The sequence below is a fragment of the Alligator mississippiensis genome, chromosome 2, assembly GCF_030867095.1.
Source record: "Alligator mississippiensis isolate rAllMis1 chromosome 2, rAllMis1, whole genome shotgun sequence".
Taxonomy (NCBI): Eukaryota; Metazoa; Chordata; order Crocodylia; family Alligatoridae; genus Alligator; species Alligator mississippiensis.
Genome location: NC_081825.1, coordinates 295,074,348 through 295,651,063, shown reverse-complemented (window position 1 = coordinate 295,651,063; position 576,716 = coordinate 295,074,348). Strand labels below are relative to the sequence as shown.

Here is a 576,716-nt window from a genome sequence, read left to right as displayed (position 1 = left end):
CTTCCTGATTGCTAATAGAAGGCAATGAGGCAGTAGAAAAGCACAGCGCAGCTTTCAGCTCTTGTCTGACAAGGCATCATACAACTTATATTATTAATGATGAGCTGCATTGAGATGGCACCTAGCAGTCCAGGCACTGACCAGGACACCCCATCATGCTAGACACTGTACCAACACTGAACCAAAACCAGCTCCAGTCCCAAAGGGTTTACAATCTAATCCCTGCAGCGGAACAAACCTGAGGACAACTTCCTGATCACGAGGTCCCTGGCCCCACCAGCTGCCCCACAAGATAAGCAGGTAACAGTCACTACCCCCATAGAGAAAAGAAGCATAAAGAAGTGGATCAGTTCACCCAAAGTCATAGAGGTGATTTGTGGTGGAGTCAGAAATGGAAGCCAAATTTGCTTTACCATCTCCACGATCCCCCCCCTCCCCCAGCACATCTCCTTGAGCCCCAGCTAGTTTAACACTAAGCACAGCACTCATGCACAGGGGCCCAGAAGGCATGCGTCCAGCAGACAGGATGTCCAGCAAGTCACACAAAGGAATCTTGTCACCCTGAACTTCGACATCTCTATTCTGCTCTGCCAGGTTTTATTACTGGGAAGGGGAAAATAGGACTCGCAGCCACAGAACGCTGAGCTGTTGCCTCTGAAAGGGACTGAGATGAGCAGGGAAGGGAGGGGTCGCAAGTGATAATAAGCTGGCAGCTCCTTCTCAGCTTCAAATCTAAGTGCAATTGGTTTAGACATATCACTCTGCAAAGGGAATCCTGTGGGAGAACTAGGATCAATTTCTGTCAGCTACAGAAGCCCCATTTGACTGTCAGCAGAAGCTACTGCGCACCCACAGCTTCCACGGCAGTTTTGAGCAATCCACACTTCAGTCCCTGGCTTTCTACTGTCCCTCAATCTGCAATCTGGAAAATGGGGGAGGTGGCATTTCCCTACTTTGCAGGGATACCATGAGGCAGATGCTACAGCACAGCAGGCAATGGATACCCTCCCAGATAATGGGTCCTTTACAAAATGACATATAGTGTACCAGCAGCAATGGGAACAGAGGGTGTATCGGTGCAGTGCCATCACCCTGCATCTGTGGACAGACCTTTCCAGCAATGATGCTGCTCCTCCCAGCTTCACTACACTGCTGCCAACAAAAGTTGGCCACAGTCTTGTTTTGTGCCACTTGCTACTCAGGACCCTAAAATTAACCATCTGCTTCACTACTCTTTCTGGAAAACCCATTAGCAGCAGCAGATGCTGGAGCTATACACTTGGAGGAGGATGAAAACTGGGAGGTTAGGTGCAGAAGGCTCTGGGAGGGACAGGGTACAGGAGTCACACAGCTTCCCCAGTCATAGCTGGAAGGAGGTTGTGGGCAATCAGAGTAGCATGGACTATTTCCCAGATGACCCTCCTCTATCCTATGGGAACCAGTTCTACATCAGCACCCTTCCTCCCCATGCCCCCCACCACACATATGCAGTTGTACCACTTCACTTCTATCAATGTAGTTAGAACAGTGCAGCTCCATCCCTCCCTTCCCCAAGCAGCAGTGCAGCCTTGGAGGCATTAGGATATTTATATCAGCACCGTTTATTCCCATAGGGGTAAAAGAATAAGCTACACAAGCATCTTATACCATTACAATTGTATTCCTACTAAAGGTTGCTTCCATTTAACTATTTTGGTATTGTTTTAAAAAAATCATCAGGAAATAGTTCTACCAGTCCACAGATGTGTAGATCAAGCCATTAAGAATATACTACCTAGACAATTTCTACTGATATCAGAGGATATCTGTTAAGCTGCCATGGAAGTGCTCTGTCCTTGTTTGACACATCTGCACACAGCCCTTGTTTGACACATCTGCAGCAAAACCATTCAAAATTAATTTGGCTTCATTCAGGGCTAAAGTTGTAGCAATTTAACTCCCTTGCATTACTACAAGAGGACACCAGACTTAACACTTGCATTGTAGCACTGATGGAGACTCCCCAGCCTTCCCTTCTGAAGTGGTGACAAAGTGCATTTGTCCACAACCTCCAGCACTTAACCAGAGAAGCCAAATCTCATCAAACAAACCCTAAAAAGGCATTCACAAAGGGCTGTGATCCAGCATACCACATAATCGTGCGTGCAAGTAAGGTCTCTGTGGCTTCTATGGAACTAAACTTGCACTTTACTGGTCTGGTCCCAAGGGCAGGATTGAGCTCGTCCTGATTTTTTAAAATACGAGAAAGCAGCAAAATCCTCTTCTCTGCGGCAGAATATTTCCAAGGCAGTTTTGTTATGATAAGGCTGGTGTTATCAGGGAAGCAGCATGTCCTACAGGAAGCATTAATTGTATATCTGTTCAGATAAGCTAGGAGGAGAGAGTACAAAACATCTGACTTGGAAGAGCTGCTTGGCTCAACTGGAGACTGCTCCAACAGACATCAAAAGCAGCGGCGCCATAAACATCTGGCGGTGCCAAGGGAAAGGAACCCAAGGAGCAAACAAGAAACCGGGACAAATACTTTCTAGACATTACCCAGGACATAAGCAACATCCAATAATAGCTGCATCCCAAGACGGTCATAAAGCCAAGCTCCAAAGAAGCCAGATCTTGAATGCAGCCACTAAGTCATCTATGTAGACCTGATCCCGAGTCTCCCATTGGCTTCACTGGGTGTTGGATCAGGTCATTTAAGAACACAGACAAAGGGGCAAATGTCAGGCTTTAATTGATGAATCATCCATCAGCAAAGCCCAAACTCTGTCTTGACAAGCAGGGGGGGAAAAACCACAAATTAAGTGGCTATCATCTAGCCTCCCTGCTCTGGACCATTGTAAAGCAGAACTTTTGACCTTTATGCCTCATACATCATGATCTGGCAGACGCTTGTTGCTCGCGCTGGCTGAAATGTGCCGGGCTTGTAGTGCTGTACCAGAGGCAGCTTTCATGTGCTAAGTGACCCCCCTTTGAGCTGCTACAACAATATAGAGAGGGACAATGCAAGGCTCTCCATAGCAAAGGTCTGCTCATTAGAAGCACATCATTAGGGATCTCTGAGATAAAAGGCCGGCTGGATCATTTGGATTCTGCATTAGTTTAAGCTAAGCCTTTCTTTCCAAAGGGAGGCTGGTGGAAAGCATAAGTCACCTCTTTATTCTCATGGTAGTTGGTGGCCAAAGTCATTACCACCCATGGCTCAAGAAGGGATTTCAGTTCTGTAAGGGTTTTGCACAATGAATGGGAAGGGGGCATTACAGGAAAGTCAACAGTGACCCAGAAATTGGAGAGCTCTTAAAGGATTCAAGACAGGCTTTGAAATCCTTGATCTCTCCCTGCTTTGGTTTTTAGGGGTATAGGCTGTAGCCGTGTTGGTCTAAGGACATAGGCAGACAAAGTTCTTTGGTTAAATCTGATATCTTTTATTCAGTCAACTCAAATAGTTGGGAAAATTCTTCTTTGCAAGTTTTCGGGTATGAATACCCTTTGTCAGGCTGAGGAAGCATCTGCAGTTGGTGTCTGCTCTTCCTAGATGGAAGGAATAGTAAACAGGCCAGAGGCTGGTCTGCATGCAAGACAGGCAGGCAGTGGAGATGTAAATTGAGGAGTCAGTGGGTAAAAGAAAAGCGGGGGGCGGAAATGAATGTAGCTGGTAAATAGTGGAGAGGTACCTGGGGAGTCAGATATTAGGTTTTGGTATTTTAACTCCAGCAGCAACTGGCCATGCTCAGCTCACTACAGTGCAGTTAGTTACACAAAGGACGCTAATGCATTTATAACAGCCTTTGGGCAATATACTGATGGGCACAGGCCTTTCAGATCTGAACCCTGGATGGCTCCAGAAAACGTATATGGATTCCTGTCCCAGTGACACAATCGTCCATGGCAGACCTCCCGATTTCAAAAGGCAATTTAAGAGAAAGAGAGCGCTTCAAAGGCCTCCAAAACAAACTCAACAGAAGGTTGTGGAAATAACAAGGGATGACAAAACGATTTATCTGCTAGCAGATTTATTACATTAGCCTAAAATATACCCCCAAAAATAATTAGCCATATGATCATTCTTTCTGTGATAGCTATGGGTTTTTTGAAGGAACGACCCTCAAATCAAATTATTAGGAGAGGGCATTTCTATCTATCTATCTATCTATCTATCTATCTATCTATCTAGATCGATCGATCGATAAATCAATGGATAGATAGATGCACACACACACACACATCAATGTACCTGCATGGCTGTGAATTTCTCAGCTGGCTTGCAAACCGGGCCTCAGGCTAAGATGCAGATCAGACTGAAGATAGACAATGGGTAGGAACTTCACACTCAAGAAAATGAGGCTGGAAGTAGAGCTGTATATTTATGTCAGTGTTTTGCAAAATACCTATTAGTTATCTATTGTGGCAGCAGCATAACGTGGGGTGTGCGAGTGGGACACATGCCCCAAGTGCTACCTATGAGGAAGGGTGCCAGACAGATGCAAGGTGGGGGAGTGGGGTACATGTCTCACCCCAGAGCTACAGCTGACCTGGGGGTTGCCTGCCTCTGACACACATTTGCAGCACCAACGGTGTATGTCTCCAAGTGCACGGCATTCTGGGAATCATAATTTTGGAGAGCAGCAGTAGAGCTTGCTGTTGCTGGGGGAAGAACTGACCCTCATTTCAGTTGGTTTTTGCCAGGGTGGGAATTGTTTCATTTTGCAGGGGGGGGGTTACTCTCTACACATAGGCCTGAGTGGCACATAAAAGGGGTTAAAACTTCCCTCTCATCAAAAGTGAACTCCACTCCTGTCCTAGAGAACTATGGTACCCAGAATGCCTTGCACTCCATGATACTGCCTAGCCCTCAGCTCTATTCCTGTACCTGCAATCAAGAAGATAGGAGGAGAGGAAAGTGAGGCAAGGTGAGAGTCAGTGGCTCGGGGCTCATTTTTTCATGCTACACCTCTGTGCCATGGTACTTCTGACAGCCTGAATATCACTGAACATCCCTCATTGCTGACAGCACATACGTCTCCGAGTCTGACACACCAAGACATGCCCTTCCATCTAGCTCGCCTGCACTGCTGACTGTTAGTGGCAATGCTGAGCCTAGAAGATGGTAACTCTGGTTCTCTGCCACCACCGCAAGAGAAATAAGTCAGCCCCCAAAGTAAACCTGAAAATGGGCAATATTCATTCTTGGTTGCATTTTTCTCCCCGCAGACATATTTTACGCCATTTCTGTGACTAGTGTGGAACAGGCTGTCTTGCAGGTGTATGCTGCACAGCTCTCTGGAAGAGAGAACATGTCAGACCGGTGTGTACTTGGGAAGGTCTCAACCCTTCCTGCCCAGCGGTTAAATGAAATTCTCCTTTGGTTTCAGCTGACAAGGGCCACAGCCAGGAAATCATGTCGCTGGACATGGACTGAACAGCCTTGCCCAGTGGAAGTTGGGGTGTGAGCGTTGTTGTAAACTCCCCTGGTGCAGACTAGGATGACCAGTGTCTATAAAAACACATGGCCATAGTCCAGTGCAAGTATGCACAGGGAAAGTCTGATCTGAACTTTTAGTTGGGGGCGTAATCCTGCAGTGTTATTTCACAGGCGCGGCATTTACTAACTTCAGTGGACCTGTGCATGGTCATAAACACTGCACTGCCCAGCAGAAGTTTGCAGTTCAGTGAGGCTAATCCCACACTTAAAATGGGTGTAAAGTCTTTGTCTTAGATTGTACAAGCTTGTCTGCCTTTGCCTTAGACTTTAAATTCTTCTGTGCAGATACCTGGGGTAAAGTCCTAGGCATGCTGAAGTGAATGACGAAAGTCTTAAGAGAGGAGGTGGTCACTAATTGTCTGTTAACATAGATTGATGGTCTGATTGTACATTGCCACACACATTTATAGCACTGTATCAATAAGTACATAGGGGAAGCAGCATTTTGCGGCGGATAGAGCACTGGCCTGGCACGCCAGAGACTTGCATTTTCTTCTTTCCTCTGTGTGATCCTGTGGAAGTCACTTTGCTTCTCTGAGCCTCGGTTTCCTCATCTCTAAAATGAGGGTAACAATAAATTACCACCTTTATAAAGCATGTTGAGATCTGATCAGGAGCACTAGATAAGAAACGCCATGTTATTAATAGTGCCTGGAATTTGCTGTCTAAGCCAGGATTATAAAAGGCTGAAGTAGCAGAATCTCTAATTAGCATAACTGCAGAAGTGATGCTTCACAGACCTGGGGGAATTTTTTTTGCCCGATCCCTGGTCATTTTACATAACCTACTGAATTTTCCATTATTTTTAGCCTGTTTCAGTTCAGACAGGTATTCAGAACAAACAGGAATTCTTTAGACTACAAGAGAGTGGAAATTCACTGGAGACTCCCACCGCTCTCCTCTCCAAGGTGGGGGAAGGCAAGAGGAAGATGACAGAGGCATCCTCAGGCTTTCAAGCACAAAGGAAGAGGACTGCACCCCAACTTCTTTCCAGAACTTCAGCAGACTGCCGGGGTGAGCAGTACATCCCTCACCTTGAGGAAAGAGACAGGGAGGAGGCATCAGCTGGCAATTTTCTAGATACAAAAAAGAAACAGAGAGGCCCAGCCTCTTCTGTGACCTCTGCTGGACATGGCCAGTTCCATGGGGAGACAGAGTGCTTTAAGGGATGTTTTGCAGCCAGGGGAATGGATGGTTATGCCATTGTGTGGATTTTCCAGCTGCCCCATTATTGTAATAAGCAGCTGATTTTGTGTTCCTGACTCCAAACAGGGTACATCTACACCACGGACTGCCAAGTAGCGTAGAGAGGCAAGGATTTCTTCAGAGGACATCTTTTATTGGACCAGCTGCACAGTTGGGATTAAGTTAGACAAGTTTTCAATGCAAGACATTCTGCATCAGGTCTTTGTCAGGTGAAAAAGGATGTCTTGCATTCGAGAGCTTGTCTAACTTTGGACCAACTGGACAGTTGGTCCAATAAAAAATATCACCCTAAGAAATCCTTGACTCTTGCATAATTTCTGGACCAACATGACTACAAAATCACTCCTATGCTACCATTTAGTGTAGAGAAACGTAGGTTTGCTTCAGATGGTGGTAGCAAATAATTCCTGCCAACTGAGGGCCAAACACTGATAGGAGGGTAAGTGAAGCCATGCTGAGCTCTGTGATGTTGCAAACAGTTTCCAATGCCCAAGCCTATCTGTTTCCAGTTGTCTGCGGTACCTCTAGACTACAATGGAGTCTGAAACATAGATATAACCCAAGTCTAGAAATTGGGGATAACAGAACTAGCTGATAACAGAACTAGCTGACCAGATTACAAAACGCCTGGACGCAGGTGTAGGGGTTGACGTCGTTTACTTAGACTTCAGGAAGGCCTTCGATACAGTATCCCACCCCATACTGGTGAACAAGTTAAGAGGCTGTGACTTGGATGACTACACAGTCCGGTGGGTGGCGAATTGGCTAGAGGGTCATACCCAGAGAGTGGTGGTGGATGGGTCGGTTTCGACCTGGAAGGGCGTGGGCAGTGGGGTCCCGCAGGGCTCGGTCCTTGGACCGATACTCTTCAATGTCTTCATCAGTGACTTGGACGAGGGAGTGAAGTGTACTCTGTCCAAGTCTGTGGATGATACAAAACTGTGGGGAGAAGTGGACACACCGGAGGGCAGGGAACAACTACAGGCAGACCTGGACAGGTTGGACAAGTGGGCAGAAAACAACAGGATGCAGTTCAACAAGGAGAACTGCAAAGTGCTGCACCTAGGGAGGAAAAATGTCCAGCACACCTACAGCCTAGGGAATGACCTGCTGGGTGGCACGGAAGTGGAAAGGGATCTTGGAGTCCTAGTGGACTCCAAGATGAACATGAGTTGGCAGTGTGACAAAGTCATCAGAAAAGCTAACGGCACTTTATCGTGCATCAGCAGATGCATGACGAACAGATCCAAGGAGGTGATACTTCCCCTCTATTGGGCGCTGGTCAGACCGCAGTTGGAGTACTGCGTGCAGTTTTGGGTGCCGCACTTCAAGAGGGATGTGGATAACCTGGAGAGGGTCCAGAGAAGGGCCATTCATATGGTTAAGGGCTTGCAGGCCAAGCCCTATGAGGAGAGACTGGGGCACCTGGACCTCTTCAGCCTCCGCAAGAGAAGGTTGAGAGGTGACCTTGTGGCTGCCTATAAGTTCATCATGGGGGAACAGAAGGGAATTGGTGAGGCTTTACTCACCAAGGCACCCCTGGGGGTTACAAGAAATAATGGCCACAAGCTAGCAGAGAGCAGATTTAGACTGGACATTAGGAAGAACTTCTTCACAGTTCGAGTGGCCAAGGTCTGGAACGGGCTCCCAAGGGAGGTGGTGCTCTCCCCTACCCTGGGGGTCTTCAAGAGGAGGTTAGATAAGCATCTAGCTGGGGTCATCTAGACCCAGCACTCTTTCCTGCCTATGCAGGGGGTCGGACTCGATGATCTATTGAGGTCCCTTCTGACCCTAACATCTATGAATCTATATGAATCTCATAAGGCATTTGGACACACAACAATACCAGCCCTATGCCCACCCAAGACAGACAGACACTGAAACTGCTCAAAATCTGCTCCTTATCAGGATATAACCTGTCTCCTTATTGTGACAAATTTCCATAGAAAGTTAGCAAAGCTTATAGAAAAAACACTTAGTGCTTGTCCTTGCAAGACAGCCCTGTGCAAAGCTGCAAAACTATCACTATATCTGATTGACCCTTGTTCCCCCAAAGCCACTGCTCCCAGATTCACATGACTGTAGGACTCAGCTTTCATTATCTCAGTGAATGCCATAGGTACACGCATGTCCGCGTGTGCAGACACACACACTTAGATTCTAGCATTTATGGTTGCAAAGAAAAGCTTGGGAATGTGAAGCTTAAATGGGGGGTGGGTGGGAAGGAAAGGCAAATAAAAAGAACATAGACTATTATTTTTTTAAACCCTAGATTTTAACACAAAAATATCAACGTAGGGGAAGCTGGCCTCCTGAGGTTTGAATGTTCGGGGTTGGCATTGCTACCTAATGGGCATGTCTACACGTGCCCCTGACCATGCAGTCATTTAGTCCTTACTTTAGCAAGGACTAAATGACTGTGCAGCACCTGCCTGGGCACTGCACAGTGCTGGTGGTGCATGGGTCATTTTTGACCCTATTGGGCAGTAGCAACAGTGTCATGGTTAGTGCCCACCAATGCTATATCGCCGTGGCGATGAGCTATGTTGCTGGAGCTCATCACTACGGCGACCTAACATCTTGTGTAGATGTGCTCCATGAGTAGAGACCAACTACAAAGCTTCCTGTCCCATTGACTGACAGTCCTGTTGATTGGTAGCTCCCCTAGCCAGTCAGTTCTTAAAGGCATAGCACTGAGATACTTTGAGAAGGTTTTCCAGGCCTTTCCCCCACCTGTAGAGAATGGCTGCCTTCTGTGTAGCAGCCAGGCTCATTTGGAGATTGGGTGTTTACTTAGCACATATTTACATTTCGAGGAATGCGTGTGTGTCCTCTCGGCCTCCTCAGAGAGCTTTTAGCAGAGCCCGGCCTATGAAATGGGAAAGCCTGGTGCAGCTGCAGGAAGGGTTTAATCGCCCTTTTTATGACTTTTCTTGCAGCTGCAGAGAATCACTTTTTATGTCCCATACTTTCCCAAAAAGCACTTCAAACGCCGCTGAAGGGGAGGCAAGGGGAAGGAGGGAGCCCCTCTAAGCACTTGGGGAGATTTCAGGATCAGTTGGACTTACTCTGCAGTTCCACCCAAATAAAAAACCCTGCTGCTAACTCCCAGAGAGCAGCTGAGCTCTGAAGACAATCCCACACCGGGCTCCGCGGCCAGGAGGACCGGGGCTGGGAGTGGGAAGAGACCCATGGATGCAGAGCAAGGAAAACAATGCTGATGGATAGAAACCATGGATAGGCTTGTCTTCTTACCCTCACACTCTCCTGTTTTCTCTTACCCCCCCCACTCCTCGTCTTCCAACTGTTAGGAGGTTTCTGCTTCTCAGTGGTGCTCATCTCTTCAGGTGACAGAAGAGAGGGCCTCTGGTGCCATTACAGTCCCACTTATGCCCACCTCTGTGGTAGCAACTCCTCCAGCGGCACAGAAAAGAACAAGGAATACGAAAGGCCCATATGCCCCGGTCCCCAGGAACAACAAGCAAACTCCCCCCAAAGTACCCCCCGCCAACAAAAAAAAAATACTCCATTCAGACAGTCCAAAGAATTCTCTCATGTGCCGAAACCAGAGAGACCAACTGGCGGCTTCGGCAGTGGTGTCTCGAGGCAGGCTTCGGTTTCCTGGACCATGACCCGCACATCACGACGAGGGACATGCTCAGCTGGGATGGGCTTCACCTGTCCCCCAAAGGTAAGCGTGTGTTTTCTTCTAGGTTGGCGGATCTCCTCCGGCGGGCTTTAAACTAGGCTCGTCGGGGGGAGGGGAGTACGAGGGCAGGGGAAGCTGTGGACCACCAAACCATGTGGCACCCACAAGGACAGCCCAGCCTGAAGAAGGAGAACATTGGGAAACTGAAAGCCATGGGGAGGCCAGCACAACAGAACAGGTAAGGAACAAGAAGGTAAGAAACAATGGGCCCCATGGGACTGGGAGCGGGGGGGCAACAAAGGCACCAGTCGCAGGGCTCAAGTGCCTATATACTAATGCTAGGAGCATGGGGAACAAGCAGGATGAACTAGCGCTCCTGCTTGCACTAAACACCTATGACTTAGTGGGGCTAACAGAGACCTGGTGGGATTCATCCCATGACTGGGCGGTACATATTGAGGGCTATAGATTGTACAGAAAGGACAGGTCGGGGAAGAAAGGGGGGGGGGGTTGCACTTTATGTCAGTGAGCAATATACATCAACCCTCATCAAGACAGAATCCGAGGCTGAGGAAGTAGAAGGATTGTGGGTTAGGCTACATGGGGGGCAAGGAGAAAGGGATTTGGTGGTAGGGGTCTGTTACAGACCCCCACACCAAGGGGAAGTAATAGATGCGGGGCTCCTGAGGCAACTCTCGGAGACCATAAAAGCTAAAGAGGTGGTAGTCATGGGGGACCTAAACTACCCGGACATCTGCTGGGAGACGCAGACAGCAAGGTCCCATCGCTCACGCAGGTTTCTAACCTGTGTACAGGACCTCCACCTGACACAGGAGGTGCATGGTCCCACTAGGGGGAATGCCATACTAGATCTGGTATTGGCAACGGGAGATGACATGATAGGGGACCTCCAGATCGGTAGCTATCTGGGAGACAGTGATCACCTTATGATAGAATTCAACATAAGACGGCGAGTGGGTAAGGTAACTAGTAGGGTGAAAGTGCTAGACTTTAGGAAAGCTGATCTCATTGCACTCAGGCGATTAGTCAAGGAAGCACTGCAGAGTAGGAGTTTTGATGGGATGGGTGCCCAAGAAGGGTGGCTGTGCCTAAAGGAAACGATCCTTTGGGCACAAAGCAAGACGATCCCCGAGCGAGGCAAAAGAGGGAAAGGGGCCAGGAGGCTTCCATGGCTGACCAGAGAAATCCAGGGCAGCCTAAGGGCCAAAAGGGGAGCACATAAAAAGTGGAAAAAGGGTGAGATCACTAAAGATGAATATACCTCCTCTGCTCGTGCTTGTAGGGAGGCAGTTAGACGGGCCAAAGCTACCATGGAGCTGAGGATGGCAACCCAAGTAAAGGACAACAAGAAATTGTTTTTTAGATATATTGGGAGTAAAAAGAAGGCCCAGGGAGGAATAGGACCGCTGCTAAATGGGCAGAAACAATTGGTGACAGATAGAGGGGACAAGGCTGAACTCCTCAACGAGTTCTTTGCCTCAGTGTTCCTAAGCGAGGGGCACGACAAGTCTCTCACTGGGGTTGTAGAGAGGCAGCAGCAAGGCGCCAGACTTCCATGTGTAGACCCTGAGGTGGTGCAGAGTCATTTGGAAGAACTGGATGCCTTTAAGTCGGCAGGCCCGGATGGGCTCCATCCGAGGGTGCTGAAGGCACTGGCCGACGTCATTGCAGAGCCACTGGCGGGAATATTCGAATGCTCGTGGCGCACGGGCCAAGTCCCGGAGGACTGGAAAAGGGCTAACGTGGTCCCCATTTTCAAAAAGGGGAGGAAGGAGGACCCGGGCAACTATAGGCCAGTCAGTCTCACCTCCATCCTTGGTAAAGTATTTGAAAAAATTATCAAGGCTTACATTTGTGAGAGCCCGGCAGGGCAAATTATGCTGAGGGGAAACCAGCATGGGTTTGTGGCGGGCAGATCGTGCCTGACCAACCTAGTCTCTTTTTATGACCAGGTTACGAAACGCCTGGACACAGGAGGAGGGGTGGATGTCGTATACCTGGACTTCAGGAAGGCCTTCGATACAGTATCCCACCCCATACTGGTGAACAAATTAAGAGGCTGTGATGTGGATGACTGCACAGTTCGGTGGGTGGCGAATTGGCTAGAGGGTCGCACCCAAAGAGTCGTGGTAGATGGGTCGGTCTCGACCTGGAAGGGTGTGGGCAGTGGGGTCCCGCAGGGTTCGGTCCTTGGACCGATACTCTTTAATGTCTTCATCAGCGACTTGGACGTGGGAGTGAAATGTACTCTGTCCAAGTTTGCAGATGACACAAAGCTATGGGGAGAAGTGGACACGCCGGAGGGCAGGGAACAGCTGCAGGCAGACCTGGATAGGCTGGACAAGTGGGCAGAAAACAACAGGATGCAGTTCAACAAGGAGAAATGCAAAGTGCTGCACCTAGGGAGGAAAAATGTCCAGCACACCTACAGCCTAGGGAATGACCTGCTGGGTGGCACAGAGGTGGAAAGGGATCTTGGAGTCCTAGTGGACTCCAAGATGAACATGAGCCGGCAGTGTGACGAAGCCATCAGAAAAGCCAATGGCACTTTATCGTGCATCAGCAGATGCATGACAAATAGGTCCAGGGAGGTGATACTTCCCCTCTATCGGGCGTTGGTCAGACCGCAGTTGGAGTACTGCGTGCAATTCTGGGCGCCGCACTTCAAGAAGGATGCGGATAACCTGGAGAGGGTACAGCGAAGGGCAACTCGTATGGTCAAGGGCCTGCAGACCAAGCCCTACGAGGAGAGACTAGTGAAACTGGACCTTTTCAGCCTCCGCAAGAGAAGGTTGAGAGGCGACCTAGTGGCTGCCTATAAGTTCATCACGGGGGCACAGAAGGGAATTGGTGAGGATTTATTCACCAAGGCGCCCCCGGGGGTTACAAGAAACAATGGCCACAAGCTAGCAGAGAGCAGATTTAGACTGGACATTAGGAAGAACTTCTTCACAGTTCGAGTGGCCAAGGTCTGGAACGGGCTCCCAAGGGAGGTGGTGCTCTCCCCTACCCTGGGGGTCTTCAAGAGGAGGTTAGACGAGTATCTAGCTGGGGTCATTTAGACCCAACACTCTTTCCTGCTTATGCAGGGGGTCGGACTTGATGATCTATTGAGGTCCCTTCCGACCCTAACATCTATGAATCTATGAATCTATGAAACTCTTCACCTGAAGTCACTGGACATACTCAACACTGAGTTTGCAGCCTCCATGTTAGAAACCTTTGCGTTTTTAAGAGATTCCTCAAAGCAAAATGAACTCCTATACATTATTCTTATCACCACCTCCTTTTTTTGTTGTCATCGTTGATCCAATGAGATAGCCATAATTCAGGGCCGAGCGAGTTCCTTCAGTCAGGAAGAGAAATCGATGTTGGAATCAAGTCTCTCGTCGCGAACAAAATTGTATCCACGTTCTGTTTCTCTGAACACGGTCTCTGGGTTATATTTCCGAACTCCTTTCCTGCCAGAACTTAGCCCAAAAGCTCTCTCACCCCTCCCCAACCCCCCAACATTTTTTGCAGGGGCCAATCCCCCCGGGCTCGTTCCTCTCTGAGTGAGCTTCTCCGCTGCGTCCCCAGTTTCTCACACACCCAATATTGCTAAGCCATTAAAGGGCTCATCAGTGTCCATGCCAGGGCTGGCACAGATCACAGTGAAATAAAGTTCAGTCGTGACCCATAGTCCTGAGTTGTACAGTCAGCCCATGGCTTTTCCCAGTCTAGGACTCGCTGCTTCCTTGACCTCTTTATCTCTAGGGCCAGCAATTCTGCAGGGTAGGGGAGGTAGAAGAAATGCAGGCCCAGCTCTTGTCCTGATTCCAGCCCAGGGGCCCTGTGCCAAGCAGGAGAAGACTGTTCCCTCCAATCCCACTTTACTTTTGTAGGCTACTTCCTTGCCTGCCCCTGCTTCTACCCAGGTTGTGCTTTTCATGGCGACTGCCAGTCAGTATTCCTAAACCTTCTCCAGAGCAGCCTGGAGTCTCTCCACCTGCTGCACCCATTCTGCCTCAGCTCTTAGTCCCTTTCTGATAGACCACCGCTATGCAACTAATTAGGTCCTTCATTAACTCTTTTCCTGCTACTGCCATAGGAGTTGCACATGTAACCATTGCCCAGTGACAGTTAGTTAGGACAGCTAGGCTGAACCACAAAGTTTGGCCTTGCAGTGAAAGCAAAGCACTGAAAACCCAAACTAAGGAAGCAATGGTAGCCTTTGCACAGACTTTGTGTGGCATTAGGTAGAGCATCTGATCTGTGTGCCTCAAATCCCCAGATGGAGAATGGTGTCAGTAATATTTCATTGCTCCTGTGCTTGTCTGTCCTGTCTACTTAGACTATAAACTCTTCAGGGTAGGGGCTGTATTTTCCCGTATTCATAATTTCCTGTATTCAGGGAATTTAGCACGCAAGGGTCTGCCAGATCCTGCTATAACATACTTAACAATCCTAGGTGCTGGGTAGGCAAGAAGAGCTTATAGTTAGTTGCCTGAACTTGGCAAGTGGGTATCCTGCCGTAAGGAAAGAGTTCTCATAAAGGCAGGTGGCATCACAAAATGGATTTAAAGTTACCCAAGTTACGCAGGTTAGTTAACCCTGCACAAGAAAGCAGGTTCTGTAGGGAAAGGATGTTTTTAAGCTGCAAAAGTGACAATCCCTTCCTTGAGATGAGGTTCAAGGGGAAAAAAACCAAGGGAAGGTTTGTTAGGAATAAAGGAAACAGGTGCCTGAAGAGACGAGCTCTAACTATCAGAGAGGGCAAAGAGAGGAGGAGATGGACTGAAGTATGGCATTGATTGCAACGGGGCAGGGAGAACCAGGCAGATATTCAACTGGTGTCGACTGGCAGAGAAGAGTCAATGGAGCTGCTGTGATTTCCACCAGCTGAGAGATGTCCCCGTGTTCACTGACCTGGCTCAAATACACCTTGAAACCATCCTGGGCTAGCTTCAGTAAACATCATTGGACAGGGGTGCACGGGCATGCTCATCCTTCCCTCATTTCTCTTAAGTTCCTTGTCAGGATTACTTCTTCTGAGAGTTGTCAGCCTTTTCATTTTCTTCATGCAGGCTTTTACAAACCAGGCTGGAAATCTGGATTCCCTTTAAAAATGTTTACTCAAAAGTTGGGGAACTGCTGTAACGCGTACTAAATGTCATTGCTGAATCCCACACACAAAGCTGCCATGTCAATCAAGCCCTCTTTTTGTCTGTTCATACTGTCTGTCAATCCCAAGTTCTTCGGAAAAGAAATGTAGTTCTGTGAGAGGTGTTAAACATGCTATTAACAGTGCATGGGTTTGTCTAAACTAGAGATGGAGTGAGCTACCAAGTCTTTACACAGGTCCACAAATTGGTTTTTTGAACAGCTCAGACATGGAAGGAGATTGAAAACGGATTCTAATCTGAATCTCAGCTTTAACCTGAAAGTCCAGGATACCTGGTGCTGGTGCTATCACTTGGCCCCACATCTAGTTTAAGCATGATTTTGAAAATTGTCTTCTAGATTGAACAGGATCTTGGCTTACACAAGACTTATTTCTTATAAATTTCCACTCCAATGAAAAGTGTTAAGGAGTCCAGTGTAGATATAATTCCTATCTAGATCAGCTTCCAAGTATAGGTGAAACACAGTTTTGCCCCAATCATATACAGCTCAACCAAAGTGGATTTTAAATTGACACAGTGACTCATCAGTGTGGATGGGAATAATTTTGTTCAACTAAATTTGAGGCTCACTGTGAAGTGTTTTAGGGATAAGATGCAAAGGGAAAAGAGTTCATATGTGGTTAGAACAGGAACAAGGCAAAGTCTGAATGACTGGAAGGAAGCAGGATTTAGGGACCGGCTGCTTCGTTAAGACAGAGGAGCATTCAGCTCCTCCAGGAATTGCACAGTATCTTGCAGGATGGGACCTGCCATGAACCTGAGGTTATTTCTATGCAGCAAACTTGCCATGTCCAGCATCAGTGGCCTCAAATACAGTAAGTTACTGCGGCAGGCTATCTTCTGAACCAGGACCATTGTAACCACTTCCCCAGGGCACCACAAGCAGGCTAATTAACACTGCTGAGTGATGGGGCTAATTGCCTCCCCTGCAGTGTCAGGCAAACCTGGTCACCCTGCTTCCAGCACAGGAGACAAACTAGGTGGAACAGCACAGCGTGTCTGAGAGTACTGCAACAAGGCAAAATGCATTCGCTGTTTGGACGTGGCCTGACACAGCATTCAAACACAGAAGAGATGAATTTGCAGCTGGGTCATGAGATTTTAAAAACAATCAGGGTTCCTTGGACCATGACCTGAAGCTGTGTTTCAGGGTCATGGCCTACATCTTGAAGAGAAACATGAAAAGGTGTCAAAAATATCTGGAACCATGAGACAAGCATGGATCAAACAGTAGCCAGGTATAATATATACAGACTGATAGTAACAGAGATGGTGCCCATGCCAGCCAGTAGCAGACCTGTCATCTAAAATTCTGTATTGAAGAGAGTTTTAAAAATAGCATTTTAAATGAGCGAAGAAAGAAAAGAAACCAGAGGAAGAGAAGAGAGTAAAGAATCAAGATAGAAACCAAAAGGTATCTGGAAAGAAACTGAAGGGTAGTGCAAGGTGAAACCAAATATTCACCACTCTACAGATCTCTCCTTCAATAAAAAAAAAATCAGGACAAAGGTAGTCAAGGAAGGAACCAGAGAAGGGACAGTATCTCCGTTAGTGAAAGTAGTACCTAGCTAGGAGAAATCTCTGAAGTGCAGAAGAAAACAGGGGTGATGATTTATACTATGGAGGGACTCTAAGTTAAGAAAGAGGAGAGAAGAGCAAATCCTTGAAAATGGGCCGAACTTCTGCTGACGTCATTGGAGCTGCACCCATCTCCATTAGCCAAGTATATGGCCCCACATTACTCCAGCCACAAAATCCAATTTTTTAAGCAAAGAGAGTAGAATGAGAACTACCGGCACCCCTCAAAACCAGTCACAGGACCAGCGAGGCAGTGCACGCAGCTTCTCTGGGAAAACACCTCTTTCAAATTAAAGTCCTTTTCCCAAAGAGCCACAAGGGATTAGTTGCCAGCAGGCCTATTTTATAGTCAATGCCACCCACCCCCACCACCGAAAGGAAAAAAGCAACTCCGACTTTAACATCTTAAAAAATGGTTTTTTATACCCTTTTCAACACTTTGCAAAGCTCCCCTCCTCCCCCATCATGCACACGCTCCTTGAAAGAAAAACATCTGTTCACTCTACTTTTGCTCCATGTCATATGGTCACTGCTAAGTGCTCCTCCCCAGACACAGTGATGGATACCCACTGATAAAAAGGCAGAGGCCTGTGTTGACCAGCTGGGAGCAGAAAGCTCCGGGGACCACAGGGGACAGAGCCAAGATGAAAGGTATCTGTATTTTCCCAGGTGATCCCAATAGGATCTTAAGGCTCCAGATTTCTCACTCCAGCTTTAGCCCAAAAACAAACAAATTGAAGCGGATCTGAATATGCCAATAGGCCCTGATCTCACCCTGTGTTGTCTTTTCACAGTCGGTTCATTAGAACTCAAAGGCAAAGGGGGAAAAATACTGGCAGACTGATAAGACTTCTGCACTTTTTCTAGGAAATCAAGGGTTTTAAGCAACTTCAAAGCTTTGCGAACAGCATTTGTAAGGGAGCCAAAATGGTCAGGGAGAAAGAAAAATACACAAGGGAGTTGTCACAGCATGAATCAAGTAGCTTCATCGCTTTTACTTCACTCCTGGTCCCTTCCAGTCCCACTGGGTATGATCAAATTTGTCAGGGGTATAAATCCCAAATAGCCACGAATCTATTTAGCCTCCACTCAAATCACTGGACAACTCCTCTGGATGAAGGATCAGGCCCCAACTGCCAGACATTAGAGAGACAAGTTTCTTTGGGTAAATGTGATATCTTTTATTAGATACAACTAAATAGTTGAAAAAAGTCATAGATTCATAGATCCATAGATGCTGGGATTGGAAGGGACCTCAATAGGTCATCGAGTCTGATCTCCTGCCCTGGGCAGGAAACAGCACTGGGGTCAGACGACCCCAGCTAGGTGCTTGTCCAGCCTCCTCTTGAAGACCCCCAAGGTAGGGGCGAGCACCACCTCCCTTGGAAGCCCATTCCAGATTCTGGCAACCCTCTTCCTGATGAAGGGTGTTTGTACCTGAAAGTTTGCAAAGAACAATTTTTCCAACTATTTAGTTAGTCTAATAAAAGATATCACATTCACCCAAAGAACCTTCTTTATGTCCTTAGAACAACATGGCTACAACCAACATCCCGGGTCCAAGACATTAGAGAGAAACTCCTCTGCGAGCACACTGCTCTGTACTTGTCCAATATGGTGTTTGTTACCTTCCTCTGTAGCACCCAAGGTGATGTCCAAAGCAGGGTGCTGGGCTAGAAGGCACATGCCTGATCCAAGGTGAAAGCTCCTATGTAGTTAAGGACTGAAATAAGTTTGCTTCTTTGGGTGACCCTCAAAGTCCCAGATGACCATGGTGACACCAAACACTACTCTCCGATATTGGGGTAGGGCCATAACTGGTTACCTGGCATGCCATCATTTCAGAGGCCCAGCCCTGCACACACCTTGCTTAGCCCGGGCCTTCTCAAATGGAAACAAAGAGCAGCTTATAAACACAAGAGCACGTGGAGGAAAGAGTGAACAGCTCCCCTGGACTGGAATCGGCTTCATTTTTTGCATCTGTTTGAAATGCAAGGGAGGGGCATTAATGAAAATAAACCCTTTTTCCAAAATGAAAATGTTTGCAAAAAAATTTACCGTTTTTTCTAACTTTCCAGTTTTTTTGATAAAATGAAATGTTGAAGCATTTTGCTTTCAGCTTCATGGAATGGATATTTGTACCAATTTCTCCTCCTTTTCTCCATTTCAAGTAGGAAAGGGGGGAGGAGAGGTGGGAAACCCAAGCACACTGAAAAATAACATCATTGGATTTTTTTCTGGTGAATTATTTCACAAAACAGCCCCCCTCCAAAATCCCAGTCCTTTCCTCCACCTAAGAAAACTAACATTATTCAGTGAAAAAAAGTTTTGCATTTTTCCACCAGCTGTATTCCTGACAGTTTAGCTGCTATACTCCTCAACCTTCCCCCACAGCAACTCCCACACACAGCCCCACTCTGCCAACTCTCTCAAAAGCTGCTCTTGTCCTTATGGTGCCAACTGGCCAACAAACCGTATGGGTTCCTACTTGCCGATAGGAAAATAAGACGGTATTGTACAGAAGCAACATACGCAGCCTGCGATTGGCACTCAAGACATCAGACTCAATATGGAGTGAAAGGGATGCACAATAGGATTTTCCCTGGAAAACTCTGCCAATGTTGGGCTGATGTCAGTCCCTTTGATAAAGAGTAAAGGAGGCAGCCTGATGGGCCAATGTGATCCTCTGCGCTTGCTGCAGAAGTGATCAGTCTTTGCAGCCACTGCTCAACCAGAGAGTCCTGTTCATGGCTTTGTCAGCACTGCCACACCTCCAACAGGGAATAAAATTCAGTGTGGGAGGGGGGGAGGTTTCTATAAAGCCCTGGATCCCAGAGTTATGTGATTATATGCAAATCTCATGGATGTATTTAGAAACCGTGTTGGTCTGAGACAAAAGTAATGCAAAGATCGAGAACTGGTGCTTCAGAAATGATACCTTTATTAGACCAACTAAGAAATCACAAAAAAGACAATTTTTTTTGCAATTTCTTAGTTGGTCTAATAATCTCAGCCTTTATTTAATAAAAAAAAGGCGTTTTGTCCTCCTGGCTGCAGGGAGCAGTTAGAAAAGGAGTCGAATATACCCCAAATGCTGTGGAAGCATAAGGTGAAGAAAAAGCTCCTGTTTTTGGCAGGCTCCTAAGTCACTTAAGTGCTTTTGAAAATTCTGCCTATGGCCACAAACCGTGCCTTGATGAATATGGGCAAGGAATGTGACATACAATCCAGTAAGCAGGTAGAAAGGCAGAAAATGTGGCTTATGTACTTCCGCAACACCATTCCCATGGGCAACTCTCGTGAGTCACTCTATGTTTATGATAGAAGCGAGTTAAAGAACTGCTTTGTACACTTAGGATCAGAAAGTGCCGAGGTCTGGGATGGTTCCTGGGGGGAAATCTGCTCTATGCTAGGTCTGACGGACATGTCTCTCACAAGGGACTCCTGAACCTTGGGCTGAGCTGCCTGGGATAGAGCAGTGATGGTGCATTTCCCACTCCTCAGCACCAACCCAACCTTGCTGGCTCACCCAGGCCTTTGGGTGCTCGCTCTTCTTTCCCCAGAAGTTCCAAGGCTTGGGCAAGCTTTGGTGGACACGCACATGGCATAGGCTGATGGGACACTGGTAGAGATGGGACATTGGTAGAGATGTTCCCACTGACGTCATGCCTGTTCTTCTCACCGAGCATTTGTAGTCCATGAACTTGGGCAGTGGGTAGAGGTGGCAGGGACAATGACTCTGCCCTACTGGGATCTTCTCAAGTATAAAACACTGCTCTTCTGTTAGCTTTTAGCATTTGGGAAAAAAATACAGGATTCCTCTAACATGATTTATTAATATAAATACGCTGTTAGTGCCCCGCTGCAGCCCCACCACATCAATGGCGGCAGCCAAGAACAACACGCAGCGCTTCTATGGTGCCTTTCATGGTGTGCACTGCAAGTCTCTTTGCTGACCAATATTACTACAGATCAGGTGTCGAGAGCAAGCCAAACCAAACAACTGAGAGCAACGGCTGCGGGTGGGTGTAGAGATCTTCAGGAGGGTCCAACACTGAGCTCACTTGATTTGTGTGTACTGGCACCGCAGTGTAGCAAACCCAGAATCTGCATTTGCATGTCAAAGATGACTACCCCAGCTCCCACAGGTTGATTTCCTTAAACAAACTGGCACTGACCTACACTGTTACCAGTTTTCCCATGCATGTCTGCAAATACTGCAGGTGCATTGATGGAAGCAGAAATAAATGCACCTGAGTCAAGACTGAATCCTGGTGGTTTAATGAAGCAAACATCACAAGTTAATGCAGATTACTGTCTATTGATTAAGTGGCACATCTACACCACTTCTGCGGTATTCCTCAGCCTACCACGGAGGAGTAAGCCCTCCCACTCCAAACCAGGACGTAAGGTGGTGATGCCATCCTTGGGGACCCTTTGGCACTGCAGGGGGCACGCTCAGGGCTTCTTCTTCCCGAGTGTGGCATGTGCAGAGAAGGTGCGAGTAAGCAAGGCCGTGGTTTTTCAGGAGCATGGGGGAAGCAATGTAGATGTACCCATAAGGCCACATTTCCAACAGAAAATTCTAATGCCTATAGTGCAATTCTTCTGGCTCGTATTTCTATCTAGACACTTTAAGGTCATGCCCCTTAAAAGTGTGACTATGTGTAGTCAAAATCTTAAATCTGCAATCAAGACTGCTCAAAAGTCTGTTTGACGTGACCCAGCTCGGTGGAGAACACAGACTGGAAATCTCAGCAGGTGGTAGAAGGAGTGGCTTTGTTGTGTTGCCTGTTAGTGGGGCAGTTTGGACGATCATACAAGCACGCCATGAGCCAGCACACTGTGCAGCTGCACCTGGCCTGAAGAATATGAGTGCTGGAAACAGAGAGTTTTCAAGTGGCTCATCCCAAAGACAGAGGCCAAATACAAACATCAGATCCTCCTCCACTTTCCAACCTCTTTCAAAACTCAAGTGGGCTCTGCTCTGAGCTCCTTCTCTCCTGCCAGAAATATTCATTGTAAAATACACTGCAACTTGATGTCTTACAGGCCTGGGTTGTATTGTCATCATTATTCTTAATATATAATTATTTAGAGGCAGGTTACATTTTTCAAAAGACTTTGGAATCTCAGGCCCATTTTCAAAAGGGACTTAGGCACTTAGGGCCAGATTTTGAACAGTATCAACAGATACCAAAAAATATGGGTATGTGCTGAGTGGGCTTTTCATAGCACCTAAACACCTATCTGCCATGGAAATTACGGATCCATAAAAACTAGGCTCCTAAGTCACTTAAGTGCTCTTGAAAATTGTGTCCACAGACACACTCTGTGTTGATAAGAACCAAGGAATGTCACATGCAAACCAGCACGTAGACAGAAAAGCAGAAATGTGTCTTATGTACTTCCGCAACACATAAAAAAACTGGGATCCTAGTTCTGCCTCTGCTGGATGTCACCCTAATACAAATAATAAATAAGAAGCAGCAACGAGAGAGCTGAGAATAAACCGCTCAGACTTGACAGGTGCTGTGCAGCCCCTTATTTCAAACAATAAGTTTTCTTAAGCATACACTGAAAAGAAAATATAAAAGTTGTTAAGATTTTGTGAGCAACACTTCCTCAAGACTATTGAAGATAATGAGGTTGATGCAATAAACCAGGTCATAACCGGACAGGTACCTCATCCCATGAAAAGGTTTCAAACACATGATCTAGTTCATCTCAACTATTGTTCATTTCACAGCAAATCATCTGTATTTCATTAGGTCTTGGATTATTCTGAAAGCGTCTCATTAGACTGTGGATGTTGCCAAATAAATTCGACCGGTCTGTTAAACGCGCCAGTGAAAGTATCCTCTCCATCTGTATTATTGCTTCTTGAGCCAGCATGGCTGTATGAGATCCAAGGTGGTCTGCCAGTGGTTTACTCTGTCAGCAAAATCCCAGAGAAACAGAAATAGTATGGACAGCTAACACAGCAACAAGCTAGATAATAAGCTGTTGTTCAAAAGGGGAATATGTTTGCTTATTCCTTCTGATTTACTGGCTACATCTTATCAGACCCTTCCATTTCTGCAAGATCCAATCCCAGTGCTTACAGAGTTAATAGATACTCCCAGAAACAAATTACCAAAATTCGTCACTACTAAATGGTTTTGTTTCTGTGAACTCTTTTAAATCACTCCAGCAAAGCTGAAATTATCTTTATTAAGATAATTGCCTTGCTCTAGACTGTTTAGTCTGTCGTCTGCACAATGAAGAATGGCCAAAGGAATTGAATCTGTTCCATGCCACGTTCTTGTGCCAAAATAGAAGCTCTTGTGCTTTCACTACACACAGAGAAGGATTCGTCTCTGCCATCCAGCCCTTCCTTTTCAACCAAGCTGACGGCTTTTCATTGGAATCTGTTGTGAACCAGCTCGAAAGCCTCAGAGCTGCCCTGCTCTGACTCCCCAGCTCATGATCCCAGAGGAATTACTGACCATGCATTATCAACCAAAGTCCGTCTTAAATAAAAGTCACCAGACTCAAAGGGGAATGAAAATCAAGCACCGCAACTTGGGAAACATTTTGTGGTTGAGATCTCGGTGGGCTTGCTTGTGTTAGACGCTTAACGTCTCTGCAGCATCAGTGAGAAAACTGCAGGAAGGTCAAGCACTGAATAGGAGAGGCTCAGCCAGAGCAATTTGTACTTGAAGCAGATCTTGGCAAACCCCGGGGAAATCAGAGTTTTTCAAGCTTCTCAAACTATTTGGGATGCTATTGTTGAGTAATGCAAAGAAAAAAGAAAAAGAAAAGAAAAAAGCTCTCTGTCATTTAGTCCATCACCTGCCCAAGCCATGGATGAGTGGGTGACCAGCAGGCAGTGTGCACGACAAACATTGTTCATCAACAATTCCCTTTTCCTCCAGTTTCTGCTCCTTTCCCCACTTCCCCGGGCTGGGTTTTTGCTCTGTTCCTTTTGTCCCCCGTTCCCAGCTTATTTTCCCCCATTTTGGTCTCTGCCCCAGAATATGTGAATTCAGTCATTCTTGGGTTAGATCCAACTTGCAAACACCAGGCAACTGCATAAGAATTTCGGGTAGGGGACCGTCTCTAAATACATGTTTGTGCCATGCTTAGTATAGTAGGGGCCAGCCCTGATGGAGGTCCCAGTACTCTAAGAGTAATTTATCTAGGAATAATTCCATAACATATGAGGGTCAAATTAGGCAGAATGACTCTGCCCATACCAAATATTAACTATGGCTATGTAGAGGTGGTAAAGCATCCCTCAAGGAACAATCTGGACTTGAAGCAAACCTGCAAATGTCAGTGCATTTGGCCAGGGAGATTTGAAAATCTAGAGAATATTTCATGCCTTCAGTCCCAGCTGACCCGAGGGTGGACATTTTGTGCCTGAAAGCTTGTTAAACATCTCTCCCAGCTATACAGTTGGTCCAATAAAAGAGATCACCTAAAACACAAGAAAAAAACCTTGCTTCTATGAGCCTAGAAGTGCTGGTTTCCATAATTTTATTTTACATCCAGCGCTGGGCATCTCATACATAAAAACAAATCAGAAAAATGAGACAAGATGACAGCTTGTTCCAACAGGAGATGGGCCTAAATCCCAGGAATCTCTAGACAGATTTGGAGCACCCCACGATTTTCACCTATGGGCTAAGTACAGACAGTCAAAAAGCCTAAGGCTGAATCAATTCTATCTTTGCAGGTTCACCTAAACTGCGTAAATTGAACCGATAAGCAAGTGAACAGACGTTCACTTTTGATTCTGGAAATGCAGCCACATGCCTGCAGTGGCCCAGGCCAGAAGCCGGGGGCACTAGAGCATACTTCCGTGCTGGCTGGAGCAGATAGCTTGGGCCAAAGCTAGCCTGCCCACCCTGCAAAGCATACTGGGATGCTGGTGGACTGTAAGTTAACTGAACTTCTGTTACATTAGATCTGAACCAGTTTATGATCATTTTTACTAGTTTATGTATAATTCCTGTCCCTAGCCCTGGAGTCCAGGCCACTGAACAAACATAGGCCAGGTGCAAACTTTGAAAGCTAAGAGTTATGATTCGTATCCATCCCTCATTAAAACCCAGTCACCAAAGGCTCGGCCAGAAAGATTAGCCTTGTTTTATGCTTAGAAAGCTACAAACTCTGACTGCCTAACAGAAGGAACAGTTTCCCATTCAGAAACCCCTCAGCTCAGGTCACCCCGAAGCCACAAGAATGCACATAGGAGACCCTCAGAAAAATCTGCCATTCGTACCTGGTCTGATAGAGAGAAGGGCTCAGTACCCACAACTCCCTCAGACCCTTGGTTAAAAGCAGGGCTGGCCTAGGGATCTTTTTACAAGATATAACTACTGCTTTCAGGGTTTTCCCTCTACAGCATACGTTTCTGTTAAAACTGCACCCATCACTAAACAAAAAAAACGATTTCACAAATATGTTCTATCGTGTAATTTCTACAGCCACTTCCACATCACCCCTCTGCTTTCCTGGGGCATTGGTTAGCTCGATATCTGGCCTTTAGTGAAATGTATCCACCCACAGAGGAAACCAGACATTTCTCCTTGAGATTAAGCAGCTAAGAAAGTACAGAGCAAAACAATGGAAACTCGTGTTTGTTGTCACATCTCATAGTATCAATCTACTGGGCCATCTGTTCAGGGCTCCAGCAAGCTCAGCATGGAAAAGCCAGGTCTAGCTCCTCCCACTCTACACTTGCATATTGACTCTGGAATTACAGCCAGATGACACCAGGGAGCGTGAATTGTGATGGCCAGCTCCCAAGCCTGCGAGCTGCAGAAGATAACCCCAGGTAACCTCTGCCTTTCTGAGAAGCAATGATAGACGACTTCTCATTTTCCCGGATTCGCTGCCACCCATCACGTGCTGCTCTCAAATGCTCAGACAGTCAATACAAGGATGCATCAGGGAACTAATAAAATGATCAATACTGGGAGTAATGTTCTTAAGTAACTGATAACTAGGGCCCTTCAGGTAACAGATGACCCTGACAATCAATAAATGTCTGGCTCGGAGAAAGCTGCCGCAGTGCAGATTACACTGTCTGAGGGCGTCTGACTTTTTGTTTTATTCTCACTTGATTATCTGTCTCTCTCATACCTACAGCAGCCTAAAAAGAAGCTCTGTTTAAAACTGCCTTACCCCAACAGCACCTGCTTTACAAAAACCAGCACCAAAGCATCTTCTCATCTTTCACTTTGCCACCAGAATAACAACCAGCCTGTCCTTCCTTCTTGATTGATAAGAAAGTTTGGAAACTAGGTTTAGTGAATGGAGGTGCTTGCAACAGGTCTTGCAAATCACGAACAATAAAAGCTTTTCCTTACTTATTGTTATTTAAGGATAGGTGCAAATAATTTGGGGTGAATAACATTTATTACAAACTTGGGCTCAAAAAAAAAGGGATAATTTATTCATGAATATATTTCTTCCCATTTTTTCATCCAGCTGCCTTTGAAAAAACAGGAGTAACAAAAGTTGGGCTCTAGTCCATCTCTATGTATTTGGCTATGCTAGGTTTTTGTTTATTCATAGGTCTGGATAAGCCAATGACTATGTTGGCGGTTATCAGTAAGTAAATAAGCAAACCAGCATTTCACCTGTTTACACAGGTCAAATGGGCTGGATGAGTGGCACCGGGCTAGTCTGTAGACCCAGTCAGGCCCATGGATCCCCTTTTACTCGCCCCATGCCGAATCTAGTACCTGCTTCAGGATCTACACTACATGCAGCACCTGCCCTCGTTGGGCATCGCACGCGGCGTGCTCCCCACCTCCCACCAGCTGGTCTGGGACCCAATCCAGGACCTGGCACGGGTTGTGGGCTGTCTGCACCAGGGTCTATGTGTGGTGTGCATTAGGGCTGTGCAAAATGGCACCGTTGCCTTTCGACTTGCGTTTTGACGTTTCAACGGGACAGCGTTTTGTTTCAAATTTCGTTTCAATTCAAAACTGCTGTTCCGTTTCGTTTGGCTTGTGGAGCGGGCGCCGCATGCAGCACACATCCTAGGCCCAGTGTATGGGGTCAATCTGGTATACATCTGGTATACATCACATGCGTCAAATCAGACCCAGGCGCAGCACCAGGGGTCGGGTGATGGGGCTGCACAAGCCGGATCTGGCCCACAGGTTGGATCTTTGACATGCTTGCTATAGGACAGGAGGGCAGTTCCATCCTTATTTTTTCACTTTGGGTAGGTACCAAACAGCCAGCAATCCTGCTATGGACTTTAGGTACTCCACATAGCTACGTGTTGCTTGGAACCAAGGCCCCAGTTCAACAAATCACCTAAGCACAGCTTAATTGTAATAATGCTTTATATTAAATGCTTTGTTGAACAGGCATGGACTTTAGCACAGACTTAAATGCTTTGCTACACCAGGTCCTGGTAGACCTGGTTCTATGGGTCTGGTCGCTAGATACAGGATCAAGGACATTTCTTTTTTATCCCCATAAATCACATATTTCCCTTCCTCAAAACACCTTACTAACAAAACAGTTGACTTGCGATACCAGAAGCTTGTGTATATTCCAATTCCTTTTTATGATGTTAAGGATCAAAAATCATATATACTAAATCCTTTTTGCAAGGAAGTCAAGCCAGAGCTGCCAATGTTATAGCATATTCAAATCATTTATCAACTATCCCCCTCACACCGTTCTTCCAAGACGAAGAACTCCAGCTTTTGGCACAGAATACTTAATGCCACTGACTCATCAGTATTCTGGAGGGCCGTGTATGCATCTTTCAGCCACACACGCTGAAAGCATGATTTCCACAGAGGGGAAAATGGAAATTCACCCTTGGCTCAATAGTACCATTAGCATCTCTTATAGTCCCTGGCCTATCATTGTCACAGAGAGCTAGCTCCCAGATGTCCCGTGTAAGTGGCCCTGCAGCACAGCTCAATACAGACAGAATCGAGATGGTTTGTCAAATGCAAGTGAGCTGTCCTGGAAAGAAAGGCAGTCACAGATCCCTTACAGTCTGACTCTACCTTTGCCATTGTTTGGTGAAACCTTTCATTTGTAAAGCTCATGTCCTCATAAGGCAGAAGCATGAGCCAGAACAAAAGAACTTGGCTCTTCTTCTGAGACTAAACCACATCCGGAGCCACAGAAGGTCCAAGTGGAAGAGGCAACACCCACTAAGGAGAAACAAGAAGGAAAGGCAGTGTGGGAGGCTGGACAGCATGTGGGAAACTTTGCTTAGGAATAAACAGCCTTGTCTGTAGCAGAAAATCCCACACTTCATTGCAGGTAGCTTCTTCTAATATGCATATTTATTACTATATGGTGCCAACACCTTGTCTCAACCCAGTCAAGACTATATTATGCTACACAAAATCAAACACACACACAAAAATACCCTTACGTACCGGTAGGGCCTTCCAATATATATAGGCATTAGGTTATAGGTAATAACTGATGAGTGGACATAGTCTAAAAGTTTGCTTTTCGTTGAATGACTTTGATGGATGAACAGGAACTGCTCCTTGGCCAAGGTCATGGCTTGGCCCTTGTCATCACCTTTCAACTGATAGAAAGAAGCTAGCTTTGGGACATGGGTTTACAGTTCCACAAGTCCTGGTTGACAGTGCCGGTTTCTGTAATTAAAATTCAGTGAGGTAAAGCAGTCTTTTACCCAGTACGTCCTCTGGCCAAGGGCTATAAACTGCCTTGCTAAGAAGCCAGTTTTAGCTTTACAAGCTACATCCACCTCAATCATTTCTATCAACCTGCCTCACTTGATGGACCCCATCTCCTGTTATTAGTATTACTGGTATTACAGGAGTGATAAGATGGCCCAGCTAAAATCAGGACTCCCACTGCATGCGGCATTCAAAAAAGCCATAGTGAGACACATGCCCTGCCCAAAAGAGCAGAGAAACTAAACAGACAAAAGTGGGAGATGAAATGGAAGCAAAGGAAGGCTGCCCAAAGCCACTCAGCAAGCCTGGGCGGTGTAGGGAACTGAGCCCCAGTCTCTCGATTAACAACCCAGAGCTTTATTGACTTGGATACACAAGCTATTTCAGTTCCACACTTTTAAGGAGACTGATTTTATGTTGCCCAAAGAACTAAACCACAGCATAATAGCTAGAAATCTCCTCAGTGTGAAGCGTGAAGCAAGCATCATACTTTAGACTTGGCCTCTCTTTATCTTTGCATACGGTGTTACCATTGTTATGCTGTGTGACTAAGGGCTTCCATAACCCTGAAACAAATGGCTCTGGTTCATTTGCATCTAATATGAGGATATTTTAAGCCAGATCTAAAACACTCTCTCATGATTGTTAAATGTCTGCAGTGAAACACACTGAATATAAGCCAACGGTTCATGAAATGCAGTATTTCTTTCATCCTTATCTTCTTTTTTCAGCTTGCCAAAAACCTGTGAACAGCCTTATATATATACCAGCACAATCTGACTTCCAGAATGGAAAAATAGTAATCTTTAAAGGAGGCTAGCTTTTGCCAGGGAAATAAAGAGCTGGAACTGCAGGAGACATGACACAGGTTTATTAAATACTGGCAATCTAAGAGTAACAAAAAAGTGCATCACCTTCACGTTATACAGTCTGGCAAAGGCTGAGTGGTACCCGCAGAAACCTGTGCCTGACCAGCCAATGTGTTCCAGAGCCGGCTTTTCAGGATGGGCTGAAATGAAGTCCAAGGGAAAAAAAGGGAAAATGATAACTATAAAGGACCTATTTTCTGCTAAGGGAAAGGAAAATAACTAAGGCAGAAAAAAAGTGATATTATGTACAATTAGATCTGAACCTCCATTCACCTCCAATGAGGCTTGCCCTCTACTCTACTCCATTCCTGAGTGAAGCCAATCACCACCAATTACTGATGCATTCAATGCGTCGGCCGGCAGGCCAGGGAAGTAACTTTACAGTCTTGGGTCCCTGTTTCGACAACGCAGCATCTCTGTTGTGAAGAACATCTGAGCCCAGCTCTTGTTCCTGCCCAGGGCAGGGGGTCGGACTCAGTGATCTCATAGGTCCCTTCTGACCCTGACATCTATGAAACCTTCCTCTCAAAGGCCCGTGCCGTGTCCTTTGCACCACGACGTCCTCCTGGGCAGCACATACAGAGGAGAAACAGCTGCTTCTCAGGCAGCAGAAATGGCCGAGCACAGCTACTGGAAGCATGTGGCCGTTTCATCTTGATCACCAATGGGGACACCAATATCGCCCCAAGAGCAGCCCCGCAGTGGGTACAAATTGTCATGGCTCCATTGCCTTCAGTGAGGATGAGGCAGTCTAAAATAGCCAAGGATTTGCCCACAAGGGTGGTCCATAAAAGATCTATAGAAATAAATATATACAGCTATATATACTACACATGGGCATACTCTCTCACACACACAGTGGTCAATTATTTATAGAACTAGTCTTTACACATTACTGCCAAGCAGTATAAATAAGCTTCTCTTTTCCCGTTTTTTTTTCCCCCTTGGCTGGTATAATTTGGATGCTTCATCACATGCTGCAGAAAACCCCTTGCATTATTAACCTCGCCCCCCCCTGTAATTCTGCTTTTTTGCACAGGCTCTCTAAAAAACAAGCTCCTTTTAACTAAGAAGCCAATCCTTTCATCCAGAAAGAAATGATGTTTAAATCGTCTCCAAGAGTCTGTAGCCTTGTTCAGTTAAACTCCATTTTGTGCTGTGGATAGTTCAATGAGCCAAACAAGATTTCATTCCTGATTAACATTTCTACCACCTACCAGTGACACATTCATGCATTTTTATTTGGGGAGTATTGGGAGTGCCCCATCTGAAAGCTATAAAGAGCCCTCTGAAAACAAAACACCCAGCAATGAATATTCACGTGGTTCTCTCGCACATGTATTTGCTGGATTCGTGTGCTCTTCCACAAAGTTTCTTTTTTGAGTCACACTTTCAGGAAAGCATCTCTGATCAGGATTTGCAAGAATGTGATTAGCTTTTGGCCAGGGATATCATATCCTGGCCCGCCCAGTGCATTCGTATGAGCTGTTAGGTCAGTTTTAGAGCCTTCAAATTCTAAGTGCTCAGTTATTGAAGTAAATTTCTAGCCTCTGTGGCTACAAAGATAAACTTCCAAATGCCAACCCCTTGTCACAGCTGGAGGGATCTCTGCCCAAGTGGGACGATTGCCTGCAAGAATAACTCAGAAGTATAAACACCATGGGCCCCTTCAATCTGCCAGAAGTCTTCGAGGTAAAACTGGAGGACATGGGCAGATCCAGGAGAGGAGTGAGGGGTTGTGTGGTCCCACCACCTTTGGCAGTGGGACATGTGTGCAATGAGGTCTCTGAGCCCCAGGCTGATCCATGCAAGCCCCTGCCAGAGGTTTTTTTAATTTAAGTATCAGTCCAAATCCAATAGCCAATTAGATTCCAAATCCAAGACATGTAAGCTCGATACCCATATGCGTCGGCATCCATGTCTCATAGTTTCTACTGGGTTGGCATCTTGCGTGCAAATCCCAAGCCCACAAGCTGGAGAATTGAGATGCCCACCCTGCAGGGTCTGTCTCCCAGACAAACCCAAATTTACTCCCGGCCTGCACTGGCTCCTGCCAGAGCTCTGCCTCTCCAAGCTCATCAACGTGTTGGCACAGGCTCTTGCCAGAGCCACTCTTTTCACTGAGCTCTGAAGCCCAGAGACTGAGCGTCACACCATCACACCCCACTCCCCCTTGCTGAAGGATACATGTTAGTGTGAGTATGTGTGTGGCATGACAGTAGGGGGCACTACTATGCTGAGCCACCCACCTCACCATGCCCGGCCCAAAACCACGCTTTGGGAGTCTCCCCTGGGGTGCCTACATCTGGCCATTGCCCTTCCTGAAGACCTCCCATAAGCCTGGGGTAATGCTGCCACCACCCAGGCACTGGTCTCAGTTAGGGCTTTATGCAGCCCTGGGTACGCAGGCCCAGACACCCTTGAAAGTGCCTTGTCCCCTGGAAGTATTTCTGGGTGCTCCTTATAGCCTGGAGCCTCCCGAGATAGTCTCAGGTAGGACGGAATTAATTAATAAACAGCCGTGCTCCCTCTCCCCTCCCTCTCACAGCTAGGCGTGCTGAGCCAGATAGTTTTTTATTGATCAGAGAGAATGGGGGAGGGGAAGAAGAATGGGATTTTAAAGACAACGCCTTGAGCAAAACAGAACAAATCGAGCCTTTTGTCAAATTTGGGTTCAGTGACCCTTTTAACACGCAGCTAAAACACTTGGGTCTCTACCACCAGCTAGTTCGCAGGTTTCTACTTACAGATCAACTTCAGGCAGCCGCCCGAGGGACTCTGCTTGTCTGTGCTCCGAGATGCCTGCTGCAGGGAAAAAGAGCCCCCCAGATCAGGTGGCATGACCCTTAGAAAATACTTTTCTGACCTCATCACTTGTTTCCAACCAGAAAGAGAGGTTATTTGAACACTGCTGATGCAAACCAATCATGTCAAAAGTGGTCAGCAACCCCCAGTGAAGTGGCCAGACTGGTCACCAAACTGGTTCCACAGGTTCCTTGGGGGGAAACTTAAGACAAAGGGTCCGGACACAATAAGGGGGGATGGGAGGTGGTCCTCTCCAGTCCCATAGGCACAAAAATATGCAGCACAGACAAGATACACAGCAAAATAGGGACAGACAGCAGGGGATTTCTTCACGGTATGAACTGTGTGATCCCTAACTGGGTCAGCCCACGGACTTGGAGCTGGAGTAAAGCCCAGTTAGCTGAGGATGGGGCATTCCCCCAAGGAAGGAAATACAGGTTAAAGACCAGAGGAGATTCACAAAGAAGGGAAGTGGGGGCAGGGGGGAGAGAAAAGCAGATGGGTGAGGAAGAGAAACAAAGGGCAGAGTTAGCAGAGGCCTAGTAGTTTGGGGGGGGAGGTACAAAACTTCTGAGTGAAGTTTGAAAGCAATGAAATGCAGAACTCTACAACTCTTGGTTCAGAGATGATCCTTTTTATTAAACCAACTAAGAAATTGCAAAATATATATTATTTTTTATATATTATTATTTTATTATATTATTATATATTTTTATATATATTATTTTTTTTAAGCTGCAAGCTAATTTTTAAAGATTTTTTTTTTTTTTTTTTTTTTTTTTGCTATTTCTTTGTTGGTCTAATAAAAGGGATCATCTCAGAACCAAGAGTGCTCTTTTTGTCTTAGACCAACACAGCTACCAAATACATCCCTGAAAGCAATGAGAAGGCACCCGGCATAACGAACCAGTTACCATATGAAGGCCATGTACTTCCCTGGGTCACCGTGCAGCCCTATCGTGACGTCACTGTGCTTGCTGAGAAGCGCGCGGTGCTAAATTTATCCCCTGGCCCACCGTCCGCACATGAACAGAGACCGCCCTTCTGCTTCCAGTGAGTCTGGCAGCTCTACTTCAAGCATAGGCAGGAGTCCCACAAAAGCCAGTGGTGTTTAAATACTGTCCCAAATAAGAGTGAGCTTAAGCACAGCCCAAGTGTTTCCTGAAGCAGGATCAGAGAGAGCAAATTTAAAGGGTTTTCTAATCCATATTTAAAGAAAGAAGACGACCTGTTGGGGGCTGAAAATTCAGCATGCTCGTGCTTCTGGCTCATGCTTCTGAGACTAACCAGAAGCATTTAATATAAAACATGTAATATAAGCATTTACTATAAAGCTACAATTAAGCACGCGCTTAGACAACTTGTTGAACTGGGGCCTAAATTCCAAGCGATTCTGTTCATACCAGCAGCTGGAAAGGTGCCCCTCAGCCACAGGAGACGAAGCTGCGGATGGATTTGATTTTTCTCACTTCAGCCAGTTGTGCGTTATCGTCAATCCCTCCCCCCTTTCCCTATTTGCTGAATGTGTCCATTCTATGGAGATGAAAGACAAATGCCTACCATGCTCCCAGCTGTCAGATCATCAGAGTCTAGGGATTGCTGGGGGCTGTCTGCCTTCTCACAAAAGAAGGACAAATGCCCGAGCACTTTTCCTTTAATGTATATTCTCATTAATCAAGCTGCAGCCGCAGCTCTGTTGGTGTTGTGGCTGATCAGACAAGAGGGATGCGTTAGGGCTGCCAATGTAATTCTGCACTCTGAACCCAGGGTGAGATTTTCCATGTTAGCTTACCCTCACCGCCATTGAAGTCAACGGGAGATTTTCTTTTAATGCAGGCGGCCTCATAGCCCATATCCAAGAGCAAAGAACGTAGGTCACACTCAGAGAGGAGAACTGTAGTGGTGGCTGGCAACACCCAGTATGCTCCTAATGTGATGCTGGAGGTGAAAAATGCATGTGATCCTTGGACGTGTAAATCAGGGAATGTTTTAGAAGGATCAGGGGTGTGTATCGGGGGAGTGAAACCTCTAGAGGAATAGTATATCTGGTTCTGGTCTCCTTGCTTAAGAAAGGTTGCCGATGAATTATAAAGGGGGTTGGAAAAGACCACTAATAATTCAAGGTCTGGAAAGTCTGAGAGAAATTAATCTACCTGCCTTAACCCAGATAAGGCTAAGAGCTTACTTGATAATGGTCTCAAAAGTACCTAGACGTGGAAAGAAAAATTCTTATCTATTTAGCTGGCAATGCCAGAGCAACATTTCATGGTCGGAAGTTGGCAGTCTAAGTACGGAGAGTGAAAGTAAGCCACAACCTTTGGAATAAGCCTGGTAGGGATGTGATATGTCCTCTGTCACTTGAAGTCTGCAAAAGCAAAAGTGGATGTCCTTCTAAAAGAGATGCTCCAACTCAGCAAAGTTACAAGTCTTGATGCAGGGATGGCTATGTGAAGGTCTCTGGCCTGATTTATGCAGGAGGTGAGGCAGGCTGACAGCAGCACTCCCTTCTGGCCTTGAAATCTATGGAGCTACATCTGCAGCAAGAGCAAAGTTACGGTGACTTCAAGAAGTCCCAGTCCTCTGAGATGCTTAGTGCCCTGAACTCTCCTGGAAGGACTCATCGCCCTAGGAGGCCTGCCACAGCCCGCAGACAACCAATTCTTGGAATTGGCCTGGAAAACCGTTTCAGATGCTCCTCAGATTCAGGTCCTGAGCCTGACAGCAGAGCCTGAGCAAAGTGACCTAATTAGCTCTGATGAGAGACAGGGCTGGGGGCCGTGGCCTGCAAATGTGACCGAGTCACTCTACTTTGAGCAGCGCAGCACCTCCGCATAAAGCTCCTAGTCGTGGAAGAACATCTGGGAGCGAGGAAAGGGAGTAGGATAAATCCAGGACAAGCTTCTCATTTTAGGAGCTTCTAGAAGACAGCGTGACAAAGCCCCCCAAATCAGGAACTTCTCGAAAAAATTGGGAGGCTTGATCACCTTACACATCTCAAAGAAATCTCCCTCATTTGGCGTCACTATAGCTGTCCTTAAGGCCTGCTTTCCCCGAGGCAAAGGATTTCTCGAGCTCACGGCAAGAAAATTTCGCATCTCGCACTCTTCAACTTTCAGTCATTCAGAGGGACACGGCAGTCGTGCCATCAAACTTTTACCTAGTGCTTAAATTCAGTTAATGCCTGTGAAAAAAAAAAACAAACTACCCAGAAGTTACAAGCATGGATGGCAGGACTAGGACAACTGCACTCACAGGAGGAAGGATGCAGCACGATTAGGAAAAATACAATCTGCACAGGTTCCAAATGATACCAATAAAGTGTTATAGTCATTCCTATACTCCTTGGTAATTATCTTTTTTCTCCTCGTCTGTTAGCATTTATTTTTGTCCCATTTCCTAAAACTTGAAGACACAGCAAGTGCTGCCTTAAGCCAAACTGGGAACCAGCCACCATGGTCAGGCACCCACAATGCCAACACCAGAATCCTGCCCTTCTACAGATAAATACGGTAACTGCTCAAACTGCCCCATTTCTTAGGACATTTGGGTATTTGAAGGGGTAGCAGAAACGCAGGTCATATTTGAACATCACTCAATAACCAGTGCAAAAGTTGATGAGAGGGAAACAAGCCTCCGAGGGTGGAAAATGTAGCTTTTTCTATCTCATCTCATTCACCAGAACCTAACAATTTCCAGGCAGAAGCTCCCTCCTCCGTAAGGTCATTTTTTAACTGCTCCTAATTTAGTTTCAGCAGGAGCTTAATGTGCTAATCAAACTTGATGGCTTCTCCGTGGGACATAAAACCCCTGCATGGACTTGATTATCAGGGTTTTTAAAGTAAAATATTAGAGTGTAAAAAATCACATCTTCCTGGGAGGATTACTTCAGCCTCTCTTCACTTCACGTGTGAATGTACCTTGGCTGGGCTGTTTTATGTGCTGTTACCTACCCCACCTTAGACACACACAAACTTGCATGTGCTCTGTGTCCCCGGGTTTATGGCAGGATAGGAGTCAGGAGCAGGAAGAGATTGTTTTAACCCTTTGCATTCGCCATCTTATGAGCAGGGATCCTGGTTTTCTCCGATTTAAAAAAATCCCAAATTTTCGAATTAAAAAAAAGTAACACCAAATCCACGTTTCCACGATTACAATGAAACATCACTATGGATATATCTATATATCAGTGGCATTTCATTTTAATCATGGAAAATGTGGATTTGGGGTTCCTTTTTTTAATAAAAAAATTGGGGATATTTTTAAATCAGAGAAAACCAGCATCTCTTCTTATGAGGCAAAGTGGAGCAGTCGAGGGCTGCTCTAACCTGTACTCTCCTTTGCAAGGGCCAAGATGGATAGTGGAGAGCAAGGAGAGGCTGAGGACTGCACCCTGGCCCTGACCCGACCTCAAGGGTGGGGTGGGATCAGGATTCCCACCCTGGCCCTACTATAGCCATGGAGGATGCTGACACAGGGCATCATCTCAAAAGGATCATTTCCCCTGTACCCTCATTCAGGCCTTTTTACACTGCCAGGATAGTATTGAGCCCTACTGAAACTATAATTTGGGTCTCTACAGTAAAAGGACCTTGTCACACTTGGGTGACATTAACTGCACTTAAAACATGAACGTCTACACGTTCAAGCAGTAAAACACATGCTAAGAGTATCATAGGGTAGTAAAGTGAGGACTTGTCCTGGGACGAGTATCTCTGCACTGTATTAAGTAACACATGCCCAGCCATCATCAGACTGTTCCATGGAGACAATGCGAGTTCAGGATTACAGCGTGGTGCAGGGCGGCACTGGCAATCGGCCCCTGCACCACACTGGAGCTGGTTCAGGACTGCCAGCAGCAGAGACCAGGGGCAGGAATCCTGAGTCTGGGCTTTGCTGAGCACAGGCATTGGGTGTGGGGGTTATATGTTCTCATGGACAGACATATGAGCTGCAGCACGTGCCCTACTGGGGGCAGTGTCAGAGGTAAAGATGCACCACTCCCAGCCCCTCCTGCCATCCAGAGCAGGGATAGAGCCCAGGTGTCCAGGTTCCTAGTCCCACCCCTGCTCACCAGCCCCCTAGAGGCAAGTCAGAGCGATGCAGGCAAGAACGGTATGACGGTAACATGCGACTGCTAACAATGCGTTCTAACTTTAATACCGCTTAGTGTTCCACAGATAGCGCATGGTCTCAGTGTAACGTGCAACTTCACCTCAAGTCTCTTCTTGAGATGTTAATCGCCATTTCAGAGCTTTCCAAAACCACTCCCCATTAGGCCAAGCGTTCTGCAACCAGGGTGAAAGTCCCACCTCAGAGCAGGATCCACGGAAAAGGCCAACACAAATGAACTGCCCCAGGAGGTGAGAAGTGTACGCCCATGGGGCAGACAGACCCCAACGTGAAACACAGCTGGGCTCCACACCAAGTCCTAGCATGTGGCAGGGTTTGATGGGGTGGGGGGCATAGAAGGGATGTAGATATCGGCAAAAGGTCTAGGAGAACTCAGACTCTATTGTCCCTGAATCTTACGTGAGGGATTGCCGTTCAGCACCATACCTAGACTCCTGGCAGCCCCCGGCAAACTGTTAGTATTGGGCTCCCCTTTGTGAGAGATAATGATAATAATAATTAGACAACGGAAAAAAATTACCATTTTCGGGGCCCGCCAGGCACTTTGCCCATGCCTGTGGCTGTGGTTCCTGGACATGGATGCCTCCACCCTCCCTGCTCATGGGAAATTATTTCTATTGGCTTGGCCTTTGTTCGGGTTTGTGTGGGCAGGTTTACAGCTAGAGAGCTCTCCCTCACTTTCTAGGCTTTGGGAGTGTAAGACAGGTCTTCTCAAGATCCAATAAATCTCACAAGGTATCAGAGCAACATGTGTTTTTGCAATAAGATCAGCCTCTGAGGGGAGGAGATTAAGGCACGATGCGATAAAACTGACAGGCTGTACAGGGTGGGAAAGATGAAGAAATTTCCGAGCAATGCCACCACCTAGCATAGAGATCATGCGATCTATCTATCTACAATCCTTTCTGCAAGCACTAATGGCCACAGCCCTCTTCTGAGGCTGGCCAGTAGCTGGTTTATGGGTCAGAAAACTGAAGTAGAAGTGTAAACTACTTGCCCAAGGCAACTGAGGGAACATGTGCTAGAGCCAGTAATACAGTTCAGGGATAGACATACCACCAGGAGCCATGGCCTCTTAGCTCCAGCCCACGGCCTTAACAGCCTACTAGACCGTGCACTTCAGTCAGTCTATACCAGGAATTTTTGCCAGCCTAGTAACATTGCTGGGGAGTGTAATGTTTTTGGATGTTTCTATAGGGGGATATACCCTACCTAAATACTAGTAGTACCACCTTGTGCTCAAGGAGCTTATATACCTCAGGTCACTGGTCTAAGCTAAGTTGTCAAGGCATTTTTTTTTACTGGTATAAACCACATCTACACTATTTAGGTTTGTAAGCCGGATCATCCCCACCAGCCTTTCTATGGACGTGGCCACAGAAATCAAGACCCCTGGGGAGAGAGGTCAGTCTCTCTGTTGGGTTTCTTACCATTCAGAAGTTTTCCTTTTGGACTTATTGACCCAGGTCTATATTTGGAAGGCACCACAGAAAGCAACAGCAACAAATTAGCCCCTCACTGTCCTGTTTGCACCTTCTCTCACCCTGTCCTTGATTAAGTGGCAACCTATAGGGAAAGGGAATCCAATGCAAAATGTGTTTGAGGACACTCTTCATGCTTCCCTTCCCAATCAGGGGACTGTAGATGCCAGAGGCAAAAGGGCCGTTTACTCTGATACAAATAGAAGCAAAAGGAAATCTCTTTCCAGCGTTACATGGTCTCATGGTGCCTTTAGCAGACAGAAAGTGCAGATGTCTCGGCAGACAAGAATGGTAACAAGCTGCAGGTCACACAAGCCAGCATATTAACAAGCTCTCACCTAAACGTTTCCCCAGAATAAAGGTACTTGCTAATAAAAATATTGCACATTGATGTGCATGTAATGCTTCTTGCTAGAACCATGGATGCTTGCCTTTGATGCCAACACAAATACCTTCTTGATCTTCTAGCTCGCGTGCTGAAGGCCCTGCGGTGATTTGTGAAACCTCAGCGCCTGGTTTTGAAGAAAAGTCTAGGATTTCTCCAATCCTTCTCTCCCCTCCGTTTCCCCAGAAGAGTTAAAATCAAACCTTTGATGTCACGGGGATATTTCCTCCTCTCTCCCTCTCAGCCGAATGGCAGGCGGCATTAGGTAAACAAGACAGATCCCTGCTCAAAAATCTTTCCACTTCGAAGACATGCAGAGAAATCAAATTGAAAAGGAACCACGCAGCAACCCAGACCTCATGCTTTGCCGGAGCCACAGGAACTTGGGCCTTGTGTGTTTTCAGCTCTTTGTTTTTAAAACTCAAAACCACAGTTCTCAAAAAGGGCAAAAGGCGCGCTCAGAAATTCATGCACGGGAAAGGGGAACAATCGTAGGCCTGGTTAAGCTCCCCCTGAACTCAGCAGAATGTGCAGGTACTGGCCGTGGAGGCAGCAGCGATTATACCTTCAATGTAGATATGTGGCAGCCTCCCCATCCCAGGCCCGCAAAGGCGTAGGTGGCAACATGCCCATTAAGGCACATGCACCCAGCTATTTCTCTCTGGGGCTATTAGCATCAACGATGGTGGCATGAGAAGCCTCTTCTTGTGTTCCAGGAGACTAGGTTGCGAGGGCATGAAAGAAAACCTCCTTACATACCTGGACCATTCCAGTGGGAGGCCTGTTTCTGCCCATGACAGCCTACCAACCCATTGGTCTCTATGTTGCAGCAGAGAGTATAGCATCTTCTCCAACCAATCTCTTCAAATCAGAAGGTGCTGAAAACTAATGGACATTTGTGTGGAGTTGACCTTTCTATGGAAGCTCCAACTTTGCAAGTTTTTAAGAGCAAATCAGGTCCGAATTGTATAAACAGCGATGGTCCTGCCATGTGCGGGGAGTCGGACTAGATGACTGCTTGAGGGCCCTCGCAGTCCTGTTTTTCTAGGATCAGGAATGCAGCTCTGGCTGAGTGCTGTTCTGGCAGAGAAATATTGAGATCCTCAGCTGAAAGCTCCTGTGAACATATTAAGACTTAATATTGAACATTGTGGGTCTCTCTCTCTCTCTCTTGGTATTTTTTTTAAACCTGATCTCATCTTTTCATTAAATTCTCATTGTTTCAAATGCCAATAAAATAAAAGTCACCTTGAAAACCCCTGTCATGTACTGCAAATGCCATTATAATTCTAAGGTTATTTCCAAGAAATCTCAGCTGTGTCCTTTCGATTTTTCCCCTAAAGTACATTCAGCACATTGTAATTTCTCTTTTGCAATATGCTTCTTTCATGAGCAGGTATTGAATAAATGTTAGGCTCTCAGTCTGAATTTCTGACTTGGGTGCTTGAAAGACCAGCAGCCAGTTATTTAAAATTTGTCTGAAAATATTTATACAGAATCACTATGATTAATTGTCACATCCGCAAAAGCTTCCTGGGCAGGGAAAAAATTAGAATCGATTCTACATGGGGGTTTTTATGATCCAGCTGTTTCAGCAATTATAACCATAATGCCTGCTCTCGCCATCACAGGTCAAATGAGATGATCTGTCTTTGAAACCACAAGGCAAGGCGTGGTGTGTCCCAGCTTGATGCAAGTTGCACATGAAGTAAAGATCTATCCTCCATAAATAGCATGGATAACTACTGTAATAAAGCAGTAGGATTGGAGTATTGTTGTGATCAGGATGATCCAGGAAATATAGGAGAGGCAAGAGGGGGTTTTGTGTTAGCCTTCCCTTCTGTAAGAAAGAAACTCCTCTTCTAATGACACTTTAGCTCTGAAAACTGGTACACCAAAATTGCAGAATTATAACTATCTGTTTTAGGAATTGAAGATAACATTTTTTTAACACTTTATTCCTCCGGGATGGTCTATTTGAGCTCCCCAGCTGCTAGTTAGCTCATGTCCAAATGGGAGTTTGATTTACGGATATTTATCATTCACCAAATACATTGCAAACAAATGTTTAGCACATCGCCTGGCATGCTTACCCCTAATTGTTCTCAAATTGTTGAAACACTGGTTTTGTTCCTGACCTGGCTACCCGCAGTGCCTGAATGGGTCTTGGTGCTTCAAAAGGGTCTGGTTTAAGCCACATTCTTGCTGAATCCACACTCCACATGTGCCCAGAGGAGGCTCAGAAAACCTTTCCCTGGGAGAGAGAAGGAAGGGTCAGACTCATCAGTCATCACCTATTTCGTGATGCTTCATAATGAAGGAAAGAGGCTCATTTCTTTAAATGCAATCTTTTGCTTAAAATAGAAACACTGCTCACAACTATACTATACGTGAGCAAACTATGCAATCTCCTTCTCAACAGTGTCTCCAACAGGGCACATCATTCACCGGGACACCCATGACCACGGGGCCTGGGAAAATATTGGCCGACTTATTTGTGCCTTGCTTTTCAGATTGTCCTTCCTTTCCCTCTTTTCTCTTCCTTCCGTGTGTCTGCACCCCGCTTCCCATTGACTTCACTTCTCACACTGACTCCATTCCCTGCTATTGATCCTCATTCTTGAGAGGCATCCGGTCCTGCACAAACAGCTGCGGATATGCGCAGTGACGTTTTCTCACTCAAACATCCCACCCGAACAAGCTGCCGGGCGGCCCTCGCAGAAAACACGCTCTCGCAGACCGGCCAGGTGCCCTTGGCATTTCCACCTTCCCCCTTCAGGAAGATTTAGGCTTTCCCCTACAATATAAAGATCAAGATAGCAAAATATAAAAGTGAACCTAAAAAACCAAAGGGAGAGCATTGTTACATCAAAGGCAGTTTCTGGAACATTTGCCATTGACCAAAGAGCCTAAGAGACTTTCAGCCCCCTTCGTCAAAGGAGCTGGGATGTTACAGGGCTACGAGTCCCTCTTCTATTGGTTTCATTTGTGAAAAGGAGTCATTAAGTGGCTAGGTCGGAGGGAGCAGAGGATGGGGGGCTACTTAGAGAGGAAGACATCCTTGTGAGAGCACATTCTGAGATCAGGATTTCATTGCTGGAGTGACCATGCGACTACAAGCAAGTCACTCTGGTCCAGGTCCCCAGAGGGATGTAGGCACCCAAGCCCCATCTATTTCTATAGGAATTAGGAACCTAAAGATCTTTGAGGAAACCCGTGAAGCAAGATTTTGAGGAGATGAGCCTTTGTGCCTCCAGTCCTGCCTCTGTAACTTGAGGATTAAAAGCTCTAACACCCTCCCCTCCAAGGCATCTCATCAGGTTTGATTCCTGCCCACTAATAAAGTGCTATGAGATCTTCAGCTAACTATAAGGTTACTGAAAAAAAAAAAAAAATCAGTAAAAGAAGCAAGCCCCATGACTTTTGCAGGCTTTGGACTAGGCTGTAAGTGCAACTGATACAATATCGCACCGGCAATTTTATTTACCGCTTTGGCCTACAGGTCAAAAACTTAACTGACATATGGAAAAGAGTATTTTCATAGCTAGAGATGAATGGTGTTAGCATCAGAACCAAGCGTTTCATGCTGAAAGGCCATCCACGCAAATATACATCATCGGGGTGCACTTTAAGTCACAAGTACCTCTTCTGCTGAACCATCTTGATCCAATTTCCCTGATCGCATTTCCATTTCCAACGGGCAGAATTATCACTAGTTTTCATTGCACAGGGGAAAACTAGCCCTTCTCAGCTTGATGCTGGGCCGGCCTTCTGCGGTTAATAAAGCATTTGTTCGGGCACTCCCGCATTTAATTGGTTAGATCCACAAAGTGCCCTTCGGGGAATTCAGGATAATCAAGCCAATGAGTTTATTGCTGTGCTTAACTAACGCATCTGTGAGGAGGAGAGAAAGGACTTACGTGTGTGGGCAATGCATAGAACAGAGGCAGAGGCATTTTAAGGTTAATATGATGAAAAAGGGCTCGGATATGAGAGGAAGAGCTGGACGACCTATCTGTTGTCAACGTTGTCCAACCCTTCCATTTAGAAAACGCAGTCTTACATTGCTTTTAACTTCGCCCCCTCGCTCCCCATCTTGGATGAAGCTTTTGATGCCAATTGTCTGCCTTCGGCTGAAGTATTTTGCAATGCTTGAACTCTTTCCAAGGACAAGACTGGGGAAAATATTTTATTTTGCCCAGTTTAAAAAAAGGCTGGTGACCTTTTCCTTTGAGAGGCTCCTCTGTGTTTTAGAATAGGAACCTAAATTTAGCAAGGGGGTGGCCCTTGCCTCAGAGCTTTCTACTTCAACCATTCAACTATCTCATTTTGCACATGCTTCTTGGAGACTTCTTAGATATTAGCAAATAAACTCGGAGGATGCCAGCTAGCAGGGGAATGCGAGAGGAACTTGCACTCGGAGGAAAAGAGTGATTGCTTTGGGAGAGGGGCTGTGAATGAGGGTGCCTGTTTGGATCACAGACTCACAGAAGTTCAGGGCTGGAAGGGACCTCGTGAGATCATCGGGTCCAGCCCCCCTGCTCTGGGCAGGAAAGACTGCTGGGATTAAATAACCCCAGCAAGATGTGCGTCCAGTCTCCTTTAGAAGATCTCCAGGGTAGGTGCCTGCACCACCACCCCCACTGGGAGTCTATTCCAGTCTGGTCACACGAACCGTGAAAAAGTTTTTCCTTATATCCAGTCTGAAACCTTCTTTTACGCATTTATGACCGCTGCTCCTGGTTTTCCCCTAGGGCACTTTGGTGAATAGTTGTTCTCCTAGCCCCTGATGCTCTCCCCTGTTATATCTGTAAGCTACAACCAAATCCCCCCGAAGTCTTCTCTTTTCTAAGCTGAATAGTCCCGTATCTGTCAGCCTTTCCTCGGATGGCTTGCTCTTCAGACCTCTAATCATACGAGTGGCTCTTCTCCAGACTCCCTCAAGCTTTTCCACATCCTTCATGAAGTGCGGTGCCCAGAACTGTGGAGGTTTATGATTCGTCTTGTCCGGTTGCCACAGCTGAACTCAGCCGTTGATGACAAGCTTGAACGAGGTGGTGGGGCTTGCCTAGGCAGAAAGGCTAAGGCAACACAAAAGGAGCGGGCCAACACCAAGCTAACAAACAGGGACACTTTTTTTTTTGGTGTCAGCTTCCATTAGTATGGAAGAATGAGGAGGGAAGTCTTGCATTTGAAAGCGGGTCCAACGTTATTCCAACCATGCAGCTGGTCCAATAAAAGACATCCCCTTCCCCACTCCAACCGAAAAAAATCATTGCCTTTGTTTAGTATAAAGAAAGGAGACAAATTTGCGGGGTCCTCAAGTTTTTCTCCACTTCCCTCCTTTTTCAGCAAGCAGCAGTGAGAAGCAAGGGCAGCGCACATGGACTACAAGGGAGGGCGGCGTCAAGCACTGCACGGGGACCGAGGAGATTTGGACACAGCATCTGTTACAGACTCCCTGGGTTGAACAAGCCATGGACTCCCTCTGTGCCCCAGGTCCCCAGCAGCGACCCTGGGATTAAAGCCCTCTCCTGCTACATGAAGAGGGCACATTCACTTGTGTATGAAGAGATCAGACATGACCATAGTGTCCTTAAGAGCTAGGCAGCTGTGTACTTGCTTGGTACAAGACTTGATAGCTTCAAGGTAAAAAGCCTACTCAAAAAGTTAGCCAAATCATAAGGTCAACTTTCTAAAATCCTGCATTTCTTCACAAATAGGGTTCTGGCCCCGGGATTAAGGGGGAAGGGGAGAAAAAGAGGAAACAAACAAACAAAAAGCCACCAAAATTTTCAAACCACTATTGAAGAAGTTTGCAGATAGCAGATGGCATGCTGGAAATCTGTGGGTTAAAGATTGATGTAAATGCAAATCCACCGAGACAGCGAGTTCCTCACTGAGCGCTGCTCATACAAACAGACCATCAGATACAGGAATGCACATGATTCATCCGCTGCGCACTCTGATGTGGTGGAGCTTTTGAGGCTGCCGACCTAAATATGTTTAAAAACCATATTACTTATTTTAAGAAACTTATCAAAAGACTTGCAGCAGTTTCCTAAGTTCCTGCTGTTGGGGCAGGGGGTAGGGGTGGGGGGCAGGCAGAGTTTGAAGCATCATTTGGATTTTTCGAGGTGCATTGCAACATGGGTCCTAAAAATTCCCCTGGTTTCCAAAGATCCAGTATTTGGCAGGCAGGGATTGGGATTTTGTCTGAAGGAATATAAAGCACAGAAGCTCACATTTTATTTCACTGGTCCACAGCAGGAGCCATTATGGATTTAGCAGTCCTTGCCTGCAAACGCTGCACTGTTCAGTTCTTGAAGTGAGATAAATCATGGTACCACAGTCACTGCAGACTCTGAAAGATTTAAGTTATTAGACGAGGGCTGGGGAAGGGGGAGGTTGGTGGTAGACATGTTGCTGTTGCTCTTCTTGTCAGTAGTTAAAATTTTTGTGACTCTTGCTTTTTTCCCAGGAATGTGTCCAGAAACCCCAAACAATGCAATTGTTTTTTTTAAGTAGAGCTGAGCACACGTGAACTTCAAAAGAAAGGCAGATCACATGTACCTGGATGGCATGGACTTGGAGCAGAAACACAGAGGCAAAAGATGGTTTAATAGGGACTTGGACATCTGGCCACCTCTTTATGAGAATGAGCAGCAGTGTCCTGCGTCTCTCGAGCGCCCGGCATACCAGGTTCTTCATACACAGAAATAAGCTCTGGTGGAGCCTGGAGAACTCTTAGGAAATGTCTGCCAGGCACGTTTGGCCCCTGTTACATAAAGTACCCAAGTACTTCAGTCTTGTAATGTATCTACAAGGGACAGGGGGATCTATGTGGTCAACCAAAGACTGCGGCGCTGGTGTCGTCAGGAAGGCTTTGGCTTTCATGACCACAGCCCGCTCTTTGGCGAGAGAGGCAGCGAGCTGCTGGGAAGAGATGGCCTCCACCTCTCTCCCCTAGGGAGGAGGCTCTTCTCAGCCAGACTGGCTGACCTGCTCCACCGGGCTTTAAACTAAGCCTGTTGGGGGACGGGGGGACTACCGCCACTGCTGGCCCACTGAGCAATCCTTGCAAAGCCAGCGGATCACGGCACTCAAGGGAGCCCACCCCGGCCCCAGCCCTGGTAAAATCTGTGGGCAAGGAAGGAGCCCCCAGGGGGCACTTGCCTGCCTGTACACTAATGCCAGGAGCCTGGGGAATAAGCAGGAGGAGCTCATCCTCCTGCTCAGTGCAAACAATTACGATGTCATAGGGATCACGGAGACCTGGTGGGACTCCACCCATGACTGGACCACGGGGATAGATGGCTATACCCTGTACAGGAGGGATCGTGTAGAGAAAAGGGGCGGGGGTGTAGCTCTCTATGTTAAGGAAAGCTAAGCGTCCCTGCAAGCCGATATTGGCGACCAGGGTGGACGGCTGGAGACCCTCTGGGTTAAAATCCGTGGGGAACACGGCACAGGGGACACAATGGTGGGAGTCTATTACAGACCTCCCACCCAAAGTCCTGAGCTAGACCAGGAGTTTGCCCAGGAACTGGCTGAGGCAGCTTGCTCCAGGACCATGGTTGTCATGGGTGACTTCAATTACCCAGACATCTCGTGGGAGGATCGCTCAGCAAAATCTGAGCGGTCGCAGAGCTTCGTCTCGTGCGTGGATGACCTCTACCTGACTCAAGAAGTCTATGGGCCAACGAGAGGCAAAGCGCTGCTCGACCTGGTGCTGGCTACTGGGGAGGACCTAGTCGGTGACCTAGTGATCGATGGGAAGCTGGGTGACAGCGACCACGAGCTGATCACCTTCACCATCCGCCGAAAAGCTGGCAAGTCAGTCAGCAACACGCAAGTCCTTGACTTCAGGAAAGCCGACTTTGACAAGCTCAGGAGGCTTGTCAGTGAGGCCCTAAGGGACTGTGACCACAGGGAGAGGGGAGTTCAAGAAGAGTGGTCGCTCCTCAAGGGAGCGATCCTCAATGCACAAACTAAGTCTATTCCATCTCGGAGGAAAGGCAGCAAGAGGGCACAGCAGCCCCCCTGGCTCTCCAGGGACCTAGCAGACCTCCTGAGGCTAAAAAGAAAGGCCTACAAAGGATGGAGGATGGGAGTCACCTCCAAGGAGGATTATTCTGCACTGGTCCGGTCCTGTAGGGAGCTGACCAGGAAAGCCAAGGCTGCAACTGAACTCCAACTAGCTTTGAGCATCAAGGACAATAAAAAGTCCTTTTTCAGATACGTGGGGAGCCGGAGGAAAAGCAGGGGCAACGTTGGACCCCTGCTGAACCAGATGGGGCAACTGACAACTGACGCCAACCTATTAAATAGGTACTTTGTGTCGGTCTTTCATCAGCCCCATGGGACTCCCATGCCCGCTACTGGGCCGGGAAGTCCGGGTGAGGGTGATCCCCTGCCCTCCATTAATGCTGACTTCGTGAAGGAACATCTTGAGAAGCTGGATACCTTCAAGTCAGCCGGCCCTGACAATCTTCACCCCAGGGTACTCAAGGAGCTGGCGAGCATCATAGCCCAGCCTCTAGCGCGGATCTTTGAAAACTCTTGGTGCTCTGGTGTAGTGCCCGAAGACTGGAAGAAGGCCAATGTGGTGCCTATCTTCAAGAAAGGGAGGAAAGTGGATCCGGCTAACTATAGGCCCATCAGCCTGACTTCTATCCCGGGGAAGATCTTAGAAAAGTTTATTAAGGAGGCCATCCTTAATGGACTGGCCGACACCAACATCTTAAGGGATAGCCAGCACGGGTTTGTTGCGGGTAGGTCTTGCTTGACCAATCTCATTTCCTTCTACGACCAGGTGACCTATCACCTTGACAAGGGAGAAGAGATTGATGTCATATATCTTGACTTCAAAAAAGCCTTCGATCTGGTGTCCCATGATCGTCTCTTGGAGAAACTGGCCAAATGTCACCTTGGGTCCTCCACGATCCACTGGCTGGAAAATTGGCTCCGGGGTCGGACCCAGAGGGTAGTAATTGATGGAAGTCACTCATCGTGGTGTCCGGTGACCAGTGGGGTCCCCCAGGGCTCTGTCCTTGGACCCATACTGTTCAACATCTTCATTAATGATGTGGACACTGGAGTCAGAAGCGGACTGGCCAAGTTTGCCGATGACACCAAACTTTGGGGCAAAGCATCCACACCAGAAGACAGGCAGATGATCCAGGCTGCCCTGGACAGGCTCAGCAAGTGGGCGGATGAGAATCTGATGGTGTTCAACGCCGATAAATGCAAGGTTCTCCACCTTGGGAAAAAAAACCCACAGCATCCTTATAGGCTCGGCAGTGCTATGTTGGTTAGCACTATGGAAGAAAGAGACTTGGGAGTCATCATTGACCACAAGATGAACATGAGCCTGCAATGCGATGCTGCAGCTAGTAAAGCAACCAAAACGCTGGCTTGCATCCATAGATGCTTCTCAAGCAAATCCCGGGACGTCGTTCTCCCCCTGTACTCGGCCTTAGTGAGGCCACAGCTGGAGTACTGCGTCCAGTTTTGGGCTCCACAATTCAAAAAGGATGTGGAGAAGCTTAAGAGAGTCCAGAGAAGAGCCACGCTCATGATCAGAGGTCAGGGAAGCAGACCCTACGATGACAGGCTGAGAGCCCTGGGGCTCTTTAGCCTGGAAAAGCGCAGGCTCAAGGGTGATCTGGTGGCCACCTACAAGTTTATCAGGGGTGACCACCAGTATCTGGGGGAACGTTTGTTCACCAGAGCGCCCCAAGGAATGACGAGGTCGAATGGTCACAAACTGCTACAAGATCGTTTTAGGCTGGACATAAGGAAGAATTTCTTTACTGTCCGAGCCCCCAAGGTCTGGAACAGCCTGCCACCGGAGGTTGTTCAAGCGCCTTCACTGAACACCTTCAAGATGAAACTGGATGCTTATCTTGCTGGGATCCTATGACCCCAGCTGACTTCCTGCCCTTTGGGCGGGGGGCTGGACTCGATGATCTTCCGAGGGCCCTTCCAGCCCTAACGTCTATGAAATCTATGAAATCTACCCTCCCATCATGCTCGCAAAGGGAATGCAGGCACAGAAAGCCTGTTACAAGACAGGTACTTGAGCACAAGCCTTCCAAGCCTTGGACCCACTTTCCCATCTCTGATCTCCCTGCAATCCACCCTCTCCTGTCCCAAAATCTAGACCAAGCATTCATTAGTCATCCTGTCCTCCAGTGTGCCTCCAGAGGGAATAAGGAAACAGGATATATAGGCCCCTATGTTCCCTATACAGCATGCAGGGAGAAATAGGCTCTTCCAAAGAGTGACACAGAGAACCCAAGTGCTGAGCAGACAGCTGTCTAGTGTCTAGATGCAGGGATAGGGACTCTCCATACAGGGCTGTGTCTGAATGCCCATCCCTCCTTAGGGCTCAGGGATCTGCCACAGGCCTCCTACGCACTTGTTGGGTGTTTCTACTTGCATCAGGCTGAGATCCCTCAATCTAGGCCAGGTGAGTCTAAGTGAATGAAGACATCTCAATTAGTCAGTATAGGTGTCTAATTAACATTCAGCTGGATATGATTATGCTGGTGTCCATGGTTCAGATAGTCTGGCAGTTAGGCTCGTCACCCAGGAAGCAGGAGACCTGGGCTTTAGGTCTTACCTCGACGTTTCCCCTGGAGGATGCCCTTGGCACCAGGACATAATGCAGTCTGGACTGAGGCACCCTTGCCTTCGCCTGTTGATCCTGGTCAACTGGACACCCGAGAGTCATGGAGTTAACTGAAGAACGAGCAAGAGGAAGCCCGACTCCATCACTTCATGGTTCAGGCCCTCAGCTGGGAGGCAGGGTCATGGGCTCCGCGCTCAAGGTTATTTCTATTTTGAGAACAATGACTGCCTTATACAAGATGCACGAACAGGCACGTAAGGCTGTGCGCAACAGCACCATTTCATTTCGACTTCCATTTAGCTGTTTCAAAGGGACAGTGTTTCGTTTCGCTGTTTCAAAGCACTGTCCTGTTTCGTTTCATTGAATCTGCTTCACTGTTTCAATGTTTTGCCCATAGGCTATAATGGGGAATCACATAAATGCCTATAACTTTGTCATTTCTTTTCTGACTAGAATAAAAACAGCAGGGTTGGTAGCCCCTGCCAAGGCCACACAACCTGCCATGTTTCACAGAGATAGGTGCAGGGGTTTCTGAGAAACTGCACCTCAAGGTGCAGACAAGCAAAACTCATATCACGTGGTGTGTTAAGTCACAGTGGGGTGAAAACAGCAGGCATGCTAGCCCCTGCCGAGGCCATGAAGCCTGCCAAGGCACAGAGAAAGCTCAGTTCAAGCAATGCTTTTTATGCAGTTTTTCCATCCCTCCCCAGAGCACTGGGGTTGGCAGGGACCTCAGGGAAGGATCACAGTCACCAGCCAGCTACACAGTCAATATGAGAGCGCTCCTTCCCCCCTCTTCCCCCTCCCTCTCCTTACTTTCTGTTTAGCTGCAAGCAAGCCCGGCTTCAAAACTCAAAACGTTTCGAAACTTTTGAAACATTTCGCGTGCCCTCATTTTGGTTCAAAGCCTTTCGGTTCATTTTGATTTTGCTGTTTTGAGCTTGAAATAGCTTCGAAACGAAACACCCATCGAAATTTCGCACAACCCTACAGGCCAGGCATCAGGGCTTCACATCCATGTCTCTGTCCCTAGTTTACCACTCTGGATCTGTCTCCTGACAAACAGACGCAGAAGCTGGCAGTAGCCACAGCTGCTTCGAGGTATTTTGATCCAATCCTAGAAGTGCCACAAGTCTCTCTATAGTGGAGTAAGATCAAGCTAGACGTGCCAGGGAACCAAAATGGCCTTTCCTGCCCCAGCTCCAAGTCTGAGTGCTGTAAGCTACATCACGCTCTCAGCGGCTCAGCAAACACACTGTTAAAAAAGGGGAAGGCGAAGGACACATGCCCAGAATTGATGGCCAATGTGTTAACATTCAGGCTGCAAAGTGGAGCCTTCATGCCAAGAATACAGGACTCTGGTTCACTCGATTAATACCTCTGAAGGTCAAGGAAGATGATATTTCCATCTCTCGGAAACCAAATACTGGGAACACGCCCACACAATCCTTTTCATAATCTCCAAAATTCAGTTAGAAGCAAGAAACAGGCAGGGGTCAATGTTTTCCTGGCTTAATGGCAATGCTATTGTGCATTAACTGCTTCTCTGCTGCGGGGAAGCAATTCTCCATGCCTCACAATGGAACAGATATGGCATTCATATGCATGAAAACTTGTTCATTTTTTGCAATGGATATTCCACACGCTTTCTGCTATCACTCCACCTGCACAACAGGGGAGCCGAGAGAGCAACACAACCAGTGATGTTTCAAGACATCAGCCAGCATTACCAGCTCATGCTGCGTAACACCCTTCCAGAGCGGCACACACGGACCAGATCAGTGGCTGCATGTCAAAGGAGAAAAAAAAAGGGGAGGTTGGTTTCCACATCTGAAAGTCTCATACAGGGTTTTTAAAGCAAGATTAAAGACCTGCTGTCTGAAAAATGAAGCTGCAGCTATTTTCCATTTTTATGAGTGCTTTAAGACAGGGCAATAACGCAGGAGCGTGATAAACCAGGCCATTACACACACATTTTCTTAATGCTGTGATTCCACTATTTTAGAAGAGCAGCCAGAGGGAACGCAGAAAGATCCCTCACTAAGACAGTCTCTTCAAGGTGGGGAGCAGCAGCCAGCGCGTACATCTGGCCAGCCTTGTGGGCAGCAATCCAGGCTGGTCAAACGAGCTTCGAGCTTCGTTTAAATCGGCCAGCCGTAACGGAGCCATCCTTTGGCAGTCGGGCACCGTAGCTTACCAGAGGGTCAGGAATTAATTTTGATCTACAAGTTTTGTCACAATGGGATTCTGAGCCTCAGTAATCAATACTGCGCTCCCAAATGTTGCACATTAGACAAGGATAATGAGAGGACATTAGAGTAACCTTATACCGGCTAGCAGCACTCTGTGGTATGACACTTGGCAACAGCCCAGCTGTCTAAGAGCTGCTGGGGTGGTAGACTTAAAAAAAAAGCAGGACAGAATTTGGGCTTTGCAGCGTCCAGCTGTTAGCGCTCCACGTTTCCCCTCAGCATTTGGCCTCCTACTTTCATAATGAATTTCTCGGTTGTTCCCAGCATTGCCGAGTCCCGCACAGAGTGCGCTTTCAGCTACAAAAATAGCACAGACAGTAAAATAATCTCCATAAATCAGATAAGAACTCCTCCCCAAAGGAAGAGAGAGATTTCTTTCTTCATTTTTTTTCCTTTTCCTATTGTGGGGGGGGGAGGGAAAAAAAGGGCAGCAGCTTACATTTATAGATGGTGGTTTTCATTCCAAAATACTTTTCGAAGCATGTGGCCCTCCCTTACTGCCTGCGGCAAATGAAGTCCATCGGAGATGCTTCCTCTCTCTGCTGACAGTGCATGCCATTGCACAGGAGACTTCGGGTTTCTTGCACAAATGCACCGGTGGGTTGCTCCCTCACCTGATCATTAAGCCGGCAGCACTGATAACCACACAAGAGAGCCACGGCCGTCTGAAAACTGAGGCGAGGTCAGTGAGACTAGGGAAGGAGCCATCTCTTCTGGAGTGTGCCCCCTTAATGTGCAGCACTGGACTGGCACTCAGGAAAGCCAGCGGTCTCTATAGATTCCCTCTGATCTTGGGCATGTTGCGTCTGGGCTTCAGCTCCTCTTCTCTCGAACAGGGACCATAATCTTGTCTGCTTTGTTGAATTCAGCGATAAGCTCTTTGAGACCGAACTTGCCGTGTGCATTTGTACCCAGAGCCCAGCAAAATTAGACCCAGGTGTCACTTGCAGCCTCTAAGCTGGTGATTTTCCATCTTTTTGCACCCCAGCCTCACTCTGGGCCTGTCAACCCAGCGTCCAGTCAGCCCATCACCATGCCCCACCCCGCTTCTCATCGAACCCTGACCAGATAAACTGAATATCCGTGGTGTCCACAACCCTGCTCTAAGCACGAGATAATAACGGTAGCAGTTCTCCAGGGGGAAAACCACGGAGTCACCATGTGCAGTATGGAAGCTGATGAAGATGCTGAACAGAGCAAACCCCATGTCCAAGAACTGATGGTGGCATGAAACCAGAGCAAGCCTACCGGGCGATGATGGGATGAAGGGCAGCGCTAGGCAGTAGTAAGGGTACTGGCGGGATCCTGCAGAAGTTCCAAACTTTCTCGCGTCTCTCCCTAGAACAGGCTGATCAGACCCATGTCTGCAAGGTCACGCTGTGGCAGATGAAGACTTTTTTGCTGAACATTTTCCCTGTGGAAGGTATATGGAGCCCGTAAGTGAGATACGTGCTGTGCATAAACTGTTACAGAAAGAGTGCATTACAGAGAGAGTCCAGATCTTTACACCTCCATTGCAACACCACTTCCGACATGGAACAGGGCAGTTGCTCAACAGTGCGCAGCGACAGCCAAGACATTGCAGGAAGAACAATTATATTTTAAAAAAATGAAAAGAGCAGAAGGAAGATCGGGAAGGGGGGATGCATTTGCCAAAATCACCAGGACTCACGCATTGAAGAGAAGAGCCATAAGGCCTTTACGTGACAGCACGAAGCTATGCCCCTTGGTTTTAAAATACCATTTGAAAGCTGGAAACTCCAAAACAGCTAGTGCCCCTTAAAAGCCTGAAGGGGTGGGGGGGCGTCCTGATTAAGAGGGAACAATATCAGCTATTAGAAAACGGACAGCACTTCCTATCAAAGTACTGAACAGTTCTCAACCTGCTTAGCTTAGGACATCTGATAAGACCGCCTTCAAAAGAGGCATGGAAAGGGTCCACTAGCACCAGCCCTGCCTCCTCACACAGTTACTTTGCTGAATTTCTGCTATGCTGGGGGTTTGCAGCTGTTTCTTGTTTAGAGGCACATTGAGGCCGTGTTGCTCATAGCAGATTTTTAGATGCTTAAACTTTTCATACTCCCATTTTGCTTTTTACCCCTAATCACCTGGGATATTAGACTTCACCGGAGGAACAGAACTCATTTTCCGGGTCTGCGTTTGTGATGCAAAGACGTGATCTGAGACATTTTAATGCTGCAGCTTATTGCTAGACAATGGAAATCGGAGTTATACCCTTCTGGTCACACCCATTAGCTTGAAGACTCCAGCAGCTGACAAGCATCTCTTCCAAACTTTTACAGGAAACTTTTTTTTTTTTTAAATAGATTTGTTTAACTTGGCTCTGCAAAGTAAATTGCAAAAGATCCAGAGTTGCTGCTTGCAGCATGCTTAATCATTGAACAAAAACTGATTTTCTCACAATGTTATCACCAATAGGAGAGAGCTTTGGTGACCGATTCCAGGGAGAGCATAACTGTATCTATCATGTACTCGCTCTTCCCTAACATGCTCGCTTAGCAATACGAATGGCCATTTGCCTTTCCACATTGCCTGCAGACAGCTCCATCTAACCTCAATCACAGTCTGATATGTTAAGAGTCTTGAGATGGCCAGCATTGATATGGACAACCCATCCCAAAGCTATTAGAGCCACAAATTAGCAGGAAATGGTGGCAAAGCTGCAGTAGCCAGACTAAGCTATAAAAGGTTAACTGAAATGGAAGAACATTAAATACATAGGAAAAACCTAAGCAGCATAATAGGTCCTCGGCAAGAATGTTAAACTAGGTGTTAACAGATTTCCTGCATTTCACAATTCATTTTGCTGCTTTCCAGTAGCCTCAGCAAATCCACCCCACAAAGTGAATCAGAAGAATGTCAAGCCACAGCTGGTAGCATTTAGTGATTGTATCCAAACAAGACTTGTCAGAGAGTGAGCTATTGAGTAAAACTGTTCAAGTTTCCAAATGGAATTTCAATAAAAGAGAGAGCTGGCTTCACCCCTGAATCATGGAGATAGAAATGCAGTAACTTCTTGACCTGGCTGTGGAAACAGTCAGCAGGAAAGAAAACATTAAGCTCTGCAGAAACAACAAGGCTCCTGCCTACCTCTTCGTTCCAGAGTGCTTTGCAGGGGCACAGTGAAGCACCAGTCATTTTGATGCTAAATTACTAAGAAGTAGATTCCTAAACAGAGAGGACTAGGACAGGAGGCTCCACTAACCACCTTCAGAGCAGATGCCCAGGTGACCCTCGCCTACATGTTAACCCCACCACAGGAGAATTGCCCATGGTACGTTCATAGCATCTGACAAAGCAGACCATCGCCTAGGAAAGCTCATGCCTTCCCGAGCCGGTTAGCCTCTACACATCCAGAGATGTGACAGGCAGGGTTCATGTCTTGGGAGCAGGGACTGTGCTGGCTGCAGCCTGCAGCAGCTGTGGCCAGCAGTAGCGGTGGATGCTGTTAATGCTCGCCCTCTAATTGCATGCCTGGGACAATACCCACCACTAATGTAAATGAACCTATCTAGCCATTCACCCTTTCCGCAGGATAACTTGTTTTTTGCACTCTTCCCCAAGCTCCAAGCACTTCTCAGAAGCTCTCTAGTTAGGTGGTACCCAGACAGAAACATCATATTGCAGGTAGGACCATGCCAGAGCTGCAGAGAGGTGGGTAAGCCATGCTCTCCATGACATTAGGGATTAGCAGGGGCGATCCATCATTGCACTGGTCTAAATTCTCATTTAAAAAAGTTCCCCCTTAAATGAATCAGCTGGCATTTTTTCCAAATGGAGCCACTCCTGATCCCTGTTGCCCATTTTCTCCTGATCCCATGCATTCTGTTTCCATAGCCAATCGGATCTGTAACTTGCCGCAGGTTAGCATGATCTATAAGTAATTGCTGTGGTTTTTGCACCTCCATCTAGACCACTTGTGAAGATGGTACCATCAAGCCAGCCTTAACAATTGCATCTGCAATAACAGACTAGATATACCCTCACTCCCAATTAGCGCCACTCCCTTTCATTCATTAGCAGAGTGCCTACTACCATACCTTCGGGAGAACAATCCCTCCCTTGCTGCTTAAAATCCAAGTACAAAACAACAGGTGGATGCAGACAAATGAACGGGAGAGTTCAGGGAGATAAGACGCAACAAGGCGGACAATATCGGGCAGCAGGATCAGCTCTGGTGTGCCAAGATCAGTGCTGAACTGTTCCACGCCCCACAAACACCAAAGCCACAGAACAACAGCCTGCTTTCTCAGATGCTATGCCTGCAAGAGCTTATGCCTTTCTGAAACAGCTGAGTCTTTAAGGTGCCACGCTGCCCCACCTTCTGTCTGACTTCAGACTGCCACGGCAAACTGTCTCTCTTTTGTCTAGGAGAGAGTTTTCAATTTGCACGTGTAATTATATAAAAGAAGTTAATGCAAAATGGCTGGGATGAGCAGCATTTCATGAGAACCTCTTTTATTTGAACCGCAGTAAATCACATTACAGCAAGTTCCAACTTTGGTTAGAAATGCCATAGCTGAAATGTTACAGAAGGACTGAAATCCTAATCATTTCCCGAATAAGGTGAAAATAAAACCCTCTTTCTTTTTTTATATGGAGGGGGGCAGGGCACGAAAATTCAAAATGTGACAGCCAATATTTTGGTGAGAAAAAGCAAAGAGAACTGTGTCAGAAAAGAATTAGAGATGCCAAGTTTCACCCTTATTTGTGTGACCTTACTGTAGTAGCACTCAGCTTAAAACATCCCTTTGCACTAGGTGCTATAAATATAAAGGAGGCAGACAACATTTCTGCCCAAATGGGCTGTCGTTGCTCCAAATTGGAACAAAGTCATTTTTTCTTATGCAATACTCACAAATTTGCTAGACAACGGAACAGCAGACAGGATCGGGAATGCCAAGCTAGATTTGCTTACATCTAGTTTAAATGTCTGGATAAGCCGCAGGTAGAGAGGATTGGCCTTCTGGTTGTAGGTGCTCTACCGGGAAACATTTTGCTAATGCCGGCTGCAAAATGGCTGCAGCATCTAACACTGGCGCATAGACGCTCGACAACGAAATGGTAACGAGAGCTGAAGGAGGGGAGAGGGGATTTTTGGCTTTAGGGAAACACCTATACCTTTGCCAGATCTGTATCCAATACAGTGATTAAAAGACACAGAAGAATGTGCAGCAAGAGAGAAAATAAGCACTCTCCATTCTCATTAGATTTAAAAGGCCGCTTAAGATAATTACAAAACCATCACCGAGCACTGGCAAGTTGAGACACAGGGCATGTTTCTCAGGCTGTTTGAAGCTGGCTCGTTCTCCGGTGCGGTGTGATATTTCAACGCAGCCCCTTAATAAACTGTAACAGGCCGCGCAGTCTCGCTGCTCCTGCAAGGTTGAAGCTGCTTTTCACAGGCGACTGCTTCTCTGCCTTAACCCAAAGGCTGCACCTACTGACAGAGGGAAATGCTCCCTGCTGCAGACTGACCTTCCCTGTGGTGCAGAGCCAAAAAAAGTGCTGTGCCTCAAGGTAGCTTCTCTCCCTCCCTCTTTTCCCCTGCTATTTGCTGCTAGTAAAGGCAGTCTAACTATAGCCAGATTAATTCTAATGTTGGTTTGCCAGCAACAAACCATCCTGATGGGGAGCAATGCCTTCTGCAAAGCAATGCGAGTACTGACGCTGCCCAAGTGAAGGGAACAGGGAACAACATACCAATCCAAAGAGAAGGTGTCGCTCAAATTTCTGGGTCTCCGCTGCTTTGGCGACTGTCACCCCACTTCCGCTCGGAAGAGAGCGGCAACAAAGTCAGGCTCTGGCCTCCCTGTCTATTTGCATTACAAATTCAAGCACTGTTTCTAAAGAAGGTGGGGAAGATCAAGCCTGTTTGGAAACGTGCTTCTGTTCCGATTGCTACGGCTATCTCAAAGACCTGTCTTGAGGGCGCCTTCTTCTAAAATCTGGAGCTAAGGGCATCTGGTTGTTTCTGCCTCCCCGGTTCTCAGCACACGCGCTTGTGCGTTTCCAGAGAAGGGAAGTTCTTACCCCAGATGAAGGTCTTACCGCGATGATAAAACCTATGTAGACTTCAATAAGGCCCGGATATCGCTTTGGATTTCCAAGAGGTTCCAACCACAGAGCGGTTAGAGCCCTCCTGGCGCAGTGATTCAGACCGCAGCAACCTCGAATCCTTCTTCACCTGAGGCCATGTCATTAAATTTGCCCTGAAAATAGCCTACGATAGACGGGGAAAGGCAATTGCTTCTCCTCCTCTAGAACGTCTCCAAGTTCCCACCAAGGGGTGGAAAAAAAGGGGGCGGAGGAGGGGGAAGAGTAGGAGGAATGTGGTGCCGGCAGCTTTTCATTATAAGCTCACGTACGGCACAGCAGCAGAACAAGTCTTCTAGACAATGAATAGCTGCACAAGAGAGTGCAGACATGCGTTGGCTTTCTGTTTTACCAAAAGTGTGGGTGAGAAAGAACTTTAGGCCTCCAAATTATTAGACCATCCTAATGATGCCGTCAAAATCACTTCTGTCACCCCGGGCATAATGCCACGAGTTACAGTGACCCTAGATACATGCATCTACCTCGCCGGCCATCATTTCTGCTCATTGTTGACTGTTTATGCTCCAGTTCTACCAAGGTTACCTTCATTTGCGCTGCGCATGCTTGAAATCTTTCCCCTTTCTTACAGCCCTTCTCTGAAGCAAAGCATGGGTCGTGTACAGCGGTCAACGTTTCTAATGAAAGCCGGATGGCTTAGCTGACACTTTGTGCATCACTGTCACTGCTTGTCCATTTGCCCAAACACGTGCCAGTCCCAGCGGCAATGGAAGTGGATCGTTTTCACCCTGTGGTGCACGGCCGCCTGGGGGCCCACAGACTATCTCCAAGGAGTCCGCAAAAAATGTCTATGGTCAATCCAAAGTGTGTGAATACCCACACTTACCATTCAAAGGGGTCCACACCCCCATTCAAGCTTTTTTAGGGACCTGCAAATGAAAAAGAAAAGGTTGAAAACACAAAAGGAGATGAGAGCCCTCCTTCCCCCTGCAGGTCACACGTCTTTACAGTCATGGGCTGCTTGAACATTTTATGCCCCCCGCATGAAGGTAAAAGAAGCCAGATATATATCTACTACCAAAGGAATGACGGGCGGGCGGCAGGGATGAAGCACCACCACCCGCCGCCCCGCGCTGCCGCCGCTCTGCATCTGGCTGCACCCAACCCCCCACCCCCCCGCTCGGTGTCTGGCCCTGCGTGCCCCCCACACCTCAGACACACACACACCTATGCACTACGCACACCCAGCCACGTGCCACACACACATGCACACACACACACACACAACCACCCACCCAGCCACATGCCATGCCCACCCAGCCACCTCATACACACCCGCCCAGCCACATGCACCAAGCCACGCCCCACACGGCCAGTCCCCGCACTCGGCAGCAGGGAGCACAGCCTGGCCCACCCGTCCGTCCGTCTGTCTGTCCTCAGGCTCCAGGCCGTGCACGCGAGTTGGCCCAGAGCGTCATGGACAGACGGACGGAAGTGCTAAGGCTTTTATTATATTAGAATATCAGGTCAGAGCTAACGACCAGCAGAGGTGGCAAAGCCACGCCAGAGCTAAAACGTGTCCAGCTCAAACGGGTTGACTCTAACACATGAGCAGTCGCGCGGTTTTCCTGCCAGACCTCTCCCGTTTCCAAAGGGGCGTGCGCATTGTGGAAATGGAGGGTCTCCTCCACAGCAGCCACAAGTGTTTGCAGTTGGCAGAGCAACACAATACTAACTAGGTCAGGATTTCAAGGATGCTTTTGTAGCAAGTGGTTTTGCTTTTGAAGTCAACCCTGCAGACTTGCCCCCGCTCCGCAGTCAGAGGACGCGGCGCGGTCAGCAGACCTGCCGCGCGTCTCCAGGGACGGCTGAATGGCAGTTTCTCTTGTTCAACGCGGCACAAAAGCCTAATCTACCACGGCACAGTAGGAGCAAACCCGCTCATTAAACAGAGGGTAATTTTTAAATCCTATTTTCCCTGGACATGGTCCTAACTGCAAGTTATTTTTAAATGGCAGCTTCAAGAAAAGTGCATTTTTGCATGCCATTCCTGTCAGGATCTGAAGCATCTTTGGACTGTACCGTAGGGATTATGCAAATGGCAACCAGATTCAGTAACCCTGCCCCCCCCCCCCCCCCAAAAAAAACCTGTCCAACTTCTGCATGGCTCAAGCACAGAAAATAAAGCTCCCAAATGTGTAGAATGGCCTTTCAGGGGCTTCAGCAACATAAAGTGGAGGGGTGCATGTCTGACTATGTACCTTGGTCGATGGTAGGTCCAGATGTCTGAGCACGTCACATTAGATGTCTATTTATTCTCCCAGCAGCCCCGTGAAGGCAGGTAATATTATCAACCATTTGTCAGAGGTAGACAGCTATGCCCAAGGTCACATGGGGACTCGATGGCAGAACCTGGATCCCCCGGGACTCGAACCACACGACTCTCATCACTCATTATATTTCAATTGAATGAATCTGAAATTGTTCATGCTGCTGTGTGACCTATATGCTTATGCTATAAATGTTTGCTCATACAGGATCTTAGATATATATTCCTTGGCAACTAACCTTCAAAACAGACTTGAAGCCAAGGTGTGGTAAGCCTACTGTAGCTACAGCGATTTGGCTCCGTGTTCATCAATTCACAGACTTTAAGCCCCAAACTGATCATTGTGATCTCATCCGACTTCCCACCTAACACACAGAGCCTCACTTAATTTCTGCATCAAACTTTTAGAAAGGCGTCCACTCTTGACTTAAGGGCTTCATAGGAAAGAGAATCGCTACTGTAATGGTAACTACCCTCATGGTTCAAAATGAAGCTGGATAATTGGTCTGACTTCAGCTTCGAGATGCTGGATCTCATCATGTCATGTTCTGCTAGATTCAGTTATTGTCTGCTATCGGTAACTTCCTTTCTCCTGCATGGTAGAAAAATCAGTTCAAAGAGAAGATTAAAAAAAATCAGTAGATGCTGCTGCTCTGTAACAATAAACTTCACAGTCAAAACCTGCTTTTGTATACATGCATTAATATGCATCGGGGGGCTGGGGCTGCCGCTTCATTGTTAAAAATCTATTCTTATGCCACTGCTATCCGTTTTTCAGGATAAATTACATAGTATTAATTGCTCTTGGGCTTTTCTACCAATACCTCCAGCAGCACGTGAAGGGGCTTTTCAGAAAGAGGACTTCAATTGGGGAAGACGTGCGTATAGATGCCTAGGAAACAAACACAAAGAAGAACCAGCTGAAAATTATTTAACCAGGTAGAATTCTTGACTGTTTTAGCACTGCTGCCAATAAACACTATTTTGCTACTGACAGGATGAAAAATACTGCGCAGTAAGCCTACCCAGGAGCACGCCTACATGTGCTCCCTCTTGGGAGCAGATTTGCTCCTGCCCTGCTCTGCGCAGCCCCTGCAGCATCCAGGGGAAGCTCCAGGCTCCTCCTGGGTGCTAGTCCAGGGGCTGGCAGGGAGCACGGGGACAATCCCCGTGCGTGCAAGGCCAGGAAAGTTCTGTGAGCTGCAGCTGGTTCCTGGCCCCGTGCCCATCGGGAGAGCACTGATGTGCACAGGGTCAGAAGACAGCTGCTGCTGCAGAGCTCTTCCACCCTGTGCACATGAGGACAAGCCCTGTGCCCAACGGGGCTTCCCCGCACAGCCTGGGGCTAGCCAGGACCTAGTCCAGTCTGGGGCAGGTCCCAGGCTGCATGGAGACTGCTCTAAGCAACCCGGGACTGGCTGGGACCTGTCCCTCCCCAGTAGCTTTTGCCCAGTCCCATGCCCTGATTTTGCGATCAAGGCATGGGGCTGGGAAAGAGCTGTGCAGGAGGGGAAGGCCTCAGCCCCGTGCCCCGATCCACCAGTAGAGCAGCTAATTGCCTTTGCCCAATTGCTTTGCAGTGAGCCCATGGCTGGGTGGGGAATCCCCGCTCAGCCGGCGGCTGCCAGGACTGTCCCACTGGTGGCACAGGAAACAGCGAACCCATGGTTGAGCAAGGATTCCCCATCCCGCCAGGGCCTTGCTGCTAGCTGCCCCATCGGTAGCTCCCCAGTTCTGGCGCTGCACTCTTGTGGGGACCTGGGAACCCTATAGCACAAGGACGGGGGAGGAGCAGAGAGGGACCTGGTCCCTGCTGATCAGCTTCCAGGGGAGCTGGGAGCTGAGCAGCATCAGGACCAGGCCCCCTGCCGGTGTGGCTGACCAGGAGCAAATTTGCTACCAGCCAGCATCTACATGAGCCCTACTGCACAGTATCTACTGTGCAGTTAACTAGTACCTGTAAATACAGGTACTTAAGTAACTGCACAGTAGACTAATTTACTGTGCAGTATCTTGCTAGCACCATTATTTGGTGATGTTTTACCGAGCAGTAGATTAGTCTACTGCGCATGAAAGTGCCTCCTGTAGACACACCTGTGGATGAGCAATTTATTGTTCTATTAGTGTGCCCTATCTTAGGATTTATCTGCACCACAGGGCAGTCCTAAGCAGGCCTCACTTTGTTCTGTGCAAACCCAGACTTTTTAAAATCCTTCCTGAAAGCATTAAATCAAGTGTGGAAATTAAGTCAGGTGAACATTAGCTCAGGTGTGTAAATCACTTTCAGCGAAGCAATGAAGCACAGTCCAGATGCTCAAGCAGACTTGATTTTGTTTTATGAACCTGAAAAAGATGTATATTTTACTACAGTGACTGCAGGACTAATGAAACAACATCTTTGAATTATTTTTTGCCTAGTTTGTATGTATAATCTATGATATAGAAAATTCCAATAAAGTGCATTTTTTGTTTGCTTTTGCTTCTCTTAAATTGAATAATATTGCTCTAAGTCCCTCTTTATAAATGAAGCTTCTAGTTTCTTTTTAACTGGAGAAAATGTGTGTTGTGTTATATGTGATGATGCGCCTCATCATCTGCACCCCACTTTTCAAAAGCCTAGACCCACCCATGCACAGTTTAAGTCCTGTGGGTTTGGATCCTGCTGATCGAACCAGATGAGCGTGCTCCAGCACAGTCCATCCAGAACGCAATGCCGCCTTGATCGAGAGATGCCCTTAGCCATGATCTTAATCCTTTTGACTTCTTTACAGTTCTTCAGTTGTAATATACAGCTGTTACGAAGTTCATTGGATTTGCAGTTAGGTGCAATTAAAAAAAAAAGTATTTACATCCTTTGATGGAGAACGATCTAAGCAAAGTTAGAGAAACAAGAAAGGAAAGGTTGCAAGAAAGCCAAATGAATATTAGATGGGGAGACATTTTTCATATATCTAGAGATGTATGAAAGAGCGAGGATTCTAGGTCCAAACCCATGTGAAAAAGGTGGGGTTTGCATTGTAACCTGACCCAGGGTTGGGCTGGGCTCGTACTGATGTCTTGAGTCAATTTAGTCAATTTAGTCAATAGACTTGCCTCTTGAGTTAGCAAATCCTATAGACATTAAGAGATCTCCCCTGAAGACCCAAACACTCTGCTTAGTTTCATCCTGGACTTCAGCAGGTTCCTCACCTCCGGCTGTCCATGAGCGATTGAAGAGAATTTGTCTGGGACAGGCAGCCTCGGGGTATTAGAGATAAAGATCAAGACGGAGAAGGAGATGGAGCCAATGGACGTCGCTGTGTTCTTTTTGGAGCAAGAATGATGATTTTTGCAGGAGTTCTCTAGAGACTGTCAAGCCCAGCAAGATGCGGTTGACCAGAGCATGTGGGTTGCAATGGCTAGGAACTCATGAGAGCCATAGTAGTTTGGGGGTCAGGAGGGACCTGAACAGATCATCTAGTCCAACCCCCCACCACTGGCAGGAGCACACGCTGGGATCACATGACCCCAGACAGGTGTTCATCCAACTTCTTTTTGAATTTGCCCAAGGTAGGAGCGAGGACCACTTCCCTAGGAAGTTGGTTCCAGATCCTAGCCACCCTAACAGTGAAATAGTGCCTCCTAATCTCCAACCTGAACCTATTCTCCAGCAGCTTCTGGCCATTGTTCCTTGTCACCCCAGATGCTGCTGGGGGGAATAGGACCCTTCCTATTTGCTGCTGATCTCCCCTAATGAGTTTGTAGGCAGCCACCAAATCCCCCCTCAGCCTCCGCTTGCTGAGGCTGAACAAGTTCAGGTCCCTCAGTCTCTCCTCATAGGGCCTGTTCAGCTGCCCTCTCACCAAACAAGTGGCCCTCCTCTGAACCCTCTCCAGGCTGGCCACATCCCTCTTAAAGTGCGGCACCCAGAACTGGACGCAGTACTCCAACTGCAGCCTGACCAAAGTCACATTGAGGGGGAGTATCACCTCTCTGGACCGGCTTGAGATGCATCTTTGGATGCATGACAAGGTGCGGTTGGCCTTGCTGGCTGCAGTCTGGCATTGGCAGCTCATGTTCACCTTGGAGTCAATAATGACTCCAAGATCCCTTTCCGCCTCTGTGCTCACAAGCGGGGAACTCCCCAGTCTGTATGCATGCTGTGGATTCCTTCTCCCACGGTGCAGCACCCTGCATTTGTCTACATTGAACCCCAACCTATTACCATCCATCCACTTCTGTAGTCTGTCTAAATCTAATTGCAGCCTCTCTCTCCCTTCGAGCGTACCTACCTCTCCCCCATCTTGGTGTCATCAGCAAACTTGGACAACGTGTTTTCCACCCCCTTGTCCAAGTCACCGATGAAGATGTTGAACACCCATGTTTTTAATCAAAGAAGTTCCTTGCCCAATTCTAACTTGGGAAGTCATCTGTATTCTCCAGAGTTTACTCATACACATGGGTTTCTCAATGCTCACAAGCAAACATTTCCCAAGAAAGAATCATTATACTTTGGCAAGACACCAGGAGAGAATGCTAAGGAAACAGCTTCATTATATTCTGTTACATGTGGAAGAATAATAGTTTGTAGAAAATTACTTGCTAGCACCTGACCACAGAGATCTGCATTAGCAGAGTCAATGGTGTTGATCTTAATTGCCTGTCATAGGCTATATTAGTCATTCTTTAACAAGGAAAAAAATATCAGGTATTGAGAGGCAATCGGATGTATAATACAGCCCTGTAATTCTGCTGTAAGGAGTGGCCTATTATGCCTCTGTTGATCATACACTTCAATTCTATGGAATAAGCAACAGCTCCGAATGACACCAACCAGGACACAATTTCTGGCATTTAAATTGGGACCAATTGTTACTCCCAGTCAATGCTAGCAACAGGCAGCCCGGGATTTGATTAAGAAATTACCATAATGGTCACACCATAACAAGTAAGTAATTGTAAAGGTTTTAAATCGTCACACCCATAACAATTCCCCTTTAACCCATCAGTTTTTGAAAGAGAGAGAGTAAAGAACAGGTTTATTAAATAAAATGGATTTCTTTTGTGTGTGTGTGTGTGTGTGTGTGTGTGTGTGTACGCAGAGAGAGAGAGAAGCAAAGGCTAGAACTGAAACACGAAGGTTTCCATCTATGCTAGGATATAGCTATATTTTCACTCAGTCTGATGAGCCGCACGCAGCTCACCCAACCAAGCAGACTGTCCGTTTTAATAATTTTAAGACGGGCCTTCAACCAAAACTACCTCATAATGAGACTGCATCCATTCCTCCCCACCCCAGACCCTCCCTCTCCTGCAAGCTCACCATCCAGCATTGGCCCAATATACCTGGTAGCTGGCGATACAAATGAAGCCGGGGACCGAGCCTAGCATTTTGAAAGTGATTTATTCTGAAGTTTACTCGCTGTGAATGCTAAGCAAGTGGTATTTGCGGCCTGCCCTCTAGTACGCGGTTCAAGAAGGGGGAGGATTTAACACCTGCTAGGAATCGTCTATCACTAGAAAGGGTCGTTTGTCATGTAATGAAGATTGAACACACATAGCCACAGGAATGCTCCGACTGAGAACCAGAGAGCTGTGAAAGAAAAGGCTTTCCAGCCAGTCCGGAGAAGGGCAGTCCCTCTCCGTGCCACCCCGTCTGGGCTCTGGAGAAGCCCCTTTTGGCACTGTGGAGAGGAAGGGCTGAGCCGGGAATGTCATGGAGACATCTAGGGCCACTCGGGATATGGAGTTTGCATTTACAACTGAAATGGCTTCTGTTTAAAAAGAGGAAGCCAATTATTTAATTTTTTCCCCTTCTCGCAGAAAGCTGCCAAAAATCTTCCATTTTCTGATAAGAAGTTGAAAGCTGTTATAGAAAGCAGATGGGAGAAAAAAAATTAAAAGAAAAAAAATAAGGTTAGAAAGTTTAACCATCCCATTGACATCTCCCTCCGAGTCTGGACAAGTAGCGCCCATGGGTTTACTACCTTGAGCTCAACCTTGCCTCTTTCAGGGCAGCGCAGAGCAGACGAGAGCATCAATCAAAGCACGTGGTGCTTGAAAAGGGGCAGTGATGGTGAGGGACACGTGAGGGGCCTCCGCGTAGATGCCATGAGGCCTGGAGGATTTTCCTGCGAGTGTGAGGACATCTGCAAGTGCTGAAGACCATGCTCCCTGGCCCACGTGGGGGTGTGACATGCTGCTCCAGGCAACGTGACGTGGCGGGGGATTAAGCTCAAAACAGGCCACGGCCCTTCTGCTCTTCTCTTCTCCACTCAGGACATGGTCTGGCCCCAGCTTGGGCTGGACCACATTGCAGTTTCTAACCCAGCCCTGGAAGGAACAGCGGCTAGAAGGAAAGGAAGTGCAGCAAGGGGCAGAAAACGAGAAAGCACAGAGAGGAATAAAGCACCGCTGCAATTCAGATGCACGTACATTTTGCTGCTCTTTCAGAAGAAACGTACCCCTCAATTACTACTGCAGACCATCGCCAGACTCTCGCGGCTCCTCAGTCTCTGCTCTACTCTGATTTCTTAACCCTGGCCCTCTTGTCTCTTGGGTCTACTCTTTAGGCCAAATTCTGCTTTTGTTTAGCCATGGGCTACCGTATTCACTGTGTCACCTCTCACACCACCCTATTTGAATATGGAAAGGATCATGTAGCTAAGCTGGCAATAGCATTTACAGTTATGAGTAGGGTCTGGGCCCTCCTATATCCTGCCTCTGTGAAGAGGTGTCAGAGCTTGGCAAAGAGGAAATCCTCGTAGGAGTTTGCATAATATCAAAACCAAACTCTGAACATGCCGTCGAGTCAAGGACAGCTTTTGATTTTGGCCTATGCACTCTTGCTTCCATCAGCTGTTCTTTGCTAGCAGCCACTATTATTCTTTCCCCGTCCTGGGGTGGCCATGGGAAGAGCATTGCAGCCTCGACATTTGTCTCCTCAAGCACTTTCATGTAGCAGAAAAAGCAAACAACTCGTGCCGTGTCCTGGACCTCCCGAGTCCTGCGACCAAGTCTCCTGCAGAACTTTTGGGCTTCCAGATGTTAACAGGAAGGTGAAGCTGCTGCTCTATCGTTTTGTCAGACAGAGCACCAAAGCAAGTCCAAGGGACACAGGGTAACCATACCCCACATTATCAGCCTCTTGCCTTCCTAGACTAGCATATCATCCAACCCCTCTAACTAAGACCAGTCTTACCTTAGCAATTATTCTAATAGCTTTATTAGATGCCTCTGACACAGAGGATGCTCAGAGATCAGCAGAGCTGTCAGCATGCAGGGTGCTTTACCAGCAGACCAGTGGCAATGAGAAGTTTTCCTTTTTAAACCACATGGGCAAACCCATTTGTAATGATCCAACCAATGTATTTTCTTGAGAACAAATCATTAACCAAACCGAGGTCCCACTTTGAAAACTGTGGATGGTGACCAGCTAGGACTGCTGTATTATGCAAGATGTGCTAGTATTACCATTACTTTTGTCTGCCCCTCCAAACCCATCCTATAATGTTATTGAGACTAAAGTTTAGTAGAGGTGGGAATGTCTGTTTTCATACAGCATCCAAACTCTCCCCTCCAACTGGAGCTTTTAGGCCCTGCAACACAAAGACCCCAAAAAAAGCCACCATTTCAGTCGCACACGCTCTCCTGTATGGCAGCTCTGAGACTAAATCTTCCCCAAGTCTGAGCTGTCGGGAAGGACAGATATTTTTATTCGATTTACAAGCAAAACTTTGCTGAACCAGAGTCCAATTAGGAATACAATGCCTTTAAAAACCATTAATTGACTCTCACAGGGCAATAGTTTAAGCATCAGTGTCCAAAAGTGAGCAGTACCTGGGTAATCTACCTGGGTAATCTGATGCCATCGAAGCTTACAGGAAGACTCACCAACTCAGAGTACAGACACATGGACGTTTGGAGCCATTTTCAAAGGGGAATGTTTCAAAAAAAGCAGCAGCTATTATGTTCTAATTGCAACAAGTGGACAAGCTGGGAACAATACAAATGGAGCAAAACCACTTTAACATTGGATGAAGGGCTCCCCTTTGGAAACGGCTCCAAATGCCCATGTATCCATTCCCTTAGAGCTAGGATTTCACCCGCTGACACTCACTCGATGGACAAATTCACACCTTAGCAAGCATGGGTCATGGGGGCAGGAAAAAAAAACAATGCACACAGATCCCATTTCTCCTTTATCATTTTGGCAACTGGCCCGAAGCTGCACCAGTCACAGGGGCAAGAGAAGAGGGAGCACACCAGAGGCCAGTTACAATAGTTAGTTGCAAAATGGGTGCCTAATGGCTAGAGCTTCCGGCCCCTCTCCCAGGTAGAGGACAAACTATTAGGAACAAGGGCATCCTGGAGCAGACCTGCATGACGGTGAACCAAACTGGAGAACTCAAAAAGGTGAGCTGCTAACCACGAGGTGCAGCTCTGGCTTGGGTTGATGAAAGAGCCCAAATCTCCAGCTATCAGAGGCTTATATGCCAAGTCGTGTGCCATGCAGCTGCCCTTCTTCATCTATATGTTACACTACTTAGCCTGACGAAGGGCTTTTGAACCCAAAAGCTTGCTTAATAACTATTCTCCAACTATCCGGGTTGGTCTAATAAAAGATATCAAATTCACCCAAGAAACCTTGTCTGACTGTGGCTACTGCACATTTATGCTTCCTATCCCTTAAGGCAGCCTTTTTAAGCATCATCATGCCCACTACTTGTCTCTCCTTCTGTGCCTGGCTCCAGATATGGGCAGTCAAGACAGAAAGTGGGGTCAGAAGTCAAGAACAAGGGATTGTGGGATTGTTGCTGGAGGACCTCCTGTACCTACAGCACCTGTGCGAGCTCCAAGCTTAGTGCAGGGAGGGGTGGGTGAGAAAGCAGCTCCACCTTGCACCCAGGTCCTCAGTGTCAAGCTGGATGGCCATATGGGTAGAAATTATAGAAAATGAGGGTTGGAAGGGACCTCAGGAGGTCACATCTAGCCCAATCCCATACTCAAAGCAGGACCAGCCCCAACTAGATGATCCCAACCAAAGCTTTTACTACCTGGGTCTTGAAACCCACCAAGGATGGAGCTTCCACCACCTCTCTGGGTCACCTGTCCCAGCATTTAACTACCCTCCTAGTGAGAACATTCTTCCTAAAATCTAACCTAAACTTCCCTTGCTGAAGCTTGAGCCCATTGCTGCTTGCTCTGTCATCTGCCACCACTGAGAAAACCCAGCTCCATCCTCTTTCTAACCCCTCTTCAGGTAAGGGACAGAGGTATGGCCTTACCTAGATGGTCAATGGGGACAAACTTGTGGGGCTGACCTTAGGATTGCTCCAACAAGCAGCATAGCGACATAGCCTCAGTGTCCGCACTCCAGCCACCGAACTGGGGATAAAAACCCATAGGGGTGTTAGGAAGATAAGCATGTTTGAAGTCGTAAATCAGCCAAGATGCTGATTTATATGGTCCTTGTTATCCGTTTTAAGCAGATTGATACTCTGGCTTCTGTGCTTGAAGTGTTCCACCACGGCTGCAGAACTAGGTTCATGCCAAACTTTCTTTCCTCATGGTCCCCAAAATATATGTTTGGCCATAGGCCAAACGAGAAATTTTCAGGTGCAAATAATGCATGGTTTTTCCCTAATGCTAGAAAAGGTTTTGTTTGCTTACCAGAACTCCCTCTTGCACTACACTGGCGGAGACCTGAAGAGCGCAGTGGCAACAAAACTAGTTGTAGTGATGCATTCCAGTCTTGTCCACAAGCCATCGGGACCATGTTCTGCCTCGGTTCACTCCCCCTGCAATCCTGGTCTAGCCTGGAGGAGAGTATTTCCTACAGCATGCACTAGAAAACACAAACCCAGAAGTGCTGGCTCACGAGCAATTCTGAGCCTGCTTCTGTCATATGAGTCCAAGTTACTAATCCCCAAATCCCACATTGCCCCCTCCACACACCACACTCTAGAAGTGCTGGTTTGGGCTTTTACAGCATCTGATGACACAAGTCTGCTGCTTACAGAAGCTTATTAATCTCCGATTCGGTTAGTGTGTAAAACAGGTGTCAAACTCATCCAGTCCCATGGGCCAGAAGAGGGGCGTGGGGTCAAATCAAGCTCATAGACCGGCCCTAGCCTCACCAAGTCAAGTCCAGGACACATGCTGCATACAGCATGCAGGACTGACTGATCCAGGCCACACGCGGCATATGCTGGATCTAGCACATGTGGGTCCAGTCTGTGGGCCCAATTCAGACTAGCCCCAGACCCAGGGTGCAGGGCCAGTGTAGTGCGAGCACCACACACCCAACCTGACCCCACATGCCTTGCGACACATGTGCCAACCGGGCCCCGTGTGCTGTGTGCAGCCTGCACTCCAGCTCCAGCCCCCATGCCACGTGCAGTGGGCATTAGTTGGGCACCACGTGCTGCACAGTGCATGCACAATGCAGTCCGAGACCCACAGGCACCGCTGGTGACCAGCTCATCCTGTAAGCCAGAGCCCAGACTATACGGTACATCTCTACCCTGCCTTCTGGTTAACAGAGCTAACCACTTCTCTTTGTCACTGCACGGTACTGTGTCTGTGAAAGCCCAGTGTCAGTGAAGGAAACCAATGTAAATGGTATGGAAGACATTTAAATAAATTAAGTCCCATTGCATCTCAAAGGATAGGGAACCTTTAGGACCCCTGCACCATAAACAGATGCATCTGATGCCAGCCTGGTTTATTTGATGTCCCGGGGCTCGCATATGAGGCAGCCTCTTGTCAGAAAACAGCTCTCACCCAGAAACTGCCTCCAGCCTAGAGACACTTCCAAGGATTCCTGCATTAGAGAGATACAATCCTCATGGGAAAACAGGTCTGATCCTAACCACTTTGCACTCACCAAAGCAGCCTCGGCAACATTTCCTCCTATATGAACAATCCCATCAGAAAAGGGCATAAAAGCACTCGAAGCAACTGTCCCATTCAGATTGAGTGCCTGGTTCTGAGATTTCTGCCAGCAAGCTTTACATGGAGGCAGCCAATGCGTTTGGTTACATGGGACCCACCGTGTTAGTATTACACGTCCCAACTCAGTCCCTCTTCCACCTCGCTGGAGAAATGAGCTGCTTTCAGTCCAGCATTGGCAACAGAAATGTCCATGTTGCACGAAAAGCACAGAAGAGCCGTGATCGTGATCCTTTTCTTCTGCACCAGAATTAGGCGTCCTGGGGCTAGGACTATGCTGTCTTCCGAGCGTGTCCAGCACCGAGTCCTCTGCCGGCACCCAGCAAACAAGGATGAGGAGAAGCCACAGATACAAAGCTAAACACAACACATGCCCAACAAGCTCCTGTAGAATTAATTAGGGGATCCCATTAACATAAGCAATGTAGAATCACATCTACTGAATGCCCAGCATGTACATTAAATGCTCGATGAATGCCAGCAAGGGGCATGCTTGAATAATTCCATTTAAGTAACTACAAAAACACTGGAGTAAAAGTGTTGGCAAATCTGGCTCTATTCCAGCCCACCAGCCTAACACTAATATCAGATATTCAAAACAGACAGGTGGATAATTACCCGGGGATACATCAGTGCATGGTGCCAGAACAAATGCAAGAGGGAGACAGAAAAATGTCACTTGAGACAGCAATTCGCTACCTCGGTTCACAACCATGATTCAAATCAGTCTTTCTTTTTCTTCTAATTGATGTCCATGTTGTCTGGAAGTGGATGGCCTGTACTACTGTAAAACAACCTGGCTCCTGTTATTTGAGCTTAGTGGGTTTTTCTTTTTCTTTTTTTTTAATTCCCCCTCCCCCCAAGTCCAGGCAATGGGATTCAAAAGGAAATCCAGCTTATTTCTTTGTGTTCAGTCACTTCATTTCTCTGGGCCCATTATGCAAATCAAAATCATCCCAAACATTCGCAAAAGCCTCTCGATAAGTAGAGCCCTCTCATGACAGCTTTATATCCAATTACCCGTGAAAGCAAACGCAAAGTGGCTCATGCTTGTAGCTGTTGCTTACATGGTAGAAAAAAAATTAAACACGTAAGTCAGTGTGCTCCGAGGCCCTTTCCTCTCCAGCATAGATGCACACCCTACCTATGGGATAAGCATATTAGATATACGGATTTCAAGTGGCAAAAGCTCTACGTTTAATAGCACTACGGGTTGCTAAGAGTCAGCAATCATTTTAGTTCATCTAACGCTGCAAAGTCCATTAGAAAGATGCATTAGCTTTGACTGTAAACAAGCCAGCTTTGGTATGAGGACCATTAATTCAATTACTGAAGCCAAGCTCAAAGCATTTCAGAAGCAGCTAATACACTGCTCAGATAGTATGTTATCCTTACACGTCATGATGCTTATCTAGTGTTACTGGTGTCACGGTGAAAAAAAAGTGCAGCCAATTATCTTATGTTGTTACTACTTCATCTGGTTTTGGGGGTTGTTTTCGGGGTGTTTTTAAATGAGAGAGCGCGCAAGCTTTAGACTGAAAAAGATGGAAGACACAGACCAAGTTTTGCAGATTAAGACATTGCTTCATGCACTCTATAATGTAAGAATAGGAGCTTTGTTGGATGTGTTTAAGCACAAGCATATTTTTCTCTTACTAGGACTGCAGTATTTTAGACTCAGTGTTTTGTCTGCACAAAAGTGTTACCTGGACCTTTAAAAGCCTAATGCGGAGATAGCGGACTGTGAATGAACCTGCCCTATGGAGCAAACGAAAAAAAGTATTATGTAAAGACTTTGTAATGCTTGGACATAAAGGCTCTTCCCCCTAGGACAGGGCCAACATGGGACCCTTGCTGCAGAGCTGCACACAGGAAGGAGGATTTGAAGGTTAGGACCCAGGACCGGGCCCCGAATTCAGCTCCTAGCACACTCACAGGTTGGCTGACGTGTGATCTTGGGTAAGTTATTTCTGTAAATCTCTATGCCTCAGACCTGCAGCTGTACGACAGGGGGAAGATGCCACTTCGAGTGAACTCTTCAGGGCAAGGACCAACCTATGATATGCACAGCCTCGGCCCCAGATCTCAAATGCTTCCTACAGGCGCTGTCAAATACTTACTAACCAATGTACTGAACTAGAGTAGAGGATTGGCCGATCTTGTCTGACTCTGCAATGCATTTCCCATCCCAGTTGGAAAAGCACATTCATTGCATTAGTTTCAATCAGATGTGCGCCCGAAATATTCTGTTTGATGCCTAAAGTCTCATCAGAGTATTAAAAAATTTACCCATCACACTAATTAATATACAATATTAAAAAAAAGTGAAGCGATCTCATCCCATTGTGCCACTGAACTATTCCCCAGCAGTCAGCGATGTCAAGCACAAGCACGAGGGTTTGCGAAAGTAGGGATCTCCTAGTCTGACCAGAGCAAAGGTAGGGGAGTGAGGTTTTAAAGCAAATTATTATCCCAATGAGGCTAAGATCGCATCTTCAAGCTTGCTGATAGCATCTTCAAGCATCACGCACAGATTAAAAGGTGCATTCCTGGTTTTTGTGAACAGCAGGTAACGCCTCACCGACCATCTGCCCATAAAGAGCCTCTTCCTCGTCAGCGAGTCAGCCGCCCGATACCGATCTGTGCGATGTTTTTGTTAGTCAAGCTTTGATGTACAAGCCTCCCAGCAGCAACCCCCTTAGGGAACAAAGCAGAGGTCTAGCCAGACTCTTCACCAGTTGTCCAGGTTTTATGTTCATTTATCTAGCTTCAAGGCAACCCTCTCACTAACCTTTTCCAGCGACCTTTTCAAAGGAACCTCCTGCTCCCGCCCATCTGCTGTATCTTCTGCCTTCACCTGAGCTTTTGCCCGATGCAATGTGATCGCCACTTCCACGGCACTTCAAAAGCGATCCCGCCACTTCGGGTGAAGTGTCTGGGGCAGTGTAATGTTGCACAGCTGAGCGTGGAAGTAGTCTGCAAAAGGATGGAGTGACATTTATTATCATTTGTCTTCTGGTAGTGCCTAGAGGGCCCTGCCAGGAATGCTGCCCACCAGGAAACTATCAAAAACCCGCAGGTTTTCTTGCCAGTTCACCCACCAAGGTACCTGGAAGACCAAGTTTTCAGGGCCCCGAGGCAACCCATGAGATGGACAAGGGATGTCAGGGTTCCCACGCTACACGGGTCTGGGGCAGGCCATTTGCAGAACCGTTTCCGAGAAGGGGGAAACCACTGGGCTTCCAAAGGACTTGTTGGAGCAGCACACCGAGCAGACCCAGAGCGTGCGGTCCTGCCAGGCTCTGTTCCTTCCCCCCAGGAACTTCAAGGTTATCGGTTTCATTCTTAAATCGAAACAAAAAGGGCAAATTTCAAAAAATAAGAGTTAGCTGCAAAACACCATTACTCACCTCCACCCATGCCTAGCAGATGCCTCCCAATAAAAGCTATAGTCACTGCCGCCTGGAACAGGGCCTGCTACCAAAGCCCCCAACATGCTGCCCCAGAGCAGCTGCAAGGATTCAGACAACTGGCTGGCCACCGAGGAAATGCCTCAGTAGCCAGTAGCAAATGCCTCGGATAAAGCATGGCTTCCCAAACCAAGAAATAATCTTGGGGATATTTCAATCAATGAAACCTAAACTGACTGATCTGGAAGACAGATCACACAATCAAGGAACAATCTTGAGAGCCCTTGAGGAGGTGGCACAAGGTAAAGCCCTGAATGTATCCCTAGGATTCTAGTGGAAAGACTTGATCTGCCCAAGGACTTTGTGTGTGATCTTAAAAGTGTCTCAGGCTCCTGGCCTGGCCTCCACCTGAGCCCCAGGGCCTCAGGTTCACAACCATAAGAAGTCATTTGATGCAACATTTTGGGGGGAGGTAGGAATAAGAAAGAGAAAGACTGTTTTCACTTTTAAGCCTTTATTATAAAACAGTAAAAACAAATGGCAAAAGTGCAAAGAGGCCAAGCATGAAACATTTGTCTGCAACAAAAGACACCCTATCACCAGAAATTATACTCCACCCATGCCCCTCGCAGGGTTAAACATGTAGGAACAGCTGTCCACCTTTCACCAATTCTGCTGTTTGCCACTGCCCTTTTCCATGATTTTGCACTGGAGGTTTGTAGACCAAAGAGTAGCTTTTGGCAGGGCCGAGTGTTATGACCTGTGATCTCTTTTGCTCGTCTCCTTATCTGCTGCAAGGCCAGAGTACAACCATAAACCCATTTAGGATGCAAACTGTCAGTCTATCATTTGAACACAAGGGCCAAACCCTGGAAGAAAAATTAACCCACATAGGAGCTGTGATTTAACAAGGCCCTACATGTGATCACAAGGCACAGAGGGTCCCTGATCAAGCCCACACGACCATCTCACAGGACAAAGGATGCAGGTCGCATCATGGAACGTCACAAGGCACGTTACATTTTTTCTAGCGTATTTAGGGTTCGGAAGTTGGGGAGATCCCCATCTCTACAAAGATGGGAGAGTTATCTACCTACCTGATTTTTTATTTTTTTTTGCAAGTGCTCCTTCCAGGACCTGGTAACAGGTAGCGTCGGTCCCAGCATCTCACCCGTTTGCCCAGGTTGGGCTATAAGCATTGCAAGGTAATCCATTGCAAGGTAATTAAGCAGCTATTTGATAGCTGGGGACTCCCCTCATTATTCTCCCACCCCTGTGGGTTTCTGCCAGGGTAGCAGAGGCAACACTAACATCTCAAACACCCTCTCTCTCCTTTCTACCTTTTAAAATCCTGTTCTAAGGCACCCATTGTCTACACTGCACCACCGTGGCTCCAGATCTTGAAATAAGCACTTGGAACAATACAGGATTCAAGACCCCTGTTGAGCGCAAGAAAAATGTACTGCTTGTTGAGAAAGGTTGAGGCAGACAGTCTTTTTGGCAGAATCTCACTTAACTCTAGAAGAGCCTTGTAAATTTAGACGTAAAATTAGGATGGGACTGAGCTGGTAGAGTTCGGTGATGCTTTCCACCTCCAAATCCAGATGAGGCTGTGCTCTTTTGCAGAAAATTGAGAGTCAATATTGCCACAGCGCAGGGTCCCCTAACTCAGGGTCCCTGTAAATGGCTTTGAAATGATTCTTGCTAACTTATAGACCCAGTATCAAGGAGCTGGAGATTTGTCATCATTTGCTTGTCGACCTTCCCAGAAATATACCCGTGTGCCCATCATAACAGAAGGCAGCTCGAATGACTTTCTAAAACGGTAAAAGATGGATTCTCTTCTACTAGATGCAAGACTGCCAGGCCCCAAGAACACTGCAAGCCGCAGTAGAGGATGTGGAGCCCCATGCATCCAAAGAAATTGCTGTTCTCCCAGTCCACACCACATAGTTATGGATGGACCTTTCCCCCTAACCTTAGTGAATAACCTGAAGGGAGACAGAAGAGTCAGGGATTTAATATTTCACGGTTTACAGGAACCCTCTCCTTTCTATAGAGGTCTGCTGAAACCAGCAGGAGGAAAGTAGGAAAAACATGACACTCCTTAAAAATCAGAAATGTACCAGAAATACACTGAAAACAACCCAAAAAAAAAAAAGAATTCCTTCCCCGAGCTCTCCTGCAGACTGACCAGAAGCAGTTACAAACTCAATATCTTGCATATGACTCAGGCAGAGATTGCAATATTTTGGGTAATGACAGGACTTCTGGGATATGGAGGTGAAGGCAAGCAGGCATGTTGTGAACATATGGTCATCAACAGAAACAGCCTGGGGAACTATTACTGCAATCAGCAATATGTAGAATACATTAAGCACCACACCCAGCAAAAAAGGCTCTTGTGAAAACTGAAGAATCCTATTCTATCCCGACTCTGCCTCATCGCACGAGACTGGATATTTCTTTGTTATATTCCAAATGCCCCAGCTTGCTGTGGGCTGGTATGAAGACCTGGATGCTTTGCTAGCTGCAGCACCTGCAAGGGTGATGATAGCAAGTCTAGACCCAAGGAACATCACTTTGTGCCTTAAAACTTGTCCAACAGTTGGTCCAATCACAAAAAGCTTCACTTCTTGCATGACCATAAAATGAATATGGGCCACCAGGGTGATGCTACGGTTAGCAGAGCAAACAACACGCTGGCATGCATCAACCGATGCATCTCAAGCAAAACTAAGGAAGGTATACTTCTGCTCTGCTCGGCATTGGGGAGGCTGCAGCTGGAGTACTGCGTCCAGTTCTGGGCGCTGCACTTCAAGAAGGATGTGGAGAAGCTTGAGAGAGTCCAGAGAAGAGCCACTCATATGATTAGAGAGGCCTGAAAAGCAAGCCACACGAGGAAAGACTTTGGGAGGTGGGGAAGAATTTGGTGGCAGCTTACAAATATCTCAGGGGCGAGCATCAGGGGCTAGGCGAACAACTAGTCACCAAAGCACCCCAAGGGAAAACTAGGAGCAATGGTCATAAACTCCTAGACAAAGGTTTTAGACTGGATATAAGGAAAAACTTCTTCATGGCTCATTTGACCAGACTCTGGAATGAACCCCCAGTGGGGTGGTGTGGGCACCTACCCTGGAGATCTTCCAAAGGAGACTGGACGCACACCTTGCTGGGGTTATTTGACCCCCAGTCTTTCCTGCCCAGAGCAGGGGGGCTGGACCCGATGATCTCACGAGGTCCCTTCCAGCCCTGAACCTCTGCGAATCTGTTCCCTTGACCATTACAACCATATTACTTCCATCAGAGCGTGCTAGAATCCCGATGCCCATGAAAAGCTGCACTAGGTTGGAGGTCCAGTTGATGCTTATACACATATTTTCCACTTCCGGAAGGGTGCCTTCCCTGTTCAACAACTCCCTAGAAAAGAGTTCTTGCACGTGCATCTAAAGAGAGGCCTTCATTCTAGTGTGTCCACAGCCAGACTGGGATCTCCACAAGATCATGCATGATATGCATGATGGGCAGTAGCCTACTGCTATTACCACTAATAAACCGCACTTGGTTTGACTTGGTCTTGGGATCCTACAGGTCATGACTTGACCTATGGCAGTATTTCCATATATGAAACACCACTTTGGGGGCACCATGTAAAATTGTCCACTGTCCCCTCTCCCACTTGAGCTGGCCCTAGAGTCAATGGGTATCTCCATAATGCTCTAACTCAAATATGCAGTGTATCAAGACTGGCCCATCAGTGTTATCCTTGAATGTGTGGAAGATACTCTTCTGGTTCAACTATCCTGGAAACCACAGTCCCTGGCCCTCCAGCATTAACCTGAGATGTTGGATCACTTTCAGGCCAGAGAACTAAATAGAAAGTGGAAGAACTAGTTGAGATTTTCCAGCTGCCCTGAAAGCAGAGTTTCCTCCCATTGGAACTTACTTAGGCAGGCAGAGGTAATTAAATGCTTGGGGATAAAAATATATAAATAAATACTAAGGAATCGTGGGAAAGGGAGAATAGTTGTATCTGAACTTCAAACTGCCTTTCTCTAGCTAGAGATCCCAGTCAGTGCTGAGCACGGTTTCTGAACCTCTAGGACTATTAACTCAGTCAAGATGAACATCTTACCTAGGGTTTGGTGTATACTGCAAATGGGCAACCTCTCATCATATAACCATTCTATGTTAGGAAGATTTACAGGATGTTTATGGGGCTTGGGACCATCCTGAAGGTAGCGTCAGCTCTCAGTTGATGGGGATAGTGTCAAACTCCCAAACCTTTGGACTGTTATGTGCCTGTGTCCTGCCGAAGCTTTTCACAGGATCCTTCTAGGATCAACACACAAACTAAGGGCTGGGATCTAAAAAGAGTATGTGAAGCCAAACCTCTGCCAAAGCCTTTGGGTTCTTCAAACTGCCATAGAGGAAACAGAGAGTGAGTGGGAAGTACAGCCTATTCTGGCCAATAGATATCATTTTCACCCAGATACCACACTAAAGCCACCATCTGGGTAAATCCCAATTTTCAGACCAACAGTCAGCCACATCCAGAAAGAACAATATTCTTCTCTCATTCAGTTAATGCTGGTGGGTTGACTCCATTCCAGGTCCCACTTCTTTAATAGGAACCTCTCAGCCATGGCAATATGGCCACATAGGCCAAGAAATACTTCTGCTGCCTATCACTTTGGCCCCTATGCCCTGGACTACCTGACAGCCAGGAAGCACAGGGAGGTGGTGAAATGCTCCATATAAATCACCAGGTTATCCATATGTGCCTTCTCTCCCCACCCACAAAAAGACTGCAGGGCTGGAAGAGATTGCCACTTCATAGGAGAAAATGCTAAGGTTTCCTTTAAAAGACTCCACAATGGTTACTTGTATTGCCACATGCAAGGTGCGCTTCTATTGTTTGATTTTAACCATAAATGTAAATCAACAGCCAAAAGGCACTTGGCACATATTAGATGCCACAAATCCTACATCGGATGAAAACTCTTCCTTGGGATACACTGCTGGCGCTTCCTGGGGTAGGAGTTCAGAGCTCATTTACACATATGTCGTAAGAATGTCTGAGTTAAACATCTGAATTGGAGCAATTCGGGGATTTTAGCAATCAAGCATGTCAAGAAATGCTTATTAGAATATTTACTGACAAACCTGGGCCCCTTCTCAGCCCAGCATGACCAGGATCTGAGAATAGCCATGGTCACCCAGCAAATAGATCTGCAGAGGCAGAATGGCAGGGAGGATATTGGATAGGGGATAGATCACCGTAGGGGTGGACAAAAATGTGGCCTGCAGGCTGGATCCGGCCCACCAAGGGATCCTATCTGACCTGTGGTGGGTCCCTCGGCTCCACCCAACCCAGGCACGGGGAGAGAATAACCTGGGCCAAGGTACATGCAGCCAGTCCCACTGCCCCGGGCACGCAGCAGGGAGGGCAGCATGGCAGCTGGACTCCACTTCCCTGCAGCAGCAGCTCCTTCCAGCTGCCACCGCCAAACCCAGCCCCACTGGCTGGGCACCCCAGCCTGCCCATCCAGGCCCTGCTGCTGGGGGCACAGGATGGAGCAGGCGGGCAAGCAGGAGGGATCTCAATGGAGACTGGCCCACGTAGATAGGGTGCACTGGGCTGGGTGGATGGGACAGGGCATGGGTAGGTGAGGAGTGGCATCCAGGAGTTGGATGGGCAGGTGGAGCCAGGGCTGGGATCACAGGGTGGCAACAGCACAGGGCTGGTACCCATCTCAGTGATGTGCAGAGATTGGATAGTGGCTCTGCCTCGGGCCCCAGGCTGTCACTGCCCCACAGTCCCAGCCCAGCTTGCCCATCCTGCTCCCAGATGCCACTTCCCACCCACGTGTGGCCCCATCCCATCCACGTGCCCTGCCTGCAGCCAGTCTTCGTGGAGACCCTGCCTGCCCACTCTGTCCGACGCCCCCAGAAGTAGGTGCAGGGCAGATGGGCCCAGCAGGGCAGCCGGCAGGGCAGCTGTTACGTTCTCAGGGGTGGGAAAACAAGTCAATGCACAGGCTGCAACAGGGGACTCTCCTCACCCTCCACGCTCGAGGGCAAAAGAGTTGATTTTTGCCATGTGGATCCACTACAGGTCTGAAGAATTTGGACTTTCAAGAACACTTGACCCGGCGCCAGCTCCAGGGTGTAATTTAGTCCCAGAGTCCTCCTTGCCTTTGACTCTGCTTTCTCATTCCCCACCCCTGCCCTGGTTCATGGGGATGCATGAATTTAGTTGGTTTGAGAGAGTTTAGTGTTGAGGTTGCTAGAAATGTTTTGGGGTTTGTTTGTTTTTTTGTTTTGCATACAGAATTTCATTTTCTGTAACATGAAGCACAAAATAATTACAGGTTTTGGTAGTGTGATGTTTATACGACTTAATTTAAAGGAACAAGAACAGCATGGCTCGCTGTTTGCAGTTTTCAATGCTACTCCCTCCCCCCCATTTGAGCTATGGGCCAACAGATTTAGTGGTCCTTATGCTATGAGCTGTACACACGCACTTCACAAGCCTAATTGCTTTGCCTATGGAGACAGTAGACAGAGAAAGAAAACACAGTCTCCCCGTTTTACTCATGGAGGAACCAAGAGGCCAAAGTGACACCTCTGGGGCAGAGCCAAGGACTGACCTGCTATCTGCAGAGCACCGAGCCAGTAGCTATGTGCTAACACGGCTCCCTCCGACACAGAAATAAGGAGGGGAAGAAAAACCTCAGCAGAGATTGCTATCTCCATGTTAGGGAAAGGAAAAGCATGGGGAAAAAGAAAAGGGAGCTCATCGGTTAACAATAACAATAAACAGTTTGGAGCATGCTTCCTCCCATAGGATCCCGAAGCACTTAACCGTATTGATCTGAAACCTCCGAAACGGAGCTGTTTGGAGACGGGAGGGCCGGGGCACAGCATGCCACTCCGCAGCCGGGGGAGTAGGCCAGCTTTAATCTCATGAAACCTCTCTGAAAAACAAGCTCTGGGTTCTCCTCAGACACGAAATGCAAAACTAAAGCCATCTGTCAGCCCGCTCCGAGGGGGAGCGGAGAGCAGCAAGAGACAGCCGGGGGCAGAGGGAGCCGGTCCAGCAGTAGCTGCGGCACGTCACTCATTTCCCAGCTTCGGACTCCAGTTCTTGGGACGAATGGTCCAGTCCTACCCCCAGAGGAGCCAATGCCAAAGTTTCCCCTCACTTCGGTCCCTCAGGGTCAGGCCACTGCAGGGGAGGGCATGGGGGCTCCTAAAAACCACAGAAGGGCTATCATGGGCTTTTACGACTTGCTCCTTGCATGCCCAGCCCTCACCCCTCATGCACTGAAACGCCTCCATGCATTTAGAGGCATATCCCCTCATCTGCCCCACACACACTTGATGCACATGGGGTTTGGAGCAAACACGGCTCCCGAGGGGCTGAGAGTCAGGAGAAGCAGGGCTGCATCTGGGTGGGTGGAGGAGGAACCCTATGCTTCTCCCTCATTTCTAAGGCAACTCTTCTACCCCTCGCGGCTGTGCCACACTTCGGACAACTTGGGAGCCATTACTCAGTGGACGCATCTACACACAAAATTAATGTGATGTGTGAAATCAATGCCAAGTTAAATTCATGAACTTAGGCAATATGTGCCAGAGTTTATTGTTCCCGGGTGCTAGGTTTACACATGAGCCCAGGATCACGGCACATTGAGCTGCCCCAGCTGCCAGCCCAGGGCTGCTCCGACTCAGCTCAATGTACTGCGGAGGGGCTGGCTGGGGCACAAGGGTGTGCCAGCATGGGGCAAGCCAGCAGACAACGGCTGGGGCACGAGGGTATGCCAGCATGGGGCAAGCCAGCAGACAACGGCTGGGGCACGAGGGTGTGCCAGAGCGGGGCAAGCCAGCAGACAACGGCTGGGGCACGAGGGTGTGCCAGCGTGGGGCCAGCCAGCAGGCAGCCCCTGCACTGAAGCCCCTCGTGCCCCAGCCAGCCCACTAGCACCTACACGTGCATTGTGGCACACTAAAGAGCACTGCCACAGGATAGGATTTGTGTTTACGAGTACTGACCTACGGCACAGGATTAAGTAATTAGGTTATTGCAGCCAAATAGGACCACACGTGTAGACGCTGAGACTTTACTGCAGAGCTAATTAGGCAGCTCCACAGTAAACATCTCATGTAGACGCGCCCAGTGTGCAGTTTGGAGGATTAATGAAAAAAATATACTGACCAATTTTCCAGTGATGTGGCAACACCTGCCTTCTCTACAGGACAGTACACATGGGCGAGCCTCATCACTAGAGGGATGGAGGCAAAGAGAGGTGAAGCTCAGGTGTTGGCTCTCTTGTTGCCTGCACACGGTTTATTCCCGCGTGCCCTTTTGCGAGCCAATCGAGATGGCATTCGCTAACATCAGAGCAGGTGCCGACATGGCCTGGAGGCACGAGAACAACATATGTAGTAGCAGCAATTTGGAGATTAAGGGCTTGACTGCCTGCCTGTTTGGGCCAATGAGCAGGCTCCTGTGAACTCCAACGGGCCTGGAACAGGTGCAGCAAGATGCTAGGCATTAGCCCAGCTTGGCACTCACAGCCGTTGCAGGGCTGCTTCAACAGGATTCGCCGTCTAGGGCACTTCTGTGATCAGGTTTCATGGGACCTCCTCCTCCCCCATCTCTGCCTCAGCCTTTATCTCAAGTTCACCGAGCGCGCATAGCACATCACTGGGCGCTGACCCCGCAGCTGCTGATAGAATCAGACCCTCGCTGTTGCCTTTCAAGAGGTCCCTTTGATTTGTCAGTGGCCTCTTACTCTTTTCTGATCCTCACCCCTCCTTCTCCCCCCCGGAAGAAGAACCTCAGGGAGCAACTTCGGTAGCAAATGCAGAGACCAGCATTTTCCTTTATTACAGGCAGAGCATAACCCTCAGTGGCACGGGGAATTTCTCCTTTTCAAGAAAATCCCTTTAACAAACGAACTGACAATTTAATGCAACTATTTAATGGACCATTTTTAGTCCTAAAAGGCACGCATTTAACCCAAAAGCACCGCCCGGCACTTTCCCCCCAGTTAATAAACCTAGTAGGTTACTTTAACAAGAGGACTCTTTCCCATTCCCATCTCAGCCCTAGGTCTCCAGGCCTGGGGTTAAACGCAGTATTCTTTAAGTATTAGGCATACTCTGAAAGGGCTGGGGCTCGAAACAAAGCCCCTCGAAATACCAAGCGGAATCGAGCCCTTAGGAGCTGGCTTGGGGGTTTAGCCAGAGCGCGGTGCCCTACCGAAGAGTCAAGCTCAGTCCTCAGGATCTGGTCTAATCGCTCACACCGAGGAGGTGGACATACGCAGCGTTTCCACCAATGCGATTTACATTCATGTTGTGCATCGGTGAAGTTACGCAGGGATCCAGGGCAGACAGACAGCCAGGTACGTAGCGGGGTAGCTGCGTCCCATGCAGTGGAACAGCTGGCTTGCCCCATAAATGGCATCCCCGAGATGGTGCACACCCAGGACAGCTGTGCCAGTGGAGAACTACGCCAGCTTTGGAGCTGTTTCTTTTAGAAACCAAGGTAAAAAACTTTGAGGGTAGAGCAGCTTCACTCACATGGGGCTGTACCCTATGTCCGCTAGAAGTACAGCAGTGTAAAGACAGCTCATACCAGTGCACACACATCATGGCAGCACTTTAAGCTACAGCAGCTCAGCTTGCCTAGTAACAGTGACCATTATCCTGGCAGCTTAGGGTACATCTGACCTTATAGTTTCATAGATGTTAGGGGCTGGAAGGGACCTCAAAGAGCATCAGGTCCAGCCCCCCGCACTTGGGCAGAAAAGACTGCTGGGGTCAGATGATCCCAGCACGGTGGGCATCAAGATGCTTTTTGAACATCGCCAAGGTGGGTGACTGTACCACCTCAGGGAGGAGTCTGTTCCAGACCCTCGGCACGCGACTTGTAAAAAGAAGTTTTTCCTTATGTCTAGTCTGACGCGATCTTCAATCAGTTTGCACCCATTGTTCCTTGTCCTCCCCTGGGGGGTCTTGGTGAACAGATGCTCCCCCAGGCCCTGATGTACACCCTTAATATACTTATCGGCTGCCACCAACTCCCCTCCAAGTCTTCTCTTCTCCAGGCTGAACAGTCCCGGGTCTTTCAGCCTCTCCTCGTATGACCTGGTCTCCAGGCCTCTAATCATGCACGTGGCTCTCCTTTGGACTCTCTCGAGCTTCTCCACATCCTTCCTGAAGTGCGACACCCAGACCCGGATGCAGTACTCCAGCTGTGGTCTCACCAAGGCTGAATAGAGCGGGAGGATGACATCCCTTAGCCTCCCTCGAGATGCCTCGGTAGATGCATGCCAGTGTTTGGTTAGCTCTGCCAGCTACAGCATCGCATTGGTGGCTCATGTTCGTTTTGTGGTCTATCACGACACCCAGGTCTCATTCAGTTGTGGTGCTGGCTAGCATAGCACTGCCAAGCCTGTAAGCGTGTTGTGGATTATTTCTCCTCTCAGAAGGAGGACTTTGCATTTCTCTGTATTAAATGACATTAGATTGAAGTCCACCCACTTCACAAGCCTGTCCAAGTTGGTCTGTATTGCCAGCCTGTCCTCAAGTGTGACCACGCTCCACCATAGTTTGGCATCGTCAGCAAACTTTACCAGTTCGCTTAATACCCATATCAAAATTGCTGATGAACAATTCCTTTAGGGAATACTGACAGTGCAAGTCTATCTAAGATTTTTTCTGCCTCCTCACCTGCTTCCCTGTTCACAATGTACCTAGTCATTACATGCGCTAGTGCTGGGGTTAGAAAGACAACCGGCCTATACACCATTACCCACTCCTAAAATGTTCAGGGCAGTCTCCCTGAACCCCCAAAATATACCAAATGCACCTTCTGTACTGCTGCTCAGATTGTGCATATTATCATATTCCTTCTAGCTTGAGGTTGTACCATTAGGGAGCATCTGAGTCAGCAGCCTATGCTTGCATTGAGCTATCCTTATGCAAATAGTCCCAGGGAAATCAAAAGGACTGCTTGAAAAGGCAAGCTCACAAGCTGGGATTCAGCAAAGCTCTTAAGAATGTGCTTAAGTCATCTCTATTCAGCAAAATACCCTAAGCATGTGCTTAACTGCTTTGCTGAATAAGAATGGCCCTAATCACATGCTTAAGTGTGTGTTGAATGAGGGTTTTACAGATTAAGGTCTGATTAGGCCCTCCTGTCCCCCCAAGAAGGAAAGTTTTGGGATACACAGCTCCCAGAGCGCAGCCAGAATGCAGGAGCTTGTTTTAGGCAAGGTGATCAACAGAGATCTCTGTCACCTCACACCCAGACCCATGGATGCTGCTTGGGGGTGGGGACAAATTTAGCTGCCAAAAAAAATTAAAAATCAAGAGTCCAAACCACACAGATTTATCTCCAGCATTGTCATAAAAACCTTGGTTTCAGGGGTTTTCCGCTCAATCTCCTTTAATGCACATACCTACACAGAGCCATACGTCCGAGTGGAGCTCAACTGGAGTGAGTTATTAATGTTAAATATGCATTTTCCTTGATCTTCAAAAAAAAAAAACCCATAGAAAGGAATTAGAGAGTGAGAACTCATGAGGATCAATGGAAGGCATGACCAGTATTGTCCTGATGGCACTAGGAGCCATTACAGGCAGAGGCATAGATGTCAGCACTCTCGATTGATAGCCAAACTATTTGGGATGAGTAGCCCAGTCATAAAAGGCCCCCCTTGAAGCTGCTTTTAGGAAAGAGCGGAGGGCACCGTCAGAACAGACTTGGTGTCTGCAACACTCGCACAGTTACAGTCAGAAAACAGTAGTGCTACATGGCAAGGACGGCCAGAGGGAGAGGCCGTTCAGCTGAGCTGCAGCATGAGCTTCATGCTCTGCAAGAGTGGTGAGATCTTTTGGCCTAGGATAGGTGTGGCCACGTACAGAACTAGGTACAAAGCAATAACCAACTCTGCAAAGTTAAATCGTCCATGTAAAAGGAAGCAGTACGATAGTCTGCTACCTATGCAGCAACTATTTCTTCTGCAAGGGAAAAAAAATACAGGACAATAAAACCCCACAGATCAGACAGCTTCCACCAACTGTTGGACACAAAGAGCTGCAAGCAGTTTTGTAATAGAGTAGATAGGAGGGGAAAATGCATTGGTGACATACCTACCACTTCTCTCCCACAAAGGTGGAGAGAGGCAGGGAAAGCCCAAGGTATATAAACCAAACCAACATTCAAACTACATGGACCCTGAGTGTAGGGTTGGGTTGCTGAAATCCATATTACACTGCAGCAAGTCTGGAATTGATTTTTGCCCTAATAGCTCGGTCATACATATTGCTGCTTGTTTTCCCCAGCAAAGTGGGCGAGATGCTGACAGCCTGAATGTTAAGGATGTCCTCTCCCATTTCCATTTCCTGAATATGCCGGCTTAAGGCACCTTTTTGTTTTCAGTAGGAGGAACCAGTTAACCCATAATATCAGACACTGGGAAAAAGCACTCACCTAGCAGAGCTGAGAAGGGTTTGGGTTGTCACAGCCTATGCTGTAGCACAAGACTGGCCCTTTCCAGTGGGAGATGGGTACGGCCCCACCTGGGACTGATTGAGTGCCTCCCAGCAGAGGTTGAAGGACCTGATGAGGATCACCTGGACCTTTTCAAAACTGGCATAAAGCTTAAGGTGGAGAAAGGAGTTGAATGAAATAGCGTGTATTCCTGAGGCCGGTCCTGGAGAAGATGACTTCCAGGCAAATGTGTCCCTGCAGAAGCTGGTGGCACAGAGCCGGCCATCTGGGACGCCTCAACTTATCACTGCACTGATGTGGTCACCGTTTCACGCATCTTCTGCTCCGCTGGTATAAATGGGCTAAACTGCTGTAATTTTAACCCTGAAACATTATAGGTGTTTAGCTGCACATGCATTAGTATGGACAATTAACCTGTTCAGCCTGACCCACAATAAACCCATTTTAATTTAAAGCCAATATAAAAACGTCATCTGTCCGCACCCCAACTTTTCCCTCCCTCTTCCTTTTTAACTGCATGTATCACGTTGTTTCAAGTGCTTCCATAAGACCAAAGGAATCTGAACTCATGGCAGAGGCAATATCTTTTATTCGACCAACCAGATTTTTGCAAAAAAACAAAAAATGTTTTAATTGCAAGCTTTCGGGCACAAGCACCCTTCTTCAGGCATAGAAAAGATTGTAAAAGTTCTCCTGGGTAGAAATGAATGTCCATATTTGAGATGAAACCATACAGCAGTGCCAGAAATTTGCCAAATGTAAGGGACACTAAGCATTTTTTCCCCTTCAGAACTGGAATATGTTTGCCCCCGGTCCTCTAGGCGTGCTAACATGGTTTGGCTCTTGGGTTAACACTGACCGCCCACATGGCTGCAGGGCTGCTCAGGACCCAGTGTCAGTGGCTTGGGGACAGACGATCCCTCCCCTGGCACTGGGAGGAAGGAAAAGGTTCTTGGGTCTTGTTTGGACCCCAAAACCTGAGAAGGGACAGATTCCTTCATGACAAGAGCCAAGCCATCTCACCTGCTGGACAGGCTGAAGAGAAAGCGGCAGGGTGTCTGCCATGCCATGTCATGCCATGCCACGCCATCCTGGGGTGTGCACAGCACACTTCCTAGTGCACAACCAACTGGGCTTAAATACATTCGCTTCAGCCCCTCCTTTGAATCGAGGTGTGTCTGGGCTATGCCTCCCCTCCCCGATTCTCTCTCACCATCTCCCCTCAAACCCAGGTTTTCCAATGCTTCCGGTTACACAAAGAGCACTATAAACAGGGGTCACCCAAGGGAAGTCAGCTGCTCCTGTTTGTCAAGGTAGGCATGGATGTTTGCACTTTGCTAGACTGAGACCTGCGAGGCAAAGATATCCCGAGCCAGCCTCCAGCCGGCCCCTGTGAAAAGAAAAGCTTCCCACTTCCAAAGGTTATTATAAACCAGAAGGATCATGACACCGCGAGCGTGATGAGAACTGTACTGGCCAGGAAACAGGGCGGTGGAGCTGGGGGCCAGTAGCTGAAAGAAACCCCAAATAGTTCGCTAGTCCCCAGGCTTAGCAGAGCTCTGCAGACCCAAGTGTTTCCTTACAGGGGAGTCCTTCCAGGATCAGAGCCCCAGAGGGGCAGACATTCATTTGGATCAATTCATTTGGATCAATGCATAGCATTTGCATTTGGATCAATTCAGGCCCCTTTATAGCATTTCAAATTCCCAATTCGAGGGAAGACAGCTAAGCCTACTACTCAAACAAGTGTTGAGTCCTGTTTTACCCTGTAAGGAAAGCCAAGCTCCCCCAAATTGCAGTGACTCGGATGCAATGAAGGGCAGAGATAACATCAGCACATGACTCCTGTCTAGGAATAAGCTGTTCCAAGAGTGCAATGCCAGATCCGGCTCCAGCGGCCACTGACACGCTCAGAGTGATTTGGGTTTGGAGCTTTCTTTTTTTACTTGGTTCAATTATCTAAAAGGCAATTCCTGAGCAGCAATTTTAGAAAACAGCCCCATTCATCCCACAAAGACTAATATGTAATAGTGGTGCAATTACCAGGAGCAATCATTTAAAAAGCTGCCGGTCAGTTTGTTTTACCACTGGCTGCTCCTCATTGCTACAGACACGGTGCACCAGCCTGCTGCCTGCCACACCTTGCAGAAGATTTACTAGGATTTTCCCCTCTTTGTCTTGCTCAGAGGGAGATTTTGTGGCATGATTAGAGACCCTGTGGGAAAGGAGAGGCTGGATGTGGCAGGTTCCACGAAGCAGACATTGTTTGAGCCAAACTCTTGAAGGGGATATAGTGCGGGATTAATCAGTCTTACAAAAGCCCAGTCTAAAGAAACAGAAATCCACTCCCTAGCTGCAATCAATTCCTATTATTTTTATAAGAACTACTCTACTTTAACAATAAAGGCAAGAGAGATGAAAACTGTTCACCTATGGGCAAAAGCAACAGCAGCAGGGAAAATACTGAGAGAGAAGAGCCCATTTTCTGCCCCGTTTTCATACAGGCAGCCTACTGCTGCTTTGCAACATAGGGTGGAAGAGACCCTTGCTACTGCAGGAAGCCATCCATAATCACCCCTTGTGTGGATCTACCCTTCTAAGAAGAGGAAGGGAGCAAGGGTAGGTTTATGAGATAATTACACCTGGCAGATTAAATAGGAATAGGCCTGACTGCAATCTTGAATGCAGCACTATGTCATGGAGCCAGTTCAGGGAGGCGCTGTCCTCCCCTGGGGTGAGTTGCCAACATCATGAATATTTGAGGAACGGTCATGGCCATTTTCACCGGGAAGAGGGCTGGAGACATGCGCAGGCAACCCACACAGGTCACATTCAGCTCCGGGAGGGGTAGATCTGGCTACCAGCATCATAAGGCTTTCACTAGGGTGGCTGCTCTCCTGCCCCTCTCTTTTAAAGTTACACAAAGTACAGCTTCCATAACAGCCTGTTCACTCATTTTTTTCCCCCTAAATAAAGGGGGTAGGAGGGAACTTCTCCTCTAGTAGGACTAGGCCCCCCTCACTGCCCTGCCATCTGAGACAGCCCATGTAACAACAGGGAGAAGCACCCCAGTGCAGAACAGGATGAGCCAGGCCCCTTTGCCCGCGCGCTGCCAGAATGGGATGGAGCAGCCCCACGCTGACAAGGACCACCAGTGCTGGGGCGACCAGAGGGACACGTGCCTTCCCTGGGCAGCAAAACCACCTGCTCCCCAAGCTCTTTTCCTGGAGGGGGTGGCTCAGCTGGGGTGAATGCCCCAATCCCCTCAGTGCATTTGCTGGAGGTACCAGGGGCTCCTGATGCCTTCTCACCGGGAACCTACCTAAATCTCTTATAACACTGGTAGAAGGTATTTCTAAATTTCCCTCCGCCCTCTAAATTTAGCCGCCTTTGGCGATCCTCTCAAGGCAGCAGAGCAACCCCCTACAAAAATCCTGGCGACTAAAAGAACAGACTCTGCTTTCACGAATTCATTCCCTCCTCTGCAGCCTCAAAGTACAAGTCCCGAACAGCCGCGTTTTAAACCCGCTCCAATTACAGCATGGTTAAAATGCAGCGAGCGTTGAACAGCGACATCAAAGCGCTGACAATGTTGGGTCCGTTCCCAACTTCTCTGGTTCTATATCAATGTAACAAACTTAAAAAAAAAAAAAAGAGTATTAAAACAGACTGTTTATTACAACATATGATGTGTTATATTAATTTACATGATGATATATAAAACAGCCATTTATGATGTACAGTAATTTGACATCAACAGGAATATTAAAACTATTGATACTCATGCATCTGGCATGCATATGTTTTTAAAAAGCAGTCTTACACAGTATATCGAAGAATTACTAAGCCTTCCACAGCTGGCCCGAGGGTTCGGTCTAGAACGGGGGACTCCCACATCCCACTTCGTAGGTGTTAGGGGCAGAGCGCATGGTGGAGAAGGCCACTCCGTGTCTGGCTGGGAGATGAAGGGAGAGCCCTTCCTTGGGAGAGGAAACTGGGGCAAATCATTAGGAAGGACAGTAGCAGCAGAAAATTAAGGGACTAGCAAAAAACCACTGAGACAACCTCCCCTCCCCTCAATCATGACCTCATCCTGTATAAGCCCCAGAGCTGGAAAGACCAGGCAAGGAAAATCCCTTCTTAGAAACATGAATATTTCTCAAAGCCTGCCAACACTACATAACCACTGAAACGGCAGTGTTGTTTGTGGCTAGTACAATGGTCTTCATTTCCACATAAAAGGCACTGGTATCCACCCAACGTCTGCAGACAAGTCACATAATTTACCTCCATTTATTCAATTTAAATATTTGAATTTTAAAACTCTATGAAAATATGTACACAAAAAAGCACCGTGTTTCTTTGAGCAGAAACGGACACAAGCCAGGCAAGTCACGTCGTCAGACGGTTGTCATCAGTTTGAGCGAGCCCGATCGAAAGCGGAGGATTTTCTTTTTGAGGTTATGGGAGGCTTTGATTTTGACAAAGGCCTTGGCTGCATTTTCGTGCAGCTCCGGACCAGTGACCGACTGGATAGGAAGAGTCTGGACAAACTGGGACCAAATAAGACCCCCGCTTTCATCCGAGTCGCTGGTGGTGGTGCTCTCCCCAACGAACTCCACCTCGCTCAAGCTCGACTCGCTGTCCCCAAAGCAGTTCATGGTGTAGTTGCTCTGCTCGTCTTCACTTGTGTCCACCACCGTGGAGTGGAAGAGGGATTCACATTCGGCCGAGTACTCGGAGTCACTAGCAACGTAAGCGTAGGGGCTGACGTACGTGTGGGACACTTGGGAATAGAGCCCCCCCGCTTCTCTCCTGTTCCTCCTCGCCCTCCTCAGGGCTTCCTCGTAGGAAATCTCCGCTGACGACTTCCACCGGCGATAGTCTCCCCGCTTGTGTTTAGGTTTGGCCACGATTACCTCCCTGCTGTGGCCGTGGGATTTGATCACAGATTTATGTAGGCCAGACTGCCTGCTCGGGAGGCTGGACTCTGGCTGCAAGCCGCTGCTTTTCTTCCCTCTTGACGAGGGCTTTTTAAGTTTCTTATTTGTATCCAAGTCATCCGGGAAGCGACACTTTTTGCCAACAAGCTTGGTTTTCTCCCGCACGGGCTGGGAGCTGTTTTCCAGCACGTTGGCAAGGTGGGGCCTGTGTTTCAGGGTTGAGCTTTTCAGAATCCGGACACTTTTGGTGCCCCTGTGAAGCTTAATGCTTTGCTGCTGGGCTGGGATGTACTGAGCGTTCACCAGCAACCCTTCGTCCAAGCTCTGGGAGGAAGAGCCCTCACTCTTGAAATCCAAAGCAGGTTTCTCCTCGACGGGAGGAGCGGCACCAGCGTGAGCCACCTGCATGCTGTTCTTCAGCAGGACTTTTTTAGGCGGCTGAATTGCTTTATTCTCTTGCTGTAGCCCTGTACGCCTGCCGGGGCTTTCCTTTGGGGACAGAGCAAAGAGTTGGCCGCTTTCCCTTGGGACATCCCCTGTTGCAGGCACAGGACACCGGTTCGGCTCTTGAGAAGCCGGTTTGACGCTCCGCAGCAGGTGTTTGCTTGGAAGTTCATTGACTGTGCTCGGTGGGAAAGCAGCCGGCAAAGGCATCTTCCTACTCTCCAGCTGCTCCTCGTTAGATTCTTTTGGTCGCTGTTTTACGGGGGAGAACGTGCTGGTATCCAGAGCAGGAGTCACGCTAGCGTGCAAACACACTTGCTTGGGATTCTTCGGGTTCCCCGCGTTAGCATGTGCCACCCCCGCCGCCTGCCTGACGCACAAGCTGCCGTGTCTCAAGATGCCTTTCACGGGATCGGTGTTGAGACTTGTCCTGGGTTTGTTAGTCCGTACAGAATGCGTCTTTTTCTGAACGAGGCTCAGGATGTAGCCGTCTAGTCTCTTGCTGGCTGAAGGACAGGATGCTGACCATGAGCTCTGCGGGGCAAAGGAATTGCCTGCTTTGGCCGAGTCTGCTTCAGATCCAATGCAAACGTCGCTCCCGTTGCAACCAAGCCTCTCCTCTTCTCTCTGGGGGATGCCAGTCATCGGCAGAAGAAACATTGGGCTCTGAACAGCGACGGCATGCAGGGGGCTGGGGTAACGGTACACGTCATTCCCATTCTTAGATACCAAGTCGCACTGATACTTCGGATGTACGTCTGCAACCACGTCAAGGGAATTCGAGTGAGGTGTGGACAGAGACCGACACACAGCACCTGCAGCCTGGTCCTCTTGGGGGCCTTCCTTATAATCCATCCAGCCTATGAGATCTGCAATGCATTTAAAAAAAGAGATTAGAGTCTGCTAACCTGTCGTGTTTCTTCTCCTTGGTCTTTTCTAAGAGTCTGTCCTTGCCTACACAGTTAGTCAGGCTTTACCTGTACTAAAATAGTTTAAAAGATATAACTACCCCCACCACACACACCCCCTGTGTGGATACAGTTAGTTTTATAAAAGCACTCTAATATAGTTCACAAATTATACCCTTAACTGATAGCGGTACCCTGGTGTGTATACCAGTCCTCAAAGGACCTTCCATTTTATACTTGTAGAGTGGACTTTCATATCTGGCCTGTGCTGGGGAACGCAGATAACCTGAACACATTGAGAGAGAGAGAGAGAGAGAGAGAGAGAGAGAGTGTGTGTGTGTGTGTGTGTGTGTGTGTGTTGGGGGGGGTTACACAATATTTTTTACAGTGGTAAAACCAAAAAGAAACTGGACAATAAATTATTGCAACAGTAAAATTATTAGGAGGTTGAAATACGCTATTAGTATTCTTTCTTTAGGACCTTCAAACCAGCCACAGATTTGCACGGGTTTTACTTATGATGACTTTTAATGCACTCGTTTTGCATTTGGTCTCAAGTTGCAGCAAGGGAAGTTGAGGTTAGATATCAGGAATAACTTTCTCACTAGGAGGGTAGTAAAGCACAGGAACAGGTTACCCAGAAAGACGGTGTACACTCCATCCTTGGAGGTTTTTAAGACCTGGCACCACAAAGCCTTGGCTAGGATGATCTAGTTGGGGCTGGTCCTGCTTTGAGCAGGGGATTGGACTAGATGTGACCTTCTGGGGGTCCCTTCCAACCTGAATTTTCTATGACTCTGTGATTTCAAGATTTTCCATCCTAAGATGATCAAGATGTCCTTTGAACAGTCAAGAGTCAAGGACAGGGTATGAAGGAGAACAGTCTTTTGATTTAAACACCAGGGTGTGAATCAAAGATCCTGAGCTTCTATTCCTGGTTCTGAAAAACATATACGTCCTTTTGGGTCGGTCATTTAGATCAGTGTTTCTCAACCCATAGGTCGTGACAAAAAAATGGGTTGCAAGAATATATGAAAAGGTCGCAAACAAAACTTGGAAAAGTGGATCAGCAAACTTTAAAAACGGAGTCTCGTTTAAAGGAGAAAAATGTGAGAAACCATGGGTTTTCCCTTGCAGGCTGGCAAAGGTCTGGCCTGCAAAGGGATGCTTGGGGCCCCCATTCCCTACACACTGGAGGGCTGGGGCCTGGGGGTCAGGAGCGAGGGGCATCGGCAGGGCCAGGGGGCCATTTTCTACTTACAACTATTTACTGAGTCTGGACTGAGTATTTACTGAGCAATTGGTGGTTACAAACGTGTCCTGGTACAGAAACGATTGAGACCCACTGACTTAGATGACGATGTTTGGACATCAGTATCTAATATTTGTCCCTTAAACCCACACTTATGCACCTAAGAAAGGGGGCTGATTTTCCTCACTTAGCGACCCAGACTTCAGTGGGGCAGCTTGCATGAGAAGCTATTGCACCTCGGAGAGTGTGAATTCAAGAATTAGGACACTAGACAGGAAAAGTCAACTCTGTGTCGTTCAGATCATCGCCTTTCTTAAATTGCACACCACCGTCTAGCGCCCAGGGAGGGTTGTTGCCAAAACAACACAAGACTTTACTGAAAGAGGCCAGTTTGCAAAATGTCATCCCTTGAAGTGGGATCAGCTGAATGCAACTGTTTAAGAGTCTCACATTTTCATTATCCAGACAGAAGACCAGCAGCGTAATCGGCTGTAAATCTTTGTGAGTGGTTTTTACAAGTCTGGTCGATAAAGAGCGCTTATACTTTTGCAATAGGAATAGTTACATTACATCAAATAGGTCAAAGGGTAACCTCGGAGCACTCTGCGTCTTAGAAAGTGTCTGAGACTACAAAGTCCTATTTGTAGGCTAGGCAAACTGGCGTGATTTTTTTTCTGGATTCCTAAATGCAAAAGTTCACTGTTCATTATCCTCACAGAGCAGAAAGGAAATTTTAAATACAGCTGGTTATAAGCATTCTTCATCATTCAACATGAACCGAGGTTCTTAACCCAGCATGGCGACAACTTTAGTCAATCACGTTCGAGTACAATGGTCCTATTTATGCTCTCTTTACACACTCAAATAAAGGATTCTTGAAACACCGGAGCTTATATGAAGCCTCAATATATAACCTCTCCTCACATGTCCACCCAGCGGTTTACATCCTTAGAGCAGAGTAATGGAAAACTCCAACATCCATCATCCCCTCACTAAAAAGAGTAAACCTTTTCCATTGTTCATGAGAGCCATTTGTCCATGCCACACGCAGCCAGGGCACGCTTCATCACAGTCAGCTCTGCACTGAGGACAGGGCTGGAATAACGGTGCTGCAGAGGGCGACTGAAGTGCCTGCCTGTGCCGTTATTGACTGAGCCTGATACGTTGTTCCCTTGCTTGTATGAGTGCCAAGATTGCCAGGCTTTAAATTTTTTTTTTTAATGTAAAAATGATTTGCCAAAAGAAACAGTAAGTAAATGCATCGGGTCGTTTCTTATGCGTGTGTGTGTGTACCACTGCCCTCTGCTGGGTAGATCAGCCCTGATATTTCTAGACGTGTCTCTAGATCCTCGCTGATTCACACCAGTGGCCGGAAAGTGAATCCAACATGCTCTTCTGACAAGTTTGGGCAGCACTAGAGCCATCTTGGATAATTTGGCAGAAAACGCAAAAACAGAAGTTAATTCAGCGGCAATTCCACTGTCAGCCAAAGCCCCCTAAAGCCACCCTGGTCATAGGTGGTGGAAGACAGGGGCTAATGGGGCTTAGCCCCCGCAAACGTGGCTCCAGCCGTGCCACCACCATGCTCCACCGCCGTAGCGCTGTGCCCAGCGCCCTTGCTGCACACTCCTCCGCTGCGTACAGCAGCAGCGCGCGCCAGCCTCGCTACGGGCGTGCGGGAGGGAGGGTGGGGATGGGGTCAGGCAGCGTGCTCCACACCGTGCCCCGCACCGCCCCCGGCCCCCCCAAATAATATTTTCTTCCAACACGTATGCCCCTGATGGAGTCTGAATTATTAATCCAGCTTTTACCGTACCTGCAGATTTGGGGCGTCCGTCAGAGAGATTCAAAGAGCCGTCCAAGGGGCTGCAAAAGCAGGTGCTAGAATGACAACTGGATAAACACTCACTGAAGACCGAGTTGGAGGAATTGGAAAGTGATCCAGAGGCCCCATCGCTCAGCTCATAAAATCCTATAAAAATAAGACAGCCTGGGTTTATTTGGGTTGGATTCACAAAAAAATTCCCTGCTTTCAAGAAAGTACTTAGTGCCCTAAACAAGCAATAGAGACTCTGTGTGTTTTGGCTCCAGGGTGGTGATCAATTATCTGATTACATTTAGTCCTGCAGAGCAGTTCAAAGAATACAGCAGCACTATCTGTAATGCCGGGAGGATTTCCATTGAAAGCCATTTGAAAATATAGCAGTGGGAGGTCACTTAACGTCTGAAATCTTAATATCTGGGACAATTTTTATAAGCTTTTTAAAGAAATCCCGTGTTTTAGCAAGAGGGATCTTGCTTACGGGCATAGTTCTCTTTCACAGTATATTATGCTTCCTGGTAACTATTACTTGACTACAAAAGTCTCCACCAGTGAGTAGGACTGACACTATTCATCATCAGAGATCTGGATGTAAAAGCACAAGATCCAGAGATGACATGCAAGCTAGCTGATTAGGAGGGGCAATCGTACAGACTCATTTGGAGCTGGGTTCATGGTGAACAAAATGCGCTTTCATATAGCCAAATGCAAAGCTACGCATCTAAGACAGCAGGCCGCATCTGTGACGTGGGCAGTCTGCATCCTGGAAAGCAGAGAACTAAAACGGGTCTAGGGCTTATAGCAGACAAGACGCTCAACATGAGCCCTAAAGGCAATGCCATGTATCCTCAAAAATGTAGGGGCCAGTGAGATGAGACCAGAAGAGCTCAGGCTCCCTTCTGGCCTGAAGCCTCGAATCTCCAAAGTCTTCTTCCTAATCCATGTGGTTGCTTCCTTCACTTTCCTGAAACCCACTTCTCAGCAGAGATGTGTGATTGCAAAGCGTGTGCTCGGCGGACCCAAAACCGGCCTCTAAATATAGTGTATGAGGAGGATCTTTCAGTGGCAGCTGACTTTCTCTTGGCCCCGTTTCAGCTCATGAGACCCTTTACAGCTCTCAACTGTTAAACCCTTAAGCCGGGCAGGAGTGAAGGTAGCAATTCTTTAACCAACTGTTCCACTCCGCTGCTTAAAGACCTTACCTGAACTCGGACGACTGTCTGTCTCAAGGTGTTCGTCTGCTGTCTTTTCCACATCCAGCCTTAGATCGCTGATCTGTTTATCTAGCTCTTGTAACTGGTTCAACAGACCAGCGTCTCTCCTCCTCAAGCAGTTCTAGAAGACAAGACAAGCACCACCGTAAGCCACATTTTCTTGTCTGGAAACAAATGGGCTACAAGTAGCGGCCACCTGAACAGCTTGTGAATTCCACGTCAGCTCTTTAAAAAGAACTGGGAAATCCTGCTGGCGAGCTTGGATTTAACTGAGCTATAATGCAGATGTCTCCTTCCAATCTCTTTCAGCCAAGGTTTCAATAAGGACTTAGTATTCCCGGTACAGGAATACTAGTATTGGCAACATCTCCTGGTATCTTGCAAGCACCAACAAAGCTGGGCTTTGTATCACAATAAGAAAACCAACTCTCAGAAGTAGAACCGACTACGGTGGTAAAAGCCTGCTTTACCCCGTTGCTGCATCTACACTTAGGGTCGTGCTGACACAGCCGCATCGGTCCAGCCCCACATCACTCCGCGCTCCTGACCTGCGTGCAGCCGTGGAGGCAGCAGTCTGCAGGGGAGACGCAGCCTCCATCTGTGGTGCATTGCAAGCTTATATTCTAGAGCTTCAGAGCAAGATTGCAGCAGCCAGGGTGCTTTCATGCATTTTGCAATGCAGTCAATAGGGAAAGCAATGCCTTCTCTTCCCCTCACGTAAGGGCACGGAATGGCTGTAATACAAATGTCAAGGCAATTTGGAGGTGTACAACCTCCAATAAAGAACGGTTCTGTACTCATTAGCCCACAGTCAGTGGGATCAGTTCCCGAGGAGCTATCCGCCACCTACCCGGTTGATCAGCATTCACGTACCCCCCCACGCATGCGGTTTGCCGTGCCCCCAGCCGGGTGCTGCCGGGTTTCGTTCTTGAGCACTTTGGCACCCAGGGAGGACCAGATCCAAAACCCATGAACTCAATGGGAGCTTTTGCCGGATTCATGGCAGCCTTGGACCCGACCCAAACAGAAGTGAAAGTGAAGGCTAATGTCACGGGATCACTAATAGCACCGCCGCCGACTCTGGTCTGGCATTGTGCACTGTCCACCAGGGACCAGGACTGCAGTCGAACTCCTTCCCCACTTCTGACAAGAGCTGGGAGCTGGAGCCAACCCAACGCTGCAGAGGTGACGGGGTCCAGGCAATAACTCACTGCGCCACCTCATGCCCCCCTTGTCCCCCCGCCATGCCCTCCCCTGCAAAGGACTCTAGGCAACGCTCCATCTGGTTCAAATTTGGAGTGTCAAGTGCAGCTATTAAAGTGTTACCACTGCCCCGCATGGGAGTAATCGTGCCGGGCGCTTTACTGTGGCCGTCCGGCAACTAATATCTCCTGAGTGGTCGGTCCTGTCACTGGGGAGGAAGAATTAAACCTATCAGAGCCACCTCCTGAACCAAAAGCCATCAAGATTGGCAAGCGCCCATGGAGCCCAACCTCCCCCTTGGTCCGAGCCACCCGGCACCATGCCGCTAGCAGGCCGTGCACTGCAACGTCCTCGTTCCAGGCCAGGCTCGTGCGCTACGAAGCCCCTCGGCCAGCACAGCCGGCCCCTGGAGAAGGGCCCGATCCTGCCAGCACCGAGGCAGGACCGCCAGGAAGCCTGGACGCACAGGGACGGGCTCAGGGGAGGTGAACGGCAGCTGGATCCGGGAGGGGGTGTCCGTGCTGCCTGCCTTCAGAGCAGCAAACCCAGAGCCCCCCTTCCAGCCCGGCACAGATCGACCCAAGACTACTGCACAGCACACACTGACCCGCGTCTATTAGCCCGGCACAAAATGACCCAGCCTGGCACAAAATGACCCATGTCTATTAGCCTGGCACAAAATGACCCAGGTCTATTAACCTGGCACAAAATGACCCAGGTCTATTAACCTGGCACAGACTGACCCAGGATTATTAGTCCGGCACAAAATAACCCAGCCTGGCACAAAATGACCCAGGACTATTAAGCCGGCGCAGACGGACCGCGGTGTAGGAGCCCGGCACAGGCTGGCTCCGCACGCCCGTCCCGTCCCGTCCCGGCGCGGCGCGGCGCGGCGCTCACCAGCTGGCGGCGGAGCAGCAGGATGTTTTCCTCCAGGATCTTCTCCTCCAGGCTGCGCGGCGCGGGGCCGTCGTGGGGCGCGGGGCCGGGGCCGGGGCCGGGGCCGGGCGGGGCGCGCAGGACGCCGCGGACGAGCAGGCGCTGGCGCTGGCGCAGGTAGCGGAGCTCGCCCAGCCCGGCCAGGGTGGCCTCCAGGCGCTCGCGGGTGCGCTGCCGCTCCGCCGCCGCCTCGCCCCTGTCCCGCCCGCGCGGCTCGGGCTCGGGCTCGGGCTCGGGCTCGCCCGCCTGCCCCGGCTCCATCCCGCCGCCGCCGCCGCCGGCCCCCGCCGCGGCCCCGGCAGACTGCGCTCCGCCGCCCCGCGCCCGCGCCGCCGCCCGCCCCAGCGCCGCCCCCGGCGCCGCCCCGCTCGGCCCCTGCCCGGCGCCGCCTCCTCCTCGTGCGCCGCGGGGACCCGGCCCCTCTCCGGCACCGGGAGCCCCGCGTCTCTCCTCCAGCCCGGCCTCCCCTTTGTCTGGGGCTCCCTCGCTACCACCCTAGCTCTCCCAAGTCACCACCAGTGCTAGTGCTCCCCCAGTGTTAAAGGGGGCTGACTGATCATTGCCACCCTGGTTTGCTCAAAGCCCTGCCGTGCGCGCTGCCCGGTGTGCCCCCTTGGCACATCAACCTGTGACCTCCGCTCCGGGTTTGTCATGAGGTGCCCCGCGCAAGTGGTTGCTGCTGTCTCAGCAGCCGCCCGGTTTCAGGGGGGCTAACAGTGCCTTGGGCGGGTGCGAGCAATCAGGACTCGTGGTCGAGGGGATATCTTTTATGAGACCAACAAGGTCAAAATATTGGCTTTATTGGCAAGCTTTCGGGTACAAACACCCTTCATCGGGCATGGGAGAAAAGGTCATAGAAGTTCTCCTGGGTAGAAAGGAAAGTTCATATTTCACTGGATTTCATGGAGGGGTCAACAGATGGAAAGCTGCTGTGGGCAGGCAGGTCTTAGCTGGTCTGGAGTCCGCATGGGATGGTGTGGTTTGATGGGTCGAGCCCCTGATCCCAAAAGGCAACAATTCGGCCCATCGCGCAGGCACTGTCCAGTGTCCCCCTCAGCACACTCGTTTTCAGCCTCTGCCCTCGCTCCCATCCCTGATACGTCTTGAGTTGTCCCCAGAAATCAGCTGTTGTAGCTCTGGCCTCCCTTGCTAAGACAGGCTTGTAGTGTTTCCTCGTGGGCATCGTCCCACATACCCAAGGCAGTGAAAGGTCTGTCGCGTGGCACTGCCCCTGTGCTCTGCTCAGTGCCGGCCCTCGGCACGCTCGTTATTGGCCTTCGCTCCCGTCCCTCTTATGTTTTCAGTTGTCCCCAAAAAATGAGTTGCTGCCTTCCCAGTAGTTTACTTGGCGGGCACTGCCCCGTGATTCTTCTAAAGCAACAAAAAGCCTGTCACCGTTTCACTGCCCACTGGCACCGTGGACTCGTTCGAGGGCCAGCGAGCACCGGCCGATGTGCACTGCCCAATGTCCCCCCTCAGGGCACTCGTTTGGACCTCACTCCCATCCCTGTTTTCTCCTGAGTTGTCTCCCCAAATCAATTGACGTCTAGAAAGCTCAGATTCGGAGGTTGTGCCCCTCACGCCCAGGCTCGATAGCAATGGATGCAGGGTGTTCAAGAACATGCTCGGTCCCTTCTTGAATCTGGCCAGGCTCGTCAGCTTCCACCACGTCCGGTGGCCACGATTCCCACGCCTTACTGGTGCTGCATGATAAAGAAGGTCCTTTTGTTCGTTTTAAACTGACTACCGACTCCTGCCATGTCATGGCCCCTAGTTCTTGTCTTGGCAGAGGGAGTTAAGAAGAAATCCCTACTGACTTCCTCTTCCCGATTTAGTATTTTGTAAACCCTTATCATATCCCTGCTCCAGCATCTCTTTTCTAAACTGAGCAGACCGGGCCTCTTTGGTCACGCCTCATATGGAAGCTCCTCCATATCACTGATCATCCTTGTTGCCCTTCTCTGGCTCTTCTATCTCCTTCTGGACGTGTAAAATGGGGGGCTGCATTCAAGCTGTGGACGCACCACGGGTTTATAAAGAGGTATCCTGATGCTTTCCATTTTGTTCACAATTCCCATCTTAACGGTAATGAAGGTATACGTGGAAGGGAGCTAAGAAACACAGTGTCCCCATCCCTGGCCTGGTCAGGAAGGTTTTAGCTGCAGCAAAGCAGCTTGACGTCCTGCTGCCGGGCTTCCCCAAGTGCAAGGAGCTGCCGGGATGATGCTGTGGGCTCTGCTTCCTCCAGGCACTGTGGACAAGGCTGTGGCTGGGAGGGTTTAGGAATGGGGAACCCTGCATAGGATGGGGTTGGATTAGATCGGGTGGCCAACCTGCACCGGGGTGCCACAGGATGCCACAGGGTGGCACGTGGGAGATCAAGGAGGGGACAGGGAGAGAGGGCAGGGAGCAGAAAACAGAGCAGCAAGCAGGACGGGGAACACTGGGAAAGAAGCAAAAAGCAAGTGGGGCAGGGAGCACTGGGGGAGGGAGCAGAAAGCAGAGCAGCAGATCAGGCAAGGGAAGGGGATCAAGAGGCACTTGCGGGGGGCGGTGATGCAAGGCTAATGCGTACCCCACCTGCCAAAACGGTTGGTCCCCATTGAACCAGATGATCCTCGAGGTCCCTTCCAGGCCCGTGCTTGCAGTTTATATGGCATCAGAAGGGAATTAAACTCGGCTGAGCTTGTCACTGCACAGTAAGCAACAGGCCACTAGCTAGCCCGCGCTAACTCGACCTCCTCCTCCCGCCACTGCTGTGGACACCATCTGCTTCAGAGAGCATAAGGCAGCTTGTCGTGCCAGGCGCGCACGTGGGACATTGATACGGAGGGCCCCCGGTACCGCGTACTCACACAACACAGCCATGCTCTAGGTCACGCCAGGAGAACTTCCCCAGCTGACGAGCCTTGAAGAGGCCCTCGTACATCGGACGAATGCTCTCATGAGTTTATCCTGGTAGAACTATCTATTCCAATACCAGAAATCCAGCATAGCTGGGAACATCACCCATCGATAAGCCCTAAGGCAGTGGTTCTCCACCTTTTTAGACTCAAGGCACCCCTCAAAATATGCCAGTTCCTGGCTTTCAATTTATTCTTGACTATGGAAAAGTCACAAATCAATTCTTTTGTCGTGAAGGTCACAACAGGGCAGAATGCTTTTAACCCTGTGGACTTCTACTTGAAATCTCGGGGTTTATCTTGGGAGTCGTGGAGGTGTTTGCACACCTAATGGTGCTAATCGTGGGCGGCACCCTTAGAAGGGGCTCACGGCACCTCAGGGTGCCCTGGCACTAGGTTGAATATCCCTGCCCTATGCCGTCTGTCTCTGCAGCCTGATTCTCACTTCTTTTCGGGGAGCCTAGTGCCACCGGCAGCACTGAACCCTTCTGGTCCTTGCCTTCACTGCACACACGGCCCGGGCCCCGGCACTGAATCTGTTGTGGCAACAGGGAGGGGTTCTCTGATTAGTCCTCCCCCTTCTGCTTTGTCCCTGACTCAGAAGTGCAAGGGCCACTGATTCTTAACCACGGTGCTGTGGCACCCGGCGGTGCCTTGAGATCATTTCAGGTGTGCCGCACAGTGTGCAAGCAGGATAAACAAGATAAACCCCGAGATTTCAAATAGGAATCCGCACGGTTCAAAACCTCATGACCTGCTGCGGTCTTCCTGAATGCTTTGCCACCAAAGATTTGCTCTAGTATTTTCCTGTAGTCAAAACTCGGGTGAAAACTAGGAGCCAACATTTTCCGTGGTTGGCTTCAAGTTTATTGAGGGGTGCCTTGAGAATACAAAGGTTAAGACCCATTAGTGCGGGCAAAGTTACAAGCCTCTTGCTAGCTGCGCTGTGCCCTGGTTTTCTGCGCTGTGCGTGGCGGCTGATACAAAGCATCCCTCCCGGTCACAGAACCAGAGGAAGCAGGAGACAAGCGGACACCTGGGGCCGGTCAGTCTGATGCCTACCTCCGCGGGACTGCACGTGGCCTCCTGCCCGCTGACGTCTTAAAATCCTTCTTGAGAGGCAATTTGCAACAATGGTCTTTGAAGAACGAGCCTGGCTCCATCAATGGCACGTTTTGGTGCCTGGTAGCTTTTATGGCCAAACACGCCTGAAATAAGCATACAATGATGTCATTGGGAAATGCCGTCTCCAAGTGAAAGGGTGGGCGAGGGGGAAGAGCAATGGAAATGGCAGTCCTTTCAACAACGGTGCCAACCAGCCCACAGGAACCAGGATGAAAGCTCCAAGGAGGCGTCGCTTCAAAGTCCCTTCCAGTCGGCGTGCCAAGACAGCCGGAATGAAGCAAGCTTTATCCAGCGTGCAAACTCATTACCGCCTGGAATTGGCCATTAGGTTTCAATGGGCATGTGGCAGGAAAGAAAGAGGGCAGACGCTGAAGGAAAAGACATGAAAAGAAACGTTAGTTGCACAAAAAAAAAAAACCCGGGCAAAATGGAGCTCAGAGTCTTGCAAGCGCAGGGAAGAATGAGAGGAGGAAAGAGGAGAGCATTCAAGGGACTCCACACAATGCAGGGTTTGTTCAAAAGGACGTGAGCACACTGCGCAGCGGTTCTCATGGACCTCGCTGGAAGAATGAGCCTGTCTTTATTTTTCTCTTGAAGATGATAATTATTTGTATTACACTTGCACTGAAAGGGCTGAAGCGAGATCAGGGGACTTGCTGGGGTGGTGCAGAATAGCCACTTAATGGGAGGTGCTCCCAGTCCAGAGAGCTCACAGTTGAAAGAGAGAAAACAGAGGAGACATGGGAGGGGAAAGAGACTCAGGGAAGGGAAAGACTCGCTCACGGTTGGGACCATCTAGACAAGGATGTTCCTATCTTGGGGAGAGGGTTAAGACTAAATGATCTCCCGAGGTCCTGTCCTACCCTGTAACTCAGAGGAACTAGAAATAAAACCAGGGGTTTCTTAATCCACTGTCACCTCCGCTGGACCAGGCTGATCCCTGATCCCAGTATCTTTTCCATCAAGCTAAAAACCAATATAAATTCCCTCCCACAGCGGGGTCTGCAACCTGAGATAAGATGAACAGGCTATTGAGACATCCACCTCGGCAAACCAAGCCTCCCCAACCCAAACCCTAATACTTACTGGTAAAAGAGCAGAGCCTGCGTCTAAAACAATCCTTTGTGTCCCAACCCACGTCCCATTCCTTTCAGGTTAAATGCAGCCAGTAAGGGACTTGCCGCAGCATTACTTTTAAAACCTTTTCCTCATTCATTGGTTTCAGCATTTCAAACTCTCCAGAAAATTAATCCCAAACTCCCCAACCGAAGCATGAGTGTGGAAACCGTGTAGCCAGACAAACCTGTCGTCAGCCTGAACCTCTAGGGCTTGAAGCAGTAATGTCAGAAGGAAAGAGAAAAGACTGCAAAGAAGAGGCAGTAAAAAAGACCACCCTCTCCTGGTCCCAAGGAGCCTGGGGAGGCTCAGCTATTGATAGTAATTATTGGTACTATTTATTTGGGTTACAGCAGTGCTTTGGCACCCTGGAGATGAACCAGCACCCCATCATGCTAGGTCCCTGCCCCAAGGGTAGAAAAAAGACAACACATAGGTAGAGATGGGGGTACAAGGAAACAACGAGACAAGACTAGCCCTTATGATGGGCTGGGGGGTCCTCACAACGGGGGTTTTTGCAGACACCGCTACAAAGGAGAGTTTTACGGTGGGTTGTGCAGGAAGGTAATGAAGTAGCTGGACAGACGCTCGTGGAGACCTCTTCCAGGTGTGCGGGAGAAAATCTATTAGAAATTTTAAGAGGCTGCATTTACTGGTCCAGAGTTGTGAGCCGAGCCTGCCTGCCCTAGGGCAGAAAGGATGGTTGACAGCGATGCAGTGAGAGCACTTTGCTAATGTGAGCAGATCCTGCCCACATGCAGGGGGCTGGACTCAATGATCTTGCAAGGTCCCTTCCAGCCCCTAATATCTATGAAGCCTCTAATAACAACGCTGCTTACTACAGGCTGTTCTCAAACACCTTTCGTTCAATGTCTTCCAAGTGCTTTCCAGACAGCGAGTGTTGTCTTCAACCCTCCCTTTATGATGGGGAAGCCAAAGCTACAGGTGCAGAAACAATCTAGTGCAGAGCAAAAGGGGGTGGGGATTTATTGCACGTCAGCTGTTCCCCAGTAACTGGCACACGTATGCTCTTCCCCTGATAGGAGCAGAAGCTAGCCCTCAGTAAGAAAAGGGTGCATACAATACTGCAGTCCAGCTCCCACTTTCGACAGGACAGGAGCCTGCATGGGGGCAGTCCCCAGAGAGCAGCGGGTGTGCGGTACATTCCCATCCCTTCTTAGTCCACAACAGATCGTTTGGACCTCCACATCCTGAGGCAGAGAGAGGACGTGTGTTCTCAGAAACAGAAACAGAGATTGCCTCCAAACCTGCTCCACAAACCATTACATAGACCTATGAACAAAATGATGCGCCGCTGAACTAAGTGAACGTACAGGAGGCAGGTCAATAGCAATGCACTGATGTTTCAGCACGTGGTCCCAGTTGTTCTGTTACGGTGGACGTGGCTAACGATTGCTGTACGTGGGGCTGGCCGATGGACAGTGCCCAGGATGAAACGCTGCTCCAGAGACACAGCGACTGTGCTCAGAGTCAATAATAAGAGCATGAACAAGTGATCAGACCTCAGTGGATTAACACAGGACAGCAGACATGTCCTCACTCTTTATAGTGCACCCTTTATAGTGTGGCTTGGCCCCTGTTCATTCACATATAAACCATCCCAGTCTGGCTTTCACTTCTCCCCAGGCAGGAGTGGCCAGGCAAACAGCTATCCCACATCTGCTGTTCTCCAGCAAGTCCCCATCTCCTGTTGACCCTGCAACTTGGTTCTTGTCCCACCTCTTCTGGGCTTGTCTCTATAAAGTGGGCAAAGGCATAGCAGCAGAGCCCCCGAGTGGAGATACGGCACATGGCGGCTATGGACCTAGCTACACCATCTCCATCAACGGCAGAAGCTAAGTTGGCTGCAACCCTCTCCCATCGGCACAGCAGTGTTCAGAGGGAGGTTTTGCTGGCAAGGTACTTCAGCTAGGGGTTGTGATCTTTGTACACTAGGGGTTGTGGTCTTTGCACACCCCTGGCCAACACAGCGATACCAGCACAGCTTTGTAGTGTGGAGCAGAGCTCTTCAGGGCAGCAAGTTCTGTGCTTGTGCAGCACTTAGCACCAAGCAAGCAGCCTTGGTCACTGGCTGGGGCTTTACACACTGCTGCAATACAGACGGTTAAAATAAAGCATGAGAACAGGAATATTGTGTGGAGTAGAGCAACCTCCGCTGCCTGCCAGGTGAAGCACAGCGGTTCCTTTGTATTCCTGCATTGTCCTAACACATCAGCCCAGCACAGTGCATTGCATTACATGACCCCACACCTCACTGTACCATGCTGCCCGATGCTGCATCACCTCCGCACCTTGACTTCAAGGCTTCTTCCACAGCTTAGCTGCCCTTCAGGAAGCGAGACAGCTGAGCTTATCTTTTTAGGCCATATGAACCTCCATGGATGACAGGTAGAAAATGCCAGGGCTGTGGCAGAAAGAGTGCCCCACTTGTGGGAAGCCCTTGGGAGAGAGCCATGAGACAGCTGCTTTGGAGGAAAAGAGGTGTGCTTGATGGGTGGGTTCTTGTACCACTCCTGGTCTCTGCCCTGTTGGCAGAAGTGGGAGCAGAGCCCATTTTGGAAATAAACTGTGCTAAGACAGTACCTCCCATGGCATCACCAATTCCTGTTGCAAATGGGAAACTGGCCTGTCAGATCCTGCTAAGCCATGCAGCCACACTAGCCTGGACCCCTCATGGGGCGGAAAGCGCTGATCCTAGCTGATGCATTTCTGCTTCTCAATGATCTTTCTCCTCCTCCTCCTCTGCCTCCCCCAGCAGACTGGCAAGAATTGCATGGCTGAGACCTGGGCAGAATCTGCAAATAATTGCATGCAGGTATATAAATCACACGTGGCTCCTGGATTTGGGATGAGTTCTAAGAAATAGCTTTTCCTCTGCCTGTCTCTGAAACTAGAGAGCAAACCTGATGCAGAAAGACAGACCAGATCAACTCCTGTTTCAAATGATAAAAGCAAGGCCTGATAAAAAGAGACATCATGGGGGGTGGGGAGCAAGTGAGTGCAATTAAAGAAACTAAGATTACCCAGGCTGCTTGCAGCCGACAAGAAGTGGAGAGTGGGCCACTGCTTCATTGTTCAATATAAGGCAACCTAATGAGCAAGTCACTTAAAAGCCTAATACATCATGTTACAATCCTAACCAGGGGGAAAATATTCCACCCCCATGGTCTATGAACAGTATATGGGAATGAAGTTGGATCGGGATTGTTCCAGTAATACTTTCCCCAAATGAATGCTCTGGAGTGGGGTTTATTGCCATGGTGAATTTTGAATCAGTTTTGAAGGTGCCTCTATTGAAGCCTCACATGGAGCTGGGGGCTTTCATTCCATAGGGTTTATATTTACATTCACAAATGCCCTAACGCACAGCGAAGTAGAGAGCAGATTGCATACCGGCTCTTCAGAGGTACTGAGGTTGTGGGACTGATGTCCCTGAGAGTCCCATGGAGGGCCAGGTACTGAGTAGTTTCCCAGCACCAGGCAGGATAAGCCTTGTGGATGGTGCTGTATTGCAGGCTGCTGAGGCTGGCACTGTCTTCGAGCACTGGTCTGGAAATACGGCCAACAAAGAATACTCCACCGGGTATCCCAATACCTTCTTCACCTGAGGGTTTTTTCCTGTGTAGGCAGGGAGAGGTAGGGGGAAGGCAGGAGAATCATGCCTCTGTCCAACATACCTTGCAAGCAAAACCATCAAGTGAAGGCCAGGACTCAGATTCATTCCTCCTTTACAGAGGACCTGTCCCTTCCTACACCTAGTATCCTTATGCACTGCACTGAATGGACCAAAGTACATTATATGGGTCCAAGATTCTATAGAAGAGTCTGTTGCTGATTCTGGACTTTGATTTAGGCCAAAGTGGACATATGATTATGGGATGCAATTCCCTAAAGATCTAAAAATCTCACCAAATTCCTAACAGTTGGCTAATGCCGCTATAATCCTATTGTTCAGGGACCAGAAGCCGCTCCCACCAGCAGAAGAGTTTACAGGCATTTATATTCAAAACAGTTGGATGCTTTAGTTGTTAAAAATAGCTCGGCGTTGCAACATTTTTGAAGGTGCCAAATAGGATGCAGTGGGGCTGTACAACTGAGCCTAAAATAACTGCTTCCAGTCAGAAAAGGGAAGGAACGAGGTTCCTTACAAAAGACAATAAAAGTAATAGTGTAGCCAAGAATGTACTCAACGGAGATGTAGGTTTTAAGGCACATCTAAAAACAGCTTCAAAGGAAAAAGAATACCATTTTCTACATGTCATGGTGGCTATTTTACGTATCAGCATTCCAAAGAAAAGCACAGGGGAGACTTTCACTGTGAGCACTTAGGATATTGCAGAGGCCAAGGAGGATGGTGGAACATGGCATTATGTGGGACCCCAACGTTAGGTCTGTTGCCGCATCCTTCCCTGTTCCTGAAACCGTCTTTATCCCTGTTGTCAAAACCTCAAGTGCATGCTTAAGTGCCTCACTGCACTGGGTCTTCCTCTGCAAGGAAAACTGGCTAGGAACCTGCATTTCAGGTCCATGCTCATTGTGAAGCTTTGGAGGGGGGTTTCTGCCCATCCTAAATCAAGATGAAAAGTCAAAGGCTGGAGCATTTTTGGCAGAAGAGAAAACTCATAAACTTTCTTTTTCCCCTGAAAGGAAATGAAACGTGGCATTCCAGACGAGGAGAGATGCTCCCAGGCTCCTTGGCTGCCCTGGATCTCAGAAGTCCTGGCTGCGACCGTGGAAATGGATTCACGTGCGTCAGTTTCATTGCCGGACACCACTGGAGAATGGTGAAACTGACCAGACTCCGGCTGTCCAGCTACCAAAGCTCCCATCAGTCTCCTCTTCCACCCTTGGCAACAAAGCAGCCAGCAAGAATTACTGGCACGTCAACTTCAGGCAGCAACTCCCAAAGTAACACAGATCCCCTTTCAGCTAACTCCCAGGCAGCAGCTGATCTGGCTGGCCTCAGGTTCAAGGCAGACTAAGGCAGGACAGGGCAAGAGTCACAAATGCCTGTGTCCCAGTTGGGGAACTTCTTCTTGGTGGTCCCCATATCGAGCAGTCCTTGACTCACTCACAGGCTGCCCTGGAGCTGGGCAGGTGAGCTCTCAGGAGCCAGGGCAGGTTCCCAGGAGGCATGATTGTATCAGACCCTGGCCCATGAGTCTTTAGGAGCTGGTGACAATCAAGCCATTTCTGCAAAACATTTTGATTTCTGCAAATTGTCGAGGATGGGCTAGTCAGGGCTGATCCTGTCTTGAACTGGGGGTCAGACTACAGGTGACCTCCTGAAGCCCCTTCCAGCCCTGTGTTTCTATGATCCTATGAAATCTCTAAAACCTAACCAAAAAGTCATTGGATTTCCCCCCTCACACCTCTAATACTGATGTCTCTGGGGAAGGCCAGCCCAGGAAAATGGAGCCACTCTGTGAGATTGGCAGTAGTAAATTGCCCTATGCTTTCTTCATGGCACAAACCCCTTAGCCTGAAGGCAAACTGAGGCAACAATTTCTGTATCACAAGCCCCGTCTCATCCATAACTGCAACCCTTTGAATACAGTGCAAGTGCCAGGAAACAGTGCCCGCCTCTGGGTTGTGTAAAACACTGAGCACACTGTCAGCATTCAACAGATATCAACGGATAAGAGTTTTCCAGGCTTCCAGCCAAATAACTGCAGAAAGTGAGTGTGCGCGTGTACGCGTCAACAGTTTCAAAGAACTGAAAATAAATCTTGGAACAGGCACTCTCCTCTCCCTGTGTGGTTCCCGGCTACTATCTTCCCTCACACACAAAGGGCAAAGCAAATTTTATTTCGGACAAGAAAGCATAAAAATCAAGACGTCGTTAGAGAGCACAGTGAAGTCGCCTCCTTGGAGGGTCTGTATTGAGCTAACAAGATGGCTACCAAAGGTTGTGCAGAAGGAGAAATGTAAAGGTGCAACACAGAGAGAATAAAAGCCAGCCCAATCTGACCGCTCATTTCTTTTTTTAAAAGAAAAAAAAAATTGAAGGTTATTTGAGCCCTACAAAGTGAATAGTTTTTCCAGTGGAGGGCAATGAAAATGGTTCGGGGGCTGGGGCACAGTGACTTCTGAGGAGAGGCTGCAGGAAGTAGGCTTTTTTAGTCAGCAGAAAAGAAGACTGAGGGAGGATTTGATAGCAGCCATTAAATCCCTGAAGGGGGGTTCAAAAGAGTATGGAGCTGGACTGTTGTTAGTGGTGGCAGATGACAGAACAAGGAGCAAAGATCTCAAGTTGCAGCAAGGGAGGTTTAAGTTAGATATTAGGAAAAACTTTCTCACGAGGAGGGTGATGAAGCACTGGAATGGGTTACCTAGGGGGGGTGCAATCTCCATCCTTGGAGGCTTTTAAGGCCTAGCTCAACAAAGCTCTGACTACAATGATCTAGTTGGGGATAGTCCTGCTTTGAGCATGGGGTTGGACTAGATGTGACCTCCTGAGGTCCCTTCCTACCCTAATTTTCTATGCTTCTATGATTTCCTAGGGACCAGACCACCTGTGGGAACCACTTCTTCCTCATTCAATTCATGAGATACACATATGCCCTGCACACTCTCCCTCCTGAACTAATATGGCCCTGCCTAAGACAAAGATAAACTGTGCTCCTGTCCTGGCCCACGCTTCAGTCACTCTGGGGGAGCTGAAGATTTATGAAGGGAATGGATTAGCACAGGTATGTAGCAAAGACATTTTCTGTGCGAGTGCCGCTCTGTCCTGGACATCTCCTCTTGGCCAGCAGCCCCCTTGCTGCTCCCACGAGGAGCTGGCTGCCAGTCGTATTTCATTGTGCCAACCTGGGGGTAGAGAAAACTGCACAGGGGTGTGGGCGAGATCGTCATCCTGACCGAGCTTCCCACCGCTCCACCAGGGACAGGTAGCTCTGCACAGCACCGATCCAGCCTGCTGGGGAAAGGAGCACAGAGAGCCCTCTTCACTCCAAGACCTTTGCCACAGGGAAGGGCACCACATGGGCAACCTTGTAGGGGCACAGCATTGGCAGCACCCTCATGTCCCTTGCTTAGACCTATGGCACGTTGCAGCCTGTTCCTGGCATTCCCAATCTCGTGTCTTGATGCATGAGGGTTTGAAGCAGCGATTCTGGGGGAGCCCTGCGCAAATGTTTTTCCGCCAACCCAGGGGGCTGCACTCAGCCTGTGGAGCCCCTTCTAGTCCTCTGGCCCTTTGCTGCAGGTCCCCCTCTTTTTGCCCACTCTGCACAGAATAGGAGTCTGTGGTAGCCCAAAGGAGAGGAGCTCTGCTTTTTAGCTTAACTAATAGCAGCTCCAGCTTTTAACTGTGAAGCTCCCTGGCTCAGTTCCCATGCTTGTCAGGATGGCAACCATCACATGTGCTGAGGGAGCCGCTTTGAACTGCAGATAGCGTACATCTGCCAAAGCCCAGGCACCAGGTCACATGAGGATACACCCCACCAGCTCCTCTGCTCCCACTCACTTCCAGTCTTTCCTGTTACATTTGCACATGCTTTCCAGAACAGGGCTGCAAACATCTTCTCTGACTTCTGCTTGCTAATTAACAGGAGCCCTCTCCAACATAAGCTAGAAGGGCAGGTGTAATACCTGCTAGCACTGTACCACTGAAGTCCATCAGGGAAGATTGGCCTTGCAGGGTAACTGATAACAACCTCTGATCTCCGGGTGAAAACTGAGCTGAGATATTAATACTAATTAAAATCAGTGTCTTCATAGCTGATTTTGAAGCCAAACACAAGCTGGTTAGCAGTGCTACCCACATGTCCTGCATTCCTGTTGTTTAAGGTCTTTTTTTTTATAACCTATTACATTTTATTTTAAAAGGTGTAACAATAACAGGATCTTCTCCGTTAATGAAGGTTTTGCAAGAGCAGAGAAAAGGTTTCCAGCGATCCCAGCTGCTTACTAATGGAACATTTCCTGGGAGGAGAAGGAATGGCATTTTCAAATCGCAGAAAATGATCAGCCCTAAACTGTATTTGAATCTCATGACTGCGCTGTTGATTCAGGAAATAGAAACCACGATGTTTCTTTGTATTTTTTCTTTGATTTGTGTCAGCTGTGAAGACAGCAGAATCTCTCCAGAAATAACCTCCTGGAGCCACATGGGGCGGGGGAACCACGTTGCTTTCAAAGGATGCTGGCACTGAAAATAGAGCTCCTTTCCCCTTGGGGAGGCAGCAGGGCTGGCAGCTTTGTCCAGACACGCTGGTCCAGAGAGACCATCCAGCATGGCCCAACAGTGTCCTTGTCACCCTGGGCAGAATGAGGTAGGCAACACATCGTATCTACTGTGTCAGGAGGACATTACTATAACTTGTATACCATAATTTCCCCTCTATCTGAAAACTCATTTTTCTTTAAAGGGAAGCGTAGTCTCTGGGAAGCAACAATAGGCTGAAATCGCTCTCAGAACCACTACTGCTTCACAGACAATTGTTTCCAAGTGCGTCTCAGGTTCCAGCTCTTCCCATCCGGCATAATGGATTTCATTTAGTCTTTCATTTGGACGCTCATTTTCCACTTCTTTCCAGTAAAGATGGGGGCAAACAAATACATTAATGATAAAAGAAGTTGTATTTGCCTTTCATCCCCACCTAATACTTCTCTGAAATGGAAGAGGTTCATTTCTAGTGCTAACCTGTTGTAGGGGGTTGAACTTTCTAAGGTCATTAGAATTAGTTACTCGATGAAAATTACTATCTATGGCACTCAGTTGAAAAGTGTCTAGAGGATTTCTCCATTTTTAAATGCAATCCAGTAGAGATGCTTTCATAAGAAACTTTTTCCTTTGGCTCACTGCAGTTCTTGCTCCCCAGTTGGATTGATGCTTTTAAACAGTGAGGCCTTGCCTATGTTAAACATTGTGCTGGCAAAAGTCCTTGCTGAGAAAATACACTTAAATAAAGATGTAGAGAAACTGGGAAGAGTCCAGTGGAGAGCAACAACAGAGGCCTGCGAAACGTGGCACATAAGGAAAGGTTGGAAGAACTGGACCGATGTAGTTTGCAGAAGAGAAGATAAGGTGGGGATTTGATAGATTTTCATATACAACAAGGGTCACTTTATAAATGTGACAGAGATCAACTACTCCCTGCAGCCACAGAGGACATGATGAGAAGTGATGGGCTGGAACTGCAACAAGGGGAGTTAGGTTAGAAAGCAGCAAGAACTTTCTAGCTTTGAAGGTGGTGAAGTCCTGGATCAGATTACCCAGAGAGTCTCAAAGTTGCTCAAAGTTTTAAAGTGAAGATTAGAAAAACATTTGGCTGGGATGCTTTATGTCTGCCTTGAGCAGGGGGTTGAATCAGATGGCCTCCTGAAGTCCCTTTCATTAGGCCCTTCTGCGATCGATGAATCTATTCCTGTCTGGTAACCCATCTTCCAGCACACTACCCATGGGAAACAGTTGCTGCGTACTATGGAGCAGTTGCACATCTAAGTCATTTCTGAGAGTCTGGCCTCGTGTGCCCGCTCTTCTGTCGGCTCTGTCCCATGATCCTCCTCTGCTCACGCTTGCCATTTGCAAAGACAGCTGCAGCACAGAGCTGGGCAGCTCTCTTCTACCTGTAACGGTCCAAGACATGGGCAAAAATAATCCAAACTCTACCTACGCTATGATGGGCTCTACGTTAGCTGTGACCACACAGGAAAGAGATCTGGGAGTCATTGTGGACCGTTCTCTAAAAACATCAGCTTGGTGCTCAGCAGCCTTTAAAAAGGCAAAGAAAGTGTTAGGGATTAAGAAGGGGATTGTAAACAAAACCAAAAGTATCTTCATGGCCCTTTGTAACTCCATGGTGTGTCCACACCTTGAATATTGGGCCCAGTTTTGGTCCCCTCCAAAAGGGTATAGAAGAACTAGAGAAGGTCCAAAGAAGGACAACAAGGGTGATTAGCAGGGATCCTGGTTTTCCCTGATAAAAATTGCATATTCTCTGATTAAAAATTGCAAATTCTCTGATAAAATACCCAATTCCATGATTAAAATGAAAGTTTACTATATATACAGGTATCAGTTGCACATAATGTTTTATTGATATATTTCCAATTTTAAAGCAATTTGGAAGCCTCAATCACTGTAATAAAATAAATTCTAAATACCTGTACGTTTTGGTATTTGATTTTGGGTTTTTTATCATGGAAAATTAGAGCTCCCCCTGCCACCTTAGCTCACAGAATGCAGATCCAGGCCCCTCACTCCCAAACCACAGCCTCCCAGCCCTGCTGGTGCCCCTCACACCCCCCACATCTCCCTAACCCACCAGCTCCCAGGCAGGGCTACAGGGTCAGGGACCTGGGTCTGCAGCCCCCTGCCCCCCCCTCCACCTCCGCAGCAGCGCTTGACCCCGACTGCCACCCGTGAGAGGCAGCAGCTGCTGTAGCGGAGCGATTGCAGAGCACAGGGCTCCCTCCCCACAGGCGGCACGGCAGGAGCGAAGCCCATAAGGGGAGTGGGAGTGGGTGCAGGCTCTTTGCTGTGGGCTCGGGCAGGGGGTGGGGCTGGGGGCACAGTCTGGAGGGGCAGCACAGGCAAATGCCCCCAGATCTGTGTGCGGGTGGGGGTGGGCTGCCTGCTCCGAGTTCAGGCTCCACACCCTGCTGCCCCATGGGGGCCTCAATCCCCCCCCACCCCTCCCCTCCCCTCCAGACTTACCTGCAGGAGCTGCTCTCCAGGCTGCCTGGGGCCATGTGCATGTGTACATGCGCACATGCACATAGCACCCCCTTGACTGCCCTCCTCCTGCTCCCCCCAGCACCGTGCAGACTGGAAGTCTGCCACCCTGCAGAGAGCTCACTGCAAAAGTGCAAAATCATGGGTTTCTCCATTAAAACAAGAAATCCATGTTTTCCTTGGGTAAAAGGGAAAATACGTGGTTCCCTCCGTTTTTCCATGGGAAATGAAAAACCTGGCTCTCTGGTGATTAGTGGTATGGAGAAGTTTCCCTATAAGGAGGGATGAAACAGGTGAGGCCTGCTCCGTTGAGAAAAGAGATGCTTGAGGAGGAACATGAGGAGGGTTTATAAAATACTAAATGGCGAAGAGAAAGGGCACTGACAGATGTGGAAAAAACAAAAAACAAAAAACAAAAAAAAAAACACACTTTACCGGAAGCAGCAATGCATTAGTTCGACCCAGCTCTGCAACGTCTGTATAGATCAGGCACTTCAGTCGGGCTTTTTTGTGCTTTTATCTAAAGCTGAGTCAATCAGTTATCAGATAAAAGCACCAAAACAGCCCCGCTAAAGCATCTGATTGATACAGATGTTGGGAAAGCCAGGTGCAAATAACTCCCTGTCTCTTCTGGACATGTGCTGGGCTCAACGTGGGAGTGTGTTGAGTTTAAAGTAAAGAGCCATTTTTGCATTTTTTCCCCCATCTGCAAGCAGCCATGGTCAATAGGGATTTCTTCTCGACTCTCTCTGATAAGACAAGAACTAGAAGTCGCAGAATGAAACTAGGAGGCAGTGAGTTTAAAACCAACACAAGGAAGCTCTTTTTCACACCACATGTCATTAAAGGGTGGACCTCGTGGCCACCAGATGTGGTGGAAGGTGACAGTTTAGCTGGATTCAAAAAGGGACTGGACACCTTCTTAGAGGAAAGGTGCATCAGTAGCTATTGAGCCTGGGAGTGAGGGGCACAGCCTCTGAATCTGAGTTTCAAATGTTGGAGGCTGCAAGTGAAGAGGAACAGTGGGAAAACCCTGGCCATCCCCTGTTTGCTCTCCCTTTCAGCATCTGCTCTCTGCCACTGCGTGACGCAGGAGACTGGGCAAGCCGGACGTGCGGTCTGAGCCAGCGGCTGACAGTTCTCGTTCTTACCTAAGACTCACCTGCACCTCGTGACGTGTCAGACTAGTATGACTGTGACACAAGAAAGCAGTGTGGCTGGCATCACACCTGGCCCAGTCTGAATAACCAGGACCTCATTTGCAGCTGGGTCAGCTCATCCGAGGCACAAATTGGTGTCTGTGGAGTCGTATAGCAGGACCCCGTGACCTCCCTGCCATTGTGCCCCAGTCTGCTTCATAAGGGACAGGGCATGAGTCACAGGGTAAGCAGAAAGAGCACTCAGCACCCCCGACCCCTCATCCATTTGAAGTCAGGGGAGGACAAGAGGGAACACTGGAACTCGAACCTGGCTCCCAGCTGTGTTAACGCCCCCGTGAGCCGAATCAGAGCCGTCAGATCCAAACACGTGTAAAGGCAGAGAGGAGTGGGAGGTGGGGGGGCAAACCTGGCTCTGAATTTTGCTGCAAGTTTCTCTTACCCTTTGTGCATAGATCATTAATAGATCGTGACACAAGCAGGGAATGTCTAACCCCGTTTTCTGTGCAAGGGATGTATTAGCAGGGCTGCTTCGAACTCCACCCACTCACTCACAACGTACTGGGCAGATATCCCACGCAGGATGCTCGCCCGCTCAGCCAGGATCCTCCCGTGTAGCCGACCCTGGCGACTGCGGAGATCTGCAATAGACTCATCTTCAGGTCCCGGAGCCAGTGTTGGCCTCAGAATTTCAGCTCTTGTGGAAAAAAAAGTGAGCGCCCGTGTGTGCAAAGATGTGAGAGTGTCAAGGGGGGAGTGCAGCTTGTGGAACATATCGCCCGAGTCTGCAGACAGCCCCAGCAGAGGGGAGGGACACGGAGAAAGCTGCCTGGGCGCCCATGGGCTTGGGGGTTAGGGTGGTGGCTAAATGAGAAGGAAGCTGGCTATCGCTTCAGGCTCTCTGGCAAATGTCACTGCATCTTCACACTCGCGTCACATGTTCACAGCCTCCGCCAGAGCCACCAGGGCTGGAGGCTCTCTTCTGTTAAACAAAAGCTGGAGAGCAAAGCTGGCACCCAAGAAAAGCCACCTGGCCAAATGCAAGCCCTGTTTCTGTCTCACACTGAAGCCAGTTCCATCTAAGCACATGAAGCTGAGTCCTCTTTAGTATTAGCTTTGGCAAAAAAACAACCAAGCTTTGGAATAAAAGCCCAGGCTCGTGCCAGGAGGAGGAGGAGGAAGCTGCAATAATGCATGAGCTCCATGAGCCGGCGGGCACAGGCCTCCAACGACAGCAGCGGGAGCACCAGGAAGTCGCACTCAGCGGGATGTCACTGTGCAGACATGACGCGCCTGCTTTCCTGCACCGCTCTGCAGGCAGCATTAAGATCTCAGGGAAAGGAGCCATGTCTTCACACAGGACTAGAAGCCAAGCAGCCTCTTGGTGGCCAGGCTCAGCCAAAGGACTGCTTTTGCCAAGAGAAAAAGTCAGAAAGATCATCCCTACAGAGAGGCAAGCTGTGCCCCTTGCTCTGCAGAGCCTGCCCCAGGAAGACATGGTCTGTACCGTGCTCTATGATGGGCGCTACATTAGCTGTTACCGTACAGGGAAGAGATCTAGGAGTCACTGTAGCCAGTTCCCTAAAACATCAGCTCAGCAGCCGTCAAAAGAGCAAACAAAATCTCAGGGGTTACTAAGGAGGGAATTGTAAACAAAACTAAAAGTATCATCATGTCCCCCCCTTTGTAAATCCCTGGTGCAGCCACACCTTGAATATGGTGCCCCGCTCTAGCCCCTGCACCTCAAAAAAGATATAGAAGAGCTCGAGACAGTCCAGAGAAGGGCAACAAGGATGATCGGTGGTATGGAGGGGCTTCCCTCTCAGGAGAGACTAAAGAGGCCAGGCCTGCTCAGTTTAGAAAAGAGATGCTTGGGAGGGGACATGATAAGGTTTTACAAAATACCAAGTGGCGTGGAGAAAGTAGATGGGGATTTCTTATTTACTCCCTCTCGCAAGGCAAGTACTCGTGGTCACAGCGTGAAGCGACTCAGTCATCAGTGTAAAATGAACAAAAGGACCTCCTTTTTCACGCTGCGTGTCGTTAAAGCGTGGAACTCGTGGCCACCGGATGCCGCGAAGCCGACGCTTATCCAGGTTCCAAAAAAGGACTGAGCCGCCTCTTGGAGGAAAGGGGCGTCTGTAGCTATCGAGCCTGGGAGCGAGCCTATAACTCAGGACTGCGCCTTGAATGCTGGAGCCCGCAAATGAGAGCGGACCTGTGGGAAAAATGGACCTGTGGTCTGCCCCAGTACATGGCAATTCTTGTGATCCGATTGCTCTGCAGGGCCTGACAACACACCAGATACCATGTGGGCGAGAAAGGGAAAGCTGCGATGTCCCCCGGTTTACTGCCAGGCACAAGGAGAATCAGAGCCGGGTCTGTGAGGGGTGCAAACAGATGCCAACCAGCACAACTGTCTTTCTACTAGCAACCCACCCCATGTGGATAGCAGAAGGCAGCTTCTGCGGGAGACCAGCTGTCTTATGGGGGTGTTGGTGCAAGATTGGCATGGGAAAAACCCCTGCTGACAGAGCCGTGTCCACACCAGAGGCCTGCCTGCTTTAGCTCTGGGACCAGTGGCGAAGTTTGGTACCTGGAGCAAAGCCTGCAGCAGCAGCCCACCCTCACCTCGCATACAGATCTGGGGGGCACACGCCCACCCATACTTGCCCAGGAGTGCAGGAAGCAGCAGGAGCTGCCCTCCCCCTGTCCTCATCTCCCTCAAACAAGCCCCAGCAGCTCTGTTGCACACCCCGCTCCAGCTGGGCAGCGCCTGTTAGCACCCCTTCGCTTCAGTACCCGGGGTGGATACCCGCTCACCGCCCACCTTGCTACGGCACGGTCTGGGACCAAAGCTAAAGTGGCAGGAGCCACATACTGGTAGTCACAGGCTAAAGCAGGGGTGCTCAACTCCCACCCATAGAGGCCAAATCTGGCCCCTGGGGCCATATCTTCCATGCCATTAGGCATGCAGGGCAGCACAGGCACACAGGGCCTGGTGGCACAGGGCCCCGGAGCAAACCAAATGGACAAGGTAGAACAGGGCAGGGTTTTCTGTGTGGCACCAGCTCTGAGGCAACTGCTCATGTGCTTGCCCCAATCTCATGATATATGAAAGCTAAGCAGAGCCTGCTTATGGGCAGCCACCACCCCGCAGGGAACACATGGTAAGTCCCTGCCCCCTTTCAGCTGGCTGCCCATTGTTGGTTGGACCATGGCCTAACACCCCCCCAGAGTTCCTCTACCTGCCACGTTCGGCCGTTCCTTGGCACCAAGTAAGAACAGAGCTGGCCTCTCGCTCCACGTTTGCAGTCCTAAGCACCGTAGCATTTTCCTGAGGTCTGCCGCTGACCATCTGGCCCCATAAATTGTGACATGGCGCTGTGCTGCTTTCACACAGATGTTGTGATAGGTCCCAGCTGGCGTGTGTTGTCACAAGGGCATCACCATGAGGCTGGAACAGATCTTCTGGGGTAAATATACAGAGTAACAACCTTGACCTGAGCTCTTTGGGGACTAGATTGCATAACCATCTCTCTTCAAACACCATGCTCGTTATCAGAGGTTGCTAAACAAAGAAGAGCATTCTTGCAGTTCCAGTGCAGGCTTGGGGCTCTGGAAATCTCATTTCAGATCCTGTCCCAGCTATAGCTTGTGTGTGTAGCTCTGGATAAGTCAAATATCAGGAAGTAATTCCCTACTTAGCACATGATTAGCACGTGTAACTCCTTGCTCCAGGACACTGCAAGCACAACACCCAGGGTGTAACCTGCTATGGAGGGCCTGCCAGGGGATGGGTCACTCTGTGGCTAGGTACAGACATTCAAAAAGCCAGTGGTAGGAATCGATCTAAGTTACACAGTTGGCTGTAAGCGGTGTATTTTAGATCAGTAGCAAACAAAACACATGTTCGCCCTTTGGTGGGGGGAGCAAATCTTAGACTGGAGTCCACCATTTTTAAATCAGTCTGCGCGTACCGAACGTCTGTTCTGTTACCGGTGTAGTCCAGCTTCTGATCACTTATACCGGAAAAATTGTAATGTCTGTACCTGGCCTATACAAGGTCTGTTTGAGACCCAACGTGTGCTTGTGATACAAAGTTTTGGGTGGGGGGCACGGCTTTCATGAACATGTCTGGCCATGTTGGGACTCCTCTGAACAGGTTTGCAGCTCATGGTGTTTCCCCAGATTTCTGTGGCCAGCAGTTGAAATAAGATTGTTTGTGTCTGGTGCCCCCTTTCATTATGTCAGAGTGTCCAGAACAATGTGTGTGCATTAAATTTTACATGAAAATCGGGAAAACGGCAAGTGAAACATCCAAATGACTTAAAGTAGCATTTGGTGGTGACACTACAAGCCGTGCAAGAGTTTTTGAATGGTGTCATCGGTTTCAAGGAAGTGATGAGTGTTCCTGCCACCCTTCAACATCACGAAATGATGAAAATGTGGCAGCCGTTCACAGTTTGGTTCGAAACAATAGGCGATTGACTATCCAAGAGAAAGCAGAAGAAGTTGGAATTTCTGTTGGTTCACGTCATTCACTTCTTACCAACAATTTGGGAATGAAATGACTAGAAAAGTGGGTGGATGCTTCACCAGGATAATGCACCTACCTGCTCAGCACAGCGTGTGAAGCAATTTTTAGCCAAACACCATATCCCACAAGTGCCACAGCCTCCATATTCACCTGATATGGCCCCATGCAACTTTTTTCTCATTCCTCAATTAAAGAAAACCTTGAAAGGAAGAAGATTTTTGTGATGTGGAAACCATAAAACCAAACGCGACTGAGCAGCTTTCCAAATTGTTGGAAGCACCTCTGACAAGCAATGGCAGAAATGTTGGGAGAAGTGTGTGGCTGCAGAAGGAGCATACTTTGAAGAAAATTAAGCTGAAACCCCTGTAAATAAAATATTTTGTTTCCTACAGCATCAGTCTCAATACTATTTGAACGGTGCTCGTATGTGCTCAGTTCTAATCCTCAAAACAGCCACTACTTGCTATCGTCTTCGATGGGGTCCTGGGCTAGATGGACCTGGAGTGCGACACACCGCGGCCTTTCTCACGTTCGCTCACTTGATCTCTCTGCTCCTTGACTCCCTATCTTTGCAAGCTGGCTTTAATCCTTCTCACTTGCCACTCTTCAGAACCGAGAGCATGTGTCTGCAGTAATCAGCACAAGGTAACCCCTGCCTCAGCCGGGCCTCCACACACAGCTGCAATACACCTCAATAACCAACCCCACTTCCTAGAACACTTTGCTACCAAATGATGACCCACAGCGGGTTTCCTCTCCCATTTTCCATCTAACTTTAAGCAACTAACCTGAAAGCTGGACGTCCCAGAAATGTCCATAATGCATCTCGCCATGAGTTCTGTGACCATCTTTTGTAGAGGTGGAATCCATGGCAGGGTAAGAGCGGCAAACACTAATTACCAGGGATCCTGGTTTTCGCCGACTGAAAAAAAAATCCCCAATTTTCGGATTTAAAAAAGTGACCCAAAATCCACATTTTTCCATTATTAAAATGAAACACCACTAATGTGTGTGTGGGGAGTGGGGGGAGGGGGGTGTTTTATTTTAATAATGGAAAAATGTGGATTTGGTGGGGAGGGTTTAAATCTGAAAATTGGGCATTTTTTTTTAACAGAGAAAATCAGGATCCCTGGTAATTACTATGCAGATTGGAGAGCGAAGTACATCTATGCGTTTGGTTTCGGCTCCGTGCGTTTGTCTGCCTCTTCTTAGGACAAAGTGTAGCTTCCCTTACCCCTTCAATTAGCAGGATAAATATGATTTCTTTTATTGCACTAATTGGAGTATTATAGCTTCTTTTAAAAAAAATTGAACACCACCTGCTAAGACTTCCATGCTGCAACTCAGTGGGTGGCTTCACGGCAAAACATAGCTAAGAGCAATGAAAGTCCCATTTTAATTAAAAGTAAATCTTCAACACAAGCTTTTCCATAAGGGGGGGAAAACAGGCAGAATATAGCAAACTGTCATGCCTAATACATATATTAACACTAAAGATTTGAACATTAATTGGACGTATTTCAAGGCACAGCAGCAAAGGTCGTTAATTTTGACTTAGTTGATTTTATAAAAAGGCAGGAGAGGGGAGTTCAATTGTCAGTTTGGTAAAAGTCTGAGGGGAAACTAATGATCCCAAACTAACAGCCTTTTCTCAGTTATAAAAATCCCCATTCAGCAAAGTATCTTAGCATGTGCTTATTTTTTGCAGTTTTCAAATGGACTGCACACTGATTCAGATGGACATCCACGCTCTCCTGAGCAGGGTGCACTTAGATGCTTATTGTTACACGTGTCTTAAGTGGTTTGCTGAATAAAAGACCTGAAAGAGCATGTTAATGATGATGTCCTATAAACCTTCATCCAACTGTGAAAACTTCATCTCTTCTTTCCTGGGTACTATTGCCTTGTTTATATTAATTTCCCCCTAATAGAAAACCTGTTATTAAACACAGGGTACGGACAGATGAAACACCCCAGGTAATTGGCATTATACCAGTGTGAAAAGTAGCAGACAGATAATACAAACTTTTAACCCAGGAGAAACTGGCTCAATCCAGTAGAAAACCACACCTGAAAGAGTCAGAATAAACTCCAATCCACCCACCTCACCTTCCAGAGTTGGATGAAAAAACGCCAGACCAAACTCCCTCCGCTCCCTTCCCCTCTCCCATTCTGAAGATAGCAGCAGGGCTGGGAGGAGGGAGATGCAGGGCTAGGGGACAGTGGCTGCAGACTTGCAGCCACTCCAAATTGCAGCTGGATCCTCCAACCCTCAGGATTCAATAGAGAATGTCTGTTGGGCTTGGGGGGGATAACTAACTCATGGCACTTCCTGTGAAGCACCAGGAGTTCCAGCAGGGAGCTGCACTCTGTCTGTGTCTAGTCTTATGGCTGGAAAAGGGCACATTTCTTTAAAAGAGAACAAAATAAATGCTTAATAAAGAACCTCTAGAGTTAAAAGTACAAGCTGCTACAGCTTGGCTAAGATGCTTTCCTGGGGTTCAAACAGACTTGTAACTTCTCTGGAGAGGAGATTTATAATGTGCCCTCACCAGCAGGTAACATATAGATGCACCCAGAGACCCCTCAATGGCCAGAACTGCAGTGTGAGCAGCTTTCAGTTCCTTCGCACATCTCCATCTGACAATGAGACCTGCTAATCATGCTAATGGGCGATTAGCACTAAACCCACAATTAGCAACCTGAACCATTACTAAAACAGCACAGAAAAACAACAAAGCTCACCGCAATATAACAAGGCCCACCTCCTGGGTTCCAGAGATGGAGCCTTTAGGACGAGCCAGTGCTGTGAGGGTTGCATGTACATTTTAACCATCAGTCAGGCCTTATTGCACAGGCCTCAGGAGGTCAGCGTGCAAGTCAGCTGCCTCCTTGACAGGCCTCAGAGAACATGGGATCTGGGCTTGGGATCCACTGCCCCGAGACACAGTGAGGGAGGCAAGGCAATGGCTTTGGGCATCTCTGAGCTGAGCACTCCAGCTCATCGTTAGACTCTCCAAGGCTGCAGACAGGCATAACATTCAAAATGTTGCAAAATCGTAAAATTCATGTGCGGACATACAGGGGGGACAAAAAGCTTGAAAGTGCCCCGGAGGGAACAGGTACTGCTATATTTTTTGGCATATAACCTGCACCTTTCCCCCCTAAAACCAGCTGGAGGAAATTGGAGTGTACATTATATGTGAGGAATAGCCATCCCCACAGGTCTGAAAAGTTGTGGGTAGAGGAAACAGAGCTAATTGCCATAGCTCTGGGAGTCACAGACACTGCTACCCTCCCTCTCCTCTCCCCAAGTCTGGACTGGAGGCAAGAAACATGGCCTCAGATTTGAAGTGACCTCAGACCTGAAGTGTCGGGTCCAACTCTCTGCACTGGCTCTGCAGCTACGTGCCAAGTCCAACTCAGCATGCACCGCCAGAGACAGTGCACATCCCCGGAGCCAGCACAGTGTCAGACTCAGCACGTGGCTCTACTCTGATACACCGGGTCGGTCTGTGGGCCCCATCCAGCACACAGAGCTGCCCACACACTTGGAAGCAAGCTCAGTTCCCTACCTGCTGCCACTCACTTAGCTCAATCAAAGACTTTTTTTTTCCTTTTAGGCTTGCCTTCAAAATCAAGGTCTGCACTATACATGGAGGAGTGCTATATGCAAAAAGCATGGTATTTTGTACTGTTGTATTCCACCTTACATTGGTATTTTGTACATTGGTATTTTGTACTGTTGTATTCCACCTTACATCTGTATGGTAGGTTGGTCCTCCAACACCCCACAATGCACTGCTCATTCCACATTGCCAATGTCTCCCAGCCCCCTGGATGTTGCTGCCCCTCCTTGCACCAGGCCACTATTGTCTCCTCATCTCCATTACCCCTGGCACTCTGAGCACTGCAGGAGACTAAGGCTGTAGAGCTGCACTGCCCATCTGCTCTGCTCTCCCCGCCTGTGGAATATCCATCTTCGGAAGTTTTCAAGAGCAGGCTGGACAGACACTTGGCTGGGATGGTTTAGTCATGGATGATCCTGCTTTGAGCAGGGAGATGGGCTAGAGCAGTGGTTCTCAACCTTTTTTGTACTGGGACCCATTTGTAAACATCAATGGCCTGTCCTGACCCAGTGCCCCTCTATCCCGACCCACTGCCCCCTGCTCCCAGGCTCCAGCCCTCCAGTGTGTGGGGCAGGGAGTGGGTATGTGGAACAGGGGGGTTGGGAGGGGCTTGGGCATGGGGGGTCCAAAGCAACCCCTCACAGGAGGGAACTCTGCCAGCCTGCAAGGAAAAAGCCACTATTTCCCATATATTTCTCCATTAAAGTTTGTTGATCTATTTTTAAAGTTTGTTCATGACCCTTTCATATATTCTTGTGACCCATTTTTAGGTTGCAACCCATGGGTTGAGGAACGTTGGACTACAGGACCTTGTGAGGCTCTTCTTAGCCCAACTTTCCTAAGATCCTATGATAGCAAGAAGAGTCAGCAGCTGAACCAGCAACTGAGTAAGGACACTGGCTTCCCCTCAGCTAGCAAAGCCAACTGGACATCAAGCAAAGCCAGCTGGACGTCAAACTCCAACCCGCTAGAAGAGACAATGTGTCTAATGGGAAGAGCACTGGGCACAAAGTTAGCTGAACAGTCTTCTGTACCTGGCTGTGATGGACTTTCTGTGCGACCTGATATGAGTCTCTTCATGCTCTGTGCCTCTCCTTCCCTTCCTGGGCATGGTCTGACTTGGGCACTGTAATTTCTTTGGGACAGGAACTGTCTTACAACTTGTGTGGAAAGCACCTAGCATAAGAAGGTCCCTATTGTGCTTGTAAATAATTAACAACAGCCGCCACCTGTGCCTCTGGCTAGTTTCCTAAAAGTAGGGAGTATTCTGAGAACAATCCAGGGTGTGTTAAAAGCAAACCCTGGGAAGACGGAACTGACATGGAGTATTTCTTGCAGAAAGGAAAGGAAAGCACTGCAGTAGAGATGACAGAAGCCAAAATATTAAGTGGACAGATAAATTTCAAATATCTGTGGACCTGAATACCTGAAAGAGCCTGGTTGGTCCTCCAACACACCAGTCACAAGAAGTAAAGAAAAATGGAAGAGCTCATGAGCATAGACAAGGAAGGGGGCTGTGAAGAGGCCGTCAGAGAACAAGAGAAAGTAGAGAGAACTATCCGAGGTAATCAGCAATCAAAAAGATGCCAAGCTGAAGACCAAGGATGACATTCATGGCGAGATCTCAGACCATGAGGAGAAAGGAAGAGGAAATTCAGGAAGCAGCAAAGAGGAGAACATAGAGATGGATTCTGCGAGTCAGCCTGAAGGAGAAGGTGAGAAATGACAACATCAGGACATACTTGGGAATGCAAAAAATCACTGAAGAGGTCAAAGGAGCTAATTGGGATTGGTTTGGCCACACAATGAGGCAGGACAGAGAAACCATTGCATGAAGAATCCAGGTGATGACCCTGACTGGTGGTAATGTTAACAGGACAGCCAAGACTATGAAGGAAAAGCAACACAGAGAAGGATTACAAAGGTCTGAGGATGCAGCACATCAAAAAAGGAGGAAAGCAATGAGCAGAGCAGCAGGCCCCACCCTTTGGTGGGAAACACCACCAAAAGAAGAATCAAGCATTTACATCTTCAAATCCCGCCGTCATGAAAAGGATGCAGACTGGACACTGATACGGGTCTACCAGAATTGTACAGAATGTGTAGGTAGATCATACTCCAAACCAAGGAAAAGCGACGTGCCTCATACCCGTAACACACTTCTGCATGCACATTTAGGGGGAAAAATGACTCTTACATTTTTTTTAAAAGCTCTCTGTTATTGAAAAAATACTAACACCACATAGTCACAAGAAGAAAAATGGAAGTGCTTATGAGCCCAGCCTAGAGAAGGAAGGCAGTCCTGAAGAGAAATAATAAGTTTTCTTACCTGGATGAGCGAGTAATACAATGTTAGAGGCTTTACCCTAAAGCATGCCATCAAGAAGTCTGGCCTCATGGAATGAGAGACTAAATTCTGTGTTTTTTCATCCTGTCTCAAAACTTCAGGGTAAAAGACGAAGAACAAAGCCAAGCGTCTTAATTCCACCAGGAAGCCTACAATTCTCTCAGGTGCCATCAGCTACAGTACATCGGTACATATTAATGCTGCCTCTCATTTAGCAAAGAAGAGTCAATGGACTAAGGCACTACAAATTCATTACTGCCAGTTCCCTTGGAATTATGTGTATTAATGACCAGATTATATCTGTTTACATAACACAAATTACCAGAGTGACTGCGGGCATTGAAATGCTCCTTGCCTGTTTGACACCCATGAATAATGGAGAGGCTCACGCTGCATTTGGTACACATGACTAACCTTGTATCCCTGGCACCTCCAGTGCAGGCTGTAGGAACAGCTCGGCCTTCAAATGCTTCACCCCAGCCACCACGAGCTCAGCAAAGCCGTAGTGAATAGGTGGCTAATTGACACCCTTGTTGTACACTATTTTATTAATCAGGCCTGGCGAGTATCGAATGTCATTTTAATGTTCTTTTATCCTGGGGTGACTCGGTGCCATGAGTATTAAGGGCTTGTAAATAATTAACGCTGCATCATGAGCAGGTTTCAAAGAAATGAGTAAGATGCGATGAGGATTCAGTCGTGTCGGTGGCTGCCTCTGCTGCTCGGCCTTGCCGCTGGGGGACCTACCTTCCCTGCCTGGTCACCTCTCGCTTCCAGACCCAGGTCCACCACTTCCCAAGGCACCCACAGGTGCCTTGAGGCTTCTCTCTTCTGTGTCCCCCTCCCCTCAGGATCCCGCGCTGCCATCCCTGCTTTTCATTTGGAAAATGAAATGCAGCTCACATAGCCCCGGCCCTGGGACCTTCCCTTCCCTTCCCAGGAAAGACCTAAAGCTCTGAAGGACCTAAAAGCTCCTTCTGTGTCACTCCAGGGCTACAAGCAAAGCAGGTGTAGATCGGTAGCCCTCTCCCTGGAGCAGAGAGGGACTTTTGCCCACAAGCTCACCTGTCAACCCAGAGGTACAGAGCCAGCTCCCATTAGCTTTGCCAAGGCATCAGGAGGGTACTTGGCTCCTTGCAAAGATGAGTTCAGCGCCCGGCAGAATCAGGCTCCTTCATAGATTTCATAGACATCAGGGCTAGAAGGGACCTCGAAGATCATCGAGTCCAGCCCCCTGCCCCAGGGGCAGGAAGTCAGCTGGGGTCAAAGGATCCCAGCAAGATAAACATCCAATCGTTTCTTGAATGAGTCCAGAGTAGATGCCTGCACCACATCTGGCGGGAGTCTATTCCAGACCTTGGGGGCTCGGGCAGTAAAGAAAATTTTCCTTATGTCCAGCCTAAAATGGTCTCGGAGGAGTTTATGACCGTTGGTCCTTGTTTTTCCTTGGGGCGCTCTGGTGGACAGACGTTCTCCCAGATCCTGATGTACGCCCCTTATACATGTATAAGTAGCCACCAGGTCCCCCCTGAGCCTGCGCTTCTCCAGGCTGAAGAGTCCCCTGGCTCGCAGCCTCTCTTCATAAGGCCTGTCCTCCTGCCCTCTGATCATGCGTGTGGCTCTCCTCTGCACTCTCTCAAGCTTCTCCACATCCTTCTTGAGGAAAACAACCGTTCCCTGCTTGAGAGGCTTTGCCCACATTTGAGTTTCTTCTAGGGCCTTGGGCTCAGAAATCAGATCCAGGTGGACAAAGCATCAGAAGGGTTTTCAGCTATGCCTCCAGTATGTTATTTGCCTTTGCTGTGGTTTCTTATGGCACTGCTTTGCAGTCCCTTTTGGCAATAGAATAGAAACAATCAGGTTTGAAGAACAGAAAAGGGCTCAAATAAAAAACAAAAATAGTACCCGTGTTCTCTGCCCTCACACGTGGCAGCAGCAAAGCCTGGAGTAAAGGCACTGATTTAACAAGGAAACCAGCTCTATTAAACAAACACATTCTTTGCGAGGCACTGCATGGCAGGAAGCCTGTTTATTTTTTGAAGCAGCGCACAGAGCTTTTATTACTGCACCAAAAATATGCCAGTGTATAAAGTCAACCCAGACGCGGTAAAGGATCAAGGTACTTTGCTGCGCGTGTCTCCTTTGTCATGACTTAAAAAGCTACCCTCTGAACGGAGAAGGTTTTTGGGTGCTTTGCTTCCTCCCCTCCGTAATTTAGAGGCTGTGTGGCTTGGCTGTGGTGTTTGGGCAAAACTTTTTCCAGCAAAGACTAAATTCTGCTTTTTTGCAAGAATAAAGACTCTTCCACAAATTTAGGTCCAAATGATGCAGTTTGAGACTTTCTAAAGGAATCATTTCATCTCAGAATTTTTACTTTTTTTTTCCCCAAATGAAACATGCTGTTTGGAAACAAATGGGGTGGGGATTTGTTTTATACATTTAAAACAAAGGATTAAATAACTTGAAAATGAAATGAATATTTCAGGGCAAACACGCATTATGTTTTGTGAGGGTGAATTTTAGTTTGCAGAGGGGAAAAAAAAGAAAAACCTCCAATTGAATTGAACCCAAACTGCATTTTTAAATTCTTTCTCCTATTTTTTTGGTTCGGCAACCAAATTGAAATACCAGGTTTTGTTCAGCTTGGCTCATCAGACCTGCCTTCTGGGGCAGGGACTGAAATCCTGTAGAGTTGATGCCTCTGCCAGTATTTTAACCACTAGCACTTCAGTCCCAAAAACACAGTCTAAGAAGCCACAAAATGAAAGCTACTTTCTTTGTTTTGCCCCTCAGCTAAAATCTTGCTTCCTTGGTGCTCTATACTTTTCTACCAGGAGGCAGGGCAGCGTGGCATCTTAGAGACTCATTCGTTCAGAGAGGTACGAGCTTTTGTAGGTGACGGCCTGCATCATTCCTGATTAACCACAGACCCACAGCTGGATTCTTATCCCACTACATGGATTAGCTGTTCACTCTGGGGTCCCTGCAAGCGTTAACTACTCTGTTCATCTCATCTGATCTAATCAGTCTCCCCAATTACCTCTTTTAGCAGCTTCTCCTCCCCTTATAACTTTTCCTCATCTATACATTTTTTTCTTTCTGCCAGTCCGCTCCTAGCATTTGATGAAATAGGCTGTAGCCTATGAAAGCTCATGCCACTCTGAACTAGTTCGTCTCCAAGGACAGAAATTACATGTAAACCAGTCTAAGTGACCAGGAACTGGTTTAAACCTGTAACAGAACAGAAGCTCATTGCACATAAACCAGTTTCAAAATGGCTGAAACTGGTTTAAGATAAACCTGGCTGAATGTAGTATCAGATGTAACTGATCTGGGTCAAATCAGTTTATGAAACTTCTGTCCCAGACCCCTTCCTGATTCAGGGTAAATCAGAGTCCCCCAGCATCCCAGCATGCTTTGTAATCCTGGGTTGGGCTGTGTGGTCTGCTCCAGAGAACAGGGCTGGCCCCGCCCCTCTGCTCCCTAGCTGGAGCAGTGAAGGCTGGCTGACAAGGGGAGGAAGCGGGGGACAAGCCTGGCTTGGGATGCAGCCCAGTCGGCTTGCCTCCCCCGCCCCACAGCAAACACCAGCTGGGTTCTGGGGCCAGGGAAGGGGGTTAAACACCCCTTCTCCTGCTCAAACTTACTACTGGCTGTAACTGTGGACTACAAATCCCAGAGACACCTGGATTCAGGAAGAGGAATTGATGAGCAATCCTGCAGAATCTTGCTGCTGTAAGTCTGGACTGCAAGTCTCAGAGATGTTGGGGGCAGCAGGAAGAGGAAGAGAACACACAACCATGCTGTAATGCCCCCCTGGCTTCTGGCCTGAGCTGCTACAGCCATGTGGCTGCATTTCCTGAATCAAAGCTAAATGTCTGTTCACTTCTGTTTCAATTTAATCTGTGCAGCTTGGACCAACCTGCAAAGACTGAATCAATTCAACCTCGGGCTTTTTGACTGTCTGTACCTAGCCCAGGGGTGCCTATACACATGCTCCAGAGTTGGAGGGTGCATTTTAATTAGAGCGGCTCTCAGGAGCCACTGTAATTAAAACGCCCACAGTATCTCATGTGTTCAATGTTCTGCATTTCAAAGTGGCCACAGGGGCCTTTTAACTAAAGCTTGTCAAACAGGTTAAGTGCCCCTGTGGCCATTTTGAATTGCAGGACACTGTAGCAGCACTCCAGCAGACTCGATTAATCGAGTCAGCTCCGATGCCTTCTAATCAGAACGCGCTGGAGCATATGGATAGGTACCCCAAGCTGCCAACTTGCCCTACCTTTGGCCTGACTTCAAACTAACCCTGCTAAGCTTCTCTGTACTTTTCTAAACCACGGCAGCAAGAGCACTTGAACATTACCAGAGTTGGGGTTTCTTGGGGTATGAAAGGGATCTTATCATGGATCTATACAATGCCATGTTTTGAAGAGGATGCCTAGGAGTTAGCCTAGCACAAATAATAAATACTGTTCAAAGAAAGCCATCATTATGCTTAAATGATCTTCATTCCAGCCTTGCTAAGATGTAGTGCGAGCTCACAAGAGCCATTTTAAGACTGAAGAGAGAACTCCAGCACATCAAACTATTCATACATTAGACAATAATTATGATGTGCATTAACTGCTATAGTGCTGAAAGAGTCACAGCATGAGACTGCTATCTAATAAAAGGCAGAAGTGATAAAGACGGTAATAGATTCCCTTTCAGCTGGGGAATTAAAAGTAGCAGTTCATTTGGATATATTTTTCACAGCCTCTAATCAGGAGTAGTTTCTTTTTATAGCCAATTTCCATTTTCAAGGCTAGGCTAAGCAACGCAAACAGAAATTAAAGATCCTCACACTCTGATTCACATCAGTGGTGCTACACCACATTGATAGGGTTGGGCCAGATTGAGATCTGGCTCAGTCTTCTAAATAGACAATAAACACAAGATGAGCATTTGTCTTCCTTTTTCCTGCGAGCTGCATCCGGCATATCGCTTCCAAAATAACATAGATGAGAAAGCCATTGAATGAGGACAATCAAAAATAAATAAATAAATGAAGCCATGTCAAGGCCACAGCGGAGATTCTTCAAAACTGCCATTCCCATTTAATGATCCAGCCCCTCTCTCAATGTTTTTCAAAAGCCCTTGTTGCTGTGGTTTAGAAAAGCATAGCGAGCCAGAGAAGAAAGAAGTTAGATTATAGCTGAGTTGCAAAGCACAGGAAATAGCTATCATTAGGGTCTCTTGGACAGTTTGGGGAATCATTCCTTTCTGAAACCTGATCAGGAATGTCATATTGTTTATTCAGCATCTTTGGAGACCAAAATACAACATGATTAAATCTTCTAGCAGGAATTGCATCTTCAGTAAGACATTTGAAAAGGGGTTAAAAATCAGCCCCACAGAAGCTATTTGTGGTCCAGTTTCACTCAGATCCGCCTGCAGACTCCCGTCTTATCTATGTCAAAAGAATCCAAAATCAGTAAGACTATCATAGCCACATCCTCACATTTCAGATGCCAGGGCTCGCAGAGAACCCGAGTAAGGAATAACCAGGTTTCACTGCTTGCTTTTATAGAGGTTGAGCTTTCAAATACATAAGGGTCTTTGCAGTCAGGAGCACAAAAGCTGTATGATGTCCACCAAGCTGTCCCTCCTGAAGGCAGCAGCAGCAGCTGATTTGCACCAAATCTGGGCACAAGACCATGCCTTGGATTTCTTAAAACTCAAAAGTGGCACAATCCCTTTCCTATCAGGACAGTAACCCAGAGCAATCGCATGTGGCTTTTCATCTTTCCAGCACATTGTGAGTCTTCATACCTGCTGGCAATGCACTTTGGTAGCAGACAGCGTTTCATGGCCACATGTTTACAACCATCCTCCTGGTTTGCTGGTTGTATGGACAAACAGAGCAGTAACGGTGAGTTAAAAGATGGCAGGGCTTACTGACTGCCGGCTCCTCTTCAGCAAATCTGTTTTCCTGCTCCTACCTTTTCCTAAGTGAAAGCTAAACTGGGGCAGCCTAACCCCCAGTGAAACCTGGCTGAGATTCCTCAGTTTTGCATTCACTTACTCCAGGCAAGTATACATATAGACGTAGGAAGGTGGCCAAGAGCAAAGGATAAGTTGATGCCCTTTTCAACAATCTATAATTTTTGCCCATACCATCAGACTTGTCTATGAAGAGACCTTGCACCAGTTCAACTAAACCAATTGAAATCCGTGTGACTGGTGGACAGGGTCTTGGATATCCATATCGTGGTTGTATCCATTTAGCCTTTGCTGCCTGTCCATTTTCTGATGCACGTTAAGTCGATAGGGGAATACACACATAAGATTGGACTAGTTTAACTAAGGGTCTGGGCCCACAGACAAGTTGCTTTGAGATAGGTAGGGTGCCACCACTCTAGAATAACTGCCCCTGTGCCCACCTTTACCCTGCAGTAAATGTGAGGTACTTTGCCCCTCTGTGGGGACAGATGGGGGACAAGCAATCTCACATTTGCTGTGGGTTAAAAGCATACATATGGGTGGTTGCCACAGTACAGCTCACAGCCCAAGTGACTTTCATAGATTTCATAGACGTTAGGGCTGGAAGGGACCTCGGAAGATCATCGAGTCCAGCCCCCCGCCCAAAGGGCAGGACGTCAGCTGGGGTCATAGGATCCCAGCAAGATAAGCATCCAGTTTCATCTTGAAGGTGTTCAATGAAGGCGCTTGAACAACCTCCGGTGGCAGGCTGTTCCAGACCTTGGGGGCTCGGACAGTAAAGAAATTCTTCCTTATGTCCAGCCTGAAACGGTCTTGTAGTAGTTTGTGACCATTCGACCTCGTCATCCCTTGGGGCGCTCTGGTGAACAAACATTCCCCCAGATACTGGTGGTCACCCCTGATAAACTTGTAGGTGGCCATCAGATCACCCCTGAGCCTGTGCTTTTCCAGGCTAAAGAGCCCCAGGGCTCTCAGCCTGTCATCGTAGGGTCTGCTTCCCTGACCTCTGATCATGCGCGTGGCTCTTCTCTGCACTCTCTCAAGCTTCTCCACATCCTTTTTGAATTGTGGAGCCCAAAACTGGACGCAGTACTCCAGCTGTGGCCTCACTAAGGCCAAGTACAGGGGGAGAACGACGTCCCGGGATTTGCTTGAGAAGCATCTATGGATGCAAGCCAGCGTTTTGGTCGCTTTATTAGCCGCAGCATCGCATTGCAGGCTCATGTTCATCTTGTGGTCAATGATGACCCCCAAGTCTCTTTCTTCCATAGTGCTAACCAACATAGCACTGCCGAGCCTATAAGGATGCTGCAGATTTTTTTTCCCCAAGGTGGAGAACCTTGCATTTATCGGTGTTGAACACCGTCAGATTCTCGTCCGCCCACTTGCTGAGCCTGTCCAGGTCAGCCTGGATCATCCGCCTGTCTTCTGGCGTGGATGCTTTGCCCCAAAGTTTGGTGTCATCGGCAAACTTGGCCAGTCCGCTTCTGACTCCAGTGTCCACATCATTAATGAAGATGTTGAACAGTATGGGTCCAAGGACAGAGCCCTGGGGGACCCCACTGGTCACAGGACACCACGATGAGTGACTTCCATCAATTACTACCCTCTGGGTCCGACCCCGGAGCCAATTTTCCAGCCAGTGGATCGTGGAGGACCCAAGGCAACAATTGGCCAGTTTCTCCAAGAGACGATCATGGGACACCAGATCGAAGGCTTTTTTGAAGTCAAGATATATGACATCAATCTCATCTCCCTTGTCCAGGTGATAGGTCACCTGGTCGTAGAAGGAAATGAGATTGGTCAAGCAAGACCTACCCGCAACAAACCCGTGCTGGCTATCCCTTAAGATGTTGGCGTCGGCCAGTCCATTAAGGATGGCCTCCTTGATAAACTTTTCTAAGATCTTCCCCGGGATAGAAGTCAGGCTGATGGGCCTATAGTTAGCCGGATCCACTTTCCTCCCTTTCTTGAAGATAGGCACCACGTTGGCCTTCTTCCAGTCTTCGGGCACTACACCAGAGCGCCAAGAGTTTTCCAAGATCCGTGCTAGAGGCTGGGCTATGATGCTCACCAGCTCCTTGAGTACCCTGGGGTGAAGATTGTCAGGGCCGGCTGACTTGAAGGTATCCAGCTTCTCAAGATGTTCCTTCACGAAGTCAGCATTAATGGAGGGCAGGGGATCACCCTCACCCGGACTTCCCGGCCCAGTAGCGGGCATGGGCGTCCCATGAGGCTGATGAAAGACCGACACAAAGTACCTATTTAATAGGTTGGGGTCAGTTGTCAGTTGCCCCATCTGGTTCAGCAGGGGTCCAACGTTGCCCCTGCTTTTCCTCCGGCTCCCCACGTATCTGAAAAAGGACTTTTTATTGTCCTTGATGCTCAAAGCTAGCTGGAGTTCAGTTGCAGCCTTGGCTTTCCTGGTCTGCTCCCTACAGGACCAGACCAGTGCAGAATAATCCTCCTTGGAGGTGACTCCCATCCTCCATCCTTTGTAGGCCTTTCTTTTTAGCCTCAGGAGGTCTGCTAGGTCCCTGGAGAGCCAGGGGGGCTGCTGTGCCCTCTTGCTGCCTTTCCTCCGAGATGGAATAGACTTAGTTTGTGCATTGAGGATCGCTCCCTTGAGGAGCAACCACTCTTCTCGAACTCCCCTCTCCCTGTGGTCACAGTCCCTTAGGGCCTCACTGACAAGCCTCCTGAGCTTGTCAAAGTCGGCTTTCCTGAAGTCAAGGACTTGCGTGTTGCTGACTGACTTGCCAGCTTTTCGGCGGATGGTGAAGGTGATCAGCTCGTGGTCGCTGTCACCCAGCTTCCCATCGATCACTAGGTCGCCGACTAGGTCATCCCCAGTAGCCAGCACCAGGTCGAGCAGCGCTTTGCCTCTCGTTGGCCCATAGACTTCTTGAGTCAGGTAGAGGTCATCCACGCACGAGAGGAAGCTCTGCGACTGCTCAGATTTTGCTGAGCGATCCTCCCACGAGATGTCCAGGTAATTGAAGTCACCCATGACAACCATGGTCCTGGAGCAAGCTGCCTCAGCCAGTTCCTGGGCAAACTCCTGGTCTAGCTCAGGACTTTGGGTGGGAGGTCTGTAATAGACTCCCACCATTGTGTCCCCTGTGCCGTGTTCCCCACGGATTTTAACCCAGAGGGTCTCCAGCCGTCCACCCTGGTCGCCAATATCGGCTTGCAGGGACGTGTAGCTTTCCTTAACATAGAGAGCTACACCCCCGCCCCTTTTCTCTACATGATCCCTCCTGTACAGGGTATAGCCATCTATCCCCGTGGTCCAGTCATGGGTGGAGTCCCACCAGGTCTCCGTGATCCCTATGACATCGTAATTGTTTGCACTGAGCAGGAGAATGAGTTCCTCCTGCTTATTCCCCAGGCTCCTGGCATTTGTGTACAGGCAGGCAAGTGCCCCCTGGGGGGCTCCTTCCTTGCCCACAGATTTTACCAGGGCTGGGGCTGGGGTGGGCTCCCTTGAGTGCCGTGATCTGCTGGCTTTGCAAGGATTGCTCAGCGGGCCAGCAGTGGCGGTAGTCCCCCCGTCCCCCAACGGGCTTAGTTTAAAGCCCGGTGGAGCAGGTCAGCCAGTCTGGCTGAGAAGAGCCTCCTCCCTAGGGGAGAGAGGTGGAGGCCATCTCTTCCCAGCAGCTCGCTGCCTCTCTCGCCAAAGAGCGGGCTGTGGTCATGAAAGCCAAAGCCTTCCTGACGACACCAGCGCCGCAGTCTTTGGTTGACCACATAGATCCTCCTGTCCCTTCTCAGCCCATAGCCTGAGACTGGGAGGATTGACGAGAACACCACCTGTGCCCCCAGACCCTTAAGCCCCGCTCCCAAATCCCTGTAGCGCCTCATGACCTGGCTGGGAGTGCTCCGAGCCGTGTCATTGGTGCCCACATGAATAAGGAGCATGGGATAGTGGTCTGTGGGTCTGAGGAGCTTGGGGATCCTCTCCGCAATGTCCCGGATGCGGGCCCCTGGGAAGCAGCAGACTTGCCGGGCTAAGGGGTCAGGGTGGCAGATTGGCCCCTCCGTCCCCCTCAGGAGGGAGTCTCCCACAACAAACACCCTATGTTTTGTCTTGGGGAGAGCAGGGGCGGGAGTTGCAGTTGGGCCCATGTTGCCTGTGGGGGCCGGCAACTCAGCAGGCTCTGCTGGGGCAGCAAGAGGTGCGTCCCTGTTGCTCAGCTCCGGCGGGGCAGGGGCCTTGGTGCGGCGGGCCTTAGGGCCCTTGACCACCTTGGTCCATGCCCCTGGCTGGACACAGCAGGAGGTCCCAGAGTCCTCCTCTGGCCTGGAGGGAGACTGTGATCTACCCTCTGCCTCCCGGGGGAGAAGGGCCTGGCAGTAGGAGTCTATCTCCTGCTCGCAGTCCCTGATGGCACACAGTCTGTGGACTGTGGCCTGGAGCTCCTCCAGCTGGCGCGCCAGAGACCCCAAAAGGGAGCAGACCCCGCAAGGGGAGGTCGCCATGCTCCCAGGCCCCAGAGCCTGAAAAAGGGACAGGCAGCCCCCGCAGCCGAGAGCCAGGGGCTCCGTCTGCGTGGAGCCCGGGACCAGGGGCTCCGTCTGGGTGGCCGTCTCTGAGGTGCCGGGGGGGGGCCACGGAGCCCGAGGGGACCCTTGGGGTGCGGCACGTGCCCATCCGTGTCATGCCTCTGGTAGGCTGGCTACGGCTGGGACTGTCTACCCTGGGGGGTGCGCAGGCAGGGTCCGGCGCCCTCCCGCGCGAACTCCGCGCTAACTCGCGCCGGCAGAGAAGCGCGCCTGTTTGCGCAGCCTGGTCGTGTGGCTCCGGTCGCATGGCTCCCTGGGGGGCTGGGCCAAGTAGGGGCCTGGGCGGGGCTTGACCCAGCCAGACTCCACTTCAAAGTCACTTGTGTGCCCAGTGCTTAAATTGATTCTCAATCAGTTTTGCTGAGTCCAAACAGGCCTCAGAGCAGAAGCTCGAGTGCATTTCTGATCAGTGCAATCATGAAAAATAATTAAACCACTGTTCTCTACCATGCCAATATGTCAGCTCCTCACTCGCCAACTAGTTCCCGCAATACTAAGCAATATCATGCTAAATAAACCATGCGCACAAGCTCAGTGACATATGGGCCTTCTGCTCTGACACAGCAGCACTCGCAAAGCATAGGTCTGGCTCTTTGTAATCACACACAAGCACACACCCAGACCCATCCCTTCAGCTGAAGTTATCTGCTGTATTGACCTGCCTGAAAGGGTAAACACTATGATGGGGCTGCTGGGACATAAGAGAGAGTGAGGCTGGCGCAGACCCTGTGGGTCAGGATGGCTGCAAGCAGTGAGATGTGTGTGTGGTGGGGATGTACCTTGTTTCCTCTCGCCCTTACACCAGTGAAACTGGCTCCTACACAACTCCCCTCCTACGCAACCCTGACTTCCCCCTGACACTCTCCTGTCTCCTTGCCTTCTGCTGAATTGCGGGGTTAGGCCGGGGAAGGACCACGGTCCACCAGTGACTGCCTGTGCTTACCCAGGGCGCAACTGCTCTCTGAGGACTCACGTTTGGGAGGTCCAAAGTGCAGCTCTGCTAAAAGCCTGCTTCTCACACCACACCATAGGTACCCAAAATAAACCCATCTCCCCCTGACCTGAGAAGTGAGATGTGAGAGGGTAACTGCCGGTAGACCAACATCCTAGATTCTGAGCAGAAAGCAGCAGTAAAGACTAACCATGGGATGCTTGGAGACTTGCTCCTCTCCACCCTATCTTCTCCTCTTACCCTGCTCTGCCAGGCAGACCTCACTGACTCCTAATGCCTTTCTGCATAGTCCTGTTACCCCTGGCCCAGGATAGGCTGGGGTCATGCAGAGCCAGTGGGGGTCTCTGTGAAGGCAGCAGCTGGGAATTGTAGGAAAGAAGGGCTGGAAGGGACCGCACAAGGTCATCTAGCCCAGCCTCCTGCTTAAGGCAGGACTGTCCCTGACTAAACCATCACAGCCAAGTTTTTGTCTAACCTGCTCTTGAAAATGTCGAGGGACAGAGAGATGGAGGGATGCAGGGAGGGAGGGAGGCAGGCTGGGCACAAATAGCCGATGGATCTGGGCAGATCCTTAGGGGCTAAAATTGAATTATGATGAACAAAGGGAACAACCTCTTTAAGGGCTTAATTCAAAACTTGCTCCAATGGCTGCGTGAGAGAAATTGGTGGGGACTGCGGTTCTCCGGGTACAGCGGCCCAAAAGCTGCTGTGAAAGCAGAGTCACTTAAAAGCAAATTGTCCTAGGAAGGCAGGTCCATGGCTAATATAAAAGTAGCCCAGCAGCACTGAAATCAAATGCTGCCACCAGCTGAGGATCTGGCTCTCTAGGAGGATGAATATGATGAGCAGAGCATGAGACCATTGGATCTAAGCCCTGTATGAAGTGCAGGTTTCCATCTTCCTCTAGGACTACTAGGGACCCTAGAGGAATATGAGTCACTGTAGTCGGGCTGTGTCCCCCGTTGCGGTAATCAGGATGTGCATTGCTGTATGCTAGGCAGAGGGCACAACAAAGCAGAACAGCATGGGAAGACCTGGCTCCAGGCTGGGAGGGTGGCGGGGTGCTCTCCAGAGCAGCCCAAACAATTGGAGGAACTGGGAGATAAAGTGAAAAGGTACCATCAGGCAGCTTCAACCACACAGTCCCAGCCGCAGCTTATCAGCGGGGGTCTTGCTTCCTTGTCGACACTCAAAGTTTCAAAGGGGACAGTGTGAGCCCAGAGCTTGCACCCTCTGAAGTGCACTGGGAGAAAGGAGAGCTGTGGAAACATGCCACCACACGGACCCCTGAACTCAGGTCCCGAGCATGGCCAGGGTCCACATCTCACAGGCCTGCAAGCACCATGAAGGTAACAGACTCATCATTGGGGAAGGAAACCATTTCCCTTATTGCTGGACCCATCAGCTCTGGCCAGAACAAGGAGCATATTGACTAATTGCAGAAACAGCCACCTGCAGAGTCCCTGTTCCAGAGAAAGGGTCCCTGGTGCAAGGGGAGGGTGAGTGACCTGGTGTTAGGAGTCTTGGATTAGATGCTGGGCCAGGCAGCCTCATGCCCAACAGAGCAGATCAGGCGTCAGCCCATTGCAGCCCACAGAGTTACAGGGGTTGGTAACACAGGCATCTGCCCCATCACTATAAAAGGGAAAGAACAGCTGAGTTAAAATCTAGCTATATGGGTCTGAGCAGCCAGGTAACAGCAGGAGGAGGAGGCTTATTTGCGCCGGGGAGAAACGCCTGTGCACGGTGCAGGGGCCACATGACCGGAAGGGAGGTGCCCAGAGGGATATAAGTTCAGCTCCTGAGCCGAAGAGCACAGTCTGGCCTTGCACTTAGCAGGGAGAGGAGCTCCTGGGCAGAGAGGCTGCAGGAGATGGACCTGCAGGCATCCAAGCTAGACCAGAGGGCTGGAAGGAGATATCCAAGAGGGGAGCATGAAGAGCTGGGGACAGTGACTCAGAGAGGGGAGTTTCATTTTGAGTTGGAAGCAGCTTGCTGGGGTCTTGGTTTATATTTCTAACCAGAGGCCCAGGTTGTGGTTCCAGGGGAGGTTTGTAGGCCGTGCAGCAAGGTGCCAAGAGGGTGCTCGGTGTTAAGCCCTGTATAGGGCAGGGACACAGCGGGGCTGGGGCCAGGGAGCCAAAGCCCGAGACAGCGGGCCAGGGCTAAGGGCCTCAGCAAGAGAAAAAGGGGCAAGACTGAAAGCAAGCCAAGGCTTGGACAAGGTTAGTGCCCAAGGGGCAGAGAGTGCAGACAGGCCTGGGAAGTTCCATGAAAAGTAATGATGAAGTGACACCTGTAAGGAATGGGCACGGCTATGTGGGGGCAGCTGAAGGCCATAATTAATGGTCTTAAGGCAAACTAGTGCCTGAGGGCATGGATAGGGCCAACAGAGCTAGGTCACATGCGAACCTCGGTGGCACCCATTCAGGGATGTTGGGGAAGAGCCTCAAAACGTAAAATACGCTTTCCATCAAGGCGTGGCAGGAAGGATGGTGAAGAAGTTACCCTGAAGAGCTGAGAGAGACAGGTAGTTTGGCCATGAGCAGGGGTTACAGCCACCCTCAGGGGCTGGCCCTATCACAGGATTATATGAAAATCAGGCCCTTGTCACATGATTATTTGTCCATAAAGCAACAGGCCAATGAGGACCAACTGGGAAGACCATCTTGTCAGGCCTATGATGACAACGATACCTGGAGTCAAAGCCATAGCTGGTGAGGCAATGGTAGGCAGAGGGAAGGAGAGGAATAGGCTGAGCTCCTGCCTTTTAAGGTACAATAACTTCCCGAATCCCTGATCTTCAAGAGTTCAAGATGGGAAAACTGTACAGAAAAGGCTCCTGGCTTCCAAAACTCCGGACTCAAGTGTAGTTTGCAATAGGACTTTATCTATGTCACAGTCTTTTTGGTGTACTCAGCTGAGGCATTGAGCCTCATTACCCATTAGGCATCAGACCAGCAGCCAGAAGCAAAAGCCCACCCCACTGCTCTGCAACCCTCCATCCATCCATCCATCCTCCTGACTCACTGCTCAGGGAGTTCAGCCCTGCTCGCTTTCACCTTTTACTTCACTGGAGCAGAAGCAGGTTTTAAACTCGGTCGTTAAAAATCAAAAGGAAAAAAAAAGCAACCCTGCTCTGCCTCATCCCAAGCACAAAACCTCACAGCCAGCTGAACCTAGGAAACCAGGGCAATAGTAAACTACTCCCTTTCCTATTTCACGCATTACCTCCATTTGTGATATACAGTTCAGCTCCATCTACCCATGGCTTCCTTTTCCACTTACACATTCTGGCTACAAACAGGCAATAAACTTCTGCAGCCACATCAACAAAATTAGCTCAGTTTCCTGGCCGTGCATCCATATTTAAATGCATTAAATAAATCTCCATCCAGTTTCACTCCAAAGAGCCTGGAGAATTGATGTTGATGGTAGAGGGCATGAAGGGACTCTAAGCAGAATTAAGAATTAATTCAAATTAAAAGGTTCTATTTTAATAGTGTTGGGGACGGGCATGTCTTGGGTAGCGAAAGCTGGCTTTTTAATGAGCTCAGCTGCACAAGAGTCTTTAATAACAGCTCTGACAGGGACTACGTAGGCCCAGCTGTGTCTTACTTTGCGTCATGAGAAAATGAATGGCATGCGGGTCTTGTGCACAGGTGGCTGTTAGGCTGCGTCAGGAGGATCTGGGTGGTAAAACAAAGAGGGGGCCTGGGTTCACAGAGAGATCCTGACCCTGGTGAGGTCGGAACATGGAAGATGCATTCAATTATTCTGTATTCTCCCCTCCCTCCCCCACAGAATCAAACATCTTTCCTGCTTGTTGTGGCCAAGGTTATAAATCAGTGCAATCTAAGAGGATTGGCAGCGTGATATAGCTATTAAGTTCAAGAGCTGAGAATCCAGGGACTAGGGCTTCTCCCAGGTGTAGACACTGGCTAATGGTGGAACCGGTGTGTAAGTCACAATTTTCACTAGTTTTGCCAGCTGCAAAAGAGAGGTTAGAAGTACACACTTTGCCGAGTGTATCATTCAGGAAAGGTTTTGGAATAGTGCATCTATAAACCCTGCTCCTCACATGCACACTCTTATGAATGCAGCTCATAGAGATCCCTATGGGTAAATGTTCTGAGACAGACATCTTCCATGTAGCTGGGTTGTTGGTTGTAGCCATGTTGGTCTAAGGACATAGGCAGGCATGGAAGAATTCCTTCCCAGTCTCTTCTATTGGTTTTTTTCTTTGTCATTGTCCCCTCACCTGTCTGCCAATCTGGCTGCCCCAGGTTATGGCTGCTACATGGGGGGTGAGCCTAGTCTCTATTGCTTTAAGCACTGACCTCATGGCATGGGAGCAGGGGCTTGAGCCATGTCACACCCTTAGGTGACCTTGATGTTTTTTAAATTTGTTGGTCAGCATCAAACAACACCTGCCGTTGATGGGCCCTGGAAGGTGAGGTCAGAAAGGGTATTTAAGGCTCCCTCCACCTTGGGGAAGGCATCTTGAAACTCAGTGTCACACAATGAACTGCCTGCCTCTAGAAGCTCAATCAGCCTCTGGATAATACTGGTGAGTAACGTACCTGAAATTTATCTAGAAATATAGCTTACTATAATGTAGAAGTGTAACAAAAGGCTACCTAGCCACAGTTTGCTCTGGGTTATTCTTTGACACTTCTCTAACCTGTACCCTTCCCCGAAGCCTACCCTCTTTAAACCAATAAAGCTCTCCGTTATAACAAGCTTGGTGGTACTAGAAGAGTAAAGAAAAGGGAAATGGCAGTGGAGGCGGGTAGTTAGGGGTTCTCAGAGCAGTTTTTGTGGAAATACCGTCTCTCCTCCCCTCACTGATCTAACGACCAGGTGTGGGCCCAGGGACAGCACAAAGCCTGCAGGTCTTTGTTCTACTGAGCATCGCTCCTGCCCAGCTTCTACAAGGCCGAGATCGGGCATCCGACAGAGCACAGGTAGTAAGTCGCACGTCAGCAGCAATGCCAGTTTCAAAGCTGCACTTGAAATGGAATTTACTTTTCAAAATAGGCTTGTGGCATGTGTTAGTCAAGTGAGCTCTGGGGCTAACACAAAGCCTTCGCATCTGAGACCCAACTACAGTGCTTTCAGATTATGCATAAAACCATCCCAATAGCAAGCTGGGAAAGGGATAGAGTATGGAGGGGTGGGGGGCAGGGGGAAGTGTTGCATCTACAGCAGGGGTGGACAAAGTGTGGCCCGGGGGCTGGATGCGGCCCACCAGGCCATTCTATCCGGCCCGCGGGGCCCCTAAAAAATTTAGAAAATTAATATTAATCTGCCCTGGGATGCCTGTCATGTGGCCCTCATTGGCTTTCCAAAACTCAGTAAGCGGCCCTCCACCCAAAATAATTGCCTGCCCCTGATCTACAGACACTTGCTGAAAGCAAGAGGTCTTATACAGCATCATCTGTCCTCATTAGAAAAATATGTAGATTTGTCACAGGAAGCTAATGAAGATCTGCCATTTAACTGCATGTTGCATCAGAGACATCAGACAAGCAAAAAGGTATTGGACAAGTTGTTGGAGGAGCGGGGCATCAGTGGTGGTAGTGAGGGGCACCCATTCTGAACCAAAACCTCCTAGACTTTATATGCTGGAGGCTGCAAGTGAGAGGAGTAGTGGAAAAATCTCTGGTGATACCCCATTCATTCTCCTTTTCAGGAGAATCTGCTCTGCTGTGGTGTGACACAGGACATAGGGCAGGATGGACCTATGACCTGACCCAGTAAATGGCAGTTCTTACGCTCTTGTTTAACATAGCGCCAAATGAGGGAGGACTGTTGACATGTTCATTGTGCTTCCTATTTGGGATTGGTGTGGTGGAAGAGATGGTCTCTTTCCAAGAGCATGAGTCTAGATTTATGCAAACAGTTGCCAAAGGGAAGGGTGTCAAGCTCAAGTACATCTGCAGCTCTTTTATCCGTAGCTGGCCTCACTACAGGTGGGCTGGTCTGTTGGCAGCAAACTACCCACTGGCCTTGGAGCTGTGGCCCACGGATTGCTGGAGATAATTTTAGCCAGTTATGTGAGTGAGAAAAGTGACAACGCAGCAAGGAAGCAAGAATCAAGAAGCCAGATATTTCTGCAGGAGAGTCTGCTCGTGTGCAAAGGAGGTGGCAGAGCCAGGAGACGAAACAATAGTGTGTGAGATTTCTGGCTGCAGAGACAAGAAGTGAAAACACTGCTGTTCCATGTGGCTTTTGACAGGCAAAAAAATAGTCCTGTCACCACCTTATTTTTCCACCACTTTATTTTTCATTATTTACTTTTAATTTCTTCGGCCCTTTTCTTATCAGGGCTCAGCTGACGTTCCCAAAAGGATCCAAGAGACTTGAGGCCTGTTTGTCTTAGGCCCTGTATTATAATAAGAGACAGATTGGGAGCAGTGGATTCTGGCTTACTGTCTCTAAGCCAAATACCAATGAGGCAAGATCAGGGGGTGTCCCTAGCTCAAGCAGAGGTGATACTGAGCAGACAGCAAGTCCTTTAAGTAGATGAGCAGCTTCCTGAGAGCTGTGTGCAAATGAGAGGCAGGAGAGAGAGTCCAACCCACTGGTGCAAGAGAATCCAAATCATAGCCAGGCAGGGGAGGGTGAGATTTTCTTAAGGACAAGCCCTCATGAAATAGATTTCATGCCAGCTTCATTATAAAGAAGATGAGAAGTGCTGAAGCGTGCAGTATCCTGAAGAGCAGTCGACATGCTGAAATGGCTAACTTAAAGGGGATTAGACACATTTACGGAGGTTCAGGACACCCCTAACCCTACAAGTGCTAGTAGCTGGAAAGGGAGGACAGGGGATGGGCGACCGCATGTGTCCAGATTATAATGGCCTCCCTCTAAAGCATCAGCTCCTTGTCGGTCCTCAGAGATGGCCTCGATGAACCTTTGGTCTGACCCAACATCTCATTCTTATATTCTTCAACTATGAAGACAGCTGGACTAATTAAATAACCTCTGCCCCTAAAACAGAGGTGGGCAAAATATGGCCCACGGGCCGAATCCGGCCTGCCAGCCCTTTCTATCCGGCCCATGGGGCCTTTAAAAATTTTAGAAAATTAATTTATTTCTGCCCATGGCTACCTGTCAAAGATGACAGGCAGCCAGCGGCAGCAGGACCCAGCGGGAGCCTGTGGCTGAGCAACAAGACTAGCCTGCCTCCACACAGCTCCCAACCAGAAACCTCTGCAGCTTCTGGCCCCTGCCCCCGGGGCTGTTCCCCCTCCCTCCATCTGAGTAGAAAATAAGGTAAGATTGGACAGAGGGAGTGGCTGGAAGTGGTGGTTGTGGGGAGCGGCGGGGTGGCAGGGTGCCCCGGTGGGCAGCATAGCCATGGGGGGCCCCGGCAGATGGTGGAGTCATGGTGAGTGGCGTGGTTGTGGCAGGTGGTGGAGTCACAGCAGGGCTACGGCAGGCGGTGGGCCCCGGCGGGGGCCACAGGGAGCACTGCAGCAAGTGGGGGGCTGCAGGGAGCAGTGGGCAAGTCTGCAGGGGGGATGCAGGGAAAGGTGGTGGCGGGCAGAAACACGGAGCCTGTGCAAGTGCCCTGGGACTCACAGAGCCCCAGGGTGGGTTGTAGAAGCACAGAGCCCGAGCATGGGGTCTGCCTGGCTGCATCGTGTGAGGCTCATGTGCAGCATGTTAGAGCTGCATGCTATGGACCCAGCCACCATACCTACCCACACACACACACACTGCCACTTATACCCCCCTTGCAGCCCACACAAAACACACAGTAGGACTGTAGTTTAAGCTATTATGCAGCGACCTCTAGATATACTTTTTGTAAACACAGAAATCAGTAGAAAAATATTTTTAAATAAAATTAAAATAGGTTATAGTAGATGTTTTGTGTGTGTGTGTATGTAGATATCTATATCTATATCTTTTTCACAGTTTCCCGATCACAGCACTCTGCCAGTACTTTCAGGGCAAGGGGAGGAACTTCCAATGACAAAGGTCAGGGGCTAGGAGGTGGGATGTCCAGTCCCAATATGGCAACCAGGGGCGGGGCAATTGTCAAGGGGCGGGGCTACCCATGCAACCCTGGACAGCTCCTCAAAACTTGGTAAGTGGCACTCCACCCAAAATAATTGCCTACCCCTGACCTAAAATTTTGCTTTCCTTAATCATCACCCGGAGTCTCTGAACAACAGACGCAAGAGCTTGCTTGTTTAATAAGTGTGCTAAGCAAGAACCCAGGCTTTTAGGACAGAAAGAAACCCATGTCCCTGTAAATTAAAGGGCACTTCTGCCTCCAACCAGTGCCATCGACACCCGACTGCGAGAGATCCCTATAGAAAGCGATCTCGGCAGAGCTGTGCTTCCTCCGAACCATCTTCAAATTAAAATGCAGCAGCTGCCCAAGACGTTACAAGAGCCTGCTGTTAAACAATGCCTTTTATGATCACGCCATGGGAAAAAGGCTTTGCTTGAAAACAAGAGGTGATATCAGGCACGTATGAAAGCGATAGTCTCCTTCAGTCTCTCCTGATAAACAGTCTCAGCACCACCGGCCCTTGGAGAACTGCAGACAGTTTAATCTCTTGCTCTAGCACTTCACTCTGCTCATTCAGCTGTGTCGTGTTGGAGGCAGTTTCATGTTAAAGTGCTGCCGTTAAACGCTAGAAACCCAAGGCTCTATTCAGTCACCCAAGTCACGGTCTTGTCAGCACATCCCAGCTGTTAACATCTATTTCTCACAAGGGTTCCCTTCACCAATGGCTTCCCATCAAGTGTGGCCACAAAAACACAGCATCTGAGGAAGTGAGCCCTTGCTCACAAAAGCTTATGCATTTCTGATGCAGTTGGTCTAGAAGGTGCATCTCTACCCTGCCGCCCACAAAACACTTTGTTCCAGCAAAATCAGCCTGTCTCTAGTCTCACAAACTGAGTCTCTCTTTCACTCTCCCAGGTTTACTGGACACTGTTAAGCAAACTGAACCATTAAAGAATTAGGGAAATAGTAAAAGGGATAGGGTGGGATTTTAAAAAAGGCTCAATGATGGCTTAATTTTTTTGCTACCACTAGCATCAGTGAGATTTAGCACGGACATTGCCGGCAGCATGGTGAAACCAATGCCAAAGGCTTTGAAAAGCTTAGCCCTCGTTTTGTTCCTTTTCTGCCCCCATCGCTGGTGGCATTCATATCACTGTGAGCCACGTAAAACTTCTCCTGGCTTTTTCACTTCCCTTAGTGATAGCTACATGGCTCCAGAAATGGAGTTCACCAGAATAGCGAGGCTCATTCACTGACTTTATTTAGGAAGGCCTCTTTCTTTGTTCTCTTAGGTCAGGAATAAACTGACAGCCACAGCCACTAGCTAACATTAGCCAGGGACAACTGCATGCCTTTCAGCTGAGTCACTGGCCATGGAAACGAGAATGCAGATGTGCATCAAGATAGGAACCAAGCTTACTTTGCTGATCCTATACATGCTTCACCAAGGGCTGTGGCTGTGGCTTTCGCAGCATGTGCATCAGCTCAGCACGCTTAGCAGAAGATGTGCAGCAGTTCAGCTGCTTCACTGCTGCTGAATCTATCAGGGACCTCAGGTGAAACACGTTTCAGAGCACGTCGGCTGTACAAGGCGCGTGATGGCATTTCAGGATTTCGAGAGAATAGTATGTCATGGCAACAGAGCTCCAGCAATAACAGTTGACAGCCAGGCAGCTAATACAGCCTGCAATGTCAAGCTAACAGCTGCAACAGGAGAACACGATTCAAACCTTGGTTTTCAATTAAAAAGAAAAAAAAAGCAGCCAACCTGACACATCCTGGGGAGTTAGTCATTCAAACAGTGCTGTAATTTTACTGGTTGCTTTACAGAGACACTAAAATATGTTCCCTGCCCTGGAGAAAGCCAAAGGGAATGTGCAAAGGGGCTGACAGAGAGCCTGAGGCAGCTCCATGTAGGTACGGACGAGATAACTGGATGATTGCCAGATAAAGTTAGCTGAGGCACGGGCAGTTCAGTATGCTGCACAGATCAGTAAATAGCCAGTGCTACTAGGTTGGAAAGCTGGTGGGTTGTGGAAAGCACCTGTAACACGGTACAACGGAATAAGACTGGGAAGCAGTGGCAGAGTTGTATGCTGCCTGGGAGAAAGCCTGCACTGACATCGGTCATTATTTCGGACAGCAAGTGGCCTATTGAAAGTCTGCATCAATACAAGGATTTGTAATGCTGCTTTCATCACAGGAGAAACATACTTTCCTTAGATTAAACAAGGCCTAGGTGGATTCCTGAGCTTTTCCCTAGTGGAGCTGATGACTGCTCCCACAACCTCTGCCTTCCTTCTATTAAGTTATGTCGTAAAAATGAAGACAACTTTTGTTCCAAGTCTGTGCATCAGTGCTATTTGGTTACAGGTATTTCCTGCTCCTGAAAATCCCATGACAAAGACAAAGCACTGGCAAATTGGCTGTGCTGATGCCGCTGGTTTCAAATTGGGGGCTGTGCGAGCGGTACTCTGTGGGATGTTGAAGCAGTGTCCACAGATAGCTGGTTCATCAGGTGATGCCTGCTCCCCTTCTGGGTCTGGATCTGTTAATTTGTACTGAAGACCACTAACAATGTGCTAATCCTTTCCCCTCTCAGTCACTGCCAGAGTGGCCGTGGAGATATGATTTGAGAAATACCAAGTGGAGGCGACCACAAGGCACCTTCCCTATGAAAAGGTGGTCCCTGGTCTGAAAGCATACGGGGATCATTGCACTAAACTCCTAACTGGCACGGCTCTGGGAAGATGACATTGCTCCTCAATTCATCTCCCACTTGTTTTTTATATACAAGTGGGTGCTCAGCAATGCTACCTATTGACATGAATTCACCACTAACTTGTAAACCAGGGGTGGGCAAAATGTGGCCCAGGGGCCGGATGTGGCCTGCCAGGCCATTCTCTCTGGCCCGTGGGGCCCCTAAAAAATTTAGAAAATTAATATTAATCTGCCCTGGGCTGCCTGTCATGCAGCCCTCGATGGCTTGCTGAAACTCAGTTAGCGGCCCTCCGCCCAAAATAACTGCCAGCCCCTGGTATAGACCAACCTCTCTTGGTCTGAACTCAGCGATCATCAACGTACAGCAGGTTCCAACTACTTCCTCGGGAAATGGCCAACGTTGGATGGCAACCTGGGGCCTGTCCCCTGTAGGGGTTTGCAGACAGGTATTTTGAGATTGCAATGCAAGGAAAGGAGTACTGAAAAGGAAGGACTTCGAGCTGAAAACATGGAGGACCCAATCCCCAATAAGGGCGAACTGCTCTAGCAGTGGCAAAGTCCATCTACTCTAGAAGATCTCACCATGAAACTCCCTGTGATGTCCATCAGCAATAGAACAATCATGGAAGGAAATGAGACAACTTGCATTTTTTTTTAAATCCTGCTAACACCATGCTAGTAATTCCCAGAGGAATGGAGCACAACCTGGTGTACAAATCTGACACGGCCTTGCTTGCTATTTCCCTTTAAACTGGTGATGATTAACAATTCATCATCAGAAACATAGCATCCTGAAGTACAGGGCTTCAATACATTAGCAAAGAGAAAAATGGTTCCTGATTTATAGGGCAGCCCACTGTCAGAATGCAGGGATATGTAAATCCAGTGATGCTCAACTGTGATTGGCTAACGGGCCATGTGAGCTGTCAACAATTACCCAAATTGCTACAACACACACACACCCTGGGGAAATTGTAGCAATTTAAAAAACTCCCACTATGGTACATTAGTTAATATTTGCATAGTCCAACAGGGTACAAGTACTTAAAAGTGGAAAGACGCGTTAGCATTTACTAACTCCGTGTATGGGCTTGTCTTCAACTACTGGTTGGTTAATCTGTAAGCGTGGGAACTATTTGTATCCCTAGGGGAAAACTAAAGTACTTGTACCATGATTGAGTGAGAGAGATAGCACGTGCATTATTCATGACTGTAGGAAAGACATACCCAATGCATGCAACAAAACATCGATAGCATTTTCTGCAGAGCCACAGGTGATATGTTGAAGAGCTACTCATGCCTCATTCCATCCAGGAAGAGACCATACCAACTGCTGAAACTTCCTTAGCCTGATGAATGGTTTTTGAACCTGAAAGCTTGCTTAATAAATATTCTCCAACTATTTGGGTTGGTCTAATAAAAGATATCAAATTCACCCAAGGAAACTTGTCTACTCATGCCTCAGAAGCTGAAGTCTCAGAATCACTGTTTCCATCGGAAACATGGTGCTAAGGAATTATTAGAAAATGCAGGACGCGCGTTCCTAAGTGCAAACCACTTGCCACAGCCCATAAGTAACCAGGTGATGTGAGATTGTGGTAGTGAAGTGTTGCCTTATGACGACATCCTGTGAAGAACAGCTTTCAGGATCTTCCTAATTCTACTATTAGAGCAGCTTTCACAGACAGGTTACGCATACAGAAGTGTTTAAAACAGTTAACTGGAGAACTGCTTCTCTTAAAAGTCTGCTACATACAGAACACAATCCTATCAGTAGGTACACGTGAACATAGCTGCAGCAAGTTTTCCTTTAACCCTTAATCTTAAATATAACAACAGCCCTTCCTTAGCTGGCAGAACAAGGGCATTTTGACTGCAAGCATGTGACTTCATGAGAGAAGATGTGCTATCAAGCTTCCTTTGAAGGTAAGGCTCTTCCACTGAAGTCTAAGGAAAAGCTCCTTCTGACTTTAAGGAGGTTTTGACCATGCATGAGTTTTTGATGTCCCTGGGATAAGGGGTCAGACAGTTCTGCATTTGTAAAGCCTTCCTCACCGTAGCATCTAGATGTAACTATGTTGTGTACACGTATGTACATCCACACACACACACTCAAAACATGTCAGTCCAGGGGCAGCCTTTCTCCCCTCTCTCTCCCTCTACCCCACCCTGGCCTGCCGAGGCACATTGCCTTGACTAGGAGAAGCAAGAAGTAAACTTCTGTAGCCAGAAACTCCTACCAGTACTAATTTATTGACTCTATGAAATATGCTTCATGATCAAATTCATCCCCACCACTGGAGCTTGGAGCTGAAAATACTTGCCCAATTCTATCAGACAACATACGTGTTTGTATGCTCCCCTGGAGCTGAGCTCCACGGGCATCAGCATTTGTAACCTTGGCCTCAAGATCCAACTTCGTCACCTCCCCACAGACCACAGAAAGGGGGAGCTTGAAGAGACAAACCCATGGGTTTTGCTTCCCAAACCAGGGCTCCTGATTTGTTCTCCAGCTGGTCTGCCAATACTTCTGGCTCTTCTTGCTCCCTGGTGGCAAGGTAGATTCTGGCTCTGGTCTAACTGTACTAAAAGATATCACCAAGACTAGGAACAGATTAAATTTTATTAGATGTTAAGCATCATTAACCAAAAAGATGACAAAGCCAGAAGTGAAATACAGAGCACCCTAGCAAGGGACTAACATAAGAGGGATGGGGGTGAGGAGGGGCACACAACTAGGTTACAGAAAATACAATTTTAGCCAACTAAGCCCGGGGGGTGGGGGAAGGAGGGGTCACGATGCTGAGAGAGAAAGAGGATAGATGCACAAAAACCCATGCAATGGTCCACAATGGAGGAGGAGGTAGGCTGAAGAAAGTTTTTCAGTCTATAGTGCCTTATCGCAGGATCCTCTTCAGGTGGAGTGGAGTGGTCCATCACTGAAGATTCCTCTTGGAGTCCATCAGGTGCAGAGGGGGATTCAGGCGGTCCCCTCTGGGTCAGGTCTGGCAGCAATCAGTCTGGTGGGTTCGGTGTATTGGCAGTGGCCTGTGATGTGCTCAACGTAGATGTCACGGGACCAACAGATGGTGCCAGACACCATAAGGCGGCACATCAGCTTGGCATAGCTGCGGGAGACATGGCAGGCACGCAGGACGCTCTCGTTGCTCCAAGCGTTCCCATGATGAGCGCGTCGACCATCACGTTGTAGCCGCGGCCCCTCAGCACGTCGGCCAGCGGGGCGTACTTCTCCCTCTTGCAAGCCTGGGTGTCAGTGAAGGCTTGGTGCTGGTTCTTGAAGGGGGTGCATTTATCCCAGGATCAGTTGTGCCTGTGTTGATCCCAGAGCAGACATATCTGGGACTGGCATATTCACACACCACCCTTCCAATCACAGTTTAAGCAGCAGCTGAATGTGCCGCCACTGTTCTGCTATTGTTTCAATGATGCAATCCCAGGACAACTGTTCAGACACTTCACAATGTCCTGGGACAAACTGTTAGCACTTCTTATCCCAGGAACCATTTTAGGGCTTGTCCCAGGACAAGAGAAATGGATGTCTGAATGACTGTTTTTATCCTGGGTTAAAACAGTTTCTCTGGAGATAAATACAAAGACTGTTTGTAGCTAAAGAAAATCCTGCTCTTTACTGTGAGAAAGTGAATTTTTGCACCATAACGCTGAGTGATGTGGCAGATTGAAACGCACCAAATTCTCATATTGTGGAGTTGCAACATCCGTGGGGCCCTGGTTGAGATGAACGAGGCAACCTCACACCTCCCCAAACTATTATTCCAGGCTATGGGCAAACTTTGAGCCACTGCAGGGCTATCTGCCTTGCTTTCAAAGTGCTCCCTGCCACCATGAAACCTAGAAACAGGTTCCTTCAAAATGAAAGCTAAAATTCTGTAGCAGTCTTTTGCCACAAATGGTTATTTGGAGACAAAATTATGCAATTGTCCTATCACAGAATACACAGGGCTGCAGCGCCTCTCAAAAAGTAGAAAGTCCAAGGGCCTGCAGCCATCCCACATCACCTCATGGTCCTCAGTATCCAAGGAATGAGGATTAACACAATTAGTACAGACACCTCATCTTTGTCCCTCACCAAGAAAATATCATTTAAACAAGATCGCACTTTTAACCTAGGCAGGCTTAATGACAGAATAAAAGAGGTAAGGAATCTTAGAAATCTTCACTCTTTCCCCATCATCATCAACATCATCATATGATTTTCCTGGTGAAGCATACGAATGGGAGATAAGCCATAAGCTTGTCAGAATCAAATAATGGTTTCCTGAGCTGGGACCTAAGAACTGCTCATTTAAAAGGGAGTGTTATTTCTCAGGGAGATACTGATTCTCTCTAGCAAAAATGAGAAATGGTCCTCTACTAGCTTAACTATTCTGGAAGGACACAGGTTTATAGATCACAGTGCAAACAGCATAAGCCCATCACAAACCCCAGGGAGAGAGACGGCCCAAAACATAGGCACAACAAATCCATACCATTTCCATTTCTCCTGGTTGACTGTATTCCTTACCTCCACCCCTTGCTAACGTAGGGCCTTCCAGGCCATTTCAAGTACATGCAGTCTGGTCCATGAAGTCGATGGATAGCTCCTCGCTGTAGTAGCAAATAACTGTCTCACTGTTTCCGAGCAAAGATAATTCCCAATCACCCCCAAGCTGTGCTCGATATTGGGATAAATCCTTCTGGTCAGGCTATCAGGATCACTGGGGGAAAAAAATCTCCTCCCCCTCCCCACCCCTATCTCCATCACAGGCAACAGAGCTCCATGCTAAATCGGCGTTGCAACACCGACACTTTTAGATAAGCATTCTCAACTGAGCAAGAAAGCATGGACTGCAATCTAGTTAATTCCCTCTCGTGGGCAAAACTGTAGCAGCAAGTGCTGCTCATCCCATCAGGGCAGGAGACAGAAAGCAAGCTCACTGCCCACAAGACATTGCACTGAACAGAGTGTAAAGACCCTTTATTAAATGATCGAATCGTGTCCCTTTATTCTCAGCTGAACCACCTGAATCCTGAAACGCTAGATGCACTAGTCACCTGCCTGACAGATTCTAAATTTGTCTCAGGATTATCCTCAAAGGGTGCTTTCAGTACAAGTACCAGCATGCAGGCCCGGAGCTGAAATTCTATATGCATGAGTATGTCAGAACGACAACAGTATATCATGTTTAAAGAGCAGAGACATTTAAGGTCTGGTCCTAGACTTATCACATTGCTTGTACACTCACCTGCCTTCTGTAGTCAACCCCAAATGTCTTTTTGTCCTTTACACGATGCCATCTGGGATCTAAGCAGAAAGAGGAAGCAAACGGATGCCTTGCAGGTTCCCTTTCAGGCATATGTTCAAGTATGTTACTAAGTCAAGGTAATGATTCATACATTATAGCAGGTGTTCACAGCACCCTCCATCATAAAGATGGCTCAATATTTCCTATTACGTGATCCTGCTGTGTATAACTTCGCAAACCGTTAACTTTTTGGACAGAAATTTTTTGAACTGAGTATCTGCCTCAAACTAAATGCTAGCTGCAGTCAATGCAACTCAGTTGCTTCCAAAGAGCAGGCTAGGGAAACCTACTGTATGATCTCATAACTGAAGATTATATCATAATGCATCACACACCAGGGCAAAATAAGGTTGCAAAGACCACCTTAATTTGGGCATTTCTTAACTCCTGAGTGTGTGGTTTTCAAACCTGAATGATGCTCTTTTAATATAGCTGTGTGTGTAGCATAAATGTATAAACCCTCCTCAAAAGAGATTTACTTCCTCAACATTTTTCAGAATTATGTCTGATCCAATACATGCCTTTCAGAAATGTTATGAACCAATAAATAACATTCTTATCTTTTCTATTGCTTTGTTGCATATATTTCTGGCTTGGTCTTGGCAGTGTTCCCTTTTATTTTATATATAAGAATGAACTGGTCCTACTGACTTTTCCTATTACATCATGCATTACTTGTAAAGAGAAAAATGTCTCTCTTTAATAAGGTCATGCCTTTAGGAAACTATGAAAATAATAACTAGATAAACTGGAGATGAAGAATCTATGAGAGCTCGCTCTGTCTTCTATGCTTTAAAAGTCCTGAAACCCCAAAGAATTGATCTATGCTTATATAAACCCAATAGAGAATTTGGGGCTGGTTTTGTTTTACACCAGCTCACAGCTTTCAAATGCGTTTTCACACAGAAACTGGGATCATGTATTTTCAAGCACCTAACTACAGGCATTATCCATAATGCAAGTGTCCCAACTGCTTCCTGGATATACTGGCAATTCAGTTCTAATCTTCACTGCTTTCATTTAAAAGCAATATTGCCATTACACAGTTCCTAGATATTTTGATTCGACAGCTGTCACAAGAGTCATTTTCTCAGCTTTATGCGTCTCCTTCATATCCTGCCTGAACTGGCTTATCTTTGTCTAGAGCTGATTTTTGTTCATGGCACTTTTCAGGAACAGATGTCCTACCCGATTCCAGAAAGCATCACTCAGGAGTGCTATGTCCTTGTTTTGAACCAACAAACCGGTCACAGCTGAAAGGAACCCAACTCGCATGGCTGGAGCTAGACCTTGCAAAGGCTATTTGTGAACTTTTGAAACAAAGCATGACAAATAACCACAGGTCTCTTTAAAATGTTTTTGATGTGGTGCCATGAATTTCCAGTTAGTTAACACAGCTATATGCCTTGGTCCAACTGCCAGTCAAAGTTTCATTAGCTGAAGTGATGATCCTCAACCAGGCTGCCACAGCACTGTGGGATATCATAGGATCCTTTTAAGGGTGCCAGGGGGCACCATGCAATATTAGCACTGGTAGTTATATATTTGACTCAAAAGATAAAACCTAGAGATTTCATATAGGAATCCACAGTGTCAAAAATATTCTGACCTGCTGTGGTCTTTCTCAGTTCTTTGCAACAGAAGAATTGCTCTAATATTTTTCCATACTCAAAAAACAAGTTAAAAATAGGAGTTTGCAGTATCCAAGGGATGCCATGAGTCTAAAATGATTGAGAACCACTGATCTAAAGAACCAAATCTCATGTGTTAAAACGGTTAGACTAAGAGCTGTCAAGAAACTCTACCATATTGGAAGGAACAATAAACTGAATAATCATCTTAGTTCAAATGGATTAGAAAGGGATTGAACTCTTGCACAGCACCTAGGAGCATTAAAGAAGTGCACATGTGCATACAGAGAGAGAGAGAAAAGAGAGAGAACAAAAGGCAAGATCTTCAGTTGGCATAAACCAATATTGTTCCACCCAAATCAGTGCAATTTCATAGTTTTACAGCGTCTGAGAACCTGACTCCAAAAATGCTTTGGCAACAGCTCCCACATAAAGAATCTCAGCAGACCACTGGAATAACACTTGCTTTCCTCAACCCGCTCGGGCCCTAATTACCATCCATCCCCATCAGGAAAAAAAAAACTGTACAAAACACCTTTGGAGTCAACAGGTCCAGGAAAAAAAAGGGGTGATGGAATGGGCGTGAAAAGCCGCTTTACAACATCTCCCTATGACTAACTTTGCACAGTCCTCTTTTTGTCCCCCTCAATGCAGCCACAAAACTCATACTGTCCCTTCTTGTCCTCTCCCCTCTTCCCCTGTTTTGCACATGGTTGCACTCATTGCTATGAGACCGTAACAATTTGTATATATCTACACAGCTGCATGGGGGCGTTTACAACGGGATAATGGGCTGGCATAGGCATAATTAGCTGCAGTCTCGCTAGCATTGGGAACAACTACAGTAGAGACTCAACGGCAGACGCTTCAGCATGGACTCGTTCCAGAGTAAGCACCCATGGCCCCCAGTGGGCTAGTAAGGCCAAGTGCCTCAGCTGATCACAACAGTCAGAGCAAAGCAGTGAGAGCCATGGTCTCTAAGACCCTTAGCTTCACATTACATATCTTACAAAAGTAACTGGTTAATTGTGCAATACATTTATACCAGCCACATGTACAAAGAAAGACCAGACAAAAATAATTATCACACAATTAACTGGTTAATTGCGCAAGAAATTTAGACCAGCCACACATGCAAAGTAATTATCACACCATAAAAGTGATTGTCCAGCTATAAAAAGAGCCAACCAGCTATAAAGTTAGTGCTTGAAAGTATGTTACAACTCTATAGCTGGTTTCTATCCAGCTTTAACTTGAATGTGTAGCAGGGCCCTAAGAAATTAAACATGGTGATGTTGTGATGGGGCATCATATGTACATTTTAGATGAGTCACAGCAGTAACTCACAACAGTCATTTTTTCCTTTTGCAACAGAGAAGAACCCTCTTGAATCCACAGTCCTTCTTTAACGCAGGGGAGAGCATCAGGGGTACGCAAACAACTGTTCACCAAAGCTTCCCAGGGGGAACTAGGAGCGATGGTCATAAACTCCTAGAAGAAAGTTTCAGACTGGATATAAGGAAAAACTTCTTCATGGTTTGTGTGACCAGACTGGAATAGACTCCCAGTGCGGGGGTGCAAGCACCTACCCTGGAGATTTTCCAAAGGAGACTGGATGCACATCTCACTGGGGTTATTTGACCCCTGCAGTCTTTCCTGCCCAGAGCAGGGGGGCTGGACCCGATGATCTCACAAGGTCCCTTCCAGCCCTGAACTTCTGTGAGTCTTTAAAAGAGGAATAAATGAATTATTTTGCATAAGCCAAATTCTCCAAAGAGGCTGCTTATCTGCACTGCAGGAACAATGGTCTTATATTAGCCGGCAGCTACCGGCCACCCTCCACACTCACAGACAGCAGTACGGTACTACAGATGTAGCTGGTTTCCTAGAACGTGTGTGAGCCAGTGACTCTCTCATGAAACTACCTAGCCCCCAACACTTTTAGAAAAGCAGAGCAACAAGACTTACCTTTGCTTTCTTTAACACTTCTCCTGCTTTTGACCGAGTGCTGCCACCAGATCTCCTGGGTAGCACCACTGTGGATTTCCCTCCTAAGATATTCCTATCAAAATCTGACACCAACTGAGTGCCCTAGTCAGTGTTCGTACTCCACGACTGGCAGATCCTCCCTCTTCTATGTTTTCCCCCACATCCTGGAGCATAACGTTCACAGAATGAATCACCGCCATTATGATTATGGACTCATTTCTTGACCAAACAACGGGCACAATCTTTTAATTGCAGCAAGATATTGGCAGGACTGAAGGTGCTCGCTCACCTCCACGCAAACACGATCACTCGAATAATTTAAGCCTGATGAGATATTACAGAGAGACTGTTTCAAAGTTTTGGAGCTTGTCATTCCTCCAGACAGGCACGAACTCGGGGGGGTGGTTTTCTTTAAGACAGGCCAGTGTCTTTCCTTTCATTTCCAAAGTGTATTTTCATAATAGAGGACGGTGAACATCTCACGAGTCCTGAGCTACAAAACATCACGCTTGAGAGAAAGTCACAAGTTCTCCGCGTTAAGCTGCACCAGAATTTCACGGTTCAAATTTTCTTCTCTTTAGTGGCCTGTCCATTTCCTTATAAGCAGGAATGCTCTCTGGTTTTTCAGCCAAGTTGGGGGAGAGAAGCAAAAGCAGTAAGAGGCAATTCATGTCACTACATTACATGAAGCGGTCCTGCAATACCGTTCCCATTACCGCTAGCAACAAGAATTGGCAAAATACCATTGCAAATACATTATAATAGCTCTACGTTCTCTCAAGCCGACACGCTTCCAGGCGGCGGCAGATTAAAGAACTAGTGTCGCTCTAGACAGAAAGCAATAACATCTGCCAGTTGTGTTTATCTGGAGGGATGCATGATTTACGCTTTCCCATTTGCAAGCAGTAGAGAGAAGCGGATCACGTGATCATGTTTAGATAATCCTGGGGGAAATTCAGAATCTGTCATGTGGGAAAGACAGGGCCGTTCTCTCACATGAGACGGATGAGACGGCAAACGGCAGAGGAGAGAAGCTTCTTAAGGTTCTGGGAATGGAGTTCAAGGCTCAGCTAAAAGCATTTCCTAACAGACGGAGCAAGGGTTATTAGGACACAGCAGAAAGGAGCAATTAAGATAACAAAAGCAGTCTGGGTATGGGGGCAGCAAGGCCTTTTCCTACGATTTATTAGGCCCAATCAATGAAATTGGCCCTGAGCAGACAAGCATAGTCCTTGCCCCAAGGCTTCCTAGCTAAATCACACAGTTGGTGCAGTGAGTACATACAAGCCTCTTCCAAAAGGAGCTGGTTACTCCAGTTGTCAGAGCCCTTCCAGTCCTCTTTGTGCCCCCGCTTCACCTTGCCCTGTGGTTCCCATCTCACTCCATGCTCTTTCTAGCTCCCCCCAGCCCCAGATAAGAGTCCAAAGCCCTCCTTCCAGTCATGGCAGGTCAGCAGTCTTTCGGGATCTGAACCCTGCCGTGCAAGGTGCTGTACAAAAGTATATTGAGCAGCTGGTAAAAAGAAAAACAACATGAAAAGTTATCAGCGGTTGCAGACAAAGGTGACTTCTGTTGTTGTCAGCAGCGAGACCTAATGGTCTGGACACTGGACTGAGAACCAGGGATCTTACTGAGATTTACCTTTATTTCCTTAGAGCAGCAGTTGTAAACCTTCTTAGACTCAAGGCACCCCTCGGAAAATGCCAGCTCTTGCTTTTCATTCAACTCTTGATTATCAAAAAACCCAATAGAGCAATTCTTGCACTGCACAGAGCTCAGAGAGCCCACAACAGGGCAGAATGGTTTTGACATTGTGGATTCCTATTTGAAATCTGTGGGTTTATCTTGTGAATCGTGTGGAGGTGTTTGCACATCAAATAGTTGCCTGGCACCCTTAAACACACCGTATGGCACCCCAAGGAGCCCCAGCACCTGGTTCAGAACCACTCACTGCCTTAGAGAGTGAATTCTTTGGTGCAGGGGCCACCTTTCTACAGCGCCCAGCCCAATGGGACTGCGGCTGATGTCTACGATTCCTCAAGCATGTCCACAACACAGATAATAAAAAAAGCCATTCATCTCAATTCCTCCACAAAGGAACCCAGTTAAATAATAAGCTCTGGCACGTGTAACTATTGTTGAAAAGATGGTTCGATTTCACTGCTTGGTATGAGTAATAACCCAGTGCCTATTACTTTGCACCAGGTTCTGGATCGTGACACGAAGCAAAGATTTCCATGGGAAGAGAAGCCACTTTGCTGCAATGCTGAGATTATATTGACCTGACAGATACAGGACACTGAACGACCTTCAGCAAGGGCAAATCAGAGGAGAGCAGCAAAAGACAATTTTCAAGACTGTCAGCAAGGTTCAAAAAACGTGACAAGATGCTATTCACCCTGTGCAATCCACGGGGCTTCAGACTTCTCCGCCCTGGCAGAAAGTATTTCCCAGAAGCCAATTCCATCAAAGCTAAGCTTCCAGGCACCAGTCCACTGGTAGGTTTGGGGTTGCTTTTTTTTTTAATGAGGGCTTCAAATATTTGCCCATCAAGGTGATAACAGGTTGCAGATAAGTTAACACAAAATCCTCATTTGGGTTGGATTTACCAAGTGACAGTAAACTGGCACATGGAGAGAGCAGAGCAATTAAATTGATCTCATCATTGACAAGGAAAACAGCACAACTTACCTTGACTTCAGCAAGAAGCAACTTTTCCTGGCCTGTTTCGGTGAGCGCTCTTGTGCCTGAAGAAACTCTGCGGCCCCGACTCGTCAGATGGTTCCTTCACGTTTGGCTGGTTTGTCAACAGACGGCCATGGCCTGCAACGAGAACAACGCCCCAGAGACACCCAGCTGAAACCCAGTCAAGGTCCATCTCTTCACAGTGCTCACTGGCCCAAGCAAAGTCTCTAGGGCCACCAGAGGCTCTGGGGCAGATCTGCTCCTCTGGCACAAGACTTTCTATAATGAGGGTAAAGCTAATTGATGCTGAAGACCGAGCTCTCAGGGGCTGTTTGTAAGGGACCAGGGAATGGGTAGTCAGGGACCTGGATAACAAGGGGCCAAGAAGCTGAGACTGGGGTCCTGAGCTGAAGGCTGGAGTCAGAAGTTGAGGGCTCCAGGAGTCCAGAAGGCAAGCCAGAAGCCATGCTTGAGCAAGCTCTGACCGGACAGGGCAGGAAGCACAACTTGGAAGTCTTTGCCCAGACAGTTTGGTCCTCTCTCTTTTGGCTTATAAAGCTCTATGTGGGTGTGGGTCCCTTTCCAGTCGCCACAGGGAATGACTCAACCTAGTTCCTGATGACTTCCACTTGGGGCTGGAACCTCCTGAGACAGCTTCTGGGTTCACTCCCCAGTCCTGGACCAGCGTAATGATCCTGAGCCTAAGGACCATCACAGTCTTTCTCACCTTGAGCTTCCTGGTCCTCTGTAAGATCAACATTAGGTTTGAATCAAAACATAGACATGCAATAACCTAGAGAGAGACTTTAACAGAATTAAAGGGCCTTCATACAGACACACACCGGCACTATTGTCGTTGCAGGATGGAGGGCTACAACGCAAGTCCCTCAGGCCATTGAACAGTCAGAACAACATCATTTTCAACAACATGGCAGGGGAGATTTTGATAATAGCTGCTATTGCCCTTCTCTTCCCTTCTTTTCTATTTGCTAGTGAATATTCAAAGAAAAATTCACCATGGAGCTTATGTTTTCCAAGCTGAGAAGCAAGAATGGCTCACGCCCTTTTGGATTCTGATGTTTTCCACTAAAATAAGCCTACCCTGTGCCAGATAAATTAGCCACAGCTCCCCATGATTTATGTTTTTCTTCCCGTCTTGTGTTCAGTTCTCCTTTAGACAACTAGTTTTGTTAAAAAAAAAAATTAAAAAAATGGAGCACATCAAAACATGCAATGCTACAAGATTTCCAGCAGATGCCAAAATACACAATTCTTTTGGAACGTAGGATACTGGTACATTTTTAGGGATAGAAAAGCAAAAAGAGAAGAGGACCAAAAAAAGAAAAAAATATATCAAAGATCAAATGAAATTATGCCAGTACGAGAGCATCACAGTAAACACAAAAGGAGACAAAACATAAAAAGGACGTGCTTAAATTTAAATAAGAATTAAGAGAGAAGGCTAAGCCAGCACTGTAAAGAGACTGGACAGTGCAGCTTCAGTATCATGAGCACATTGTGCAATTGCAGCTCATCCAGTGTGCAAATAAAAGTCACACGTTTGATTCACAAACGTTGTAAAACACGCACTCCTACTAAATGGATGAATGAGGAAGTGGAATTTGAGATCTCAGATCATGCAAATTTGGTTGGATACAAGACTTGCCACTTCCTGTCTCAAACTTTTGTGCATCACACTGTAACATGCAGCTAAATAGCTGCAGGCTTTGCACCTCTCACCTGTTTCAAACTCTGACCCTACAAGGGTTTAGGCACGTGCTTAATCTTAAATACAAGTACTGCCATTTAACTCCAAGTGCATATGTACATCACTGAAGAGTCAAGCTAGGAAGCAATGACTGTTCGTAATTTGTGTATCTAATAAAGAACGTCAATACCCTAGAATGTGGCTTTCCATTTTTGTGGATGGATTGTGTCTACTTTTCTCAGTTACATGTCAAGATCTGCAGAATTCAATTTAAAATTTTAATCTCTTCCAAAATATATATTACACACACATATATATATAAAATGTAATTTCCTATTCAAGATGTGAAAAACTGGGCTAAAAGACATGAAATTTTCTGTTATATCTTCTGAAAGAAAGTGTTACAGGGTAACTCAGATAAAGAAACCAGAATGGCACCTTTGTCCAAGAGTAGTAGCAACCAGCTTATACCTCCAATCTTATCACTGACCACATGTCACGAGAGTATTTCCAGTGGCAGGATATGTTGTGCCAGTTATGGGATTGGGGCCACGACAACTCTCTTGGGGTAGGATTTTGCACTCTACTGCTAGACTTTTACTGTGAAAGCACCGTTTCCTGCTGTTTCTTGGACACTCCTTTAGCAGAATAGCATTTTCCTTTTTTAAAGGTGAGGAAAAATGGATTTTGCTTAACAGATTCTAAATGCAATTGCCCTGCTTCAACTTACCAAAATCAGAACAGGAAAACTAGCTAAAACAAATGCTTCAGACATTTCAACTTTCTGCCGCAACTCAAATACATAAACAGGCATCTTCCAATCAGGAAGTACCGGCACCAAAAAGTTTCACCACAAATTAACTTGAACCAAGAAGGGCTTGGATTTCTGCACTGCCGCTTTTGAATCCAACAATAGCAACATCACTGCTGTTAAAAATTAGCTGAGCGATACATTGAATTGGCATTTTTATACTTTTCCCCAGATGGATTTCTATTTGCCACTGTTAGACTTTAGTGACATACTTCACTGCCTTGCCTGGAAGAAATCCATTTAGCAATCTTACAAATCACGCTGCTTCGCTTCTGCACGCGCCCTTGAGAAATATACATTTTCAATCAGAAGAGCCAGAGAAACAAAACGCAACATCGCTACCCAGAAAAATGAATTCCTTATCTCAGCTCGGCTCTGTTCACAGAGCACTTGTTCAGCCATTTCAAGCTCGAGGAGAGTTAGCTCCAGGAATCTCAGTGATAAGAAGCCAGATAGATGGTTTTTCCATTTCAAAAAGGAAAACCAGAGGTCAAAAGAAGACAGGCCAGTGTAGCTACAGCTAAACTCCCAACTGTATAAGTGCTCATTTGCAATGAAACCTACCTATACTGACTCACGTTCACCCCTATCAGCACAGAAAAATGCAAATTACATCTGCTTGAATTTGCCTCCCTTGCCGCATCCTGTGTGGGGAGGAATATTCCCCTTCAGAGTAGTTGAGGTAGTTCTGCACCTCACCAGCTCCCTTGGGACTTCTGTTTGGAAAGTCATGGGATCCACGTACAGAATATGGGCTTTCCTCAGCCCTGCGGACATCACAGCAGCCCCTCAAATCAGCCCTGCCCTCCAACTCAAGCATGGGTGCAGCTACCTTGGGCTACCAACCTTCCCCTGTGGCCTTTGGGGCTTCCAGTCTCAACCACTGTATCTCAGCGTGGCTGCAAGTATGTGGGCCTCTGTGTGCTGCATGCCTAAGTGCTTTGTCGTCACCTCTCTATTTAAAGATTCAAAATAGATTAAAAACTAACATCCAAGTAAGGCTTTTTTGGACCATTTTTCTCCATTCTCTTCACTGATTTCTCTGGCATTCAGGTCACTGCAGTACAACCTGCCCCTCCCACTCCAATACAGGGACAGGTCCTTTTCCACCTATTAGGTACCTAAGTGGTGCTTAGGCATCTAAATGTACTCCTATTCTACCTTGTCCAAGATCCTGTAAAAACTTTCATGCAAAAGGTAGCTGGGCTTTTCTCCTTTTCCTTACTGCTTATGTGACTTAGCCTTCAAGCCAAGATAAAGACACATCATGCAAGTGGATGAGTTAATGTTTTCTCAGGAACTAAGCAAGCTGGAAAAGGACCAGTTAGTCACATAAGTGTTACTTGGATGCAATTGGATTTGGTCCACATATTTCCCATAAAGAGGAAAAAATAAGTATTACTGCAACACGTGGAATACTTTGCATTACAGAAAGGAAAACCTGATGCACAACTTTGGGTGCGGCAAGACTACTGCTCATCATGCTATGCTGCATTCACCCATTTTCTTGTATATGGACTGTCTGAATCCACCTCTTGCGGTCCCTCGTTTTGTACTTGGGTTGTAAGTAGGGAATGTCTGTGTGTACACCATGCTTTGTACAATGAAGCCTTGGTATATGGTAATGCAAATGAATAATACAAGCAACACGGGAAAGAACTCATCTGCAATATAAAGTGCACAAAGAAGGGACCCAATGTATTTATTTGAGCTGCACAGGAAATGAGAAGATGGATAAAACAGTGAGAACCAACTCCCCATAATTTAGCTTCCTCACTAAAGAGCTATCTGCATGCTTTTAAATTAATATACATTTTGCATGATGCCCAAGAGCCAGAAAAAAGCTCCAGAGTACTTTGTCATCTCCATCAGCTTTTCCACCTATAAATTAAACAGAAGGAAAACAAGAGCTCTCTCATACCTTAAAGCAGGGATTTCCCAAAGTGTGGTCCCTGCAGTGCTTGCATGTAGCTGACAAAGGGACATTTAAATGGTGGCCATCCTCCACCAAACCAGCTGAGTGGACAGACTGTAGCCGACTGACTGTTCAGTAGTAACTGCCTGACAAAAACAAGCAGCAGTCCTACGATTCCTCTTGTAACCTCTCATGTGCATTGCATGTTATGCTACATCTAGTGAACCTGATCCATTTTCTAGTACAGATGTGTTTCTTCATGGGATGCCCCCACAGTGAGATGTCCCACTTTTTAAGCCTCTCTCCAGGAACAAAGCCTTGGGAATTCCTGCCCTAAAGGGACAGCCTTCAACACAGCCTTCTGGTTCATCTCTATTTCTCTTTACTCTTGCTAGGTTTGCACCCAATTCACAGAACCTCACAACTAATCCTGTCAAAACAGAAGCAACAGGGACACCTATGCCTCCTCTTGTAAAGAGGGAGAAATTAATGGCCAGATCTAAAAGGAGAGTGGCAGGCACTGTTCAGGGGAATGCATCAAACTGATGGAGTGAAACCAAGTCTGGTACAGTTACATGCTGCAACGTCACCACTAGGCACGAGCCAAGCAGAGGAAGAGATTTTCTTGCCTTTTAGGAGCCCTTCTCATGCCCCATTCTACCTTGAAAGTATTGTGATGTCTATATGACTTGTCAGAGATCACACTGCAAGCAGAGATAAGATGAAGACTGGAGCAGAGGGTGGAAGAGCTGGCACTGCTTGATGAAAAAGCAACCTTCTGATCTTCCTAGCTGGAGCATGTCAATTATTTTATATATGTGCACAATAAAGATCTCCCTGAGGCACAAACCCTGTTTCCTATGTCTGCTACAGCACTAGCCACAATGTCATTACTCAATACAAAGGGAATAACCACTCGAGGGGTATGACAGTAATATGTTTGCATACAGTGCTGTTAAACGATGCTGCCTTATTACCGAGAGAGCTCTGTTTTTTGGAGTCTTACCTAGTTAAGATCTTTCTCATCATACTTGCATTTATCTTATTTCAGTTTCTTAGTCCCTTTTTTCAAAAGCCTCCACATAATCTTTCGTGCAGCCACAATGTGGAAAAATGTCTGAAAAAAATCTCAAGTGTCAAAAAGAATGCATTTTGTAGCACCTCCAAAAAAGGCAATTTTCTCTGCGTTAGCTTTTCAAGTGTTGTCTTATTGTTTGTTAAGAGTATTTTAGAAGTGAATAAAACTTGGCTCTTAAAGATATTGAAGATGATAATCTTCCCACAATCCTGGTTTTCAAGTACATTTTTCTCCCAGTAATTTAGAGCATACTTTGATACAATCAACTCACAGCAAAATATCATATTTGAGTTATGTCAGCATTGATGCATTTTCCTTCTCCAGAGCTATGCTGCCTCCTTTTCTTGGCTTTGTCAGGAAACTTTAATAGGGCTTCACTTGATTCATTGAAGACCACTCATGCAATCTCATATATTTTTACAGTTCTCCATAAACTTCAGAAAAATTATTTCACAGGTCTTTGACTTATAAGATAGGGACTGATCCTTTATCCAATCAAATCAGCGGGAATGTTGCCATGGACTTAAACAGGTTTACAAGACAGATCCTCTTCACATTCAAATATACATCAGATAAAACACCCTTTAAAACAAGATAAGGCCCACTGAACTCACAATAATGCTGGAAAAGTATATTCTTATATTTTATTTTTATGATAAAATTTTTTATATATTTCTCAAAACAAAATCATTTTTAAATTTCCATTCTGATCAATAAAAAAAATAACCAAGAAACAGTAAGTAGAAAATGGCCCTGAAAGACAGATTTTCTGTGAAAACACATGGCTTATCACACCAGCTGGGCAAAACACTTCCCTAGAAATGCTCAAACACCCAAAAATGAATTAAAACCCCCACATGTTCTAAAACGTATCTGCTCCCGAAGAGCCTGAATCCTCATGAATAGTGCTGATACTTTGTGTGTGGTCATCTAGATTCATAGATGGCAGCATCACAGACATCTTTGCTGGGGAAGCCAGTGAACTTAAATGCGGCACAGATTCCTCTCCTAAAATAAAAGGAGAAAGATCACATTACATCCAGTCCAAATACAGCAATTTGACATGTACTGAAGTAATCTCTGTGTGTAGCTGGGCATGCGCGTGCATGTGTGTTGTTTGCACATCTTGTAAAGAAGACATGCCCCCCCCACATAGTCCCACAAGCCTTATGAAACCGTTCCAGTTGCTATATACTAAGGGTCCACAACGTTTTCGGCCAAAGTGCCAGAAACACCCCAACCTCAACCCATGGCTTGACTTGGCGTGCCAGGGCAGGTGGAAGTCGTGGGGGGTCTGATCGTCATTGCTGGTGGAGGGTACGTGGACACCTCCATGCGGATGGTGGGGTAGGGGCTGGGGTTACAGTTGCACTGCCCCGGCCCTCTCCTTGCTGCACATCCCGAGGTGCATATGCAGGCGTCGCTGGCCATGGAGCCCAGAGCCCAGGCCCCATTCCACAGCCAGTGGTGGTTGCACTCATGCCTCAGTGTGCACAGAGGGGAAGGGGCCACAGCAGTGCAAGCCCGGCCCCTCCCCTGCCAGCAAAGAGCCAGGCTGGGGCTCTGCAGACCTCAGTGCAGCAGCTTGCAGCCTCCCAGCTGCCAGCCACAGCTGACCCAGGGCCTTGGCAGGCCCCTGCCATCCTCCAGAGCCTGGGCTGCTCACAGCAAGTGCCAGGGACGCTGCAAACAACTGCACAGAGGTTGGCTGAGCCCTGGCCTGACTCACTGCTGACAGCAGCTGCACATGCGTCTCCGGGTGGACAGCAAGGGAGGGGCCAGGGTTGTACTGCCCCAGCCCCTTCCCTGCCATGAGCCCTCTGGCCTGTGTGCAGCCGCTGCCGGGGCTCCAGAGTCCAGTGCAGCTGTTTGCAACTTCTCGGCTGCCTGCCACATCTGACCAGAGCTCTGGCCTTTGCATGCCACGCTCTGGCACATGTGCCAGGGGTTGCCAATCTCTGCTATACACAACATATCCATTACAAAAAGCAAGGAAACGAAAAACTTAGGCCGCTATCAGTATATATCTGTTAATCCTTTGTGCTCAGGCATAAGCTCTTTCATTTATCTCAGCCTCTCTACACCACAGTCTGACCACCACCAACCCTGCCCCACAGAGATGCCATCCTCCCCCTCCGTGATTGTACGAGCATCCTCTGCACTAGACCCTTGTCATTCGTCCCTCTTTTCCTCCACCCCGGGGCAGATTCCCGACAGAGACACAATGAACCAAGGAACCTTACTGGAAGAGCTGGCCTGGGGATTTTACCAGCCACATGTTTCCACCGTCCATGTCCCAGGTACTGAGGGATTCAAGTCTAAGACAAGGTTTTGCAGATCTCCATCACAGTTCCCTCTGCCTTTGGCCCAGGAGGGGCAAACAGCTGCTGTGATGAAGGAGGCTAGGTGAGCTGGAGTCTAGCCTGCAGGTATAGTGGGGAGCACTTCGGGGGGGCTTAGTGTGCAGGCTTTACTATAAATAATACTACTTGTAAATAGTTCTCAACTGTTTTGCTGCAAGTGTGGCTGACAGTCTGAGAATGAGAGGGTCCGACGGGCAGCGTGGGAGAGGAGGGTCCCTGGATGGACCGCGGGAATTGGAACGACGGCACCATAAAATCTGGTTGTTTTGAAGCAGTCTGCCTTGCTGTTTGGGACAGCAAGACTCTGATCCCTGCTCTTTAAAAGAATAAAAACACTCCCTCCTTCCTGGGAACGGACCAAAAAGGAGCTCCCCAAAGTGGAGGCGCTATGAATCACCAGGGAAGCCAGGGACTCGTAGCCAGAGGCCTGTCCGTTGTGAAGCCACGCTAGGGCTGACTGCAGGGGGTCCTCACAGGAGACGGAGACCAAATTAATCTGCTTCTTGGGGGAGTCCCAAGGAAAAGCTTTTCCCTGCCCCTCGAAAAGGGGCAGTTTGATCCTATTCTTTTTCATGACACCTGTGTAGAGTAGAAACACCAGACAAAACCACCTTGCAACAGTGGGAGACTGCTACAAGGAATAAACCTCAAGAGCTTTCAGCAGCATGCTTGGCTGAGCAGCTGTCAAAGCCCACCAGCGAGGAACTGCCAGGAAAAGGAAACCACTTGCAGCCTGATACCTGGGGAACGCTGGGGACAAGGACTACGGGAAAAGGTTACAAGCAAGAGGAGTGTCACAGACATTCAGCTGTGGGGCAGCAGAAGCAGCAAGCCTCGAGGCAGGCTACAATGACAGAGCACTCAAGTACAGCACAAATGGCGCTGGGTGGTGAAAAAGCACCAGAATTAAAACAAGAGTAAATCTGCCAGGAGGACAGAAGGATTTCTATGATCCCCTTGGCGCTGCTTTGTCCAGTAAAGGGTTCAGCAATATCCTCACGGAAAACTGAGCGCACGCCTGGCTCAGCATGGGACAGTGAAAGCTCTGTTGGAGTTTGCTCTTACATCAACATGACACCGTCATCTTTCCATGTTCTTCGACAGCCTCAGCCATTAAAACTCCATTCTCTCAAAGAAAAAAAAGAAAGTAAAAAGGGAAAAAAAACCCTGTCAGGCTTTCCCTCACCCTACTTAATAATCTCTGACGACAATGTAGCAGCACCACCCTTTCACCTGACTGTGCCAGGACATTCTTCCAATTACTAATTAAACTAATCGCTGATTGAATGAAACCTGGTGCTAAAATAAAATTTCATTCAGTGTTTTTCATGCAAGAGCAGTTGCCAACTTCCAGCAAAGGCAAACACAGCCAGGGCCAAACTCAGTAAACCCAGCACGGAGAACAACCTGCGTGCCAGCCATCCCTTCTGCATCTCAGGATGACTGGCCTCTAGGGAAGGCAAAAGGAGAGGAGGTTGCTGCCCCCTTGGCAGGCTTCTTGAGTCAGTACATTACCTGGCTGTTACAGCCACAAAAATAACTCTCTGATCAACATAACTTCCAATTTGCAAGCATATCTGCCCCTTGTAGCTCCACGTCTGCAGACACTGCCATCACCTCATTCCCCTAGCTGACTTTTTTCTGCAAAGTATGCCTGCCTGAGTTTATGTTGGCATAAACCTCGAGTGAATCCAACCTGTTATCAGTACGTGCCAAAAGCTGTTCCTCGTCTGAAGCCCATTTGAAATGGCACTTCTGGTAATGCTAAGGAGTTGCATATCGAATAAATATTATTTTATCTTTTAAAGATGATATTTGCTTTAAGTTTTAAGGGGCGTCCTACATTAACTGCCTGAACGTAGCAAAAAAAGTTTGGTAAAGGAAAATGGGAACAGAAGAACTGAGTGAACATTCACTTGGTCAGAAGTGAAGCTAACTCTGAGGTTAAAATGTGACTGAAATGCTTGAGAAAACCTTAAGTCATCATTAAATGCTAAAGCAATCCTTTGTATGCTCTGCCTACAGTTACACGTTGTGTGATGCTTTCAAGGCTCGACTTTGTTAATAATTTCCATAGTCATGCCCCTATGTCATGATGTCATTGTTTCAACAGCTGTTTTCAGGTTTGCTAAAAAAGAATATACCCTGATCCTATGGGTCTGCAGTCATTTCATCCAAGCTGCCAAGCATTTGAAGCTGGGGCACTGAAAGATCGTACCAGGCTACATTCCTCCTAACACATGCTCAAATATATTTTGCAGGCATAGTCAGGCCCAAATTTTATGTTTGGTATAAAACACTAGAAGTACACAGAGGAGCCACTACCTCTCCTCAAGCACCAGAAATATTATCAGCTGGCAGCTGCTGGGTTACCTGCTTCATCATCTTGCATTGATCTGTAAAGATTCATTTCAAACGTATCCACCGTAATGATTTATTTTCAAGGTGCAACTCTAAAATATTCTCTGTGTTATGTGAGACGCATGGAGAATGTGTGTTAGCTGTACTCGGAACACCTTAAATATGAAAGTTTAGGAAAGTCCTATTTCAGCTAAGTTTGAGAGTTTGCATCGTGACTGCAAGTTTCCAAGGGAAAGGGCAGTAGCCTATGGGCGCTTGTACACGTGACAGGGGTTTAGTTCTCCCTAAATTGAAACAGTGGGTTTCTAATTGTGTTGTTAAAAAACCCACCATTTCAATATAGGGACTTCTGTCACGTCACAGTGATGCCCACTCCTCCCTCCACCTGCCATGGGCAGGCTCCACCAGGAAAAAAAAAAAAAAAGCGGTGAGGGGCCCCGATCCTTTTTTTTCCCCCCCAGAACTTGCCCACCTCTTCCACCACTGGGAAGCATGCTGCCAGTGGGCCCTGAGCTGCAGGGGAGCCCGGTCCTTTCCTCTGCAGTGGTGACACCCCCCAGGCAGCATCAACCTGCTAGCAGCCCACCTGGGCGTTCCCTGGGGGCACCACCACCATGGAGGAAAGGACCGGGGCCCCCCACAGCTCAGGGGCTGCTCAACCCATCAGTAGCTCATCTCCCGGCTGTGGGAGATGTGGGCAGGCTCCAGGAGGGAGGAAAAAGAAGTGGTGAGGGACCTGATGCTTTTTTTTCCCCCCAGGTCCTACCTACCTCTCCTGCGACCGGGGGGGGGGGGCGGGGAGCTGCCAGTGGGCTGAGCAGTGCCTGAGCTGCGGGGGACCCCAGTCCTCCCCTCTATGGCAGCAGTGCCCCCTGGGACCACCCAGGTCGACTGCTAGTGGGTGGGTGCTTCCAGGGGAGGGGGCACGCCACTGCCAAGGAGGGAAGGCCTGGGCCTTTGGCCGCTTTTTAATTCCCGCAGTGGAGCCTGCCCGCATGAGCTGCCACCAGGTCACATAGCCCCTGAGCTACACAAGGCCTGATGCTTCCTGCAGCAGCAGCAGTGCCCCCCGGGACCACCGAGGCAGGGTGCTAGAGAGTGGGTGCCAGCTGGGGGGTGCTGCCGCCATGGAGGGAAGGTCCAGGGTCCCCCACAGCTCAGGGGCCACATGGCCAGCCAGCAGCTTGCCCCCCGCCCGCTGGAGAGGCAGGAAGGCTCCAGTGCCCCATGCACCATCCCCGCTGCCTTCCCACCACCTGGGACCACTCAGGAATGGGCTGGCGTGCTCCTGGGGCAGTGCGGCAAGGTGGCAGGAGGGCGGCTGAGTGGGCTAGTGGTGGAGGGGACAGTGCACAGGGTGCTGCAAGCCCGCCAGGCCCAAGCTTCCAGTGTCCGGTTGCACATAGTTACGTAGGAAACTAAAATACATTGGATGGGTTTTATCTTGCTACGTAACAAGGTCATTTAAAGCAAAATACACTGCCGCACGCGTACATCGTCATGAAATTAAAGCAAAATACGCCACCGCAGGTGTAAACAGTGACACCATTAAAGCGGTGCAAAAGGGCAATTAAGCTGCTTTAACAGCCAATTTTGTCACATGTACAAACATCTTTTATGTCTATGTGAGCCCAACTGTGTAACTATTAAATTACCATCACCTGTGTGTTATCATCATCACCTCTCGCTAAAAGTGGTGCATGTTATAAAACACACATATGCACATATATGCATCTATACACAAAACAACCACACACTTAACACGTATGCTTGCTCACATGCATGTGCACACATGCATGTCTGCTGATAGTTGTATCTATCTACCCTTTGGGTGAACATGGTTGATGTCTTCACAGGCTTGGCAAACCTTAATGTCATATAATAAAACTAAAATGTCACAACTTTAAACTTAAGAGAACTATTCCCAATTGATACACTGCGGCTTCAATCTTATACATTAATCCTTTGCTCAGAAATATGCAACTAATAATTGTGTTAATAATTTTCAGTGCCTAGTAAAAGTGAAATGAAATATGTGATCATTCTATAAAACGTGGACTGGGCAGTCTACATATCACAAGAGCAGACACCTTTCACCCATTTAAAAGTGCTGGAAGGACTCCGTTTCATTTTATCATCTTCCCCTAAAACATTTACAGAAATTCTCCTAGTTAAGATCCAATAACTAGAGCCAGTGACCACAAAATGACATGTTTCTCCAAATTCATTGTCACCATCTCACAGAATACATTAATACAACTTGTGAAAATTGATACCATTTATATGCCTGTAAGGACCCTTGATTAGCTGAAATTCAAGAATGACCCACAAATTTTTGGTGAAGCATCAACAGCAAGGTTGGTCACATTTCAGATTTGGCATCGTTGGCACCTTAGTAAATCCATAGCGAATCATTGTATAATACTCAATTTGAAGATTCTGGTTCAACAGAACCACGAGAAGGAACCTGCATGTCTCTAAGTGACATGTTACAGGAGTCTTCATGTGCAAGATCGATTCACATGTGTGCTTTGTACACAAGATACCGTGCATCCAGAACACAAGCCAATTCGAGCAGGGATTAAACAGACTGCAGGGAGGTTTGGTTACTAATACCATATGTCAACATTAGGAACAAAGAAAAATGTTTATATCATTTTTCTTCTATTTGACAAAAAGGAAAAAAAATCTGATTCCTTAAGCCAAAAACATGTTCTTTAACCCTTTGAGTCCAGTGTTTTCCTCCCAGAGGGATTTAGTAAAACTGGTATTTTAAGTCTGGAATTGCATTAGAGAGAATTCTAACCAAGACCTCATGCTTTTAAGAGGATCTATAAAGATGGCCTTTGAAACCCCACAACAGATAAGGGTAAACTGTAGGACTGGGAAACAATTTTTTCAACACCATGCATGGTTTTTGCTAGAATGTCAAAAAAGCGCATCGCCACCTCCCAAAGCTTGGATGCTTGTTTTACAAATGTATAAATTCACGTACCAAAATAAAGCAGCTAACTCCTATAGCAAGAGTAAACTTCCAGGCATCTGTAAAAACAGCTCCAGACCAGGACTCTTATTCCCTTAATAGCAGTGGTTGATATGAACAACTTGTTTCTTCTTATGCCAGATTCCAGCTGCTCCACTTTGTTTAATACTGACTTCAAAGTTAAAAACACTGTCCTGTCCCAACAAATAACCTTCCCCAGATGGCATTATCTCAAGTGCTATCCCCAGTACTCAGAATATAACACCTGCAGCCCTTTAATTCAACGTTTTATAAACTTCCAAAAGGGAAGTGATTTTTTTTAAATCTTCTCTCCTACCCACCCCCTTCCTTCTCCTCTCCCCCTTGCTTTCTTTGCACAAAGCAGCTTCACATCTGGGTTATATTTACAAAAGAACTTTAGCAGGAAGAGAAGGAGTATGCTGTCAGGCTTTCTTACAATGGCGACTTAAAGAAATGCCAACAGCTGAAAAGAATGAGATTGAAAAGCTACGACTAGCCGGACATTTCCCCTATACACCTCTTACCTGCAAGTAAAGATGTAAGGTACTTATTAGGCTCAACTTCTGTCCGATCCACATCCCCGTGGGAATCTGTTTTGTAAAAAAACATTCATTTTAATATCTGGTAGCACTGGCAAATTCCCAAGTATGGAAACACAAGAAGGATTCTGTCTCATAAAAATCAAAATTATTCCAGATTTCTTGGACTAAAATATGCAATACAAAACAGTCTCATCTTGAGTCAAGTGGTTCACTGGCAAAACTGAAAAGCAAATATATGCTACACTGTTAGTCATGTTACAAATTATAAATAACATTAATTCCAATTTAGCCGTGTGTCCATCTATACTTCACACGCTGGCTACGTAACTGAGTGCTTCTAGAATTGAATGGCCTTTAGAGTTGGAACAAGGTGCAGCTAAAGAGAGATAAGTTAAGACCATCCATTTATACAGTACAGGCCAACAGTCGGTAACATTTTTTGGTGGAATGACGCAACTTGGGTCCGAGGTTGCTCGAAGACCTGGCTGCTGCTCCCACCACTTCTACCCACTGCATGGCTGAGGCACAGCAGGAGCGAAGCCGCCTAGCCCCGTGGGCCAGATCCAATGACCCTGTGGGCTAGATCCAGTCCATATGCTGTAGACCAGCGGTTCTCAACCTTTTCCACCTTTACATCCCACCTAGGTAAGGTCAAAAAATCCTGGTCCCACCAGTTGACGAGCAGGTCCCCCAGAGGTCAGTCGAAGAGCAGGGAGGAGAAAGGTTCCCCAGTGGCCAATCGAAGCGAGCAAAAGCGAACCCATAAGTCTCGTCGAGGCACTTCCAGTTTTGCCGCTGTGACCCAAGTCCCACCTAGAGGACTTTCATGTCCCACTGGTTGAGAAACCCTGCTGTAGACCACGATAGTCTAATCACTTTGACCAACAACAACAGTGAAAGGAACAAATCAGGTGGTTGTCAACAGTTTCTCAAACAATCCTGTCCCCCCAAGAAGTACCCCCTTGTCTGAGAGCAGTCATACATTACTACTTCCCACAGGGAAAGAGAAAGCACCTGGTTGAAGGGAAACTACTAAACTAAAGCATACCCCACAGACCTCATTCAGGCTGCACTCCCACCCAGCTCGGTGCAAATTCTGCCCAGGCAACTGGAGCAGCAGGATGTCGTGTCCTGGAATTTCTATGCAAAATATGTACATTTTGGTTACTATGGAGAATTTAACATGCCCTTCTCAATTATTATGCCCTGCTAAAGGCGTTCCCAGGATGTCCTAATAGCATCGGGGTTTGAGGCAGGGATGGTCTTTTCACTGCATGATATCAATGCCTTGGACAAAGCACCCCTGGTCTCGACTGGGAGCTCTGGGTGCCGCTGGAATAGAAACAAAGCAACAAGGAGGGTGAGCAGCGCTGCAATTTCACAGCCTTGTTTCCAGGCTGAAAAGCAGAGTCGTACAGAAGCTCGCTGGTTTTGTGACAGTCTGTCAGCAAACTTAGGCCACATTTCTAGTGAGCCTGGGCTGAGTCAGATGAAAGGGATGGATTTATAGTTAAGAAAACAGAAAACCCCACAATAGTTGTTTTGCAGGAACGGACTGACATGTGTAGGAAACTGAACCTGGAACCTCTTGATCTAAAAACATGAAGACCTCCATTGCCTGAGCTAAAGAACCCACATTTCTTTGTGCAAAGGCTGGTCGACTAATAAAGGTCTTTAACGAGGACTTAGCAGCGAAAGGAGAGAGGAAGTTACACGGTGTAAGTCGGCATGAGTTACAATGTGGCTCTGACTTAAACTGACAACTTAAGCCTCCCGCTCTGTGTAACCCTGTTTCTCACATGAACACACTTCGTTTCCTTTTAACTTTTCTTTTCTATGTTTGGTGTAAACTGTGACTTAAATCCAACCTATAAATATTTGTGAGAAAAGAAAGTAATTCGGATGCCAAGAAAAGAGCAGAGGATGAGGGCACTGGCTTACAAGATAACAAATATTTTCACAAGTAAAATATTGGAAAATTCTTCTTCCTTTGCTCAAACCCGTCTGAGTTCAAGGTTCGGGCATTTCTGAAACATGATGTTCCCAGCAAAACAACAACAAGAAAAAAACAGATTCCTCAAAATCAGAAACAGAAATGAGTGAAGAGGTCAGTGGAGGAGGTCAGATATAAAATAACTGTAGAAAACTTTACTGGGCAAATTCTACAGTCTCATTTCTAGAGATTGTATTGCAGTTGCTAACCTTTCTGCTACTCCTTCCATTGCATCAATTGGTCCTGCTTTCGGGTAGATAGTTGAACCCAATGACTAGCAAATTTTTTTTTTTTTTGCTACCCAGAAAAGCATTTTGAAAGTGTGTATACAGCCTTATCTAACAACCACTATTATTATATGCAATCTCAACTTGAACTGTCCCTAGATAAGTAAAGCCCCTCAATTTTCTTCCTGGGAAAAACCTCTATAAATGAATGAGGTCTCACAAATGGAGCATCTCTTCATTTTTGAGTAGTAGTTCTTGACAGTCTCAGACATTTCCCTGGAAAATAAAAGGAGGGGACTGCAAGCAAACCCCTTAGGAAGCTTCGCATGCTAGCTACCACCTCAAGACAAAACAGGAAATAGAATAAATGTGAAGGGACAGAAAAACTGGTCCGCTACCTGTCCCAGAACAGAAAATCGCTCAGAACATCTGAAAAACAGCAGGAGAAGTTATTACGTCTGCTTGAAGTAGCAGGTGCCAATGGGCAGTAGTGTGGCCAGCTAGACACTAACAGTCTTTGGATCAGCTAAAGACAGAGACAACTTAATAAAAAGCTGGAGGATTTTTAAGAATCCAAAAGGTGCTGGTCAGGGAAGGGCATGCCTTTACAAACACGCACCTCCAACACCAAACCTTAGAGCATGTTCTCAGTGGGTGTTTCTAGAGGTAAAGGAGGAATTTGAAATACACCTGCATCCAGCCTAGACAGACGGATTTAGCAATGAGAATCGCCACTCCATACCAGTACTGGGAAAACAGAGCATCGCAGTCCTGCGCATGCAGATATGCACATCCACTGCAGCCCAAGCGGTGGTGGAAGTACCAAGAAGACTTCCTGCCTTGACATGTGAATTGTAGTAATCCAACCTCTGGCAGATGTAAACCCTTCCTCTGTGCCAGAGAGCAGTGGCAGGAAGAATCCCACCAAAGGACACTTTACGGGTCAACAGTTACTTGCTTTTGTTTTCAATTTTTTTTAAACTTATCAGAAGAATGATTAAAACTGAACAAGCTAACGTGCGTTTCAGATCCAATGAAACACTAGAAACTGAGACATAAAGCAGTTCCTCAAATAAAAGCTATATGACACACCAGGTTCATATAAAGTCCTTCCCCCTTCTAAGGATTTTGCTCAAACCAGCCTGCCTTGCAGGGTGAAAGGACCAGCAGTTTGGCAATCACTCTGCAAGATTTAGTGTACTCCTATCCACATTACTAACTCAACACGCGAGTGAGCGTGACTGGCAACTGCTGCCGATGAAACAGGTTCTGTGTGTTACAGGTCAAGACGGAGTGTGCACTGGGTGGAAGTCGCATTGCACCTGCTTGCAATATGTCTTGTATTTCCCAGCCCCGTTAATCCTTCACTTTCATGTGTGCTCAAAAACCTCGCATGGATTTAGGAGGGGGATATTCATGGAGCTAGCGTAATGAGACAAAAGCCAGCTATTTAAAGGCACCGGGTGAAATTCCGGCCCCACAGAAGGCAATGGCAAGACTCCCATTGGTTCCAATAGGACTCTGATTTCATCTGTTGCAGCATTATTCTTTTTTGAAGGTTTCTGAAGTGCTGAACATGTTATCTCCATGAAGGGCCAAGAAATTAATATCTTGTTTCACTGGATATACAGCAGCATGATCAAGAAGTTTTAGGAATCAATTTTCAAGTAAAGCATGAGGCCATGAGCATGGAGTATCTAAACGGGTCTCTCAGCAGGGCAGAAGTATTTTGCTAGAAAAGAGGACTGCGCAATCCTCTGTCCCTAGGAGCGATCCAAGCCTCACTTGAAATGGAGGCTGTGGATGGATGGTTAAAGCGCAAGCTTCCCCATACTGTCCCATGTCGTGTTGTTCTTCACGCAGGTATTTTCCAGTTTTGTACTAACTTTTTTCCAAATGGCCAAAGACTCAGAGCATCAGCATTCATACATTTTTAACACATGAATATTCCCAGGATGCCCTGTATTGTTTTTCTGTCTTGTTGACTGTTCCAGAACTACAGGATTCTCCACATGGGATCATTTTGCTAAGGGTTGTATTACTGCATTACCACTACAAAAAGAAAAAGAAAATCACCATCTTAAGATAAGTATATGTGCAGTGTAATTACACAATTTTGGGTGCATATATTTTTCGATGAAATATTATGGAATTGTTTTAGTCTAGGGGGAAAGATAGCCAAACAAATAATCAGCTCTTGAACAAAGGGATCTTTCTAGTCACAATTCTGCTAAGAAATATGGATTTATTTTATTTGCGCACTACGTTCTTTCTGATAACAGTCCCTGAACACTGAACTCTCACGTCTTATTCACAAGTTGAAAAGCTCTTGACAAGAATGAAACACCTTTAAAAACAGTGGTACATTAGTAGAGCATGGTGGTTAAAAGCCTTAATCTGTTAACTTAAAAAAAAAAATCCACAGAAATAAGCAATTCTAGGATATTCTAAATAGGCAAATGCATGCTTCCTGTGTAGCAAGTATAAAAGTGTGCTGCAATCATCTGTACGAGTAAGAACCATTAAAATAAAAATGCAGAAAAATGTGAACTGTCTATTTATAGAGTCAGGCAGCTGTGAATTAAGCTTCCTTAGACTGATTTGCCAAGGACCCCTTAGGCCTTTTCAGCTACCTGATGTAGAGACAAGAAGTAATCCTGTCTTTATTATATAATACATAATAGCCCAAGACTAGAGATAGAAAGGTTTGATCATAAATCTATCATCTCTAACCCATATAATTTCCAAGTCTTTTAAAATCTAAAATGCTACTGTGCATGCCAAAAAAAAAAAAAAAAAAAAAAAAAAAGAAAGAAAAATACTCCTCCTAGCAAAAATTCCCAGCAAGTTTGAGAAAAAGTGTGCAAAGGAAATAGCAAAGCTCCTTCCTGAACCTCAAATGCAGGTTGCTTCACTAGTACAAAACTGACAGCTAGCTCTACATTATTAATTTCTATCAACGCAGAAATGTATTGTTTGTTTAAATGCATTCCTCACACTTGATACCACCATCTCAGCGGGAGAACATTCAACCTATCTGCCATGCTAAAAGACACGTTTCATTCACCTCCTCAACACATTTCTTCTGAATGTAAAGTCCTCGTCTCCAACTCCTAGCTATTATGAGAGGGAGGAGAGGATATGTACAGGCGTCTGCGCTAAGCACGGCTGGAAACGGACACGACTCTTGACAGTTTCACTGCTGCCCTCCGGTTTGTGAACAGCTGCAGTGAAACTGCCAAGACTTTGCTCTGTGCAGATCTATGCTACACACGCAGGAAGACGACAATACACCCATTTACCCTTGGTTCTCATTTAGGGGGCTGCTCTTCCAATCTAAAGGGATACAAAACTAAACCGAAACTGTGAAAGCTTACAGTCTGAAGAAACTGGTGGCTTAGGCCAAATTTCACTACGAAAAACTTCTGTAAAAGTACATTTTTTAAAAAAAGTTCTGCATATGTTTGGTAGTGAGACTTCTACATTTCCAAGTAATGGTGATACCCTAACAATCCCACTTTGTTTATCTGATTAAGTACTAACACCGTGGACGAAGGAAATAAATCTTTCTAAAACTGGAAAGCACTTGCATGGTACACCAAGATTTCACAAGCATGGTAGCCAAAGTCCTGACTTCGCAAACTCTTTCTTACATAGACCTGACTTTATGCAGCCAGTACTCCAAGGACTGAAATGATATATTTTAAAACATATTTTGGAATTAATTTTCTCCCCATTATTAGAATGTAGTATTTTATATTCTGTCATCATCATATACATTTATACCCATATACTCTACCACACACACGCTTAAGTAAGAGAGATCACAGAGAGAGGGTATAATGTAAAGAGTGAGAGGGGGGAAATTAAAATCAAGTCTACAAAAAAAACCACAACCTCTTCCTTTCTTGCTTTCAAACATAGTTCCCCATTTCCACATTCATATTCCCACATTCTTATACAAAAAGACTTGACTCCAGAAGATGTTTTAAAATCCAGTATATGGATATGCATATTTTTTATGCAGATAAATCATTATTTTCTTATAGAAGTTAAATGGAAACAAATCTCACATGTCCAGAAGAGAATAAACTCCTTAGAGACTACCTTAATTAATTAATATACTAGGTTCTAAGCAAGACAGCATTCAAACACCACTGATTTGGTGAAGTTTGTGCATTGTCTATTGGTGAGCGGCCACAGAGTGGAACCTCTGTTGTGGGACTTTGTAGAGAGCTGATTCTGTTCTTGACTCCAAGACAGGCTCACAGCATGACCTTGGCCAAGTCAATTAATACCTTTGTGCCTTAGTTCTCAATCTGCACAGTGAATATATTACTGCTCCCTTTTCCTGCCCTTTGTCAGGCCTATTTATTTACACTGTAAGCTCTCTGGGAAAAGGACCATCTCTTGCTACATGTTTGCACAGAGCCTGGCAGAAAGAGGGTCTTGATCCTGGTTGGGGCCTCTCTGAACTTCTCCAGTGCAAATATTAGTAGTTTGACTGCCTATATTACAGCAGGAGGGGTTTGATCCTTCACTTGTCTTTCAAAAGACACAAAGTTCATATAATATTCGCAAAAGTAATATTGTCCACTCTTCTCTATTTTTAGGTAACTATTTTAAAGTTGGGTAGACTCAAGAGCAGCTAGAAAGTGACTTACGCGGGGTGCCACAATATCCTTTTAAGGGTGCTGAGCGGTGCTGCACAATATCAGTATCGTTAGGCGTGCACACTGTTACACATGATTCAGAAGATAAATCCAAAGATTTCACATAGAAATCCACAGCATCTTAAACATTCTGACCTGTTGAGGGCTTTCTGAATTCGTTGCAAAGGAAGAATTTCTCTATTACTTTTTCATAGTCAAAACATAAGTGAAAATGAAGAGCAGGCATGTCTGGAGGGGTGCACTAAGTCTAAAAAGGTTGAAAACTACTGAGCTAGAATCTGGCATTATTCATGTGATCTCTTTACTGAGCATTAAACCCCATCCCCCTTGTCTCAGCTGGAAATCTATTCTAAACCTGATAAAAGTCCTAATTAAGAAATATTTGCTTGCTATTTTTTTCACTTATCGGGCCTTAATAGATGGCATACTAGAGCAAATTAAATTACGGAAGGACAGCCATCCCATTACTAAATATAACTTATTTTATGTATCAGCTTTTTAAAAAAGAATGCACAACAATCTCTGAGATAGAAGAAGCTGATAGAAAATATACACTGACTAGCTAATCACACAAACCAAAAAAAAAAAAAAAAAAAAAAATCTTTAAAGCACTTTTGTTGGATATAGAGCTCAACAAAAAATGTATTCTGTTCACTGTACACACGACACCAAGGGGAATAAGAGCCAGTTCAAGTTCTAAGTTACCATTACTTGGGTAATAGTTTCAAGCTGCAAGGCGCAGCCGTATAGGTCCAGCCAGACAGGCTATCACAGCAATGCTTTGATAGCATGGGGCCCTTAAGTGTCAGGATATAGAAAAGGCAGCCGTTGTTGGCTGTGAAAACAGTCTGATACAAACCAGATGGGGGCTGACTTGATGGGCAACACAAAGGAAAACAATTGGCTCATTCAACAAAGTCAGGCCACTGCCCCAGAGAATTAACAGAAGACAATAACAGTCAACCCGAGTGGAGGCAAACAAGAAACAGCCATGCGGTTACGGTTTAAGGAATTGTTTCTCTTCAGACTAAACATAAAGTTTTGATTTCTAATTCTTATATTCACTCATTTCAGTTTAGTTTACAGGCCCCTCTCCCTCCAAAGTCTTCTGTATAATTCATTTATATCATGCCTGCGTTCTAACACCTACTTAAACAGGAAAAAAAAAAGTTACACGACAGGGAAGGGCGTATTATTTTAATGTTTCCTGGAGAATGCCAAGATCACAGACAACTTTCTCAATTACTTCAGAAAAAAACGTGGCAGATTCGCAAGTGATCAACGTTCCCCTTAATGCCCTATTTTCGTTAAAAAATGGAAAAAGCCCCTGGTCACATGCCAGAATAATAAAAGCCATCCTACAAAAATACTTCCCAGTTTTTTGCAGATTTTTTAATTCAACAGATGTAAACACCAGACTGACCATGTCACAGTATAGCAGTCTCCTCTGCACTGCTCCGGTTAAAGATCCATTAACACACCTATTATGACGAGCCTATTTGGAGGCATCAAACCACGAAAAAAGAGCTATTCTTATTTAAGTCATAACTCAAATAACTTCATTCTTTTTTTAACACCAAGCTTGTAGCCGATTATAGTCCCAAATATAAATTGCTGTTGCTGTTTTATTGCAGGAACTATAAATGTGACATGTGCAAAGGTATTTTGATTACAAATGACTTAGAGAGATTGCAAAGTCAGTCAGCTCTCTAAGGGCCTTCTGCAATTGTAGACTCGGGCTAAGAAAGCCCCAGTGTTTCCCTGCTGTATACTTCAAAGCACCCGCTGCTGGAGGCTCTGCACTGCAGCTATCCTTTTTGAGTCCAAAGGACTGGATGGTATGCCCTGAGGAGCAGGCCAACACTGCTTCTCAGTCTACCTTTGGTTGACAGAGGGGCATGCATCAATGAGGAGCTGCTGTTTCACATAGACTCTTTCAATAAAAGGCCAGGTTAAAGCCCTGAATTGATGGTTCCCACTTGATAGCTTGAATGCCTCAACCAGGCCATCAGATGGTGCGAACCAGAAATATTTTTCATAGAAAAAAGTTAAGAAATAGAGTGTCCGCTGTCCACTGCAGGGGTTGGCCCACAAGGCTGGATCCTTCCCAGGGCAGCACAGAGGATCAGATGGCACAAAGCTGGGACCAGCTGCCCATCTCCTTTGTAGCACCCTCCTCAGAAGCTCTCCCTGCTGCCTGAGCTTACCCAGCTACAGAGGGGCTGGGGATCTGCGATGAGGGTTAAGGTGGCCAGTTTGCGCTCCAAGGAGAGGGGTGGGGAAGGGGCGGCAGAGATTTGTGGCTCCCAGAAGGGAGCTGGGTTGCCAGCTTCAGCCCGGGTGGCAGAATATTGCTGACCCCTGGTTTACTGGATCGATGACGTCTGGAGCCAATACCAAATGGCCCTTGTCAATGTATTCCCATTTTTAATTGGAGAGGGGTTTTGCCTGTAAGCATGGTTGTGTTCTGAGGAAAGTAACTACTGTAGCACTTCTTCACTCGTTCCATCTTCTCCCTGTTATTCAGAATAACATCAGGGGCAGGACCCAATGATTTCACAAGGTACCTTCCAGCCCTAAACTTCTATGAATCTGTGAATCAGCTTCTTTTAGTGACAGAAGTAACCTTGTACTCCCTTCTCTTCCTTGCACACTGCAGCCAGTTCTGCAGGGAAGTAGAGAGCTGGCTTCTATTCCAGCTCACACTTATCAGCAGAGTGATTAACTCATTTTCAAAAGCAGGGCCAAATTCTACAAGCCCAAGGAAGATTGGAGCTGACGCAGGTGTAACCGAGCATGCCATTTGGCTTACATTTGCAGATCCCAGGGTGTTGCTGCAGCTCTAGGTGCCAGCAAACACATTCCCTACATGTTTCTTCACAATTCTGATGTGGAGCGCCTCATTATGCCATTGCTAGGGTGTTGCTGCTTGGAAGAGAAAAGCAACACCTAGCACAGCACACATCTCAGGCCCCTTCTTTTCCTTGCCTTTAGGTTTAAGAGCAGAGGACAGAAGAACTGGGAGTCCCTCAAATCTCAGGCCTGATTGAACTGGCAGATCAAGGGCAGCATGGCACAGGTCCCAAAGAAGTGTCCTCGCTCAGCCCTGCTCAGCACAGAGAGCACTTCTGGCAATGAGCGGATGTGAATGCCAGCTGGTGAAGCAGGCAGCAAGCTGACCCTGTAGCATCCAAGGTCTCTGCCCCCAGGACCTGCTCTCATGCTCTGTGCCGTAGCATGCCTGACACCAAGGAGACCTCATATTCAGAAGCCAGGTGTCACCTTGCCCTTTGTCTGCCCAAAGGCCGGGAAGAGGCAACGGCTGCTTCAAGAAGTTAAATGTGAAGTCAGATAAAATTTACGTGAAAAACTTTAAAAATGTAAATCCCATTTAAACACTCCATAATTATGATTTACAGAACAGCTGCAATCAACCTGTGAAGTAAATAACAGTGTCTCAAAGAGCTACAGCTATGCTCTGGGAATATAAAAATACTAACTACACAAAAATATAGGATCAGAAATTAAATGACTGTTGAAACGGTACCAAGGTTTTCTTTTAAGTTGAGGACACCAGGGGTCTCCTGAGGCAGAGACAGAAACTGCAGCTGTCACACTAGCGTTAAACTAATATACCTTTGCCCATCTCCTGTACTATGCATACACTGGTGCTTCTCAACCTTTTTAAACTCCAGGCGCTGCTCCAAAACTTTTTAAAATTTAGCAATACACCATCTAAAAAGCTAATATCAATATATTATATTAACATTATAGCATTATGTTATGAATTAAAATATACTATTTTAATTAGAGTATATTCACCCTACTGCAAGGCTGCCGTAGCTAGATGGAGCTGGACCTCATGCCTCCAGCTGCGCTAGATCAGGCAGTGGCCTTAGCAAGTGTGCGGAGTCTTGCCACAGCCCTTCCCAGACTGACCCTGCATGGTGCCTCCCAAAAACAGGCATGCTGGGCAGATGGAGCTGTCCCACGTGCCTCTCTTCACAAAGTGCATTGGAGCTAAATAGAGAAGCGGCCGCAGCAGAAAGGCACCTGCCTGCATTATATTATGCAGGAGAAATTGCCCCACACACCTCTGCTCTCACGTGGGCTCCCACATACCCCCTGAGAAGTGGTGGTAGCAGAAAGGCATGCCTGTCTGTATTATATTATTCCAGTTCTACCTGGCAGCAGCAGCCTCTATCTCCAAGCAGAACCACAGAAGTGGTGCAAGCACCTACTCTGGATACCTTTAAGAAACACTTGGATGCTTATCTTGTTGGGGTGATCTGACCCCAGCTGACTTCCTGCCCCTTGGGCACCAGGCTGGACCCGATGATCTAGTGAAGTCCCTTCCAGCCCTAACATCTATGAAATCTAAGTGATAGGATGTCCAAGTTATGCCCTACCGCAGGGAAGTCACCTCCTGTAACCAAAGGGTAGAAACATCTGCATTTTACAGAACTGAGAAGCTATTCTTTGCTATACTCAGCAACTTCTGAGACTCTTCAGAACATTGCAGAAAACTTTTCTCTACTTTGAACCAATACACCAGGGTTTACATTAAAAAAAAAAATGTAACAGCTGCCCTAAGTGAGGCTGTATGTAACAGAAGTGCTGAATCTATAGCTTTCCTGGATGTCTTGCTAGTTAGTGTCTTCTCCATGGCAGAATTCAACACAAGCAACACAACAGTGTCCCACAAAGGGACCCTTCTCTGCCCTTCACAGGCCACAGTACAGTAAAGGCACAGAATGATTTTGTATTACATTTACAAAATTCAGTTCTTGGTGAAGAAGAAGGCACTGAGCCAATTTTAGATTTGTAGGCATAATCGCAGGCTGCTATACAATTCAATCCCATTTGTACATTAGAAAATGAACAGTAGTTCCCACCTGATTTTCCTCTTTAGCCACCAGAACTTTTAATAATTATTTTTTTTCAAGGGAAAAGATAGGTGTTGGCAAGCTGTATTTTATTGACAATATCACAACCTGTCAGCAGAGCACGTTACAACATGCTTTTTTACCCAGTGCCCCTCTGGATGTTCAGGTAAAGGCGTGATAGGATCTGATGCACGATCCACACAATCATGCTTCCTGCTATGTCACAGGACAGACCTTATTACACCATGCACAGGACAGATCCTATTATGCCTTACTGCTGGGTACAGGGAGAGCCCAGGATCGTGACTCCAGGCTCCCCTTGCACCAGCACATTACAGGCAACCCCCGCTTAATGCTGTTTTACTTAGCGCTATTGTGCTATAACACTTATCTTAAATTGATACCTGATTCTACTTAGCACTCAACAAGTTTCATTATAAACGCTCGCAGTCGCCATCTTAGGTCATTAAAAACAATGGCTAACCAGCGACAATGGGGGGCCTCACCACAAAAAAAACCCATGAAAATTGCAGCGGGCACCACAATCAGCCCGAAAAATCGTCTGCTTGCCTCACCGATTTTGGTAGGTCTAAACTAAGCTCTACACTCAGCATGAAATAGAAGAGCTGCTTAAGGAAGCCAGGCCAGAAAAAAATCCGTACCTACAATACTACTTGCAGTGTATGGGAATAAGATACACATCTTTATGTTTAACCGTATTAAAACACAATAGGTGGTAAGGTGGTAGAATAACCGTAACATTTGGCTACAGATGCCAATCCGCTAGTCCAGGGCAACATTTTTGGGCAGAGTGCCAAAAACACCCACAACTTCAACTTGTAAGAGGTTGGTGTGCTAGGGGTGGATGACAGGAGAGCCACGAGGGACACGATCCTTGCTGTTGCCATGTCGCCCCGGCTCCTTCCCCGCCATCCACCCATAGGGACGTGTGCCAAGCAAAATGCCTTTGAGTGCCACACTCTGGCACCCGTGCCAGGGGTTGCCTACCCCTGCGCTAGTCACTTCTTTCTAGTCATGTCACACCTAAGTGCCGTCTCTTCGTACTGCAGGACTGGGACCTTGCCACAAAAAGAGCCATTCCTCCACTGTAAAAGTAAATAGTACTGATTTAGCTACACATACAGCCTGTTTGCATATCTGCACAGCGCACATCCTCTAACCTCAACAATGTAGCACTGAGTAGAGGCTGCTAATTCAACTTTTTAAAGAAGGCAGAAAGCTAAAACATGCCCAGCTACACCCTCCAATGATAACTACAGACATCTTGGAGGGAAGGCAGAAGCAGTTTATTATGCTGTTTGCTTCTGAAGTTACTGTAGTGACAGAACTATAAAGGGCAACCTCTGCTTCCCCCTGAACCCACGGGGACAAACGGGCACATGCAAAATAGTAACAAAGAAGGTTTTGCTCTACTATTTTTTCTCATCAATTTATCATGGGCAAAGGTTCTTTCTATTTGAAAGAGATGCTTCCAACCTCTCCAGACCTCTGTCTGCTTCTGCTAACGTACAGCACCTAGCACAACCCAAAGGCATCAGTGAATACTAGTCTAATGTTTATTAATAAACATCCCTAAAAATTGGTTTTAAAAGTGTAAAAAGTAAGAAGCCAAATTCCAATAGCAAGCAGACAAACAAGGTTGTGCACTTTATAGGATGCAAGGGCATTTCTCAGCCAGACAACTTTATTCTTCAAACATCACAGCATGTGCCAATGACCTACTAATGACACCCTGTTGGGCTTAATTGGGGGTGTAGATGCACACCATGATTACTACCAAATAATTTACCCCAGATTTTAGGCTGTTGGGAGGAGAGGTCATGCCCAGTTCTCTCAAGCTGCCTTCCTGCAGCCGGTGCTATTACAGTACATAGCTACTAGGGGTGCCCATACACGAGCACAGAGGCTGCTCCAATGCGCTGCAATACAGCACATTGAAACAGACTGGAGCGTGGTCATTACCGTGTTCCTGCAGCCTCCCGCATCTCATGTATCAGCATCCCCATGCTTTAGTTCAAGTGTCCCCAGCACCGTTTTAAAACTCCCAGAGCTGCTCTAATTAAAGCGCCACCCTAATCACCCCAAGAGCATATATAAGACACCTAAGACACCTAAGTGTCTTAGGTGGACGAGATTTTGTATTGAGGAAATGCAAACCCTGAGATAAAACAGACTAGGGTGACAGACACATGACCCATCTGCACTGCTACGTGATCACACCTCACTTTGGGGGGGTAAAGTTACCCCCAAGTGGGGTGGCTTACCTCAGTGTAAAGCTGTATATTGCAGAAGTGGTGTAGCGGACTTACAGAGTAAAAATCAATGTACTCCACAGCATAAGGGCTGCATGTCCACATCAATCAGCAGTTTCTGCTTTACAAGTCCGTTCTCCATTTCTGCTAGCTCGTAAGAATGCCACATAGAAAAAACCCAAAGAATCTGGAGCCTCCTTGCAGCTCCCTTGTGGTATGGAAGGGCCTCAAAGTTGCGGCAAAGGCCAGAAGGGTATAAAAGGACAAGAGCCAGGTCAACAGATGCCAAGTCCAGAAAGCTCCATTGTAATCATCTACCCTAGCCTCCCGCACCAGGCAGCTAAGGACAGTTTTATTTTACTAGATGCTCATCTCCTCTCCTCTTTCACTGAACTATGGACAGAGAACAATGCAAGTGCTAATTCACGAGCAAATTCTTCTCTGTACGTAAGAGGGGCTGGAACAGCTATCTGGCTGATGCAAGCATTAAAGAACATGGAGGAATCTTTGCCCTTAAACAACTTGCTCAAGCTCCTTAATTTTTGTGTTCCCCCCCACCCCCCCTTTGTGCAAGCAATGCACGCATGAAAGGGGGAAAGCAGGTCAGCCTAGCCAGCTTGCTACCAACTGCTTTATTCAGAATTACTCAAGATCAGTGCCAGTGGGATTAGTGCCCATCTAGGGTTTTGTGTGAGTGTTTGTTTTTTGGCTTTATACAATGAAGGCAAAGCAATTACTGTAAGTTCCCCAAAGTGCCTGCAAATCCCTATGCATAATACAAAGCTGCTTTAGTCAGATTCTAGGGAATATAAGGATCCTGCACAGACAGAGAGATGACTTTGGCGGCGAAGTTCTGGATGGATTGCTGGGCTGTGGGGTTGGCAGAAAATACTAGAGTGCTTAAGCAGCAGAACCAAGCCTTACTTGAGCTGCTCAACCGTTCAGTGGTTCTCCTGCTTAAAGCACAAGGGTCTGCAGGCAGATGGCCCCTTGGGATGCCCACATTTTCCGAAAGATGTGCAGACCTCCAAAGGAAACAGGAAAATTCTATATGAGGTCTTCGGCTTCGGGTGGGCGAGTGGAGAGAGGTTCAGTGAAGTAGAATACAGAAAAGGTGCCGCTGACCCAAGCAGAAACCAAGCCATTCAAATGCCTTTGGCCAAAAAAAATGAGTTATGGGTAACCTTAATTGCACATGGCTAAAGAAGTTCCAAGTGGTTAAAGGGACTGGTATGCGTTTGCTCTCGTCTCATCTAAGCAAGCCCTGGTAAGAAGAGTAACAGATAAGGCAATGCTATAGTACTTCCATCTAATACCTCCAGCTAAGTAGCAGTGAGAAGTATACAACCGTTCTCTCAACTACAGCCCTGCCTGGAAGCTGACCAACATGGCTACAACCTATATCCCTGAAACATGGAAGTTATCGTAATTAGCCGTTCTGAAATGAAAACTTCTTAATTTTACAAAAAAACAAGCAAAATTCAACACCCTGAGACCTGGATCAAACGCTCCTTCTACAGCCTTTTGTTTGAGCCGAATTTGCATACTTGCAGAGCAGCTTCACCGCAACCAAACTGCCTTACCCAGGAGAACCACTCCACACCAGTCCTCCTGTGCAATGTGAAACAGCTTCACAAGAAAAAAGTAAAATTTAACATCCTGCTTGCCATCAGACACCTTTAAGGTAAATAGACTGCTCCAACTTTTATCTGAGCCTAATTTGCATAAGATGCATTTTTTCACCCAGGTGAATTTATACAGTATAACCTCATAAATCTGGCATGCTCGGGACTGACCACCTGCCAGAAATTTGAAAATCCCAGGTTTTTTAAACTGGAGCAGCGGCCGGTCCCAGAGCAGCGGCCACATGTGGAGCAGCAGCGCAGGATGGTGGATGGCAGTGGTAATTGCTGTGTGCAAGCTTCCCCCTCCGTTACTCCTTGATCGTTTATTTTCTTTAATAGTGCCAGATTTTCAAGAATTCTGGATTTCTGAAATCCAGATTTATGAGGTTATACTGTACCATCGTCCAGTTCTCCTGTGCAATATGAAGTTTAATTTCTACCTGGGAGAAATTTTACAATTTTTGCATTTTCCTTTGCCCAAGGAAGGGCACGTGAGCCTGAAAACTTGCAAATAAAGAACATTTTTTTCCAACTATCTAGTTTCATAGATTCATAGATGTTAAGGGCTGATGCTTTGGTCTAATAAAAGATATCGCCTTTACCACAAGATTTCTGACTGCTTAACCAGTAAACATTTAGAGACATGAGCTTAAACACTTGTTCAAAAAAAGCTGTTTTCTCATCAGTAACTGTGAATAATCATCCCTCTAGTCTCCCTCCATATGCATGTGGCCCCTTCCTGGCACAGTACTGAGATCTCCCTCTTGGATACATGGGACTTTAGAAGGAATACCAGGGAAAAAAACAGATTGAGGCAAATCCAAGGTCTCCAGGAGCAAGAAGTGAAGGCAGCAATTCTGAGAACTACATAATCCTTATGAAATAGGGATAAAGGAAGGTCAACAGAAGGGACCTGAAAATGTGCTGGTGAGACTGATTTTTCATTAACAATAGTAAAAGGGAGAAAAGAAAAAGAGAAGCCTGCAATAATGTTTTAGAGAATTGTCTGAAGTCCCACAAAGAATACTCCCTTTTATTTTAAAGTAAAAGCCTCGGTTTTTTTTTTATTGTATTATCACTATATCCCTTACAGGTTAGTACAACTCCTTCACCTCCCTCCCCCCTCCCCAACCCTTTCAAAGACTCTTCAAATGTTCTAAACGATCCACTTTGAGTATGTGGCTTATTATCATTTCAATATCTAATGACTTTTCCAAGCAAGTTGATATTTTAAGAAATCCTATCTTTCTAAAAAAGTGCAATCTGAGGCACCTAAACATTGGGTGTTGTGTACAAATGATTTGCCTATAATACACCCTGAAGTAAATGGCACTTCCCACTGCTCATTCCTCTCCTGCATGGAAAAGGAGAGTGAGGCAGAAATTGGTAGGCAGCCGAAGGGTACAATAAAAGAGACTTCCTCAAGGAGAGACCGCTGAGGCTGGGGGCAGGGACCTGTGTCACCTTACCTGCCGCTTGCAGTTCTTGGTAACTCCTAATACACTCCCTTCCTCCACCACCAGTTCCTAGAGGCAGAATATATAGCTGAGCATAGTGCACTTGCTCCATGCTCAAATTAATGTGCTTACTAAATCCATAGGGAATCCTACAGGTGGAGATCGGCAACCGAGGAGGGTGACTTGACACCCTCTGGGTATGAATAAGAGAGGAACATGGTGAAGGGGATATAATGGTAGCAGTCTACTACACACCTCCTATTCAAGAGCAAGAACTTGACCGTGAGTTCACCAGGGAACTGGCTGAGGCTGCGTGCTCTTGGTCCATGGCTGTCATGGGTGACTAACTACCTGGACATCTCATGGGAAGAACACTCAGCCAAATCTGATCGGTCACAATGCTTCCTCTCAAACACTGACGAGCTTTGTTTGTTTCAAGAAGTCTATGGACTGACAAGGGGCAAGGCGCTGCTGGACCTGGTACTGGTCAAAGGGGATGATCTAGTCAGCGACTTAAGAATCAAGGGGAAGCTGGGAAACAGTGACCATGAGTTGATCACTTTGTCTATTTACTGCAAAACTGGCAAGTCAGTGAGCAATATGGAAGTTCTCGAATTTAGAAAGGCCGACTTCCACAAGCTTAGAAGGCTAGCTGTTCAGGCCCTGAAAAACCACATTCTGGCAGGGAGGAGTGTGTCCATGATGAATGGTCGCTCCTCAAGGATGCAATCTTTGAAGCACAAGGGAAGTCCATGCCAACCTGCATAAAGAGTAGCAAAGGGGCTGGAGGACCCCCTTGGCTCAATAGGGAGCTGAAGGACCTCCTGCACCTAAAACAGAAACTTATAAAGGATGGAAGACAGGAAACAACACTAAGGAGGATTACTCAGCACTGGCCTGCACCTGTAGGGAGCAAACTAAGAAAGCCAAGGCTGAAACAGAGCTCAAACTGGCCACTCAAATTAAGGAAAACAAAAAGTCCTTCTTCAAATATGTGGGAAATCAGAAAAAGAACAAGGGTAACATTGGACCCTTACTAAACCAGGTGAGGCAGCTGCTAACTGACACTCAGGAAAAAGCCAATCTTCTTAATGACTACGTCACATCGGTCTTCCGTCAGCCCAGTGGGATCACCCTGCTTGACAAGAGGCAGGATCACCAAGGGAAGGCCTTGGTGAGACCACAGCTGGAATACTGTGTCCAGGTATGGATATCATAGATTCATAGATTCATAAATGTTAGGATCGGAAGGGACCTCAATAGATCATCGAGTCCGACCCCCTGCATAAGCAGGAAAGAGTGCTGGGTCTAGATGACCCCAGCTAGATGCCTATCTAATCTCCTCTTGAAGACCCCCAGGGTAGGGGAGAGCACCACCTCCCTTGGGAGCCCGTTCCAGACCTTGGCCACTCGAACCGTGAAGAAGTTCTTCCTAATGTCCAATCTAAATCTGCTCTCTGCTAGCTTGTGGCCATTATTTCTTGTAACCCCCGGGGGCGCCTTGGTGAATAAATACTCACCAATTCCCTTCTGTGCCCCCGTGATGAACTTAAAGGCAGCCACAAGGTCGCCTCTTAACCTTCTCTTGCAGAGGCTGAAAAGGTCCAGTTTCTCTCGTCTCTCCTCGTAGGGCTTGGTCTGCAGGCCCTTAACCATACGAGTGGCCCTTCTCTGGACCCTCTCCAGGTTATCCACATCCTTCTTGAATTGCGGCGCCCAGAATTGCACGCAGTACTCCAACTGCGGTCTGACCAGCGCCCGATAGAGGGGAAGTATCACCTCCCTGGACCTATTCGTCATGCATCTGCTGATGCACGATAAAGTGCCATTGGCTTTTCTGATGGCTTCGTCACACTGCCGGCTCATGTTCATCTTGGAGTCCACTAGGACTCCAAGATCCCTTTCCACTTCCGTGCCACCCAGCAGGTCATTCCCTAGGCTGTAGGTGTGCCGGACATTTTTCCTCCCTAGGTGCAGCACTTTGCATTTCTCCTTGTTGAACTGCATCCTGTTGTTTTCTACCCACTTGTCCAACCTGTCCAGGTCTGCCTGCAGCTGTTCCCTGCCCTCCAGCATGTCCACTTCTCCCCATAGCTTTGTGTCATCCGCAAACTTGGACAGAGTACATTTCACTCCCTCGTCCAAGTTGCTGATGAAGACATTAAAGAGTATCGGTCCAAGGACCGAGCCCTGCGGGACCCCACTGCCCACACCCTTCCAGGTCGAGACCGACCCATCCACTACGACTCTCTGGGTGCGACCCTCTAGCCAATTCGCCACCCACCGGACTGTGCAGTCATCCAAGTCACAGCCTCTTAACTTGTTCACCAGTATGGGGTGGGATACCGTATCGAAGGCCTTCCTGAAGTCCAAGTATACGACATCCACCCCTCCTCCTGTGTCCAGGCGTTTCATAACCTGGTCATAGAAAGAGACTAGGTTGGTCAGGCACGATCTGCCTGCCACGAACCCATGCTGGTTTCCCCTCAGCATAATTTGTCCTGCCGGGCTCTCGCAAATGTGAGCCTTGATAATTTTTTCAAAGACTTTACCAAGGATGGAGGTGAGACTGACTGGCCTATAGCTGTCCGGGTCCTCCTTCCTCCCCTTCTTGAAAATGGGGACCACGTTGGCCCTTTTCCAGTCCTCCGGGACTTGGCCCGTGGGCCACGAGCGTTCAAATATTCCTGCCAGTGGCTCTGTAATGATGTCGGCCAGTGCCTTCAGCACCCTCGGATGGAGCTCATCCGGGCCTGCCGACTTAAAGGCATCCAGTTCTTCCAAATGACTCTGCACCACCTCAGGATCTACGCATGGAAGTCTGGCACCTTGCTGCTGCCTCTCTACAACCCCAGTGAGAGACTTGTTGTGCCCCTTGCTTAGGAACACTGAGGCAAAGAACTCGTTGAGGAGTTCAGCTTTGTCCCCCTTGTCCGTCACCAATTGCTTATGCCCATTTAGCAGGGGTCCTATTCCTCCCTGGGCCTTCCTTTTACTCCCTATATATCCAAAAAACAATTTCTTGTTGTCCTTTACTTGGGATGCCATCCTCAGCTCCATGGTAGCTTTGGCCCGTCTAACTGCCTCCCTACAAGCACGAGCAGAGGAGGTATATTCGTCTTTGGTCATCAGAAAGAATGTGGAAAAGCTCAAGAGTCCAGAGGACAGCCACGCAAATGATTAGAAGACAAGAGGGCACGTCTTATGTGGAGAGGCTGAGAGACATGGCACTCTTCAACCTGGAGAAGTGCAGGCTCAGGGGTGACTTGGTGGCAGCCTATAAGTATATAAGGGGTGTGCATCAGGATCTAGGAAAACAACTGTTCACCAGAGTACCCCAGGGGAAGACTAGGTCCAACAGTCACAAACCCTTGGAAGACCGTTTTACGGTGGACGTAAAAAAAAAAACTTCTTTACTGTCCGAGTCCCCACGGCCTGGAATAAACTCCCCTGAGAGGTGGTGCAGGCACCTACTCTGGATTCCTTTAAGAAACACTTGGATGCCTATCTTGCTGGGATTATCTGACCCTTGCTGACTGCCTGCCCTTTGGGAAGGGGGCTGAACCTGATGATCTTGTGAGGTCCCTTCCAGCCCTAATGTCTATGAAATCTATAGTTCTTTTTATGCCTGAAAAATAACCCAGGGAATTCAACAGAATGAAGCTATGTTTATGCCAGACTATGACGGACATTTTAAATTGGCAAAAGTCAAGAAATACAGTTACTTTTCCCAGAAAAACTGTAACTCAGTTGCATAGTAAATTTTCATGCTTTTAAACTAATGACCAGGGATCCTGGTTTTCCCAGATAAAAAGAGTTTCAAATTCTCTGATTAAAAAAACAAAAAATCAAAACACAAATTCTATGATACAACCCCAAAAATCCATAATTAAAATGAAAGGCCAATATATCTATATCTATGTCTATAGATATCTATATCCATCTATCTATCTATCTATCTATCTATCTAGAGAGAGAGAGAGAGAGAGAGAGAGAGAGAGAGAGAGAGAGAGAGAGAGAAATCAGCTGAACACAAAGTTTTCTTGAGATATTTACAATTTGAAAGTAATTTGAAAGCCTACCAGTGCCTCAAATCACTATAATAAAATAAATTTTAAATACCTATACATCTTGATATTTGATTTTGTGTTTTTCATCACGGAAAAGTCAGATCTCCCCCTGCCCCCTTAAGCTCACAGAACACAGGTCCAGGCCCTCACTCCCAAGCCACAGCCTCCTAGTCCTGCCAGTGCCCCTCACTCCCTCCCACAGTTCCTCCCAGCCACACTGGTGCCCCTCACCCCCCACCCACAGCCCCCTGACCCTGCAGCTCTGCCAAAGGGAGCTCCCAACTGCCAGAGCTATGGGGCCAGGGACCCGGGTACACAGGCGCCTGCCCCATCCCACAACAGAGCCCAAGCCCCACCTGACGCCCACAGGAGGCAGGAGCTGCTGCAGCCGAGTGGAGTGCGGGGTGGGCCCAGCTTCCCACTGCTGCACACACTCCCATGCCCCAAAGATCTGTGTGCAGGGTGGGGACAGGTGCAGGCTGCCCGCTGCAGACTCGGGCTCCCCACCCTGCTGCCCTCCCCCGGGGCCTCTGCAGCCCAGTGGGTGTGACACGGTGTGGAAGAGCAGAGCAGGGCCAGGCAGGGAAGCTCCTAGCCACTGCGAGCTCTATGATACCCTGGCAAGGTGCCCCCTGCCTACACAGCAGCAGTGGGGACAGCAGCGCAGGGTTGTGCCCTTTGCTGTTGCTGCACGGGCAGGGGACACCTTGCCAGGGCAGCGCAGAACTCACAGAGGCAAGGAGCTTCCCCCCAAAACCCCGCTCTGCTCTGCTGTGCCGGGTCACACCTGCTGGGCTGTGGAGGCCACGGGGGAGGGCAGCAGGGCAGGAGCCCAAGCACACAGCGGGCAGCCCACACCTGCCCCAAGCACCGGTCTGGAGGGCATGGGTCCCTCCTGCCCCCCTGGGAGTGCACACAGCAGTGGGGAGCTGCCCCCCTGCCCCTTGGAGGAGCCAGATGTGGCCCCATCCCACTCGCCACCGGGGCCCCGTGGCCACACATTCCAGACCTGGGCCCCAAGCCCCATGCACTGCCTGGCTGGGCAGCAATCCCAGCCCCAACCCACGCCCTGCCCAACTCCCTCCCCAAGGGGACCTCAATCCCCTGTCCTTTCCCCCCACAACTTAACCTGCAGGAGCTGCTCTCCAGGCTGTCTGGCTGCCATGTGCATGGTGTCCCCTACCTGACTGCCCTCTTCCTGTTCCCCCCAGCCCATTGCAGGCTAGAACTGTGCCACCCTGCAGAGAACTCTTTGCAAAAGTGCAAAAACTTGCAGATTTCTTTGTTAAAATGAGAAATCTGCATTTTCCTCCTGTAAAGGGGGAAATCCACATTTTTCTCCATTTTCCCATGGGAAATGGAAAACCTGGATCCTTGCTAATGACTTCTTATGAATGGAGTTTGAGTTACTGTGGGAAACAGCTTTGCATTTCCTGACTATATGCATTTAAAGTCTGCACCTAATATGTGATCTGTGAAAGAGGTCACCAGTCAGAGAAATATTAAGTGAATATTGTCAAAAAGCCTTTTGGCATCATGGGAGAAGCGTAAGAACCTGAAGAGAACAGAACAGAGCATGAATCATTGGGGTCTCGTGGAACAAGAAGGATTTCTGTAAGATTGGACGGGAAACATATTTGCCTATAAACTGCCATGACTACAGCCAGTCAGCTTCATGGCTTCAACTTCCAATGTTTTTCTTCAGAAAACAGCCACCAGGAAAGGAGGAACTGAAGATTATTGAAATTATTTTGATTGACTGGGTGCTGAGGCAAAAATAGAAGGATTCCTTGTGAAAAAGTGACCCTGGCTCTGCTTCACTGGCTATTATATTATAGAGTGGCTGCAAAGAGTCTTTAGTGAAATCCCATCTGAAAGAGAGCCAGCAGGGGAGTAAAAGAAAAAGTAAACTTCCAGTGAAATACTTGTGCAGAGTTTGACCAAAGCAACTCTGGTTCCAAGAGAAAAAAATAAAAAGGAAGACCTCTAGCATCTATCCTAATCTTCTTCCTTCCTATTGAAGCATCTGTTTGAGATTTGCCACACACACTAACTGTTCTTGGAAAAAGTAGCAACTCTGAGTAATTTCTGGCTAACGAAGAGATGACAGCAAAGAATGCAGTGGAATTAAGCTATATTAATTTAGTTTTCAATTTAATGCCATTCGAACACGAGGGCAGGGAGATCCCATCCTCAGTCTAGAATGGGGTTCTGCAAATTCTTTGCATGCTCATTCAAGAAGCCTTTCTCCTCCCATTCACGACTGCACAGATCACAATTCTGCAACTGTGCAATATCCCAGGGGCAATCAAGACAACTGATTATGTTCCTAATATTAATTCCCCCTGCATTTTTACCTGCCTGAATACAGTCTAGTAGCTAGAAATAAGGGGCATTAATACACATGCTCCAGGAATGGAGGGGTGGGAGGGGGGCATGCTCCTGGAAGGTGGGGGTGACTCTTGGAGCCATTCTAATTAAAGCACCTGGAGCGTCTTGTGTATTAGCGGCCCCACACTTCAAAATGGCGGTGGGGGCACTTTATCTAAAGCTCATCAAATTAGCTTTAGATAAAGTGCCCCTGCTACCATTTTGAAGTGCGGGGCCTGATGCACGAGACGCTGGAGCCTGCTGGAACACGGTAATTACCATGCACCAGCAGACTCAATTAATCAAGTCTGCTCCAACCTGTAATTACAGCGCATTGGAGCAGCCTTGCTGCTTGTGTATAGGCACCCAAAAAGTCACTGCCAAATGAAGTCCTCCATAGGCCACCAGCAACTAAGTGGGCTGCATTCTGAGAACCTCGACTTCAGAAAAAATGTTTAAAATGCTGATGCATCTAAAGCTGTTTTTCCAGCTATGAGGGATACAAATAAAATAACCTACACTGAAGCATGCCACCTGTTTCTGGATTTTAACTCACTTGAAGAATTCAGAATTCTATTAAAGGAAGCTTGAAAAATGTGAGTGTTCTAGAAATATTTATAATCACAAGCCGCAACAATTATTAACAGCTTTAATTTATGGGAGGACATCCATGAGTAATGGTAGAAAGATTAAAGGATACTATGAAGTCAAAATATGTGTGTGTGCATGTTATACATGTTATAAATATACGTACTTTCAACCAGCGTCTCCATAATGTCTAGAGAACACACATATTTCAATTAATGATACATGAAAGCTTTATTTTCAGCTGTAACTTTCAAGAGACATTATCCTTGCAGACTAGGATATTCTGTAGTTTTGTACTAGGCTCCACTGATTTTCCATTAGGTACACTCTATCACTTCTCTCTTGCTAAAAATATATTCCATGTAGACTGCTCAAGGCTTTTTAAAAAAAAGAGGGCTTTGTTAGAAATATATTTATTATAATACAACTCTATGAGAGAATCAAATGTATTTTTTATTGATCAATTAAATAAAAAACAAAAGGCTTTTAGTATACAGTTCTGAGCCTAAAATAGTATCTCATCTTCCCTAGTATCATCAACCCTACACTGCCAGACTGGGTTTCCCGATCTCTCTTTCTAAGGTACGTAAAAATATCTGAATAACTGTCCCGCCAAAATTCCCCTACATTTTTAGGCAAATACCCACTGACCATCCTTTTGTTGGCAAAGACAATTTATTGAACGCTGAGGTTTAATAAGTTGTATGTAATCAACTATAAAATAACAGCCGTGCATGGTTTCAAATGTTGTGTTTATTTACACCCAGATTTGTTTATATCCTTCTAAGTCTTCATTTCCGTTTCCAAAAATTTGGGCCAATTTTTTCCCTCTGTGCTGAACTTCTCCATTGAGTAAGATAGTTCAGTACTGTAAAACTTCTCAAGGCAAAAGGTTCTGGTGCAAACAACATAGTTGTTGAAGACTGTAACCCCCCTGCTTTGGATTTGTATTAGATTAATAAATATGTACACTTTAAATAATATGTAAAATTAGATGGATAGATTACTTACCTTTTTTCCCCTCCCAAAGAAATCTTTCTGCTGCCACCTTGTGGTCAAGCATACATATATGTATATAAAAACAAAGATATACTCACAGGGTGTGTTGGTAGACCTTAGATTTTCCCCAAATGTATTTTTTTAAGGAAAATATTCCACAAAAAAAGATGGAAGAAAGAGCAGGATTCTCCTTTTAACTTTATTTCCTGTTTCCAGCCTTGAATGTGAAGGCAGAAGCAAGACTGTTCTCTTGTAAATATTTTGAGAAGCTGAAGTACAAAAGGACACTTGCTACAGCATGTAGGTTGGAAGATGTCTCTCCTTCTGCTCCCTCTCTGAAGGGAAGGAGAAAAATGCCTACTGCTCTGTTCTCCCACTCCCCAGGTCAAAGAGAGAACAGGCGGACACGGCTCTTTGCCATCCATACACCTGCCAGACGAGCCCCATCTATTTTCAATGCTTGTATGTCACTCACAATATCAGCACTTCGGGCTGGGGTATCTTAAGTGTGACCACTCAGTATGTAATGAGCTCTGCTACAGAATAGGCACAGTGGACAAATTTTTGAACTACACAATTTCATTTTTTTTTTCTAAACGCAGTTGTGAATTTAGTCCTCAGCTTCTGTGACTGTCATGAGACAGGGCTCTTCAAGGAGGATGACTTGCATACCTAACTTCAAACGTGTAAATAAGCTATTGAGGAGAACAGCTTACATTTTGTAATATTTTGAAGAATTAAATCAAAAAGTATGTTCACCAGGTGCTTATAATTTCATTTAAGTAGTTAAAATGGGGACTGCAAATTAAGGTATCTACAGAAATTTTAACATGTACTTTTACCATGTCTATGGTATTTTAAATTCCTATTATTATATAGGTGTATACAATCAAATGAGAATTATACACAATATGCACAATCATATATTAAAACATCTTCATATTTAGGTTAATACCGTTACCAGAAAGTGAAACACAAAAAGGCAAGAATGCCAAGTTTAACTGTGAATCTTTAAAACCACATTAGCAGACCTTTCTGCATTTAATTCGTATCCAATCCAATTTTAACATGTATTAAAATCATTTGCTCTGGTACTAACATGTGGTGATAATGTTCCAGGCTCCTGTTAGTCATACGCTAAACTTGATCCATGGTACATAGGCAATACTCTACATGGTGATAATATAATTACATTCTTTCAACACTCCTGATCTATCTAATAGATACAGTGCTTCACATTTAGAGAAGATGGCTCTTTATTGCATACTAACTGGCCATCCATTGCAGAACAAGCATCACTGGTACTTCTCTCTTTATGCTTCTCGGACCTTAACTGTGTTTAATATTTCACTCCATTTCCCCTCTTGGGGCAACTGAATTTGCCCAGACACACAATCCATTACCTTCTAGCTTACCATCCATATGATCCATTACCATCATATGAGCATCTGTTTGCCAGAGGGTAGGACCATGAAAGAAATAGTTAACTAAACGGTGATTGGCTAAATTAAGTCAGTTACACAGAACAAAGAGAAAAATTAAACAGAGGAAAACTAACGGCGATTCTGGTCACCCCAATGATTCAGATCGCTTATCAACAGAAGTATGCAACTCCAAAAATAGCAGCCTCGCTCACCAATCAGAACTTTGTACCTAGCGATAGACACAATTACACGTGACCTCTGCATATTCTGTCTTTATTACAGCAGTCTTAAAAAATATCAGCTAGAGAACTTCAAAGTAAGGATCAAAAGACTGAAGTAGCAGGCTTCACATCCTGCACCTTAAAGTCAGATGAATATGCTTAGCAACGCTGATTTACCTTGCTGTTGTGCTACTTCAGATTTAGTTCTCACACGAATGACTCTGGATCGGACTGGCTCCACGTGTACAGCCTCTTGGCTCTGTTTCTGCATACAAATTATTAAAACCACATTACATTTCTGATTTTTATTTTTAAATTCAAATAAAACAAGGGCAGTTTCACACAAATTGATTTACTTGCCATTATGAATTGCTAAAGACATTATGTCTCCTTCAGTTCAACTTTACAAACCGTTCAACTGTAAATTAGCTTTTTTGCAACCATTTATTTTCTCTAACAAAAAGCATGGCAAGCTGTTCTCTAAGATGTGAATCCCATGTAATCAACAGAGACGAGCAGTCACCCATTTAAATCTAAATATATAGAGAACCCTGCAATTCCTAATGAAAGCAGGTGGCAGAAACAATTTGTCTCTTGTTTTTGCAATGTGGACTTCCACTTCCTCCCGTGTAGAGAAACTGAAGGGTCTTGGAGGGAAATCTAATAATTGGGAAGTTTCTTTCCTGACATGGTCTTCCTATTCTCAAAAACCATCTCTGCCACTGTAACTAATCAGTTAGTTAATAGCTAGGCTGAAGGACATATGGAGACAGATGCCCTCAATCGTGACCAAAAAACCATAAAGTATATTTTAAAAGTTGTATCACTCTTCCTATACATTTTGTGCATTGCTTGTTGTCTTCTACTGCAAGTTCTTTGGGGTAAGATCTTTAGCACGGTGTCATCCAAACAATGCAGACGGGCAGAGGAAAGCAGATGACAGGGTTAGCAACTGAATCTACTTTCACCTATTATATTATTGCTCTAGCAGGTGAATAAAAGCATTTGCCTGGAATCTGAGACTTCCTGCTGAGGAATGCTGTATGAACTATGTCTTTGGACAGCACCAAAGCACAATTTGTCTGATTCTCACTGGGGCTACTACTGCAATGCGACTTTACAAGAAAACCACAGAATCCTGCCATATGGATCTGGGGACAGCTGTGCAACCTCTGCAACTCAGGCTTAAAAGACAAGGCATCAAAGCTGAACAGATGTCTTGGTCCCCCAAAAGGTTAAGAAGAAAGGCAAGCAGGACTAAAACTGCAAGAAAGAATCTCTGCAATTACACATAGGCAGAATGGATGGATAAAATAAAGATGAACAGAAAATCAGGAGGAGAGAAGGCAGGGAGGCAGGCAGAGTCACCCATGGTGAGAGAAGGAGGGCCCGGCTTGAACTGGGGGGACACGAGTGGAGCGGGGAAAAGGACTCCCCTGGGTGAGACACAGGAGAGGGGAAGAGAAGAAATTTAATTTAATTTATCTCAGCTTGTGTTCCTGCCTGATCAGTGTCCACAGATGTCAAGGTTGGGGCATCCTCTCCAAACCCCCACTCCCATGGGGAGTCTACAGCTTAATATGGTCCATCAACCCCAGGCACCTGGTAGAATCTGTCATGTAATAGCAGGGGTGGGGAAAATGCGGCTCATGGGCTGGATGCCCGCGAGGCCCCTAAAAATGTAGAAAATTTATATTTATCTGTCCATGGCTGCCTGTCATGTGGCCCGCGATGACTTGCCAAAGCTCAGTTAAGCGGCCCTCTGCCCAAAATAATTGCCCACCCCTGCATTAGAGGAAGGCAGCAAACTTTGGAAAGCAACCAGCAGGGTAGCAACTGCACCTATCAAGGTTGTACTGAGCAGGGGGAGTTATAGCGGGCAGGAGAGAAAATGCTTTCAGAGGCACAGAAAAAAGCACCTGCTTCCCAGGCTCAGGGGTGCTCCTGGATCCACTGTTGTGCCTGGATCTTCAGGTGGTGATGGAGGTGGCTAAGAGCACCAGATGACCCAGATCCATGCACCAGATCACATCAGCGTGTGGGGTCACTCTGTGGCCAGATCTGGTACATAGGGCCTGGCCACAACACAAGTGCTAATCCCTAGTGCTAATCCCACAGTGGATCTGGCCTGATCCTGCCTGTGGACCAGGCCCACAACACTCACCTGCCTTGCAGGGCCAGAAAGTTGAGCACCAAAGGCCCTGGTGTGATATATCTTAAGGGACTGCCTTCTCCCTTACACCTGACTGCGATCCCTAAGGTCAGCTAAGAGAAACCTCCTACAAGTCCCACCAGCTGCCAAGTCCACTTGGCAAAAAAACACATGGGAGATTGTTTTCAGCACTTGCTCCTCAGCTCTGGAACTGCATCCATCTCCAGGCCTGCTAGAGCCGGAGCCTGAACATCTTTCTCAAGTGCTGCAAGATCTTTCTATTTGAGCAGGCATTTAGTAACCAAAGCAAGGCTGAAATGTTGCTTAGGGGATCTCTGTTTTATTTTATTTCAGTTGCCCTTTTAAGGTGCTCTGTTTTTCTTCTTGTCAGGTGCCCTGATCCCCGTTGGGAAGGATGGCATATAAATCATATAAATAATAAATAAATTATGAAAAATCAGGCCTGGATCTTACTAAGCATTTTGGGCTTCCACTTTCTTCAGCCAAACCTGTGACTATGGGGAACTCATCAGCAAGGATACTACTGGCCATGCATCTACCCAAGAATGATCATCTAAGCCAGTAAACCAGAAAAGTCAGAAAGAGCAAGTTTTCTGGTCACTGCCCTTTCCTGGAGACCTGCATTTTCAATCCAGTTTAAAGCTGATTAATATAACAAACACGCGAAACAATTTTCTTTGGGCAGGAAGTTCCAGCATAATGAAAAAAACAAGTCAAATAAAGGTGCTTTGAGTGGATATCATTAACTGAAAGGGCGCCAAATTGCAACATGTTCATTTTCAATGCTATTGTTCTATTGAAATGTGTCAGTTTAATTTATTATCCTTACTGAAAAGAAAAAGAAGACTATTCAACTCATGAACAAAAGGTAGGAGATGCACCTCATAAAATACAATTGTGTGCAGCAGGAAGGTTACAGAAAAAAAAAGGCTATTTCAAAGTGCATAAAAATGAAGCAAAACAATAAAAAATGATAATGAGACTATCAAAGTGCCAAGGAAAGGAAGAGCAATCACATGCAAAATACGTTAATTATATATAAATATTCCAACTATGCAAAAATATTACAAAACCAGTGGGCAAATAACCCCCCAAAAACATGAAAGCGCACTTGGTACTTCAAGAAAGTTAGCATAGATTAGCCCTGACCCACACAGATCAGACCAGTACAAAACACACTGAGCAGGACATTCACTCAGCTGGCACTGAGTTTTAAAACTATATATTTATCTACTCTTTAGCCCGTTTCCCCTCCTCTGCCCCTTTTGGCCATGTCCAGATGAGTGTGGCAGACATGTCTGTGATGCCACATACCGCATGGTCAGTTGTTCTTCACACTGCAAGGGAGCAGCGTAGAGGATTTTTTTTGACCCCTCGATATCCCCTGGAAAAATTTGTCTTTATAACAGTTCAGGTATTGGGGCCCACCATGAAGGCCTGAATCTTCCCTGCTGTTTTAGCTGAGAGCTATCAAAAAAGGCTATTTGCATGGACAAGCGGTAAAGCAGATAATCACATGCTCTAATGGGGAAACCATCAATCTGCCCAAACTAGACAGCTTAGGATGAAAACAGTTCTTCCCCTGATGGAAAATAAGGATGATACCTTTTAGAAACTCTACCACCATTAAATACATATCTGTGTTGCCTTGGACAGAAGCATGACTAGCAGAAATCAGTGCCAGATATACTCTTGTGACCCTGATTATTTGACAGAAAGCAGGTACCCTGGAACGGCAGACATCAATGCTGTCAAGAGCAAGGGTTGGTGCTAAGCTGCTCAGATAATAATCCTCTGCTGTTCAGTCTTATATGACTGTCTGCTCAAAAGTTTCCTGCTTTGTAAAAATATGCCCAGACACTGCAGCTAAACAACTGGTTGCTGTATCCAGGATATTGGGCCTAGGTGCAGAAGCTAGCTGTTGCTGTGAGAGGAAGTCAGATAGGACAGGAAAAGTGATCATTCTTCAGTGACAAATATGGTAGATCAGTATCCCAGAATGGCACACACCATTGCAGAGTGGTCAAGATGAAGTAACCAGCATCTTTCCTCTCTGACATCAGCTATCACGACTTAACTTAAAATCTGAATACAATTCAATTTCAGTTCGCATTTCCTAACTATTTACAAGCAACATGCAAAAGCTATTCAGGCTTTACCTGAGAAGTATCCTCTGATAGATGCACGTTCCCATCACTGGCTTGTGTCATTTGAGGAACCGGGTTTGAAAATGGCTGCAACACCAATTCAGCCATGGTCATTGTACCACGACAAGCATCTGCTAAGAGAAAAAAAATGGGAAAGAAAAATCCAGAGTCAAACTGGACCAAGAAAATCCCAATTATGTCATGTTTTTTGAAAAGGGTAAGAAGCCTTGTAGGTTCAATGACAGAACAGGCCAGAATGAAAAGAATGTTCTTTATCTGCCCATATAGGTTAAGGTCTTTTCAATTTTCCTTGTTAAAAGGAAGAAAGGAAAAATGTCTGTGAAACAACAGAAATCTGTGCATTTCTAACACGGTACACCTTCAGAGCTGTTATGGTGTACCATGCCATTATGTACTCAATTGGGCTTTATTCCTCACACTAAAAACAGAATGGAAAAGCTTCTTTATGAAACTCTGTCATTCCACTGAGTGAATGAACCAAAATCTGGATACGTTACTTAAATAGCTACTTCCTATAAAATCCATCATAGTTGTGCAGCCTATAAGAGCAGAGAACAGCTTTACAAAAATTAGTCCATGAGCTGTAACTATACTTTAGACCTCAGTTGTCTCGAAAAGACTAAAACTAATTTTATATCTAATTAGCTTGAAACATTACTCTTGGACTAAGAATGCAGACGTCAAATCACAGCTCAGCTTAAAGCTAATGGAACCGTGGAAAACAGATTTAATGGAAATGCTGACAGGTTGAGAACCACTCAGGCATCCAGGTCTCACCACTGTCTGAGTAAAGCACAAACTTTCCCCCCCGGGGCACCTTTTCCCCACCATAGTTCATCACAGACTTTCTTGCACCACGTCTCTGGTACTGGCCACCATTACAGAAAGACGGTGGGACTAATTTGCCCTAATAACACAAACATCATTTTGTGAAAGCTAACTCTTGTCTAACTTAAGTAAATGAGAGGCTTTTATAGAGGATAAATATCTTAGAGGATCTGCCTAGAGATTACCAAATCAAATCTGGTCCAAGTCAGTAGTGACTGAAACCTCTTATAACCTGCTAGCTGTTAAACCAAGTTAGCAGCATCAGTCTATTTCCTGCTGGAGAGATGTCCACAATACAAACTCTCTATCATAAAAAGCAACAGTTGCCTCTTTTCTGGCAGCCTCAGCAGAAGTGTTTAGGTTACATGGATATGGAAACTGGAAGCACGTTCTCACCTGCCCAGTGGTCTAGGTAATTATTTGGAAGCTGAGGCATCTGTCATTGCAGCTCCACTGTTATCAGTATCTGTGTCTGGTGATTTAAAGCAAATCTCAGGTGTGTCTACCTGGGCTGCAGTTGCATCCATGGACAATACTGCAGACACTCTAACATGTGGAAGGCAGCAGTCTTCAACACTGATTAGAAAAAATATATGAGGTCCTTCATTCAACTAGTTGTTTAGTGAGTGGGTGCTGAACACTCAAACTGTCTACAGCAGCATTCAAAACATTTGTAATCTCATAGTCTTAAGTAGACACCCTGGAGCAAAGACGATTGTGGCTTATACCTGCAGTCCTCTCACACTGTCCTGGGGATGGCACACTGTGGGAACGCTGTTCAGTAGGCTGGGCTAGGCCAGCAGGCTGGTCTATATAAACTGAATGCCCCATTAAGATACTTTCTGCTGCTCTTGTCAGTCTAGGTCTTTGGCCTTCACTGAGCTCTCCAATGCTTTTATCAGAGTCCTACATAAAACAGCAAAAAAGCATGTTTAATGAATCATAACGGATGTCTTTCATACCATGCTACATTGTTCAGGTATACTGTGCTGCAGAATGGATTTATACTACTTGTGCTGAATAAAGGCTGCCTTTGAAAAGCAAACATGTGACCCCTTGGGAGAATGAGATCTGCATTTACCATTGTACACAACTGAGAGGCGTTAGGTAGGACTAATGGAAAGATCAGTCCCTTCTCTAAGCTTTACACAGCTACTATTACATACATCTCCATGAAACAACCGCAAATCCACAAAGCCAAGCAACAGCCTCCTCGTTAACAGAGTTGAAAGTTATTAATCCACCTCTTAGTTTGTAGAGGGGACACTCCCCGGTGATGTGTGGCATTGTTTGCATCCCCCCACAAGTGCACTATGGGTTAGTACTGAGGCCCCAGCAGTGAAGGTTGGCTGCGCAGTGGCATTGGCCTGCCCTGAACCTGTTTAGCAGGGACCACTCTCGCCACGATAGTTCAAAGCCAGCAGGTTGGCGAGTGGGATTTGTCACAAGGAATTTGTTTGTGACCTCCTGTGATTCCCATTCCTTGGGAGCACTTAAAAGATACCAAAGACGTACTGTCCAACAGACCAGAATAAAAGGCTCGTCTTCAGCCAGATTCTAGCATGGCGTGAACAGAGACATCCTCCAAGTAGTCTTCCAACCAAGCTGAATGTTAAAAACAGTTAACATGCCCTTGCACAATAGGAAGCAAACTGGTAGTATTTGGTTGTGTGTACGAGGGTGTTCTGAAGCAGCGTGATGCATATTTTGTTCCTAGATGAGGTTTCCTACATGAGAAGGCATGCTTATGCTAGCACTGCCACAGTCTGTGAAGGGATTTGTTAGAGCTTTGAACAGGCTGAGCACCGTGACCAGAGGACAGACAAAAGCAAATTAGTGATGCATTTGTAACTGGCAATACTGACAAGGAAGTGTCACTTTAATTATAGATAGAGTCACAGTTGACACTGGAAAGTTCTTTACACAGTTCATCCATCAGAGCTCATTAAGCAAACAAAATAAAGATTGAGGAATGATTAAGGAGAAGGGTAAAGTTGTTCTATGGACAGTTCAGCCTAAACAAGACAGAAGGAACAAATGGGATATGTTCCACTAAAGTCACAAATAGCAGAAAACTAACCTAAATAGAGATGTTGCATAATTTATGTAGCAAAGTCCTCCCTCTCTCTCATACCCTCCCCCTGCACTTAGTATTAGGCAAGCAGTTCATTCACTTACTCTAAATTAACAATTTTTGCAGATTTTTAGAATTATAATGTTTAATGGGCATATTAACTCAACATTCAATACAGACAGATCATTTTGCTCTTTCTGCTACTCATTAGTCAGAATAGAAATTGCCGCTGGGCCTCAGTTCAGAATGAAAGGAAATGCAAGTTAAGAAAAGCGTACAAAATCTCTGCCACCAATTATTCCCCAGGTCCCCTCAAACTGTCAGAATATCAGAACAGAGTTTGACCAGCTGCAGTGGGAACATTCTTTACGCTCATAGAATGGAGGACTAGGTACTTGTCTTTATTATATACAGGAACAAGGTCTTAGATTTTAAATTTCTATCTACTGTAAGCATTTCAAAGTCTGGAATAGAATTACCAAAAGTCAAATTCCCCCTCAAAGAACTGACTTTCAGTAGCAACAGACTGGATAAAGCTTGAAGTTTTTCCATATGTAAACTAAACTTTAGCTACTTTACCTATTTTTTTTAAATCACAGAACAACATTTGAAACTTAAGGGTTTTTTTCTTTTTTCCCTATACAACAACTTAAGAAAACTAAGGTACCTCAGAGTGGTATATCACTTCTTGTGCAGTAACTGGTGCCTGATTTAGCCTAGCCAAGAGAGAGAGAACAGGATCTCTGTGATATCCTTTATGGGGTCTTCTTATGACTTGTCCTTCACTGGGAGGATCATAATCCTGAAATTAAAAAAAAAACACCTTATTTTTAGTTTTTAGATCCTTATTCCTAACTCAATGGTTAAACTGGAGATTATATTTATAAAGCATCTCCAGGTTACTGCAGTTACCCATTTTAAAATATTTATGAACAGCTGAATATATATAGACCAGCAGCCCATTCTCTTCCTTTTCATAACAAAAGGGTGCAAGCAGCATGTAAAGAGGTTTTGATACAAAAGATTATACTAACAGTTCATGGTAAAAAAAGACCTATTAGACCAGGGATGCTCAAGCCCTGGCATGTGAAGCTGTGTCATCTGGCATGCGGAGCTTCCCATGGGTCCAAAAATTGGGTGGCAGGGGAGTAGTGTTAGTGATAACTGCCACTCCCCAGCTGCCAAACTTGCAGAGCCAGGTGGAGACAGCATGCCCCTGTGCATGAGATCAGGCATGTGGAATGGGGTAATGCAGGGTGCAACCCGGGCACCATTGGCAAGATCCAGAACTGCTTACACAGAGCCCAATCTGGGCAGCAGCTGCACACAGAATCCAGTCAACAGATCAGCCCCATACTACTTGTTTGGTTCATGGAGCCAACAGGTTGAGCACTACTGTATGGGACCATCAAGTCCTATCCTTCTAGAAAGGCACGTTATAACCCAAATGTCTACCACAGCTGATACTGAAAATATAACAACATGTTTGTTCTTAGCTGAACAATAAGAATGCAGAAATGTAGAGTTAGGCTCTCAAATAACTGATCGTCAGTATTTTAATGTGACTAGGTATCAACAAGAAAACAGATCTTTATTTTCCTTTGGCCCAAGTCTGGAGGACACTGTTTCTGCCCCCAAACTCCTAATACCTGTAAGAACAGAGCAAAAGCGACTAACAGAATTTGCATGCGTCGTTTCCCCAACACATTCCATTTTGAGTAGAAAAGGTATAGCTCCCAAAAGCCGGTTGCTCAAAATTGCCAGGACTAATAATCCAGCATTGTTGTTAATACAGAGAAGCAGTCTTTTGACAAACTTCCACCCTGGGAAGTGCAGCTGCCAGCCAGAATTAGATTCCCCCTTTTTTCCCTTTCAAAGAGCCCATGTGCTAGTTTATTAATATATATTTTACAACCACCTTAATTACTAAACAGAGCTGACCCTCTAGAACTCGGATGGAAATTTACAGCTAGCGCGCTGCCTATGTGGGGGGAAAAGGAAAAATTTCCCCCTCCCTCCCTCAGATAAGGAATGCAGGGAGTGTGACAGACTCTAGGTTGCTTGCAAAGATGCACTTGGTACTGCTTTCATAAATAAAACATTTTAGGCTTGAGGGTAACATTGCTTTTGTACACATCACTAATCTATATGCCAACAGCATCCTACTAAGAACTCACCACACAATGCTACTGAAGGAAACTTCTAGGATTTCTTTTAATAGAAAAAACCATATAAAAGAAATTGCTGATACTTTGACTTAGCACAGAAATCAAAGGGTCAAGACACCAGGTAGTTGAAAGGGTTACTTGAAACAAGGTCAGCTGGAGCACCTTAAAAATATCACTATTCCTCTTTAAAAACTTAGGGAGGAATATAAGAGCATTGCTCGGGCATGCCAGGATAAAGTCAGGAAGGCCAAAGCGCAACTGGAGTTGCAGCGAGCAAGGGATGTGAAAGGGAACAAGAAGGGTTTCTTTAAGTATGCTGGTAGCAAGAGGAGGATCTGCGAAAGTGTGTGTCCCTACTGAATGGGGGAGGCAGCCTTGTGACAGAGGATGCAGAAAAGCTGAAGTGCTCAACGCCCTTTTTAGCTCAGTCTTCAAAGGCACGGTCAGCTCCCAGAGTACAAATCTGTGGGGCTGGATGGGATGCACCCGAAGGTGCTCAGGGAGTTGGCTGATGTGACTGTAGAGCCACTGGCCATCATCTTTGAAAACTCTTGGTGATCAGGAGAGGTCCTGGATGATTGGAAAAGGGCAAACATAGTGCTCATATTTAAGAAAGGGAAAAAAGAAGGATCTAGGGAACTACAGACCAGTCAGCCTCACTGCAGTCCCTGGAAAAATCTTGGAGAAGATCCTCAAGGAATCCACTTCAAATCACTTGGAGGAAAAGAAGGTGATTAGGAACAGTCAGCATGGATTCACCAGAAGCAGGTCATGCCTGACCAAGCTGATTGCCTTCTATGATGAGGAGACAGGCTCTGTGGATGCAGGGAGACTGGTGGATGTGGTACCTTGATTTTAGCATGGTTTTCGATATGGGCTCTTACAACATTCTTGCAGGCAAGCTAAGGAAGTACAGGCTGGATGAATGGACTGTAAAGTGGGTAGAAAAATGGCTGGAGCATCGGGCTCAGACAGTAGTAATCAATGGCTCGATGTCTAGTTGGCAGGTGATATCAAGTGGAGTGCCCCGGGGATTGGTCCTGGGGCCAGTTTTGTTCAATGTCTTCATCAATGACCTGGAAGATGGCATACAGTGCACCCTCAGCAGGTCTGCAGATGACACCACGCTGGGAGGAGTAGTAGATACACTGGAGGATAGGGCTAGGATTCAGTGACCTCAACAAATTAGAGGATTGGGCCAAAAGGAATCTCATGAGGTTCAACAAGGACAAGTGCAAAGTCCTGCATTTAGGACAGAGAAATCCCATGCACCAGGACAGGCTGGGGGTGACTGGCTGGGCAGCTTCTGTGCAGAAAAGGCCCTGGGGGTTACAGTGGACAGTAAGCTGAATATGAGGCAGCAGTGTGCCCTAGTTGCCAAGAAGGCTAACGGCAATAATGGGCTGCATTGGTAGGTGTGTTGCCAGTACATCAAGGGAAGTGATTATTTCTCTCTATTCAGCACTGGTGAGGCCACATCTGCGGTACTATGTTCAGTTTTGGGCCCCCCATTACAGAAAGGATGGACAAATTGGAAAGAGTCCAGCAGAAGGTAACAAAATGGTTTGGGGCCTGGGGGACATGATTTATAAGGAGAGGCTGAGGGAAATGGGCTTATTTAGTCTGGAGAAGAGAAGACTGAGGGGGGATTTAATAGCAGCCTTCAACTCCCTGAAGAGGAGTTTGGAAGAGGATGGAGCTCGACTGTCCTCAGTGATGGCAGATGACTGAACAAGGAGCAATGGGCTCAAGTTGCAGCAAGGGAAGTTCAGGTTAGATATTAGGAAGAATTCTCTCACATGGAGGGTAGTAAAGCACTGGAACAGGCTACCCAGAGAGGTTGCAGAATCTCCGTCCTTGGAGGTTTTTAAGACTCAGCCAACAAAGCTGTGGCTGGGATGATCTAGCTGGGGCTGGTCCTGTTGGAGCAGGGGGTTGGACTAGATGTGACCTCCTGAGGTCCCTTCCAACCCTCATTTTCTATGATTCTATGAAATCCATAAACAGTTAAAAGGTGCCTCAATGTTGAAGCAACTTTGCATGCTCCCAATTTTCTAAACAGTTTCCATTTAAGAAGCAATTTCCAGGGATTACAATAAATTCTGAGCAGGCACTAAAATGTTAACATTGCATGCTCATGCCTTGAGATCTACTGGACACATTGCCTTCACACCTGGCTTGCTTTTTAAGCCCCAAAGAGGCACAAAGCCACAGAACAAACCAATCTTGAAGTTTCTCATTTTTCACATTTGACCTATGAGAGCATAAATGTCTTTACTGGAACAACAGTGCAACAGGAAATGCTTCTGCTCTGCATATCTGCCGTCCAAGGGGAACACCACTTGTTGCAAATCCCAGGAATATCTAAAAAACAGCCATGTCTGGCTATGCTCCTGCTCCCTTATGGATCTACATATTAATTCCACAAGGAAGACCTGGAACACAATTAGGGCTCTGTCATCACACCTTTAATTTTTTCCTACCTGTTGGGCACGTGGTCCAGGACAGGAAAGATCCTATACCTGGTATTAAAAATCACCTCTTAGATTTATCTATATATTGAAAGAGTAATCTTTGTCAAAAGACATGTAACACATATGAACAATTTCCAAAGTATGGAGCACAGGAGTAAACAAACTTAGATCTGCCAGACAGACAACAGGGCAGCTATGCAGAGATCACTGCTGTCTTAGATACTTATAAACTATATTCAACTATTATAGTTCGAAAGGAGAGATTAACAAATTATGAGGGGTAAATTGATTAAGAAGAAATATGGAAAAATATTCACCAAAGACATAACTTGTACTTGGGAAAGCTAAAAAGCAAACTCTTCCATTGTTTATGTTCTAGAACTCATTAAAAAAAAATATTACAGTGGTATCAAAAGTGAACAAATATAAATTTGTTTCATTCCAGTAAGCTACGTGTTCTGAAAAATATCAGGTCGCATGGATCACATTCTTAGTTGAAGGGCATAATAACGTTTTGCCATTTTACTTACTATAGAATGTAAGAATGAAATTTGAATAAATAAGTAATATTGTATTTCACATCTAACATCAAAAGTATGTCGAAATAATAAACCATACTACATATTAGATGGAATGTGTGAATAATTTGGCTTTTAACTCAACTATTACTCTCTCAAGAAAGCTGGCAGGAAGACAGGCATCTTTATAAAGAACAATCATTTACTATAATGGGTTCTGAAATTTGTAATTGTTTTACAAATCCATTTGAACAAGCTGGGAATTTTTCACTGAAAACATACTGTTTCTTCAATATTTCTTATTAGTCCTTTTGTCTGTATTTACTGTGTCTAAACAAAAGTATATAAACAGACTAGAGAGCATCTTATCTGACAAGAGAATCCAGCTAAGGTATTACGCTAAATTCAATCTCCTCCTGGTTTAATGCCTTACCATTTCATGGGCGTCATGTAGGGTACTGCATAAACTTTCACTCAGGTTTGGAAGAGACAGTCCTTCTGCTAAGACTGAAAAGAAACACATGCCCACACATGCTACAAATATTAGAAAACATGCCTCTACGACAGCAAGTTAATGATACATTTTTCTAAATTGCAACAAAATGCTTTAACAAAGGTAAAAATTCTTATCACATGTGCCTCATTAGTGTACATTTTTCCATCCCATAAGAAATAATTCTGATGCTTTATGAAATTAAAAAAAAAAGTTCTCACTACAATTTATTCATTGTTCTTGTGCACACGAGAATAATTTAAAAGAAGCTCTCCTGTCATTAACCCCTAGTTATTCTATATCATTTTCTTTCATTAGCAAAACACATAACTTTCATTCACAGAAAAGGAAAAATGGTGAAATTTCTTACATGTCCCCAAAACCACAAACAGTTAGTATAGGTCTACAAATGTACTCTCTCACTTCAGACCAGAGGTGTGCAACCTGGCATGGAGGCCAAATCTGTCCCCGGTGCCATGTTATCTGGCATGTGGGGCTCCCCATACATCTGGAAATTTGACAGTCGGGGAGCAGGAGCAGGTTAATTGCCATGGCTTTGAAAGCTGGCATCCAGCACGGGACTGGCATGCAGGGTTGATCTGGAAGCCACAACAATAAGAGCTGCCACCATGCCAAATTTGTGAACTCTTGGGGAGTCCTGCTGGCAGGATGACAGTCCCATGCACTGGTATGTGGGATTGCTCCATGGCCTTGACCCCACACAGGATCTGGCCCAAAGGTCTGGCCTTGCCCAATGGATCCAGCCCATGGACCAACCCCACACCACTCATCTGGCCCATGGGACCAGAAGGTTTAGCACCACTGTTTTGGACTTCCCAAGAAGTAAAACACATTTCTATTATACCAACAGAGTAACTTTCACTCAGAGCAAACAACAGACACTTATTCAAACCAAACCCTGAATACACAGGTCCCTGGAAATTCAGTTTTACCTTTTGCAGCTATCATCTGACCATAGCTAAACAGGACCTCGCCCTCCGAGATGAACCTGTCTCCAGTTTCTGTTTCCGTTTCTGTGGCAGTTGTACTGCTTTCCTGCGTGGATGGGCCAGAGCTAAGTGTATGCCCAGGAGAGGGAGTCTTTGGTTCACAAGGAACTGATGCAAGGGGTCTAACTGGCTCAAGAGAAGCTGGTAAAACCAAGGTGTCTGGTTCTTCATCTTTAGCCACTGACATGACACTGAAATTCAAGAAAATGTATTCTGAATGCACCAAAATACACCAAACAAAAGTGCTTAAACAAACCATACCCCAAACCCAGCACAACAAAACATACAGTACAAGGCTTTTATCAAAAAAAAAAAAGCCCCTGTTTTATGAATCGGTGTAAGAGAGAAAAAATGTTAAAGTAACCTTAACAGTGAGCTGCGATCCATTTGTCACAAATGGGTCGCTTTAATTAAGGCAGCCAAAAAGTAGCGGCCTATTTTGTAAAATGTTAACAACAGAAAGGCACTTCATTCACCACGGTCACATCTGTTACCGGCAGCTATGGCTAAAAACAACGTACTAAATACCCTGTCAAACAGGAGTATAAACAAGTGTTAATCAAATCTTAACCCGCCCCCAGATTTCAAGTCTTACTTTATTTTATAAACCAGTCCATGATACTATTTATTGAATTGTTTATCTCCGTGCTTCGCAATATAAACATCCTGTGTTTCTTCAAAGTTGCATACTGCTGCAGCTAAATAAAAGAAATTGGAAAAAGATGTGGATTGTTAGAACTCACATAGGCTTTGTGTGGAAAGTCTCCTCGTTCAAAGGACTAGGCTTCTCCTCTTCTAGAGGGAGCTCTGCATCTCCCCATGGGTTTGGAGGCTTTGGGCTTTCCATCTTTGTTGCATCAAAGCCAGGTTCTGATGCTGGAGGGGTCGGTGTAGTTATCTTAGGAGGTGTATCCACAGGGGTAGCAGCAGGTGTGCCAACGGGACTTGTGGCACCTGGAATCTCAAAACCTACACACATGAAACAAATCACAGAGTTCAGACTGGACTGGAAACCAGCAAATAACCTTCAGACAAGATCAAGCTTTTTTTCTTTCCACAAAGTGTTCTGTATTTTGCCTGAAAGGGTTTTAAAAATCTGTGAAGACTGTACTGGATGAGACTAATGTAAATAACTAGTTAAACACTTGTAGGTGCTACACAACCATCCTGTGGTTCTTGTTAACTTCAGTAGGATTTGTGGGTGCTCAGGCTTCTGAAAACCAAGACACTTTTCAAAGATGTATTAATATGGATGCTTACTAACATCAGGAATAGATGAAGCAGCTCTTTTTTGAGCTGGAAAAGTGATATATCAGAGAGATATAAATAGTCTCTGATAAAGGAACACCTGATGTCAGAAGGGAGATTAAACGGGCTTGTTTGTATAGGAAATTTGCTTAAAGCTTTTAAACTATGCAAGCCCCAAACTACTCTCTACATGAAAACACAGGCCCAAGAGTGTTAAGCCTCAGAGACAGTGCCTTTGGAGAAGAAAAGAAAAAGTAACGGATTAACGTACGCTTGCTTCATCTCAAATTTAGTGATTATTTTTTACTACCTGATTCTTTCATTTGTTGGTGAACAAGAACTTCTCCACCAAGTTCTGTAAGAGAAAGGGAAGAATCGGGGGTTTTTACTGGTGATGGTTCTTTTTCAAGAGGTGGTGTATCACATGGTGTAGCCAATGGAGTAGATATTTCACATTCCTGAAAATATAAAAGAAGAAACAAGATAACTAGAAAGTCTATAACACAGTTATCTTACCATTTAAATGTGACTCCTTCAATTCTTCCAACCAGAGTCATTTGAGAAACTTTATCTGAAAATAACAACTTGGGTAGCCTCTGAAGTTGCCAGAAGTGAGAAAACCTGGACTAGGACATAACAAGAAGCCTTCATTCTAGGTGACCAGAGGCTTCAAAATCAGCACCTCAATGGGATTAGCCACTGCCACCAACAAAGAAATAATCAGATTTGTAACTTCCAACAAAGAGTTTTCTCCATGCAATCTTCATCTCTTCTAAATTTATTCAGAACTGCTGCTACCAAAGGGAGTCTAGGACAGTGGTCCTTCAACCTTTTCAGACTCAAGGCACCCCTCATTAGACTTAAGTCCCCCGTCAAAAAATGCCAGCTCTTAGCTTTCACTCATGTCCCTACAGTGGAAAAATAATAAAGCAATTCTTTTGTTGCAAAGAATTCAAGGACCACAACAGGTCAGCATATACTTTTGACACTAAGGATTCCTATTTGAAATCTCTGGGAAGAGAAAGGTTTAGGTACAACTAGATAATCACAAGCTGACCATAAGAGCAACTAACGTGAAACAGCTACGGAAAAAAAGCAAATGTGATTATAAGATATCAGGCAAGGTATTGGTATCTTCAAGATATTGATATCACCATGAGTGACAGAAAGCATTAATGCCATTGTAAAAGGCACTGGTGAGAGCTCATCTGGAATACCGTAGAGAATTGTGGTCAGCTATGTTCAAGAAAGAAGAACTCCAGCTAAAGCAGCTGCAGAGAAGGGCTCTTAGTACAATCAGGGGATTGGAGACCATCACAAAATGAGACTAAGAAAAGCTCCATTTATATAGTGCTGGAGTGTTGGTATAGCCACGATGTTCTAGGACATATGCAAGAGGAAAGGGGTTTTGTGAGTGAGAACTTTTATTGAACCAGCTGCAAGGTTGGGATAAATGTAGAATCACAAAAAATGAGGGTTGGAAGAGACGTCAGGAGGTCATTGAGTCTAACCCCCTGCTCAAAGCAGGTTTTGAATGCAATGCATTATTCTTCAGGTCTGAGGAAAACACAGGCACGACAAAGATTAAAAACAGGTCTGAAAGGCCAAATAATCTACAGTCAGGTCCTCAGATACCACTGCATATGCTGTGAGAAGAATACTGATGACACGCATCTAGCCAACCTGAAATCTGCCTTTATATAACCAGGACACTCCAAAAGAAAAACAGATTGTATCTTTGAAAGAGCTGCCTAAATACCCTGTACTTATCTTCTACAATACAAAAAGAAACCCTTCTGCAACTGCATACCCCTCTTAGTCACCCGCTATCCCACACTGGAGCCAGTAGGAAGAATTATCAAACAATTACAGCCTATACTCAATAAAGATCAGACCCGGAGAAAAATATTCTGAGCCTCCCTGCCATCTCCCCTGGTTCCTGGCTTTCAAACACCACCCTAATCTTGCCCAACTCATCAACAGAAACAAACTCCCCACAGACATCAAATGGGACACAGCTTTGTTCAAGACATCAAATGGGACATGGCCTTTCCTTAACAATGGGTGTAAAAACTTGTCAACACATCTCCACTGCTATAACAATCAACACGCCCCACAATTAATCCATCAGAATCCATGCAGCCTACCCTACACATGCCTTTCCCAAAATGCGGCATCTCTCTCATCTAGTGCACCAAATGCCATCGTGGAAACTACGTGGCTGAAACTAGTCTAAAATTACATGCCGAAATGAATAATCACAGGGGAAAAAAAATCAAGGGGAGAGACCCACAAATGTTTTTCACAGAATAGCCACTTGCTTTCTCACCTCAATATTCTTGTGCTCAAGGAAAATTTACAGCCCACCTTCAAAAAACAAGCCTGGGAACAAAAAATTGGGTTGGGTATTTGACCAATCAAAGTTCGAGCAACTGACTGGTCAAGTGTTGGTCAAGAATTGTAAAAAATTGCCAATAGGTCCAAATAAACAATTTAAAAATCATATTTCTGTCAAGGAAACTAAAAAAAAATGTAGGGTTTTTTTTTTTGTAAAACTGCTATAATCTTTGACTGGTCAAAAATATGCAGTCAATTGACAACATCTGACCAGTGAATTGACCGGCTTGCCAACCCTACAAAAATTCATAAGCTAGCTAGACACTAAGAACCAAAGACTGAACACCAATATTGACTGCATGGCATACTATAATCTACCTGATTCCTGATAATCTTCCTTCATACTACAGGTGATAACAACCCTCTTCCCTTTTGAAAGTCTTTGATCTTCCACTAATCAGGCTCTCTTTTCTTCCATGAGTTGCTCATCTGCAACCCATGGAACTTCCTCTCCTCTCCAATTCTGCAGTCTGCTTTTAATCTCTGCTGTGCCTGCTTTATCATTAGACCTGAGGAAGAATGCATTGCATTCAAGTCTTTCCCAACCATGCAACTGGTCCACTAGACTAGAGGACATCACTCAAAATTCCTTGCCCATCTCTAACTTGTATAGCCTAGTAAAACAAAGGCTGTGGCGCTAGGTCTGCCACCTACAAATACCCAGGGAGGGAGGAAGGGAGTTAGACAACAGAAAGGGAAAAGAACAATTTAAGCTAAATGGTACTTCTACACCAAACAAATATGTATAAAATAGTCATTAAATGAGAAGGTGGCTTGTGCATCAGGGAAATAAGATTCTGGTAAGACCTTTCACTAGAAGCACTAGGAGCAAAAAAAATCACCAGCTTTAAGACTGAGATGGTTATCTGTGTTAGTCTGAAGTCAGGCAGAAGACAGGGCAGATCTGACAAAGTAGGTCTGCCTACAAAAGCATTTGCTTTTCTAAACCAGTTAGTCTCTAAGGTGCCACTCTACCCTACTTTCCACCTAGCTCTAAGGTGGAGCTCAATAAGTTTATGAAAGGGGGCACAGCAGGGGATGACTCAGGGTTCCAGGAGTTCCCTTCTTGTCACACAGTCTTATGTTGAAATCTTGCTTGGCCTGTCTCCAATGAAAGTTGGGAACTGTTGACAAGCAAGTGATTTACACCGCTCTGTGCAGGAAGTCCTCAAAGCTCAACCTGAAATGTTCTGCACAACCTAGGGTATGGACAATCATACATTTTAGCTGATTTAAAAGGGGGAAGGGGAGCTACTGATAAGGATAACACGGAATCCGTCACACTAACTGGATGATCCCAGTGAGTTAAATCACTCTAACTTTGACCTTGGATGAAGCAGGGTTAAAGTTGGAGCAGTTCTGCTACACTTGTTTCCTTACAGAATCACACAAAAGTAACAGCAGCATCCTAAAAGTTTATAGTGGCATCCTTTGAAAAGGATACAATTTGTTGCATCTGTGTCTACCCAGACGAAGCAGTTTTTCCTTATGTCTAGCTGACTGAAGATCGCTTCAGGCTAGACATAAGGAAAAACTTCTTTACAAGAGGAGTGCTAAGGGTCTGGAACAGGCTTCCCCCAGAAGTGGTACAGTCACCCACACTGACGATTTTCAAAAAATGACTTGATGCCCATCTTACTGGGTCACGTGCTGGACTCGATGATCTGGTAAGGTCCCTTCCAGCCCCTGACAATGATAAATTTATGAAATCTAGAGTACAGCATCGAATCTTCTAATGAACATCTAAAAATGTAAATAGATCTAAATTCCTGTAGCTTTCTAGTCAGCTTCTGAATCAGACACTCAATTGTGAAGATATACAATGGATTCTTATATTGGCAAATACTTAAGAAAAAACCCTTTTGGTAAGTACACACACAACACATACCCCTCCTTGCACTGAAGCATCTGTTTATCACTCTAGCAGCCTGGCAATGGAAATAATATAAAAATTCAACCCTGTGAAATACAATATTGCCACTCTTTCTTCAGATGTCAACAGCATGTCCAGGATTTTAAAAAGTTTAAAGTAGTAATCTGAACAAATTGCAAAAGAATTCAAGTTTTGACAGTGAAACTGGTTTAAACCCTGTTGCTGGCAGTCATATACCAAGACCTATGCAAGAAGCTGTAACCAGGTTTGTTCTGTTTCTGAATGGGTTCCAACATCTTTGCATTGGAACGCTCTGGTTACAATTATTCCCACAGTCATTGTAATTATAACATAAAAGCTGAAATAAAATGGACTCTTACTGGCAAAACTGTCATGCTTGGGAGAACGTTTGTAGCAGGGGGGCTCGCGGAGTGGTCCCTATCACCCAGCATGATGGCAACAGTCTCGGTGAGAGCTTCGCTCACTAAATGATTGATCATTTCCAAGTCCACCGGCACACCAGCATTGACAAAGAGCTGAAATCCTCCCCCACCTGCTGCTTCAACTAAAGACAAATAACAAACAAAATTAATACAAAATTTTATGCAATAGCAATAAATGCGCGTAGAAGACAAGGAGCAATCTGCATCCTTCAAGAACCGTCAGACATTCCAAAAATCCCTCACAGAGAGAGGGAAACACTAAGACAGAAGATTTATCTGTGGCAACAGAAGGAACTGGGGGAAGGACTGAGATCAGATCTATGATGTCTGTGCCTGCCTCTCTTGTTTGATAAGGCGGCAGCCATTTGAAATGTCTCTTCTTAACAGGAAAGGTGGAAAGACAGTCAAAAGCTGGTAGAGTTTGCTGCATGCTGTGCTCCTGCTAAGCTGATTTGCCTGGAAGGAGGATGACCACAATTTGGCTTGCCAGACTGGCTAATTTGTGGCCTTTTATTTTATATTAAGGGCACATGACAATTTACTTTTTAGTGGCCTGACAATCCATTTCTCCACTTCCACATAACCCAAAGAGTGAGTGTGCCATTTAGGCTTAACCACCTAAGCAACCTGTTGAAACATCCTTCAGCTTGAACTGGAGCTAGAATATCCTTTCGTCCCATCTGCTTTGAAGGTGGAAAACAACTGAAAATAACTACTGTTCTTACTTACTGATGTCAGAGGTTACAGCCTCACTGTCTTCACTCTCTGATGCACTTATACTGGGCACCGCTTCCTTCTGAACTGGGTACATCCCACTGATAATTCGTGCCATGACCTCTTGTTCCACCCTGACAAAAATAAGTCTCTATATTTAGCAGCCATCATGACACCTACATTTACACGACATGCTATTTCTTCCCAATACATTTACTCCTACTCTTTCATTACCTCCAAACTCAGCGGACACTCACCAACTAATTAACTGGTTTTCAATGGTTTCCCTTCTTTCAATGATTTCATCCAGAATATCTGCCGCATGTTGAGGAACAGGAGCCGGTGCCGTTGGTGGAAATGGAGGACCATTATATTTTGGAGATACAACTTCAGCTTGTCTATTAAATTCCAGAACGGGTTCAGAGAATGCTGGGATTCCATCCTCCTCCTCCTCCTCTTCTTGATCCTAGTGACAGTAACAGGAAAATAAAACTGTTTGGTGTGCTTTCACAATACAGCATCACAAAGGTAAGCACCAGAGCTTTTATTTTGGGAAACAGCTATAGATAGGAATGTAGGACTGGAAGGGGCATCTTGGGCCACTGTGGAGTCCTTTTGCAACTGCAGGCGCCACATCAAATAACCCCATTCATAAACTTAATCAAGCTCTATCTTAAAAACAGGTATGCTATTGCCCCTGTATCTTCCATTTGAAGGCTGCTGCACAACCCAATTGCTTTTCTGTTCAGGTACCTTCTTCTAACTACTAGCCTAAATTTATTCATCGCCAGTTCCTATGGCAACAGTGGCTTTTAGCTAAAATAATTTTTTACTCTCCTTGGCTTTTGCTTCTATGTATTTGAAAAGATCAGATCCTCTCCCAGCCTTTAGTTTGCTAGTCTAAACCAAAGCTTTTTTAGTCTCATCTCATGAAAAGAACTCCCCATTTGCTGATCACCTAGTACACACACATAACATACATTAAAAAAATGCCCTTTACTGGGTCAGACCACCGGTCCATTTAGCCCAGGGCTGTCCAACTTCTAAGTGGCCAGGGGCCAAATGCCTCACAGGATGCATTGGCAGGGGCCACATCAAGGTGAGTAACAGTCCTGCCAGGCCACAGTGAAGGCCCCTCTCCACCCCACAGCTGTACCATGTACCCAGGCTCACTGTCGGCTCCCCTGGCTGTGCCACACTGCACTGTCCCCTGTATTGGGCAGGGGCAGGCAGCAAAAGCCAGATGAGGGAGAGCAGCTTGCAGGCTCTGGATTTTGCTACAGCTGAATCAATGGGAGCAAGTGGCAGCAATTTAACCCCTCATGGGCTGCATGACACCGACAGGCCACCAGTCAGACAACCCTGATCTAGCCCAGTATTCTGGTGTCAAAGGGTGCCTACAGAAATGCACAGGGTGGGGAAAGGCATTTTAATTAAAGCAGTTCCTAGAGACCCACTCTAATTAAAACGGTTCATTGTCACATGTACTAAGCATCCTGCATTCCAAAATGGCCACGGGGGTGCTTTAACTAAAGCTCATTTGACTTGTTTGAGTTAGTGTCTCTACATGGGACATTTAATACACATGATGGTTAATCGTGGTTAGTCAAGTCTGCTCCAACATGTTCTAATTAAAATGCATCAGAGCACATCTATAGGCACCCAAAGAGTAGCAAAGGGTAGATGCTACAAAGGGTGAGGGTGAACAGGGTATGTCCAGAATCACCCACCTCTTGTCCCTCTTCTACCGCAGCTTGCCGTTTAGGAAGTTCTGATTTGGATGCTGCAGCCCTGTCTACCATGCCCAGTATCTACTGACAGGCCTTCCCTCCAAGAATCTGTCCAATCAATCCCTTCTTGAATGCCAATTAGTCTCCATAACATCACAAGTTAATCATCTGCTGTGTAAGAAAGAATTTCCTCTGCTTAGTTTTCAACCTTAGTTTCATGTTATGTCCTCTAGCTCCAAGTATTGTGAGAAACAGTAAATAATAAACCCGTTTACTTTCTCTGCACTTTTTTTGTAGACCTCTATCAAGTCCTCCCTCAAGTGTCTCTTTCCTAAGCTGAAAAATCCTAGCATAGTCTCTCCTCACATGCAAGTCCCTCTAGATCCCCTGATCATCCTTGTTGTCCTTTTTTGTGCCTTTTTATTTTTAAGATGTGGGGACCTAGTAACCCCTTCTTGCCCCTGCTCCAGTTTTAATACAACTTGCTTGAGTGTTGGTGACCATGTGCCATACCAAATATGTACATTTTCCTTTTACTGTTTTGCAGTTAGTAAACACAATTCTAAATCCATCAACACTAAATTTGTAGAGGTACAGGAGTTGCTGATTAAAACCTGATTTGAGCAATTATATATTTCCAGCCTCTTGTGTTGGAAGCAGGAAGTTAAAAGAATAATTCTAAATTCCCTGGAAACGTACTTGTGGTTTAATTATGTTACTTGACATATACACTCTAGAAATGCTGTACCATACCAAAGATTTAAGATCTTTCTGTTTTCTCCAGAGTCTAAATGAACATATCTAGCCCACCACTTGACTGTGAAGCTAAGCCCTCATGTCTATCACAGACTCCTAGAAAATTAAGGTTGGAAGGGAGCTTAGGAAGTTATCTAAGTCCAACCCTCTGCTCAAAGCAGGGCCATTCCCAACTAGATCATCCCAGCCAGGGCTCTGTCTACTCACGTCTTAAAAACCTCCAAGGATAGATATTCCACAACCTCTCTGGGTAACCTGTTCAAGTGCTTTACTACCCTCCTCTCCTCAGAAAGTTTTTCCCAATATCTAACCTAATCTTCCTTTGCTGCAGCTTGAGCCCATTGCTCCTTGTTCTGTCATCTGCCACCACTGAGAACAGTCCAGCTCCATCCTCTTTGGAACTACCCTTCACATAGCTGAAGGCTGCAATTAAATCCCTCTCCATCTTCTCTTCTCCAGATTAAATAAGCCCTGTTCCTTCAGCCTCTCCTCATCAATTATATTCCTTAGCTCCCTAACCATTTTGCTTGCTCTCTGCTGGACTCTCTCCAATTTGTCCACATCCTTTCTGTAGTGGGAGACCCAAAACTGGACACAATACTCCAGATGTGGCCTCACTGGTGCTGAATAGAGGGGAATAATCATTTCCCTTGATCTGCTGGCAACACTTCTACTAATGTGGCCCAGGATGCCATTAGCCTTCTTTGCAACAAGGGCACTTTGTTGGCTCATATTCAGTTTACTGTCCACTGTAACCCCCAGGTCATCTTCTGAAGAGCTGCTGCTTAGCTAGTCAGTCCCCATCCTGTACTGGTGCAATGCACTGAGTACACAATCAGAGAAATCACATTTCTAAGATAAGTGCTACTAACTCCAAAGTTATATGATATTTTAAATAAGCTCATTAATTCTTTTGCTATAATTGTTTGCTGCAAAATTAGAAGGGATTTCTGGGCAATTAAATGTGAGAACACAAAACAGTTTCCCGTGTCTCTAGTCCTTTTGCGTTTTTGTTTTTTTTTTGCCCTTCTTGCATTCATCTCTATATGCAGCTGTGACCATCAAGCCATCTTCCACTGAAACATATCACTTATTCCATCAGATGCACCACAAGGGTGCAAAATTCACTTGTGAAATAAATTTTACTTGGCCAAATAATAAAACAGGATGTGGACAAATGCAAAACTTAACTGCTTTCAAAGGGGAAGGAGAACTGCTGTTTTGGGTGGCTTCTGAGAGTGGCGAAAGTGTGGTTGGGATTAATGGGAGCGGGGGGCTGGACAGGGAGGCGATGGCTGGGGGTTGGAGTTGGAGTTCTTGGGTTTTGGAGTGTTACTTGGCTTGGCGAATCCTGCCCATGGGTAATTTATTTATTGTAAGCTCTGAGCCTTTCAGGCAGGGATATACATCTCATATTAAATAAATAGGTGCCTGCATGAGCCTGCAGCAAATACAAGTGACATAAAATTTGACCCTGAGTGAAGCAGAGTTAAACTTGGAACAGACTTGCCACAGAGTTGCAGCGTAACAGCTTTTATGGGTATTCTTTAATATCGATACAACTGTTATGCATGTGGATATACATATAGACCTTCTGTGAGTAAAAATTCCTCATGGAAATATGAGCTGATGAACTGTATATTTAGTTAGCAGCTTGGATTGTGTAGTGCAGGGGTAAATGAATAAATTAAAAAAAAAAAATCTCAGTTTAAACTCATTTTTACTGGAATTCATCTCCTGAAGTTTTCCAGGAGAGAAACAGACATTCTACCAATTTTTTTTTCCAACTCATGTATAAAACTCTTGTGTATTTTCCTCTGGGGAGGGAAGAATAGGTTATTTTTGAAGGATAAACAGGAAGAAGGAGGAAGCATCCCCCTGCCTCTCTCAATGTTAGTTTTTCTTTTCTTGCTTTCTCTTCCATCCATGTTTGTGTACTTTACTTTGAAAAAGGAATCACAGCCTATAGTTGCACAGGACAGCAAACAGTTTTTCTCTGAGAAGAAAAGACTCTGTGAACCTCTGAAGAGGAGTAATTTACTTGAATAATGCATACATTAGAGCCGAGACAAGCAATTTGCATATTTGGGTGACAAACAAGTTGTATAAAAGCTAAAAGCTTTACTCGTTAAATACCATAATACATACACGTAATATTACATTTAATAACTCATATGAAGGCCATATCATCTTGAAATGCCTCTGGATTACTTGCAAGTTGCTAAGCAATTCATTCTATTGGGATATATGTATTCGTGGTCATAATTCATTCTGACAGCAAATGTACAGATTTCTTTGTCCCGTGTTTCAATATGCATGCTTTCAACTGACTACATTATTCCTATAAATTTTCTTTGATGTCTCCTATTTAATATACCCTTTCCAAAAGTGTTTAAAATGCAAACATGTGGATTAAATAAATAAAGTACCTGTAATAAATCTTGCATATAATTAATACCTTCTGACTACGACATTTTTCTATATTGCCAAGCCACATGCATAAGATATCTTATATTTTAGTAGAATACAGATTTCAAGAGAATGATATGACCTGCGGTGAATAAATAATATATAAATAAAGGTATTTAATTAGACAGACTGAATCTGCTCATTTAACATTTTCCAGCCTTCTCAAAAATTAGCATGAGTGTATACTGTATTACCATTCCTAAGCATCTTTGAAAATATCTATCATAACTACCAATAAAAAATAACCTGACATGAATTTGAAATTCTTTCAGATGTAATTGGAATAGTAACCGCTCTACATTCCATTCAAGTTAAAGCTCACTCTCTTTATTTCCTAAAGTTACATTCAAATAATGTCAGAGTAATTGAAATATAATTAAGGAGAGTCTGACAGCCTTGTTTTACCATTAGAAAAAAATATATTAAGAGCCCCTTGTTACAGTTAGATAAAACTCAGTCATATATTTTTCTTTTTTGACACTGGTGTTTTCAAGTATTTCATGGGAAATGTATGGGCTGCACTACAAACATCATCTCTGAACACTGTCCTGATGAGTAACACATGTCACTACCATAGTCCTTAGGGGAAAATTTAGGTGCCTTGGAAAGAGATCCAACATTTACTCAGGTCAGCACAGTTTATGCCCATTACTATTTGGCAAAGTATGAGTGCGCTATCCAGGATCTAAGTTTCTTTTTTTTTTAAAAAAAATGAGTCCCCAGTGGTTAGAATCAGTCTCACTGTTAGGGTTTGTTTTCACAGGACACGTTAATCACTGCATAAATGTAATGTGTAGAGGGGGCCTTATACTCATGCTTATAAACGCAAAGGTCTGAATCTGAAACAGAGGAAGTTAAACAGGTATCATTCCAATGTAGACACTTTTTTCCCTTTCTGTATAAAAGGGCCTTCTCTCAGTTTAGTTTATGATGTTTTGTACACAGTGCAAGAAAAAAAGGATGCAACAGATAAACTTTCAGTAGCAACGGGGAAGTACTACACTAGGCATTGATGAGAACTCATCTGAAACAGTCAAATTCTCATCACCCTTGTTCAACAACGGTGGGGACAATGTGGAAGGGGAGCAGAGAAAGGCACTAGAACAAGCAGGGAAAGGAGAGCTCCTTTTAGTGAAAACTGCAAGAACCTGACTTGTTTAACTGAGTTAAAGCCTGAAAGGAGATAGGAGTCCTGTCTAAAAAAGTTCACAACAATGCATTTAACTTAAAAGACAACCTTAGGATAGACTGGCCTGGAATACGTTTAGCTGGATATTAGGAAAAAAAATGGTGTCTAACTCACAGAACAATGAGACACCAGAACAACTGCCCACTACAGTAATGGGAGCGAGGACACCCTAACTAAATTTAAGATGGAGCTTGATCAGTTTATATGGAATTAATCTGATGTGCTTGCCTGAAATTGCAGACAACTGGCCTCAATGAACCTGAGACCATCTTCCAGTCCTGTTTTGTCTCTTCCTGGGTAAATCAAAAAGGGCTTTTCTAGAATAAAGGCACTGATACAGGGAAGGGGGTACTGCCATTATAATAACTGTTAAAAACTTTCCTGTGCAGAGAAGCCATAAAGACTTGCCTACATGTGAAAATTAAACTTGAATAAAATAGGGTGTGAAAATAATGCAGATTAAATAATCCTGATTCATTCCAACTGTGGATGCACTTATTTAGGAAGAAGAGTGCTTTACTAAAACTAGCTTGGGATAAAGCACTTGTATTCCAGAATAGAATTAATATATCAACTAGAGGTGCACCAATATATCGGTCCCTTATCGGATCGTCACCGATCTAAGGAAAATCAACTATATCCACGATTGACATTTTTTTGGCTGGTGTGGCCAATAATGTGGCCGAAAAATGCCACGTGCATGCGCGCAGTCACAGTGCAGCACAGCATGCAGGTGGCCAGTAGTGCAGTCCGGCAGCATGGAGTGTAGCTGGGTCCGGCTGGTAAGTCTGTTGTGAGGGAAAGGGTCTGGAGGGGCCCAGAATGAGGCCCCCATGGTGAGGGAGGGAGTGGGGCTGGGGCTGAGGCAGGTGCTGCACAGCCACGGCAGAGCACAGGACAGAGACGCAAGCACCTCGTCTGAAGGCTGGGGGTGGGGGGCGTGGGGTGCGCAGCGGCTCCCGCCACTGCACCCAGCCCGAGAGGGCATGGGGGGTGTGGGCCCCCAGAGCTGTGCAGGGGTGAGGGTGGGCTGCCATTGCTGGCAGAGGCTGGTGCCAAGCTGCGGGCTGGAGGTGGAAGGGGGGTTAAGCCAGAGCTGTGCTCGAGGCCAGTAGCAGCGGCACTGGGAGCGGGGGCTACAGGGAGGCTACAACAAATGTTGGGGTGGCTGCAGCCTTCTCCCCCCAGTAGCTGCCTCCCAGAGCCACCACTGCCAGCCCTGAGTGCAGCCTGGCCCAACCCATCACTGCCAGGAAGAGCCCAGGGCTGCCCCTGGCTCCAGCCTGCAGCAGCAGCCCACCCTCACCCCACACACAGATCCAGGGCACATGGCCCCCGTGCCCTCCCAGGGTGTGCATAGTCATGGGAGCTGCCCCCCACAACGAACTGCTTGCAGCTCCATCCCATGCGTCACCCCAGCTGGGCAGCACACACCCCTGCCCCAGCCCCACTCCCTCCCTCAGGACAGGGGCCTCAATCTGCCCCCACCAAGCCCCTTCCCTCCCTCACCCCTTCCCCCAGAACAGACTTACCAGCCAGACCCAGCTGCTCTCCACACTGAGGGGCTGCATATTGGAATTGGATCAGTATCAGCCAATATGGCTCATTAAAAATCAGCCATCAGGATTGACCCAAAAAATCTCTACTGGTGCACCTCTAATATCAAACTCCTCCACCCAGTTACTACAGTGATGAGCAGGGATCCAGGTTTTCCCTTCACCACAGAAAAATGCAGATTTCCCCCCTGATCAGAGCAGCGGCAGGCACAGGAGGCGCAGCGGAGGGTGAGGAGGTCCCGGTGCAGCCCTGCTGTTCCCAGACATGCTGGGTCTTGCCTGTGGGTCTTGCCCGTGGGGCCCCACGGGAGGGAAGCAAGCAGGGAGCTCAAGCCCACGGCCTGCCTGCCATACAGATCTGGGGCCACGGGTCCATCTTGCCCCCTTGAGTGAAAAACACCGAGTGCCTGGATGGCACCACATCACCCCACTCCCAGCTGGCGCCTCCATGTACAGCTTCCCTTAAGGGCTGCTAGAGCCGCTTCAGTTTCACCTGCCCCCGGCTGGGCACAACGGCCACAAGTGGGGAGATAGGAGCCAGCCTGGCACTCCATGTATTTCCCCAACACCTCCCTGCTCACGGCTGGAGTGCCCGGCCAGCTCCACATCTCCCCACTCATGGCTAGAGTGCCCGGCTCAGGGCATGTGAAACCTAAGCAGCTCTAGCAGTCCTTAGCGGAAGCCACTCACAGAGGCGCTGGCCAGGCACTGCATGTATTTCCCCAACACCTCCCCGCTCCCTCAGCCCCCAGCCAGCTTCCATCCCAGCCCTGCCCTGCAACCCCACAGCCCCCTGAAAGCCCCGCTTACCAGTTCACAGGCTCCAGGAGGAAAGTGAGCCTGACCTAGGCCTTGCAACTAACTAAAAGCTGCAGGCTCCACCTTTCCCCCACCCCTCCGGGCAGGGTTGGGGCTTTCCCGCCCTTTTTGCAAACAGCTCTTGCAGACTGGTACTCAGCCAGCCTGCAGAGCTCTTTGCAAAAGGGGGAAATCCGCGTTTTCTTTGATAAAACCAGAAAAAACATGGTTTTCTCTGTTTTTCCGTGGGAAACAGAAAACCTGGATCCCTGGTGATCAGGAAGAGTGAACAAGGATTCATCAAAAGCAAGTCATGCCTGATCAACTTGATTTCCTTCTATAATTGGTGGATGGACTCTGTGGATTTCATAGACATTAGGGGCTGGAAGGGACCTCATGAGATCATCCAGTCCAGCCCCCCGCCATAGGCGGGAAGTCAGCTGGGATCAAGTGACCCCAGCAAGAAATAAATCCAGCTGTTTTTTGAAGGAATCCAGAGTAGGTGCTTGCACCACCTCTGGGGGAGTTTGTTCCAGACCCTGGACACACACACTGTAAAGAACTCCATGACACTATAGATTCCTATTTGAAATCTCTGGGTTTATCTTGTGAATCACGTATGCACACCTAACAATACTAATATTTGGTGGCACACTTAAAAGGATCTCAAGGCACCTCAAAGTGTCATGGCACTCTGGTTGAGAATCACTGTAATATACTTTCATATTAGTAAGCTACTGTCTAGATCAGCAGTTCCCAACCAAGGGTCACAACCCAAATCAGAGTCATGGGAGGCTCTCAGGAGGGCCACAAAGTGTTCAAGAAGAACACTTCCGGGTTTGCCGCCAGTGCTTCTGGGTTCACTGCCGAGTGCAGCATGGGCACGCAGGGGATCCCTCCTCCAAAAAGGTTGGCAACCACTGATCTAGATGAAAGTACTGTCAAGTGGATACATTGATGGCTAGAAAATGATATTTAAAGTTTTGCTTTTGGGAATTGACTTGTAGGTAAAGTAGATACTGCATTAGAGCAATGGTTCACAGGAATGGCAAGGGTTAACTGATTTCTAAAAGCCTGTTTGTGACAAAATTTCATTCCAGGCCCACTGTGTCTGGAACCAGCAGACACCCTGTGTAAGGCCAAAAGACAAGCAGGTATATGCAAGCTGGGAAACTGAAGATATGTACCACAAGTGTTCCCTAAAAATCCCAAACAGAGATAAGGGACTTTGCTGTGGTGGCCAGGTCACAGTGACCAGCTGCAGAGCCTCGGAGATTTCCGATTTTGGTGGAGAGACCAAATTAAGACACCAATAAATGACCAAATTAAGATGTGTGCATGTGATGGGTTTGGGAAACAAAGGAATATGCCAACAGAACAGAATGTGGACAGTATGATGACCACAGGGAGACCAATCAATGGTACCCAGAAATGAAGAGTCATCAGAAGAGGAAAAGAATACAAAAGGAGGGATTTCAGAACAGTAAAGTGCCCCTGAGGTGGAGAACTCAAGGCCACCATGGACAGACAGCCACCAACCCATCTCACCCACCCCAATGGAGGGGGGGGGGGCAAAGGGAAGAGGCCCCGGTCCTCGACCTCCAGGTTGCTGACATCTGACATTCAAGAAAGAACCACGGGGTGAAGCTTATGTGCTGGCCAGACGTACCTTCCCTCTGTGACAGCCCTAAGACTGGTAGATATAGAATGGGGGGGGGGGGGGGGGTTATTTTATTTGTCTTGCCTGCATTATTCTTATCTGCTATCACTGTGCACCAATACCATTTGGCTATTATTGAATGGAGAAGTCATGGTCAGTCTGAAACAAGGTATCTGGGTAATACATCCAGTGCCAACAATGTAACTGGTTGGATCATCAATGGTTTCACGTGTAACTGGGAGGACAAATCAAGTGGGGCTCTGCAGAGCTCTGTCCTAGTACTGTTTAATTTCTTTGTAAATGATTTGGAAAATGGAACTGAGTGCAAGCTTAGCAAATCTATAGATGACACCAAGGTAGGTGGAGATGCAGATGCTCTGGAGGGCAGGAACAAGATTCAGCAGAACCTTGATAAACTGGAAAAATGGTTCAAAATTAACTGAATGAAATTTAATAAGGACAAGCACAAAGCTTTGCATTTGAGACAAAACAACTGCATGCACAAACACAAACTGGATAACGACTGGCTAGGCTGCAATGTTACAGAAAATAACCTGGGTGTTATACTGGACTGCAAGCTGAATGAACCAACATATGCTCTTGTAGGGAAAAAAAAAAGCTTATAGCATACAGGGCTATACTAATAGGAGCATCACTTGCAAATAAAGAGAAGTGATCCTTCCACTATTCAGCACTGATGAGGCTTTACCTGGAGTACTGTGTCTGGTTTTGGATACCACACTTAAAGAAAAATGTGGACATATTAGAATGAGTCCAGCAGAGAGCAATAACAATTATTAGAAATTTGGGAAACATGTTGTAAAAGGAAATGCTAAAACAACTGGCATTAATTTAGTCTGGAGGGAAGAAGAATGAAGGAGGATTTGATGAGTCTTCAAATACCTGAAGGGTAGTTATAAGGAGGATGACGATAGACCAGTGATGTTCACCCTTTTTGCCCTGGAGGCTGGATGAGTGGTACCCAGTCCCTCCAAGGGTTGGATCTATCCAGTACGACCAATGCAGCACATAGGGCCCGATTCAGCCCCTGGGGATAGGGGCTGGCCCCAATCTAGCAGCAGTGGGTGGAGGTTAGAGGGCACGGGGAGAAAAGGAATGTGGCCTAGAAACATGGGACTTGGGAATTCAGCAGCAGGGGAGAGGTGGCAGTATTAATTGCTGCTGCTCCCCTGCTATCAAACTTCGACCTATGGGGAGCCCTGCAGGCTGGATGACATGGCACTACAGGCCAAATCAGGCGCATGGGCCGAGGGCTGAGCAAACTTGTTGCTTGTGACAAGAAGCAACAGTCCCTTCCAACCCAACTTTTTTACGATTAAAAGATGAGCCATTTGAGAACAGGACACATTTGATCTCAGTTCATCCAGGAGTAAATTTACCAGTGCTGGGGTGGGGCTTAAACTGTTTTTAGGGGTTACATAATGCATTCACAGACGGACTCACCACAGGTTAACTCATTTAAGGTTAAAAGGGAGGTATTTTGTAGCTATGAGACAAGGTATGTTTCTTCGTTCTGATTAGAACATGCTTTTCATGACAAAAAAAAAAGGAACAAAATAGCCAGGTTTTCCCGTTTAACGTTTTTATGGACATTTCTCCACGCATATTTTAAGCAAAGCTACTTCTTTAAAAAGAAAAAGAAAAGAGGATTGCTTTTGATGTCTTAAATACTTCTGAAACTCCAGAGGCCTGATTTTATGCTTCTGCATTATGTTTGTCTTACACATTTTTAAGAATGTTGCATGTACCGTTATGGGCCAAACATGTGTTCCATTTGGAACACTTCTTGGTATTGTGGTTAAAATACGTCCCATTGCCAAGAATAAAAGATAAAAGCAATCTGGGAGAAAAATGAAAGAGGGATAACTCATATTAGTGTTTGAAGAGCTTAGATATCCGTGCTATTTTATTCTTACTTCACAAATTGACTTCATAAGTAGCTCTTCCTTTTCATTTTTATGAGATACATTTTTGAGCAAACAGACAAAAATGTTTTCAATCAGATTTAACAACGTGCTTTCAAATAAGTTCTATCATTTTACCATTTTTGACAGGACTGAAACACTTTTAGGATAGATTTGCACTTTTTAGACTAACCAAAGTAGATCGATCTCTCTCTCTTTCTCCCCCTCATACTCTCTATCATACAAACTTTCATGAGCTGAATGCAGATCTACCATGCCTTTCTTGCTTCTCACAGGTTTTTGAATGATTAATGAATATTTCTGCTTCAAGTCAATGGAAGGTTGTTCAAAAAGTCAGAAATAATATTTTTCAAGCTGTTAGTAAATACTGTTCTATTCCATATTTTAAAATAAGACCAAGAATATAATATTAAGTATAAAAAAATCAAATGAAAGGAAAGGAAATATGGTTACCTGCATTACATCAGTCACATCAATGAAATTAGTTCCTGGAAATTTTATATCTTCCTCCTCATAATGTTCATGTTCTGGAGTCTGATAAACAGAATTAAAGTGTTACAGATCTTTCATTTAAAATTTAATTGTAAAAAAACCTCACACTGAGAATATGATCAAAGTCTACCTCTTTGCAAACTAATTAGATCCTAATCTCCAGTGGAAAAATGTTTTTCTCAAACAGCAGAACAAATTTCTCACACACCAGAAGCAGGAAATATATAGTTACTCTAAGTAGGTTTTAGTTAGCAACTTCTATACCATTGTGCCTCTACAGATTTTTTTACCTTAAAAATGTGCATATTAACTGCAATATAGGATGAGAGTGTATTTTATTCAACATGTCACATGGTCACCATGAGGTAGAAGCACACATGCTGAACAACAAGGAATGAATAATAAGTATTTAAAAGTTCTCTCATTCAGTTCCTACTGTTCACCCTGTGCAATGAATAAGGCATGTGATCCCAGTAACCACAAGCTTTAGTTTACAGCCCTAACATTCTTAAAACCCTACATGTATTCATGTACAGCCTTCTCACCTTCTAAATATTCCAGGAAAGCTACTGGAAAGTTACAGGAGCAAGATTATGATCTAATATATTGAAAAGCTGAAGAGGGCGATTTGGGCCAGCTAATCTGACTTCCAGCATAATGCAGGCCCTAGAACCTCACCCATTTATTAGTAATTTGCCTGTGTGCTGGTGCATAAGAACACAAGGCTGCTCCTTTCTCCCATGCCAGCCACCTCATTTCATGAATCAAAGTGCAACATGGTAGAAGTAAGGTGGCTCCACATGGCCATTACTCCTTGCCCTGTGCAATTAGACAGGGAATGGGCATAAGGATGAAGCTTTTACTCCTCTCTGAGATAATGCAGCTGCCAGCACAGATGGGAAGCAACCTAGTAGTGCTATATAGCGCAATGGCAGATTACTTCTTTGTCCTCAATACTCTCCCTTGGTTGTTACTGGGGTGGAGCCTGTTGTATCACTCCTTCCTCAGGGCTAGAGGGAAATTAATCTTCATCTTCCTAAAGACTGGTCAACAAAAAGGAGCTCAGAAATCGTAACAACCATTCAGTTCTTTTTTCTGCTCCTGAGTGAATCTAGTTTCCCTAGTAATGAAGGAGCACGGACTAAAATCATTTCCCAGTAACTGAGGAGTCATTCACTCGTATCCACTTATTGGAACTAGTTCCAACTCATACATGTTTTGAGTAATACCTGTATCTGAGTGCTGACAGGAGGGAGTGCTGCTTCTGAGTGCAGAGATGCCTCATTAAGGCTCACGCTGGCACTGGAAATACTGTCGATATCTACATTCGGCAACACCTATGAAGGCAAAACAAAAATATCCACTGAAGTCTCCTTTAGTCTGCTTCTCTTCGGCTTAAATTGTGTGTGGGAACATGAAGCCCAAACCATGCCTTAACTTTCTCCTTTCGCCTATTCTTCTACCATTAACCTCAGCACAAGGTCTCCTCCTTGTTGTACCTGACTGAGACTGGATTTTAACAGCAGACTAAAATTAAAAAGAAGAAACACTCTGCTCTCCTCCCCTCCTACGTCAACTTCTCCCAATCGCCATTTAGTTTAACAACCTGATTTTTGACAACTATGCTAGATTGTTACCTCGCTGACATGCAGTATGACTTAAGTGTCAAAAACACCTCTGGCAACTTGATAGAATATGCCTGATGAGCCAATTCATGCCAATTACTCAAGATCCTGGGGCTGACTTATAAGTCAAGTCAGATGTCTTCTATGTGCATGGCTTTTTTTTTTTTTAATATATGTAAAGCACAAACAGAATATTCATTTTATATTTTCCTAGAGCTGAAACACTACAACACAGATATAATCTATGTACTAGTACAATAAGTACAAAACTATAATGGTTGTGTTCTTTGCACTGACAAAGATTTTCAAAAAAGTTACACAAATGGATCAAAGGGAAAATGAAGTAGTAATTTAAGTCTTTAGTAAAACATCTTCACATAAAACATTTTAGACTAAACTGGACAAAAACAGTAAAAATGTGCTTAGATGGGAAAAGTAGCATATTAGCGGGGGGGGGTTAACGTCTTCAATTAATTATGCTGTTTATCTCTGAGCTTCATGATCCAAACTAGTTGTGTTTAAAACTGAGGTCAGGAGGAAGATATTCCCAGCATATTTTGGCCTTCAGTTTGATCCTTCAATGAATCCAAAATACTGAACTTGTAATAAAACATTCTTTTTCATTTCCATGACAACAAGCTTGTATCACAAACATGGGATTAGGACATCAATGGCTGATTATTCAGATGGAAAACTGTGTTAGGAAGAAAAGCATATTCAAAACAAAAGTCTTAAAGGGCAAATCATTCAGCTGAATAAATTGCTATTTATATTAAATAATCTTTTTCAAATTTGCTCCAGCATGAAAGTCTCTCTGTAAAAATATTCTGCATAGGGCATTATCTGGTCACATGGCATGTATTTATGGGTGCCTTGGTTTCCCCAACCCCAAATCATTCTTCTATTCTGGCTAAGTAATAAAAACTACGTTAAGAGCTGCCAAAATTTTAAACCATAACCATAAAGTGACTACATTTTGGATGATAATATTTTATGGTAGTGATAGCAAGAGAAAAAGCATTCACCAATTCCCAATCATTAAGTTAAAGACCGAGTGAACAATCATATCTAGCAGCATTAACGCATTAAACACTGGCTGAAACTTCCATATTCAGTAACACAGCAATTGGCTTTTTTCCCCCCGCATACCTGTACGGTGAGTTTAGGAGGATCCTTTTTTTCAGATTTCATCTCTACTACTGCTATGTTTGGTTTTTTCATTGCCTGACGCTGTAGTTTTGGAAGAGTTGGGGGAACAGAGGTAGTCACAGTGACAGGGTGAGTTTTGCTTATAATTACTCCTGCAGGCTGTGGTGAGATGCCATTAACCCGTGTTTGACCTAGGGAAAGTCAAGTAAAAACAAAATAAATATAAAATCAATTAAATAAATAAAAGTTTCTGGGTTTTTCAAGTTTTGTTGAAATCAGACTTTCAGTTTAATAGCATAATGAAGACCTATCCCACTACCACTGGTCAAAATGTAGTTTTTTTCACTTAAATTTAAGGTTTGCACAGTTTTTTTGTTCTTGTATTACCCTAAATAATATCCCTGGATATTTTCCCTACTGCACTGCAGTCATTCTACTAACTGCAGCGACACCTAGTGCTGAGAACCAAAATACCTGCAGTAATTTGAATTGCTTGATAACTCAGGTCCCCATAACTGTGCCTTTCGCTACACCAATGAGTCTCCACCTTTTTGGACACGAGGCACCTCTCCATAGCTTTTGTGAACTGAGTGGCATCTATTTTCAAACACAAATTAATATACTACAGTGCTTAATTCCTTGCAGAGGCACCCGGGGTGAGGGAAAGGCAGGGGATCTGCCAAGCAGCAACAAGCCTGAGCCTGCAATTACATGCTTATATTCTCATACCTCAGGGCACCCTTACAGGATCTTGTGACACCCCTGGGTGTCACACTATCCTGGTTGAAAATCACTGTACACAGCCTCTCCTCATTTTCCACTATATATTTAATACACAGGCCAGCTAGCCAAGATGAGCACAGGTCAGTGCATGACCTGTCCAGCTTTGATTTCAGTTCCCCCCTTCCTGTGTCTATATCTTTAGGTGTCAACACTGACCTCTCTCCATGCACAAACAACACTCAGACTGGAACTGCTTGCAAGAGGAAATCCTCTTAGTGGTGATCAATACAGAATGGTCAGGTTGGTATGACATTACTGGGATGGCTGGGTAGAAAAGATCAATTTAATCTACTTTTGTCACTGATACATACTTAGTTTTACAATGTACTCTGGTCCTCTGTTAGGAGGAACTTGCCTGACAGAATGGGTATCAGGTGCACTCAAATGAGCAGCACAAAGGCATACATAGTAGTGGTTAGGACAGGGCATGGCCAGAAGATGCATTGAGATCTCCACTGGCTCTGCTAGAGGAGCTCCTGTACAGTTGCATTAAAACTGCAAACTGACCTCCCCTAGCAGAGTCCCAAGGGAAAGGTAGCTGTGACTCTCTACCCATAAAGCAGCCATCACTGATACAGAAAAGCGCAAGGTGTAGCTCCCTGATGCAGCAAGGATTAATTAGGCCCATACAATAGATTGCAGTTTTATTTGTTCTTACCTAAAGGAATAGCCATAGGGATCAGGTGACCTTCAAGTGGACCACAAACAGTAGGTGCTTCTCTACTGGGACTGAAGAGATACTGATTTTCAGGAAATGGTGCAGAAAGCAGATGCTGTTTCTTAGGACTGGTTATTATTTTCTGCATGGAAGAGCTGGTTTGTGTTCTTGCTGATTTTACTTTAGTACCTGAAATAAAATGTCAAAAAGTCATACAACTCTCACAGCCATACAACACATGCTAAATCATGGGTTAGTATAAGCTTATGTAATGCAATATGATTCCCATGATTAGGCATAAACTTTACAAAAATAAGATATGGCCAGTCAATGGTCTACAAATAAATAAATGCATAAGTAAAGACATGCTATTTCTCTCTCTCAGTAGTGAAAGCAATGAAGATGGGGCTAAATTTACAAAACGCTGCATAACTAAAGTCTGACAAGCAGCACACAAATAAATTCAGAGATGTAAAGAATGTACATGAGGATGCCATTATAGGTTAGCACTGTGTGTGCAAGTCAGCATGTAAAAAGGAAGTCTTTAGTGACATGCCAAATTCCCAGGTAGTAATTTAGTAAGTGAAATGAAGGGCTAGGTGAATTAGTGGATTAGTTCTAGAATAAGGAGCTATTCACTGCCATGTCATAATCAGACCAGTTTAGCACTTCCTGAAAAATGTGAGTGTCAGACAGCTGTTGAGTGAGTAGAGGTACAGTATCTAAACCAACACGCACAGATTTTCCACACTAAAACGCACTCATTTCACGGCACCCTTGCCTTGAGTGGCTTTTCTTTGATCTTTAATTTGCACAGTAATCAAACAGCTACAGAAAGAGTGGGCAGAATATGACAGGCACGTATTCACGAAAGAAAAAGAGAAAAGCCAAACAAGGATTCTATTGTTCAACATCCCAAGTAGTGAGGGGAAGAGGAAAACCTCCATTTAAACCAATTAAAACAGAAGATTTTAATTCTTGAGGTTTCCCTTCCATTCAGATAACATTTAATAAAAATTCAAAAAATCTTAACAAACAGAAACTACTTTGTTTGAAATCGAAGTGTACAGAGGCATGGTTAGCTGTGTTCATCTGGAGTCAGGCAGAAGGTACAGCAGAACAGCACCTTAGAGACTAACTGGTTCAGAGAGGCATGAGCTTTCGCAGGCAACAACCTACTTCACCAGATGCTATGCCTTCTGGTTTTGACTTCCATCTGGGTAATCGCATCTAATCCCCTGCTATTGCAGGCTACTGTCACATAAGTAGGGGTCTGCTGAACTCGAGAAGGCGGATGGCTAATTTCATGAACAGATACCGGGGGCCAGCCGCCATTTTTGCAGGCTGAGCACAGGAGGGCACCCCCCCGCACACCTTCGATTGGCCGAGGGGCCCTGGCAGTACCGCCCCTCCCCACAGATTGCCACACGGTCCAAAACCTCAGGTTAATTACCCTGATTAAGCCCAGGGAAGCCATTAACCTACATGTTATTAAGCATGGACTAATGGCATTCCTGGGTTTAATCAGGGTAATTAACCCATGGTTTCAGGCCATCCCCAAGCAGCAGGCTTCATGATTTTGGTGGGCTTGCTACAAATTTACTGGCAAGCAAAATTATAGAGCCTGCCCAAATTCGTGGTTTCTGTGAAAATCATGCAATCACAAATTGGGTAGGTCCCAACATATAAGCCCTTTCAACACTGTGAACCTAGAAAACAGCAATTCTATCAAGGAGAATAATCTCATCATGTGGTCCAAAAAGGGCTAGTGAAATCTTTGCATGTCCGAATAGGAGAACAACAAATAGGAGTTATGGGGGAGAGTTGACGTCCGTACATGACATAGATAAGACCAATGCTGAAATCCACCCCTAGTAGCTGCATTTTGAAAAGGATATTGGAAAACTGCATGCAGAAAAAAGGCAAAGTGATGCAAGTGCTGCATCATGCATTATGATGAGGGAATTAAAGAGCTCAACCTATTCAGTTTATCAGAAAGAGCTTGAGGGATGACTTGATTATCATGTTTAAGTACCTCCACAAGGGAAAACACCAAATACTAACTAAAAAAGGAGAATCAAAGCTAAAAGCTGAAGCCAGGCAAATTCAATTTAGATTAAGTCTGGGAGCCATTAACCCCAGGGACAAACTGCTAATTAAGTAATGGATTCTTCATTTCCTAATACCTTCCAATCAAGACAGCGCACCTTTCTTCATGGGCTGCCCTAGCCAGGCAACTTAAGCTTTGTCAAATTCAAGTTCCTGGACCCAGCACAGAGAAAAATGGCTGCAACTTCAATGGTCTCTAATATATCCAGAGGGTCACGCTAGGTGATCTAGTGAACTCTTCTGACCTTAAACTCTTTAAATCTATGAGCAAGAGCAGAACATTGCTGTGTATCCACAGTGCAGCCAACTGAAGTAATTGCAGAAACAAGGTTTTCACAGCAAGAACAGCTAAGTACTGAACATGCTCAGCATATCATTTTCAACAGCTTTTAACCTTCCCTTTCTCTTGAAAACCAAAAATTTACTCAAACATCACAAAAAGAAAAGGATTTCTGCTGAAACATATGGCAAGTGTAAAATTTTTTCATTTGATTTTTTTTCAGTCACAATTAACCAAATGAAAAAGCTTCTAAAAACAGACAGTAAAATCTTTCCTCATTCACAAAACCCAAAATTAAAAAGGGATGGTTCTTTTTATCCCAGCTTCCAAGAAGAATTCTTGGTCTGCTATCAGACAGAAACATGTGTGCCAAAATTTTTTTAAAATAGGTCCCCCGATGGCCACATCAATCTTAACTAATAACAGACTTATTGCAACACCAATATAAAACAAGTTAAATATATATTGCCGTAAAAAAAGTGAGTCATCTTAAAGCTGCATTTGCTGGATATGCCTAGCATATGTAGTCCATGTTTCTGAACCATAAAGTTGGGATGACAGCAACCAAGTCCCGTAGATTTCTATCTTCACCTTAGCTGATAGTTTGCTGTTATTCCATGTACGTTCCTACAATAGCCTGAAATTCTTAGCTGCTTTTCCGATTCAGCCAGTTCAGTCTGAAGGTCAAGATCCCTCCTCACTGTAGAACCCAAGTAGCAAAAACTGTCAACACCACCAAGAGATTTATCCTCTAGTGACATCAGGTATTGGTTCTTCCACCCCTTGGTACATGATCACAGTCTTCTTGAGACTAATTGCCACCCCGATGCTCTTGCATGACTCAGAAAATCTGTCCAAGATTTTGCAGGGAAGATTCACTGTGGGCAACCAAGGCCACATCATCTTAACCAGAAAGTCTCTCAGAAGCAGTTCTTTCACCTTAGTTTTTGCTCCAAACCTTGCAATGCTGAACAAGTCTCCATCTAGTCTGGCTTGAAGATAAATGGCCATCGCTGCTGTTTTTAAATGCATGAAGAAGCAGGAATGAAAAGTAGATGTTAAAAAGAACAGGGGTTAAGACACACACCCCTGTTTCACCTCGTTATTGATGCCAAAGTCTTTTGATTCTTTGTTTTCATACACTAGAGTTACCTTCATACCTTGATGTAATGAGCAAATAATGTTCAGTAGTTTGGGGGGGAGAAGGGGGGATGACACAACCCAGTTTCTTCAGAACAGTAAAAAGGCCCTGTCTGTTGAGTGTATCAAAGACCTTCATCAGATCGATGAAGGATATGCGCAGTGGTATGCGTTTTTCTCTACACTTCTCTTGCAGTTGCTTGACTGAAAACATCACATCAACGGTAGTGTCCTGACCAAAAACCACATCGATTTTCAGGATAGATTCCTTCACCTAGAGACTGTAACCTAGGGAGCATGATGTGAGTGACAGTTTTTGCAACAATGTTCAACAGGGAGATACCTCCATAGCTGGCACAGTCGCTTCTGTCCCCTTTGTTTCTGTACAATTGTGCAAGCCAAGCATCTTTGAAATCTTGCGGTACTGCTTCCTCTTTCCAACAGAGAAGTATACTTTCTTGGAGCTTTAGAAGTAATTCATCATTGCCACACCTGCAGATTTCAGCAGGCAAACAGTCGTTGCCGGAAGCTTGTTCCCAGGAATCAATTTAAAGCCTTCTAGAAATCTTCTAATGTAGATTCAGCATCTAAATCCATCATAACTTCGAACTGTGGTAATTCTTCAAGCTTTTCGTGTTTGATTTCAGTCTCACTAGAGTACAGAATTCAATATTTTTCAATCCAACACTAGAGTTGGGTTTTTGTAATCAGTAATGGCATTTCTATTTAAGCCTTTTAGCAGACCTGTTTTCCTCTTGACTGGACTAATTGCTTGTTTGATACATTTGTCAGTCCACAGCCATCACCTGCATCAGCTGCTTTCTGAATATCACTGCAGTTTCAGTCAAAAAGCTTGGGCACACATCTTGGCTTCCTTTTGCATTTCTCTTCGAGCCTTCCTCAGATTTCCCCGGGTTCTGGTGTTGGGAGATTTCATATAGCTAGTTAGCACTGTCCTTTTGTTCACAACCAGTGGTAGAAGGGTTTCAGAGTGCTCTTCAAACCAATCTGCATTTTTCTTCCATGTTTTGCCAAATGTTGTTAGAGCAGCATTGTACATGTTAGTTTTTTAAGCTTTCCCAAGCCTGGGTGGCTAAATTGTTAGGTAAACCTGCTTTCACAACTTTTCCATTGAACAGTCTGCATTTTTCTAAGTCTTTAGTTTGGCTGATGTCTACCTGATGACATCTGGTAGCTTTGCTATGGTGGATCTTTTTGACAATGATTCTGATTTTGCAGCAGACGAAGGCATGGTTAGTGTCATAGTCAGCACTGTGCTAAGACCTCTTATGCAGTTCATAGTCATACCCAGGGCCAGTTACATACACACACATAATTGGATCTTACACACATGTGCACACGTGAACTGGAGCTCTGACAATTACATACACAGGTCTGTGCAGTGTGGTACATACAGTCGAGAAGGGGTACTACCAGTGTGCAATTTCACCAAGAGAAAAAAGAACCATGCCAAATACATGCAAGAAAATTACTTGTAAGATTAAGAATTTACTATTTTCCATTGTTTATGCCATGTTTGTGATTTGCAGTCTTAGAATACAGGGAATCACAACCAGCGTAAGACCTAAGTATCCAAGTCTTTATATGGTCCCACTACTGCAGCATCCCACAGAACAGCAACTCACAACCCCTCACCCCCTGTTTTATCCCCAAGCCACCTGTCTAGAAGTTATGGTTTTTCACTATTTTTCTGACAAGGCACTAAGGTACAGAGGGATCAAGGCAGCAAAGAATTCAAGTGTCTTAAAAACCAGTCAAATGCTACCATTACCTCAGTCTAAAGCTACTAAAAATGGAAAGTTTAGGACCACAATAACTCTCTAAAGAAGCTCTGGTTACAATAATTGTTCATTAAAATGTCAATATTTTTGTTTTCCGCTTCCTCTTAAAGAAAAAATAAACCTGCCTGTCTTTAATTATCCTCAGGATACAGGGAGACAAATAAACTTGCAAAGAGTTCCCCAACCACAGGAAGAAAAAAGCGAGAGAGAGAGAGAGAGAGATGTGTTATTTTATTATAGCATACAGGCTGCTGCTGTGCTAACCCAACTCAATGATTTAAAAGAGAATTGTTTTTGGTAAAGGCTAGCCAGAGTTCATACCGACTTCAGGCTTTTCAAGTGCCTATTTATCACATTCAGAGGTTCTGAAAAATTAAACATTGAGTGAATCAAGCATTTGGGGACAAAGAAAATGAAAGAACCAACAAGAATCATATTTTTAAAGCACATGGCTGGTTTATCACGTGCAAATAATACCTTTATATGTAAATGAAATTACTGAATTATGCAAGCTGCTCATAGAAAGCAGCTAACATTGTATCATATATTGTTTTTAAAACAGACATGCTGAACAAGACTGATCTTGAGTACTTATATAGTACTGATTGATTGGCCTCCCAAGAGAGACTGACCATCTCCAAGGGAATAAAGTACTGCAGAAGCATAAGAAAAATGTTCCTATTTCACACACAGCAAAAATCAGACCTACTGATTAAACATTCTTTTAAAAGAGTTCTGCTTCAGGACCAAATAAATGTTAGGAGCTACTATACATTTTTCTTCTGACAATGTGAACAGGGTGACCATTTAACACAGTATAACCTCATGAATCTGGCATGCTCAGGACCGAGCACCTGCTGGAAATTTGAAAACTTTGAATTTTTTAAACCGAAGCGGCAGCCAGTCCCGGACCAGCGGCCGCACGCAAAGCAGCAAGGCAGGGTGGTGGATGGTGGTGGTAGCCACTGCATGCAAGCTTCCCCCTCTGCTACTCCGAGACCAGCCGCCACTACTCCCCAATTTAGTGTATTTTTTCAAAGTACCAGATCTTTGACAATTCTGGATATCTGACATCCGGATTTATGAGGTTATACTGTATACCATTCCAAGAGACACCACGAAAAAAGGGAAATGTTCTTCATTTGCATAATAACATATTATGAATTACATATTATAATACATATTATGGATTTAAATGGCAAAATCTGCTCTACAAGAAGGTTTTTCAGACAAATTAGTCTCCAATCTTCTTACTTTCATTTTACTGAAGTGACAGAAGTCATGTTATTCATTTGTCCCACTAAAATGAGTATTACAACCTACAAACAATTTTTTTAAATAGTTAAATAAAACTACCATATATATATATTTTAGGAAACATAACAAATAAGCTTACTAAGGTTTGTTCTACATTGTAACTGATTTATTAAACAAAGAAAGTATCATTTGCAACGAATAAATTAAACTGACTGAAGTACATAAGGGCTAGAAACAATGTTTAAGAACTAGCACAGTGATTCTCAACCAAGATGCATGGCGCTCCAGGATACCTTGAGATAGGTTTAAGGGTGCCGTGGGGTGTGTCACAGATGTTCTCTGTTAGGTGTGAAAACGTGATTTACAAAATAAGTCCAGAGATTTCAAACAGGACTCCACAATACGAAGAACATTCTGACCTGCTGTGGGCTTTCTAATTCTTTTGCAACGGAAGACTTGTCCTAGTATTTTTGTGTAGTAAAAGAAATAAGGGAAAACTAAGAGCTGGCATTTCTTAGAGGGACCTGGAATCTAATGAGTGGTGCTTTCAATCTAACAAAGCTCAAAACCACTGAATTAGCAGGTCTCAAACTCATATTTCATTTTTATTCACAGACTGGAAGAGAAAAAAAAAACCCCAAAAACAAAAACCAGAAGCTTTCCTGGTTTATGAACCAAGTTGGTTTCTTAATTATAAATGAACAAGTCACTGAGCTTGAACTAGCCAGATAAACTGAAAAGACTCCCTGTACCTGCCCCAGTGACAGCTGTATCAAAAGCTGGTTCAGGAGTCAGACTGTTTCTAGATACCTCACCAGTGATTTCTACCACAAGACCACAAACATACTGTTAAATAACAACATTTTTATTTAAATAATTTTAATAAACAATATGTTTGTGCCTGAACATAGGCTGTCAACTTCCCATTTTATTTTACATAAATACTTTACTTTTAAAAATAAGGCTCATTTAAAAAAAAAAGAAAAGTCATTACTGATTTTATGTGCCCTGCATTAAATAAGCTTGAGTGCCCCAGCAGTGCGTGGGTGCTCGAATCTTCTATCTGCAGTTCCAAAAGGCAAACCTGGCAAAAGTGACAAAGTAGACACACCTTTTTTGTAATTTAAGCATTTACATGAAGGGATCACTCACCTCTTACACATTCTAGCACTTTTGGTCTTTGAGGTTTAGATTTAGGAGATGGAGAATTGAATCTGAGATACGGTGCTTTTTTAAGTGTGCTGCGGTGACCCTGGTAAATGGGTTTCCCATAAACCTGAGACAGATACTCTTCATTTGGTACCACTACATTCACATGTCCCTGAAAAAAGAAAATGCATTTTATAAACCAGTCATTATGAAGGCCTAAACCTGTAAAATTACTGTTGTACCTACCCACCTGTTCTAGTTTTGTGACATTCTATAGAGAAGTAAGTAATTCTGGGCGATTTACACGTGCTCCGGGTTGGTTGGGGGGCGGGGGGGGGGGCAGGGGTTGCACTTTTAACTAGATCAGCTCCTAGAGCCAATCTAATTAAAGTGCCCACAGCATCACATGTATTCAGCATCCCACACTTCAAAATGGCAGTGGGGACACTTTAACTAAAGCTTGTTTGAGGAGCTTTAATTCAAGCACTCCCACTGCCATTTTGAAGCATGGGGATGCTGAATATGTGATTCAGAGGTTGCTTGAGTGTGCAAATTAGCACTATCCAGCAGACTCAATAGAGTCTGCTCCAATGCCTGCTAAATAGCACGTGTCGGAGCAGACATTCAGCACATACAAATGTCCCCTGTAGTTCTTTCAAAACAATTTCACTTCATGTCGTGACACATCCACATCCTAGAAGTGTCATGTATTAACAGTCAACGTACATAATTATTTTTGTATCAGTTATTACCCATTTGTTAACCAACTCTAACTTGTGTTACTAAATATAAATATCTATTTATCTAAATCTATACAGCTAGACAGATATTTAGCAGAGCGCTCAACAAGACTTTCCTTACAAGGGAAACTCAAGGGAAGGAGCTATTTTTTTTACATGCATGTCTGACAATTTATACTGAAGTAATGCACATATCCCTTTAAGCAAAGCCATGTGGCTTTATTGCATATTGTCAAATATTAAACATATATATAGCATGAGCTCTGCTCCCAAACTAAAGGAGAAGTAGTTGTCTTACAAGCAACCATTTTATTTTCTGTAAAAGAGTAGGACGCACTGATAGTTCTGATCTGATTTTCTATTGAAAACTGACGTATAGTTATTACCAGAACAGCAGGCAAATTACTTAGGATCTCACCTCTACCCTTTCTTCTTTATTCTGCAGACTCTCAGAAGAAGATTCAAGTCTTGAGCTCTGCCTTATAAAGTTCTCCCCCATCTGTTTGTGAACAGGCTTGGCTGCAGATAGAGACTTCTTTGTTAAGAATCCTTGGGCTTTTTGATTTTTTGTTTTAATTTCTTTCTTGGTTTTCATATCCCTGATGTTCTGAGTTCTCTTGATCCATGGAGTCTTTTGATCTTTTTGATCATATTTCGTTTGTTCATAATCATTTCTTTCCATTTCAGCCTGATGATAAAACATAAACATTGTAAAAGGAGACTTTATCTTCAAGCCGATCAGGAGAGGCTATGGACAACTTTGAAGTTCTGACAATTGATCTGTGTTTCAGGGTAAGCAGTAACTGTGACTCAGTGATCTTCATTAAGCAAAGCTAGTTTCAAAATGTGTGTGAACATTTTGTTAGGTCAAGATATAAATCAGCATAATACACAGTGCCCCAGTGTTTTCACCTTGAAAGTGAGCAGTATTTCTAAAAGGTCACATAAAAATATGATCGTGTGAGAAACAAACGCAAACGTTTTGTTTGAGCTATACCTGAATTTCCATGCTGATTGTTTTAATCCACTCATCTACTGTCTTTCTAATACGAATCTCTTCTAATACATCTCTGAAACACAAAGAAGAAAGTGCTATTTTTAGGTCACAAAATCCTCAAACAGGAAATATTTACTTCCTAGCCAAGTACTGACTTTTCCTGAGGGGTGTTTAAAACAAACAACCAACCAACCAAGGAAAAATAAGACTTATTTCTTACTTTCTGAGACCACAAATGTGCTGAAAGTGAATATGCTACTTTCCCACTCCTGGGCTCTGCTCTCAGTATGTCGCTTGTGGAAGCTCCCCTGTTTCTGTGCACTACGACTATTCTAATCTCTCCCAAGTAGGTGGCAGGACATGAGATAAGATGGCATAATGGAGAAAAGGTGAAGGGTACAGGAGAATATAATACACGTCTAACTTTGCGGAAAAAATGAGTAGATGAATATTAGTATTTTAGCGAGAGATCATTCTTTTCTCTGAAACGGAATCCCCATTCCTGAAAAAGAACTTTACAAAAGGAAACCAATTGTAGGTTTTGTAAGAATACGTAGGTGAAAGACAGCACCAGTAATACAACAGAAACCACCACCCAAGTATATTTTGGATATATCATTTAATTAAGCAAGCAGTAAGTTAACTGAAACTAGAGTGGTCCAAAAAAAAAAAAAAAGAAAGGGAAAAAAAAAAACCCAGATGAGAAAAACTGGGTGCTGTCAACAAGGAAACCAGTTCTGTAATAATAATGGTTAAAGTCAGGATTCATGTCAAAAGCATGAATCAAAGAATAATGCACTGGGAAAATGCAGGATTATTCCATAAAGCTGCTCTGCACATCGAACAAACACAATTCATCCCACTTTTGCCCTCGTCATATCTGAGGAGAGGATGACTACCATTTCAAGCACATAACTGAGTGCATGTGTCCACACAGGCCCTTGTAGCTGCAAGCCTGCTAAGGAGTAGCAATCGGAAAGGCAAGCAAACATTTAGAGCAGGATGGCCTGGGAAACGGATTGACAACACTTTAATAGTGCAAAATTAAACAAAAAGATCAAGGGACAGAAAGTAAGGCTTTTGATCTGCTCTAGATCTGAAGCTCATGCTGCAAAAAGATCAGAGTTTCTAAACTACCTCCAAAAACACAAGGAAAGAAAAAAATAAAGGGTTTGAAGGCCTGGTCTGAGATCCCGTGAGGGCAAGGGGTGCTACCACTCAGAAAGAACAACAATTACCAACCTTCATTTCAACCCTCTAGGATTCTCCACCATTTTTAAACCTCCCTTGATTGGGATGATTTAACTTGACGGGAAAAAATAATTTTAAGAAATTCTGGAAGGAAGAATGGAAACTCAGAACTTGTGCTATCCTGTCCATGTAAGGCACAATAAATCCTGCTGCTGATGGAAAACTTAACTTCAACTAGACTGGCAAAAAAACCCAAAAAACCCAACCTCTAAAATGTCATCCTTTTTCATGCTTGACAGGACAAGAGCAAAAACACAAATGACAACCTGACCTTAAATGCTGAGAAATGAAAATCAAGTAGCAAATTGCCAGGAAGACTGGAACTATGACTCAGAGAAGAGATGTGCATATACGCGAGAGAGGTGGACAGAGAGGTTAACAGAACAAAGATCTTTCAGTGCTGACTGAGCAAAAACAAGCTTAAGAGCTAAAACAACGATCCCATCAACTCTACGGATATTAGCCTTAAGAAGAATCCTCTCAATGCAGACAGACATTTCTCCCAACCTTAACCTAAAGCTGTTCATATTAAGTCATATGTTGAATTGTTTTGGTAGCAGAACTACATTGCTTTATGTGAAGTCTGGATTTGTTTTGTTTTTTTATTAATTCTAGCACTGAAACCAGATCAAGAAGTCAAAAAAGTGATGTAAACCCTACTGACAAATAATTCATACATGAGGTCTGGGGGGGAAAAAAAAAACACACTGAAAGTTCAAGGAAAGTCACCTCTCAATTACTGGAAACTGGCATTAATAGGCTCCACAGGAAATCTCAAGAATTGTTGAACACAAAGTTAAGAAAACTGACACAGAAGCATGTGAAGGTGGGTTTCGACAGTAGTGTGGAAAATTAAGCAATATGATCCTACCGGTTTACAGTCAAGGCATTGATAAAGGTGTACATGGCATCTCCGTCTTTTGCACGAATAATGGCTTCCAGATTTTCTTCAAGCATCTTTTTATTGTTTTGCACTCCTCTCAAAATCTTTTCAGCATCCTTCAACACAGATTTTGGAGCTTTAACTTTCTCAAGAATGGATGGCTTGGAGAGCTGATGCTGGTCAGGAAGACCAGGAGTGATCGTGGGGTTATTAGGCTAAAATTAAAGCAAACGTATTTAAACATTACATCGTTTTTCTACATTATGTAATTTAATCGATTTTACTGATAATCATCATCAATTCCAAGGCTCAACCTAGTAGTATTACAAGCACTTTTAGCTACCATTGCCTTCAGCGTAAATGAGGAGTGGTCCGTCTTATAAAACTAAATCCAACAGTTAAAGAAATGGAAGGAAATTTGAAATTCTCACAAATGGTTTTTTTCCTATAATACAACATACCCAGCATGAGAAGCAATGATAATAACATACAATTTAGAATATAAATATCAGATATCACATGTAAATCACACTCAAGTATCATTAATTATGAAAAACAAGGAACACATTTTTCTTCCAGACACACGCATGTAACTCCTACTGGTATCAATCTGCTCCCAAAAATAAGTTTGGGACACATGACTCAAGAGCAACAGATTCTACTGCCACTTCTGCTGAGGTTTACTATGTATAGAAATAAAGAAATACTAAAAGCTACTAAAACTAAAAACTTGATTAAAACTTGTAACAAGTCAAAAATTAAATTAAACTGCTAACTATTAACAGAAAGGCCATGAACAGACAAGAATAAAAGATCAAAATAACTATGGGTTTCAAATTCCCATTTCATGAATCTGTAATTCCATGCACCAGTACAGGCTGGAAGCTGACCGGCTGGGCAGCAGCTCTGCAGAAAAGGCTCTGGGGGTGATAGTGGACAATAAGCTGGATATGAGCCAGAAGCGTGCCCTTGGTGCCAGGAAGGCTAACGGCATCCTGGGCTGCATTGGTAGGTGTGTTGCCAGCGGATTGAGGGAAGCAATTATTCCTCTCTGTTCAGCACTGGTGAGGCCACACTGCAGTACTATGTTCAGTTTTGGGGCCCTCGCTACAGAAAGGATGTGGACACATTGGAGAGAGTCCAACAGAGTGCAACAAAAATGGTGAAGGGGCTGGGGCACATGACTTACAAGGAAAGACTGGGGGAACTGGTCTTATTTAGTCTAGAGAAGAGAAGACTGAGAGGAGGACTTAATAGCAGTCTACTACTCCCTGAAGGGGGGTTCAAAAGAAGATGAAGCTGGACTGTTCTCAGTGGTGGCAGATACAGAACAAAGAACAACTGTCTCAAGTTGCAGCAAGGGAAATTTAGGTTAGCTATTAGGAAGAATTCTCCCACTAGGAGGGTAGTAAAACACTGGAACAGGTCACCCAGAAAGGTGGTGAAAACTCCATCCTTGGAGGTTTTCAAAACCCGGCTACACAAAGCCTTGGCTGGGATGATTTAGTTGGGGCTGGTCCTGATTTGAGCAGGGGGTTGGACTAGATGTGACCTCCTGAGGTCCCTTCCAAACCTAACTTTTTATGATTCTATGAATACCATAAGTACTAAAAAATATATTACCTAGGTTACAAGAAAAGAAGGGAGAAAGCGATATATAGCACTCTTCCAGACTTGCTGGGCACATCTATACGTGCTATCAATGCACTGTAAGCTTTCCCTGGGAGTACTTCTACATGCTTATCCACTGGGAGCAGAGGTTGGACACATCCCCTGCCCCGGGCAGCTGTCAGCTGCCCAGCCCCTGCTCCAAGATCACTTAATCAGGAGCTTAAGCCTGTGGAAGCCATTAACTGACACATTACTATTAGCAAACAACAATGTGGAGCCATCTGGCAATCTGCAGGGAAGGGTGGGACTTCCAGGGCCTTTCAGTCAGAGGTGTGGGGGGCCCACCGCGCTCAGCCCGTGAAAATGGCTGCCCGAGTCCTGGTCTCTCTGTGAAATCTGCTGGCAGCCACCTCGATTTCAGCAGACCCCTAATTATAACACATTTATAGTTTTCCATGTATAGAAGCTAATCAGTGGACAGCTGCCTTAATATTTGCCCTGTCCCGTCTTCCCCAACACATTATAGTGATGGGGAAAGCAGCTGCAGGGGACACGGGGCCACCCCTTGGTCCCAGTCCCCTGCCCCTGGCTGCCCCCCGCCATACCTGTGCCTGCTCTCCAGCCACCTGCCTTCCCTGCCCCCTTGCTGCCTCCACCCCCACTCTTACTTCCCCCACACCTATGCCCGTCCCCTGCCACCTGTTCCACCACGCCTGCCCTTTTCCCTGCTTACCTTCTGCTGCAGCTCTACTCTGGCCCTGGGGCAGTCAGCAGGAGCAATGGCTCCAGCCAGCCCCTGCCCAGTCAGGGAGAAACAGAAGTAGCTTCCAGCCAGGCCAGGTCAGAGCTGGAGACCCAAGATGGAGCAGAAGGTAAGGAGGAGAGGCAGCAGCTGTGGAAGGGGCAGGCTGTATCGTCTCCCTGATGCTCCCCACAAGCAGGAGGAGGTGCATTTCCCCTTACACCCCCCTCATCTCCCCTGCACTCCCTCAACTGTAAGCCCCACCTCTGACAAGTGAGCCAAATCACCCCTGAGCCTGGAGCCAAAGCCAGCGCTGAGATGCCACCTGCCCTGGGCTGGTATTTGAATTCAAGTGGAGACCTCCCGCAGGCTGATTTGGGGGGAGGAAACCTTGTCTTAGATTCATGTAAATATAGTAAGCAAAACAGTTCTCAACCTTTTTGGACTTGAGGCACCCCTCCATAACTTTTGTGAACTGAGTGGTACCCAATTTCAAAAATTAATTTATACATTACAGCACTTACCTCCTTGTGGAGGGGCTGAACAATACCTGTTGGGTTCAGGCAAGGACAAGCTTGAGCCTGCATTTACTTAGCTTATCAGCTTATCTCCTCACAACTCATAGCGCCCTTCAAAGGATCCAGCAGAAACTCATCATGTCCTGGCTGAGACTCATTGGTTTAAACCAACAGTTTTGAAACAATTTTAAAAAACAACTATACCTTAACAAAGTCATTCATGCTTGACTTCCAGGTCTTTGCTTCCTGAACAAGACAGAAAAAAAGGCACAGAGATTAATATATTTTGATCTAAAAATTCTAAAGAGAATACGGTATGACTAAACATCCCTCCATCCTTCCTTTGGGCAAGAAGAGTGTCCTCAAGCTCCATCTCCTGCATCTCACCTCAGCTTAGCAAAAACAATTTAGTTTCAACTCTACTTCATTTGAAGTTAAAGTGAACAATACAGCTAACTCATCTCAGCACAGGATTACACAGTACAGGATTACGCACGTACAGCCCATGCACACCCCTGAGCAGCAGCAGCTCCCCTTCCTCTTTTAAACCAGATATAACATACATTTGTTCATCTGCTCTCTGTCCTTTTGGCACATCCCACTATGTAAATGTGACTTACTTCACAAAGGCCTCTAGCAGATGTTAATTTAAACACAGTATAGAAGCTGAAGGATTTTTATTCCAGGTCCCATAAAGATCACATGTCCTGCCATGCTAGATGTTCAAGATCTGGCATGACAGGATGGTAATTTTTGGGACATGGGATCAAATTCTTCAGGTGTAATAGCATGCCCAGATCTTTAAAGGCTTGCTGAAAAGCCAAGCATCAGCTGCACACATGCCCTTCCAACTTGCCAGTGCTCCCTTCTCGCTAAGAAATTTAAATGGGGTTGTGGGCAGCCCAACACTGGGATGTGGCTCCTGAACTGGGCTCCCTGAGCACCCTTTGACATGCCACAAGTTCAAATTAAAGTGTGATGCAAATCATCCACTAAAATGTTCCAGATTAAACGTACAATACCTCAGTGGCTGATTTGACATTTCTGTTGTTCGATAAATTGGTTGAATGTGTAGCATGTTATAATCTGTTGCATGATTAACATGTTAATTGTTCAATAAGTGTAACACCTGCAAGGGGTCTACGCTTACTCCTTGCTCAGCCTCCCATCGCTTCCTGCTATCCTATCCTGTACAGTAGTGTTTCCCAATCAGTGTGCCACAGCACAATGGTGTGCCATCAGAAATGAACAGGTGTGCTGCAGAATTTTGCTGTGGGAATGAGCTACAACGAGCTCATAAGTATAGAGATGGGGAATGCCTTAACAGGAGTCCTGCAGAAAAAACAAGAAGATGCACAGGATCACTGAGGTGCTCCAGCCACTTGCTGTGGCTTAGGGGTGGGCAAAATACGGCCCACAGGTCAGATCTGGCCCATGAGGCCATTCTATCTGGCCCGTGGGGCCTCTAAAAATAAAGCCCGGCAGGCTCCAACAACAGCAGGGCCCCCCCAGCCCCCCCCCCAGCCGCGGTTTCGGGGCTGGGAGCACATGGCTGCCCCGGCGCAGGAAGCTCAGGTAAGTGGGGGCAGGGGGACCCCGGGCAGGGAAGAGGTGGCCCCTCCCCGGCCCACACCCAGTGCCCTGCGCTGCAACTGCTCGCAACCCATGTGGGGCTGCCTGTGACCGCTCCGGACAGCCCTGCGCGGGCTGCGAGCGCCTGCAGCAGGGAGTGCCGGCTATGGGGCAGCCGAGGGGCCATTTTTCCCCGCACTCAGCACCAGCTTCTTCCCTGCTGGCGAGCAGGGGGTTGGAGGCACTGCCCCCCACCTGTACCGCTGGGCTGGGGGGCACTGGGCGTGAGCGGGTGGGGAGCCAGCAGGAGCATGGGGCCCATACCAATGTCCCGGGGCCAGTGCCGGCGGGTCCCGGAGCAGAGTGGCAAGAGCATGGGGTCCCAGCTGGCAGGGGCCCTATCCCCAGCAGGATGGTCATCAAGACGCTTTCTCTTATCATAACTGTTAATTGTTCCATCCATGCAGTCCACCTCTTTACCTGGAGCATGCCCTGCATCTCTCTTTTCAATTGACCAAGATCTTGAAGTAGATTGTCTGCTTTCTTCACTGTCTTCTCAACTGGATTGAAATCCTGGGAAGGGCCTTCAAAGGCAGGGAATGAGCCAGTACACTGGACGCCAGGCCTGCAGTGAAGAATACACATTACTAAACTCTCAAAGCTTCCTGACTGACTTTAGAAATAAGTAAGAGGCAAAGATTTGTTAGGGTGATATATTTTATTGGACCAACTATGTAACTGGGATAAAATTAAACAAGTTTTCAAATACAAGACATACTTTGTCAGGTCTCCTTTAGAAATAAGTCTCATCTAACTAGAGTGTCTGAATATGGATTTGAACATTGCACAAGCTTCAAGCGCTTATTCAGAAAGGCAATTATTTCTTCCTCCAGAGGTCTTGCCCAGTTACACTGCTTTTCGTGTTTTCCCTGGAAAAACAGCAGTGATTTAAGTCAAATCTACCCTGTTAAATCGAGGCAATTTAAATATATAATTTAAATCATCAAATGGAAATCCTTGATTTAAGTCATCAATTTTAATCAACTTTTTCAGTTGTGCTTTATTTTTCTAACAACAGGTGCATTCTTATTTGGAATAGATATACGCATTAAAACATGAACATTTACAACTAAACAGAGCCTTTATGCTAAATTTGATGCAATGTTTTGCTACATAGGAGAGCTCTTTATAACTAAATACATTTATCTGAGCAATTATATAGCTTAATATTTTCAGACTCATTAATTTTGCATTTTTAGTGTGTTAGAAAATGATGATGATTCTGCTCATTATTTATGACAAGCTGCTGTATTAGGATGGTAGCCAGGATTTAATTAAACACCTAAAACAGCATACAAAAATATTTTTCTTAAACAAAACCATCTGAAACGTTGTGGATATATAGACTTCTCCTAGCAAACCATTTTTCATATTGATTGAACAGAGGTATTAACTGTCACCAGGAAAGTAATTAGCACATAAGAACTACCATTTACCAGATCAGACCATAGGTCGATCTTGCCCAGTATCTTGTGTCTCAGTGACAGAGTGGAGGCTGAAAGGGAAAGTGAACAGGGTCTGACAAGGGTTTTTCCCCCATCCCTCTCCCATTTGCAGACTCCAGAAGTTAAAGTCTAGGAAGTTCTGATTCAGAGGCTGTGCCCCTAACGCCCATGTTCAAAAGCTACTGATGCATCTTTCCTTCAAGTATTTATCCAGTCCCTTTTAAAACTCAATTTCCACAACCTCTTGTGGCAATAAGTTCCACACTTCAACAGTTCTTGTTCACATAATACATAATTACTTTTGATTATTTCAAGTCAACCTGGGAAAAAATTTCAAAACTGCCTTAATGAAAGTGACCAAAACACAACTGCCTACTTGTGCAGGTCTCCTAAAACTGAGTCTCACTAGTTCCTTAGGTAGTCCTTTGAACAAGGATTAGGCAGATCTGTGTTTCTCCAGGAACTGGAAGCAACACGTTGAAAACCAAGTCAATCAGATTTTGGGTAGAGATTACAAAACAGGGGTATGAGACCGCCCAACGTAAGCTCTATGGAAGATCCTGCTGAGAAAAATGAAGTCGTCTCCTTGAGTCAAAGACTGGGTCCCAGGGTATGTGATAACTCTGGCAATCACTTGTGCCAGTAGCACAAGTCCTGGATTCCACACCAAATTACGCCCTTAATTCAGTGCCTGACCTACTGTGCCACATTTATAAAGCCGTATGTCAAAAATGTAATGCTTTTCTTCCTGCCAGTTTCTTCATAGCCTGTAGCCCAAGGTTTCTGATGGGTGCTCACATATTCAGTATCTCTCTTTTTATCTGAATGTTTCAAGAGATTGTATAAATTTAAACTTACACTTATTTTGTATTAATTTTGATTTTCAGCAGGTTCACTGTTTAAAAAGAAACATGATAGGTTCAAGATAATATAACCAGATTTTAAAAGGAAGTCTGACAGGCAGGTACTAGGCCTCATGCACAGCAGCCATAAAATTGCTCAAACAGGGTAGCTGTGGATTTTATTGCCATAAGCAAACCGTGCTGTTGACACAGTGCCAGTGTAGCTGGTTCCAGGTGGCTAATTTCCAATCTACTATGTCCTGAGTAGTATTTCCAGAAGAGAGAACAGTCAAAGTGTTGTGCTCAAAAGATCTGGGCTGGCCCTTGGTGAAAGGTGTTACCAGTTATTATTCAACAAACCTAAGAGATAATGGAAATGCAAAGATATCTTACAGCCACTGCTGCTCCCCTTTTAGGTCCTCAAACATGCACCCCTTCCTCAGACACAAGGACCATGGTCAATATGTCATATATCTGTCCAAATCTTATTACAAATTTAAAAGGCTGTAATTCTATTTATTTACCACTCTTTTTCAGAAGGCCTGGTCTTTTGGTTGGTGTTTAATGATGTCTTCTCAGGAGACTGAATTTGTCTCAATGGAGTTTCTTGAGAATTTAGAATCTGCTCCAGAAATTTCCCTCCACCTAGAAGATAAAAAGTTTACATTACGTTACCATTAAGCATGCATGGTACATTTTAGTGTTTTCTTTTCATTTCCAGAGGTAAATATTTAATTCACTTAAAAACTAACTATAAAACAGTATTTAATTAGAGCAGTGAGGCTTCTGCAATGAAAAACTGTAACACTTTGGTTTTCGAAAAGGTGCATTTTATAGGCTCAAACCACATTACGCATAAAAATATTGAAATAAACCTGTATTCTTGTGAATGCATCACAACAGGGAAGTGAAACAATAAGTCAAAGAGGGGCACCCCAACATCAAGCAATCTTACAACTATAAAACATACCATATGAAAATACCATGTTTTCTCACAAATAACACACCCTGCAATATAACACACCCCTTGTTTTTGAAAGCGAACGAAGGAAAAAAGATCTCTCTTTGTAGTAACTAAGCAGCAGCAGCTTGGGAGCAGAGCCTGCTCATTATTCTGAATCCCAGATTTTACTTCCACTTTTGCCCCTAAGCAGAAAAAACCCTTCTTACCACATTTCTCACAAACGAAGTGTTTTGGGATTTCTAGCAGCCCTTTTTGTGGGGGAAATGGGAGCTGTATGTGAGAAAATATGGTATTAAATCATTTCCATATATCAACTGAATAAATATATTTTATATTACAGGCATATATTTACAGATAGAGTCTAAGATTGACTCAACAATCAAAACCAATGGGAATTTTTTAAACTAAACAGTGAGAAAAACACTCTCAATACTGCTAATGCAATAACTACCAGATTCAAAGGAACTCTTGTCTTCTAGAACTGATGTTTATTTGTATTCCAAGTGGTAGTCATCAGAAAAGCTAATGGCACTTTATCATGTATCAACAGATGCATGACAAACAGAACCAAGGAGGTGATACTTCCCCTCTATCGGGCACTGGTCAGACCGCAGTTGGAGTACTGTGTGCAGTTTTGGGCACCACACTTCAAGAGGGATGTGGATAACCTGGAGAGGGTCCAGAGAAGGGCCACTCATATGGCCAAGGGCCTGCAGACCAAGCCCTACGAGGAGAGACTAGGGCACCTGGACCTCTTCAGCCTCCGCAAAAGGTTGAGAGGCTACCTTGTGGCTGCCTATAAGTTCATCATGGGGGCACAGAAGGGAATTGGTGAGGCTTTACTCACCAAGGCGCCCCCGGGGTTACAAGAAATAATGGCCATAAGCTAGCAGAGAGCAGATTCATAGATTCATAGATTCTAGGGTCAGAAGGGACCTCAATAGATCATTGAGTCCGACCCCCTGCATAGGCAGGAAAGAGTGCTGGGTCTAGATGACCCCAGCTAGATGCATATCTAACCTCCTCTTGAAGACCCCCAGAGTAGGGGAGAGCACCACCTCCCTTGGGAGCCCGTTCCACACCTTGGCCACTCGAACTGTGAAGAAGTTCTTCCTAATGTCCAGTCTAAATCTGCTCTCTGCTAGCTTGTGGCCATTATTTCTTGTAACCCCCGGGGGCGCCTTGGTGAATAAAACCTCACCAATTCCCTTCTGTGCCCCCGTGATGAACTTATAGGCAGCCACAAGGTCGCCTCTCAACCTTCGCTTGCGGAGGCTGAAGAGGTCCAGGTGCCCCAGTCTCTCCTCATAGGGCTTGGCCTGAAAGCCCTTAACCATACGAGTGGTCCTTCTCTGGACCCTCTCCAGGTTATCCACATCTCTTTTGAAGTGTGGCCCCCAAAATTGAACACAGTATTCCAACTGCGGTCTGACCAGTGCCCGATAGAGGGGAAGTATCACCTTTAGACTGGACATTAGGAAGAACTTCTTCACAGTTAGAGTGGCCAAAGTCTGGAATGGGCTCCCAAGGGAGGTGGTGCTCTCCCCTAACCTGGGGGTCTTCAAGAGGAGGTTGGATATGCATCTAGCTGGGGTCATCTAGACCCAGCACTCTTTCCTGCCTACGCAGGGGGTCGGACTCGATGATCTATTGAGGTCCCTTCCAACCCTAACATCTATGAATCTATGGTATGCATTCTTACTGATTTGGGTAACTTTCTGATGATTGCCAGAAGCAATAAGTTCAGAGACTTGAAAGGATGGTTACTTGTTTGAAAATGTTGGAAAAAAGGAATGAGAAAATACAGAGGTAGAGAGCTGGAGACTGGTAGAGACACCCTAATTTAAGCATTGTATATGCTAAGGATTGGAGAGCATCAAGAAGGAAATCTGGGCCTGCTTGCCGCTGATTTACAAAGAAAAAGCAGTAGTGTGAGCAGGAGCTCACTAAGTCCACACAAGTTCAGAGCGAGAAGGCTGGGCTGTTTTTGATGTCTTCTTCATAAGTCTTGTTTTCCCAAATCAGGGTTTGGGGTGGGGAGGGGGTTCCCCTCCTGAATACTTGCATTTCACAGAGGGGGAAGGATTTCTTAGGGTGATATTTTTAGTTGGAACAAGTGCATAGTTGGGATATAGTTAAGACAAGCTTTAAAATGTAAGATATTCATCTTCAGGTCACTTAACAGGACATATTTTGTTGTTTCTGGGGGGTTTTTTGTTTTTTTTAAACAGTAGTGCTCAAACCTGAATTCTGTGTTGCCAAATCAGTAGCAAGCAGGACCACTACACTGCCTCATTTGTTTTACACACACACAATATATCCCTTCTTCCAACTCTGCCATCTATTTTTTTTTCATTAGAACTCTTCTAACCTATCAAGTATCACCCCACCCTATATGTTCAGAGGTATGACAATGCTTTTTGTGAAGCATTTCACTTGAATTTTTATTTTACTTATTTCAAATTGGCCTACCAGTGCAGTAAAAGCTAAGCAAAGCTTTAAACCTGTGCTTCAAAATTCATGAAACACTTAAGGTTTGTATCACACAAATTTTAGGTCCAGTCATTATTTCCTTACTCAAAGATTAGTAGTTTTATTGAAGTAAGGATTAAAAAATAGGGCTTTGAAATACAACGGAATGGGCTCCCAAGGGAGGTGGTGCTCTCCCCTACCCTGGGGGTCTTCAAGAGGAGGTTAGATAGGCATCTAGCTGGGGTCATCTAAACCCAGCACTCTTTCCTGCCTATGCAGGGGGTCAGACTCGATGATCTATTGAGGTCCCTGCCGACCCTAGCATCTATGAATCATCTATGAACGTTCTCCAGTTCGCTCAAGTCCTAAACGAAAATATGAAATAGGACTGAAACAGACTGAACTCCATTAAACATTCTCTTTCAACTTGACAAGGAATCTTCATTAGTTACTTTGTTCTTCTATTACAATGAAGTAAGGAATCTTGTCCAGAGTCTGTACAAGAACGGACAGCATTGCCTTAACTCAACATCATTCACTGACTTCCTGCACTGACCAGCATACTTTCAGAAATTTCACATGCACACATCCAATTTAGCTTTCAGAAAAAAGTGAAGATGATAAGCAATAAACAGCCCCTTGTCGTGTCCGTATTAGCAGAGGGCAAAATTAAAGCTCTCTCTGATCCCTTCTCTGAGTCTTACCCATAATGCCTCCATAAGTTGGCTTGGGAATGTTTTCCTTTTCTGCCCTAGGCCTCTCTTTCTTTGAGGTTTTCTGTACGATTTTCTCATCTTTTGATACAGGTTCAGGAGCATGCCTCCGAGGAACTGGTGTCTTTAGAGGGGATTTCTGTGTATTAACGCCATACCTTCCAAACTGACTTGGATATGCTTAAATGCAGGAAAAAATATTGAACACTTAAATAACTTTACACTTTTAATTCAAAGTTAATTTTTGAAAGGAAAACAAATCTTTTAAAAACATGCAAAAAAGTTAAAATTGTCACAACAATGTAAAACATTTCCACCAACTAGACAGGTGGTTAATTCAGTGTTTGGAAGGGTGACCAACAAGAGTTTAATTCAAGATGTATGGGAAAGGTTCTACATCTCTCTCCTCCAATAAACTTCTGTTTTATTCAAGTCTTGGAGTCCTCAAGTGCAAATCCCCAGTAAATATAAAAGTGTCGCTTTAATATTATGTACTACCTAAACTGAAAACCTTCTTTATAATAATTTAAAGAAGGTAAAATGGGTTGTGCAAAAATACTTGTTATGTATTATGTACAGTATTTATGAAAACAAAATTATGATATAAATAAAGTCAAATAGCTGTATTAACTTATGTTCTTCACCTTGAGCAGGTACAGCATTGGTAGAAGATAAATCCTTCTGACGTGAAGATACTTGGTTGGTAACAGGCTGCTGTAGCTCCGGCTGTGTAGAAAGCTTTGTCATCAGACTTGAGGATGGTACATTTACTGGCTGGAACCCAGCTGAGTTGATTGCTGAGTTAATGAAATGAGACTACAAGGAAAAGTTACAAAATGTATTTTAAAGGAATCAGTTACCTCCCTAAAGTTTTGACCATGTAATTATACAGGCTTTCAACCCCTGACTGGGGAAACATTACTTATTCAGTTATAACAAGAAATTCCATGTTTTTGTGCAGGTACCTGAATATTCATTTGCTGTTGCTGTAACTTTTCCAGATGCTGAATCCGCTGTTCCATAAAAATATTCAACTGTTTTTCTAGCTCTTTGACTCGGTCATGACAATGGGGCCTCTCAGTTTTTAAATCTATTTGCTGTTCTGCCACACGTCGTAATTGCTTGTCTGTCTCCTGTAGTTTATCAAGCAGTGCTGAAACAGAGCTAACTTTGGCTTCCAAATCACTTTGAACCTTAGGGAAAAATAACGAGAATCTATAACGCAGTTATAATATAGAGAGAGGTTTATCTATATAGTGTAAAACCAGAGACTAGAGAAAGCAGGCGCTAGTACTAGTCCTATTCACTCCCAAAACACCTCCCTCCAAGAAAAAAAACTATACCCCCATATTAGCATCTCTATTTTGTTCCAGGAAGATACAAATAAATATAATAATAATTAATGCTGATCTTTTGTGATTTAGTAAGGGAACACTTTCTAAAAGGAACTTAACAGGTAGTGTCCATGCATGGCAAAACTCCTTTTAGCCAAATACAATGAATAAAATCCCCACTTAAGATAGGTAGTGAGTAATTTTCATAGACTACTAGAGACTAACTTTTAATGTAAACTACTGCTTGGCCAAAAAAAAAAAGAGAGAGAGATTTAAGTTAATCTATAGCTCCCCTCAATTTACTGGCTCATTATTTCTGAGCTCACTAGCACACAAACAGATGAGATGGGCCACCTTTGAAATTAAAAGCCTAATTCAGAAACGAAAAAAATAGCATCTAATGAATAACAATTAAAACGTGAAAGAGATGGATGAGAAGGGAACCATGTAAACAAGGAATGAACTTTAGTGACGTAGGGAGTGGCTGAAACAATCCCAACCACATGGCAATGCTGGAAATGAAATGAGAACAGCCATCTGAAAGTCTGACTCTCAGTCATCAAGCAATTAGGCTCAACAAGACAATTCTTTCCAGGATTAATATGAATATGAACTGTGAGAAACCCACTTCCTGCAGAGCAGAAGATATATAAATCAGCAGAGGAGCAGGTGGCCACCCACGTAAGTATTTGTACAGCTCACCATATCTGAGCATTTTGTACTGCAGAAGGGTTCAAAATAATTGAAGCGCACAAGAACAGACATCCCCAGGGCCATACAGTTAATCTATGACAAAGCTGGGAAATAAGCACAGATCGAGCCCCAGTCTATTGCCTTAACCACAACATGTACACTTTACTTCCATACTATATAGACCATGCCTGTACGTGAGCTAAGACCTTCAGACAGCTACCATTCTTGGTTTGTATACTGTGTGCTGCAAGAAGTTACATCCTATTTTATATGAGCTTCAAGCAAATAGTTTTTTGTGGCTTTTTTTAAAATGCCAGCTAGTAACCACATCTTGTCTTGCTAGTATTTCACCTGAATCAGACCCTATTCATTCTTTTTACATTCAAGCCAATGCAAACCTGGCTTTTCTCCTTTGGATTATGGCAGCAACTTGCACAGTAAGATTGCATCCCATTATCTGACCTCTTTCAGGCTTGAACAGTAGTAGACTGCCTATTCTGTCACAGCCACATTTATTTAAGCTTATAGGTTTGGGCCTAACCTCTTGATCATCCAGTTTTTACCAGGAGATTTATGCTGCAGACAAAAATTAAAGCAAAAATAAAGGGGATTTATCAACACCGATGAAAGGCAAGTGATTGGACCTGTCCAAAAGCACTTTGCTCCTCTACACTGAACTATTCATGGAAACACAATCTGCCTACTTATACACAAAACACATCTGACCACATTAAAAGGTTGTGGCTTTCTGTCTCTCCCTGCTACACATCTCATTAGCTGCATCATTTGCAGGGCGCTGATGGGGAAGAAACTAGAAGAGGGTATAAATGAAAGAGTGGGGACTCCAGTATCAATCAACTCATACCAGCTTACTATTGCTACTATTTAATACAACAAAGAAGTGATCTTGCCAAAAATGACTTACTTTAAGAAGTGGAGCTGTGGTAGCAATGGCAGCAGCTGTGGCAGCTGCTACGGTTGTAGTTGAATCAATCTCGCTGTGACCCGACCTGGCCTCTTGCGTAGCACCATCCTTTTCTGTGGATGCACTTTCTAAGAGCTGTACTTTCACCTCCTTAAATACAGGAGCATTTTGGGCCCTATGAACACAAGACATGTTCCTATAAATGACATTATTCTTGTCCAATTCCACTTCAAAAGACAAGTTCTTCCCCATAAATTACCCACCATGCTACTACCCAAACATGCACCTTTTCACTATTCCAAAAAAGCCTCTTTAAAAAAAAAGCTATTTCTTCTAAACCACTAACATTGAAGAACTATAATTTTATTTAAATCTTTGTTTTAATAAGCGGATAAATATTTGTTACAAATGCACCATTTATACAGGCAAGTCTATGCAGTCATGACATAGATGTATTTAAAAGCTGTTTTTTGCCTATTTCAATGTTTTACTAAATTATCATATAATTTGACCTTAAGCACGTTTCATAACCAGTCTAACATCCAAGTTAAAACCTCCCAGGGACCAGGGCCTTGTATCTTTACTTATTTGTAAAAATGTCTACATGCACTGGGCGCTAAGTAAATGATAATCAGAATAATGCTTGCTTGATTTCTGTATTACTAAACCATTAACGTAAAAGATTTTTAAAGCATTAAAAACTGCATAAAACAGTAAAAATACTGTATGGCAGATATGACACCATAAAATTCATTCCTAAAGCTTAAACAAAATGCTAGATGAGGAGAGTAAGTAACCAATATCGTTTTTCTTTCTAGGAAGGTCTGAGGAAGCCAGACACCCTCTCACATACAGAAGCTGAACATTTGAGACTTTATCCACTTACCTGTGCTTTAATACAGCTCGTAAAGCCTCTTTCTGGCCAGGGGCATATTGAGAAATAAAAGTGTCGCCTGCTATAAAATGAGAACATATTTTGTCAATTTAATTTTCAAGTCTCATTTTATAAGAGGAAGAATTAAAAAAGGTTATTTCAGCAAAACTTAAAAGCAATTTCTATGCATGAAAGCTAACTACACGAGCTACATTCTCCATTTCAAAATGCAGTTGTTTTCTTCACAGGTAATAATTTCAAATTATGAAAAGACAAATATCAGGCACTGTGTAGCACAGGGCTAAAATGATGTATTACATTTTAGTGGACTTTGAAAATAACTGTCATCTTACATCAACATTTCAAGGTAACCCCTGAAGCATTTAAAAGGCTTCTAAGCTAGTGACAGTTTTGACCTTGTGTGCTATAACAGAGACATACATGTTCACTACACAATTAAAACTTTGCAAAAATGAAGTCACTGAATTATGAAATAACAGCTAGACTTGAATGGCATTAGAGCTTTTGCTTTATTTCAGTAAAGTGCAGCAAAAGCTTTCAATAACCACTGAACACTCTAAAAGGTTTGATAATGGGGATCATCCCACACTACACATTCTTTCCAAATGAGTTATCACGAGCCGATTTAGTGCAGTATTTGAAAAGCAGTACTACTTGCGACAAACTTATGTAAAATACAACCTAGATAGTCTACATATTACTAAACTGAGCACTTTAACTCATGTAAAACATAACAACCTTTCACCTCCCTCTCAGAAAAGATTGAAACAAGATGAAGCAAGGTTTCATATTACCGAGGCTGGTTCTTTAACAAAAAACACATTCCTATTTTGCGCCTCATTCAAGAAGACTTAGCCCTCCTTTCTCCATGATGAGAACAGCAACTGAAGTATTATAATAAACCGCAACTAACAATAAAGAGTAAAACAGTTTGATTTTTAACCTTATGAAAATCATTTATTTTACCATTTGTTCACTTTTCCACAAGTCTGTGAAATTTGGTTCTTCCTAAAATGTGTCATCTCCTCAGTTATGTTCTGAAACGTGAGTAGGTAAAAGTGATAATAATGAAATTCTGCACAAAAATGAAGTTTCTTTCCTACAGATGGGGACTTTTTACCATCTTTAACTTTCCCTGAGCCTGATGGAGGGTGTGTGAGCCCGAAAGCTGGCAGAAAAAGCTAATAAAATTATTAATGGTCTAAAAAAAGGTATCATTTTGGAACCAAGAGTTCTAGTTTTTTGTATACAGAAAAAGAGAATTTTTTGCAATTTCTCAGTTGGTCTAATAAAAGGTATCATTCTCTGAACCAAGAGTTCTAGATTTCTGCATTTCTAGTACATAAAGCTGGCACTTTCTTTACTCTACAAATCTGTTCCTTCTCTCAAACTAAGAGCAAAAGAGTTGCACAAATTAGCTGACCACAAAAACTGATCTGCAATAGAACTATATTTCCAAACTGGCATTCCTAACGTCATTTACATTTAGAGATGCACTGATATATTGGTCTGATATCAGATTGGCACCAATAGAAAGAACATTGTTTGTATTGAAAATCGGCCATATCAGGCTGATAATTTGACCAATAAATGGCCTGTGCATGCACATAGCCGCAGCTCAGGTCATAGGCGGCGAAAAGCACAACCCAGCAGGTCAGAGAGCTGTGAGCACCTGATAAGTCTGGTGTGGTGGAAGAGGAAGAAAGAGGGGAAAGGGAAGGGACATCAGGGGGGGCAGATCAAGGCCTCTGCAGTGAGGGAAGATTTGGGCTGCAGGGCAGGCACGGCATGGAGCCACAGCCCACCACTCGTCCAGGAGCCACTTGTCCAGGACGGCATGTGCCCCTGGATCTGCGTGGGGTGGGGCAGAGCATGCTGGGGCTAGGGCCATGCCAAGCTCTTCCCAGCGGGGCAGGGTTACTCTTGGGACAGGCGGTGGCAGCATTGGTAAGGGGAGTTGCAACCACCCCCAAATTCGCTGTACTCCTTGCCCCCCATCCCTCTCAACCAGTGCCACCACCAGCCTCCTGAGCACAGCCCCGCCCCACCGGGAAGAGCTTGGTGCATCCCTGGCCCGAGCCCGCCCTGCCCTGTGCAGATCCAGGGGCACCAAGCTTCCCACAGAGCTGAAAGTGGGAGCCTGCACGCTGCTGAAGCAGTCCCTGCCACAGCTTTCCTGCACAGCAACTTCTTGCAGCTCGCAGCTGGAGGGGTGTGATACAGCATTCTAAGGTGAGGCTTTGTTTTCCCCGTGATGAATGGGGGGAAAACCTGGTCTTGGAGCCAAAGAAATCAGTATCCTGAAAACCCCTCCAGTATCAAATCTGTTCCAGAAACAGAAACATACAGAGCGTGATTAAATAACTCCTTAACCTTCTCTTTAACAACCTACACAGATTGAGCTCTTTGAACCCTTCACTATGTGGCACATTTTCCACCCCTTTATCATTTTCATGGCTATTCTCTAAACCCTCTCCAATTCTGCAACACTCTTCTTGAAGTGTGATCATGAGGCACCACGCACTTCAGATCACTTCTACCAGCAACCTACTTATGAATCATTGCTCCTCCAGTCCTTGTGTCATCTGCACTTTTTTTTCTCTTCCAGATGAATGAGAAGAATGTCACAAAGCACAGGGGCAAGTGCCAACTCTGGCAAGGTTCTATCAAACACACACCCCTTAATGAGGATTTCTCAATTACAATTGAGGCCTCTCAATTAGCCAGTTTTTAAGTGCATTCGATGTGCGCCATTGTGAATTTACAGCACTCCTGCTGCTTAGTCAAAATCACAGGCTGTACCAAATCAAATGCTTTACAGAAGTCTAGGCAGGGAAGGTTCTTTGAGTAGATGTGATATCTTTTATTAGACCAGCTGAGTAGTTGAAAAAATGTTCGTAGCAAGCTTTTGGGCGCAGTCACCCTTCATCAGGCATAGGAAGTCTCTGCTGTTCTGAGACTCCAAGGAACAAGAGAAGCTAAAAGTGTGATATTCTCTCATTCCTTAAGAACAGCAGAGACTTGCTATGACTGAAGAAAAGTGATTGAACCCGAAAGCTTGCTAAGAATTTTTTTCCAAATACTCAGTTGGTCTAATAAAAGACATCACATCTACCCAAAGAACCTTGCCTACCTATAGCCTACCAACACAACTACAACCAGAAACCTTATAGAAGTGTAAGCACATAACATTGATGCCGCTCGTTTCTTACAACTTGATCAAAAAGAGAATTGTCATGTTCCTAATACTGCTGAATTTTATAACTACTTATTTTTAAAAAACAAGCATAAGGATCAGCTTTCACCCATTTAACTAAAATACATCTCATTGTCACTTCCCCAATACCAACCAAATTTCATTTGGAAAATATACCATTTTCCATTGAAAACACATGCAGACACGCTACAGCAATTGCTAACCTCAGGCTAATATCTTCAAGCAAAGTCTTCGGGATACAATTTGCATGCTTTTGAATCTTTTATGAAAAGTTAGGAAACACCTGAGTGATAACAGGAGACACTGAAAAGTTCTGGCTATATAGCTTAATGCACTTCTAAGAAGTACTTTGATTCACTGGTGATGCACATTAAGAACTAATATGATACAACACAAAAGACTAGAACTGCTAATATTACAAACCAAGATTTCAAATTAACTTCATTTTATTACAGAAACCCTTGAATTGCAACCTCTTGACTATTTTATACTGAAAAAGATATAAATCCAACTGCTTTATAATATTTTATTCTAGAGGGGCCTTTTTCTCAAGCATAAATGATTTTAACAGTCTGTCATCTTGTATTACCTTCTGATCTTTTCTCGTTCTCCATTAAGAACAAAGGAACTCCTTGTTCTGCACCTTTTTTAGAATAATTCTGTGGGGAAGATGGAAGCAAAGTAACATTAAAATAAACTTGATAACATACATTAAGAATACCTATATTTTTAAAAGCACGTTTAATTAAAAATTCATTAACAATACATTATAAAAGTTAATGGATAGTTGTGTCTTGTTTTGCATCAACCCCCCAGAGTTTACTGAGTACAAATGTATAACTATGACCATGCCAAAGTTATACTGTTCCAAGACCCTACATCAACCAGTAAGCTACCTTTTCCTGGAATTTAGGATTATGTAGGTATTTTTTAATTTGGAACTTAATTAAAATACAAATGAAAAAATAAGTTTTCTAAATAGTGATTAAGGAACTATCTTCTCCAATGGTAGACAGAGGATTTTCTACAAGTAACTCAATAATGGTTACATGCAAATATTGTACTTACTTGAGTATAAAATGACCCTGAATTTAAGACAACCACCCAATAATTAGATTCTAAATTTGTTACCTATAAATGTTATAATTTTCCATGTATAGAATCTAATTATTAGAGGATTTGTCTTTAATTCATCCCTCCCACTACTGCAGGGGTGCAGGCAACTTACCCCTCCCTCCCCCACTGCTTGTGCCTGCCCCCCCACCCACCCCGCCTCTACTCTCCCCCTTTCCGTCCCTGGCCCCCTCACTCCACACCAGCTGGCACCATTTCTGTTCTAGCCTGAGGCATTGGCATGGCCTCAGCCCAGGCTCCATACCAGCTATGGGGCCAAGCTGAGGCCATGCTTAATGCCCCAGGCTGCAGCGTGGACGGAGACCGCCAGTGTGAAGCAAAAGCAAGAAGAGCAGGAAGAAGGGCAGGCAGGGGAGCAGAGGCTGAAGGGGAAGTTGGGGGATGGGGGAAGAGGCTGCAGAGCAGAGACGGCAAGGTATACAAGGCAGCAAGGCAGAAGTTGGGAGGGCAGGCAGCAGCTGTGACTACAGCTCTGACCCCAAGGTCCCTACTGGAGCTGGAGCCACAGCAGCTGCCTGACCCCCTTTACTTGATTCTAAGACAACCCCCCCACTTCAATTGGTGAACTTCATCTTAGAATAGAGTAAATATGGTACACACAAATCTGGAAAATAACTTTACATCAGTATTTCTGCGCAAAAAATTAAGCCTTGGCCGTGCAAAAAATTAAGCACAAGTGTAAAGGATTGCAGGGCTGAAATCTAATGATTTCAGCTGGATAATACCTGAGTGATCAGACTACAGAGGCACGAAGGCTTGTTTGGTGAGACTGAAAAAAAAAAAATCAAGCATGTAAACCTATATCATGATATGGAAATACAGAACAGTCCTCCAATCACTAGTCTACCCTAAGAGCAGGGACTGGTGTTCATAGAGCCTTTTTGCCATTTCTGCAGTTTTTTAGGGTCCCTGGATCAGAAATAGAATGGTAACTTTTCTTTACCTTTTGCAATAACAGCACAGGGCCTATATTATTTTCTACGGAAAACAAATGTTCCAAACTTTTTTCAGCACTTTGAATACCTAAAAACAATTTTGCTACAGTTATTCATAGATTCATAGATGCTAGGGTCGGAAGGGACCTCACTAGATCATCGAGTCCGACCCCCTGCATAGGCAGGAAAGAGTGCTGGGTCTAGATGACCCCAGCTAGATGCTTATCTAACCTCTTCTTGAAGACCCCCAGGGTAGGGGAGAGCACCACCTCCCTTGGGAGCCCGTTCCAGACCTTGGCCACTCTAACTGTGAAGAAGTTCTTCCTAATGCCCAGTCTAAATCTGCTCTCTGCTAGCTTGTGGCCATTATTTCTTGTAACCCCTGGGGGTGCCTTGGTGAATAAAACCTCACCAATTCCCTTCTGCGCCCCCGTGATGAACTTATAGGCAGCCACAAGGTCGCCTCTCAACCTTCTCTTGCGGAGGCTGAAGAGGTCCAGGTGCCCCAGTCTCTCCTCATAGGGCTTGGCCTGCAAGCCCTTAACCATACGAGTGGCCCTTCTCTGGACCCTCTCCAGGTTATCCACATCTCTCTTGAAGTGTGGTGCCCAAAACTGCACGCAGTACTCCAACTGTGGTCTGACCAGCGCCCGATAGAAGGGAAGTATCACCTCCTTGGATCTGTTCGGCATGCATCTGCTGATGCACGATAAAGTGCCATTAGCTTTTCTGATGGCTTCATCACACTGCCAACTCATGTTCATCTTGGAGTCCACTAGGAGTCCGAGATCCCTTTCCGCTTCCGTGCCACCCAGCAGGTCATTCCCTAGGCTGTAGGTATGCTGGACATTTTTCCTCCCCAGGTGCAGCACTTTGCATTTCTCCTTGTTGAATTGCATTCTGTTGTTTTCCGCCCACATGTCCAACCTGTCCAGGTCTGCTTGTAGTTGTTCCCTGCCCTCTGGCGTGTCCACTTCTCCCCACAGTTTTGTGTCATCCGCAAACTTGGACAGAGTACACTTCACTCCTTCATCCAAGTTGCTGATGAAGATATTGAAGAGTATCAGTCCAAGGACTGAGCCCTGCGGGACTCCACTGCCCACACCCTTCCAGGTCGATACCGACCCATCCACTACGACTCTCTTATTATATAGCCTTATACATTTGTAACAGCTATAACCTGTCTGTTCTGCATCTTAATAATTTGTATGTCTGTTTCTTTGCCAACATCATCAGTTAAACACAGTGACTTTCACTGCATGACTGAGCTCAGAGTCAACCTGCAGCTAACATGTAAATGAACACTGCCCGAGGGCCAACGAACTTGTTTAACAATCCCAAAGAGACTTTGCTGAAGGTGCTAATCATAAAAAATGAGGGTTGGAAGGGACCTCAGAAAGTCACATCTAGTCCAACCCCCTGCTCCAAGCAGGACCAGCCCCAACTAGATCATCCCAGTCAAGGGTTTGTCTACCCATGTCTTAAAAACCTCCAAGGATGGAGATTCTACCACCTCTGTAGGTAACCTGTTCCAGAGCTTTACTACCCTCCTAATCTCACATTTATCAGGCAATGAAAGCCTCTACATCAAATTCAGGTATCAAATTAAAATAAACTAACAGTATAACTTAGCAAATTACTTGCTGGGAAAACACATATACAAGAATTGTAAGTCAATATGCATCATATAACAGGAAGATAAAATGATCTAATCATATATTCCAACAACTTCAAAAAGGCAATGGATTCTGATACCACTCTATGGAAATTACATTCTTTGAAGAAGCTGCCTGACACTTAATTTTATTCATCTGTGAACCATAATCGGTTTATTTTCTGAAGAGGCAGAATTACATTCTAGCTCAGTATATCAATAGCCAGTAAGTGACTTTTTGTAGCTACATCTCTGTAATTTCCAGATTTGGGGGCAATATGCCTTCTAGTTGTGTGACAGGGATGACTGCACAGTTTCAGGACTAGGTTAGGCAAGGACCTTAATAGAAGAGTTCAGCAGGGATGAGCCTGCCTTGAGCAGGGTTTTGTTTCACTGACCACTGGAGGTCGCTTCTAGCCCAACTCTTCTGTGATTAGACTCATCTAGGATACACATATGAAACATTTAATATTTATGATCTTTTCATTTCTGTCTTCTCTATTATGGTCTTCCAATAAATATTTCTTTCTAAGCTACATTTATTTTGAGCTTTTTATCTGGTCTATCTGCCAGCTCAGACTTTCAAGACAAATTAATTTGGCATCCAAAAAGTGATTGAAAAAAGCTGGAAGGGAAAAAAAGGGCTGAAAATTCTCCTTCTGTACAAACTAGGGTTACCATATTTGCAGCTCCAAAAAAGACATGTGTCAGGGGGACACTTCACTCCCAACTCTCAGCCTCCTGGCCCTGCCAGTGCCCCTCACTCCCAACCCCCCCCGAGCCAAGCTATGCTGGTGCCACTCACCCCCAAGCCACAGCCCCATGCCGCTCTCAGTACACCACACTCCCGACCCACAGCTCCTGCCCCTCCTCCCCCAGCCCTGCCGGTGCCCCTCACTCCCAACCCACAGCCCCCTACTCCCCCCAGCCCTGTCAGTGCCCCTTACTCCAGACCTGCAGCTCCCTGCTCCCCCCAGTCCTGAAAGAGGGGGCACCCAGCTGCCCCTGTTCCGACCGGGCTGGAGTGCAGCAGCCCCAATTTATGTGGGCAACATCGGAGCAAGTCTGGCCCTGGCGCAGGCTGCACCAGACAGCCTGGCCACATCTCTCCTCCCCCAGGCAGCATCTCCTGGGGCCACCCAGCCCCACAAGCAAGGGCAACAGCCCGGCCACAGAGCTCTCCATTACCCTCAAAGGGCCTCCTGCTCCCTTCCCCCACTGGAGGGGCAGGCGCCTCCTCTGCCCTGCTGCAGCCCCAGGACCCGGACAGCTTCCCCCAGCACTGCCCCTGCCCCCAATCACCATCCCCTCACTCCCACCAGTGGAGCAGAGAAAAATCCTGGACATTGTTTCCTATTTCAAAAAACCACCTAGACAGATATTGGAGGACTCAAAAAAGAGGCCATGTCTAGGAAAACTCAGACATATGGTAACCCTAGTGCAAGGCCACAAAAAGATTTACAAGCTCCATGTAGGCATAAAGAGGATGGAAATGATGCAAAGGCACAAGGCACTAAGAGTAGCCTTCCTCTTAATTTACCATAACAAATAGCAATTGCCTACTTGTCCAGATCAGGCAGTTCTCGGACTTCCAACACAACTGGTTCCTGAAAACAGCATCTTAAGTTGAAATGTCACGAATCGGAACCGATTTTCCCATAGCAAACAATGTTATAAATGCGGGATTGGCTCCTGAACCAAGGCCAGATACCCTATTTTCACCAAAAATAACCCAGAATTTTGTACTCAATCAATTATAGATGAGTAATATAGCTACACTATATTTCATCCCATCCAGGAAGAGCAAACACCAACTGCTGAAACTTCCTTAGCCTGACGAAGGGTTTTTGAACTCGAAAGCTTGCTTAATAACTATTCTCCAACTATTTGGGTTGGTCTAATAAAAGATATCAAATTCACCCAAGGAACCTTGTCTGCTCATAGCTGCACTAATGTATTTATATTGTAAATAGCAATCCTATTGATTTGGAAGGACTTCTTTGAGGTGACTTGGCTGGATTTTTTGAAGGGCTCCTGGCTGGAGTCGTCTCAGGAGTCCTGGCTGCAGGTTTTCCTGGAGTCTCGCCTGCTTTCTTAAAGAAAGCGTCCGAGGAAGTTTGGACAGATGTTCTCCAGGGAGATGGGCGACGCAGCAAACTTGTTCGCTGGCGTGGCATTACGTCAGATCAAGCATCGTTAAGACCGAAACTGACGTCAGGAAGTTGAAACAGGGTGTCCATTTATAAACATCATAAGTACTGTTTGTTGCAACTCGAAACGTCTTAAGTCAAGGACTGCCTGTAATTAATGCGCTACACAGAAGTCGGAGAAAAATTAAGGGTAAACACATTTGCACTGAAATGCTGCCAACTTCCTTGCTGTTCACCTAATTGCTGATAATTTTCTTCTCTCCCCATCTCTAGCGTAGGACTTCTGGTCACAGTTATGCGACACTACAATTACACTAAGGCACCACAAAGGAGCTTGGGAGCAGCGGGCTTCACTGACAGCCAGGGAACGAGCGAGAACCGGGTCATCCACGCAGCACCGCTTCTTTATTTCGAGGCGAAAGCGCCGACAGCCAGCCCCGAAGCCGGGCGAGGCTCCCCGAGAGCGACTTGGGTTGAGCGTGGGCGGCATCAACAACTACCGTGCTGTAATTACGTGCAAGGGAATTTACAAAACACCTTTCGCAGACGAGCCTACGAACTCCACTTCGTCACCCTGCTGGATACAAACATAACCCACGGACTCAAGACAGACGCATGACAACCAGGTACCTGCCAGACCTGACCTCTCCTTCCCCCGCTTTTTTTTGCCCTCCATCTTCCTAATTTCCCGCTATTTCGTTTTTCCCAGACGGCCTCTTTTCTACCTTGAATTACTACCACTGCAAAGTCTCCCCCTTCATTTCCCCGCTCCGCCTCATTTGTGTTCCTCATTCCCACCTAGTTACAGCCTCACCGACATCCAGCCGCGCTTACAGCTTCTTTGCCCCGCACAGGAAGGGCCCGACCCCAGCCCTACCTCTCGCCGGAAGCAGCCGCCCGGAAACGCCTGCTGTCATGGCAACGGCTTCGCGAGCCGCTTCACGCGCATGCGCCACCGCAGCCTCATGAGCCGGGGCGGGGCGGGGCAGAGACTGGCGCGCATGCGCGAAGGGGCCGGGCGGTCGTGAGGTGGTTGGCGTGCTGCTCATAAGTGTCCGGGTGGAAATAAGGATGGAGACCAACCGGCCGCTTCTTCCAGGGGCTTCGTCACTTCCGGGGTGGGGGACCCTTCCCAGCGCTGCACCCGCCCGCGCGGGTAAGTAAAGCTGTCCCCTTGTCCGCGCGCGCCGATTCGTGGCCGGGCCGCGGCGAATGTGCGAGCCGGAAGGTGCCGCCGCGGCTGCCGTGGTGCCCACGTGCTGCGGCTCGGCGGGGGTGAGTGCGCGCCGGGGGCTGCCCCGGGTCGGGGCCTGGGCCTGGGGGGATGCAGGGGGCCGCGGTGTTCTCCCTGGACCCCACATACGTTACCTTCATGGCGCAGTGGGATGGGAGAGCCTTCCTGGCCGTGCTGGGGTGGGGCCTGGACCCACATACATTACCTTTATGGCGCAGTGGGATGAGCGGTCCCTCCTGGCGAGCGGGAAATGGGAGAGCCCGGCCCCTGCGTACGTTACCTTCGTGGCACGATGAGAAGGGAGGTCCTTCTGGGCGGAGCGGGGGGCAGGTGGTGGTGGGTCTCGGCCCCAGGGACTGCCGGGGGTGGCCTGGCTGCAGGCGTGATCTGTGCAGGTCCTGGTGTGCCAGGGCCCCGATCCAGGAGAGGCTGCCTGATCCCAGGGTCCTTGCAACAGCTACTGTCCAGCACCTTTTTCCACCAGGTCAAGCTAAGTCCAAGGTCAAAGGCTGGGCGGGAACCCGGGTGTGCTGGCTCCCTGGCCCAGGCGCTGAGCTGCCCTCCACACGGCACCCTGGCAAGAGCGGGGCGTAGCGCCACGTGGCCCCCGGCACTAAGCTGCCGGCCAGGCCCTGCCATGCTGCCAGCATTAGGCTACATGGCGGGGACCCTGCCACCGACGCATTCAAGGCATGTTAGAAATCAGCCACAAAAATGTTCTGGGACAACCTCGTGGCTGGTTTTTGTTTGGTTGCACCGTTAATTGCTTGAATGTGCACCCAGGTTTTTATTTAAGATGCAATTAGCAGGTTAATCGCATCCTAAACGTAGAGTCTGCCAGGGCCTTTGTGTCTTTCCCACGGCTGTCTCCTTTTATGGTAAGTTTTAATAAGTCCCCATGTGTTAATTTCAAGGAAGTTTGGGTAACAACTTGAGTGTTGGGATGGGAAAAGATTTAATTTATGTTTCTGGAATTTTTTTTTCTATTAAAGGAAGCATTCAGGTTAAAATAAAGATGGAGGCTTTGGACTGTCCAGGGACAGTATTTCAGACTTAAAAAGACTGTGGTAGGAAGTTTCATAGACTTCAGACATTCGGGCTGGAAGGGACCTCGGAAGATAATCAAGCCCCGTGCCAGGGGCAGGAAGTCAGCTGGGGTCAAAGGATCCCAGCAATATAAACATCCAAATGTCTCTTAAAGGAGTTGCACCACCTCTGGGGGCAGGCTGTTCCAGACCTTGGGGGCTTGGACAGTGAAGAAGTTCTTCCTTAAGTCCAGCCTGAAATGGTCTTGGAGGAGTTCGTGACTGTTTGACCTTGTCATCCCTTGGGGTGCTCTGGTGAACAGATGTTCCCCCCAGATCCTGATGCACCCCCTTTATATAATTATAGGCTGCCACCAGGTTCCCCCTAAGCCTGCGCTTTACCAGGCTGGAGTCCCATGGCTCGCAGCCTCTCATCATAGGGCGTGTGCTCCTGCCCTCTGATCATGCGCGTGGCTCTCCTCTGCACTCTCTCAAGCTTCTCCACATCCTTCCTGAATTGGATCCTTTTCCACATCCTTCCCTTACCAAGGCCAAGTGCAGCGGGAGGATGACATCCGGAGATTTGCTTGAGAAGCATCTATGGATGCACGCCAGAGTTTTGTTCACTTTACCAGCTGCAGCATCACATTGTGGCTCATATTCATCTTGTGGTCAATTATGATCCCCAAGTCCCTTTTGGCCGTGGTGCTAGGAAGCATAGCACTGTCAAGCCTATAAGCATGCTGCAGGTTTTTCTTCCCAAGGTGGAATACCTTGCATTTTTCAGCGTTGAACGCCATCAGGTTTTCATCTGCCCATTTTCTGAGCTTGTCACGGTCAGCCTGGATCACCATCCTGTCCTCGGGTGTGGACACTTTCCCCCAAAGTTTGGTGTCATAGGGAAACTTGGTCAGTCTGCTTGATACCTTAGTTACCAGTTAACATTTGACAGGGTCTGGCCATGGTTAGATGCTGCTGGTTTCACATAATGTACATCAGCATCGCTGACCCTGTTGGTCCAGTCTGGGACCTGAAAGAGATGGGAGGTTACATGGTTTGTCCTGTGTTGCCCACCAGGCCAGTGACACAGTTGGGACTACCATGCATTCACTCTGCCCTGCCTGCTAGACCAGAGCTATCCAGGTGGCAGCCTGCAAGGGGTTTACTTGCAGCTCCTGGTCCAGGTGCTCCTCTGCTTCCCCCCCCAAAATCACTCTCCTGCTGCTGCTTCTGGGGTCTCCAGCCCCACCTTTCCCTTCTCCAGCTTCCTGCTCCTGCCCTTGGGGGCTGGATGGGGGGATTCAAGGGTGCTTGCACAGCACAGCAGAGGGGAGGGTGCAGTGTAGTGGGGAGGCCAACTCAATGTGGGGCCTCTGGTCTCCAGCTACTCTTTGGATTTTCATAATTCATGTTGCCTGTCCTCTTATGCTCCTTATAACTCAGTAACATGGTTAGATTCCATTCACACACAGGCCTTTTTTTCCACAGAGCTATGTCTAAGTATCTTTGTGCGCACCACATTATATGCATATTGTGCGGGCCGGGCCCCAAGCCCGCCCTTGTCGCCATGCGCGGCGGTGATTCCGATCCCATTCTGGCCGCCATGAGCTAGCCGGGGGCGAACCGGGGTCGTACCGGACCCGTCTCCGGTGCACGCGGGCTGTGGCCGGCAGCCCGGACACGCGGGGTGGGAGAAACCGCGGGGCGGTTTTGCGCACACGAGTTAGAATTAGTCACGGAGGCGTAACGGTTGATTGAAAAGATCGTTTACTTACACCCAAAGATGGTATCGGTCTAGGCTGGATAAGTTTCCAGGCACAGCTCCCGCTTGAACCCTCGTTGGAGGACTCTGACAAATCGATTACTCCCACGGAGCTTGCTGGGCTCCGCGGGTCCAGTTAAGTTGGGTTCAAAAAGTTTCCCCGGAGTTTGCTAGGCTCCGCGGGGTCTGAAGTTACAGGAAAGGGATACGTCTAGGATTGCGCTCGGCGACGGGGAGAGGCAAGAAGCAAAAGCTCCGTAGGCTCGGTTCTATTGCCTCTCTTGCCTGCTTAGGGGAGGCACGTCGGGTCCGCAAGGGTCCACAGCGCTTGGAGATCTTCATACAGAATCTCTCTCTCCTCCCTCCTCCGGCTTGGGCGGAAACTACCCAAGCTTTATGTACGGCTAGCAAGCCAATCGCTAGCTGCCACGTGTGCCTAAATTAGGAGTCGGACAATAACATGGTGCGGATCCTAATACAAATGGCAGGAACTTCTTTACAGTGTGCATCACTACGGTGCAAGAAAGAGATGCACACTGCAAAGAAGCTACAATTCGGCGGGAAATCCCCCGTTGCACCAGAGCTCTCTCTAGCAGCAGAGACCTCTACCGTGCAAAGAAAGCGACAAATTTGGCGGGAAATAATTTAGCAGTGCCGAAGCACGCACACAAACAAAAAATCACAACTTTGGGTTGTGACACACATTTTTTCCATTTTTTTGAGACGACAGGAGCATCTGTTCTGTGTTTCCACAGTAGATAGTAGATTGTGGTGCTATCAGAGGACATAAGGAAAGACCCTAATTTTTTTTATTTTATCTTTTTTTTTACAAGCAATTGAAACTATTACATCAAGGAACAAAGTGGAAAGTAAGATGTAAGCCCTATTCAGTACTGAGTCCTATTCCACATAAACAGTATTAATCTATCTGAAAGCAGTGTTGGGTACAGCCAGACTGTAGGAAGCACGCCTGAAGAACCTAAATTAATCTGTTTGTGGAATCAATTCTTGGCTCAAGAAAAAAGCCTTATGGCGAGCTCAGAGAGGATTCTCAAAGTTGGAGAGGGGTTAATACAGTTGATACTAGAAAGTTAAAGATTTCAAAACAAGAAGTACTATTTCAAAGGTAAAAGGAAATGGAGAATTCAAGCAGAAAAGCTGTTTCATGCAGAGGATAAACCTGGAATTAACTCCAGAGTGAAATAGGAACAAAGAAACTATACTTGAGATTCCTTTCACTTGCTTCCCCAGACGTCACTAGCAGTGTTCAATTATAGCACGTTGGAATTTGGCTTGGCAAGCATAAATTCAGTAAAGAAATGTCGGAAGGTGAGAGCTAAAAGGCAGGAAGAAATGATTAAGTGAAAGCTTCCCCTGCAGTTTAGGTGGTGGTGTCATCTGCTCACCAAATAAATGGCCTCAGGCCCAGTCTGCATGTAAAATGGAGAGCACACAAAGCTAAGTAGGTTTTGTGTTTTTTGGTGGTGGTGGGTGTTTTTTTTTTGGGGGGGGGGGGGGTTGTTTTGGTTGTTTTTCTTTTAATGCTTTGTTGCATCTGCTTGGAAATGTTCAAGAGGTTCCCAGTGGCTCTGATTTTCAGATTTGCTAATCCAGGTTCAGTTCCAGAGCTAATCAATCTTTCTGCAGTTGAGCTTGCTAAGAGATGTGGTTGCTTCTTCCAGTGCTGAGTCTGGGCCACAGACTTGGTGCGCTGCCTGCGCATCCTGTGAATGGCACGAGTCTTTCAGCACATGGAATAGATTTTGTCCATCACGGGACATGCTAGCTAATCTTGTCCTGGCTACGTAAGGCTGAAGATGGAGTACGCGTTGTAAGTTAACAGGAAGGAAAGCTCTTGCGTGCGCACAAATTGTCTTAAGAGCCTGATGCAGTTTTGACATAAAACACGTCATTTAGACTGCAGATGAGCTGTATACCAACTCTTGGGCACAAGAGGGCGCTTCGAGGCTGCGTCTTTTTAGTGGGATGGTTGGGCCTTTGAATATAGCACATCAGCATTTAACACAGAACTGCTTACACGTTATAGTGTCATGATTGTAGTTTCGGTTTTGTATGAGTTAGTCATGCTACTAATCAGGCACTAGAACAGCCTACCTAAAGAAGCTGAAAATTTCTAGGGCTGGACATACTGTAATAACAGGTTAGGCAGGCTGGGATGGTTTAGTTAGGGATGTTCCTGCCTTGAGCAGGAGGCTGGAGTGGGTGACCTCATGAGGTCCCTTTCAGCCCCACCTTCCTATGGTCTAATTTTCTGGTTTCCTATGTAGCTGTCACTCTAGCTTCAATAAAAGGACTTCTGAAACTTTAAAAATTAATTTTTCACGTGTCAGGGACGTTCATCTCTAACATAGCAACTCTTAACTTAATGCTCCTTTTCTCAAGGCTATGACTGTCAGACTTTTAACACACCGTCTGTAACTTCCCCTTCCACACGCTTCAGGAGGGATGTGGACAGCATTGAGAGGGTTCAGAGGAGGGCCACTCGCATGGTCCAGGGGCAGCAGGGCAGACCCCACGAGGAGAGGCTATGGGACCTGAACCTGTTCAGCCTCCTCAAGAGAAGGCTGAGAGGGGATCTGGTGGCCGTCTATAAACTTACCAGGGGGACCAGCAGGGAATGGGAGAGTCCCTGTTCCCCTGAGCACTGCCGGGAGTAACTAGGAATAACAGCCACAAGTTGACTGAGAGTAGGTTCAGGCTAGACATCAGGAAGCATTATTTCACAGTCAGGGTGGCTAGGATCTGGAACCAACGTCCAAGGGAAGTGGTACTTGCTCCTTCCCTGAGGGTCTTCAAAAGGAGGCTAGATAATCACCTAGCCAGGGTCATTTGACCCCAGCATTCGTTCCTGCCCGTGGCGGGGGATCGGATTTGATGAGCTGCTCGGGTCCCTTCCGACCCTACCTACTATGAAACATGGGAAAACCCGTGCATTTTCCTTACATCTCCAAGGAAAGTCCCTACAACCAGTTATGGCTGTGTTACTGATGGACCTTCACGTGTAACGTGGTAGCTGCAGGGACAAAGTTGCTTTTGGTGACACTTGGCTCTCTTAACAGTAATGATAAATTCCCTCCATAAGGCAGTTATTTGTCTTCTTTTGGGAGAATACACTAAGACGTCTCTCCCACTCCCAGGGGAAAGATTCCCATTGACTTTACATCTAGATTAAATGATAGATGTGAATGCTGATTGTCAGTGAAAAAGTACCTTTGTAAGCTTCTGTATGGTTCACTTACGATTTGCATCCATTCAGTGGCGTCAGGATTTTCGCCACCTACTCTGACAGCGAGGAGAATCAAAAGCTTCGTTTCAGTAAATTGCCGAGAACAATTACGTGCATGAGCTTATTGCTGCCTTGAGTCTGTAGGTGCAGCAAGGGAAATGGCATTCCCACGCTGCTGAAATTTTAGAAAAGTTCTGACAGGTGTGGGGCTGGCTACTGCTGCTACTGCCATGGAAACCAGCAAGTGATTGGCCCCAAGCTGGCTAGGAAGCTTTAACCTAATCACTGTTTTTATAAAAAAAAAAAAAAAGAAAAGCAAGTTTCTTTAAAGCTATGATTACCTGGTGATCTGGGGTTTCCATGGTGACAGGAATGGCGGCTGCATACAGAAATATCCCAGCATTTTTTCAGGTTTGGAAACCGAGCTGGAGAAGAAGGGTCAGAGACCGAGGACCTAACTAGCTCCAAACCGGTTACCTTTGGAAGCCGTTCTTGGGGGGCGGGGGGGGGAGTGAAATCTTTATGCTTAGTGGTAAGCCAAAACCACAGTCTCGACTATTATATTCATACAGTTTAAAAAAAAAAAAAACCAAACCACCATCAATTGTTTTAAATGCACCATTTAGAAGAGCTTTAATGATGAGTCACAAAAGCAGTAGCTTCCCAGGGACATGTCCTTCTGTAGTGGCCCAGGGCTCTCCAGTGCACCCATCTGCCGTCTGTTGTATAGTTATGATACCCAGACCTCGGCTCCCGAGCCACAAGTGACTCTTAAGATCTTCCGCAAAAAGCTGCAGATAAGTTACCGTTTTCTTTTTCCTGCAGGCCTTGTGCCGGTCTTTTCTGCGGACATGATAATGCAGTAATAATAGCCCCCTCTTGGATGTACTGTAGTCCACTTCCTTTAGAGCAGGAACGTGCTGTGTCACAGTCGCCTCGGGGTGCGTCTCTTATTGTGACTCCGTGGTTAACGTGGACTGTTCTCCTGGGGAGTCAGGACTGAGCGTCATTGTAGGAATTTGCTCAATAGCTACCTGCCTTTTTCGGAGGTGACTCGCATTAAAAACAGCAGCACCTGACTTTCAAGTCGTGCTCAGCTCGGAGCCTTCCTTGACCCTCTGGAGGCTGGGCTGGAATAGGAGTTAGATGTGACGCATGTTGAATGCAGCGAATTTATCCATTGGAATCTGTCTGGCTCGTTAGTTGTAGTGCCAGCCTGTCAGGCCAGAATGGATTATTTCATTGTTCTTTCCTTATTTTCACAAAGGATGGATTCATCAACAAGGACAGATAGGTGGCATTAGCGTACCCCAGGAATAAGTCAGACATGCGTCTCTGTGAACATTCACATAACACATTTGGGCGGCACAAGGGCAACTGGAGTGATTCATAGCCACCGGAGAGAGCCGTACGCACAGAGCTATATAAATTCACTGCTGATGGTAGGGCACGCACCAACGTTAGAGAAATGGATTTGTGCTTCAGGCACTTAGGCAGCACCACACTGTTACGTTCACAATTAAAGCTATTCCCCAAGCGCAGGCGCAAAGATTTTCTGGAAACACGTTTTAGTAAATCAGTTGTTTTAATCCTGATAAACTAGGATTAAATGAGAAGGCCTTAAGTCACAGATAAAAATCACCAGTCAGAATATTAAATGTGAGAGAGGGGTACTGTAGGGGTTTGTGACCATTAATTTTCTTTGCCCTGGTGGGAACACAAGACTTGCGTACCTCGGTGGGATTTTACCACTTTGGGCTCTGACGAGACTAGCTGGCTTTCTTTGTGCTTCCTGGCAAACTGGTTAAGAAATGAGATAGCAGCGAAGCAGTCATGTGACAAGGAAGTAGTCATCCATTTCACACGAATTGCTGTCCCACTTTATAGTAGTGCCTGCTACAATTGCTTGGAGTTCTGCATATCCCCTCCAACTTCTTGCCTCTGAGAAGCAACCCTGTCCTGCAGATTTTTCTTTAAGAGATTCACCTGTTTAACCTGTCTGCCTGGATGTAGTTCTTGGTCATTTTTTCTTCTTTCTGAGGATCATAAGTACCCTCTCGGGCATGTTGGCTTCCACATGGGTATAATTAAGTCTCTTAAATTTTGCCTCAAAGTTCCAGTCAATGTTTAAATAACCCTTTTTGCCGTACAAGTCAGTGTTCAGGTCTCTGTTGAAAAGGCATTTTCTTGCTGGAAAGAGTAGAACGATTGGCTTATCTGAATGGCTCACTTATGAATAGTTCTGACTAATATATATTTCCACCGAATATCAGAGAAACTAATTTTGTCATCTACTAGAGGTTCAATGTATGGCTGTTATGTCTGAACGTTAGTGTTTCACTTCAAGCAGAGCTGACTGCAACAGAGAGATCTCTTTTTTTTTTTTTTTTTTTTTCTATTAAGCACAGCTAAAATAGCCTGAATTCTGTGTTTCAAGATCAAATGTGCTCCGTACAGAGAACCTGTGCCCTCCTCCCCGAACACATGATTTTGATGAAGCTCAAGTTTGGCTTTATTCAGTGCTAAGCAGTCAGCTTTTCAGTGATTTGCTGTGCTAGACATTTAGATGTGCACCCTTTAGATTTGCGCCTGGCGTGTAAGCTCTATTCATTCTCCTCCAATGTGCAGGTCACCACCTGCCCTGTCTGTATCATCTCCAAAGCACGCTGCATGGGTGCTTATTTCAGTGAGTGTAAAATAGAGTTGCTCATTTCTGGTGAGGCTTTACATGGGAAGAATATTGCGTTTGTAATCAAAGAGCGTGCTGGTGCTCTTTAACACACTCTGTAAAGCTGCCTGTGGTTTGGTTTCTGGGGATGCATCACTTTCTTTAATGCGCAATAAATCTAGTACCTCTAGGTGCCTGTACACAAGTGCAGAGCCTGCTCCAACGTGCTGTAATTACAGCGCGTCGGAGCAGACTCTGTTAATCAAGTCTGCTGAAGCACAGTAATTACTGGCATGACTTGTGCATCAGTGTCCCCACACTTCAAAATGGTGGTGGGGGCGCTTGAACTAAAACTCATCAAACAGGCTTTAGTTCAGGTGCCCCCGCCACCATTTTTTTTTTTTTTTTTTAAGTGCAGGGCCACTGATACGCGAGACACTGCAGTGTCTTAATTCACAGCCTCTCTACTTTAAGTGCCACCCCCTCCCAACTCCGGAGCACATGTAAAAATGACCTCTATTGTGAAGTACTAGAAAAACACTCATTACCCTATTTTAATGCATATTAGTGAAAGTGTATTATTTTTTTTTTTATGATGCTTTCATGTGCATTACAATAGGCTAATGCACATTAAAGCATATGTGTAGACATACCCTGGGTAACCAAAAGTGCCTCTTCTCCCATGCTTTATTCTGACAGCTCAGATTTATGTAGACACTTAATTTTACTGATTTGTACACTGGAAGACGGGGGGTAGGATGTTCTCAATTGAGAGCCTTGAAATTAACTTCCCTTTTCTCCCTTTTTCCCCACCCCAGCTGTGATCTGACACAGCCAGAGGCCTTGTCTCTGCATATAAGTTCTGTTATACTAAGGGCCAAAATGGAGCTATAACTAGCATAAAGCACCTTATCCTGGTATGTAACTGCATCCCCACTTGGGGTTTCACCAGTGCATAACTGTCTCAGCAAAAAAAATACTCTTTGCCAGAATAGTTATATGCAGGTACAACTTTTAAGTAAAAATGTTGGAGTATGGACTTTTTGGAGGTCTGTTGACCTTCAGGGCATGCTGTTTGCTTGGTCCAGCGTTCTCCTCCTAAGAAGTCTTAACTGTGCCTTCAAGCCTTAACTTGTTCCTCCCTATGGACAAACAATATCCGAGTCTTCCTTCAAGATACCACCTTCAGTTCTTAGCTTTCCTTTTCCTTGGTGTCCATATTTTTTTCCCCCTGTCTATTATCCTTTCTGAGCTATTCTTATTTCCTTCTTAAGATTCCTTATATTTATCTCATAAGATGCACTGCATTTTTTACCTTTTAGTAATTAAAAATTTAATGTTGGCTTTTAAGTGTGGGGTATTGAGTCCATTAGAACACTACTTCAGTCCAAATGCACCCGTTTCAGTGCTCCAGTTCTCTATTTTAAGAGGCATTGTCAGCTTAAATCCTGTTGCCTTTATTGCTTATTGTTGATATAAATGAGACAAAAGGTTACTGCAAACAAGACTAAAGAATGTTTCTTTTTCTTATTTCTATTTTACTTTTATATCTGTCTTCTAGCAATTACAGATAGACTTATTGCTTTTTCTGCACAGTCCTTTTTTTTTTTTTTTTTTGAGTGTTTCTAATACCAGCAGAGATGAGAAACACTTAAAAAAATTATTGTAAAACCACAACACCTGGCAGATGGATTTGGGAAGGTTGTAGCGCCCAAAACGAACATGGGCATTTTTTTTTCTTAACTGCATACATTTCAGTTTCATAAATAACTCTCAAATGGATGCTGTCAGTCAGTCAGGTTAGTAACAGGTAAGGAATCATATTAGTTTAACTGAATTCATGTTTTCAGTTCATTCATTTACATTTCTCTCAGTTTGGACAATGACCGTAGAATTGCTCTGTATAGCCACCTTCCCTTTCAGGTATTTGCACTGTCAATTCAAACTGCAGGGAGCTGTTCCTGTATAGACAGCTGTTTCCATTGGGACATTAAAAATTCATTGCATCAATCCTCTTGGCCTTGGACTTTAAAAAAAATCTTACTTTCACAAGATCTGAAGCTTGAGTTAAATTTGACCTGACATTATCTCTTTAAATCAAAGGTAGATCTATTGTTGAGATGGTTTTAAAGACACCAATTATGTTGGAAGCTTAAGATACAACAGTTGCTCTTGTAAGTTTGGTTTCAAAGAAATGTTTGGCCACATTCAGAGATGGTTCAACCTTTTTTTCCAGCTGTAGAACGTTAATTTTCTTACTGTGTTTTTTTTTTGAGTGAATTATGACACAAGCTTTGTCTTCCAAATAGGTGTCTGAGTCGCAGTGATAAAATATGGCCAGGCAAATACCAGAATCTGATCAAATCAAGCAGGTAAGAGGCTGCACTCAAAGGATTGCTTTGAGAGTTTTGCATTACCTCAGCACACAGAAGCTCAGCACATGAGGGTTATGGAAACTCATTTCAAGACGTTTAATCTAGCATTTTGTTTTCAGAGGTAGGGAAGCTACTGTCATGCACCTGAAAGGCAACTTTTCTTCCAGGTATCAAGAAAAATGCAGCCAGAGTTGCATTTTTATACTCTTTTGAATTGGGAACAGCATTATGGCAGCCAGAATTTTAATATGTTGGTCATCAGCAAGCCTGGAGTTGTTTCTGACCGAGCTGAACAATAGATTTCAGCATCAAATGCTGCCATCCCATTGATGCTAAATTATCTCCAGTGACTTGTCGCTTTAGATGTGTAAGTTGTTCTGCCAGTGTCAGTGAAGTTGCACAGGAAGAAAACGTTTTGTGGAAACATTGGTGAGTTTCTACATTGAATAGCTGTTCAATTTTTTTTTTTTCCCCTCAGTTCAAAGAGTTTCTTGGGACATACAATAAGCTTACAGAAACCTGCTTCCTGGATTGTGTGAAAGACTTCACTAGCCGAGAGGTTAAATCAGAAGAGGTATGTAGTGTATGAATTTCTCTCATGTGAAACTGCTGCACAGTTTGTCGTAGAATTGCCGCACCGGTACAGGCAGGGACCGACTGGCTAAGCAGCAGCTCTGCAGAAATGGACCTGGGGGTCACAGCAAACAATAAGCTGAATATGTCACCAGTGTGCTCTTGTTGCAAAGAAGGCTAATGGCATACTGGGTTGCATTAGAAGGAGCACTGCTAGCAGATCAAGGGAAGTGGTTATCCCCCTATTCAGCACAGGTGAGGCCACATCTTCAATACTGTGTCCAGCTTTGGGCCCCCCACTACAGAAAGGATGTGGACACATTGGAGAGAGTCCAGCGGAGGGCAACAAAAATGTTTCAGGGACTGGGACATATGACTTATGAAGACCAGCTGAGGGACCTGGGCTTATTTAGTTTGGAGAAGAGAAGACTGAAGGAAGACTTCATGGCAGCCTTCGGCTCCCTAAAGAGGGTTTCAAAGAGGATGGAGCTGGACTGTTCTCAGTGGTGGCAGATACAGAACAAGGAGCAATGGTCTAAAGCTGCAGCAAGGGAAGTTTAGGTTGGATATGGAAGAACGTTCTCACCAGCAGGGTAGTAAAGCGCTGGAACAGGTTACCCAGAGAGGTTGTAGCATCTCCATCCCTTGGAGGTTTCCGAAGCCCAGCTAGACAAAGCCTTGATTGGGACGATCTAGTTGGGAATGGTCCTGCTTTGACCAGGTGGTTAAACTAGATGTGACCTCCTGAAGTCCCTTCCAATCCTCGTTTTTAATGATTCTAATATTGGTAAGAAACTTTGAAAGATTTTCCATGATCAAAGAGTCGTAAAGTTACTTGAGAGATTATAGCTCCTTAGTAAGCAACGTCCTGGTGAGAAATGTTACCTGAAAGAAGCAAAAATTACTTCTCTCCAGTTCTGCTTCCATGAAGATGTCCATCAGGTAGAGTTCTCACTCTTGAACCTTTTAGCTCCTTTGTGTGAGAGCATTACTATCCCATTGCCCTTAAAAAATAAATAAATAAATTTTGGCCAACGGTTGCTGGACAAAGCTGTGCTAAACCTTTTGTCAATTAGACCATGGGGGGTAGAAACATGTTCAGTATTTTTCTTATGTTCTATTTAGCATTTTGTAAAGACGACCTTTGTGTTCCCAAGGTTGGCATGGGCCTTGTTACTACAAAGAATTAGCCTTGTGTAATCTGTCCTTTTAGAGCTTTTCTTAAGACCTTCATACTCGAACAGGGAGACCTGTGCTGCATGGTATCATTAGAAAAGGGAAAGTAACCCACCTGTAACTACTCGGAAGATGGAACGCCACTAGAATGCTCCTGGACTACCCATGTCGTTTCAGGGTTTCAGTGCTGTTGGATTTTTTTAGGGCACTGTCCTTTTTTGACTGTTTGCCTATTTTGGGAAGCCATTCTTAAATCATTATGAATCATGGGAACGATAGTCTAGAAAGGCCTCCTGAGGATGCATTTAATTTTAATTTTTTTCTGCTGTGGTTCCCTACTAGAGGAAATGACAGAAGAAAATCCAGATTCTTCTTACAAACTGAACATTTTCCCCATTACAAACAGGCAGTGGGACAAAGGCTGTTTAATTGGGAGCTAATTATGCATAGATACAGGATACCAGATCTCCACCCATCCATACGTCACCTCGGACAGTCCTCTGTAGTGTTTTTCTTTTAATCATTGCACTGACCTTTCTGTGTCTCCTTCTCCTGTAGACAACCTGCGCAGAACACTGCTTACAGAAGTATTTGAAAATGACACAGAGGATCTCCATGAGATTTCAGGAGTACCACATTCAGCAGAACGAAGCTCTGGCTGCTAAAGCAGGACTTCTTGGCCAGCCTCGCTAGACAAGACTGCTGTGTTCAGACTTCTTTCTAAAGCAGTGCCAATGTTTACTGGGCTGGAAGTGCAGATGTTTTGATCTAACAGCTGTTGTGGGTGTATCCACCGGATCAGAACAGTGTTTTATAGACCATCTGGCAGGTGGAAATTTAAGGAAACAATGATGGGCTACAGGCAAATTCATTAATGGCCGACAGGCAAGTGGAGCCTATTTTCAAGAGCCTTTTTACTGTGCAGTGGAATAATGTTGGTACAGCCTTTTCCAGAGGCCTGCAGTCTGGCAGATACAGAGGTTTTGGGGAATGGCCATTTTTTTTTTTTTTTTTTAGTGTAATTCCACTATGACTTGATTTCAATACAAAACACATTTTATGGAAATATAGTATCTAAATGTCTGTCTTTTTATTTAATCAAAGTAAAATAATTGCAAACTGTGGAGTTGTACGTACATCCTTTTCTAATAGCCATTTACAGAATGTATTGCTACAGTTCTTTCTACATGCTGTTGCAGTGTTTTTTATCCCTCCTCATCTTCTGCACAGGCTTGATCATTCGTTGCTGCTTTGACTCTCGCTGATAAACAGATAAGTGCCCACCTCTTGAAAGCAGTCACTAACTGTTACCTGAATTACCAGGGAACTGGTAGCTTGGCTACTGATGAAAAGAAGCAAGAGACAGGTCTACTGCTCAACCTTTTAGTGCTTACTCAAAACACAAAATTTAAACTTGTATCCCAATGCCTATCTGGCTGGCCCCAACAACAGTGCCACTCAGCTTTGTACCTATACCAGCAGGAGAGACTCGAAGGGTGGGCGTGCAGACTAGCAGCAGGTCTTCTTGAATTATCTGAGCTCTCCAGTTCCCCCTCCCTGTCAGTCTATATATTTATACATGATTTATTCTAACAAATATTCTCTGGTTTAAGTAAACCAATGTTGTTGTTTCACTGAGATTTTAGGATCCGGGCTGAACCAAATTTTCTACAGCCTTGAAAGGTCTCAGTTAGGATATATATCCTTATGAAAACTAATATCCTGGAAAGAAGGGGTTTCTTATCTCCATCCTTCACCATCTTGGGATGCTACTTGCCACCACCCTAGTTTTTCTTCACCTTTTGTTTATGGTCTTCACAGACAAGGCTGCTTTCTTCTTACAACTTGCCTAAAACACTTAACACAAACTAAGCCATTTAGCTACCTACCAAGTCTAATACATTGGTAACATCAATAACCGCTACAAACATTTTTAAGCTAAATCTGTAATATAGTATATGTTATCTATTTTAAGGCCTCCTTAATATTTCCTTTCAGGTCTTTTGCTCTGTTTAATATGATTTCACTCCTGGTTTAGTTGGACGTGTTAATTGCTTTCTTTCCTTTGCTGCCCAAGCTAGTTATCAGATGTGCAAAGGGGTCTCTGCAGCTGTTGAGGTCTTCTGCTTTAGCCACAGTACAGCAGCTTGGCCTAGGCCCCTTTGAAAATGGCCAGTGCTGGCAAGAGCACATGCAAGCAATGGCTACTTTTTATTCTGGGAAACTATTTTGCCTTCTTATTCTGTTCTTTACTAGATGGTAGACAGAGGAGCCACTTGCTCAGACCCTAACCCTCTGCTCTGACTACTACAATTTTCATAGCCCTTGCCACTGCTGAAAGAAACTAGTTCACGCAGGCAGAACTGCTGTGCTGTATTGTATGAAATCCAGCCAGTGAAAAAAATCTAATAGGCTCTCACTTTTATTTTCACTTTCAATAAAAAAGACACCCCCAAGAAACTGGCTGCTCATGTCTGCTTTGGTATAGATGTTAACATTTGCCATGTGATCTCTTCAAGTTGAAATTCCAGTCCTAATTCTAACCTGGGGCTGTCCATCCAGAGCCCCATAACTTACACGATAAGCTGCAGGAGCCATGATTTAACCATTCATGGGCTGCAACCTTGCTGCCAGAACTGCTGCATTGGTGCAGCTTGAACCCAGGGGATAAACACTGCTGTTGCCTGCCAGCATAGATGCACATGCACTGCCCTGCCATTTGCCTACCACTGAATTTGGGGTCTTTGATTGCTGTTGGCAATTAAATCAGCAGTAGGGGGGAAAGTGGAGGAGTAAGTGGTTCAACCCCTGGAGCCACACCAATACTAGTTGATTCATGCATCCTGGTCCCGACAGATCTGCCAACAAGATACTGCTGCTCACCCTGCTGCCAGAGGTGGGTTGCTTGGTCTCTGAGAAGCCCCACAGTCCAGATCTGGCCCACACAGCCAAGAGAGCTAGGATACCCTTGTTCTAATTCAATACTTTGTAGGTAATGTAGATACAGAATAAGGTGCTGCATTGTCTGCTCCTACCACAGTCCCTCTGTATTGAGTCCTCTGCTGTTAAATACAGTCATTTCTTTACAGTTTATTGCTGAAACAATTTAGCTTAGGAGCCAAAATGACAGCAGTAATGTTACTTCAGGAACCAGGTTCTGAAGTACAGAACATTTATGATAACATCTAAAAGATAAGATATAGTAGTATCCAGCTGGTTGTAAAATAGCTTACTTTATGAACAGTAGTTCTCTGCAAAACAAACTGCAGGCCCCTTTATATTGCTTAGCTTTGTTATTATGTGCCGCTTGCATAATTCTTGAACCACCACAGTTATGACATCCCTCTAACACTTAACACATTCCTTCTGTTTATGATGATAATAAAAAGATATGTACTTGCATTACACAGGGTAACCTCTGCATAAGCATTTCCAGCGCTGGCGGTAGTAACGTGGTATAAAACCTGCAGTATTTGATGCGATTCTGCACACGCTCCAATTGCATTAGAAACGTGCTCCTTGCATTTCTTACGGTCTCCTGCAACCAACGCACAGAATCCTAGCGTTGGAAGAGACCTCGGGAGGTGATCCAGTCCAACTACCTGTCCCAGGGAGGATCCTCTCTGAAAAACCATGCCAGGCAGATGTTTATCCAATATTTGTGCACTGAAAAACTTTCACTGACAAAGTCCACAGCTTCTCAAGGTAGAAAGATTTTCCTCAGCTCTAGGCACTGTCTCCCTTGTTACAATTTCAGCCTATTGCTTCTTGCTCTGTCCCCTGCAGACACTGAGAACGGTTGATCACCACCTTCATAACAACCCGTTTTATACACGTTAAGTTGTATAACTGGTTAGAAGTTAACAAACGCTTTTTATCAAAAAACAAAATAAAATACTGTATTTTCTTACATATTACACACCTCTGAATATAATATACACCTTGCTTTTGAAAGGCAGAATGAAGGGGAAAAAAGATGTTTCCAGAGTTCTGGGTGTAGAGAGCAGGAACAGAGCCTAATCTTCAGCTTGCTCACCCTCTCCTGTTTAATTCAAACTGTTCCATGTGAAAATGCACAGGAGAAGCATATTCAAGTAATTTGTAAGGTTTAAGCAAGCAGAGGATAGAGATTTTAAGGCATGAGTTACTGCACCTCTGCCTGCTGAGATGGAAACAGTACCAGTCCTGACACAGTTGGGGATGTTCTCTCCATCTCATGTCAGCTCTGGAGGTAGATGTCCTTGAGGCTCCCGTGAAGTAGGGTCTCTTAAATTTGCCTACAAGCACTGGATGTACCGCTAGAGTCCAAGTCCCTTAGTTTGGAGGCAGTTATTCTGGTATAACAGCATTCGTGGTAGGTATTGTACTGGTATGATTACTTTAGTAACAAATCTCTCCTTCAGAAAAATATTTACTGTCACACCAGTGCTAAAACTGTATAGAACAGAAAGACCTACGGCAGTAGTGGGGGAGTGGTGCAAAAAGAACAATTACAGCAGCTGCAAGAATCTGGTATTTGGATGACTAAGCTGAAAATAAATGAAAGAAGCAGGCACCCTGCAACCTCTTGAACAACCAGCAGTCCTGATTGTGAGATTTACTGTAAGATTTCTGAATAATGTTATTTGACTGTCTCGTGCAACACAGAAACCCAAAGAGTAATGCAGAAAAAACAACTGCTGATACCGTGGGCTGTTTAAGCTTTCCGCATGCACTACTGATACACGTTTGCAGATTTTGTTTAAATGGTTTTTGTCGGCAGTTGCTTTGAACCCCAGCACAAGCAGCAGTGCCAGTTTAAAATTGGAGTAATTGGCTAAATATAGACATGAACACTGAAAATTGCAAGCAAATTGAGCATTGTTTGTATTTGTGGCAGCACATACGAGTCCAGGATCCTGTTCACGTGCAAACATGAAACAATCTCAGTCCCTACCATGAAGAGTTTACAGTTTAACTGCAAAATTGCACATAAAGGGTTCATAGAAAAACCAGACAGGAGTACAAGGACACAATTAAATGATACCAGTCAGCATGAAAAACAGCCCCGGTAAACCAGCTGCCTATCTTGTTTTCATAGGCATCGCATTGGAGTATTAAGAAGGAATGAAAGGAGAGCAGGGGGTTGTCTTTTAGGGGTGTTTACATGCAGCTGTGCTCAGGCACCAGAGAAAGTAGGAAGATGTGTTTTGGAAAATATTTTAATTGTGCAATTAAGACTAGCATGATTTGAAAAACAAAAATGAGAGCTAACTTCTTGATACTGGGTAAGTGAGCCCTGAAGAGCCGGAAAGAAGACAGCAGGCACGAAAAGGCAACATCCTGCCCTTGTGCTCTATTTTATCCTCGTAGTGCTGGAGTCTTCCAATAGGGCTTGCAAAAATGAATGCTGGTGTTCCTGTTTTAAACATTTCCTTTTTTTAATCCGGTCTAAATGACAAAGGAGGGGACACGCAGCAGGCTACCTCAATAACCTCCAAGTTCTTGTTTCTTTTAACAGGGTAATGCATGGGTCCCTTAAATCTGGAGAGCTAATTTAAATGCTGTCTAGATTTCTTGCTTCTATCAGGCCATTACTATTTATTTATTGGTGTTATATGCCACCCCCCCATTGAAGGCTCAGAGCAGCTTACAAAAGGGGGCAAAACAACTTCTAAAACAAGCAAACGAGAATAAAATAAAATAAAATAGGAGGAAAACATATAAATTAATATTATGGTTCAGTATAAATAACTTGCTCAAGCGCACACTGATTTTTATTTTTTTTAAATAAAGCCCCAAGACTTCAATCTTTAACCATTATAACATTGAATATCACCAGCTATTTTCATTATTTAATCTGTGTGCATGGAGAGTTACTCGCTTTGGAAGTTGACTGAAAGAGGCAGAACAAATGAGGACAACGAGGATTAATGAGCAAGTGATGGGGGCTAGAGAGGGTTTATGTCTTTGAGGAGGAGGTGTTTAGGGAGGCAGCGAGAAGGGGGGGAAATGGCTAAGAGAAATTAGGAATTTTGTCTTATCTCAGTGGCTTTTAAAAAAGTGTTATTGAGTTAAAGGTTAAGCAGGTACTACAGGAACTGGTTAATAAATCATGCAAGAGGCAAGGATGTCTTTGGGTGATATCTTTTATTGCACCAACAGCATACCTGGGATAGACAAACTTTTGAATGTAAGACATTCTTCTTTAGGTCTCTTGTCTTCAGTGGCCTGACAAAGAATGTCTTGCATTTAAAAACTTGTCTAACTCTATCCCAAATATGCAGTTGGTCTAATAAAAGATGTCACCTTCAGAAATCCTGGCCTCTGACATAATTCCTGGACTATCATGGCTACAATATCCCTCTAACACTTAATCAATTATGCAATCTCAGGCTTCCTTATACCTCTCGATGCAGCTATTTTAATTCTTAAAACTGAATTTCTAAACAGAAATATTGTTTCCCCATGTCTCTTCCTCCACCTTTTCTGCACTTCCTATTCCAGTGGAGGATATTTTGAAAGGGGTCTGTTATCCTGAAATTAATCTAAATAGACACACGGGCTGACTTCTGCATATGCACTAGGCCTAGAGTCTGACACAATAAATTAACTTGTGTAGCGACGTGCTAACTTTGGGTGTAACTGGGTGAGCATTTCAAGGCAACTCATCACATGAAAAAAAGCTGCAACATGCTTTCCCCAAAGGTGTGGACAAGAGCCAATGTCTCCCCCCTTACCTCTAAGTAACCAGGTTTCTCCCAGCTGCATCTCTTGCAGAAAAAAACCTCTTTGTGTAACTGTTCAGTATCATGAAAAGTAATTAACTGCCTCTAAGAAATAGACTACAAATTAGCTTAAAACTAAGGGGCACCAATGCAACTAAGACAGCTTTATAGAGACTCTGAAAACCAATGTAAAATAGTAAGTAAAATTGTTCCACAAAAGGTTCAGCCACATTTAGTAAACCGATATTTAACATGACACCTGCCACACTTCTGGAGGTCCCAAGAGTTTTTCTTGAAGTAGCTTCGATTTCCCTTTACTCCTCGGAGTCATTGGCCCAAACAACATCATGGAGAAAACAGAAGTCCCCAGCGAGCTCTTGACCCAAGTCGGCAGTTTAGGTTGGGGAACGATTGTATCTCACTGCTGTCCAGAAAGGGATTTCAGTTCCTTCCACTGCAGCACAACGCGTGCATGAGTGAAGAGCTGCGGCACCTTTTCATGCATGCCAAGATTTCTCCCTGCACCGAATTTTGGTTGCTTTATCTTTATGATATAGTATTGTAACAGCAACCGAAGATATGGTTATGAAGATGGCAATGCCTGCAGACACACAGCAGGTGAAAGGCCTTCCTCACATCCCTTCACCTTTGGAAGTGAGGGAGGGAATGAAATAGCCATGACTGGAGAAGTGCCCATGGCAGCACCCTTTGACTCAAGCTATTTTCTCTAGCAATTTCAGACTGGTCCAGCAATGAAGGTGTAAGCAGCAGCTACCAATTTGCTAAATCAAAAACAGCTTTAGACTCAACCATGTGTTAGAGACAATCTGAGATCTAGTTAATTAAAAAAAAAAATCTATTTCAAAATAGCCCCTGCATATATAAGTCTAATACATGAAAGAGATTTTTTAATGCACATGTGAGAAATAGAGGCTAGTTTCACAAGGGAAATTAGGAGCCTAAATCCAATAGTTGGATTACACTCATTAACAAATTCATGTGCAACTGCCATATGCCCTTGTAGGCCCCTTAGATTTCAGCTGGTAAAGTCCTCCAAGGGCCTAGGTTTCCACCTCTAGCCATGCACACAACTGCCTAACTCCTGACAGCACAAAGCGGATGGGTACCGAGCTCATGTTGATCCCTTGACGGTGTTCATAAAATAGATAATCCCCCTGAAAATCTCTTCTGGAGGTCCAGTCTAATAAAAGTGCTCACTGAATGCCACCCAAATACAGCTGGGGAAGGTGATCCCTCTTACCCATTAGCCTAGCAGTGAATGCATTCACCAGGGGCATGGGCGACTCACGGGTCCCATCTCGCAGGAGACTGTTGCAAGCTACTGACTAGTCTGGAATCCCTCCTGTCACCGCTCCTCTCCCCTGGCAGTGCACATTGGGCTGGAGAGAAGAGGAGAAAATGAGCATGAGGACACTTGAGAGGAGACCTGAGCTCCAGTTCCTGTCCCAATGAAGACTGAATATAAAATACTTACAAATTAATTAAGCAGAGATTGGAAACCAGGTGTCTACTTCCGACATGATGGGGATACCTTATCCAAAAGGTTATGAAATCATGTACTCTGGCCTGCTGAATATTTAATCTATGCAGAATAGAGCAGCTTCAAGAGAAGGGACTGAGGGCCCTACTCCAAATTGCCAAACAGCTCAGTGATTAGGGCACCTGGCTGGTAAAGTGAAGCAGATATGGATTGTCTTCACAGAGGCAGGATTTGAACCTGGGTGTTCACACTAATCACAGGGCTATTGGATGAAGGGAGAAGGAAAGAAATGGTGTTTCTGCAGAATAGGCTGGCTAATGCTCCTAATTCTGTAGGGTAGAGTTTATGGCTGTGAATCCTGACTGCAGGGAAGCATCTCTCTACATCAAAAAGATAGGTGTCCAAATTGCCAAGAGGTCTGGGGCTTAAGCCACAATCCTCCTTCTAGCATTTGCTCTCGGCTCACTCAGTATGCTGACTTTTGATGGCATCCAACTGAGATCTTGTGAGATCTGCTGAACATGGGGCACCTAATGTACTGCACTATAGCCCCCTTGTGCATCGAATCCAACATGCTTAAAAGTTAGCAGTTGCAAGGTGCAAAGCTCTTTGCAACACCCAACCCCCCTGGATGCCTAATTCCTTCTTGTGCGTTAGCTAATCTCTCGTAGGAACAACCCAAAGACATTCTATTGGAAGTGGATGTCCTAAGACACTCCAGAGACATTTTTTAAGCTAAATGATTCACCTTGGCACAGTGGTCTTTAGCCTTTTGATGTTCTTGTCTACTTTCTGTAAATGGAACGTGGAACATTTAACAGCCAAGCTCAAGACTGCAAAACTATAAAAAAAAAAGAAAAGAAAAAAAGATTGCCAAGGCTGCTTCCCCACTTTCCATATTAGTGTTACCTCCTCCAAAATGTGCTTGTGCTCCAATATGACAACAGATGCCACTGGAAGATAGATAGAGGTATAAGACACACCAAGAGGAAAATCTATTAAAATAAATCACACATTTTTTTATTTGTAAACTGACTATGGCATGTTATTCTTTTCTACTACGTGAGCCAGCTCTTCTTGAAAATTAAGAGCTGCTGTAAAGCTCAGGGTGTTGCACTTCCCATGTAAATGTTTGCCGATGGTTCATTTAAGCGCACCAAAGCACTATTTTCACATTAAAAAACAAAATCAGGATGAGAAGCCTAGATACATTGCTGCTTTGTTTTGATGAGGATCTTGCATGTTTTACTAGAAACACTCTTGCTCCATATGGGGCTCAACCAACTAAGCACCTGGGATGGGATTTTCAGAGACCTGTGAACTGTGGTCTTCAAAGTCACTAAGAACGAATCTGAAGAAGAGCTTGGGTACCTGAACCGGGGCTTTAAGTACCTAAGACCAAAATTGCAACCTGAACCTCCTCCCTTCAAACCTTACAAGCACCTCAGCTCCAGAGGAACCTATTTTTTTTTCACTTCAACACTTCCTAGGCCTGGATTGTGCCTCTGAGCTTGCCCTGAAATGCACCCACTGTGACAGAGCCGAGCAGCCCAGTGACTACTTCATGCCTAAGTCTAAGTGGGAGCCAAGCTGGGCATTCTTCTACCAGTCCCCGGAGCGGTTCAGTCCAGTAGGGATGCCTGGGTAATGCAAGTATCCACCTGTATTTAATAACCTAGTGGTCAGAGCACATCTCAATCCAAGGGGCTATGTGATGTTCTCAGAGAGGGAAGGGAGAAGAAACGTGCCCCATCCCACCGGGTGAAGCTGTGCCCCCCAGGCAGCAAAGAACGCAAAATTAATGGGATCAGACAGAGCAAGTGGAAGGGTTAGGATTAGGAGCCCTGCAGTCCAGCAACTGGCCTCCAGGCTGGTCCCGCATTTTGCATTTGTCATCAGGTAAACCAGAGGTGGACAACCCACCGCACATGTGCACGTGGCACAGGCAGCCCATCTGCATGGCACATGGCAGACCAGGGAGGGGACAGGGAACACAGCTACAGATAGGGTGGAAGCACAGAGCAGGGTACAGAAAGCAGAGCAGCAGATCAGGCAGGGGAAGGGGATCAGAGTGGCACTTGGGGAGGGCATGGGGCTTAATTTGTGGCAAAGCCCACTGGGGCTAAACTGCAGCAAGAGGCCTAAGGGCAGGGACCAGAACCCAGGAGGGCGACTGCCCCAACCTCTACCTTCCACCTTGCTCCATTTTCCTTGTCTGAGGACTTTTGAACTCCTCGTGCCTGCTGCCCAGCTCCAGGAGGGATGGTGAGCACCCCTGGCCCACAGCAGCCGGCTGCACCCCCGGCACTGGGAGCCGTGGGTTTGAATTATGGGAGGCTGGAGGGGGAATGGACCCTTGGGCACCACTATACACCTTGGTGGCACCCGCACCTGTGCTTGGAGAGCTGGGAAGGAGCTGATCCCAAGGCTGAAGAAAGAGCCTAGGTTTCAGGTCAGAAGAGGGTGCAGGGGCCTAGACTCTGGCTCCCCACAGTCCTGAGTGGGCACTGAAGCTGGTTGGCCTGGGCCAGGGCAGGGTCCCCTGTGGGCTCACAGCCCCGGAGCCCAGCTTGCTGCCAGGGTGTTAATTGGGGGGGGGGGGGGGTGCATTTCACTAGGGATTTGGGGGTTGGCAACCCCCTGACTCACTGCCTGTCCAACCTGAGAACTGGGGCCAGGCCCCCTTCCCCATCCAGCCTCCACCCTGGTACCTGCTCCACTTTCTCCCAAAGGTGTTGCAGAGCCTCTTCTTTCCCATGGCCCTGTGGCTTGGTTGTGCCATGCTGCTACTGCTCCTGGTCACCCTGCTCCGCCTCACCGCCCAGCCCATGGCTTTCACCTCCTCCCACTGAAACGCCAGGTGTTTATGCTTCAGTTTGAAACCGAACCCTACAGCCCTGGGCCCTGGTGCAAGTGCAGCTTCTCTTTATTTCAAACAGAAGAAAAATACCTGTTGCAGCTACACGTGATGATGCCCCTCGCTTGACAGAAGGAAGGATGCAGAAAGCCCAGAGCAACATTAGATGAAGGCAGGGAAGCCAGGAGTATAAAATATAGAAGTCCTATAAAATGGCACCTTCTAATAGCTGCAGGCAGCAAGGAGCTCCAGGGTAGCCACTAGTGCCCACGGGGCGGTCTGCACTGAAAGGTGAGGTTGCCACAGTGAAAAAATTATTTAAAAAATGTTTCTAACTCTAAGCCACCGCTCCCCTCCCCAAATGAGTAAAAGTTGATCAAGATTTCCTGCACTTATTACATGGCCAATAATATGTCCCTTGTCAACCTTAAGAGATTTATCTCGTTCCTTTTTCATGCTGTAGCCTGAATCAGACTTGTTTCTTGCTTTCAAAATCTGCTCAACAGTTTTGGATTTTTTTTGATATTTAATTAAATTTGGAGCCACGGGGCACGTCCACATATGCAGGCACATGCACTTGCAGCAGCTCAAATAGAAGCAGTGCAAATTTGAGCCGGGGCTTTTTGTTGCAGTGCACGTACCTGGACGTGCACTTTGTTGGGGAGCAAATTGTGCCAGTTGGGGCAAAATAACCCTGCCTGGCTCTTCTTGGATCTGCAACCAGGGGGAGCTAGAGCCCCCAGGGCCAGCACCTGTGTTGGCCCCAGCAGTATAAAAAGTCGCCCCAGCAAGCAGCTCAGGGCTATTCTCTCTCAGGAGCTTCTGGGGCCCCGCCAATTGGTACCTGGGGCCACTACCCCTTGTGCCAGCTGGACTGCTGCAGCAGCATCCCAAATCCATTTTTTAAATACCCCAAAATCCATGTTCTTCCACAATTAGAACAAAAGATCACACTACACACACCCACATATATACACATATACAGAGAGAGAGAGAGAGAGAGATCTGTTGGGCAATTCTTTATTGGTATATTTACAATGTTAAAGCAACTTGGAAGCCTACCAATGTCTCTATCTTTATAATAAAATAAATTCTAAATATCTGTGTGCGTGAATGTGTGCTTTTGACTTTCTTCGCACATGATGGGTGTGTGATGGGGGGATACGGGGTTTGTAGGAAGGGGCTGGGAAGGGGTGTGGGGGAAGGCGGGTGGGTGTGGAAGGATGTGGGTTGGTGTGTGGGTGGGTGGGTGTGGGGAGACTCTGTGGGGGGCTCTGTTCAGGAGGGGTGCATCCCCTGGCCCCCACAGGGTGTAGCCCCCCCACAGCACATGGACTGCCCTCATCACAGGGCCCCAGCTCCCCCCTGCAGGGCCACAGCCCTCCCCCTCTGTGCAGGGTCCCAGGCACCCTGCAGGGCCACAGCTCCCCTGCCCCCGTGCAGGGCCCATAACTTAGCTTCTGCAGCAGGGACCCCTTGCCTGCAGGGACCGCACCGGCAGGGTCCAGCAGGGACTGGGCACCGAGCTGCACCGGGTCTTGCTGGCACTGAGGCACTCACACAGCCAGGCCGGTCCAGTCCCATGGGTCCTGCTGCCGAGTCCTGACCCGACCGGCCTGGCAGTGTGAGCAGCCTATGCTGGCAGGACCCAGCATGGCTCAGCGCAAAGGCACAGTAGCTGCATGTCCTGGGCCAGATCAGGCTGGTGGGGTGCGTTTTCCAATGAGCCCCACTGGCCTGACCTGCGTAGCTAGCATGCCTTTGCACAGGAGCCTCAGCGGTGCCGATGGCAGCAGGTAGCCTGACTGTGGCGCTGCTGCAGGCATAGGTGGGCAGTGACGTGGCACTGTGTGACCCGGACTCCGACGTGCTGAATGGACTTAGCCGGGCCCATCCAAGGCCGTGCACTAGCAGGCCAGGCCAGGTCCATTCAGCATGTAGGAGCCCGGGTCACACAGCACTGCAACACTGCCCGCTGTGCCTGCAGCAGAGCCACAGCCAGGCTGCCTGCTGCCACCAGCACCGCGGGGGCCAGGTGGGGGGGCAGGCGTGTGGCAGCCCCTGCTCAGGCCCCTCCACATCCCCACCTGGAACACGGCCCCCCTGCCACTCCCCATTCCCTCCACCCCCATGGCCCCCCAGACCCCCTCCACTCCAAACACCCCCTGCCATCCCCCTGCCTCCCTTTGCACACACTTACACCCCACCCACCCCCATTCCCTAGCTTACCTAGGACAGCGCTGGGGGCCAGCAGGAGTACCACAGAGACGCTCTGGCCGAAACCAAAGCGTCTCTTCTGGAGGACTGACTCCTATGTTTGCTCCAGGCATGGTCTGGGACCGTGCCTTGCCTTGCTGTTCTGTGGAGTAGTTTTTTTGACCCCTGGATATCCAGGGGTCTAATTTTGTCCCCACACTGAAAATTTGCTTGCAGTGGGGGGAACATTTTTTTGTTCCTGCACGTACCTCTTGCCGCGTCTCAAAGGGGCAAGAGGCACGTGCATGCTCATGTGGACGCACCCCTGGGTGTTTTTAAAAGGTCTACTGGCTTGTTTGAAAAGGAAAAAAAAAATCTGTGAGGAAATAAGCTATTAATATACATTCCAAAACATTTCATCCAGGTTACGTAACTGGTGTAGCTGGCAGGATCACATCAACTAGGTCAGACCGTACCGAGCTGGGGGATTAGAAACGGAGCAGTTTAGAATAGCATAAGAAATGGATGGGGCTGGACTACACAGTGTTGTTAGGTTGCTATCACAGCTTGAGAAAATAGAGACAACCAGTGAGAAATAATTCACTCTTCTAGGAGTCTAACTGAGTCAGAGACAGAGAAAAAGCACAAACGTTGCCAAAAAAAAAACAAAACCCGGTGTCCCATAGGACTCCATAACACCAAAGCGATTACTCATTCCAAACAAAGTAAACATTGAAATTTAGTGGCAGAACAGTAAAAGCAGTCATCACAGTAATTATCAATCCTTGCCGTGTCATTGCGTCAAGCTTATAAGGAGACCACAAAGAGAAGCTGGACACTTCACAGGAAGCAGTCTCATTAAAATCACAGAGGATAATGTTCATGTTACTTAACCAACAATATACAGTTGTAGCTCTTGGAGTAGAGTTTTACTGGTAGGAGTAACAACTATTTTTTTAGCATCATCATCCATGTCAGAAGCAGGATGGAGTGGTGGCCCGTGACGGTTCCATGTGAAGTGAGACACTGCTTAGTGCAAGAGGAACAGCAACAACAAAAACGTTGAGAGTTCAAAAGTAACAAAAGTAGTAAGGAAAGTCCTAGTCATACAAAGACATGAAGAATTACAGTATTTACAGTTCAGAAATACAAATGGTAGGAGACATTTATAACCTCTCAACAACTACAGAAACTCCTTGATAAGAGTTTATTTTGGTTCAAGTATGCCATTTAAAACTCAACCAATGTACTCTAGAACCAGGGATTAGCAACCAAAGTGCTGTAAGAGTCTTTTAAGGATGTCAGGGGGTGCCACACAGTATTAGCACGTTTAGGTGTGCAAACACGCACACAATTCACAAGATAAACTCAGAGATTTCCAAAAATTAACATGTACCGATACCTCCTTACTTAGAGCTGACAACAGGAAATCTTAAGTTTAGTACTTGTAACATATCGGAAATTGGTAGGTAGATGTTCTTACATCTTTGATATCTGAAGAAGTGAGAAGGAAACAGGTTTTGGTATTTCTAATATTCCATTGCTGAAATTAATTTGTCTCTCTCAAAATGTAAGCACATGTGAAAAATATTGGTCAAGGTGCACTATTTGTAAGATGTCGGTGTTGTAAGAAATTGTTGACCTGTGGTGTATCAGCTAAGAAACAACTTCATAAATTTCTTGTCACTGATAGTTGCATACATCTTTAAAATCATCCTCGGTCAGCATGCTATGACTGTAATATTGTAGCAGGTAAAGAGCTAAGAACAAACACATTCTTAGGACACAGAATCTGTTAAATATACAGGGAAACAAAGAGCTAAGCTCCAATTCAGTGTTTATGGAGAAGTTTATCATGTCATTCTCAACCATCTAACCAATCTGTTTCAAGGGACCAAACTGTCTTTATCTCATTCAAACCTGCTGAAAGAGTTTAAATCTCTGTAGTCTCAGATTAGAAAAGGTTTCACACATGGATACTGTCTGAGAACCTGCTGCTTGTTTCATGAGACAGTGAAAGGAGGGAAACCCACCTCCTCTGAGCAAAATTAAGTGCTGAAAACTGCAGGAAAAAACCTCATGATATTTTTGTAAGAATCTAGAGTATTAAGCAAGCGTTACTGCTCTATTAATAATAGAAATCATCACTACAGGTAGAGTCCAATAAAAGTTACCCCCCCCCTTTGAGTATCAGCATAAACCCAACAGGGGGCAAAGAGAGAAGCATAATTTATAGGAAGAAACTGCAGAACTGAGGTTTTCCATGAAATGCTTCCTATCTGCACTAAAATGTATGTTCAACAAAAGAAAGAGAAGTTTGCCAGGTTGGAAAGTCTCGTGGTTAACACTGGGAACCAATGCATTTCGGGTCTCTTTCTAGCTCTGCCGAAGGCATCTATGTAACCACTCCACCCTTCAGTTTCTTTTCATGTAAAAAAAACCAGAGATACTACATACTTCAAAGGAGTGCTGGTTCACTCAATTAATTTATCTGTACAACACTGAGATCCTTAACTGGAACATGCTATGACTGCAAATGTAAACTGTAAAGAGACCCTATCACCTCTGCTGCTTTACAGATGTTCTTTTAATTAGAGGGCCTCTGCTGCTGTCTGGCAAAACCTTAAAGATGCTAAGTTTTGTTAAAAATAAATAAAAATATATTAAAAAAAAATCCTTGCCCTTATTCACATTCACTGCTAATTGCTAAGTTAAGGAAAACTATATTTTACCTAGGCCACCTCTTTGCTTCACACACTGATAGTCCAATTTTTGCGAAATATAAATATGTTACCATTGTTCTGGGATCTTTGTTTCTCCTGCCTGAGCCTTTTTTTTTCTCTTGTCTATCTAAACTGAATGGCTGCTAACTTGAGCAAACTGGTGCCTGGAAGGGAAATTAAAAAAAAAAAAAAGTGGTTTCATTGGGTGTTTATAAACTTACATTTCTAACAACAGTTTTTACAGCTAGTACACAAAGTGGCTGTTTATATAAACTAAATTAGAAGGATGCGGTCTTTTCCTGTATGAAGTCAAGTTTTTAAAGAGGTTTTTTTACTATTTTAATGGAACTGAACACTGAGGAAGAAAGGAACCATGTGCTTCCAAGGCACAACAAGAAAACAAATATTCTACAGCCTCTTCCAATTCAAATTCATGTTCACACAGGATTCTCATTCTTCCTGATTTGCACTGACACAATCTTGCACTCCTAGTGCTACGTCACAGCACATCCTCAGATTCTTCAGTGACTCCTGTTGGTAGCTCAGCTACATAAGGGATGTTAGAGGTGCACAACTGAGTCAACTTAATGTTTCTTATACTCATTTCTCCTGGCACATCCTAAAAATAAAGTATATAGTCTGAGGATAAAACAGAGGGATGACTAGGAGGAAATACACTCCACCAAAAGATCCTCTATAGCACAGCCAGCAGTAAACCATTAGCTAATCTGTTATAAATACATCTGTTTGTAATACATAATATAACTTTTTTTTAAGACAATGAAGATATGCATTTGTTTCAGAGAGGGGAGAAAAAGGAAATGTAGCAGAAGCTAGAACAGAAGCTCATTCAGTTTTAGCTTTTAGGTCACCTTATACATCTCCGTTCCTAGCAAGGGATTGTTCCCTATTGAACATTTAACTCATCTCATTTTACAATACTGTAATGACATAATACAGGGGAGAATGCTTTAAGTACCTATTAAAATTGGTATTTGAATACTCTGCCCAACTGATGTACAAGTGGATAATCTAGAAAAGCACCTGTGGAAAGTAGAAGGAAAAAGAAGCCTTCTTTCTTTCCTTCAATAAATTTTCATCTGCAAAACAAACATTCCTAATTCATATTCGGACATTAAACAGTTGTTTTACCCACCTCTTCAGTTTCCTTGCTATATTTTAAACACTCATAAAAGTTAAGTGGAAGCAGTCAACTTTCTCCATTTTGAAATTATACTATAGTACAGAATGCTGGAGATTAATCCATAATTTATAATATTTAAAATAGTGATTTAGGCCAAATTGTTTCCAGTTTTTCATTATAAATACTGCTAGTATTTAGGCACAGGCTAAATATTTGCACAAGATGTAAATTAATCCAAGAACAATACAGGAATTAATTCAATTACACTCAACATCAATAATTAACTTCTGCAAATATTAAGCATGGAAGATAATTTGAGAAAATGTGACCCATGTTATTTTCCTTATAAAATAAGTATTTTTATTATTTATTATTCATAGCTAATATAAAATTAACAGTAAAATGTAGCTCTGAAAAGTCTTTACAACACTTTATCAAGTTTGAGTTTCCTATTGTTTAGTCAGTAGATTTACAAGAACAATTATTTAAATAAAAAATAAAATATAAAGCCTATGTTTAAAACATGGCCTTTATTAATGCTCTCTAATGAGCTTCATATTTATCTTACATTGAAATAGTTCTGCTTTGCTTAAGAAAAGACAGAAAAAGTGCATTTACAAGAGTACTTTTTCTTTAATTCTCTGAGAAAATGGAAGGAATTGGAATCACAAGTTGACAAATGTGGTAAATGAAATTTCAAGAAACATCGATTTTAGTAATGCTACCTCATCACTAGTGTTTTGCTCCGACCTTCTGCTGTGTGAACCATATCCTGATATACAGTCTAGAGCATCTATGTTATTACTCTACAGCATATTAAACACAGAAAAAGAGGGTTAAAACCCCTTTCAATGTACAAACATGAATAAAAAAATTGATAAAAAAATCACTTTATACATAATGTATATGCAAACTGTTTTAAATACATGGTTTTGGAAGAGTTATTTACAAACTGTATCCGTCTGTGGGACAATCCACAGACAAAGCATACACAGTTACTTTACTTTATTGTTGCATCTCAGCTCTGGGAGATAGAAATTCATTCGGCAGTATAGCAAACAAAACTGTGACAAAGCATCTTAAGGGCAACCCAATAGAATTTGTTCCTCAAAACAATAAGTACGAGGACTGCCAAAGTTTCCAAATAAGGTCATAATTTAATCCAATGCCTGATTACAGTTCTACACTGTGGAAAATAAGTATAGACAGACCCACTTTACATACAGGCATGGCTACTGGATAAACCTCCTGTAAGAGCTACAACTGATAGGTAATGTTTTATCGAAAGAGTGAACTAACCTAGATTTTTTTTTCCAATTTTATTAATATTTTAAAAAATACATAAAAATACAACATCCAATGTCTGAATAAATATATTTAACAAGTTGTAAGATACCTTATTTTACACAAAAAAATTTCAGCTTTAGAAATCTTGTTAAATAACTTCATTGTTGTTATATATTTCATTTTTTGTCTTTTTGTAACAAAATAAAAACTCTGAAATTACATAGAAAAAAGACAAAATATTTTTGTCAAGGAATAAGATAGTCCACTGAAAACCTATTCACAATTCCACTGTAAACATTAATAAACATTAAAATATTTGCATAATTGTGTGCTCAAAAATCCTATAAAAAGTGGAAGACTTATTACAACTGTAGTTTTCAGTAAACTACACTTCCTTTCACAATTTATTTTGTCCCATATACACCTTTAAAACTGGGCACATTGCTGAACATATACTTTGGCAGTTCTGTATAGCAAGTGCTTCCACAAAGAGGAACTACTCACCAAGGGTTAACATACAGTTCGAGGAAAGTGCAGCAGTTACTCGATTCTTTTTGATAATATTTTGATGTCTGTTGGGTGCACTTGCTTTTCTATGATTTCCCTAGAACACCTGAAGGCTTCATTGGACATATCTTTTCAAATTTGGTAAGTGCCCTTTCTCTGTGCTGACAAAACACAAATATACACAATGACATAAATGTCAGGTTGTGCCTACAAACCTTCGGTTACCAATGAGCTTAATTTCTCCGAACAGTAAAATTAAAAATAAAAAAGAGGGGAGGGGGAAAAAAACATACAGTCCAGCAGTGGAAGAGTGTACAGAATATACTTGGCAATGTCAAACCAGTTGAGTGCTTTCTGTGGATGTATTTCAGGACTTCAGTATTTATGTCCATGGCAGCAAGCTGCTGGCAAGGCAGAGAAATGTGTATCACCTGCATTCTACAGCAAGCACATTCTGTGGAGGAGAGGATGATGATGGACTCATTCCAGTGTCTGATGAAGCAGAAGACATGGATGCTCCTGTATGAGACACTGGAAATATATAAAGTAGGATGTTAGGAACAGACTATCAATGACACTTCACATTGGGGGCTACTTAGGGCTGCTCTGATTTTAAACGTGTATCAACAAAAAACAGTTTATGAGGTCTTAAGTAAAGCACATCATTTCAGTCACATGGAGAAAGTCAGGCACAACAGCTTATATCAGACCTAAGGGCATTATCCTTCAAAGTAGTGCTCTTAGTCTCTCATTTCAATGAGAATTTATTACTTTATTTATTTACTTCAAAAAGGCACGGAAGGAGGGAAGCGCTAACAGAATACTTTTCAATCCTACTAGGAAAATCCAGATGGATTGCTTATGCAGCAACTAGCAAGTTCTCATGTTTCAGTACAATTTTACTGAACTCATTGCCATGGTATCAGAGCAAATAGTACTGAATTCAAGATAACAATATTTACTAGAAAAAAAAAGTTTTATGAAACTGGTCTAAATTATTTTTTTTAATTCTTAGGTTCATGTGAACCGGACAACCAATATCACCATTTCTGTATTTCTGAAATCTTACAAGAACTAGATTTTGTTATGCTAATTGTAGAAACCTAGATTTACGGTACATTTGGAAGCCCACGCTTTTACAGGGGGGAGAGGTGGTTAGGCATGTTCATGTGAAGCCAGGCAGAAGGTAGGGCAGATTAGCATCTCAAGCCAATATTTGTAGCACTACAAAAAACAAATCTATGGGTGACCACAGATCCAAAGCTGCCTGGTTGGAGTGCAATAAAGGCATACTCTTCAGCCAGGTGTGATGGCTGCTCCTCAGCTCACACTGCCCCCAGGACTTCAAAGGGCTAGCCAACAGCTGGGACCAGGGAGCAGCTCCCCTGTCCTGTAGTTACATGACGGTAAATTTAAGAAGGCAGGCAGTCAGGCCCAGGGCTGCTTGCAAGATGCCTGGCAGGCTGAAAGGGCTGATTGGGAAGAGTTGCCCCTGGTCAACCCCTGCCACCACCATGGCCCATTGCCCACTACTTTCCTCATCCCTCTCTCTGCCTTGGAGGAGGGATGGGGACAGCAGAGCACTGCGGGACAGTAGAGGGTCTAGGTCAGCATTTCTCAACCCATGAGTTGCAACCCAAAAATGTGTCTCAAGAATATTTCAAAGGCTTGTGAGTTACAGCAGGGCAGAGGGGCAGCGGGAAGGCATCTGCCCCTTCCAGCAGGGGAAGAGGGTGGGGTAGAGCTCTGTGGCTGGGCTGGCAGCACTGGGGGCCGGTGACCATGCTTGTGGGGGTGGGGCAGTCAGATTCTGCTCAGGGGGTGGGAAAAGCCATGACCAAGGTGCCTGGTGTCGTGCGGCCAGGGCAGGCGGGGTGCCACAGGCCCTTCTTCCTCCTCCCTCCAGCCTGTGCCAGGGCCAGACTCACTCAGCTGTCAGCTGCATAAGCCAGAGTCACCACAGCTGCCGTACTCCAGCCCATGTGGGATGGGGGCAGCTGGGGGGCCCTTTGGCAGGCTGGGTGGGCAAGGGGCTGTGGGTCAGGAGTGAGGGACACCAGCATGGCTGGTGGGGAAGGAGAGGCCGGGGGGTATGGGCTGGGACAGACCATGGGTCTTCACAAATGCGTCTTGGTAGGAGAAAGGTTGAGAACCACTGGTCTAGGTAACATGCCAGATGTTAAAATTAACGTGGGATACTTGTATGCCAGAAAAGTTCCACTTTCAACAAGTAACTTTTGAGGCAGGTTTGACTTTTTGCAGTGGGTTTGCCATTTTTATCATGGGATAATTGCTTTAGCATCTGGCATGCTATCATTAAATGTGCGACCTCTGCATTAATACTGCACAATACGTGTAATGTCTGTCAGGCCCTTACAGCTAATTCAGAGGTGTTAAACATCTAGTCCATGGTCCAGACCCAGTACATGGAGCCGTATCATCGAGCTCCATGGGTCTCCCCACAAGTATAGATATTTGGCAGTGGGAGTGGTGGGAGCATTAATTCCTGTACCCCTGCTGTCAAATTTCTGCCATGGGGTGCCCTGGGGCCAGATGATGTGGCACTAAGCTAACTGGTTCAGAGAGGCTTTCTTGGGAAACAACCTGCTTCATTAGATGCATTTTAAAATATGTAAGATTTTTCCTTCTTTATTTACTGTAAGTTTGTGAAGCAAAGTCAAGACATAAATTTTACTTTTGTCTTATGTGGATACAAAGCAAGAATTGGGTGAATTGTATTTTCTGTAGTAGTTATTTTTCTGAGAATGACATCAAGTTTGGGTTTTTTTATATTTTCACAAAAGGCTTCTTATGATAGAAGGCTTATATAGTAAAGGTAACATTTTAAAGATACCTTCTCTATCTTTCTTTTTTAATCGTTTCCTTCTCCTGTCTATGGTTGCTACTTCTGACTTCAAAGACATGTAGTATTTTCGTATTTCCTGTAATTTTTCTTGCAGAAAAGAGATTCTCTCAGTGCTGTTCATGTTGTCCAATTCATCTTTAAGAGGGGAAAAAAATAAATTTTACTCAATTTTTGTTAAAAAGTTAACTGTAATTCATAAACGATATCATACACACCAACATTACTACTAAATAAGGTTACATCCAAGATAGGCTGCCAAAGCCTTTACATTTTTCCTTCAAAACACAAAATGTCTGATTAAATTCCATTTAATCCAGGGTGCTTAAATTCTAGGGACAGACACTGAAAAGAACTGTGCTCCCCGTGAATAGAAGGCTATACATTTCTGTCATGCTTGTAAAGGTCGACATACCTCTCCCCTCTCCCTAATGATTGATCATTAGTACTGCCTATGAGTAAAAATATTACTCATCCTGAAGATGCCTTAGTTTCCCACAGTTTAAGGCTACACTATTTTGGACCATAGGTAAAAAACCCCAAAAAACAAAATTCTTTTGCCATCTCGCACTTCATTTGCAACTTGAATTTTAGCAGCTGACAACTCAGTACTTCCTGAATTACCAATTAATGACTTGTTTAAGCCATCTGAAAATTGGGATAACTCTAGGCTACATTCAAATTTATAACATGTCAGCTTCATGATCTTGAAATAACAACACCAAAAATGAAACTGTGGGGTAGGAGCAAGAATAGAGAAAATAAAAATTTAAACAGCAATTTTTACAAGGATTGTTATGTGTGAACTGTAAGGCACAGAAATACCACTCAGTATAGTTTTACAATGCTGTTAGGCATTCATGGAATCACAGAAAATTTGGGTTGGAAGGGACCTCAGGAGGTCACATCTAGTCCAACCCCCTGCTCAAAGCAGAACCAGTCCCAACTAGATCACTGTAGCCAGGGCTTTGTCAAGCTGGGCCTTAACAACCTCCAAAAGATGGAGATTCCACCACCTCTCTAGGTCACCCGTTCCAGTGCTTCACCACCGTTTTAGTGAGAACGTTTTTCCTAATATCCAGCTTAAACCTCCCTTGCTGCAAACTGAGGTCATTGCTCCCTGTCCTGTCATTTCACAGTGCTTACTTGGAATTGTTCTAGAAAATAAAAAGCCATGGACCTTGGACCAATATATATATTACTTAAATATATAAGATCTTAAAAAAATTCTTACTGAGCTGAAAACTCCATTTATACACTCTGGGAGAAGCATTCTGCTGATGATGTTTCTCTCTATGTTTATCCTTTTCTCCATCTTTGATATGAGGGGAAATCACTCTTGCTGGGGATCGAGCAAGCTTCTGTGGTTTCGACATATTAATGTGTTTGACTGGAGTACATTTACTTGAACTGTCCAGGACTGGAAGATCTTCACTATCACTACTTTGTCCTATGAGAAATTAACTTGGATTAGAAGAACCAGTACTTTGGTACTCTTTAAAGACTACAATTTCTGTCCCCCCAAAACTGTAGTTATGGTTGAAAAAGTGACTAACAAAAAATTGCACTTCTTTACACAAAAAGAACCTGCTTCCTGGGTGCATTCCAAGTGTTATCAGAACTCAAGGTAGAGGTGAGATCTTTTATTAGATTAACTAAATATTTGCAAAAAAATCCCTTTATTTGCAAGCTTTCGGGCACACGCACTCTTCTTCAGGCATAGTTGGCCTAATAAAAGATATTGCTTCTACCACGAGTTCTGAGTCCTTTTGCCTGTAGACCAACACGGTTACAACCTGTATGCCAAATGTTATCAAATTATCAGCAAATCCAAATGTCGTATTTTTTAATCTGATTTGACACTCCTGCATTAAAAATAAACATGTAATCTAATATTTGTTTCAGTCCACAGTTACCGGATCTTTTTAAAAACACCCCTTCCCCTCCCCCAATAGATAACTTTTGACAATAGTAACATAGAGCAGTTTCACATTCAAGATGCACAAGTTTCCAAACATTTTAAGTTACAGTGCCCATAGAAATATTAATCTTCTCACTCTGCATACAATAATGAAGTTTAACAACCTATTAATTTTTTTTCAGTTACTATAGGAATCCAAGTATTTTCAGTATGTGAGATTTAAGTCTGAAAAATGCTATTATTTGCCACCGACTATGGTGACTGATTGAATTACATTCTTTTAGCTTTGGTCAACATTATCACTAATGAGCTGTGAGAGTAAATTCAGATTTCAGCAAGTTTAAAAAAAAAAAGTTATGTATCCAATCAAAGAGTGAACATGAAATTTTCTTTCTAGAAGTATGACACTTATCTAAATTAATTAAAGAATATTTTTCTTGTACATTAAAATTAACTTTTATTCTTGCATGAAAAACACTTGAGACACATTTTCAAGAAAGCGATTCTGTTCAGCAAAGAAAAGGAACAAAATGACCAGAATAAAGGTAAATAGTTGGTGTCCTCTTACATTCAGTTACTTTGAAAAACCACTAACTGATATAAAAAAATAAAAAAGGTGATAGTCATGGAACCACCAGCTTATCACATAGCCAATATACCCATTTCAATCACTGTCATAGATCCATTACTACTAATGAAAAGGCCTGGCAAGGAAACTCCTATCTATGAAAAATGGTGGTCTACATCCCAGGGTGGTAGTTTTTTTCTATACACATGCCATATACAAGCATCCCCTGCTGAACTTACCTGTTCCATTCTTTTCATTTTTGGCTACAGCACTTGTTCGCTTTGGAGTACGCTTTTGTTTCTTTGCCAGTGTCCCACTATTGCCATCACTTGGCCTTTTTTGACCTGCAAGACAGAAGAACACACCCTAATATATGCAAGGTCTAACATATAGGTTTGAATCAAAATGATCTTTAAAGACAGCTAACCGCTAATGTAATAATAGCCTTTTGATTGTACACCAACCACCCTAAGGAAAAACAGACAGTGGTGGTTTCAAGATCTGTCAAAAAAGGGAGACTTACCCTTCTCTCCAGTGTCCCTTTCTTGTACTGCTAGACTACAAATGCTTGAAGTCGTACTGGCTTCAAATCCATTAGCAGACTCACTTTCACAGAGACCTTCTTGAGATTCTTCTGCCACACTGTCCACTTCAATAGTTACATCACTTTCACTCTTTATACTGCGTGATTCATCCTGACTAAGGGCAAGGGGTGAGGCCACTGAGAAGTTTGGCTGGACTGCAGAGGGTAAGGCAGATGGGTTTGAATGTGGAGTGTTGGAGCCTGGCTTTTCCAACACTGGATCCTCAGTGACGCTCTTTTCCTTCTCGTCAAAGTCATCCAAGTCCACTTCATGGCACAGGAGAGTTTCTGGTCCAATTTGAGGCATGGTGTCATCCTCATCTTTTGATGGAACATTCCCACTTTCCTCAGATGGACATTCAAAGTTTTCATTCATTAGCTGTTGAACCCGTTGGTCCGATTCTGCCACTAACGATGGCATTTCCTCATTTTCAGTTCTGAGTGATTCTTCAGCATTTAAATCTTTACATTCTGCTGTCCCAATACATTCGTTGGTCTTCTCAGTCACAATGTTTGACACTTCCATCTCACTCTCCAGTCGTACTCTTTTATCAGGGGATGACTGTTCTGTTTTCCTTTTCAAAAATTTCTTATCTTTTACACAAGGTTCCATGTCATTTTCAGTAGTGGCGGAAAACTCTTTAGTATCCAATGAAGAAACGTCTAATCTTTCAGTTTCTAAGAGAGATTCATTTGTTGCCTCTTCCTGGCTTCCTGGAATCTTTACATTCTCTAAAGAAGGGTCCTTTGTCTTGCTCCTTCTCCCCTTCCCTTTAGGTGATTTTTCAGTCTCCTTTTTAATGTCTTCCACTTGTTCAGTTTTATTTCCAAAAATCTGAACAATTTGTTCACTTTCTTCAACTTCCAGTTTCAAAGTTTCTAATGACTGCACTTGAGTCCTGTCATTTTCTTTCAATGCATGTGAAATCTTTGGGTTTTCTTCATCAGGTTTCTCATCAATTAGTTTTTCGTTTTTTTCTGGTTCTGAAATTTCTGGAGAAAATTCATTCGAAGTCTTTTCCGAACTTTCATCTCCCTCACTGTCAGATGAGTCAGAGTCTGCCAAACACAAAAAGATAAAAATGCCAAAAAAGATCATCAGTTAAAACACAACTTCTGATTTCAGCCAAACAAATACTCAACAGTTCTGGTTTTGCATCAACTTCAACTATAAAAAAGTTGCTATAATATTTGACCTACTTTTGCTACCATTTTTATTAGTGCTATTTTAGATCGCTATGGATACATGGTATCAGCAATTCCATAGAAAGCAAGTTCTTTTTTATTTTGTTAACATTACTCTGCTATTTCTATATCCCCAAAAAGCAACACATTTCAGGAGGATAAGATGCTTTTACAGGTTCTCTATCTAAAGATTTCAGTTGTAAGAGATCTCCTTCCCTTTGAGTTGACCTCAAAAAAGAATGGATGGCTCAGAAAACAAGTAACAGGACACAGACATTTCATTGTTAAACCACTAGTATGAATAAGATACTTTATATACAACAAGCACTATTATGCTGCCAGATTATTATGTTATTGGAAACTGTATGAAAGGAGTTGACTGTTTCACTACAATTTCTTCTGGACCTGGGTTCACACCATCAAAAAAAAAAAAAAATGTTGCAACCACTTGTACTTAACTACCTTGCTAAAGGCATCAGCAGTAAGGTTGAAGACTGAATGACCATAGCACTAGTTCACTTTCTATCTCTGGAATTTATCTTCTTAAAATCAGGATTGAGGGACAGCGATTAGGGAACACAAGGTGCATCAGGGTTGTGTAACTGGTGGCCCATGAGGGATTAAGTTGCAGCCCCTGGGCTCCTACCTAGCTGCCACTCCCCCCATCACTGAAGCTGCAACAACAGCTGATGTCCCTGGACTCCCCCTTCCTCCTCTAGTTTTTGCTGCCTGCCTCTGCCCATCATAGAGCAGGATGAGGGGGCAGAGGTCACGCACAGGGTACACAGCAGGGGGGTACGGGAGGAGAGCCCAGACATGGTGCAGCAGGAGGGCATCCAAATGGTGTGCAGCTTGGGGAGTCTGTGCCATGCTCTCAGAGTGGCCTCCAGCCACTGAACAGTTGGACACCCCTTGGGAAGATCAAATACCAATTGCCCATTACATTTCGCTTTTTGTGGTAAACAGATGACTTTGCTTTCCAGCAATGTCACTTTAGCTCTATCAGCAGCATTAAAATTCACCAGGAAAAAAAATTAAACCTCATTTCCAAAAGGTTCTAAAAGCGCACACAGGACAGAGATCACTCACCGTTTGATCCTCTATCAGAATCAAACATTCCTGAGCTACGTCTCGTTTGCCTGCGAGGTGTTGCTAAAATCAAAATCAAAATTAATTAATTTATATAGAATAAATATTGCACCAAAAATCGTGAAGTGGTATATTTTGCTAGTAAGCTGGCTGACTGCATGGGACTAAAACTGCTGCTTTACAGCACAGCAAAATGTTTAAGTTTTCAAACTGACACACATTTACCTTGCTAGTGCTTACACAAACATCCATATACGGTCAATTAAACAATCGTGAAAGTTCCCAGCAGATATACCTTCTGTTCCATTTGGTAATGGTGAACAATCTGACAAATTACTTCTTGCACTTCTGGCTCCTGCTTTACCTTCACTATTAGGTGTTTTGGATAAGTTGCAAGACATATTTGATAGAAGCGTAGATTTCAGAGGGGGACGTCCACGTTTTGATTTCTGCTTCTCTTCATCCTTCTTTTCATCTTTTTCACTGTCGTCTTTATTCTGAAAACAAAAATAGGGCATTTTATGAACATACATCAGTGCTCAGAGTCAGAATTACCTCTCTTGTGCTACATATTAAAAATAACTGATTAGGGAGTGAGCAGCTAAATAAAATTGTTATGAAGAGTAGTCATGGTCAGAAGGCATTATTACACGTAGTTTACTAATCAATAAATCTTACTTTTGCTTTTTTCTTTTGTTTTCTCTTTGGTCCTCCTTTGTCCAAAGGCCAGATAATCCGATCAGCTTTCACCCATTCATCATATCTAAAGGCAAACACACAGCATACTGTTACTATTGCAGTTAAAAACTTTTAGTATAATATGATACAAAAATCAGGAGTTTATTTTTGTTATTGTCAGTAAAAATAACAGCAACAGCAATCTTTAAAACTTCTGGCAAAAGGCAATTACAAATATTGACAGAGATTTTCGAAAGGTACAGATGGCACATTTGTACCTATTAAATTTTCCTGCATTGCTAACCTATAAAGAAGTGATGTGAAAAGATATTTGTTGGGGGGAGGTGATGGAAGTCTACTTAGATTCCTCAGAAACTTAAGGAGATGGCAGTTTCAAATTGTAAGCACAAAGAAATTAGATTTTTTTTAAAGTTATATGGCACTGATTGTACATGCAGTTACATTTGTAACAAGGTCCATTAATACAACGTCTGTTAAATATAAAGAATTTCTTCTGGAATCTAGCAGGATCATTTGGGGGACCTTTCCCCACCTCAGTAGCTATTTACAAAGTTCAGCTTTTTCCCCCATTCATAAATTTCTTTACCAAATATTATTTTTAATTATAGCCGATATTCAAGTGTCAGCACAATTTTGCTCATTTAAACATCCAAGTTTAATACATAAACAGTTGTTTATGCTTTAAAATAGTCTAATCTATCCTGATAAGCAGGGATCCAGGCTTTCCATTTCCTGTGGAAAAAGGCAGATTTTCCCCTTTAAAGGAAAAAACCTGGGAAACCACAGGGTTTCTCTTGCAGGCTGGCAGAGACCCAGCCTGCAAAGGCCTGCTTGAACCTGGTGGAGAACAATCAGAGGCAGGGGGCCATGTGCGGATGTGCGCACACACATGCATATGGCCAGCAATGCAGCCAGGTAGTGTAGTGGACAGCAGCTCCCTGCAGGTAAGTCTATGGGGGGAAGAGGCACAGGTGAAGTGTAGGGCAGAGGAGGGTGGGGAGGGCACAGCTGACATGTGGGGCGGCACATGCCTTCTCAGATTTCTGTGCCCACAATGGGGCATGGGACAGGGCTGCAGCCTGGCCAGACCGGCACTGAGCTGGAGCTGCCTCTGTGGCCCAGCAGGCAGAACTTAGTGTAGGAGGGCAGAGTGGGGAGGCTCGGTGCCGCCACCACTGCTGCAGGGAGCGCTGCACCACCATGGCCGCCAAGGTGAAGTGTCTCCTGTCCACCCAGCATCAGGAGGGGGGCGCAACTCTGCACTGCTACCGCCAGGGCACCTCACCTTAGCAGCTATGGTGGCATGGCTGGCACAGGGCTTCCAGCTACAGAGGTGTGGAGTTTCACCCCCCCCACCCCGTGCTGCCAAGTGGGCAGGGGGTGCCTCACTTTGGTGGCCATCGCAGCACAGCGCTCCCTCCTGTTCTGGATCCCGCCCACTGGGCCAGAGGCGGCTCCTGCCTGTAGTCTGCCTGGTCCCAATCCAGGCAGACTACAGCCCTATGCCCCACTGTGGGTGCAGAAATCTCGAGTGGGGGGGGGGGGAAGGGGCACGTGCCACCACATACCCTGCTGATGCATTGCCTATGGCATACTACAATTTACTGATATAAGTACTCCAGCTGAAGCTAACAAAACTACATCGTTTTAAGAAGAGAATGGCTAAAAACCTGCACAGAGGCATATGAGGATTTCCAGTAGTTTAAACAGGACTATTCATATGTGAGAAAAGTTACACACATGAAAAAGCATTAGCATGATCTGACTTTTCCATGTTACTAATTTACTATGGTGCCCAGTGATTTGTTACCCTTTATCTTCCACTAAGATAATCCAAAGAATTTTCTTTAAAAATAGTACCTAGATATAATTTCCCATTCTTACCTTACATTCCAACCATAGTAGTGTACTAAATATAAAATTTCTCCATCATCAACTTCGGTGCTTTTAATACTGGCTTCATAAATTTTCTGAGTTTTTCCACGTCCATATTTCACTTTCACTTTGGTTCCAGTTAGACAGGGCTCTGTGTCCTCCTCATCATCTTCCCCTTCTGATTCTCCTTTGTTTTCAATTTCCTCTCTGTAACAAGGTATATTTAAAATACCCATGGATTAGGGACAAAGACTGATGATTTCAAAAGCACAGATAGACAGTCCCTTTCTAAATGAGGAGGAAGGAGTAGGGATATCCTTGGTTCATAAGTGCAGTACATAAAAAGCAACTTGAACATACAGAGTTTCTTCAAATCAGAAAACAGGATTTATGCAAAGAGAAAGGAAATAAGTGCTAAAACGATGCATAGGATTTATTCATAAACCATTTTTAATATGAACCATAATATGCATAAATATCTGAATGTTTGAAAAGTCACCCTTTGGAAATGGACATGCTGATGAAAGAGAGGCAGTGGGAATATATTACCTCATACTTCTGAGGCCTAACAAAAACAGGAAAAGATGACGAGGAGATTGCAAGTTTAAGTGCTAATATAGTTGCTTGGACATGCTATTTTAAATGTTGCATCCTTTCTGGTTTACTTTATAGAACCCATCTCACTGATGGTGAGCTAAGTTTGCATTGTCACTGAAGATTATAACAAATGCCTTTTAACGAGAAATAAAAAACTCTGAAGCTTTTAATAATTTTATCTACTGTTTAAAATAAGGGGCAGGTGTACCCAAATTGTCTTTTTAATAACCATCATCTCATCTGATCTACTTACCTGCATGGTTTCCCACCTTTTTCTTTTTTAAAAAGAAAACAAAAATTAGATTTTGAGTGAAGCAAAACTTTAAACTAATAACAAGAGATAAAGAGATACTAAGCGACAGAGATAACAAGAGAAAGAGATAAAACAGCCAAAAAGCATAATTCACTTTTAAACAGAAAATAAATTCTAAGGCATAGTCAAGAAAGAAAGATCTTGCTGAGGGAACAGATTAAACAAAAAGGGAAGATGACCGACAAGGCACTTACCTACCATTAAAAAAAAAGAAAAAAAAGACTTAAGACACCATAGATATTTAACATACCTATGCAGCCTGCTGTACACCCACACTGTATCTATGTTTGAATGGAATTTTTGCTTTCTGTGTTATTCTGCAAGGTCTTTCTTTTAACTGCATGGCACAGCCTTCCTTGAAGTCACTGTTTTTTGCCACAAGTGCATCAAAATGAGATGGTGCAACCAGCACGTTCTCCAGTTGCTTCAAACAACACACATCAGGCTTGATTCAGTCTCAACTTGTGCCCCAAGTAGGCCCTGCTCCCCCAGCCACAAGGACTAGAAGAGAAGAACAACAACATCCCAAGTGGCAAAGCCAGCTTAAACAATTAAGACACAGTCAGAGGGCAGCCAGGCTTAGTGTGGTAGGAAGTAAAAGGCCTGTTCCACTTTCCTAACTTTTTGGAGACTAGTGATTGAATACATTTCTGCCTGTCAGTTTAGGTTAAGGATAATATTTTTCTACCTGCTGACTGGCTCTTTGCTCCACCATCCCCTTATCCTTTCTTGTGGTCAGTCTCCCTCCTTATGCCTTCCATGTTCTTTCTCTTGTCCTCTTCATTCAATCCTTCTCTCTTCCATTCATCACAATCTCTTTCCCCATGTTCTTAATTCATCTTTCCCACCTCCCCACTGTCCTCCATAATACATTTAAATATTAATACAAATAATAGTGTATATTTGCCAGTCGTTACTGGCTATTCTGTATATAGCATTTCCTTCTAAATATCTATATTTGGGCAGAAACCATCACTTGCTATGGTTATACAATGTTTAGCACAGTGAGATCCCTATCCTAGCTGGCACCTGCACATTACTATAATAAAATGCCAGTATGCAGTGAGCCCACAGTGGCTAAAGTCCGTCCACAGGTATGGTGCAACAGTGCATAGTGCCTACTACTTACAGCTGGTGCACTGTTAAGCTTACAGCAGTCCCAGAAGTGAGGCTAAGCTGACAGCAGAACTTGAGCATCCTGGGACATACCGATAAAGCATACTAATTAAGCATATCGACTGGGCAATCGTCACAAAAACTCCTGGACAGCCCCCACAATAAGAAAGCTGCCTGCCCTAGAAGAGCTCTATGAGTAACACTGCCTGCCATTTCTCAAGGATGACCTCCTTTATCAGTACAGCAGCCCTTGCTGGCTCAGGGAGATGCTGTTACACAGGAAGGGACAAATTGTGAGTGAATCAAAGCCCACATTTTTCACATTTCTGGAGTTCAGATATCAGACCAGTCCCAAACCTTCCTTGTGCTCAGATGTACAGTGTTGCTGCAGCACTGCACAGACACAGTCTCAACAGTAGGTATAAGTTAACAATGTACCTTTCTCTCCTGCTCTCCTCCTCTTCATCAGATTCTTTATCAGATTCCTCTTTTTTCATTTTCTTTTCTTTTTGCTTTGGTGTATTCTTTTTCCCTAATGGAGTCTCATTTTCCTTCTTGTCTGCATTCTCAGGTGTTTCATCTACCTCTTTATTTTCTTTGTTACTGTCTTTTAACTTGTCCTGTGTTTTATCATCTTCCGTTTCTTTTTTAGCAGGTGTTGCATCACGAACAAGTCTCCTCCGCCCCTATGACAGAAATGGAATCTACGTAATTTTCTATTTCATGACAGAGAATGTTATGCAGCATATATTGTGGACTAAAGTATATCTCCGTTTCTGAGAGTTATCACACACTACTGATAACTTAAAAACATTTTTTGTTATCAAGACATCTTTTTATTTACAATAGTGGAGTTGTAACTTCCTATTATTATCCATGAGGCACCCTCAAGTCTGACAGTTCTCCCTTTTGGTTGATAGAATTTAGATTTATTAACCTTTATGCCTTCTAGAAAGACTGGATTTTCCAAAGGGAGAAGAGAAGCTACTTGGCGTAGCTGGTGAATTGGTGGGTTATTATTATGGGTGGATCTTACTACGGACTTACTGTTTTACTAGCAAATAGGATAATGCTATGAAATGGTCTTTTTGGAAATGTCACACTTTTATATTCAGAATATGTATAACTTCATTGTATTTATAATATAAACACATATTTATTAAACAGCTTTAACAATTCAGGGCACCTATACATGTGCTCCAGGACTGTAGGGAGGGGGTAGGGGGAGGGCATGTTAATTAGAGTGGCTCTCAGGAGCCACTCTAGTTAAAACACCTGCAGTGTCTCATGTGTTCAGTGTCCTGCAGTTCAAAAAGGTGGTAGGGGCATGTAGCAGGGCACTAAGGTGCCTGCTACTGGTAGAGCCAGGGTAACTATGCAGGTGCTGGTTGTTAGGGTAACTGGAGGGAGCTAGTGACTCACACCTGCCTGGTCAGCTGACAGGAAGGGCAGGGCCTGGCTCCTATATAAACCACAGGCTGGAGGCCAGGAGGAGTTCCCTGCTGGCAGCTAAGAGAGAAGGAGCTCTGCTGGAGAGAGTGAAGGGAAGAGGTCAGAATACACGAATGGCTGGAAACTGGTGAGAGATGGGGCACCCCTGGTGTGGCGGGAAGAATGTTGGAGCCAGAGGGCTGAGATTTATGTTATAACCTTGGGGCTTATGCTTTGTTTGCTGTTTGTAACTGGTGGTTTGGGTGAGGCTATTAGGGGATGGAGGAAGCCTCATATGGGACCCCCAGTGCCAGCAAGGGTGCAGCATTCGGGGTGCACCGACCCCAGCCCCAGAGAGAGAGGCTGCGTTGAGAAGCCCCAGGGAGGGCACAGTGCCAGACAGGGCTGCGGAAAGCCCAAGTGCCAGGGAAGGCGCAGAGTGAGATAAGGCCTCGGAGGGCCCAGCAAGGACGCAGGGGCCAAATTGCAACAAGGCCCGGACAAACAACGTTGGTACCATCAGCGAGACGTGGGTTGCGGTGTAGGGGAGGAAACGGAGCCACAGACAGCGCCCTCTGGCATCGGGGCAGTCTCCTGCTAACTAACATCAATTAACAACAAAGCGTGGCAGGCGAGAAGGTGGGTGGTTGGCCCAGGAACAGGTGTGTAGGCCACATCTAGATCGGCCCAGAGCAGGCACCTGTTACAGGGCACTTTAACTAAAGCTCATTCAACGCGTAAAAAGTGGCCTCACAGACCTGTAGGTACCCTATTAAGTAAGCATACAACAATAAATTATGGTTACTTGGAATAAGTACATTTTTATATATAGTCAAGGTTACCTATAAATATCATCAGCTATACTCCTGAAGCTGAGTTAACTAGTTTGAGTAATTCTGTTATCCAACAGTCCAAAGCAATAATAAGAAAAAAAAACCTTCCAACTCTGTCCCTCTATACTTGCAAACTTTTGCAAAAATTCTCATAAAAATGACTTTTTGCAGCATTTCTGGAAGGTTACCAAGTTTGAAATCTCTCCAAGAAGGCACCTCTGATTCAGAATAGACACTTAAATGTAAAAGCTAAATTCTTACGTTTATACTATATTTATTTGGGCAGGCATTTAGCAAGCAAGGTTCAGTTGGGCTACTGCTTGCATCTTATTTATTTAATATTTTATCTGCCTTTATACTTTATTTGATCTACTGTATGTCACCCTGAGTCCTTTCTTGGGAAGGACAGCGTATATATTTAATAAAGAAATAATTACTGCGTAAAGCACATGTTTTAAGCTGCTGGTTAGGTAACATTTTTAATAAGTTTATACTCATTTTTTTTAACTTAATATGGCCATATTTTTCTAATAGAACTTGGTCACAAAAGCCTTCATCAAGGAAACCAATGTTTGCTTTTATTTGGAAGCTAGCTTACTTGACAAAAGAGACTGCTTGTGCAGTATAAATAACCTGTACAACTAATACTGCTTATCTACTTCATACTAAGCAATTAAAAAATTTTAGTTGTATAGATTCTTTATGCTTTGGTCATTTTCTTAAATGCTTATGTGTATTCTCTTTTTGGTTGAATAAACAGCAACTATATGGGTCACTGATTTTATTTATGTAGCTACTAATATGGCCCTCCTCCCTGCAACATGCAAATAAAAAAAGGACATCAACCAAGTGCTCCCTCCTTTCATAGAAATTAAGGGCTGGAAGGGACCTTGATAGATCCAGTCCAACCCCCCTGGCTCTGGGCAGGAATACTGCTGAAATCAAATGATCCCAGCAAAGGGTCTGTCCAGTCTCCTCTTGAAGACTTCCAAGGTTGGGGACTGCACCACTGCCTTGGGAAGTCTATTCCAGCTTCTGGTCACCCTTACCATACAACCTGAAACCATCCTCTAACAGTTTATGGCCATTGCTCCTTGTCCTCCCCTGGGGCGCCCTAGGGAACAGTTTTTCTCCCAGCTCCCGATATACACCCAGTACATACTTATCGATGGCCACCAAGTCCCCCCTCAACCTTCTCTTCCCCAGGCTGAACAGTCCCAGATCCCTTAGCCCTTCCTCATAAAGTTTGTCCTCCAGGCCCTTAATCATTCTTGTGGCCCTTCTCTGGACCCATTCAAGATTCTCCACGTCTTTTTTGAAGTGTGGCGCCCAGAACTGGACACTACTCCAGCTGGGATCTCATCAGCACCAAGTAGAGAAGAAATATAACTTCCGCTCTACCCGAGTAGAGATGATGAGACCCCAGCTGGAGTACTGTGTCCATCCAGTATGGTAGCTCATATACTGAACATGGGCTTCTGTGAACACAACCAAGTCACTGTACCACTGTATCCTTCCTTCTCTGTACACAATAATGGCTTAGTCTGCAGATATATTTGAGAGCTGTCCTCAGAATGTTACATCCAAAAATGGATTTGCCTGAAGTACTTAAAGCTGCAAAGCCCATAATGGTATTCATGTCTTGCAGGAGGGAGTTCTATATTCCAAATCAGAAGAATGTAAGAACTGTCATACTGGGTCAAACCAATGGTCCATCTAGCCCACTATCCTATTTGATAATAGCAAAAGTGGAAGCTATGCAGGGACAGCATCAGGCCAGGTATCTCTAGTCTCTAGAGAGTGATCTATCCCCTATTCAATACACTCCCTGGCATCTACCATTTATTATAGTCTAGCATTTGTGAAAATTCTCATTCACAATCAAAGGTCTTCCTCTGTTGCTAACAGTTTTTCATTTCTGGTAGAACATAACTAGAGATCTCCTGAATTCACAGCAGAAGTGGACAGCGCAGCAGCAACTTTAATTTTTCAGGTTCCACCACATGCCTCAGCTGATTGGCTGATGGGCCCTGATGGTCCTGCTGTTTGTTGCTGACTGGCTGGGAGGCAAAAATGGTGCCATATTTAAAACTGCAGTTAGTCTCCCTGCTGATCAGGACCAAGTGGCAGGACCTTTCCACTAACTGGTGGGGGGTGGGGTGGCATGAGGGGGAACTTTCAAGATTCCAGGAGCTGCTGCGCAGCCCACTTCTGCCGTGAATTAGGTAGGTCCCTAAACATAACTGTAGATGGAAGTCGTAACTGAGCAGGAAAAGGTGACCATTAGGAAAAGTCTTGACCCATGGATGGTTTTGGACATCAAGAAAATGAATCTGAACTGGATCCTAGTTGACTTGTTGGATCCTAGTTGATCCTAGTGACTTGGCTGTGTTCACAGAAGCCTATGTTCAATATATGAGCTACTGTACTTCGTACATGTAGGGCATTTCTCAAGCACCATCAATCATCTTTGTTAACAGGTTAAGCGACATTAGGTTAAGTGGACCCAGTTCCATTTAGCACAGTGGTGCTCAGTATTCTGGTCCCACAGCCCAAATGAGCGGCATACAGCTATTCTGTGGGTGAGATCTGGCCGTGTGCCACCACAGCCCCAGATGCAGCTGGAGAGCAACCCTGTGCACCAGCCTAATTTAGCATGTAGGGCCACATCATCTGGAAATTTGACAGCAGGCAATTAAAGCTTCCTCCATTCCCCCACTGCCAAATTTCCAGACCCAAAGGATCAGACGATAGGGCTCTGAGGGTTGTATGTGGCTTGAGGGCTGAAGGTTGACCACTGCTGATTTACCACATATATGTATATAAATAAATTAAAAACACCCCCCACACAACCCCTCAGGACAGATTACTTACTCTTGGGGATCTTAGTTCTATTTCTTCCTTTTCACTTTCACTGCTGGAATCGTTTTCCTCAACTTCTTTTTTTATTTCTATTGGGGGCATCTCTTGTTCCTCTTTTACACTTTCCTCCATTGGTTCCTCTTGTTTCGGTAAGTCTACCACTTTTGGTTCATTGTGATGGATAGTCCTAAACTGAATGTTTGCAGAGCGGCAGTACTCTTCAAAACCATAAAGATACCTAGATACACACAAACAGTTCCTTCACTTTTTCAGCATTGTTTATTTAATTTTCTTTCATTTAGCTGCAAAAACCTTCATTGTTTTCATGCATGCAAAATACAAGGAAAGAGTACTAACTCCAGGAAAACGTACAAAAAAAAAAACTGTTAAAGAAATTTTAAATAATTAAATACTGACAGAGGCAAAATTAGCACTTTGCAGGTGTGTACATGTGCAAGCAGGTATGCACATGCACGCATGCGTGCGTGCGTGTACACACTTAACTTTTTTTTTCCTATTTATTAGTATGACACCATAAAGCTATCAACTACAGATTTATAAGGATTTAATAGATATTTTGGACTTGATGTCTGAAATGTACTTATGGGTTCCAGCACTAGACAGAAAGTTAACAAATCTGAAATAAATACAGGCAAAGTTCTGTCCACACCACAACTATTGTAGACATCAATGAGAGGTGATTGGGCATCCAACTGAGGTCAAACACAGGTCGTGTAAATAAGCATATGTTGCAAACTGACTAAACGCTAACCTTCATTTTCAATTTCATTGTCATATCCCAAATGGCTATATCAGATGCCAACGATATACATTTCCTGCTATAAAATGAGTACAGTTCTAACATACTGCAACTGCAAGATCCTACATTGAGAGCACTCTGACTCCTGTTGTAGATAATGGAAGTGGAGAATGCTCAGCTCCACTTTCTAAACTACAGAATTCAAGCCTTAATCTATAACAATGGTTGCAATGAGGCAAAAATTAATAAGGCACTTTAACAAAGGTATGTAGACAACTTAGTTCTCTATTACTATTTACTCTTCCATTAACAAAAATGGTTTGAAGGTTTGTAAGATTTTGTAAGATTTTTCACTATTTTTCAGTCACACAAGGGAGAACTTACTTTCTATAAGCAGTTTTTACATTGTAGGAAGCAGCTGAGTTCAAAATGGGAATGCCAAGGTCCATATAAATTTGCTTCCATACAGCACCACTGTCAATCTAGAAAAGTAAATGTTCTTTGTTAACTAAAATAATTAAGAAATAAATGTACTGAGACTGTAACAACAATTGTCAAGAATCTTAATGTATGTTTAGCTTAAACAAAAAAGGTGGCACTTACATTGTCACACCCACCCTGCTGAAACACCAGCCTAAAAAGTTTGAAGAGGTTAAGATCTTTGTAGCCTAGAACAGGTGGTTTGTTGATAGGAGTACCTAATTAACATAAAAATAAATAAATAGTTATCATGCAAATGAGCAAACTTATCTTCCACCCCACAACAATTACTTGTTAGCACATGTTTACAGTGTAAGGTCTGTAATGATATGTCTGCCTATCATGTGTCCGAAGTCAGAAATTCCCAACCAGCAAACCTGCCTTGTTTTGTATCAATGTATAGTTCTAAGTGGACCACTAATGTGTTTGCTACCATTGGCCTCCTAACTCCTGACTCTCCTGTAGATGTGGGAGAAATCCCTATCTGGTTGGCTGCCCTTTCCCAAGAGGCCGTGTGGGGGGAAGGGAGAAAAGGGAAGCCAATCAGAGATCATACAGGTATTAAGGGAATACCTAGTAAATGGCAGAGAGTAGTAGCAGGTACAAAGAATGCTTTGGGGTGGGAACCAGCAAACGGTGGGTTAGAAAATGAAGTGGGGACCAAGGGCCAGAATGTGAAATGGTAGCAAAAGGTGGAGGTAAAGGAAAATAAGGGTGGAGGGGGTCTGTGGAGGAAGGAGGAGTACAAAGACAGAGTAGGAAAAGGGAAAGGAGCACAAATTAGCTGTGAAGGGGGAGCCCACAGTCATGGCAGAAAAGGAGCTTCCCTTCCCCTACTTTTGCCCTCCCTCCATGCAATCTGATATGAATCATGCAAGTTAGAAGGTATTGGGTTTTGCTTTGGGAATACTGGCAGGCATGCCCTGTTCAAAACCTCCTCCTTGAGGGAAGACCATGTGGAGCAATCAGGTGGGAAGGGTACTGCTGCAACGGAGAAAAAGAAAAACAAAAGGAAATAAAAGACCCAGCCTTGAAAGTAACTGGCTATGTTTAATCAAATTTTTTTTTTTTTTTTTTAATGGAATAGCAGTTTGCCTCTGGACTGGGTCTTCACTTTCACTGTGCTATAAACTCTCTTTTTTTTTTTTTCTCCCCAGTCCCCGTAGCCACTTGCATGGCTTCTCCCTACTTCCTGGACTAAAAGTCACTCAAGCAGGGAGTGAGGGAAGAAGGAAAGAAGGGAAGTAATAGGAGAGAAAAAACAACTGCAATAAAACTAGGATTGCTCAAAAAAGATACAGTTCCTTTCCTTGGCTTGTCCCCTTGTTCCATTCATGTCTTCCCCAACATATGCATTTTACAGGAATTCTTTACAAGGTATGGTCTTTAAAGTGATACTAGATGAGCTCCACTGTAAGTTTACTATAAAAAAAAGTACATAACCCATTGATATACTTGTGACTGGCAAATGGCAAGACCTAACAAGTTGGGTACTATTTACTCTACAAATCAGAATATGCCTAGTTAAAGGGAAGCCTAGTTTAGTTTAAAAGGTGAACTGCTATTTTAGTTTAGTTTCTTATTGTTCTTTTCTTCCTTCTCTCCTTAAGGAGGTTGTGCACTAAATACCTTATTATCAAAGGCAAAAGAAATTAGTCAGCACTAAATTGACTATGCTCCTCCCAAATCAAGTCCCTTTAAATCTGGCTATCTCCATGCTTACTCTGTTACATCATGCTGTAATATAACAGTTGCTATGGCATCATTCGCAGCCAGGTACGTAATTTGAGTGGGAAGTCTAGAAAGCAACATTTTAAATGCATGCAATCTAGTTAATATATCTAAAATACTCTGAGTAATTTTTGACCGAAAAAAACCCTAAAAAGAATCCACCACGCCTGTGATATTTTTCCGTCTTGCAAACACAGGAGTGAAACTTTCTAAATTCAAAGCTAAGATATAGCCATAAGACAATAACATATGGGACTGACACAATATTCACTGAAAAATTAATTTGTTTTCTTGTTTAAGGCTACTTAACAAAACCCACAAGGTGTTGAGAAAAAAACCCCTCTGCCTTCACACTCTGGAGCACTCATGCTGCATATGCCACTGAAATTTGAAGTAAGGAGGGTGAAACTGGAAGGAAGGCAAAGTATTGTATTCTGCTAACAGCAATTATCTGCAGCATAAGCACTTCCAATATTTTTTCAGCATAGTACCTAGGCAGCATGATCAAAATAGCCTGATCTAATTCAGTCCAGAAAAAGCTTTAAAAAAAATTGTTCTTTCCATTCCAACTCTTGGGCCAAACAGGATCATGCAAGTTGTCCTCCAGAGGAATGCTACTATTGCCCTATTATTGGAGGAGAGTCTGTCAGAGAAGAGGAGAGTCTTGCACAGACACTTAAAAAAAAAAAAAAAGGCTAATCTCCTGACTTCTGGTGCCTGCAAGTTCTACAACCTACTAAATGTTTCCAATGTTCATCCCAAGGATCAGCAGCTGCAGTCACCAACACTAGTTGCCACAGGAAGACACCAACTGATACTAGGAGACAGTTTAAGTCCAGCCCATTAAAGGCTAAAAAAAACCTATTTCCTTAGACTGGATTTCTGTTAACTACACATGCACATAAATGTATCGGAAGCAGATGTTGCAGTTAAAATTCAGTAGAAGATTTTCATCTGCACCCTACTTGTTATTATTATGCATTTATTTTAGTGACACAAGGATGCTGCATTTAGAAGCAATTTTTAAACAGTCTCAGTAGGCAAGAGGCAGTAAATTTTAAGCAATGTGTTACCTCTGTCTTCCATAAACTTGTAAAGCTGTTGGAGGAAGTTGTCCCTCTCTTCAGGATCAAGCTCTTCCTCAGGCTGTCAAAACAAAGGGAAGGGAGCATTCTGAATATTAAACATGCACGGAAAGTTTAATTTGCAAACTCAGATCTCAAACTATTAATTTGAACAAAAGAGCCAGAAAACACCTGGAAGAAAAAGTGAAGCCACATAATTTGGCAAATATAAATAAGACAGGAGGGCAGCTAAGTCCTAAGCACTACAGCCCCACACACTGAGGCTAGAGACAGAAATTACACATGAAGTAGTATAATCAGTATGATCAGAAACCAGTTCAAATCTGTAACACAACAGAAGTTCAGTGCACATAAACTGCTTTCAAAATGGCTGAAAACCAGTTTAAGATAAACCTGGATGGATGTAGTATCAGACTTAATTGATTTAGGTTCAATCCATTTATTGAATTTCTGTCCCAGAACCCCTCCAGATTCAAGTCAACTCATAGTCCCCCAGCATCCCAGGATGCTTTGAACCTCCCCTCGCACGGTGAGTGGGCTAGCCATGGCCCAAGCTGCCTGCTTCAGCTGAGCAGGTAGGTGGGATCTAGCGCCCCTGCAGCTTCTGGCCTGGGCCACTGCAGGCATGTGGCTGCATTTCCAGAATCAAAAGTGAACGTCTGTTCGCTGCTTATTGGTTCAATCTATACAGTTTAGACTACTGTGCTAAGATTGAATCAATTCAGCCTTGGGCCTTTTGACTGTACTTAGCCTGGGAGATTCAACAGGGGAAACAAAAGTACAGAGCACTGAGATCCTCAATTTGTGAAGGAAGGAGACTGAAGAAGAAACAGGACACAACCTGTACCAATATATTGCATACGCTGACACAATATCACACAAAAAAATCTTGCTGAAAATGTGACTCTTTACAACACAGTAGTAGCTCACCTGAATTACAGCCTTCCTTGCTAGCAAGAACCACAGATAAGGCTCCAAAATGATTTTTAATATAACAGCCCCTTTTTTCAGATGCCCATTAATTCCTAGAGGGGAAAAATCCCACAGGGATTAAACTTTTTATGCTGGGTCTCAGCTCAAAGCATTCATGTCTGAAAACATTGGAAGAGTCCCTTGCAGAGTTCAAAATCACTGAATGCTTATTTTTTACCATATTTAGTTTTGCTACAGCCATTACTCTTACACCACCACCACCAGCACCACCACAGATAAACAGGTACACGTTAGTCTACAACATGGGGCTTTTCGCTATAGAGGGAAACGACATAAATAAAGTTGAGTCCTCACTTCTAAGAATATTCAGGGGAATTATGAGATTTTAGCAGAGCTCAATGAAGACTTGCCCTTGCAACACTGTATGTGCCCCATTTTCCCTGCTGGCTTGGAAAGGACAGCAATTGCTGATGAAGCAATTTGTACAAGCAAGACTGCAGGTCTCTTGGAGAAAAGCTTCTAGGAAAAATGAAAAGATAAAGCCTCACCAGTATACTAGGAACACTAAACAAAAATTCTTTCAGTTTAGAAAGGAAGGAGACACAGAAAGAGAGAGCGTGTGAGACAGAAAGCGCACACGAGTGCGTATCCAGCGATCTCAGTTCCAGTCTGGTCTGCATTCTGCAAATTATAAGCTTTCATTTTAAGAAAATTACATTCCTAATCTTTTTCTGTTGTGAAGATAGACCCAGTGAAATGTAACCTGATGCACTGCTGCCTTGGTAAGAGAAAAGTAGTCTTCAGCCAAGCATCAGTAGCAATTCACCCATTTCCTACCATACTTGTCTCAATGGAGTTGTAAGCTTCAAAACCCAATAAGGGCCATTTAAATACTAACATTATTAGGCAGAGGCAATTTGTTTCTCCTACTTCAATTTTTCTTTGAAAATAAACAAGGAAATCCAGTTCAAAAGCACAACCTAGTACAACGTACAGGATGAGGGAAATGGCCACCTTACCAGTCTGCAGTATATCTAACAGAAATAGAGAAAACTACAACATTAAAAAAGAAGAAACTATAATGCTGCATACTTATTGTTGCTATAGGAACCTTAGCTGTGCTATTGCTTCTTCTTTAAAAATGTCCAACTGTGTAGCTTTAATTCTGCAATTAAAAGATTTCTAGCATTTGCTATAAAATATCTTGAATAAAAATCATAGAATCATAGACAAGTCAGGCTGGAAGGAACCTCCAGAGGTCACATCTAGTCCAACCCCCTGCCTGAGGCAGGATCATCCCCAGTCAAACCATCCTAGACAACCCATAAGCTAAACTCTACATAGGACTACCATCATCCCTGACACAACACAGACCTAACACCCTAAGCTGTCACAAGTAAAGCAGGTCCTGCTTCTATGAAACGTCAATCTATGCTCACGAGATCCTAGGTAGAGGGTCATGCCTCTGATACAGAGGAAAATAAAAACCCCATTGTCCATACCAATCTGACCATGCTACATACTGCTAGCTATTCTATCAACATATCACTTTTGAATTCAGAAATGCTTCCACATTTCAGTTTGAACCATCTAATCTTGTGGACACATTGCCAATACTAAAACTAAATTATAAATCAGAAATAGCACTTCTGTAAACAGGTAAGCCCGGGAATTATCCACATTACAATATTTTCAGCTGAAATAAAGGAAAAGGCAAAGGTAAAAGGCAAAGGCAAAGGTCTATTTACTTGGGGAAGAAGAGCAGAAAGACTGAAAGACTAACCCTGGGGAGCTTGAAGTAGTGAAGGAAAAGCGAGAATGCTCAATGTACACAATGGGGCAGAGATGACCTGAACCAGCCCATTCATATAACTGCAGACCAGGTGAAAAAAAAAGAGACGGATTCTTCCTGGAAAGTTTTCTGCCTCCAACCTGTGCATTTGCTACTGTTGCCTGCTGTGTATCTATGGTGCAAGGGGGTCCTAGTGGCCTGCCTGCTACTCTGATCCCCCACAGTGCTCCATTTCCATTACCACATGCCCTTTAGGTTGCTTGGCTCAACATCCTCTAAGCAGAAGTCCTTGCATCTGAGTGATGAGGAGGGATGAGTGGTTATTTCTGTAATACTAGCATCTAAGTCTCAACCAAAATGGCAGCCTTACTGTGTTAGACGTTACAGAGGGGTAGTACCTTTGTTCTGAAGAAGAAAATCTAACTGAACAAGACAGATCAAACAAGTTTCATATGTTATTCCCATTTTACAGATGGGTAACAGACATAGGTAAGGGGACCTATGGGTCACACAGGGAGGCTGCGGCAGAGCCAGTAACTGAACCCAGACCCCAAGTCTATTCCAGCACCTTAACTAGAAAGCTATGCTTCTTTTCTAGAATTAACTGCTATATACACCTCTTTTTTTTTCTGAATGATATGGAGAAGCACAGCAGGTCCTTTGCTCTCACACACCCACATCTATTTGCCTTGCTGCAGCTTCCAGGAGGAGGATAAAAAGAAATACAATGTGCCTAAATTACCACTGTGTCATATTAAAAAGGCTGCCACTGCCACCTCCCACCATTACGGAGAAGCAATTCTGTTAGTAGGCAGTCTGAACACTATACTTCCCAGCATGCCACCTCCTGTTAGTAGGCAGGAAGATCTCTGCAATTTCAAGCACCCGTCCGTCTTTTTCTCAGATCCAGGCATTTTCATTGGAGGGCTTCAGTTCCTTAAATAAAAACTGTGCAAATGAATTTATAGTACATCTCTCATATATATTCTGTACCCACAGAGATGCTTCAAAGGGTGAGCAAGGCCAAAGATTTAGCCCAAATAGGAAAACAGTTACATTTTTAAACAGCAAAACCACTCCTCATTCATACATATAATTAAATGTAACACCAGGAGCTTTTACAATAATTAATATTATAGGTGGAGAACAGCTTTAATTTACAGTATTAATATGCAGCTTTTCCTACTTGGTACTGATTATTCTCATCCACCTTGATAGTTAATACTGGAGATATTAAAAATACAATACTTATGTTATCTCAATATAAGTGACACACCCCTTCCCAAATAAAAATGTCTTACTCTGAGCACATAACATATTCCTTGTACTGCTGACTACTTCACAAGACTGCTGCATATGTGTTTTATTTTAAACAGGAGTGTAGAAACTTGCCAAACAAGTTATCTTTATGGGTTTGATCCACTGCAGTTAAGGTGTACTGGCTCAAGCTTCATATTCAGTCAGTGTTTGTCTGAGTCTTGAGCTTTACCAAGATTTCAAATAAGAAAAAGAAATACAGCTCTGTTATGTTTCCCATCACCTACTCTTTGGAAAGGAATTAGAGCACCTGATGATCCTAATCTGTGCAACCGATGGACTGGAGGGTTGGAGGAGGAAAACTGCAGCAAGCCACAAACTTGAACAGAAACCAAAAATCTTGGAGACGTTGTATATGCTGCTGGTGGCTTTTAGTCACTTGGCAATACATGCATTTAGCACATTCACTTAAGTATGCATATGAGGCTGCCACAAGATCCTTTTGGGGGGCCACTTAATATTAGTGCTATTAAATGTGAAAACACCTACACAATTCACAAGACAAACCCAGAGATTTCAAATAGCCATCCCTTCAGAAAAAATCTGTTGTGGTCTTTGGAACAGAAGAATTGCTTGTATTTTTCCATAGTCAAAAAATGAGTGAAAGCTAAGAGGGGCAATTTCCAAGGGGTGCCATGAGTCTAACAAGGTTGCCAACCACTGACAAGTAAACTGATTCCTGCTGAATACACTGCTCCATAACTGTTAAAACTGTGATGATACTCTTGTATGCAGTTTTTACAGTCAGGGTTTACAAACTATCTGAAAAGAACTGTATCTTGTTATACCAGATCCAATTTCAGATTAACAATTTATCTGGCTTCTCAAGGTCATGTATCCCACAAAGAAGAGGAATTTTGAAGCAGCACTGAAAGAAAGATTTCTAATCATATGTAAGAATCGAAAATCTCTACTTAAAAAATGTAAAACTCAGTTGTCCCGACATTTTTTTCCTCATACGAATTTAGCACTGTTGAAAGGTACGCAACAATTTTATAAATGCTTTACATTTTTAAGGTTTATATGTTTAAAAACATGTTGTAATCCTTTAACAGGCTCTGGGCCAGCAGACCCCTGCCCGGTCAACAAGGCTCCACTGAGGTCCCAGGGTCCGACTGCGTGATCTATTGCTTACAGGACTGGGATGAGACAGAAGAGAAGCCGACAAGCACATTTGCCGTGCTCACTGCAAAAAGCAGGTTACATGCATACCTAGCACGTACATGGGCTAAAAGAATGCTTATACTGACTTGTTAGGGCAGGAACTTGCAGAACTGCTCTCATGCAACAGCTTTTTAAATCTTTCCTCTCATATAAGCGCATTAAAAATATCTCATTTGTGTGTGTAGAGCTCCATATTTTTAGGTGCATATAAAAATGCATGTTACCTGAAATTATACAGATGTAATTCTGATGCATCTTTCTTTTTCTTTACTTTTTCTTTAAAAACTGCATCATTTTAACAATTATTTTGGTACAATAAATCCATTTTTAAAAGTACATACTTAAAAACAAAAATCTTAGATTTAGGTTGTTGAAGGTATCATAAAATATCCCTTGGACTTTTAAAATCAGTGCTACTATTTTAAATAATATTCCTATAACCAAAATTAGATTTGTATTACAGTCCTCCTATGGGGAGGACTTAATTCCAATCTTTCAGATGAATACCCTCACAGACTGGCTGGCCCGCATGGTGACCTGTATACTCAATTTCCAAACTGGGTAGTACCCTTCCCTACCTCCAGCATGATCTTGTCCCATCAGCTTGAATCTCTAAAGAGCTCTCTAGCTGGACAACTCCTTTGGGTAGGAAACAATGCAGTAACAAGCTAACTAAGGGTATTTTAGAAAGATTTCAGCAGGAAAAAAAAAAGAAAATCAAAGAGATAACAAAAGATACTGCTGCTCCAGAGGCAATAGCAACTGAAGTCAGTGGAAAGGCAAGAGATTTCTTCAGTCCTACTTTATCTTCATACCTGAATACTATAAAATCCCTCCCTTTCCTGAAAGGTTCTTGCCCTTTGACCAAAACAATTATGTATTTTTTTTCTTTCCTGGACTCTTTGAAATTCTATACTTGAAAGTAAAATGTAGTCTTAATACACAAATTCCTTTTGTTGCTTTGAGAGATATCTCTATCTATAAATAGATATATAGCTATACATATAGAGCTATATATGTATAGATAGATAGATATTATACATCTATATATAGATATATTATGCAAGTATTTTTTTTTAAACTGCAGGAAGGGATTTGCCTATAAACAGAAATGTCAAAATTGAAGCATAAGGAGAAAACCACAGGCTGCTGACACCATCCTTGCATGAGGAAAAAGATGCTAATTGTCCATTTATTTGCTAATCTACAACTATTTCTTTCTTTATTGATAGAAAAATTACAGCACAAGCAAATATTACCATAGCATTAATTTTGATTTGTAATGCTCATATTAGAGTCAGCTTCTGGAATATGAATCTATGTAACCAGTGCCGCAGAGTTTAGGATTTTTCCTACTTTATCCTGCTGTTTACCCTCTGAGTGACAGTTGCACTCTAATCTATGTCTAGCTCTGTCCTTTACTAAGGATTATGAAAATTTAGGATTGGATACAGACAGACTAGCGTCAAGATTAAAACCAAACTCGCTCTCAACGAATAAAAATATCCTGCCAAAGGGTGCAACAACAACACTAATTTAATTATTTAAATGTAAGCATCCCACTGTAAATCAGAAAGCAATAGAGCAACTTCTTCAGGCTGCTGTACAGCATTTTTAATTTTTTTTTTTAAGTCCACAAATTTAGCAATTTAGGTTATCTGATTTTTAATGTTCTTCTGAAATTTAATATCTCATTGCTTAGTTTCCAGATTTTCTTCCTGCATAGTCAAGTATGGAAGACTGCACATTCATAAGCAACTTCTAACAGAGGAATAAGCATCTGGATGTCACTATAATGATTCAGAATTTTTGGTTTATGAGCAGACCAAAGGACAAACATCAGTATAACGCCTTTAACCTTGGTGCATTTAGCCAACATTTTCCTTTCTACTGCACCACAATAAAAAAGGACAGTTTCAGTCAAAGCAAACTTACGAATCCTAATCAATCTTCCAAAAAATATCAGGTTCTCTGATTAAAAACAACTACGTTAAGACAATCAGTTTAGATTCTGTAAGAATATACTACAGATACTACTGGCTATTTGCAGGGGGCACATTACAATGCATCTGTAGAATGGAAGACTATGGCATTTATTTGAAGAAGGCCTACCATGTCTGGTTGGCAGCTAGGCCCTTACTGCACAGCCATTGTGGGTTTAAAAAATTCCCACACAACACAAATGCAAGTCGCCACTTCCCTTTTCAGAACGTAATTCCTGAAAGAACTAAACAGAGATGCCTTGAGGATATTCTCACAAGAGACAGATTATTTTGACCTTGATTAAAAGAAAAGGAGATTAAATGTAAAAGCACAATCTGAATGATTCAGTTTTGTAAATCACATACAGCTAAAACAATAGCTTTTACTCATTGGCTCTCTTATGTCTGCATTCCAGATTAGTAATCTTATGAAGCAAACCCCTAAAGAAAACGAAACAAAACAGCATGAATCCCCAAATTCTCAGTCTTTAGCCAAAGTACTGAGCAGGGCCCCAAAATAAAATGACACTGTTATAACAGTCTACTGGGAATGTGACTTAATGGCCCAAAATGACAGTTCTGTTCTGACAATTTAAAAGATCAATATCTATGCTCCACTAAAATAGCTTCAGTCTGAAGATGTTCATCTTTTTACATCTGTACTTGTCAGCTGCAGAATCTATTGTTTCCAGGTGACACATCTACCTTTGGAATGCTTTACGCCCCTGTCCGTAGCCACCAGGTTACTCCTCAGAATCAGAACTGAACACATTTGTTTTATAGGAATGCTATTTTGTTTGAAAACAAAGCTTCTCCCTTCCCCATTCTTTGTTTTAAATATACAGGACTTTTAAACAACACCCATTGTACAATTTAAAAAAAAAAATGGATACTAGAAGCTGATAAAGCTATTCTTGATTTTTACTTACAGGGAACACACAATTTTAACAAATATTCATACAGACCAATACAGACTGCAACAGTTCACACCCTGCAAAACGTGGCCTGTTCAGTCCTTATCACAACATACAGAGGCAGAAAAACCATGCACAATGGGATTTTATATTGTATGCATATTCATCCTTTCAGTTACCTACCATATGAATATTTTCATATGGGAAGCTACTCCATTTTGCAGAACAGTATTTATTACAAAGAATAACATTAATATCTAAAAACAGATTCTTATTGTCATTTTTACACAGGATCATTTACCCTTGATTACATGCTATATCACATTGTTCACAGATCAGAAACGTAGCAATCTAACTTAAATCCACATTCTTAATAATAAAAAAATGTTAACACTGCACATTAAATACATAAAATCCTTACCTATGAGCTGCATTTTCTCTGAAATGTAAAATGGTTATATTTCTTTTCTATCTAATCTGCCCAAATGCCTGGACATATTTCAGCTCGACTTCCAGATATCTGCTTGCTTTTTCTCTCACTGCACGGCATCCACAGTTATACAGCATTACTTACATTCTCTTCCATATAAAAAAATCAGACATTACATGAAAGGAAAAGAAAGAGACAGCCCATTTCAAACCATCTGGCAAGCCTCCACTGGCAGGCTGCCAAGCCTCTGCTAAATCTTCCTCTCTTTTCTGAGCATGCTCACTCGAAACCAACAGAATGTTACTATGGCAACACGGTAGGCAGCCTCGAAGTATGTACAGCCATTCTGTTTGCAGTGTGACAAAACCACATACTACAAGGGAAGCGAAAGGGAAACGATATTTGACCTTCTTTAAAAAAAAAAAAAGACAGTCTACTTTCCTTTTCCAGATCAAGAATACCGAATTTTCTTGTGTTGTGCAAACAGATGAAGAAACATCTGTTTACAGGCAAATACAATCCAGCAAGACTTAAAACCCGTAAAAAAACCATAAATTCCATGAATTCATTTTTGATGACACAAGGAATGTGCCTGCTTTACTTTAGAAAAAAGGGCATGCTCGGACTGTTTTACCAATCTTTTGGGGACAGAGACACTTTGGGCAACAAACTGAATCTAGGGTTAATACTTAGGCAATTAAATTTTAACTGAGAATTATATGAAGCGTTAGTGCTATAATATTATGATTTATTTCCAAAGATAATTAACATAGGGTTTTTAGATGTGTTCTTAGTTAGCCAACAAATACTTTTAATGGGTACCTTCAACTTTCCTCAGCCATACCTGTTATTATTTTAGTGATTTTGTACTGTTGCTAAATAATGGCATTCCTTGCTGAAGAGGAGTCTGGGTTTCAAAAGCAAGTTGTTAGTATTTAGACATGCATCAAAACGTGTATCTCATTTCTGTGCCCTAATTACAACTTCCTGATCCAGCTCCTCCCTATCTTTTTTTTTCCAATTTCAATTATTAATTTCTAAGATCTGTCTCCAACTTGTGCATTGTATAATGGCAGGCAATTTTGCTGTTTCACACATCCTGCTAAAGAGGCCTTTTGTGAAGGGAGGATAAACAGGTCTGAAAATTTATTAAAGAGAGTAAGCAGTCTGAGAGCAAAACTCTGGTAACAAAGACATCTTTGATCATTTAAATCCATAACTTTTACTGAAATCATAAAAACTTACTGTTGCTTCTTCCTGCTTTTCATCCTGTTTGTCTTCTTCTTCATCGCTTTCTGCTGCAGCTCCATCTTCCTCATCACTGCTAGAGGACTCCAGAATTTCACTCATGTCCATTTTCCAGTTACCAGGAACACCTTTTGTATTGAAGAAAGTGCTTGCTTCCTGTAATCCTAAAGAGGAACAGGCCCTGCACGGTTACCAATTATTGGCGCTAAGAATCAAAACACTGCTAATGACAAAATATTTCTGTTTTTCTTTCATTCAAATACAATCCACTGGAAAGTGAAAAAGAAATTCAAACTCTCAAAAGGTAATAAAAAGTGAATGCTTCAGTTTTAAATGCACATTCTTCCTATGCAACATATGTTGGCTAGATAAAAGTCTACAGACATCTCCACAGTGTGGGCACGTATTACCTGTTAGGAATTTTACATTTAAAAAACAAACGCTGACCTCTAGTAATACATACTATATTTCTCCAACAACACACAGATTCCTAGGCAAACATCTCTAAAGGACAGAGTTAACAGTTTTACCTTTTTACATACCCAGTATCCAAAGCAAACTTTGGAGAACACTGGTTTTACTCCGTTTCATACATACACATCTCTTGGATTTAGTGTGATGATACATAACCAGAATAACATTTGATCTTTGCCTGATAAAAGCATACCAAATCATATATGGAGACCTTTCAGATATGGAACCAATAATGCCTGGAGAACAACTAGCTACCATTCTGGAATCAGCCACTTGATTGCAGAGAGTACTGAGAGTACCTGCTGAATACAATTTGCCTATCATTCTCATGAGGCATTGTGTGCGACTAAAACTGCAAAGCCCCTACATGATCAGCATTTAAACACAATAAAATTGGCCATTTAGAGTCTAAAAAATAACCTTTTTGTTGTCTGATAAGACAACAGAAGTTTCTTGCTCCCCTCAGAGAATATCCATGGAAGACAATACACTGCCTAAAAAATACAACCCTACCTAGGAAAACAGAGTGTTTAACATTCAGAAAAGAGGAAGGATATTACAGTGGGCAGAATGCCAGCTGGAAACCCAGATCTCCCGAGCTGAATTCCTTCCTCCACCCACATAAACTTGTGGGGGGTCACTTAGAGTGACATGCTATTTCTTTTTGGTCAATATCTATTCTATTAATATTGACCTAATGGCAATGTAAGACAACCAAATGGAAACAGAATGTCAATCTAGATGACCAAATGAGAATAGTGCAATATCCTTACTTCACCCGGATATTGCAAGAACAAATACACTGAAGGTTGCGAGATTCAGATATGATAGCTGAAGGGCCAGATAGGAGACAGACTAAGGTGGAACCTCTAGGAAGCTAATCATCCTGGAGAACGCTAGGACAAACTACTAGCACATGCTTAGCTTCAGCAATTGATGAAACCGCAAATCTCTGCTTTGCAAAAATCAAATTTCACTTTGGCAATTCTCCTGTGCATGAAGGTGCTTCCCTGTCTCAGCCTCTTATTTTTAGAGGTAAAATTTCTCCCTGGAGGGCAAAACACACATGCACACACACAGTTAAAGTGTTACAGAGGTTTGAGGAAAATTTATAGCAGTTGATGATCTGCCGCTTGCACAAACTCAGAGGAGGGAATTTATAGTGACATTTCATATTCAAGTATTAACAACTTTTGTAAGAAGGTTTTAAAATCAAGTGATCATGTTGTACATTTCAGGCAGTAGAGTTTAAAAACATTATTTATCTTCATTATTTGGGTAACACTGTAGCAAAATGATAAAAAGGAGAATTTCTGAACACTAATGAACAGTTCATTTTTACGGAGTCATAATTCAGGAATCCCTTGCACAAAGGCTTCTAGGATTTTATTTAAAACTTTTTAAAGAGGGGCCCAGACTTATTCTAGCAGTTTGAAGTCCAGCAGGACCTTCTGTGTATTTTAGGCCAGAAAGATCAGTTGTACATTTAAATATGGAATAATAGTACTAACTTCTGCTAGAAGCATATAAAGCAAAAACGCTTCATAACTAAACATATTTAAACTGTGTAGCAGTAGTAGTAGTATAAAGTAGCAGCATCATTAATGTTCAATATAAATATTCAATAATAAGTTCATAGGAATCAACTATGGTCACATAAAACGAGAAACCAGAACACAGGATTGGACTCGTATTTAAATACTCAAAAGACTGACTTTTATGACTTGAGATAAGACATACACAAAAAGTCAGCATACTACAACACATCCTTAATGGCAGGAATCCTACTAACTGCCTATGGCATTCTTGGCAAAGTTCTTGGCTACTTTTTACTTTATTATCTAAACAATATGTGCAAATGGAAACATATATGGTTTAATATAAGCAGTTCCCTCTAGATTAACTTTTGAATTATCTAGAGGAGATATATTCTAGTTTACCTCTTTTAGTAGAAAGCTCAGATTTTGGTAGATTTATAACATCTAGTTCCTTGATGTCCTTTCTTGCTATTGAATAACTGGAAGAGAGGAAGTTTGTAATTTAAAAAAACGAAGGTAATAAATACTCTACAGATGAAAAAAGGCCATTAGCATTAGGTTCTCAGCATTAGAGAACCTTCATAAACTTTAAACAATTTTGTCCTTTCCAATCATATATATGGCATTAGCCAAAGTGCACAATTTGTACAGAGTATCAAATGCTGGGACTCCCATTCATTCCCACATAAACCCCATACTCTATAAATATAGCAGCCAGTTTATAAGAACTAGCATACCCTGTATCAATCTGCCTATTTTATAAAACACTGTAAAACAACCTACATAAAAACAACCTACACATAACCAAATAAATGCATGTCATAATTTTAAACCAAGTCTGCTAGCACCAAACAAGAATTGTGAAGCCAATGCTAAACATCTGTATTAAAAATGTAATTAAAAAAATGGACAAAAATGCTCTGATAATATATATGGAAGTTTTCACCATGAATTTTATTTTTAATTTTTTGTAGGAGAAAACAGTAAAAACCAAAGTTATCTTGATTATATTTGCAGTAACATAGTCTATATTATTTATAGTAATCATTTAGGCTACGCCTGCATAGAATATTGGTGCATGTCTTAGTGTGTATTAGGTGGCCAAAAGGAACACTACTTAAGTACACTTGAAGCATGCATCAGTTGCCAACTAATTCACATGCTGTTGCTATTACAACTGAAGATTGTTAAATATTTTTTAAATGGTTTATTAAAGTGATGTTCTGTCAGAACAGTACTGAGCTGCGTTTACCATGAGAAGTTGAAAAAGCTGACAGGATAAACGTTAAGCAGATTTTCTATATTACTTCGAATATGGGGGTCAGACTCGATGATCTATTGAAGTCCCTTCCGACCCTAACATCTATGAATCTATGAATGTTTACTGGTTGTTTAATTTACTATATATTCACTTATATTTTAAGATGCACTGAGTCAACCAGAGCCTCTTTCCCTCCCACCCCCCCGCCTATAACCCAGAAGCCCAGATGCCTTTTGTAGTAGCGTGTTGTTCAACAAGTCTTTTTAATATAGTTGTTGTTTTTATTTTAAAATCCAAGAAATTTTAGCAACACAAGTAAGTTGTTGGGTTTTTTTTAATTTTAGGATACTTAGATTTTTATAAAATCTTGTTTTGATATCTGTGTTGTATTTTTGTGCATGTTTGTTGTAATTTTTTTGTTTAGTTGTCCCTAGGGCCTTATACAATGTGAGGTAAGAAAGTTAAAGGCCCTAGGGACAACTAAACAAAAAAAGTTACATGCACAAAAATACAACACAATCTGTCTCCTAAAAATGTGTTTTTTAATTTCCATATGAAGATTTTTACAAAATGAAACAAAGTTTCAGTCCCCTGCACTGCTACAACAAACATACTGCAGTCTTATCCTAATAATGTTCTTTTTTGGTTTTTCATATAATTGGAAATCTGTATAAATGGAAAAAAATGGAAAAGTCCTTGAATTACATATTTGATTTGAACATTTCTTTATTTTAAAATCCAAGAAGTTTTAGCAACACAAGTAATTCATCCAAATCTCTGGAACTGTGTCCCTTAAACAAGGAAAATGTTTCAACTGTTTTAAAATTGAGTTTTGAATTCTTTGATTGCCTATTTCACATTACACTTCAGGGAAATTAAAATTTATGAATAAATACAACAAAATAGCATCCTGCACCATGGTTTCTAACATTCATAATGTGCACTTTACAAGGACATTATTCAGTCAAATTTTTCAAAAGTTCTACAAATTTTCCCATGCACCACCATTATTAAAAGTATTCTACTACTCACAATTTGGAATCTGCAAAAGAGCGAACTAAACACTGGTCCTTTTTCACTGTGATGTCATCATTACAGCTGGGAGATATTACCTGAAGTTTCAAATAAAATACATTGCTGTCAGGATTTACTATTCATCTTTCAAAAAAACAACCTCCCCCTTGCATAAATGCTTTCCCTTTTCTTTTACTGTAATTTACAGCTCTAGAAAAGGCAACAGTAATTAGGCATTTGTATGCTCCAATTTATGTTGTAAAAATAAACTTGACAATTGAACAGCTTGGCACCAAGATAAAGTAGCAGGCAACTTCGCCCCATCCCAGTAGCTGTAAACTGTCATAAGACACACCAGGGAATTTATAATTTATTTCCTTTGATGTTAATAATAAAGTACAGACATACTCTGAAAGCCATTCTATACAGACAGTGTCATGAATTTCATGTTTACTGACTTTTTTTTTTCAAATATAGTTTGCTTAGATAAAAAAAAGCAAATAAAAAACACCTCCTACCCTCAAACTTCCAAATCTTCTCATTTAGGATATTCAAAACTGGATCCTGGCCTCTCACAAAGTTAGTTTCCTTTTCAGTGTTTATTTTTAGATGTGCGATCACCAATAACATTTTTTTTTCTTTTTTAACAAAGAAACTAAAATTATTCAAATTTGTTAATAACGTGAACCAGCACATTCTTCCAATATAGTCTTAACTCTAAAGGACTGAATGGTACATATTTGCATTACCAAAGTAAACATGAATCACATGGAACAAGATTATGGTTTTACAATGTCTTTTCTGGCCTTAACTGCTCTTCAGGCTCTGGAGCAATATTAACAACCACCAGTGAAATCCTACCTCTACTGAAATCAATGGGAGTTTGCCATCAAATTGCGGGCCAGGATTTCACCACAGATTACATAGATTACTTACTGCTTCTTGGTTAGCAGGGAAGCATTTCTGATCTTCTACTTCATTCTCCCAGTTATAATCATTTTTTAAATGGATGGCATGCAAGCAAAACTATATTTTGTATTCTGATGGACATAGAGATCTGTTGCCATAACAGATACATATTGATGAAGGTTTCCAAAATCTTGATGGGCATCTCTGATGAAGTCAGTATCTGCAGCTATGCTACAGTATGCAGATAAGGACATACTTGATTCACAAAAAAACCCCTATACAGTTGAAAGAGATACCATATTTTCTCGTGTAATACATGCACCTTTTCCCCAAAAACCAGCTGTTGGAAATGTGCGTGGAGTGTGCATTTTATGCGAGAAATATGGTAAGAGCAGGTTCTGGTGTTTACTGGGTGTAACAAAGGAACCTGCAGTTTGACTCTCTAGCTGCTGCTATTCATTTACTTAACTACAAGGGAAAACGTTTTTTCTTCATTCTGCCTTTCAAAAACAAGATGCGCATAATATTCTAGGGCATGTTGTATGCGAGAAGTAGCTTTTCTTCCTAGTTTCACCCAAATATCTATGCTAAATTAAGTAACTGTGGCAGGTATTTTCCTTCTAGTTAGTTCCTAATATATAACATGAATTAGCCAGATATGATGCAGCCTCAGTTAAATACAGTAAATCTAACAAAGTAATACTGAATCAGTGAGTAAAGCAAATTAATTTAGTACTTAAGCAAAAGTATTTTTAATAGTGGATAGTATCTCTGATGTAAAAGGCAACATGCATATGCAAGCAGCAAGTCAGGTACTATAAGAAAGGACTGATAAAACATCCTGTGATGCATTTCAGCATGAGCAAATTACTCTGGATTTTTTTTAATTCTGTAAAATATCTTTTTTTTTTTTCTTAATTTATACAGCTCAACACATTTTAGTTTTTCAAGTATATTCAGAATTATTCCAAATAGTTTTGCTGGTGATAATACTCCAATAACCAGTCCCTAGAAGTCACGTTACAAAATAAGTTCACATGTAAACATTTAGAAAATTATTATAAAACTACAGCGAATTCTATTAGGTAATTCATATTTTAGACATAAAGAAAAAAGCTAGTAACTGAATAAAGGATGAAGTAACATGCAGAATAAATAAGAGTCAGGTTAATAAATCTGGCTTTAAATTGCCAAGAGGTAGCAATACAGCAGAAGCTGGATATAAGCATAGCCCTTGGGAGCAAGGTCCTATGTGCTTATATCAAGAAGTCAGCCTTGCCTTGCCTTCCCCAGTGCAGTAACAACATACCCTGTAATTTAGTTTAAAGCTTGTACTTGCTTTAGCTACAAAACCCGCACACAGTACTTACATGTATAGTGTCCATCACTTAAACTCCCCCTGACGTTAATAAAATTATAATAAATGGCAGCACCCTATCTAAATTCTGAGATACAAGTCTGAAGCTAACTCTGCAAACTTTTAGCCTATTTGCAAGCTAACTGTAAGAGTATTTTACTGTTTTATTGCTACCAATGCACAATGCTGGCTGGCGGATACCATGTTATCATTGATAAAGGCAGAAATATGCATGGTTATAACTGCAAGTGTATTTTAACAGGTGCTTCACAGCCAGAAAAATTCCTGGCAATGTGTTGCTTATGTATGAACTGTGCTTTTATCGTGCATTCTTATAAATGGCTCCAGCTGCATTAATATAATCAATTCTGATGGGAAAATAACAAAACATCTTGAAAAAAATCTGTATTTTTTCTAAGTAAAGCTTTTGAATTAAATCAAATCCATAAGCCTGACAATTTTAACATTATTACATTCATTTTTCTATTACTCAAATTGTGGTAGTGTTGGAGTGTTGTAGCAGGGATGATCCAGGAATTATGCAAGAGGCAAGGATTTCTCAGGGTGATACCTTAGACAAGCTTTCAAATGCAAGGTAGAATGTCTTGCATTCAAAACTTATCTAGATCTATCCCAGCTATGCAGTTGGCCCAATAAAAGGCATCATCCTAAGAAATCCTTGCCTCTCTCTCACATACATTGTAAAAGACAATGTATTCTTAAGGCAGACTCATGAAGGAACAGTTTTTGGTACAAAAATTGTAAGGTTTACAAGTCTCCTTGCCCAGAAATAAAACTCATTTTTTTCTCCATGGTAAAACAAGAATAGGACTCTTGCAACAGACTAAAAAGAACCTTCTTGCCTAAAAAATATAGCATGTTTAAAGCATGCATTATGTAGTGAATATATTAAACATGTTACTTACCAAAGCTGGATACCAGTCTGTCTTCTCAGAGCTAGAAATTACACTCACAACTTTACCAAGCAATTCATCATTCAAACGTCTCTTATCTTCATCCTCTTCTTCGCTGCTTTCTTCCTCTTTTTCATCTTCAGTACTAGGGGATTAAAACAAAATATTTTAGACAGTCTTAATTTGAAAACAAGAATTAAGAAGAAATCTAACTCTTAACCAATCTTTTCCTGCTGTATGTTTCACCGAAAAAAAGAAAAAGAAAAGCATTGTATTTACTTTGGGAAAGAGATTTTCAATTAAATTTGTATTGCAGTCATATCAATGAGTCCTAGCACTACGGGTTCACCGATAAAGATTATCTGGCCCGATACCGATGGCCGATTATTATTGAGCCATATCGGCTGATACCAATCAGATCGTTGATATGCAGCCCAGCAGCTTGCAGAACAGTGTCTAGCCAGTAAGTCTGCTGGGGGGAAGGGGCGTGAGGGAGGGAACAGGCTTGGGGGCACAGATAAAGGGCCACAGAATGAGGGAGAAAGTGGGGCTGGGGCAGTTACTGCCCAGCCAAGGTGGGGTGCAGCACAGAGCCATGAGCAAGTGGCTCATCCAGAGGGTGTGGGAGGTGGCAGCTCCCACTGCTGAGTGTAACCTGGGAAGCAGGGGGGGGCCTGTGCCCCCCGGGTCTGTGTGCAGGGTGAGGGCAGGCTGCTGCTGCGTGCTCAGGGTCGGGGACAGTGCTGGGCTCTTCCTGGTGGGAGGGCTGGGCCAGGCCTGCGCTCTGGGTGAAGCTGCTGGGCTGCACTCCTGGTTGTGTGCATGCTGTAGCTATGCACATGGCATTTATCTGTGACACCAGAGAATTGCCTGTCAAGAATGACCGCCAGGATGGAGTGCTGCTATGCCAACAGAGATGAAGAGGGGAGAGGGTATGAGGCCACCACCCCGTGACACCACCAACTCCAAGGAGCAGGGCTGGGAGGGTGTGGGGCAAGGCCAGCGCTGCTGGTTTTACCCTACCGCTCTACCCCCTCTGTCATGTCAGCTCTCCATTCCCGCCGTCATTCTCATCCCCACCGCTGCTCCAGGTCCAGAACCACACCACCTCCTCCCCTCCACCTGCCCTCTCCGTCATGATGGCCCTCCACCTTTGTCATCATTTTTGATGGGCCGTTTGCCTAGCGCACAGCACTAGCTGGACCCATGTGCTGCCAGGAGCCACGCCCCCCAAGAGCATTACGGACAGACAGAGAAACACACAGACAGAAAGACTAAGCCCTTTATATACATAGAATTATCAGCCACATCAGCCAAAAAAAGCCGAATGCCGATAACGTCAATTTTCCTTTTTATCGGTGCTGATACGATATGAACCGATGTATCGGTGCAGCTTTACCTAGCACTAATCAGAACCTGATTATGCTAGATGTTGCACACATGCAGGAGAAAACAAAAGAAAGTTATGAGCCAAGGATCTTATACAGACAGCTTTCATAATATACAGTTTAAATATCTAAACAGGTTAAAAATCCTAGAAAGTGAACTCAAGCTTTATGAAAAGTTTAAACATCCTGGAGCCTGACACACATGACATTTTTTCAAATTTATGGTGATAACATACCTGCCAAATCTTGCACTGTTGTGTCACTCATACATTACTCTTCACTGCTTTACGAAATCATTTTAAGACCAAATCCTGCCTGCCTGCAAGGGGCTGCAGGAAGAGGAAGGAGGATGACTGGAGGCAGGGGGCCACATGCATGTGCCTGCGCACAGATGCACGCAGCACCCAGGAAACACAGACAGCAGCTCCTGCAGCTCCCTTCAGGGAAGTCAATGGGGGGTGGGGGGGAGGGGGGGTAGAAGAGGGAGGCAGATTGAGGCTTCCACAGTGAGGGAAGGAGGGAGGGAGTAGGGCAGGGTGAGTGAAGGACAGTATCAGGGCCAAGGGAGCGATGAGCTATGGGTTGGGAGTGAGGGGCACCTGGGGAGGTGTGGGGAGCTGCAGGTTGGAAGTGTGGGGCACTGGCAGGATCAGGGGGCTGCAGGCTGAGTGAGGGATATGGGCAGAGCCAGGGGGCTGTGGGTTGGAGTGAGGGGCACCAGCATGGCCTGGGGAAGATGGGGACTGCAGGCTGGGAGTGAAGGGTACTAGCAGGGCTGCGGGGGCTGTGGACCAGGAGTGAGGGGCAATGGCAGGGCACCGGCATATCAGGGCTGCTCAGAACCACAAAGCAGCAGGGGGAACAGCCACAGCTAGACCCATATCCTGGTGAGCAAAGACGGCAAGGGGAGCTCTGATTTTCTATGATAAAAAATTGCAATCAAATGCTAAAATATAAAGGTATTAAGAATTTATTTTATTATAATGTTGAGGTACTGGTAAGCTTCTAATTACTTTAAAATTGTAATTATATCAATAAAACATTGTGTTCAACTGATACCTATATCTATAGCTATCTCTCTCGCTCTCTATCTATCTCTATATGTATATAGATATGTATATAGATAGAGATAGATATAGATCCATATAGTGGCATTTCATTTTAATTGCAGAAAAACTTGGATCGGGGGGGTTAATCAGAGAAATTGTGATTTTTAAACTGAGAAAACCAGGATCCCTGCTCATGTGTAGTACCACTGAAGTACAAAGGCCATCATGCCCCCTGAAAACATTAGTAAAGTAATAAAAAAATAGCAACATATAGCATTATGAAAACTCACACAGGAAGAGAAGATCGCCTTCCCCTGTTGGATTTCTTCCCAATAACCGGGGTTCCAAAGTGCTCTGGATTTGTTAATGGTAGTTGGTCAAGTGTCTAGGAGAAAAGGTGAAAAACAAGTTGGTTAGTAATTTTTTCACAATGTAACTTCTTTACTTCCTAGCTTCAAGGAAACCAACTTCTCTTTACCTCACTTTCTGCAAAGTGTCTTTCTCCTTTCAAGCATAATGAAGTTCTCCTCAATGTCCTTTCATCACCGTCATCAAAAACTAGAACAAAACCAAAGGCAAAGGTATTGGTACATGATGAACAGTTGTATTTGGCATGTTTAACTGAATGGCTTATTTGCTATTCTAAACTGTAAGTGAAATAGCTCTCTTCAACATGGTTCTGTTTAAATTCTTCTTGGGCTCACAATCAGAAAGAAGTCCAGCAGTCAAGAGTTGAGAGTAGAAAAACATTTTGGCAAGTTTGCAATGACTTTGAATCAAACCAGGTTCTCAACTAGAACAATCTCAAGGTTTGTTGTGTCTTTTATCAATATATTGCACTACTTCAGGCCACAGATACTGGCTGCCTGCCAATTATTGTTCACATCTAACATTCCCAGTTGGGTTGAAACACCCAATTATTTCTGATTTATTCTGGAACAGTCTCCCAACCTGTTTCTGCTGCCATGGAATATGTCCACTCGTATACGCAGCATTGAAATGCTGCTAGTGGGAAGAAAAATACACACAGACTTTTCTGTTACAACATCAAGCAACATGCTACTGGACACAGTGAAGCACAGGAAATCCATGTCTAGCAGTATGTTCATATCTGATCTGGTCCATATTAGACATTTTGTTCACATATATCCAGAAGAAACTGCTCTCTATTTGTCACATACACCCAAAAAAGCTAAGAAAAGAATGAACCTGTTACAATCCTGGATTGAAGTATGCTGACACTTGCAGGCAATATTATTAATACTTTCCATTTGAAGTTAAATCACAGCTTCTTCCAAAAACTAGAATTTTACCTCTAAAAGTCTCTTACAAGTATAAATAAACTCAGTATCTGTGAGCGAGGGTAAGGGTGTACTTTAAATTTCATTAAAATGTGTATGTGATTAACTAAAGTGCCCTTGGGGTTGGTTCTGGGACTGGTTTTGTTCAATATCTTCATCAACAACTTGTAAGATGGGATGGAGTGCACCCTCCGCAAGTTTGCAGATGACACCAAGGTGAGGGGAGTAGTAGATACACTGGAGAGTAGGGCTAGGATTCAGAGATACCTAGACAAATTTGGAGGATCAGACCAAAATAAAATTCACGAGGTTCAATAAGGAGAGGTGGAAAGTCCTCAACATATGACAGAAGAATCCCATGCACCAGTACAGGCTAGGGCTGCCTGGCTAAACAGCAGCTCTGCAGAAAAGGACCTGGGGGTTACAGTGGATAATCAGCTGAATATGAGCCAACGTTTTGCCCTTGTTACGAAGAAGGTTAATGGTATAGTAATGCATCTCAATGGTATAGTAATGCATTTCAAGCCCATAACTGGACACGGCTTCCATGTATTGCTTTTTAAGAGGCCTCTGGTTATCACTCTCACGTATATACCTTGTGACTGCCTGGACACCAGGAGGTAATGCATTAGTAGGACCACTACCAGCAGATCAAGGGAAGTGATTATTCCTCGCTATTCAGCACTGGTGAGGCCACATCTGGAGTACTCCATCCAGTTTTGCGCCCCCCACTACAGAAAGGATGTAGACAAATTGGCAAGTTCAGTGGAGGGCAATGAAAATGGTTAGAGGGTTGGGGGACATGACTTATGAGGAAAGGCTTAAGAAACTGGGTTTATTTAGCCTGGAGAAAAGAAGACTGAGGGGGGCATTTAACAGTAGCCTTCAACCACCTGCAGGGCAGTACCAAAGAAGATGGAGCTGGACTGTTCTCAGTGGTGGCAGATGACAGAACAAGGAGCAATGGGCTCAAGTTGCAGCAAGGGAAGTTTAGGTTGGATATTAGAAAAAACTCTCTCATGAGGAAGGTAGTAACGCATTGGAACAGGTTACCCAGAGAGGTGGTGGAATCGTGACTATTTTCTTCTGCTTACAGTAGCCATTGGAATAGGCCCACTGAGAAGTACTCTAGAGAACTGAGCAGGTCCTTCTGGATCAATGGGACTTTATGGGTGGCAAAGTATAATATATGTAGGCTTGGCAGAATATGATTATTTTAATAATTTCCACAGATAATAACAATTTTTAAAATCTTTAAAAGATTTTAAAAATCTTGAAGATTTTTAAGACCCAGCTAGACAAAGCCTTGGCTGAAATGATCTAATTGGGGAAGGTCCTGACTTGAGCAGCGGGGTTGGACTAGGTGACTTCCTGAGGTATCTTCCAACCCTAATTTTAGAATCATAGAAAATTAGAAAACTCACCCTTCTATATGATTCTATGAAAGTGTGCAATTCTGTAGAATTTTGGTAGTTTTAATTTCACATTCCTAGGTCCTGATCATGAAGACAAGTAATTTGTATAAAGCCTGTCAATGTGCTTTCAACCTTTCACTTATTTTTCCCCCTCCAACAACCAATCCTTCTAATTTTTACTTTGCTAAAGGATGACTTGGTACCACCCACCACCTTTCCATTTCCCAATTTATTCTGCAAAAAACAGAAGTGCTGACTTTTTGTTTTTATTAGCTAAAAGTAACAACTCCTTCTGGTTCTCCATCCAACAATTCTCCGTCAACCAGTTACATTCCAAATCCAAGATAACCAACACCTCCAATACTGATCTTTAATATGCTGATTGTGTTGTATGTACCCACCCAACTGAAGAACTTCACGTCATTCTTGACTGATTCTGTGAAGTGTAGGAAATGCTTAGACTCACTGTCAACTTAACAAAAACCAAGAACTTTTACCAGCCCACCCCAAACAAAGCAGCAGCTCCTCCACACATTGCAATAAGATCGTAGTCCTTGGTGAATGTTTAGCACTTCCTCTACCTTGGCAGACACCTTTCCCCAAAAGTACACATAGACATCGATATTCAACACTGGATGAAAGCTGCCAGTGTTGCCTTTGGATAGCTCCAAAATTGTGTCTTCAACGGTCATGATATCAGGACCCAAACCCATCTCCTCTACCAGGCTGCTGACATCCCTACCCTGTTGCATAGGTATGAAATTTGGACAATATATGGGAAACACCTGAAAGCTATGATGTTATCATCTTCATAAAATCCTCCATATCAGGTGGAAGGACAGAAGGACAAATACCAGTGTCCGTTGCCCACAACTGCCCGGCACTATGTGGGGGGGTGGCCTCTGCCACGAGCTCCCAGAGGCCCCAACGGCTGCTGCAGCAGCCGGTGAGTGCGGGGTTTTTTTTGTTTTTGTTTTTTAAGTGCCAGGACACTGGGGCCAGACAGGGCAGCCATTGACAGGGCTGGGAGAGCGGGCAGGGGTTGGGGGTGCTCCGGGGGGCTGGGGGAGCCAGCAGGGGATGGGGCCTGGCGGAGGTCCCTCCATGGTGTTCCCCCCACACATTTACCAGCACGGAGCCCAGGTTCAGTTCCCTGTGGCAGCAAGCACAGACTGCCCAAATCTATCTCTGAATTTTTTCCATATTGATGCAGGGGCCTCGAATTAATTCAGATCTTTTAATTGGTCTCCCAATTCGATTCGGATTCAGCTGCTGAATTGGCCCAAATCTCCTCCGAATTCAATCAGCAACCAAAACTTCACACAGCCCGAATTTTTAGTATTACAAGACTGAGGCCAAATGACAGCAGCCTCCACACTAGACTGTGGCTCCTGAGCCACAAGTTTCTTCCACTTGGCACCTGAGGCTCTTGGCAGAAGTTTGTTTGATTTTTTTAACAGATGAATTGTATTATATTTTGAACTGCAGTGTGTATCACAGTTTACCTAGGAGCTGCTGCTGTTTGGTTAATGCTGACTACTCAGGTGGCTCATGAGATCGACAAGAATTGAGTGTCATTGTTTTAGAGCAGTGGTTCCCCACCTTTTTTTTACCGCAGCCTGGTGGGAGTGGGATGGAGTGTGCAGAGCCAGCTGCCTCCCTCCCAGGGCTCCCCTGCTGCGTTAACCCTGGAAGCTCAGCTGTGACCCCGGAAGCGGCTGAACCGGGCAGACAGGTAGAGGTCTGAGCAGGAGGCTGTGCCACAACCAAAAGGCCAACCCGCCACCACCTGGTGGTAGGGAACCTCTGTTTTAGAGGACGTAGACTGCTTAGTTTACAATTTTGTAAAGCACAGAAGAAATACCATTTCCTTCCCAAGCATGTCCTGCCAATCATCCAATTAAACCACTCAACTTCCACTTGTAGTGAAGACCAACAAGATCCTACCACCCGGCAAGAACATTGCATATACTGAGTCAATGGGCAAAACAGTAACCAAGCATGTAAATAAGAGGTAATGGATTTCATTAACAGTTAAATACATCTGAGGGAGCTTGTGACATAAATAGGAAATAATGTGCTAGCAAGATCTCTTTTCCTGGCTAGAATAAAACCTGTGGGTTAGAAAGTTATAAATAGCCAATTCCATGTTCCCTTTGCTAAAGTATCTGAGTGAATGTTTGGAAATTTCAGAGTTTAAATTTTATTTTCACAAGCAGTGTGTCAAAATTGCCTCTCTCACTCTTACAGCGGAGGAAGTTAGGATAATTAACACTTAAGGAGCTTAAACATTACAACTCCCCCACCCACCACCACCCCTATTGCCTAATATCCTTTGGCACTAGAATCCTTTGGCATTTGACCCCTTTTTCCCCCACATTATCAAAGCCTCAAAACTTGAATAAAGGCAAGACATCCCTTCTTTCTCACAGGTAGATCTCATTCTGCAAGGTCTGGTGTTCCTGGGCCAGCTACACAAGCATCTCAGACCAGCATAACTGCTTGTCTTTTACAATAGAGGGAGTAAACACTAAGCTGTTCTACAACCTGCAATGCCGAAATGGGGAGGGGCTGGAAGAGCCCAGGGCCCTACAAAGTGAAGTGCTGGAAGCAGAACCATTATTTCTGAAGGACTAATACTTTGACCCACCCTCCTTTTCCTGTGTCCTCTCCATAGGTGACCTCCATATGTGGTCTCAACTATCTCCGCTCCATTCGTGAAGCCTCAAGGGTACTTCAGGGAAGGAAGGTGAAGGAATAAGAGTTCTCAGATCTCCAGCAGAACAAGCAATTTGGTTAAGAGCTAAACAAGGGAAAAGGGGGAGGGGGAGACTCTATTCAGCAACCATGTGGGATTCTCCAGCCTGGAGGCAAAGGAAATTCACGGCAGGGCTTAAGAGTGCATGATCCCTTCAATTTAATCCCCAAGTTACAAGATCTATCTTCGCTCTGTTCAGGCATATCTAGAACTGAAAGTTTTTCAAACTAAAAGAATGGTTTACAGAAAGGACTTGAGATATATAAACAAGATGAGCAAAAATTTATCAAGTCTGTCTTTACTCCAACCTGTAGCTTCCATAAATACTTCAACTAAACAGTAAGAGAGACTGCTTTTCAATAATTACTATAAAACAAAGCTTTAAAACACTGTCTAATCTAGCAGGTATAGACTGAGAGACATAGAAGAATCTCATAAAATTATTAATACAAAAAACTGAAATCCTTTCTGAGAATACAGGGCAGTAGGCAAATATTTTAGTTCTTTGGGAACAAGGAAAAGGGGGTTGGGAGTTGCGTGAGGAGGAAAAAAGGGTGTCAAAGTTGTTAAAAATAAAGTGGTTCTTGTTAAATAACTTCTAACGGCAAAATTAAACCTTTTTGTTCATAGAAAGCATTTTTAAGTCTACGAATAAACAAGAAGAACGTTAACTCAAAGATGGCTGGATAGATTTGCGTCTTATAGACAGCCACTCCATAGAAGCATTTTATGTGTATCAGAACAATAGTCTATATAATTGGATGATTCGGAGGGTATGAGTCTCAAATCCTGAAATGTACAATCTTATACAATGAAAAGTTTTCCTTAATTCAGTTGGTGATCAGTTTACATAGTGAGATAGGACAAAGAATAGTCCTTGTACTGCAAAAGTTATTCACACACAATATCCAATTGTTTTTGGATTACTAAACTATGGGCAGTATAAGAACATGCAGTAATGAATTCCACAGATTAGTTAAATTGCATAAAATGTTAGTTAATTTTATTCATTCTAAATTTGCTGTTTTATTTTAACTACCCTCTCATTGCGGTCGGAAAGGTTACATAGAAGCACTGATATGGCCTTCTAAATACCTTTAAGATACTTTTATCATATCCTCCTCTTACTGCTCTTCATATTCTAAGATGTCCTTCTGGTTTCAATTGATCTTTTTCATCTACTTCATGCAATATTCTTCAAAGCAGCCCCTCCCTAAGCGTGTCCTTTCAGTACAGGTCTTGTTTTAAAACAGAGCCATTACAAAGTACAGTCTCCTGGATTCACAATTTGAGGGCTCTGTGAACACGGAGCTAGTGGACAAACCACAACAGTTCTCCTGGCTCAGTGACAGTTTGATACCACATTAAGAAGCATGGCAAAGGAATATAAAAAGACGTATACCAACAGCATTCCCTGGATTTGGACCCTGGCTGCAAATTCACTCCTAGTTGGGTCCAAACCTGAAGCAAAGTCTGAAACCAAACTTCAACTTATACTGTTATTACCACAAAGAAAAAGAGAAATCAAAACTGTTAAAATAACACTGAATGAAGCACACTAGGCCCTTTATGATTTTTGTAAACAGTATACTATATTTGAGGAGTGAAGAATATGAATCTAAGTTCTCTGTTGGTGTAATTTCATTAACTTCCACTCAAGTTACACTCCGAGAAAGAATTTGCTTAGTTATATCAGCACTATAAAGAGGTGAAAAACAATCTTTGCAGAGACATATAACGGATTTCAGAAGAAACAGAGAAATAACACACCACTAATGCTTGGAACAGAATCATGTTCTTTTGCCCCTCCGAGGAAACAACTATGGAAAAGCAAAAACCCCATAAAAGGCATCATTGCTTAACATCAGAAGAGGCTATCCAGGTTCTTACTGGAGAGGAACAGTGTGCCAGCTGACCTCAGTAAATATTTCTGGGGAAAAAATGCCACAGCTACTAGCTAAAGAATTAAGCCTGCTACTCAGAAGCCACGGCAAGAAATGTTGGGTACAGGAAAGGAATGGAGGACAATATTCAGCACAAAGCTCTGGCAAGAATCCTTCCCCCTCCAACACTGCTGGAAAAGGTTGGGGGGAGGGGAATAATGGGATTTTTTTTCAGTATTGCACCCCCTGTTTATGAGTTTCCTTCTTCTGATGAGCTCCTGAGAAAAAACTTGTAATACACAACCCCTTTCCCCCAGTCCCTAAAAGCACCCAAGCTACTTTGGGAGGTAATCGTTTCTGGTATACTGATACAGTCTATATTAGTTCTTCCTTTTTGGGAGCAGTGCTAGAGCAAAAAGCAGAGGAAGTAAACTGACACGATTCTTGCTGGTATCATTGCTTCCAAAAACGATTTGAAAAAATAGCAAAAGGAAGACATTTTTCAGTTTTCAGCCTGGGAAAGTATAAGGAGCAACAAAACACTGTGCCTATAGGAAAACAATCTGTGTTAGTTTCCAAGAAAAAGGTTCCCTTTGTAACCATAAGGGTTGAGAGGGAGGAACCCTCTTTATTGGCAGATTCATTATTATAAAATTGGATTAAATGGATCCCACGAGCAAACAGGGAGATTTTTTATTTGGCATAATAGAAAAGATATTCAAACCTTGACAATAGCAGCACTGATGTTAGTTATCATGACAGACTTTTCTGCACGTTTGGGGGTCCTACAAACCAATGTCGCAGGAATATCTTAAGGGAATAGCTATGATCATAATTTAAAATTGAAAACCGTAACTAGAAATTAAGAAAGATTTTAAAATAAATTATATCTCTCACCAGCAATTGTGCAGAAACCAGTAGGCAAAAAAAAAAATGTATTCAACTAACTACAAGTTTGGTTTACAGGTAGCTCTAAGAGACAAAAAAAGCACCAGGAGAGCCTTATAGCCATAATGACCTTGTAATAGTTACAATATTATCTATTTGTTCAGTACCCACAGTATGCTCAGCATTAACAAGACAAAGCAACCCTGTAAAAGATACTTGGGCAGGAAAGAATGACCCTGGATACTGTACCTGCTCACTGATTTCAAACCCAGAAAACTATGTTACTTTTACCAAGCAAGGAAGAGGAGATACCATGCTCTACAGTAAGGGAACACTTCTCTCCTCTCTCATTTAAAGAGGAGGAAGGGTATGGGAAAGAGGGAAAGACACATTTGCCCACCTATCCAACTCCAGTTAAGAGGTACCAGCTTTAAAAATAATGAAACAATGCCACAAAATAACATTCATTTATTTCCAACAACTGATTAATAAAGTCTTCATATGTGACATTACTAAATGCTTTCGTGTCTGTGAATGATGCTTCAAGATTCTTTTCTTCACCAAGGCAATACTGAAAGCACAAGGGCGATGCAATCCAAAATACACCTGCTGAATGACTTTGTAAAAAGGCTCCAGCCAATGTTAAATCACCTTTACAAGGGAAATCTTATCAATAGCAAGATGCAGTAGGGCAACCACTGGTTTACAGAACCAAGAAAAGAACCTCTAGAAAAATGTACATGGAATTTCAGTGTAAAAAGATACTGTAAAAGCACAAAGCTCTTAAAGGATGCTTATAAAACATTATCCACTAAAAAACAACTTATTTCAAACTGGTTCCCCCCCAACAGATGTTACTTATAATAATTATAACTTGAACAATAAGATTAGAGAAACTGTCTCACTTTTTCTTGTACCTTCTAAAACTGCATATAACATGATTTACCATTACATTACAGCTATATACTCAGGCTCAATCCACATTGCAAACATGATTTTGTGTGACTTTCTAATTAACTGATTGTAAGCAAGAGGACCATGTTTGTGTTCACACAGAAACTTTTTAGCCATTGCATCTCTGCTTGTCCATCGGTGTGCTGTCAAACCGTTTGTTTCTGTGCCAACTGGGCAGTCTGAGCAACTCTCCTACAGCACCTATTGTTTAGGATTCCTGGATGACACGCTTACCAAGCAACCCATGAAGTCATTTTTCTGGGATGCCACACTAAGCAGAATGCTAGAAGGAAGGAGGACTGGTCAAACTAGTTATATTAGCATGATTAGCGTCCTGTACATCCTGCAAGAAGTGTGCTGTACAGGTTGTTATAAGATGACAAACAGCCAAAACTTCTGGCATGGATGGCAATTTGGCTGACTATGGCTATATTCATAGCTTTTATCATGTTGAATCTGGGCACAGACCATGGTTAGAGCCAACAGTGCTTCTAACTGCTTGTAAACTTAATTGAAAGTCTTGCCCTCAACTACAGCCTAAGCTGGCTTTCCCTATTTACCTGGATCCTTTCTTTATGTTCCTTAATATTTTAAATCCATGAAAATCCAAGGGCAAGGCTCAGTATCTGAAATTATTCTGAACTTGAGGGGGTTTTTTGATAATTGTTAGATTTCAGATTGACTGGTCCTTGCAATAGGGAAGTGATGGGATCTAGACAGTAGTTTTCAAGAGAAGTCTATATGGATCTGATGCATTACATATGGGCAGAAAGAAATTTCTATTTATAAAAAAAGTATTTTCAAACAAATTAAGAGAAATAAAAGGAAGAAGGCATAACTGCCTGACTTTCCTATGAAGCCTGAAACCTGCAGATGCCAATATAAAAGAGTTATATCAATCCCCATTCTGGATGGCATGGAAAGGTCTCTGTGAAAAGCAGTGCTAAAAATTGCTATAAATGTACATCCTTTTCATTCTCCATTCTCTCGCTGAAGACAATGAAAGGCAAGAAAAGGGTAAGATTATTGAAGAAATAATGAAACCAACATTTTCACTGTGCAAAGAAAATCCTCCTGTATTAAGATAGCTAGAAAAAGAATAAGGAGAAACAACACCGGGTTTTTTTCCTTTTATAGATTGCAGGACAAACCTATACTTTGAGAGAGAGACAGAAAGATCTAAACATATAGATTTTGTTGACTGTTTTTGAAGTTTCTGTCATCAGAAAGGTATGTGCACCGGCAGAAGAACTGTTTTCTTTTGCTGGGTTCCAGACAGGCCTACTACAAAAAGACTGCTCTAACAACAACATTGAGTAGTTTTAATAACTGCAATTACTGCTGCCCACCACAAGGACCTGACTGACACTAAAACCAATACTGTACTTGACAGAAACAGTCTACAAAAGTGACACAACAGATCTGGGACCAAGAACATAGAGGTTTTCATTTCATGATCTTCTGGAACTCAGGAAATGCCCCTCAGATCTGGGAAAGGGAAAGGAAGGAGAAGGAATTCTTGTTAAGAGCTTCTTGAACACCCTGCTCTGATTTTTAATGAAATAGCACTGATTTCTGAAAACTAACCCAATGAGTAATTTTTTAATAGAACATTTAAGGGACACTTAATAGGAGCAAACTTAAAAGCACACCCTGCAGGTAAACAACACTACAGTGGGAAAGTACAAAAGCACTTTACTGAAGTCTATAGGCGAGAAACAGTTTTACACACTAAGACCCTACTTTCAATTTTAGTTAACAGTGTAAACATTTAGAGAAAGAAACTTCCTGCTATAAACAGTGCTTTTAAAATATATATATTTTTAATGTTCAAGGACAGGTTCACAGCTTATCACAGTTATCTCTGTTTTACCACTGGTATCTGTAGCAACACCGTTACAGAACCATGCAGCTTATTTTTCTTCACTTGTTTCAGAGGTTACTTCAATATTTACCCAAGGTACTTTACGAATTAATACTTGAGAAACTTGTAGATGAAAGACTAATAAATAAGCAGTATTTCAAAAATGGCTTGGTTAAAACAGACGTAGTAAGACTGTTCTGAAGTTATGCAATTGTCGCCTAACTATAACATCCAACATGCAACAAGCATAAAACTCCTCTTCAACAACGTTACTGCAACACTCCCTATTTTGTAATTATTTTCAAAACTTAATTAAAATGTTCCTTTTAAAAAGACTTAAATGTCTACTTTAGCTATTCTTTATTCATGATAACTAAACCTCTGCCACTACCACTCATCTCTTTTCTCAACTAGGTTTAAATGTACAGAGGCATTTCCCAGAACCTGTTAAACTTTTATCCCCAGCTTTTTCTATTCCTTGTCCTATTCGTACTTTTGAAAAAGTAGCTCAATTCCAAAAGTATTTCCTCGCCCCAGTTAAAGTCCAACATCACTTCATTTTTGCAGTGTTAACATTACTAGTCCATGCTCTGTGGTACAAAGGCAATTCAGATGCAGCAGCAATGAAAAGCCTGTATGTGATTATTTTTAAACAGCCCTTAATCCATTTTGAGCAGAGCATTACCACGCTAATAACCAAAATAACTGTTATTAAAACAAAGCATTTCATTTTTATTACTGCAATATCAATATGAAATGGCCCTTATCAGTGGTAAAGTACAAGCCAAAAGTAATGAACTGAATACACATTGTCAAATATTGAGTTGTAAATGTAGTGGCCTACTCTACAGCAGAAGACTAGAACATGCTAAGCACTTTCAGAATTGACTTAGCTCATCTTATAACACTGAGAAAGTAATTTTAGGCTAAAAGTATTTAAAGCATCCACTTTTTTCTTCTTCTTTTAAATTTATCCATTTGAAGTTAGAGCCCAATGTTCAAAGGTATTAAGCAACACTAGTCCTCCTAAAATTCTAGACCCATGCCTCAAAAACAGACACCCAAAAACTGAAACACCAAGGTAGGATTAAGGCACCGTTGCAGAACTTTGTTTTAATTTGTATACCATTAGTTTCCTTGTTCTTTAAACAGTGATTACTACCCATCTATTTTCGTAAGTGTTTTCAGATCATTAGACAAGTTGTGCTAAGTAAATTGAAAATAATTCAGAACGGGAATAGCACAGACAATTGCAATACAAGTATTCCACAATGCCCTTCCACTGAAACTTGGCCATGTTCTGGAAAGGCTGTTTAGTCCCCATATCCATTAATTGCTTGGCTGCACTTCTGAAACAGCCAAAGAAACTAAGTAGTATAGCATATAACAAACCACTAGGAAAATAAGCACAACTTAGTTCATAGAATTTACTGCAGTTGTTAGACAGTATCTTTTGGTCATAATCAACTGGAGTTATATTAGAAATAATGAACTAAGACCAAAAGGTTCCATTTCAGATCTCCTTGGGTCACAACAATTTCCCTAACTTTAAAAGTTACTCTAATGTATTAACAATTCAACATTTGACAAGGTATACTCAGATCATTACTTTTGGCTTGTATGCTGAAAAAGACTGTCATATATTGCTTACTCACAAATGTGCATTAAGGGCCTACTTGCTATTTATCTAACTGAACCTAGACAGGGCTTAACATATTTCCTGTAGGGTTTATATTACTGTATTCTGATATACTGTTACCAAAGACTAAAAAGAGCAGAGTTCCAATTTATGCCAAAACACTAACAACTTTACAGACCTATTATGAAGTAACAAAGTAAAAGTTTAAAGAGGAGCTAAAATTTCATTGCAGGAGAATCTAAGTAAGAGTTCATGCTGTAGCCTATTTCCTGTATTCTATTGCTAGGATCTCTCCTTCTAGTTATTTTTTTAAAGTAGCGGAAAGCCATACATAAACCCACTTGCGTACATTAAAACAAATCCATTTGAAGCACAGCATTTTCCCACCTGCATAAAAGAAATAGAATCATATTATGCATGCTCAGTACATGATTCGTGAATGTTCCCTCTTACAAACCATCTGTAGATCAAGTGTAGATTTTTCACCTCCATGTTCAGCCAAAAATTGAAGCTCATCTACAAAATTTCAGTTTCATAGCTGGCAGGGTCAGAAGGGACCTGAGCAGATCATCAAGTCCGACCCCCTGCCATAGCAGGAAAGAGTAATGGGGTCAAATGACCCCGGCAAGGTGTTCATCCAGCCTCCTCTTAAAGACCTCCAGGGTAGGAGCCAGCACCACTTCTCTTGGAAGCTGGTTCCAGATCCTAGCCGCCCTGACTCTGAAGTAGTGCCTCCTGATATCTAGCCTGAATCTACCCTCTGCCAGCTTGTGACCATTATTTCTCGTCACTCTTGGGAGTGCTTGGGGGAACAGGGACTCCCCCAATGCCTGATGGCCCCCCCGACTACTTTGTAAATGGCCACTAGATCCCCCCTCAGCCTTCTCTTGTGGAGGCTGAACAGGTTCAGGTCCCTTAGCCTCTCCTCGTAGGGCCTGCCCTGCTGACCCCTGATCATGTGGGTGGCACTCCTCTGGACCCTCTCCATGTTGTCCACATCCCGCCTGAAGTGCGGCGCCCAGAACTGGACGCAGTACTCCAACTGCGGCCTGACCAGTGTCACATAGAGGGGGAGGATCACCTCCTTGGACCTGCTGGAGATGCATCTGTGGATGCATGACAAGGTACGGTTGGCCTTCCTGACCACGTCCCCACGCTGTCGGCCCACATTCATTTTGGCATCAATAATGACTCCAAGATCCTTTTCTGCCTCTGCACTGATGAGAAGGGAGTTCCCCAGCCTGTAGGTCTGCTGCTGGTTCTTCCTCCCCAGGTGCAGTACCTTGCACTTGTCAGTGTTAAAACGCATCCTGTTCTCATCCGCCCACCCCTGTAACCTGTCTAGGTTTGATTGCAGTGTATTCCTCCCTTCTAACGTGCCCACTTCTCCCCACATCTTAGTGTCCTCTGCGAATTTGAACAGGGTGCTTTTCACCCCCTCGTCCAAGTCGCTGATGAAGATGTTGAACAGTGCAGGCCCGAGGACCGAGCCCTGCAGAACCCCACTGCCCACATCCCTCCAGGTTGAATAAGACCCGTCCACCACCACTCTCTGGGCGCGGCCCTCCAGCCAACTAGTGACTCATTTGACTGTGTAGGTGTCGACGCCAGTCTCCTAGTTTTTTACTAGACAGACAACAGCTCCTTACATTAATTAATTCAGTCAAACTTTTTGCTCTTTTATCAGTGAGATGCACCTAGTTTCATAGATGCTAGGGTTGGAAGGGACCTCAACAGATCAATGAGTCCAACCTCCTGCCTAGGCAGGAAAGAGTGCCAGGGTCATATGAAACCTAAATTCTCCTGGGTCCAATTCTCCTGGTATTCAAGTTCAACTAAGCACCCAAAATTATACTATATTCAATTATGCAATATTTTTGAAGCAGAAATCAAATAGCAAGGTAGCTGGACAATTTTAAAGAAGTTAAGAGGATCACATCCATAGGCTCACAATCACAAGGTGATAAGGCTCTAAACTACCTTAGGATTCACTCCTGCTCCCATTGAGATCCACACACAAATTCCCTGTACTTCAAAACCAACTGAGCTTCTAAAACATTGTTTCTTCCTCTTCCAAAGGAAGAGAATACACTTGTCTGCTACACTGAACTCTTGTACTGTGTACTTTAAATTCATCAGTATCCCTTTAGAAGACTGAAATCATAGAAATGTTTTTATCACCATGCCCTGCAGAAGATAACAGTCTAGGACAAGGACAGCAACCTACAGCCCATGGGCCAGATCCAGCCAGCAGAGCCAGATGACCCATGGGGCCAGGGGGCTTCTGCAGTGTTTCTGTGGTGGGAGACTTTGTAGACAGTAGGGAGAAATGGCAGCAAGGAGGAGCAGTGGCAGTAACAGTGCAGAGGGAAGTAGTCCATGCTCAGATATGAGCTCTCTTAAGGCAGTGCCCCAATTCAAAATGTTGTCAATCCCTGATCTAGACGACAAGAGCAATTATTTAAATATTCACGTATTCACTAAAAAGAAAAGACACACACTCAATATAAGTAAAGTACAACTGCAAGTTTTAAAGTTAGTCCTTTTAAAATAACATTTCAACTACTGTGTCTTCCAGGAAATGAAACTCCTATGTTAAATAGGCATATAGTCTGTGAACTAAAGCTTGCATCAACAGGCAAGCTATTGGAATAAGTGCTCATAAGCACAGCACTTGAGTACCTGACAATTTATCACTAAAACACCATTCTAAAGTCTGGAAATGATATAATTACTTTGTATGGAAAAAAAGGTCTTGGCGAAGTTCTTCCTGTGAGTCCCACAACCCCAGGACCTGAACTTACATCTTCATGCCAGCAACCAAATGATGGCTGTTATGATATGTTTTTCCATTAATTTAAATCAGTTTTGTAAATAATTAACTTAAGACCCACTCAATTACTTACCTACTGTATACCAGCTGGCATCTGTCAATTTGCTGATAGTAGCTTCATGGAAAGATCCATCAGGCATCTTGGTTTCAACTGTTGCACCAACCTACAAAATAAATACCTCAAGATTGTATTAGACAATTCATAAACGAAAGATAAAAAACATGCACAAACTAATTCTTCAGCAATTTTTCTGGAGGAACTCAGTTATATTACCTTGTGAAATGCACATATTGGTTAAATAACCTCTAAAATGAGAAGTTTTTAATCAAATCACATGGTTTTGGTTAAACATGGAGGGGAAAGAAAGTGAACTAGCATATTACAATGACTGACTGACTTTATAACATAACAAAAATCAATAAAAATCAGGCTAATTCAAGATACGCAGATTCAATCTAAACCCCTAATATAATACTTTAAGCAGTATTAGTAAAGCTCCACAGGTCAATAACATAAAAATATAACAGCTTTATTGTTTACTCTTAAACAACCATAATAAACATGACGTATTTTACTGTCAGTTGAAAAGAAAAGTTTTGAAGCTTAGGCTAGATTTTGACAGCAGTAGGTTCTAGCATCTTCAGCTATGAAGGAAGGACAGAAAAAAGGAAGACCTCAGAAAAAAAACAGAAGCAAGCTGTTTAATGCAAAATCATCAATATTTTGTTTCAGTTATCTTCTACTCTAGCAACTTCCAACTGAACAAAATATATAATTGTTTTGGAATATATATTCCAAAACAATGTTACAGTACATACCGTTTTATGCATTACACACACACGCACACACACAGATCTTATTTACTGCTATCTAATAAACTTGCATATCGTTTCACTGAGTTGCCCTTTGCCAATTTATACTGGAAACATTTACAGAGACCAACCTGCCTGCAGCAACATTTCCATATACATCCAACCAGGCCACAGGCATAGATGAATACATATTTTAAAACTAAGAAATTAGTTCACAAGGGTGATTACTCATTCTGGGCCTTATCCAAAGCTAACAGGTGCCCTTCCACTACCCCCATGACCTCTGGTTCACGTACTCAAAAACAAACATCAAAATTTGGAATCTTGTATTTTAATCATACATTTGGGAGAGGAAAAAAGATGCATACATACTCTTAAAGGTCCTTTCACTTGATCATCTTGCACTAGCTGAGTTGAACTGTCCTGTTTCAGAGTTACCTGAAAAATAAATATCTTATAGCACCAAAAAGCATGCTTCGCAATCCCTGTGATATTTAGAGTTAGAAAAATAAGACCTTGTGCAGTAAATAGTCTTAAAGATTCCTGAACACAAACAACAGACCAATGTTTGGCTTTACACAATGCCCAGGAAAGTACCACACATTCAATAATCAAACTGGATAAATCAGTTAGTGGTAACAAGGACAGCCCACCTATATCAAATATCACAATTATGCCATGGGAGAGGAATATACTTTGATATGTTTATGAGACTAGATATCAGTACAAACCTGGCTTTATCTGTAAATGGGTTGCAAGACTAGAGATTTGAGAGTTATGCTTCTTCGTATAAACTCTAGTACTTTAAGAAAGAATCTTTCTATATTTCACACAGTCTCCCACAGAATTCAGTCACTGCTCCAGAGCTGTGAATCTGAAGATCTGTCTACTTGTTAACAGAAACTTAAATTTGTTACAACTCACCCATTTAACTTCTTTGCACAGGACTATGGGTGGACACATTTATTTTGCTTTAAAAATGCCCAACACACTTGTACAGCAAAGGTATGAATTACAAACAATCCAGCATTTGAAACACAAGTGAACAAGCTCTACATTTTCTTTCTAAAAATCATGCTTTCAGGCCTCATGGCCATGGAGAGAACTGTGGCAACATAAACTGAAAAAAATCAACTGATGCAGTCAGGTTTGCCTAAGTTTGCAAAAAGACTGCAAACAGTGGCTTTGAGAGGCATAAATCAGACCATTCATTTTACCAGATTGTTAATTTTGAAACAAATATGAATGTTTAGATGTCAAAATTCTCAGCTCTTTAGCAAACACATTTAACATATGTTCCCCTACTACTAAGAACTGTCCATTTCCCTTCAGTGATCAAAAACCTCAACTACTCACTTCCATTTATCACGTGCCAGCTTTCTGATCTCATCTAAAAAATTCTATGACACCATTACTAACCAACACAAAAATCAGCTGTACATCAAGAACTAAAGAGATAAAATGACACATGAACTACAGAACAGATCATGAGGGTTGTTTTGTTTTTTTTTAAAGGCTCTGAATCTGTACTGAGATCCATACAGGCAACCCTTTGGTCTCATAAGTCCTACTGAATGTAGTGGGACTTGTTCTGGCATAAGGGCATGCCCAAAGGCATCTAAGTATAGGATCAGACTTAACTCATTACAATTTTAATTTTTTTAAATGTAAATGAGACAATGTCAAAGGTCCAAATTTGTCTCACCCATATCATAAACCCCAGGGACCCTGTAATGATGTACAGATTAGGATCCAAAGGCAGAAAAACATCACATAGCTAAACGTTCTAAATACTCTGTCAGTCAGAGACAGAATCATGGGAAACAGACTTCACAGGAGTCAGCGCAAGAAAGGAAAATGCACTTCTTTCCCACAGTAGTGTTCTCATTTGCACAGGTTAAAACCACCCCATAAACCTACCAGGTGATGACAGGGAGAAAGGGACAGAAATATTTCTAGGTTTTACTTGTTTTTTAAACTGATCAAACTGAGCTCAAACTGAAGTGGAAGTACTGCGTGGACTGACAGCGTTCTCCCCGAGTTAAGTGTTAAGGTTTTCAAAATGTAAACGTGTACTAAACAAAAAAGAGAGACCTTTCATAAAATTGTAGTTATTATTTCTGTACCTTATTTATGTATTCTGAATGATAGACTAGGAAGTAAAAGTCAACATTTTTGAAAAAACAAGACACAAAGATCATTTCTGGATTTATATCGCATCCTGCATTAACATGAATTTTTGGGACATTCATTCTTCATTTTTCACTGTTAGCATTAAAAAATGTCACTCAGGAGAAATGCCAAAATAGATTACAAGAACAGGTTACTGTTTTTCCCTGTATCATTTAATGTGTATTAAGTATTAGCACAATCTTAACCTAGGAAAGACACCACACTGATGGCACGCATGGATCCAGTTCACTGCTTTAGTGCAACCCACAAATGTTTTTCAATTGACAGATAGCTGGAGGTCAATGTTAAAAAGAGTTGTTTTTACGTTTGTCTTCTCTCTTCTTTTTCTTCCTAACTATAAAACTGAGGCTGCCTGCCTAAAACTGAATCTTTGCACCTGAAGAGTTCATTCCTATTTCTTATTAGTCACCTAAAGTCATAATCTTGTTTGTGACATCAAAACTGATTGCTGTGGAACAGCTGTCGTCACAAACATAAGATTATAAATTCAAATGAGAAATAAGTAGCAAGAACAGATAAAATTATTTTAGAGACTATTGTACTCTAGCATCCTTCAAAAGAAAAGAACACATATGCACTAAACTAATTGCACCAATGGTTTTTGGGAGACAGAAAAAAAACTTTATAAGAAATGTCCACAGATCTGTTTAGTCATACATAAATTTTAAGAGGCATGATTTTCCTTGGTGTTCCTGTGAATATTACCTTTTTGAATAAGAAACAGAAAGATTACCACTAATATAACGAATTCTACCTTGACTTTCACTAGCCTTTTCACCGTCTTTATCTTTGCCTCACAAAAGGCACCACGGTACTTGGCACTGACATCAGTCCCGACTGTTAAGTAGGCAGGCTCATCTGCTGCCTATCAAAAAAAGAAAACATGAAAACAGTTAGTCTCTCATATTCATATTTTGTTAAAAAAAGAAATTCATTAGCAACAAGCATCATACATTCAAATACGCACCCAAAGTTTCAGTCCTGTTGACCATTTCTTCACAAAATCCTAAACAGCAATTTATGTAGCTACTGTAAGTCTGACCTTTCTTTAAAAGGATGTATGCTAAAAAGTTAGCAATTTGTTGACACATCTGCTAACAATGTCCCTTGATTTTGTTCCATAAAAACAGTGGAGCAGGATCAGACTAAGTGTTTTTTCCAGGCAGACCCAATTTTAGCCAAGATATTTTGAAATGTTTTAATCAGATTTAAAGTTTCACTGTCTCAGTATAATTTCTAAACAAGATGCACCAAAAAAAGATTAACAAATTGATCTTGCTACAACAGACACAAAAGGTGTTTTATAAACCACATACATGCAGAGAACAAAAAAAAAAAAAAGCAATTTCAACAAAATAGACTCTGTAAGAAAAATGTAATAAGGAGGGGGAAAAAAATCAGAACTGCCTATGTCCCTATTCTGTCATTTACATCTAGGCATACAATTTAAAATAGCAACTTAAGAAATTTAACTGAGAAAAAAGAACAAGAATGAATCAAGGATGATGTGTTATAGCACTTTTTGCATCATACCAAAATACTTACAAGTGAATAAATACACGAGCTTTGCCAGGAAATTTCAAAATAACAGAGTGGCTAAGCCACTTACTTAATACCGAGTTCATGGATAAGTTATAGGAAGTTCTGTTCAGCTACTAATGTTAACCCATGGTTTTTTCAATGACTCCTCTCTCAGTAATCCCAAATCAACAGCCTCAAAGTGTAGCATGTGCTTACAATAAGGAGGAAAAATATCTATCTATCTACCCAAAGATCATTTCAACTCATCCTTGCAAAGAATACAGTGGGAAAGTGATATTTCAAGTTGAACAGAGATTGTACAGTTGTCATTTCAGCAGTGATACATTAACAAACATAGTCTATATTTACTTTAAAATATTCATGTGCTGATATCCACTTAAAAAAAGAATCCAATTTGTCATTTCCATGCAGTGAACAGAGTTCTATCCTACTGTCTATCCCAGATTTCCAGAAACAGGGAAAAAAAATACACCAAGTTGCTATAACCTTTCAAACAATTATGTTAAATGCTCTTCTTCTTCCTCAAAAGTCTTTTGTTCAGATCTTTATCCTCTCAAAATGCAGGCAACCTTAGAAACTGTTAAGCTCACACGCCTGTATCTGGGAATGACTTAACATAGTAATCTTTTGCTTGGCTTTTTACCATGACTGAGAAATGAGGTACTGCACTTTAAAGGAAGAAGAAAAAAAAAAAAGAGTCGAAATACAGTAAAACAGGAAATCGGTGTGTGCAAGGAATTAATGTCAGGCTCTAACTCCGTGTTTGTTCACCTCCGCAGCCAAGAAAAGTTCGTCCCACTTTGCAAACGATCCAGCGATTGTTTTGCCTCGGCTCTGCAAAAACCGAAACAGCTCAGGCAGGACAAAAAAAAGTGGCGTGTGGTTTGTGCACACTCACCAAAGCTGCTGCTAATACAGGAAGCATTTAAAGGCAGCAGCCCGAAGGCCGACCATTCAAAGGCATCCTATCTTTCTCGAGCAGCGCAATGGCATCGGCTGCACCTCTGTCAAATGGAAGGCACGGGATTTCACATGAATCAACATGTGCTGATGTCCACGGCCGGGCCGGATGTTATTCTGCTGTCGCTGGAGGAGGACGCAGCGGGACGAGCAATGGCACGAAAGGCGCCGGTGACGGGGAGGAGAGGAGGAAACAGAGGGAGAGCGAACGAGCGAGCGAGCGAACGAACGAGCGAGCTCCGGCGGCGAGGGCGACGCTCCGGGGCTGGCTCCGCTTACCTTCATCTTCCAAGCTCAGGCGCGGGGGTCCAGCTCGACGACTCCTCCTCGCCGCCACCGCCGCCGCACGGGGGAAAAACTAGAAGAGGAGAGAGACGCACGGTCAGAGGAGGCGGCTCGGGAAAGGAAACGTCTCGGCCTTCGCGATCCAGCCACAAGTCCGGGGTTGATCATTAAACACACCCCTCCGCACTGGGCGGGCTCACACTTTGCACACAGCCTCCGCGCACACACACGCACACACACACACACACACTCTCCCAAAACACACAGAAATAAGCACACGCACGCACTCCCAAATACGTGTGCACACTCGCAGCCCCCCTCCCCACACACACGCGCGCGCGCGGGCTCCTCACCCGCCCGGTGTCACGTCGCCATTGCTCCGCTGCCCCGTGTCAGGCGGGAGCCCTCCCCCCCCGGGCCCCGCCGCCCCTCGCAACTTTCCCGGGCGCCGCCGCAGCGCGCGCGGACCGGCCGGGACCCGCCGGCCGGAGCAGGCTGGCGCCGGGGCTCGGGCCGGGGCAGCCGCCGCTCGCCCCCTCCCCCCCGCCCGCCGGCGCAGCCCTACCGGACACGGCCCGGGCGGCGCAGCGGCCGCCTCAGCAACGACGACGACAGCGGCGGCCCCCCCCACCCCGCGCTCCTCCCTCCCCCCGCCCCGACTCGCCAGCCCAATAACAAGCTGTTGAGCGGAATCGGGGCTCCGCCCGCTCTCATTGGCTCGCCGTGACGCCCGGGGGGCTCTGCCCCGCCCGGATTGGGCGCCGCGGACAGCACCCCCATTGGCCGGCGGCGCGGGCAGCGCATTGGCCGGCCGGCGACGCAGGTAAGGCGGCGCGGGCCGGCGATTGGCGGAGCCCCGCGACTCGGCTCCATTGGGCGCCGCCGAAGTGAAGTCAGCGCTCGCCGAGCGCCGGTTGGTCGGAGCTTCTCGGCGGGGATTGGGGGTAGGGGCCGGCGGCAAGGAGCTGGGCCGCGCGGAGCATGCGCAGTGCTCGAGGCCGCCCGGCGCCATTTTGTGAGGGGCTCTTTCCCATTTTAGGCCGCGGGAGACGGGAAGCGGGAGCGGCCGCTGCCTCCATCTCCATCATCATCATCTCCGTTCCCGTGCCCTGCGGCGGGGCGGCCGCTCCCTCTTCGCCCTCCCGCCCGCCGTGAGGGCGCAGCGGTGCTCGGGAGCCGGGCCCGGAAGTGGAGAGAGCCGCCAGCCCAGCCCCCGCCGGGGAGCCGCGGCCCGAGGAGGAGGCGGGGCGAGGAGCCGGGCGGGAACCGGCCTCGCTGCTCCCCGCCGCGCCGGACGAGTGAGGCTGTCGGGGTGTGCCCCCGTGCGCGTGCGTGTGTCCGTGTTATTGAGAAGCGAAACTGCTCTTCTTCCGCCCCCTCTCTCCCTGCCAGGCCGCGAGGCTGAAACCGGAGCCCGCTCTGAGGGAGCCGGTTTGAGGCTCGACCTGCCCCTGCTCGAGCCCCTTCGGGACACCGCAGACACCCCGAGCCATCCAAGGGCCTGGCGGGGCACGCGGCTGTCACCCACGGGGCTCTCGTGTCCGGTGAACGGCGGTCGCACACCTGCGCGCCAGCGTGCGGCACCCGCGAGAGGACCTGGAGGCGCTGGGGGCCCCCGACGCCCCGGCCGAGGACCCCTGCGTCGGCGCCCGGGCGGTACGTCCTGAGCGGCGGTTGCGCGGTGCCGGGCGGTCGGTCTTTGGTAAATTTAGACTCTGGTTTATCTTTGGTACGTTTAGACTCAGCAGGCCTGTTTCCCCTTTAGGGTAAATGGGGCTAATTTCATAACGTGTTTCCAGATGCTCAGTAACTATCGGGACTCGTATTTTTTTCACACTACAGCACGTCCGTCTTACAATAAAGCCTCTTATTACGGTGAATTTTAGGAGGGAACGAAGCTCATCAAAATGTGCTTTGCTCGTAAAGACGTGCAGCATTTTGTACGGTCGTTCTTGGAGTCGCCACATGGTAAATAGGTCAAATAGGGTTTTGTACCTTGTTTTATAGGTTAAAGCGAGCACCTAAACTGAAGACCTGAATTTTAAATACAGCGTTAGCTTTAAACATGGTAAAGATTTAAGCTCGGTTTAAATCTTTACCACGCATTTAATTACTTGAAGTAAGTAATGAACTTGAAATTTGAGATGGGTCGAATGCCTTTGCTAGCACTCCTGTACCTACCTGCTGCTGCTTGTTTGGGCGCTCGCCCCAGCGAGTGGGGATTTGCAGGCATTCACCGATGGGGAGCTCCTTGGGGGATCAGGACTTAAGGTATTGTCTGCTGAACTATGCCAGGATCAGCTGTTTGCAGCTTCCAAGTCTGTTCTGGTTTTAGGGTTTGGTTTTATTAAATTTGAAGTGTCACAAAGAAACAGACAATCCCTTACACTGCTCTGGGGGAAAACTTATTAGTTGGGTCATATCTACTATTACTTTGAAGGTTAATGCGTTAGGAAAGAGGTGACTGGGAGCCTTTAAACCTATATGCTTGAAGGTCAGAGTTGTGTTGGGATCTTTTGAGACTGGTAATTCTTTGGTAACTGGAACAAATAGTTCAAAGAGTTTTCTCTTTTTTTAGTCCTTTAGGGGTTTTTCGTTTTTGTTTTTTCATTTTAATAATTGAGAAATTCAGTAGACTGGCTTCTTTACTCATGAGACCATTAGTTCTCTTTATAAACTGTTCAGATTCTGTAATGGATAGACTGGAGAGATGGTATTACTGCTTACAACACAGGATCGATTTTACTGTCATCATTGTAAGCGTGTCTAAAGCACGTGAGCACATAGCTTGGAGGCTGGCCCTTTGACCCTTGTATCATTTGTTTGGAATGCAGTGCTCAAGGCATGATTTAGATTGTGAGTTTTGGGACAGGAATTAGGCTTTTATATAGTGCTGCATACACCAGCATTCAGTAAAATGTCAGTTTAATCCAAAACTAATACGTCTCATTTGGCATCTGTAGCCCAAGCCAAATGCTGGCCACCTGCTGATGTGTCATTGGCAGCAAAGACCATGTGGAAGGTTTAGGAAGTTCCTGATGTATTAGTCGCATGCTCTAAAACAAAATAGTTTTTGTCTTGTGGATGAGCCGGACCACATTTGATGTATAAATATGAAAAAAGTCCAAAGGGGAGGCTAGCCAGTCAGGTCACCAAAGAGCCTAAACATTCTGCACTGCTCCTCTTTATTATATTGCATATGATCTTTTTTTTTCCCTCTCTTTCAACGAGATGTGAGAGAAGCTATTTGATTTAGTTTAGATTTTTGTTTTTCATGGAAACATGAATTTCAGGATTCAGTATGAAACAAATGTTTTATGTGTTGACATTTGAGAGTTTTTTTCTTTTTGTTCAGTTGAGGGGTTTTTTAGACACATTGCAGTGTAACTACTTTACAGTTGGAGCCCAAATTAGGGTCTACTGCATATCATTATTTTTTCTGCCCTCACTTTAGGAGTATCTTCTGCGGACACAAGTTTTTGTCATTTAGTGGATTATATAATACCTCCAGAAACCTGATTGCCATACAAAACTACTCCTTGGGAGGAGAGGGGGCTTCAGAAGGAGAGAACAGCTCCTGCTGTGATTTATGTCAATAGGAAGACTCTTAATTTTTCTTACATCTTTCTGCCTAATCTTTCAAAGAGACATTGAAGTCAGAATTCTTACACTGTGCGTTAATGTAAGAACTTTATGTAAGAACAAATTTTGGAATTAGTTGAAAGATGAAAAGCTGTCCATGTCCCGTACTTCTCATGGTCCAATTAAACGTAGGTCAGGGGTTGGCAACGTTTTTGGGCAGAGTACCCAAAAACACCCACAACCTCAACTTAAGTTGGGGTGCCAGTGGCATATGGCAGGGGAGCAGCCAGGGGCCCAATCCTTATTGTGGTAGTTAAGCCCTAGCCCCTTCTGTGCTGTCTGCCCCAAGGCATGCGCGCCAAGCAGATGGCCTTTGTGTGACACATTCTGGCACCCATGCTGGGGTTTGTCTATCCCTGATATAGGTATTGAGAAGTTTTAATCAAATATAAGAATATAGATGGTGAAAGACAACCATATCTTTAATTTTAAAAACCCAATACTTTGGAAGCCTTCCACTGACCAGATCTGTCAAAAATGATAGTAAGACAGAAACAGTGAATTGTGAATTTTATTGTATTGCTTACAGGAGCATAAATAGCAACCAAAAACAGATTGCAAAAAGATTTTTTTTCCCCCTCATTTTCTTCCCCTGACTAGATCATCCCAGCCAAGGCTTTGTTTAGCTGGGTCTTAAAAACCTCCGCAGCCTCTTTGGGTAACCTGTTCCAGTGCTTTCCCCTCCTAGTGAGGGAGTTTTTCCTTGTATTTAACCTTCCCTTGCTGCAACTTGAGCCCATTGCTCCTTTTTCTGTCATCTGCCACCACTGAGACCAGTCCAGCTCCGTCCTCTTTGGAACCCCCTGCAGGGTGTTGAAGGCTGCTGTTAACACCCCCCCCCCTTCTTTTTTCCAGACTAAAAAAACCCAGTTCCCTCAGCCTTATCAATCACATGCCCTAGCCCTCTAACCATTTTCATTGCCCTCAGCTGGACTCGCCAGTTTGTCTACATCCTTTCTGTAGTGGGGGGCCCAAAACTGGATGCAGTTTAATTTGTGTACACATGTAAGTCCAAATGGCTTTAGTTGCATTCAGAATACTGAACACTGCTTACCTGCTAGCTTCTCTGTCTGAGCTTGATAGACAGAATCCGGTATATCTTTGCAAGCGTCTAGAAGATGTGTGGGTGACAGGTCCTTGTGATGCTTGTTTTGTTCCTGGTTCTCTATTGGTTTTCCTTTGGTTTTTTTTTTTTCCCCAGGCTTCCTATCCTGTCTGATCAGTGGTGTGGATTGTGCTGGTGGTGAGCATATGTTCCAATAATGCCTCGACTTCACCCTTCCTTGAGGTTCAGGACCTTTGTGCCAGTGGAATTAGCATCTTTCTCCAGAACACGAGCGCCATATAAATGCCACAAAGCTGCTATCATATCATAGGTGATTATGAACTGTGGGGAAAGAATGTATAAGAAAGGAACTAACACCCATTAATAGTTGGGAGCTGTCACCGGGGGGTGGGTGCCAAGTCATGTAAAAGTAACTAGATTATAGACGGAGAAGAGTTGATCTAGTCTCTTGGTCAAAACGGAACACTTTGTCACTGTTGAGAAGTGGCAAATTACTAATTTGACATCTGGCAATGTTGACTGCTTATGAAGAGGTTTTGTTTGTGACCAATTCTGGGCTTTGGTTGTGTTCAGAAAATGTACATACAAAACCCCGCTTGCAAGTCATGACCAAGTCCCCTGCTTATCTTTCATGTTCTTGATTTGAGCTGCTGTTGTGGAAGGTTTGAACAACACTTTGTCCCTCCCAAAGTTACCGATGGTTTCTTGGGTCCACGCCTGATGTTTAGTTGGTAGCAGTTTTTAGTAATGTTTCCGGATATATGGACTAGTTATTAAAATATACCACTATGTTCTGAGGCAATGCTAGAAACTGCTTCAAAGCTACTCGGAAGAGAGACAATTCTTGGGCAGCAACACTCACTTCGCAGCTACCGCTGCAATTTCCTCTGAGGATGCTAGTGAAACGCTGATTGGCACTCACACCTGGGTAGCTCTTGTCAACAGTGTTCCCAGAAGTTCCACTGATCTCTGGGGAAAATTAAAATCTCATTATTATGGAGTTACGCGAGACACGTTTCTGTTCTGCTTTGTGGCAGCAATTTTCAGCCAGGCTGGTCCTAACTTAGAGAATACGTTGCTGAACTGTGCATGCATCAGTGTACCTGCCTGTGCCAGTAGCAGTCTCGTGCCAAGAAAAGAGATTTCAATTTCTGGCTTGCCATTTTCTCCTTAGTTTCAAACCAGTTTGCTTGCTCTGCATGTTTTCTGGCTTGCAAAGCACAATCCTCTAATGCTAAATGTGCTTCTTTAATGTTCTAGGACAGATACAGTAATCCTGCACATGAAAACAAAGAACAAGAACTTTATTGTAAGTAAGATTATTTTTATGCTTTCCTGCAAGCTTTTCCTATCATCACAACCACTTCACTTGAGTGGAATACTGGCTATTCTGAGAATAGGGTGTGGAAGCAAACATTTACTTCAGGCTTTTTACTAAAAATGTCTCTTTCACTTGTGGACATACCATTCAATAACTTGCCTTTCTTGATACAGACTAAGGTTTGAATTGGAAACCAAACATTAACTGTGATATCCTTGCCTGAGTCACTGTGTGTGTCCAGTAATGACTGAAAAATTAGCGTGTTGGTAATCTGTATTGCCCCGGAGGCAGAGATCTGAGTAACAGCTCTCCAGGCTGGATGTTGACTTTTAAATTGGTGGGAGCCAACCTTTCTTTTGGCACATGCACTCAGGGAAGGTGTGGAGCTTAATGTGGCACAAGTCCTAATACCTTTCCTCTGCCTACTCTGCTTGCTGCTCCTTGCCCATCAGTCTGCCACATAGAGGCTGCCTGTGCCACTTGTGGCACATGTGCCACAGGTTGGCCACCTCTCCCTTGCATCGTTGGTCTGCTCTTCTTACTTCCGGGTTGGGACAGGACTGTATTTCTTGTCACTTTTTTATGGAGCCCTTGGGACCTGCTGTCCATTAGTCTGCTGCCTCTAAATGTGGGGCAGAGACTAAAAGGATTTAAAGAAATCAGTTTATAACTTTGCATTTAAAACATATGAAGGATTATATTAATGTCCAAATCAAATAACCATGTTGATAAATATCCATGGGCCATACAGCTTCCTTGGTTTAGTGTCCTGGGAGTTTGGATGCCCTCTTATGCTTGTTCTTAGCCAAAAGGCAGAGAGCTGTCTTTATCTCTGAAGTAAAAGAATACGGAACTTGCTTGCCAGATATGCAGCAGCATGAACTCCTTATCAGTTGAGTGTTTATAGGGTGCCAGATTAGCTGTATCCACCCCTAGCAAATGCATTTATGCTTGCTTCGTAGTCTCATGGAGTAAGAATGTGTCCTGTACTGTTGGCTGGATACACTTTTTTGGTATTGAATCAAGTTGATGTGTACTTGCATGCTTCATAGATGCAGAATGCTTCTACAGTTTTTGTTGGGTGTAAATAAACTTGAATGTGTTGTAGAGCTTCTGTGCAAAAAATGGGTAAGTTGGTGGGAGTTTTTTTGTTTGTTTATTTGGAGGGTTTTTTTGTGAGAGTCTAGGTAGAGATTTTTTAATATGAGAATGGATTGCATGATTATTTCTTTCTTACTTAGGCAACTGAATATGTGTCCCGGTCGTGTTCTTGAAAGTGCTGCACACCTGCAGCTTCTCAATTTTGAATAGGATTTGTTAGCATTTAGGATCTCTCTTGAAAAAGAGGTCACTCTTAAATGACTAACCTGTAGCATCTGTATGATCAGTCTTGATGTCGTCACTGTGTGGTAAATGGGCCATCCAGTCTCTTACCCGAGAAATTGTCATTGATTCTTTTTTTCAGAATTAAAATATACCACAACTTCATTCTGGCAGAAAAGAAAGCCTTCTCAAAATCACTGCAGAAGAACCACTTTATTCCCTTGAGGGGTTTTGGAATAATTTATTAAAATCTTTACTTCTATAGCTCCTTAAACTGAACTGAAGACAGTTATTAAAAGTATGTCCCTTGACATGCAGCTAATCACTATTGCAGAAAGTAAAACTTTTTGAGATTGAATAAATTGTTGCATAAACACTAAGACGTGCACTTGTTCAGTGAGGATTTTTTCATTAAATCGAATCTCTCCACTTGTGCAGGACATTTGTTGCCAGCAGAAGGAACTGTCTGCAGTGAGTACTCTGTATTGGAAGCGAGTACTCTGATTCTGTTGCTTTTTCAGCATAATACTTTGCAGGTTTCAAAGTCTTTATTTAAAAAGTTGCTTCAGAATCTGGAGTAAGGCTAGGGATGCTCAACATTCTTGTAAATTGGGTTGTATGTCTGTTGTTGACATGGTCAGTGATTTCCCCCTACAACCAGGGTGCCACAGTATGTGATTCACAAATTTTAGATTTCAAATATTATTACCACTGTAATATCTCCCTTTTGGCTTTTTTTTTACCCCTGCTTTCTTCCTCCTCTCTTCCCTGCTTTATCTTTTGCCTTTCTTATCTCTACCTATTTACATTCTCACTGACATCCTGCCACACTTTTAGCTTTTCTCAGTCCTTGAAGTCTCAGAACAGCAGAGACTGCCTGAAGAAGGGTGACTGCACTCAAAAACTTGCTAAGAACTTTTTTTCCAACTAGTTGGTTGGTTTAATAAAAGATCACATCTACTCAAAGAACCTTGCTGCAGATTTCAAATAGGAATTTGTGGTTGTGATCTTTCCGAGTTCTTTGCAACAGAAGAACTCCTCTGTTTTTTCTTAACTCAAGAATGGAAACTAAGAGCTGATATTTTCCAGGGGATGCCTTGGGTATGAAAAGAGGGAGAATCACTGGCTTAGGTTATACTTGGAGTGGTAGTAAGAGTTTGTATGGAACCAAAATGACTAGAATGTCTTGTGATTTGCATTTTCAAGACTTACTTTGATCCCATTGACCTGTCTCTTTCCCATCTGCCCCCATTACCTAGATCTGAATAAGTAAAAGGGCAGCTTTTGAGCAAGAACTGCCTCTGTGTTTACAGCCCTACATTGGAATTATTGGTGATACCCATAATACAAATAGTGATTCAGCTGGATGACATCTAGATCAGTTATGCACATGGCAAATTGTGCATAGGTTCCGGTGTCGGAAGGAACCTCAGTGGACCATCTAGTCCTACCCCCTGCCCAGCAAGAAAAGGGTTGCCAAACCTGGGATCAGATGAACCCAGCCAGGTGCCTGTGCAATCTCCTCTTAAAGACCCCCAAGGATGGGGCGAGCACCACCTCCCTTGGAAGCCCATTCCAGATCTGCATATCTATTACAGATATATAGTTGTAGCTGAAATAAATTTCAGAACTATAACCTTTTTTCTTTTTAAACAATAGTAGCTAAAGGCATCTGTGGGTTGTTTTGTTTTTTTTTAATTAGCTTTTTGCGGTGCTTTGTCTTGTTTACCAACAGTGAAAGTACTAATACCTAGAATAGCTGTCTTTAGTAGCCATCACATGCGGTCACAGAAATCTGGACCTGGTTTGTGGGGGGGGAAGCTTACAACTTGAAAAACACTTTTGAAGATGTTTTGTGGGGGAGGAGGTTCCTCTTAGTCTACTTCCTTTTTTTTTTTTTAATACTACCAGCTTTTTGTGTTGTTATTTACGTGTATGTGGTAAGATGACAGATTGCAAGTATTACCTAGGTGGCTTGCTCCTTCTGATTCCCACCTAAAGCACGTTCCCCTCTAGTGTTGTCGTCTCAAACTCTTGTCAGTTAGACTTACCTATTTTCCTTTCTTTTTTTTTTTTTAGTTTAGTTGCTGTCACTTCTGACCTTTTTTTCCTCGGTCTTTGTACTCCTTTAAAATTCACAAGCACTAAAGGTATTAGCCAGTAATGGGTTTTTAACTTCTGATTTGTGTTCCTTCTCTGCATCCTGTAAAATTTCATAGCACTTGGTAAAAGCCACTTTTAATCTTGGTGTGTTTTAAAGTGGCTTAATTTTGATGTTGTTCCTAATATAAGCAAAGCAGAAAGGAAGCATTAAAAGAAGCTGCCATATGACTACCTCTGTTCAGCTTTTTGCTGATGGGTGACATCATATGGCTACTTCTGATGCTGTGAATCGTGAGACTTATACGTTGGTTTTGAGGAATGAGGGAGTTAGCTATGCCTTGACTCTAATACAATATTTCACATCTTTCTAGGGCACAAACCATGAAGCAGATGTGGGAAAACAACACTTCATGTAAAAACATGACACCCTTGTAGTGTTATGCTTCCATTCCCTATATGGAAAGGCTTAGAGTCAAGAGAACTGAAATTAAGGATTGCATCAAGTGCTGTGTTTAAAATAGTCTAGCACTTCCTGTTTTAAAAACATGCTTGTCTTGAGGCTGCCCTTGAAAGCTGCTAACATACTGTTTAACTTCAATAGATCTTTGTCACAGTAATTGTTCAGGCATTGCAGATTCCTGGTTTTTTGTTTCTTGTTTTGTTATTTTTAAGCTGCACAAAAGAGACCACTTTAATTCTAATGAATCTTTTGATGTAGAAGACAGGTGACACTTCATCTATACAACATAGTTACTAACTTCTGGGTGGTGTACTAAAACTACTTTGCAAATGGCTAGCTGGCTTCTGCTGGCAGGGATGCCTTGTTTTATGGAGGCTTTTTTGGCTTTCTGTTTTTATTCTTGTTCTGGGTGATATTATCCTGAATAAATATGGACCACATTCAAATGATAATAGTCATTCCAGACATGTGCCCATTACTTAACATTACAGTAGACGCATTGTGCTAAACCTGTGACCCACAGGCTGGGTCTGGCCCCCAAAGGGATTGGGTCTGGCCTGCAGTAGAGGAAATCGGCAGCAAACTGCTCAAGAATCAGTAGCAGGCTGCTGGGCCCTGCCATATCCCCTGCCCTGTGCTTTGCTGTGTTCTCCCTGCTCTCTTTTTGCTTCCCCCCCCCCCCCCCCCACTTGTGGCAGGTGTTTACTGGAGGTAAGCTTTTCTTTTCTTCTTCCCTTCCTCTGCCATTGGCAGCCATTCTCTTTCCCCCTCCTCTACTGGCGGGGAACACTGGCCAACCCTGCAGCCAGGCACCAAGCCTGCTGCTCTACAAGATTGTGTTCTCCTGCAGTGGATCATCCCCTGTGTTGTCAGATATCGAGGCAAACCAGATACCCAGGCAAAACTTTTAGGCTTGAGGTGCTCCTCCAGGAAATGTCAGCTCTTGGCTTTCACTCCTTTTCTTGACTACAGAAAAGAGAACTCGGAAAAACGCAAACAGGTCAGAATGTTTTGACACCGGGGACCGGCTAATAACTACAGACATTCAGGGGTGGGTGAGCAGGGTGCGGGGTAGAGATGGTTGGATCGGGTTCAAAATGGCCACCCAATGTAACTTTGTTCGCCCCAGGTACAGACTTTACTTTCAGACCTGGTCTTGGTGATCGGAAAGCAGTCTAAACCCATAACTGTACAGAAGTTTCCACGCACAGACCAATCTAAAAATGGCTGAACCTGGTCTAAGATAAACCTGGATCAAGGTTAGATCAGTGTATGGAACTTGTGTAGTTTCCTGTGTAGCCCTAGGGCTAGGAAAGCCCAGCTGCTGGCCCCAGCCCCAGGGCTGTGCTTCTCACACCCCCCATATCTGGCACTATGGGCTGTCTTTAGTCCCTCAGCCCCTTGCCACCCCATCCTGCATACCACTCCAGGTACTAGTTTTATCACAATTCACTACTGCTGAAGCTGTGCAAGTAAGCCCCAGTGGAGGGAGGGATGGAGGGGAGGGGCTGGGGGACTAAAAATAATCCCATGACTCCTGCAGACCCCGTAAGTCCCCCTGATCCCACCAAACCCTCCTGTAACTTCTCCCCCTGCCCCCAATTCCATGACAGACACTCCCCACTAGCTCCTCCCTGTCCAGACTTGCCTTGGATTGGGTGGCTATTTGGAGCCCAATCCAACTCCTTCCTAATGTCCCTGAATGTCTGTACTTAACCGTGGATTCCTACTCAATCTCTGGGTTTATCTTGTAGAATGTAGATCATGTTTGCATGCCTAACAATGCTATTATTGTGCAGCACCTTGTTTGAGAATCACTGCACCAATATTGTTTTAGTTACCATGACTCAAGGCAACCCATAGGTAATGGGGATAGAAGATTTCTGTAATACTGACATTGGAAAAACCATTTACTAAAATACACGTGAGTAGGGAGGTGGCTGGAGACCTCAATCTATTTCCCAGGTCCCTGCGGGACACTACTGCATGTAGACTGTTAATTATGCTAGACTGCTCCCTGCTTCTCTTTGCAACAAGTTCCTTGCCTGGCTCAGTAATAGAGAATTCCATGTGAATAAAACTATTTAACAGTTTAAGAATCCTCCATGTAATAGCAGAGTAGAAATGAAAGGTTCAGAAGAAAGTTACTTACTTGCAAAAGTCAAGTAATGCAGCATGCCTGTTGGTGGGTATTGTTCTCCATAAATCACAGAAATTAAGGGCTAGAAGAAACCTTGACAAATCGAGTCCAGCCCCTGTGCTCTGTGAGCAACAGTGCTGAGATCAAATGATCCCAGCAGTGTCTGTCCAGTCTCCTTTTGGATTTCCAAGGCTGGGGACTGCACCACCTCCTTGGCAAGTCTATTCCAGAGTCTGGCCACCCTTACTGTAAAGAAGTTCTTCCTTGCATCCAACCTGAAACAGTCCTTTTAACAGTTTATGGCCATTGCTCCTTGCCCTCCCCTAGGATGCCCTAGTGAACAGATTTTTTTTTCTCTCAGCTCCCAATATTCACCCCTTGCATACTTGTAGACAGCTACCATGTCGTTCGTCCGTGTTGTCCCTCCCTCCCTCCCCTCCCCCTTGTCTTCTCTTCCCCAGGCTGAACAGTCCCAGATCCCTTAGTCTTTTTTACAAGGTTTGTCCTCCAGTTCCTTTATTATTGTGGCCCTTCTTTGGACCCTTTCAAGATTTGTCCATGTCTCTTTTGAAGTGCAGTGCCCAGAACTGGACACAGTACTCCAGATGCATGTGCTGATGCATCCCAGTGTGCTATTAGCTGTGTTGACTACAGCATTGTGCTGACAGCTCATGTTCATCCGCTGATCAGCCATAACCTTGAAGTCCCTTTCAGCCATCGTGCTGGCCAGGCCATCTCCTCCTAACCTCTATTCATGTCGCTGGTTACTTCTCCCCAGACCAAGCACTCTGCATTTATCCTTATTGAACTGCATCGGGTTCCGCTCCGCCCACCTTTCCAGTTTGTCCAGGTCCACTTGGATCTGCATCCTGTCCCCTCCTGTGACTGCTTTTCCCCATAACTTAGTACTGTCTGCGGACTTGGCTAGCATGCTTTATTTAAAGTGAAAATAGCTTGTTCTTGTTGCATACAATTTGGAAAGCTATATATAGTGGGTGGCAGAAAAACTAGTTCCCTGTTGGAAAGGGAACATATAAATAAGAGAAAATGGGTGGGGAAAGAAGTCTCACCATGCTTCTGGTACTGGTGTGATCTTAATTCTACTATTCAACCAGAATTGTCTCTGTTTCCTGTGTAATCTTTTAGGGATGCCTCTTGGTTTCATAGTTGTGCTCCCAGTTAGCAAACCTCTCTCCATTCAGTGCTTTGTGTACTTCCTTTTTGTCAAGTGACAGACCCACAGCTCTGTCATTTAATGTTGGGAATCTATAACCAGTGCTCACAAACATTAACACTTGGCCCTGATAGCTCAGAAACCATGTGAGCAATCAGTGTTAACTGGAGAACCACAACATGACATCCCTAGATGAATTGTGGCAAACACTCTTCTTCAAATGAAGAACCTGCAATGCTTCCACTGTGATTGATAGAGACAATGTATGCATGTGTTATATTATTCATGATTGCAGGAAAGACCTGCCCAACACATGCAGGGAGAAAAACACTTGCGTTAAGAGCTACAGTTGATAAGCTGAAGAGCCACTTGTGCCTCAGGAGCTGCAGTACTGCTACATTAACACATTTGTATGTCTGGTGAAAAACCCTCTCATTTTGCTATTTTCACTGGTGGGAAGGAAATTAAAAATAAATAAAACTTAGCTTGGCACATAGAGACCAGCATAAGAGGAACCTTATCTTGAAATGAGTCTCCTTTTCAGTTTTTTAGGTTATGCTTGGGAAATCCTACTTGAATGCATGTGTGTACGTGTTACATTTCAAAGTGGACATAGCAAGAATTCTCATCTCTTACTAAACCAACTGTATGGTTGGTATAGACATAGGCAAGTTTTTGGATATCACAGTTCCCTTCCGTCAGACCTTCTGAGGTGTAAAAGGTTTTGTGTTTATGCAAATACTTTTCTGGGATTACTTTAAAATGATAAGCTGTTGTAAACTTTGCTTTTACAGATGCAGGGCATGAAAATGTTGCATGTAAGGTAAAAATGCAAAATTTTAACACTTTTAGTCCATAACTGTTGTATAAAAGCAGCATAAGTGGAAGGATGCAAACCAGTAGAAATCGGGGTCCAAGGCTAGAATAAAATGTCTAGGGTTTTTCCCCTTAAAGTCCCTGTTTTGTATTCTGGGGTAGTCTGAAAAATGTTCCTTTCCCCCCTTCCCTCTTGCATACAGGCCCCCCAAATCAGATTTCTTCTACCTAAGTTCAGCTATATCTGACAAACAGCTCACTTTCTGCCTGCTAAGAATACCTAGCCACCTGAAGTTGATCTGAAAGATGTTCCTGAAGCTTGCTTGGCAACAGTAGAGAGCCCAAATGTTGGTGAAGCGGGGGCTGGGAGAGGAGATAAGATGAGACTGGACTCCTTGTCAAGGTGTTACCCAAAATAATTTAGGGGTACAGAGAGCCACATCCTCCCCTCCTTTTGTGCTTAAATTTGACTGTAAATTTTAGTTCCTAGCTGATAAACTAATAAGCACATTATCACTTCTAGCATGAACTAGACAAGTGTGCTATCTGTATTTTCATGAAGCTGTATTCCTTCATGGAGGCAAGGCTTTTGCATACTGACTCATCTGCAAAATGATCACACTAAATGAGAATGTGACAAGTCCAGTTCCATCAAATACCAGAACAGTGATTCATCAAATACTGAGCAACACGAGTAACAAAGACCACGTGAGATTTTAAATAGCAGCATGATTTTTCCAAATAGAAACTAGCCACTGCAGTGGATCCAGATTATACTGTGCAGTTTTAATTTCTAAGATGCACAAATTTTATTTGCCACCAGTAATTAGAACTACGAGTCAACTATAACGTGGTCCAGTTCAACATAATGGACCTGCAACCAATTTGGTTTCTAATATACGAGTGAATAGGTTGTACCTGAGGAAACGGGGAGACGAGGGGTGAGAACACTAGACTGGATTTTTAATGCTAGTTTTACACCAGCTAAATCCCTAAGGCTTATTCAAGAGGTACAGTCCTCCTGTTTATTTGGGAAAATACAATATGCTTTTGGGTTTGCATAAAACCTGCTTGATTGCCTGTACAGCCTTAGACTTTCCAGAGAAAATTCTTTGCACGTATTAGTAAATATTGTAGTGAATATAGTACTTCAGACCAAGGACAGAACCATAGGCCTATGCTTTAAGCTTTAATTTACTTGTGCTACAGTCAGATAAGATGTCTACTTTGAATCCCAAAACAAAGTTAAAATGGGGAAACCTGAATGAAATTTTCCAGCTGACAGCAGGCAGCTGTTATGCCACAATTTTATAGGCTTGGCTACGTCATAGAAAAAGCAGAATCATGGGCCAGGTCCACACGTGATGTGGACGCTTGGTTCCCTAGGGACAACTAGCAGTGGCGCACCTTGTGCTGCTGCTGGCTGTCCCTGAGGAACGCCTGTGCCATGTGCCTTCTGGCATGCAGCAAGTTACCCAGGTGGGGTAGGGGAGGCTGGGGCCAGCACTGAGCTGGCCCCAGCAGCCTTACCTGGGGGCTTCCTGGGCTGCAGCAGCAACAATTCTGCTGTGCAGAGCCTAACTGGCAGCTGCAGCACAGCTCCTGGTAGCCCAGCCCTGCTTTTGAGTGGCACATGCTGCACTCCTCTGGACCTCCAGGGGTCAAAAAAAGAGCAGCATGGAGAACAACTAAATATGTGGTGTGTGGCTATCTGGATGCGGCCATGGAGTTCAGACTGGACAGCAGCAGGACTTGGTGCTCTGCTAGGGCATGTGGAGCAGTAGAGTGTGACACTGAGACTGTCTGAAATCTTTAAGCTTTCAGAATGGCAAGAAAGACAAGTGCTGCAAGTGATACTTGAAGACTTCCTGTTCTGTCAAGTCTCTCCTTATGTGGTCAGTCTGGATTGCAATCTGCTTGTGATGACTAAAGCAACAAGAGGAGTAAAAGTAGATCATGTGAGTCTGATCATATTGTTTTAACTCTGGGAAGTTGAAGCTTCCCAGTTGTCTCTGACAGGAGTGTTTCTCCATCACAAGATGAAGAAAAGTCTCCACTCTTTTTATTAATGTAAGCAGTTCAGAACTGTGTGAACTCTGCATCCCAGTATCCTTGTATAGAAGCAGTGTTGTTAGCATTGGCTGGTTTTTAATACTTACTTACATTTAAATGTATATATTTTAGGCTGGGGTGCCCAAGGGTTCTCATTACTCTGTTCTTTGGGCTTATGTCGAAGTCCATCTAAAGAGTTCTTCCCCTTCCTGCCCAGGACTCCTATTCCAGCTCCTGGAGAGTAACCAGTTCCCTTCTTTAATCTGTTGGACCAGACTCCTCTCCTATCCAAACCTCCTTTTCTCTGTAACTTTAGTCCCCTTTTATCAAGTGACTGGCTCAATCCCCAATCAAGCTGTTAGTTACTACCCCACTAGTGTTCAGCCTTTGAGAACTGCCCTGGACAGCAGCAGTCTGCCTCAGCAAGATGCATTTTGAGAGGATACAGTTTTATTGAATCTCCATTGCTCCTGGATGGGGGGAGGGAGCTGTTACTTAACATTTTTTCAGTCTCTCAATTTCTCTACACTTAGGAATTTCTCAGCTAGCATTAATAAATTACCTATATTGTCACATCCATACCAAACTTTGAATTTTGACTACGTAAGTTCAACTAACTCATTATGGAGCAAGGAAAATTTTAACTACATAGGCAGTGTATAGCACCTGATCACAGGCAATCATGATTTGCCATTCTAAAGATGCCTGACTATGAGCACTTGTCTGTCTGGAAAGATGGGTATTGAGGTGGGTGATTCTGTAATTTCAGATGCAAGTATTGTAATCCAACTAATGCTGGATGTTTAACATAGTTGAGGATTTAAGATTCTACTATTCTTGGGAGCCTGCAATACTGGATGTACCAAAAACTTAGTGCTAAATATTTTACTTTAAATACTGACTTTAATTTCCTGCAAGGCACTGATTACTAACTTTTGTGAAAAATCTTGTTGGCTGGTGCAGAGGTATTTTGCTAATTAGTCTGCTCTCTAGTCTCAAACTGGAGATCTAGAACTATTCTCAGATTTGATCATGGTGGTGAGTGGTATGTGTGCTGGTCGTACAAATGAGTTACGGACATAGAATTCGTAAGTCATGATAACCAGCTTGTAATAACATCTCTGGTTTCCTACTGGGGCAGAGAACTGTTTCATTCATGTACAATGTATGAACCTCAGCCCTTATTAGTATTGATTCTTCAAGACTGTCAACTGTTTGAATGCTGCTTCTCCCATAATTGTGTAGAATTGAACACACAGCTTTAAATTGAGCTAAAAATTAGCAAAGAAATCCTAGCAACAAAATGGCTGAGAAATTAACTCTGATTCCCCTGCCTGCCTCCACTGAGTGTATGCTAACAGACTTTTCCAGGCACTGCTCTATTACCTAATTCAGGTTTTCTTCCCCATCCACCCATTTGCAATACAGTATATGGAAAGATTAGCTGCCTTTCTCCAACCAACGGAGTCTGAAACACATTACTTTTAATACATAGCTTAGTATATAGCAGAACAAACATTCTTCTGGTAGCTTGGCTCTAATTCAATTTGAGAACAGAGACTGACATCATTGCATTACTCACCACGTTGTTACTTGTCTAACTTAACTACTGTTCAGGCCCGAGTTATATCCAGCATTACTGCAGGAAAGCTTGAAATGTAAATAGATGGTTTTCTGTGACATTTGAAATCTGACTAGGTTGATTTTTTTTAAAGGCATCTCATTGCAGGTGTTGGTGTAACATGACTTCCGCAACAAGGAGCTGGTAGATCTTGCTGCTTTCTATCCCAAAAGGAACCTATTATTTGCAGCTTCCCAGTTGCTGTGTACTTTGATACAGAATTTTTTTGTATTTGAGTATGTGGGTGGGGACAGAGGAGGTTCTGTTCTTAACCTTATGTTCACCCAAGCTGGCTACTCTGAAGTACTAAGGACTATTCCTACTTCTCACTCAACTCTCTATAGCTGAATGCTTGAACAGTTATTCTACATTACTTTGATCCATACCAGGATATTAATTTCTATCTTGACCGGTGAAAAAGTTGTGATGACAATTTGAATAGTGGTTCCTTGAACAGATCTGAGTTATTGGCAAGATTTATTTGAACTGGTATGTTTTGCAGAACTGAGTAAGGAGACTAGCAGGGGCACAGTTTCCACTTTTTTGAAAACAGAAACATTTTAACCAATAGACTTCTAGGAAGTCGGAATAACTGCCACTCTCATGTTCACAAAGTGACCATACATTTGCATTAATTGGAACAGTCATTGGCTGGGATCTCCTAAGTAAGGCATGTATCTAGCTTGCATTTGCTCCAGCTGGGGCTAAATACGTAAATATTGGCTGAACCGCACATGGTGAACTCTTGTTCACCAGAGGACTTCCAAACTGAGCAGAAGCTTAACTTCAACATTTGACTTCCCAATGAGGAAACTGGCCTGTTCTGCACCGAATTGTGCAGTGAAGCTGATATTTAAAAAACCTCAGCCAGTTGAGTATTCATTCTCTTTTCCCTCCCAGCTTAACTTTAAAAGCCTCTGGCTGGTGCTTGATTCCCTTCTAATCATCCAGAGCTGCTGACACTGAATTCCTTCCCCCATTATCACTGTACCATTTAGCTACTGGACAAAAGGGAGGCACCAACTTTCCTTCAAAATGCAACTAGAAAAGCAGCTGCAACCACTACCATGTTCAGGGTGGTGGGAATGAACTCTGAACTACGTGAGACTGTGGTTCCTGATGGGGCTTAAATATATGTGCTGAGGTGTTTCTGGGCATTCTTTGAGGCAGCCCTTTAGGTGCCTATAGAATTAACAAGCTTGAGCACATGCAGACTTCAGGCATCCCCAGGGTTAGGCAGTTTAGCAAGAGATCTGAGGATCTGGATATGAACTTGTGCAGCAGCCTACTTTTTGTGCCTCTAACACAATGCGACTCTCCCAACGTCACACAGGAAGTGGGACTTGGGACTCAGTAAGTCTCAACTACTCAGATCATCACCTGCTGGAATTCACTATCCAGTGCAGGGTGTCAGGGGCTTATAGCAAGACTAAAGCCCTTGACTTCAGAAGGGCCAATTTCAATGAGCTTTGGATATTAGTGGGGGAGGCACTGAGGGCCCAGAAGGTAGAGGAGATGGGAGTCCATGAGGGACGGTCATACCTTAAGGGGGTGATTGTCTAGGCCCAAAGGGTAACAGTCCCCTAGAGAAGTAAGGGCAAGGGTGGGGAGCAAGAGTGCTCAGAAACCCCCATGGCTCAGCAAGGGCATTCAGAAAAGCTTGAGGGCTGAAAGGGGGGTGGTACAATCAGTGGAAGGGAGGGGCTATCACCAAGGAGGAGTATTCTTCCTTGGCCTGTGAGTGTAGGAGGGCCATTAGGAAGGTCAAGGCAGAGATGGAACTCAGGCTAGCGTCCAGGATTAAGGACAACAAAAATTGGAAGCAAGAAGAGGGCACCAGGCAATGTAGGGTCCCTGCAAGACTCAAATGGTAACCATGTGGCTACGCCACACAAGACAGCCTATTTTTTTTTTTTTTTTAAACAGTTTCTTTGCCTCTTTTCTTGAACAGGGACCAGGACATCCCTCCTGCCAGAGGTAGGGACAGTCTTGGGAATAGCTCTGACAGGCCTTTGGTCAGCGCAGAGGTAGTTAGGGATCTTCTGGAAGGGCTGGACACTTAAATCTGCAGGTCCAGATGCCCTCCACCCAAGGATGTTGAGGGAGCTGGCAGGGGTCATTGCGGAGCCCTTGGCTCAGCTGTATGAGCATTCGTGGTCATCTGGCCAGGTGCTGGGGGATTGGAAACTAACTAATGTGGTCCCCATTTTTAAGAAAGGGAAGAAGGAGGACCCAAGTAACTATAGGCCTGTAAGCCTCACCTCGGTCCTCGGGAAGATCTTGGAGAAAATCATCAAGGAGCATATCTGTGGGGGGTCTGCAGGGGAGATCATGCTCAGGGGCAGTCAGCATGGGTTCATTGAAGGCAGGACCTGCCTTCAGCCTGATTGCCTTTTATGACCAGGTAACTAAATCCTTGGATGATGGTGTTGCTGTAGACGTAGTCTTTCTAGACTTTAAGAAGGCCTTTGACACAGTCTCACCCCATCCTCAATTTATTAAGTGACTGTGGCATGGATGCCTGCAGAGTTGGATGGGTAAAAAATTGGCTGATGGGGTGCACCCAGAGAGCAGTGGTGGACGGGTCGTACTCAACCTAGTGAGATGTGAGCAGTGGGGTACCCCAGGGCTCGGTCCTAGGACCCGCACTGTTTAACATCTTCATCAGCAACTTGGATGAGGGGGTTGAAAGTACATGTCCAAGTTTGCTGATGACACTAAGATGTGGGGTGAGGTGGGCACACTTGAAGAGAGAGAGAGGCTGCAATTAGATTTAGACAGACTACAAAAGTGGGCAAATGAGACTAAGATGGGGCTCAGTGTAGATAAATGCAAGGTGCTGCACCATGGGAGAAGGAATCCACAGCATATATACAGGCTGGTGAGTTCCCTTTCTGCCTCTGTGCTTCTAAGAGGGGATCTTGGAGTCATTATTGACTCCAAGATGAACATGAGCTGCCAGTGTCAGACCGCCGCCAGCAAGGCCAACTATACCTGGTCATGCATCCAAAGATGCATCTCAAGCCAGGCCAGAGAGGTGATACTCCCCCTCTGTGACTTTGGTCAGGCTGCATTTGGAGTACTGCGTCCAGTTCTGGGTGCCGCACTTCAAAAGGGATGTGGCCAGCCTGGAGAGAGTTCAGAGGAGGGCCACCCGCTTGGCGAGAGGGCAGCAGGACAGGCCCTATGAGGAGAGACTGAGGGACCTAAACCTGTTCAGCCTCAGCAAGAGGAGGCTGAGGGGAGACCTGGTGGCTGCCTACAAGCTCATCAGGGGAGATCATCAGCAAATAGGCAGAGCCTTATTCTCCCCACCACCACCTGGGGTGACAAGGAACAATGGTAATAAGCTGATGGAGAATAGGTTAGAGATCAGAAGGCAATATTTCACAGTTAGGGTGGCCAAAATCTGGAACCAACTTCCCAGGGAAGTGGTCCTTGCCCCTACCTTGGGCAAATTTAAGAGGTTGGATGATCACCTGTCTGGGGTCTTGTGAACCCAGCATTCATTCCTGCCTGTGGCAGGGGGTCAGGCTAGATGATCTGTTCAGGTCCCTCCTGACCCTAGCTACTATGAAACTACCCTGTTCTTCTACAGGTAGGACTTTGGTGGGGGGACCAAACATCTAACTCTGTTCTTCCCTGCTGAACATTCCTACCAGTAAAAGTGATATTCCAGAGCCAGGATTGAATTCATTCACTTGCATTCATACAGTAGAAGCAGTTTGTGTCTGGGTAGTTCACAACTTGTGTAACATGCAGTAGGTTGCTGAAATAAAAACTTGCAGTAGTTTGAAGCTTTTACTTCAAAGGATGCTGCTTCTCCACTCAGAGCTCATCAGCGATCACAGAGACACGGTTCTGAAACTAAAGCCGCAGCCAACAGCTAGAGCACCCTGGCAGTCCCATACAGGGATTGGCTTGCAAACCCTTACTTGGGGAGCAGGGGGTTAGGATAAGGAACCTAAACTTCTGAAGCATTTGGTTTGAACTGTTCAGACTCTCACTGGCTGCCAGCCAGCTATTCATATGTTGAAGTTAATACTCTTACACACTTAAAGCTGACTTCTACTAACTTACAATTAATGTAGCATTTTAGGCTTTACTTGCAAGTCTTAGTCAAGCAATTAGTGGAAACTAGAATCCATTTGTGTCTAAATAAATAAACATCTTAATGCTATTTTTAAAATTTATCTGAAAGTTTCCTTGATGTTGTGATAGTTTTGCATGTGATTCCTTTTACAGTAAGTATCAGTGCATGGAAGTGAATGTTTTTGTCCTTTCAGACTGTTGAGCTGCATTGTTCTCATGATTTGTATTTGGAGATGGCCATTTCATTCACAGCTGAAATTGGAACAAGAAATTCCTGCATAAACTGGCATGAGAATTCTCCACCTCTGAAAAAATATCAACAACTAGCTTATCTTGGCCCAGCAACTTGTCATGTTATGGCTTGCCATCTTTTTTTTAACTTTAGCAAGCTTGCACTGCTTAGTATTTAAATATATTAAATTAATCCTTAATAGAGGCTAGTCATTTTAGTTGTAATCCTCTAAATTCACACTGGTATTAAAAGGAAATTTAAAACATGGGCATAGATACTTCCCTGTACTTGTCTGAATTGCCTGAGGTGATATACTTGCTAGACATCTCAACTCTAACCTACTTAATGCAAGTCTCGCATCTGCACTGCAGGTAGACACACCCTAATCTCCCAACTGCTGCCAGATCCAGCCTAACCTCCTCGGTAAGGCTTGTCGATCTGGATTTATAGTATGGTCATGACTGACTATTAAATGCAGAGATAGCACAAAGCTAAAAACAAGAACACAATAACTGGAGACTACCTACTTCATTTATACAAGGGCTTTCATCAAGGTACAGATAGTAGTGAGCCTTAAAATCACCTTCTTAAATGCCAGTGATATTATGTTGGTCTAGAGAATATCCTGGGGCAACTGCTGGTTGGTACTGTACATTTTGGGTTTAAGGGTACTGGCAGGACTTAGTTACTTCAGCTGAACAAAGGAAGGAGGTAAAAGTCTGAAGGACTGCTCAGGAAAAGTAGGCTGGGTATAGCCTCCCCTTCTGCTGCAGGTTGTCTTTTGATGAGGTAGTGACCTACCACCCTGGGTGTAGGCCATTCCTTCTTAACCTTTTTTTAGATTTAAGACACTCCTTGGAAGTAGATGCAAGGATTGTTAAAAGTGCTTGAGAGCCAAGAGACATGCCCCCTGCAGAAGAAAGCAACCACCCACACACAGTCTGTACCAAATTAACCATCAGGGATCCTGGCTTTCTCCGATTTTAAAATTTCCCCAATTTTCACTTTCCTTTTTTTTTTTTTTTAAACTCAAATCCACATTTTTCCATGACTAAAACGAAACACCACTGTATGTATGTTAGTGGTGTTTTGTTTAAGCCACAGAAAAATGTGGATTTGGGGTTAATTTTTTTTAACCCAATATCGGGGGGGTTTTAAATAGGAAAAAACCAGGATCCCTGCTAACCATGCGGTAAGATTCTTCTTTGACCACAAATATGACAGTGGGGCAAGACCCAGTAGCCAAGAACCTCCTTGGTTTCAAAGTCCCAGCAGAAACTGTCACATTCCAGTCAAAATCCCCAGCCTTGGCTGCAGCCAACATCCAGTACTTCTGAGAGAGGACCCCCACCCCACCAAAAAATACCTGTTTATGCATGCAACAGCAGGAAGGTAGGAAAAATTACTTCCCTGCCTCATGTGGCAACCATTAAAGCCTAGCAGCACGGGGAATACCTACAGCATAGGCCTAACCAGTGCTAGTCCAACCTCTTGAAGACCTCCAGTGAGTCCACAACCTCCCACGGCAGTCTGTTCCACTGCCCCTTGGTTCTAAACTTCTGTAATTACAGAAAAATTAAGAGCAATATTGCTGTTGCAAAGAACTTGGTCACAACAGCTCAGTGTTTCTTGGTACTGGCTTCCTTTTTGAAAACCTTTGGGTTTACTTTGCGACTCCTGTAAATGTTTGCATACTTAATGCTAATATTGTGCAGCACCCTTAAAAAGGATCTCACGGCACCCTGGCAGACAAGCACTAGTGTAGACAAAGTTGTGCTCATCTAGACAAGAGGTAATCTAATTTTACAGGACCAGTATCTTAGTCTGCAAGCAAGCAGTGAAGTATTTGGGGGAAAGTACTGTGTTCCAATTAGGCAGGTTTTGCAGCTTCACTTTAGTTAATTCAGGAAAGTTTCATTCTTGACACAAAGACCTTTAATTCAGAGTCTTATTAAAACTTATACGGGTCTGAAGTGCTCTACTTTGTCTTTTCCAATATCACTAACTGACTTCCAGAAGTCTGATAACAGCAAATGGGAATATTTATTAGTGCAAGTTGGTCAAAATATTCTTCCAGCAAGTACATAATGGCAACCCACAGCTGATGCATAATAAACAAACCTGTGCTAAAATAAAATTTGTCCTGAAGTAACAACGTGTTACATATTGTCCTCATCCGATTCATCTTCCTCTTTCAATGATTCCTATTTAGAAAACACAAATACACACACGTTAAATTCTAGCCCTTGTTGAGGTCATCCTGCAAGTCATAGGAATTTGGATAAAGGATCTGGTTCTCTGTAGCAGGAGTTGTTGCACTGATGCAAGGTATGCTACCCACGAGCAGGAATTTCAGATTTGTGGCTTTGCACGTGGAAGGAGGTAGACAGCAAGGTCTTGTATGCACACTGCTACAGGATGCTGTGCAAAAACCTCAACTTTTGTATGGGTTGAGTGTCAAATCATTTGTCCAACACTGCTACTTGTGTGCATAACACTTAAATGCAGTTACTGCTTCCAACACTAGTACAACTGTTGAGATCCTCTGTCTACCAGTTACCTCTTTTCCTGCCAGCTCCTGCATTTAGAGGAGTTATTGTACTCGCACAACTGACTACAAGACTTGGACCAATGTTTAAGAACAAGGTCTAAATCTAATGCACCGATTTTTCTCCTTACTTAGGCAAGGAGATCTGCCAGTGTTACCAGGCTCTTGAATGTGATCAACTGAAGATACAACTGGAATATGCTGTTTTGCTAATCTCCCTTCTAAACCGTTTCAGGTAATGTTTCTAGATCCGTTAATCTAAAAATTCCAGGCTACCTTTGCACTTAGTTGCAAGCACACTGGAAGTAGTGAACTTTGTTCAGTTCATTCTGTTCAGGTTTCCTTGTAAAGTGGAATTTTAAACTGAATAAATAAAGCTCTCTTGCTTACCTTGGCATATTTCTCTGCTTCTTCCCTGATGTCTTTCGGCACAATTTCATGCTTTCCCTTGGTCACTATAAACGAAAGCATATTTAGAAATGGTCTTTTAGAACTTAATTCCTATACAAGTGAAATTTTGTAAGTCATTTCATGGGATCATAGGAGAATAGGGTTAGAGGGGACTAACTTCACAAGAGCTTCTAGTCCAGCCCCCTGCTCAAGGCAGGAACATCCCTGACTAAATCATCCCAGTTAAATGTCTGTCTAGGGTGATTTACAGAGGGATTTAATGCACTTCAGGTTATTTGAGTCTTTAGATTTACTGCCACAAAACTTCTATCAGAACTACAATATTTCTATAAACAAGAATAAATTAAATAAATTTACCTTCTCCAACCCAGCTGAGTTCAAGTTCAAAGGCTTTATCCTTTACTTCATCATGAACTATGTAGATTCTAGAAAAGAGACTGAAGTTTGCAATTAACTGGCTACTTACAAATTTCCCTCTTAAATGCTATTTGTTAATTTAATAATTAGACAGATTAGATATAGATATCCAACTTGTCCATTCATCCCTCCCCCACCCCACACACATGCAACATGGCTTTAGTTTCTCATCTAACTGAAAAAAAAGTTGTACAAAAAATCAAAATCAAAATATCTAGTGTTTATACTAATGACTTAAAAAAAGAGTAGGGTGTTTCAGGCTAAGATGCAAACAAGTTATCAGTCTCTGTGGTACAGGAGTAGAACTCAAAATCCCTGATCAAAATTTAGGTAGTTTAAAACAGTGGTGGCCAACTGGTGGCATGCGTGTCATAAATGGCATAGCAGCTTGTGTAACAGCAGACAGGGCAGAAAGCTGAGCAGCAGATTGGGCAGGGAAGGGATAGGTGTGGCACTCATGAAGGGGCAGGGCTAAATTGTGACACCTGCCAAAAAGGTTAGTCTCCACTGGTCTGGAACTTAAGCACTGGTAAATGGAGATGATGACATCACATTTCTCCCTTTTTGAGCTTGTCCTATAATTCAGCTAGCAGAGTACTAAATATGCCTGTTGTAACTCACTTTATACTGACTGATCAAGACTGAAGCTCAGTTAAGATTTTTTGCCTGCAGTAAGCATACTGTGCACAAGTTACAACTTCTTGAATTGGCCACATGTGTTCTAATTCTGCATATCATTGTAGGGTACAAGTTGTGCGTGGGCTTGCATGTGCACTCTTACACACAACATGCAAAGGTAGCAACCTGAGGGCAGAATGGCATTCCCTGCTCATTGCCAGGGGTACGTAGAGAATACAGAGCCTTAAGATATTTGTCCACAAATGAAGTGAATGTTCTGCATGACAAAGAAATTTGCATTCCTTATATTGATGTGGGTGGTTCAAAGTCAAGCTGAAAACGAGCTGCTTCAGGAGCAGAACAAATACTTTATGCCAGTGGCGCTCAACCTTTTGCCCCCGCAGGCCAGATGGCCAGCAACCCATCTGCCTGCAGACTGAATCCTGCTGGTGTGTGACCAGATCAGCCCACAAGTGGGGCAGTTTAGCCCCAATCCAGCTGCATGGGGGGAGGTGGTGGCACAGGGCATGGCTCAGACATCCTCTGGTTGTGCAGGGGGTGTAGCCCAGCTGCACAGGGGTTGGGAATCTGGCAGCAGGAGAGGGGTCGCAGTATGAATTGCCACTGGTCCCCCGCTGTCAAATTTCCTGTCTCGCAGGGAGCCCTGCAGGCTGGATTTGGCCCATGGGCAAGGGACTGAGCACTCCTGGTTTATGCCATCCCTGTGCTATGATCTTTCATGAACCTGGTAAAGAGTTTTAAAAGCACTGTGGTTCTCTACCTCTTTAGACTCGGGCCTCCCTCCCCCCCCCATTCCTTTACAAAGTACCAGCTCTTGGCTTTTACTTATTTCTTGATCACAGAAAAACAACAATTCTATTGCAAAGAACTCAGGAAACTGACAACAGATCAGAATGGTTGTGACACGATGGATTCCTATTTGAAATCTCTGGGTTTACCTTGCCAATCAGATGTAGGTGTCTGCACACCTAACAGTGCTAACACTGCATGGCACCCCAGGGTGCTGTGGCACTCACTCTGAGAATTACTGTATCAGCTTGTAGTGCATTCACTTACGTACATTGTACTAATGTACCTAACCTACCATATCTCGGGGATGGATTCATTTCACACATGTGCTAATGCCAGGGGACTCCAAACTGGCAGATGCTTTTTCAGTCCTACAGTAGTGACTGTCCCACAGTGGGAGATTAACATAATATTAACAGATGAAGGACAGGATTTTTAGTTTTACTTTCCTAAAAATTACTTTCAGTTAGAGGCCGATGCCTGCCGATCCAACAGCAACCACAGACCTGCTTTCTGATGGTATGTGTATCATTATGGCAGTTACTAAGGAGGCATGCTAACATGTTTTTATGACTGCTTAAGCTGTGGTTAAAACGTAAAGGATGACCTGCAACTAGGTACTGTTCCAAGAGAAAGCAGGCAGAAATTAGATGTCTCTGAAAGTTCCTACGTAGTAGTAGGGCAGTGCAAAACGGCTATGTTTTGATTCAGTTTCGGATTCAGCCATTTTAGAGGACACTGATTCGTTTTGGTGTTTTTGGCCGAATCTCCTCCGAATCTGTTTTGAACAGGCTGCAAGGGAAGTTTCTCACAGCCCTATCCAGCTGGGCAGGGCTCAGAGCCATGGGATGCACAGCCCCAGTGGGGAGCAGGACAGGGCCGTGGGTGGCTCGTCTGGAGGAGGGGGAGGGCCACTGCATTTTTGGGGGGGGGGGTTCAGTTGCTTAAATTATAAATAAATAAAAATAAAAAAAGTGGCTTTTAATATCTGAAGTGACTGATGGAAAAGGTAAAAACGTGTACTCAGTTTGTCTTCTGCATATTTTCAAGATATCAAGTAGGCTTTTCATATAACCAAAACTAGCAGGAGCATAGCTCTAGGCACAGAACTAATACCTAAAACTAAGCTTTAGGTGACTGATTTTTTTTTTACACCGTGTAATTTTCAATGGTGTATGTGCAGAGGAGGGGAAACTCACATTTTTGCAACTTCTTTAACAACATCACGGCAGGTCATTTCTTTCATCTGCTGATGAAGAAAGTACATGTCAGTACTGTTTTCCAAAGAGAGAAAGCTAACTGTTAAGAGACCAGGACACCCAGTATCAGCCAGGTGGTGGGTGCACAGTAGGACTGTTTGCTCCCCACTACTGACAAAGGGTGAAATCCAGAGAGAAACAGACGGCATACGCTTGAATGAAAGTGAACTTTTTCAGAACACTGTTTGCCAGTCCAAGCCCTTTCCCATGTCAGTATGTAGTAAAGTGAGTGCCTCATAGGAAGTCTGCACCCACATTTCAGTCCTTTCAACTGGAGCTAAACAGAAATGCATCCACATCTTAAACCTTTAGGAACTTGTCAAAAAAACCTGAGGTATAATCAAATGACAGTCAAAGATTGGTCTCTACCATAACCATCATACTCAAGGCTTTTCTGTTGGGATTTGTATGCAGTCATTCCAGTTTAAAGCTAACCTGCAGGCAGTCACTGACTTTACACAATTCAAATTCAGTATTCATTTTTTATTTTTCTTGAACTTAATTATACCTCAGTCTTTAGGGGCATCCATCCAGGGCCAAATTAAAGTTAAATGCATGTGACCAATTTTTTTTTTAAATCGATCAGATGCCTTATCAACCACCTCCCTCTCGGGCAAATGGAGAAGCCACTTATTCTGTTACATTGAGGCAATGCAGGGATGAGATAACAGTTCCATTTCCCAGTAATTCATAAGGGATGCGGGCAAAGTACTAAACAGCATGGTGCTCAGTCTACATTTCCACATCATTTGTTGCAAGCTTAAAAACATGGCCAAAAGTAATTTAGTTTCTCCATAATACTTCTGGTGTAGCTTACACAAGGGATCACCATCATGCTTAGGGCATCTAGCTTGCAGTTTAGATACGTATTTCCTGAAAATTTACAGGCATCAGCACATTTAAACATTAAAGAATGATGTTCCCGATATAGGTTGTAGACCAAAACTGCATTTTTTCCAACCCGTTTTTAAAAAAACTCCTATTTGCTCATTTAATTAGCTTGCAGAGCACAGAAAACCCTACATGCAATTGCCAGCTTGTTGTGGAGTTCATTTTCTGCACTATTTGTTCACAAGCTGTCTAATCTTCATTATTAAAGGAATACTTAGTATTGCACACAATTTTTCCAGGAGTTGTAGAGGAGACAAAGGTGTTAATTATTTCTGAGAAACCTCAAAAGTTTTTGTGAAGAGAAAGTCCTTTATGATGTTTTCTTTTCCTCGTCCCCAAACTAGCCTGTAAGGCCCTGCCTGGATACACGACACTTCTATGCAAGTATAATCAGTCTTTATGTTGGTATTTCAGTGCCACTAGGGACTTACTCAAATCTGGTGTAGAATTAGTGTGGGAAAGATCAGTTTTGGTGTTGTCTAGCTGTCTCTTATCCTGGGGTAATTATATGGTCAAAGCAAACAGGCTGTTACTTGCTCCACCACCATCTAGTGGCAAAGTGCTGTGATAGCACTAACTTCAAGCAGCTACACAAGAGACTTGGGCATCTGCCTGCTCCAGGTCCCAGTGTAATTTATGTCAGTTTTGTAAACAGGTTGTGTCCAAACCCTAAGGGCAACTTGCAGCACTCCAATACTGTATTAGCAATACATTCGGAATCCATCATTATGACTTGGTGTTTAACCATAACAAAATTAACCTAAGAGTAGGTTAATTGAAAGTTAACCTGTTAGAAAGAGGAAATTAGACATTTTCTCCCCACAGTCTGGCAATTAAGCTGTCTGGCTTTTTTTAACTAACCTCTTTACAAACAGAGGAAGAGGAAAAAAATTAACTATTCTAAAACTTGTCTCTGCTCTGCATATACTCTACCAGTCTGGCCCAGTATACAGGGTTAATTGGAACCAATGTAACATGAGCCTAGAACTCAAGTTTTTTTTCCAGTTGTGATTATCTATGCAAACTCATGCCAGTAAAGTCTTTTCTGCTATGCAGCCACCTATCTTTATGCTGCTTTAAGATATACTTGTACGTGGTATCTACAAGCTGTTCATAACAGGTATGTTGAAAGCCAGTAAGAAAACACAGGTGCCACCTGACTAGATAAACATCTTTAATATGCTCCATGAATACACATTTTTAGTAGAATTTATAGCACTTCAGTGGTCGTTCTATATGGGCAAAGCATAATTCTGCTACCCCATTCATTGTTCTTTAGAGAATGTTCCAATCACTGTGACTTACGGACAACTGTTTCCATGCGGAACAAGCAGTCTCATTAACTAGCTGACCTGCCTGGTGCTAGAGTACATAAACCTTTCCTCTGAAGCCTACAAGGCATGGCACAACAGTTTTATCCAAGAATATTTATCTTGAGGTAAATCACTACAAATTGGTTGTATGTAGTGAATGCTGTATTATTTAACATCCTACCTCAGGGGTTATCAACCAGGGGTACACATACCTGTGGGGGCATTTGGGAAGCCCCCAGGGGGTACGGAGAAGAGAAGTGGGGGGCACTTCAAGTTTTGCCAGTGACTGCCCCACCCCCAGTTGATCAGCCAGGGGATTCTCCCCCATCCCCAGTCCATGGGATGTGGGATTCCCTGCTTCTTGACCATCCGCTGGGACTACACCAACCAAAAAAGGTTGAAAACCTCTGTCCTACCTGCAGCTTTTCAATCTCTGTCTTTGCAGCCTGTCTGGCTTTACCAATGGCACAGCCCCAATAACCCTATAAAAGTAAAAGAAAAAAAAAGTTAGATTGATGTTGTCTTATATTGCAGGGAGGGTTTTAATACTCTGTTTATCTGTAAGAAGTCAGGAAAACTGTAGTCTTAAGATTTAGAATGGTACACAAGGATGCCTATAGGCACTATTACCTACATACACGTTTCTCAGTAAATACAAGAAATCCTAGTAACACGAGTTACCAAAGTAAATGAAAGCTCCCAAAGTTAACATGTTCCTGCGTACCATTAAATTAAGTACCAAAAAGGTCAGTGTGGCTGTACAATGTGTATTGCTTTCTAGAGGTTTACAGACTGCTTTAGAGTAGGGGTATCAATATTGTTTTTTAAAAAAATATTTGTTTAACCTATTCTATCGACTAAACAATTAGCGGATGACACAGCAGGTCAGACGCAGCTGCTGCTGGGAGCCCCTATGGAAGCCCTATAGATTCAGAGTTGGGGGCAGGGGGGACAAGCCCAGCCAAACAACACAGCCCAGTGAAGTCCTGTGCAGGGATGGCGGGAGCACCTGTGAACCAGGAGCTAGCTGCTTAACTGATTATTATTAGTCACCTAGCTGCTCCATTTTCCTCTTAGGCTATGGGTACTAGTCCCCCTCACCCTCACTCTTCCCTCCTGCCTTCAGATTCCTGCTGGGCACTACTTGGCTTCCCTTCCCTGCCAGACTATCCTTTAGCTTGGGATGGGTGCAATCGGCTAAACAATCGTTTAGCTGCCACATCCCTACTTTACAGTCACCACTACAGCTTTCCACAACAACTCACTCTGAGGCCACCTGTCTCTTCCCATCACATTCTTTCCAAACACGTAGTGTGTTTTGTGTGTTGAAGCATCTTGTGTTGGAAAACTGGCAGTTCTTGCTGACTTTTGCCCTATGCCAGAATTCCAGCTTTAAAGTTGGGGTGCATTTATGAACGGAACATGCTGTTTTCTTTCTATGAGTAAGAAATACTTAGTCACCAGAATCTTTGGTTAAAAAAAAGAAGTGGTTCTGCTTATTTTTGCCTTGCAAGCACTTTGACACACAGTGGTGCTAAAACAAGTATAAATATACTATTCCACGAAGGAAGGACATAGAAAAGGATCTGGCTGTTTTCCTGACCTCTCAGCACAAGAGAAAAGAATTCACAAGCTACTGAAAAACAGGACTGCAATAACTACGGACTCTTCAGTCTAGTCTGTACCAGATGCTTCAGAGAAAGGTGCAAGAAACCCAGTGGACAAATGGAGAATAATCTGTCTACAGACATCATTTCTTCCACACTCCATTAGTGTATCGCTATGGCCTGAAGCACAAGCATTTATATTTTTTGCAAAAACATTTATCCTAATACCAGCATCATTATATAAACATAACAAAATTCTTATCTTTGATCAACTGCAGCAGTGAAGACCTCAAGATGTGCAACAGTATTTGTTTTTTGTCAGTCCTTAATTAACCAAGTGTGTAGTTCCAGGGTCAGCTCAGTACAAATTTTCAAATCCAGGGTCATTAGTTACCTTCCAATATACTGTATTTTTATTAGCAGCTCAGGCACTTCCTTAGGGTTCTTCGGAACTGGAGGCAAGCCATCTAAACCTTTGTAACTTGTAGCCCCTGAATTTATCACCTCGTTTCAGCCACTTCTGTCTTCAGCTGCATATCACACTTATTCCACAAAAAGAATAGTTCTCCCTAGCACCCTCTGGTGATCAAGGCTCATGAAAAGAAACTTGCTTATAGAGTTTTCTGCAGTGCCCTAATCCTTAGTCAGGTATCCTTTGCTTCCTTGCTAGTCTAGCACAGTTTTGCATTTCAAATGTTCATTTCCAGCAAAGTTAATTTACTTGTTTTAAGGTCAGCCCATTCTTCAGATTCATGGCAACCTCTATTTTTATTCGACTTACCACAGTTCCCAGACAGGTGCAAAACTATTTCTAACATCACCTTCTGACCTAAACACTGAGACTGACATTCCCTTTTTTTGTCCAGCTCTGTGCAAGGAACGAAGAGCTTTTCCCAAAAAAGCTTCTCTAGATGCCCTGACATCCAAAACTTGCTTCTACATGTCTAGTGGTTCTCAAACCTTGTAGACTCAAGGCACCCCTTGGAAAATGCCAACTCTTGGCTTTCACTCAGTTTTTGACTACAGAAAATAATACAGCAGTTCTTCCGTTGCAAATAACTCAGGAACCATTCTGACCGGTTGTGGTTTATTTGAATAGACTCCTATATGAAATCCCTAGGTGTATCATACAGATCACGCGCACGTTTGCACACCTTAGTGCTAATATTGCACAGCACCCTTATAAAGATCCTGCCTCACCCTGGTCGAGAGAACCACTGATCAGAACCAGCTAAGAATAGCTAAATAATACTGTTTCATACTGTTTGCATTAGACACTTGCTAACATGCATCTGCTGCGATTCTCAGCCAGGGTGCCATGCCAAATACAATTTAACAAGATTACAATCTATGATTCAGAGATTTCAGGTAGGAAACGTGTGTTAAAACCATTGTGACGTGATGATCTTTTGAATTCTTTGCAATGGAATTGCTCTTTATTTTTTCTGTAGGTAAAAAAACAAGTGAAAACTAAGCTAAGAGTAAATTTTAGACCAGTTTATGTGGCCAATTAATTCTGGCACTTCATAAGATTTGAGTTCTTTCAGCCCCACTTCCATATTGTGTTGATATAGTAGTGGATATAAAAAGTTAAGTGAAAAATTAAATCAGGAAATTCCGAGCCTGAAGCTGAGGCATGAACTAACAGCACTCTGAAATGTTTGAATTTCCTTCCTTTACAAAATGATCTCATTAAGCACATAAAATTGCAGGACCAGGTACAACCAATGGACTGCTTCCTAAAATTAAACACCACTTTGCTCTTTGTTATCTAGCTGAGTATTCAGAGATAAAACCATACTGCAAGGATTTACAAACAACACGCTTTTGTGCTGATTGTTAAAACAAATTACAGTGCCTTAAGGGAGAGCCGCCAGTCTACTTGGAGCTAAACGTCAGTAAACAGGACAATTATACATTGCATGCACTTTTTTGTAAGTGTTCAGTGAGGCAGCATCCCTCCCTTTAATACCCATCTCCAAAACACATAGCCAGAACAAGTGAACTGACATGCAGGGTTTATGAAAAAATGAATACAGATTTAGGTTTCACAGAAGAAAAAATACTTTTCATCTACAGAAGTCCATGACACTCATCTCTAATAAAGGAAAACTAGGTATAAACAGCACCAACAGTTGCAACCACAGCGATTTACCAGAACTCACTCTCTAAAGTACCCAGCTCAAAAGACAGGCCATAAAACCATACTGCTTCCAGTGTCAAGCAGAAGTAATGACTGCTTATTCCAAAGAAATCTAAAGGGAAATGCTTTCATGAACCTGTTAGAGACCTTTAGAAAAGGAGCCACTATGTCAGAAGATAAAAGTACTCACGTATGAAACACCTGATGGGTCAATCATGTACAGCTGAGCACCATCATCCTCATCGTAAGATCCCAACATGAAACTATTAAGCAAAAGGAAATTAGAAGACTTATACTGTGCTATCAAATCAGATTCACAGAAGTTCAGGGCTGGAAGGGACCTTGTGAGATCATCGGGTCCAGCCCCCCTGCTCTGGGCAGGAAAGACTTGTGGGGTTAAATAATCCCAGCAAGATGTGCGTCCAGTCTCCTTTGGAAGATCTCCAGGGTAGGTGCCTTCACCACCCCCGCTGGGAGTCTATTCCTGTCTGATCACATGAACTGTGAAGAAGTTTTTCCTTATGTCCAGTATGAAACCTTCTTCTAGGAGTGTATGACCATTGCTCCTGGTTTTCCCTGAGGCGCTTTGGTGAATTAGTTGTTTGCCTAGCCCCTGATGCTCGCCCCTGATATATTTGTAAGCTACCACCAAATCCTCCCCTGAAGTCTCTTTTGTAGGCTGAACAGTCCTGTATGTGTCAGTTAGCCTCTCCTCATATGATTTGCTCTTCAGACCTCTAATCGTATGAGTGGCTCTTCTCTGGAATCCCTCAAGCTTTTCCACATCCTTGAAGTGTGGTGCCCAGAACTGGATGCAGTACTCCAGCTCCAGCCTCACCAATGCTGAGTAGAGCAAGAGAATAACTTCCTTAGTTTTGCTTGAGATGCATCGGTTGTTGCATGCCGGCGTACTGTTTGCTCTGCTAACTGTAGCAAACAGTACGCTGGCATGCATCAACCGACGCATAGCTAGAATGAAAGATTTTACTGAGGTCTCATTTTTCTTGCAGCAAAACTTCCCCTACATGCTATCTTCTAAACTTCTTAAACCCTTCTTAAAGTTTAGGGTATTACCACTTACAAAGTTGCTGGCACAATCTCTTTTCAGCAACTGACTCTGCTGGTTTCTTACATTGGTTTTTCGCAGCCTTCAGAATGCCTTTTTTTTTTTTTTTTAGTTAAAAGGCAGAAAGGAAGTTTTAAATAAAATCTGTGTAATATAAATATCTTTATACAGACAAGCTTTTCACTTCAAATTGCACTAAAATGCACTTACTGAGGCATAGATGCTATGTGAAGACTGACTTAAATACCAAACCAGATTTTGGGTGGGCAGTAAATAAAGAGTATACATATATTTGAAAGATGTACCTGCAGCCAAAAGGTCTCACGGCACTGTATAGTGTGTAGGCATGTACATACATGGCCACTCTATCTGCAAGATGCTGTGGGAAAAGGGAGGAAGGGTTTTGAAACACTTCATTTATGACAGTAAACATGCCTCAAGGCGATTTAAATAGATCATCGTGTTACAAGATCTAAGGAACTATACTGGGAGCACCAGTCACTTACCTTCAGTGGAATATTATAGCCATAGTTAGATCTAAAGTTAGAGGCTTCTTCTCTAGCTATGTCTGCCAAAGAACGTGCATCTGCTAAGAGTCCTGCCACTGCCTGAAATGAAGAGCATTAACAGCCAGTCAAAATGCAGACACCTTTTGTAACTCAGTGACCAAGGTTTAATTCTGTTTGTAAATTGTAGGATAGATTTAGGAGAACACATACAGCGTCAAATAATACTCACCATTCCAACATGTCGATCAACATTAAAAAGACGTTTATTGGAGCCTTCTTCATAAAGTTTGGACAGGACGAGTTTCTCTACTCCGAATACAACACCATCTTTACATCTTATGCCAATTGCTGTACTGAAAGATAAGTCAAATGTAACAACAGTCTTTAAAAAACACTAAAGCTTTAGGAGTGGGGTTGGGAGATTAAATGGTAGTGTTGTCATATAAGTGTGCACAGCAATAAGTACAACAGAATGCCATGATTTCAGTTCTACCTTGAAGATGCATTGCAACCCCTGAAACTTTCTAAAAAGAGCAATGTTTTAGCATTTTCCTTTTTCCCACCTTCCCTTTGCCCACATGTGGAAACTATTCACACACACTGCACATCTAGAGCTAAACAGTTTGGAAAATGTGGAAGATGGAAAGCAATTCTCTTGGAGCCTGGACAGCTTTGTTGTAGCTTTGAATTGGGGGCATCTTACAAGGAAACTGTGCTATTTTACATGAGTCTCCATCTCACCCAACAAACACACCAGGGGAACAGAAGCACAGCTCCTAAGTGCATCCAGGTAGTTGGACAAGTATCCCAAGGATGTCTGGACATCAGCTGATCACAAGGATTACAACCCCTGCCTACTCCATTTAGGCATCTCATGCATGTTCCCCGCCAACATACAGAACATGAGAGGAAAACAGAACCTAGCCAACACTACGAGTTCCACCAGCCAAGTGAATTCAAAAGGTATTCCTGGAAGACCACATGGACCCGAGTGGTATTTCTGTTGTCAAAAACCTGACCACTGTATTAACTACAGGCTGGCACATGCCTTTTTCAAAATGAGAAGACAACAGTTTTGGCTGCAAGTTTCAGATTTCAGGATGCACCGTATTTAGTTTTAGAATGGTATTATAAAGGTTGAGGCCCTTAATAATGTCACCAAGTTGGCAATATGTTGTCAAGATGATATACTGCTACTAACTGGAGGTTGTGAACAGTTTATTTCTACAGATCCCTTAGTCGGGATCAGGGCCGGATACGGTCCATGCATACAGACTGACTCAATTCCTCTCAAACACTTTCCTCGCCATTTGCTGGTGACAGTCAAGCCAAGCTGCAAGCTGTACACAGCGGATATAAAATTATATTTGCAGGCTGCTTCTTGGACAACATCTGTAAAAACATAGGTACTCTTAAGGAAGCCAACACTGTAGGTTTGGTACATTAACTGGCAACCTCCAGTGATGTTATTGCAAGCCTGCATGGCTTTGGGAAGTCATTTCTCAGCACCTCAATTCACCATCTATACAATGGGCTTTGACAAACTTCCATTATCTCCCATCCAGGAGCAAACCCTGCAATCAGCTTTTGCACCAAAGCATAAGGCTTTATTATCCTTAGTACGCTTCGATAATTTTACTCTTACCCTTCGCATTCTCTCACAGCATTATTTTATGCTTTTGGTCCTGCCAAAATGAACAGTCATTACATGCCTTATATATTTTATCAGAAAACATTATTGACAGAAAGGCAGGGCCACAATTGTTCATCAGTTATTTTGACGCTGTAATTTTCACTGCTATGTCACCATACTCATCTCCTCTAGTTCCACTGGTTTTTGTTCGTTTTTGTTGGGTGTTTTTTTTAAAAAGAAACTGATGAGGAAAAAACTTTTCTGTCTTACCTACTATTCTCCACAGCTTTCATGGCATATTCAACTTGAAATACTCTGCCATCTGGAGAGAACGTGGAAGCCGACAAGTCATACTGTAGAAGACAAACACACACTCAGCATAAAAGCGTTATCGATACAGTTCATATTGCAAGCAGCACTAAGTCACTCTTCTGTAAAAGTCTTAAATGTTTTGCAAAAAGTAGGATGCGCTAAATTTAACATGGGTTTTGGTGATTGAATAAAGAGGACAAAAATACAAAACATGTAAATCAATTGTTTCCTTTAATACATAAAGAAACAAAATGAATCAGTGTTGTCTGGCTTAATTAAAAGCAATTAAAAAAAAAATCACTTCTTTCAGGGACAGTCATACTGAAGCTGAAACCCATCAAAGGACAGGGCCCCGCAGGAACCTGAGGGATTCGAGGCTACAGCACAGATAACAGATTCACACGGGCTGTAACTTTGTGTGCGGTTCTTAGTAGTATTTTTAACATTTGCAATGCTTTTTTAAAATTGCTCTTCAGGCAGTTCGCAAAGGGAAAGGACGACGACGTTGTGGACGGCGCAGCGGCAGAGAACAACCTCAATGCGCTTCCCGGCGGCTCCGTCCACGTCCCGGGAGTCGGGCAGCGAGCAAAGAGGCGGACAGGGGAGCTGGGCGGCTCGGGCCGGGGCCGGGGCCGGGGCCGGGCCGGTCGCCAGCGACACCTCCTGGCTCAGCAGGAGCAAGAGCGACGCTTGTGTTTTACCACGTGAAGGATGGGAAGAGGAAGATTTCTGTTTAAAGGAAGGCTGCTCATCGCGTTTAACTGAACGTGCAAACCTGAAGGGCGGCTTGCACCCAAAAGCTCTCCTGACCTGCCCGCCAACTACAGAGTCGGTCCAATACGAGGCATCACCAAAAAAACCCAACCCAAACCCCGCTTGGTTCCGGCCAGGCCCTCGCCACTCCAGAAAAGCAGCTTTTCAGAACCGATGTGCTCCCGGGACCTTCCGAAAGCACTTCTCGTCGGCACCGTCTTACAAAGCACACGCTGCGCCGCCGGGCCCAGCCGGGCCCAGCTTGCCCCGGTCTTCCCTCGGCAGACGGGCGGCCCCACCCTGCCGGTTCCCGGTGCCTCAGCGGCGCCCCGCCCCGCCCCGAGGAGAAATGGGGGGAAGGGGGCAGGCCCGGCCCGGCCCGGCAGCACTCACCCCGGTGCCGATGGAGCTCATGGCGGCGGCGCCAGTCACAGCAGCGCCCCCACTGCCCAACAACGCGCGCGCCCATTGGCCCGCGCAACTGGCCAATCAGCTCGGCTGCAGAGTCATGGCCGCGCATGCGCAGCCGGGTTCTGACTTGTTTCTCTTTCCCCCGCCCCCCCTCCAAGGGGAGGACAAACACTGACTTCCGGAGTTACGCGCGCACGCGCAGAGAGGCGTAGAATTCTGAAGAAGCCTCCGGAAGAGGCTGGGTCACAGGGCCCGGCTAGCTCAGTCGGTAGAGCATGGGACTCTTAATCCCAGGGTCGTGGGTTCGAGCCCCACGTTGGGCGCATAGGTTTTTGCGCTGCCCGGGGAAGGACGCACGTGCTTTTTGTGCCCCGAGCAGTGATGAAAAGCACCTGCCCGAGGAGCTGCCAGACACTGGTGCGGCTACAAGGCCAGCCCTGTCCCTTGGCACTGCCCTGCCCACGGTGGCACTCGCCCACTCCCTATGCCACAGGGCACTGTGGGTGTGCCGCAGCAAGCCCGGTTACAGCTCAGGGCACAAAGTACACGCAACAACGGCTGACCCTTGCTGGGCCTTCGGGATAATGTCAGCCCGGGCTGGGGGCATCCGGACTCACAGGCCTCAGGGTCTGGGATGTGGCCGCGTGGGTGCGGGGAGCATCCAACCCCCCCGGCCTGGTTGAAGTGACACAGCCCACGGGCACCTGTAGACACGGCTCCCGAGTTCGAGTTTGGACTGGGATCGGCCGCTGGAAATAACACCCAAAACAAACCCCACGCCCTGGGGAGCCCCCGCCACGCCTGGGATTACAAATACGGAGCGCTGGGCTCCTTCTCCTCCCCTCGAGGGCACGCAGAGGAGGCCCACGCTGGAGCGACACCCCGCGCGCGCTCTCCTGGGAGGCAAGCCGGGGCCCAGCTTCGCACGTCTCCGGGGTGGGAAGTAGAAGAGCGGTAGCGCGGGCAGCGCTGCGTAACCGGAAGAACCGGAGCCTGGGGCATCGGGAGCCCCAACTCTGGGCAGCTCGTGATCGTGCCGGGAGAGGGGAGCACCGGGAAGCCGGTCAGCGCCACGGCCTGCAGAGGCTGGCGTTCAAGCGCCTGCGACTCCCCAGCAGCTGAGGCCGAGCGAGCCGTAATGCTTGTAGCAAGGGGTCCGTTCCAGTAGGGTTTTGCGCAGCCTTGAAAGCCAGAAGAGGCCGTCAGAGCATCAGGCCCAGCCTCTGCCGCCATTCAGGGCCCACGGGGCAGCAGCATCCCCATCCCACAGCCCAGCCTTCGCAGCTGGGCCTCAGGGCCTGTTTCCCCGCAGAGCAGTGACCACCGTGCTGCCCCGTGTCGGGGAGAGTCCGGCTGCCCAAATCTCCCTGGCACTCGAGCTCCGAGTCCCTTTGCCCTCGCCCAATTTCTCCGTCTTTGTTTCAAGGCAGCGACTCGCAGGAAGGCTCACTTCTGCTTCGGGCAACAGCCCAGCGCCTGCAGCTCCGCCGTGTCTGCCTAGCTCTCACCAAGCATCTGCTGGTTAATAGACTCCCGTGGGAAAAATCTGTCTTATTTCTCAATAGAGTATCTTACTTTGGTTTGCCTTCCCATTGGGTTTTGCTGCACCTTCCTCTGCTGGGTTCTCCCTTTAAAAAGGGCTTACACCTTGCAAACAAGTCGCCTCTTGCTTTTTAAGGCGTTTTTTCCATCCCTCAAATACTTTCTGTACACCACCCAAGTTTTCAGGCTCTTTTTTGGTGCGAACACCAGAACTGGCCCCAGTATTTCACACACCTACACACTGTAACACTACATCTACTTTAAGTGCCACAATAGCATGCTGTGCATATCCAGATACAAGATTGAGTTTTAAGACTGAATTTATGAAACAACAGATCTTTGGAGTAATTAAAGTACAGTAGAGATGCCCCAAATCTCCGACTGTTACAAGGTTTGTGGGGACATGCAATGAAAATGGAGTATCCCACTGCCAGTTATAAAACAAACCGGACTGCAGAAGCCAAAAATAATGGTCACTTGAGTCCCTGTTAACGAATCTGAAGCATTTTGTTTTTGGTCTGAATATTAGTAGCTATTGTACAACAGTTACCATAGAGATTAATTTTGCATTTGTATTTCATACTTACTGCTATAGGAGGACGTGTTTAAAAAATGCCAGAGGAAGTTTCCATTTTATTTGAAGTGGGGAGAGAAGTTCCATTATTAAGCTTCTCCTTTATAATTTCTAAATGTTCAGGTAAAAAGTTTTTAGCAGGTAGATTCGAGTGACAATGCATGTGACAGTGTCTGGCAGAAGCAAATCACTGAAAATAGGAATTTTAGGCCTAGCCCTTGATGTCTTTCCACAGACCTTGTGATCACAAAACTGTTTTCAGAAGATATTTTAATGCATCTTTGAGCCAACTGTTTGTTAATGTGGACACACACAGTCTGGCAGAGAAAATTCAACAGACATTTCTGGTAACAGAGTTTCCTCTATTCTTCTGATTTAAAAGTAAAAACGAAGCCTCCTAATTTCATCTACTGTACATATAAATAGGACAGACGACTTGGTAACAACTTTTGCCGGTTATATGTGCTCCCTAGAAAGAGACAAGCAGAGTACCCCATCTGGTTTTCGACTAGACGTGGCTGGATCCATCTGCAGCGTAGCCCTTCCCAGCACCACGCTCCCAAGCTACACACGTGTCATTCATTTTAAAGTGTTACATAATTTACCTAACATATGAAGAGCAACATTGTTACATGCACCTGAAACAGTCAAAGGAAAACCAGCGTAGTGCTTAGACACTTATTTCTCTGTGGAAAAAGCCCTCTTCATCAACGGCGGTGGTGTTTTGCCGACGTCAAACATCATTTCCAAAGGAGGGTTGTTGAGACAGCACCAGTCCGGGATGCGGCCCGTCTGGCTATAATATTCCTTGGACACCGAGCGGCTTCCGAGGATGTCTTGAAGTGCTCCAAAGATGGCTGCTGCGTTGTTGACAAAAAAAAGACACTTGGTGTTGGTTTGCCATATTGACTCCTCCCCAGCCAGCCTCGTAAATCTCAGCCATTTCAAGATGCCCAAAGGAAAGACAAAAGGCTGAAAATACCCTTTTTAAAACGTATTTTGTAGCTCACCCAGGCTCGCTTCAGCCCGCACCCGTCTTAAGTGATTAAAGGCACAGAAGAGTGGCTCTCAAGCTTCTTAAATGGCAGGCATCCCTCCACCACCGGTTTGAATGCGGCAGCATCCTCGGTTCAGAGGCACCGTTGTGCTGCTTCAGTTTACCTCTGATTCTCAACCGGACGCTGCGGCTGCCAATGCAGCCAGGTAAAGGTGCTCCGTGTGACTCATGCACGGCCAGACCAGGAAGGGGCACAGCATGTATGCACGCTCAACCTGCACTAGGGTTATTCAACAAGCCTAAAGCAAGCTTCCAGGTACCAGCTGCTGCCACAGCCCTTCCTGCTCCAAACCTGCACAGGGGCTCCTGGAAGCAAAGACGCATGGGCAGTTGCAACTGTCCCACGTACTTCTGCTTCCGGGAGGAGTGAACGTACGTGGGGGTGTGGAGGGAGGGCTGCAGCACAAAAGTAGCTCTCCTGCCAGCTTTAGGCTCATCAGAGAACTGTAACGCAGGAGGAGCATGGGCATGCCCCAGCCCTGCATGCACTTTTACCTGGCCACAGCAGCGGTGCCTGTGTTGCAGCACTTGAGGTGCTCTTGCAACACCGGATTGAGAACCACTGGCACAGACACGTGAAATAATTATACTGATTGAAAAAGGGGGGGGGAAGAAATCTCCCATGGTCCAGCTGAATCCAATGCAACTGCTTCTTGTGTGCTATACCCCTTGGCAGAACAGAAACTAAATTGCAATTAATTCATCACTTGTTTTATATGCGGCAAACCATTGTGGGTCCAGCTTCACTTACGGCATGGTAGATGTGGACAGACTACGCAGTTACAACAGATCAGCCGAGATACCTTTGTGAGTGCCAAGTCTGTGTCTGCCTCCTTCTAGACTAGTAGAATTGTTTGCTTGCTCACATTTTGAATTCACCTGGGCTTCGTTGCCGGCTAAATGAGCAGCCAGGCAGGAAGGCCCATAACTTGGTGACAAGGGCATTCTACTAGGAGCTCAAAGATGTGAGTCTCAGTCCCTTCAGGGTCAGGAGGGCCTACAGTCCAAGGTCTCTGGTTTCCTAGGGAAGTCTCCTTGCTGCTAGGCTATTGGACAGAAGTGGGCACCAGCATCATCATCATTTGTTCAAGAAGGAATGATGGATACCGTGCTTTAAACTGGACTCAATGCATTGTGGTGCAGGCAGGCACTGTCCCTCCGAGCGATCTGGATCTCAACAGAACGGAGCTTACTTCCTCAAAGCCCCGAGGTAGACGCAGGAATTCAGACACATCGCTGTGCCTAGCAGTTCCTACTGGCTGGCCACAGGTGCCTCCCTGCTTAATGGTAGATGCTTGAGATGGCCCTTGGGAAGCACAAGATCTCTTCATTCACTGTACAGGGCTCCTTGGCACCTGACCCTCTCAGTTCAGATCCCTGTGGAGGCAAGGTGCCTTTATTACAGGCATAACCACATGGAGAGCAGACATGCCTGCGGCCCAATCCCAATCAATCTCCAAGTGCTTCCACAGGTACCTCCTTTTCTCAGGTTAATAAACTTTTCCCAGACACCCAGCACTGTAAGTAAGTGCAAGTATGTCACATATGCATGAGGGTAAGTTTGCACTGGCCACAGAGAAGTCAGTATACATTAGTTCACCGTTTCTCAACACAGCAGGGCACAGGAATATATGAAAGGGTTACGAACAAATCTTAAAAATGGATTCTCCTCTGAAGAAGAAAAACATGGGCAACCGTGATTTTCCCTTGCAGGCTGCAAGGGGCTGCTTGGGGCCCCTTGTATCCCACTCATCCCCCTCGTGCCCCACACCCTGGGTCAGGAGTGAGGGGCACCGGGTTGGGACTGGCCATCGATGTTAGGTTGAAAACCACTGCATGAGTCAACTGGTATGTCTCATCAGGAAATGGAGACAGCTGGTACCATCATAATGAACACATTTCGTTCCACTGGCTCTATACCCCAACCAGGCCTTAGTTAATGATTTTTATAGATATTTAACACCACAACAGGAGGAAATAAAGTGTACATTTATGTCCACATTTTGTGTCTCTATAGATAGACATAAAACTTTCAACCCCTTAAACTGTGGGGGAATTGGTGTTCAGTTCTTCTGCTTTAACTGTTATGATCTGCAGGCTCCCATAGTGATGTAAGTGAGCCAAGTCGCTTTAAATTCTGAATGACACAGGATTGAAGTACAGTTTGTTTGGCTCCCTTTGTAACCATTACATCAGTGTCAGACGATATGTCTGCCCACATCCTTATTCTCTACTCTACTGTATAAAATCAGTTTATTAGCTGAAGCATCCAAATTATTAAAACAACAACATTTTTGTCTGAGCACACTAAACTGCAAATGCTGCAACCACCTCTCAATTTGCTAATTTGATTACCAATTCGTAAGATAGCATCCAAAATCCAACTTGTGGCCTGAATACTCTGTGTATGTTGCAAACACAAGTTGTGTGGTGTATTAGAGTCTTTGATTAGCCCAAGACAGGCAAATTTTCCTTTAATTTGCCTTTCTCCCCTCCCTTGGAAGGAAATATACAGTTACTCCAGCAGGCGGGAGCTTTGAAAAGTTACTTTATCGCTGCCCTCGCATGGCAGCCATTGGATGTTACCGCTTGATGAGCTGACATGTTATGATACTATTAGCAATGCAAATCTCCTGCCCTCCAGAAGTCAAGAGGGAGCTTTGCTCTTCAGGACTTTGACATGAGGGTACAACAACTCCAGAGAACTCAGGTACAACGGGTAACTTTGAAAGCATTTAAAAGACTTGTGATCATTTGCTCATTTCAAAGCCCACTTGTCAAGGCTTAATTTTCCCTTCAGCCCACTGATCAGCGTTAGTTTCCTCCTTACCTCCCAGCCACGCCACACAGTTGGGTTTGGCAGGTGGAGTGTGAATTCGGAAGGTCTTTGTGGCAAGTGCTTCTTTGTATTTTGGCTTATCCACCAGGTACCTAATTTCAGCCATTAATCTATGCAGGAATCCTGGCAGCATAGCGGTGCCTCCAATAACGACCAAGTTCTCAGCCAACTGCTTCCTGGTGTCTATGGGGCACTGGTACCCAAGGGAAGCAAGGAACGGTTAAATGAAGCTATGCAGACAAGGTTGTTAGTAGTTCAGCACCGAGCCACAGTGCTATATTTCTGTTAACAGAGGGCTGGATTTCCTAATCCCCTTATCTACCCAGATCCCTCCTCTACCCCACACACACAGTCCCATGCTGCAAGGATCATCTCCTCCAGCAAGAAGTGGATGGGACAGATCTCAGCGTGCCTTTCAATACCACGGTTTGCTATGGCTAAAGGGACTCCCCTAAGGCAGTGTTTCTCAACCAGTGGGGTAGGATACGAAGGTTATGTAGGTAGGACTTCGACTCATTTGAAAATTGCCGTTAATGATTAATATAATACTAGAATGCATGTAAATGTACAAATGCACTTCTTGGAAGAAGTGGGGTTTTGCTTTTATCATGGTGGGACTAGGGTTTTTTTGACAAAATGGTTGGTGGGATACATGAATGACACAAGTCCCCAGCAGCTGGGGGGGCATGGTGGCAGCAGGCGCATGGGGGCAGTAACCGTGGCCCTCCTGCAGACACCACCAGCACTGTCAGCAGCGGGGGGTGGCAAGTGCTGACCAGGGCAGCGTTGGCGATGGCCAGCAGCGATCTCTGACCGCCTGCCAATACCACTGGCAGTATTTGGGGGGGGCGGGGGCGTGCGCACGCGGCGGGCAAGTGGCGTCTGCCTGCAAGTGCCAGCAAGTGTTGGTGGTGCCTTTTCATAGGGGGTGCACCACCACACTCAAGGGATGCATTTGCACATGCATGCACCCCCTACGTGTTGCCAGTAGTGGGACATAAGATGCAAAAGACTGAGAACCACTGCCCTAGGGGACTGAGAGCATTCACCTTGCATCACCCTCCAGGCCAGGACATCATCAAAAGATACTGTGGCCCTGTGGACCAGATCCAGTCTACAGGGCTTCTCAAAGGCCAGATGACTCCCTTCCAGTGGCAGTGCAGCAGTCCGTTGGCACAGCTCTAGAACCTGGGCTGTCAACTCTGCTGCCATGCACCTCCCTTTTCAGTGGTGATCCAAACCCCAGAGTTCAGCAACAGGCAACAGAGTGGGGTGAGGGACAAGCAATAGTGGCATTCACCCCATGTTCCAGAGCCACACCAACCCAGCAGCTCCATAAGCTGTAATTTACTGCTTCATGGACCACACATAGCCTACAGGCCACCACCTGGACATCTCTTCCTTAGGCCAAAATCTAGAGACTCAAAGGTTGATCATATTGAGGCCCTAACCTGATGAAGCCTTGTAAGTTTGGAATACCCAAATGAACTGCCCTCATAAATGATTCCTCATCTACCAACTGATTCAAACGTATTTATAACTGCAGACAAGCAACTTTAAAAATTATACAAGAGATGGAGCATTTCTACCTCACATCCCGTTTTCCCTTTAATTGCACAAAAACATTGTTTCTTGTGAAGTATGATGTGCCAAGAGAATTTCTAAGGGCATTTACACTGCAGGCTTCAGGCCGGTGTGAGGCATTACCTAAACTAGCTTCACACAAGCCAGCTCCAGCATTGGTGGCAGTCTAGCTGCAGCAGCAGAGGTCTGTGCTGCTGCAGTTGGCTTGTACTCAAGCTAGGCTGTTCAAAGCCAGCTGAGGTATCTCTACACATTAAAGCAGCTGCGTGCAGAACACACAATCTCTAGCCCAAGCAAACCTCTTAAAGAGGAGGCTGATATCAATGCCATTCAGCATTGAGCAAACATCCACTACATGCGTTAGTTTTTAAACTAACTGTACGCCTAAGGCGGAGAACTCTGATTTATCCACCTAAGTCACACTTGCAATTAGCAGAACTACTTGAGAGCTTAACTGTCTGATAGGCCAGGATCTACATAAGGCTACAGCAATTTGTGAGCCTAATTATTTTGTGGAAATACCTGAATAAGAGAATCCAGGATTAGCGTTGCAACTGATTTCTCTTCATTATCCTGCTCAAACAGCATTTCAACAACCGAGTCTCTGTTTGAAAGACAAAAAGCGAGGAGTGTTAAGCAAGGTACCGACATGTCTTGTCATCTACTTGCTCTCCCCTTGTTTAGCTGTCCTCAAACTCCCATCTCTCTTGTTAGACTGTCGACTCTCTGAGGCAGGGACGTGCTTTTTGTTACCGGTTTGCAGGGCACCCAGAACAAGGGGCTCTGCTCTGTGCCTGGGGTTCCAGGAGGCCCAACAAGTAAGGGCTATTCACAATAAGAGTGCTATTACATCGAAAAGACTGAGGGACATTAAGCCACAAAATCAAAGTGCAAATGGCTCGTCATCGAACGCCCCTAAACTGTGGATTAATCAGTGGCTGCACCCTTCGAACAAGTGCATGCTGCAAACCCACATACATGAAGACAAATGCTACAGAATTATGCAGTTTCACTGACAAAACCTCAACCTTAATTTTAATGATTTCTTAACGTACTGGGACTTCTGGGCAACCCTGCGATAATATTAATAATAATGCATTCTCAGCTATATTATTTCTAACCTGATAGACCCAACGACATGCAGAATCTTCTCTCCATCTAAAGGGTAGTCCACGTCTGGAGGTGGTGAAGGACGCTAAAAACAACGCACATTATTTCAGAAGTGGAAAAAACAGCTCTTCTTCCGCTTTAAAGAGGTCAATAAACATTTATTCTCTACCTACCTCAGCGCTGCCGTCAATGTTGAACTTTGCTGCTTGGATTTTCAGTCCTCGCTGGAGGTCACTCACGAAACAGGTGCGCACTTTATTAAAAAAGAGAGAGAACGGGACTCTGTTTTGCTTTCCCAACTTTCCCATTACCATCAAGTTGTTTCTCTTACATAGGTTACAACTTCTACTACTTGGATTTTATTTAGTTACAAATTCCAGATTCCCGCGTGTGCAAGGTACTACTTTTTGGCTCTGAAGAACTGTGACAGTACTTTTATTCAAGGTCACACTCCAGCTAGGATGAAGTAGTCCGAATGAAATAATGCTCATACCATAATCATGCTGTGAGAAACAGAATTTTCTTTTTTGATCTATTAAAGTCTGAGGGCCGTTAAGAACTATGCCACAGGGTGGCAGAAATAGCATACTGAATATGAATCAGCAATTCCAGTCTTACTGCTTCATTTTAAATGAGATGCTGCCAGATTTTAATGATCTGTTGCCACGTGATGTTATTAGTGGCACAAATCTATCCTCAAACTCCAGAGGGGCTTTTCTCCATGGGACATTAACAAAAGGGTCAGAGTCTATATACATCACAGCAGCTGGGTGCATAATTACACCAGATCCTGATAAATAATCCTGTAATGCAATTCCTCCATTAATAAAAACACTTTAACAGAAACACAAAGAACCATTCTACCAAGTAATAATAATATACCAGGTTATAAAAACCAAACCCTATGAAAACAGCCAACTACTCAAAGCTACATATGAATCTAGAATTCAATAAATTCATTTTCATGGCTGATAAAATATTAACATTTAGAAACGGCATCTTTAAGGTACCAAGTTACTTTGCCCTTGACATGGGATTTTCCTCCCTAGCTTGGCCCAAGGAGTAGGTACTATTTCTCCTGTTAAAAAGGTCTCCTATGAGTTAGTTCACTCATTTTTATTTTCTATTGAATGAACTGTAAAACATACAACACATGAAATGCTAGGTAGCATTTTGTACTGAAAACAGGTCCAATTTGTAATCTATTCATCACTGAATGTTTCCCAATGTTTTAAACTCCTTTTACTCTGTATTTTCCATTTTGGGGAAATTAGTGTATTATGTGGCAAATAGAACTTGCCTTCTTAAACCATTTATGCACAAAAACTAACTTGATCTTTTAATCCAGAAGTCAGAAAATCTTAACAGTTGTCTTTGTGCCCAGAAACAATAGAAAGTTAACGTATCCATGCTTGCTCAGTTTGTAGAAGCTAAATTTGCTAGTGCTATAAATCCCATGTAAATGTGTCCATTGTACAGTCTATAAATAGCCATTGGGGGGTGGGGGGAGGCAGGGGGAAAAAAAAAAAAATCAATCAAACTATTAGTATTTAAGAAGTTCAACATTAAATTAACCTAAACTACTAACAGATGGGTACACAAAAATAATTTAGTGCTCATAGTTTATGCACAAATGCAGCATAAAACACTAAGCTATAACAGGATTCAAACCCTCAAGCCTAAATTTATAAAGACCGATGAAATACAACAGCCCGAGCATCTACACTATAGACAGTGCTCCATGTTCCTCTGCTCAGGAATGAAATAAAATGGACAGGAATATAAAATAAAAACCTACACATTCAGCAGCAAGGCACTACACATTGTTAAACTGATCTGTGGAGAAGATGCAAACTATGGTTGCACAAAGTGGGAAACTTTACCTTTTATATCCTCTACTATGTCTTCTGGAACAGAGCCTGAAATACAGGAAATAATTTAGAACAAAAGCACTTGAATAAGTGGAAATAGAACTTGCAGAATCAAACCAATACTTGGAAAATTGAATGTAGTACAAAAATGCAGAAACAGCATTTTGATGACAGCTTCAAAAGGTTTCTAACAAAAAAAAAAGGGTTTACGTGAAAAGGGTAATATGTTGTTCTCATTGAAAATATAACAGGCAACTACTACGGAGCTTTTCTAGAGATGGATTTTACTTCCAACAAGCTAACTGCTATGAACGTTACATTCATAACAAACCAGACTCGTTAATTTATTAATGGGGAATTAATTAATGGGAAGAGTAACCATGCAGGCAGGAGCATGCTAGACTTGGTGAAGAAACACTAAATTATTCTGTCTGATGTTCTCAGCAAAAGAGGCAAGGGGATTAACTCACCTTCCCCACTAGGGTTATAAAAAAATGCATTTGCGTTACATTAAAAGTGAATCTTACCCATTACTGATGGGAGTTTTTGTCCTTTAGCTAATCCTGTGTCCACAGTGCACTGCTCCAATAACTGATAAGCCAGCTCCCTAAAATGTTGTAAATTCAAAAAATAATAAAGAACAGTTAAACATGCTGTATCCATCCAATGTCTTTGCACCATACTGATAATTGCAGTATTTATTCCCTCTGGTTTCCCATCCAGCTTCCAACCTGTTATTTCTAGTTTCCATTGCAGCCATAGCAGCTAAACATTTTACACCTTTAAAATGCAATAGTCTCACCAAGGAGGTTACACTAATACTTAATCCTGCTCATAACAAACATTTGCTGATCAAAAAATAATGGTCACAATCAACTGACAGAATTGCCCTGAAATGCATAATTGTCAACTTACTTGTGAATAGCCTTTCCTCCCAGGGGAAGGGCACCCCAGCAATTCAAAATAGGGATTCCTTCATATATCTAGAAGCAGCTGAGGAAATCAGACTATTCTGTAATGGGTGTTTTTTCTGTATGAAGGCACTGAAGGCATTTCCTTCATATTGTCATTTATCAGTTATAAATATTTCCACTAGATGATTTTGTCCAGAATTTTAGTTTCTGGTATGAGAAATGGATTATGCCTGTTCCTATTCATGCTTCTCCCCGGTCAGAGGTCTACGGCATTCTTAGCACATCAGGATGAGGACAGACCAAACTACCACAGAGCCAGAATCCTATGTTCCAAGCTGGATTATTGGCCTGGCTATTTCTTTTCCCCCCCCACACATTTTAAATCCATGATAGAAATTTTACTTGTGGTTATAACTTTTGTAATGACAATTTTGTTTCTGGATTATTATCAAAGGATACAGGCAGCACCAGACTTTCTGCGTATCCACAGTCTAAAACCATAGCAGAATTAATACCGAGTGTCAAGAGAGACATCAGGTGACTTGGAGCAAACAACACAGAAGGAACCTGTAATGAGAACAAAACGATTAAAGTACAGTGAAAAAAAATCTGAATGTTTAGAACAGCCGCTTCTCCCCAAATTCATAGTGAAAGGAAAAACTGAACAATCACGTAATGAGCAGCCTATTATTAATTCAGGATTTGATCTAGTGTGACAATGCCCAACAAAATGCAGCTGGATGCTAAAATCCTTTGCCAGAATATTCACTGCTACATTATGTGCACATATGCGCCTACTATTACTGAACCACAGCACCACCTTGTAAGAAAAATAAGTTCTGTGTATGGAACTTATCCGAGGTCCCAATTATAAATTCTTATATTGTCACCGGAAGGGGTACCATGAAAAAAACTAAACAGGACTTGAAAAAACACTGTCAAAATCTGTAGGTAAGAATAAAGAAGGCAAACTGCATACTGGTTTTGAGGTGTGGCCAGTGGCAGCAAGCAGCACACAAACTGATTGGAAGTCCAAGAAGGTTACAGAGCAAACGGAACAGCTCTCTTTGCCAGTGGCTTCATGGTACAATATAGGTAGCAAGGAAGGAGATCTAAGTGATCATGTGGAAGTAGCTTTGACTATATATCTAGACGAGAACCCCAAGCCTCCAAGAATTCAATAAAACACACGTTCAATCCCCATTCTGGACTGTAGGGAGAATGCCAACTGCGTCCAGCAGGCTCATTTGGCAGCCAGAAAATCTCTACATGGTGCTTGGCTAATCCTGCAAGCCCTGAGGCTGAATGCTTTTCCTTTCCCAGCCATATTTGCTGCTCCAGTGATTATACAGGCTCTGGCGCACTGCGAGGCACTGACACAGGGTAAGTGGCCTGTATACATTGTGCCTGCCAGTATTATGAATAACAAGGCTACAAGCCTTAATGAGGTGAGAACAGCTGAGCCAGGTTACTGCCAGTATGCTTAATCAACACCTTTGATATAGAAATCAATAGGATTTGGCAATGTCTTGTACTACTGGCATGATTTAAATGGCAAGTGCTGTTAACGGCACACTGTACGTCCACAAAGCTCGTACCTATTGGCAACATTACAGATAACTGGATCACAACATATAAATGCTGACCTTGTATCACATGTCAAGGTTATTCATACCCCATCAAATGACAATCGTACAAAAATGTGTGGATCATTTTCCATGTCTATCAGCCAGTTCGTTAGCAGGAAAACAGGCCTCAGAAAATCAAAGCAAAACCTTCCCCTCCCTTTAGCCATCCCTTTGAATAATGTATAAAGGCTACATTAATTGTCATCATCCTATTGCAAAGCAATGAAAAGGAAAAGATATTTCTTTCTTTCTTTCTCCTCTGCTTTTCTCAAAGATGATATAAAATCCATTCAAACTGCTTATGAAGTGTGTAACATCAAAATTACTTTATGTATACTGAGAAGGCATTATTCCGAGACAGTATATGATAGTTTAAGATTAGTTATGAAATTAGGTTGGGAAGACAAAATACTAGGCTGCATGGCCTTTGATTAAAAAAAAAAACCGCACCTTAATCTATCTGAATGGAAAAATTATGGCATACCTTTGCACTGTGTTTCCTATTAGAACTAGAATAAGAATAAGGTTGATAAACAGAGAGTCTGATCTATCAAAAAGATTTATTATGTGGAGGTCAGAACAAATTTCAGGTAAGTTCTTATCTAAATAAGTACAGCCAGGGGTCAGGTCAAGAGTTTGGCAAGGATATCGACTTATGGCAAAGGAGTTGTGAATTTTGCTGAGAGAGCACTAAGAAGTTTTAAATATAGACTCAAAGCTGCTGACAGTGCTCAATAGGTATTATTGAATCTGTCAAAAATGGGATGATGAGAGCTATTTGTTGCCAAAAATAAAAAAACAATTGATGGATTGTTGCTATTATCTGCTTTTTTGGTAGCTGCCATAAGGATTCAGAACGGATCAAAATCCTGCCTTCAAGGGCATTTCCCCACCTTATCTATCTCTTCTCTCTCATCTCTTTCCTAGCCCTTTGCTATTATCCTCGTTTCTTTGACCACTTCCTCTCATGTGTCTGGCACCGTAGTGAATGCTAGAAGCATTACCAACATCCTTCAAGATATCTGACAAATAACCAATAAAGGCAATGAACTCTGATAGTTATGTAAAGCACAAACCTCAAAGTGCCTGAACAGAACTCTGGTGAGCGTGTCTCTGAAGTGTGAGGGGCACAGCACAGATTCCACGATCACAACACGGCGGTCCCTGGGATTCACTAGCAGATGTCTGAAAAATAGCAAAATATATTTGTATAGATAATACAAGTTATCAAGTGTGATTAGTAGATGATTGTGCACCTCCCATGACTTTCTGTGAAGCGTTGCTGCAATTTATTTTGTAATTACTTTAACAGTCAAAATCATGAAAAATAATAATCTGCAATTAGACACCACAGATCTCAAGGTCATATAATAAGCTTCACAACTTCCTAAGTGAAGCAGACTTTATCCCATATCTATAGACGGGGAACCTCAGCTGCAGACAGGGGCTAGAAAGTCCACAAGCAGATTTTATAGCTCTACACATACCTGCCTAAACCATCGGTTTCTGAACGAATATAGCATAGAGCAGTGGTTTTCAACCTGGGGGTCCACGGACTACATCTAAAGGGTCCGCAAAAGACGTCTATGATCAAAAGTATGCGACTACCCACACTTACAATTCAAGGGGGTCTGGCACCTCCATTCAAAATTTCCAAAGGGGTCCGCAAGTGAAAAAAGGTTAAAAACCACTGGTATAGAGGCACAAAAACTGTAGAACAGCACTTAGTGACTTGCCCTGTGATGCACTTGTGGATAAATAAGGAGTGGAATTCAAATCTCCTGACCAGCAGTTCTGTGCACTATACTATCATCCTTTGCACAGGGGAAAGAAAAGGGAAAACATGTCAGAGGCTTTGCAGACAGAAACGTAACAATACTGTTACAGGACAGAAATGAAGCCAATGATGGTTGAGGTCATGAGCAGATATCCATGTTTTCCATTCGTGGCAGAAAAATGTGGATTTTAAAGGAGAAAATGGGTCCTAGGTGGTGGCAGGACTCTGTGCAAGAGGGTGGAGCAAGGCGGGGAGGCTTGATGCTGCTGTCACCATTCCTGGGAGTCCTACACCAGCTGCGCCACCATAGCAAGGCACGCCCTGCCCACCCAGCAGCAGCAGGCAGTGCAGCTCTGTGCTGCTGTCCCCGCTGCTGCCAGGCAGGCAGGGGGTGCCTCACCATGGCAGTGTGGGGCTCCCAGCAGTGGTGGCAGCAGCATCAAGCCTCTCTGCCCTCCTGTGCTGGGTCCCACCCACTGAGCTGTGAAGACCCCCACAGAGAGGGCAGCAGGGTGGGGAACCCCAAGCCTGCAATGGGCAGCCTGCCCCCACCCGTCACCTGCACGGTGGGGGAAAGAGGGGAGGCTGGACTCTGCACTCCACTCTGGCCACAGCAGCTGCCACCTCCCATGTGCAGCAGCTGGGCTTGGGCACTACTGGGAGTGGAGGGGTCTGCAGGCCCTGGCCCTGATCCCATAGCCCTGGCAGCTGGGGGCCCCCTCTGCAGGTCACAAGTAAGGGGCACCAGCAGGGCTGGGAGGGGTGAGGGACTGTGAGTTGTGGGTGAGGGACACCAGCAGGGCCAGGGGGCTGTGGGCTGGGAGTGAGGGGCACCTGGGGAAATGGGGGAATGCAGGTCAGGAATGAGGGGCACCGGCAGGAACAGAGGGTGTGGATCAAGAGTGAGGGGCAGTAGCAGGGCCGTGGGGTTAGGGGGCTGTGGGTTGGGAAAGAGAAGCACTGGCAGGGCCTGGGGACTATGGATTGGGAGTGAGGGGCAATGGCAGGGCACCGGCATATCAGGGCTCCTCAGCACCACAAAGCAGCAGGGGGGACAGCTACAGCTTGAGCGGAGGGGGCAGGGGGAGCTCTGATTTTCCATGATAAAAAGAAAAAAAAAAATCAAATACCAAAATATATAGGTATTTAGAATTCTTTTATTACAGTGATTGAGGCACTGACAGGCTTCCAAATTGCTTTAAGATGGTAAATGTATCAGTAAAACATTGTGTTCAACTGATACCTACACACACACATATATAGAGAGAGATCTATATCTAGATAGCTATCTAGATCTATACACATACACACACATCTATATCAATCTCTCTCTCTCTCTCTCTCTCTATATATATAGATATATATCTATATAGACACACACACACACGTATATATAGATATGTAGTGGTGTTTCATTTTAATTGTAGAAACACATGGATTTGTTGGGTTTTTTTAATCAAATACATTGGGAGAGGGGTTAATTGAAGAATTTGCAATTTTTAAATAGAGAAAACCAAAATCCCTGGTGATGAGGCACAGTAACAAAAAATATATGGCCTCAAGAGAAGTCAAGTATTCCTGAGTATGGAAATGGAACACAGGAAACCAAAGCATCACAACTGAGCTCAGAGAGCTAGTTTGCACTAAGGGCAAGGAGAGAGAAAGATTATTTCTGTGAACACAGATATGTTGTACTCAGGTGGCAAAATCCTTCAGGACTCTGTTCAAGATTCCACTCGGCAGACAGCAAATCTCAGACTTTGAATATTCATGTAGTAATAATTTGCAGCATCAAGTCCTATGCGACAGTCACAATTAAGTCAGTGTATTTAGATTGTTTTAAAAGTAAGACGGCATCTGCTTCAAAGGAGGTAGATGCCCTGACAGTGAAATTCAGTTCAAATACTGGCAACAATAAATAACTGCTTCTGAAAGAATTTAACCAGCTGGCCTCCAACCAAAAACCACTTGCTACCTATTCGTCATTTAGGAAACTCCTTCTCAGCTTTCCCTGAGTACCCTTGAAAACAGATTGCTTTTGCAGCATGTTTAAAGAGAAGCTCAACAAAAGCTACTGATCAGAAGAAAAAGAATATCCCAATATCTCTTACCTGAAATACAGCATGTGAATAAATTCCTTCAGATATGAATACAACTCTTCTGTATTAATATGATGTTGAACAACTTTGATAGGCTGCAAAAAATAATAAATATCTATAACCAGTTTAAATTCAAGACAAAAAGGTATACTGATCAAACAATAGGAAAAGTTTCCAAATAGATCTCTCATCATAACGTTATCCTAGAAATGATCTTACTTGAAATTTTAAAGAAAAGTACTTTTAAAACTGATCTATGTCCATTTTAATGCAAAGGAAAGGAGCCAAAATGACAGTTGTGAAGACTTATGTCCTCCCTCAAAGGAAAAAGCTAGCACAGGCAGAGGAAGTTCCCCACTTAGTGTCTCAAAGCGATCTGTAGAGATTACCTAATGGACCAACCCACACCAATTCTAGTAACATGGATGTAGGTCTTGCCTGAGTATGGACTAATATAACCACCGGTCAGTGCACATACAAATCACACTGAAGCCCTACTAACAGCATGAACTGACATAGGTCCCAATGAATAGAAACTTAGGCACAGGATATATGACATGTGCAGAAGTGCTGGAAAAGTAGCTCATTAGTTTTAGAGGAGCCTCCAAGGCCAAAAGACAAGTGAACTGATGAAATCAGTGGAGAACACCAAAACAAAAATGAACATGAGTCAACAACGTGATGAAATGGTCAATAGAGCTAACCACACTCTATCATGCATTAACAAGTGCATCACGAACAGATCCAGGGAGGTGATATTTCCCCTCTATGCAGCACTGGTGAGGCTGCAGCAGGAGCCTGCGTTCAGTTTTGGGCACCGCACTTCAAGAGGGATGTGGATAACCGTGAGAGGGTCTAAAGGAGGGCCACGAGTATGATTAGGGGCCTGCAGGATAGGTCCTATGAAGAGTGGTTGAGGGACCTAGATCTCTTCAGCCTCCATAAAAGAAGGCTGAGAAAGGATTTGGTGGTCATCTACATATATGTCAGGGGTGGGGTGTCGGCAAGAAATAGGAGATACTCTGTTTACCAAGGCACCCCTTGGAGTAACTAGAAACAATGGCCACAAACTGACAGAGAGCAGATTTAAGTTAGACACCAGGAAGAAATCCTTTACGGTAAGGGCTGCCAAAATCTGAAACGGGCTTCCAAGGGAGGTGGTGCTCTCCCCTACCTTGGAGGTCTTTAAGAGGAGACTGGACAAACACCTGGCTGGGGTCGTCTGACCCCAGTGCTCTTTTCTGCCCGGGGCAGGAGGTTGGACTCAATGATCTGCTGAGGTCTCTTCCAACCCTGAAAATCTATCATGAACGATATGTGCCCCCAGAGGCTGGGGGGGGAATGGTGATCGCCCACAGGCAGTGTCAGTGGTGGTGGCGGCATGGTGGTGGCGAGCGGTAACCTCCCACAGGCACCATCGGTGGCGCTTCTCTCAGGGGGTGCACTGCCACTCTCAGGGGGTGCACATGCATCCCCTACACATCGCCAATGAAATCTAGGCATTTGGACGTTTAAGAGACATTTGGACGTTTATCTTGCTGGGATCCTTTGACCCGAGCTGACTTCCTGCCCCTGGGGCAGGGGACTGGATTCGATGATCTTCTGAGGTCCCTTCCAGCCCTAATGCCTATGAAACCTATGAAAGATTAGTGTGACTTGGCCACAGGTGTCAATGTCTGATAAGACGGTTGCACTAACTGGTTCTTCCTTTTTGTGTCCTTGTCACAAGGTACTTAGCAGAATTCACATTTCTGCTGCGGCTTCAAACTTGTGACCTCTGGGCTGTCAACCGTGCACCTTGGTGCCCACACCACCCAGCCCCCTGCATTAACTGATGAGAAATAGGAAGTGGAAGATATCACCTAAATATGTTTTAAGAATTGGTGAAAACTAGGATGTGTATGCTGGGAACACAGAGTTATATTGAACAACGTATAAAAAGGCGCCTGGGAACCCTTAACACTTTGTACTGAGCTTAATGGTTACGTTCATGCCTGCAAATGACCTAGTTAGCACCATGTACCAGTTAGTCATGGATGCTAGTGTCTAGGTTCGTTTATGGAAAATAAACCTGACTGAGTTCTTGTTACTAAAAAATGAAGCCTGTGGTCTCTTTCTTGGAATAATGAGCTAATTAAAGGCATGGCATCACAGACTATCCTGATGGTATGGTTTGTGTGCATGCTAACTGAGGGATCCTGACATGACTGGTAATGCCTAACCCCTAAACAACAGACAGAGCTTGCCCTGACAACACTGGTGACACCCCGGAGACCTAGAATGGACACTCGCATGACAAATACCATAAGGCTCCAGTCCTGAAAAGGTTTACATAAGAATTTAACCTTATGCCCTGGGAGTCATATTTTGTTCAAGAGGATGATACATACTATGTGCAAAGTTAAGCGCACATCTTCACTTTGCAGGATTGCAGCATAACTGATTAATTTGATGACTTAAATGACCATTCCTCCTCTTTTTATGTTGCTATGACTCCATCAGCACCAGGTGCTTCCCTGCTCTGCCCAGGTGATTCCCTGTGTTGACAGGAAGCCCCCACTGTGTGAACACCATCCAGGACTGGAGCCCTGCCCTGTCAGTAATGCTGAACGAGAAAAAGGATATGTCCTGAGGGTCAAGGACAGTGAGAGGAACTGCAAGAACCACGATGGGAACACCAACACCTTGAAAACTTTTCCCTACTAGTTACCATATAGCTTGACATTTCTAGCTTGTGGACAAGTCCAGCAAACCTTTCATCTGCACAAGCCACATTAACCAGCTGTTTGTTCATATGACAGAACCATAATTGTCCTCAGTGAGGTCAATTTTCAAAGCAATTGATTAAAACTTCTCAATTACAAAACACCAAAGAGATAATGAATCATGATTAATAATGGAAAAGGCAAAACATTTATGAACAGGCTATATATTCTTGTCAAAGCTTAAAAGTAATAAAAACCACAAATAATTGAATTAGTAAAGCTTTTCCAATAGCACATTTTTAAAGAGTGTCACCTTGGCTGTGTCAGATCTCTTTATTTCACTAGGAATAATACATCTTGGTCCCGTCTCTCCTGCAAACCCACATCTGAAAAAAAAAAAAAAGCAAACACTTTTAAAGTTGTAGAATTCATACGTAATTCAAGTTTAAGAACTGCCTATACATTATTAACCTGGCATCTCAAAGAGTACGGGAATTTGATCATTAATATAATTAAAATCATTTTTAAGTCTAAGGGGTGTTTTATATATGATTTATTTATGCAGTCAGTTCAAATTAGCAGGATTTTATATCACTTCACTGATTATGTCTTCTCTACTGCAACAAAGAAAATTTCCTTCACATTCACAGCTTGTCATGCTCATCTCCACTTGACTTTTATCATCTTCATTCAGTACCAAGGGATTAGCTCCCACCTCTGATCATCCAACCAGAAAGTTTTAAAAGACTGGTGTTTTACATATGCTTTACTCCTTTTGAAATAGCTCAGAGATCAAACGCCCTTACACGGAGAGCTTTAAAAACAACCAGAAATCCACTGGACTTTGAAAGTGCAAAGTTATTAAAGAGATCCATTAATATTTTGTCCTGAACCAGGAATGCAATCAGGATTTTCTTAAATCAGTTTTGGGAAGAAAAACTACTAAAGGAAAAACTAGCTGTAATTCAGAATCTGATTTTTTTTTTTCCCCACGCGTGTCAAAGTTTTGTTAAGTTTTTACTATAATCTCATCACATATACTTGCATCTTTAGGGGTTTGACCACTAGTTTTAAGGCCTTAGATTTTTAAGTCCTATGCAATCATTCAAAAATTAGTTCAAACTGATATGAAAATCAATATAACGTCCATCGGTATCAACAGGTGTGTTTATAGGTGTTTGCCGATATGGCGGTGACCACAGGAGAGGACCATAAATACAGCAACCAGTTTGATATAGGGCTTGATGCCTCAATCTCAGAGGAACACAAATTACTTCTCTAAACAGGTCACCAAAATCAGTGTATGAATAACATTTTTTAATGTGCTTAACCATTTGCAGGAACAACATTTTGTTTTTATTCCCACAATTCTTTTCTAGTACAAAATAATAAGTAGCAGTACTTTTCTGACCCTCCACTGATGCTTTTGAAAGTAGATATTTTCTTTTTTAAAGAAGTCCAGCACTGGGTATCCACTTAAACGCACACAAATTTTTAACTGCCGTAATTTTTGAAGGAGTAAAGCAAACATAAAGCATCAGTAAGGAAGGCAATCAATATTTTGTCTCGGCATTTTGATACGGAGAACACATTCAGGTAAGATTTACACCTGGGTTTTAGCTAGACCAGGGAAAAGGGGTTTTGGGGTTTTTTCCCCCCCTCAGCCCCTTAAGAACTAGCTAACACAGTAGCTATCAACCTTTTTAGACTTGAGGCAGTCCTGGATAGACTTGAGACATCCCTCAGAAAATGCTAGGTGTTACTTCTCACTCCTTTTTGAATACAGAAAAATAACAGAACAGCTTTTCTGCTGCAAAAAACTCAGAAAGACCATCACTGTGGATTTCTATTTGAAATCTCTGGGTTTATCTTAAAATCACAAAGACATCAGGCTGGAAGGGATCTCCAGAGGTCATCGAGTCTAACCCCCGGCCTCAGGCCGGACCATCCAAACCATCCTACACAATCCATCATCTAACCTCTCCGTAAGATTGTTGTCAGCCCTGACACGGCGCTGACCTAACACCCTAACCCAGGGGTGGGCAAAATGTGACCCGTGGGCTGGATCTGGCCCGCCAAGCCATTCTACCTGGCCTGCAGGGCCCCTACAAAATTAAGAAAATTAATATTTATCTACCCCTGACTGCCTGTCATGCAACCCTCGACGGCTTGCCAAAACTCTGTAAGCAGCCCTCCGCCCAAACTAATTGCCTGCCCCTGCCCTAACCTGCCACAGGTAAAGCAGAGGAACCACAGCAACCCGCATCCTGCTTCCATGAAATGTTGTTAATATATGCTCAAGCGATCCTGGGTAGACGGCCACGCTTGCAAACCTAACAGAGCTGACGCTGTCAACGCGGCGTCCTGGGAAGAATCTCGAGACACCGCTGGGTGAGAATCGCCAAGTCGAGAGCTCGTCTCGAGCGGGTGCTAAACAGCGTTTCGAATGACGTTAACTAGCTCGGTTTAACAAACAGCGAATCTTTTCCCCGCCACGCGCAGGTGGCCAGGGGGTCACTCGGCGCGTGCGTCATCCCCGAGCCACGTGACAGCGTCCTTGGTGGCCACATACGTTCCTGCAGCCCGCCACTCGACGCAGCAGCGATCGATCAGTCATCCACCACCGGCGACGTGGCACGTGTTTTGCCGCAGCCGCAGCTTGGGGGGCCACGAAGACCCCAGTGGCGGAGCCTGGCCACACGCAGACCCTGCCCTGCCTGCAACCTAGTCGGCAAGGCCCGCAACAGCGCGGCAGGTTGCACCTGGCTCCAAGTGGTTTTCTCCAATTTAAAAAAAATCCCCAATTTTCGGATTTAAAAAAGTAACCGAAAATCCATATTTTCCCATGATTAAAATGGAACATCACTCTCTCTCTCTCTGTATATGCACATATTAGTGGTGTTTCATTTTAATCCTGAATGAGTCCATCCTGCTGTGACCTGGGGGAATCTCCCCCCAAGTCAGGGCTGCAGAGCCCAGCCCTGCCCCACAGCAGTCATGGTAGGACCCAGAGGGTGCCCCCTGCCCCCATGGGTCCGTCCTGTTGTCAAGGCCACTGAGCGCCCAGCCCTGCCCCATGGCACCTCATGGTACCACCCAGAGGGTGTCCCCTGCCCAGCCCCGAATGGACTCGTCCTAATGTGACGTGGGGGAATCACCCCTCCAGCCCTGCCCCACAGCGAGTCATGGTACGACCCAGAGGGCGTCCCCCTCCCCAGCCCGAATGGGCCCGTCCTGCCCCCGGGGAATCACCGCCCCCGCGGCCGGGCCCAGGCGCCGCTCACTTGGTGAAGGCCTCGCCCAGATCTATCACCACCGCGGTCTTCTCGCCGCCGCTCCCCAGGCCCTCGTAGAGCGGCATCGCGCCCAGTCTAAGGCGCTGACCGGCTCCGTCGCCGCCGCTAGGGGTCCTTCCACGTCGCGCGGCGCCCTCGGGGGCCTTCCGCCCTGCCGGCGCGGCTCGAAGCTGTCCGCCGCGCGCCTGCTCCCGCATGGCCTCTTCTTGCCTCGCCGCCCCGCAGTGCCGCAATCCCAGGGGCAGCTGAGGCAGTGCTGCGCCGCCTTGCCCTTCCCCTGCGTGCGCGGCGCGGCGCTGCCGGGCCGCCCGCTACTGTCAGGCGGGAGTTGGACTCCTAAGGAAGGGCTGAGGCTGGAAGGGGGGGCAGAGGGGGCGGGGCTTGGTCAAACAGGATAGGGATGGAGATTGGGATTGGGATTGGTCCTTTCTCTCCACTCCCCTCCCCTCGAGAGAGAAGTGGTGGGAGAGGAGCTTGGACTGAGTGTAAAGAGGAATTCAGATTTTCTGCAATAATGGGGGATGGGGAGAGTCAGGGCTGGTGGGCTGGTCTGGGCCTGGGAGAAGGCAGGGAAGAGCTGCACCTGTCTAGACTAGCTAAATAAAATATGCATGTCCGTTATCCCGTAACCCCGACTCCCACGCTAAATACAGACATTCACAAAGCTCGATTCAGGCTTTGCACATTGGTCTAAGATGCGTAGATTGAACTGATTTGCAAGTGGACAGACATTCACTTTTGATTCTGGAAATACAGCCACGTGCGCGCTGAGGCTCAGGCAGAAGCCGGGGGTGGTAGAGCGAGACCTCCCTTCCCTTCCGCAGTGCTGGAGGGAAGCTGAGCTAAGGCGGGAGGTGTAGCCAGGCCCGGACAGGCCGGAGGATGATTGAGGAGGGGTTTAAACCCCCACCCTGGCCTGCAGGGACCCCAGTCCAGGTGTGCCTGGGGGCCTGGCTGTAGGGAGCTGGGAGCAAGCTGGGTGCACAACTCCTGCGGCCCCAGCCCAAGCCCCACCTCCAGCTGGGTAGAGCCCTGAACCCAGCCGGTTGCTGCTGGGGCTGGGGCCGCAGGAGCTACGTGCCTGGATTGCTCCTGGCTCCAGATGCTCAGGCTGGGCTGGGCTGTCACGTCACAGAGCCACTGAGGCAGTGCTGCACAGAGCCCCCTGCCCTATGGTGGGGGACAAGGGGGAGGGCCCTGCCCGCTGCAGCGGCTCCCTGTCAGCCTAGCCTCGTCTGGGCACAGGGAGCCGGGAGCAAACCGGGTTCACAGTTCCCGCAGCCCCAGCCTGAGCCACAGCTGGCTGGGAAAGGCCTTGATCCCGTGACCCGACCCAGCCCAGCCATCAGCTTGCCTCGCCCAGGCCTGGGTCTGCAGCTGCAGGGCTGAGCCAGGAAGATTGGCCGTGGTGGCAAGGCTGGGAAGGGGGGCAGGGAGGTGGGGGCTTGGAGGGCTATGGACACCCCAAAATTCACCTAAGCCCCCATAACCACCCCTCCCAGCCCCACCATTGCCACCTGCCTCATGCAGGCTGGGACAGCTCTGCCTGCCCTGCTCCCACCCACACAGCACAGCCCGCTTTCAGCCCTCCCACTAGGAGGAGGCTTGTAGTCCCCAGGACACCATGGGGCTGCTGCCCCTGCCAGGATCCCTGTCAGGCATGGCCAGACACCAGCTCAGCATAGCCGCCTGAGGCAAAAGGGACAGGGACGGGGTTTATTACACCCTCCTTCCCCTCTCTCCCCCAGGGGACCGCAGCTGGGGTCTGCCTGGCTGGGGCGCAGCAGCCCCTGTCAGGGGTGCTCAGCCTAGGCACAGGCAAGTGTTGGCGCTCCCACCCCTGCTCCAGCTACAACGCAGAGGGCTGGAGCAGACAGCACAGCACAGCCCAACCCAGTCCAGCCCAGGGCTGCAGAGCGTGGTCAGATGCTGGAGGACTCTGATTTAACTTAAACCAGGTACAGGTCTGGGGCAGAAGTTCCATAAACCTGTTATGTCTGATACTACATTTCAGGCCCCCCACAGTAAGAGAGAGAGTGGGGCAGGGGCTGGGGGCACTGCCCAGCCAGGACTGTGCATGGGGCTAGGTCATGGAGTGGGACAGAGTCAAAAGCAGCTGGTCCAAGGGGCGCAGGCATGGGCAACTGGTGCCTCTTGAGTCAAGGGGGGCACATGCCCCCTCGACACCAGTCAGTGACCGGGGGAGGGTCCCCCCAACAGCCGAGCTCACTCACTCTTCCAGAAGCAACATGGTTGCTTTTGCTGGTGCCCCGCTCTCCAGCCGGTGCTTGTAGGGGGAGCACTGGTGCTCCTGCCTGCCTCCCTGCCCATCGTCTAAATGGGGAGTGCGACCTGTCAGGGGTGCACCAGCGTTCTCTGCACATCGTGATTGGGTGTGGGGCATGTGTGGGGTGGCTTGCCGCCACTATGTGCACCCCAACAAGGGAGCATGGGGGACACATGCCCCCTCCCCGCAGAGGTGGCGCCAGCCTCTTCCCTGGCGAAGGCTGAGGTGGGTTAGACAGAAAGTTGGGGGGCGCTGCTCTATACCTCTTGTGGCCAAACATACCTATTTGTTTTTTTAACAATACCCACTTAAACATGTGTTTTATCTATGTTATTCACAAAAGGAGAATAAAAATATATACTGTATGCAAACAGATTGGGCTGGGCTGGGAGTGTTGTGCGTCTGGTCACCTTAACACACGGTCATATACATACACATATTTAAATACACTACACACACGCATATAATTTAGTTAGTCTGCAAAGATGTGTATCAACCCTGTTTTCTGACTGATTTCAGACTAGCGCTGCTAATTACTTCTCTACTTATGGAACTAGGAATCAGGTTCCTGTGTTTAGTCCTGGCTCTCATTCGCTGTGTGATCTTGTTTCCGTGTCCAGGTGATCGTAGCAGTTCTCCTGCAAATTCATAAAATGTGTATTGCACATGCAGAGTGTCACACCGCAATTTCAGCCTGGTGTAATGGCAATTCACACAGGGTTGCTAGGTCCTATGGGTCTCTCACAGATCTTGTAATATTTGCTGTTTTCCAGTGTCTGGAAATGTGACTAGGTGAGAAACTCAACTTGCCTGAAAATAGGGTGAAATTTCAGTCCTCATGGTTGCAGAGAACAGAATGAAAATGTGAGCTGCAGAAGCTCAATAGCTGAAGAGAAATTGTAAAAATATGCATTTTTAACAGCTCATCTTTTGAAGCTACCCTCATAATTTTTGGTCTTGAATTCTTAGATTGACAATATTGGAATAGGATTGCTTGTATTATGATAAGTACTATCAATGATCTATGATTTATAATGCTAACAAAGTTAAAGAACTGATTTATCTGTGCAGGTATTGGCTAGAACCAACACCAGCTTGACAGTCCTTATCGTACGTTATTGCTTGTCATTGATTATATCATTCAGTAATCTAGAAAAAAATATGCTGGCAATGCAAGTTCAGAACAGTTGAAATCAGGTGCAGCTGCTAGTCCACTGTATTTCCAGTGACTTTTTTACTGCAGCCACAGAAATACTCCATATATTGAGGTGATTCTCAACTAATTATCATAGTGCCTTGGGATGCCATGAGATCCTCTTAGGGGTGTTGCACCATATTGGCACTGTTAGGCACAACCAAGGTGAACCCAGGAATTTAAAATAGGAATCCATAGTGTCAAAAACATTATGAGCCGTTGTAGTGTTTCTAAGTTTTTTGCAGAAGAAGGATTGCTGTAATATTTTCGTATAGCCAAAAAACAAGCACAAGCTAACAGCTGGCATTTTTCTGAGAGGTGCCTTCTGTCTAAAAAAGTCAAGAACCACTGTGTTACAGGGTCAATAGACTCATAGAAAATGAGGGTTGAAGGGACCTCAGGAGGTCACATCTAGCCCAACCCCCTGCTCAAAGCAGGACCAGCCCCAACTACATCATCCAACTATAACTCCTTGAGCAGCTTTGATACGGCACTTCCAAGGTTTTAGGGTAGAATGTGTGATTTAATTCTGCTCAGTCAGCACCAATAGATAGGGACCTACCGAAATCGTGATTTTGTGGAAAACACAAAATTTGGCAATATCCGCGAAAGCAGGCAATGTCTGTGAATTCCACAAAAAAAAGAAAAGAAAACTTACTGAAAATAAAATGCTGGCTCCCCAGAGAAAGCCAGCAGTCCACACGGCATTGCGGCCCAGCTGCACAACCCGCCGGGAGGAAAAGGGGAGGCAAGCAGGGCAGCCCAAGATGGGAGCTTTCCTGACCCCTTGCTGCTGATTGGCTGAGAGGGCTGCCTGTCATGCAGCCCCACCCCTCTCCACTAATTGGCAGTGAGAGGGCAGGGCTGCATGATGGACAGCTTGCAAATAATTAGCAGTGATGAGCAGAGCTGTATGACAGATAGCCCTCGCAGTCAATCAGGGGTGAGGAGTAGGGCCACTGGGGCTCCTCAGCCAATCAGAGGGGCCACGATAAGCCACCCTTGAAGATGACAGCCAATCCCATGATCCGCCCATGAAATCTGCCGGCTGCCTCATTGAGTTGGGTAGGCCTCTACTAATCAAAGACTGCAGAAAAGAAAGATGGTGTCATGGTTAAGGTCCTAGTTTGGGCCTTGAGAGAGCTGGGTTCAAGTCCTTATTTTCTTTATGGACTTCCCTCATCTCTGGATTGGATCCAGCTAAAGATGACTCTGAGTCCACAACTCACTCTTGGAACTAGATCCAAGGCATTTTGGTTTGTCAAGACTTTCTAACAACAGAAGGCTCTAGAGTCCCATGACTTAATGCAGTACCTGCTATCTGCTGTCTTTGATTCTTTTAGGGAAGCATGGGAGAAGCTTAGTTACCTAATGTGCTTGCTTCTGGAGTATTAGTCCTCATTAGTGTGAAGACATTTTTGTATCCCAAATTCTGCAGGTTGTTCATACCACTGTGAGAGGGATCTAATAAATCTCTCCAAGATAACGTAGATGACCTCACTGAAACAATTAATTTAACATCTACATTCTGGACAGACTAATTATTCAGATGTGTGATTAAAATGATGTCCAAACCTGGATTCTTTATGACCAGCTTCCTCCAAACATTTTATTTATGATCATTCGTCTTGATTGAGACCGTTGAAAAGCAGTGTATATACTTAGATAGTTCTTTAAAAGAAATATAGGGCAGACTTGGATGATATGTAGCTTTTGAAAAATAGTCTTTCAAAGATGTCATCACATGATAAGGAGAGATCAGAGTTTACATCTGCTCACATTGCTATCCTCGTACCCCCTGGAATTCTTTATGGTAATCAATCACAGTTAACGTGGGTCTTGAAACGCAAGCAAGAGCTTAAAAGTGTGCTTAATTTAATAGATGATCTTCGGTTACAGCAATTATTGATAATAGCAGCCAAATAGCTTAAAAGTATGCCAGTGTTTCATAACAACATCTATCTAGAACATGTTGGTGTAATCAAGGAAGCTGCTCTCTCAATGTGAAATACAGCCGTGTTATCCCAGATATGGAACTGAAGGAGAAACAGATGGCAATGCTGAACTATAAGATTCGGACTATAAATACCTTCAAGATGACAATATAAATGAGTATAATTATTCACAGTCTAAGAAGGAGGGAGGGCAATTAATCTAGATATTAAGGAGTATTTAGAAAGATAAAAATCTGGCTATCATCCACACATCCAAAGAATGGTCCCCGAACTAGATTGCTTAGCTCAGTTCTCCAGTTGTTGGTCATAGAAATTGCTCTTAATAAACAAGAGAAGCAGACTAACCGAACAGGAATAAAAGGCATGATCCATTGCCCATTGAAATCAATAGAAAGACTTGTTGATATTGATGGGTTTTAGAGTGAGGCATTGATCAAAAATTCCCCTGTAATTCCCTGCAGGACAGTTTCTCTGTCACAGCCTTCCCTTTCTTTAGGTGTTTGTTGGTAGTTGAGCTGCAAACAGAAGGAAAAGCATTTTGAGTGTACTACAGATGAGCTGTTTTGTAGAAGAGCATGGTGCATATTCCAGTTAAAAAATAGTGGTGTAAGTGGTACTGGTGGCTTAAGGTAAGGCAGTCAAGGAATTATCCTGAGGAGCTGGGAGAGTACCTTCCATAAAGAAAGCTCCTCTTACATACAGGCTGAGGAATATGAGGGTTTTTGTTGGGATGAAAGAGTGCAATGTGATTGCAGACAGTGAAAGTGAAATGTCGTTTGTCTTACACTGTGAAAATTATGGGCCTAGGCAACTTGCATAAACACAGCAGGAGATGCATCGTACCCAGCTAATAGTGATGCTATTGGCTTCCATCCAGAAGTGTCAATCCCAACCCAGGCAGGGGCTAGGTTTGGATTTAGATCCTGTGCATATCTCCCTGGTAAGCATCTGATTAGTCCTTTCTTGGTCATAAAACGAATAGTCCTCTCCCTACACTGTATGTTTTCCAGTTCAGTCTTCATGCTTGTTTTTAAGCATCCTTCATCTCCGTATACAATACAATTGAGTCACTTAACCATTTTCCTCGCGCAAATCTCCGTGTGCACAGCCAGATGTAAGGAAGACAAAGCGATTGGGTCTTCGGAGCTTGTAAAACCCTCAGAACAATTTCCCAACTCCCTCCCAGCTCTGGGACTTAAAGAGGAGATATATCAAATGCTGTCCAGCTGATGAAAGCAGCCCATTAGTACTTCTCTTGCTTGGAGTTCTGTGTATGGTCCGTCCTGCCTTGTGTCCTAGGCATGATGGATTTGGAGACCCTAGATTCTTTTGCTCATAATCCTCTAAGGATATTTTCTTTCTTGCTGTAAAAAAAAGCAGGATCAGAACATTAAGTTATCTGGATTTGAAGTATTACAGTGACTTGACAAAACACAAAGCGGTACATGTTGCACAGCCATGCCAGAGACTTTTCTTGTCAGCTCTGGAGTCTCAGACATTCAGCCCGCAGGCAGGGGGTGATGAACAAGCAGGTAAGTGAACCTAGCACAAGAAAAATACTTAGTGTGTCTCAGTGACAACTTCTTTTGTCCATAATTGCGACTGACAGGGTCTTCTAGAGCCCAATCAATCTTTCTTGGCTGCGGAAGAAGGGTGATGTGAGGTCCCAGAGGCAGGAGGCGAGGTCCTGCCTGCCATGAAAATAAAAATGAGGCAGGGAGGGCTGGGAGAGCTCCGCTCCTCTGAAAATTGGTCCATTATTTACCTATCTCTAGATTTAGACATTCAAATTTAGGCACCTAGTTTTTAAACGTTTCAGCCTATATTTTCATAGGACCTTGTGTATATCAAGTCCGTTACCATTGCCTAGGGAAGTTGTGGACTCTCCTTCTGTGGAAGTTTCCAGCAGAGACTGGGTAGGCATCTTTCTGGGAGGTTTTAGGAGTAGCAAATCCTGCATCAATGCTGGGGTCGGGCAAGATGACACACGAGGTCCCTCCCAGCCCTAGGCTGGCACCAGCAGGAGTCCTGCGGCTAACCCCCGTGATCCCCTTCCTGATATTCACTGGGGCTAACTTGCTGTGTGGTGTTTGTCATTTTCTTTTTGAACACTGTTGTTCGTCTAATTTTGTAGGTTGTTATGTAGGACAGGGGGAAAATAGTGCGGCAGGGAATTGACAGATGGCTTGCGTTTCAGCTGAGATTCTCTGGGCCTGTTTTTTCGGCATTTTATTTCTGGAAAAAAACAACGTTTAAATACCCCCCTGCGTTTTGCTATTCACTGCATCAATTTTATGGCTTTTATTAAACGGTATGAAAGGGAGTGAGCATCATATGAAAATGAGAACAAGGGCTTGGGCATCAATCCTCCTGGGCTGTATTCCCAGCTCTGCAACTGACTTGGGTCACCTTGGGCAAGTCAGTCGAAGATGGTTCTCCTCTGAAAAGTGACTATGTAAAATGACACCTTCTTACTCAGCAGATTTGCTCCCGATGTGGGTTCCAAGTCTCCTCTGCTGACTTTAGTGGCAAAAATAAGTTTTTGCTGCCTTTCTATTCCCGTGGGCACTATAGACCCACCAGAGCTGAGGGCATAACCTGAATTCTGTTCCTTTTGGCAGGACTAATTCTTAAACTGCAATCAGCAATGGAGTTGCACTGGCAGAATTTAGCTGGAAAACCCTTTTTCTTAATGCTGGTGATGAAGAATGAGGAAGGATCCAAGGTGATTCTCTTGGTGCAGCTTGGTCTCAGGTTGAATTTATGGGGCTGGCAGTAAAAGGAACACATTTGAAATGGAGATTGCCGCTAGACTATAAATTCCACAGTTTGCTTTTTTAAGCAGACCCACTGTTGAAAGTCTTTCTGCCCATCTGTAAAATGGGGATAGTACTCTATTTTTGGAAGTGATACCAAGATGGCTACTTAAAAGCAATGACTGCTGTTTAATGGGAAGAGTAATTGCACTTAATGCAGATGCTTTCAGGGGGAAAAAAAGATGAATTGCAAAGCAAAAAATGGAGAACGAATCACGCGGTGATTTCTGTGCCAAATGTCCTCTGTAGCTAATCCATGGGAACCACTTAGTCCAGAAACAAATGTTAACCGTTGAAAAATTGTCTTCACCTTCTCAGTATGTCCTGTACACCCAGATATCTGAGACTGGTCCATCTCCAAGACCAAGAGTCTCACTGGCATGTATAGTATTTGTGACATTAGATATGGGTGAATGCTTGCTCAGGAGAGTATGCTAATGTATTTGAACTCTCTTTAGAGGTCTCCTTAAGTGATATGTTCTTGAAATGTGTGCAGTACACTGGCATGTGGGTTTCCCTGTTTAAAGACATTCACTTTATTATTGTGCTTCTAATTTGATCTGCTGTAGCTCAGTTCTTCCACAGCGCTTGCCATCAGCAGTCCTCAGAGCACTTCACAACGTTCTGTATTGCAATCCCCGTCTTAGAGAATTGGAATCTGAGGAAAAATAATGTCAGGTAACTCGCCGAAGATCACCCAGAAGGCCTGTGCAAAGCCAGGTTCAGTCCAGTGCAGTAGAACCAGTTTCAGTCCAGTGCAGTATGCACTAGGCAAGACTGCCACAGAAGATTAACCTAAACTACACACCTTTTTAGGTTTGCCATGTGCTGTGAAAGGGTAAGATATGTAAAAACATGTATTTGAATGTAATCAACCAGAGCTCTGGTGGCACGTTAAGTGATAGTAATAAGCTCTACTGGGGTTGAACAACATATCTCTGGTAGGGAGCTGTAGGGAAGGCACCATGCGGTACGCAGTAAACTGGGCCTAAATTCTGTAGTAGCTTCAGACAGATTGCAGAATTGATGTTTCCGATGAACCATCTTCAAAATAGACAACCCTTAGGACAATGGTTCCATGTTGTTTGTTTCTTTTTTGTTGTTGTAATTAATGGCTTATTTTCCCTTGTTTCCACATTTTCAGTTTTCATTCTCTAGCAGGCCTTTGTATTGGTAGTGCAGAACCACTTTGCAGAAACTGGAAGTTTTGGTGGGTGACTGAGCACATGGGGAGATGTGGATAAGCACAATTTATACATCTGTTATAACGATCACCAGTGAATGGGTAACAATCTTAGTATTTAGGCTCTGGTCAGCTACCCAGTGGAACGAAGTGGGGAAGTTCACATTTCACCACGCTATTGTTTCAGACTCTCAGCTGTCTCAGGAAAACAATATTAAGTCAGTTATATGTGGCTTATGCTTTCAAGGCTTGCTTCATCTCCCTGAAGGCTAGAAAACTCTTTTGGAAATGACACCTTACATGACGGAGCACAGGTCTACCGCAAAGGAGGAATTCTGCAGAGGGGTCTAGATATGTGGGGCTTTGATCACTGGAACAATAACTAAGTTGCAATGAAAGGAGGGGAGTCCAAGCTGAATTTGCAGGGTTGAAATCCCTCACCTCGACTTGCATCCAGGGCAAGTCAAGGGCTTCAGTTCCTTGCCTTAAGACAGCTATGGGAAATCAGTAACATCTAGAATGGTCAGAGGAATTCAACACCTGTCTTCTGTGTTTTCTTATCTCCTCAGATCATCTGTCTCCTGACAGATAATTCAGGTTCTCCTTTTTATTTTTTGTTCCTTTAGAGGAATAGTATTGCAGCCGCAGAAATATTGACTCATGAATAGTTTCATAGATCTTCTGATTCATAGATTTTAAAGCTGGAAGGGACTGTTCTGATCGTCTTGTCTGACCTCTTCCCCAGTGCAAAGCAGTAAGCTTACCTCTGATGTTCTTTTTTGATGTCTGATGTTACTGTGACTATTTCTGTTGCTGATGTACACATTTTTTTAATTTATTTTCAGATTATTCAAGGGAGAGCAATATTACTCAGAAGAGAAATTGGCTTGACCTGTGGCAAAGCTGTCTTTCAGAAGTTTTAATGTTAAGTGCAGAACACCTAGCCCAAAAGAATTGGGTTAGTTCCAGTCTGGCTGATTTCCAGTAGGAAACACAATATATATGAATGAGAGGGAATACATTAATTGTTGAAATGCCATTTCCAGTGGGCCATGATAATAACCAGCAAGAAAAATAGAATGGAAAATTGCCTGGTGATGAGCTGTCTTGGGGCAGCAGTTCTGTGGCATCCATCACCAAAGGATCTGGGTGCCTCACAAATGTTAATGATTTATGCCATGCAGCCCTCCTTTGATGGTAGGTTGGATAATCCTGGTTTTGCAGAAAATTATTATGGAAAGTAAAGGAAGATTAAGTGATTTGCCTGATGTTGCAAAATAAGTCTGTGAAAGGGGCAAGATTTCAGCAGCCTTCCTGTTCTGACTCACTGCCTCTTTCTAGCAGCCTTCCTAACTTTTTTCTTCTCCCAGTCATGTCCCCTGAAAGACCATTTCTCTGTTGTCTGCAGTTTTCCACTGCCTACACTACTGAGTTTCAAAGGCCCCCTGCTCTCCTTTACACCAGCTGCAGTAGTGCTTCAAAAGAGTTTTCAGTAGAGTTGGCATGTGGTGGTGTGAAGGAAATGCATAATCTCTGTCTCACTCCACCCTCATTAATTATTGCATATAGACCCTCTCTGAATATATACTGTGTATAGCTTGCTGCCATCGGCGGTCACTGCTGGGTACATCTGAGATCCAAAGGTACCTGCTGGGCTGAAGAGGGAGGTGACATCCCTTGAGGAGGGTGTACAAGGTTGTGGTTTCTTCACCTCTCTGTTCCCACAGAAGATCCAGCCGCATGGAGATCTTGCTCTGAGGAAAGCAAGCTTGACTGATGGCTCAAGCAACACCAGGCCTTTTGATCAGCATAGATTAAAATTACCATACCTCTTTTACATGTTCAACTCACTGTAATTCATTAGCCTATTTAGCATTGCGTTATAAGTAGACTTCCTCAACTTTACCCAATCTTGCTTGGCAACGTTACCATCTGGTTCTGGAGTCCTAATCTTATTTTATCTTCCATCCACCAACAGCTGTGGTAATATCATCTCTGTGACTATGGCCCAGCTTGCTATGATCTGCCCCTTGTAGTTGCCATCACTTCTTGGTTACACTGAATCCTCTGCTTCAGTGTCCCACCTGCTGCCAGGTATCATCTGCCACTGGTGGGAAGGGCAATGTTGATGATGCAAGCTGCTGACTTTTGCTTATTATCTATATTGGAGTGGAAGGTAACTCATGGCTAAAAGGTGAAGGGTTGTTGAATTCCACAAACAGTCTCTAGAACAGTAGTTTTTTCTACCAGAATCCCACTGAAAAGACATGAGATGGAAAAGATGAAAAATGGGGGAAAGCTGGTGAGGAGATTAAGGACAAAAGGCTAGAGAAGTGAAAACAAAATGGAGAGTACGAGAGGGATTTCTGAAACCAGAGAGGAAAAAAACAGTAGGGATACATCTGAAGAAAGAGAGGGACGAATGAGAGGGGGAAGGAGGGAGGGAAGAGAAGTGAAAATGTGGGAGGAGGGTTTCTAAAAATTAAAAGCCTCAAAGAAATAACAGGGAAAACCAACTGGTAACAATATCACTGCAGGCTTTGTACCTCAAAAGATATTCCTATGTTAGGAATTAGTAAGACAAAGGAAAAAAGACAGCAAGAGGTAAAAGTTCAAAAAGGGAATGTGTTTGGTCGGACTCTGATCTCTGTTACATTGGTGTCCTTGAGACTGAAACCTGGACAGTTTTTGGGTGGAGTTTGAGAGGTAAAGTGACATCACAAAGCAGATTCACCTGACATTTCTTTTTGTCTTCGCGCCTAAATATGATTTGGGGAAAGGAGTAAATGATTTTCTATCGGTGACTCAGATATTCTTAGTCTGATTAAAAATGTAAGACTTTGATATCATTTTTGACATGTCCATTGCCGGCATAGTGCACTGATACTTGCATATAGAAGATGTAATTACAACAGTAGCTATTAAATATTGGAGTGCGTGTGTGTATAAACACACACACACTTTTAAAAGCAAATAGTGTATTTCAAGGACGTTCTAGACTTTCTGTCTTGGTGCAACGGTGCTGAAAGCAACTTCTGAATCAATCACTTAGCAAGATGTAAACAGCAGCAAGCGATTTCCAGTGCAGGCCACTGAAGATGTCCCATGTTTCAGCCTTACATTGACTGGGCCTAGTTGAAACAGTTCTCCCTGAAGCATTCATGGACAGGTGTAAAGGAAGAACCATGGGCAAGAGAAATGGCAGTACTTCCTGGTATCATCACCCCCGCACTGACAGACTGGAGAGCAGCAAGAATGGGAATTCAGAGGTTTGAAAGACGCAGCCGAAAGAAAAACAGGGCTGGAGGTCATGTAGTCCAACCCACTGCCTAAAGCAGGATCATCCCTGTTTAAACCATCCCAGACAAGTGTTTGTCTAATTCAGTGGTTTTTGGTTGTAGCCGTGTTGGCCTAAGGACATCTGATTCAGTAGTTCTCAACCTTTCTAGACTCATGACACCCCTGGGTAGACTTACGGGACCCTTTTTTGCCGACAGAAAAACAACAGAGATGTTTTGCTGTTGCAAAGAACTCAGGAAGATCTTTTGAAATCTCTGGGTTTCTTGTGTGAATCGTGATTGCACACCTAACATGGCGCAGTGTCTTGTGACGCTGTGGAAGGGGTCTCAAGGCACCCCAGGCTGCTGTGGCACCCTGGCGGAGAGTCACTGGTCACTGGTCTACCCCCCCCCCAAAAAAAACTGCCGGCAGTGAATCACACCAGGTTCGAGACAGTACCCTGGGTCTGTCAGGGATGGTCTTGGGTCTCAATCCTTCCTCAGAGCAAGGGGGTACATTAGATCCGTAGTTCCCAAACTCTGGCTGACCATCAGATCCCAGTCTCCTCACCATTGCTTGTGATCACACCATGCGTCCTCACCTTGGCACTGGACATGGGCAGCAGTGGGGATCCACGTGCTGGCCGGGATCCACGTGATGGCTGGGATCAGTGTCATGGCCAGGATCACCAAGATGACTGGGATCAGTGGGATGACCAGGTTTGGTATGAAGACTGGGATTGGTGTGATGACTGGGAGCAGTGGGACAACTGGGATCGGTGTGATGAACTGGGGTCAGCGTGATGACCAGGACTGGTGTGATGAATGGGATGCCTGGGATTATTGTGATGACTGGGGTCAGCGGGATGACCAGGTTGATGACTGGGATGAACAGGATCATCAAGATGACCAGGATCACTGGGATGAATGGGGTTGGTGTGAAGATTGGGATGGGTGTGATGACTGGGAGCGGTGGGACAACTGGGGTTGGTGTGATGAGCTGAGGTCAGTGGGATGACTGGGATCACTGGTCTCACGCCCGGGACGGCGCGACGGAGAGGCCGCAGCGCGCTGTGTCTGTGCGAGGAGGGGGCGGGGGCGGGGCGGGGGCGGGGCCAGCGCGGTGTCCCGGCCAATGGCGGCTCCGCCTCATGAGGGTGGCGGGCGGCGGGCGGTGGGCGGTGCCGCCCCCTCCGGCCGCAGGTCCGCGCTGGGCAGCGGCAGCAGCGGCGGGGCGCGGAGCCGGAGCCGGAGCCGGAGCGGGCCATGCTCGTGCGGATGCTGATGCTGGTGCGGATGCTGCCGGGCTGAAGCGCAGGTGAGGCGCGGCCGGGGGATGCCGATGCCGCCGCCGCCGCCTTTTGTTCGGGCTTCGCGGCAGCATCGCCCCTGCGGGCGGTGCCGGCGCCGCGGGGAGCGGGGGTCGGGGGGGGGGCTCTGCCACTGACTCGCCGGGTGACCTTGGGCGCGGCGCTTAGCCCCGCGGCTCGGGGGGGGGGGGGGTCGGCGGTCGCGATGGTAACGGCGGCCGGGCTCGTCCTGGGGCGGCCCGAGCCTTTGTGCGCGGGGGGAGGGGAGGGGAGGGGGGGCGGTGTGTAATTATAATCATGATGGTGATGATGAGCAGACCCCGAGTCTCGTCCTGCCGGGCAGCGACTCAGTCTGGGAACCCTGCTAGGAGCCCCCGCGCAGCCGGCCGTGCCTGCGCCGCGCCGGTCAGCCCGGCCGCCTGCCCGCGCGCTCCCCCCAGCCTCGGGGAGGCCGAGCAGGACGCCGACATGCCCCGCGGCGGCGGCACCCGGCCGCGTCCTGCCCGGCCGCCTCCCCGCGGGCCGTACGGAGAATAACGGTAATGATGGTAATAATAATAATAATAGCTAGGTTTGGCATGTCCACTAGCACATCAGTCCGGAAATTATTGTTATTGTTATTTATTCCTAGCCTGAGTATTAATAGTAATACTAATAGTAGCAGTAATAATTCCTAGACTGATTTCTTAATTATTAACTGAATAATAATAATTACAGCTAGTTGTGTCCTGCCTAGCACTAATCAGTGTAGGAATTAATAATGATAATAATAATAATAATCACAGCTAGTTGTGTCCTGCCTAGCACTAATCAGTCTAGGAATTAATAATAATAACAATAATAATAATAATGATAATCATAATGATAATTACAGCTAGTTGTGTCCTGCCTAGCACTAATCAGTCTAGGAATTAATAATAATAACAATAATATAATAATAATGATAATCATAATGATAATTACAGCTAGTTGTGTCCTGCCTAGCACTAATCAGTCTAGGAATTAATAATCATAATAATGATAATAATAATAATAATTACAGCTAGTTTTGTCCTGCCTAGCACTAATCAGTCTAGGAATTAATAATAATAATAATAATGATAATCATAATAATGATAATCACAGCTAGTTGTGTCCTGTCTAGCACTAATCAGTCTAGGAATTAATAGTAGTAATAATAATAATCACAGCTAGTTGTGTCCTGCCTAGCACTAATCAGTGTAGGAATTAATAATAATAATGATTACAGCTCATCAAGTCCTGCCTAACAGGAAATCAGTCTAGGAATTAATAATGACGATGATAACAGTCAGTCTTGTTGTGTCTAGCAGTTATCAGTCTAGGAATTAATAATAAAATAATAATAATGATGATGATGATGATGACAGCCAGTCGTGATCTGCCTAACAGTAAATCAGTCTAGGAATTGATGCTGATGATGATGACCGCCGGTTGCATCTTGCCTAGCAGTAAGTCAGTCTAGGAGTTAATAATAGTAATAATAATCATAAAGATAATAAAAGCCAGTTGTGAACTGCCTAGCAGAAAGTCAGTCTAGGAACTGCTTCCTAGTCCGATTTCCTTTGAAATAGACCCCGGGGTGAAGTGAAGGGAAGGTGACGGCTTGTAAGGAAGATGCGTTGCGTTTCTGAGGACTCTGCACCCAGGTTGCATCGCATTGGAGGGGGCAGGGCTCAGGGATGGTGGGTTAGATGAAAGATGCCTGTTTGCAATGCTGTTTTTTAGTCATTAGTCCATCATAATAGGGAAAATGATAAAAAAAACCAAAACGTGTGGACTGGGCGTACCTGTGTTTTGCGCGGCAGGTAAGTTTTGATGATTGCTGTTACAATGAGATATTCATTTTCCTCCATTCAAAACAAGGTGGTGGTAGCCAGGCCAGAACCGTGCGAGCAGCATCCAGCCCGCTGGCTTTCCCTTTGGCTCAGCCCTGGCCTAACACCCCTGCTCCTGGTTTCCCCAGCCTCACTCTTCCTCTCCTTTTGTCATTCAGAGCTGGGAGCAGAGCAGCACAAGGAGGTAGTTTGTTCAATAGTGGCATGTGTGAAGGACAGTGTGAAAGGGGATGGACAGCAAAGGGAGGGGCTGACCATTTTAGTTACATGGTCAAAGATAACTCTCATCCTGACCCTTATCAGTGAGGTAGCCAAGCTGCGGTGACGTTGGATATTCACAGTATGGGTTGCCTTGTAACGGAAGCATGTGTCAAGTGAGATGGAGTGCTTTGTGTAGTTAGCACCTCAGTACAGCAGTGAAGGATGCAATAGAAATGCCATGGGTAGATTGGGGAAGGACCAATGTGTAAAGAAACTTGGCTTAGACAGGCCTGACCTGGCATCTGAGATGGAGAAATGCCGTCATTTGAGAGAGACCACATTAGGAGGGGAAGCCAGGACCTGATCAGAGAGGGAAGATTTCTGGGTTGGAGATGTGTGTGTTTTGGGGCAGAGGGAGGGGGAAGGTGTCTTGAAAAGCAAAGGGATTAGAGCAATGAGCTGGAAAGAAAGAGAAAAATAAAGAATCCCTGAAGTACAGAGCATATAGCATGAATCTGCCTGAGTGAAGCTGCAGGAGGAGTTGTGGAAGTTATACTGCATATCTGTTTCTCTTGACATGCAGGTCTGCAGAGAGAGCTACAGGCTTTTATAGATCAACATAGAAAACACTTCATGCAAATGCTGAACAAACCCAGGTGCCAGCCGAGTTGCTTAAGAATGTTGCTGTATGAGATGTAATCCGCTCTCTTCCTTTCATCTTTTAATTTCTTTCAAGAAGACAAAAAATTACCCTAAGAAATGCAAGTAGAGAGGTTTGACGTGGTTCCAGCCCAGATCCTTGCAGTGCAGATGAATGATGTGGAGTTTCTGTTTTGCTTTGTCTTTCATTCTCTGGTAGGGCAGATGCCTGCCTAGAGTGAATAAATCATGGAGTTTGTTTCCTAGAAAACTGAGGATATTTTTGATTTCTTAAAGATACCCTTTTGATGCTATAATGATCTTGTCCAGGGTTTGTGCAGGGAATGCAGTACCTTGCTCAGGGAGTGGTAAAAGCATGACTGTGCCTTTTCCCACCCTTTTGCTTATTCTGACAGACAAGTTGTTATTGGCACCTTTTTTGTTTTAAAGCCATTTTATTCACTGGAAACTGTTAGTTGTGAGAGCAGACGGGCACTTCGTTCTAACTGGTCGAGGTCTGATAATCTGAACTAACGAAACAAAAGGCATTCGCATCTGTGATTTATTGGATGGTTGGCCTGGCGAGATTCCGGCACGAGGAGAAGTGCAGACATACACAGGAGAGTATAGCAGGAGTTAGTTCTGCACTGTCGGATCACTGATGTCTATCAGACCCTGGCTTTTTGCATCCAAAATAATGCCGAGAGCCTGGGGCCATGCACATTAGCACTCCAGTGCTGCAGAATTTGGTTGCTGGCCAATACTCTCCAGTGTTTTATGTTTTCATGTGTAAACTGAGGATTTCCAGCATTTACCTGATTATTACCTGTGTCAATCAGCGGTTGAATCACATGGTTGAACATATCTGGGACCATTCAGCTAAGGGAAGCTGGTATATAATCTAGCTTGCAGTTTGAGAGAGGCAGAAAGATGTCTCGCACAGGTCAGCTACCCATTTGTGTGAAGCTGATGACCTGTTCATCTCTGGTGCTTTTCCTATACCTGCATTCACTTTGGCCATTTCCAAGTACAAGTGTCATCTTGAGGACAGGCCATGAGGGCCAGAGTATCCATTCAAGTGTTTAAAAGCTTGATTTTTTCCTCTGTTGGCAAGTAGGGTTCCTCCCCCCCAATCAAAAAATATGATTAAAACTTACCAAAGACCACAGAGGAACTAAGAGCATATTTTTTCCTGATGCAAAACCCAGCACTTGAGATCCTTAAAGCTAGACTCGGTAAAGTGATATAGAATATATTGTGTTAACTGATTGTGCTGTAGCAAAGAATAAAATCTGATTTCCTAACAGGTCTTTCATCGTTAGCCTGGGTGATTCCTTGATAGCTGCTTGTCATAACATACATCCACTAGCTCCTTGGCTACATAAGGGGAAACTGGTGAATGAGGACATTGTCTGTGGCTTTTATTCCCTACCTGCCATTTTCAGCACTGCTGCGTGAAAGGAACTGTGGCAGTGGTGCTCAAACTTTTTGGCCGGTGGGCTGGAAGGGCAGTGCCCAGGCTGTCCGTGGGCTGGATCTGGCTGGTGGTCCCTACCTGACATGGGGAACTCATGGCAGGGCCCCATCTGGCCATGCAGAGTAGGATGGGGGGCCATCCCAACTCCAATTTGGGGGGTGGGGAGGGAGAAGGGGGCATGGCTCAGCTCCAGCCTGGCCCATGGGAGGAGGAAGGGGGTGTGATCCAGCCCCATGTGCAGGGAGGGGGCTTGAGCTGGCCCAGAGGTAGTCTCACCCCAGCCCCACGGGGCGGTGGGGGGGAATGAAGTGTGGCCCAGCAGGGGTGGGGGAGATGGTGCATGACCTGGCCCCAATCTGCTGCATGGGGCTTGGGGTTTGGGAATCTGGCAGCAGGAAAGAGTGACTGTATTTATTGTCACCGTGCCCCTGCCACTGAATTTTCTGGGCTGGATACCTATGGCTCCCTGGGCTGTATTTGGCCCGCAGGCCAGAGGTTGGGCACCCCTGAATTGTGGTATCACATGTGATAGATGGGACTTCCTCAAAACCCAGTCTCGATATAAAGCAAAAGAAAACTTCTAATCAGGACCTGCCATCCCTCATAAGAAATGGTCTCTTCACAAATTGCGATGTGGTTGTCAGGCAGATTCCAGGCCAGCAGCAGTGATGGTTACCTTGGCACAGCAGAGCTCGGGAGGCTTTCTGCATCGCATCTAGCTTATCAGCGGCGCTCTTAATATCCTGTCTCAGTGGATGAGCTGTTCACACCAAGGCTCCTGAAGTGGGTTACACTGGCTCAGTTGAGGGACTTGCCTAAGGCGAGATGAAGTCATTGGCTTCTCGTTATGCTCACGGACTGCTACTGCCCACCTCTCCCCTGGGCCTTGCTTACTTCTCCATGTTCAATTCCCCCCCTCCTGCTTCTTTCGCTTTTTTTTCCTCCCAGCCCAGTGCATTTGAATCCTTTAATTTTACATAGCAAAAATGTAAACCAATTTAAAATTTGGTTTAAAAATGTAATCCAAGTTAAAACTGCCTCCTGGAATTGATTGATCTTTGAGGATGGGTCATGAATGTTGCTTCAAAAGGAAGAGGTAGGTTTCCCTTCCTGCCTGGATGTACTGCCTAGCAATGCCTGGGAAGGAATCTGTGCTGTTCTTGGTCCCTGAATGATGGCATGATGGCAATGACTCCATAACTGAAGCTGTGACTACCTTTCCCTCTACGTTACTTTCTCGTGGAAAGTTTTAGCTCAAGAGGAATTCTGGCAAGACTTCAGCAGCACTTAAGGATGCGCTCAAATATGGGACTTTATTAGATTTCTAACATAGTCTCCTAGATTATTAATGAAAAGCCTCTTGCCTGTTTATGTGGTTGTGGTTAGTCCCAATCAACCGCAAATGTTAACAGTACATGGTTCCCCTGGCTCCGCTACAGTTGCAGAGTCGACAAGGCCTAAATCCAGTCAGAAAAGAGAATGGATATGTGCAAACAGGTCCATGACTGAGGGCAGCACAAACAATGAGCTCGTGTGCAGCTGATCTCTTTTGTTAAAGTCTGAGTTGGCTTTGCTTTAAGCTTTCCACCATTAATTCATTTAATATGTTGCATTATTGTATTTAAGAGGATAGAAAAGAGCTATCTTAAATACTGCTGCTTAAGTGCAAAATCCAATCCAGTCTTTTAATAAAGCCGAGTCAGGCCTTGAGCTCTGTTTAATCTTCCTTGAAATAAGTCCTTCCCACTGTGAGTAAATGTGTGCGGCCCTGATCCTGCAGCTTTGTGCCCACATGCTTACCTGGAGGCTTGATGGAGTCAAGAAGCCTAGACTTGATTCCTGGCTGCCACTGACTGCCTGTGTGACTTTTGCCACCAGATGTTGGCAGAGAGCAAACAGCAGCTGCTCACCCCATGCCACCAAAATGCATCCATATCCATGCACCCCTGCTGGCTCTTCACCGCTCTACTGCCAGAGCACAGGGTACACCCTGGGAAGGCACCAGCTGCTGAAAGGACAACGGCAGCTAGCAGAAAGCATAAGATGGTCTCCATCAGGGTTGTCAAACATACAGCCTGCAGGGGTGGTTCCAGCCTGCCATCTGGTCCCTGGTGCTGCCCCTGGGTTTATCAGACCCACTCTGGGCATGGCATGTGCCCCTGGTGCAGGCCCGGTCAGTGGGATGGACTGGGCCTGCAGCTCCCCTGCTTTCTCCTCTCCCACCGCAGCATGCCTGATCTGGCAGCTGCTCCAGCTGGTCTGGGACCTGTGCTGCGCCTGGGGGATCCCGGAGCAGTTGTAATGGGTGCCATGCGTGGCATAGTCCCGTAGGAGCAGCAGGCACGCTGCACACGGCTGCCCCAGCCAGACTGCACGGCCTGCCTCACGTGTCCTGCCCGACGCCCACTCCAGCCAGTCTGTGTCCAGTGCTCACGGGTACTGCATGCAGTGCGGGTCCTAGATTGGGCACCGTGTACATGGCACCCATTCTGCCTGCTCCGGGGCCCGCATTGCACATAGTGCTGGTCCCAGACTGGTGGAGCAGCTGCCGGATTAGGTATGCTGGTGGGAGGCACGGCGGGAGGTGCCTATCCAGCCGCAGACCAGCTCCATGCCACTCATCCAGCCCGCAGAGCTTGGCACCCCTGGTCTATGTGCTCCTTCTGCCGGCTGCCAGATAGCAGCGAAAGCTTCACCCCGCTTTTCTAGTTTTACCTTCCTAGACACGGTGGAACTGGGTGAGCAGGAAGGAGGTCTCTGCTGCCAGAGAGGAGGTTTGGGCATGGATGCCCTGAAGTTCTCGTGGCAAAGCTAGGCCTCCCATCCCTCATTGTAAGATGATGATAATAAGTCTGTTCTTTTGTATTTGGTCTGTCTTGTCTAGTTAGACTGGAAACTTTTTCAGGTCAGAGACCCTGCCTGTCACTGTGTATATACAGCGGGTGGCAGACTGAGGACCTGACCTCAGCTGGGAATTTTAAGTGATACCAGTAATGATATAATACCATGCCAGCACAGCTTTCGAATCAGCTCAGGGCTGTGGCTGTGCATAGGAGGTGTCTCTAAGGAAGTTGGTGGGGGGAGGAGGAAGGAAGGTAGAACTAATAAAATATTTACAAAGTATTAAGTTGGTTATAAAATAATAACATTATTTTTTTAAATGGGTTAAAGTGTTAGAATCCATCAAATCTGCCATTCCCTGTTATACAATAATGCCCAAGAGTGTAAAATTTGGGGGGGGGGGGGAATCTAGCTTGCTTTCCAGAATATCTGTTGTTTGCTCATTTTATGCAATCCTCACCATGAGGGCATTGACAACACAATATCTTTCGTTTCTACTTGATTTAATCGTTGTCTTCTCTTGCATAATGCAAAACTAGTAAGGTTGAGTTTCAAGCTCTTCCTGGGAAGCTTTGTGTCTTTTTATTTGTTTTTTGTTTTTTTAACTGTTTTCTTTAAAACTTTTTTACCTTCTGTAGAAATATTTCTTGGATTTTTTTTTTTTTTGACAAACATTTAATTCTGAGTCAAATCTGACCTGACAGTTTCCTTTGAAAAATCTTTTTTAAAATCACTTTTCCACAATCTCCAAATGATCTTAACTGGCAAGCTCTAATGGGGAGAGTGAGGTGAAAATAATTTGTATTCATACCAAATGGCAGACACATGCCATTAGGCATTATTGATTTGTTCATTTACACAATATACTTTTGTGCATTTTTTAGTAATTAAAAAGCACTAAGGGATTAGATTGCTAGACTGATTAAACTTTCCCAGGCCTCAGATTCTGAGCAGAGAGGATGATTTTTTTGTGGCATGAAGAAGAGAAGGAAGAGAGAAGAGTAAGAACCTAAGTATTACCAATTCTCATGATTTATCACTAAGTCTTTCAATAGATGGTGTTTCACTTAAACCTCAGCTCCTGGCGTCTTGTGACACTTTTGTCAGTGTTAAACTTTGGATCTCTCCCTTTCCCTCGGTTATCAAGTCACCTTGTGTTGCGGGGGAAGGAAAAAGAGGGGCCATTTGTTTTGAGAGGGGGGTGGGCAGGGAGTTGAAGTGAGATAAAGCGAAGAAGATGCTCACAGTTGTATGCAAAAATGGGCTGAGGGCTTAACAAACATCTCTCTGGGGCTTCATGATTGTGCTAATGGTCTGTGCACTTGACCTTCTTTTTGGTGGACAGCAGATACATGTATTATTATTCATGGCATGGCAATAGCACCTGGAAAGCTCAGGGCTACAACTTGCATACAAAGGCGCATCCACATGATCTCCAATATCCCCCATCTGCTTGCTCCCATTGCACCCAGTGAACCTATGTAGCTGCCTTAGAGTGGTGCTGAACCTGGGTCTAGCGCTGCTCTTTGGCTCTGTTTTGCGCATGCTTACTGGCCTGTCCTCAGGTCCTCTCCAAGGAGGCTAAATCACTTCGTTTCCAAGGTGTGGCATGACCTGCGTGGGAGTTGGGGGGCAAGACATGCTCTGTGGCACTACTCCCAGGCGCGGGAGCAAGTGTAAACCCATCCAAATATTACAAGTCCGTCCCTGCCCTACAGAGCTTACCATTGTTGCATAGGGGGATGCGCAACAGGTGAACACAGCAAACAGAGAGAAGGAGGAAGGTATTTCATAGTCCCATTAATTTCTGGGAAACTGCTTGTGCGCTTAAAACTAGGCACGTGATAAAATGCTCTGCTTAATCAGGCCCTAATGTAGAAACATTACTTGAAACATGTAAAATATTGTCTAAGTGCTAAGCAGCCTTCTCCCCTCAATAACAGAACACAGGCTCTGTATGTGACATGTAGTCTCAATATGCAGTTCCCAACATTTCTTGTAGAGTCAGGCAGCATATAAAGTCAGAATTATCATAGAATTGTAGAGACGTGGGGCTGGAAGGGACCTCCAGAAGTCAGCCGTCCAACTCCCTGCCCGAGGCAGGATCATCCCTGTCCAAATTATCCCATCCAAACCGTAATCTAAACTGTATGTACATCTCATTGATGTACCTTTAAATAAATATGTAAATATAACACTTTTTAAATATCTTATTCAGACCATGCAATCTTAAGACTTATGCAGTAGCAGAGTAATTTTAATATGACTTGCAATTATTATAATATGGTTATTACATTTTAATTAGTATAATTATATTTATTGATACATTTTTTGTGCCTCTTTTGGGAAATGTTAGTGCCATCTACTATTAAGGCCGATCAACATTGCTCATTACAAGTCCCTGTTTTCAAGGTGCATGTAATTGGCTAAACTATAGCTATTTGGGCTGAAATTTTGGCAGGTGTGTGCCTCACACTGAATTTTTGGGGGATGATTTCAAGCGAAACAGTTCAGCCTTTGCCAAAAACAAGGTGAGGGAGAAGCGCATTGTTTTACCTTTGCTAACAAAAAATGCCATAGCCGTTTCTTTGAGCAGCTCTAGTGTCCCCAGGTTTTGGAGCAGGGGGCTCAGTATTGGGCAGAGGAGTGGCCTTTGTGTTGGGAATGTGCCTTTGGTCCTTGTGCAAATCTATCCCAATGTAGCCAAGACATGAGTTTTTGAAAAATCATAGTTTGCACATGCTCAGTAGAAATTTGGGCCCCTAGCATGCATTCATTCAAAGATGTATGGCAGGAGGCATGATTTTGGGGTTGGGGATCAGGTCCCAATGGTACCCTTTCTGCTCGTCAGTGCAGGAGAAACCTGAGATTATAATCCCAGTTCACCACCTATATCAGCAAATTGAAAGTGGGTGCTTGCAGGGGCTAACAATCAGCTGATTGTCAGTCCCTGCCTCTGACTGCATCAGGACCTCTGACCTCCCTGCTGTCACACAGGCAGCCCAAGGAGGGTTGGGTTAGCATGAGGGTTAGGGTTAGGGTCCACACCTAGACAGAGCGGGGTGCAACAAATAGGAGTAGATTGGAACCAGGAAGCTAATGAGATCGGGATGAACAGTTTCACTCAAGTTAACGGGGCTACTGACCTCTCAAAATCGCACACGTATTCATGCTGTTGTGGATCAAGGTCTGACAGGTTATTCCTCACCATGCCCCTGAGAGAGTGGCTGGCATGAAGCTGAGAATAGGTCAATGTCAGCATCAGGACGAGAACTCGCGAGCTGCTGTCTCCGAGGACTAGAGCGCACACCAGTGAAATGAGCCCCTGGGTGCAGTGGGATGAGTGAATTGTGTCGTGTTTAAAACCGGGTGAAAAAAATCAGGCAAATTCCTGACAAGCAGCTTCACCACAAACTGCTAGGACGGCTGCTCAAGAAATCACCTCAAACATTTGTCCATATTTGAGCTTAACTGAACATATTCCTGTACAATGACTAAAAGGCATAAATATGCATCTCTGGTTCTTTTTCCCTAGGACTCGCTTCCTGGAATTGTTCCCTCTGCAAGGCTCTGTGCCCATCTTGGTTCCGATATGAGCAGATCAATCAGATTTCAGGTTTGCTTGGTCACCTGCATCATCCTGCTCATATTCTCTAGCTGGCAATGCCTGGCCTTCCAGAGACCGGAGAAGAGAGACTCGGTGCAGGTAGAGCAAACTGCCCTGGCAGGGAACGAGTTAAAAGACAGGCTGAACACACAAAGCTTGGAAAATAACCTTGGCCTCTCTGAGCAAACCACCAGTGATCCCATCTCAGAAGAGCCATCTGTAGTGTCAGCGAAGCCATCTGGGACATCATTAAACAAAGGCTTCACTGCAAGAGGAGAGACACAGCACACTAGTCTTAGCGGTAATGTTTTCCCAGACAGTAAGAGCCTGGGTGTTTACACCCCTACGGTATCAGTGGTCGCTACAGATAAAAAGGAACTTAGCCCCACTAGTCCAGACAAAGAGCTGAGTGAAAATGGACCTATGAAGGCCATGCTCACAACAGCGGTGACTACCCTAAATCCCAACAGCAGCAGCGCTGGTAGCAAGACAACAGTAGGGGAGAGCAATGAAACAGGACGTGGCTTTTCTGCCTATCTAAATAACCCGGTTTTCATGACGGCTGCTACAGAAGAGAAGAAGGCTGAAGGGAACGTGGAGCAGTCGGTGACAGCCCAGCTGAGCAGTGATGAAATGCCCACTTTGCTCCCCAGCTCCCGAACCTTAGATGTGGCGGATGACTTCCTGGCAATCCCTGCACCTCTTGTTGATCAAACCGCTGAATCCGAGCCTGGCACACTGGTGCCAAATGTAGCCAGCCCCTTGCAGTGGACAGCAGCAGAGGGCCCTGATTTTACTGCAAAACCCTCTTCTCTATTCACAGATGCCTCCCTGAATTTGGAAGCAGGACCTGACAACGGGCACGGGGGCTTCCATGCTACAGCTAGCATGGTCACAGTCCCTCCGGCTGTCCCTGCACCGACTGATGACTGGGATGATACAAAAGTAGGGAACATTAGCCAGGAGAGGGGCACAAAACAGGAGGAGATAAAGCTAGACCACATGGTAACAGAGCCACCTCAGACAGCAGCAGGAGACCTTGGGGAGAAGGATATGAAAGGACTGATGCCATTCACAGCTTCTGCATATGCAACTACTGTGAACCTAGATGAAAATGATCCTGCTGGGCCAAGCCCGATATCTGTGTGGGGGAAAAAGATGTCAACAGCTTCTGCTGACCAAACAGTGGTTTCTGTCCTCAGCACCCTGCCTGCAGATGAAGCGACTGCCGCAAACACAGTGGAAAATACAGAACCCGTGGAGGAGAGGGAACATGTCTCTCTACCATTGCCAGAGGCCGTTGCTGATACGCAGTCTGACGTCTTCCAGACTCTAGCAAACACATTAAAAGGTAACTTGCCAACAGCTGCCAGAATAACCTGTGCTTGCGCTCCAGTGCACATACTGGGAGAAGTGCTGTTTGTTATCGATCTGCCTCCTTGAAATCAAGGAAGAAATGGGAACAAAAAAAGGCTGTGAGCTGTACCTAGGATCTAATGTGTATCTGCAGTAGAAATGTTTAAAGAGGCACTGCCAACATGTTCGCATGTGCTGTAGTAAAAGTGAAGATTGCATTTGGGAGCACCATTTGTTTCTAGCATGGTTTCCCCATGACACTTCTGCATGCTCCAGTCTTTCAGCTGCCGCCTCCTGCCCTAGCACCAGAGCTCCCTCCTGCCCTGAGCCAACCCAGGTGCTCTTCCTCACATCTGGGCAGAGTGTGCATCCAACAAGGGCAGGAAAATAGAGGCATAGCAGACAGACATCTGGGGGTGAAGGCTGTGTCTCCAGAGAAGCTGCTCTCTGTGGGATCCTCATAAACACCCTCAGGGGAGCAGACATTAGAAACCTTTTTTTAAAAAAAACAACCTCCCTCTTTTCTTAAAGGTTTCTTAAAAAAAAAAAAAAGCTGCAGGTTTCTGGGGCACATCAGAAATTCTGGCTGGCGGTGTCATTCTTTCCATGTGGATTTATTGTATTTCTGTGTTCCCTGCCTCATGCAGTAGGGATTTCTGACTCATTTAGGAAAGGGAGGCCCTCTCTGTTAGCAATATGTCAATGCAAAGGCCAGATCCCGCCCTAGTATAAGCAGGTGTCACTCCAGTTGGCTTCTGTGGTCTTACCTGCTTTTAAATTGCGAAAGCTGCTATCTGAAACTCAGTGCTGTAGAACGCACTGAACCATCTGATAACTGGGGACAGCTGTCTCTGTAGCATCTGCAGCCTGTGATATGAAGAAGTCGAAGGCTCAATGCATTGGTTTCACCGTAGTAATGGGAGCAGATAACAATCAGCCTGGAGCCACTGACGCTGTCCCTGATGATGCAGGAATGGAAAAATTGTTGGCTCTCAGCCCCTTTGTCCCAGGGTGAGCGCAGCGGCAGCTGCTGCTGCTGTAGTGCTTTGCAGACAGCCTGGAATTTGGTGGCCTGGCTCCAATTCTTGGGCAGGTTCTCTGATGCTGCAGATCGCTCTGGGCCCTTGCTATAGGTTCAAACGAGCTCACTGTGGCAAAACCGCATAGGGAGGGATAGCACGGGCTTGTCTAGCTCTCTGGCTAGTGCCATGGCCTTTGCATTCTAGAGAAAGCAGGGAGACCATGCAGTGGGTTCGGTGTCTAATACCTTTACCCTGTGAAGGAAAGCAGGTTACTTCCCCAAATCAGTGCAGCATTGCTTTTTCAAGTAGTGACCGGTGGATGCTGCTGTCATTTATTTGTATTGTCATAGCACCTAGGAAGCTAGGACGCCATGGTGCTAGGTGCTGTACAAACTACTGTAACAGAAAAAAAAAAAATAGAAACCCACCCAAGCCCTACCTTTGCTTCTAGGAAAGGAAAAAACAAACCAAAAATCTTGTGTATTGGGTCTGCTGTTGTGTGAATGTTGGGTCAAGTAATCAGTTGAATCCTATAGTCACTTTGGACAACTGAGCTGGTTCTCTTGATCAAGGGATTGTCTCAAATGATAAAGCTAGTGATGGGTAAAAAATAGGACCTGTGGTGTTTTATTGCTGCCTTTCACTGAAGACTTCAGCAAAACCCCTGATGTCCCAGAGATGATCATCGGGCTGCTTGCAGTCACATAAGCCTGGTCAACTAAGCGTGCTTATGCTGAGTGGTATGTTCTGTCCTGATGCAGCATGAAGTCCTGTGCAAAGCGCAGTACCTGTTCAGGGCTTTATTATCCCAGTGCGGCTTGTGGGATAACTGTGGCAGAAGCAGACCCTTGTGGAATAAAAACCCCCCTAGTTGTTCCCAGTCGGTATTTCCTTTTCACCTCTCCCTACTCTGCACCTTTCTCATAGCATCTTGGGGGTAGCTGTTTCCACTGTTTACCGCTTGATTTCAGAGATGCTAATGTGCTGAGGTTTTCTGGTCCCTCAAACAGCTGCTCCTATTTGCTGCATGCTTTTGATCACAATAATTACTCAGTTCGTGTACAAGGCGTCAGTGCTGACAAATGTTACCGCTGTAGGTGTTACTCAGGAAACGACAGTCAGTCAAGAAACCGATGCTGCTTTGCCTGTCCTGACGCCAGCAGACCTTGCTATGCATGGGGCCACAAGTGCGACAGAGGAGAAAAGTAAGCTGGTAACCCAGCTACCAGATGTCTCTGGTATCACCCAGCTGTTGAGTGCAGACTATCCAGCAACTCTCGTCTCCTCCGCTGCCTCCCATTTGTCTCCTGAAAAAACTCCAGAAGTTGAAGGTAGGCTTTGGTGCCTCCACTTTTATGCAAAATTTATTTTTTCCACAAGAGAAAGGAAGTATTAGGAGTTTTGTTGTTTAGGATGTGACAATGAATTTAACACAGAGTTCTCCTGTAGCTTCTTATCAGCCTGCTAGTCTCATTGCAAAAAAGACCTTGCTTTGCTAGGGTAATGAAGTTGCTGTCAATTCTCCTCCAGGGGCTGGTTCTGCAGCTTCTGCTGTTTTGGAGAACCCATCTACACCATCAAAGTTGCTGTGTTTAAATATGATTGGTTGACCTGATTGTGGCCACACTGTGCAGGAACATTTTTCTTGCCTCTGTGAACTGGGAAACATCTGTTTATAACTAAATTAGTACCAGGTTTGAAACTTGGTAGATACTGAAGCTAAAGACCTGTTCTAACATGATCATAATTGTTTTTTTTCCTCTTTTTTTCATCTCAGAAGAATCAGCCAGGTTATAATGTGCTTTGGCCACCACCATCTTAAAACATGGCAGTGTTATTTGTTTTTTTAGAAGTGTGGGGGTCCCAACGTGAGACAAAAATGTTTGATTTTTTTTTCATCACTGGGGGAACTTGTAGGGTGCACAATCCCTATGCTCCAAGAGCTGTGTCAGAATGTAGCTCATTTCAGAGAGTAGTTTCACGGTGTTGGCTTGGGCCTACAAAACCCTAAGTGAGGTTTTTTCCATTCTTCTTCAGGTACAGACTCCTTGCAGGGCTTTATGTACAAGGTGAAGGTAGCTAAGTTAGAGTTTGAGATAACATGTCATCTTTAATGCAGCCCTAGTGGGGAGCACAGAGGTATAAGGATTGCCCATGCTTGCTAGATAAGTGCTGCCCCCATGTTGGTCTGGTATATAGGGAAAAGCAAGGATTTGGGGAAACAAAAAGACAGGGAAGGATGAAGAGTGAGCAGATGTTCCCCCCAACTCCTGCTGGAGCCCAGACAGGAGCTTCTCTTTGAGCCATGCAGCCATGTGCCTCCTGCCCTGGTGCTGAGCATAGAGAATGATTCCAGCCCAATGGGAGAGATGATTGTTACAAGTCTTTTTGTCGTGGAACTGAGTATTTTGAATTCAACGGGCAGATTTTTGATGGGATGTAATTACTGTAGCTATTCTCTGTTTCCTGATAGGCTTTCTAAGTCCTTTGGGGTTTGATTCTGGCAGAGCAGGAGAAACCGTTGCCCACTCAACCAGAATTTTTTCAGACATCACCCGGGGAGCTGTACACAGTGGCACAGTCACTACGACTACAGCACAGGCTTTCTTTCCTACCAGGCTAGCTTGGCAGGACTAGGAAAACCAACGCATCTAATGGATTGGTTAAGGCAGAGGAACACAATGACATTTCACCCATGGCGAGAGGGTCTGGGGGCAGCCTTGATACACTGGTGTTCTGTAGTGTGCAAATTGCCATTCAAGTTAGATCGTTTTGAGTGAGGATGTTCTGTAGGGAAAAAAAAAGGACTCTGTTCTAAGAGTGTCACTGTAATTAATTCACTTCTGACGTTTAATTATAAATTAATCATTTGTAATCTTTTCTCTTTACAATAAACAATTCCAGCTGTCTCTTGGTTCACAACTTGTTTTATGCCTTTGAAAGGCTCTGATCTTGCCCCAGTTTAGCAACTGACACCCTTCGCAGTGGCATAAAGTACAAAAAAATAACAGAAGTCTTGTTACGGGAGGTCTCTGTGCTGTGAGACTTCTCTCTGAGGAGCAGTTTGTCATTTTGGCGGAGCCGGTACTATTTCATTGTGGGAGCTTTGTGCATAAAAAAGATGGTGTTCAATACATTTTTTTGTTTAAAGTGAAGCCTCCCTGTAAGAACGAATTCCCTAATCATTACTGAGGTTTTCATGTTACGACTTTGTGATAACCATCCTGGTGGGCATTGCTTCTCCTTTAACAGAGCTGGTCACCATCTCCAACGAGAAAGCTGTCCCTGCCCTTGCTGGACCTGACACGACCCGTGCTGGGATGGGAATGCAGACGGAGGAGACCACCAGTAGGACCACGGTCTTGGCAACTCCAGCTTCAGTGGTGTCGTCTGTAAGGAGGACTGTTGTTCCATCTGTGAGGAGGATCAGCACGGCCGTAACCTATGGACTGGACCAGCTGGAATCGGAAGGTACCCCTTTTTCAAAGGCTGTCGAGCAAGTTGCTTAGATGTGACACTTCAGGCCATGATACTTGATTTTCCTTAACGTTGTGTTTTTGACTTGGAGAAATCTAAGCATGTCTTTTACAGGTGCGAAGGGAAACAGGAAATCTTGTCCCCCTTTCTGAGGGACACTGGAGACAATCAGCTGAGTGCACTTATGAAGCCGCGGTAGGACTCTGCTGGGAAAACCAAGAGGTTGGGGAATAAAAGAGTTTTCCTAGGAGGGAGAAAATCTCAGGGGCATTTGAGATCCATCAGGTGGATGGTCAAAAGGCCTATTTTGGACTTGGCATCACATGAGTAATTCATCCCAGAGGCATAACTGGGTAGTTCTGTGCCCTGGGCTGTGCTTGCCTGTAGAACTGGGGCAGTGACCAACAGAGATGCAGCAGGGTGAGCCACTGCTGTGGGGGTTAATGTGGAAGCCACTGCTGAAAGGCATGTTTAGTGTTGATTCAAAAGCCAAAATCCTTTGGCAAAAAAAAGGAGAGAGGTTAACCAACACTTCCCCTTGTGGGAGTGAACCCTGGTCACCACCAGTGCTGTGGCTGTTGTTCACATCTCCTCACCCGTCTTGTGCCCAGAGCTGCACCTGGCTGCCAGGGCCACTGCATGGAAAAAGTGACGGAAGGGAGGGGCAGGGGCAGGGGCAGAAGTCATGGAGGGGGTGCTGCGCCTGGCTACATTCTGGTATCCTCCCTTAGGCAGTGCTCAGGGCTTTTGCCTCACTTGCCTGCCCTTAGTTACACCATAAAATGATACTTAAAAGATCAGCTTGAGCAATTTGAGAGCCCCTCTCACTCTTGGATTCTAACATCTTCAAAGAGATGCTGCTTTAGGAGAGTGAAAGCATTGGGTATGGTGGGGTTGGGTTAAACAGCAACTGTTGTCCACCTCCAGAGTCCATCACTTTTGATCTCCTCCTCATCTTCGCGTCTTCCCTGGCATCTGTTCCACCAGCCACCAGGACTCCTGTGCTGTTTCCACACTCCTGCTTTTCTGACTCCTGGATCTCTGCCTTCTCTCCTTACATCTTTGATGCCTCACCCAATCCAAGGCCTTTCACTCTCTGCCATTTTTGTCTCTGCTCTTGCTCTGACTGTGCTGAGTCCTGCAAGAGCAAACTGCACCTTTTTTGTCCCTTTATCTCCGCTCCTTCCTCTGCCTCTCCCTTCCCACCTTAGGATCTTCCCACTTACTCTAATGACAAGGACAGACGTAATCTAGCAGGGACATACTACTTCCATCCTCATGCTGTTCTCTTACCTACCAGTCTCAAGTCTCCTGCCTTTTGTCTATTATGGATCTATCCCTCTCCATCTTCTACTCCCTAAATCCCATCCTTATGTCTTCCCTCAGCTGCTTTCTCTTTCTCTGCCATCCTTGGCTTTGCAACATCCAGTCCCATCTCCCTCCTCCCACTTATCTCCAAGTGAATCCACCTTTTATTTGACAACAGAAGATGGGTGGGGTGGGGTAGGGTAGGAAGGGAGTGTTTTTACTGAGAAATAGCTTGAAGGAAACATCAGGGTTTGGGAGAAAGTTAGAGATGAGGTTTATAGGGGTAGTGAGTGGGCTTTGATATAGGCAGGCATGATTAGGGATATGAGGATTCAACGTAGGCATCCTGGATCCTTGAACTGATTATTTCCATACTCTCTAAATATTGCGGTTTAAAAGCTGCATTATTCCTGCCCAAAAGGTGGGACATGGACAACTTTGTTGTCTCTCTTACTGAGGGCCATTTGCCTAGGGATGATTAGTTTTCTTATGCAATAAGCAGCAGCATAAGAGACACCCCTCCACTTCATTTTGGGCTTCTGCATGTTCCTTTTAAACAACTCCAGTCCCATCTTATCACTGCATGTGCCGATCAGCTCGTGAAGCGTGTTTGTTCCCGTGAAGCATGTTTTGTAATTAAGAACAGCTTCTTTAACAATGACTCCAGTCTGAAAGCCGAAGGGTCTCTTGGCTTTGTCACATGGCTCTGTGGGACACCCAGCTTCTCAGCAACATGGTGTTTTCTGGACTGTGTGGTCAGGGGTTGTGGCGGTTGAAGCTGTTTCAGAGACCTTGTTCTTATCAGACAGTTCACCCCTGGTCAGCCTGGTTTTTTTGAGGTTAACCTCTTTATCAGCTCATAGCACTGCGGCTTGTTAGCTCTGGCTTTCCCCATCAGCACCCTGCAAAAGTGGGCCACGTTCTATCCAGGGACAAGCTTCCCTTGTTACCAGGTGTTAGCTGCTCCAATTAGATAGGAAGAGGAGAGGTTTCCATGCGTCTCTGAGTAATATTGTCCTCACCCTTTCACCTCCTCTCTTCTCTGTGTAATGGCAAGTGGAGGGCAGAGAGATGGGGAGGCACTTGAAGGTCTGGTCGCAGCTAGCTACCAAGATGCTCCCACCAGCCCTCCCTCTCCCATGCTATAGTATCAGGGTTTGGGTTAGAAAAGCAACAGCACAGTTAACTCTTTATAGTCTGAATACTTCAAGCACTCACTAGCCTGAGGAGTGAACATCCCAAACCTGGTGCTCCCTGTTCTTATTTAATAGCTCTTTCCTTCCCAGGGTCCATGGGACCCCAACGTAGACTGTTGCCTTAACGCAGAGATTCTCAACCAGGATGTCACAGCACCCTGGGATACCTTGAGATCCTTTCAAGGATGCCTTGGGGTGCTACACAGTGTTAACGCTGCTAGGTTTACAAATGTGATTCAGCCAGATAAACCCAGACATTTCAATTAGGAATCCATAGCAGTGGTCTCTGAGCTTTTTTTGTAACAGAAAAAGTGCTCTGTTATTTTTCTCTAGTCAAAAAAAAAAAAAAAAAAGAGCGAAAATGAAGAGCTGGTGTTTTCTGAGTGAGACCACAAATCTGCCAAGGTTGAGAACCACTGCCTTAACGAGAAGGCAGAGCAGAGTTCAGACACAGCCCGCTCCCTGCGGGACATTGACTTAATGAGTGTGTTGCCAGATCATGCCCTTCCTTAGTGAGATCAACAACAGAGATCCAGGGACTGTAGGATCTCATTCTTTGTATTCTGAACAACTTTGCCAATTCTTCTTCCTTGTGCCTGAGATGGTCTGACTGCAGAATCCCTGCTGTGATCCGTAGACTGTCAGGAGAAGCAAGGGAAGAGAGGCACTGAGACGGATTGTGAACTGAAGCTACATCTCTATTGACTTTAGTGGAGCCAGGCTGCTTCCACCACCTGAGGATTTGGCTCATTATTTTTAAAGAAACACAAGCCAGTTCCATTTTCTTGGGGCTCTTCTGTGCCAGGTAAACTCGGGGCAGTTGCACTTCCTGCTCATCTGCCTTTTTTTTAAGTTTCACGAATATAGGTAGGCAAAAGTTAGGGCAGGGTGGCACAGCTGGTATGGTGCCAGTCTGCCCTGGCATCTGCCGGACTTCTTGCAAGTGTGGCTAAGCACCTCCTGCCAAATACAGACAATCACAGGACGCGTTGCTCTCTGTGTTCCAAATATGTTACTTTTGCAAATTAACATTTTCGATCAGAAGCAGCATAAAAGCCTGGCTAAGACCGTGATCTCCTTAAAGAAGCTGTAAACACAGGTGCCTGTTTGAGAAGGAACCAATCCCTATATGAAGTAGTTGCTATATATAATATCAAGGGCTGGATTTTTTTTACAGGGATTTAGATGCCTAATTCCCCTGGACACCAGGGCTAGATTCTATCTACTTATTGGGCATCTAAATCGACACCTAGGTGCGATTGTAGTCTGCTCTGTTCACGTCCCTGAGAATCCATTAATGAATTTACTTTTGTAACACACCATCATCTGACCCTTAATATTGGGTCACAAAAAAGTGGGGGGTGGGAGGACCCCTCCATCTCTTACATGGACTGTGTTTCAGGGTGTCAAGCAGGGAGGAACAGAATTGCACTTGTGTGGCTAAATCCGCTTATGTAAGAGGTGGAATAGAAACTGGCCTCAGTCATTTTTTAGATCCCTCGAGAAATCTGGTCCTAAGTTCTTAAGCTTGATCTAGTCTAAGGTACAGGACTTGAGGCTGATAGGCTTTCTCCCATGTCTTTTGCTCTCTATGGTCCAAACAGGCTTTGTGAGAGACACCTGGGAGTGCTGTCAGTGTGTTTTCCAGACTTTGCCCAACGCAGAATGAGGGTGGTTCTTTGGACCCTGCCTTGGAGAGCAAAAATGTACAAGGAACCCAACTAGTTTTAAGAGGAAGTTCAGTATAGTTCTTAAGGGGGTCCCCTGATGCAGGTCACTGGGGCAGATGGAGTTTTTGGGGCATCTGAGACATTACGTTGCTCCCAGTGCCAGAGGTGGGGCATGTTGAGGGGGCATGATGTATCTTGGTACAGTGCTCCCTGAAACCCTCCTGGTGTGGCGTAGACAAGTGAGTAGGGGAGGGAGGGCCTTAATTGGACCAACCTGCACTGAATTTGAGTAAATTTAGTGCAGGCGCCTGGAGGGTGGATCGTTGCATTTTAAATCTGAGATCACTAAAAGCTACATTATGGCCGTGAGCTTCCAAGCATCAATGTCAGGATATTTACAGCTATTGGATGAATTTTTGGCTCTTGTGGAATCCATGGCAAATCTCCCACCCTCCTCAGCGAGGGCAGGATTTCACCTTTGGCTCTTGCAGCACGTACTTCTGCCTCCCTGTGCATTGGCAGTCGCTTGCTTCATTCTGAGTTGGATCCTACTTGATTCATTCCCAGCAAAAGTCCCTTTGATTCCAGCCAAACTAGGAAATGTGAGCTGGACCTGAGCAGGTCTGAGCTTGCTCCCACTGGAGTTAATGAGAGCTTTGCCCCTAATTGCAGTGGGACCTGGCCAGGACCCTTGATATAGAGCTCAGCTGAGGTATGGGAGATATGGGAACTGTAATGAATGGCTTCATTTAATTTTCTTGCTTTTGAAATATTCCTCCCCACCCCCCATCTCTTATGGGACTTTGTGCCATGAAGTGGACATCTGAATGAGGGCCTTTCCCTTCAGACTTCACCTGCACTGGTATAGGGTGTCTCTCAGTGCACTGTACAGAACTGTACGGTTCTGGGAGCTCAGCAGCCAGTGGGACTAGGCAGCTTCTCAGTGCTTTGGTGTCTGTACTACATAGCAGATCGTGCTCTCTGTGGCATGAGGGCTTTCCTAGCAAAAGGAGCCAGTGCAATTCTATCATTCAGGAGGGACAGGTTTCCCAGCAGCTGGAACATCTGTGATATGTGGCATCAACCCTGCAGGGGCGCTGCCTGTCAGCATAAAGGGTGCAAAAGTAGGTGGAAGGTGCAGGACTGAGACTAGAGTTTTTACTGCTGTGCAGCCATCCCATCTGTCTCAGAGGGAACATTCCCAGGCATGCTCGGGTCTTTAGCAATAGCCCAAGCAACTTTTCATCCAGTACCGTGGCTGCATGCTACCACGCAGGATTACAATGCAAGGCAGCCATACCTTGATATGCATCAGTCTGCTTCACTTGTTCATACCTTCTCTGTCCTCCAGTTGGAATGTCTCAAGCCTAGCAAAGCACGTGTTCCTCAGCCAGGACTACGGCCATACTGAAATCCAATAGTCTTTTGTTGTGTTGGACTACCTGGCATGGGACTGGAAGAGGCCTCTTGAGTCACTGAATCCAGTGCCCAGCTATCCCAGGCAACCATGCCATATACTTCGTAGACTCCTCTGAAGCGGTTTCCGAATGCTGCTCTGATGGATCTAGGATGACAATCCTAGATCTAGAACGTTGCTTCTCTGATGGTTAGAAATCACTTTCTAGCCTGAAGTTATTCCTGGTTGATTTTTTGTGCTGTAGCTGAAATAGCTCTTCTTCCTCCCTGGTGTTTGTCCCCATCATGTGTTTATAGAGAGCAAGCAGATTCCCTCTTAGCCTTTGTTGTGCCAGGCTAAAAACACCAAACTCTGCAGGCTTTCTGTTGCCCTAATCATCCCAGCGGCTCCTCACTGCACCTGCTCCAGTACAAATTAATCCCCTCGGTTAGGGCTAACTGGAATTATACTCGGTGTTCCAGACAAGGCCTTGATGCATGGGAGTAAGTGCTTGAAATTTGGGTGTGGGACACAGACCATAAAGAACCAGAACCTTAACCCCCTTTATTATTTTACAACCTGATTTAAATGGCTGAGTTATCTTTGAGTCTCCTGTAAAAAAGAACAATAATTCATCCCTGAGCTGTGACAAAGCACAAAGCATTTCTCCTCAAAAGGTAATTTAGGTTTAGGAGGAAGGGTTGTATAAATTAATGAAAACAGGAGTATGCAATGAAACCAACATCCGAGCTGTGACTGTAATGGCCTGGAATCTGCTCCATTACTTTGCTGCGACTCCATTAAAATGTAAATGAGGTTGCAGGGGTGTAAATCAGAAGAGAATTTGGTCTAGTTGTGGTTAACTAGCCCACTGCTATAATTCTTCCCCTCTTCAGAAGTCAGGAAAAAAATGGCAGGATCCAAGTGGTTTGAAATGAATCAAACAAACTAAAGCAAAACCAGTATCGATTGCTCAAATACGCTGGATACAGGCTCTTCCATGCTCCCTATTTGTTACTGTCACTTCGAAATGGGAACTGCAGTCCTTCTGATGCTCGCCTGGCCTCTGCGTTCTCTTCTCAGCAGATGGCAATGCAGCCCTGACTGTTCTGCTGCCTTGCAGTAACTTCCTTCAAGATCTCTCGGTGGAAAATGAGAAAATCTGTTTAAAAACAGATTGGATCAAAACATTTGCATTTTCTTTCCCCCAGCAGACTGTTGTTGGGTTTGTGGTTTTTTTTTTCCTTGCATATCGAATGTGACTGCAAATGATGTCTCTACTCATGGTAAACCCAGCGGTGCCTTCTTGCATTCAGAAGTGACTGATCAAGTTTGGCTCTTCCTAAATGAACCACTAACACAGGAAAGGGCTAAAACGTAATTTCTGGTTACTGTTCTTAGCCCTTCTTAAAATTCTTGGTGTGTATGTCCTGCTCACCAACCTGTTCATTCCTAATGCCTTGCTGTGAAGGAGATGTAAGAGGCTCCAGCCATCCTGCTTAGTTGCAGACACGTTTGGCACTGATAAGAAAAAAGCCTCTTCCACTTCCTGCGGTGCACTGTTTATTTTAGGCTGCTAACAGGACAAGCCAAACAAGAACATAAGATCTATGATGGGTCTCTCTCTACCGCAGGGCCCAGACCTTCTGTTTCCTTTATAGTCTTTAGCAGCAGCCACTACAAGAACTACTAGAGACAGCACAAACCACCGTCAGATCTACCTTCCCAATTGTTTAGGCTCCAGGTCCTTGCAGGTGGCTGCCTACCTGGTTTCTGATCCAAGGTCTGAAATGGAGCTGGGTGAATTTTATACTCTTTCAATTAACCACGGGTCTTTGCAAATGCTTGCTGTGTGCCTCCTCTGGCTTCGGGCAAAACAAAATCAACAGGTTTTCAAATTTTAAGTTCAAAATGACATCTCATCTGAAACTTGCCTAAATTTTACTTTAAAAGAAGAAAAAAACAAAACAAAACCCTCTTCAAAGCAAAATGTTTTGGTTTCACCCCAAACTAACTTATTTCTTTACTTTTGTCCTGATTTTTCCAGTTTGGCCGGTGAGCCCCAACACTTAGTTGTTCCTACAGCTCTAGTGGGTTCCCAGCTGGCGGGATGACAAGGTCAGCATCCCAGGCCTCATCCTGGGAGTCTTGGATAAGTGCCTGTAAGAGGAGCACAGGTCTGGAAATGTCTTCCCAGGGGTTTTGGTGAGAAGAAGGCTCCATCCCTTGAAGGTCCAGCATATGCCACTACCTGAGGAGTAGGGATCCCAGTGTAGATGTCTTTACAGTGGAGCCATGGGTGGTGAAGATCACAATCTGCTTGGTGTGAGCTGCTTTTGCTTAGACACAAGTGTTGGAACAGACTCAGTTTGCTTGTCTGCCTGCTTCTCAGGAGAGGTAAAACCAGACACCATGGCCAAAGGCAGCAGGAATCTGGATCTGATCACTCCATTTCACACTTTCCTTCTAGGCTGCAGTAGGGCTGAGTGAGAGACCGCTGTGGTACTTGGAGATCAGTCCAGGCACGTCCTGTTTGTAAGATAAATCCTACTTCTAATGCTCTCCTCATTGCCTTTGCCAAAGTAACTGCCTGTTTGACAAAAGAAGTCCCTGCAGCCTTAGGTAAAAGCCACTTGCTTGGTTTAGTTCATGGCTCCCTGTTCCACCTTATATTTTTTTAATAGGGCCGAGCATGTCATTAGTGTTAGCTCATTGGATTCAGCCAGCTGCGCCCCTTGGGCTGCCGCAGTGCCACGTCACTGGCTGCCTTCAGCTGTCGAGAGTTTGTGCTTTGACATCCCTCCTCAGCCACCGGGAGCAGCCTGCTGTCATTCCTTTGTCACTGCATCTTTTCCCTGCTTCAGTGATTCATTGATTTCCTCTTCCTACCTGTTCCTGTATCTCGGAGGCTAATTCATTCCCCCCCATGCCATTTCTTACTTTCACTTGCACACCTCCTTCCTTTTCATTTCCTGTGAAACAGTAGAAAGGAGCTCCCTTTCCTTGCAGCAGATCCCAGGTGCTGACCTTGAGGAGTGAATGTCATTCCTGCCCCATCCTCATTCGAGCAGGACCCCTTCCAGGAGTTCCTCCGCTACCTGGGTGAGTTGCCATCTCCTCTGAGGCACACTTCAATGTTTCCATAAAGAGGACAGCAAAAGGTCCCTGGGGCTGTGACGCAGGGGGGTGGTGCACAACCTTCAAACTCCAAAGGCCGGATGTGTGGTGTGCTGCCAGCTGAAGGCAAGAACCCTCTGGGTTGGGTTGTTGCATGGGCCGGATCCAGTGTGGGGACTGTGCATGTGATCCAGTATGCCGGCCTCGCCCTGCATGCTGATCCAGCCACAGAGCGATCCTGTACACTGTCCCGGCCCCATGAATGGATCCAACTGAGGAGTGACCCCCAACAGTGACACAAATCTGGGTGTGGGGCTGTGTCATTTGGCCTATGAGGCTCCCCATGGGTTATGAAATTTGGTGGCAAGGGAGTTGTAGCAGTTAATGCCACCATCGCTCCCTTACCACCAGATTTCCAGACCTGTGTGGAGCCCTGTGGGCCAGATGACGTGGCCCCGTGGGCCACATTTGGCTCATGGGCTGGAAGTTGAGCACCAGAGACCTAGGGAATGCTCCGAGTCAAGTCAGACATTTCTCTAGTACTCTGCATTTGAGTTTCCTGGGGACACTGGAGTCCTGGCTCTTTCCAGAGCTCTGCTTTCCAGGATGGTGATACAAACCATTGCTTGTCTTTTGAGCATAACACCTTTCCTCGTGGCCCTTGTGGAAGCTCTTCACTTCAGCCTGGAGCGGAAGATGGTGTCCATTCACCATGACCAGGCATGCACCGTTCTGAGCAGACAGGGATTTCTGCAGAGCAGTCTGAGGAAGTGAATGGTGTGGAGATGGCTCTCCATTGACGCATGCATGCTGTGGTGTGGTTAGTATGAACTGCACCTCCAGACATGAGAATGTCAACATCCACCTCTGACCTCAGCCTCCATCACCTACTTGTTACATTTTTGAATCAAGCAACATTGCACTTTCTGCCGGGCTGCCTCTCAGGCTTGAGAGTTGCATCCTGTATGCATATATGCAACTAGCTCATCCTCTTTTAAACCCCCCTGTTTCCTTCATGCCTACAAAGAATTCAGCTCTGGTCAGCCCATTTCTTGTCTTAAACTTGATTTATGGTTTATACTCTTCATGCTTTTTGGGATAGAGACTGTAATTTGCTTTTGGGTTTGCTCAGCCATCCAGCAGAGTGGGTCATGGACAAATGCTTCTGAGGCATGGCCATGAGTTGTCTCAGCTTCTACGGTTTGCACGCACGGTATTGCACAGAATTTCATTATGCCTTTAAAAAGCTCAGAGCCACTAAACCTGCTCTTCTATGCGACTCATTTGCCCTGCTCAGTGCAAGGGCGTTTTGGATAACGGCATGGGGAACGCAGCTCTTTAGAACGAGCATTTCTGGTCCTGATATCAAAGCACATCTTTGCAACTCTCAGTTGGATGTTTTGTGTTGTTCTCGCTTTGCGGTAGCTATTTCAGAAGCTCTTTAGTGCATAAGGGCCTTTATGATCAGAAGTACCAGCTCTGAATCCCCTCAGGCCTTTGGGAAGTGGGTTGGAATCAGAATCCACGTCTCCGCTCAGTCGGTTTCTTTCTGATCGTTTAGAGCCCTCTGCTGGAGAGCAGCTTCAAGATCCAGGCTGCATATCATTAGAAACATTGAGATTCACTCGGAAAAATCAGCTTCTGTAAAGGAAAGAAGTACCGCTACTGTGCAGGCTCCAATCTGCTCTCAGAAAACGGAGACCGAAGACTTTCCAAAGCTCATGAGCTGTTTGTCTTTATTTGATCCTAACAGTAGTTCAAAATGCAGCTCCACCTAGAAAAGGGAGACTCCCACAGATTGTTTCTTTTGCTCTGGAGAAGCCTTTCGCTGTAATAATTTCTGTTTATATTTATACCCGATCTTGGTAGTCAGCCCCCTGCCTCTAGTGTTGCTTTCTGCAGTGCAGTTAGAGTTAAACTGTTCTCAGTGGTGGCAGATGACAGAACAAGGAGCAATGGTCTCAAGCTGCAGCAAGGGAAGTTTAGGTTGGATATTAGGTTTAGGTTAGAGGGGGAGGGGGGCTGAGTGTCCAAGAAGAGTGGTCGTTCCTTAAGGAGACGATCCTCCAAGCCCAAAGGGAGGTAATCCCAACACGGATCAAAAGGGGCAAGAGGGTGCAAAAGCCCCCATGGCTCACCAAAAGCATCCGGGAACTTGTCCTACCTAAAAAAGAGGTGTACACCCAATGGAAGGGAGGGGCCATCACCAGGGAGGACTATACCTCTGTAGCTCGGGGCTGCAGGGGGGCGGTCAGGAAGACTAAGGCGGAGGTGGAACTGGGACTAGCTACCTGGATCAAGGGCAACAAGAAGTCCTTTTTTTTACATAGAGGGTAAAATGAAGGTACTGGGTAACGTGGGGCCTCTGCAGGACACACTAGGAAATCTAGTTGTCGCACCAGACAGCAAAGCTAACCTCTTTAACAATTTCTTTGCCTCCATTTTTCTGAGCAGGGACTGGGTCACCCCTCCCACCGGGACCCCCATAGGCCCCAGGGGAGGCGCACCCAGGCCTAGGGTCAGTGAGGACCTAGTCAGGGAACTTCTGGAGGGACTGGACGTATTTAAATCAGCTGGTCCTGACGATCTCCACCCCAGAGTGCTGAGGGAATTAGCAGAGGTCATTGCGGGATCCCTGGCATGGCTTTACAAGTACTCATGGTGCTCCGGCGTGGTGCTGAAGGACTGGAAAAGGGCCAATGTGGTCCCCATTTTCAAAAAAGGGAGGAAGGAGGACCCAGGAAACTATAGGCCAGTTAATTTTACCTCGGTCCTGAGGAAGCTTTTTGAGAGAATTATCCTGGTGCATGTCTGCGAGGGGCAGCAGGGGAGGTTATGCTCAGGGGCAACCAGCATGGGTTCATTAGAGGCAGGTCCTGTCAGACCAACCTGGTGGCCTTCTGACCAGGTCACAAAATCCTTAGATGCAGGTGTCGTGGTGGACGTAGTCTTTCTGGACTTTAGTAAGGCCTTCAACACTGTCTCTCACCCCATTCTCATTAAAAAAACTAGGAGACTGTGGCATCGATACCTATGAAGTCAGATGGGTCGATAACTGGCTGGAGGGCCGCACCCAGAGAGTGGTGGTGGATGAGTCATTTTCGACCTGGAGGGATGTGGGCAGTGGGGTCCCCCAGGGCTCGGTCCTCGGGCCCGCACTGTTCAACATCTTCATCAGCGACTTGGACGAGGGCGTACAAAGCACCCTGTTCAAATTCACAGACGACACTAAGATGTGGGGGGAAACAGGCATGCTAGAAGGGAGGAATAGGCTGCAATTGGACCTAGACAGGTTACAGGGGTGGGCGGATGAGAACAGGATGGGTTTCAACACTGACAAGTGCAAGGTGCTGCACCTGGGGAGGAAGAACCAGCAGCAGACCTACGGGCTGGGGAACTCCCTTCTCATCAGTGCAGAGGCAGAAAAGGATCTTGGAGTCATTACTGATGCCAAAATGAACATGGGCCGGCAGTGTGGGGACGCAGTAAGGAAGGCCAACCGCACCTTGTCATGCATCCACAGATGCATCTCGAGCAGGTCCAAGGAGGTGATCCTCCCCCTCTATGCGACACGGGTCAGGCCACAGTTGGAGAACTGCGTCCAGTTCTGGGCGCCGCACTTCAGGAGGGATGTGGACAGCATCGAGAGGGACTAGAGGAGGGCCACCTCCGTGATCGGGGGCAGCAGGGCAGGCCCTATGAGGAGAGGCTAAGGAACCTGAACCTGCTCAGCCTCCACAAGAGAAGGCTGAGGGGGCACCTGGTGGTCGGACTTGATGATCTGCTCAGGTCCCTTCCGACCCGACCAGCTGTGAAACTATGAATTAGGAAAAACTCTCACTAGGAGGGTAGTAGAGCACTGGAACAGGCTGCCCAGAGAGGTGGTGGAAACTCCATGCTTGGAGGTTTTTAAGACCCAGCTAGACAAAGCCTTGGCTGGGATGATCTAATTGGGGAATGGTCCTACTTTGAACAGGGAATTGGACTAGATGTGACCTCCTGAGATCCCTTCCAACCCTCATTTCCTATGATTCTAATTGGCTTACACCTGTCATATAAAAAAAAATGCAGTGGTGCTGTGCCCCTGGGGACAGTAAAGATCATGCAATTTTCCCCAAGTCCCCACATGACTGACAGGGATGCTCTGGATGTTCCTGCTGGAGCATTATTGCTCAGTAGATTCTTTGAGGTGCTGAGGGACCCATGTGAAATGCTGAGCATGCTGCGCTCCATGGTAGGATTAGTGTCTAATAATTATTCCCTCCATTATTATAAGCTTCCCCTTTCTTGCCAGCCATTATAAAGTATTTATTTCCACGAGATTTCCAAGATTGGGAAATGTCAGAGTGATATTCCTGAGTGAATCGTGCCAGGGCAGCAGATGAATTATGCAAGAGCTTGATCCTAACAGGACCCAAAAGTCTTGGTAAGTGGTTGTGAGGACAAAAGCAATGCAAAAATAGCACATACCACTGGCACCAGCGCTTCACCAGTGGTACGCTGTATTTGAGAGAAGCAGCTCTGTGTTCAGGGGGAGCTCATGTCCTGAAAGTACAACGGGCTTGGTCTTTTCGATCCTCTTTTGCACAGTCCAGTTATTTGTGCTGCATGGGCCTGCTTGTGAGGTGAACTTGCAGTGTAGACTTCAATGGATTCTCTTGTGGGATCTAGTGGCTTAGGGCTTGATTGTACCTTGCTCCACATGGATGTGCAAAAAAGGAAAAAGGAGTCTCCTCTTTTCTTCTCACTGGATGGGCCAGAGAACACCCTGTTGATAAGGGTGGACACTATTCTTTCCTGTTTCTAGTGGCAGGGGAAGATACCACAAAGTGGTTTTTGGTCCAGGGAGATGTCATGAGGTGGCTTTCGGCCCAGGTTGTTTTATTTACCTGGAAGGAGAGAGACCCTTCTTCTCGGTCTTGAATGACTTGGCGTAGTTAGAGGATGGAGGCCTGTCCCTTGCACTGCGAGCAGGCTGACCCCTACAAGAGTCTACAAATGCCTCCAAGGCTAGGTACAGACAGTCTAAAAGCCTGAAGCTGAATCGATTCACTCTTTGCAGGTTAGTCTAAGCTGCACAGATTAAATTGAAACAGAAGTGAACAGACACTTACCTTTGATTCAGGAAATACAGCCACATGCCTGCAGTGGCTCAGGCCAGAAGCCAGTGGTTGCAGGAGCACACCTCTCTGGCTGTGTGTTCACTTGCTCTTCCTGCTACTCCTGAGGTCTGTGGGATTTGCTGTCCAGAAGCACAACAGCAGGACCCTGCAGGGTTACTCATCACTTTCGTTTCCTGCTTCCAGCTGCCTCTGGGATTTGTAATCCACAGTTGCAGCCAGCAGTAAGTTTGAGCAGGGGAAGGAGTGTTTAACTCCCCACCCTGGCCCCAGACTCCAGCTTGGGTTTGCCCACCTATAGACTGGGCTGCATCCCCAGCTGGGCTTGCCCCCACCCCTGTCAGCCAGCCCTCATTGCTCAGCTACGGAGCAGAGGGGTGGGGCCAGTTCTCCTCTCTGGGCTGTGCTGTCTGCTCCAGTCCAGGGCCGGGAAGCATGCTGGGGGGCTCTGATTTAACTTAAACCAGGAAGGGGTCTGGGAAAGAAGTTTCATAAACTGGTTTGACCCAAATTAGTTAAATCTGATATTACATTCAACCAGGTTTATCTTAAGCCAGGTTCAGCCATTTTGAAACTGGTTTATGTGCACTGAGCTTATATTCTGTTACAGGTTTAAACCAGTTTCTGATCACTTAAACTGGTTTATGTGTAACTTTTGTCCCTAGTCCAAATGCAAGGATCTCAGCCTTTTGGGTAGGGGCAAAAGAGACTAGGGGGCATCTAAACCCCCAAGTCTCCGGGCTTGGGGCTTGTACATAGGAAGCCTGTCATAGATTTGGGAGTATCTGAAGCCTCAGGCTGAATGAAGCGTCCAGGAGGGAGGATACTTGCTGGTGGTAGTACCACGCAGACTTGCACTATTGAGCTGTGCTCAGTCGGTAGAATTCAGGACTGATTTGGCTGATCGGGCCCAAGACACAACGTTAAAAAAAGAGCAAACAAACTGTTGCTAGTATCTGATCCTGGAAAGAATGAAGCATGCCCATATCCTCACTAGCAGAAGTTGGAGAATTATTGGTTGAAACCAACTACTGCTGCTATAGCTTTCTCGGCCTGGGTGTCTCGGCAGTGTTTGCTGCCGACCATAATTCCCCCTAGGGACTGGTTTGGCACTGTGACCTGTAGAGAGTTGAGTCATAGCTCTAAACTCCCTGGTCTGGCTTACAGGGAGGTGTGTGGTAATTGAGAACAATAGGCATGTGAATAGATCATCACAGAGAGAGACGGGAGACAGATTTGACAAGAACAGCTTCTAAACAGCATGCACAGAAGCAAGCCGACGGTGCGCTGATTTACATGCTGTGCAATCTGTTCGCTTTCAGTGGGTGGCCTGGCATACAGATCAATGCAGAACTCTGCGCTGTGTGCTGTGGCTGGCCAACCTGTACCCGAAAAGGAGCAGTCTGTGCAATGCCATCTCCCTCCAACATGCTCAGGTGGGATGTAGCAGGCTCCAGGCTGCATTGCAGAGCTGCACTGTGCAGCACGACAGCTGTCCTGACACCTCTGCTTAGACTCTCTCTCTCTCTTAGTTCTGTTTATCTGAATTCAGTTCACAATTCAGGCAAACGATTTTTCACCTTCTAATGATAGGATCCTACTGCCCTGTTTTGAACAAGGTATTTCTTTTCTGCTGTAAATCTGACAAATGACTGTTTCTTCTTAAATCTTCTAACTAGAGAAAATGTTCGCATATGTTAATATAAAAGTTCTGAAAATAGAAACTGTCTTCTCCCTGGAAAGTTTTAAGTAGAACTAAAGGACCAAACTCCACGGTCTTTTAATTGCAAGGCACTGGATGTTGCCTTACCAGGCCCTTTGGAGGAAAACTCTTTAGAGAGTTGCACTCTTTCTGTACTAGTGCTGGGTTCTGTGCAGATTTACAAAGTAAACCCAACCCCCCTTATGATTGCAAACAAGCAACCTTAAATATGCATGAAGGAACTAGAAAAGTCCTGCGGTAAATTAATCAGTCTTGCTAACAGACCAGCCCCTGGTGGTTACAGTTAACACTGATTACAATTTCTGGTGGTTGTTAATAAAACTGGAGACCTCCAAATGTTCTTTTGAGCTTTCTGATGCTAATCAGTTAGAGTGCTAACCTTCCTGACCTTGTCCTCTCTGGTTCTAATCTAATTTTGAAATCCTTATCACTGCTGGATGTTTAGAGAACACAAGTGCTCCTCAAAGGTGAAGTGTGGGGTGTAACAGCCCTTGGAACAGGATTCATGTTGCTCTGATGCTTATGCTGTAACATGGCCACAGCTATAAACGCTCAGCAGCCAGTTTGATTCTTAAAGGGGTTTATCCCAACGACTTAAACAAGATTGTACAGCAAAATCTCTGTCCTACCCCAGCAATACTCCTATGAGATCAATGGAAATTTGGCCTATCAAAGTACTGCATGGTTTTCATTTCCACCCACCAATGCTCTGTCTGTATACTAGGCCCAGTTCTGCCTCTGATACATCTGCACTGCACCCATTTCAGAGTGAGCCGTGGAGGCCTGCTTTGACTGCAGGCTCTTTGGGGCAGAGGCTACTGCAGTGTGCAGTGCCCAGCAAAATGGGGTGGACGTCCCTCAGCAGCTAAGGCAAAGTATAATGGAGAGGCTGAGTTTTGGGGAAGGAAAGATAGCACTGATAACTTTGCAAGGGGGTGGATAAAGGGTGGGGGGATGAGTAAACCGAGGGTAGCTGTAAACAAAAGCCAAGTCCTACTCTCAGGCGTGCATACAAGATGTTCAACCTTAGCAAGCAACAAAAGATACCACTACTGTAGCATCTGAGCCCCATGCACTCTTTCATGTATTTCTCCTCCCAGCACCCCTGTAAGATTGGGAAGCGCTGTTATCTCCATGGAAAGGCCAAAAGCCAGATCCAGGTTGGTTCTGCAGGTGCCTCAGTAGGTTTTATGTTAAATAACTGGAAACCAAGATCTCTTCACCCAGGAGGATGCCCTCTTCATTGGGCTGGAGTGTCAGGCTCCCTCTTGCTTGCCCTTTCTTATTGTCTAGCAGCTCAGCTTCTGCAGGAGAGATGAGTGCCCCCACCCAGCCTTTGTTGGGCTCACTGAATCCAGGTAGTTTAGGTAATTTTCCTGGGGGAAAAAAAGAGATATGGTGTTGCTTCCCCACTGAACAGGGCCCAGCACTTCCTGGGCAGGTGCTCAAGCCACCAGGCTGTGATGTAGGAGGTAGGCACCTCCCCACCCAGAGAGGGTCTTCCTCTCAGAAGAAGATTTAAGCAGAGAACTGAACCCAGTTTTCCCTAGGCCAAGCTGAGTGTGCTAACCACTGGACTACTCTTCCTTTCTTCTGTGTTGCAGGTCGGATCGGCAAAAGTTATAGGGTCCCAATTCTGTGCGATTGCATGTATCGCACCACAGCAAAATTCAACTTGAGCTGCTGCCATCAGCAGAGCTCTCTCACGCAGTGTTGTCTGTTGGTCTTTGTGGCTTCCATTATCACTACATCCAGCCTCTTGTATTTCTTTTCTTTACTGCTGGTACTTGCAGAGCCATGGGGTGCAAGATAATGTCCATGAATATGGGGAGATGTTTTATGGCGGTTATTACAGCATGCGGTTCACTGACTAGAATTGAACTGTGCTAGGATTTGCCCCAGTCTTGGCAGGTGGGAGCATCAGGCCTGAGGAATAGTGTGTCCATCTCTGGCACAGTCTGCTGATTTTTCCTTTCCCCTTCCCTTCATCCACCCCAGCATTTGTAAAAGGTGGTGTGCTTTTTTAGATGCGGTACTTCCACACAGTGACTGGCAGGTGGTGCTCTCACTACTCTCTTCCCACAGTGTGTTAGTGTCTGGGGAAGGAGCTTTTAAAGACCATATTTTCCAGATGCGAGAAAGGGGTAGGTGGTGGAAAAAGAGCTCAGTGGCCATCCTGTCCCTCGTAGTGATTATGCCATAGGGACTTCTAACTGATCCTTATGGTAGGAACAGGATATTGTTCTCGCAGCTCGGTGAACACAAACATCTTTCATCAGATCAGCTTTAAGGCCAATGCTTCAAAGGTGACCAGTGATTCTGAATGTGTGGGTATCCAGCTTCAGATGCCGTAAGAGGGCCTGATTTCAGGAAATGCAGAAGTGCCTACCCTGTCAAAATGGGGCTCTCCAGGTGCTTCAAGGTAAACCCCCAAAATCTTGTCATTATAATCCAGTGCAACAGAAACTTGCATATTAACAGTTTCCCCTAGCCCTGAAAGTTTTCTTCCGCTTGAGTTAACTCATAAAGTTTAGAAGCTTCCTGTATCTGTCAGGATTTCTCTTTGCAGAGAAAACCAACACTTACATTGCTTATCTTTGCCAGCCTCTTGCACAAAATCCCCTAGTGACACAGCAGGTATAGGCTCCAGGGCTGTTTTATGGGGGTTGTGTGTTTTGATGGGAATGCATGCAGTGGTTGGAAAGAACAGGAATAGCATTAAGGCAAACTCATTAGGAGAAAGAAACCTTGCCTTTCTCCTACAAAACATAATGAATGTTTAAAGGCTGAAGTTGTCATACAGCCAAGTATGAACCTAGAGACAGGGCTAAGTTGTTAAAAGCAGGAACTCCTGCTTGCACTGAGACTGGGTTTCCATACTCTTCTTGAGCTGGTCCAGTTCACCTTGGATCTCTCTCAATGTCTCCATCACTGCTTGCAAGACTGACAACTCCAGGGCTAGCGTGGGTGCTGCTGACATGCAAATGCCCTGGCATGCACATGTACCTTTGTCTTGGTGCCTTGGATATCTAGGGCCTCCAATTTTTTTCACCACTTCCATCTCAGTGCCTAGCTTTATGGCATCATCCAGGCTTACCTGCACCTGGTTCCAATGCATTGCTGAGGGCCCCGTTAGGTGCTTGTAATCCTATTTGGCTTCACTGCTGAGCCCCTGGTAGGCCCATGGTTTGGCCTTCTTTGTGAACAACAGACTTGGAAATTTTAGCTTAGTATCCTCATTTCACCCACTTAACTCAGCTGCCATTTCAAATTGTTTGTTCCAGTCACCCCATTCTTGTTGCTCCCCACAGTAAGGTAATGGATTGAATATAGGTATTAACACTAGATGGGGTGCGTGTACTGTCCTCTTCCATTGGTGGTAACCCCTCCTCTGTGGTACTTGTCTTCCATGATTAAATGCCCATACAACAAACAAAATCTATACACTCACTGCACCAGTTTGCCCCGTGCCTTATGGCCTGTGACCACCAATCTCTGTTTACCTCACCTGTGGGCTAGCCCCCCTCTTTCAGAATCCCACTGCTCCCACCAATTTGTGCCAACTTTGCAGCCCCAGAAACTGACACAAAAAGCAAGGGAGAGTTCCCACTTCTATACAGAGAATCGTTGGGGTTAGGATCACAAGCCAATGGGCCAAAGGGAGAGGGACCAGGTGGAAGATAAGGAAACATCAACACTGTGGCAACGTACACTTAACACCTTAATCTCCCCCCACACCTTCAGGGGTGTCCCCAAACAAGCCTTTACTCCCTAGAGCCTGCCCTGCCCCTGCCCCTAAGTCTGAGTCTGGCTCCTTCAGTCCACAATCCTGGCTGACTGAGCCAGTGCGATCTCCAGCTCTACTGTACACCCCTCTGTGTAAGGCCGACCAGGCTCCATGTGCACACTGCTCTCTCTTCCCCTTACACTAGCCTCAAGCTTGCTCTTCCTTTTTGCCTTGCCCCCCAGCCCCTGGTGGGGGTCCTGGGAGTTGTAGCCCAAATTAACAGTCAGCACAGGCCTGCAGACTGCCTCCTGGTTCCTCCTGCTGTTACATACATCACATTCACATTACAACTGATATCAGATAAGCAGTAAGATTGGGGGTCACTGATCAGGGAATTGGGGCTAACTATTAGGCAGACAGCAAGGTCAGGGGCTGGTGGGTCATGGATTGACAGTGAGGAGACTGGTGCCGATTCCTTGCACGTTTCATAAATGACTGGCTTTCTGTATAGGCATCGGGTAGCCTAGCCAATGAGGCAATGGGCGGGTGGGGATGAGTCATGTAACTGCAGGTGAGGGTGAGTCATCAGAGATAGCACCCCTGTGACTTCCATTCAGTCCTCAGCATGATCTAATTGCTCTTCAGATTGGTCTTCTCTTGATGGGTTTTGGGAAGAGACCATATATCAGTGTGATGCAGCTAAGTCTGACGAGCAGCTCATTTGTGTAGGACTCTGGAACTGAATCAAATGCAGCGCAGGATCATTGTCGTGTCTGAGGATCTGAGAAGCAGTGTAGCTTTTTAAAAGAATTATTTTTTGTTCTTTAAAAGAAAAAAATCCATGTCATGTGCTATTCTTTGATAGTAGCAGAATGCGGTGCAGCACATGGAAGGCTTGCAAATGGCAATGTCAGTCTAGGCACCCTGATTTTTTAAATACAATGCGGAGGGAGGACATCCAAAAATGAAGAAAACATATAGAAACTATCAAAAACATATAGAAACTATCAAAGCAAGAACGCATTCAAAAGTTGGGCTTCTTCCTCTTCAAAGTAGGCTCCTTTCCACATTTATCCAGCTTGTTTACTGTTTGAATGAACCAAATGAGATTGTAATCGCATCCAGTAGGAGGGTAGAGCAGAACAGTGTTGAAGAATTGCTAAGGCAAAACCCCTGATCCTGTGATAAGTGCTGTATATGAGTTTTCCTCTGGTATGGCTTGCCTTATCTTATCTGAGCTGGCCTGTTCTATCTTGCTGCCAAGGCAGTAATTAGCTTACTTTGAACTCAGCATACTCACATAATAAAGCATCCTCATGGCAAACTCCGGATTTGTCTGAAACTTTTGCTGTTAACGTAAGCCTCAGGCTGCATGACTCAACTGCACCTTCAAGTGCACAAGCATTAGTATCTTGCCTGCTGATGACATCTGCAGGACAGTTTATGGTAGATTGAACTGAGCTTTACATACACAGTAAACTAGGGAGATCTTGTGTTTTGCAGACTGTCAGCAATTCAAAAAAGCATTGGTATTTCTGACCACCATTTATCACTTGGTTGCCTTTTTTACATGCTTGCCCCTTTTAGCAACCAGTTCTGAGGTGACAGTGTTACAACCTCTTTTGAGCTGCATTTAAATACTCCTGAATCCTTTTTTGAAACCCTCCTAAAATGTCACTTCAGCTGGTGTAAAGCAGTATAGGTAGGGGAGTGGTGCCATCTTGCAGCAGAAGAGCATTTGCCGCTATGAGAGAAGACTCAAAATAATTAAAGAAGAATGGTGAAGCCACCAGAAGTAGCTTGCCTGACATGCATGACCCAAGTGATGCTTGTCTTCCCTCACTTCATTTCTTCTTACTATTTGTCATCCTTGCTCATCCTATAATGCCTAAAATTGGGCTCCTGTCCTTACAGACAAATATGAATCAGTGAGACTTCTGTACACCTGTTAGCAGCCTAAGTTGCAGGATGAGGCTTCTAACTGTATAGTGTTCAGAAGCTGTGTCTAATTGGGCTGGAAAATAGCACAGTTTTTGTATGCTGTGAAAATATTAATGGAAGCAAATTGTCACAGCTTTAAGGCTTGAAAACTAGGAAACTAATTCTTACTTTAGACGGGAATCATCAGGTAAGATGATCAGCTGTGCAAGTGCCTATGCCCCTTTTCTCCCATTGGGTTTGTATGTACTCTACCAGTGACGCGTACATCATCCTGGCTAAGTACAGACAGTCAAAAAGCCCGAGGTTGAATTGATTCAACCTTCACAGCTTAGTCTAAGCTGCGTAGATTGAACTGATACGCAAGTGAACAGGGATTCACTTTTGATTGTGGACATGCAGCCACATGCCTGCAGTGGCCCAGGTCAGAAGCTGGGGGGCGCTAGAGCATGCCTCCCAGGTCAGCAGGAGCAGGCAGCTTGGGCTAAGGCTAGCCCACCCTATGTGGGCAGGGGTTTGCAGGGGAGGTGCAAAGCATCCTGGGATGCGGGGGGACTCTAAGTTAACTTGAATCTGGAGGGGATCTGGGACAGAAGTTCAATAAGCCAATTAAATTTAAATCTGTTAAATCTGATACTACACCCATCCAGATTTATCTTAAACCGGTTTTCGCCATTTTGAAAGTGGTTTATATGCACTGAATTTCTGTTGTGTTACAAAGTTGAACTGGTTTCTGATCACTTTTACCGGTTTACATGTAACTTCTGTTCCTAGTCCATGAGAACAGGTCTTGTTGCCTGAGAACATGGCTACTTGGCAACTTCAGAAGGCTTCTTACTTTTCCATATTAACCTCTCATGAGTGTTGTGTGTCCTATCAGATGCATGGAGCTTGGTCCAAATAGTCAAATAAACCAAATATATCATGGTTTTGGTAGTCAACTCACTGAGTGGACACAGAGATATGCTGTAGGTTTAAATCTGTTTTGCTGGGTCTTTCTCAGAATTGTTCTTTCGGTTTCTATCCCTCAGAGGGTGAGGAAGAGGAGGAGGATGAAGAAGAAGAGGAGGAGGAAGAAGAAGAGGAAGAGGAAGACAAAGATATAGACTCAATGGATGAGAGCATGGAAGGGGATACTGAGTTGCCAGGCTTCACACTTCCTGGTGAGCCCTCCCAAGAACCCCTCGCTGGCCTGGGCAACCCTGAAGCACAGCTAGCTGGGGTATCTTACCAAGTTCCAGACACCATCGAATGGGAACAGCAAAACCAGGGCCTTGGTAAGAGAAAGTTTCTTCTATCCTTTGAGTAGGTGGGCTGTCTCCTGAGCGCTTTTATTAGATCTGGAGTAACCTGTCTTCACTGGATGTGCTCCAGGTTCATACCTCTGTGTGTGTGTGGGCCAGAATCTGGCTCTGTATCCCCAGTCACACAGCATCCCATCTGGGGAGAACCCATGCACCATGTTTGCTCCTCTTCTGTTTCCAGGGCCTGGTCTTGCATTGCTCTGCCAACACTCTAGCAGGCCAATTGCAAATGCAGCAAGCTGGGCTTTAAGAGAAGCTTCTTTCCTTGAGGAAAGGTTCAGGGTTGTGAGGCTCATGGGTTAGGGGAGGGCAATAGTTAATCAAGCATTTTGCCACTGCTTCTGTTTCAGATGCTGAATTCTTTTAGGTGCTAGCTTCTTGGCATTTCCTGAGCATGTGGGGCTCAGGATACATGGGGCTGCCTGGGAGGCGTGAAGTTCTGTTGTATTAAACAAAGCTAGGGATGGGTAAAAAACAAGGCGCGTGCTCAGTTATATTCAATTGATACCCCTGTTACCTTCAAACCCTAGATTTCATGACATACCCCGCCTGGGAAACTCAGAAGCCGATGAGGTTTGTACAGCTAGGGGCCCTGTGAGGTGACCAGGTATAGGACAGGGTGGTTTTTAGAAAGAACAAGATCCCCAAGGGTGGATATAGGCCACTGTCATTTTTCTTTGTATGAAGGGCTTACTGACTCCCAACAATACCTGTGGGACTCCTGCTTGTACAGAACACCTCAGTGTGGGACCATTAAGCATCTACCCATACCAACGAGCCCTTCAGATGAAGGATTCTCCAGTCCTTTTGTCATCAGCTTCTTGTACAGGTTCTGTTCTAATAAGCTGCACTTCCCCTGGGTGTTCAGTTCCTTTGTGTTGCGCCAGTTCTTTTCCCTGTAAGTCCATGTTCCCAACCTGCACTAGTATTGTTGGTATCCTCTGAAGCAAATCAAAGGGCATTTTTCAAGCTCCTCGGTTTCAAGGCTGTTCTTTTCTTGCTGAGGGGCAGACCGAGATTAAATCAGGTCTTGCATCTCTGTGGCTGACTAACTCTCACTCTGAAGAACATCACGTTTGATGTTTCCCGTATAAAGTCTGTTCCACGTGCCTGTGTCCTATCAAGCTGGACAGGAGAAAGGTGGGAAGTGAATCCTTCTCATTCATTAATTGCTCTCTGATTAGCTTTGGTGAATTGGATTAGAGAGGTGGAAGACAGTGAACTTTAAGAGCCTAGAGCTGGGTTTGGAGAAGCACTTGCCACTCGGTAAGTTTTTTATTCTTGTTATTACATTATCTTTATGGTGCTTTGGGAGGAAAAAGTAATGGGCTCTACTTGCCATGGTGCTTACGGCCTCTGTGGTGGTTTGAGCAGCTTAATGGCACTATATACATGCTGGAAACTCAGCTCGTCCTTAACTGCTTGCCTGGTTCAAGGCCATGGCACTCAGCATCTTGCAGGGCAAAACTCTTGGCCAGCATCTTGGGAAAGCTTTGCCTCTTGTGCTATCAGTGGTGGCCAGAAGTGTGAGCATTTTGTCCTGTGCCTCAGGGATGAGGATGAAGGGTCACATCATACTTCAGTTTATAGCCCTGAGATATTAGATGTGATGCTGTCTCCTCTTCTGCAGACTGATACTGTGAAGGAAGTTGTTGTGTCAACAGCAGCAGGAAGGGATCTGTTTGAAATCAATACTGGTTTAAAATGGAACTTGCCCGCCTCTTTCAGTTACCAACACGTTCAGCTTCAGAGGAGGAGGTGGGGAGGCTGGAGGTTCGTGTTGGGAGTCTTGATGGGGAGGCAGAGGACAAAAGCTATGAGTAGAGAAGTTTAAAGAACGGGATGGATCTGTCACTGACCCTGCCTGTTTTGTCTTGTACAGCAGAGATCTCCAGACAGTGGATGACTGCATTCTGTGAATACACAATGATGAGGCTCTGTGGAGTGAGCTATGATGATGTTCATCCTTATCTCTGAAAGCATTCCTGTTATTTACCATTAGGGATCCCAGCCATGGGTCATGGCCCTGTGGTGCTAGGCATACTTTAAGCGTGCATATATATATAATATATGTCCATGCCCCAAAGAGCTTACTGTGTAATTAGCTATTTTAGAGTAGAATTGCCCATTTCGTTTTATTTCTGCAATTTAAAATTACTTGATTCTACAGTACAGTGTGGTGCTTTGCAGATGAAATCATTCAGAGATGCAGAGAATTCATAGCATCTGATGAAGTAGGCTATAGCCTACAAAAGCTCATGCATTTCTGAATGAGTTAGTCTGTAAGGGTGCCTAGACATGTGCACTGAAGCTGCTGCAGATTAATTGAGCCTGCTGGAGCGTGACAATTACTGCACTCCAGCAGACTCCAGGGTCATGTGTATTAGTGTCCCCGCACTGAAAAATGGCGGTGGGGGTGCTTTAACTACACCTCATTTGAGCTTTAGGTAAAGTGCCCCTCCTTCTATTTTTCAGCCAGGGATGCTGATACACATGACACGTTGGGCACTTTAATTAGAGTGCCTCACGGAAATGCTCTAATTAAAGTGCCCCCCACATACCTCGCCTTCGGGAGCACATGTATAAATGCCCTAAGGTGCCACCCTGCCTTGTCTCCTGCCCCCCCTTTCCACTAATATGGCTAAGTATCTCTGCTCTTGATTGTACACTGTAATGAGTGTCTGACCAAGTTATAGTTTTTTGAACCCATGTTTTGGAACTATTGCAGTGTATAGAAGCAGACTTACAGGGGGAGATTTTAGAATTCACCTTTAGGAGATGGAGGTGACCTTTTCTCCTTCATTGTTTTGGGGAGAAGATGGGAAGTGTTGTGATAAGTCTCATTGGCTACTGTCCACCTCGTTTAACAGCCAAATACTTCTGTTGAATATTTGGAAACCTAATTGCTCTCTGTAAAGCTTAGCTTTCTGATTGTCAAAGCTAGTACGAATAGCCACCTGTATTGTAGTAGCTGCACACCTCGCCATCTTTTCTATGCGTTTATTTTCACAGCAGTCCTGTGACTTAAGGTGGTGATATTACCCTCGATTTACAGATGGGAAGAACCAAGGCACAGCTGGACTAAGGGGCTTGCTAGAAGTCATGCAGAGGTCTGCGGCAGAACACTGGACTGAACCCAGGTGTCCCAAGTGCTGGGCTGCTGCCCAAATCAGTAAGCCATTCTTCCCCTCTGAGCCCTGGGAGCTGCCCATTAATGATTTCTGAATACTCTGAGTTAACCTGGTTATTGGCTTGTTTGTTGTATGAATATACTGGTACAATTAAATAGGGGCTGTTGGAATAAAAATGCGGAGGAGGGAGAAAGAATGGCTTCAGATAAACCATTCCTTAGCAAACACTGGCGGGTTGTTTGTTAAGAGATAATTCTAGGATAGGAAAATGCTTGGGAACCAAAGAGATCAAAAGAACCATAGCAGGTTAATGAAGGAAGACATGCTCAGGTCAAGGAGACAGTTTTATCACAAGACTAGCCTGAGACACAATAATCCACTACGAGTGCCTGAAAAGGTAGCCTGTGAGGAGAGGCTGGGGGAACTGGGCGTATTTAGTCTGGAGAAGAAAAGATCGAGGGGGGGAATTAATAGCAACCTTCAAGTACCTGCAGGGGGGTTGCAAAGAGGATGGAGCTGGTCTGTGCTCAGTAGTGGCAGATGGCAGAACAAGGAGCAGTTGTCTCAAGCTGCAGCAGTTGAGGTTAGATATTAGGAAGAACTTTCTCACTAGGAGGGTAGCAAAACACCAGAACAGGTGACCCAGAGGGTTGGTGGCATCTCCATCCTTGGAGGTTTTAAGACCTGGCTACACAAAGCCTTGGCTGGGATGATGTAGTTGGGGCTGGTCTTGCTTGGAGCAGGGGGTTGGACTAGATGTGACGACCTGAGGTCCCTTCCAACCCTCATTTTCTATGATTCTATGTTAGCTACCATAGGACAGTGAGGACCAGAAGCATAGCCCAGAGCAGCCTCTCAGCACCTGGGGCAGTGCTGGTTGCAGCTATTTTTCTACCCCTTCCTCCTCCAACTGAGGCTGCTGCCCTGGTTGCCCCCTCCCTCAGTCACACTATTGGCAAGGGTCACCCTTTTTAGCAAGTGTGCCACAGATTAAGCCCCACACCCTCCACAAGTGCCATTGCAGTCCCCTTTCCCAATCTGATCCGCAGTTCTGCTTGGTGCTCCCTGCCCTATCTGTCTTGGTGCTGCCGGCCCTCTTCCTGATCTGCTGCATGTCACACAGGCTGCCAGTGCCACTTGTGGCATGTGTGGCACAAGTTGGCCACATTGCCATAAGAGGGCAGTAAGAATTAGTAGGATAGATTTGTACGTAGACTGTTGTTTTAAATCCTTTTTCTCTAAATCCTTTTTAAAATTGTTAAAATAAACAATACCCTCCGAGAGGTAAAGGCACAAGGCCCAAGACTCTAAGGGGATGCACTTGGAGAGACCAGGAAGGGAACAGAGGGACAGCCGGCCCCGTAACTATGACACTTGGGTTTCATATAGTTGTGTTTGCAGATCATTGACTCAGTAGATTATAATGGCTCCTTCAGAGCTGTTGCAGTCTGTTTTATTAATGGCTGCACATTAAGTCTATCAGGGGAATATCCAGTGACATTTTTGTCCAAGTAAATCACTGCATACTTACAGCAGCCAGTTTTCATGCCTCAGTATTCGTTTTTTTTTCAGGATATCATAAACGGATAATAAATAATGGCCTCATTTCTTGTGGAATTTTCATTTTTGTTAACTGTAAAAGCCTGGTGCTTATATAGCAGCACTCAGCGTTTTCTGTCTGCAAAGCACTTTGCAAAAGCGTTACACTCATGGGGATGCAATCTCTTGGTTTCAGAATTTCAGAACTTAGCAAGCCCTTTACTTCTGGGCTCTTTTGGAGTACCTCTCAGAGCAAAAATTCCCATCGAGTTGGTAGTTATTGTGTTTACTTGGCCTCATAGCTATTACAGTTCTCTAGAGAATATATAATTAAATCCACAAATATCTGGGTTAAGCAACTGGCAAAGCCTGGATATTTTTATTGGCCAGTTAAAAATGTATAAAGGAATTTATACTTCTCTGCGATTTCTAACTTAGGTACTTTTGGCCAGTGACCCAAACGCTGGCTTGCATCCATAGATGCTTCCATAGATGCTTCTCAAGCAAATCCCGGGACGTCGTTCTCCCCCTGTACTCGGCCTTAGTGAGGCCACAGCTGGAGTACTGCGTCCAGTTTTGGGCTCCACAATTCAAAAAGGATGCGGAGAAGCTTGAGAGAGTCCAGAGAAGAGCCACGCGCATGATCAGAGGTCAGGGAAGCAGACCCTACGATGACAGGCTGAGAGCCCTGGGGCTCTTTAGCCTGGAAAAGCGCAGGCTCAGGGGTGATCTGATGGCCACCTACAAGTTTATCAGGGGTGACCACCAGTATCTGGGGGAACGTTTGTTCACCAGAGCGCCCCAAGGGATGATGAGGACGAATGGTCACAAACTACTACAAGACCGTTTCAGGCTGGACATAAGGAAGAATTTCTTTACTGTCCGAGCCCCCAAGGTCTGGAACAGCCTGCCACCGGAGGTTGTTCAAGCGCCTTGATTGAACACCTTCAAGATGAAACTGGATGCTTATCTTGCTGGGATCCTATGACCCCAGCTGACGTCCTGCCCTTTGGGCGGGGGGCTGGACTCGATGATCTTCCGAGGTCCCTTCCAGCCCTAATGTCTATGAAATCTATGAAATCTACTTAGCTAGCTCCAAGCACTCGAGTAGTTGGTCACCTCCCAGTCATCATAAAAAGGGATGAAGGAAGGAAAGTAGAACTTCTTAAAACTGTCAAGGCTAGAATTTCATCTGTCATAAATTAATGTTTCCAGAGCCTAGGCAGAGCTTATATTACTAAAGATGTAGCTCACATTTCTCATAGTTCATTACCCAAGGGCGTTTTATACATGTGCTGTGTGGGAGTGGTGGGGAGGCCGCTTTAATTAGAGCTGCTCTAATTAAAGTGCCTGGAGCAGCTGTTTAGATAAAACACCCCTGCCACTATTTTTAAGCATGGGGATGCTGATACACGAGACGCTGGAGGCTGCCGGAGCATGGTAATTACCACGCTCCAGCAGACTCAATCGAGTCAGCTCTGATGCACTGTAATTACAGCACATTGGAGCAGCGTTGCTGCTCACGTATAGGTATTTTCACTGTCTAACTCTTCATTGCAGGTTTTCACAAAGAGGCTTGTTGGACATCTCTCTGAGATGATTTAGTAGCAGCAAATCCTGTATCTGGGTAGGGAGTTGGTTTACTCTACATCAGTGGTTTTCAACCTGTGGTCCGCTGATGCCTGGGGGTCCACAGACTGAGGGGTCTGTGAAAGATGACTATGATCAATCAAAAGCATGTGAAGACCTACACTTAAAATTCAAAGGGGTCTGCACCTCCATTTGAAATTTCCAAAGGAATCCCCACCTCCATTTGGAATATTTTAGGGGTCTGCAAATGAAAAAGGGTTGAAAACCACTGCTCTGGATGATTCTTGAAGTTCCTGATAACCTTATAGGCACATCCAGATGAGCACGCACACTGCACACGTTGCATATGCAAGCGTTCCCTGCGCTGCTAATTTGCAGTGTGGGGGGATGGAGGTTTTGACACTGGGAGATCCTGGTGTCAAAAAAAACCTGCGCTAGAAAAAATTGGGGCAGCGCATGTGGTGGCAATGTGTGCCACCCTAAACTGGAGCCTGGCTGGCTGGAGCCATACTCCAGTGGTGGCCAGGCTGCCTGCTGCTGGATTACCATTGCTGACGCCCTGGCCTCCAGGACCCCAGGTGTGGTTGCTGGGGCTAGCCCAGGTGCTTCCCCTAACCCACCTGGGGCAACTTGCCATGCGTCAGAGCACACATCCATGGGCGTTCCCCAGGGACAAGTAGCAGCACCAACTATGCACTGCTACTCTTTGTCCCTGGGGAAACGCATGTGCACAGTTGCCTGGACACGCCCAGTGAGTCTAACCAGTGTCTTGGCAATAACTAACCAAGAAGCATCTCTCCTTCCCATAAATCACTGCAAAGGAGAGGGCAATTTCTTTTGCACCTTTGTTACATAATTGTTGAATCTTGTCAAATGAAACATGTTGCCTATGGAAGATGAGAATGGGAACCTGTTTGCAGAGTTCCAATAAAAGGAATCCCTTCAAAGGCTGGCAACGAATCATGGGCTGTTACAACTGCAGTGGTAGGAGCCCTCTGGTTTACCAGCTGGATTTGTGCTTCCGCCCTCGGATCTCTTGCCTAGTTTTAGGCATGTGAATGCCTAGAAGAACACCGACTCTTAGGAAGAGGCCAGTCATGCTGGAATTCAAGCCTTTGGATAGGAGACAAAATTTATAGAAAATGAGCTATTTCCTTTGATAGCTCTTCTGTGATTGAGTGAACACAGATGAATGTTGGCTGCAAGGAGAGCCTCATTTGCTTTATAATGGATTTGAGGTTTGCTGATGATTTCTAGACCCTCGAGCAGTCTCCTTTATATAACCCCCTGTAATGGTAAAGGAGACGACTTTCCTGACCTTAATTAATAGTCTTTATGTTCCATTAGTACCTCCAAGCTCCCACCAAGATCAGAGCTCTGTTATTTCTGTCTTACACTTAATAGTCCCTGGCACTGAAGTCTCTCAGCACCTCGGTATCTTAAATGTATTTACTCTCGCAACATCTTGTGATAGTGTTGTTATCCTGTTGGCGGGTGTATCTAAGCTCCAACCCACTCACGTCCCTGTTCCTATCCTCCCCGTCACTCGCCTGTGACACCTTGATATTAAAGAAAATACAAGAATGGGGAGGTTAGTTGTTGATCTGGTCTGTACCAAGACACAAGTTCAGCAAAGCTTCTTCCACAGGGGTCCACCTCCTCTACACCCTGTCCTCACTACACCTGGCTGGGAGGGAGTCCATACTTCCTGGTATAGATGCACCCAGTTCCTTTTTGATTCCCACTTAGGGAATCAAATTAGTCTGGGGTTTAAGTCCCTGCCTTGATCAGCAAATCCTTCCATGGTCCAGGCAGTTCCTGAATAGCGCTCTCCTTCATAGGAACTGTCAGTCATCAATTGATTCCTCACATCAGTCACTCCTGGCACTGATCCAGTCTCAGTCAATTAGTCCAGGGGTGGCCAGAGTTACTTGCCATGGGAGCCACATCTGATCTTCCACCAAAGTTAAAGAGCTGGGGGGGGGGGGGGGGGGAGGGGTGCCGAGTGACCTGGAGTGGAGGTGATCACTTCCCCCTTGCACCTTTTGTTTCCCCCTTCTTCCTCCCATTTTCCCTGCTCCTGCCAGCAGGTGCTGGCTGCAGGCCGCAGGATCGGGCTCCTGCCACCACAGCGCTGAGCCACTCTGGCTTTCCCCACGGGGAGCGCGCCCCGGGGTAAGCGGTGCAGCTGCAGCCCCCAACCCAGCAGCCCGGCTCCTGAGCCAGCAGTCCTGGAGGGAGAGGAGAGAGGAGGGTAGGCTTGGGGCTCACTTCCCACATGGAAAGTTGGAGTGGCAGGAAGTGCTGGGCTGCGTTGTCCCTCGGAGCTGCCTCGGGGAGAAGTGGATGGGGCTGTGGCCAATTTCTGGAGAGCCACAAGTACCGTGCCAGCAAGCCGCATGTGGCTCCCAAGCCGTGGTTTGGCCACCCCTGAATTAGCCTCTAACCGGGTGCCCCTGACAAGCACATTATTATTCTTCAGTCACCTGTCTTTGGTTCCTCTCAATTCTGTCAGTGAATTATTCTTTACCAGCTTGACTCTCACTCATTTCTTCTCCATCACATCCCTTAATGGAAGATCAGTTCTCTTCCTTCGGATAGCCGATTCTCTTTTTCCCAACCCCCTTCTCATCATTAAATTAGTCAGTCCTCTGATTTGTTTCACCAGTCCCTGTTGCCTCCCTTCTCCAGCTGGATCCCCACTGCCGCTCTCAGCAGATATGGCTGATTGGCTCCACATCCAGGTAAGTTTGTTTCCCTGGCACTCACCTTTACCCTCTGGAATAGGGGCTGAGGCAGCTCCCTGTTACACATCCCTATATTACTGGTGAGGAACTGAGATTATGTGACTTGCCCAAACTTCTGTGATTTGAACCCAGGCCCTAGGGTAGTACCCAGCACTGGATTATCCTCTGGATGTTAATCGGTAACCCAAAGTGCTATGCTAAGGCTTGAGTTCACATCTGTCTTCTGCTACATTCCCACTGGAGTATCCTTTCTTCCCTTGTGCTGGGTACTGCATATGCATATAACACGAGGAACACAAGTTATAAATGCATTAAGTGGAAAAAGGATGAGGAAGGCACAGATTGATGAAGTGACGCCTTCTAAGACAAATAGCAGCAGAGTTGAGAAAAGAGCAGAGGTCTTCTAAGCCCTGATATAGTACCCTGTCCCTAAGAATATGCAGTTTTAGGAAGTGCCACTGGCTTTGTCCAGTAGCGAAGTAGTGGGGATGCGTCCAAGTCCAGTTATTCAGCTGGTCTGGGGCTACCTTCCATGTTGCCTGTGCTCAGTTTTGTTTGTGCTGTTCTATCCTTCATATGTCTTAATTTGCTCAGAGTCAGGAATAGGACAGCCGAGTGGATTTTCAGAGAGGCCACTTTTTTGACGATCTCCCTAGACGTCTGCAGAGTTAGCGTTTAGGTGAATTGGTGGTGGAATGGCTGCTAATTGTGATGGTGGTTTTGCTCACTGAGATCTGGATGGAGATCACCAGTTCAGTTCACCTAGTCCATACTTACAACTATAAGCCTGTGCTGACTTACCACACAGTAAGCAAGCTGAAATCAACTTAAAGAGGAAAATCCTGTGTCTTAAAATCCATCATTTTAGCCACCCAAATTCACAGCTTTGTACTTTTACGGTATCCATTTATAGCATCCATTTTACCATGAAGATATCTGCACAGGATGTAGTTAGGACCAGTCTATTTTTCTCTGCAAACCTGAAGCTACAGGGGTTGAAATTAAAGATATGAAAAGTAAGCTTGAGTGGTAATTAAAGTGTTTAATGGAATGCGCTCCATCTGTTGGGCATTTATCTGTGATGAGGAGACTAAGAAACTTTAATGCAGGACCATAACTCTTTAGTAAAAAATGCAAATGTGGGTTTCACAGTTGGGCTTTAAACAGAAAACAAGTCACACGTGAGCCTACACACAGTGAGCCTTTGCCACTATTCTGCTGCTCAATTTTTATGCTCCATTGAAACCAAGGGAGTTATGCCAGTGTTAGACTGGAGGCGCATTGTTGTGAATCAGTTTTACTACATTTTAAATTAAAAATTCTACTGTTTTGGTTCCATTATGAGAGGGAAAAGACACTCTCTGTTTCCACATGGGCCACCCAATATTAATTGGTTAGATCCTCATTCTTCTGGTAGGAAATGGCATGATTATTGATGCATGGCACAAATGAAGATGGAGACAAAATTAAAGGCAGCAGTAATATTGTTATCATCCATCAGCTATTCCTGGGCTTTATACTAGAATTAGCATACTGGTGAGCCCTCCCTGGGAATCCTTAGAGGGGAAAAAAGAATTGCATTTTGCTTAATAGCCTCAAAGTGCATAATTCTGAAAGAAAACGCTGTAAGAAGTACATGAAAAGAATCTGCTTGGGATTAGACCGTGCATTTTTATCACCTATTACAAAGTAGCAGGAAAAGAGCAAGAGTCTTTTCACACCAAACCATCTTGTGGAGAATTTGAGCTGATATTTTAATGCGACATTGTTGGTTGGATATTTTCAGAAACATTCGCAAATAAATGACTTTGAAATAGCAGCCCTTCCAAAAGGCTTATGGGCCTGGTTAAATTCATGTCAGAATAAGATTAGCTAAACCCATTTGTTATCAATCCTTAACTACTATCTCAAGGATCACTGAGACATTTAGAAGTGTTTGCTTATACAAGGAGCCGTGTTTGTCTAGGTCTTCGTTCTTCCTGTTGGCAAAAAAAAAAATGGTATTTCATCAAACTTGGTGTGAAACTAAGGGTATCTGCTAAAGCAGACAGCCAAGTAACAGGTGCTTCCCAGGCACAACATCTTTTCCTCTTTTTCTTTTTAGCCTTTTGAGTTTTAGGCCCAACAGAAAATTCATTTGCCACTTCAACGAGACAAAGAGAAATTCCTTGCAATATCCGCTGCTTTGTATACAAGCAGTTCCAGCTGAGAGCTTATTGACTGAGCAGTTTCAAATGAATTCCCCATGGACACAGATTAGCCAGGCCTTGGAAGAAAAGGTAAAGCTAAAGGATACGCTTTCCAAAGGCTGCTGTAACTTCATGTTCAGTCCCTAACTGTCCTAGGAAATGGGACGAGAGGTGATCTAGTCTGCCCCCTTACACCATTCCCCTATACCTAAACCATTGCAGATCTTTGTCTAACCTGCTCTGGAAAACCTCCAGTGATGGAGAGCCCATAACCTCCCTGGTTAATTGGTTTCAGTGCTTACACTTCAGAATCATTGTGGTGGTAGCTAACATATCTCTTCTAGAAACTTAGGCCTATTCCTTCTTGTTCTATTCCCAGCACTCATTGAGGATGGTTTATGGTCTTTGACACCCATGAAAACTGCTGCAATGGCTCCCCTCAGTCTTCTCCTTGGAGTTTCTGCAGCTCCGAAAGCCTTTGAAATTACAGGCGCTAAATCCCCAAGTGAGCCCAGCCCTGCCAGGTAGTGACAGTGTTTGCAGTGGAGTGGAGAGTCATTGAATGCCACGGGACCAAGCTGTAAGTGGCTTGCGTGACTTCTGTCTACATGTGGCTAAAGGCAGTCAAAACCATGCCATCTTCGGGTGTTTATCACAGCTGCAGGGCACAGTGGGGTCCCTCATGGGTGGGGGGCAGCTTCCCAGTTTAGAGCACCCCTGTGGCTCCAATGTGTGACTGGCTGATGGGGCAGGAGATGTTGGGTTTGCTGGGGAGGGGTCTGGCCAACTCCTTGCTAGACAGGGTCACTTCAGGCTTTGGTGTGGCTCCCCTGCTGGTGCACTGGCCAGGAGGGTGCTGGCAAAGCTGGGCAGATTAATAGACCTGCTGGCTTGCAATGGTCCTTATTTCCCTCTCCTTTTTCAGGATGATGGTATCTTCTTCACAGTAAGGGTTGCCAGAATCCGGAATGGGCTTCCAAGGAAGGTGGTGCTCTCCCCTACCTTGGGGGTCTTCAAGAGGAGACTGGACAAGCACCTAGCTGGGGTCATCTGACCCCAGCGCTCTTTCCTGCCCAGGGCAGGGGGTCGGACTCGATGACCTACTGAGGTCCCTTCCAACCCTAGAGTCTACAAATCTGTGATATAGGCTTTTGCTGTCTCTGTGGAACTTGGGAATGAATGGGAGCCCTAGAGGGGCTGAGGTGGATGCTGTGAGCAAGCAAGAGCCTTTTGCAGAGGCTCGGGGAAGGACATAAGGGGAGTGGGCCCAGGCATGAAAGGGCCAGAAGGCACGTTTCATGTTTTAGGCTATAGCTACACAGTAAGTGTACTGCCCCCATCAGTGGCACTTTCAAGCTACCCCTCTGTTTTCTAAACTGGAAGCAGTGTGGTCACAGTGCAGCACGGGCTTGGGTATTTCTATAGCAGGCTAAATAGCAGGGAGTGGATGTGCTAATAGTGTCTGTTGCTCTGCAGTGCTAATGAACCCACCTGGAGTATCATGCAAACATGGCAACACATGTTCCAGTTTAGGCGGAAGCCTGCGTGGAGCTGTTCAGTGCATCTGGGCTGCTGCTGCTAGGGATCAGAAGCTTGCAGTGTGGACATGTCTGTAAGGGTCAGAAAGAGGTCTGTGAGGTTTCATCTCTTTTGGAGGTTATTTGACATTTCCTGCTTTTTACACCGTTTCACTTATGACAGCTGTCACCTCTGCTAGGCAGAGTGCCCAGTGATATTACAAGCCCCGTTCAAGGGAGCAGGACATAGTCTTTGGGCTGGTTATGGCTTGAGAGCCCTGCTCACACCTGGGCTGCGCAGACTGGAAGCAGCTCCTGCAGGGATGTGCCTGGGGCAAGTACACTCTGTCTGCAAATCATACAGCACCTGCCAGTCCTTTATGCTGCGTGCATGGTGAGCTCCTCATGGAGCCAGCCCAACTTTACTGGCAGACGTTGAGGTGTTGCTGCAGCCTCTCCATAGCCCAAGCTTTCCCTGAACCTTTTGAGACAGTTTCTTGGCTCTGTATGTTTCTTGGCTTTTCACTTGCTGTCTCATATTAGGATATGCAGACAGCAGTAGAGTGCAAAAACACGCAAGCTGGCTTTAAATGAGTTGGCTTGGGTACCTGAAGCAATCTTAATCCAGTAGCAGAAAGCTCCATGAACCACCTGACTATTCACTCCAGGCCTAGATTTCTGTCTTCCCAATAATGGAGAGGGCCTCTTAGCCTGTCTATCCCATCCAGTACTGCAGTAGATGGAGCTGCAGTGGGGCTAATTTATCCCACTCATTATCTAGCTTACAGGACATTAGTCTATGCTGCCACAGCTAGACTGGTTTGGTACCCAAGTTAGCTGTCTACGCTGCAGTTGGCAGTGTCAGACATAGTCTTAGTGTGGGAACTCTTCTGAGGTGGGGCCCATCTTGGTTGTGTGCTTGCAGGCATTATTGTCGTGCGAACAATAATAATCACGGGTTTTTTTTCCAGTTTTTTTGTATCTGCACCTTGCAGATCTTTTCTTCTATTATATAGAACCGCTACATGTGGATATGCTTGTCCTCTGCCTCTCTCCTGTAATTTATATGCAGCAGGAAGCTTAGCTGTCCTTAGAGAGATCATTTAGTTGTCGGTGACCTCCTTGTTTGATCAATATTCCCAGAAGGTCCCATAACAAGGTTTTGCCAGGTTGCAGTTCTTTTATAGCTCATCCAGGATTAGACTCCAAGGTCTTTCTGATTCTGAGACTTTTGTTTTGCTCATTCTGCTCTGTGGCCTGCTGGACAGATGCAGGAATAGATGCAGAAATGGCACATATCCTCATGCAAAAGGGCTCCCTCAAAACCCATCTGCCCTCCAAAAAAAGTAGGATGTAAGTGGTGAATTGGCTGTTTGATAGCTGTCTACCCAGGTGGCAATTCACTTAGGTTACAAGTCTTTTGGCTTAAAGACTTGATTGCACAGTGATTACGGGGAAAAATGGAACAGGAACAATCATTTGCAGATAGCTCTGCAGTCAAGGATGGTCCTTGAGAAAATCACTGAAAAAGATCCCTGCATGAAGGTAAAGATGCATTGTATCTAACTCAGACAGTCGGAGCCAGAATGGGGTCCTCCCCACATTAGGATATGTTGAAATTGCAGCCTCTTCAGGATCAGTGGAGATCAAAGTGCTTCTAAAAGGACACCCTTTTGGTGAACACACAAATTCTCCCCTCTCTGAGGGTGAGGGGGGCAAATATTGGAAATGTGTAATTGTTTCAAGCTACCAGTAATAAAATAATTGCTTCAAACTTCAAGCCACTGTTGTTTACAAAAAACCTGGTGTTGGCATTCATCAGTGAAAGGGGTCGATATGGTGAATATTATTACAGGCGTTGACATTTTTTCCCTTTTGCTTTCTTTTTGAATACCTCTAATCATAGCCTTAGACAGACCTGAGAATGTAATAAAGGGTTTCATCAAGGCTGTTTCCTACCAACCTATTATTTCTTGCAATTTGCTGGCAGTACCATCTGTGCTTGAAGCTTTATTAACCTGAAGTGAGTCCAGTGGCTGCCAAGATTTTTCAATTCTGTCCCTTGTTCTAGGCTTTTTATTTTTTTCTCCCACCTTGGTCTGGAATATGAAGCAAACATTTTAGCTGAAGTATCATCACCATTTACTTTTCCCTTTATGGATTAGTGACCATATTTCTTTAAAAAACACTTTTACCAGATTTTATTCAAAGCAATCAAAGGTGCTGTACTCTGCTTTGCCCTACGAACTCTCATGAAAAGGTCCTTTCCTTTCAGTCAGAGTAGCCAAGAAATTTCTGTCTTGGCCTCTTTCATGCTGGCAGTGGACGTGTGATTTTTTTTAGGGCCTCATTATCAGAAGAATACTGTGCCATCCCCATGGGCAGATCTAGCATTTTGAAAGGGGGGGCGGGAAAATGCAGATAGAGTAGTGTATCAGCACATATAACACAACACAAAGTTTCCCCCAGTTAAAAAGAAACTAGAAGCTTTACTAATATGCCAGGAGCCTAATACTATATTATTCAGTTTGAGATCAAAGGAAAAACAAATATAGCTATTAAAATATGTGCTGATTTGCTAGATTATGTATAAAAGTTTAAAAAACCTCACAAATTAGGCAAAAAATAGTCAAAATACCAGTAGTGAAAGGATGTTTTCTCATTAGTCCTGTAGTCATAGTTGCATGTACATCTCTTATTCAGATTCATAGAACAAAATCTAGCCTCCTGGAGCATCTTGACAGTGTCTCCAGTGCTTAACTATCAGTCTTTCTACACTGGAGTTAATGTTACCACACCTGAGTTAAGATTTTTTAACTAGAGCTAGAAACAGTCTCCAGGGCTTTGAAATGGAAGAGAGACATTACCAGAAATGGCTAACAGACAGCCAAATTGCAGAAGAAAGGATAGTTTGAAACATCAAGACCGTTAAAAAGGATAGAGGGTTGTTAACACCTGCAGAATGAAGAGAGATTAGCAGGAATCAGGTAGAGTATAACAAGACATGAAGTCAGTTGATTCCCTCACTGTTACCTGCATAGAAATGCCGCTGCCCTCCCAGGCAGTTGGTTTTAAAGTTTGGGTGGAGCAGGAATCAAAGGGAGATGCAACTTAGCATTGGTGAGACACACGAGGCAGGCCTGGAAATGGAGCCGTGAAGCTGCCCTCCACCATCTCTCTTCATATCGTTGCCTTTGCCTTTGGCTTGCAGGTGGTAATGTGCAGACACCCTTGAGGCAGCTTCACTACCTCTTTTCAAGCTCTGGTGCATGTGGGTGGGGTGTCCTCCATGGTATGTTTGGGAGTGCCAAGAAAGTAGTATAGACATAGCCTAAAAGTTTACCCAATTTACCCAAATCATGCAGCAGAGCAGAAGATACACAACTCTGGTCTCCTGTGCCTGGTCCTTCCCTACTCTACCATCATCTGCTTTTTGCTAAAAGCCACTCCTTTTGCAGGTCGTTGACAGTTTATCATTACTAGAAAGTTACCTCGTGGTGCAGCAGGCCATGTTCACTACCATGGTGTGGACTGTGACTTTGCAGGCAGTGTAGAGAGGGAATAATTTATTTACTGCCTGACGACCTGATTCATTACACATAACTTGTCCCAGAAAGTCATGGCCAACACGAGGTTGGCCAGCTCCCCAAGTTCCTGTTCGAATGCTTTCTAACTTTCTAGTGTGAATAAGCTGTCCGTGCAGCTTGCAGAGTTTCACGGGCCTTCAATTGGAGGCAGCGTGGTCTAGCTGTTAGATCAGGAGAATTTAGGAGGAAGAGGCCTGTATTCTATTCTAGCTGCTTTGCTGTGTGACATGGGCAAGTTGCTTTAGTTTAGCTCCTAATCCATGTTGGATGGGTAATAATCCTTATCCACCTCTAAGTGCTTTAAGAGCCGTGAATGAAAGATACTCTCTGGGCCATACAGTGGCAGTTTAAGCAGGCACAACTCCTGCGTTTAGTGGAGTGAATGTGCTGCTCATGCCAGCTCTGCGATCAGTCCCTGGCATTTACTAGCTGACTGCAGATTTTAGATGAGGACATGTACAGTAGTTTGCTTATAACTGCAGCTTTTAGCCATGCTCAGTTTTGCTTTTGAGTTAACTTTTTTCCTTTACAGCAGTGGTGCTCAATCTTTTTGCCTGGTGGACCAGATGGGCAGTGCCTAGCCCAGGGGTGGGCAGTTATTTCGGGTGGAAGGCCACTTACTGAGTTTTGGCAAGCTATCAAGGGCCACATGACAAGCAGCCAGGGTCAGATAAATATTAATTTTGTAGATTTTTTAGGGGCCCCACGGACTGGATAGAATGGCCTGGTGGGCTGCATCCAGCCCCCAAGCCGCATTTTGCCCACCCCTGGCTTAGCCCACCTATGGGCCAGATCTAGTGCCTGGAGTGAGCACAGCAGGGCCTCATCTAGCTGTGTGGAGGAGGGTGGGTGGCAGCCTGATCCTGATCCAGCTGCATAGGGGAAGGAGGCTTGGCTTGGTCCTGATCTGGCTTTGCAAGGGGAAGTGGGCAGCATGGCCCAGCCCAGATTCAGCTGTGCAGAGGGGGGCAGAGCCTGGCTCCAAACTGGCTGTGCCAGGGGAAGTGGGTGTAACCTGGCCCCAATTTGGCTGTGTGGAAGGAGGGCAACCTGGCTGCAACCCACTGTGCAGGGCTTGGGAGTTTGGCAGTGGGAATACATGGTAGTATTAATTGCCACTGCTTCTCCACTGCCAAATTTCCCAACCCATAGGAAGCTCCATGGGCCAGGTGCCAGGGCTCCACGGGCCGCATTTGACTTTCAGGCCTGCGGTTGAGCTACCCCTGCTTTTGAGGATAAGCACAGGTAGGCAGTGGCACGGCATTGTAATGTCTTGGTGCAAACGGAGCATGTCTTTGATAAATGAGAAGCTGGTGCATGGGTGACAATTCTGTGTTAATACAACAGTAAATGCTATCGATAAGAACTTTCATCTGAAGGCTTCAGAGGTCCCAGTTAACCTGTAGGAAAGTCGCCGTCAGCCCCTGGGAACAGGAGCCATCCTTTTCTAACCACTTGCTGCTGGAAGGCATCCACCTCTAGGGTAGAGCACTTTAATGCTTGCCTATACCCCAGTGGCAGTGTGTCCTGCCGGTAGCGACAAATAGGGGGTGCACATGCACCCCCTGAGAGTGCTGGTGCACCCCTTGACAGCCAGCATTCCCCGCTTAGGCAACGGGCAGGAGGGGCAGGTGAGTTCGCTGGTGCCCCCCCCCCCCCGAAAGCACTGGCCGGGGAGTGGGGGCACCAGGAGAAGCGATCCCTGCAGTCCCCCCATGGCCAGTTGCCCCAACCGGGGTGGGGGTTGTTCCCCCGTGGCTGATTGCGTTGGCCTAGAAGTGCCAGCATTGCACCCCTCCCCCACCTTCTGGTTGGCACCATTGGCTGTGGGGGGACCCCAGTTGTTGATTGGCTGCTGGGGGGCAAGTGCCCCCCCTGACTCAGAAGGCACCAGTCACCTATATGTCATGCCCAGGTTGTTCCCAAGCAGGTTCTGCCCAGGTCCCACTTGCCTACATTACAGATACTCTCCAAACCCGTGGGGACACCATTGAGGCTACTCAGAGGTGCCCCTTGCTGTCATTTTTAAGACCACAGTCTCTAATAGGTTTGAGATTGGCCAGGTAGGGCACCCCCAGAGCAACCTCACTGCTTTATTTTGGGGATTGCAGTGTGTCTGAAGATGTGGGTGGGTGGGGCATACTGGCAGGGAGCCTGGCCAGGATTTGTCATCACTGTGACGTGGATAAGCCCTAACGGCCCTAGTCTTGAACCAGGACTCTGCAGAGCAGGGTGCTTTGCTTGTACAGGACAAAAGGACATTCCCTGCCCCACAGAGCAGAAGCCAGTCTCGATACAGCACAATACAGAGCTTTTCAAAGGTCAGACACAGCTCATCGCCCCGAGGCCCTATTGTTGCAAGCCCTAATTTGCAGAAAGGGAAATTGAATCATAGACAAGTTAAGGGATTTGCCCAAGATCAGACAGGGAGTCATTGGCAGAGCTGTTCTGCCAAGTCATAAATTCCCCAGATCTCAGTGCATTGGAGTGCATCACATCTCAGCACTTTAAAGCAGGAAGCAAAAAATACCAGATCCAATTAAAATCACTGGAGACTTTGACAGAGGCCCCATATAATTATAGCTTCGGAACTGAGCCAGGGAACCTGCTGCTAAGTTAATTCTAGATGGGTGCTGTTAACCCCAGCTCTTATACACATTAATGACTCAAAATGAGCATTCCTCATTTCTCCATCTCAAGTTATTATTTATTATTGCCTCAAAAGGCACCAGGTGCAGCAGCAGACTCAGTCTTTGTACCAGGCTGGAGCATTGGTCCAGTATTGAATTGGAAGGAAGAATATCACATATAGAGTACCACCTCTGCTATTTGGAAGAACCTAGGTTTTCCCTGCAGTGTGGCATCCAAGCATAAGCTTCATGCTGCTTATTTTTTGTGAAAATATGATGGAGGGGTTGTAGGCACCATTAATTCCTTCCTATTCAAAGGAAACTTAGTGACACTTTTAGCAGTAACTGTAGTAATTTAGCAGTATAGCTATTCAACCCCCTTCTACAACCTCCTAGTATATTTGTTCATGTGCACATAATTTGACTCCCATCTGTGAGCTTAACAAAGACAAGAAGGTTGAGTAAAGTCTTTCCACTGCTGAATGATATTACTTCTGCCATATATGGATAACCAAAAGGTCTTCCATCACAAGCTCACACAACAATCATGCTATTCAGCATGCAATGAATTAGACACTATACTCCATATACATTGCCGAACTCAACCGTTCATACACAGATGCTGTATTTTGTGTCGGGCATGTTATGAGATCAGGTGAGGGAGGATAGGAGAAAGTGCAGAGCATTCCTTGGAGCATTAAGCCTCAGCTTCAGGTCATCAGAATTAGTTGCCCTTGTGTTGGCTTGGTATATGTTGAGATATTGGGTTGGACTAGTACAGTGAGTTGGCATTTAGAGTGCCTGGGACTGGCTCCAAGACCACTGGAAATCCTTCCATTGGCTTCAGAAGGCTTTGGCATTCTGTGGGAGCAGCCAACCCATCATTCCAAGGAGCTTAATTTCTCTGGAGGCTTTGGGTATTAAGCCATGTCTTTCTCACCACACAGCTGAGGCTTAAGATAACGACTTTTGGTTTGATCTCCAAGGGGAATAGGAACAAGATTGCTTCTTTCCTATCAAGCAAACTTTTGATCAAGCAAAACTTTATCCAGGCAGCACTAGGTAACTTGATTTTTTTTCTCTTTTTTTTTTTTTATTTTTTATCCTTACCTCATCTGAGATGCACTTGCTCCTCCAATTGGGCTAGCTCATGTATCATTAAACAGCCCTCTCCTGAAACATGGACCTTCAGATAGATCCTTGTTTCACAACAGATGAGTGCAATTGGTACCAAGAGGAAAGATCATTTCTCCCTTTATAAAACCAGTAACTTTGAGCAGAAATGTGTAGATCTGAGTTGCACACAGCATTGATTGACCAGACACACAAGGGTCTTGGGATGGATTCTCCATGTTGTTCCAGTCGCTTTGTCTTGCGCAAGCAGCATTAAGTGGCCAAAATCTTGGCCAGAAACTGCTAATGGAGGATTCCTCTTGCAAGGGGTAACTTCCCTCAGCTTAAAGCCAGATGGGTAAGTTCCTGCCCCAGATGTTTCCCTTACCTCCAGCAGACTGGGGAGGAGGGAGTCAAGAAAGGGCAGGGAGAAGCTCTGGTCTGCCTGTCCTCCATTTGCCTAAATTCATCATGAATGAGCAGAGCCTGGCAGGTGTTTTAACTACCCTCAAGGCCAGGCAAGGCAGATTCAGGATACTGTGGGGGGTGAGAAGGCCCAGCATACGGCCACTCCCTTGTGCCGGCTTATTTCCAGGAGTCCAGTTGCAGAGGTTTTGGGGTCTCTCTGGGGTGTTATGCTCAGTCCAGCCCATCATTGCAAACCTGGCTGTACCAGCATCTGTGTATAAGCAACTTCAAGCAAGCAGTGGGACTTCAACAGAAGTTTCCTGTTAGAAAAATGCTCAACGCATTATTCTTTTTCTGTAATTAGGAGCAAGTTAATACATAATCTTTATACCCCCTAATGCTGCAGTAGGAGGGAGTGAAGATCTAATGTAATGTGAGACTAAGCAAGCACTCTCATTGAAGCCAAACACTATTGATTCAACTGGATTTTTCCTTTAGGTGCAGTGTGCCCATGTGTGAGCTATTTATGATGATGATGATGTTGATTATTATGAAAAGCCAATAGCATGCTATTGATCGAGGAGGTATTTAATGGGTAGATGGCGTTGCTCCTACAATAGAGACCTATTCCCTATAAGATGTCAGCTGCTTAATACCTGTGTTTTATGTCAACTGGATGTGTGTTTTGTTGCTAGATGGAGTATAGCTAACTCCTTGGCGTGCAGTTTGGTATTCTTGGTTGTAAGAGCTCTGCAGCCAGCAATAGGGTTTCTGGCTTCAGAAGTCTTGGGAGATCTTGGACTAATGTGAAGGATGCCTATAGCCCAACTCCCAGTACAAATGCATGAGTTGGAGGGAAGGCCCGGCGAGCCCCAGAGCAGTGGCTGCACTTTTTTCTGTTATGGTGCATAGAAAAGGCATTAATTGAAGAGGAGGAGCCAAGTCTTCAGTGAGCACAGTTCAGGTTGGTCCCAATGATGTCAGAGCAGGAGCCCGGTCTCTGTTGTAAATCCCATCCTCAAGAACTGCTGAGCTGTGTGAAGCTGCTTTGGTTTTACTCTGAGTGAAGCTTTGGCACTTGCCTGTCAGTTTTGGCTTTCAAATTGGGGTTCAGAGAAACCGCACAGCCAAACAGTCAGTCCAAGCAAGCTGTGTCTGAGCTTTCATTCCAAACCATGCAGCATCGCTAAGGGCACACTGCACCGCTGCCAGGCTGCACTCGGGGGGTGATCATTTCCCATTTGCAGGCGCTTGGAAATGCTGTGGTGAAGCCATTCCAGGAGCAGCCCCAGTGGCTCATCTCGTGCCACTGGAGGCAGAAGTACGGAAGTGGTTGTGAGGGGGTGCTCTGGGGACAGCTTCACCCCCATATTTCATACCAGTGAGCGGAGGAGGGTGGGGTGTGACAGCACCTGCCCTGACGGCTCCACAGAGGCAGTGTGGACCTACCTGAAATGAAAAACCAGGGCAGGTTCACATAAAGCCTAGCTCAGGTTTGCCAAGGATGATGTAAGCATTGTAGCAGAGTTGACTGAAGCGTTGAGCTTAAAACGGGTGCCCCACAGCCCAGTCTCATGGGAGTAGCGGACAGAGGCTTTTTGTATACGAGATCACATCCCTTTTCTATGCAGTCACGTCTGGAGTAAAAGAGGAGACAATGCAATTCTGGGGCCCAGCGTTCAGCTCATGTAGATTTGCCTGCCTCGGTTTGAAGCTGTTATCTTAGACCAGCTGAGACCCTGTCATTTTCTCTGGGGTCCTGAATGGTTTGGGTGTCATTTTCTCTTGGGTCCTGGGGTCCTGAATGGCAAGTTCAATGCTTGGGAAACTGCAGATGATCCCTTTTTGTTCTGAGCAGCAGGTGTCGCTGTAGTCAGCAAGAAATCCTGGCAGAGGTTTTAAGCAGAAACCGGAAAAAAAGCTCCCTGCAGCATCTCTCTCTCAAATCTGAGCTTGGATGCACAGATCTGTCTCATCTTTGGCAGGGAATGTGTATGCTAATTAATGCACAATAATTATAATTAATTAGTAATAATGATTAAACCCAATGATCAGTCTGTAATTCGCGGGCTATAAAGACAGGCACAGAGAGGAGCATAAGGAGCAGTCAGTATTGCTCGCAGCCTTTAAAAGCAGCTTGTGTTTAGGGGTGGAAGAAATAACTTGTATAGGACAGCTATAGTTGGGAGAGATGTTGGGCAGTTGTTTTAGCATAAAATTCCTTTGCTCAGGTCTAGAAAAGAAGTAGATACAGTGGAAGCTAAACACCGTCTCCGACCCCATGGTTCTCTTCCTCAAGGGAAGTCTACACACCACCTTCGGAAGATCGGCTTGGAAACAAAACTTCACAGCTTTATTGGACACCAAAAACTTTGGACTTAATACCGATGATAGTTTTATAGTCCGTTATGGCTGACCTGCTCCCTTTGCTAACTTCTGTGCTCCATAGGTGCTAACAGCCTTCTTTCATTTTGAAAGGTCTTATTCTCTTACATAATTAGGTTTATCTATTGCAACTGTTTTTTACTTGGTCTGGAGCAATTTCTCATAACTTTACTGCACACTTTTCCCATTTTAAGTGATCACTTCCATTAACATGGCAGGGTTCAATAAAAGTCATTGTTTTTGCCGGTATTTCATTTAGGCTCTTATCGCCTTCTTTCCCAGACATGGGGAAGAGCATTTTATTTCTGAATGCTTGTCCAACTTCTTTTTCAACTATCTAGTTGGTTCAAGCTTGTTTCTTGTAGACATATCAAACAAAAAAATCATCCTGATCCACTGGCTCAATGGAGAGAAATTTGTTGTGAAATATTGTGTGGCTGGATGGCAGCGGCATCAAGCAGATGAAACCAGCCCCTGGACTTCACCCTGCCAACATGTTGCACTAGGGAAGTTGCCAGGTGGAATGGCAGTGGGGTCCAGGTATCTCGCATGGTTTCTTAGTGGTTAGCCAGGCTTTTTTTTTGGTCCCCTTTTCAATATGGTGCTGTTTGGCCTTGGTTATCGCCAGTGGCATTCTAGCATGCTTTCCAGAACCAGCATAGGCAGGGTTTTTTCTGAGAACTGTATTAGCCAGATTGTGCTCTAGGTAGTCGCATGTTATCGCAAACTGGGCAGCAGCCCTGTGTGGTGATGCAGAATTCCTTTGTTGAGCCGCCCTGGCCCCTGGGGCATACTAAAACCTTGCATTAACATTCAAGATAAGTGGCACTACTGAGTCATGTTGGCAAGCAGATCTTATTCACTCTAGCCAGAATACGGAAGTGCAGGGAATGTGTCCTGAGGTCTGGAAGGCAATCCCACAGGAGGAACAAACACAGGGTGGAAACATTCACCATGTGTTGTTTGCTGCTTCTGCTACCAATAGAGTCAAGCCACAATGAGAGAGTGAGCTTGGACAGTATCTGGGGACTGTTGTGTACTGTAGTGAAGATTATCAGGGGTAGAGGCTGGTCAGAAGAGCTAGATCCTTATGAGAGGAAGGATGATCTCATGGTCAGGCTACTGGCCTGGAACTCAGTTCAATTCCTGGCTCTGCTACTTGTTTCCTGTGAGATCTTGGACATGTCAGAGGTGGTACAGTCACCCACCCTGGCGATCTTCAAAAAGCATCTTGACACCCACCTTTCTGGGGCCTTCTGACCCCAGCAATCTTTCCTGCCCATGTGCAGGGGGGCTGGACCCCATGATCTTGTAAGGTCCCTTCCCTCTCTGCTCTGTGAGAAAAATAACCTGGGAACAGCCAGGGTGAAATAACTCTGGAGAAGTTTCTGCTGGGAGAGTGAATGTTTGTACACATTCTCTTCTGAGAGAAGCCTCAGTGCAGTCCTCCAGCATCCCAGGGTGCTTTGTTCCCTCCCCCCCACCGGGAGACAGTGTGTCACTCGCTGGACTCTACTGCTAAAGCCAAGCAGGGAGCAGAGCATGCCCCCTTCACAATCCTTACACAAGGATTGTGCTGGCAGGAAACACAGGCTGACTCTGAAGAGTCGGGGTCAGCCAATCAGAGCTGCCCTGTGCACTGCTTCCATCTGTCTCCAGGCAGTCTGAGGGAGCCTTCAGAACAAGCTGAAATGTGTGCGCAGGGGTGCCTGGTTGCACAGCATCAGTACTGCAAGCTCTCTGCTCCTCAGTGGCTCAGCATTTGAATGTCTTTTCAGGTGTCTCTGGGTAAGTTTTTCTATGAAGAAAAAGACTTGAGCAAACTCTCTCAGGTTTCTTGAATGTGTGCACGCAAATGTGATCTCTTAATGCCTTGGCTCTCATCTGTAAGATGGGGATGGTAATAATGCTTCCTGTGTCTTATCCTTTTAGGTTCTCCAAGCCAAGACTGCCACTGTGTGTTTGTATAGCACCTAATATGCAAGGGCACAGTGTCACGTGGGGCCTGAAGGAGTGAATATACTATGCATAATTATTAAAAATCTTCCTGAAATCCTGTCTTCACTAGGTCTTTTGGGTCAGAGAGAAAAATATATTAATAGATGTCCAGCCTGGTCATGCAGATGGTGCTAAGAGACATTTGCAAGCAGCAGATGTGTTTAAAGCTCAGAATGAACAGGGCTAAATCTTGCTTTAAAAGTCTTGAAAGTTTCTCAAAAGCCACAGCATGAAGAAGCTGTGGTACAGAGGCATTACCATTATTCCAGTCAGCAGTTTGGGAGCCCCTTCCACTGCTGAAATGCCCAGATCTCTGCCAAGCAGCAGTGCATGTGGATAGGCTGCATGTTTGTACATGGGTAGTAGTACATGAGCTGCATGTTTGTATGTAAGTAGTAAACACGTGGAACTCGCCTGTGTCCTTCTGGCTTTCTTGCACAGAACAAAGGTGCTGCAGAAGCCCATAGGTGTGGTGCACGCTCAGCTCTAACAGGGGACTGTTTCCTATTGTTCTGGCAAATTTCTCATCTTTCAGCACAGGACAGACCCTGTGAAGCCTGTGCAGAGGACATACAACCCAGATATCAAACCTCTCCCCGCCAGCAGCACCTACACCCATGACTGAGCCCTGCTGGTTTTACCACTCCTGGATTGGCAATGGTGGGGAGTTTGCGATAAGCAGAAGGGCCTTCTCGGGTGCTGTTCTGTGCAGTCTCCTTGTGGCCCACCAGGGCTCCAGGGTACATATACATTGCAGTCAGATGTACTGGTAGAGCATTGATTCTCACCCTCATTAGGCTCAAGGCTTCCTTCATTAGATTCAAAGCAGCCCTTGGATAATGTCCGCTCTTAGCTTTTACTTATTTTTTGCCTATGGAAAAAGAGCAATTCTTCTGTTGCAAAAAGCTCAGAAAAGCCACGACAGGTCAGAATGCGTTTGACACTGTGGATTCTGGGTTTATCTTGTGAATTGTGTGTAGGTTTTTGCACACCTAACAGTGCTAAAATTGTACAGTACCGCACAACACCTGTAAAAGGTTCTCTCAGCACCCTGGGTGAGAATCACTGCTGTAGAGATACCTGACCTAACTGTAATCCAGCTGTCTTGGGTACTAATAACACAGAAGAGGAAGCATCTTGGGATCAGCATACAAAACTTTGGTGATGTTTTTGAGACCTAACCTTCTCTGAAGCTTCTGCTGCTGTATCTTCACTATTATTAGTACCCAAACTAGTGAGATGAAAGCTAATACAGATATCCCTATGCACATCACAATTGCACCTCTGAGTGGAGTGTAGACAGACCCTTATTCTTCAGGCCTCTGTACAGTAGAGCTGGTGGAATAACACAAAAATAGCAGGCGAGTATTTTCACTACTTTGCATGATTTGCTCTGGTCTTCGCTTCAGGGTCTTATTCATTGTTCACAGTTTTCATTTGATTCTGTGTTGAGAGGGTGGCAGCTTTTTCTGTTTGTGACTGTGCTTGTGAATCCCCCAAGTGGCACGAATTACTCTTTGTCTGAAAATTCATGTGGAAATGCGTTGCTCATTTCCCCCTATTTGTCGCTTATTGGCACTTTGCTCTCTCATTGACTTGGCAACTGGGGCTTACGCTCTTAAGTCCCTGAAGCATTACTGAAAATGTGAACAAATTGATCAATTGCCACTCTCTGTCGGTGACACATTTACGAACCAACACGCAGGCAAGAATTTGTTTGCATATATTATTCAGCTCATCCTTACGAACAGGAGATTCGTTAACAGAAATCTCTAACCGCAATCAATTCAGTTGCAGGCAAAAGAGAATTAATTTTGTAATGAGCTCCAATAGTTTCTCTTTCAAGCTTTGGACAGAACTTCATACTGGTCTGCAGCTTTAGTGTTATGCAAGTATATAAAGGATTGCACCTGTTTCTCTAAGTGGCACGTAGGACAGAGAATGCAGCATTTCTGTGTTAGGAAACAAGCCAGCAAGGGCACTGCATGAACAGAGAAGGTGCCAGTTCTCAGTGGTGCCTCCTACAAGAAAGATGGCTCATATTTATTGTGCTGCCTTCGCTTCTGTGTTGTAGAAGACTTCAGGGCTGGGTGATATGACCCTACTTATTCTGTTCTGTGAAAGGATGAGAAGGTATGGAACAAGCAGAAATAAAATATTCAGCTGCAGACTAGAGAGAGAAATCAGCAGAGAGAAGTAGCATGGCTGCTGCACACAGTGAGTTGCAGAAAGGTAGGGCTGGAGGGCTCTTAAACAGTGTGCCCTGCCATCCAATTTTTAAGTGGCTGGGGGCCATTATGCTGCATAGGTGCCCCCCTCTCCCCAATGCCCCACTGCAGTGCACCCACAGGATGGGTGGAAACTCAGGGGCTACAAATTTTAACTTCTCTTGGGCTGCATGTGGCCCACCAGCTACTAGTTGGGCAGTCCTGTCTTAAAGCATAGGAAATGGGGATGCCTTGGCTGTGCCCCTGGACCAGCAGCCAGGATTGAATTTAGCAGTGGAGCTACTAAGGTAGCTCTGCACCTCCAGTAAAACACCAGCCAGTCATGGGCTCTTGGGCCCAGGCGCCTGGACTCTGGTCCATGGTGCAGTTTTCAGTGGTCTGGAGCAGGCTGCTGGCATAGTTCTGCTTTTGCTTTTCAGTGGGTGCATTGCATTCAGAAAGCATCACCACATTGTGAGGCTCTTGCCCTCAAGCCTGGGTCAGCCCTGTAAGGCTCTGTCAGGCTGTAGCCCTTATAAGTGGGTCAGCCACACTTAACTAATTGAGGCCAGCTGACACCCATCTCCTTCCCTCTGGTTCTGGGTTTGCTCTGAAGGGACTTCTCCAGCACCTGAACCTTGCTGCACAGCCCCCTGGTCTCCAGTCTCTGAGCAGCTCCTGTCCTGGCAATGTCTTTGGCTTCCCTGGTTCCTGACCCTGCTTTTGCCTTGTTCCTGGCTTTCAGCTTTGGATTTCCCTGCGACTGTTTCCTGGCTCCTGATGCTAGTTTGGCTTTGTTCTTGGATCTTGCCCTGTGGATTGTCCCTCAGATTTGGTAACTATTCTTCTGATTCCCATATCCTCACCTTGGCTTGGTATTTGGTTCTGACTCATAGCTTTTGATCCCGACCCTTGCAGTCCCCAGTCTCACTCCTGCCTCTGCCTCCCAGACAGGCCAGCCTGGTGGACCGTGCCGCAAGCAACCCCTCCCACCCATGGACTTACTGCTGTGATTGCAAATAGGACTGCCAGTGGAGTAAATGAAGATCTGTCTGGGGATATAGTCCATGCTATGAAAAAATGAGATAACCTCTCACTATCCAGTGCCCTGAACAGGCAACTTTTGCTGTTGCAAACTTGAAGAGCATCCTCTTTAAGTATGTAGCTTTTTTTTAGTGGGTGACACAGGTTCAGCCAGAATGTAGCTGGCATTTCCAGAAGATTGATCCAAACTGTCTCGGCATCCTAGTCTGGAAATCATCCTGTTTAAGGACAAAACTTCAAGATATGTTAATTTTCAGATGAACTCAAGTTCCTAAAACAAAATGCTCTTCTGAAGAAGGGTCTGCCTCTCTCTTGAAACAGGAGAGAGAAGCTTCTATGTGGCTTGTTTGTTTGCCTTTGGAGTCGGCCATTGGTAACCGTTTCCTTCTCAGGAAGGCTTTTAAAATGAACTTGGAGGTGAGAGCTCATTTGCCAATTGTTAGGAGTGCTCGCAAAATCCTAAGGTAAGACGATCAGCCTGCTTGAAGTCAGGCTAAGTGTCTCTGCAGAGCACGTCCCCCCGCCTGCCTGTTTCGTGTGTCACTTTCAGATTTATCTGTGCTTGGAAAGAAATAAAAGTTGTATAAATATTTCATAGCACTCTCTCCTGCTGTGGCATCTTGTCTTTATTGCATTCTTTCTTCTTGGTGACAACAGCATGGTCCCACACACCTTCCAGACTGAAGACCGCACTTGCTTCTAGGTTACTTGCCCTCCTGAACCTCTGGGTGCAGAAGTGTCAAGGAAGAGATGATTATCCGACAAGCGCTCCGTGCAGGGCTTGGCTGAGGCTATAATTCTCAGTCCTGTGATAGGAAGAGGTTGATGGTTTGGGTTGCCTGCTCTGAGGCTATTTTATAGGTTGGTACTTAAGGTTGACCTTAACTTCGGCCTAACATCCGTAATCACCTACATAGCAAATCCCTCCGCTCAGTCCCTTGTGGTAGAACATCCCAGCTCTGGGTGCCCAGCTGAACTTCTGGATCCCAGGCTGACCTCTCCCCCTGTGTTTTGGATTTAGCTGAGCATGCAGATCCCAAGAGCAGGAATTCTACTTGCAGTAATCCCACACTTCTCTGTTCATAGATTTCATAGACGTTAGGGCTGGAAGGAACTGCGAAAGATCGAGTCCAGCCCCCTGCCCCAGGGACAGAAAGTCAGCTAGAGTCAAAGGATCCCAGAGAGATAGGCATCCAAATGTTTCTTAAAAGAGTCCAGAGGAGGTGCTTGCACCACCTCTGGAGGCAATCTATTCCAGGCCTTGGGGGCTCGGACGGTAAAGGAGTTTTTCCTTATGTCCAGCCTAAAGTGGTCTTGCAGAATTTTTTGATGGTTGGACCTTGTCATCCCTTGGGACGCTCTGGTGAACAGGCGTTCCCCCAGATCCTGATGTACACCCCTTATATGCTGCTGACTTCTGGCCCTTCTGCCCCCCATTTTCTTTCTCTGTGTGCGCTGAAGAAAGAGGAAACACAATGAAGCTGGTTTGGTGGTAGCTAAAAGGCAGGATGTAAATGGAAAAGGGTGCTTCATGTAGCTAGAGTCAATCCTAAGGCTGACCCTAAATATCAGTGTATGGGATGGTAAATTAGACCTTCCCAGGCAGCTGAGCTGCAATTTCTTTCTTCTGCTGACTCAGCTTTTTACCATGGAGCAGCAATTATTTTTCATTATACCCCCATCATTCTCAAGCAACTTGTCAGTGGCCTTTTAAAAGAGGTAATTCCCAGAGAATTTCACTTCCTCACCATGGACAGGTTTTACCCCAATTGCCTGTGGTTCTGAACCTGCACTCTTTTGATGTTGCAGTGACTATTTCTGGTGTAATGGCTTTGCATTCAAGTCCCCCATAGCAAAGCTTCTGTGCTCCTCGTGAGATGTGAGCCAGTAGGAAGCATTTGAACCTACAACACCCTCCCAGTTACTCCTTCCTCTGGGTTTGCTAAGGAATCTGTTCCTCTCAGAGTATCTTCATGCTGGGCCTGACCCAAAACCTGTTGGCATCAGTGTCAGCTTTTCCATTCACTTCATTGGTCTTTGGGCAATGCACAGTATGAACCATGCTGACAGCACATAATAATTAACTATGTTATTGAGCTAAAAGCATATTACATATAAATAGTAAAGGTGAGTTTATTAAGATTTTTTTTCAAGTTTCTCTGTTTTAACCAGCATTTTGTGGTTTTGCATAATAACAGTTAAATCCAGAACCCATTCAGATGCATTCATATTTCACACCACTCTACCATGGTCACATCTACTCATCACCCTAATGAGAGCAGCTTCTGGGTGTTTCCAGTCACTGTAATGCAGGGCCAATCTAGGGGGCCGGGGGGCACTGGTGCATTTGCACCCCCCTTTGATTCCTGCTTTATCCAAAGTTTAAGAAGCTGCCTGGCAGGAGCAACAGCATTTATAGTCAGGCAGTGCTGAGGGAATCACTTGATTTCATAGCTCTACCTGATCCCTTCTAACCTCTTCATTGCACAGGTATTAACGACCCTCTCTTCTTTGTAAGGGTCTTGATGCTCCACCAATCAAGCTAGCCTTTCTTCTGCAGTTTTGCTGTCTGTTAGCTGGTCCTGGTAATTAAGCTCCTATTTTGCAGCCCTGCAACTGGTTTTAACTCATTCCAATGAAGTTATATTTGTTTTTGCTTCAATCTTAACCTGAATAATACAGCTCTAGGCCCCTAGCATATTAGTAAAGCTTCTAATTTACTTTTAACTGGAGAAAAATGCATCATGTTATGTGATGATGCCCCTCGCCTTGTACACCCACCTCCCTTTTCAGAATTTTAGCTCTGCCCATGTTGTAATGCCCTTTTGGTCTGAGTAAATTGTTAAAGGTTGCTTAGCTTCTTTTTTAAACCCCCCCCCCCACCTACCCAACTAATCCATCAGAATTGGGGATGCTAGTACAAACATTTTCAGCCCAGAGAGCTGTGGAGCTGGTGCGAGATGAGTTAAATGTGTGCACTGAGTGATTTGTTTTGTTCTGTGGTGTCTTCATTGCATTTAGACACTGAAGAAATGATTGGGTAGCATCTTCCAAAGTGGAGCTTGTGCTGAGAGGCACTTGCTAGGTTAAATGTGTTAGTGGTACATAGATATGGAGACGGAGTGGGGAGGAGGGGTCAGCATCTTCAGTAAGAGGTATAGTGGCTTTTAAGATACTTCATAGCACAGAACACATCTGGTTGCTGTTCATCACACAGAGCAGAATGGCAACCCCTATTGATTTGTTATTCACCCAGAAATAATGCCATGAGCTGCATTCCCCAAAAGCCGACACTGGGTTGGGACAGTGCTGCTAGTCACACATGGGATGATTTTTCTTCTCAGCACCATTGGGAGCTTCACTCCATCTTCTCAGGCCTGTGGGGCAGTAAATACAATTTAGGGAGCCCCATTAATAAGTGCGTTAGCACAATCTGGCTGGGGAAGTTGTCTCTGCTTAGCAACAGCTGCTGCCAGTAGCCATTTAGCTTGGTGTCATGCAGGCATTAATCTAGACATTAATCTAGCTGCCTGCCTCAGGAGGAGGAGGAAGAGGAGGAGCGCATCCTGTGCCTTTTGTGGGATAAACGTATGGTAGAGATAATAGATGCCATCTGTGTGGATATTAACCCCATTAAATGCTGGTCCATATGGCGTGCGCGCGCACACACACACGCGCGCGCTTTTGGGTTTATGAAACTGCAGCAAGGGGCACGGCAGCTGAGCAGCTAAAGCCTCATGCTTCTGCTCCCTAGGTGTGAATATGACCCTTGCTCCCTTGCACTTGAGCTAAGAGCTGCTCCCTTTTCAGCTAGCTGCAACTGGGCACCTCATCTGTCAGGCTGGGGACTCCAAGGTGACCAAGGGTAATGCTAGTCGCATCTATCCTTTGCATACAGAAAAGCAGGTCTTAATCATGCCTGCCTGATGGGCCACTGGGCTCAGGCGGCCTCTGACCATGACCTGGCTTTGGTGGAGCCTGTCATCCATGAATTACGGCTTCTTGATACAGTAACTCAGACAAATGTTTCTGTGACACACAGTTGTCCATTGATCGGTGGCCACTGAAAAGGTTGCCCTACGGAAACTATGTTATAATGACAGGGAGGGCCCATAATAAAGCTGCAAGCCCAAAGGAGCTTGCAGTTAAGGCCGATACTCCTTTCTCTGTCCATCGTGTCATGCACTGATATTTGCCAAAGTGCATCTCTGCAGCGAGGCGGCTCACGGACTGGCTGTCTGCCTGGGTGAGTGCCATGCATAATGCTTCTACACCCATTTAGCCCAGGTGTGTTTCTACTGAAGCCTGGAGAGTAGCACTTGCTTCCCAAAAGGCTGCATTTGGCCTTGCACCTCTGTAAAACGCAGGACAAAACCCAAATGCCCGTCACCCTCCAGCTCTTACATCGGAGTTGCAAATCCTGCCAGTCACTAAAATCAATCCTCTAATTCCTTGAATTTCCCTAGGAGAATTTAAAAGGGCAACGCGGGCGTTTTGTTTGAGATGAGACGCTTCCACCTACCTGGGCCAATCCCTCTAGTCACATTGTCTGCTGAGCATATCTGTGGTTTCTTCATTGTGATGGCCCATCTATGCAATCAGTGTACTCCAGACTTCATAGGAGAGTTCTTGGCAGGGGGAGCTTAAGGTTTAGTCACAGTCCCATTTGTTTCCTGGCCCACTGAAAGTTTAAAAGAAACTGGGGACTCACTTGGTGCCATGGGGCATTATCTACTTGATTTCTGCTAATTTCTTCACTCTGTAGGTATTAACAACCCTGGATCTCTGATCTAGCTAGCCTTTCTTCTGCATTTATCCTGTCTGTTATCTACTCCTGGTAATGTTTCTCTGCCCCTCTCCCCAGCATGTCCAATAAAGGTGTGTGGCTACCTAGGATCCTGTATGAGGCATCTTTGCTCCAAGGGGATTGGAACAAACCAGAGACAGGGAAGGGGGGAAGCAGGGCTGAGCTGTGCAGTGACACAGTAATCAGAGGTAGGAGAAGATTGCAGAGGTGAGGCCAAGAGGTACGTGACTGCCATGACCCTTCTCTGAGTTACTCATTTCAGCAGATGGAAGTGGTGGGAGAATGAAGCAGTGGCACAACCCGGGTGGCATAAAGATGGGCTTGAGCAGATGAGAGATGTTGGTCTCCATCGGTACAGGTGCTGCTAGCAGCTGAAACAAGCTGTACTTTGACCCGAACTGTTCATTGAGGGTGGAGGGCAAAAGGGTGGGGGAGTAATGAGGGGGACAGTTACAGCCCTGCTCCATGGTTGGGGGCTATGAAGGGTGGGGGATGAGGAAGGGGTCTTGGAAGAGGTTTTGAAGGGAAGGAGCTTCTGGGGGTTTAGGGGGTCATGGGCATCAAAGGGCTTTTGGGGGGAGGGGGAGCCTGTGGGGTAGAGGGGTGTGGGGTGAGGAGGGGCTATGGTGTTATGGGGTCAGGGAGGTGTGAAGAGCAGATGGGTTTGCAGTTGAGAGGCATGGTGGGGTCTGTGAGGGTGAAATGCAGTGCAAGAGGGGTTGGGAGCAAGAGGGATTGTGGCTAAGGGGACCCAGAGAGTGTGAGGGGCTGCAGTGAGATTTGAATGCTCAGAGCGGCAGGGGGGCAATCAGTGGGGCATAGGGAGGATAGTGAGGGGTCAGGGGGCTGGGGCATGATGGAAGTGAGTCTGTGCCGGTGCCACTGATTCATGGAAGCAGGGTAGGACTCTGGGGTCTGATGGATTCAGGGCCTGATAGGGTGGGGCTGAGCATGGGGATGTATAGGGTAGCAGCTGACCGAGTGGAGCCATGGGGGCATTTGAGGTGGCAGGGGCAAAATGCCAAGGACAGTGAGGGGCACTCTGGGGCCAGGGTGCAGTGTTTGGGCAGCTTGCGAATAGACCAGACTGGGCGCTAACAGCTGGACTCCGTCCCAGCGCCAGGCACCTACCCCACCCTGGAGCTGGCAGTCAGCCCCCCACAGACTCAGTTATATTTGTGCTTGGATCATACACTGTGTAATACTGTATAGCCCCAGGCCCCTAGCATATTACTAACATTTCTAGTTTCTTTCTAACTGGAAAAAAATGTGTGTTGTGTTATGGGATGGTGCCACACCCCGTCTTTTCAAAGTTGTAGATCAACCCATTAGTTGGTCTAATAAAAGATATCAAATTCACCCAAGGAACCTTGTCTGCCTAGATCAACCCATGGCCTCAGGTGTCAAGCCTGCTCCTTTTTCAACTTGATACCATCTCTGGAGAATCCCTTGGGGTGGTTGTTCTTAGTGACCTTGCTGACAGGTAACAAGAAAAACTGCTGGTTTCAGCCAAGCACCATTGTAGGACCTGGATGCTGTTCAGGGTTCAGGCCCCTTCCCCGCTGCAAAGAGAAGGGCTGCAAACTAGCCAGGATATACAGAGCTTCAGCAGATAACTGCACAGGACTGCTGAGGTCCTCCCGCTGTTTGCTGCAGCTTTTGTTTCAAAGGGTTCGTGCTTCTCCAATCCTCTGTGCTGGACCACTGATGATTTCTGGTTGAGTGGAAGCCTGGCACCCTTTGAAGTAAAAGCTGCAGCAATCAATGGATTGGCTTGGGGTTATGCTAAGCTAGTTGCAAACCACACAGCTATGCAGGATCTAGGTTCTGTTGTACTCCCCATGGTGAAATGCCTCAACTCTTTTTTAAAAAGCTCCTTCCCTAATTAAATTGGGAGCATGGTCTAGAGAACTACACCCTTGATGATTAGATAAGAACGCTGATGTGATTTGCAAAAGCACTCAACCTTGGCCTCATTCTGCTAGCATGGAAATTAGCACCTGTTGAGTTGGAGAGGGCAGAGTTATGTCAATGCTGGGAACTTTGAAAATCCCCATCCTGGCTTTCTAAGCCTGGCACTGATCCTGGCTCTCATTGTTTGGCCATGTGTACCTCAGCTAATTCTCACTCTTTTATTTCCCAGTCTATACACTGGAGATAATGTTGCTTATCTATCTTGCTGGACTGCTGTGAGCTCAATTTGTTTCTACAGGATTAGGAAGCTGAAAAGCAAAGGCTGATCTAATATATATATAAGGGCTTAGTTCATCTGTCTGTGTCTGTCTGTCCGTAATGCTCTTGGGGGGCATGGCTCCTGCCAGTGCTGTGTGAAGAATGTCCATTAAGAATGACAGCTGGCGTGAACGGGGATGGAGCGCTACCACCCCATGCTGCTGCCACCTCCCGGGAGGGAGGCATAAGGATGGATGTGGAGCAGGGTGGGGAGGGGGAGTGGCACACAGCTAGATGTAGAGTGGTGGCAATGGTGGCCGCCACGTGCAGTTTTCCCCCTTCTCGCCCCCTGCTAATGGGAGGTGGTGGTGGCGGCGCGGGGTGGTGGGTGGTGGTGCTCTGTCCCCCCCCCATCATTTTGACAGGCAAGTCACTAGTTATTACAGAAGTAGCCCCAGTAAGCTGTGAGAAGCAGGGGTGCGTGCAACGAATAATGAAGTTGCTTTTTCAGTTTAATGGTAGATGTTCTGTTCAAATGCATTATTTGTTATTTCAGTGTCAGTAGACTGGTCTAGTTACAATTACTGCATTTATGGGAAACGGCACGTTAGCATTTCCCAGTGTTTGCAAACTGCTTGTCTCTTCTAAGAGAAAAGCTGGATAATTTCATTACCACACAGCTCTAGTAAAGCCTCTACAAAGAATAATGCACCTCTTTTATAGCCCCTTTCACCTATAGATTGAAAAATGCTGTACAGAAGTCACCTAGCAGGACTACAGTTCATCCAGAACAAGAACCATGGTCTTCTGAACTCTCTAGTGAAGTGCTGCGTGCACTACATCATAATGCATCCCAGACTCCCAGCCCTGCCCTTCTGGCATATTCAAGGGAAAAAAAACCCAACTGAGTTGCATCGTCACAGCATTCACAGTCAGGACATTTAACCAGCCCAATTTTCAGTGTCACAGGGTGAATAAGAAGGCCACCCATGTTCAGGTTGTGTCCCATCTCCCAAGTGTGTTGCATAGGTCATGCTGAGTCTGAGGACCAGGTTCATAGAAGAGTTTCATGGACTTAATGGTATTGGGTAGGTCTGGAGAGAATCAGCCTTGTTAAGGTACTTTGGGTAGTAGCTGTCTTGGAAAGTATATATAAGCCCTAATAACTGCTCCTACAGAAGGGATTCCTGGCCTCCTGTTCCATAAAGAGGCAAGGCAGCGCTGGAGGACTGCCCCATCCCCCAGAGCATGTTAATGTAATGTACTTCTTCACACCTTTGGCTGGATGGAAGAGGTGTCTAATCTGAGAGATTCCTGGGCTATAAAGTGCTGCCATAACCTTCCTTCTCTGGTTCCAACCTGGGTGAATATATCCATAGGGATGCAGGACTGGGAGGGACCTCTTGGCAGAGGTGTTGCTAGGACAAAGATGCCAGAGAGTGGAAGGGGTGCTGAGCACCGAGTGCTAGGGGGGATGAAGAGGAGGGTGTGTGCTTTGGAGAGACTTACAGCACACAGGCTGCTGCTGCCATGACATGGGCTTCCCTGGGAATATTATTCTGGTGCCCAGGGCTAGTGTCCCACTCATCCACCCCTAGGGCGGAAACAGATGTTGTCTTTGTGCCTCCTTGACAATGTCTACAGCAGCCCAAAGGTCAAGCAAATAGATTTCCATGTTTCTTGTTGCACCTAAGATGCCCAAAATTGTAGCAGCAACAAAAGTTTGTATTAATGTGTGCCTCTTTGTAGTGAGGGATGTTTGCTTTAAGATGGGAAAGCATGGGCAGCCCAGGGCTGTCTGCACTCTCCATCTGCCCCAGGCAGGCACTCCCAGATCTTCAGGGATCCAGGGCATGCAGAGTCAGATCTGACTTGGGGTGCACCTCAGGAAACCCAGGTTTCCCCCATTTGCAGAGGCATGCCCCAAGTGTTTCCCTGCTGGGTCAAGGCCCTGCTGGTCCCCGGAGCTAGGGGCCCAACGCTGTGGAACCACTGGGCGAAACAGATGTGTAAATACAGGCACCCCTCGGATTTACGATACAATTGGTTCCTGAAAACCGCATCTTAAGCCGAAACGTTGGAACTCGGAACCAATTTTCTCATAAGAAATGTTATAAATGGGGAATTGGTTCCCGAACCAAGGCCTGATACCCTATTTTCACCAAAAATACCCAAGAATTTTGTACTCGACCAATTATAGATGAGTAATATAGCTACATTAATATATTTATATTGCAAATAAAACATATTGATTTAGAAGGACTTCTTTGAGGTGACTTTGCTGGATTTTTTGAAGGGCTCTTGGCTGGAGTCTTCTCAGGAGTCTTGGCTGCAGGTTTTTCTGGAGTCTCGTCTGCTTTCTTAAAGGAAGTGTCCAAGGAAGTTTGGACAGATGTTCTCCAGGGAGATGAGCGATGCAGCGAACTTGTTTGCTGGCGTGGCGTGGCATCGGATCAAGCGTTGTAAGTCAAAACTGGCATTGTAAAGTTGAAACAGGGTGTCAATTTATAAATGGTGTAAGTGCGAAACGTTGTAAGTCGAGGACTGCCTGTACAAGATGAGAACTAGGGGTCACAACATGAAACTAGTAGGTAGTAAGTTTAATTACAACTAACAAAAGGAAGTTTTTTGCACACGGCGTGTCATTTAAGTGTGGAACTTGTGGCCGCAAGAGGTTGTGAAAACTGACAGTTTAGCTAGATTCAAACAGGGATTGGACAGGTCCTTGGAGGAAAGGGGCATCAGTAGTTATTGAGCACAGGAGTGAGGGGCACAGCCTCTGAATCAGAGCTTCCTGGACCTTAAATCCTGGAGGCTGCAAGTGAGAGGAACAGTGGAAAAAATCCTGGTTATATTTTTTTTTTTTTTACTCTCCCTCTCAACACCCACTCTCTGCCACTGAGACAAAGCATATGGGGCAAGATGGACCTATGGTATGAGCCAGTAAACACAGTTCTTATGTTCTCATGTATATGTTCATCTGCAGAGTGGGTCTCCCCCTGGCACAGCAGATCCGCCTCATTTGGCAATGTCTATTCATAGCTCAAGTTATGCTGCTGTTTCCTGGGTCATTGAGTCTAGCCCCCTGCTGTCACAAACAAGTGCTTATCATCATCGCCCCTGCCCCCCCAACCTGACTGAGCTCCAGCTAGGGTTTGTTTTAGCCCCCTCTATTCCAGCTGGGACTTCCTAAACACCCCCCTCCAGTAAGGAGAAACCATTTTTGAATTTCTCGCCTGAATTTATCCATGGCCAGTGTATCCCCATTTATTCTCATGCCAACAGGTCACTGATCTGACACAGCTGATACATTTGGGGGGAGCAACTGGCTCTCATCTCTGCCTTTGCTTTGCTAGGCTAAACCAGCCGAGCTTTGTTAGTCTCCTCTCTTATGACTGAGTCTCATTCTCTTGATCGTACTTGAAGCCATTTTCAGCATCTACTCTAGTTTGAACAGCTCTTGCTCATGCAGCCCAAGGTGTGGGCAGTCTCTTAGTATTTAGGTGGATGTGGCCATGCGGGGGTAACTACCTCTGGCCGGCAGTAAGCAAGCCCTTTGTAACACTAGCATGTATTTCCACCCTTTGATTAGGGAAGGTTCTGCAAACTGAGTGAGTCAAGTCTTTTGGAAGGCACATGCTCTGCTGGGCTGGGGAACTTGCAAATACTGTGTTTGAAGTTTAAGAAATCTGCAGGCTCCAATGTTTTATTGCCTCTCTCCCTCCTCGCGCAGCGCACAAGACAGCCTGTGAAATACAATGGGACTTGCCAGATCTGAACGCTGCTGAGGCTCTGGCACTAATCTCCGGCAGACCTCTCCGTAGCGTGTACAGTAAACTGAACCCCTGACTGTGCTGTCCCTGGCGTCTCCTCATTTGTGTTTTGGTGAAGAGGAAGGAGCTGGCGGGGATCAATGAGGTGCAATTTCCGCGGCAGACAGGAGCATGGAGTATTTGAGTGGGTTCGAATGCCAATATTTAGAGCCACTTCAGCTGTCACCGTTAAAATTCTCGATGCCTGGGAGCTGCTCGTTTCAAACCAGCAAAATTGAACGTCTTGTCAGTCATCCCATTCTGCCAACAAAAACACTTTCCTACAGTTGTAATTCTACTATTAGGGCTGATGTGCATGGAATATCAACACGCGATTGCAAACTACAGCTCCTTCACCAGCGGTACATCTGCTGCATGGGGCGTTTGTTGTACTGACAAGTGCCAGGAGACCCAGATTCTGTATGAAACTCTGTCACTATGTTGGCTGGTGACTGTGAGCTTAATCTCTCAACCATTCCTTTCCCTCAGTTTATCTATCTGTACAGCAGAGGTGGGCAAAATGTGGCCCGCGGGCCAGATGTGGCCCGCTGGGCCATTCTGTCCGGCCTGCGGGGCTCCTAAAAAATTTGGAAAATTAATATTTATCTGCCCCTGGTTACCTGTTATGTGGCCCTTGATGGCTTGCCAAAACTCAGTAAGCGGCCCTCCGCCCAAAATAATTGCCTGCCCCTACTGTACAGTGAGGGAGAAAGTAGGTCTCTGATTCACGGGGTGTTGCAAGGCTAGTTTCATTTCTGTTAAGTACCTAAAGATTCTTGGCAGAAAGCACCCTCGAAGAGCTTTCTTGTATTATTATTCACAAGCACAATGCAGAAGAAAGCGAGCTGTCTCCTACTGTGCTCGTACAAAGCCATCCGCACGCAGCGTCTTCCTGTTCATGCAGTTCTGAGGCCGTCACGACCTCCCAGAAACCTGCAAAACCAAAATGGGTGACAGAAGTTGAGTCCTTCGAGAGGGAAGGAGGTCCTATCCATTCGCTTCTGCTCAGCGCATGCCATATCATAGACAGTGCTGCTATCTCTGAGAGGCCCTGAACATGTGCTCAAAACAGTGGGTGTGGAAGTGGCTGTGATGCTGCAGCTTGGCAATACTCTCTCATTTCCAGGATTTGGGATGTGCTGGGTGGGAGTGAGTGGGCAGGGCCCACATTTCAACTGCAGTCCAGGGCATGACATGGGGGCAGTGGAGACCAGACCTTCCTCTCGTGAAAGCGGCTGTTGGCCTCTGCCATTCTGGGCTGATCCACACTGGCCTGGGCAGCTGTGTACAGTGCAAGGATACTGGTGGCCTGAGTCCAGAAATGACTGGTGTCCACTTCTCATTCATGCCTGGGACAACCCGCTTTTGATGATGCTGGTTGATCTTCCCTTCAGCATGTCTTTATTGATTGCAGTCTCTGGAAAGACACCAAGATCCAGGTCTACAACATAGTCATCATGTCCACTCTCTGCAGATATGAAACATGGGTGACCTATCATCGTCATCTCAGGAGCTTGGAGAGGTATCATCAACAATGCCTCTGGAAAATCCTCCGCACCAAATGGGAAGATCACCGCACAAGTGACAGCATCCTTGCTGAAGCCACAGCTACCAGCATTGAGTAGTTGATCCTCAGTACCAACTTTTTGGACTGGATATTGTGTGCAGATGCCTGACTCTTGACTTCCAAAACAAGTGCTCTGCTCCCAGCTTAGTTATGGCCTGAGATCTAGTGAAGGCCAGAGGAATGCTACAAGGACCCACTGAAGGCGTACCTCAAGAAAATGGACCCTGATATCACGAGCCAGTAGGAGCTGGCTGCTAGCAGACTCCAGTGGTGCTGCAACCTCAACCAAGCAGCAGTCTGTTTCATGATAAAGTGTTTTGCCCTCAAAATAGAGAAGAAAGAATAGAGGAAGGAAAAGTAGGCTGTAGGCTGGGATTCCTCTCCTCTTCTCCTGAGGAAACACCTGCAACTTCTGCACAGGTCTGTGGCTTGAGGATTGGACTTTTAAGTCACCTCAAGACCCATTAATGAGTCATGGTAGAGATTGTCCTTGAATCAAGGGATTGCTGCTAATAACAATGTTGCCCTCACCCAACTTTGAAAATGGAGTTCAGCCTTACCTACCTGTCTTTTAACTTCCCTAAGGGCTTCACTGCAACAGGGACCTCCCCTATGGCTGTTCCAGGTTGATGCAGTGGGGCAAGGGGGAGAACAGAGCGGCTGTTATGCTGTAATGTTGCAGAAGCTCCTAGAGACTGGCTGAGAAGGGGGCTCCATTGTGCTCGGCACTGTACAAAGGAAGGGTAAAGCTCACAACCATAGAAGACACTCTCCTGACTTCACCGAGGGTAAGGGTAAAGTTCAGAACTAGGCCTGGCTCTTCCTATGTAGCTTCGAGGAGAGGGAGCTGGTACCATGTGCATCAGAGTGATGTTGACCTCTGCCCGGTATTGATCCGAGAAGGACAGGGGGAAGGGTTGGTTCCAGCTCTGGTCCTGTTTGCCCCTAGGCACTCCCAGCCTAGCACCAGTATCCACTGAGGGATTCTGGGTCTGCTTCTGCCAGCCTCAGCATTCACAGGGCAGCACTGATAATGCTGCTGCTTGAGAGACCTTCGATTTCTCCTCTTCAGATACTTCCCTGGTATCAGCCAGGAGTGCTCCTGCCTCATCCAGAGTCCTTTGAGTTCAGGGCAAGATACCCATTGACTCAACAGGCATTGTCTCAGCCCCAGATGAGTGCTGCTCTAGTCCCCTGCAGCAGTATCCTCTCTCCTCCCTGCTTCACACACCCATGGCTCTCTCCACCATGCTATGCTGAGGGTGTGAACACAGCTCCTGTCACCTGCCCATTGTAGGCTGCTCATGCAGAAGAACCAACGGCCCAAGTGTGTAGCAGATGTCACCTCTGATATGCCCAAGGGTTGACAGAAATGGCCGGGTGTGAGCGCAGGACCCTCCCTATAGCAATCAGTGCTGGTTCTGAGCCTCTTGGAAGCACTAGACATATCAGGTGCAAAATTAGGTGGAAGGTATGTTTGGGACAGTGCTCAGCAGCCGCCAAAAAGGCAAACAAAACATTAGGGATTATTAAGATAATTATAAACAAAACTATGAAAGTATCATGCCCCTTTATAGATCCATGGTGTGTCCACACCTTGAATACGGTACCCAGTTCTGGTCCCCACACCTCAAAAAGGATATGGAAGAGCTAGGGAAGGTACAGAGAAGGGCAGGAAGGATGATCAGTATGGAGGGGCATCCATATGAGGAGAAAGGCTAGAGAGGCTACACCTGTTTGGTTTAGAAAAGAGACGCTTGAGGAGAGACATGATAAGGGTTTACAAAATAACTAAATGGCAAAGAGAAAGTAAATAGGGATTTATTATTTACTGTCTCACAAGACAAGAGCTAGGGGTCGCATCATGACATGAGTTCATAATAAGTTTAAAACTAACAAAAGGACGGGAGCAAAGGGACTTTTGGTTTTCTCATCGCGTGTCATTACAGTGTGGAACTCGTGGCCACCAGATGTGGTGGAAGATGGCAGCTTAGCTGGATTCAAAAAGGGATTGAACAAATTCTTGGAGGAAAGTGGTGTCAGTAGCTGTTGAGCATGGGGGTTAGACCTGCAACCGCTTTATTAGAACTTCTTACATCTGAAATGCTGGAGGTTGCAAGTGGGAGAGAAACAGTGGAAAACCCTGGTCATACCCAGTTCACTCTCCCTTTCAGCTTCTGCTGCCTGCCACGGTGTGACACAGGACACTGGACAAGATGGATTTGCGGTCTGACCCAGGCAATGGCAATTCTTATGTTCTTATGTGCTGTACTGTTGCTCCTCTCCTGTGTGCATCAGAGCTCTCTGCTGTTGGACTGTCTGGCAGGTCCCACTCCTGCATCGTCAGGGACGGGCAAGATGCTCCACAGCCATCATTCCTGAGATAGCTTGCGATACAAACTTCCCCATGTGTTCTTTGATAACGTCCCTTCCCACCAATCCTTACCATCTCCCACTTCCTCTCACTGCAGCAAATCTTCTCATGCAAATCCAGCTCTTGCTTTGCATGTACCTGGCAAATCTTATCACGGACAAGCAGCACAAGCAAAGGATGCTGCCCAACTAGTGGACACTGGCTGGAGTCCGCCTCCTGGGTGAGTCATCTCTTGCCTTTGAGCAGCACCATAAAAGGGTGGTGGCACCATGGGACTGGTGAATGTATCGAACCCTGCAATATTCGTGTGGGTACAGACTTTTCCTGCCCAGTCCCTTCAGAGGAGAGGAGTCTGAGGCACTGAAGGGATGTGATTTGCTTTCTCGATGGGGTAGGGATGCTTTAATTTGTTGGAATTTACAACAGAAGGGAGAAAGTTTCCTGACTTTTGCTGTCATCCTTCAGTGAAGCTCTTCGCTCCACATCAGTCACATGCCAGCTGACTTGCTCACAGTTTCCCCTTGGTGGTTGGAGGCAATGGATCCATCTTATTGGATTTTCTGTGTCCAAAACAGGAGATTTAGGATCCACGTGATTTGCCAGTCAGGTCCTGGGTCATGAACAGCCAGTTTGGAAAGGATGCCATCTCCACATACAAGGACGTTTCTCACTAATGAGCTGCTTTCTAGTAGCACTTTAAACTGTCCTTAACTTGGTTTTCCTGCATTATTTGTGATTTGGATCAAGAGCTCTATAGTTCCTCTGGAACAGATGAGCTCTCTGGTGCTAAATTACTCTTCTAGTCATCTCTGCCCCCCTCCCTATTCCAAAAAGCTGTTCATTTGGAGGAGCATTAAATGCCTGGTAATTTACTGAAAGAATGAGTGGCCCATTAAGACTCCAAGCAAGAAGCAGTAAACAAATCAGTCTTTCCCTTCCCTAATTATTTAACCAAGCCGCCCTTTTTCAGCTGACAGCGTGCTACGTATGCACATGCCTCTGAAACTGGCATCCGCCTCACTCCCCAGTGCCAGCTGCTGTTGAGTTGAGGCCCTGAAGAGATTGCTGGAACAGGATCGACGCTTTTAAAAATCCTGTAACACACTTGTGGAAAAGTCTGAGCTGCCCTTTTCCTGTTTGACTTGCAGCACGGAGGGAATCTGTCAGAGGAATATGACAGGCCAAGGTGGCGCTTTCCTGGAGGAAGGGGGTGCTTTGGGGGAGCCTGGCATGAATTAAACCTGGGCACAAGGAGATGTAACATTTGGGTGGCTGGGGGTGAATCTTTGTAGGATAAAGGCATGCAAGTCCTTTCCCTGCTTCCTCCATTTCAACTTAGGTGGTATGACAACACTAGAAAATTAAGATGGGACAATTTAGGAACAGGTGAACAATTTACTGTAGGGTAAAAGGGAGTGTGGCGCTACCACGCAGTAGCTGCCCTGCAGTACGTGCTCCTGTGCTTTACTACCCTCCTAGTGAGAAAGTTCTTAATACCCAAGGATCCAGGTTTTCTGGCCACCAGGGAAAAATGTGGATTTTCTCTTTCAGTGGAGAATAATGTAGATTTTCTCCTTTTAAAGGAGAAAAACGCAGGAAATGGTGGGTTTCCCCTTGCAGGCTGGCAGAGTTCCAGCCTGCAAGGGGCTGCTTGGGGTGGGGGGGAGCAGGATGCAGTGCATGCCATGTGCATGTGTTCACGTGCATACACGCATGTGGTCAGCAATAGAGCCAGGCAGCGGTGGGGAGCAGCTCCCTCAGGTGCCTGCAGGTAAGTCAGGAGTGGCGGGGAGGGGGTGGAGATTGAGGCCCCACATTGAGGGAGGGAGTGGGGCAGGGCTGGTGGCTGGGGCTGGGACTGGGATTGATGCCCAGCCAGGTTGGTGCCTGGGGGCTGGAGTGGGAATGTATGCTCACGGGGCGGCCTGGGGAGTGGGACATGGGGGTGCACACGCACCCCCAGATTTGTGTACAGGGTGGGAATGGATGCAGGCTGCCTGCTGGGAGCTTGAAGCTTGGTGCTGCTCAGTGCTTGCTGCCACCACTGGGAGCCCTGCACCAGGTGTGCCACCATGGTGAGGTTTTGCCCCCCTCCCTATTCCAAAACGGGGGGGGGGGATGTTGCCATGCCCCCCAGCAGCAGCAGGGGACACAACTCCACAGCACTGCCCCCGCTGCTGTCGGGTGAGCAGGGAACACCTTGTCATGGTAGCGCGACTGGCACAGGGCTCCGCTGGGCCCTGGAGGCCCCCAAACAGAGGGCATCAGTACGGGGAGCCCCAAGCCCTGCAGCAGCCTGAATCCTTCCATACTCTTCTCTGGCTGCAACAAGCGCTGCCTTCTGCACGCAGCAGCCAGACTTGGGTGCAGCTGGGGGAGGGCAGGGGGCTTCAGGCCCTGGCCCTGATCCCAAAGCCCTGGCTGCTGGCTGGGGGGTAGGGGGCTGCAAATCAAGCATGAGGGGCGCCAGTGAGGCTGGGAGGATGGGGGGCTGTGAGTCGGGAGTGAGGGGCACTGTCAGGGCTGGGAGGGGTGTGGGTCGGGAGTGAAGGGCATTGGCAGGGTCAGGGGGCTTTGGGTTAGGAGTGAAGGGCATCAGCAGGGGTGGGAGGGTTGTGGCTTGGGAGTGAGGACACCGGCATGGACAGGGGCAGAGCACTGGCATATCAGGGCTGCTCAGTGCCACAAAGCATTGGAGTGGGGCAGGGGACAGCTGCAGCTGGACCTGCATCCTGGTGAATAAAGGGGGCAGGGGAGCTCTGATATTCTGTGATAAATAAACCAAAATCAAATGCCAAAATATATCGGTATTTAGAATTTATTATAATGATTGAGGCACTGGTAGGCATCCAAATTGCTTTAAAATGATGAGTATAGCAATAAAACATTGTGTTTAACCGATATCTCTATATATCTATATAGCTAGATATAGATATCTATAAATATATTTAGTAGTGTTTCATTTTAATAGTGGAAAAACATGGATTTGGGGATTTTTAGGGAATTCTGGACTTTTTATCAGAGAATTTTGGGTTTTTAAACAGAGATAACCAGGATCCCTGAAATCACTTCCCTTGATCTGCTGACAACGTGCCTAATAGTGCATCCTAGTCCAGTATGCTGTTAGGGACTGGGACTGGGACTGTTTTGCAACAAGGGCACCCAGCTGTTAGCAATGGGAGTTTTCCCATTGCCTTTGGATCCAGTTATCAGAACGGACAGATGTTGTAGTGTCAGGATACTTTGGTTCCACTGTCAAAAGGTAACTTGATGCCAATGAAACAAGCATGGGCTTTGCAGGCCAGCCCTGGTTGTTATCCTACAATGGTTATTTTGCATTGCTCAGCAGCAGAAATGGGAGCACAATTTCTGTGGCAGTGCTGACATAGTTCTTTGTGTGTCTTGCTGCTGCCAAGAACTGAATCACACTGAAGTCAGTCTCTGCTGTCCCAAGGGCTGCATCTTTCCTTGCACACTGTGGAAGGGACTGGGATTGCATATCCAAAGGCCACAGTTGCTGATGTTCTCCAGCTGCACAAAGCCTGATCTGATACCACATAGCTGGCATAGGATGAGCTCAAGTTCAACTACAGGCCACGTAGCATCCTGGGGTAATGGTGTTGTGCAGCTTCAAAACAGTCCCAGTCTCAGCAGAGCTACAGGGTGCAACAGGCCAGGGTCAGAGGACCAGGACTTTTGTACTGTATTAACAGTTTTTATCCAGCCTCTTGTGTTTCTCTCATCCGGCCATTTCACAACCACTTGCAATAGGAAAAAGGCAGAACATATTATAGCACCTTGATGAGGGGGCACAACACCTTCCCCGTTGGGTGATGTTTCAGTTTAGAAAGGACATTGTGGCCTTAGGGCCAGATCCGAGAAGGTATGTAGGCACCTACGGCCTCTTTGAGTGCCTAGGCTGTTACTGCAGAGTCTTGGTGAGAGTTTCATGGATTTTATAGATTTCTAGGGTCGAAAGGGACCTATTAGATCATCAAGTCTGACCCCCTGCTCTGGGCAGGAAGGAGCGCTGGGGTCAAGTAACCCCACCCAGGTGCTTGTCTAGTCTCCTTTTGCACATCTCCAAGGTAGGGGAGAGCACTACCGCCCTTGGAAGCCCATTCCATATTTTGGCAACCCTCACCGTAAAGAATTTCTTCCTGATGTCCAATTTAAATCTGTTCTCCTTCAGTTTATGGCCATTGTTTCTAGTAACCCTGAGGGGCGCCCTGGTAAACAGAATATCCCCTTTTCCCTGCTGACCCTCATGATGAGTTTGTAGACAGCCACAAGATCACCTCTCAGCCTTCTGTTGTGGAGGCTGAAGAGATTCAGGTCCCTCAATCTGTCTTCATAGGATCTTACCTGCAGGCCCTCAACCATCCGAGTAGCCCTTCTCTGAACTCTTTCCAGGTTATTCACATCCCTCTTGAAGTGCGGCGCCCAAAACTGGACGCAGTACTCCAGCTGCGGCCTCACCAATGCTGCATAGAGGGGAAGTATCACCTCCCTATACCTGCTCGTGATGCACCTACTAATGCAAGAAGGAGTGTGGTTAGCCTTACTTATTACCTTGTTACACTGGAGACTGGTGTTCATTTTTGCATTGACTATGACTCCGAGATCCCTTTCCACTGTTGTGCTACATAGAATGGTACTTCCCAGGCTATAGGTGTATTGGTGATTCTCTCTCCCCAGGTGCAGCACTTTGCACTTATCTTTGTTAAATTGCATCCTATTCTGATCTGCCCACTTCCTCAGTCTATCCAAATCCACCTGAATTTGCTCCCTACCCTCTAGTGTGTTGACTATACCCCATAGTTTGGTGTCATCTATGAATGTGGACAGTGCTTTCTACACCCTCATTCAAATCACTGATGAAGATATTGAACAGTACCGGTCCAAGGACAGAGCCTTGGGGGATACCACTGCCCATATCCCTCCAGGTAGAAACCGACCCATCCACCAGTTTAGGCACCTGGCCCTGACTTTGGCCCTTAGTGCTGTGCTGAGGGAACACACTGCTGACCACAAGTCATTTAAAATAATTGCCATGCTCTAAATGAGGCTGGACAGATGTCAGGGCTGAAATGTGTCATCTGTTCCCTTTAGGAATCTGTTTTCTGTTATCCTGCACTCATCACCATGACATCCAGGCAATAAGAGGAGGACTCTGGACATGCGCTAATAGGGTTAGTATGGAGGTGTGGGAAGGAGTTTCCTTTGCACAGGGAGTAAAGCAGGTTAAGACCCTTGGATGTGATTTAAGACTCCTGTTGCCAGCTCTGCCACAATCTCCGTATGCGACCTTTCCCACATCGCTCTGGGCCTTAGTCTCTCCATCTGTAAAATGGGCGCAGTCATATTTTCCTGCCCCACTGGAGCCTGAGGAATTGAAATTCATTTACATTATGCACAACAACACTGTTGTGCAAAATGCTGTGTGCAATTCATTTTGTGCTGCACTCTGTGGCAGGGAGCAGAGTATGGGGAGGGGAGCCCTGAGCCTGCACAGCAGGTTCCCGTGGGGATCAACATGTAGGGAGTGGGAAACAGCCCTGCAGCCTGCCTAGTTAAGGAGGGACACTTGGGTAGACTGACTAGCAGCTGCCCCTGGGCTGATAAAACAGATACTGGAAGGAAGGGAAGGGGAGGATGCTGCTAAGAAGACAGGAGAGAAGCTCAAGAGTGCCTGAGCAGGGCAGACAGGAAAAGGCTTGGGAAGATCTCAGCCTTACCGGGACAGTGCACCTTAACTGTCTCAGGCAAAAAGGGCAGTATCTTTTGTTTGGCTAGAAGGCTGGAAGGGCCTGATTTTTATTTACTCCCTGAAGGACTGGGGAGCACTAAAAAAGGGTGAAGAGGAGGTCCCCCCAGGAGCCCAGGCGAGCTCGGCTACAAAGTAAGGAAATGACTGATAGTTAAGGAATATGGAGCAAGAGGGCAGAAGCCCAATAGGCAGCTGGGACAGGGCCCATGTAGAGAGGCAGGGCACAGCAAGGTCCTGCTGATAGAGATGAGAACGCGGAAGATGGGTATCGCAGAAATCACAAACCATGGTTCGGACCAGCGGAGTAAGGGGGCTGCAGAGCGAGAGAGACAGCCGAGTCCCAAGGTAACAATTTTGTGAGTGGTGAGCAGCCTCCCTTTCCCAAATCACCGTCTCATCTGAACCAAAACCATAGTAGGCAGTGGAACGGAGGCAAGCTTTACTCAAGACGAGGTCCAGGGCGGGAAGGCTAAGCAAGGACCCTACTATGCTGTGACACACTCCGGTCCTCCGCTGGGGATGGTCATGTCCCTATTGATCGATACAGACATGCTACAATCAGTGTGTAGCTGACTGAGCGTCCAGGTTGGTTTTCCTCCACCTCAAACAGTCTCTGCAGGCAGCAGCCGGCCTCCTCACTAACACAAGATGCTTTTTGGAAAGCGGAATATTTCATTGCAGTTATTTTTATAATAATACATCCTGACGCATCAAACCCTATTATCCAGCTTGTGATTTAGCCTGGTGTAACATGACTCGGTTTGATGTATACGGAGGGTTTTATTCCCTTTAATGTACTATAAATTTAGGGTAGGAGGGCTAATTCTAAATGCATTACAGGCAGTAGGAGACATCATTTACACTACCTTGAACTGATGATTTACCCCATTAATTCACTGCAGGCTTTGCGTTGAGGCATGCAGCCTTTCGGTGTCCTACCTTCCTGGCGGTCTCAGTCTAATCCAGCGTCTGTACGGCTGCTGAGTAGACCTTGGCCCTTTGCCTGTGACATGAGGGTATGAGTGTCTCTTGGCTTGAAGCCAAGGTTTTAGGAGCCTTGACAGGTTTTTAGAGGTCTGGTCTCCCAGTAAAATGGGAGACTGGTTTACATAATGGCTTAGAGGGCTTATCTCCAGGAGCAGTAGATCCGGATAGGACAAAACCGGGATCTGTATATCTGTATATATTGCACTTAATAAGAATAAGGTCCTGGCCACCTCAGGAGTAATGTGCTTCCACTCTCTGCCCATTCCAGGGTTGTATCCATCAGTCTTCAGGACTTTTATACTGTCTGTAAACATGGCGTCTAAGGCCCCTGTCAGAAGTGCAAGTGAAGGCGTGATAGGATCCGATGTGGGATCTCTACAGTTGTGCTTCCTGTAGGTGTGATTGTGGGATCCAGCATCAGATCCCATCACGCCTTATTGCTGGTGCAGGGGGAGTCTGGGCTCCTGATGCTGGGCTCCCGTGTCTGGGAGCTTTGTCAGCTGATGGGGCTTGCAGCTGCAGAGGCACATTATGCACTCCTGTGTTTGGGAGCCCCCAGGTGATCCAGCTCCCAGCCATTAGGTGCATGGTGTGGCCCTGCAGCTAGGGACCTGGATCAGCTGGGGGCTTGTGAGAGCATATGGGAGCCCCAGCCTGGCCACACGTTCAGTTAATGGCATGATACGAACCAGCCACGAAGTTATTGCATGTTTTTTTGCAATAACTTTGTGGCTTATTCCTTGTTTTTTCACAACATTAATTGCATTAACATGTGGTCAGGTGACAACTTACGAGGTGACTAACTGGCTAATCACATCATAAACTTAGACTAACGTCGGTAGGCCCTGTTCCTGCAGCTTTGTGTGATGTAGTTTCAAGGCTCAGATGACTGCCTGTCACAAAGGGAGGTGCATTCATGTTTTTTCCATGACTTGAGCAGGGTGGAATAAGTTCACACTTCAGTCTATTTAGGGACATAATGTGTGCACTTGGACCTGGCCCCGTGTGAACAAAAGGGAAGCACATCCCCCTCTGTGCTGGTAGCGGCTCCTACCAGATACATAACATACAAACAAGTGCAGATTGACAAGTGGGAATCAAATACCATCTCTACCCCAGTGCTGGACCAAGCCCAGTCATTCCCAGCAGCTGGCATGAGAGTGACACTGTCATTTAACTGGATGATTGCCTTGGGCATTAATTTAGTTTAGGTCCTGTTATTATATGTATTGCAGTAGCACCTAAGACATTGCCATCAAGATGGAGATATTGGTAGGGTAGCTGCTGTATAAACACTCAGAAAAAGAGATGCTGGCTCCAAGACCTCGACAAAAGAAACGGAGGTTGCATCTACACGTGCATTAATGTGCCTTTTCTAATGCACGTTAAATTTAGTACCTTCAATGTGATTTTCTAAATTAATGTGCATTAGGCTGCTCTAACGTGCAGTAGCACATTTGCACGCTTTTTAATGACAATGTGCAGTAGACATTTATTGCACATTAGCTTAATGTCATGGGTTTTTACATGATGCTTTAATGCACAGTAAAATAGTTTACTAAGCATTAAAGCACACGTGTAGACATGCCCAGTGAGTGGGAGAAACGAAGCATGTTAGGGAAGGGGAAAGGAAGAACAGGAAGATGAAGTGACTTGCTTTTGGTCACACAGGAAGGCTATGCCAGAGCCATGAAATGAGCCTGTATCTCCTAAGTCTCAATCCAGTGTCACAACCACAAGACTTGACTCTTTTATTTGGTGCAGTGAAATCAACGTGCAGTTTTAGGTGCCAAAGGAATACAGAATATGACCCTTGCTTTGTTAGCAAGTAAAAACAAATACATTTTCATTTGCAGTTAATTCTGGACCATGCTCAGTCTGCTGATGCTCACAAGTATTTGCATGGAAATGAGTCTCTTGGCTAATCGGATTTTGTTTCCAGCATCTAATCAATGCTTAGGGCTTTGGGGTTTGATTACTGGAGTAAGTGTTTGCTGAAAACAAGATTCAATCTCTTGCTTTTTTTCCTTTGAAAATCAACTTCCTTCATTTTTGTTCTCAGATATTTAGGACTTCATTGATCTTTTTGGCACTTTGTGACTACTCGTTCATCTTGTCAACAGTTGAAATAAAGGCTGAATCTCTAAATAGGAAATGACATTACAAAATAGAATGAATCCCATTTCCAAGCCATTGCTAATTGCTAAGTTCCACTTCCATCTTTCAGCAGGTCTTTCTGTAGGCATACCCATTTATACCACATACCCAGGAAAAATCATTTTGAAAAATGCAGTTGCTTCTTATGGAAGGAAAAGTAAACTGAGAACATCACCAGGGAATAATCACACCGCAAACTGAGCTATAGGAATGAATTTTGCAATTTGGATGCAGATCATTTTGAATGTCAACTGTGTCATATGTAGCTGAAAACGTATGTGCCTTGTATTTAGAAAGGGATGAAGTGAGTGCGTTGGGAGGGGCTGCAGCATGGAAACATCAAATATGTGCATGGAGAAAAGGCCTCTTTTGTCCAGGGAGGGTAGGATCACATGGCCTCAGCAGGAGATTTTGCAGATATTCAGTCCAATAACAGTAGCCAGTGCTCCACTGCTGTCCTGCAGGAGAAACAAGATGCTGTAAGAGTAGGGAGAGGAAGCTCCAGGCATTTTTTGGCTGCAGTTGCTCTCCGTTTTTCTGCTCCCCCAACTCAGCTATTGGATATTTAGTTTTAATTTGCGACAAATGCAGCTGTTGTTCCCAGATCAGGGAGATGGTGCGGAGGGTTGGATCTAAAAACAGGCTTGCAGAAAAATGGATCTTTAAAGGTGGTTTGAAAACTGTTTTCACTTGCATGTTTTTGATTCTACAGAAGTGCAGGAGGCAAATTCTTCAGTCCTTACTAGGATGGCCATCAGAGAGGACAGTCCTCTGTCCTCTGATATGAAACTGGATGCCTTTATGTCTGCTATTTTTCTCTTGAAGAGGAAAAAATAGAGGACATAAAGGTGTTGGGTTTCGTATCAATAGAGGACAGTAGCAGAAAACTGGAATGTCCTCTATGATGGCCATCCTAGTCCTTACTCGGGCTAAATTGCTATTCCTTTCCATGGGAGTTAGGCCCGCAGCAAGTATGCAGGGAATCCATATGTGCTCCCTATACGCTGTGTATTACTTGTGTCTGCTCCTTGTATTTACATAAATACCTGACAGCAAGTTTTCAAGTGCCACATCATCATCAATATTTATCGGCATCTTTCTATAGTTCCCACTATGGCTCAGGGACAAATACAAAAGAGGACTGGGCCTGCGGCCCGAAGAACTTACACTCATAGGTCCTCAGCTGGTGTAAATTTTGGAGTTGGCTTTATGAAGGAGTACTTAGAAAAATCAGCTGTTAAGCAGCAGGACCAGAGCCTTTTCCACCTATTTGGTACCTAAATGGCACTTAGGCACTAACTAAGAACTTCTTCAACTCTGCTTGAGTCCTTGAAAAGCCATTAATGCAAAAGGGGGTGGATGCCTCTCCTCCCCGCTTCTTTCTCTGACTTAGGCTTATGTTTAAGATGAAGGCCCATTGCAGAAGTGTGCACTTACTGAGTGGAACAGGGTGGAATAGGATTGGATTAGATGCCCGAGCACCACTTAAATACCCAATAAGTGGAATTGGATCTGGTCCTAAACTTATCTTGTCCTGAACTAGAAAACTTCCTTCAGAATGCAACGTGCATGTGCAGGTGTGCTCTCTCTCTCTCTGTCAACTTTAGATGGTAATGGCAACACTGCCCATTGTTAAGCTTGCCTCACACTTCCTATTATAAGACCCTGTTTTCAGGTGGTTTGCACTGCCAAAATTCTCTTTCTGTCTGTCTGTCTCTGTTATATATATATATATAACAGAGAGAGCTATCCCAATACCACATTGAGGACCCCAGTGATATATCCCACTGATTATGCTCTTTTGTTCTAATATGGAAACTTCTATTCACTATTCTCCAAGGCTTGGCCAAACAGCATTTCCTCTTTGAGGTAAGCAATAAGAAACTAATGGGGGAAAATGGGCTACAAAAGAGTGTTTGTGACTCCCTCTTTGCTCATTTAGCAGAACTGGGAAAAGGACCCAGACATCCCAATTTCAGGGTTGCATTTTAGCCACCAAGCTAATTGCACTGTTAGTACAGTGAATATCCAGTTCTATCTGTATCGCACCTAGGCAGTATGAATAATTTTAGTTTATGATAAAAATAATTAGGTATAATGGACCCCAAGTCTTGGCTACTGTAAAATAGTGTTGCTGTAGGAGCCAGTCCTATTTATGAGAATCTAGTCCAAAGTGCCCTAATAGGTGTTCACATTTCATTGTGTTAGGTTTGCATTTCATTTCACAGCATGTTCATAGTCCTGGTACATTTTGTGCCCACTAAATGTTTAATTATGCAACTTATTGCGACAGCATATTAATTGCCACATCCCAGCAACGCCTTAGGATACTGTGATGTATTTAGCCATAACCCCATTTTAATGTCTTTTCTTTTGTTTGGGATTCAGCAGTTACTGAGAGATAGGAAGAGATCTAATTGACAGGTTTCTTTTAGGCATTCCAAAGGAAATGATCTGCAGAGGGGGTTAAAAGAGGTCACGGGCTTTGTCAGCCAGTGCAGGAATGGCACACTGGACAGATTACTCCAAATGGAGAGAGGCTTTGAGGCAGCTCTGGGACTGATGAGTCCGGCCCCATGATGCAACTGGACGGGTGCATCCAGATGAGTGTGCACATGCGTGGGCACATGTTTGCCGCAGCACAGATAGCAGCGGCACATACTTGTGCCCCAGGGCATGCCCCTGCATGCGTGCTCCGGTGTGCACCAAATTTTCCTGGGCAGGGTAGGGGAGGTTGGGACCAACACCTGTGCTGGCCCCAGCACCCTTACCTGGAATCCTGTGGGCTTCTGGGGCGACAGCGGCACCAGTCCGACTGCACGGAGCCTCACCGGCAGTCAGAGTGTGGCTGTGGCTGGCCACACTCTGTTTTTGGCAGCGCACACTGCTGCCACATGCGCCACACCACTTTTTTTACAGAGGATTTCTTTTTATACCAGGATCTTCCAGTGTCAGATTTTGGTGCCGCATTGCAAATTAGCAGCACAGCGAAACAGGTGCATGTGTGCCAGGTGTGGTTTGCGGCGCCTCAAACAGCTTTCGGGTGCTGCAAACTGCATGTGCATGCTCATCTGGATGCGCCTGATTTGTCAGAGCCAGGAAGGGGGCAGCGAGACACTTGACCTTAATGTTACTTGGATGATTGTCAATAGGAGGATCCACGTGATCAGTTCAGTAGGGAGGGAGACGTTCCGTACTGCTGGTTCCTGGATGAGCTGGAGTGGACAATTTTAGAGTCTCCAAAATCTATTTAGTTCGGGTACCTACATGGCCCTGAGCACATTCTGCAGTAAGTTCACTCTCATGAAATCCTTCAGAGGTTAGGGAAGTGCTAGTATCCCCATTTTACAGAAGGAGAACTGAGGCTCAGGTGGAATAAGTGACTTGGTGGGAGGAAGCCCATGAACAAAGCCGCTAATCCGCATCTTAACCTTGACCTATGCACTCCCTCCCTCTCAGAAGAGGTTTCCCTAATCTTGTTAGGTGATAATAAGGGTCTGGATGAGAATTCCAGCTGTGTGGACAGAGGAAAGGTTGACTCTTTAACAACTAATAACAATAGCTATTGTTTTGTTGCTTTTCAGTATTCGCCTGGCTAATTAAAAGTTTACATTGAAGATACTTTTTAAAAAATGTAAACGGTAACCATCAGCTTGTTATTTGTCTGCTTATCCAACCATTCTGCACCGCTTTAATTGGGCATAGAGGGAAATAAACTTATCAAAATTCTCATCAAATGGAAACGGTTTTCCATGTGGATTTTTCCAATGTGCTGCCTTCCAGCAAAATGTCATTTTCTCTCTTATTTATTTGTGCAAGCGAGTACATTTTCATTTTTGTGGAGGAAATAGATTTGATGCAGCCTCTCACCAATAATATGTCAGAGCTGAGCAAATGAAGAACGGAGCCTTTTTGCAAAATTGTCCTCTGTAGCCTCATTAAAAAGTCTTGCACATTGGCAAAAGAAAGGAAATCAGTAATGTCAGAGGACAGATTGCTTGGTTGGTGTCTCTGGATTAGCTTAGAGTAATCAATCTTTTCTTTATTTTCATCCTTTAAAAACTTCACTTTCATTGGGAGCAAATAATCTGCTTTAAAATTCGTGTGTGGCTTTGCATATATAAGCGAAAAAGGAAGGAACAACTGGTAAAATTACACAGCGCAGCAGCGTGTGTAGCAGAGATTTAAGAGGTGCTTTAAAGAACACTAACAACTAGGTTTCTAACTGGAGATAAAGATGCTGTTACACATGTAACTGCCTTGGAGAAACACTATCCCAGCTGTAGTAAACTGTGAATTTGTAACGTAATGGGGCACCTTGTCTCATTTTGGCTGGAAGGAGAAAGATCATTTGGGCTAATACATTTAAACATTTCCCACCTTGTCTGTTGGGCTGAGATCAGTGCCTGTCTCACTGATGGGTATCAGCCAGTCTGCTTCAATCTGTGTCTTCTTCTCTTTTGCTTTACGCCTAGATCATAGTCTTTGGAGTAGGGACTTTGTTGCATGCTTGTTCAGTGCTTGTCTTGCTAGGATTCCTTGAGTAGGATTCTTAGGAATAATAATAATAATATTGAATAAATTAATAAATTGAGAGGGTTCAGGGTTGCAGTTTCATGTCTGTGCTGACGCATTATCTTCTACCCAAATCCATCCTGAGGGGCATTGAAAATAACAGCAGCTATTAGAACGAAATCTTTCCGTGTCCTTTGAATTCATTACTAACCAGGAGTTTACCAGATTCAAGAGCATGAGTCACCAGGCAGTTTCCTTAGTGGATGGGACTATAACCACTTCATGACAAATTACACATGCTCAGTGTCAAAGTTTATTTGGAGGTGGACAGTGTTGGGAGCAAGATTACAGGGAATTCATAAGTGAGGGAGGATTCAGGGAAGGAGGTTGTAGCTAATAAATGTGCTTGGATTATTTTTATTCCATGCGACGGTCTTTCAGGCTCTAGCCTGAGTCTTTATTTACTTCTTTTTAACTTCTGCCCTCATGGTTGTAAACTGCAGTCACCAGCTGAGTGATACTGGACAAGACTCATCTCATACTCAGTGGACGTGCCTGCACGTGCATTTACGCTGGCTTAAATTTACTGTGCAGTAAGCAGGAATAGGCTGGCATCTACACACATGTTACTGTGCAGTAACTATTGGGGCGTAAATTTGATACCTGCATGATGCAGGTATCAAATATATGCTCAAATTGGAGTAAATCACCATATTTACTGCACAGTATGGGTGTGCACGTGTAGATGTGCACCCATACTGCGCAGTAATTTTGGTTACTGCATAGTAAATGCGGACACGTAGACACATCCAGTGCGTGGGCATATGACCAAAAAAAAATAACCAAATCATTTACTGATTTTAAGTTGTAGTAATTTTACTCTGGAATAAGGAGTGGTAACCTGCTCCTAAGCTGGCTGCTCTCAGTAGGTGCTGTTGATAAGGGGCCTGGTCATATGTGGGAAGGGTGCCAGTTTGTATTGAGCACCCCTGGATTAAAGCGACTAGGGGAGAGGACACACAGCATGTTTATGGTAACTTTACTTCACATTCCTTACATATTTTTCAAGGGGTAACTGCTCTGAAGTCGAGTGATTTTCTACGTAGTCAGGATGTGTTTTATGTGTCTACTCCACTTTTACTGTGTAGTGAAGCGAGTTTACTATGTAGTAAACGTGTTGTGTGTCCGCACTGTCAGTCATCCCCCATCACTGGTTGTAGGAGTTGACTCGCATAAAGATCCCGCGCTCCAGAGTTGGTGGCACCCATTCAGAAAGGCAGAGAGGCCCTTCTTGGCAAGCGCAGAGTGGCCTAGCTCCATTAACATTAGCAGAGCTATACGCTGATTTAGTCCAGAGAAGAATCCCACTCCCAGAGCTGTCTGAAGTTTCTCTCTTTCCCCTATATTACTGACACCTCTAAGAGGAAGGACATTGCTTTTGATGAATTTGAAGAAGCCTTGTTCTTCCTTATCACGTGATTACCTACATAGTAAAGAAACAGGCAACAAGCAAAGGAGCTTCAAAGAAGGATTATGCTGAGTGCACAGGAGCTTCAAAGAAGGATTATGATGGTTTGCACTATTCTTTTTCTGCTTAACCAATGGAGAAGTGCACTTGTTTTGAAAGGAAGAAGGCAAAGGAAGGGAGTACAAAGAAGACAACTACTGGGATGGCTTGCTGGGGTCTCTCATTAGGACTGAGGCCAAAAGATGGCCACAAATTGAAAATGTTAAACTTTCAGACCAGAAGTTCTGGGCTCACAGTTTGGACCAACCAAGAACTGCCCTGAATGTTTGCCCAAATCCAATCCTTCTTCAATGTGGGGAAATTTTGCTCATCTCTGAGCCTCCAGGGAGAGAATCACAGACTGCAGGCTGTCTCTGGTGAAAATTTAGCCTTCCTGAGCCAAGCCCATCCCTGGTATAACTCAGCTTGAAGTGAGAGAAGTTGGAGCAGAGATGCATTTGGCCTGTGATTTAAAATGAAATAGGACCTTTGTCAGAGATCTGCTGATTTTCACCCAAAATGAGTAATCATTGGATAGTGTATGTGCAGGAGCTGTATTTACCCACTTTCATTCATGTAGCCAGTGTTTATAGCAAGGCAACAGGCCCAGATGAGATATTTAAAAGGGAGAAAAATAATTGGGAACACTTCCATTTTTTGCTCCATAAACTTGTAGGAGCCCTGTAGGTATTTGGAGTAATATAACAAGATGGGAAGAGACAAGGCCTCTGTCATTCACTCTCCGAAGGATTAGCCGGGTGAGCAAAGTAAACATGAGCTCAGGATTAGACAGGTGATCAAAGTAGACGTGAGCTCAGTGGGGAGTTGTCATTTGTCACCACGTGTAGCATTTCTGGTGCTTTTTCCCAGGGTGTGAGATGGGGTCTTTTATCCCCAGCCCCAAATTATTTGTAGCGAGGTGTCTCAAGAGCATGGACTGTAGGCCATGCCTCTCCTTTGATGTTCTCGAGCACGCAACAGGCCATTAGATGGGATTATCTTGGGCAGACATTGTTTGGTGCTCTCTTTGCTTCGTATTGCTGGGGGTGCAAAGTGATTCTGGGAGCTATCTGATGAAAGCAGAGAATGGAGGATTCCTGATGCCTCTTTTGCTTACTCCAGGGTGAAGTGTGAGTACCTCCTTAGTGTACCTACTAGTGTAAAGCCAAGTGAAAGTGAAAAGAGAATGAGGACCAGGGGATCAATCCAGATGTGATTTGTAACTGGTGTATCTGTTTATATAGTCCTGAGCATCAGCATCAGCTTGCACCTGGGTACAAACATACCTGCCGAGGTAAAAGACAAGACATCATTCACCTCATGGGGCTTTGGATCGTTCTTTACACACCTTACACCGCTTACTCTGCTGATTTCTAAATGCGTCTCACTTCTACATACCAAGGAAAACTAAGACATGGGCGGTGGGCTTGATACTAGTGAATCCTGAGCCAGGGAGTCCAGAGCAGACAAGGTCAGGAAGGAAGGGTCTGAACTAGAGTCACAAATTAGGGGATTATGAGCAGGAGGATCAAAACCACAGGCAGGATGCTGAGATACAGATATGAGTCAGTAGCCAGGGCATCCAGAGCAGGCTAATGGTAGTTGTAAGTGACTGGGATGTGGACAATCAGTGAACAGAAGCCAAGGGCCAGGAGCAGGCTGTTGGGAGGTGGGGACTGGACTGGGGTCAGGAACTGGCAGTCCTGGGTCAGGGACTGGCTTCATTCCCCGGTGTAGAATTAACTGCATCGCTGTGGACAGGCAGCGGAACATGTCACCACTCATTCTGAATCATTAGCATTGTATGGTAGCAGCTGCTGTATACATCCGGCTGAGGAAGGAAGAAGGGTGATCGAACTGAAGTTTAGTCTGCTTGCAAAATGGGCAGTAGTTCTAGCATCATTTTTGCAGGTTTCTTTTTTTTGGTCAAAGCTTCATAGATGCTAGGGTCGGAAGGGACCTCAAAGGATCATCGAGTCCGACACCCTGCCAGTGGCAGGAAGAAGTGCTGGGGTCATGCGACCTCAGCCAGGTGCTTGTCCAGTCTCCTCTTGACCCCCGGGGTAGGGGAGAGCACCACCTCCCTTGGAAGCCCATTTCAGATTCTGGCAACCCTAACTGTTAAGTTTCTGATGTCCAACCTAAACCTACTCTCTATCAGCTTGTTGCCGTTGTTTCTCGTTACTCCAAGGGGTGCTCTGGTAAACAGAGCATCTCCTATTCCCTGCTGCCCCAAGATCCCCCCCCTCTTGCGGAGGCTGAAAAGGTCCAGGTCCCTCAGCCTTTCCTCATAAGGCCTTCCCCGCAGGCCTCTAACCATACGAATGGCCCTCCTTTGGGCCTTGTCAAGGTTGTCCACATCCTTCTTGAATTGCGGCACCCAGAATTGGTACTCTAGCTGCAGCCTGACCAGTGCCTCATAGAAGGTGAGCATCACCTCCCTGGACCTGTTTGTGATGCACCTACTAACGCATGACAAAACGTGGTTAGCTTTGCTAATTGCTTCATCACATTGACGACTCATATTCATCTTGGAGTCGACAACGACGCCGAGATCTCTTTCTGTCGCTGCTGTGCTGCTGAGAAGGTCACCCCCAGCCTACAGATGTGCTGGTGATTCCCTCTCCCTAGGTGCAGCACTCTGCACTTGTCCTTGTTGAACTGCATCCTGTTGTTCTCTGCCCAGGTCTCTAACCTGTCCAGGTCCACCTAGATTTAGTTTCTTCCCATCAGTGTGTTTGCTTCCATTTGTAATGGATGTTTAACTAAAGACTTCGAGATTGGACAACTCTATGATATACTTCACGTGAGAGATTCATTGTCAGAAACTCTTTTCCAAGGTGAACTCAGATATCACTTCCTCGCCTCTTTCTTTTCTCTCCTGGGTTGTAAATTATACCTGATCTCTCACTCCTTTAAAAAAAAAAAGTTTTCAGAATGCTTTAAAATATCCTTTGTTTTAGATCAGTGAAGTCTTTACCAGAGTTAGGCCTGTTTTAACCTCCTTACATAGTTCCTGTTACTCTACTATCTTAGGAAATCACAATCTTTAATGAATGCATCTTTAAAACACCCCTGCGTGACTATATCCTCTTCCTTATACAGATGAGGAGCTGAGGCCTACCAAAGCTAAACAAGTTGCCCGTGGGTCAGACACAAAGTCTGAGGTAGAGGAGTGACTTGAACTTGGGTTTGCCAAGTCCTAACAGCTGGACCCTCTGTATGTACTTTGCAAGGAAGGGACAATATGTTTCTGACAGTACTATTTGAATTAACAGATTTATAGTATTTAAGGCCAGAAGGGACCATTAGGTCATCTAAATTGACCCCCTGTATGTTAGACCAGTAAATCACCCTGTTACCCTTGTATTGAGTCCACTAACTCACGCCTGACTAAGGCATAACTTCCAGAAATGCATATGAAAATCAATTTTTATTCAGTGGTGTTCACAACCCTTTGGCTTTCTGTCTGCATCAAGTTCACCCCTATACTACACTGTTATCAGCAGACAGTGAGTTATTAGCATAAACAATCAAACATTTGCTAAAATTTCATTTTGAACTGTATATTTGCAAATCTCACAACCCCTACTGCCCTGGCCAGACATCAGTTGAATGTGATGATTTAGGCAGGGATGATCTTTCTTGAGCAGAGGCTGGACTAGATGGCTTCCTTAGATCCTTTCCAGCTGTATTTTTTTCTGTGTCCGTGATTCTGAATTACATACGATTCTGCTCCTTGTTTGGATGGTTGGCCCTATGTTAGTTAACAACACTGCATGATTTGTGAATAATATGATTGTAATTCAGATTCATGCCCTATTGGAGATGAGTGAGTGTGTGTGTGTGTGTGTGTTTAAATTACACTGCTATTGCAAAAGATATAAATATATAAATTACTGTGCAAATGGCACAGCATGCATGTGATTCTCAAGTGCTCAGCGCTGCTCTGATTCTGCTCTCAATAAAGTCAATGGTTCACATTTAGGCCAATGAGGAGCGCTTTTGAAAGTGTCACCATGCATGGTCCATAATTGTATTTATAGTCTGAAGGATCTACAACAATGCTGTCCAACTTTGGCAAGGCCAGGGGCCACACAGCCCCCTGCCATGCTTCATAGAATTCATAGACATTAGGGCTGGAAGGGACCCCGGAAGATCATCGAGTCCAGCCCCCTGCCCCAGGGGCAGGAAGTCAGCTGGGGTCATAGGATCCCAGCAAGAAAAACATCCAGGTTTCTCTTGAAGGCATTCAAAGTAGGTGCTTGAACCACCTCCGGTGGTAGGCCATTCCAGACCTTGGGGGCTCGGATAGTAAAGAAGTTCTTCCTTATGTCCAGCCTGAAACGGTCTAGCAGGAGTTTATAACCATTCGACCTTGTAATCCCTTGGGGTGCTCTGGTGAACAAATGTTCCCCCAGATACTGGTGGTCACCCCTGATAAACTTATAGGTGGCCATCAAACTTATAGGTGGCCACCAGATCCTGCAGTTTTCCAGGCTGAAGAGCCCCATGGCTCTCAGCCTGTCGTTAAGAGGTCTGTTTTCCTGACCTCTGATCATGCGCGTGGCTCTTCTCTGGACTCTCTCAAGCTTCTCCACATCCTTTTTTGAATTGTGGAGCCTAAAACTGGACACAGTACTCCAGCTGTGGCCTCACCAAGGCCGAGTACAATGGGAGAATGACGTCCTGGGATTTGCTTGAGAAGCATCTATGGATGCAAGCCAGCGTTTTGGTCGCTTTACTGGCTGCAGCATCACATTGCAGGCTCATGTTCATCTTGCAGTCAATCCTGACCCCCAAGTCCCTCTTGTCCATAGTGCTAGTCAGTGTAGCACTGCCGAGCCTATAGACATGGTGCAGGTTTTTCCTCACAAGGTGGAGAACCTTGCATTTTTTGGTGTTAAATACCATCAGGTTCTCATCCGCCCATTTCCTGAGCCTGTCAAGGTCAGCCTGGATCACCCCCCTGTTCTCAGGTGTGGATGCTTTACTCCAGAGTTTGGTATCATTGGCGAACTTGGTCAGTCCGCTTCTGACTCCAATGTCCACATTGTCAATGAAGAGGTTGAACAAAATAGGTCCAAGGACAGAGACTTGAGGGACCCCACTGGTGATAGGGCACCATGACGATTGACTTCCGTCAACCACCACACTCTGGGTCTGACCACGGAGCCAATTCCCCAGCCAGCGGATCGTGGTGGACCCAAGGCCGCAGTTGGCCAGTTTTGCCAAAAGGTGATCATGGGATACCAGATTGAAGGCTTTTTTAAAGTCGAGATATATGACATCAATCTCTTTCTCCTTGTCCAGGTGATAGGTCACCTGGTTGTAGAAGGAAATGAGATTGGTTAAGCACAACCTACCTGCAACAAACCCATGCTGGCTGTCCCTCAGGATGTTGCCATTGGCCAGTCCATTAAGGATGGCCTCCTTGATGATTTTTTCTAAGACCTTCCCCAGGATAGAGGTCAGGCTGATGGGTCTGTAGTTTGTCGGATACACTTTCCTCCCTTTCTTGAAGATAGGCACCACATTGGCCTTCTTCCAATCATAGGGCACTTCACCAGAGCGCCAGGAGCTCTCAAAGATCCATGCCAGGGGCTAAACTATGATGCTGGCCAGCTGCTTGAGCACTCTGGGGTGTAAATTGTCAGAGCCGGCTGACTTGAAGGTGTCCAGCCTCTCAAGCTGTTCCTTCACCGGGTCAGCATTGATGGAGGGCAAGGAACCACCCTCACTTAGGCATCCCTGTCCCATAATGGACAGGGGCGTCCCATGGGATTTGTGAAAGACTGACGCAAAGTACCCATTTAGCAAGTTGGCTTTTTCCTGGGTGTTGATTGTCAGTTCTCCCTTTTGGTTTAGCAGGGGTCCAATGTTGCCCTTGCTTTTCCTCCGGCTCCCCACATATCTAAAAAAGGACTTTTTATTGTCCTTGATACTTGATGCTGTTGGCACCCACAGCATGCTGCATGGGTGTCCTCCCCCCATAGTGCCGCATCACCCCATCCCCAGTGTTGGGGCGAGAAGCAGAAGCCAAAGAATGGAGGTGGAGTTTGGAGACCCCGGTGGCAGCAGCAGCCAATGATGAGGGAGCAGCAGCTGGATCATGAACCAGGGGGATGGCAATTAACCCCTTGTCCTGTGAGCCATGTGGTGGACAGCCCTAATTTAGGTATAAGTTGGACAAAGACTTGAATGGGATGGTTTGGGTAGGGTGGTCCTGTCTCAAGCAGAGGTTTGGACTGGAAGTGTCTTACAGAGGTGCCTACCAGCCCTGCTTTTCAATGATTCTGTGATTCTAAAAGAGGCCAAAGTAACTGAATAAATTATTAGTTGGAAAGTATTTGCTCGCTCCCAACTGACAGTCACCTAGTGTTCTCAATGTATATTTATTTTGCATATGAAGATGCAGTTCTTACCGTTCTGCTTTCAAGGTCAGCTCCGGAATGTTAATTCCATGAATAATTATGCATATCTGTGTTCCATTTGTAATCAATGATGGATATTTAACTAAAAACATTTTTAAATTAAAAAAAAGTGGTTTATCCAGTCCTTGGCCTTAATTTCTACATATGTATATTCAAAGTAATTAAAGCAGTAAGTGCTTTTTTCTTTAGTCACACAACAGTTCTGTCGTTTCCCCATAAGTGCTAAGATTAGTTTTGTGTAGAATGCCATTAGGATCATGATAAGATCAATCGTTTGTAATTCACTTTAATCCGTAAGGTAATGAGACAAGGAAATTACTTGGAAAGTCCCAACCAGGGAAAGGATAAGGATAATATAATTTCATTAATGTAAAAGCAAATAAACTGCGCTAGCTCATGGCAGGAAGTTGTTATTGATGGTGCGTACACACCACGCACTCTTGGGCTAAAAGAATATGTCCTCCAGTAGATATTGTGGTCTCTGAAGCCTGATCCATTTTGGGGAGCGGGGGGTACTGGCCCACTTTGTCCTTAGATAGTAACCTTGACATTACAAATGATGCCCCCTCCCACCTCAGGTGAGTGTTGCTGGGAATCTATGTTCAGGTTCTATTGTTTGGCTGTCATGTGCTCAGTATTGTCTGGAGGATGGCTGTTGGAAGGCGCTTGTTTTCTTCTATCCTGGAGGCCTGAAGAAATGGTTTCAGGATGCAGTGAAGAACAGACTATATGTTGAGGGGGCTGCCTAAGAGCCCAGAGGGCTTTCTCCAGGGTTGGTGACTGCTGGGTTCTAGCAAGGCAGCAAGGCCTTATCCCCTGGGTGGGAGCCCAAAGGGAGTTGCATAGGAGCTGCTACATTGCCTCTGTGCAACCCAAGCGTTCTGGACCATAGCTGCCTTATACCCCTTCCTCTTTTCCTGCTCTTGCCTAGAGAGTGTGGACTTTCCAGGGCAGCTCCCTACCTTATCTTGGCCCAAGAGAGGTCTCCTTCATGGTACAGACAGTCAAAAAACCCGAGGCTGAATCAATTCAGTCTTTGCAGGTTAGTTTAAGATGCACAGATTAAATTGAAACAGAAGTGAACAGACATTTCCCTTTGATTCAGGAAATGCAGCCACATGTCTGCAGTGGCTCAGGCCAGAAGCTGGGGGGCACTAGAGCATAGCTTTCTGGGTATTCACTTCTTCCTGCTTCATCCCCAAGGTCTCTGGGAATTGTAGTCCAGAATTACAGCAGCAGGGCTCTGCAGGGTTGCTCATCACTTCTTCCTGGTGCCTCTGGGATTTGTAGTCCACAGTTGCAGCCAACAGTAAGTTTGAATGGGGAGGGGTGTTTAAGCCCCTTCCCTGGCTCCAGACCCCAGCTGGGGGTTGCCTGGGGGGTGGGGGACAGTACCCTCCCCTGTAAACTGGGCTGCATTCCCAGCCGGGCCTGTCCCCACCCTCTGCCCCCTTGTCAGCCGGCTCTCACTACTCCATCTAGGAAGCAAAGGGGTGGGGCCAGCCCTGCTCTCTGGAGCAGACTGCACAGCCTAGCCCAGCCCAGCCCAGCCCAGGGCTGGAAAGCATGCTGGGGGACTGTGATTTAACTTGAACCAGCAAAAGGTCTGAGACAGAAGTTTCATAAACTGGTTTGACCCAAATCAGTTAAGTCATAGTTTCATAGTTGGGTAGGTTTGGAAGGGACCTGAGCAGATCATCAAGTCTGACCCCCTGCCATGGCAGGAAAAAGTACTGGGGTCAAATGACCCAGGCAAGGTATTCATCCAGCCTCCTCTTAAAGACCTCCAGGGTAGGAGCCAGCACCTCTTCTCTTGGCAGTTGGTTCCAGATCCTAGCCGCCCTGACTGTGAAGTAGTGCCTCCTGATGTCTAGTCTGAATCTACCCTCTGCCAGCTTGTGACTGTTATTTCTTGCCACTTCTGGTAGTGCTCGGGGGAACAGGGACTCCCCCAATGCCTGATGGCCCCCCCGACTACTTTGTAAATGGCCACTAGATCCCCCCTCAGCCTTCTCTTGTGGAGGCTGAGCAGGTTCATGTCCCTTAGCCTCTCCTCGTAGGGCCTGCCCTGCTGCCCCCTGATCATGTGGGTAGCCTCCTCTGGACCCGCTCCATGTTGTCCACATCCCTCCTGAAGTGCGGCGCCCAGAACTGGACGCAGTACTCCAACTGCGGCCTGACTGATGTCGCATAGAGGGGGAGAATCACCTCCTTGGACCTGGTCGTGATGCATCTGTGGATGCATGACAAAGTACAGTTGGCCTTCCTGACCGCGTCCCTACACTGTTGGCCCATGTTCATTTTGGCATCAGTAATGACTCCAAGATCCTTTTCTGCCTCTGCAGTGATGAGAAGGGAGTTCCCCAGCCTGTAGGTCTGCTGCTGGTTCTTCCTCCCCAGGAGCAGCACCTTGCACTTGTCAGTGCTGAAACCCATCCTGTTCTCATCCGCCCACCCCTGTAACCTGTCTAGGTTTGACTGCAGCCTATTCCTCCCTTCTAGCGTGCCCACTTCTCCCCACATCTTAGTGTTGTCAGCAAATTTGAACAGGGTGCTTTTTACCCCCTCGTCCAAGTCGCTGATGAAGATGTTGAACAGTGCAGGCCCGAGGACCGAGCCCTGCAGGACCCCACTGCCCACATCCCTCCAGGTCGAATAGGACCCGTCCACCACCACTCTCTGGGTGCGGCCCTCCAGCCAGTTAGCGACCCATCTGACTGTGTAGGGGACTATAGCGTCGACACCTAGTTTTTAATTTGAATGGGGTGAGGGACAGTGTTGAAGGCCTTCCTGAAGACTTCCAGAAAGACTACATCCACCACGACACCTGCATCTAAGGATTTTGTGACCTGGTTGTAGAAGGCCACCAGGTTGGTCTGACAGGACCTGCCTCTAATGAATCCATGTTGTTGCCCCCAAGCATAACCTCCCCTGCTGGTCCTTCACGGACATGCGCCAGGATAATTCTCTCAAAAAGCTTACCCAGGATCGAGGTAAGCTGATACTACATTCAACTAGGTTTATTTTAAACCAGTTTCAGCCATTTTGAAATGGATTTATATGCACTGAACTTACGTTCATTTACAGGTTTATATCAGTTTCTGATCACTTAAACTGGTGTATGTGTAACTTCTGCCCCTAGCCCATGAGTGCACCCACCAAAATCCAAAGCCTTTATTGCCTTAGGACTCCTAACAGTCAAACTTTTTGTTCCAGGTGGTTGGACTGCATTTGGTTATCCCTTGAAGTGGGACCCCTCTTCTCTTGCACCATGATGAGTTCCTGCTGAGTACAATACAGGGCTGCCTGTACTTTTCCACTTCTTCCTGCCATAATTCACAGCTTCATTGGTTTTAAGGACAAGCAGGGACCATTACAGTCATCTGGTCTGATCTGTATAGCAGTGGCCTTAGAGTTCCAGCTAAGGATGCTAATGTCCAGATGCAGAATTGTAGGTGGGCCAGAGCATCTCTTTTAGAAAAGCATCTAGTCTGGATGTTAGCATACCAAGTCATGAGGAATGTAACCCCTATCTTGGGATAATTAGCAGTTTCCAAGGATACCCAGTTTTTCCGAGGGTGCCTGGTTCAAAGACACTTTGGAGGGAAAGATGAAAGTTTCTCAAAGATGGATTATTTAGTCTGGGTGTGAAAAATGAGGTCTTCCCACCTGACAGAGATTTAAAGGGCGAAGTAATCCCAGGCAGGTAAAGTGCCAAGTACCCAAATAACAAAATTACTGGTAGCTGTTTGTAAAAGTAATTGGCAAACTGTTTTGAGTATAGCTTTGGCTGTGAATCAGCCGGGTACCTGGGTGTGTGCTTAACTGCCTTACTGCCCTGGAGTGTACTATAATACCACATTTTCCTGCATACAACATACTTTATCTAAAAAGACAGCTGCTGCAAATGAGAGTGCACATGTATGTGAGGAAATATAGTAACAGCAGTTTCTGACACCTAAGCTCCTGCCCAGAAAAGGTGAAAGTAACTGGGCACGCAGTGCACGGGGAGCAGACGTGAGCAGGCCTGGCTCCCTGGCTGCTGCTACTCAGTGACTTACTGTAGTTACCCGCCTCCAAGATGACTTTAAATTTAAGGCAGCCCTCCAATAATTACATTCTAGATATAGAAAATGTATATAATTGTTATAATTTTCTCTGTATAGAATCTAATTTTGGAGGGTCATCTTAAATTCATCCCCCCGTCACTGCAGTGGGTAAACCTGTGGGGTCCGAGGGGCAGGTAGCAGGGGAGCCAAGTGGTATGACTCCTGCTCCTTACTGCCTGCCCTCCCACCACTTTCTCCCATTGGTGTGTGCCTGCCCCATGCCTGTCCCTCTCTGCAGTGCTTGTACCCCCTGTGGCCTGTCCCCCCCATGCCTGTGCCCCCAGTACCTGCCCCTCCCGACAGTGCCTGCACCCCCAACACCGGTGCATTCTTATTTCCAGCAGCTGGTTTTTAGAAAAAAAGTGCATGTCGTATGCAAGAAAATATGGTATTCAAAATACACTCCAGGGCAGCAAGGCAGTTAAGCACACACCCAGGTGCCTGGCTGAATTACAGCCAAAGTTATATCCAGAACAGTTTGCCTTTGACTTTTGCAAGCAGCTACCAGTGAGTTTGTTATTTGGGTACTTGGCACTTTACTTGCCTGGGATCACCTTGTTCTTTAAATCTTTGTCAAGTGGGAAGACCTCATTTTTCATACCCAGACTAAATTATCCATCTCTGAGAAACTTTTACCTTTCCCGCCACAGTGTCTTAGAAGCAGACACCCCGGGAAAGGCCGGCTGTCCTTGGCAACTGCTACTTGTCCTAAGAGATGGGGTAAATTCCTTATTCCTCTCCACCACTTACCCTTCACCCTGGTGCCTGCCTCCCCTGTGCCTGCCCCTGCATTGCCTCCCCCATCCCCTTACCCCTGCTCCAGCAGGCTCTGTGCCCGCTCCAGCTTGGGGCACAGAGCACAGCCCCAACCTGGCCCAGTAACAGTGCTGGAGCAGGGGCAGAGCCTGCTGCCACCTGAGCAAGGGTAAGCACTAAGCAGCAAGGGGAAGGGGAAGAGTGGTGGGGGACAGAAGCTGTGGGGGAAGGAAGATGAGGGAGGGGAGCAGAAGTGGCATGGGGTCTGATGTCCCATGAGGGCGGGGGGCAGTCAGGTAGAGGGTCAAGGCTACAGAGTCAGGCATAAGGGAGGGTAAATAGCAAGGGGGGCAGGTGGCAGGGAGCAAGCCTCGTGCCCCACTGCCTCCCCACAACCTATCCCTGTACTGCCTGCATACCACCTGCCCTTACTGCCTGTACCCAAGTGCTCCCCTCACTGCCTGCCCCCTTACTGCCTCTCCTACCACCTGCCTCCCTACAGCCTGTGCCCAGTTGCTCCCCCACTGCTTGCCGCCTTATTGCCCCTCCACCTCCTGATCCCCACCACCTGCCCCCCCCGCCGCCACTGCTTACACCACTGTGGTGGTAGTGGGATGAATTTAAGATGATCCTCCAATAATTAGATTCTATACATGGAAAATTATGACAAATGTATAGATTTTTCATATATAGAATCTCATTTTGGGGGGTCATGTTAAATTCAAGATCATCTTGGATTCAGGTAAATATGGAAGCATTGTTTAAAAATTGCAGGAGAATGAAACTAATATTAAGGCTCTTTGGAAGTAAGGATTAGAATAGTCTAAGAGCCAGTTCCCGGTGGGAGTATCAGCCTTTTCTATAAGAAATGTTACAAAGAGTCTTAAGTTAATTGCTGCTTTAGAAACACACAATTGTTGTTCTGCTACAAAGAAGTAGGTCATTCTATTCACGAGATCCCTGCTGTAATGTAATTATTGTGAAAATCAGATGATAATAAATGTTTTTTGTGCTTAACTTGAATTTAGGCAAATTTAGCATCATTAGAGCTATGACAGGCTGTGTGTGTGTGCGTGCGCGCGCCACGTTTAGCTAAATCTTGCACATAAGCACTGAATTTTTTTTTCTGGATTATAAAATGATTAGAAAAATTTGAAAGATCATCAGAAACATACTGCATCTGGCACCAAAAACTGGGATAGAGCAGTTATAGCTTTCTTAATCACAGTAAGAGAAGAACAGAGTGGGTTGAGGACAACTTTTGTAGCTGAATTCCTTTTTTAGCGCCGCCAAATATTTTGAGTGTTTTTGCTTTCAGACAGGATTTTCCCATATGACGGTGTCTATCCCATGCCACTGATTTGTCTTTCCTTTTCTAATCACTGGAACGTAATGGGAGAGTCAAGTAACTTTTCCCCTTGGAAGCATAAGTGAAAGCTACCTTACTTCTCTTCTTAATTTTACATGTTACAGTACAATTGAAGGAGTCTGGCAATCGTTTTTTTTCTTCGCTTAATGCAATGGTACTCAACCTATCTGACCCTGCGGGCCAGATGAGTGGAGAGGTACAGAGCCAGTCTGTGGATCAGATCCCACATGTGGGGTCAGTCTGTGGGTCTGATCGAGCACAGGGTCAGTCCACACACCAGTTCCAGCCACGGAGCGACCCCCTGCGCTAACACAATCTAGTGCACACGGCTGTGTCATCCAGACCATGAAGCTTCTTGTGGGCCCAGAAGTTTGATGTCAGGGAGCAGTGACAGCATTAATTGCCACAGCTTTGGGAGCAATTAATGCTGCCACCTCTTCCCACTGCTGAATTTCTGGGTGTGTGGAGAGCCCCACAGGCCAGATGCCACAGCTCCAGATTTGGCCCACAGGTCATAGGTAGGGATCTCCGTAAATCGTGGAGGAAGTACCCTCTGCAGTACCTCCTTTAATTATTTTTTGTTTCACCACTTCCCCCTCCTGCCCCTGATGGGCAGAGGGGTCCCGCCATGCAAGCCATGTGCTGTTGATCACCAGAGAAGCAAAAACTGTAATTTTAAATATGCTGCAGTTTTTGCCTTCCCGCTGCTGTTTGGCAGAGGGGCCCCAGTGGCCCTGCTGCTTGCTGCTGGCTGGCAGGGAGGCAAAAACTGTAACCTATTTTAAACCATGGTTCTTACTTCCCTGGTAATCAGTGGCAAACGGCCTGTCCCATGGGGCCCCTCTCCCAATCAAGGGCAGGAGGAGACAAGCAGTGAAATGAAAAAAATTAGAGGAGCTGCTACAGGGGGGCACTTTCTCTATAATTTACAGAGATCCCTATTCAAAGGCTGAGCACCACTGGCCTAATGTAATAATACAAAGGATTCAAGTTCAAAGCAATCCAGATCTGAGGTCTAGGAAAGTGCCTAGGGGCAGGAGTTGGTGGTATTTTCAGGAAATAAGTTATACCAACCTGATTCTTTTTGTATATCTTTGCCAGCCCATCAGGGTGAGTTAAAACACGGTAGGAGCGTTAGAGGCTTAGAAGAGTTTGGTAAGATGCAGAATACTTCTTCTCTTTTTCCACACATGATAATTCAAGTATGTATGTATAGGTAATTGCCACATTTTCTTTCTGGCTGCATTTTAGAGGTAGAGAGGCATGGTTTTGTGTGTGTGTGGATCCTTTGTACGCTTGGTGATTGACTTTGAAGTGATACAGGGATCCTTTGTATGGAAGGAGCTGTGTTAATGTATTATGGACTTTAAGATGGTATTAGCCAAAGTGATCTGAGCCTTTAAAATTGGCTTGGTGTAGTTCAAGAATCATGACAAGGTTTGCGGTTAGCTTTTATTACTTCCCACCCAATTAGCCTACTCTTATGATTAACTGATAGATTTAAAGGTGATTGCCTACCCACCCAAAATAACACTCCAATGTGGTAGACATCATTAGACTGGGCTGTAAAAGGGCTTTGTTACCTTCTTGTTACCCTTCTGGGCTGACTGTAATTCTGAAATGGAAAATAGGTGCCCTGCAGTCAAATATATTTAAAAAACTAGGTAAAGGAAATATCACAGATTATATTTGGGAGCTAAAGTCACCCGGGGAAGGTATCACTCATGCAGCCAAAGTTGTGATCATCTCTGTAGTGTCATTCTCCCTTGAAAAAGTGAGATCCTTGAAAACAGTTTAAAACTTAATCACTGAACCTTGATAAAAGAACTGTCTTTATGATTGCCTCCTACCTGGGTGAGAGAGATGTTCATTTAGAATGATGGCAGATTTCCCAAAGGGTAAGCACTTTGTCTCTGTGCCACGTAGACAAATCTAGCACTGCCGGGAGAATTAATGAAAGGTGCCCCTTCTATTAGTCATTTTCAGTTCATTGAGAATAGCAGGATATTTAATGCCAGAGTACATGACATAAAGCAGTTCATAACTTTGGAGTAGGATATTTTATGGGTTTTTATTTTAATTCTGGGCAACATACAATTCTCCAATGGGGATTGCGAGAACCTGCACTGGCTTTGTGACTTAGGAGCGCGCTCCCAGTCCCTTGTCAAGTTCTCCAAGTGACCTGGTGAAGCGCCAGAGTGAGGTCTTGTGCGAAGTGGAACAGGATGTATTCATGCCTCCTGAAAGACTGTCCCAGAAGTCTCACATCCAGTCATAGCAATGAATCTTCAAGGAGACTGTTCCTGTGAGAGCCCCAAACTAGCCAGTTCTTCTGCAGCACCACGGAGAGTGCATTGGGTGTCCCTCAGTCGCACACGAGGCTAGCAAATGTCCTCGAGGTCTCCTTTAAGTAGTCGTGCTAGCATGCAGGTTTCCTTCTATAGCTTCTGACTCTTTCTACCAGTAGACCACCATCTTCAGTGAGAGCAAAGTAGATGCTCAAGTGTAGATGCCTTGTCAGTAGCAACAGACCAGCCGGTCTTTTAGACCTGCTCTGAGAAGGGTTAAGGCATGTCTGCACAGGTTGCAAGCCGTGGTGGGAAGTGAGCATCCATGTGTGCCCACTCTGTGTGTGCTAGACCTGAAAAAAGATGCAGTGTAGCTGCTTTCATGTCAGGCTGATGTCAGGGCAGTAAGAACACCCCAGATGGAGAGCTCACTGTTGCCTACCCACTGCCGCTCTGGGGCCACTACTTTGCTTCCATTTGGGGGTGTAGCTTGTGCAGAAGAGGTATGTTGTGTTTTGCTGTGGCCCTTCCTAGCATGATCTGGAGGAAGTGTTGACATGACTGAATACCTCAGTGGCCCCACCAGCACCTTTGTCAGGCCTGCTCTTAATAGGGCTGCACCCTAGGAGCAACGATGAAAAACAGGATGGCAGTGGAAAAACATGCAAAGTTCAGGATAGGCCCCTTCCGTACTGCACTCATTTTAAAAGCTATGTGTCAGCCAGTCCCACATTACCTGTTTCCCGATCTAACCACAGGAGCTAGTTTCCATTTGAGGACTTGGGAAATAGGCCCAGGAAATAGCTTTTGATAGAGGTCCTACTAGTCATCAGAGAATCCAAACTTCCTGGGGCTGTGATTGCAGCTGGGGACACTGGGATCGGGAATCAGCTGCTCTGTCATTTCAGCCCGAATGTCCAATTCATCACTTTGCCAACTGCCATTTTGGAGGCTTGTTATGAGGATTCATGGCCACTTCAGTTTGTTTCCAATAAGTGCTTCAAGGGACTCTGAGCTGCATACTGTCAGCCCTGGAGAAATCTGAGAGGAGCCTCCTTTGTGGGATTTTGGACTTGGGAAGTCCCGGGGGCAGTGTAGTAGCAAGGGGACAGGTGCATAAAACTGCATCACTCCACTTGCTGCTCCAGCAAATGTCCAGGCCTGAAGCATTTCTCAGCAGTGCCTCTATCGAGGGGGCTGTCTGTGTAACAGGACCTCTGAGAAGATGGTCACTGGCATGGAGGTGTGAAAGGGGAGCTGCATTTAGTGGTCAAGAGGAATGGTAGGGGGTGACCTTCTGCTGAGGGACTCTCTTCAGAGGGCATTTTCAAGCATGCACTGCATTCCCTTGTATCGCCAGAGAGCAGTGTCACTTTTGTTAGCCACAGCTGGCAGAGACTAGGACTCTGACTTGCCTTTACTTTTTATCATTGTTATATGACAGTCTTCATCATTATCATTGCTCCTGGAAGTTTACAGAGCTCAGGAAGCAGCTACAGTGCTGTACATTGGGGACGTCAAATATACTGTAGGCCCCAGGCCAGATCTGCAGCGTAGCAGCTCCTCAAGTTGATTCCAGCCCACAGCACAGGATGGAGGCAGCAGCAGCCACCGGGGTGGCAGTAGGACAAGTAGCCACAAGCCAGGCAGCTGGTTGCTGTGGCGGGGGCTAGGCAGCTGCAAGGCAACTGAGGGCTGTGTTGCAGTCCTCGCTTGCTCCCTGCCACTGCTGGCCATGTCCACTGGGTCCCCAGGATGCTGTGGCAGTGGCAGCCCATACCCCCAACTTGTGGTAGCCCAGCAGGTTGAATGCAGCAGCTCCATGGGTCAGATCTAGCCTGCGGGCCATGTTTGACCCCCCTGCGGTGATGCAGTGGAACATGACACCTTTCCTGCTCTATGGCTTTTCTGACCTCGGGGCTAAATGGTGCCCTGGCTTCTCTGTGGAGCACCACACATGTGTGCAGAGCTCCCCTGGCTGAACAGGCTCATTCAAGGCATTTTTTCCTTGCAGGGCAGACACAGGCAGAGTGCCTGAGGTAATGCCTAGGGGAGTACACTGTATAGTGCTCCTAAAATCAGCTGGGGAGAGATGCAGCATACAACTCACTCCAGGTGCAGAACTCAGCATGAGTGTGTGTGTGTGGGGAGAGGCGGGTGTTGGCACTGGATTTATGACCCAGATACTTTGTTCCAGGCAGACTTGAACCCTTAGACCGACTGTGACCTCTCCATTCGATAATAGGCAAATTTTATTGATACACAGTGATTGCAAATAAGGATAATGCAAACAATTCAATACCTACCAGTCCTAGAGCTGCACAGACTCAAGGTACATCCGGCCAGTTCACGAGCTTCACTCTGGGGTTCTCTCTTGAATGTTGGATGTCAGCAGCCTGGAAGTTGGAGGCCAAAGCCCCCCTTGTCCCCTCCCCTCACTGGGGTGGGTGAGACAGGCTAGTGGTATGCCCTCTGCCCCTAGTGGCCTCTGGTTTCCCTCTTGGGAATCCATTGCTGCTCTGAAATCCCTTCTTTTGTATTCTTTTCTCCTCCTGATGACTCTTCACCTCTGACCATCGCTGATTGGTTTCTGTGGTCGTCATACTGTCCACGTTTTGTCCTGTCAGCATATTCCTTTGTTTCACAAACCCGTCACATGCACACATCCTAATATAGGCTTTCTCGGTCTTCTCTTAATTTGGTCTGTTCCCCAAAACTGGAAATCCCAAGGGCCCTGCAGTTGGGCACTGTGTCCTGGTCAATGCAGCAGAGTCCTTTATCTCATGTTATGGAACAGTGTGGTACACATCTGCAATTTCCCAGCCCATGTGTCTGCTGCTTGCCTGTGTCAGACACAGTGGGCCTTGAGCAAACTGTCAGATACAGGCTTTTAGAAATCAATTAACCCTTGCTGTTGCCCTGGACCACTCTTTTAATACATATTTACCTTACCTACAAGCCAGTTCCCAAAAGCAAACCTCTGAATACCATTTTCTAGCCATTGTGGGGGTGGAGAGGGTGTGTCGGACTTGGACTTTGCCCCCTTCATTGCTCAGGGACCGTAGGTCAGCATTCATCATCCTGCTCTAATCCTGCAGAGCTGGTTAAGGAAAAGCCCACCACACTGTGCACCTGGGCCAGGCCAGCAGGAATGGAGCTCTAAGCCTACACACAATGTGGAAAGGCATTTGCAGGCACCAAGAGGAGCTTAACGCCTTCCAGAGAAAAGAGAAGCCCTAAATGAGAGCATTCGACAGAAGCAGGCAGCCACATTGCGTGGGGGAGTTGACATCATCTCAGTGCTCAGGTTTCCCATTGCAGGAGAAGAAGCCAACTTTGGAGCCATTATCCTTTATCTTCCTCTCTTCATCTTTCTCTCCAAGGAGGGGTGAATAATATGGAAAATGCCAATTCTTCTCTCCCCAAGTTGAATTGTTCAGAAAAAGTTTCTCTTGCCGGTTTGCTGCATTCTGTCTACTTCATAAATGAGAAAGCATTAAATCTAATGAAAACATGTTATCAACCCATCAAGTTAATTAGTGTCTGTTTGTTAACACCGTCATTATCATTTGTAGCTAATTAATATAACCGAAGTATCATGATTGCAGTTGATATGTTTTGTCTTTTTTTTTTTCAGTGAGGAGCTGGATGGAAAAGCTCAAAGATAAGGTAGGAAGCACTTTAATGCTTTTCTCAATTTATTTTAGTGACAGAAACATTTTGACTTTTAGGAAAAAAAAGAGCTTGAGGGCGGTGAAATTATGGTTCATTATCTTTGGTGTGACAGTCCAAGAAAAGGTTTGAGGCTTTTCCTAGGTATCTAACGATGGAAAAAGAAAGCACAATTTTTCTAGGGAAAGGGCCAATAATGTTTGTTTGGGAATTTCTACTGCACTGTTGTTCAACCCAGCAGAGGCGCATTGTCACTGAGCAGAGTGGCAGAGAACGGCAAAGCTATGGAGTACTGTCTAGACATGATAGTGCACGGTTCATCAACTTTTAAGAATAGCAAGCTGCAGCTTTTGACCTGGCCACAGCTGCAGGTGGCCAGTCCCTTGCTGCCGCTCCATTGTTCCCTGCTCCCTTGCTGTCTCTCACATCCCTTCACAGTCTTCATTTTCTATCCCCATCGACCATTTCAGATTCTGTGGCCAACAGCCATGCTGAGGGACACATTTGGTGGCAACAGCAGGGAGCAGGTAGAGCTGGGCATCAGCTGTGTGAATGAGAGGTGGAGCATGGCGTGGGGATGTGTTGGGTTGAGCAGCATGCAGCAGGCCGAAAGATCCCCAGGGGCACCCATCCGCAGCCTCTGCCACCACATGCCACTAATTCCCCCAGCCACCGTGGGCTGGATTGAAAATCTTAACGGGGTGGATCCAGCCTGCGGGCCATAGGTTGCTGAGCCCAAGCTTATGTTTTGTGTTGTGACTGAGGTTGTGTCAGAAAAATGCAGTGAGACAGATTCTGCTCTCGTTTACACCGTGCAGTCAATCGGCTGGGGTAGAACTGGGCCCGAAGTCGCCGTGCAGTCATGCAGCTTGGCTGCCATGTCTGTCGCGCTTCTGCGGTGCTCCCAGATTGTTGCTCTCGGTCTCCACAAAGCAGGTGGAAGCATGTCGGGCCTGTAGGGGAATTCTTTGGAGAATAGGAGTCTCCCAGATGGGTAGTACTAGTAGTGCCAGACCTCTGTCAGCTCCCAGGCCCTGAGGCTAGACAGAGGGTATGGGAGAATCAGGAACACGGCTAGGGGAAAGGGAATATGGCTACAGCACCGGTGTATGATAACACTTGCTGGCAGCAGGGAGAGTTCCTTGTGCCCAGCATGAATTAGAGTAGGCCTGATGCTGCTCTCAGTTGCTCAGTGGGACTGGACAAATGACCATCCCCCTGCTCTCACATACCAAAGAGTAAATAGCATTTCCTTCCTATGCTTTTATTCTCTGAATATATGGAGCGAACGAGGGAGGGACAGAGCACTCCTCCCCTGCTTGCTTGCTGCAGTGGTCAAGGGATCTTTCCTTCTCTGTCTCAGCTCCATGGAGGAATGGGAAGGGATCCCTGGGGCTCTGCTCTGGAACACTTCTCGCACCATGTACAGTAGGGGTGGCCAGCCGGGGCACGTATGCCACAAGTAGCACAGACAGCCGCTGTGTGTGGCATGCAGCAGACTGGGGGAGGGCAGGTGGCACAGTAATAGGGCAGGAAGCAGAGCAGCAGAGGGGACAGGGGACGGGAACCAGAGTAGCATTGGAGGAGGGGGTCAATTCTGTGTTACACCAGTCAAAAAGGTCGGCTCCGACCCATGTACAGCATCACTAGGAGCATGCCTGGGACTAGAGCTCTCCTTGCTGTAGCTGTATTCCACTCAGTGCAGCCACACTCAGCTGGAAAGCGCAGGATGAGGGGACTGTTGCAGAACCAGAGTTTAATGCCTGCCCTTGGACTAATCCAGCATATTCCCTTTGCATTGCTTACATCCCTGTTCCACAATCATGCTCAGATGGCCTTCTTTCCTTGCTCCACGTCTCCTCTTCCAGTCCTGAAGGGTCCTGGGAATCCCTCTCGCATCAAAGTCCAGGTGGCTGTCTGCGTCCCACGCAATTGCTCCTGCTGCCACATCCAAGAGCAGCTGCAAGAGTAGAGAGGCAGTGTGACAAATAAAAAGATAATGCAACACAGGTTCTTCCATTTTTTTCACCAGACAGTTATATGTGGACCCAGGAAAGCTTGTTACACCAGCTGCACCGCGGGACTCTTACAGCCTCTGAGACATTGCTGCCAATATTAACATTTCTCAAGCCCTGTGAAATTCAAATTGTCATGTCATCACTAACAAAGACACTGAGACCAAGGCAGTGTAAATTAGGTGATGGTTTTGCTTTTAGGTGCAGCTTTTTGTTTGACAGGGCTTTTGGCAGGCCCGAACAAATGTTTTCCAGTTCTGAAGCAGTAACCAGAGAGAGGAAGAGTCATCGATCCCTGAGTGTGAGCAGTTCAAATTGCCCATCGCCCTCCTGCTCCTAGGTGCATCAACTCTGGTGCAGGAGAAGGGTCAAGGTAGTTGCTTTCCTAAACTTGGAGGTAGAAGGGAAGCAAGGTGAGCTTCTGCCGGTCCTGTGTTGAGTTGTTTTTCTGCCTGCATTAGGGAACAATGGTGTGTGCATCTTTAGTCTCCTGGCCTGGGACTCAGCTGGTCTGTCCTCAGAGAGGGCCTCAAAGGCACAGAAAATGATTTTCAAGATGAAGGGAAAAAGCAGACACCAATCAAGAGAGTGCCCCGAATGAGCAAAATGTGTGCACAAATGTGTCACCTGCTAACGTCAGAGCTGTCCCAGGCCTCCTCTGCATGCATTGGGTGTCATCTGCTGTCTTCTTCGAGTCTTTGTCTTTCACCGCTCCCACCTGGCATGCCCCTCCTCCTCAGTCTTTTCCCATCTGTGTTACAAAAGCAGGCGCACTTTCCAATTTCAGGCCAGAATTGCTCTTTGCCAGAGTGACTGAGCCTGTCCCGGGAGGGGTGGAGCGGGGCAGGTTGCCACCTTGTGCCCAGACCAGACAGACAACATTGCGACTGGGCTGCTAGTACCGAAATCTGCTAGCATCTGTCTTACAGAGCGGCTCCCCTCAGACTCGTACATCTTGCAGGGAATGAGAACTGCACGGTGGCCCATTTTTCACAATCCCGTTACCTTATTGTTTCTTAGAAACAGTGGTGTCGTCCCCCAAATCGAAAGCAAACTAATTAAAAACCCTGTTAAAACCCCTCTGCAAAATAAATCCATGCCTAACTCCTTCTTCGTGGCGAGATTCCTTCTCAGAGCTCTTGGCCCCGGTTTGAATGTTTGCCCTTCTCTTCTCATAAAGGCAGGTGATGGCGCTAACTTCTCTGTCTTGCGTTACTCTGCTTACCAGACTAAATCTTGGTGACTACCTCATGTCCTCGTTGCCTCTCGGCCCATCTGCTCTCTAAGAAGCCAGGCCCAGTGAGAAGTGGGCATGGGGGAGTCTTTTGGGGAGAAGGTATAACTGCTTTGGGAGCCAAGTGTAAAGGAGCACGTAAAGGAGCCTTCTGTCCGACATCCAGACCACACAGAAGTGATGGAACTGCTTCAGGGCAGGGAGAGGGGCTGGTGATGGGTCATTAGACTGATGCCCTTGTCCCCTTCTTCCTCTCCAGCAGTGGGCTGGTTGAAGATCATAGCAGCATATGAGGGATCTTTGTCTTCTCCTCATCCAGATGTCTTAAGGGAAGTTCTTTGCCCCAGTGATCTCTGTCCCACTTCCAGCTTGCAACCAGGATGTGGGACTAAGATGTGTGGCTTCTTTAAAATCCTCTATGGAAGGCAGACACTCTCGTGAACCTACCAGTCCTCTCCTCTGTGGACCCAGGGGAGCAGTCACAGCCTCTGTCCCAAGGGCTTGGGACAGATCAGTGGCTGCGCAGATCGGGTGCTTCCCAAGAGGGGTTTTCTGCTGATGCACACACCAGGATCCCCAGGTAGGGAGTGGCACCTGCATTTGACCCATAAGATCAGCCATTCTGCGGAGACATCACTGATCCAGTTGCGAGTGGAAACTCTAGGACTTGCCAGGTAAAATACAAGGTCATGGCTAGAGAATCAAGAATAAGACAAAGAACGGACTTGATTCTGGACTTGAAACCACAACTGGGCAGATGCTGTCGGAAACATTTCCGACTCGCCTCTGGGCCTGCGCCAGCAGCACAGTTCCAGGAATAGAAACATCCAGGCTGTATTAATTAGGTCACCCAATTAAGACACCTTCATTATTTTGCTGAAATGTAGCCTTTCAGCTCTCTTCTTCCCATCTTCCTTTTGCAGGCAGCTGACTTCCCTCCAAGCAAATGCTAATGCTGAGAATTTCCATGAGTGCATGCGAGGTGTGCGCTAAGAAACAATTAGGTGCAGAGTAACAAGTACAAACAACAACAAATGCCTCCCTCCAGCCTTGGGTTGCAGGGACAAAGCCATTACTAGCAGAAAAGCAATTCCTGTAAAAGCCAGTGATGAAGTTTATGATGTGAGAAATGGATAAAGCCGTTCTCACTTGCGCTACGTCTCTCTTAGGCGAAAGCATTTATTTTCATTCTCCAAATAAACATCTAAAGCCAAGGGCAATGCTTGCTGAATAGCTTTTATCCACTTAGTGGCGTACGGAAAAACAGCAATCATGGTCAAGAGGGGTGTGTGTAAGTTTGTTGTAGCTTTAGGCTCCCTCGGATGAACGTGTGTGATTCTAAATGATTGAGGGCTAACAATAAAAAGCTCAGATCTTCATCAGGCCTCTGCCTTGTGCATGCAGGCATTTGTATGAGTAAACCAGTTGTGCATACTCACACTTGCCTTTGTATGTACAGATTGGGAAGGGTACGGAGCTGTCCATATGCACAGGTGGGCACATCTTGTGCACACATGGTGCTTTAGGGCAGTTGACAGTGGCTTGTTTTCATTTAAAGCAGGGAAATAAAACAAGAGAAAGCACTTCGAGTCTTATTTTTTTTAAGGATTTAAAATCAATTTCCAACATCCCTGTTATTTACTGGGTGCTGACTAATTTATAAATCCCCAAGCAAGGCAAACAGGCTGATTTACAACAACCAAATTATAGGTCCTGGACACACAATACACTTATACCAGTATAACTCACACTAGTTTTATACACTGAAGTGAGCCACACCAGTTTCCAAACAGGACAGAACTGCGCTGTCAAGGGTAGCTGCTGTTACAATGTCTCACAAATAGGTGGAGGAGGAGCAGGTAAGAGCTTCTTTATATGGAGCAAATAGCTACCCTGGGATAGAAGCAGACACATCTACATTGATGTAACTTATGCCAGTGTTGTTTTAGCTCTGTTGTTCCCCAGGGCAGCTCTACACCACATCCTAGTAAGCTACACTGGTGTAGCACTGTGCGTTGTGCGTCTGCTCTTTGTTTTCACCAGTACAAGGGTGAGGAAAAGCAGCAGAAACGTGTTGGGGATTCAGGCCCTAAATCAACACATCCAAGCTGCTTGCCTCACAGTGATTGTTCCCTCCTTAAGTGAGCAGCAAGCTGCAATTCTGCCAGGACAATAACACTGCCTTATTTGAACTGCCCAACCCATTAAAACATGGGAAGGAAGGGGAGAATGACACAACATTTGCACTTCCTTGCACAGAGCTGGAGGAATCAGGCTTTGGGCACAAAGTCAAGTGGGTGGGATGGGATTGGGAATTTACCTCCTCCCCTGATTTGTGAACAAAGACAGTTGGCTGTACAGCATCCTCACAAGCACCACTCCAGCTGAGAGGCTGGACTAACTCCAGCTGAGAGCGCCCCAAGGGATAACAAGGACCAATGTTCATAAACTCCTCCATGACTGTTTTAGGCTGGACATAAGGAAAAACTTCTTTACTGTTCGAGCCCCGAAGGCCTGGAATAGACTTCTTCCAGAAGTGGTGCAGGCACCTGCTCTGAATTCATTCAAGAAACGTTTGGATGCTTATCTTGCTTTGACCCTAGCTGTCTTCCTGCCCCTGGGGCAGGGGGCTGGACTTGATGATCTTCAAGGTCCCTTCCAGCCCTAATGTCTGTGAAATATATGAAATCTATTAAATGAAATCAGCTCCCTCTTTCCTGCAGGGTTTGGGACCCACTCTTCACATGAAGCATAGCTCCTGTACGCCATTCTTCATGATGTCTCCAGCATCCCACACCATATAGGTGTGTTTGAAGCCAGCATGGAGACCTTCATGGTGTACGGATGGTTTGGAGGCTCCTTCCAACACTTTTGTGACGTTCTTTTTATCGTGGCATGAAGAAGCATATTCGTTCCTTTTAATACGAACATGAGATAGCAGAGCAGTGAGAGCCGGCTCTAACCTGCAGCCACCCAGGATGACTGTTGCTCTCTGCCCCAGCCTTGCACACAACCTGCACACAGGCACCCCTTCACAATATCACTGGGAGGGTGCGGTTAGTCTTTGCTGAGCATGCATCTGAAAGCTTCCCAATTCGGCACGTGCCAGTGAATGTAAGTAGTAAAGAAAGGGCAGGAGCGCCATCAGAACGTGGAGCTCTGGTAAGCGCGGGCCCACTGGTTTATGTGCGATTCAGCTACACGTCACGTCGGGGTCTCTCAGCTTTCGGCATGTTATACAGCACATAACAGAAGCAGCTGGGGTGCCCAGCTCAGTACACAGTTGTCCATTAGCAGCTCAGCATTTCCCTCATGTGCTTACACATGATGAGTCTGGTCCCACAGCTGAGCATCCTCCGTTCTGCTCCACATTTCTTCCTTTTCCTAGGACATAGGCAGTGTCCGCACTGTCGCTGGCAAATGGCGAGTCTTTAGCTGCGACTCTTCAGGTGCAGCCTCAGGAATGTGGCGGGTTTGGGGCTTGGAGTGAATGAAGTTGTTCAATCTCAAATCCCCAATCAGCCTTTAAAAGTCATGGGGATGAATTCATCACTCAGATCCGCAGGTGAATTCAGCTGTGACCACGTAAGCCAATGGTGACTTTAATCTACCAGGACCTGATCCTGTCAAGGTTTGATTCTGCTGGGGTGGGGTGGGATTTGATACCTGTGAGATATGGCAGGGTTGGCATTTTTCTGGAACCCCTTTAGCCTGCCCTAATCCTCCAGTGCTGTAGTGCTGAGCACAGTACAGATGTCCACGTGGACTGGAAGTCATGCAAAGAGATGGGAAAGAGTGTAAATTATATTGTTTTCTCTACAAACGGTTGGAAGAGGGGCAGAGCATTTTTTGCCCCTCATTTGCTTTTTGCAGGACTCCTGCGGCATCTTCAGATGCATTCTTCCTGGTCACTGTTGCAGACAGGATGCTAGACTTCATCTGCTCCAGTCTGGTAGCGCAATAAATGTGCATATACAAATGCCAAAGGATTTATTTCAATCTGCTTTTTTAAACTTCCTATAAATAGCTATGTTTTCCAGGTGTGCTGTGACCCCAGATACAATATGCTGTAGAAGAAAAAAAGCATACAAATGCATTGCAGCCCTAGGCTGGTGGAAAAAGCTCTGAACTGGTTGTCTCTTTAGTATTGCAGTGATTGTCTCTTTCTCTTGTAGGCAGGGTACATGTCTGGGATGCTGGTTCCTGTGGGGGTCGGCATTGCCGGAGCCCTTTTTATCCTGGGAGCACTCTACAGCATTAAGATTATGAATCGCCGAAGGAGAAATGGCTCTAAAAGGCATAAAAGAAAGGTATAACTACTGGAAAGAAACCCTTGATCTGCTGCCTACCACCCTCTTGTTACCACTGCGGTCCATACAGTAAAAACCAGTTTGATTGTGAAGGCTCTTTTGTTTGGTTTGAACAGCACCGATACTCCAGACTGTACTGAGTTGACTGGGGGTGTGGGGGCAGGGAAAGGAATTCAAAGTTTCCCTCTTGTATTTAAAAGCCGGTTAATGTATTTTTTTTTCCGTTTCTTTCTTTCCTAGCAGAGGGAATTTAACAGCATGCAAGACCGCGTAATGCTCTTAGCTGACAGCTCCGAAGATGAATTTTGAATCAAACTGCAGTGCCGTCGTGAGATCCAATGACTTTTTCTTTTGGTGGGGGAGGGCAGGGAAGGGAGCAAAAGGAATGAATATCTGCTGCATCACTGCTATCAGCCACTCTGAGCCACTGGTAGTGGTTTCTGCACCCTGGCAAAAACAGCATGCTGTATCTAAATGTAATGTGCAATGATGTTTGTTTTTCTACAGTAGTGAGAGTTCATATTCACCCACAGCACGTCATTATAATGCAGAGTCCGTACTGCTACAGCTGGAGCCGGTACATATGGACGATTATTTTGTTATTATCACAGCGTAACATTTTTGTTCCAGCTGACAGTAGTCAGATCATAATTGCTGCTCTCACCTAAATTGGGGATGGAAATCTTAACCGCAAATGACCTCTGTCCAGTAAGTTAACTTTAAATGTTACATAACCTGAGCTAGAGTTCATCGGTGCTAAAATTAGCTGCTCTGCTTAACTAACGAACAACGCACTTGAACCATATCCCTCATCAACAAAGAAGCTTCCAGGTAGAGTACAATTTTTGACACAATTATGGACTCACTTGTACATTCTTTGCCTAATTTCCCGGGTATTTTAAAATCTTCTGGTAGCTATGGTCCATGGTTAGGGAAAACACATGGGAATACCAACAAAATTTGATTCACAGCCTAGAGGCTGAGTGCATTCTTGACCAGCATGGCACCAGCACAATAAATAGAAACACACACACTGACAAATGCTCAGATACTCGTAGAGTGAAGTTCTTAGTTCCCCCCCCCCAGTGTGCAGCATGAATAGCAAATAGGCAGAAGAAAAAGGCTTTTTATTTTTAGAGGGCATGTTTGAAGACACTGGTTCTGTCATCACTCTTATACAGGGGCATATTCACTAAGTGGCATGAGTATTAATCTAGCGTTTGTCTCTTTCTACAGCTGGTAACTGGAGCGTAACTGCTATCACAGATACCTGTGACCCTTTGCATCTTGGGAGGGGCATAATGCTCCTGCTCTGCTGGCCAACCGGGAAAGCAGAGGGTGCGCAGAACGCAATACAGGAGCCAACCTGAGTGCAGAATAGCCCAAAGGGTGAAGAGTGTATGCAAAATGAATTCTCCTCCTTTTTCAGGGTGAGGGAGAATTAACCAGTGGGTAGTAGGCTTTTGGACCAAATTCAGATCGTCGTATGAGGCTGCAGTACATTTGGCTACAGGAAGGAGGGCAGTGACGGCTGGGGTACCAAAGGCACATAGGTAAGAATGGAGGTCAAGACTGGCAGGCAGAGTAGGCAGAATAGGTGGTGATACCTGGGCATGGTGGGCTTTGCTGGCATGTTTATGCTTACATGGCCACAAGGGGTAAAGTTTAGAAAAGATGTGGGACACGGAAACAGGAAGGCGTCAAGGCTACAGCACAAGTGACTCCAGATGGGAATGTGGCTGAGCTTGGAGGAGGAAGCCATTGAAATGGCTGCTGGGGCCTGTTTCATTAACCAGAACAAGCAGTACTGACGTGGATAGGAGATTTCGAAAGAGCCAGTGAGCGAGGAGAGCGTGTTTCTGGACCGGAGCAGAAGAGAGATGTTGCCATTCAACCAAGAATGTTAAGGGGAAAAAAAAAATCAGAAATGCCCCGAAGGCCCTTATTTTCTTGGTTCAATGAGTAGGGAGAGGACAGCTTAATCTTACATTTATGCAAAATCCATTTTTCCAAGACAGGGAATCTTGACCACTATGAGTAGAAGAGGCAAGTTTAGTCCGATATGGTCAAGCTGCTCATTTATCTAGCTAAATCTCTCAATGTCATTGAAAAAAGTACAAGAGATAAGTGCTTGAGGAACAGCTAGGGTCTGATATAATTCTCTGTAAAGGTGAAAAGGACTGGCTGATTGCCGAGATCAGACACAGCAGTCATTGCCGCTATGTAACCCAGAAGCACACAGGACAAATCAGGAAGTGGGGAGAAGGGAGATTTTAATCCATCTTTCCCTCGACTTGCTGAGCGCACTCCTTAGTCTAAGTTACACCTGTGAAGGGCCCTGAAGGATGGTACTTTCCTGGGTATGACCCAGATGTGCACGGTTAGGGTTCAGTATCCAAGGGTCAGCAATATCAGAAGCCAAGGGTCACAATACCAGGTACCAGTCCAAGTACAAGGGGTCATGCTGGGGGTCAGGATGGGTTTGTAGTCAAGCCTGGGCTGGAAGTCAGGAGCCAGAGAGTTCAAAACACAAAATAGGGCAAGCAGAAATGAGGTACTAGGGCGAGGCTGGAGCAAAGCAGGAAGGTCCCATATAGCAGGTCTGTAAACACTCTTGCCAGGACAAGGGCCCCAGGAAAAGTCGGAGGGTTTTCATAGCCCTCCTATCAAAGAAGGCATGTGGTTTCCATTGGTGCCCCTGTGTCACACGTTCCTACATCAGGAGCCTCACGAGAGGGCCCAAGCTGGGCTGGGTCCAGCACCCAGCTGGATGCTTGGTGGCACTGCAGCCCAGGCCTTCACCCCACAAGCCTGGAAGACCTGAGTTTGAGCCTCAGGGCTCCTGACAGGTACAGCAGCTAGGTAGACAAGGATGCCTTGCCCTATTTCCATGGCCATGCTCCCACTCCTTGCAAGCCACTGTCTTTTGAGTGAATGCATTCTGTCATCTGCAGGCACAGCTGAGAGCACAAGGACCCTGCACACGCAGGCAAGTTAGAGGCTATGCTTTGTAGATCTGACTTGACAAAGAATAAATAACTCATGCGTGAACCAGTGTGTAGATAGAGCATGGAGAAAAAATGGGCCTTTTCTCTGAGAGGGCATCAGCTCTTACTGTGGATGAGGAGGGTCAGTGGTCTGCAGTATGCCGTACCTGGATGTGACAATGAATAACAACAAGCGGTAGAGTTTATCCCTGGAAGCCACCATACCTTCCCCAGACTATAGTGACTTCCCTTGAGAAGAAATAAGGGCAACTAGAAATGCTTCTGATGCAAGTCTTCCAGCCTGACAACTGTGCATGGGTCCACCAAGTGCTTCTCACAACAGACGCTTGGGAAACAGTGGGGAATCAAAGCCAAGCAGCATCCAGCTCCTCCAGCATGGCATTGTCTTCCTGAAGAGCCCCTTCATCCCAGAATCTCTCCCAAGAGGGCCTCATGTCTTCCTTTCCCACTGGAAGATTTTGATCTGCCTCCCTTGCTAGGCAGCTCCAGATGCCTTCCCGGCAGGCAGGAGCCTGGCAGCAATCACTTGATGGTTCCTTCATTTGTCGCTCTGCCCCTCACAGCTAGCTGCATGTTGTCCATAGAGTCTGGATGCCAAGGATCCTGCCCAGCCCTAATGTATCACTGCTATTTGAATGCACTTCCGCAGATACAAGGTGCTTCTTCTTTTAACAGACACTTAAAGTTTCTTCCTTTCCGCAAAACTAGGCTTAGCCCACGCCAGGAGAACCAATCCTCCCCCATTTGCTTCTCTCTCTGAAATGTCTTGGGGAGTGTAAGATGGTTTAGAGGTGTTGCTGCCTTAGCAAACCAGGAAACTTTACTGGCCAACACACCACCATGGTTAAGCTGTGAGCAGTGGTGAGATCATTGCCTTTGGGCTCTTTGCAGAAGTGATGGTAGGGTCTTATGATAGGAAACAAAACCAAGTGACTTTCACCCAGCTTGATCAACATCTTCACAGCAGGAAACTCCTGCAGGGAACCATTCTTCCATCTCAAAGGAGAAAGTCTTGGTAAAGAGCACTGAGCCCTCCAAGGCAGTGGGCATGTCTTACAAGTAGCAAGTTAGTCACTGGGCCGAAGAAGACCAATCTGAGCTGATCTCAGAAATGGGAGAGGAGGGGAAGAGAAATTTGTTTTGATCAGGGAGACCCAAACAGATAAGGAAGAGCAGGGCTTTCTGCAGTAACAGCCACAGGAAGGACAGCCACGATGGGCTGCTCTGGTTAGTCCTGGTTCACGTACACAAGGTGTAGTGGCCGTGTGGGTTCCAATCAGTATCTGAATGAATGAAGATGCAAGATTTCCACTAAATTGTATCCTCTCTTGATAAAGCAGGAGAGGAGGCTGCACTGGGGAGCCCAGCGGCATGAATAACACTGCTTTGGCAGCACCGAAAGCCAGGTAAACGCTCTTCAGCTGGAGCTGTCAGCTTGATGGAATGGAAAAACCAGGAGGGCGATGCCGTGGCCTTTCGTTGTGCTCAAAAGCTGGAGGTAGAGAGACAAGCTTTTTACGGTGGCAGTAATTCCTCCTTTGTTCTAACGTAGTTAACCACATGAGGCATTAAAGGGAACGTTGCCCAGGGAAACAGTGGTGTTGCATGTAAATGAAGCAGCTCTTGTTATCTCCTCTGGGCAGTGAGAGTAGGTTGGAAAGCCCAGTCCAGCCCGGGAAGAGCGCTGACGTTATTTGCTCTGCCCCTGCAGACCCATTGAGTTAAACATGGTGCTGTAGAAAAGGATTGAGTTTGAGGCAGGTCTGATAATCAAATACCTCTATCCCGTGGGTTAAATAACAGGAAGGGTGTGGCATAAATGGCCAAGGCAGGATTTCAGTTAAAGGAGATGGTCCACCCCTGGTGCTCGTAGGTTAACACTGGTCTACTATGCATGGTCTATTATGCAGACATTTTGTACCCTCTGTGCAGATGGCTATAGGAAGGAACCAGGGGGTTGGGAAATGGAGATCTAGCTCAGAAATGCCTGATCTACAAGCATGGAGTATAAGTTAATGTGTATTTTAGTGGCACCAGTTTAGGTAGGTGCCTGGAGCGTAGTGCTTGGACAGTGCCTATCTCTTTTGAGGAGCCAGCTGCAGGGCCCACCCACCCCTCCAGACTTCTGATCCAGCTCCCTTCCAGACAGGAGCGAAGGGGACAATCCGGTCCATGTTGGGGTCTCCAGTCATGGAACCCATTTAAAAGCAGGCAAAGTGCAATCCAGTGCTGCATGAAGTTAATGGAAGTTGGAACAGATCCCAGAGGCACACGAACCATTAAACTCCTGGTCTATGTATATGTAGGGCCTGGTTTAAAACCAGTAGCCATTGGAGCAGCCACTTAAAAGTAGCCTGATAGGACCACCTGACTATCATCGAATCATAGAGTTGGAAGGGACCTCCAGGGTCATCTAGTTCAACCCCAAAAGGAGGTCAATTAGCCTATAAAAGGGACCCCATTCCTCCCCTCCACCCCCCCAAGTTTCCAAGACCAATGCTTTAGCTTCTGTGCTGTGAAGTCACAAGGATCAAATGATAATTGTACGCATCCTTGGAAATCAGTGCTCATTGGCATGTATTAGCTCTAGAATTGTGAGTGCTTGTGTAACTCTAGAATTACCCTAGTTATTCCAGTCCAAAGTTACTTTCCAAGCAGCAACACCAGTTTTGCTAGAAGCTGGATTAATTCACTTAAAACAATTTAAGGGGAGACTACGCTGGGGGCATGTCTCGAAAGAGCTGAAACTTCCAGTTGTTCAAAGACTCAATTTTGTTGGTACACAACAAAACTGGCGCACTCATCAAACAAGCAAACCATTTCTTTTATGCATATATTTTAACGCTAAACAGCAACTGAACTTGCTCTGCGCCTGCAAACACAACATTCGAATGTTGCACAGGTGAGCTAGAAGCCCTGAACATTTGGGGCATCTCATGACAGTGCGACCTCAACCCTCATGCAAAGGCACAGCTACAATGACTACTTTGCTGCAGCAATAACAGTCTCTCAACTCAGCACAGGGCAAGTAGCTGGCTTCTGTTATCCAGCAGATGCCCCGTTTCGAATTTCATGGTAGCACATGCCAGAATGTAGTGTAGGCATCGCCAAATAGTCTCAACATTCAGAGCTTCATTTCAAGCGAGAGGGCCAAGCCTGCTCGATGTGCGATTCCTGTATGACAAAATGTACCTTCGCTGTACAGCTGCTGATTTTCAAATGTCAATAATGCCCGACGGTCACCTCCAGTGAGGTTTTCTTGGACTGCACTGCTTCCATAGAGTGCTAACAGCAGTCCCTTGTGCTTTATCGTGGTTTTATATCCTGAACAAGAACAACTACTCATACTGTAACTATGGAATGTAGCACTTTGTTAATTTAAACAATTGGAAAATAAAAGCTGTCCATCATATCTAACTTTATTTGCCTCACATGCCTGATTTTTGGTCTTTCGAGTCCACTGTCTTTGCATGAGTATCGTAAGCATATTTTGAGATGCAAGCTGTGCTTTGCTTTCTTTATCCTCTTCATTTAATATATGTGCTAAGAGTTTAGGCAGAATTGTTTCTCGGACTAAACAATATTTGTGCTGCATTTTGGGAGTCCTAGATTCAACAAATATTTCTTGAAGATGGTTAATGCCAGGGAGGGCCTGATAATGGGGGATGGATTGCTCTAGGTGTGCTCCCTTCGCATACTCTTCTGCTAAAGCATTTACTGCTTGCCACAGTTGAAGACTAGTCTATAAAATCACAAAGGGTGCGGACAAAGTGGATAGGGAGTTGTTATTCACCAAGTCCTAGAATATCAGAGTGGGGGGAACCCAATGGAATT

At 45.4% G+C, this 576,716-nt stretch overlaps 7 protein-coding genes, 1 long non-coding RNA gene and 1 other non-coding gene across 32 annotated transcripts; 4 read left to right on the top strand and 5 right to left on the bottom strand.

Annotated features, from left to right (window-relative positions):
- Positions 1–91,275: 91,275 nt before the first annotated feature.
- Positions 91,276–100,619, bottom strand: DACT1 (dishevelled binding antagonist of beta catenin 1). 4 transcript variants are annotated; one of them, XM_014598755.3, is made up of 4 exons: positions 100,305–100,619; positions 98,190–98,322; positions 96,982–97,137; positions 91,276–93,874 (listed from the first exon to the last, which is right to left on the bottom strand). In XM_014598755.3, the coding sequence occupies exons 1-4, from the start codon at positions 100,602–100,604 to the stop codon at positions 92,019–92,021; spliced, it is 2,445 nt and encodes an 814-aa protein (XP_014454241.2). In that variant the 5' UTR covers positions 100,605–100,619; the 3' UTR covers positions 91,276–92,018. The 4 variants fall into 4 exon arrangements, with proteins under 4 accessions (XP_014454241.2, XP_059579345.1, XP_059579344.1 ...); XM_059723362.1 differs by lacking the exon at positions 100,305–100,619 and adding an exon at positions 99,075–99,101; XM_059723361.1 differs by lacking the exon at positions 100,305–100,619 and adding an exon at positions 99,052–99,081.
- Positions 100,620–167,889: 67,270 nt separating this feature from the next.
- Positions 167,890–276,154, bottom strand: KIAA0586 (KIAA0586 ortholog). Of its 8 annotated transcripts, XM_014598817.3 has the most exons (32): positions 276,010–276,077; positions 271,198–271,241; positions 269,928–269,997; positions 266,113–266,182; positions 265,227–265,401; positions 263,240–263,467; positions 262,919–263,090; positions 262,266–262,454; positions 258,650–258,770; positions 256,259–256,403; positions 254,411–254,452; positions 251,324–251,550; positions 249,202–249,274; positions 248,623–248,892; positions 247,468–247,636; positions 239,728–239,916; positions 238,287–238,477; positions 236,742–236,849; positions 235,474–235,554; positions 223,174–223,382; positions 222,932–223,050; positions 222,140–222,324; positions 217,800–217,947; positions 216,985–217,210; positions 216,185–216,432; positions 215,172–215,245; positions 210,246–210,380; positions 208,233–208,410; positions 206,668–206,789; positions 202,513–202,600; positions 175,512–175,577; positions 167,890–168,267 (listed from the first exon to the last, which is right to left on the bottom strand). In XM_014598817.3, the coding sequence occupies exons 3-32, from the start codon at positions 269,950–269,952 to the stop codon at positions 168,122–168,124; spliced, it is 4,419 nt and encodes a 1,472-aa protein (XP_014454303.1). In that variant the 5' UTR covers positions 269,953–269,997; positions 271,198–271,241; positions 276,010–276,077; the 3' UTR covers positions 167,890–168,121. The 8 variants fall into 8 exon arrangements, 6 of the variants coding, with proteins under 6 accessions (XP_014454303.1, XP_019335545.1, XP_019335544.1 ...); XM_019480000.2 differs by lacking the exons at positions 271,198–271,241; positions 276,010–276,077 and adding an exon at positions 276,089–276,154; XM_019479999.2 differs by lacking the exon at positions 271,198–271,241 and having other exon boundaries at positions 276,010–276,100.
- A 107-nt stretch (positions 276,155–276,261) lies between these two features.
- On the top strand, positions 276,262–290,393 carry TIMM9 (translocase of inner mitochondrial membrane 9). Of its 2 annotated transcripts, none has more exons than XM_014598824.3 (4): positions 276,262–276,367; positions 287,457–287,519; positions 288,001–288,096; positions 289,830–290,393. In XM_014598824.3, the coding sequence occupies exons 2-4, from the start codon at positions 287,481–287,483 to the stop codon at positions 289,962–289,964; spliced, it is 270 nt and encodes an 89-aa protein (XP_014454310.1). In that variant the 5' UTR covers positions 276,262–276,367; positions 287,457–287,480; the 3' UTR covers positions 289,965–290,393. The 2 variants fall into 2 exon arrangements, with proteins under 2 accessions (XP_014454310.1, XP_014454309.1); XM_014598823.3 differs by lacking the exon at positions 276,262–276,367 and adding an exon at positions 276,381–276,486.
- A 16,516-nt stretch (positions 290,394–306,909) lies between these two features.
- Positions 306,910–371,835, bottom strand: ARID4A (AT-rich interaction domain 4A). 5 transcript variants are annotated; one of them, XM_059723355.1, is made up of 25 exons: positions 371,762–371,835; positions 371,191–371,269; positions 369,164–369,274; positions 366,589–366,654; positions 365,477–365,567; positions 350,347–350,426; positions 350,159–350,253; positions 347,444–347,576; positions 344,270–344,349; positions 342,379–342,455; positions 339,962–340,128; positions 330,173–330,245; positions 327,492–327,586; positions 327,273–327,370; positions 326,141–326,366; positions 321,441–321,688; positions 318,986–319,183; positions 317,081–317,165; positions 316,698–316,899; positions 316,403–316,465; positions 314,069–315,187; positions 313,785–313,889; positions 312,291–312,506; positions 311,048–311,194; positions 306,910–308,724 (listed from the first exon to the last, which is right to left on the bottom strand). In XM_059723355.1, exons 2-25 carry the CDS (start codon positions 371,194–371,196, stop codon positions 308,621–308,623), a joined length of 3,885 nt encoding a protein of 1,294 aa, XP_059579338.1. In that variant the 5' UTR covers positions 371,197–371,269; positions 371,762–371,835; the 3' UTR covers positions 306,910–308,620. The 5 variants fall into 5 exon arrangements, with proteins under 5 accessions (XP_059579338.1, XP_059579340.1, XP_059579339.1 ...); XM_059723357.1 differs by having other exon boundaries at positions 316,767–316,899; XM_059723356.1 differs by lacking the exon at positions 316,403–316,465.
- Positions 371,836–372,148: 313 nt separating this feature from the next.
- Positions 372,149–396,181, top strand: LOC102561629 (uncharacterized). 3 transcript variants are annotated; one of them, XR_002087865.2, is made up of 4 exons: positions 372,149–372,852; positions 376,040–376,214; positions 377,165–377,213; positions 395,922–396,181. It is a non-coding gene; the product is annotated as an uncharacterized LOC102561629 (long non-coding RNA). The 3 variants fall into 3 exon arrangements; XR_002087867.2 differs by lacking the exon at positions 372,149–372,852 and adding an exon at positions 372,882–372,898; XR_002087866.2 differs by lacking the exon at positions 372,149–372,852 and adding an exon at positions 372,908–372,925.
- On the bottom strand, positions 395,263–410,024 carry PSMA3 (proteasome 20S subunit alpha 3). Of its 4 annotated transcripts, none has more exons than XM_014598773.3 (11): positions 409,922–410,024; positions 408,734–408,816; positions 407,060–407,183; positions 406,828–406,929; positions 406,627–406,700; positions 405,446–405,518; positions 401,922–401,987; positions 399,242–399,291; positions 396,555–396,634; positions 396,177–396,241; positions 395,263–395,442 (listed from the first exon to the last, which is right to left on the bottom strand). In XM_014598773.3, exons 1-11 carry the CDS (start codon positions 409,940–409,942, stop codon positions 395,398–395,400), a joined length of 783 nt encoding a protein of 260 aa, XP_014454259.1. In that variant the 5' UTR covers positions 409,943–410,024; the 3' UTR covers positions 395,263–395,397. The 4 variants fall into 4 exon arrangements, with proteins under 4 accessions (XP_014454259.1, XP_014454260.1, XP_014454261.1 ...); XM_014598774.3 differs by having other exon boundaries at positions 399,242–399,288; XM_014598775.3 differs by having other exon boundaries at positions 396,555–396,622; positions 409,922–410,023.
- Positions 410,025–410,189: 165 nt separating this feature from the next.
- On the top strand, positions 410,190–410,262 carry TRNAK-CUU (transfer RNA lysine (anticodon CUU)). Its single transcript has one exon. It is a non-coding gene; the product is annotated as a tRNA-Lys (tRNA).
- A 1,707-nt stretch (positions 410,263–411,969) lies between these two features.
- ACTR10 (actin related protein 10) lies at positions 411,970–433,077 on the bottom strand. Its single transcript, XM_014598834.3, has 13 exons — positions 432,924–433,077; positions 429,953–430,025; positions 426,947–427,029; positions 424,135–424,243; positions 421,890–421,997; positions 421,432–421,499; positions 421,044–421,123; positions 420,529–420,564; positions 418,819–418,898; positions 418,657–418,730; positions 418,058–418,139; positions 415,943–416,144; positions 411,970–412,915 (listed from the first exon to the last, which is right to left on the bottom strand). The coding sequence occupies exons 1-13, from the start codon at positions 432,998–433,000 to the stop codon at positions 412,734–412,736; spliced, it is 1,254 nt and encodes a 417-aa protein (XP_014454320.1). The 5' UTR covers positions 433,001–433,077; the 3' UTR covers positions 411,970–412,733.
- A 13,761-nt stretch (positions 433,078–446,838) lies between these two features.
- Positions 446,839–576,299, top strand: ARMH4 (armadillo like helical domain containing 4). 4 transcript variants are annotated; one of them, XM_059723351.1, is made up of 8 exons: positions 446,839–446,967; positions 457,509–458,931; positions 461,056–461,289; positions 463,211–463,429; positions 485,662–485,907; positions 562,281–562,312; positions 569,740–569,874; positions 570,118–576,299. In XM_059723351.1, the coding sequence occupies exons 2-8, from the start codon at positions 457,566–457,568 to the stop codon at positions 570,181–570,183; spliced, it is 2,298 nt and encodes a 765-aa protein (XP_059579334.1). In that variant the 5' UTR covers positions 446,839–446,967; positions 457,509–457,565; the 3' UTR covers positions 570,184–576,299. The 4 variants fall into 4 exon arrangements, with proteins under 4 accessions (XP_059579334.1, XP_059579336.1, XP_019335536.1 ...); XM_019479989.2 differs by having other exon boundaries at positions 446,840–446,967; positions 570,115–576,299; XM_059723353.1 differs by lacking the exons at positions 569,740–569,874; positions 570,118–576,299 and adding an exon at positions 568,288–569,725.
- Positions 576,300–576,716: the final 417 nt, after the last annotated feature.

Coding starts and splice junctions, on each gene's coding strand:
- KIAA0586 (XM_006267628.4), bottom strand. Junction 263,468..265,226: donor CCACAGCTCCACTTCTTAAA/GTAAGTCATTTT, acceptor TTTTTCCCTAAG/GTTCAAAGTGATTTGGAAGC. Junction 222,325..222,931: donor GGCTGTAACCTCTGACATCA/GTAAGTAAGAAC, acceptor ATTTGTCTTTAG/TTGAAGCAGCAGGTGGGGGA.
- PSMA3 (XM_014598773.3), bottom strand. CDS start 409,942: ATGAGCTCCATCGGCACCGGG. Junction 407,184..408,733: donor AAAGCTGTGGAGAATAGTAG/GTAAGACAGAAA, acceptor CTTATCTTTCAG/TACAGCAATTGGCATAAGAT. Junction 406,930..407,059: donor TTGATCGACATGTTGGAATG/GTGAGTATTATT, acceptor TCTTCATTTCAG/GCAGTGGCAGGACTCTTAGC.
- TIMM9 (XM_014598824.3), top strand. CDS start 287,481: ATGGCCAGGCAAATACCAGAATCTGATCAAATCAAGCAG. Junction 287,520..288,000: donor AATCTGATCAAATCAAGCAG/GTAAGAGGCTGC, acceptor TTTTCCCCTCAG/TTCAAAGAGTTTCTTGGGAC. Junction 288,097..289,829: donor GAGAGGTTAAATCAGAAGAG/GTATGTAGTGTA, acceptor CTTCTCCTGTAG/ACAACCTGCGCAGAACACTG.
- ACTR10 (XM_014598834.3), bottom strand. CDS start 433,000: ATGCCGCTCTACGAGGGCCTGGGGAGCGGCGGCGAGAAGACCGCGGTG. Junction 430,026..432,923: donor CTGGGCGAGGCCTTCACCAA/GTGAGCGGCGCC, acceptor TTTTTTTTTCAG/ATGTGGGTTTGCAGGAGAGA. Junction 418,140..418,656: donor CATGTCGTTGGGTCTATCAG/GTTAGAAATAAT, acceptor TCTTTCAAACAG/AGACTCGGTTGTTGAAATGC.
- ARID4A (XM_059723355.1), bottom strand. Junction 344,350..347,443: donor CAGACTGGTATCCAGCTTTG/GTAAGTAACATG, acceptor TTGAAACTTCAG/GTAATATCTCCCAGCTGTAA. Junction 340,129..342,378: donor TGAGCTTTCTACTAAAAGAG/GTAAACTAGAAT, acceptor GTTCCTCTTTAG/GATTACAGGAAGCAAGCACT.
- DACT1 (XM_014598755.3), bottom strand. CDS start 100,604: ATGGAGCCGGGGCAGGCGGGCGAGCCCGAGCCCGAGCCCGAGCCCGAG. Junction 98,323..100,304: donor TGCTGCTCCGCCGCCAGCTG/GTGAGCGCCGCG, acceptor CTTGTCTTCTAG/AACTGCTTGAGGAGGAGAGA. Junction 93,875..96,981: donor CGGACGCCCCAAATCTGCAG/GTACGGTAAAAG, acceptor AATGCATTGCAG/ATCTCATAGGCTGGATGGAT.
- ARMH4 (XM_019479989.2), top strand. CDS start 457,566: ATGAGCAGATCAATCAGATTTCAGGTTTGCTTGGTCACCTGCATCATC. Junction 458,932..461,055: donor TCTAGCAAACACATTAAAAG/GTAACTTGCCAA, acceptor TTACCGCTGTAG/GTGTTACTCAGGAAACGACA. Junction 461,290..463,210: donor AAAAACTCCAGAAGTTGAAG/GTAGGCTTTGGT, acceptor CTCCTTTAACAG/AGCTGGTCACCATCTCCAAC.